The sequence below is a fragment of the Symphalangus syndactylus genome, chromosome 5 (assembly GCF_028878055.3).
Source record: "Symphalangus syndactylus isolate Jambi chromosome 5, NHGRI_mSymSyn1-v2.1_pri, whole genome shotgun sequence".
Classification (NCBI taxonomy): Eukaryota; Metazoa; Chordata; class Mammalia; order Primates; family Hylobatidae; genus Symphalangus; species Symphalangus syndactylus.
Genome location: NC_072427.2, coordinates 81,572,708 through 82,149,423, shown reverse-complemented (window position 1 = coordinate 82,149,423; position 576,716 = coordinate 81,572,708). Strand labels below are relative to the sequence as shown.

The window sequence follows — 576,716 nt, the reverse complement described above, 5'->3', positions numbered from 1 at the left end:
TTTGTTGGAAAAAATCCGCACAGCCTAGGCAACAATGCAAAACCTCTCTATAAAAGATAGAAAAATTAGCTGGGTGTGGTGGTGTGCACCTGTAGTCCCAGCTACTGGAAAGGTTGAGGCAGGAGGATCACTTCAGCCCGGAAGGTCAAGGCTGCAGTAAGCCATGATCACGCCACTGCACACCAGCCAAGGTGACAAAGGGAGATCTTGTCTCAAAAAAGAAAAGAGAAAAAATCCGTGTAAAAGTAGATCCACACAGTTCAAACTCATGTTGTTCAAGAGTCGACTGAAATAGCTACCTCAAAGATGTCCAAAAAAGCAAATGCAAAAACAAATGCAAGCAATTTGTGAACTGTTAACAGGTTATTCTTTTCATCCTAAAGTCTGGAGCAGTCTCATCACCGTCTTTCTATGATGCCCCACACCCACTTCTCATCTCAAGAAGAGTCAGTATTTTATTTTTCTACCAGGATTTAGCTTTACTGTCCACTTTACTGCTTCTCCAAAAGGTTGCAGTGATGATGTTGAGAAGAGACTAATTCATTAGGTATATCTTTATTTTTCACCATAAATTAATTTCTAAAATAGGCTCTATAATAACCAAAAATCTTCTAGTCTATAATCGGGGGCTCTATAAAACATAAAATTACAAGATTTATAGTTCTTCAAAATGGAAAACCGCTCTCAAAAAAATGTTACTAGTTCAAAGGAGATTCATAAATGAATCATGTAATTTTAAACAATTCTCACTAGATGGCGCTAGTTATAAATAAATACTTTTTTAATTTTTTTCTTTTTTTTTTTTTTAATGCAGGAGTCTTTTAATTCCTTGTAAGGAAAATTTCCTGGATAATTCCATGTATTTTGATAATCACAGAGATAGTCTTATCCTTGCTCATTCATTACCAAAAATAAAGACTTCAGTAACAATTTATACTCCGTAGAGTATATGATCTCATCTATTTTGACATCAAAAAAAAAAAAAAGGCAGAAAGGCAAAACACAAATTCTGAGGCAGAAATTAAGAAAATATAACATTCTTATTTTTTATTTAATTTATTGTTTGTTCCGCTGTTTGAATGTTTATCTTCCAAGAGCCTACAGAAGTGAGGGAAAGTATCTGCACGAGACAACATTAAATATAAAAAAACTTTTAGCTTACTTATTAAACTAGGAAGAATTTTCCTTAAACACATCACTCAAATTGGTCTGCAATGCATCAATAAATGGAGAACATAGATCTCACCTAGGAAATACTTTAAACATTGTGGACACTACAAAAAAGCTCATCAGAATATAAAGATTTTCAAGTCACAATCCCCTAAGCAGACTAAAAACAAGTTAGCCTTTAACCTGAAATCAGAAGTGCAAACTCTGTAAAGATAAAAATATTGCTATTGTTCTCAGCAATCTATGAATAAATCCTACAACTCCTTAAAGTCTTTTCAATAAAATGAACCATGATCTCTTGACAAACTCCTTGCCTAAATGGCGGTAACTTTTGAAGCTGGACTTCTCAATCTGTCATGAGAGGCAAGCTGCATGGGCAGCATTGCTCGCTTTTGAAAATCACCTTCTGAACAGAAGGTCCAGCAAAGACCTTCAATGCAACACTCCCTGTATATGTGCGAGTCTGCATGAGACGTCCTCCCGCAGGTGCAACTCCCAGCCAATGAACCAGAAACAGATGAAAGACAAGAGGGGAAAGTCGAGGTCAAATGTTTCAGTTTACCCATGCTATCCCAGATAAAATGCCAAGGGCTTTTGGAATAAAATGGGCAATATGCAAAGATGAGGTGACCAGATGTCAATAGTGTTGGGAATTTAAAATGCATGTACCACACATGAACACAGAATTCTTTAAATGCAGCTACAGGGAGTTCTGTTTGGGGGTCATCCTCTTTGGAACTCCCTTCTGGGCAGTACTGCTTGTCATTTCTACCATCTGTTACATCTATACTTCCAAATAATCCTAACTGATACTCAAAGTGATGCCTTGACACCCTCTGAGGTTCTACAGGTTCTTCCAAATCAAAGAGAGGTCACATCATGCATAGTATTATTTGGGGGTTAGCATACATTTTGTAATAATTATGTTAAAATTGGTAATCCATTTTTGGGTTCAGTGATAGCTCTATTAATTATATTGTCTTGTTAACTGAAATATTCCACTCTGTCGATGGGATTAATGATCGGAGATCATGATACAACCAAAACCAAAGCTGGGCAATGGGCTCTTGGAATGGAATCACCCATTATGAACTATCCGTCTGACCAACTCTTTAACTTTCTTCCTAAACGTCAGATCACCAGGGCATTTCAGTGCAGCCTGCACAATTCAGAGAGTAGGGTCCAGATTAAAGCCCTTACATTTTTGTAGAATTCAGAATTATTTTTCACTCAGCAAGCCCTCTATTTGCTCACTCTCTTCTACATGTAATTGTTCAACTTTGGTTGACTGTTGAGTCCTCATGGAAGAATTTCCATTCTGCCACTGGGCCTCTCCTTTAGGGACTTGAAGATGGAAGGTAGTGCGGTTCTTTCTGATCATCTGCCAGGCAAGGCGCCCCGGGCTTCTAGGGGTAAGTTAGTCCCTTTTCCCAAGTCTTACACTTTGCACTCTTCATTCAGAGTTAAATGGCATAAAACTCGAATTTTCAAAGACAGTTGATTTAATCTGGGACACATAAGACTGGGATCAAATAAGTGAAGTAAATGATTCAAATGCAATGACTGTTGTTTATCCTAAAATTCTTCTATGGCCTAATTTTCAGAAACTATTTTAGGATAAAAAAGAACCAAAAAAAAGTTCTCCTAAAAAAAATTAAGAGAGAGACTACTAATTTGCTTGGTCAGAGCTTCTTTTTAAAAAAATAAATAATATTAAGTCAAAGAGGAAAACAAATATAACATCAAACTATTTGCAAAAGAATGAAAATTGGCTGGGGGCAGTGGCTCACTTTGGGAGGCTGAGGCAGGTGAATCACCTGAGACAAGAGTTCAAGACCAGCCTAGGCAACATAGTAGGACCTCATCTCTACAAAAAATACAAAAAATTCATGGGACATGGTGGTACACACCTGTAGTCCCAGCTACTAAAGAGGCTGAGGTGGAAAGACCACTTGAGCCTGGGAAGTTGAGGCTGCAGTGAGCTATGAGCATGCCTCTGCAGTCCAGTCATGTCTCAAAAATATCATAGTAATAATGAAAATGAGAACAATGCATAGAAAACTTAGTTTAGGGGCTGTAGCCAAGCTACAGCATAACTCATAACCTTAAATGTTTTTCTTCTTAAAAAGAAATCTAACTCTTCAACTCAAAAAATTAGAATAGCTAAAACAAATCTAAGAAAAGAGAGAATGAAAATAAATTTAAAGAAAATAAAAACAGTAAAAATGATAAACCCAATAGCAGATGTTCTGGGGGGATACAAATGAAATAAGCATCTTTCTGTCAAATTCATTCTACAATAACACACACACACACACACGCACACAAAAAACCATAAGTAAAATAAGAAATCAGCAATAGTCTGGAAATTTTTAATGATAAAATAACGATTATTCGTATATGCAGATAAAACAGAAATCTCAGTAAACTAGATGATTAACAGAAAGATATAATGGCCAAAATTGACTCAAGAAGTTGAAAACCTAAAACTTATGGCGAAAGAAAAAAATATTTAAGTTATCAAAGAAATATTTGTTAGACATTTCCCAGGCTCAGATAGTTTTACTGTTTAATTATTTTAAACTTTCCATAGCTGGACAAAAATACACAAAAATATGAAGACTAATTTATGGGCCAAATATTGTTTATGCAGCAGAACTCATCTACATCATATAATTCCCTCTTTCTTCCATTTATTCTTAGAAGTCTCACGCCAACCTGCCTCCAATAGAACACTTGATTGGATTTTTCATTTCTTTGCCTCTTAGAATATTATAACGCCTTTTTCTGGCCAGCTCCACAAAACTCTGATTTTGATGAAATTTTGCCTTCTCTCATATTTTTTAGTGACAGGCCACCCAACTCTTAAACATTTGATTGCATTCTGGAAAACTCTGTGGCTATGAGAGACCATAAGATCTCCTTCCTTACTTCCTTCCTTCTTTCCTTCCTTCCTTCCTTCCTCCCTCCCTCCCTTCCTTCTTCCCTCCCTCCCTCCCTTCTTCTTCCCTCCCTCCCTCCCTTCCTTCTTCCCTCCCTCCCTCCTTTCCTTCTTCCCTCCCTCCCTCCCTTCTTCCCTCCTTCCCTCCCTTCTTTCCTTCCTTCCTTCTTTCTCTCTCTTTTTTCTTCTTTCTTTCTTTCTCTTTCTTTATTCCCTTCCTTCCTTCCTCTTTCTTTCTTTCCTTCCTTCCTTTTCTTTCTTCTTTCTTTCTTTCTTTCTTCTTTCTTTCTGACACACTCTAACCCTATTGCCCAGGCTGGAGTGCAGTGGCCCAATCACAGCTCACTGCAATCTTAACCCCCTGGGCTGAAGCAATCCTCCCACCTCAGCCTCCTGAGTAGCTGGGACTACAGGCATGCACCACACCCTGCTAATTTTTTTTGTATTTTTTGTAGAGATGGGGTTTTGCAATGTTGCCCAGGCTGAAAGATCATATTTCTTAAAGTAATTCTACTAACTAGTCCTTCCAGTTATTACAAATTATAAATCTGCAATAATTAAAATGGAGTCATATGGACACAAGAATAGCTTTCAGTGAAATAGAATAGAGAGCACAGAAAGTCACAAGATTTTAAAACAACTCAATATATAATAATTACCAATCAACAGAAAAGAAGGAAATTGTTCTATTTATTGCATAAATAGCATTGTAGAAATTGGCTTGCTAAGGCCGGGCACGGTGGCTCACGCCTGTAATCCCAGCACTTTAGGAGGCCGAGGCGGGTGGATCACGAGGTCAGGAGATTGAGACCATCCTGGCTAACATGGTGAAACCCTGTCTCTACTAAAAATACAAAAAATTAGCCGGGCGTGGTGGCGGGCGCCTGTAGTCCCAGCTATTCAGGAGGCTGAGGCAGGAGAATGGCGTGAATCCAGGAGGCGGAGCTTGCAATGAGCCAAGATTGCGCCACTGCACTCCAGCCTGGGCGACAGAGCAAGACTCCATCTCAAAAAAAAAAAAAGAAAGAAAGAAATTGGCTTGCTATTTGGTGATTAAATAAATAATAAGCCGAGTACGGTGGTGCACGCTCGTAGTCCCAGCTACTCGGTAGCTGAGGCAGGAGGATCGCTTGAGCCCAGGAATTCAAGGCTGTAGTGTGCCATGATCACACCTGCGAATAGTCGTTGCATTCCAGCCTAGACAATATAGTAAGACGCTGTCTCTAAAGATAAATAAATAAATCCCAGATTAGAGATCCAAATATAAAATAAAACCAAAAACTGTATCATGAGTATTTATCTTCTCTTCAAATGAAAGCACGTTCCAAGCTTAAACACAAAAGAAGATATCATAATCCACTGAACTGCATAAAAATTTAAAACACCTATATATAAACATGACGCCAAAAAGCTACAACCAATTGGAAAACGATATTCATAACAAACATGACAAATGATTAATGCCTTTTATATATAAACAGCTTATGCAAATCACTAAGAAAAACACTAAGACCCCAATAGAAAGTTGAGCAAATTATATATAAAGAGGTTTCCCAGAAGAGGAAATATAAAAAGAAACATGAAAAAAAATTAACCTCACTAGAAAACAAATAAAAGCAAAACTTTTAAATGGCAAAATGCCCTACTTTTTCTATGAAATTATAAAGGTTACAAATATAAATACTCAATGGTAATGAAGGTATAATACTGTAAACATTCTCACATACTACTTTTCTTTCTTTCTTTCTTTCTTTTTTTGAGACAGGGTCTTGCTGTGTCACCCAGGCACAATCATAACTGCAGCCTTGACCTCCCACCTCAGCCTCCCAAGTAGCTAGGACTGTAGGTGTGTGCCACCACGCCTGGCTAATTTTTTTATTTTTTTGTATAGATGTGGCCTCACTATGTTGCCCAGGCTGGTCTTGAACTCCTGGGCTCTAGCAATCCTCTTGCCTTGGCTTCACAAAGTGCTGAGATTACAGGCATGACTATAATAGACATACTTCTATAAGGGTTAATTAGTATAACATTTCTGGAAAAACTTTTAACACTATCAAGCGTGTTTAAATACTCTACCTTTTAACCCAGTTTATCTATGTATTACTAATATATTGCTACATAATAAAGAACCCTAATATTTAGCAACTTAAATATTTTAAAGGACCATAACATTTATTATCTCACATAGTTTCTACCAGACAGGAATCTGGGAGCATCTTGGCCTAGATGGTTCTGGCTCAGGGTTTTTCATGAGGATTCATTCCAGCTGGTGGCCAGGGCTTCGGCGGTCTGAAGGCTTAGCCAGGAAGATCTACTCCCAAGGCAGCTCATTCACATAGTAGTTGGCGGAGGCCTCAGGTCCTTACCACATGGACCTCTCCAGAGGAACGCTGAAGCCTTCTGCCAGAACAAGTGAACCAGCACAGAGAGATCAAGGGGAAAGCCACAATGGCAGGCCGCAGAAATCACACTTCATCATTTTTGCAGTATCATGCTGGTGACACGAAACAGCTCTGTTCAGTGGGAAGTGGGAACGGGGGTTAGGCTCAGGCAGTGGTGCTTACACAACAGCAGTAATAACAGGAAAGGGGACCATATTGTTGGAGGCTGGTCAACAGAATCTTTTCGTAGGAATCTAATTTAACCAAATAATCTGCAATGCAGATAAAACTTTATGCATTAAGATAGTCATTATAATAATATTTGTAATAGTAACAGTTTGTAAACAATACTCAGTAATGGAGTTGGTTAAGTAAATCATAGCACATCTCTCCAATATTCAATTGTATTCTATATTGCCCCATAGAATCACATCAAAAATACATGTCACTTTCATTTTTCCATATATACTTACAGGTGTAGAAAAAGGATGAGAAGAAAATGGACTAAATATTAATGACTAGGCCGGGCGCGGTGGCTCACGCTTGTAATCCCAGCACTTTGGGAGGCCGAGGCGGGTGGATCACGAGGTCAGGAGATCGAGACCACGGTGAAACCCCGTCTCTACTAAAAATACCAAAAAAAAATTAGCCGGGCGTGGTGGCGGGCGCCTGTAGTCCCAGCTACTCGGAGAGGCTGAGGCAGGAGAATGGCATGAACCCAGGAGGCGGAGCTTGCAGTGAGCCGAGATTGCGCCACTGCACTCCAGCCTGGGTGACAGAGCGAGACTCCGTCTCAAAAAAAAAAAAAAAAAAAAATTAATGACTACTACCTCTGGGTGATGGAATAATTACTTATTATTTACTTTACTTTTCATGTTTTTCTCCATTTTTAAACTTTTCTAAAATAGGTGTATATTACATAGATAATTAGAAATAATTCTTTCAAGGAATTATAAATACCATTGAGACATTGTGCCTATGGTCTAATGGTAAGAAGAAAGAAAAAAACAGAAAAACTCACTGATCTTGGAAGAGTGTTACCAAAATTATTTCATTTTTCAGTCTAACAAATTACAAAGTCATTTTGAAGAAGGTGTAACCTATTAATCTGTATGTACTATGTACATGAGTTAAAAAACAGAATGACAGTTGGGCACGGTGGCTCATGCCTGTAATCCCAGTGCTTTGGGAGGCCAAGGCAGGCAGGTCACTCGAAGTCAGGAGTTCGAGACCAGCCTGGCCAACATGGCAAAACCCCGTTTCTACCAAAAACCACAAAAATTAGACGGGTATGTTGGCACATGCCTATAGTCCCAGATACTCAGGAAACCTGAGAATCACTTGAACCCAAGAGGCAGAGGTTGCAGTGAGCCAAGATTGACCCATTGCACTGCAGCCTGGGCGACAGAACAAGACTATCTCAAAGAAAAAAAACCAAATGACAACAAACATTTTCAGAGTATCTTGTAGTTTACAAAGCACATTCACATAGTTATTCACTTGATAAATCAGAGTACTTCTGCAATTAACACTCTTTCCAGCTATTTATATCACTCAAGATGTTTGAAAAATGCCTTTTGTGAATTGTAACTGAATGGAGCCAGATTCTTCTGGGGCATATGACTGTATAACATTCACTGGGAAAGGCAACTAATTGTATGTGTGTACATCTCAGGGAAGAATTTGTTTAAGATAACTGAAATATGTCTGAGTTGAATCTTTTCCTACTCCAGCTAATGGTCATCACATCACAAAGCTTTATTACACACGCTATGAAAATACTGAGCTCGAGCCTGCTGATGGAAAGCAAGTAATCTCCCCCTTCTTTAAAGGTGCATTCATACTTTCAGGTCAGTAGGGTCACATTGCAAGATCCTGAAAATCAGTGCGCAGTTGAGTCAGAAAGTTTATAATTGAATTTGCCTAGCTAAGTATCTTAGCAACTCAGTTCACGTCAGCGGAACTGTGTTAAAGGGTATATTTTCATCATTTCTTGCCAGATTTTTAAAGCATGACATGCTGTGTTATTAAAACTAAGTAATTCTTCCAGGGGGAGGAAGCAGTAGTGGCTATTATATACCTTCCACTTTACTTATTTAAGAAAACATAAAAAGCCATTACCGCGAGAATAGAATGCATTGTTCTGAATCTAAATGACAAAGCAATCTTTGTTTGTTTGTTTTGAGACAGAGTTTCGCTCTTGTTGCCCGGGCTGGAGTGCAATGGCACGATCTGGGCTCACTGTAACCTCAGCTTCCTGGGTTCAAGCGATTCGCCGACCTCAGCCTCCAGAGTGGCTGGGATTACAGGCAGCCGCCACCACGCCCCGCTAATTTTTGTATTTTTAGTAGAGACGGGGTTTCACCATGCTGGCTAGGCTGGTCTTGAACTCCTGATGTCAGGTAATCCGCCCACCTCGGCCTCCCAAAGTGCTGGATTTGCAGGCATGAGCCACTGCGCCCAGCCCAAAGCAATCTTTTAGAAGGTGTATAATCAAGAAAAAGAAGAAAATCGGGGTTTTTTTTTTTAAGGGATTCAGGGTATGCTTATGAGCACAGGAATAAAGGAAAAAGGCAGTAATCTAAGTTGCATACCTAATGCCTATAAAACAAAAGGCACCGTTTGACGAGGTGTCTGGCTGATATAATGGGAAAACCAAGACTGCAGGCTTCAAAGGAGATTTTTTCATGCTTAAATGATGTGGTTTGTCTGATTTAATTATATAATCAGCAGCTTTCCCCCTTTATGTTAAAAAGTGACCAGGTACCACAGTATGGTCTAGAAGGCACCATCCATATATGTCAGAATATGCCCGGCGGGGCCCCGTTGGTGTGACCCTCTGACCAGCTGCCAACCTGCCGTCATGTGCTTCCTATTTCCTTCAAACCATTGCGGTAGATGGCAAAGAATAAATAGCCACAAATTATTTGTAGCAATTTCCACCAGGATATGAACTCTGCTTCCCTAGCCCTTGAACCTAGGCTGGCCTTGTGACTTGCTTTGGACAATGGGACATTAGCAAACAAGATGCAAGCAGGGGCCTGAAAAACATTTATGCAATGGGGCTTGTCCTCTCTTGCCCCTTTTGGAAATCAGCTGCTACGTGGGGCAGAGATTTTTCTTCCACTTCAATAGGGTTCAACTTGCACTTGAACCTCGAGTTCAACCTTCCCGGTAAAACTATTGGTTTAATTTAAACATTTTTTTTCTTTAAGAAACAGTGTCTTGCTCTGTCACCCAGTTCAGTGGTGCAATCCTAGCTCACTGCAGCCCGAACTCCTGGTCTCAAGCAATCCTCTCGCCCCCACCTGTCCCATGTTGGGATTACAGGTGTGAGCCACTGCACCTGGCCAAATGTTGTTTTTGATAGCTATTTGGCAGATATTTATATTTACTTGACAAAGAACTAAGCAAGGAGATTGATGAAAGTCATAAAAATGAATACATTTCTATGTCTTGCAGGAAAATGAAGTAAGTTAAAAAGAAGGCATAACCTTATATATAACAGGGTCCTAACTTATACATAGGTTATATTGTAACAGTTATCTGTAAGTCAGCTGTCTGGATCTTAGAACATGTATCCACACATCTATAACCGTATCTGGCACATAGCTGGTGCTCAAAAAATAGTTCTTGAATAAATGAATGAACAAATGGAAAGTGCAAATGGCTGTTATATTCCCTGACAACGAGAAGAAACTGAATATGCTTTGTGATGGTTAGTTTTATATGTCAGATTGGCGAAGTCATAGTACCCAGTTTATTCAATTAAACACAAATGTAGGTGAAGGTATTCTGTAGATATGGTTAACAGCTACACTTAATTGACTTCAAATAAAAGAGATAATCTTTTATAACCTAGGTGGGCTTCATCCAACCAGGTTTAAATTTTTTCTCAAAGTAAAAAATATTTTTAAAGGAGGGTAAATGGCTGGGCACAGTGGCTCACACCTGTAATCCTAGCCCTTTGGGAGGCCAAGGCAGGAGGCTTGCTTGTGTCCTGGTGTTCAAGACCAGCCTGGGCCACATAATGAGACCCTGTCTCTACAAAAAATTAAAATATTAGCCAGGTGTGGTGGCATGTGCCTGTGGTCCCAGCTACTTGAGAGGCTGAGGCAGGAGGATTGTTTGAGCCTTGGAGTCTAAGGGTGAAACAAGCCAGAATCGCACCATTGCATACTAGCCTGGGTGACACAGCAAGACTTTGTCTCTAAAAAGGTTTTTTAAAAAGAAGGAAGGTAAATGGAGTGAAAGTGTTTAAAGCCCTCACATTGTCCAGAAACTGGTGACAATACTTACAATTTTAATTAATCAAGGATTTGTATTATAATCTCTTGGGTAACCATTAAAAGAGTAGTAAAACAATGAATAACAAGCTACTGGCAGGGACATGGGGGATAGAATAATTTTAAAAACTACTCCAAATAAAGGCAAGAAAAGTGAGGAAAAGTAAGCACACAAAACAGATGGGATAAAATAGAAACAAATAGTAAGATGGCAGACAAATCCAAATATGTCTGTTTACACTCAATGTAAACAGATTAATCAAATGGGAATAGTTGTCAGACTGGATTTTTAAATAATTCTATTTTGGTACCGATAGTAAGACATTATTTATCTTCTTTACTCTTGACAAGTGCACTCATGGTGGGGAAGTAATGGTGGGATAAACTGCCGGCACCTTAGCCCAAGTCGAGGTGGTAGCGCCAGATGTATTAATAACCATTTTACTTGTGAACACCAGAGACTCACACACACAAAAAGTCGATTTCACTTAAGACGGTCCTTGATGGGTCGGGCGCAGTAGCTCACGCCTGTAATCCCAGCACTTTAGGAGGCCGAGGCGGGCAGATGACTTGAGGCCAAGAGTTCGAGACCAGCTTGGCCAACACGGTGAAACCCCATCTCTACTAAAGATACAAAAATTAGCCGGGTATAGTGGCACACTCCTGTGATCCCAGCTACTAGGGAAGCTAAGGCAGGAGAATTGTTTGAACCCAGGAGGCGAAGTTTGCAGTGAACTGAGATTGAATCACTGCCCTCCAGCCTGGGTGACAGAGCAAGACTCTGTCTTAAAAAAAAAAAAAAAAAAAAGTCCTTGATGAAGCATTAAACATTAATTTTATCAATCTCAAGTACAGTTATTTTTGGTACATAAAGAATTTCAGCAGTCTTCTCCTACTGCCCTGTCTTCATATACAAATTGCCTCTTCAGAATTCTAATAAATGGTCAATTCATTTTAGCCTGAATGGTACAACAACGGGGAAGGTATTCTTATAGTAGAGTAACGTGGGGTCACCTGCCCCTACTGTCCTCTTTGTACCCTGACCAGCCTCTCGGTACCCCCAGAGAACAGATGCTTACTTCCATGCAAGGAAAATGGTGTCACCTTTGACCATGTTAGCTGTTAAAGGCAATTTTTCAACAACATTCTAATATCTTAGAAAATACTTGGCTAACAAAGCGAGAGATTTCATAAAAGTTATAAATCAGATAATACTAAAGAATTAGGAGTTCCGGCTGGGCACGGTTGCTCAGGCCTGTAATCCCAGCACTGTGGGAGGCCGAGGCGGGTGGATCACCTGAGGTGGAGAGTTCAAGACGAGCCTGAACAACATGGAGAAACCCCATCTCTACTAAAAATACAAAATTAGCTGGGCATGGCGGTGAATGCCTGTAATCTCAGCTACTCAGGAGGCTGAGGCAGGAGAATCGCTTGAACCCAGGAGGCGGAGGTTGCAGTGAGTTGAGATCACACCATTGCACTACAGCCTAGGCAACAAGAGCAAAACTCCATCTCAAAAAAAAAAAAAAAAAGAGTCAGGAGCTCTCCATGTTTAAGATAATCAAATCAATATTTTATGGTTGTATACATTTTATTTAACCACACAATGAGCACACAAAAATTAATAAACTACTATGGCTCACTCCACAATTTACACACATACACATATACATATATGTTAACATACTCCCTAAATTTATTTTCAGAAAGTGTAATGTGTACCTCACCAATGCTAAGAATGGTGAAAGATGCAATTAGATTTACAACAACTGCCCTTGAGAAGCTTAGAGAGAGTGTTGTGCCTTTCCCATACACTAAGAACTTTTGCTCTGTAACTAAGAAGGAAACTGAATAAGAATATGCCTCATCCTCTTTGCTTTTCTAGCCAGGATGCCTGGTGGCAAGGAAGAACCAGCATGTTTTAGAAAAAGAGGAGCCGGAAGTGGTGGCTCACTCCTGTAACCCCAGCACTTTGGGAGGCCGAGGCAGCGGACCCCATGTCTACTAAAAATACAAAAATTATCTAGGCGGGGTAGCAGGCACCTGTATTCCCAGACACTCGGGAGGCTGAGGCAGGCGAATCGCCTGAACCCAGGAGGTGGAGGTTGCAGTGAGCTGGGATCACCCCAGTGCACTCTAGCCTGGGCGACAGAGCGAGAATCGTCTCAAGAAAAAAAAAAAATAGAGCCAAGAATAAAAGGGTTGACCCTCTGTTTAGACTGACATGATGTGAAAATGCCTGCCGTGTTTAATATTAGTCACAAAGACTCAAAGAGCCCAAATATAATCCGATGGTCTCTAAGGTCATATTTTTGAAGAGAATAATTTCTGACGAAGTTGCATTTCTTAAATTCCAACTAGTTACCATTACCAGGGATGTTCAGGGTAAAAATCTGCTGATCGGCTTCTCTGGTAGATCTTATGCAAAGAAAGTGTGTTCCACCATCAAAAAGAGACAGATTCAAATGCATACATTGATGTCAAACAAGCAGTTTGCATTGTTTATACTGTGTCGGATTTGTCAAAAAGCACAAGAGATTTCTAAAGCCTCTGATGGCGTCATCCATCCGTATCCATGAGGTGCTCCCAATTTGGAAAATGATGGGAATCATGTCACAGGAGGTATTTTTTAAATGACTTCTATAACTAGTCAATAAACTTGGCAATGACAGAAAAATCTAGTCAATCTACTTAACTTCTTAGAAAAGTAAAAAGGCTGGGAAAGCCCAAGTTTGGAACCTTCTGAGGAATAAAAAGCATGCCTACTCTAGCAGAAGGAGATGGATTTAAGCTACCAACCCAAGAATTTTAAAAACGGAACTTTTAGGCTGGGCACGGTGGCTCACGCCTGTAATCCCAGCACTTTGGGAGGCCAAAGTGGAAGGATCACTTGAGCTCAGGAGTTTGAGACCAGCCTGGGCAACATAGCAAGACCTCATCTCTAGTAAAACTAAAAAAAATTAGTCAGGCGTGGTGGTGCGGGCCTGCAGTCCCAGCTACTTGGAGGGCTGAGGCGAGAGGATGGCTTGAGCCTGGGAGATCGAGGCTGCAGTGATCCCTGATTGGAATCACTCCAGCCAGGGTGACAGAGCCAGACCTTGTCTCAAAAAAATAAATACTGACAAAGAAGAATTCTTATGGAGGGGTGTGTGTGTGTGAATGGGTGGTTAAGAGGATACAACATATAACACTGTTTAAATACTAAATAAAATTGTCCTCACAGAATGTGCTATCTTCACCTACACTTTCTCTTCTCTTCGTTTTCTTGTCTCTAACTTCTTTGTCAAAGACTAGCCGATATTTGTTTAAATTTTCCTTCATAGATATACATCAACAATAAAACTTTTGTTCAAAATTTTTAATCAGTATATACACAGTCTTACATTTATATGCCAGTAGAAAAGGGTGGTGGAAACCAAATCAGGAATGAGAAAATAGCAGTGACCAAAAACAAAACTTCATTTTATAATAAAAAGTCGATCAGTCACATAATGCCAGTGATAGTAAGTAGTCACTGAAGGCTTACTGTGTGCCAGGCACTGTCCAGCATTTTCATGTACTGTCATACTTGTGGCTTATGACACACCTAAGTGTGTCAGTTGGGTCCTCTGAAAGCAGATGGAGCTAGGAGTACAAGAGGTTAACCGTGGGACAGCACTGGTGAAAGATAAAAGTCAGAAAAAGCAAGTCTGGGCAGGGAAATTCTTCAGACCGTGCTGCAGATCTGACACCTATTAAAGGAAAGGGAGGGAAGTGGGTTTGGGCAGGGAGAGCCTCAGACTGCGCTGCAGACCCGACAAAGCCTGGGCCAATCTAATCGGCAACTCTGGACAGGAGCTGGCCAGTACAGGAGGCTCATCTTAGGCTGCCGTGCCCACGCCTGAAAGGCACTGAGCTCAGTCACTAGCTGGGGGCCACCTTAGGAGATCAAGGTCTCACCGCCAAAGGTGAGACCTCATTCCAAAGGTGCTAATGGCTGAAGGCATCTGCTCACTGCACTCCTTAACCGCTTAACAGAAGTCCTTTCTTGAAGGGAAATCTGAGTGCCACTCCTCCATGGCTACCTCAGTAAGGGAGGTTTTATTATGATTCCCATTTTTCGGAAAAAAATGGAGGGCACAAAAGTTATGTAAATTTCCCAAAGTCACACAGACAGTAAAGAGCTAATAAATGTCTTCTATTTGCCTTGCAGCCGATAGTAAAAGTAACTTTTTTTTTCTTTTTAAGATGGAGTTTCACTCTTATTTCCCAGGCTGGAGAGCAGTGGCACAATCTCAGCTCACTGCAACCTCTGCCTCCTAGGTTCAAGTGATTCTCCTGCCTCAACCTCCCGAGTAGCTGGGATTACAGGCGCCCACCACCACGCCCAGTTAATTTTTGTATGTTTAGTAGAGATGGGGTTTCACCCTGTTGGCCAGGCTGGACTCAAACTCCTGACCTCAGGTGATTCGCCCACCGCGGCCTCCCAAAGTGCTGGGATTACAAGCGTGAGCCACCGTACCCAGCCATAAAAGTAACTTTCTAATTTATTGGGAGTTTTTAGAAATGTTCAGCTTTCATCAATAAGTCATTTAAAAATGCTTTTTTAAAATATTAAGTGTTTTATATTCTTTTTAAGTGTGCTAAGTATACCATGAAAAAAAGAAAATCTACCATGTAAAAGTTCTCATCTTAAAAAGCTAAATGATACGGGAGAATATATCCCAGGTTCCAGAAATGTTCAGCCTTATTTTTCTCTTCTTTCTAATCAAAAGGTGTTATTTTTAACAGCTTAATCCCTGGACTGCGGTCAAAGGTGCTAAGTTTCAATGTTGATGCAGAGTTTATAACATAGTTTTAAACACGTGAGAACTGGAATTGTAGGAAAGTGCTCAGAGATCGCCAATTACAGTAGCATTCCCAGGTGTGGCCATAACAATTTTATTACCAACACGCTGGCCCTTTGCACCTCTTTCACCAGGGGAAGTAGAAGAACGTTCAGGAAATAGTCAAGCAGCAAGTGGTCGAGCAGTTTAGGTACTATTTGCCTGATTATATTTTCTAAACTGATTTCTTTATTACCTAGAGATCTTTCTCCTTTCCTTCAATTTTCACCTTTTCTGACACAGAAGAAAACACAGCTTTGAACAAGCAGACAGTTGAGGTGGCACAGACCTTCAGAATTTCTCATCTCCTCCCTGCTAGCCAATTATTTCACTATTATCTGTGTGGAAAAGAAGAAGAGAGGAAACCTGGGAAGGGAAATCTTAGAGCTACAGTCGGAATCACCTTTCCATTGCAAGATAAACAATCCTTCTGGATCCTTAAAAAGTTTGTTTTTAACATAATGTTTTAAAAACACAATTTAAGTTTATTGTAGAAAAATCAGAAAACACTAAGGCAGAAAGAAAAGGAGAGCCACCACCCAGGGTTCCCTAACATTACATTTATTTTTTATTTATTTTGAGATGGAGTCTCACTCTGTCGTCTGGAATGGAGTGCAGTGGCACGATCTCTGCTCACTGCAACCTCTGCCTCCTGGGTTCCAATGATTCTCCTGCCTCTGCCTCCTGAGCAGCTGGGATTACAGGCGCCCACCACCACACCCGGCTAATTTTTGTATTTTTAGTAGAGACAGGGTTGCGCTATGTTGTCCAGGCTTGTCTGGACCTCAAGTGATCTACCTGCCTCTGCCTCCCAAAGTGCTGGAATTACAGGCGTGAGCCACCGCGCCCGGCCTCCCAAACACGTTAGTGTATGGACTTCCACTCACTCCTCTCTAGTGTATTTTGTTTTTTTTTTTTCAAAAAATAGGATAATTCCTTAATAATAATAATACCTTAATTAATATTAAGGTAAATACTACCTTAGAACTGGTTTTTCTTCACTTGATATCATAAACATCTTTTCACATCAATAAGTTCATTTCTACAAATGTGTACATACAACTCTAGCACAATTTATTCAAGTAATACCCTAGTGAACGCTTTAATTTTTTCTCTTCCTTTTTTTCTATATGAGAAACAATTTAGTGAACATCCTTGTAGCTAAATCTTTGTTTGCAATATTCTGAGATAAAATGCATAAAACACAAAATTTAACATTTTAACCATGTTCAAGTGTACAGTTCAGTGTTTTGTGTATACTCATAAGGTTGTACAAACATCACCACTACCTAATTCCAGAACATTACCATCTCCCCATAAAGAAACTCCATACCTATTAGCAGTCGTTCCCAATTCCTCCCTTCCCCCAGTGGCTGGCAACCACTACTCTAGTTTCCGTCTCTATGGATTTGCCTATTCCGGACAGTTCATATAAATGGGATCGTATCACATTTGTTCTTTTGTGTCTGGCTTGTTTCACTTAGTATATCGTATTTCCAAGATGCACCCATGTTGTAGATGTATCAGTGCTTCACTCCTTTTTGGCTGAACTATTTTTTATGCCTGAATTATTATTCCACTCTGTGGATGTACTACCACATTTTATCTATTCATCAGTTGATGGACATTGGGTTGTTTCTACCTTTTGGCTGTTTTGAATAGTGATGCTGTGAACATTTTTGGACGAGTTCTGACGTGGCCATACGTTTTCAGTCCTCTTGGGTATACAGCTAGAAGTGGAATTGCAAGTTCACTCTACGTTTAACATTCTGAGGAACCACCAAACTTTTCCACAGCAGCTGTGCCATTTTCCATTCCTACCAGCAATGTATTAGGGTTCGAATTTCCGTCTGTGCCAATACTTACTTTCCTTTTTCTTATTATTATTGCCATTCAATTAGGTGTGGTTCTGATTTGCATTTCTTTAATAACTAATGAAGATGAACATCTTTTCATGTGCTTATTGGCCATTTATATATCTTCTATGAAGAAATGGCTATTTAAATCCTCTGCCCCACTTTTTTCTTCTCTTTTTTCTTTCTTTTTTTTTTTTTTGAGATGGAGTCTCGCTCTGCCGCCCAGGCTAGAGTGCAATGGTGCAATCTCAGCTTACTGCAATCTCTGCCTCCTAGGGTCAAGCATTCTCCTGCCTCAGCCTCCCAAGTAGCTGGGATTATAAGCATGTACAACCACGCTCGGCTAATTTTTGTATTTTTAGTAGAGACTAACACATGGGGTTTCACCATGTTGGTCAGGATGGTCTCAAACTCCTGACCTCAAGTGAGCTGCCTGCCTCGGCCTCCCAAAGTGCTGGAATTACAGGCATGAGCTACCGTGCCTGGCCTTTTTCTCTTTTTTTTTTTTTTTTTTTGAGATGGAGCCTCACTCTGTCACCCAGGCTGTAGTGCAGTGGTGCCATCTTGGCTCACTGCAACCTCTCCCTCCCAGATTCAAGGGATTCTCCTGACTCAGCCTCCCAAGAAGCTGGGATTACAGGCATGCACCACCACATCCAGCTAATTTTTTTTTGTATTCTTTTTAGTAGGTACGGGGTTTCGCCATGTTGACCAGACTGGTCTGAACTCCTGACTTCAAATGATCCACCCGCCTTGGCCTCCCAAAGTACTGGGATTACAGGCATGAGCCACCATGCCCAGACTTTTGCCCCATTTTTAATTGGGTTGTCTTTTCATTGTTGACATATAAAAGTTATTTATATATTCTGGATAGTATGCCCTTATCACATAAACGACTTACAAATATTTTCTCCCATTCTATAAGTTGTGTTTTCACTTTTTTTTCTTTTTTCTTTTTCTGTATTTTTTTTTTACTTTTTCTTAAATAGAGATGGGGTCTTACTACGTCACCTAGGCTAGTCTCAAACTCTCAAACTCCTGGACTCCAGCAATCCTCCTGCCTCGGCCTCCCAAAGTGTTGGGATTTCAGCTGTGAGCCATCAGACCTGGCCCTTCACTTTCTTCATAGTGTCCTTTATACACAAAAGTTTTTAATTTTGATGAAGCCCAATTTATCTTTTTTTCTTTTGTTATTTGTACTTTTGGTGTCATATTTAAGAAACTGTTACCTAATCCAAGGTCATAAATATTTATACCTGTGTTCAAGAGTTTTATGAGCTCTTACATTTAGATCTTTGATCCATTTTGAGTAAATTTTTTTATATCGTGTGATACTTTAAGTATCTACTTTGGATAGATTCCTAGAAAGTGAGCATACAATGCTGCAGGGGTTGTTTTGGTTTGGGTTTTTTTTTTTAAGAGACAAAGTCTCATGTCTTGCTCTGTCTCCAAGGCTGGAGTGCAGTGGCGCAGTCACAGCTCACTGCAACCTCAACCTCCCAGGCTCAAGCAATCCTCCCACCTCAGTCTCCCAAGTAGCTAGAACTACAGGTGCATGCCACTATGTTCAGCTACGTTTTTTTATTTTTTGTAGAGACAGGGTCTTGCTATGTTGCCCAGGCTGGTCTCAAACTCCTGGCCTCAAGAAATCCTCCCACTTTGGCCTCCCAAAGTGCTGGGATTACAGATTTGAGCCACCACACCAGGCCCAGTTTTAAACACAGAAGCTGAATTTCTAATTCCAGTCACAGTTCCATCATCAATGAGGACAAAAGAAATAAGAATGCATTTATTTAACAAAACATTATATTTTTCTTTGTAAGCAAAAGACTAAAATTAAAAAGAAATTACTGGATTACTGCCTCACTCATTTGCCATCACTTTTTCCAACTGCTGCTCCTACTGTCTTAATTACTTTTGTTTGGTGCTTTGCAGAACTGTCACTGTGAGGATTCATTTTGGACCTTAACTGTCAGATCACTTTAGCCAGCTTTCATCTCCTGCTAAAGATTCCACATGAAGAGATGGCATAAAGGAGCTCGTGGGTACAAGGCTCTTCACAGACATGCCAACCTGGAGAAACCATTTGTGGCCAGCATTCCTTGTTCATCTAAAAAAAATACATGTTCCTTTATATTCTAGTTTTCCAAACATGGATCTCCTCCTCTTCCCCTAAATTGTCTTTCCTTGTAGCTACACAAATGAAACCACTCAAGTTCCCATCTCTTCTCCCTGCCAATGTTTCATCGGGCTGATAATGCTGGACGGGAGAAAACAAACTTCTGTGACTCTTCCGCCATCTACTGACATGGAAAACTGCTTATGTGGCAGCGAAACATAAAGCACTACCGAAAAATAGCAGGACCTAGATAGACCCTGAGCCCTGCAGTGGAAGACAAAAGACCAAGGTTGTTACGGAACTGGGGGATGGGGATGGAAAGCTGGATTTACAAGTGATGTCTTTTAAAAAAAAAAAAAAAAATGTCAGGCAGGGTGCGGTGGCTCCCGCCTGTAATCCCAGTACTTTGGGAGGCTGAGGTGGGCGGATCACCTGAGGTCAGGAGTTCGAGACTAGCCTAGCCAACATGGTGAAAACTCACCTCTACTGAAAATATAAAAAATTAGCCGGGCGTGGTGGTGCACGCCTGTAGTCCCAACTACTTGGGAGGCTGAGGCAGAAGAATCCCTTGAACCCAGGAGGCGGAAGTTGCAGTGAGCTGAGATGGCACCACTGTACTCCAGCCTGAGTGACAGAGTGAGACTCACTCTGTCTCAAAAAAAAAAAAAAAAAAAAAATTTAAACCTAGACATGCTGAATTTTAGCTATGGTTATTTGGTCTGGTATAAAGAGGGCCATGTTTAATGCATGAATCCCTTGCACCCTGCATAACATGAGAATAATATTCACAGTCAAGGAAAACCGTGTGAACTAATTCATCTATATATATATGTGATACATGTATTTTTTTAATCAACAAAAGAAGAAACCTATATCTAACCAAGTAGTGACTGAGCTCTCACAGTATGAAAAAACTAAAATGTGGCCTTTAAATCATTAAGGCCTAAAAACTCTCTTTCTCAGCTATACAGGTGAGTAAAGAATCAGACTGGGTGCAGTGGCTCACGCCTGTAATCCCAGAATTTGGGGAGACTGAAAAGGGAGAATCGCTCGAAGCCAGGAGTTTGACACCAGCCTGGGCAACATAGGGAGACCCCTGTCTTTACCAAAAAATAGAAAAAATTAGCCGGGCGTGGTGGCGGGCGCCTGTAGTCCCAGCTACTCCAAGGCTGAGGTGGGAGGACCATGAGCGCCCAGGAGGTCAAGGTTGCAGTGAGCTATGATCTTGCCACTGCACTCCAGCTTGGGTGACAGAGTGAGACCCCCATCTCTAAAAAAGAAAAGGAAAGAAAAATATTCAAGCACTTGGCTCTCCAAGCTGTCTGGCACAGCTGATAGCAGGAATACACACTACAGTAAGGGTCAAAATACAATAAGTTGGCAGTATTTTCTCTGGAGGGCACACTTTGCAGTTTCACTTTATATTGTATAAATCTCAAGCAATTCTGCTTTTCTGACTCCTGATTGGAAAGAGACCATTCCACACTATACTACCTCTTCCTGTACTTCTTATCAATGGCAACCCTCCTTTTCCTTGCATATGAAGTCCATTTAACAGTATATCTTGCAGCAAAGATTTCTTAACAGGATATAAAAACATTAGCCATGAAAGGAAAAGGTGAAGGATTAGCCTATACTAAAATTAAGAATATCAGGGGCTGGACATGGTGGCTCATGCCTGTAATCCCAGCACTTTAGGAGGCCAAGGTGGGAGGATCGCTTGAGTCCAGGAGTTTGCAATCAGCCTACGTAACATAGGGAGACCTCGTCTCTACAAAAACTAGAAAAAATTAGCCAGGTGTGGTGGCACATGCCTGTAGTCTCAGCTACTCAGGAGACTGAGGTGGGAGAACTGCTTGAGACCGAGAGGTCGAGGCTGCAGTGAACGGTGATTGCACCACTGTGCCCTAGGCTGGATGAGAGCAAGACCCTATCTCAAAAAAAAAAAAAAAAAAAAAAAAATTCAAGAACATCTTTTCAAATGATACTGCTAAGAGTTCTAACAGGCAAACTATAGGTAGAAGAAGAAATCTGCAATAAATGTATCCCTCAAAGAATTCATATCCAGAATACATAAAAAACTCTGATCATGGCGACCTGAAACCCTCTTCCCCAAGAATATGACAGTGATGATGACTCCTACAAAGCGTTGTAGGTCACAGAGTATGTAAGAAGACACCAGTGGTGAAATCAAGTGTCTAGTCCCAGCTGGGGACCTGTGGTAGAAAACTATTCAGTGGCTACCCAGATTGTAACGGGTGGTGTTACTGGTTGTTGTGCCGGATCTGTGTTCCAGAAAGTTGGAAAACACAGCAACTGCAGTAGGAAGTGGCTTCCTTCTCCTTCAGATTGCTAGTCAGAGTGGCTACGTGCAAATCGACTGGAAGAGAGTTGAGAAAGATGTAAACAAAGCAAAACGACAGATTAAGAAATGAGCAAATAAAGCAGCACCGAAAATCTACAATATTAATTGAAGGAGTCACAGAATTTATCAAACAGAACATCATGATATCCAGTCGATTTGCGGGAGGTTTTTTGCGAAGACATGCATCTTAAGGAGATGAATATTCTCCCATAGTGGATTCAACTATGAGAAGCGAAGTGGCAGCAACAACAAGGTGGTCTCTCAACAGTTCATGCTGCCAGGGTCTCTAGGGCAAGGAGAAGCAACTGGCTGGACAATACTGAACTCACAACTTAGCATTTTGCCATCTGAACCTTGCCAAACTAGTATCTGCTGTCAAACAACCTATGTGGAATGTGAATAATAGTATTCTTGAGCAAAATATGGCTTTCATCATTTTTTTTTAATTCGCCTTTTAGAAATTCACCTGTAAAATATCACCACTGGATGTAGACATGGAGAGCAAAGAAATATGTTGGATTTATTGCCCAGTGAAATGTTATCTTTTTATTTGAATAACATGTTCTTCATTGTGCTTTATGGTATAGTGCTAATAATTTAAAATTTGTATTATAGCTTCAATATGAGGGCTGACTTCTTTAAAAACAGCTATGTTTGCAATACATTGAAGAACTGTAATGTCCTTTTGTGAAAAGCTTTAGAAATGATATAATTATTGGCTGGTCACGGTGGCTCACACCTGTAATCCCAGCACTTTGGGAGGCCGAGGGGGTGGATCACCTGAGATCAGGAGTTCGAAAACAGCCTGACCAACATGGAGAAACCCTGTCTCTACTAAAAATACAAAATTAGCTGGGTGTGGTGGTGCATGCCTGTAATCCCAGCTACTCGGGAGGCTGAAGCAGGAGAATCACTTTAACCCGGGAGGTGGAGGTTGTGGTGAGCTGAGATTGCGCCACTGCACTCCAGCCTGGGCAACAAGAGCAAAACTCCATCTCAAAAAAAAAAAAAAAATGGCCGGGCAAGGGGGCTCAAGCCTGTAATCCCAGCACTTTGGGAGGCCGAGGCAGGTGGATCACGAGGTCAGGAGATCGAGACCATCCTGGCTAACATGGTGAAACCCTGTCTGTACTAAAAGTACAAAAAAATTAGCCGGACGTGGTGGCGGGCGCCTGTAGTCCCAGCTACTCGGGAGGCTGAGGCAGGAGAATGGCGTGAACCCGGGAGGTGGAGCTTGTAGTGAGCTGAGATGGCGCCACTGCACTCCAGCCTGGGCGACAGAGCGAGACTCTGTCTCAAAAAAAAAAAAAAAAAAAAAAAGATATAATTCTTAAAGATATTAAACAGACCAAAAAAAAAAAAAAACTTACAAATCAATAAGAAAAAAGACAATTCAATGGAAAGACAAAAGACTAGCAGATATTTCACAAGAGGATATACTAACAGTCAATAAAAGTATGAAAAGGTGTTCAATTGATCGGTCATCAGGGATATGTGGATTAAAACTAAAATTTTTATTTTATTTTAAATAACACAGACGTGTTCTCACTATGTTGCCAAGGCTGGTCTCAAACTCCTGGACTGAAGTGATCCTCCTGTCTTGGCCTCCCAGAGTGCTGGGATTACAGGTGTGAGCCACTGGGCCCGGCCTAAAATGTTATCAGAATGGTTAAAATGAAAAGATGCAAAATATGAAGAGCTGGCAAGGATGTGGAACAACCAGAACTCTCACACACTGCTGGTGGAATATAAAAGGGTATGAACACTTCAGAAAATCATTTGCCAATGTCTCCTAAAACTGAACGTGTTTATACCCTATGATGTAACAATCCACTCCTAGAACTCTACCCGACAGAAATGCATCTAGATTTAACAGAACACCGGTACTACAGTGTTAATTGAAACTACCCAAATGCCTTTGAAAAAATTATGTTACATTCGGCTGGGCACGGTGGCTCGTGCCTGTAATCCCAGCACTTTGGGAGGCCGAGGCGGGTGGATCACAAGGTCAGGAGATGGAGACCATCCTGGCCAACATGGTGAAACCCCGTCTACTAAAAATACAAAAATTAGCTGGGCATGGTGGCGCGTGCCTGTAGTCTCAGCTACTGGGGAGGCTGAGGCAGGAAAATTGCTTGAACCCGGGAGGCAGAGGTTGCAGCAAGCTGAGATCGCGCCACTGCACTCCAGCCTGGGTGACAGAGCAAGACTCCATCTCAAAAAAAAAAAAAAAAGAAAAAATTACGTTACATTCACATGATGAAATACTATATAGTAAGAAGACTGAACGACCTAAAACTATTTGCAAAGATATGGATGAATCTTACAAAAAAAAAGGTTTAGCAAAACATAAGAGAAAAGAGTACATGCTATACAGTTCCATTTACATAAAGTACAAAAATGGGTAAATTAATCTATATTGTTATAAGTCGGGACAACAGTTGCCCTTGGGAAGAAAGTTAGTGACTGGGAAGGAATGCAGCACAGGTGAGTGGGCTTCTGAAAATTGGTAATGCTCCACTTCTTTTGGGTTTTTTTTGTTTTTTTGTTGTGCGTGTGGTGGAGTTTTGCTCTTATTGCCCAGGCTGGAGAGCAATGGTGTGATCTCGGCTCACTGCAACCTCTGCCTCCGGGGTTCAAGTGATTTTCCTGCCTCAGCCTCCTGAGTAGCTGGGATTACAGGTGCCCACCACCACACCTAGCTAATTTTGTATTTTTAGTACAGACGGGGTTTCTCCATGATGGTCAGGCTGGTCTCAAACTCCCAACCTCAGGTGATCCGCCTGCCTCAGCCTCCCAAAGTGCTGGAATTACAGGCGTGAGCCACCACACCTGGCCATGTTCCATTTCTTAAACTGGATGCAGGTTACATAGAAATGCTCAGTTGTTAAAATCCATTGAGTTCTACATTTATAATAGTCACTTCTCTGTGTGTATTATACTTTGACAAAAAGTTTGAAAATGATTGTACACAGGACAGCTTAAAATTTTGGTGGCTAAATTGTTTCTTTTATCTATAGATACTTTTCAAATTATTTTTCAGTTTCTCAGCTTTCTTCTTAAAGAATTGTCGGTATTCGCATCAAATTAGTTTCTTACTGGCCAGGCACAGTGGCTCACACCTATAATTCCAGCACTTCGGGGGACTGAGGCTGGAGGATCACTTGAGCCCAGGAGTTCAAGACCAGCCTGGACAACAAAGTGAGACACTCGTCTCTACAAAAAATTGAAAAACTAGCTGGGCGTGAGGGCGCTACACCTGTGGCCCTAGCCACACAGGAGGCTGAAGCAGGAAGATCACTTGACCCCAGGAGATCGAGGCTACAGTGAGCCAAGGTCATGCCACTGCACTCCAGCCTGGGTGGCAGAGCAAGACCCTGTCTCATTAAAAAAAAAAAAAAAAAAAAAAAAAGTTTCTTATTAGTTAGCCTTTCTAAGCCTCTTTTCTGAGCCTAGTTTTTAAAGTAGAGTGCCTAGCACAGTGTCTGGCACAAAATGCTCAATAAATGGTAAATTGATACCTTCTCCTAAACGAGTGGGACAGGTTTAGGAACCTTTTCTACATACTAACACAGCACTCTGTACTTCTCCCTGTCTTAGCATTTCTTACTACTTTCCAGGACTAGAAGGCATTTGATTGCAAGAATACTGTGTCATCCACCATAATATTCCTAGCACCAAGTTCCGCATCTGATGTGGAATAAGATCTCAATATTTGTTAAATAGATGGTTGAATAAATAAATAAATTTCTAGTACTTTGTGACATCTATTACTGTACTGCTAAGTTATGGAATCACATGTTTTCCCTGAAATAAGTTTTCTTGGCTTCTCCATCCACTGATCATCTCTCCCACAATATCGTGACTTGATTCTGTTCCAGGTGAACCTCTTCCTAGTGTTTCTTGTATTCTTTATTATCTGTCATGTTAGGGCAGCTGTGGAGCTTCATTTTTACAACTGCTGAATCTAAATTTAACTGCTGATTTTCTACCATCCATTTTCAACCTTCTTTAAAAAGCCTGGCGAGTAACTTTATCTGTCATGGCCCATTTCAATGCGCTCAATTGTAAAACCGGCCAATGTGGAGACCCATTCTTAATGAACAGACCAGTTTGGTCATTCTTACTATTTTCCATGGATTTTCAACATGATTAAGAAAAAATAATTCGAGGCTGGGAATTGTAGTTACCCAACTGAATGGCAGGCAAAGGAAAAAACTAGACGCTCCCAGGTAACTGCCCAGTTTTTGTTTTTGTTTTTCCTTTCCACCGATGACAAGGCACGCTCAATAATTTGACTCCCGAGGGAGGGTATCCCGTTCTGAAAAACACACTCCTGTATGCGATAAAGGCAGGGGGAGGGGACATTACACTGTGAGAGTAATGTGACAAACGTTTGTTAAGCACGTAACACAAAACAGTTCTGGCAACTATCATTTCTTCTTCTCCCTCAAATCCAGGAAAGGTCCACAGCCCATTTTCTGTAATATTTCACCAACCAAAATGATCTCTTGGACTTGAAAATAAACGCCCCCATTTCCAACCCTCCATCACTCTAAAATTATTAGTGATCTTCAGGTACTTGAAAAAGTAAACTTCTGGCCAGGCGCAGTGGCTCATACCTGTAATCCCAACATTTTGGAAGGCCAAGGCGGGCGGATCACTTGAGGTCAGGAGTTTGAGACCACCCTGGCCAACATGGCAGAACCCCATCTCTACTAAAAGTAGAAAAATTAGCCGGGTGTGGTGGTGCACACCTGTAGTGCCAGCTGCTTGGGAGGCTGAGGCAGGAGAATTGCTTGAACCCGGGAGGCGGAGGTTGCAGTGAGCTGAGATCGCAGCACTGCACTGTGACAGAGCAGGCTCCATCTCAAAAAAAAAAAAAGTAAACTAAACTTCTTATTGAAATGTAATGCACAGAGAAGTATACAGCTCTCTCCAAACCTTTTTTATCTCTCTCCAATTATTAAAAAAAAAAAGTATATGTGCCCCAGCATGCTTCCTTGTTATGAACTGTGCACAGGTAGGACTCTGCTAATATTATGTAAATTATAAAACATATACAAACAGGACAGGAGAGAAAATGAGGAAAAATCAACAGAAATAGGAGTTCTAATTTTTACTTTCTACACTTCAACGGGCCAGGCGGATCACAAGGTCAGGAGATCGAGACCATCCTGGCTAACATGGTGAAACCCCATCTCTACTAAAAATACAAAAAAATTAGCTGGACGTGGTGGCGGGCGCCTGTAGTCCCAGCTATTGGGGAGGCTGAGGCAGAAGAATGGCAGGAACCCGGGAGGCGGAGCTTGAAGTGAGCCAAGATCACACCACTGCACTCCAGGCTGGGTGACAGAGCGAGACTCCGTCTCAAAAAAAAAAAAAAAGCTTTAGAAATCACAGCTTTAAAGACAGTGGCAACACGCTGCATTCACAACCAGATTGACTGGAGGCTCTAGGAAAGGTTTGGTAGCTTCTGGCCTTAATTGTATGACATCAACTCAATCTCCAAAAATACACTGGACAGAAATCCAGCTGTCTTAAAGTTTAGAAATGTGGCCACCATGTCGGTGATATCCGAGGGTTGCAAATCACATTGCATGTCTTTATCCGCAACGGCAGTCTTCTAGGAAAATGGCATTTGGGAAGGAAGAAGGTGGATACAAATATACTTTCTTCCTCCTTTGTGATAATACAAAATTAATTGCAGAAAAAGTAAGGGTTGGCTCTTAGCTGTTATTAAAGATTAAAATTATCTTGGTCAGAGGGAAATAGAAATTAGGTTCTCCAAACTTTTAAAACGTGTTTCTAAGGTTTACAGTTGAGGTGAAATAATTGTTTTTTTTTTTTTTGAGACGGAGTCTTGCTCTGTCGTCCAGGCTGGAGTGCAGTGGTGCAGTCTCGGCTCACTGCAAGCTCCGCCTCCCGGGTTCACGCCATTCTCCTGCCTCAGCCTCTCCGAGTAGCTGGGACTACAGGCGCCCGCCACCGCGCCCGGCTAATTTTTTTGTATTTTTAGTAGAGACGGGGTTTCACCGTGGTCTCGATCTCCTGACCTCGTGATCCTCCCGCCTCGGCCTCCCAAAGTGCTGGGATTACAAGCGTGAGCCACCGCGCCCGGCCTGAGGTGAAATAATTGTTTAGCTGACTGTGGATGAAGCAATGAAATAACTCCAGTTTTAACTCACTGGGTAACCATAAGGTAGGTTTCTGCATCTGTAAAAACTGTTACACTAGATGTGCCTGCAACACTGAGTATGAAGTGTGACTAGCACCACCTAGTGGACATTCATACGGCAATACGTGATAAAGGAAGCTGCATGGCCAGGATGGGAAAGTTGCTGGTCACAGTAGCAGCAGCAAAGTGCTTAGCTAGTTCTTCCTGGCAGCCTCCTCAATAATTCACAGTTTACTGGGAATCATATATCAAATAGTTTTAGCTCTTCAGAAGAAAATGAAATTTATAATTCACTGCATTGCCCAGGTGCAGTGGCTCACACCTGTAATCCCAGCACTTTGGCAGGCCAAGGCAGGCGGATCACGAGGTCTGGAGTTCGAGACCACCCTGACCAACATGGTGCAACCCCGTCAAATACAAAAATTAGCCGGGCATGGTGGCACACGCCTGTAATCCCAGCTACTCAGGAGGCTGAGGCAGGAGAATGGCTTGAACCTGGGAGGTGGAGGTTGCAGTGAGCCGAGATCACGCCATTGCACTCCAGCCTGGGTGAGAGACTGTCTCAAAAAAAAATTAACTGCATTATGACAGACTATTTTCCTTTTAACAATTGAAACTGGCATCCCAAGGATGCTCTACATACAGTCATAAAGATAATGCTTACTGCATCTCTCATCACTGGCTTACTTGGAAAAGAACAACAACAAAAAAAGTTATAAAGAAAATCTGCCTGGACCAGGAGTAATAGCTCACATCTGTAATCTCTGCACTTTGGGAGGCCAAGACAGGAGGACTGCCTGAGGCCAGGAGTTTGAGGCCAGCCTGACCAATACAGCAAGACCCCAGCTCTATTAGAAAAAAGAAGAAGAAGAAGAAAATCTGCCTGATAAAGAGCTAAAGAAGCAGCCTCAAGCTGCTAGAGCCACAAGCACCCTGGAACTGTGCACTCAAATGGCATTGTCTTTAGCACTAGCATAACTGGGCAAAAGGAGCACCATCTCTGTAACCTATAACTTGAATGGTGCTTGCTCCCTTGGAGTTGTTCAAGGAGTCTAGACTGGCCAAAGCAGGCAACCGGCCTGGCTTAAACTAACTGTGCTTGGAACTTCGGGCCTTGAGGCTAAGAGGTGTGTTGTACTATTTCAGCGTGTTTTATGAATTGGTTCCACAGAGCTGTTACAGCACAGCCAAACTTTACTCTTCAAAAACCATCCTAAGTAGGCCCACCCGAAACAAATTAACACGGGAACAGAGAACCAAATACCATATATACTCACTCATAAGTGGAAGCCAAACCTTGGGTACTCACGGACATAAAAAGACGGCAACAACAGACACCGGGGACTACTGGAAGGGGGAAGGTGACAAGGGTTGAAAAACTGTTAGGTACCGTGCTTACTATCTGAGTGACAGGATCATTCACACCCCAAACCTCAGCATCATGCAATATACCCAAGTAACAAACCTGCACATGTACTCCCTGAATCTAATATAATCATTCCTTCAAAAAATCATCCTGAGAGCCCATCTTGACCACCCTCTGGATTTCAACATACTTTTTGTGCAGCTTAATTATATCTGGCATAGCTTCATGCCCTCTATACAATTTCCCAATCCTGGGATTCATGTGCTGACAAAGCATAATAATCTTGTAGTGGATACGTATTCTCCTTTAAGCACTGAAACCTAAGAAAGCTTTGAGCTTTTTTATGGGGGCAGAGGGGTGGTTGCTGATGTGAACTGTTTAAGACCTTTCCTGTGTTCATCGTAACTACAGATGAAAAAAGTTTTCATTCTTAGCATATCCAATTAGACTTCATTGCTAAAGATTAAAGAACAAATGAGGGAACAAGCTTATCATTAGGTGCTTATCACTGTGCACCTATTATAGGCCAGGCCCTCTATGATCCTCATTTTACTCTTACTACAGCTGTGTTTGGTATTATTTCCTCCACTTACAAAGGAAATGAGCTCAGAGAAAAATTATCAAAGATCATAAAGCCATTAGGTAGCAAAACCAGGATTTAAATTCAAGTCTCCTGACTCTAATTCCATTGTTTATTCACCTATGCCCTGGTGATATTAACTAATAAGCTCACGTGCCAAACATAACCCTTACCCCCTATCCACTACATACTTACTTCTGAATAGAAAATAAAAGTCACACACAATTAAATGACAAGAAAAAGACCCCACAATCTTAGTATGCTACGATTCTCAGAAAGGACTTCACGATTCTAGCCACATGGTTTCTCAAGCATCAAGGGACTACATAGAACACTTAGTAGGGCCTTGTACGTAGGTGCTCAGTGAAAGGTTGTTTTAAAAGTCTCATAGTATTACCCCCCAGATTATTTTGTTCATTTACAAAAGAAAAGATATATACTTTAAAATGGAAAAAGATCTGACGATCTTAACACAGCGATTAATCTTAGCATCACCAACAGTGGGACAGCCTGACATCGTGTGCTTCTTGACATGATGCAGTAACAGAGGCACCACACGATCTATGCTATATCTTCGCCAACAGTAAAATCCACATCTACTAAGAAAACAACCAAGCCTGGACAACAGTGAGACCCCATCCCTACCAAAAAAGAAGTTAGCCAGGCATGGTGGCACAGGCCTGTAGTCCCAGCTACTCAGGAGGCTGAGGCAGCAGAATTGCTTGAGGCCAGGCGTCCAGGGTTACAGTAAGCTATGATCATGCCATTGCACTCCAGCCTGGGAAAAGAGGGATATTCTGTCTCAAAGTAAAAAATAATAATAATAAAACATAGCCAGAAAAATCCAGGATAAGGGATATTATACAAGACAATTGGCTTGGACACTTCAAAATGTTCATTGCCATGGGCGGAAAAAGCAGAGGACTATTCTAGATTAAAAGAGGAAAGATATAACCAAAAGTATGCCTGAACCTTGGACTAGACCCTGGATGAGGAGAAAATGTTTTAAAAGACACTTTGGGCCGGCGCGGTGGCTCACACTTGTAATCCCAGCACTTTGGGAGGCCGAGGCGGGCGGATTACGAGGTCAGGAGATCGAGACCACGGTGAAACCCCGTCTCTACTAAAAATACAAAAAATTAGCCGGGCGTGGTGGCGGGCGCCTGTAGTCCCAGCTACTCGGAGAGGCTGAGGCAGGAGAATGGGGTGAACCCGGGAGGCGGAGCTTGCAGTGAGCCGAGATTGCGCCACTGCACTCCAGCCTGGGTGACAGAGCGAGACTCCGTCTCAAAAAAAAAAAAAGAAGACACTTTGGGATGATAGGGACAATTTATTCCATACAGATCTATCATATTGGATATTGAGTTATTCTTAATCAGCTCAGATATGGCAATGACATTATGGCTAGGGAAGAGAATATTCTTATTCCTAGTTGAATGTGTATTTAGTGGTGAAGTATCATGGTGTTACAATTTACTTTCAAATGATTCAGCAAAAGAAATTAGATAAAGCACATATGGTAAAATGTTGCATTTGTGGATCCAGGTGAAAGTTATACTATTATACTATTCTTTCAACTTTTCTGTGTACTTAAAATTTCTTCAAAGTATTTTTTAAGATTCTTGAATAAAATTCATCAAGACAGTTGGGATAAATTCAACTCTCCTCTGAATATGATTTCTGAAAATACCAAGTTGTAAGCAATCAATCAGTATAAATATTTATTGTGACCCTATTAATATATCCTAATCGACCCCTCTGCGAGCTGTAGTGGTGACTAAACAGACATGCTTCATGCTCTCTCGGAACCCACGTAGCATGTTATTTTGTATGTGTGTGTGTTGGAAGAAAGAGGAATTATTCTGGAATGCTTCCCCAAGTGATGCCTCAGCTTAAACCTGAAGGATAAATAAGTAGGTGTTGCCTAGTTACAGGATGGTGGGGAAATGGGTCAGAGAAAACAAACAGGTGTGAAGGCACTAATGATGGAGTTGGCCAATCTGGAGAGTGGGAATATTTACTCCTACTGCCTCCTCCAGGCCCCCACTCTGTTTAGATAGCCCATTGGTCTCCTGATTCCATTAACCAACTCCCTCTATTCAATCTTCAGACCCAGGAGTAGTAGTAACAGGACTCCAGTGTTACTAGTCCCAAGAACTACACTCACCCTGAGGTGAGTATAGTTCTTACCCTACATACAACTTTGTAAAGGTCCCTTTATTCAACTTTCCTCAAATTATCCAATTTCAGTAAGCCAGCAGGACTGATAAAAATCTCCAGAGACAGCTATGGGAGATGTCTGCATATTTCATATGGTATCTGGGACCATGGAATGGAGATGACCTGGGAAGAAGGCTGAAGATGAAGCCTGGGCCAGTGGGCATCTGAGGTCCAAGGAAAACCTGGAAAGTGTGTTTTCAACCAAGAGTATTTCAGGAAAGAAACTGTCAGTCGTATTAAGTACTGTGGAGAGGCTGGGTAAATAAGATAAAGGCTTTGGAATGTCCCATGAAGAAGCCATCAGTGACAGATCAACATCGAAGAGATTTGTAAAGTTAACGGAGGCCACGTATACACTTACTTGAGGGGAAAAGAAAAAAAAACAAAACAGTATGGCCAGGCATGGTGGGTCACACCAGTAATCCCAGCACTTTGGGAGGCTGAGGCGAGCAGATCACTTGAGGTCAGGAGTTCGAGACCAGTCTGGCAAACATGGCAAAACCCTGTCTCTACCAAAAAATACAAAAATTAGCCAGGCATGGTGGCACATGCCTGTAATCCCAGCTACTCAGGAGGCTGAGGTGGGAGAATTCCTTAAACCCAGGAGGCAGAGGTTGCAGTGAGCTGAGACTGAGCCACTGCTCTCTAGCCTGGGCTACACAGTGAGACTCTTGTCTCCAAAAAAAAAAAAAGGAAAGGAAAAAAAAAAACAGTATAGTTGTTCGGGTTTCTATTTTAACTCTACCAGGAATTTACTAAATAATTTGAGATTTTTTTAGTTTTAATTATTTTGAGATTTAAATATAAATGTAAGCAAAAACAATCTTTCTCTTTTATTTGTAAAAAGCCAGTACCGGCTGGGCGTGGTGGCTCATGTCTATAATCCCAGCACTTTGGGAGGCTGAGGCAGGTGGGTCACCTGAGGTTAGAAGTTCAAGACCAGCCTGGCCAACATGGTGAAACCCTATCTCTACTAAAAATATAAAATTGGCTGGGCGTGGTGGCGGGCGCCTGTAATCCCAGCTACTCGGGAGGCTGAGGCAGGAGGATCGCTTGAACCCAGGAGGCGGAGGTTGCAGTGAGCCGAGATCATGCCATTGCACTCCAGCCTGGGCAACAAGAGCAAGACTCTGCCTAAAAAAAAAAAAAAAAAAGCCAATACCTGGAGACAAAGTTAAGCTAATGTAAGCCATAGATGTTTAGAGAATAAATGCTGTAAAACAGAATAAATCATTTTTCCCTTTCAAAGAGCAGGCTTTCGCAAAAAAAAATCTTTTGTCTCTCTCTAAACTGAATGACTAAGTTCTTTTACGCTAAAGCTTGCAACTAAGTTTGTCTAAGACCCCCTAGTCAACATACAATAACAAGCAGTTTCTAACCAGGGTATAAGGTATTTGATACCTAAAGCATTCTCATGACTACAATGAGTAACCAAACTCCACAGCTTGAGAAATTGTTAGACAGAACCCGCAGATCCCTTTCTTTGAGAACATGAGCCTGTGAAATTATCTATCTTTGATCCAATTTGGCTTTCTCCTCCCTTCCGAGTTCACTGAACATCACACAAAAATGATTGCCTGGCCACTACAATGCTAAATCTGGGGCACTAGGAAACTGTTCTAGGGACGCTGAATAAAAGAGGCTCCCAGGGTACCTTCTATTGTTCACTGCAGAGCAGCTACCTTGATGAATTGTTTTAAGATATCGTTTCACTAAACCTCTAGCAGTTTTCTCCACAGAAAGACAGATAATAGGTACTTTGAACATTACCAAAATTAAAAAACAAAATTTGATTAAGTTAAAGATCAACGTATCTGCAAAAGTTAAACTTGCCCCTCATTTCAGCCTTCAGAAAGAAGGGAGGCAAGAAGAGACCCAGGGAATAGTTTCCAATGAGGGTTAGGACAGCATTACTATAGCAGACAGGAGACAGTTTAGAGAACAAAGGCTTTCAAGTAAGAAAAGCAGATTCTTTCATTCAAGTTACATGACCTCCTGGCACCTCCTCGTACCTGTAAATAAGACTTTTTTTTACTTTGCAGGGTTACTTTATTAAACAATGTTTGAAAGCGCCTGGCCCAACAGTAGGTCTTTTCCTTTCTTTTTTTTCTTTGGAGATGGAGTCTCGCTCTGTCACCCAGACTGGAGTGCAGTGGCCTGACTCGGCTCACTGCAACCTCTACCTCCCGGGTTCAAGCAATTCTCCTGCCTCAATCTCTCGAGTGGCTAGGACCACAGGCACATGCCACCATGCCTGGCTAATTTTATTTTTAGTAGAGACGGGTTTTCACCATGTTGGCCTGGTTGGACTTGAGCTCCTGACCTCAAGTGATCCACCCGCCTGGGCCTCCCAAAGTGCTGGGATTACAGGCATGAGCCACAGTGCCCAGCCAGGGTTTTTCATATTGTGAGAGCCATTTTTCTTTTTACTTGCTATACAAAGCATTTGCATTGTAGGGCAAGAGGACCAATTTAAAGAGATTCCGTTAAAAAAAAAAACAAAAAACGCTATGACAAACTCTAGGTGCCTTCCCATTAGCCCCACCCGCACCTCTTGGTGTCCAATCCTTCGTATGAGCCTCTCCCCTTGGATATGGGCAGGACCTGAAAAGACCCCTCTTGCTGGCAGCTTGGCTCTCGACACTTGCTGGTAGTGACAGTATCATGTCAGTGGTCCAGTCAGCAGCCAGACCATGCAGGGAGCACCCAGCTGGCAAGGAACTAAGGGGGGGCCTCCAGCTGACAACCAGTGAGAGGTCTGGGCACTCAGCCCTGCAGTGGCAAGAACTGAATTCTGCCAGCCGAGTGAGGCTGAAATGAGTTCTTCCCAAATCACCAGGTGACAATGCAGATGAGACCATGAGCTTTCTAAAGGACCTATCTAAACCATGCTCAGACAGAAACTGAGACGCATTTGTTTTAAGCCACTAAATTTGTGGTAATTTAGGACATAGCAATAGATAATACAGGTACTGTCAACTTCCTTAGTTACCTTGTTAATTTCATAGAAACTGTATTAGGTGGCAGCCAAACCATCCAGACTATCCCAAAGCAAATTTAAAAACTAACAGTAGTATAAAAAGTCTGGCCCTTTATTACCTTTCCCAGGTAATGAAACAATTGGTTTCTAAAAGTTTGATATGGATTACACCTCTTAGGATTCCTCATAATCCTGTGAAGTAAATATTCCCATATTTAACTCAAATGACTAACAAGGGGCAGAGCTAGGAACTTGAGAACCAGGGTCCAACCCCTGATGCCACCACCCTTCCAACTTTTATAGTTTCCCTAAAGTCTCAGTGATGCTCCCCACTATGCCCATAGACAGTAATAAAACCACAGACAGTAAAAAGTACAGGGAACATTTTGTTCTTCCTTTTAAATCCAACTTATCCACTAGATTAATAATTGTGCACATCAGTTAAAATGTCTTTTATTCCAAAGTCTATGTCTCAGTAAAGAGGAATTTATTTATTCCCTTCATGGCTTGTTATTAATACTAAGCACTTAAACTGAGTATATGTGAAGGCCAAAAACATTATTCTTACTGAAGACCTGTCAAACAAAGCCACAAAACAGCTCCTTTTATTTTCTAATAAGACTAGATTTATTCAATACCCTAGTAAAAGTTTTGATTATAAGTATCCAACAGTATAAAAAGTACAAAACAGATCTGTAGATTTCTAATATATTAATACAAAGTGCATGACTACATACAGTACAACCTACAGGCAAAGAGAGGTGGAAGGGGAAAAAGAAGACTGTGGTTGAGGTCTAGTAATAAATAAATAAATACAGAAGTAGAGATGATCCATATTATAGTATATTCTACCACCAATACTGCAGCCAAAATGTACACAAAAAATCATTTCAAAGTAACTCAGGAGGATGATAATGGCTGGACTTTTGTAATTCGCCTCAAAGACTGTGGGAAAGCCAACTCAACTCACTGTATAGTCTGTGCATATGGTGGCTTGTAGCATGTAGGTTTTCTCCAAAAGAAGGAAATATAAAATGTTTAGATTAAGAACTATAAAACTACAGGGTGCCTATAAAAGGTGGCTTACTCCTTATTATTATACTATCCAATTTTTAAAATGCAGTTTAAAAAATAAGCACGGAGTCTTGTTATTACAAGGCAGGCAAATGTTTCTCCCTCACTCTGGTTTGGGTTCAAGCGAGAGAGGCTTTTCAGGAAAATCTTAGGATTGAAGAGCTCTAAGTTCAGGGTATCTCCATGTTCAGAAAGCCTGACTAAAAGAAGCCAAAGCAAAACCATTTAATGTGAACACAAACCTCTTTTCTTTTAGTAAGTTTTACTTTTAATACAGAGTGAAAGAAAATAAAAACTTAATAGGCTAAAACAAGTCAAACACCCATTCTACACAGATAAAAACCTTCACAAAGGTCAACTGAAGTAATCCAGAGCTGAAACTGAATTGTGCAGATTTTCAATGAAGTCACAGAAGTCATGTAACACAAACAAAAGTCAATTATATTTACACACTCAGCAAGCCCTCTAAGTCACGTGCCCCAAGAAGCATTAACCTTTGTTTTGTGCCATCCTGAAACTTGCACATTTTATTTTTCAGATAGCTTACCATTTCTAATTGAGTGTGTTCTCTACCATGCAGTAATGCTTTGGTACTATTCATACAGGGTCTCGCCTGTCCTAAAGACTTGCCATTTCCCCAAGAGGAACTTGGATTCCGCTTTAGAAGTTTCACATAAATTAAAATCTTTATCAAATATTAATATGAAGGGAGGCACAGGATGCAACATATATAGTCAAGTTACCTCTCTGTATATTTAGAAATTACTTTCTCCATTTGCAACAGAAAGCTCAGTCTGTCCTTCTTAATAATCAGTAGTACAGGTTTGAATCATCAGAAGCTTGGCAAGACCTTAATATTTCAAAATTATTAACAACTACCTCTAGGGGCAAGTTCATGTTACTGAGTTATGACAAATCTATTATCATGAGGGAAAACAAGAGTAGCCAGCCATCTTAAAAATGCCCCAACCACTGCTTCTCAATACAGAAAGACTAAAAACTACATACAGTTTATCATACAACAAATCCCATCTCTGTCCCCTGAAATTCCCCTAGTTTCATTCATTAGAAGGGGATTAAAAAAAAAAAAAAAGACTTAAAGAGCACTTTACAGCAGCATTCAGCTTTCCTATGAAATACTCAGCATCTTAAATATTATGTACAACTCTTTTTTTAGTAAGCTAGACACTGGCTTCAGAGTTTGTGGGACTGGGGGAAATCAACCCATTCAAAACTACTCTAGAAATTGTCTTTTGGCAGAATAGCAGGTATCCAAGTTAAAAATAAGAGGGTCATTTGAGACCAGCCTGGCCAACGTGGTGAAATCCCATCTCTACTAAAACTAAAAAATTAGCCGGGTCTGGTGGCAGGCACCTATAAACCCAGCTACTTGGGAGGCTGAGGCAGGAGAAGCACTTGAACCCGGGAGATGGAAGTTGCGGTGAGCCAAGATCACACCACTGCACTCCAGCCTGGGTAACAAGAGCAAAACTCCGTATCAAAAAAAAAAAAAAAAAAGGGTCAGTTTGTTGCTTTGTGGTCTTTTCAAAATTTAGATGTTTTTTTTGTTCCCCTTCTACATAAAAACCTCAGTCACCACTCCTGAGTGGAGATGGGCAGAGGCTCTGGCCCCTGCTCCTCTGGCTTCTCGGCAGCTGCTTTCTTATTGCTGCAGCACGGCTTAAAGAGATGTGTGTCAATGAGGACTTCCCCAAAACGGCCTTTATAGATGATCCCACAACATATCTTCTGTCTAAAAGACAAAATGGAGAACAAGATACATTAATAAGGAAGCAAAACATGAATACAAAAGAAATCTACTCACTATTATAACTAGTCCAATATAACCAAAGAGTTGTGCTTCTACAATCTTGCATATTCCAAGTGAAAGGGCTCCTAGAGTAACCCCAATTAGCTAGAGAAGGGGAATTACCCAGCTGCCTTAAAGGCCACTGGAATCTTCTCAAATATTGAGGAAGATGGCATTTTGAAGGACAGCAGTCAGTTTCAAAGGCTGCCCCTGATGTTGTTAACTATTTCCTCCAAAATCACCAACTCTTGAAAAAAAAATCAGCCACCATAAACAGGCTGATGCAGCCAGCAATTTTTTATATATATTTAATTTTTTTTTCTTTATCAACTCCTAAGTGCTTGAGTGGTAATTTTTAATTAAATACTGAGTAGATAAAAATACATGTATGGGCTGGGTGTGGTGGCTTACACCTGTAATCCCAGCAGTTTGGGAGGCTGAGATGGGCAGATAACTTGAGGTTAGGAGATCGAGACCAGCCTGGCCAACATGGCAAAACCCCATCTCTACTAAAAATGCAAAAATTAGCCAGGCGTGGTGGCACGTGCCTGTAGTCCCAGCTACTTGGGAGACTGAGGCAGCAGAATCACTTGAACCCATGAGGCGGAGGTTGCAGTGAGCCAAAATCACACCACTGCACTCCAGCCTGGGAGACAGAGCAAAACTCTGTCTCAAAAAAAAAAAAAAAAAAAAAAAAAAGTGTGTGTGTTAGCAAAGGCGTCAAAAATGACAACACAGTAAGAATGCCTACAGACCACATACTCTAAGGGAAATAAGATCATTTGCTATGAAGTCCCCTGCAGGCCCCTCCACAGTCCTATCCCACCTTATCTCATCCTCTCCCCACTTAATTTTAGGTTTATCACTCCCTTTTCTTCATACTTCATGGTTTCACCGTATGTTGGCATCTCTAATCATACTGCACAGTTATCCATTACACACACACACACACACACACACACACACACAATCACAATGTATTCTGCAATGTTTTAGTCAACATTGAGATCCATATATATTGTTATAGAGCTTTATTTCATTTTAACTTATGTATAATATTCTATCCTGTGAATATATAACACAGTTTTATTTATCTACTCTTATTTTAATGTATAAATCAGTGGATACATCCTAAAGGTTTTTACTAGTTTATATTGCTGGCATATAGGAATGGGAACATCTTTCAACTTTACTCAAAAACGGCCATTTATCTACATGGTTATAACTATTCACACCTATAACTGACAGTGTTCTCATCATTCCTTACCCTCTCTCCAACATTTGGTAATAGATTTTATTTTAGTTTTTTCAGCAATCTAATGAGTATAAAATGGTATCTCATTGAAATTTTACTTTGTATTTCCTTGATTTTCAAAAAGTTTCAACACATTATCATTTAATGAGTTATTTCATGATTCCTTTCTAAGTGTGTCCATTTTTCTGTTGGTTTATCTTTTTCTTCCATTGTAGGAGTTGTTTGTATATTCCAGATACTAATCCTTTGTCAGATATATGTGCTGGATATCATTTCATTTTCTTTATGGTATTATTTGATGAATTTAAGTTCATAATTATAACGTAATCAAACCTGGAGGGTTTCTTAAATGCTTAATACTTTCTCAGAAAAAAATCCTTTCCCACTCAGAAGTCATAATCTATTTTCTACTTTAATGCATCTGTAGTTGGTGTTTGTCTATGGTGTGAGGTAGGGAACCCAAGCCCAATTTTTCCACATGAATAACCATGTTGTTTTTAATATCCTAGCAATACTTATTGAACAGACCATTTTCGCCCACCAATCACCCCCCATCATGTATCACATAACAAGTGCTATATACGTATGTGGGCTTGTTTCCAGGCTCTCTAAACTATTCCATTGGTTTATTTTTCTATTCCTAGTCCCGAACACATTAATTACCATGGCTTTATAATACGTCTTGATTTCTGTTAGGGCAAGTTTATCCACATCTTTCTCTTTCTTCTGAAGATGCCTATTTTGGGCCCTTTGCTTTTCTATGTAAATTATAAATTAGCTTGTAAAGTTCCATAAATATGTTGGGGTTTTGACGGCAATTACCCTGAATCTACAAAGTGATCATCTCCCTAACAGTCAGTTTAATAATATCTATGAATGTGCTACACCTCTCAATTTATTTAGGTGTCTTTAAATGTTACTCAACAACTGGGTGCGGTGGTTCATGCCTGTAACCCAGCGCTTTGGGAGGCCGAGACGGGCAGATCACCTGAGGTCAGGAGTTCACTATCAGCCTGGCCAGCATGGTGAAACCCCATCTCTACTAAAAACACAAAAATTAGCAGGGTGTGGTGGTGCATGGCTGTAATCCCAGCTACTCCAGAGGCTGAGACAGGAAAATTGCTTGAACCCAGGAAGTGGAGGTTGCAGTGAGCCAAGATCGCACCACTGCACTACAGCCTAGGCGACAGAGCGAGTCTCTCTCTCTCTATATATACACACACACACACACACATAAATAAATGTTATTCAACAATATTGTATGATTTTTACATAACTCCTCCAAAGGGCTTTTGATATTTTACTACTACATTATTTTATATTTCCTAACACTATGATAAAATGTATCATTCTAATGCCAAACTGCCTAGATTTAAATCCTGCTCTACTTACTGTGTAACCTTAAACAAAGTACTTCCTCTTTGTACCTGTGTTTTCACATAATGCTTCACAGAATTGTTATAAAGACTAAATAAGGCCAGGTGCAGTATCTCACACCTGTAATCCCAGCACTTTGGGAGGTCAAGGCAGGAGGATCACTTGAGGCTAGAAGTTCAAGACCAGCCTGGCCAATATGGTGAAACCCCATCTCTACTAAAATACAAAAGTTAGCCAGGCATGGTGGTGCGTGCCTGTAGACCCAGCTATTTGGGTGGCTAAGGTGGGAGAATCGCCTGAGCCCAGGAGGCGGACACTGCAGTGAGCCAAGATAACATCACTGCACTCCAGTCTGGGCTACAGAGTGAAACTCTGTCTCAAAAAAAAAAAAAAAAGATTAAATAAATGCAAACTTAAAGTGGTTTAAGGTACTTTAAAGCACTTACACTACGCGCTAGGTACTGTTCTAAAGTCTTTACTACTACTGGTACTACCACTACCACTACTGCTACCAATACTGTATTGGTTAGAACCTTCTGGATAATGCTGAATAGAAATGGTGATACTCAACACTCTTGATTTGTTCCTGATCATAGAGAAAATGCTTTCATTTTATCACAATTATGTTATTATGTACTTTTGTACTTTTTGTAAGATACCTGTTGTCTAAGTAAAAAAGTTTCCTTCTATTCCTATTTTGCTGAAACTTTTTTTTTTAAAAACATTAAAGGAATGCTCAAATTTGTCAAACTCCTTCTTTGCACCACTAAGAAGACAACACCTTCCTTTAGAAACTATCAATGTGGGCTGGGCACGGTGGCTCACGCCTGTAATCCCAACACTTTGGGAGGCTGAGGCGGGTGGATCACCTAAGGTCAGGAGTTCGAGACCAGCCTGACCAACATGGTGAAACCCCTTTTCTACTAAAAATACAAAAATTTAGCCAGGCATGGTGGCCATGCGCCTGTAATCACAGCTACTCGGGAGGAGGCTGAGGCAGGAGAATCGCTTGAACCCGGGAGGCAGAGGTTGCAGTGAGCCGAGATCGAGCCATTGCACTACAGCTTGGGCAACAGAGCAAAACTCCCTCTCAAAAAAAAAAAAGAAACTGTCAATGTGGTAAACTATATTAGTTGATCTTCTCATGTTCAAACCAATCTTACATACCTAGAATAACCCTAGTGGCTGATGATGTATTGTTTTGGTATCAAACTTATATCAGCCTTAAAAATGCTTAGGGCCTATGCTCTATTTTATCCATAGTCTGGAAAAGCCAGTGCATAGGCCCCAATCATCTGTTCCTGGATGTTTAGTACAACTTGCCTATTGTGGCTTTTTTTTTTTTTTTTTAAATAGAGTCTTGCTTTGTCACCAGGCTGGAGTGTAATGGTGCAATAATAGCTTACTGCAACCCTAACCTCCTAGGCTCAAGCAATCCCCTCACCTTGGCCTCCCAAAATGCTAGGATTACAGGTGTGAGCCATCACGCCTGGCATGAATCAATTTATTACGAGATTATCTCAGTTTTTCACTTTTTCTTGAGACAGCTTTAGCAAGATGTCTTTTTTCTAGTACTGTACCTGCTTCACCTGTATGTTAAAATTTGTTGGCATGAAGTTGTCTATAATATCCTATTATTTTTTAAATGTCTGCTTTATCTATACCTAAGTCTCTTTTCTCTTTCCTAAAATTGCTTATGTGTATTATCTCCTTTTCCTGATCCACTTTATCTCTAGTATTTTTTTGGTCACGTCTTTTTGAAGGACCAACTCTTAGTTTTACTGATTCTCTCCACTGCATATTGTCTTTCTACTCCACTTATCTAGCAATAGGAAATGTAGGTACCTTGATGTGATTTTTATTTTAAATAAATTTTAATAGGAAGAATATACAAACTCCCACTTCCCTGCTCAATTCCTGCTTAATCCACTGCAATCGTGTGTTACCAACTGTTTGCCAAATGCCATTTAATTGCTAAGGTAGAAAAACACTGCCCGTAATTAAGATGGTTTGCTGGTTAGAGAGATATTTTCTGTTTCTTTTACCTTTTCCAGTATGTGAGATCTAAAAAGGAAAAAACTGGTGTTCTGTTAGAACCAGAAGCCATCTCTGTATCTGAGCCATCATCTGACTGGTTACTGTAACAGGGAGATTGAGCTGGGGAGGCACTTGAGGTGGTACTGTGAGCATCGGAATCTGCAATAAAGATGAAAAGAAAAAATAAAATGTTCAATTTCGTTACATGTAATTGCAACTAAACCTCAGCATAAGATACTGAATGAGTTGGCAAAAAAGAAAAAGTAAAAAATAATTCATTTTCTATGCACTACTGATATTTGAAGATATTCAGACTAACGTGTTTTTTAAAGAAGTGAAGAAGATGGAATAGACATACTTTTTCCTATTCCTCCTGCTTATACAACTGAAATCCCTGGATATTATATATAAAACAAACCTAAGACTCAAAAGATCATCACCCAAAAGGTGATGATCATCTAGGGTGCTCAAGACCCAAGGCAAGCCATGGTGGTAGGTTCCTTAGTTTTTCTGGATTTTCCTTTTGCCTCATAATCCCCAGCTTTGGAAGTGAAGCAGCAGCCACCCAGAAATGCCAATGGGTACAGAACAACCAAAACAACAACAACAAAACAAAAATCCAAAACCCCAATTAAAGCCTGATCTCTCTAGCAAAGAACTAGGAAAAGGGCAGCCTAGCCAGACAGAAAATGTTTCTAAACACTAACCTTCCTGTTCCAGCCAAACCCACGGAAAAAAATGTGGACACCTTTCCTAGCCCCAGCAGAGGCTAAGGTGAAGAGCCTACATTTCCACCCTCACAAGACTTAGGAAGCACCCCAACACCTACACCAGGGTGGTGTCAGAGGAAGCCCAGTGAAGTCAGGATTTTTGTTATGGCCCACTAAGTACAAGGCCACCCTCACCAGGTGGTAGTCTGAACTCTCTCCTGACACCCAGTAGTAACAAGGAGCCTCCCCCTCCCCTCGACCTCAGATGCCAATGGACGTTGAGAGAGAAACTGGAATTCTAACACCTGGCGGTAATAGGGTGGTGATGCCCCTCCCTCTTTCCCTGGTCTGAGGGGTGTCAAAAAAGCCAGTTAAAATAGAAAGGTTAAATAAGACCCAGAGTCTCCCAACATAATCTGAAAATGTCCAGGTTTCAATAAAAAATTACATCAGTCCAAGAATCAGGAAGATCTCAAACTAAATGAAAAGGCCAACACTAAGATGACAAAGTCATTAGAATTATCTGACCAAAATTTTAAAGCAGTCACAACAAAAATGCTTCAGTGAGCAATTATGAACATTTTTGAAATAAACGAAAACATAGCCTTGGCAAAGAAATAGGAAGCCTCAGTAAAAATAAGATAGAAACTGTAAGGAAAAAATAAATGGAAAATTTGTAACTGAAAAAAATACAATAAAGAAAATAAAAACCCCAGTGGATGGGCTGAGCAACATGGAGGGGAGAGAGAAAACCAACAGGGAACTGGAAGAAAGAACAACAGAAATTACCCCACATGAACGACACAGAAAACAAATGAACAGACCAGGAGAAACCTATGGAGCTTAGTCAAACATACATCTACATTCATGTCACTGCAGTCCTGGAGGGAGAGGAAAAAGAGAACAGAGGTGAAAAAGTACTCAAATATAGTGGCTGAAAACTTGTCAAACTTGGCGAGACATAAAACCTAAGACTCAAGAAGCTAACCAAAGCCCAACAGAATAAACTCAAAGAAATCCATGCCAAAACACATCATCATTAAACCTCTATAAACTAAACCAAGAGAAAAATCTTGAAAGCAGCCAAAGAATAATGACATTATACCTATAAAGAGAAAACAGAAGATCCCAATTTAATAAGGAATAAAGGCCGTTCATTAGATGCAGAGCTAACTCTGATTTAATACTTTGCCTGTTTATGTGAAGAAGATGTCATATAAACGTACAAGCCAGAAAGTTTGTTTCTGGGTTAACAGTCATTGTGCTATAAGGCTGTTGTACTGCCACGTCACAGCAAGAGCAGTATCATAAACCTCATAAACACAGGTGAGGCCTACCATACACCTTGCCCGTCCCAGGACACATGGACAGAGCAATCCTTCAATTCAGATAACCAATCAAGTACTTATTAAATATTTATAAAGGCATCAAATCCTATGTTATATGCTGCATGGAAAGAAACAGACTAAAGAAAATTTGGGGTTTTTTTTTTATTATTTTTATCTTTTGGTTTTCCTTGAGACCGGATCTCACTCTGTCACCCAGGCTGAAGTGCAGTGGCAGGACCATAGCTTGCCGTAGCCTCAACCTCCTGAGCTCAAGCAGTCCTCCCGTCTCAAGTCTCCTGGGTAGCTGGGACTACAGGCACGCACCATCACACTCGGCTGGTTATTTTTTTAATTTTTAGTAGAGACAAGGTCTCGTTATGTGCCCAGACTGGTCTCGAACTCCTAGCCTCAAGCGATCCTCCCACCTCAGCCTCCTAAAGTGCTGGGATTACAGGCATGAAGTCACCACACCTAGCCAAGAAAATGTTTTTGTTTGTTTGTTTAAAACAGAGTCTCACTCTGTCACCCAGGCTGGAGTGCAGTGGCTGGATCTCAGCTCACTGCAGCCTCCACCTCTTGGATTTTCATGCCTCAGCCTCTCGAATAGCTACAACTACAGGTATGCACCACCACACCCAACTAATTTTTTTATATTTTTAGTAGACAGGATTTTGCCATGTTTGCCAGGCTGGTCTTGAACTCCTGGCCTCCTAAAGTGCCAGGACTACAGGTGTGAGCCACCACACCCAGTCAAGAAAACGTTTTCTGAATAGAGCTCACAAATATTTTATATTAACAAATATTTACATAAAACAGCATAAAATTAGGTATCTAAAACAAAGAAAGCACCATTAGTATTTTTAATATGTTAACTTGGCAAACAAGAGTAGCAGGTTTTAAAAGAATGGGTCTAGTAGGATGTTTAAGACTTCCTAAATAATTAACATCAACAGACACCTCTATGCTGCTGAGGAGAACTCACTCTCCTAGGAAATGCTTAATATCTTTAAACTATTTGTAATTTCAATTACCTGACCATTTTTGTTTTGTTTTGTTTTTGGAGACGGAGTTTTGCTCTTGTTGCCCAGGCTGGAGTGCAATAGCACAATCTCGGCTCACCACAACCTCTGCCTCCCGGGTTCAAGCAATTCTCCTGCCTCTGCCTCCCAAGTAGCTGGGATTACAGGCACGCGGCACCATGCCCAGCTAATATTGTATTTTTAGTAGACACGGGGTTTCTCCATGTTGGTCAGGCTGGTCTCAAACTCCCAACCTCAGGTGATCTGCCTGCCTCGGCCTCCCAAAGTGCTGGGATTACAGGCGTAAGCCTCCATGCCTGGCCCAAACTGCAATTTTAAGTCTTAAAAATTACGTAGGATTTGGAAGTCACCAAGGAGTGATTAGATGGCATCAAGTCAGTAGGGTCAACGGGCAAAGTCAATGAGCAAAGTTGTAGAAACCAAACAACTCCAGGAACTGACTCAGCTCAAACAAAAATAGGACCTTCAAACACTTTCTAGGAATTCTCAACCATATTTTTATAGCAAGCAGAAATCACTGCAGATTTTGGAAAGGATGACACAAAAAGAATAGCTAACATTTATAGAGGAATTTATTTTGTTTTACAAAGCCATTTTTTACTTGATTATCCCCAGTTCTCTGATTAGAAAATTCTGGTTAAACGTCAAGTGACTCCAGAGTCACACATTTGCTAGTGACAAGAGCCGAAATTCAAATCCAGATCTGTAACTCTAGGTCCAATGCCTTTCCAGTACACCACAAAATGTCTTGAAAAGGGAATACAGGGCTGGGCACAGTGGCTCACGCCTGAAATCCCAGGACTTTGGGAGGCCAAATCAACCTGAGGTCAGGATTCAAGACCAGCCTGGCCAACATGGCAAAACCCTGTCTCTACTAAAAATACAAAAATTAGCCGGGCGTGGTGGTGGGCGCCTGTAATCCCAGCTACTTGGGAGGCTGAGGCAGGAGAATCGCTTGAACCCAGCAGGCGGAGGTTGCAGTGAGCTGAGATTGTGCCACTGCACTCCAGCCTGGTTGACAGAGCAAGATTCTATCTCAAAAAAAAAAAAAAAAAAAAAAAGAAGGAAAGAAAGAAAGAAGAGAATATAGGCCAGGTATGTGCAGGATGCGCAGAAGCAAACACATAACCAGAAGCACAGACCATTTAGTGGGTGATATATAAAAATTCACATCTCCCAACTGCTTCAATGCGCACAGGTGCCAGCAATTTACAATGTACCTGGTGAACACCGTTTCAGTTTGAGCCTCCACAGTCTACACACCTTATTATCAAAGGAATTTATTTTCAGTCTCTAACTACTACACAGCACAGTTTCATAATAAAAATCTAAAATTACACTGAATAGATTCCCTTAAGTAAGGCAAAAGTGAGATATCACTTTCACTATAATTATAAGGGAAAGGGCTAAGAATATACATATGAATAATCAGTTCCTCCGCCTTCAAGTGATAAAAGAAAATTAACGTTTCCCAAATGTTCATTAAAACATCTAGTGAGGACTGGGTGTGATGGTTCACACTTGTAATCCCAGCACTTTTGGGAAGCCGAGGTGGGTGGATTGCTTGAGCTCAGTTTGAGACCAGCCTGGGCAACATGGCAAAACCTCAACTCTACTAAAAATACAAAAATTAGCCAGGCATGGTGGTGCATGTCTGTAGTCCCAGCTACTTGGGAGGCTGAGGCACAAGAACTGCTTGTACCCAAGAGGCAAAGGCTGCAGTGACCCAAGATCATACCATTGTACTCCAGCCTGGGTGACAGAGTGAGACCCTGTTTCAAAAAAAAAAAAAAAAAAGAAATAAAAGAAAACATCTAGTGAGAATGGAAGGTAGACTTAAATCTTTGGGGAGATGGGGGTTGAGAGCTGGTTAGGAAAGGTAAATGTATAATTAAAATACATATACAAATTTATATTACCTAAATATTTTACTACATCTCTACTACTTATTAAGTGGCCCAGATCAAGTTTAAATCACCCCTTTGTGACTCCTATTCTGAGCTCTAAGATGGAAATAACTGAGATTACATATGTAAAGTGCTTAGTATACCAAAATGCTCAAAAAATGTTGAGTTCTCCTGCACTCCTCACTTTACCATCACTAAACTTACATGTCTTTTTCCATTATTCTGAAACAAGCATGATAACCATTTGTCTTGATTGATAATGTTCTAACAGGGCCCTATAGATTTTTTACAAGTACCGAGAGCTCCAGTAGAGATCCACAACCCCTAGCCACAATTCTGAGAAGGCTCTGAAAACAGAAAGTATATTCCTAACCTATTTGGCCACAAAATCTGGCATGACTTAAACTATGATTATAAGCAGACAAACCTGACTAGCCTATATACCATCTATTTATTCCACTAAATGTGAATACTGCTACTTTTTGCTGTAAAAATACTAATGTGTTTGGTTCAATAATGCTCCTTCAAACCCCAAGGGTAACAGAGATATTTATTAGACAATAACATTATATGCAGTGTATTTCCTTTTCAAAATCTAAAATCTCAATTCCAAAATACAGATGTGCCATTACAGCAACCCCCAAAACTTCCAATAATAGCATGTGACCTGACATTAATTAGACATTCCTTTCTCGTTCTATCACACAACACACACTGCCCCTTAAACCTGAAAGCAAGCCCTGAGGTTGGCTGTATTTCAATATGTGAGTTATGATTTCTAAAGTTACTTTCCAGAAAACCTGGACTTTGGTCTCAGATTGTCCCCTACTTATTTACGTACCTTCTTGCACATCTGCAGGACTCAATTTGCTTATGGATAAAGATCAAGTAAACAAGCTAGAAATGCACCTTCTAGAAAATTAAGATGTCAATAAAGACATCAGAGTGGTCTCAGTACAATCTGAAGTGGTTAGCTAGTAGAAATACTCTCTTAAGACATCAAAATCAGAAAGAGTGCCAAGATTTCATAGAAATAAGATAACATCTCTACCAAGTCAACATTGCCTTCCAGTGCTCTTTATAAAAAGCAATAAAGGAAAAAATGATCCACACATGCCATATACCACCCCCAGCCAAAAATAACAAAACAATTATTAAGTACTAATGTTGTAATATCAAACTTACTATGACGTTTAAATTCCTTCTGCAGTTTACTGATCTGGTTGCTTTTTATCCTGTTCCCAGACAGAGTTTTCACTTTCTTTGGTTTCAATGTAGTCTTTAGACTGGGTCCAGCCCTTGCATCTACCACCTGGAAGAAAATACTGAATATTTAATAATATTTTTTAAATGACACCAGTGTATCCCTTTGGTTCAGATCCGTGCCTATTTGAGAACCATAGTTTTATACTGAAAAGAGGATGAAGCTCCATGTGCACCTTTAATCATCACATGACATAAGGGAATAAATAATATTTATCTACTGGGGTTTTTTAAGATATTCTTTCCTGTGAAGTGGGTAATAGTGGGAGTCTGTTGGAAAAAAATTTAAATAGATTTGTATATGGGATAATCGTTACCAGATGACCCAACCAGGTTAAGAATCAAACCCAAAAATAACTCCATTTCTACAGGATAATGTTCTGCAGTTTACGAAAAGCTTTCATATACTTTTTATCTTCAGTACAAAGCAATAAATGGGGCTATTTTTGTTACTCCAATTTTAGACAGAAGGAAAACAAGACAAAGATAAATCATGCATTTTGCCTTATTTCACCAAGCAAGTAAATGGGTAAGAGGGGTGGAGAGGGGAAAAGATTGGAATCAAGGTCTTCGGGCCTATTCTTTATGCTTTTTTCTCTACACACCTTAATCTCCGAGGTGAGTTACACAACAGCAATAGCATGTTCTCCCACAGTCTAGCCCAGCCATTGATCTCGCCCCACATAGTCCTGTTTCTTAGGGATTCATTCACATTTATTAGTTGCAGATTTCTACCCCATGTAAAAAGGAAAGTTGTTATCATCTTCAAAATCATGACCTATTATAATAACATAACACTGTCATCAAAGGACAATGTAAGGCTAGCGTGAACGATAACTACACGTTATACTTCTATACACCAGCTCATCCAGTTCTCACAATAGCTCGGTAAGAGAGCTATTATCTTTGCACTTCATGAATAACTATAACCTGCCCAAAGTCCACAACTAGTAAGTGGTAAAGGCAAAATTCAAATTCAAGTCTGATTCTAACATCTATGTGTTCATTAGTACCAACCTGAGTTCAAAGGATCATGTTATCCAAAGAGATTTAAGAAAAAGGATTCATGTCTAATTAACTCTGGGAATTACTGGGTTAAGCCTAAAAATAGGTGAATGCTTACTGTGAATCTCCAAAAGGGGGATATTGGATACAGCCTTAAGGAAATGCCACACCAGGCTATTCTATTCTAAAGATGCCAAACTGTTAGGCAATTATATCTGAGCAGCAGCTAGTGTTTTTCTTTATTCTTTCCAGACTTTTCTACCCTAGGGATATATTACTTCCTAAATTAGGAGGAAATTAATGTTACTTTAAATATAACAGAGGTATAATTGAGAAAAAAGATGGACTAACATGATTCCAGTTTTTTTTTGATCCTGCTGGCAACTTCTTCCATCTTTTCACAAGCAGGACACAGGCATTGCAGATGTCTCCTGAACGAGTCTCATGCAATCTGATAAGAAAATAATCAAACCTTTATCAGTCTCCCTTACCTTAAAGAATTCATGCAAGCACATTTCTTTTGGGGAAAAAACTATCTATGTATGGTTTATAGATACAATTTAATCATCCTGGATGATCCCATTCCATTGTTTCTATAGAATATTTCAGAAATAAAATTATCTTCTAGATTCAACAAACCAATTCTATGTACTGCAATTTGGTTATTTTGAAATAAGAAATGCTTTTAAAATTAAATATGCCAGGCTGGGTGCGGTGGCTCACGCCTGCAATCCCAGCACTTGAGAGTCTGAGATGGGTGGATCACTTGAGGTCAGGAGTTTGAGACCAGCCTGGCCAACATGATGAAATCCCATGTCTCTACTGAAAATACAAAAATTAGCCTGGCATGGTGGCGCACACCTGTAGTCCCAGCTACTCGAGAGGCTTAAGCAGGAGAATCGCGTGAACCCAGGAAGCAGAGGTTGCAGTGAGCCAAGATCACACTACTGCACTCCAGCCTGGGCAACAAGAGCAAGACTCCATCTCAAAAAAAAAAATTAAATAATTAAATAGGCTGGTGTGGTGGCTCACACCTGTAATCCCAGCACATCAGAAGACCAAGGTGGGAAGATCACTTGAGTGCAGGAGTTCGAGACCAGCCTGGGCAACACAAGGAGACCCCATCTCTACTTTAAAATTTTTAAAAAATTTAGTTAAAAAAAATGTTTTTAAAATTAAAGAGTAAAACTCAAGACCTAAAAGAGATTCTGATTATCATGGTTTTAAACAATGCTGTTTAATTAATCTTTCTTGAAATGTGTAGATATATTTCTTTTTTGGTGGGGGCATGGGGGTGAACAGGATCTCACTCTTGCCACCCAGGCTGGAGTACAGTGGTGGGATTATGGCTCACTGCAGCCTCAACTTCCCAGGTTCAAGTGATCCTCCCACCTCAGCCTCCCTAGTAGCTGGGACCACAGGCACATGCCACCACGCCTGGCTAATTTTTCTATTTTTTGTAGACACAGGGTTTCACCATGTTGCCCAGGCTGGTCTCCAACCCCTGGGCTCGACTGATCTGTCCGCCTTGGCCTCCCAAAGTGCTGAGATTACAGGTGCGAGCCACCACACCCGGCCTGTGTAGATATTTCATAAGTATCAAAATGCTAACCTTTGGCAAGTAAAATAATGTGACATAATATTCCAGTTTCGCAGCAAACAAAACCAGAGAGGCATTGGTAGTTTTCAAAAATGAAAATGGCCAGATGAGGTGGCTTATGCCTGTAATCCCAGCACTTTAGGAGACTGAGGCAGCCGGGAGATCGAGACCAGCCTGGGCAACATGGCAAAATCCTGTATCTACAAAAAAATAGAAAAATTAGCAGGGCATGGTAGTGCATGCCTGTAGCCCCAGCTACTCAGGAGAGAGAGGTGGGAGGATCACCTGAGGCCAGTGAGGTCAAGGCTGCAGTGAGCCATGATAGTGACACTGCAGTTCTGCCTGGGTGACAGAGTGAGACTGTGTCTCAAACAAACCAACAAACAAACAAACGATTATATTGCTGGGTAAGGTGGTGCACACCTGTAGTCCCAGCTACTCGAGAGGCTCAGACAGGAGGATCACTTGAGCCCAAAATTTCAAGGCTGTGGTGCACAATGATCACACCTGTGAATAGCTACTGCACTCCAGCCTAGGCAACATAGGAAGACATTGTCTCTTTAAAAAAGAAAAGAAAAAAAGAATGATTTCTCATGTTAGAAATTACTTTCACCACTTTTTCTTATCGAAACATTTATTGATCATTTATTGTTAATCCTGGACTTTGTAACTATTCTGAAGGTGTCAAAAAGGTCTGTGCCAACCATGCCTTTTTAAATTTTATTTTTATTTTAGTATCTTCATTTCCTCAACCTCCCAGGCTCAAGTGATCCTCTCACTTCAGCCTCCAACGTCGCTAGGACTACAGGCATGTACCACCATGTCTGGTGAGTTTTTTGTTTGTATTTTTGTAGAGATGGGTTTCCCCATGTTGCCCAGGCTGGTCTCAAGCTCCTGGGCTCAAGTGACCCACCTGCCTCAGCCTCCCAAAGTGCTGGGATTACTTGCATGAGCCACTGCACCCAGTCAAGGGTAATTTTTTTTTTTTTTTTTTTTTTTGAGACGGAGTCTTACTCTGTCGCCAGGCTGGAGTGCAGTGGCGTGATCTCGGCTCACTACAACCTCCGCCTCCTGGGTTCAAGTGATTCTCCTGCCTCAGCCTCTGGAGTAACTGGGACTACAAGTGTGCGCCACCACGCCCAGCTTATTTTTGTATTTTTAGTAGAGATGGGGTTTCACCATGTTGGCCAGGATGGTCTCGATCTCTTGACCTCGTGATCCGCCCGCCTCCGCCTCCCAAAGTGCTCTCAGATTACTGGTGTAAGCCGCTGTACCCAGTCAAGGGTAATTTTTTTAAAAGCCTTTTTAAAAATTAACCACAAAAGAAGTCAACAACAAAAGGGTTTGTCCAGCTACAACTATAAGGGGGTTCACAATTAATATGGTAGCTCCTCATAATCTAGAAAAAAGTAGACTGTCAGCATTGTTTGATTCATTTAAAAAGCAGGAGACTTAAACAGCCTAAATTAGAATAAGTGATTTTTATCATTAGCACATTGTTCCAATCACCTTGCTTACAAATATTTCTGTATGCTGGGTATTTTTTCACTCTAAGAATAGTACAAACATTAGGTGATCTTACCCAAAACAGCTCTGGAAGTCCTTTTCATAGCGTTTACTGTCAGTGAATCGAGAACTGGAGGACTTAGCTCTGCAAATACAGCAGCCCTCTATACTTCGGTACATCTTTGGCTTGTGAAAACCAAACATCTTTTCTTCTGGGCAATAGTCTGTAAAGCCAAGGGAATTGACATATCTTTGTTGAGGACTGTAACAAGGAACTATTAAAGAGCTCCCTCAGCTCCACCCCACCCCCCAAGCAACTTGGTGTTATATGACCAAGACAGGCAGGCAGCTCAGGGGAAGACCTCCTGGATCTACCTCCGTTCTTGGTACTATCAAGGCAAGTGTCTAAAACACAAAGAAAAGCCTAGTTATTTAAGGAGAACTCTACTACCTCCTAACTCGCCTAGCAAACATGCACTCTAAAAATGAGGAAGAGAAGCATTTTTTTAAGTCAGGTTTTTAAGTAAGAAATGCCACAAACAATCCTGTAAAATAATGAAGCTGTACACAATTAAGGATGTATCCTTAAACTTAAGACACACCTTTTTATTTCGCACATTTGCATTATCGTGATTCCCCTCTGGGGAAGTTTTGAGCATTTACCATGAATACTATTTGATACTAAGCACACAACTAGCTCACTATGCATCAGCCCGTACTACTTTGCCTAATGGGAATTCAGAGGGGATTTCTTCTGTGATAAATGGGAAGTTCTACGCAGTCAAGTTTGCCCCTGAATTGAAACTGCTGAAAGGAAGATGTAAAATTCACAAAAATCCAAGGTTAGAATTCAATAATAATAATTCCATATTATCATTAAGACAAAAAAAGAACGAGCTCATGTTGTCTGACCGCTGATCTGCCCCTTAGTTGTTAGAGGTTTGTGGACCTCTTCTACGAGGCTTTGTGCCTGACAGTAGTAACAGTGGGAGGCAAATGTCTCAGAGATGTAGAGTGAAATAAATTGCAGTCCTCCTGTTAAAAAAAAAAAAAAAAAAAAATCTCAACGTCAAGGAAGTAATGAAGAAAACAGCTCTGGGGCTGGATGCAAATATGTAGCTGGCAGTAAATCTGTACCTTAGGAAAAGTAATTTGGAATATCCAAATCAAGGGCCAGCTCACCAGAACATCTGGACTAAAAGAGGTGATGAAAAGGCAATGAATATAGAAACTAAACTCCAACGGACAAGTCCAAAGGATGTGTGTATGTATGAGAGTCTAACTATAAATTATCACAAAATTATCACATAAATCTTTCACCCAGGCTGGAGTGCGGTGGCGCGATCTCGGCTCACTGCAAGCTCCGCCTCCCAGGTTCAAGTGATTCTCCTGCCTCAGCCTCCCCAGTAGCTAGGACTACAGGTGCCCGCCACCACGCCCAGCTCACTTTTTGTATTTTTAGTAGAGACAGGGTTTCACCGTGTTAGCCAGGATGGACTCAATCTCCTGACCTTGTGATCCGCCCGTCTCGGCCTCCCAAAGTGCTGGGATTACAGGTGTGAGCCACCGTGACCGGCCAAGAAAATTATTAATACCACTTTCGTGTCCATAGTTTTAGGAGTTATTACCACAGAACACTATCTTTTTAAAGTTTTTAGAAATAAACTTAGATGAGTAAACCTAAAGCTTCAGTACAGTCATGTGTTGCTTAACAACGGGGACACATTCTGAGAAATCCATCATTGGGCATCCTTGTGCAGACATCAGTGTCCTCACACAAACCAAGATAGCAATAGCCTACAACACCCCTAGGCTATATGGGATAGCCTACTATTCCTAGGCAACAAACTTATACAGCATGTGACTGTACTGAATGCCGTGGGCAACTATAACACAATGGTAAGAATCTGTGCATCTAAATATAGAAAAGGTACAAAAAAATATGGTATTATAATCTTTTGGGACCACCATCATATATGCAGTCTGTGGTTGACCGAAACGTCCTTGTGTGACATATGGCTGTATTTGTCTTTAGATTATCTCGTCTGATCCCATTCCCTTCCAATTCTGGTTAGTATAATATAGCAAGTATTAATGAAAATGATTCAGAAGTAACCAAATAGCCAGGCTTTTTATGTGTATTTTTTTGGTATTGAAGGGTTTTGAAATATAGACAGAGGTTTTATAACTTTTAAAAGAAAAATTTTTTTAAACTTTTATTAGCAAATAGCTAAAAACTGAAGCTTCCCTTTCAAACAGGCTATTGTTAATAAACTGTTCCTCTGCGATGTTTTTGTTGGTGAGAGAGGCAGGCAAAAGAGTGGGATGAGGGCAAGGCAGAAGGCCTTGATGCATTTCAATAATTAAGTCTAAACAGTTACCTCTAAGAATTGTTTAAAAAAAACATTTTTAGTTGATAATAATTTTAGTTAAATGCTTGGGAATTTGATGTCTTTGAGAGGAAGAAAAATGAGGAAGTACCCTCTACACAGTCATAAGAAAAGATCTAGAGAAGCCTGCTCGGATGAGGCAGATTTTTTTTTTCCTCAATCCAACAACAAACCCATATAATAACTGAAAAGAAAATCCTGAAGAAAATGGTCGCACGTTGCTTTGGAAAAAACAATGTCAAATGACAGAAGATTGCAGAAACAAGAAAGCAGAGTAGCAGTTACTGCTTTAATCTGTATATTCCTGTTTTAAGGCAAAATGTGATGCGGGCCTCGTCCTCACACCACGCTGTGCTCTTCTCCAAACTTGCCCAACAGCTTGCATTACCATCAATAAGGTCAGAACAGTTCCTCTAATACCCTCCAACTTCATCCATAACTCTTGGAAACTTCAGCCTCCCTTCTCAGCACGGACAAAAGAAGCAGAGCAAAAACGGCCAGTTCGTTCCATTAATACACAGACCAAATCCTATTACGACAGATAGACTCCTATCTCTACCCTCACAATCTCTTTCCCTTCCCCCAAATAAACAAGTCCTCAAAGCTATCAGCATTCAGCTCATCTCTAGGATGTGAACTACCTTCACTGAGGTTGGATTTGACCAAGACGCCATGGTTTGTGCCAGTTACCACACTGGCAAGCTGTTAAGGATGTTAGGGTTATAGGTGAATACTGAGGCTTTCTTTTTAATCAGCAGCCATTGTGAATTAAGTGTTCCTCTTCAATGATTTTTTTCTGCTGGTGGGGACCTCCACAAAACTTACCCACCACCCCCTAGCAAGACATTCCAGGCATAAGCTGAGGAATATTCTTCTTAGACATAGGCGAGAATAGGCTGATGTCTTAGGATTCATAATCCATTTTTATATAGTTCCATGACCTTACTTTTATCCTGACAAAATTATTCTGCCTGAACATCTGAGAGGGATCTAAATCCTAGGGCTTACCCTCTCCTAGGCAATGCTCAATGAGAAATGCAATGAGGTGGCAGACACCTGTCCTTATGCAACACACAAGAAGCATGTGAACCTTTTAATGGATGACAACTTAATAAACCTATTAAGCCTTTTCTGAGCTTATCCTCACACTTAAGAGGCACCTGGGAATCTGCAGCAAATACACAGGGGTTTCATTTTGGGCTTTGTTTACAGCAACCAAGTTAAGCAGTTGTTGGTGTTTAACCATTTCGAGGTTTGGGGAGCCCTGAGATTAACTGAAAGTATTTTCAAAAATCTACAAACCCATGAAATGTTTAAAAAAACAACAACAAAAACACTAGTTAATCTCTAGAGCAAAACCAAGGTCACAAAACGGTCTCTGAAACCAAGTTACTTTATATATTTAACAAAGTAGTGGGTAGGCGTGGCATAACTTGATTTTAAACTGGAGATTTGTTTTTTCAAGCAACCTGGTGGTTCTTTAGAATACTGCTTTCCTAGTACCACATTTGTGCAATATTAAATGATTCCTCCACTACAATCTATCTTATTTGTTCAAATGACACCATCAGCTATGAAACTATGTGAATTTTGCCTCTATTCTCATAGGCATCATATCACCCGGCACTATGTTTTAAAGGAAGAAAGGTAATACTATCTGCTTTCTAATTGATTAATAGTTACAGCTGAGAACAGACCCCATACAATCTCACCTGTAAGCGTGTGTTTGGGGAAAGGAGGAAAATTAAGCTGTGAGATAAAGCCAAAAATCAAGAAAAACTTAAAATACTGATTATGAATTGTCATTTGTCTTCTAAAATTAAATAGTGGTATGGTTGCAAAACTCTGAGTATACTAAAAGCCACTGAATTGTACACATTACAAGAGTGAATCCTATGGTATATAAATGAGTGAATTTTATGGTACGTGAATGATCTCAGTAAGCCTGTTTTTGAGATATTTAAAAATAAAAATAACTGAGTTAGGAATTCACTTGTCTTTACCATCTTTGTAAACTCATCACCTAGGATGCCAGTCTCATAGTAGGTGTGTCACCCCAAATTGAGAGACCAAGATGGGAATCTCAATCAAACAAGGTTTATCAGGCCGAGCTTGAGGATGTGCGCCCAGGAGGCACAAGTTCCAATAGGTTATAACCTGTGTTTCAAAGCAGATTGCGTGAGGCACGGTATTCATACATTTTTTTACACAGGGGGATGCCTGCAGTACAGTGAAGCAGCAATTACATTCTTGTCGATGTGACTGGTATTCAGTGATGTTACACATAAGGTAAAGTAAGTATGTGGCTGAGCGGGTAGGAGAGAAGGCTTAATAATTGTGTAGGCATCTCAGGGTCTGGCGGATGATTGATTCCATCCTGCCTTTGTTCTGTATCTGATACACAAGTTTACAACCAGTACCCGTGAGTAAAATATTTAACAAACTCCAGTTACAAATGCACAAAGGGTCAGCCTCAGTTAACAGGCCATGGTTTTATTACCCATATGTCCAACTGCAGCCATCTTGGCTCACCTCTCTCTTTTCTTCTGACACCATCATCATCATCTATCTGTCTATCTACAGTATGTTTTCTTAAGGTCCTTGAAATAGAAAAAAAAATCATTTCAAGATGTTTTTCAAGATTTGAGGGGTTACAGTTAAAACATGCCTATTTATGGGAGGTTCTAACACTGATCTAACTGACATAGCTGCCTTTGCACGTACACATTCTTCAGCCAGAATAAATATTTAGAAGAGGCTGTGTCAACCCATTTTTCCTTGTATTTCCACATTTTCCCCCTTTTGATCAAAATTTCTCTTTAGAGAACACAAATGATCATACTTTATGTCCTTTTGTCCCTCTGCATTGGGAAGGCTCATTCCCAGGAAATCATGTCCCACGTTGGAGGGAAAGAGGTGAGATGAGGTTGATGTAGGCCTGAGGCGGACACTCCAGAGCTATGTAGTAGAATCTGCTGCTACGCTTACAGGATAATTCTATCTATACTGTGCTACCATAATGGGGGGGGGGAGGGTGTTAATTTTTTTTTTTATCAAGATAGGGTTTCACTGCATTGCCCAGGCTGGTGTCAAACTCCTAGCCTCAAGCAGTCTTCCCACCTTGGCCTCCCAAGTGCTAGGATCGAGTGTGAGCCACTGCACCTGGCCTATAATTCTGGTTTTTAGCAATAGACTTAGGTAAGTTGGTTATAAATACCGTGAGTAATTTAAGTGATAGTAAGAGAAGTAGGATAGAGACTACTATATCAAGGTTTAAGATACTTTTGTCATTTATAAGTGTGATGATTGGGCATTCACATGTGTGAAATGTGCCTCCCTCAAACCTTGTTATGACATCGGCACTTTACCCATGAAAAAGAGGTTGAATTGCAGACTGGAAGAAATAGAAAGCCAATTAAATAGATCATTGAGAAGATCGGTAGTTTGTGCCTCTTGTAACCATTTAGCTTGCTTGGAAATTCTTTCTATGCAAGTCTCTACTTCACCTGAGGTGTTGATGTAAGTGCAGCAGGCAGTGTGAGCTACTGCACAGACTCCTTGTCCCAGCTACTCGGGAGGCTGAGGTAGGAGAATCACCTGAGCCCAGGGAGGTCAAGGCTGTAGTGAGCTGTGATCACACCACCACACTCCAGCCTAGGTGACAGAGCAAGACCCTCCCTCAAAAAAAAAAAAAAAAGCACCTTTCAATTTGCCAGCTATTTACACTATGTGCCCATCCTTGAATTGGTGGGTGTGGCCCACTGCCACATACCAAAATGTATCTCTTAACCATTCACGGGTAAGTTGTTTCAAACCTGAGTGAGCCATGGATTGGTTTTACTGCAGGCCTTACAAAAGCCTGCATAAGCACGATATGTAACAAATGAGACGTGCTGGTACAATTTGCTTTGCTTTTTCTCCTTTGGACATTCAGTTACTAGTTATGACAATAACGGTGGGAGGCCAGGAATGTGCAGGGACAGCGGCCTGGAAAAGATGAGGAATTAAGTTTGTGCTCTAGATAAGTTACAGAATTTGTCCCTGATTGGCTTATGATAGATAGGCCTGGGGGTGGTGGGGAGGGGTGAGACTTAGGGGATATTACTAAGCACAGAATGAAAATATGGCTTGGCTTTAGAAGCTGAATTTGAATTTGGAAAGTGACATTTGGAGGGAACTGATATAAGTATATGGTAACATTTGGATGTCAGAAAAATCAATCTCTGGCGCAACAAGTAGCATGTAATGATCCTGAATGGCCCTTGGAAGCTGGTGACAAATCCAGCAATCTGAGAGACTGCCTCCATCTGCCACACTTTAGGAGAGTTTAGCTAATGAACTATTTTTCCATCCCCAGCAGAGACCCTGAAAAGTCGAGTGTATATATATATATATATACGTATATATATATATATATATATATATATACGTATATATATATATATGTGGCCATCATGTGTATAGAAACATTAACCAGGTTATATATCCTATAATCTGAGTCAAAGCAGACAAGGCCAGTCCCCAAAGCAAATATAATACTCTAAGAATGTTTAGACAGGAGATCATACAGGCCTGGTCTGAAGTCTTGGGTCAATTAGCTGTCCACTCTGATGCTGTCAACTTCTCGTCCTGGTTTCAGGGTTGAAGCTGTTTGGTGAATCAGAGACAGGGATCTCTGGTGGGAGTCATGGTCCACTCAGGAAGTTGTGCCTTTTTAAGGTGAGAGATATGGATCCGTGAGTCTACAACCTTTAACTCGGCTGTGCATGGATTAGTCAACGGTACCTGGTAGGGGCCCCTCCAGCAAGGCTGGAGGGAGTCCTTTACGAGATGTCTTTTCCAACAGACAAAATTTCCAGGTTGGAGGTCATGACCAGAATCTTCATCTCCCAGGAGCGCACTGTGGGATGTGTCTTGCACTAAGGTCTGGCTTTTCATGAGCTGGTGAACGAGTCCCTTACAACAGTGCAAGATGTCCCCATTCAGTAAATTTGGATCAGTCATCTTGATTCCCATGTGCCTGGGTCTTCCAGTTACAATTTCATGAGAAGAGAGCTGATAAAGGGATGGATCAAAGGTTGAGCAATACCAAGGGGAGTGCCTTCGGCCAGCAAAGCCTCCATAAATTTAGCCAGTTGTGTTTTTATTATTCCATTGGTCCATTCTACCAATCTGGGGACTTAGCCAATTGTGTTATTATTCCATTGCTCCATTCTACCAATCCAGAGGAACTAAGGGTGGTAGGCACAATCAAAATACTGAAATATAGGCCAATTTTTTTTTTTTTTTTTTTTTTTTTTTGAGACCAAGTCTCGCTCTGTCACCTAGACTGGAGTGCGGTGGCATGATTTTGGCTTACTGCAACCTCCGCCTGCCAGGTTTAAGCAATTCTCCTGCCTCAGCCTCCCGAGTGGCTGAGACTACAGGCATGCGCCATGATGCCCGGCTAATTTTTGTATTGTTAGTGGAGACGGGATTTTACCATTTTGGCCAGGCTGGTCTTAAACTCCTGACCTCAGGTGATCTGCCCGCCTCGGCCTCCCAAAGTGCTGGGATTACAGGCATAAGCCACTGTGCCCGGCCCCAAATTTTACAATGACCTGGGCACTAAAATAAGTTCCCCTATTGCTGTGAAGTTCAAAAGGGGACTCCCCATAATGGGGTAATCCCTTCTAATAAGATTTTACCCACTACCATTGCCCATCAGCAGGATGGGCAATTGCATTACCCAATGCAAAAACATGCATATCATTACCAATACATGTTTATATGCTTAAGATGGTGGCAGCTGGATAAAATCAAGCTGCCACATCTCAAAAGGTCTAGGTAGAAAAAGAAAATGACGCTGAGCCCCATAAAGGGGTTTTCCAGGATTGTGTTTTGGGTAGATGGTACACTGTGAATCAATCTTCTGTGCCATGATGACAGTCTCCAATAATATTGTTTATAATAAGATATCATTTTATCTGAATTCCAATGGGTCAAGCTGTAAATGTGTTCCATGAGGGGCATCTGATACCCCACTAGGATAATGGGTTTATCATTAGGTCCATACCATAGTTCAGTTTGGGGGAAAAGTACCCCCTCCTTTCGTTTCCAGGTAGATCTTTCTTCGGTGAAAGCTAAGTCTTGGGTTCCCTTTAGTGTAGACTTAACTGTTTAAGTCTCACAGTCATTCCAAGGATCGGACTGGTGTCTCAAATGCAGCTCTCTTAGCTACTGCATCAGCAAATTGATTACCTTGACTCTGTGTTGTTTAATTCAGAGCAGCCTGGAACCTTTATAATTGCCAAAAGCGATCTCCAAGACTAGTCCATTTTTTATGGGTTGCCCAGAGAAGGTTAAACACCCTCTCTCTTTCCATAGCATTCCAAAGTCATGAGCACCACCAGATGCATAGGCGCATAATTTTTGCTACTTTTATTCTTTGCTAGTTGACAAGTTTGAGTCAGGGCAATCAGTTCAGCCAGTTGGGCTGACCTAGCCTGAAGAAGACCAGCTTCAATGACCATGGCACATCCTGCTTTAACCTTACCACCTTCTCCCCTCAAGTAAGATACATCTGTAAACCATTCTGTCTCAGCATTATCTAGTAGTGATTCTTGTAGGTCTGTCCTTGGGGTAAAAAGTTGGGTGTGTCATCAGGATGAAGTCATGAGAGGTCTTATCAGAAGACTGGCCAGGCCTGGTACAGTGGCTCATGCCTATAATCCTAGCACTTTGTGGTCTGCTAAATTCATATTTCAGTATTTGGGAAAAGTAAGTGGGGCACTGTATATCCCTGTGACATCACAGTCCAAGTATACCGTCATTCTCTCCAGGTAAAGGCAAACAAATACTAACTACGTGAATGTATAGGGATGCTTAAAAATGCACTACAGAGATCCACAAGTGCCACTCAAGGTGGGCAGACCGCTTGAGCCCAGGAGTTTGAGACCAGCCTGGGCAACATGGTAAACCCTGTCTCTACAAAAAATACAAAAATTAGCCAGGTGCAGTGGTACAAGCCTGTAGTCCCAGCTACTCTGGAGGCTGAGGCAGGCAGATTAACTGCGCCCAGGAGGTCAAGGCAGCAGTGAACTGTGATCACGCCACTGCAGTCCAGCCTGGGTAACAGAGCAAGACCCTGTCTAAAAAAAGAGAGAGAGAGAGAGAGAGTGGCCAGGTTAGGATTATTGCAATAAGAGATGGTAACATTAGAGGATATTAAAATTAAGACCGAATAGGAAGTTAATCTACTGAAAGATAAGTGTTGAGTTATGATGGGAATTCAGAAGTAGCTCAATTGAATGTGGAATGAAGGCGGTAAGGGAGAAGACCCCATGACTATCTCTCCAACAGTTTTATATAGAAGGGCTGTAGCTCATATTGCCCTCATACAAGGGGGCCATCCTCGAGTCATTGGATCTAACTGCTGACTATAATAGCCTATAGGTCTTTGCTGGTCACCAAGTTTGAGTCAACATACCAAATGTGTTCCCTCCATCTTCATGAACAGAAAGAAAGTTCATAGTTTGGGTGTCTTATTGCTGGGGCATTTATTAACCTTTTCTTTGAAAAAAAAAAAAAAAACGGACTCTTGCTCTGTCACTTAGGTTGGAATGCAGTCGGCTCACTGCAACCTCTGCCTCCCAAGTTCAAGCGATTCTCCTGCCTCAGCCTCCCACTTAACTGGGACTACAGGCGTTTTGCCACCACATCTGGCTCATTTTTGTATTTTCAGTAAAGACACAGTTTCACCATGTTGCCTGAGCTGGTCTTGAACGTCTGGCCACAAGCAACTGCCCGCCTCAGCCTCTCAAAGTGCTGGGATTACAGGCATGAACCACCGTGCCTGGCCTACTAATCTTTCTTTAATTTGTTGCACAGCTGGTTGTCCCTCACGAGTCCACATGATGGGATCAGGCTGGTAATTCTTTAAACAGGTACAAAAGGGTTGAGTCACACGATAAAAATTTAGTATCCAGCTTCTACAATAGCAAGCCAACTCCAAGAACCCTCTAAGCTATTTTTTAGTAGGAAGCATCAAAAAAGCTAAGATTCCTTTGATTCTATCAGGATTGATGCTCAATCTTTTGGCTGACATGACATGTCCCACGTTTGACTTGAGAAAGACAAAATTAAAGTTTACCCTTAGACACCTTGTACCCTGTAATGGCCAATTGTTGAAGTAAGTACAAGTTTTCTTCTTTAGAAGAAGAAAGTGTGTCAGAGCAGAGGAGGTATGCACACACTGGATGAGGATCCCCTGAGAGAAGTCCAAGTCTGCTAAATTCATATTTCAGTATTTGGGAAAAGTAAGTGGGGCACTGTGACATCACAGTCCAAGTATATCGTCATTCTCTCCAGGAAAAGGCAAACAAATACTGACTACCTAGATGTATAGGGATGCTTTAAAAAGGCACTACAGAGATCCGCAACTGAAAAATATTGTCAGGGACAGGCACAGTGGCTCACACCTATAACCCCAGCACTTTGGGAGGCTGAGGCGGGTGGATCACTTGAGGTCAGGAGTTCGAGACCAGCCTGGCCAATATCATGAAACCCCGTCTCTACTAAAAATACAAAAATAAGCCAGGTGTGGTGGTACACATCTGTAATCCTAGCTACTTGGCAGGCTGAGGCAGGAGAATCACTTGATCCCGGGAGGTGGAGGCTGCAGTGAGCTGAGACTGTGCCACTGTACTCCAGCCTAGGTGACTGAGTGAGATTCCGTCTCAAAAAAAAAAAAAAAAAAAAAAAGAACACTATCGTCCTTGATATTTGGTATGGCAGACAGGAGTATGAAGGTTAAGAAGCACTGGATATCTAGGTATTATAATACTGTCTACAGTCCTTAAGTTTTGTACAAATCTCCATCCCCTTCCCATTTGGTTCCTTGATAAGGAAAATGGGGGTGTTGCAGGGACTGATGCAGGGAACAATAAAACCTCTCTCAAGATAATCTCATGATTGGGGCAACTCCATCTACAGCTTCTTGCCATAGTGGCTATTATTTTACGTTAAGCAAGGGATTCTTAGTGTTAATCTCAACCTTTATTGGAGTAGCTGAGAGTATCTTTTCTATGTCTATGTTAGACTGGGACCGCAGCTGGTAAGAAATAGTTTCAAGTAAAAACTCAGCTTCTGGCATTAGTAGAAAAGTTGAAGTTTAAAAAAAGCCTTATGGTTTCCTTCCCTTTATTACATTTCATTTTGTTTTCTCATTTTCCCAATCACATGAAGGTATCTTTACACCACTAACATCAACTTGTGATTTTTTTTTTTTTTTTTTTTTTTTTTGAGATGGAGTCTCACTCTGTCGCCCAGGCTGGAGTGCAATAGTATGATCTCGGCTCACCGCAACCTCCGCCACCAAGGTTCAAGCAATTCTCCTGCCTAAACCTCCAGAGTAGCTGGGATTACAGGCATGCACCACCACACTCGGCTAACTTTATATTTTTTTAATAGAGATAGAGTTTTTCCATGTTGGTCAGGCTGGTCTCAAACTCCCGACCTCAGGTGATCCACCTGCCTCAACCTCCCAAAGTACTGGGATTACAAGCGTGAGCCACGGTGCCCGGCCAACTTGTGATATATTATGAGGGCATTTTTTGGTTTGCTTTCCCCAATCCCATGGTTTCAGTTCCAGAAACATTTCCCACTTTGAGGAAAAAGAGATGAGCATTATGGATGTCGTGGAAATTTCAATCCAGAAGGTTAAACAGGCACTTCTGGGCATATCAGGAAAACACGGGATTGGCTGAGGGTATCACATTCATAGCCCTTGGGAGGAAGCCAAACCCAATGAACCACTAAAGCAAAGATGTGAACTTAAAGCAAGAGATAGGTTTATTAGGTATACCCACCATGTTAACTTTTTCATTCCTCTGAGAAATAGGGTTTTCAAGTAAGGTGGAATTTATAACTCATACAGCAGCTCCTGTGCCTATTATTGTGTTAATTTCTCCCAAAGAGTGAGTTAAAGCAGCATATTGGGAGAAATGAAAACCCCCTATTTCCTCAGAGGAGTCCTGGTTTTCCAGTTTATCATCCTGTTGTTTCCATTTCAATGTCCTGCAATTCCTTTTAGAATGCCCTAGTTTCTTGTAGTAGAGACAGACGAGGGGAGAAGAGTTCTTAGGACCAGGAGTTCCTGGCCTGGGAGTTTTAAGAGGTTAACTGTTACCACTGTTAAGTGTACAGCCTTTTGATTTTCCTTTTTTATCACTGTGCAGGACAACTGGTCAGCTAGTTGACCAGTCATTAGTTCTGGCCATCACGTAGTCAGTCACGTGACATTTGACAAGAGTGGGTAGTGCATCATCCAAATTGTTTGGGAAACTTTAATAATGTGTCATTTTTATTGTTTTCAAAGTTGTCCACTGACATCTGCAATATGTTTTCATGTTTTATCAAAGTGGGTAAAAAAAATCTACAACAGGCCCATCTGGATTCTGGCAGCATTGCTGGATTTTAATCCAATCTACGATCTATTTTTTTTTTTTTTTTTTTTTCTGAGAGAGTCTCACTCTGTCACCCAGGCTGGAGTGCAGTGGTACAATCTCAGCTCATTGCAACCTCCGCCTCCGAGGTTCAAGCAATTCTCCTGCCTCAGCCTCCTGAGTAACTAGGATTACAGGTGTGTGCCACCACGACTGGCTCATTTTTGTATTTTTAGTAGAGATAGGGTTTCACCAGTTGGCCAGGCTGGCCTCAAACTCCTGAACTCGTGATCCACCCGCCTTGGCCTCCCAAAGTGTCCAGCTGTAATCTATGATCTTTTGAAAAAAACCAAGGGAATGGCATTTAACAGAGAAGCTGCTCATACCCACACGTCTTTGAGCCATCTTCTGAAAGTTGGGGAGTTGGCTGTGGCAGAGGTCATGATCCAACCACACTGTGCTTTTTCTAGCTATTCCTTCGCTTAAGCAGCTGAAACCAGCATGTAGACAAACCGAAAAATGTCGGAATGACCTGGGTCATCGATTTTAATTGAGTTCAAATTCTTTGGTAAAGCAAATCCGATCCTCATAAGGGTCCGGAAATTCCTTAACTATGGCCCATAATTTGGCCGACTAGGGTTGATAGAGAATCAGGACTCCAGGCAGGCTGGGTACACACGCTGCTGGTACTGGAAGTGAACCACTGGGACTGAGCATGAGCAAGCCAGTGAGTGGGTCCCACAGCCCCCTGGACCCTGGACGCCAGGGCATGGCGGCTGCCAAGGTGGCTTTAACTGAGAGAGCAGATCCAACGGAGCTTATAACAATATTTTTGAAGTATGCCAGCATTGAGAAAAATGGTGAATTTTTCACATCTCCCAATGACTTCATCACTCCATACTTGAACATTTTTGGAGAAAGCCAGCCTAACCCAAAGACTGTGGAACTTTTAAGTGGGGTGGTGGGTCAGACCAAAGATGGGAGGAATGTTGTCCCAGCATTGATGATGCTAAGTTTGATCACTTGATGAAGTTGGCATCCACCAGATATTTCCATTGTAATGACTAGTATCTTTTCAAGAATGTGTGGCCTTTTGATTGGTCCTGGGTGCCCCTGATACTTTGCTTATGGTAGCCTTTCAGCTACCATAAACAAAGTTTGACAAAGCTGGCAAAGGAGAAGTAACTTTTGATCAGAAAGAGGATGGTACCAGCAGTCTACAGGTCTCATCCCAGTCACTGTTCCCTGGTCCCAATGGTAACAACTAACATTTATCACCATCAGTTGGTTTTGCCTGTTTTTAAACTTAATTGGAACTATACAGAATGTACTCTTTCAGTCTGGCTTCTTTTGTTCAACATTTGTGAGATTAATCCATGCTGTATTTTTTATTTTTCTTCACTGTATAGAATTCCATTGTGTGACAGCATATCCATTCTAGGGTTGATAGACATTTTGGGACATTTTCAGTTATGGCTACTACAAGTAATGTGTCTTCAACATTGTTTTATGTATTTTTTGGGGGGGTGTGTGTGTGTGTGTGTGTGTGTGTGTGTGTGTGTGAGTATTTCTAGGAATAGAACTGCTGGGTCATAGAAAATGTGTAAATTTACCTTCAGCAGATCTTGCTAAACTGTTTCCTAAAATGATGGTACCAGTTAACACTCATACCATCATTGTATGATGGCTCCATTTATTTCAGATATTTGCCAACACTTGGTATCAGTCATTTGTTATTTCAGTGATATCTCAGTGTGGTTTTGATAAGCATTTCCCTGATTCCAAATGGGTCCTAGAACTTACTGGCCATTTAGGTATCCTCTTCAGTCATGTGCTTATTTTCTGGATACAAGACCTTTGGTGGTTATATGTTTCATAGGTGTCTTTACTCTGTTCACTGTTAACTCATTTAACTGAGTCTTGAGGAACTTAAGTTCCTAATTTTAATGTAGTACAAATTATCAGCATTTTCTTTTGTACCTAGCTCTTTTCGCATCCTGATTAAGAAATCTTTGCTTTCCTCCAGGTCAGGAAAATAATCTCCTTTACTATCTTCCAGAAGTTTGTTTTCCTTTCAAATTTAGATTTTAATTGTTCTAGAATTTGTGATATTTTTACATGGCATTAAAGGTAAGGGTCGAAGATTCTTCCCTGGCCCTCTTCCCCATGGATATGTAGATCACCCAGCACCATTTAATGAAAAGATCACTCTTTTCTTTTTTCTTTGAGATGCAGTTTTGCTCTTGTTGCCCAGGCTGGAGTGCAATGGCACGATCTCGGCTCACTGCACCCTCCACCTCCAGGGTTCAGGTCATTCTCCTGCCTCAGCCTCCCAAGTAGCTGGGATTACAGGCACCCGCCACCACGCCCAGCTATTTTTTTTGTATTTTTAGTAGAGACAGGGTTTCATCACATTGACCAGGCTAGTCTTGAACTCCTGACCTCAGGTGATCCACCTGCCTCGGCCTCCCAAAGGGCTGGGATTACAGGTGTGAGCCACCCCACGCAGCCAAGATCACTCTTTTCTTTATTGTACTGCAGTGGTACTGCTGTCATAAATCCAATATGGGGCTGTATCTGAATGCTCTATTCTTTTTATATAATTATATATTATCCACTAATACTATACTATCTTACTACAGCTTTATAAGTCATACCTCATAAGTCTTTCAATTTTATTCTTTAAGATTATCTTGGCTATTCTTGGCCCTATTCATTATCAAAACAATTTTAGAATAAGTTGTTGGCCGGGCGCGGTGGCTCACGCCTATAATCCCAGCACTTTGGGAGGCCGAGGCAGGCAGATCACGAGGTCAGGAGATCGAGACCATCCTGGCTAACACGGTGAAACCCCGTCTCTACTAAAAATACAAAAAATTGGCCAGGCGAGGTGGTGGGTGCCTGTAGTCCCAGCTACTCGGGAGGCTGAGGCAGGAGAATGGCGTGAACCCTGCGGGGTGGAGCCTGCAGTGAGCCGAAATCACACCACTGCACTCTAGCCTGGCCGACAGCAAGACTCCGTCTCAAAAAAAAAAAAGAATAAGTTGTTAATTTCCACAAACATCCTGCTGGGATTCTGAATGCTACTGCATTGAATATATGTAATATCTGTGTGTATAATTAAATGTTTTTTTGTTTGTTTTGTTTTTTTTGAGATGGAGTCTCGCTCTTGTTGCCCAGGCTGGAGTGCAATGGCACGATCTCAGCTCACTGCAACCTCCACCTCCTGGGTTCAAGCGATTCTCCTGCCTCAGCCTCCCAAGTAGCTGGGATTACAGGTGCCCACCACCTCACCCGGCTAATTTTTTGTATTTTTAGTAGAGGTGGGGTTTCACCATAATGACCAGGCTAGGCTGGTCTCGAACTCCTGACCTCAGGTGATCCACCCTCCTCAGCCTCCCAAAGTGCTGGGATTACAGGCGTGAGCCACCACGCCCGGCCAATTAAATGTTTTAATCCCTTAAAAAAAGAGAAAGAGAATTAGGAATCCCCCACCTATCGTAGGCTGTTCCCAGAATGAGGAAACCACAGGAAGCATTCCTGTAGAGTTCCTGTCCCTCACTTCTGAACAAGAGGTTGCTGCCAGGGTAGGTAGAAGGACAACAAGAACAGGGGCCTTTGGAGCCGTGTTTCCTGTCACAGTCTGTTTAACAAGTGTCAGACAAGGAGAAAGAGATGGCAGAAGAAGAAAAATCAGATCCACCCTGGGGAGTGAGAAAGATGAAGATAGAGTGGCAGGGCACGGTGGCTCACGCCTGTAATCCCAGCACTTTAGGAGGCGAGGCGGGCGGATCACGAGGTCACGAGATTGAGACCATCCTGGCTAACGCGGTGAAACCCCGTCTCTAATAAAAATACAAAAAAAATTAGCCGGGCGTGGTGGCGGGCGCCTGTAGTCCCAGCCACTCTAAAGGCTGAGGCAGAAGAATGGCGTGAACCCGGGAGGCGGAGCTTGCAGTGAGCCGAGATCGCACCACTGCAATCCGGCCTGGACAACAAAGCGAGACTCCGTCTCAAAAAAAAGAAAAAAAAAAAAAAAAAGAAAGATGAAGATAGAGTGAAGGTGTAGGTGGTGAAGGAGACACCAAAGAGAGGTACTTCTGAAGATTTTTTTTTTAATAGGAGAGTATATTTGAGAGCTATCTGCTAACACCTCTAAGTTGTTTATCAGCATTCTGTAAGGAAGAAAGATCATCCTATCCACTTTTGCTACTTTCAAGATACCACTGGAAGTAGCTTCCCCATTCTGGTTGCTTAATTTTTGCACTAGCACCTTCCATCCTGGTCTGCATTTAGGCCATTGTGATGTGGAGTCATTCTTAAGTCATCCTGGTCCATTTGTTTAAGCAATTACACAATGAGGCACCCCAAGTACTGTATATTAACCCAGCTGGGGTTTCTAAAGGTGGAATCAGATGTTCTGCAGTTGCAGGGGATGTAGTCGATTTAGAGGCTTTGTTCTCCATAATTTTTAATACCTTCTCATTAGATTGACTAAGTCAGGAGGCGTGTTCTGAATCCGAACGTGCTGCTTGCAAACACAAAGCTTGAGGATGCACACCCAGGAAGCACGAGTTCCAGTAGCTTATTACCTGTGCTCTGAAGTAGACTGCATGAGGCACGGTCTTTACACATTTTTTAAACAGGAAAATATGTGCAGTATGGTGAAGCAATAGTTGAGAACTTGGTTCCTATTCAGTGATGTTATGCCTAAAGTAAAGTAAATATGTGGTTGAGTGGGTAGGAGAGAAAAGTTAATAATTGTGTAGGCACCTTAGGGTCTGGTGGAAGGATGATTGATTCCATCCTGCCTTTGTTCTGTATCTGATAAACAAGTTTACAACCAGTATCTGTCAGTAAAATATTTAACAAACTCCAGTTACAAACCCAAGGGGTCAGCTTTAGTTTGTAGGCAGTGGTTTAATTATGCATATGTCCAAACTGCAGCCATCTTGGGCCAGTTTTCTCTTTTCTTCTGACACCATCTATCATCATCTATCTGTCTGTCTACAGTATGCTGTCGGAAGTTTCTTCAAACAGGACAAACATTTTGAGAAGTTTCTCAGGATTTGAAAGGTTACAGTTAAAGCATGCCTATGTGTGGGAGTTTGTAACGCTTATCTCTGACATAGCTGCCTTTGCAATATACACACATTCCTGGGCCGGAAAGAAATTTAGAGGAGGACTGTGTTGATCGGTTTTTTCTTTTATTTGTTTTCACAGGTGCAATAAATGTGTTGCTTAAATTTTAAGTTGTCATTTGTATAGCACTTTACATTTTATAAAGCACTTTCACTAGCATTCTTTCTTTGACTACTATTAGCCAAAAACCCAAAAATTGTTCTAATACTGTAACAGTTAAAAACAATCAACCATGGTCGGGCTTGGTGGCTCAAGCCTGTAATCCCAGCACTTTGGGATGCCAAGGTGGGTGGATCACCTGAGGTCAGCAGTTTGAGACCAGCCTGACCAACATGACAAAACCCCATCTCTACTAAAAATAAAAAAATCTGCTGGGCGTAGTAGTGGCAGGCACCTGTAATCTCAGCTACTCAGGAGGCTGAGGCAGCAGAATTGCTTGAACCCGGGAGGCGGAGTTTGCAGTGAGCCGAGATTGTGCCACTGCACTCCAGCCTCGGGGACAAGAGCAAAAATTCATCTCAAAAAAAAAAAAAAAAAAAAATCAACCATGCTATAATTATAGCTCTGATCAAATAAATTGAATATCCCAAAGTTTAAAAAGATTAAAGGTAATCGCTAAGTCAGCAAAAGCAATTAAAACAATAACTGTAATTATATGGACAATATATATATATACAAAAAAAAAGTTTTAAAACACAACAATCAATTCTAAACATCTGTTTTGGTTGATTTGTAGAGTTTTCTTCTACTTTAAAGCTGTGGGTTTCATATAAATTTAATGATCTTAATGAATCTAACCTTGGTGCTGATGAGTCAAGAAAGGGATGAGATAACCACAGTATATCAAAGATACAAAAGGGACAATTCTAATCTCATCTAATGAAATTGGGAAGCCAAAGATCAAGAATAATGTCTAATTTTACATCTAATTAAACACATAAGTTTACTGAATATAATAATATACATAGGAAAGAAAAGTTTCACAGCGATAGTTTATATTAAAGATGCTATTTAGGAAAAGTTTTCTGATAAATAAGATTAAAGATTATCTCTTATAAATCTCAGCAATACCAAATACTTGTTCATTTTAAGCTCCAACCAGGAAACAGAATGAAAAATACTGAAATGCAGGCCGGGCGCGGTGGCTCACGCTTGTAATCCCAGCACTTTGGGAGGCCGAGGCGGGAGGATCACGAGGTCAGGAGATCGAGACCATGGTGAAACCCCGTCTCTACTAAAAATACAAAAAAATTAGCCGGGCGTGGTGGCGGGTGCCTGTAGTCCCAGCTACTCGGGAGGCTGAGGCAGGAGAATGGCGTGAACCCAGGAGGCGGAGCTTGCAGTGAGCTGAGATTGCGCCACTGCACTCCAGCCTGGGTGACAGAGCAAGACTCTGTCTCAAAAAAAAAAAAAAAAAAAAAAAAGAAAAATACTGAAATGCAAATTTTAGAGCTTTAGTACCCTTTTTAATATGGAATCAGGAGATAGTGAAAAGGTGATGAATTTAATTCAACTATTTTCTTGTCTTTTTAAATCTTATAAGGGTGTTAACTCACATTTAACGATATGGAGAGGGTTCTTATGATGATGAATTTAACATATGTTAAGCTCACCTTAGTTGGCATGTATGCTTTGAAGGACATCATTAGTTACTCCAATATAACTTCCCCAATTCCACTTTCTAGATTCCTTCTTCTGGCTTTTTTATATATTCAGAAGTAAAGCGTTTTTTAATATTCAAAAGTACCTTTCAAAACTCAATAATACCACTGGGTGGACTAGATGGAAGAAAACTGAGAGCAGTAGTCAAACGTGGTAAATAACAGTTAACTTCACAACTGTCCAAGACATCTCGGGAACTGAAATTCTGATATGCACAAATTAGGGGAAAAACCTCCCAAATGAAACTATCCTTAAGTTTCCAATAAACCAAAATCCTAGCTTCTAATTATCATTTTTTTTCTTTCTAAAAAATCAACTGGCCTAAGTCTTTAAAAACAAAAAAAAAAAAAAACAAGATTGTTGAAGTGACTTAAATGTCAATGAATTTTCAGACTGGTTAAACTATGGTTGAAACACCACAGAATGCTGTTTCAACCTTTAAAGCAAGTTGAACAGTAGTAATACAGTATGATCTCACAGGATGTTTTTAAAATGAGACTGTAAGTACACAAACTTCTTTTTAAATTGGTTCTTAAAAATAGTAAATAGTGGTTGCCTCTGAGGAGTACAAGCATAAAAGAAGCTTACTTTCACTTTACTACCTCCTGCTTTTTTTTCTTAACCAAGAGCATCACTCTCCAATAACCTTGGTTATCAAGACACACCTTAAGAGTAATCTAAAAAAGCACAGAGAGCTTAAATAAACTTCCTCAAAGACATACAGATGGAGAGATACAAATTAGAAAGTACACTCCATGGGAGAGACTATGAAATAGACTGGTAAGATCAAAATACACACAGAGCAGAATGGGAAGGAAACTGCACACAGGAGACAAGCAAAAGATTTGTAAAGTGGGAAGGAAGCAGCAGTGAACAAAGACAAAAAGAACTAAGCAACCAAAGACAACTTTGAAGTGAAGGAGATGCATTTCTTTAGAGCCAAACTAGAAATGGCAGGATGATGGGAAAGGAAAAGAAATAACACGAAAAAATACCCGTGATCACAAACTGTGGGGATACTTGAGTTCCTGTAATTGGTAATGCCACCACTGACACCATTTTAGTCAATCATATGCTATCATTAATCACATTTAAGTACAGCATCCAGTAAACACTAACAGTGTAACTGCAGCAACACTTTTCACAAAGGGTCAACGGGACTAAATGCTTTGTATTCTCCCGCTGCAAGGCCATTTGGCTGCAGTATTCCCCAACAATGAGACATGTTTCATCAGCAGTTAAGGAAAGCCGTGGAGCAGTAAGACATTATTTCCTCTTACCTGCTTCTAGATACCAGCCTACATCTCAGCACAATTCCTGAATTTAGCTAACTTTAAGGGACAAATGTAAATCTGCCTGGAAGAAAACTGAGAAAGGGGTAGCAGACCCCACTTGTTTGCCAACAGCCTCTCCAAACATGTGCCCTGTCTCTGAGAAATTATATGGCAAAGCATTTATAACTGTGGCTGTCTATGGAATCCACACTTGGCAGAAGAGCCTAAAACTCATCCTACATAGGAAAGAGGTCAAACTCAGAAATAAACAAGTCTTCAACTGAAATGGCATAGGTTAAAAATAAAATTACAAATTCAAGTCTCTTTAGATAGTGTAAAACACCAGGCCCCTCCAATTTTGGTAGAGTTAAAAAAAAAAAAAAAACTAGGTCTCCCGATTCTAGATTAAGAGGAATTCCAGTGGATGAAAAAAAAGTTGAAAGTGTCAGAAAGAATATTTATTTGCTTTTAATGGATGATTGAGTGAGAAAATATAACCATACTTGAGTCTGCAATGAGTCAATTTGGAGTCTATTTCTGCTTCTGTCTTTACAACTAAATAGGAAGTCACTCCTAATTTTATTTGCCCTTCTGTAACATCAGGAAATTCTGTTTATTTCCTTGAATTTATAAGAGTTGCACATTACAGAAAAATAAATGCTATCTATCCCAAGATATATAAAACAAATTTAATTGAAGGTAAAATTCTGATTACTAAAGATTTTCTTTTAAGCCCAGGTCTGTGGGAAAAGAGGAACTGAGCCTTTTCAGGGAGACTTTAAGGTCATGAAAAGCCCCATATACTCCTCTATGAAGCTGTTCTCCCATTTTCAAACTTGATAAAAATGTTAAGAAAATGGATACATGATAGTATACACACCTGATTTGACCCAAACCTCAGGAAAGTTCCTTAACCTCACTAATCCTGTTTCCTCATCTATAAAATAATGACAGGCCGGGCACGGTGGCTCACGCCTGTAATCCCAGCACTATGGGAGGCTGAGGCAGGTGGATCGCCTGGTCAGGAGTTCGAGACCAGCCTGGCTAACGTGGTGAAACACCGTTTCTACTAAAAATACAAAAAATTAGCCCGGCCTGGTGGCACGTGCCTGTAATCCCAGCTACTCAGGAGGCTGAGGCAGGAGAATTGCCTGAACCCAGAGGCAGAGGTTGCAGTGAGCCAAGATCACGCCATTGAACTCCAGCTTAGGCAACAAGAGCAAAGCTCAGTCTCAAAATAATAGTAATGATGACAAATCCAAATCTCCTGAATAGTATCTGTAAAGCATCAACACAACATCAACACAAAGACTGGCACAAGATATGCACTCAGCTCTGACAATTCTTTCACAGATCTTTCTTCTTTCTCTCTTTTTTTCCTCTTACATTTCAGGTATCATTTTGCTTTCTGTCTTTGGGCAATCCACTCGCAGGAAGTTACTAACCAACCTTATTGGTAATACCTATTATTCATTCCCTGGTCCAATCTCTCCCCTTAGCTCTAGGATGAATGTGGCCAACTGACCACCAATCCATTCCAATCTTTAAATACCCTGAGAATTGATTATATAATCTTCCCTCCAAGTCTGCTCTTCCTCTGTTTACCTATCTTGGTTGTCATCCACAGTCACACAAAAACAACTTGGAAGCCAGCTGAGCTCTTCCTTCACCCTCTGCATGGCCCTCCATCAAATTTATTGTGAGGTCCTTAGAAATTCTGTTTCTTCCTTCACTTCCATCCCCATTGCCTGTTTGTTCCTCATCGTGGTGCATGAACTCCTGTCAGAACCTTGTAACTGACTTCCCTACATCCTTTAAACATGTGATATCTTCCTAAAGTTCAACTACTAATCTTCCCTTCCAAGGTACCAACACTGGCTTCACGATAGTATCTAAACTCCTTGGCAAGGAATTCAAAGGTTTTCAGGATCTGCTCCTGCCTACCAGCTGCTCCCAACCTGGAATTCTGATATTCTAACAGTGTCAGACCAATTTTAATAACTAGCCGCCCTCTACTCAGGCTGTTATTTCTGTCTGAGACGGCTTACCCTCCATCCCCTTGACCTGGGAAATTCTCTTACGAATTACTTATTTTACAAAACCCTTCCATACCTTTATTAGAACACCTACCACATAAGATTTCACTTCTTGTTTACTGTATTATCTCCTCTACTCAATAGTAAACCGCTGTAGAGCAGAAACTAAGTCTTGTATTACAACCAGGTGCTGGCTGTACATAGTACACAGAAACGGGTAGAATTTGCTAACTACTCAAAGAGTGGGGCAGCCAAGATTAATATAAACAGTATATTTAAGGGCATGGAATGGGAAATGGTGTCTACAATAAAGACGTGAAAACTAATGTTTTGAAAGGAGTCATTGTTTGCACTATTGATCATAGAAATATTTTTCATGTTTTTAAAAAGGAGTCATTTTTCTTTAACATTTGGTCTATAGAGTTTTGTAGGAAAAAAAACCTGAGGTTTTAAAAGCTATAGGAAAAAATGTTTCTTGCTTATTTCAAGCAGGAGCAGGGGGAAGGAAATTAGACTAGTGTGGGGAGAAATGAGAAATGAGAGCTACTTCAACTCAGCACAGTTAACATTTACCAAATTAAAATAACATTAAGCCAAACCAAACTTATAATAGGTGGAAAACAACTAAATACAAAGCTAGAAATAAATTCTTTTAGTTCAACTGTAACTTTCATACTTGAATATGTAACAGCAACGTGCCTGTGACATTAGTATTTCTGAGGCAAAGAGAAAACCTTCCTACCTTAAACTCCCTTTTTGGACTAGATGCATTTCCAGATTATTTTCATAATACAGAAAAATCCTAGTTGCAGATTCAATAAAAAAACTGGAGAAACAAAAGACAACAAAATAGTCTCAATTTATAACACCCCAAAATCAAAACTTAACTGTGGGAAATACAGGACAATCTTGTGGACAAGAGAAATCAGGAAGAAAGAAAAATGACATTTTCCAGGTTTCCACAGGACTTTCTGATGTAAAATGGTTGAATCAGAATTGAAAAGACAACCAAGAGTCAAGGGCAGTGTCTTCCCAGAACTGCTTTCATAAGGTAAGGGAGGGGACCAAAGACACTCATTCTTTCCACTAAAAATTTACTTAATGTTTCCCCAGAAACGATAACTGACCCAGGCCTCAGTTTTATCTTCTGTAAAATGTCTGTTTCCCAGTGTTGTGAGGACAACAGCAGCTAATATTTATCAATCGTGTCACTTGCTTAATTACAACTTATTTACAATAGGTATTACTACCATTTTACAGATGAAAAAAACTGGATCACAAAGTGACTATAAGATGATGACAGCTTTGAAACCCAAGCATTAATTACCCAGAAACCTCTGAACAGCAAAACTTCGTGCCTCAATACATGTGTTCCTTTTCTGCTCAACCAATTATATTCCTACCATCTCTTAAGAAAAAACGAAAATGACATACTTTTAAAGCAACCTACTATGTGCCTGGCATGGTAAATTGATTAATTGATCCTCATAAGAGCCCTGTGTAGTTGGTTTAGATTTAAAAGTTTATGCTTTCCCCAGTGAAAAACTTTTATTTTACATGTAAAATGGTTCTTAAATCGCTTCTCTGACATAAATATGTCTGAGTTTGAGCCCTATGAGTCAGGATTTCCCAGGACTTGATAACCACTCTGGGGAAAAAAAAAAAAAATTGACCATTCATGTTCCAGATATACAGAATTAAGAATACTGTGCAAGGACAGACAGACTTGGGGCCTGCTGTCCACCAGTGATCTAGAATATTCTACCAATTGAACTTCGTATCTCCAACCTCCCACAAAAGCAATACAAAGAGAAGGCAGTGGAGACCTTGTCTGTGGGTCTTTCCCACCCTGAATTCACTCACACTGATAATCCAAATCTCTGTTTTACATCATCTAATTAGTAAAAAACCATTAAGCTCTGTATGTAGTATATGAAATCTGCTAGGAAATAGAAATTCTAGCCATAACTTAGCTATGAAATACTAATTAAGAAAAACAACTGAAACAATCTCAGCGTATTTGCAAAGCACCTCATATGCATTTTAAATACAGGACCCAGAGAAATAGCTGCCAAAGGAAAGCCAAAGTTATTAAATCCAAAGTTTTTCATTTTCTTGACATGCTCTATTTACTACAGAAATGTACTAATATTGGTTGCCTTTTGGTATTGTAATTTGGTCAACCAAAACTTGGGAAAAATAGGTTTATTAATAACAAAATAATGAAAAGAAAAAAATGGATTTCAACTAGTATCGATTTTTTGGTGTGTGGGGGCAGGGCATTCAAGGGTATTATTTCCTAGTAATGATCACTTAGATTCTAGGCCTTAAACATGATTCGAATGCAGGAGAAATCAGGAAAGAAGCAACAGATATGGTGGTGGGTACAGGATGTCTAGACTACAGGCAAACCCCAAATACCAAAGAAGCATCCATGTGTCAAACCAGCATAATTTTTGAGCTATGCCTGGGGCCACATACAAAAAAAAAAAAAGGTTAGCCTGAAAAGAAAAATCTAGGAGACGTAACCAGAAGGTCAACCCCAGTTCACGGGATCTGGGAAGAAGCTAGCCGTTACCCTGTGTCATCTTCCTGAGCAGCTTCCTCCCCAGCCAGCTCCCCAGCCTCCTTACAATGTTTCCAAAAGGCCCAACTCCCTAAACGTTTGCTTCTTCAAGGTCATCCTAAGATAAGGCAGTGAATAACCACCAAACACTGAGTCACGCATACCTTTCGGCTAAAAGAGATCCCCCTTCCCAAAATCATTATATAAATACCTTAAATGCCATGAGGGTTTTCTCCGGAACTTCGCCAGAAACAAACTCCCAGACTTTAATTTAGATTGGGCAACTAAATGTGTTCAATTTTGCGACATAAAATATTAAAAGGCTTTTCAAGTCTGGCAAATTCCAGTTCAAAAACAGGTGCTTTCAGCGTACTCTGAATAACAAGGTCAAATTCATTTTTAAATTATCAAAAGAAAAAGAAAAGCTTTTCTTAACCCTCCTTAGGACAACTTAAGGAGGGGGAGAAAGGATTGCTGGGGTAAAACTGTCTCGGATAGGGTCGCTGTTTAACTCAACAGTCATTCCTCACCTTCCGAGTGCCTGAAGTAATGGAAGGTTACAGGAAGAAAACAAAAACAAAGAAACTGACCAGGGTCATAGTTAGCAGAACCAACTGCACCGCCCCCACCACCCCAAGAAACCAACTCCCCCCACAGCAAAACACACCCTGCCCCTCCCCGCTGCCCGCACCCCTAGAAACACACAAAGAAACGCCGCCCGCACAGTTCGCCCACGGTCCTCACCTCCCTTCGGAGGGCAACTGGGAGCCCCGGAACTTCCCCGCGGTGGTTTATCGGGCGTCGTCGGGGCTGGGTCTCCCGGACTTGCGGGGCCACAGCCCGGCTGGGGAGGAGGCGCTCGCCGCCCTCGCCCGTTTCCCCGAAAGCAGTAAAAGGCCTCCCCGCTCCTCCCAGGGCCCTCGGGTCCCCACCTTCCGTAAATCGCGCTTCCCCCTCGGGCACTCCGGTGACCGCCGAGAGAGACGCCGAGCCGGCAAAGAAGAATGCTCCCTGGTGGATCTGTTGGTAAATAAGACATCTCGCGTCGGGAGGAAAGTTCCCGCGGGGGCCGCTCGCCGGGGCGAGGGCGAGGGCGGCGGGAGGTGAACCGCGTCGCTCGCCGCCGCCTCCCTCACCTGCGCCGGAACAACGGGCTCCGCGCCCGCCCGGCCCGGCGCCTCCCGCAGGCCGCGCCTCCCGCACGCCGCGCTGCCGGGGCTTGTTCCTCCTCATGGCTTTGCCCTGACGTAATTCAAACATGGCAACAGTTCGACTTCAAAGGCGAACCCACAGACCTCCCAGACACAGGCTCCCGGGCCACGAGAAACCGGCCGAGGAGTCCAGGCCAAGCTCTCTCCGGACCCCTCGGCCGTCGTAACCCCCGACGCCAGGGCTGAAGCGCCGGGCACTGCCGCCTCCCTCGCCCGCCCGCACGCCCGGAGCGGGGAAGCACGCCGCCTCCCTACGCACCAGCATGGCACCTCGCACAAGTAGCGCCGCCAAAGTTTCCCCACGAGGGGGCTGAGGGACAAAAGCCCCTCCCGAAACTCGCCCGAACTTCGAGGGCCTCCGACCCGCACGGCCCTACGCCCAGGCGGCGGCCCCGAGCGCCGGGAGCCCGCACGGGCACATGCAGCCCTTTGTTTTCTGTCCAGCCGGGCGCTGCCTACGTGCAGCATCAGGGATGTCGGAGCGTTTTGCAGGGGCCGGACACTGGACGGTCACCCTGGGTAGGGGTCCGGACCCCGCGCCCCGAAGAGTCCGGAGCCCGGCCCCCCGGCTCTCCCCTCGGGAGCAGGCCCGTTTAATCAAAGTTTTGCAGTGTCCTTGATGAGAAACGCCCGGAGTACCCGCCCCGCACGGGCGGAGAGTTGGCGACTTTCACTCTGCTTTTTAAACTGGCAAGACGCCATCATCAGCAAACCACATTGTCCTGCCGGCCAGACCTGCCCGACGGCGGCCGCATCCCACGGCTCACGCGGGGCTGGACATTCGGACAAGGACCAGGGTCGCAGCCCGAAGCACGTGGTCTGTCACGTAGAGCACAAAAAGCAGTGCCCTGCGGAGTTGACTGACTCCCGCGGCGTACACAACGCCGCCGCCTCCGTCTCCAGCCAAGTTGGCTTCCCTGGCCATCTTACGGCGCGGACGGCCGCCCACAAACGGGAAGCCCTGGCCGTGTCGCCCGTACCTACGCTACAGGTGAACGCACCCGGAGCAAAACTTCGGGCTCCGAAGGCACCCCGGACACCAGACGCCCTTGGGCGCGGTCCGAAGAGGGCAGGCGAGTGGAAGACGGGCTGTTTTTAAGCGACCGCGTGTTGCTCTCATTGTCGCATCCGCATCCCTCCGGAGTTGAGCAAACAACGCCACGCCGCGTGCGCTCCGGCAGAGCCCAGCACTGACCCCCAAAGGCCGATTTAAAGACCCTCGGCCGCCAGCTCGGAAGCGGATAGCAACTTAGTTTCCGAGCGAATGGCGTTTATTGTCCACCCTAGTCCGGGGGCTGCAGTCCACTAAACCACGAGGTTTCACAACGGCGCCCGAACCCTGCCCGCGCCTCGCGCCCACGCGGACGCACCGACCCCGGCCGCTGCGCGGTGGCCAGCGAGTCGCTTTCCTCTCGGGCCTTTCGGCCGCCGGGCTCCTTTCCGCGAGAGAACACTGCGGCGGAGAAAAGTCATTGTCACCTTCAACGTGGATCCCTCAACTCCGGCGACTCCTCAATTATGCCCAGGCTCCACTCACTTTCCCCGCCCCGGAGACTTTCGGTTTGCCTCAAATACCCTCCCCAATTAATAAATACACACTAAACACGCGCGTACCAAAGAACCTGGGGTCTGAAGATCACGAAAACAGCGCTCCCAACAATACCACCTCCAAGACAAAACTTCCTGTGTGTATGTGGAAGGACGGGGGGAGGTGGGTGGAGGTGAAATGAGAGAGAGAAAAAAAAAAAACACTCTGAAATCAAAGCCTCGTGAGACAGTTTTGCACTAGAGGCACGGTGAGAGTCACTCACCTTCCAAAAGCAGCCGTTCCACGCGCAATAACGCCCCCGAGGTGCGGAGTGCACGCCAGGCCAGTCCCCCTCAAGCGCTCCCTCCTCCTCAACTGCCTTGTCTAGAAAGATTGTCTCCTGCAGTTCTGCAGTTGCTACCGCTGGCCGGGAAGGTGTAGATTCCGCTTTCCCTCTGCGCACGCGCGGCTCCCGGCACAAAATTCTCTTGAATCGAACTTATTTGCATACGGGTGCGCGCACGTCGCGGGCCGGGAGGGGGAGAAGTCCCGGCGACCGCGCGCGCTCCCGAGGCCTCTATTGTCCTTTTAAGGGGAGAAGCTCCGCGGCGCGGGAAACGCGGCGGCCAGAGGGAAACGGGGGCGGGGACTGCTTACTACGGCGGACGTCACATAAACAAACGCCCCCCATGGCTGCAGGCCGCGGCGGAGAGGGAGTGGCGAGGTGGGAAAGGGAAAGGTTAGCAACCGAGGGGAAGGCTGCGCTGCTTGGCGTGTTTTCCGCCCCCGAAGTTGTTAGGGGCACCATTGAGCGCTGAAAAATTGTTCTGAAAGCTGCTTTTGCAAAATTCTCACACCTGTCCCCACTTTCGGTGACAGAGGAGTTGGTCTTATGAGCACCCAGACTGAATTTATACTAATCCTACGTTTCCTAAATTTTGTTTGAAGTTAGGTTTTTGAAGCTTGTAAAAAAAAAAAAATCCTCTGGGGCCAGCAAAGGTTTAGTTTTTGTGCAGTTGTAATGAGTCGTTTAATAAAGTCCCATTTTAACACCCTATCCTTTCGCTAACTCCCGCTTGCCCTTCTCAAATAGTAACCCAACCCATAACAATCCAGTTTTTTTCTCCACTTCGTCCTTAAGATTTCAAGTCTCTCCGAATTGAATAATTGTTAATTTCCGTGGGAACAGTGCCGCTTTCTTTAAAAGACTAGGCAATGGAAAGCCAATAACCTAGGGACAGGCATACCTCCTCTAGCAGCTTGTAAAGGGTGTTCCACTCACCCAGAAATAATTCCACTAACTGGTGGTCTTGGGAATGGAAAAAATAACGAGTGACGTACAGACTTTTCAATGCAGAATATGTAATAATTCAACAATCTAAGCGCTTTCTGGACTCCGGAAGAAAAAAACTGAAGTAACTATTCTCAGATTGACAAGAAGAAAATGAAAACCGAATGACTGATTCGCCTTTGTCCCAAGGACACACTTAACACCAACAGGCAGAAACCTGGGGTTAATGATAGAGGGTGGGGAAGAAAGGAAGGATGTTTTTCCCAGAAACTTGATATTGATCCCAAGCTACAAAAGTGTGAAAATCAACCATAAAACTTAATCATCTGCTGACAAGTTTCGCTGCTTTCACTGCAGTGTCAACAATACAGATTTAAATAGTTACTTCTGAAATGTTAATTTAATTGAACAGGCAATTCCTAGTACATACAGTATAAACCCACTTCTGAACTCCTCAACTAATACTTGTTTTTTCTTTAGGTTCTGTAACATACTATTCCTGTAACTGTATATGAAAACTATATTATAAATACCTGAAAAGATAGCCTGGCGTAGTGGCACGCACCTGTAATCCCAACTATTCGGGAGGCTGAGGCAGGAGAATCGCTTGAACCTGGGAGGTGGAGGTTGCAGTGAGCAGAGATTGCGCCACTGCACCCTAGCCTGAGCGACAGAGCGAGACTCTGTCTCAAAAATAAATAAATAAATAAATAAATAAATAAATAAATAAATAAATAAACAAACAAAGAAAAAGGACACCTCTCATTAAAATATGAGCTCCTTAAAGACAGGGATTTTATGTCTTTCTTACCCATTTTTGTATTCCAGTGCCTGAAACAGTGCACAGCTGATAATATATACTGACATCTTGCATGCATTAGTTGGCTAGAAAAAATTTTTTTTAATATAATAAACGGCCGGGTGCAGCGCCTCACACCTATAATCCTAGCACTTTGGGAGGCCAAGGCAGGCAGATCACATGAGGTCAGGAGTTCGAGACCAGCCTGGCCAACATGGTGAAACCCTGCCTCTGCTAAAAATATAAAAATTAGCCGGGCATGGTGGCTCACACCTGTAATCTCAGCACTTTGGGAAGCCAAGGCAAGTGGATCACCTGAGGTCAGGAGTTCAAGACCAGCCTGGCCAACATAGTGAAACCCTGTCTCTACTAAAAATACAAAAATTAGCAGTGCATGGTGGCACTCACCTGTAATCTCTGCTACTCGAAAGGCTGAGCTGTGGTGGCACATGCCTGTAATCCTAGCTACTCAGGAGGCTGAGGCAGGAGAATCGCCTGAACCCGAGAGGTGGAGGTTGCAGTGAGCCGAGATCATGCCACTGCACTCCAGCCTGGACAATAGAGCAAGACTCCGTCTCTCTCTCTCTCTCTCTCTCTATATATATATATATATACATATATATAAAATAAATATGTAAATTAGCCGGACATTTTCACGCAGACCTGTAATTCCAGCTACTTGGGAGGCTAAGGCCCAAGAATCACTTCAATCTGGGAGGCTGAGGTTGCAGTGAGCCGAAATCCACACTACTGCACTCCAGCCTGGGTGACGGAGTGAAACTCTTGTCTCAAAAAATAATAATGGCCAGGCCAAGTGCCTCACGCCTGTAATCCCAGCACTTTGGGAGGCCGATGTGGGTGAATTACCTGAGGTAGGGAGTTCGAGACCAGTCTGACCAACATGGAGAAACCCCATCTCTACCAAAAATGCAAAATTAGCCGGGCGTGGTGGCACATGCCTGTAATCCTAGCTACTCGGGAGGCTGAGGCAGGAGAATCCCTTGAACCCAGGAGACGGAGGTTGTGGTGAGCTGAGATCAAGCCATTGGACTCCAGCCTGGGCAACAAGAGCTAAACTCCGTCTCAAAATAATAATAATAATAATAATAAATATATAAATATAATTTTAAAAAATTAATGGACATTTTCAAGGTTCTTATAGGTTTATCGCTAATCAAAACTTTAGTTTACAATTTTTGCGTTTGACCTAAAATGAGCTTGGAAGTTATAGTGGTCACATTGGTTGATATGATGTCATCCCTGTCCTTATGACAGTAAAAATGAATAAGCTTAATAGCTGTTTCTGTGTTCCACTGGTGGCAAATTGGACCCTAATCATAAATTTCTGCCCTCTTTCTAAAGAGAATTTTAACAGTTGTCCTGGGTTGTCTCAAATATTTATTTGGCTTATGACAGATCTTCCAAAAATAATTTCAAATTATTGTATGCCTCTGAAGGTATGAAAACTGCAAATACCGGCCGGGCGCGGTGGCTTATGCCTATAATCCCAGCACTTTGGGAGGACGAGGTGGGTGGATCACAAGGTCAGGAGTTCAAGACCAGTCTAGCCAGCATGGTGAAACCCCGTCTCTACTAAAAATACAAAAAGTTAGCCAGGCATGGTGGTGCACGCCTGTAGTCCTAGCTACTTGGGAGGCTGAGGCAGGAGAATCGCTTGAACCTGGGAGGCAGAGGTTGCAGTGAGCTGAAATCACACCACTGCACTCCAACCTGGGTGACAGAGCGAGACTCCATCTCAAAAAAAAAGAAAAGGAAAGAAAGAAAATTGCAAATACCATAACAATATTTTTTAAACTCCAATTATGGTTTACAGGAGTATATATATACATATATATAAGTATGTACACACACACACTCACATATACCTTGAATGCTTTTTCTCTTGAAAGTTTATGTAAAGAATATTTATTGTAATACAGGGATGGAATAATAAACTCAAATGTGCAAGCAATGCAGGAATTACAGTACTTAGGATATACTGTTCAGGTTAAAAAGTACCTAGAAGTTGCAAAGCTACTGAGTTAATGTAGCTAGACTTCCTCTGCTCTCAAAGTATAGGTCAAGAAGTAATCTGGATAAGTTTTTTAGGAAGGGTAGCTACAAAATTCTTTTTTTTAATTTTTTTATTACTTTTTAATTTTTCTTTGATAATCCTATTGCAATAAACAAAATTCTTAAAGAAAAATCTGAATTCCGTAGTCTTTTTTTTTTAAAGCAACCACCTGCTATTTTTGAACAACCAAGTGCATTCCAAAGGTTCTTTTGTCCATTTTGTTGCTTGAACATGTCATTATGGATGGCCCTACCCAGGCCCAATAGCTCATGTATGGGCTACTTTTAAATACTACTACCTAAATTGCCCAAGTGAATTTTTCAACTTGAAAAAGGAAAGAAAGAAATGCAAGAAGTAATTTATAATATATCAATTTGTATTACAAGAGATTGAATTACATCATGCTAGGAAAATATCTGCGGGTTTTTTTTGTTTTGTTTTGTTTTTGTTTGTTTGTTTTTTTGAGGTGGAGTTTTGCTCTTGTTGCCCAGGCTAGAGTGCAATGGCGCGATCTCGGCTCAGGACAACCTCCACCTCCCGGGTTCAAGCGATTCTCCTGCCTCAGCCTTCCGAGTAGCTGGGATTATAGGCACGAGCCTCCATGCCTGGCTAATTTTGTATTTTTAGTAGAGATGGGGTTTCTCCATGTTGGTCAGGCTGGTCTCGAACTCCCGACCTCGGGTAATTCACCCACCTCGGCCTCCCAAAGTGCTAGGATTACAGGCCTGAGCCACCACACCCTGCCCTGAGTATTTTTTAATGACTACAATGCTATGTTGAACTCATAAGTAGTTTTCAAACATTTTGAAGTTGAAAGCTAACTACTTTGCTTATAATGTATGTCTCACTGTAGAATTATCCCTAATGCTTGAATTTGCATTCCTTTAGCAAACATTTAATGATCATCACTATGTGCCAGATAGTGAAATCATTTCAGAGCTCGAGGGGCTCAAGCCTCTCTAATTCATTTCTATATAATTCTATTTTATTTGCTCCTTTTTCTTCTGTAGAATGTGTTGCCTTCTTTTGAGATTTATTGTCAGCAACTTTAGAATTTAATATACTTGGAATGGAGGATAAATTAAATATAAAGGATTGTAGAAGAGGACAAATCTTGCCTGATTATGAAGGACATTGCTATCAATTTAGTCATGTTTGTAATAACAAACTAATGATTGTTTTTAAAATAAAGGCAGATACCCTCATCAGAGGCTGGTACCAGCCACATGAAAACATGTTTGCCAAGCCCAGGAAAGAGCTGATTATTATTATTAAGCATAGGGTTTGGTTCCTCTTTTTCTCACAACAAAACAAGTACAGTGTTTTATTAATTTGTTTAAATCTCTTTGAAGTTCAAATAGCAAGCGGTCAGAGCAAGGCAGATAAGTTTACACTCAAAGGTATAGCCTGGATTATGCCATCTAAGTTACCCCAATCCTCCAACAAGTGTCGACAGCTGCCAGAAAAAGTTATTTATTACTTAATCAAAATTAACTTTTCAAATTTCTGGACATAAAAGCTTAAAGAATTATCAAAAACTTATTCTTAGAGTATCCTGAACTTATAGAGATCTTAAGTTTTATAATAGTATCTTATGACATTTGAACAGCATGATTTTATCTTGTTTATTTATTTATTTATTTTTGAGACAGAGTTTTGCTCTTGCTGCCCAGGCTAGAGTGCAATGGCATGATCTTGGCTCACTGCAACCTCTGCCTTCCGGGTTCAAGCGATTCTCCTGCCTCAGCCTCCCGAGTAGCTGGGACTACAGGCGCGCGCCACTAAATTTGCGCCCGGCTGGTTTTTGTATTTTTAATAGAGACAGCGTTTCACCATGTTGGCCAGGCTGGTCTCCTGACCTCTGGTGATTCGCCCGCCTCGGCCTCCCAAAGTGCTGGGATTACAGACATGAGGCACTGCACCCGGCCAGCATGCTTTTAAAAAATAAAATTACCAGTAACAAAAATAGTTTTTCATTAAGAAGAACATTGAAAAACTAGAATGAGTTCACAGGAGGGTAAATCAGGACAGCGAAGAAGGATGGAAACCATAGCATAAAAGCAATAATAGAAGGAAGGCTGTGTTTCGATTGAGTAAGAGGGCAATCAATCTTTGACTATCTGAAGGATTGTCCTTAGTAGAGGGATGGACTTGTTGTTTTGTCCTTTGGAACAAAATTAGTCTTGAAAATCAAAAGAATGATGCTAAACATGATAAAATTTCCCAAACATACAAATAGTCCCAGGATGGTTCAGGATACTTACAAAGGCAACACCTCATCACTAAACAAACAGATAAAATCAAGATAATCCTTTTAAAAATTCCTCAATGAATTGCATTACTTACAATATGAAGCTAGCTAACCTCTCTAAACTCCTGTTTAATTTTATGAATCTTTGATTGCACGGAATAAACTAGTGGTACCATCAATAATGTCTCAAGGTCATGAGGTGTTTACATCACTGTGGCCATAGAATAAAGTGTGAGAAATAAAAGAAAAAAAATGTAAGTACCAGGGACTTAACCATGTATGGCAAGGGGATCAAATCTAATCTGGAGGTAAGAGAAGGCTTCTTTGAGGAAGTGACATTGAGATATTAGTAGGATTCAATGGAGAAGTGGGAAAGAAGGAAAGAGTGTTGAACCAGTGGCAACTTCAGGAACAACGGGTGTTAGAAAAAGACATGACTAAGAGAAAAAAATGTGTCTTTGACTAAATAAAAGTCAGAATAAAAGATTGCAAATGAGTCCTGTTTGAGGGAAAAGATGATGTTAGGTGTTGGAGACAGAGATTTAAGCCCTGTGAATTTGGAAGTTACGTCGGAGTTGGACGTAATTGCATGCTGAAAGCATACCTCAGAGATGAACCCCTATAATTAGGTTACAAATGGTTTAATCAATGTATGTTTCTTCTACCAAAATTTAGTTTTCTAAATGTCAATAAGAAGTTGATCCCCACCACTATCCCCAGGCCAAGTGCAATGTCTCAGGCCTGTAATCTCAATACTTTGGCAGGCCAAGGAAGGAGGATCGCTTGAGCCCAGGGGTTTGAGGTTGAAGTGAGCTATGATAGCACCACCACACTTCAGCCTGGGTGACAGAGCAAGACTGTTTCAAAAAAAAAAGAAGAAGAAGGAGAAGGAGAAGAAGGAGGAAGAGGAAGAAGAAGAGGAGGAAGAGGAAGAGGAAGAAAGAAGGAGAGGGAGAGGGAGAGGAAGAAAGAAGAAAGAAGAAGAAGAAAAAAGAAAAAAAGAAGTTGATTCCCCAGACATAGAGTTCACTTCCTGGAAAATCCACTGTTCTAACTATTCAAGGTATTACTAAAGGCAAGGATGCTACATCATCAACAGATGATGAACAAGTGAACGAGTGGACACACAATAATCAAAGAAACATGCTGCATTGCCATTTCTAAAAGCTTTGATGATAAAATATTGAGGAATCTGGAAGAATTTATTTATTGATTTAAGTTTTTTTAGTGACAACATCTCACCCTGTCGCCCAGGCTGGACTGCAGTGGCACAATCATAGCTCACTGCAGCCTCCAATTCCTGGGCTCAAGTGGTCCTTCTGACTTAGCCTCCAGAGTAGCTGGGACTAAAGGCATGCACCACCACACCCAGCTAATTATTATTATATTTTTTTGTAGAGATGGGATCTTGCTAGGTTGCCCAGGCTGGTTTCCAACCCCTGGCCTCAAGCAACCCTCCCACCTCAGCCTCCCAAAGTCTTAGGATTACAAGTGTGAGCCACCATGCCAGGCCAGGAGAACTTAATATATTGCTGACAGTTAATTTAAAAACTTTCAGCCAGGCATGGTGGCTCACACCTGTAATCCCAGCACTTTGGGAGGCCAAGGCGGGCAGATCACTAGAGTTCAGGTGTTCGAGACCAGCCTGGGCAACATGACAAAATGCCATTTCTACAAAAAATCCAAAAATTATCTGGGTGTGGTGGCACATGCCTGTAGTCCCAGCTGCTCGGGAGGCTGAGGTGAGAGGATGGTTTGAGCCCACGACTGCAAGGCCAGCTTGGGCAACATGGTGGGACCCTGTCTCAAAAATTAAATATTTATATCAAATAATGTTTTTAGCATGGAGTGAGGGAACTCAAAGGACTTAAAAGATTAATAAATTTAACTACATAAAAATATAAAATTTGTAAAATAGGAGAAAATGCCGTATAAAGACCAAAAAGTCAAACAATAAAAAAAAAAACACACACACACACTGCAAGGTAAAGGGATAATTTGTTTGTTTTTGTTGTTGTTTGAGACAGAGTCTTGCTCTGCGCCCAGGCTGGAGTACAGTGGTGTGATGTCGGCTCACTGCAGCCTCTGCCTCCCAGCCTCAAGTAACCCTCCCACCTTAGCCTCTGGAGTAGCTGGGACTACAGGTGTGTACCACCATGCCAGGCTAATTTTTGTATATTTTGTAGAAACAGGTTTTCCCATGCTGACTAGGCTGGTCCTGAAATCCTGGGCTCAAGCAATCCTCCTGCCTCGGCCTCCCAAATGCTGGGATTACAGTCATGAGCCACCACACCAGACCCAATAATTTCTTAATATCAGTAAAGTATAAGTGATAAAGTATCAGTGAAATTAGTGTACCCAAAAGAATATAAATGGAAATAAACATGTAAGAAGATGCTGGACTTTATTCATAATAGTTTTGGCCAGGCACAGTGGCTCACGCCTGTAATCCCAGCACTTTGGGAGGCAGGCTGAAGCAGGTGGATCACGAGGTTAAGAGATCGAGACCATCCTGGCCAACATGGTGAAACCTCGTCTCTACTAAAAATACAAAAATTAGCTGGGCGTGGTGGCACGTGCCTGTAGTCCCAGCTACTCAGGAGGCTGAGGCAGGAGAATTGCTTGAACCCAGAATGCAGAGGTTGCAGTGAGCCGAGACTGCACCACTGCACTCCAGCCTGGAGAATAAGTCTGCTTTATATATGCTGACATAGAAAGATCGTCACAATATAGTAAGTGGATAAAAAGCAATTTGCAGGCTGGGCGAGGTGGCTCACGCCTGTAATCCTAGCACTTTGGGAGGCCGAGGTGGGCAGATCACCTGAGGTCAGGAGTTCAAGACCAGGCTGACCAACATGGAGAAACCCCGTCTCTACTAAAAATACAAAATTAGCCAGCCTTGTGGTGCATGCCTGTAATCCCAGCTACTCGGGAGGCTGAGGCAGGAGAATCGCTTGAACCTGGGAGGCTGAGGTTGCAGTGAGCCAAGATCGCGCCATTGCACTCCAGCCTGGGCAACAAAAGCAAAACTCTGTCTCAAAAAAAAAAAAAAAAAAAGCAATTTGCAGGCTGGGCATGGTAGCTTGTGCCTGTAATCCCAGCACTTTGGAAGGCCAAGGTGAGTGGATTGTTCGAGCCCAGGAGTTCGAGACCAGCCTGGGCAACATGGTGAAACCCCATTTCTACAAAAAAATTTTTAAAAAAATTAGCTGGGAGTGGTGGCGCAGGCCCATAGTCCCAGCTACTTGGGAGTCTGTAGTGGGAGGATCTCTTGAGTGTGGGAAGCAGAGGTTGCAGTGAGCCATGACTGCACCACTGCCCTCCAGCCTCGGGGACAGAATGAGACCCTGTCTCAAAAAAAGCAAAACAAAACAAAAAAGCAATTTGCAGAACAGTAGGTAAAGTGTGATTTCATTTGAGGGGCAAAAAAGGAATATATGTAATATAATATATACATACAGGTAATATATGTACACATGCATATATTTCATGTGTTTGCACATAAACAGTGATTGCAGAGAGGAGACATATCAGTGTTAATCACAGTTGCTTCTGAGGATAAAAGAAAGAAAGAAAGTGGGAAGGAGTTACTTTTATTTCATATAATTTTACCCACTTCGGGTTTTGTTTGTTTGTTTTGAGACGGAGTTTCCCTCTTGTCTAGCAGGCTGGAGTGCAATGGCACAATCTCGGCTCACTGCAACCTCCGCCTCCCGGGTTCAAGCGGTTCTCCTGCCTCAGCCTCCCAAGTAACTAGGATTACAGGAGCCCGCCATCACACCCGGCTAGCTTTTGTATTTTTAGTAGAGACAGGGTTTCCATGTTGGCCAGGCTGGTTTCAAACTCCTGACTTCAGGTGATCCGCCCACCTCGGCCTCCCAGATTGCTGAGATTGCAGGCATGAACCACCACCCCCGGCCCCCTCTTCGGGATTTTATGAGCTTTGGTCATTTTGGTAATATAATTTTTTTTTTCTTTTCTGAGACAGAGTTTCACTCCTGTTGCCTAGGCTAGAGTGCAGTGGCGCGAGCTCGGCTCACTGTAACCTCCACCTCCCGGGTTCAAGTGATTCACCTGCCTCAGCCTCCTGAGTAGCTAGAATTACAGGCACCTGCCACCACACCCAGATGATTTTTGTATTTTTAGTAGAGATGGGGTTTTGCCATGTTGGCCAGGCTGGTCTCAAACTCCTGACCTCAGGTGATCCATCCGCCTCGGCCTCCCAAGTGCTGGGATTACAGGTGTGAGCCACCACACCCGGCCAGTAATATAAAAATACTTAAAGGTAGAAAGAAACCCTATTAAAATATGTAGGCTGGGCATGATGGCTCATGCCTGTAATCCCTGCCCTTGAGGAGGCTGAGGCAGGAGGATTGCTTGAGGCCATAAGTTCAAAGACCACCCTGACCAACACAGTGAGACTTTGTCTCTATTAATTCAAAAACACACACACAGAGCACATTAGGAATACAAACAACAGTATTTTTTTAAACGGCGTTTGTATTAGTTTAACAAATGAATTACTGAGGCAATGTTAGCTTCTTGAACCCAAGATTCGTATCTGGCTTTAAAGCTTCCACAGTGTCTTGTACACTCTACCTGCTCATGTAACTAGTACCTACTTATATAAACAAATACACAGCCAAGAAGTCCATAAAAGCTCTTCTTTCCTCTACCCAGAACTCTCTTCCCCCTCATCTTTGAATGTTTAAATCCCACCCATCCTTCGAGGCCTGACTCGAAGCCAGCTCACATCAGTAATGGTCATTGATTGATTGCCAGCTCTGGATCCGGCATTACTCTGCACGCCCACATATTTTATCTTCCTTCGCAATAATCTTCACAAGAATCCTGACATAGATGCTAGTCTCTCCTATTTACATAGGAAGAAATGGGCCTTACAGTTATGAAGCTTATTCAGTGTCATATGTGTCATAAATTAGTGATGGGGATGATAAGAAACCTCACCTCCTGACCTGGTTCATTCTGAATTCATTCCACTTCACTCCATGGACTTCGCCCTAATCTCTCAAACAGGAAGCAATACTTTCTTCCTCTCAGCTCTTCTAACACTTGGTGAGTGCCTCTGAAAGCACATATTAGTTTCTACTTTATGTTTCATTTATCCGTGTATAGCCTCACATCTCTACATGAGAATGAGAGCTGACTCTAAACATTTCAATCCATAGATGGCATAAAAATCACCTGTGAACTTTTAAAACACTTTTGTGCCACAGACTGAAGGAATCAGAATTTCTACACTTGGTACCTGGCTATCTGCTTTTTTTTTTTTTTTTTTGAGACGGAGTCTTGCTCTGTTACCCAGGCTGGAGTGCAGTGGTGCGATCTCGGCTCACTGCATTCTCCGCCTCCCGGGTTCCAGCAATTCTCCTGCCTCAGCCTCCCGAGTAGCTGGGACTACAGGAGCCCACCACCACGCCCGGCTAATTTTTTGTATTTTTAGTAGAGACGGGGTTTCACCATGTTAGCCAGGATGGTCTCGATCTCCTGACCTCGTGACCCGCCCGTCTCGGCCTCCCAAAGTGCTGGGATTACAGGCATGAGCCACCGCGCCTGGTCTATCTGCATATTTTTAAACCTTCATAGTTAATGCTGATGCACACCAAGGGCTTAGGACAGCTAGCTTCATCCCAGCTTGATTCGTCTTTGAATTTCCATAGTGCCTTCAAATAGCAAATGTCAGGTGGGGCACGGTGGCTCATGTCTGTAATCCCAACACTTAGGGAGGCCAAGGCAGGTGGATCCCTTGAGCTCAGGAGTTCCAGACCAGCCTGGGCAACATGGTGAAACCTTGTCTCTACAAAAAATACAAAAATTAGCTGGGCATGGTGGTGCACACCTGTAGTCCCAGCTACTTGGGGGGCTGAGGCGGAAGGATTGCTTGAGCCCAGGGGATCGAGACTGCAATGAGCTGTGATGGCATTTCTGCACTCCAACGTGGGTGACAGAGCAATACCCTGTCTCAAAAAAATAAAAAAGAGCCAGGCGTGGTGGCTCCCACCTGTAATTCCAGCAGTTTGGGAGGCCGAGGCAGGCTGATCACCAGGTCAGGAGATCGAGACCATCCTGGCTAACACAGTGAAACCCCCATCTCTACAACAAAATACAAAAAAAAATTAGCTGAGCGTGGTGGTGTGCACCTGTAGTCCCAGTTACTTGGGAGGCTGAGGCAGGAGAATCACTTGAACCCGGGAGGCAGAGGTTACAGTGAGCTGAGATCGTGCCACTGCACTCCAGCCTGGGCCAGAGTAAGACTCCATCTCAAAAAAAAAATAAAAATAAAAAATGAAAAAGAAAGAAAAGAAAAGAGAAAAAGCAGATACCTTATAAGTATTTGTTGAATTACCCATAATCATTTTTGTAAATCCAAATATGGAATCAGAGCTGCCTTTACTGGAAGAAAAGTCTAAGTGTTTGGGTAATGGAGACACCATGAGGATCAGGTAGTTTAAGCAATGGGGGGTGGCAAGTGGGTGAATTATAAGGATTGAAGGTGCCAGCCAGGCACGGTGGCTCACGCCTGTAATCCCAGCACTTTGGGAGGGTGAGGCGGGTGGATCACCTGAGGTCAGGAGTTCGAGACCAGCCTGGCCAATATGGTGAAACCCCACCTCTACGAAAAATACAAAAATTAGCCAGGCGTGGTGGCAAGCGCCTGTAGTCCCAGCTACTCGGGAGGCTGAAGCAGGACAATCGCTTGAACCCAGGAGGCAGAGGTTGCAGTGAGGTGAGATCCACCACTGCATTCCAGCCTGGGTGACAGCAAGACACCATCACAAAAAAAAAAAAAAAAAAATGGTGCCATAATGGTGTGCTCAGAAACAGCCATAAGAAATGAGGAGACTGGCCGGGTGTGGTGGCTCATGCCTGTAATCCCAGCACTTTGGGAGGCCGAGGCGGCGGATCACGAGATCAGGAGATCGAGACCATCCTGGCCAATATGGCGGAACCCTGTCTCTATTTTTTTTTTTTTTTTTTTTTTGAGACCGAGTCTCGCTCTGTCGCCCAGGCTGGAGTGCAGTGGCGCGATCTCGGCTCACTGCAAGCTCCGCCTCCCGGGTTCACGCCATTCTCCTGCCTCAGCCTCTCCGAGTAGCTGGGACTACAGGCGCCCGCCACCACGCCCGGCTAATTTTTTGTATTTTTAGTAGAGACGGGGTTTCACCGTGTTAGCCAGGATGGTCTCGATCTCCTGACCTCGTGATCCGCCCGCCTCGGCCTCCCAAAGTGCTGGGATTACAAGCGTGAGCCACCGCGCCCGGCTCCTGTCTCTGTTAAAAATACAAAAATAAGCCGGGCGTGGTGCTGGGCACCTGTAGTCCCAGCTACTCAGGAGGCTGAGGCAGGAGAATCGCTTGAACCTGGGAGGTGGAGGTTGCAATGAGCTGAGATCGCACCACTGCACTCTAGCCTGGGCGATAGAGTAAGACTCCGTCTCAAAAAAAAAAAAAAAGAAAGAAAGAAAGAAATGAGGAGACCGGGCTTATCAGGTCATCCCTTAGGCTAGCAGCTGCCCTTTCAAGATGGCTCTATGCTTCCTTTTTTTTTCTTTTTTTTTTTTGAGACAGGGTCCTGCCTTGTCACCCAGGCTGGAGTGCAGTGGCACAATCATGGCTCACTGCAACCTCCACCTCCCAGGCTCATGAGATCCTCCAACCTTAGCCTCCCAAGTAGCTGGGACTATAAGCATCATGCACCACCATGTTCAGCTAATTTTTAATTTTTTTTGTACAGACAGGGTCTTGCTATATTGCCCAGACTGGTCTCGAACTCCTGGGCTCAAGCGACCGGCCCACTTCAGTCTCCCAAAGTGACTGGAGCAGGGTTACAGGCATGAGCCACCACACCAAGCCTGGCCTTTCTTTTTCTTTAAAGGGTACCCTAATTTTCTTACTTTTTTTCTTCTTTATTATTTTTTTGTTTGTTTGTAATAAACATCGAGACAGCCTTCAAAGTTACCCTAATTTTATCCAGATTACATCTGCTTAAAAATTGTACGATACATTGGAAGGATAAAGAGTTTGCCTTGGCTCCCTGAAATTCTCTCTAACTTGTAGGATAGTGAAACAGGACTAGAGCCTGCTGGCAGTGCTTTGAGAAAGAATGAATTGATATGTGAAGGGGAAGCAGACTTAAGGGGACCACGGCTGGAATGTGGTCAAACAGGACGGACCACATATGCACCATAAAGGCTGATCTTCCTAGTCTGAGGAATTGCCTACTCAAGGAATCATTTTTGGTGATATATCTGCCTAGTAGCCAAATACCCTTGTAAGAACAAAAACCCGTGTGTGTGTAAGATTAGCTGATGCTTCACTTTTCTCAATGTTTTATATTGCATATTATCATAAGAAATCTCGGTGGATCAGGCCGGGCGCCATGGCTCACGCCGGTAATCCCAGCAGTTTGGGAGGCCGAGGTGGGGGATCACCTGAGGTTAGGAGTTTGAGACCAGCCTGGCCAACATGTCGAAACCCTGTCTCTACTAAAAATACGAAAATTAGCCAGGCGTGCTAGCCGGCACCTGTAATCCCAGCTACTCAGGAGGCTGAGGCAGGAGAATTGCTTGAACCCAGGAGGCGGAGGTTGCAGTGAGCCAAGACTGTGCCACTGTACTCCAGCCTGGGCGACCAAGTGAGACTCCATCTCAAAAAATAATAATAGTAAATAGATCAGTTAATAGGGTTGAAACAAACAAAAATGGAAATAAATAAAAAGAAACAAAAACGAAAGAAAGCTCATTGAGATTTTTGCATAAATTTGATCCAAAATGGACTGCTCTTATTAAATAAGGATTATAGAGCTGGCCCACGATTAGTGAAGTATATGCTTGAGTTGTTTTTCGTAATAATATTATTTCATAATATCATTAATTAATATATTCGTGCACATAGTCTGCTATATGATAAGGATATACAATATTATAAAATATACTTCCTAGACTGGGTGTGCTGGCTCACATCCATAATCCCAGCACTTTGGGAGGCCACGGCAGGAGGCCGTGTTTGAGAGCAGCCTGGGCAACATAGAGAGATTGTGTCTCCACAAAAACTTTAAAAAATTATCGGGGCATGATGGCACGGGCTTTTAGTCCCAGCTACTCAGGAGGCTGAGGGGGGAGGACCCCCCCGCTTGAGCCCATAATGCAGAGGTTGTAGTGAGCTGTGATCTTGCCACTGCATTCCAGCCTGGGTGACAGAGCAAGACCTTCTCTAAAAAATAATAGAGTAAAATATACTTCCTATCCTTAATGGGCTTCCAGCCCCAAGAGGGAGACATAACAGTTATGTAAAAAGTAAATACCAGCTGGGCACAGTGGCTCACGCCTGTAATCCCAGCACTTTGGGAGGCTGAGGCAGGCAGATCATGAGGTCAGGAGTTCAAGACCAGCCTGACCAACATGGTGAAACCCATCTCTACTAAAAATACAAAAATTAGCCACACATGGTGGCGACCGCCTATAATCCCAGCTACTCAAGAGGCTGAGGCAGGAGAATCGCTTGAACCCGGGAGGCAGAGTTGCAGTGAACCCAGATCGCGCCATTGCACTCTAGCCTGGGCAGCAGAGCGAGAGTCCATCTCAATTAAAAAAAAAAACAGTATGCATAAGGTACTAAGGGAGGCCGGCACGGTGGCTCACGCCTCTAATCCCAGCACTTTGGGAGGCCGAGGCGGGCGGATCACCAGAGGTCAGGAGTTTGAGACCAGCGTGGCCAACATGGCAAAACCCTGTCTCTACTAAAAATACAAAATTAGCCGGGTGTGGTGGCGCACGCCTCTAATCCCAGCTACTCAGGAGGATGAGGCAGGAGAATCGCTTGAACCCGGGAGGCAGAGGTTGCGGTGAGCCAAGATCACGCCATTACACTCTAGCCTGGGCAACAAGAGTGAAACTCCGTCTCAAAAAAAAAAAAAAAAAAGAAAGAAAGAAAGAAAGGTACTAAGGGAGCACAGAGCTGGAATACTTGGGCCAGCTAGTATTCAGAGAAGGTTTGGAGAAAGTGCTGCTTGAGTGGATCTGGAAGGATGAAAATGAAGTTGTCAGGTGAACAAACATGGGCAGGGTTTTCTAGGCTGCAGGAACAGCAAAAGCAAAAGCCCGTGAATGGAAAAATGTGAAAAAGCATGCCATGTTCAAGAAACATGCAGATTTATTACAGTGTCAAGTGCATGATTGGATTTGTGGAGGATGAGTCTGGTCAGGTCATGCAGGGCCTGTAAGCCATGTTAAAGAACTTGGACTTAAGCTGTAGGCAGAGGGAGCTGTTAAAAGCATTTAAGCAGAGGAGTGATGTGATTTGTTTCATGTGTGTAAGTAATTCTAGATGCAGTATGGAGGACAGACAAAAAAATAAGACAGCAGGCAAGGAGATTCCTTAAAATTGTATTCCTATAGTTTTGTCAAAATACTATTGAGGGCCATAGCTAGATAAGGATAAAGAGGACAGATCTAGGAAACCGAGGCAGATTTTTAAGGAGGGGAAAGAAGGAGGACTTGGTTATTGACTAAACATATATGAAGGAGGGCAAGAGATCTAATTTCCATGCTTCTAATTTGGGTTTTGTTTGTTTGTTGGCTGAGTTTTTTGTTTGTTGGTCTTTAGACAGCATCTTGCTCTGTCACTCTGAGCTAATGTTTTTGTTTTGTTTTGTTTTTTGACACAAAGTCTTGCTCTTATGCCCCAGGCTGGAGTGCAGTGGCGTGATCTCGGCTCACTGCAACCTCCACCTCCCAGGTTCAAGCGATTCTCCTGCCTCAGCCTCCTGAGTAGCTGGGATTACTGGCGCCCACCACCACACCTGGCTAATTTTTGTATTTTTAGTAGAGATGGGGTTCCACCATGTTGGCCAGGCTGGTCTCGAACTCCTGACCTCAGGTGATTCTCCCGCCTCGGCCTCCCAAAGTGCTGGGATTATGGCATGAGCCACCATGCCAGGCCCTCAGCCTGTTTTTTATGTAGAGACGAGGTCTCACTACGTTGCCCAGGCCAGACCCTAACTCCTGGCTTCAAGTGATCCTCCCACTTCCCATGTTTCTAATCTTTTTTTTTTTTTTTTTTGAGAAGGAGTCTCACTCTTTCACCCAGGCTGGAGTGCAGTGGCGTGATCTCAGCTCACTGCAGGTTCCGCCCCTTGCGGTTCAAGCCATTCTCCTGCCTCAGCCTCCCGCGTAGCTGGGACTACAGGCGCCCGCCACCTCGCCCAGCTAATTTTTTGTATTTTTAGTAGAGACGGGGTTTCACCGTGGTCTCGATCTCCTGACCTCGTGATCCGCCCGCCTCGGCCTCCCAAAGTGCTGGGATTACAGGCCTGAGCCACCGCGCCCGGCCCATGTTTCTAATCTTGATGGTGGTCACATGAGCTAAGTTTGAGAAGCTAGGAAATGAACAGGGCTTCAGAAGGAGGATGATCAGATCTGATCTGGGGAAGGGAATGAGAGAGAAGAGAAGCTAGAGAGGAATGAAAGATCAAGGAAAGTTTTTGTTAGTGTGTTTGTTATGTTTTATTGTGTGAATAACTTGAACATGTTCATAGGCTTGGACATAGGGTTGTATTCTATTCTGCATGGTAGGAACTCAGTAAATATTTCTTGAAAAAATGAAAATATTGGGAAGCCGATGCAGGTAGATCATTTGAGGTCAGGTGTTCAAGACCAGCCTGGCCAACATAATGAAACCCCGTCTCTACTAAAAATACAAAAATTAGGCGGTAGTGGCACACACCTGTAATCCCAGCTACTCAGGAGGCTGAGGCAGGAGAATCACTTGAACTCGGGGAGCAGAGGTTGTGGTGAGCTGAGATCACGCCACTGCACTCCAGCCTGGATGACAAAGTGAGACCCTGTCTCAAAAAAATAAAATAAAATATAATAAAATAAAATAATAAAATAAATAAGAAAAAGAAAAAATGGAAAGGGTTGAGAGGAAGAAATTAGAGATAAAGAGAATATGACTGAAAAAGCAAGGTCCTCAGGAAAACCACATGCAGTCATGTCTTAGTCTGTTCGGACTGCTATAACATAATACCATAAAATAGTGGGCCAGGCGCGGTGGCTCACGCTTGTAATCCCAGCACTTTGGGAGGCCAAGGCGGGCGGATCACGAGGTCAGGAGATCGAGACCACGGTGAAACCCCGTCTCTACTAAAAATACAAAAAATTAGCCGGGCATGGTGGCGGGCGCCTGTAGTCCCAGCTACTAGGAGAGGCTGAGGCAGGAGAATGGCGTGAACCTGGGAGGCGGAGCTTGCAGTGAGCCGAGATTGCGCCACTGCACTCCAGCCCGGGTGACAGAGGGAGACTCCGTCTCAAAAAAAAGAAAAAAAAAAAAAAAAGAAAAAATACCATAAAATACTTGGGTGGCTTATAAACAACCGAAATGTATGGCTCACAGTTTTGGAGGCTGGGAAGTCGAAGATCTGAGAGCCAGCTTTGTTGGGTTCTGGTGAATGCTCTCTTCTGGATTGTAGACTTCAGACTTCTTGCTGTGCCCTCACATAGTAGAATGGACTAGCTAGCTCTCTTGAGCCTCTTTTACAAGGGTCAGGATTTCAACATATAAATTTGGAGAGGACATAAACATTCAAACCAAAGCCAGTAGAATTAGGAGCAAAGGAGGATGACTTGGTCTTGGTCTTCAGCAATAGAAGGGCATTTCAGGCCGGGCGCAGTGGCTCATGCCTGTAATCCCAGCACTTTGGGAGGCCGAAGCAGGCAGATCACTTGAGGTCAGGAGTTCGAGACCAGCCTGGCCAACATAGTGAAACCCCCGTCTCTACTAAAAATATAAAAATTAGCCAGGTGTGGTGGTGTGCACCTATAGTCCCAGCAACTTGGGAGGCTGAGGCAGGAGAATCGCTTGAATCCGGGAGGCAGAGGTTGCATTGAGCCCAGATCGCGCCACTGCACTCCAGCCTGGGAAACAGAGAGTAAGACTCAAAAAAGCAAACAACAACAATAAAAAAAGAGTAGTGCGGGCTGGGCGTGGTGGCTCACGCCTGTAATCCCAGCACTTTGGGAGGCCAAGGCGGGTGGATCATGAGGTCAGGAGTTCCAGACCAGCCTGACCAACACGGTGAAACCCTGTCTCTACTAAAAAAATACAAAAATTAGCTGGGCATGGTGGTGCATACCTGTAATTCCAGCTACTTGGGAGGCTGAGACAGGAGAATTGCTTGAACCCAGGAGGCGGAGGTTGCAGTGAGCTGAGATCACACCACTGCACTCTAGCCTGGGCAGCGGAGTGAGACTCCGTCTCAAAAAAATAATAATAAAATAAAAGCCTAGTGCGATGTGTGTCTTTCAGGGTTTTCCAAAGAAACAGAACCAATAGGAGTATATATACACTCTTATTATATATCTATATGATATATAGAGTAAGCAATTGTAGGAGTGGACAAGTCTAGGCCGGGCGCGGTGGCTTAAGCCTGTAATCCCAGCACTTTGGGAGGCCGAGGCGGGCGGATCACGAGGTCAGGAGATCGAGACCATCCTGGCTAACACTGTGAAACCCCGTCTCTACTAAAAATACAAAAAAAATTAGCCGGGCGTGGTGGCGGCGCCTGTAGTCCCAGCTACTCGGGAGGCTGAGGCAGGAGAATGGCGTGAACCCCGGGGGGCGGAGCTTGCAGTGAGCTGAGATCGCGCCACTGCACTCCAGCCTGGGTGAAAAAGCGAGACTCCGTCTCAAAAAAAAAAAAAAAAAAAAAACAAAACAAGTCTAAAATTTGTAGGGCAGGCCTACAGGCTGCAAGCTCAGAACTTGGGCAGGAGGTGACACTCCAGTCTTGAGGTCTCAAGGCAGAATGGAAACCTCAGTTTTTACTCTTAAAGTTTTTTTTTTTTTTTTTGAGACAAAGTCTCACTTTATTGCCCAAGGCTGAAGTGCAATGGCACGATCTCAGCTCACTGCAACCTCTGCCTCCCTGGTTCAAGAGATTCTCCTGCCTCAGCCTCTTGAGTACCTGGGATTACAGGCATGTGCCATCATGCCCAGCTAATTTTTGTGGGTTTTGTCTGTTTGTATTTTAGTTTGAGACGGAGTCTCGCTCTGTGGCCCAGGCTGAAGTGCAATGGTAGGATCTCGGCTCACTGCAACCTCCGCCTCTCGAGTTCAAGCAATTCTCCTGCCCTCAGCCTCCCGAGTAGCTGGGATTATAGGCGCCCGCCACCATGCCTGGCTAATTTTTATATTTTTAGTACAGACAGTGTTTCACCATGTTGGCCAGGCTGGTCTCAAACTCCTGATCTCAAGTGATCTGCCCACATCGGCCTCCCAAAGCGCTGGGATTATAAGTGTGACAGCCACCACACCCAGCCCATTATCACAAACTTTCTTATCTCCTGTTTGTTCTCCTGAGAATCCATTTATTTTTCCAAAACGGTCATTTGTTTTCGCACAGGTGCCTTTCTCTCCTTCCCCTTCACCAATTAAGATGGCGTATAAGCCCCAAATTCTATCCACCCCTTTGAATTACTCATCACAGAATTCTCCCATCTGTATACACCTTGCACATGTGAGTGTTAACTCTTTTTTATTTTTCTCCTGTTAAGGTATCTTTTGTGAATTTAATATGCAGGCCCTAGCTACTGAATCTAAGAAACTGAGAAGTGACTGGGTGGGGGGGCTCATGCCTATAATCCCGGCACTTTGGGAGGCTGCGGCAGGTGGATCGCCTGAGGTCAGGAGTTCGAGACCAGCCTGGCCAACGTGGCGAAACCCCATCTCTACTAAAAATACAAAAATTAGCCAGGCGTGGTGGCGAGTGCCTGTAATCCCAGCTACTCAGAAGGCTGTGGCAGGAGAATCGCTGGAACCCAGGAGATGGAGGTTGCAGTGAGCCAAGATCGTGCTACTGCACTCCAGCCTGGGTGATAGAGGGAGACTCTGTCGCAAACACCACCAACAACAACAAAAACAACAATAAATGAGCTCGGTATGGTGGTGCGCACCTGTAGTCCCAGCTACTTGGGAGGCTGAGGCAAGAGGATCCTGAGCCCAGAAGGCTGAGGCTGCAGTGAGCTATGCCTGCACCACTGTACTCCAGCCTGGGTGACAGGGAGACCATGTCTCAAAAAAAAAAAAGAAAAGAAAGGAAAGAAAGAAAAAGAATGTCCAGGGTTTTTAGGCTTGGAAGCAGTGTTTTGCAACTATCCATCCACATTCTTCCCTTTTCCTACCCTTAACAATTGCACACATATTTCTAACAACTGGTCGGGATTAGGGATGCAATGTGCGGCTGTGTAAGGAAGGTCTGCATGGGGATCACCAAAGACCTTGGCCCTATACATGCAATGCTTTAGATAAAAGTAATCCCAGTGAAGTATTACCCTGCCTGTTAGACAGAGCAGTCTGTTGACCAAGAAATGAATAATCAGTCACTGACAAGAGTAGAAAAAAAGAGCAAGAGGCCAGGCGTGGTGGCTCACGCCTGTAATCCCAGCACTTTCGGAGGCCAAGGCGGGTGGATCACCTGAGGTCAGGAGTTTGAGACCAGCCTGGCCAACATGGCGAAACCCTGTCTCTACTAAAAATACAAAAATTAGCCAGGTGTGGTGGTGCGTGCCTGTAATCCCAGCTACGCAGGAGGCTGAGGAAGGAGAATCGCTTGAACCCAGGAGGTGGAGGTTGCAGTGAGCCGAGATCGCGCCACTGCACTCCAGCCTGAGCAACAAGAGTGACACTCCATCTCAAAAAAAAAAGAAGAAGAAGAAAAGAAAAGAGAAGAAAAAGAAAAAAGAGCAAGAAATGATGTGAGAAATTTTTCTGAAACATGAGAGAATTGCTGTCTTCCTTTGGGCAGGGACGGGCTGACTGGTTAATGCACTTGCTTCAGTCAATCGAAATTGAAGCAATTAATATAACCGTAAGCACAGATTTACAAGCTTTCTCCATTTGACATAAGATTTATTTATCTGGGTTGGTGTTTTCCTGAGTTTCATTTCTATTTTTAGGTTTGAGTTTCTTTCTAAGGGACGTGTGGATATGACTTGTAAATTATAAGCTTGGCGTTTTGGCAACTGCAATAACAAAAACCTAAAGCATGAAGATTAAAAACCCCGCCTGGCCTGGACGCACTTCACTTACTCTGTTACACTGGTAACTTCTTGCCAACAGAAACTTAAAGAAGCACTTTCTGCAATTAATATGGTAACTATCATTAATGGCTTTGTTTTCTCCAGACAAGCCAACAGCACTGGCATTAGTCTTTAGTCTCGATGAACTGGTTCTGAGAAATGAAAAGCATGGGAAACAGAATAGCACCCAGCAGCGAATCTAGCTGCAAAATGCTTTTTGGTCCTCCAAGGTGAATTAAAACCTTGAACTTAGAGGCCGATATGACAGACTTTATTTAATGTGTCAGAAATGACTGGTGACAAAAGCTTCGTAACCACCAGTCCAAATCTTACTAAACATGCAGACCACTCTCCATAGCCCCTGGGGCACCAAGCCTCAAGGACGCCCACAGCTCCCTGGCTCTCCAGATCCAGATCGGTGGCGCTTAATCCTCTCCTAAAATACTTCCCTTGGATTCTTCATACCTCAAGGGGTCTCTAACCCACTTTCCTACATGCAGCTGCAGACCTACAGCTAAGGTGGGACTGAGGGAGGGAGAGAATGAATGTTCGCTATTGGGCTCTAGTACCAAGTACGTTATCTACTTTATCTCCTTACCTCACACTATCCCTGTAAACTAAGCATTATTCTTATCATCCTCATTTTATCACTGAGCAAAATGAGCTTGAGAGAAATGAAGTAACACACTGCCAGTCTCATAGCTAGTAAGTGGTGGAAATGGGCTCCTATTCAGGTCCTTTTGAATTCAAACATGGCAGGCTTCATTCATCTGCATTGTAAACCAGGATTTTACCTACTTAGTTTATACCAGATAATTTCCTGAGAAAGGGTTGCCTCTTCCCAGTTTGTCCTAAGTGTGTGTGGAGGAGTCCAACAGCTTAACCACGCAGTGAACATCCCCCAAGACATTTTGTACTTAGTGCCAACAAGGGAGGATCAACCTGGGCTTTAATCTCCTTGGTGTGATAAGAGAGACATGGACCATTTAATAAGTGTAGTGCTGAAGTTAGGGGGTGCAGGTAGGCACAGCAGCCCCAGAGGAGATGAGGTCCTGGCTCACAGGTCCTGAGTTCCCAGATAGCACCATGAGCTGACAGTTCCCTTCCAGCACCAGCAGTAACACACCACAGGGCAACGTGGCTTTACCCTTCTCCAGGGGAATTCATACCCATGGTCTCACTTAAACTTCAAACACCATACTCAGAAAATAAAGTTGCGAGGAAACTTTTTTTTCTTTCTTTCTTTCTTTTTTCTTTTCTTTTTTTTCTTTTTTTTGAGATGGAGTTTTGTTCTTGTTGCCCAGGCTAGAGTGAAATGGCACGATCTTGGCTCACTGCAACCTCCGCCTCCTGGGTTCAAGTGATTCTCTTGCCTCAGCCTCCCAAGTAGCTAGGATTACAGGTGCACACCACCACACCCAGCTAATTTTTTGTATTTTTTTTTTTTTAGTAGAGACAGGGTTTCACCATGTTGGCCAGGCTGGCCTTGAACTCCTAACCTTGGATGATCCACCTGCCTCGGCCTCCCAAAGTGCTGGGATTACAGGCATGAGTCACCGCACCCAGCCTGAGCCACCAGGCCCGGCCTTTTTTTTTTCTTTATTTTTGAGACAGTCTCACTCTGTTGCCCAGGCTGGAGTGCAATTGCACGATCTCAACTCACTGCAACCTCCACCTCCCGGGTTCAAGCAATTCTCCTGCCTCAGCCTCCCGAGTAGCTGGGATTACAGGTGTGCACCACCACGCCTGGCTAATTTTTGTATTTTTAGTAGAGACAGGGTTTCACCATGTTGTCCAGGCTGGCCTCGAACTCCTGACCTCAGGTAAAGCCTCCGAAAGTGTTGGGATTACAGGTGTGAGCCCGGCCTGAAACTTTTATTCTACCCTTCACTCTGTGTGCTAGAACCAGAAGAGTCATCTTATCAGCCTGTTCCTGGCTAATTGCAGTTAATAAATGCATAATACTAGTCTGAGTGTCCACAGGAACCAGACTGTTTCTTAGCCTCCCTTGAACTTGTGAGGACATGAGCTGAATAATTTGGAGTGTCAATTGATTTATGAAAGATTCCCAAATGACAAATTCAGGACACTCACTCACAAGCACCATTTGGAGATGGTAGTACCCCCACCACTTCACTGAGGAAGCTCTTGAATGGCCATCAGAAGCACTTCTATTGGCCAAATCCAGTAAAAATTTTTCTGTTTATTTATTTATATTTTTTTTTGTTTTTTGTTTTTTTTTGAGACGGAGTCTTGCTCTGTCACCGAGGCTGGAGTGCAGTGGCACGATCATGGCTGATGGCAGCCTCAACCTCCCAGCTTCAAGCCAACTTCCTACCTCAGCCTCCTGAGTAGCTGGGACTGCAGGTGCAAGTCACCACACTTGGCTAATTTTTTGTAGACATGGGGTCTCACTATGTTGACCAAGCTGGCCTCAAGCATTCCTCCCATCTTGGCCTCCCAAAGTACTGGGATTACAGGCACAAGATACCATGCCCAGCCCAATAAACATTTTTCTTTTTTTTTTTCCAGTCAGCGAAAGAGACACTTTATTGAGGCTTCAGGGCCACGGGGCCTGGGCAGGAGGCTACCCTTCAAGGAAAGAACAACCTTATTTGACCTTCTTGGGACGCAGGTTGTTGGTGTGGCCACACTTCTTCTTGCGGCAGTTGACAGCACGAGGGTGAAGGCGAGCATAGCACTTGCGGCAGATCATCTTGTCGCAGTTGTATTTCTGAGCAAGCTGGCGGAGGGAAGGCTCAATAATGCCACCTCGCAGGTGCAACACCAGGTGCAGGGTGGACTCTTTCTGGATGTTGTAGTCTGAGAGAGTGAGGCCGTCCTCCAGCTGTTTGCCGGCAAATACCAGACGCTGCTGGTCAGGTGGGACACCCTCCTTGTCTTGAATTTTGGCTGTGACATTCTCAGGGATGTCCCTGGGCTCGACCTCAGTGGTGATGGTTTTGCCCATGAGGGTCTTCACAAAGATCTGCATGTCTGTCTGCATCTGCAGCTCAGCCGCCTCGCTCTTTTTTTTTTTTTTTTTTAAGACGGATTTTTGCTCTTGTTGCCCAGGCTGGAGTGCAATGGCGCGATCTCGGCTCACTGCAACTTCTGCCTCCCAGGTTCAAGCGATTCCCCTGCCTCAGCCTCTCGAGTAGCTGGGATTACAGGCATGCGCCATCATGCCTGGCTAATTTTGTATTTTTAGTAGAGACGGGGTTTCTCCATGTTGGTCAGGCTGGTCTTGAACTCCCGACCTCAGGTGATCCGCCCACCTCGGCCTCCCAAAGTGCTGGGATTACAGATGTGAGCCACTGCGCCCGGCAACGTTTTTCAGTCTTCATCATACTGGAGGTTAGCAATTCACACATGCGGCCAGTGGCTCCTTATAACACTCTTTTTGGTACCTGTGACACTGTACTCTTGGATTTTCTGCCATCTGTCTGGCTGTACCTTTTCCGTTTTCTTTGTTGACTTGTTGGCTTGTACAACAGTTAAATGCAGTGAGTTCCTCTGATGTCAGTCCCTGGGTCCTCTTCTTTTCTCATTGTATACGTTCTGCTGGGGCAGTCTCACCCCTTCCTATTGGTTTTCTCAGTGATTCACGGATCTGTACCACCAACCTCGTTTGTTCATATATCATGAGATACATATATCCAGCTAGTGTTTAATATCTCCAGTTGGAAATCCGACAGGCATCTGACACCTAACATGTTAACACTGAAGCCGGTCTTTTTTTTTTTTTTTTTTTAATTTTTTTTGCATACAAAAACAATAAACATTTTCTAAAAATACATACAAACAAAAAGATGCGTATCAAACATATTAGGAAGGTTGCACATGGGAAGTCGGGGAATAGAAATGGGGGTGGGAGTTAAAATAAATGAGAGAGGGACTTTATATGGATCAGTGATAATAACTCAATCCTCTATTTGACAAAGAAGAGGGAGAAGGAAGAGGAAGAAAAAGAAAGTGGGATAGCCGGGCGCGGTGGCTCACGCTTGTAATCCCAGCACTTTGGGAGGCCGAGGCGGGCGGATCACGAGGTCAGGAGATCGAGACCACGGTGAAACCCCGTCTCTACTAAAAAATACAAAAAATTAGCCGGGCGTGGTGACTGGCGCCTGTAGTCCCAGCTACTCGGAGGCTGAGGCAGGAGAATGGTGTGAACCCGGGAGGCGGAGCTTGCAGTGAGCCGAGATTGCGCCACTGCACTCCAGCCCGGGTGACAGAGCGAGACTCTGTCTCAAAAAAAAAAAAAAAAAAAAAAAAGAAAAAAGAAAGTGGGATAAAGGATCAGAAAGGGAGGAAAATAGAAAAAATTAGAGTATGACTCCAGGGTAGACCTGTTTTGTTGTCATTGAGTTGGTTGGTTGGTTTGTCTGTTGTATTCTTCATGTTTCACCAAGTTGGCCAGACTGGTCTCGAACTCCTAGCCCGAAGTGATCAACCCACCTCGCCCCCCAGAGTGCCGGGACCACAGGCGTGAGCCACCACGTCCAGCCCCCACATTGCTTCTGGCCTCCGTGGTAGACCTCCCAGATGGAGCGGCCAGGCGGAGGAGCTCCTCACTTCTACCCAGACACGGGGCGGCCGGGCAGAGGGGCTCCTCACTTCCCAGACGGGGCGGCCAGGCAGAGACGCTCCTCACTTCTTCCCAGACGATGGGTGGCCGGGCAGAGGCGCTCCTCACTTCCCAGACGATGGGTGGCCGGGCAGAGGCGCTCCTCACTTCTTCCCAGACGATGGGTGGCCGGGCAGAGGCGCTCCTCACTTCCCAGACGATGGGTGGCTGTGCAGAGGCGCTCCTCACTTCTTCCCGGATGGGGCGCCCGGGCAGAGGCGCTCCTCACTTCCCAGACAGTGGGTGGCCGGGCAGAGGCGCTCCTCACTTCCCAGACGATGGGTGGCTGTGCAGAGGCACTCCTCACTTCTTCCCGGATGGGGCGCCCGGGCAGAGGCGCTCCTCACTTCCCAGACAGTGGGTGGCCGGGCAGAGGCGCTCCTCACTTCCCAGACGATGGGTGGCTGTGCAGAGGCGCTCCTCACTTCTTCCCGGATGGGGCGCCCGGGCAGAGGCGCTCCTCACTTCCCAGACAGTGGGTGGCTGTGCAGAGGCGCTCCTCACTTCTTCCCGGACGGGGCGGCCGGGCAGAGGCGTAAAGCCGGTCTTTGATCTTCATTACCCTTCTCCCTGCGACATCCTTCATTACTTCTCAACTCAGCTCATGGCACCACCAACTCCCAGAAGCACAAGCCGGTAACCTGGAAGCCATCCTTGATAGCTCTCTCTCCGTCACCTACCGCATCCACACCATGTCTGGTGTCATCGGTTCTGTCTCCAACATGTCTCAAATCCGTACTTCTCTGCCATCACCTGGTCCAAACTAGCATCTTCTCTCCCCTAACCTATCGCCTATAACCTCCTAACTGGTCTCTCTTCTCTTTTGTCCTTCTTCCATTAATTCTCTTTTGTAAAGGTAATTTAGAGCAAGAATTAAAATTCTTCAGTAGCTTTCCATTGCACTAGGGTAGAATCTAGAATCCTTACTCAGGCCGTTGCCTGTCTCTCGAGGCTCTTTTCAAGCTGTTCTTTTCCTTCCCTAACTATGCTTCAGCCACACTTCTTCATTTATAGTCAAGCTCTTTCTGACCACAGGGCCTTTGCATACACTGTTTCCTTTGCCTGGAATTCTCTTCCCTCCTCTTGCCTTGCCTTGCCATTCTCCGTCCCCATACATTAGTTGCCTGGCTAACTTCTACTCCCCTTCAGGCCTCCATATTCTCCCCTCAGAGAAGCCTTTCTTAACCTTCCAATCTAAAATAGGTCCAGCTGGGTCTGGTGGCTCATGCCTGTAAACCCAGCACTTTGGAAGGCTGAGGTGGGAGGATCACTTGAGGCCAGGAGTTCCAGATCAGCCTGGGTTACATAGGAAGACCCCATCTCTATAAAAAATAAAATACATCCCTCCTTGTCTTTCTTTCTCATAACTTTTCATTCATGATGTTTACTACAGTTTGCAATTATAATTGTAGATTCATTGATATATTTAATTTGTTCAGTATCTTTTTTCCCCATAGACTGAAAGTTCCCTGGGAGCACAAATCACATGTCTTTTGTGTACTGCAGTATGCCCACCCACACTTACCAAAGTTCCTGAGACATAGTAGGCCTTTGATAATTGTTGAATGAATAAATTAATGTCCTTCTGATAGGCATACTTGATGGTGAAACTAGACATTAAAGCCTGATGCCAGTAAATATTTAAGTCAGTTATATAGTTTGGCTGTGTCCCCACCCAAATCTCATCTTGAACCCTGGTTCCCATAATCCCTACATGTCATGGGAAGGACCCAGAGGGAGGTGATTGAATCATGGGGGCAGTGACCCCCATGCTGTTCTCGTGATAGTGAGTGGATTATTTTCCCCGGCTTTGCTCAGCACTTCTCCTTGCTGCCGCCATGTGAAGAAGGACACCTTTGTTTCCCCTTCTGTCATGATTGTAAGTTTCCTGAGGCCTCCGAAGCCACACTGGAACTGAGTTAATTATACTTCTTTCCTTTATAAATTACACAGTCTTGGGTACGTGTTTATTACCAACATGAGAATGGACTGATACAGTCAGCTGGTTTAGATCCCTCTGGCTGGGATTCTAGGCTCACCAATCAGCTTTTTGATAATTTGCCTTTTCTTTCTTTTCTTTCTTTTTTTTTTTTTTTTTGAGACAGAGTCTCACTCTGTATCAGGCTGGAGTGCAGTGGCGTGATCTCAGCTCACTGCAACCTCTGCCTCCCGGGTTCTAGAGATTCTCCTGCCTCAGCCTCCAGAGTAGCTGGGACTACAGGCGCCCGCCACCATGCCCAGTGAATTTTTGTATTTTTAGTAGAGACGGGGTTTCACCATGTTGGCCAGGACGGTCTTGATCTCTTGACCTCATAATCTGTCCACCTTGGCCTCCCAAAGTGCTGGGATTACAGGCATGAGCCACCACACCAGCTGATAATTTGCCTTTTCATTTTGTTTTTTTTTGTTTTTTTTTTTTTCTTTTTTTTTTTTTTGAGACGGAGTCTCGCTCTGTCGCCCAGGCTGGAGTGCAGTGGCGCGATCTCGGCTCACTGCAAGCTCCGCCTCCCGGGTTCACGCCATTCTCCTGCCTCAGCCTCTCCGAGTAGCTGGGACTACAGGCGCCCGCCACCACGCCCGGCTAATTTTTTGTATTTTTAGTAGAGACAGGGTTTCACCGTGGTCTCGATCTCCTGACCTCATGATCCGCCCGCCTCGGCCTCCCAAAGTGCTGGGATTACAAGCGTGAGCCACCGCGCCCGGCCAGCCTTTTCATTTTGAATTTAAATAGCCTCAGGTCCCACAGAGGCTGTAATTGAGCTTTAACACGGAAATTCCTGATATGTTGGCTGTCCTAGAGAGCCACACGCCTCAGCTCCTGAGGATCCCCAACTACTTCTCAGGGTCCACTTCTCCACCCAGCCCTCTGCTCCTCTGGAAAGATGTTGTATGTCCCCAGGGGCTCTCCTCGGGCTTTCCCAAGTGATAAAGCCCTCAAGGATCCACTTAATGCTGTGTCCCTTTCATCCTCACTATGCTACAGGTTTCTCCTGGGACGCTTTTTGTTCCAAAAACTCAGTTCAAACTAGTTGACCACAAAGGAGACCTGGTTAATTCTCATAACCCTGGATGCGCCAGGGCCAAACCTTAAGGAACGCTGGAATTGAGAACCTCTAAGCTATCCGGCTCTTGCCCTCTGCCTCTCGTCTCAACTCCTCTCCTCCTGTTGGCTTCATCTTCTCTTTTTTCAGACAACTTCTCTCCATGTTGTATTTGGGGACGTAGCTGCTGCAGTTCCAAGGTTTTGTGCCCAAGTCCCACATCCCAGACGGGAAAGAGCCTTCCTCCACCAGGTCTATTTAGAAAAATCTGAGGGGCCAGGCGCGGTGGCTCACGCTTGTAATCCCAGCACTTTGGGAGGCCGAGGCGGGCGGATCACAAGGTCAGGAGATCGAGACCACGGTGAAACCCCGTCTCTACTAAAAATACAAAAAAATTAGCCAGGCATGGTGGCGGGCGCCTGTAGTCCCAGCTACTCGGAGAGGCTGAGGCAGGAGAATGGGGTGAACACGGGAGGCGGAGCTTGCAGTGAGCCGAGATTGCGCCACTGCACTCCAGCCTGGGCGACAAAGCGTGACTCTGTCTCAAAAAAAAAAAAAAAAAAGAAAAATCTGAGGGAAGGTCATTAATTGACCAGTCACATGCCCAGCTTGAGGTACCTCTCAGTCCTGTGTGGCCAAAGGGGTGGACTCACAGGTTTGGAATGGTGAGGAAGAGTTTCCCATAGGAAGGGAGGAGGGAGGTGCAGTACCAGATGTGAGGCAGTGTTAGCAGATGCCCACTACACTATCGTTCATGCAGAAATAATGAGATTGCCTTTATAGGTTGAATTGTGTCCCCCAAAAAGATATGTTTAGGCCATGTGTGGTGGCTCACACCTGTAATCCCAGCACTTTGGGAGGCCGAGGCAGGAACATCACTTGAGCCTAGGAGTTCAAGACCAGCCTAGGCAACATGGTAAGACCCCCGTCTCTACAAAAAATTTAAAAATTAGCTGGGTGTGGTGGCAGGAACCCATGGTCCCAGCTACTCAGGAGGCTAAGGAGGGAGGATCACGCGCTCAGAAGGTCGAGACGGCAGTGAGCCATGATTGTACCACTGCACTGTAGCCTGGGTAATAGAGTGAGACCCTGACTCAAAAAAAAAAAAAAGATACGTTAACTTTGCTGCTAATTAGTTTAAGATTCTGAATTTGCAAAGGCAAAGACCAGCCTTCCTGGGTCTGTCTGGAGGTGTCTAACAGAAAGCTGGATGACTAGATGACATCTGTCTCCATGATATCAGCTTGTTCCTTTCCATGGATAAAATGGATTCAGGGGCCGGGCGAGGTGGCTTATGCCTGTAATCCCAGCTACTCAGGAGGCTAAGGCACAAGAATTGCTTGAACCCGGGAGGCAGAGGTTTCAGTGAGCTGAGATGGTACCATTGTACTCCAGCCTGGGAGACGGAGCGAGACATTGTCTCAAAAATAAAAAAAATAAAAAATAAAACAGGCTGGGCACGGTGGCTCACACCTGTAATCCCAGCACTTTGGGAGGCCGAGGCAGATCGTGAGGTCAGGAGTTCAAGACTAGCCTGGCCAACATGGCGAAACCCTGCCTCTACTAAAAATACAAAAATTAGCTGGGCGTGGTGGCGGTCGCCCGTAATCCCAGCTACTCGGGAGGCTGAGGCAGGAGAATTGCCTGAACCTGGGAGGCGGAGGTTGCGGTGAGCCGAGATAGTGCCACTGCACTCCAGCCTGGTGACAGAGCGAGACTGTCTCAAAAAAAAAAATAAAATAAAATAAAATGGATTCAGGTGATAACACTCTTTCCTGCCTGTGGACCCTGTCCCTCTATCCTAAGAGGGGTCCTCTGATTGAGGATTAGGACTAAACATGGCTGTTTCCCACTTTATCCCTCATGGCTGCTGTAATTTTTATTTTATCTTTATTTTTCTCCTACAGAAAGTAAAATATTCCCAATAGATTAACTCTACGATTACGTAGTTGTTGCTTCAAATGCCCAAGAATACTTGTCCTTGGGTATAATTTTTTTGTACCCCTAAGTAGTTATGAGTGTCTGTTTGTGTGCATGGATGCTTTGCTTCAAATGAGTTGCTTTTACAATGTGATAACCTTGTGCCATATGTTGGGCAAATATCTTGGCCATAATTCACAGGCAACTGACACATTAATAGATTCTCTGCCCGTTTTCATTGTGGAGATTCTGTGTTAGTGGCCTTTGTCTTCTATGGAAGTGACAGAGGGGCAGGATTAGCTCACTGACGCTCGGAACACAAGTGACGAGGGATTTCATGAAAACAAAGCCAAACAAACGAGGCAGCTTCCATGGGCACCTGGCTGAATAAATTAAACTTGATTGAATCCTCTATTATAATGATGACAGAAAAGGAGGTAAAATATGCCTTCCCTAATGAGTTTCTTTACAGTCATTTACTATTTAAAACTTGCTATTCCAGGAAAGCCGCAATCGCATAAGACTGCTTTGACTGGGTCTTCAAGGCTCTGTAAAATCTGTGGGCTCACAGAAGGATTTTGCATACTTCCCGCAAGCATAGTTGCTGGACAATGTTGCTTCAAAGCCAAGCTAGCAAGGGAACCCTACAACTCTCTTCCTCTTGGCCTGCTCTAAGTTCTGAGTGGTCACATGAAGATGGCCTCAAAGCAGAAGAAACTAAATGTGCCAAGCAGGGAAAAGTCTGAATCGAAGTAACAGTCTAAAAAGGGCTATAAAAATAGGAACAATGTAGATGCAGCTTTTACATGAAAGAAGAAGAAACAGCACCGAGATTTACTACTAAGGTTGGCACAGAGAAACACTGCCGGCCAGGTGCGGTGGTTCACACCTGTAATCACAACACTTTGGGAGGTCGAAGCAGGAGGATCATTTGAGGCCAGGAATTCGAGACCAGCCTGGGAAATATAATGAGACTGGCCTATCACTACTTAAAATATAAACATTTAGCTGGGGATGGTGGTGTGCTCCTGTAGTCCCAGCTATGGGGGAGGCTGAGGCAGGAGGATCACTTGAACCCCAGAAGTCAAGGCTTCAGTGAGCTAAGATCAGGCTACTGCACTCCATCCTGGGCGACAGAGCGAGACCTCCGTCTCTAAGGAAAAATTAGAAACTGCTGTCATTGAATTTAACATTATCTATGGGTCTTTAGTTTGCCATGAATTGTCATCAACAGTCAACGTGAGGTACCCAAATACATAAGTACAAAGGAAAAAATACTTTTCACTTTGTATAACTGAACGCACACAGCATTACAAAAGTGCCCTTTGAGGGCCGGGCGCAGTGGCTCATGCCTGTAATCCCAGCACTTTGGGAGGCTGGGGTGGGCAAACCACGAAGTCAGGAGTTCAAGACCAGCCTGGCCAGCGTGGTGAAACCCCGTCTCTATTAAAAATACAAAAATTAGCCGGGCATGGTGGTGCGCACCTGTAGTCCCAGCTACTCGGGAGGCTGAGGCAGGATAATCTCTTGAACCCGAGAGGCGGAGGTTGCAGTGAGCCGAAATCGCACCACTGCACTCCAGCATGGGCGACAGAGTGAGACCCCATCTCAACAACAAAAAAAAGAGTGCCCTTTGGAAAGGTGAATGTCTACATAGTGTGAGTTTAGTGGAGTCACATGTGTCTAAATAGAAAGTCCCCTCAACCTGTCATTGCACTATCTTGCCACTGTGAACATCCACCAATAGTCTCCCATTTGAAATATACAAAGGCCGCAATGTACGCCGCAGAAAAATAGGGTTAAAATATACTGGGATTAAAATGTTGCCGAGGAGTCAAATGGGTAATTGAGGTTAGCGTTGACCCATTAGTACATGTTAAGCAGAGAATTAGCTATTCATCTTGGTGTAGAATTGATGTTTGATTTCTTTGTGGGATCGGAGGGCCCACCCCTAACAGGAAGTGACCAAGGGTCATCTAGAGTAGAATAAACAAAGCATGTGAAACAGCATGAGAGGCACACACAGAGGCAGCGTGTGTGGTGAGAACACGTACTGAACACATTACAGAAAATTATTATTATTGCCGCTTCCTAAGCTGTAAACTTTTCCAATAAATTAACTAAGTTTTATAAGCCTCAGTGTACTCATCTGTAAAACTAGGGTCACCATAGCACTGTCTTGAGATTGTTGTGGAAGCTAAATACAAAATATATTACTGAGCTATTTTGCCATTGAAACTAACGGCAAAATCCACACTTACTTTTGGACCAACCTAAATATATAAACACGAACATACGAGACCTGGAATGCACTTTAAAATGTGTACTGCCAAAGCTGGGCACGGTGGCGCGTGCCTGTAGTCCCAGCTGCTTGAAAGGCTGAGGTGGGAGGATCGCAGGAACCCAGGAGTTCTGGGCTGCAGTGAACCGTGACTGCGATTGTGAGTAGCCTTCACTACGGCCGGGCAACATAGCAGGATTCTGCCGCTAAAGAATAATAAACATAAAATTAACTTCCTATCCGCTCTCTTTCAGGACAAGCCATAACCGTGAAGGTAAACAAGTTAAGGAGGACAACTGAGTGCCTAAGGAAGGTTCTGGAGTGTGGACAAAGGTGGAGATGGCAACTTTAACTGATTAATAAAAGCCTTCTAGGCCGGGCGCGGTGGCTCACGCCTGTAATCCCAGCACTTTGGGAGGCTGAGGCAGGCGGATCACCTGAGGTCAGGAGTTCAAGACCAGCCTGACCAAGATGGAGAAACCCCGTCTCTACTAAAAAAACAAAATTAGCTGGGTATGGTGGCGCATGCCTGAAATCCCAGCTACTAGAGAGGCTGAGGCAGGAGAATCACTTTAACCTGGGAGGTGGAGGTTGTGGTGAGCTGAGATCACGCCATTGCACTCCAGCCTGGGCAACAAGAGCGAAACTCTGTCTCAAAAAGTAAATAAATAAAATAAAATAAAATAAAATAAAAGCCTTCTTCATGTCACTATTATAAACAGTACGAAACCTCAGCTGGGACTTTTGGCAAACTTTTTTTTTTTTTTTTTCCGAGACGGAGTCTCCCTCCGTCACCCAGGACTGAGACTGGCCCAATCTTGGCTCACTGCAACCTCCATCTTCCAGGTTCGAGTGATTCTCCTACCTCAGCCTCCCGAGTAGCTGGGATTACAGGCGCAAGTCACCATACCCAGCTAATTTTTGTATTTTTAGTAGAGATGGGGTTTTGCCATGTTGGCCAGGCTGGTCTTGAACTCCTGATCTCAGGTGATCTGCCCACCTCGGCCTCCCAAAGTGCTGGGATTACAGGCATGAACCACCATGCCCAGCCTTGGCAAACTTTTGCAAAGGGTCAGATAGTAAATATTTTAAGCTTTGCAGTAAATATTTTTACTCACTATTGCAAATACTCGTGCCAGCCATTGTAGCAAAATAAAAAGCATTTCATAGGCAATATATAATATATAATATATAATGCATGAGCATGGCAGTGCTCCAATAAAACTTTTTTTTTTTTGAGACAGGGTCTTGCTCTGTCTCCCAGGCTGGAGTGCAGTTGTGTGATCATGGCTCACTGCAGCCTTGACCTCCTGGGCCCAAGCAATTCTCCTGCCTCAGGTCCCAGAATAGCTGGGACTACAGGCTGCGCCAGCACACCCCACTAAATTTTGTATTTTTAGTAGAGGCGGGGTTTAGCCATTTGCCCAGGCTGGTCCGGAGCTCCTGGGTTCAAGCAATCCACCCATCTCAGCCTCTCGAAGTGCTGGGATTGTAGTCGTGAACCACCACACACAGCCAGTTTTTTTTTTCTTTTGAGATGGGATCTTGTTCTGTTTCTCCTGCTGGAATGCAGTGGCACAGTCATGGCTCACTGTAGCCTCGACATCCCAGGCTCAAGTAATTCACTTCAGCCTCCAGAGTAGCTGGGACAACAGGTGTGCCCACTAAGCCTGGCTAATTTTATTTTTGTAGAGATGGGGTCTCACTATGTTGCCAAGGCTGGACTTGAACTCTTGGGCTCAGGTAATTCTCCTGCCTGGGCCTCCTGAAGTGCTGGGATTACAGGTGTGAGCCACTGCAGCCCGCCTCCAATAAAACTTAATAAATACTAACAGTTACTTCCCCAAGCATTGAAAACTCTTCTACAACATGAGTTCTAATGATGGCATAACAGTCCATATAGATTTTCATGATTTATTTAACAAAGTCTTTAATGCTGGACATTTAGTTTCTCTTTATTTGCTTACCTTAACTGGTGCTCATAATTATTTTGTAACAATTTTTTAATTTTTTTTGGACAGAATCTCGCTCTGTCACCCAGGCTGGAGTGCAGTGGCGAGATCTCAGCTCACTGGAACCTCTGCCTCCCAGGTACAAGCGATTCTCCTGCCTCAGTCTCCTGAACAGCTGGGACTACAGGTGCCTGCCACCACGCCCAGCTAATTTTTGTATTTTTAGGAGAGATGGGGTTTCACCATATTGGCCAGGCTGGTCTTGAACTCCTGACCTCGTGATCTGCCCGCCTCGGCCACCCAAAGTGCTGAGATTACAGGCGTGAGCCACCACGCCCAGCCTATAGAAATTATTTTTAAAGTGGGGATGAGAAAAAAAAAGAAAAAATAAAGTGGGGATAAGAAAAAGAAAAACTGCTCATAGGCCATTTATTCAGAGATTATAACTGCCCTCCTCATTATTATATATGCTTTTCAGGCTTATGATTACCTTATTTATTTATTTATTTATTTATTTATATTTTTTAGACAGAGTCTTGCTCTGTCATTACCAATGCTGGAGTGCAGCTCACTGCAACCTCCACCTCCTGGGTTCAAGTGATTCTCCTGCCTCCACCTCCCGAATAGCTGACATTATAGGCATGTGCCACAACACCTAGCTAATTTTTGGTTTTGTGGGTTTTTTTGTTTTTTTTTTGACGGAGTCTCGCTCTGTCGCCCAGGCTGTAGTGCAGTGGCACGATCTTGGCTCACTACAACCTCCACCTCTGGGGTTCAAGCAATTCTCCTGCCTCGGCTTCCTGAATAGCTGGGATTACAGGCGTGTGTCACCATGCACGGCTAGTTTTTGTATTTTTAGTAGAGACGGGGTTTGACCATGTTGGTCAGGCTGGTCTCGAACTCCTGACCTCGTGATCTGCCCGCCTCGGCCTCCCAAAGTGCTGGGATTACAGGCATAAGCCACCATGCCCGGCCTAATTTTTGTATTTTTAGTAGAGACAGGCTTTGCCATGTTGGCCAGGCTGTATTATCACCTTTAAATAAAGCTGGGGTTACATTGTACATCCTATATTGTAACCTGAATTTTCACTTACCACAGTAATGAAGGCCTTCTCGCCTTCTGAGGTCCTAAACTTAGAATTGCTGGTCTCTGACTTCCATTACTCTAGTTTAACTTCTGTCTTCCCACTGTCTCACATCTATTCCCATAAGGGAGACCGCACTGACCATCTGCTCCTCTTGGCATTATATTTCTTACTATAAAACTACCAATTGGCACCTGGCTTGCACATCTGTCTCTTAGGAGTTTGGTTACTGTTAGCTCTGTGAGCCTGAGTGATCACCTCAACTATCCTAGCGAAATAGGAGAGTTGGGGCCCTCCAAAGCTGAGAATTTGGGCATTATGACCTAAATAAAGCAACACAATACTGTCTGAGCAACTAGTCAAACCCAACCAGCCTCCTTCTCTGACAACTTTATTTTGCTTTCTTTAAGTGCCATACCAATTATTATAAGTGATGACTAGTATTTATCATTTTAACTGGCAAACAACTCTAAATGGCTTGGTGGAGGGCAAGTTCAGACATGGTCCTGGAGACTAGCTGAGAGTAGAAGCCCCTCTGCAGTGTTCTTTGAAGTGCTGATTTTAGCTTTATAAAATGCTAAATTGCCTCTCCCACTGTCAGAATAGCCTTTTATTTATTTATTTTTTTTTTGAGACGGAGTCTTGCTCTGTCACCCAGGCTGGAGTGCAGTGGCGCAATCTCGGCTCACTGCAAGCTCCGCCTCCTGGGTTCACGCCATTCTCCTGCCTCAGCCTCCCAAGTAGCTGGGACTACAGGTGCCTGTCACCACGCCTGGCTAATTTTTGTGTGTGTGTGTGTGTGTGTTTTTAGTAGAGACAGGGTTTCACTATGTTAGCCAGGATGGTCTTGATCTCCTGACCTCGTGATCCACCCACCTCGGCCTCCCAAAGTGCTGGGATTACAAGCGTGAGCCACTGCGCCCAGCCCAAAATAGCCTTTTATACCTCTTCCTGTTTATGTTATCAAGAAGTTAGTATGTAGACTTCAGAACTGAATTTTGATCTGCTCTTGATTAAACCTTGGTTTACAGAACTATGGTAGTTTTTCACATTGTTGAGAAAAAGTTGAACTATTGTAATAATGGATTTTCTGTGTGTGTAGAAACTATTACAATTAATTTTTTTTTTTTTTTTTTTTTTTTTGAGACAGATTCTTGCTTTGTCGCCCAGGCTGGAGTGATCTCGGCTCACTGCAACCTCCACCTCCCGGATTCAAGCAATTCTCCTGTTTCAGCCTCCCAAGTAGCTGGAATTACAGGCGCCCGCCACCACGCTAATTTTTGTAGTTTTTAGTAGAGATGGGGTTTCACCATGTTGCCCAAGGCTGGTCTCCAACTCCTGACGGCAAGTGATCTACCCTCCTCGGCCTCCCAAAGTGTTGGGATTACAGGCATGAGCCACCGCACTCAACCTTGATTTAAATTTCTAAAAATCTCAACATAATGTGTTTGGCTCCTATTCTTATTATGCTTAGAGTTAGGCACTAGCACATACTAGACCTAAACTTGACTGATTTGAAAAGACCACTGAAATCCATGATTTGCTACTGATCCTCCGTGTCTGCTGTGGACAATATAAAGAAACGTGGATGCACTTAATTTATGAAGACAAGCGTTTGTTGATCTGGAAGTTGAATGATAAATGTGAATCCAATGACGCCGTACCCCTGCGGATGATGGCAGGCTGGATGTAGCACGTTAGCCGTCATATTCTGTGTGCTCCCTATGATGTGGGCACTTCCCTTCCATCGTGGCGAGGCCAAAGCAAAGGCACAGAGACCTGAACACAAACATGAAAAACACTTTACCACCTGGGAGTCAGGGGCAGGTTCAGGCACATCCATTCCTCTGGCATTTGAGCAGCTGTTTTCCACAGCATTAACTCAGCACAGCAGGGTAAGTCAGATTAAAAACCAATAAAAGACTGAATGTGGCCCTTTATCAGCTAGACCTCAAAATCTTCTTTGCTTTATATGCGTATTTCCAATAAAAAAGTACAAGGATTGTTAAAAGTCCTTTTATTTTTATTTATTTATTTATTTTTAGAATCAGGGTCTCACTCTGTTGCCCAGGCTGGAGTTCAGTGGTGCAATCATAGCTCAGTGCAGCCTCCAACTCCTGGGCTCAAGTGATCCTCCCACTTCAGCCTCCAGAGAAGCTGGGACTACAGGTGCATGCTACCATGGCAGGCTAATGCTTTTGGTTTTTTAAGAGTTTTGTTGAGTCAGGGTCTTGCTATGTTGCCCAGGCTGGTCTCAAACTCCTAGCTTCAAGCAGTCCTCATGCCTCAGCCTCCCAAAGGGTTGGTATTACAGGCATGAACCACTGTGCCTGGCCTTAAAGTCCTTTTGAAACACAAGACAAGAAGCATGTGGCCGCTCATGGTGGCTCACGCCTGTAATCCCAGCACTTTGGGAGGCCAAGGCAGGCGGATCACCTGAGGTCAGGAGTTTGAGACCAGCCTGGTCAACATGGTGAGACCCCATCTCTACTAAAAATACAAAAATTGCCGGGCGTGGTGGCTCATGCCTGTAATCCCAGCACTTTGGGAGGCCAAGGCAGGTGGATCACGAGGTCAGGAGTTCAAGACCAGCCTGGCCAAGATGGTGAAACCCCATCTCTACTAAAAATACAAAAAATTAGCTGGGCATGGTGGCAAGTGACTGTAATCCCAACTACTCAGGAGGCTGAGGCAGAGAATTTCTTAAAACCCAGGAGGTAGAGTTTGCAGTGAGCCGAGATCTCGACACTGCAGTCCAGCCTGGGCAACAGAGCAAGACTCTGTCTCAAAAAATAATAATAATAAAAATACAAAAATTAGCTGGGCATAGTGGCACGTGCCTGCAATCCCAGCTACTCAGGAGGCTGGGGCAGGTGAATCGCTTGAATCCGGGAGGCGGAGGTTGCAGTGAGCCAAGATCGTGCCATTTCACTCCAGCCTGGGCAACAGAGCGAAACTCAGTCTCAAAAAAAAAAAAGAAAAGGAAACATTTATTGAACACCTAGTACATTCCATGCACTGTAGTGTGTGTGGTTTTATTTAATTTCATCTCTGCACAACCCTGGGAAACGGTCTATTAGCAGACGCAGAGGATAAGGCACAGGACGATCAGGTAACACACCCAGGGCCAAATATCCTAAGTGGCAGAATTAAATTAAAGCCACCTTCCAAGCCATGTCCCTCCCATCATCACAATACTGCATGTCTACAGCACAGTTGATGGGCATAACCCTTCTTAGCAACAGCAAGCAGCTGAGCAGAAAGTAATTGCAGGAGGCAGAGCCAAGAGGAAAACTGCTGAGAGTGCTGACAGTAGGTGGAGAGAACAGAAGCACACACCACAGGGTGCAATCTTAGTGAGCTTTGTTTTCCTTCAATAGAGGTGAGTTCAGACCCAGGCACGTCTCTCAAACACTCACTCCCCCTGCTTCAGCACCATACACTTGAAGGGTTGGACTCAGGAGTGGGGGAGACACGGCGGACGTTGCTTTCCTGGTGGTGAGGACCCCGGCCACCGTGGTAGCGTACAGCAGGTACAGGGTAACAGAAGGGCCAGCAGGAGGACACAGTGCAATGGTGAACCGAGGGACAGGAGAGTGAATGAGAGCCACCGTTTCCAGGCAAGTGCCTGGGGGGCTCCCGGAAGCCAAAGGCGGTGCCCAGAGGTGGCGTGAAGAAGGCCTTCCTCAGACCTCAGGGTTTCGGCAGGGAGAGTGAGTGACCTGTGTGCTGGCTGTCCAGACACTGAAAGCAGCAAGAGACGCTTGCGCTCCATTTTTAGTTTTTCTGGTTTGTTTTGTTTTGTTTTTTGCAGGCACTCGGTGGTTAGCTGGAAATAAAGATGGAGGAACTGGGCAGTTCAAAGGCAGAGACAGCTTCCCCCACCCCCACGTCCCCTCCCCTTTCATTCAGAAAAGCCACAGAAGCGTGGCCCCAGGGTGTGTGTGAGAGGAGGGAGGAGTGACTCCGCCTAGCTCCTCTGGATAGAGGGAGGCTGTAGGCTGGTGTCCTGCGTGCACACCTGCATGTGCCTGTGTGTGTGTGTGCTTGCCAGGTGCTCAAGGGTCAGGGGAAGCTGAAAAGACTGAGGAGCTGGAGGGAGGTGGAGGGAAGTGTAATAGAAGGAGGTGGAGGAAGGTGGCTGCCATAGAGCTTTGGCTCTGGCTGGCCTGAGTCTCTTCCTGAAGTTGCAGCTGCACTTTGGGGCCAGGCGCTGTTGACACTGTGGGTATAGACGTGTGGCCAGCAGCCGAATAGAGACTCAGAGTCTTGAGAAAGAAAGTGGTGACTTCCCCCTCTTCCTTCCTTCTTTCCTGTACAGAGTCTGCCATCTGGGGGCAGAGATGTGGGCAAGCCCTCATTATAATACTAGCAGTGAAGGGCTGGGCATGACAGGTGGAAACACCATTGACTAGAACTCAGAGCATGGAATTTGGTATGGTGGCAGGCAGGGGTCCAGAGGTAGTATTTGTTATCTATTGCTGTGTAACAAATTAGCTTAAGGTATAGCAGCTTAAGAGAAGAAATGTCTATTATCTCACAATTTCTTTGGGTCAGAAATTGTGGTGTGGTTTAGCTGAATGCTTTCTGGCCGAAGGTGTTTCAGGAGGTTACAGTCATACCACCAGCTGGGGCTGCCAACTCATCTGAAGCCTCAACATTGGGGGACTGGAGTCCAAGCTCCCTCACGTGGTCACCAGCAGGATTCAGTTCCTCGAAGGCTGTCATTTAGAGGCCTCCCTCTGTCCCTCCTTACAGGTCCTTCTCACAGGGCACTTCATGACATGGCAGCTGACTTTCTGGAGACCATCCAAGTGAGAAAGAGCCCTTAGAAAGAAGTGACAGTCGGCCGGGCGCGGTAGCTCACGCCTGTAATCCCAGCACTTTGGGAGGCCGAGGCGGGTGGATCACAAGGTCAGGAGATTGAGACCATCCTGGCTAACATGGTGAAACCCTGTCTCTACTAAAAATACAAAAAATTAGCCGGGCGTGATGGCGGGCGCCTGTAGTCCCAGCTACGCGGGAGGCTGAGGCAGGAGAATGGTGTGAACCCGGGAGGCGGAGCTTGCAGTGAGCCAAGATCGTGCCACTGCACTCCAGCCTGGGTGACAGAGGAAGACTCCATCTCAAAAAAAAAAAAAAGAAAGAAGTGACAGTTGGCTGGGCGCGGTGGCTCAAGCTTGTAATCCCAGCACTTTGGGAGGCCGAGGCGGGCGGATCACGAGGTCAGGAGATCGAGACCATCTTGGCTAACATGGTGAAACCCCGTCTCTACTAAAAATACAAAAAATTTGCCGGGCGTGTTGGCGGGCGCCTGTAGTCCCAGCTACTGGGGAGGCTGAGGCAGGAGAATGGCGTGAACCCGGGAGGCGGAGCTTGCAGTGAGCCGAGAGCGCGCCACTGCACTCCAGCCTGGGCGACAGAGCGAGACTCCGTCTCAAAAAAAAAAAAAGAAAAAAAGTGACAGTCTTTATATAACCTAATCTCAGAAGTGACATCTCATCCCTTCAGCAAGGTTCTATTATTCAAAATTGCATCTGTAAATCCAGCTCACTCAAAGGAAAGGGATTACTAGGAGGTAGGGGTCACTGGGGGCCATTCTAGAGGCTCCCTGTCACAGCATCCAAGCTGAGACCTACAGAATGACAGGAGTTCACCAGGCAGGGAGGCAGGAGGGAGTTGGGGGACGGCAAGTGCAGTATACCACAGCTGTAACTCAGTACGGCTGCACAGAGAGCACTGCCTGAGGGCGAGCAGTGCCGTGGAGGGGCCAGCAGGGCCCAGAACTTGTACCATCTTTTAACCCGGGTTTGCAAGGCTGGACTTTATCGTGCAAAAGCATGAAGATCCTAAAGCTGGAGGCTAACAGTGAAGATTTGGCTTTAGAAAGATTACACTGCTGGCCCAGCTCGGTGGCTCACGCCTGTAATCCCAGCACTTCGGGAGGCTGAGGTGGGCGGATCACGAGGTCACGAGATCAAGACCATCCTGGCTAATACGGTGAAACCCCGTCTCTACTAAAAATACAAAAAATTAGCTGGGCATGGTGGTGGGTGCTTGTAATCCCAGCTATGCAGGAGGCTGAGGCAAGAGAATCGCTTGAACCCGGGAGGTGGAGGAGGTTGCAGTGAGCCGAGATGGCACCGCTGCACTCCAGCCTGGGTGACAGAGTGAGACTATATCTGAAAGAAAGGAAAGGAAAGAAAAAGAAAAAAAAGAAAAGAAGGAAGGTTATCACTGCTGTGGGGAGAATGGATTGAAGAGAGTAAAAGAGCAGAGGAAGGCCAGCTGGCAGGTGCGGCAGGTGGGGGGATTGAACTGAGGTGCTGGAGAAGCCGAATGGCTGGCGGCAGCGCTGCTGCAGAGCTGGCGTCCCTGGGTGTAGGAACTGAATGCTTGTCTGTCTTCCTCCTCTGGAACATAAGCTCAATGAGGACAGGGGTTCTTGTTTGTAGTCTCTGGTATTCCCAGTGTTTAGGACAGTGGTGCTAGATGAATGACTAGGACACCGGCAGGTTTCTGGCTTGAGTAACTGGGAGGAGCTATTCTCTAAGCTGTGAGGCACAGAGGGCAAACATGGACAGGAACTTAATATTTGAGAAATACTGAGTTTGAGGTGCTTTGTAGGCCATCTGAGAATAAATGCTTAGTAGGCAGTTGACATGCGGGGATCTGGAAAGCCTCTCAAAGAAATGGTGAGAGATGGAGACTTGAGAATCCAAGCACCCAGACGCCAGTGATGGGAGTAGTTAACATGGCCCTGGGACCCTTTCCCAGAGTTTCTAGGACACCTTACGCAGCAACAGTGCTTGCTTTGAAAGATAGTAAAGGAAGAAAGTCTTGCCAATTGTCATTCACAAAAAAAAGTCAAAAATATGTTGCCAGAGCGGAGAGGAGAAAGCCAGGAATCACAGGAAGCCAGAAGAGAGCTTCAGGTACTGAGAACGGCACAGTCGGTTAGGTAAGAACTGGAAAGGAGGTTAGTGAGTTGCAGCCCACTGTGGGTGGGGAGGAAGGAGAAAAGGAAAGTTTTCCAGAATGCAAAGCATTACTTAATATTTATTTTATTTATTTTTTTGAGATGGAGTCTCGCTTTGTTGCCCAGGCTGGAGTGCAGTGGCACGATCTCCGCTCACTGCAACCTCTGCCTCCCAGGTTCAAGTGATTCTCCTGCCTCAGCCTCCAGAGTAGCTGGGATTACAGGTGCCCACCAACATGCCTGGCTAATTTTTGTATTTTTAGTAGAGATTGGGTTTCACCGTATTAGCCAGGCTGGTCTTGAACTCCTGACCTTGTGATCCACCTGCCTCAGCCTCCCAAAGTGCTGGGATTACAGGCTTGAGCCACCATACCCAGCCTATTTTATATTATATTTATTTTATTTTTCGTTCTGTTGCTCAGGCCGAAGTGCAGTGGTACAATCATGGCTCACTACAGCCTCCACCTCCTGATTCTCAAGCAATCCTCCCACCCCAGCGTCCCAGAGTGCTGAGATTACAGGTGTGAGCCACCACACCTGGCCTCCATTACTTAAAAATGTTTTAAATTAAAGGCTGGATGCACTGGCTCACGCCTCTAATCCCAGCACTTTGGGAGGCCGAGGCAGGAGGATCACCTGCAGTCAGGAGTTTGAGAGCAGCCTGGCCAGCATGGTGAAACCCTGTCTCTACTAAAAATACAAAAATTAGCTGGATGTGGTGATGGGTGTCTGTAAACCCAGCTACTTGGGAGGCTGAGGCTGGAGAATCGTTTGAACCTGGGAGACAGAGGTTGCAATGAGCGGAGATCATGCCATTGCACTCCAGCCTGGGCAGCAGAGTGAAACTCCGCCTCAAAAAAAAAAAAAAAAAATTAAAACTGTCACTTCCAAACACCATTAAAAAACAAAGTGCCTGCTTCGGCCATACATATACTAAAATTGGAACATTGGAACGGTAACAGAGAAGATTAGCATGGCTCCTGCACAAAGATGACACACAAATTCATCAAGCATTCCTTTTTTTTTTTTTTTTTTTTTTCTGGAGACAGTGTTTTACTCCTATCACCAAGGCTGGAGTACAGTGGCGTGATCTCAGCTCACTGCGACCTCCACCTCCCGGGCTCAATGGATTCTTCTGCCTCAGCCTCTGGAGTAGCTGGGACTAGAGGCATGCACCACTGTGCCCAGCTAATTTTTGTATTTTTGGTAGAGACGGGGTTTCACTCTGTTACCCAGACTGGTTTCGAACTCCTGAGCTCAAGCGATCCACGATCCACCTGCCTCAGTCTCCTAAAGTGCTGGGATTACAGGCGCCAGCCACTGTGCCCAGTCTCACGTTTTTTTATATTCATTTTGAAAAAAACAAACATACAAAATATAGATAAGCATTTAGATCACAAGTTCCCCAAATTGGTCTTTGTAGCAGCAATTTAGGAATCACCTGGGTGGTTTTTAAAAATACATATTCTGCCGGCACGGTGGCTCACTGTGGGAGGCCGAGGCGGGCGGATCATGAGGTCAGGAGATTGAGACCATCCTGGCCAACACGGTGAAACCCTGTCTCTACTAAAAATACAAAAAAGTTAGCCGGCCGTGGTGGCAGGAGCCTGTAATCCCAGCTACTCGGGAGACTGAGGCAGGAGAATGACGTGAACCCAGGAGGCAGAGCTTGCAGTGAGCCGAGATCGCGCCACTACACTCCAGCCTGGGCGACAGAGTGAGACTCCGTCTCCAAAAAACAAAACAAAACAAAACAAAAAAAACAGATTCTGGGTTTGCCCCAGTTCCATAAAATTAACCTCTCAAGGGTGAAGCAGGAAAAACGATTTTTTAATGTGCCAAGTGACTTTGAAGTGTGACAATCCTTTTAAACATTTTATTTGGAGTTTTCTGCTTTTATTATTTTTAATTGACACATCATAATTGCATATATTTATGTGGTACCATGTGAGATTTTGATATAGGCATACAATGTGTAATGATATAATCAGGGTAATTAACATATCCATCACCTCAAAGGGTTTAGACATCACTCATTTAAACCTCTAAGAAATACTTTTTGGTTGGGCGCAGTGGCTCACGCCTGCAATCCCAGCACTTTGGGAGGCCGAGGCCGGTGGATCAGCTGAGGTCAGGAGTTCGAAACCAGCCTGACCAGCATGGAGAAACCCTATCTCTACTAAAAATACAAAATTAGCCGGGCATGGTGGCACATGCCTGTAATCCCAGCTACTCGGAAGGCTGAGGCAGGAGAATCACTTGAACCCGGGAGGCAGACGTTGCGGTGAGCCAAGATCGCGCCATTGCACTCCAGCCTGGGCAACAAGAGCAAAACTCTGTCTCAAAAAAAAAAAGAAATACTCATTTTTCTTTGACTTTAAGCCCTTTTAGAATAAATAAAGCAGTACAAAATATTCATAGATTACTAAACTGTTAGAAGCCAATTGTTAAATTTAAGACTTTAATAGGGAACTTAAAGCAATCAAGAAAATAAACTCTCTACAAAGTTTTAAAAAACAACTATAAAATACATCCTGTAGGGCGGGTACAGTGGCTCAATCCCAGCACTTTGGGAGACCGAGGCGGGCGGATCACCTGAGGTCAGGAGTTCGAGACCAGCTTGATCAATATGGAGAAACCCCTTCTCTACTAAAAATACAAAATTAGCCAGGTGTAGTGGCACATGCCTGTAATCCCAGCTACTCGGGAGGCTGAGGCAGGAGAATCACTTGAACCCAGGAGGTGGAGGTTGCGGTGAGCTGAGATTGCACCACTGCACTCCAGCCTGGGCAACAAGAGCGAAACTGTCTCAAAAAAAAAAAAAAAAAAAAAAAAAAAATCCTGTAGGTTTGTTATCAAGAAAATGCTGATGACTATAATTAGGACTATAAATTTAGTTGAGAGTGAGAGCTAGATTAGTAAATAAAATTGTCTATGAACGTGTAAATCAGTCATCCTCCTGGGTTCGATTTGTAAAAGAACCCAGTGCTTAAGTGAAGAGCAGGGACAGCTTCTGGCTCTGGATGGGGGAGGAGTCTTCCTTGTTTCATAGTCAAGGAAAGCTCCCAGCTGACCACCACCCTCTTCTCTTGGAAAACACCACAGCTACCTTCTTGCCATTCCTAGAGCAATTTTCCAGCCTGAGCTGTATGACTGCTTCCATTTCCTCACCACTCTTGTTTGTCCCTGGCAGTTCACTTTGATTCTCAAAAGTCCATTAAAAACCCCTTCCGGGTCCTTGGGGATCCCTGGCCATGTAAGCTCTGCCACCAACAGCAGCCTTTCTAGTACGAAGCCTCTAGAGCTTTCCACAGCCTCTAGCTCGGTCTCTCCCTCTCCAGGCTGGCCACAGGCCCCCAGAGACCTATCTGCCATCTCTTGGAAACATCTTTCTAAATTCCCCACTCCCCATCCTGCCTTTCCACGACTTTGAGTTGCAATAGCTTGCCCAGTTCCCCTTTTCCTTGTAGTCTTTAAAGGTAAGTCCACAGGTTTTTCATTTGTTTATAAGATTTACTCTCCATCAGGAAATGAAAATAAACATAGGGAAGCTGATAAGTCACAGCTCCCCGCCCCCAGCCGTTGTTCCGGGGAAGCCTCTCTAGCAAGGCTCAGATGTTTCCGTCTTAAGGTTAAATCACACCAAACAATAGACGCCCTTTGGTTTCACCTCAGTGGGCGGGATGTGCCTCGTTTCGTGGATCTCCTGCCCCACACAGGATTTCTCTGGACTCCTTAGAGTGTTTCTTCAAAACTAGTTCAATCTCGATCTAATTAGTCCCCAAAGAGATGCAAACCAAACGAGACACGATTTTTGTTTTATCAAGAGGGCACAAAAATAAAAAATAAAAATTAAGCCTGATAATAGCCTGTTTGGGCTAGCTTTCTGGGAAGCGGACTCATTTTTATAGTGCTGGAGGGGTTCGGAATCAAGAGTCTTAAATATGTGCATCCCCTTCAATCCAGTAATCCCACTTCTAGGAAAATATCCTGAGGAAATAATCAAGATGTGCAGTCAGTAATTTATGAACAAAAGATACTCACTGCAGAGCCATAATTGAGAAGAACTGGAAGGGACTTACATGCCTCCCAGGTGGGTCTTGGCTCTGCAAATCCTCATCTGACTCTATGATGGAATGGGGTGCATCCGGTCATGCAGTCATCCGTGCGACAAGTAGTTATTCAGTACCTATTCTGCGTTAGGTAAACAATGCAGAGTATTGTTAACTTGGCTGGGTAAACAGGTAAGTTCTCAGCCCCTCTGGAAAATCCATGATCTCCTAAAGTAAAGCAATTTAACACTGTTCACATTATTTGTGTGTGTGTGTGTGAGGGGGCGCTTTATCACCCTCCACCTCTCATCCCCCCGACCACAAGCAGTTGCCAAATTCAAGTAATTTTTTCCTTCAATGCCTCTCCCGTGTGACCTCTCCTTTTCTTTCAAAAGCAAATCCTCGGTCTGGGAGGTAACCCGATCACCGCGGAAAGAACGCCGACATGGAAATCTTCGGATTGGTTTCTCATTCCAGGAAGTTGCGCTACTTTGGGCAAATCACGTCACCTCTGGGGCTGTTTCTAATCAGAATAAAGAAAGGGCTGGACCAGTCTTTCAGATCCTTTGAATCCAATCATTTTTGGCTTTATGACGGAACCGTCTGTGGATGAGGGCATCTGAATCCTAGTTAAAGGGGACAGTGAAGCCCTTGAAGATCTGGGGCATTTTTCCTGGACACCAAAACGGCAAAGGGCTGTCTAGAGTGAAAGTGTAAGACAGACAGGCCCTGTTCCAGGAAGCTCCCTGCACTCTGCTCTTCTCCCCAAGCCGACCCCAAACTCACAACCAGCTTTAGCAAGCAGGCCCATCATCCTTCCAGGTGCTATGTAATATTAAGAAGCAGCAGCTAACAATTATTGGTGCTACTAGGGGCAGGAGATTTGCGGTTCCCTCGCTTTCACACAAAAGTATGAGGTCTGTTTTATTATTCCCATTCTAAAGGCAAAATGGAAGCTCACGGAGATTACAGAACTTATGGGAAGTGACAAGGCTATTTGCCACCTTTATACTGGCCGGTCTTGCTCTTACAGAAGCACAGGTCATTTTGGTAGTATGGGTTTGTTGATTACCAACTGGGAGACAGAGGTGAGGTAAATCACCAGCACGTAGGTTAGCAGAGCTGCAGAAGTTTATAAATAAATGATCTTAGAATCTCCTGCAGCCCCATTCTTTCATTTGGTAACCGGCCTCCTCCCTGCCCTCATCCCCGTAGCGCCCTTCCCCCATTAGGGTGAAGGGTCAGCTCTAAAAATGCAGTCAGGAAGGAACAATGAGAGTCCTCTCCCCGCCTGGGAGAAATGCAATTTACATCTCAGATGAGCTCAGATTGGTGAAGCCTCGTTTGGACTCTGATCCTTGCAGTAAGGATCTGCTCTGGGAATCTCCTGTGACCTGTTGAGGTTTGCTGCTCCAAAGGAGTAAGGAGTCTTTGACGTTAATGTCCATTTAACTCAGAGATCTAAAAAGGCAGGTTAGTGTTAGAGTTCTATGGGCACCCCAAAATTGTACCTAAGAGTGTGTGTGTGCGTGCATACGTGTGTTTTCCTGGGGATGGTGTAGCTTTCCTTAGATTGTCAAAGGAATTTATAGCTGCCCAAACGTTAAAAACTTGTGTAACAAGTGAGTGTGATAAACGAGGAACAGTGGTGCAGATCCTGTGGGAGGGGAGAATGACTTAACAAACCCAGAGGTGGGGGTGGGAGGGAAATAATTCAGGTGAGACTGCACTCAGAGGTAGGATTCTTTTTTCTTTTTTGTAGGTAACATTTTTTGTTTTCTTACTGTGTGCCCAGCACTGTTAACTAAATATACAAGGCCAGGCTCAGTGGCTCACGCCTGTAATCCCAGCACTTTGGGAAGCCGAGGTGGGTGGGTCACTTGAGGTCAGGAGTTCGAGACCAGCCTGGTCAATATAGTGAAACCCTTATTTCTACTAAAAATAGAAAAATTAACCGGGTGGCTCGTGCCTGTACTCCCAGCTGCTCGGGAGGCTGAGACAGGAGGATCTCTTGAACCCCGGAGGAGGATGTTGCAGTGAGCTGAGATTGCACCACTGCACTCCAGCCTGGGCAACTGAGAAGACTCTGCCTCAAAAAAAAAATAAATAAATAAAGATAAATACATAAACTAAAATCTAAGAGAATTAGGTAATTCTCTCTCTCTCTCTTTTTTTTTTTTTTGACAGAGTCTTGCTCTTGTTGCCCAGGCTGGAGTGCAGTGGCGTGATCTTGGCTCACCACAACCTCTGCCTTCCGGGTTCAAGTGATTCTCCTGCCTCAGCCTCCCACGTAGCTGGGACTACTGGCTCGCGCCACCACGCCCAGCTAATTTGTATTTTTAGTAAAGATGGGGTTTCACCATGTTGGCCAGGATGGTCTCCATCTCTTGACCTCGTGATCTGCCCGCCTCGGCCTCCCAAAGTGCTTGGATTACAGACGTGAGCCACCGCGCCCGGCCTAAATTTTAAACTATTTGTAGAGACAGGGTCTCGCTATGTTAACCAGGCTGGTCTCAAACTCCTGAGCTCAAGCCATCCTCCTGCCTTGGCCTCCTGAACTGCTGGGACTAAAGGCATGACCCACCGTGTCCAGCCTTTCATGGGCTTTTTGACATCCTTTTATGTTTTTCTTTGGTGAAGTGCCTATTCAAATCATTTGCGCCGCCCCCCCCCCCCCGCCCTTTTTTTTTTTTAAGACGGAGTCTTGCTCTGTCCCCCAGGCTGGAGTGCAGTGATGTGATCTCAGCTCACTGCAGGCTCCGCCTCCCAGGTTCACGCCATTCTCCTGCCTCAGCCTCCCGAGTAGCTGGGACTACAGGCGCCCATCACCACGCCTGGTTAATTTTTTTTTTTTTGTATTTTTAGTAGAGATGGAGTTTCACCCTGTTAGCCAGGATGGTCTTGATCTGCTGACCTCGTGATCCGCCCGTCTCGGCCTCCCAAAGTGCTGGGATTACAGGCGTGAGTGAGCCACTGCACCCAGTCATTTGCCCTTTTTTTGTTGTTGGGCTGTTTATCTTATTTTGAGGGTTCATTATATACTCTGGATACAAGCCCTGTGCCAGATATGTTTGTTGCTAATATTCTCTACCAGTCTGTGGCTTATCTTTGCATTCTCCTAAATTTCTTTCAGAGAGCATACATTCTGGCAGAAGAGTACTTAGTCCTGGGCCTGGCAGATTTATTTCTTTCAGGACCCGAGGCCTCTGCTGCAAACATGTTCCACCAGATCCTTGGTCAGAATAAGAAGCATATGAGCTTGATCATTGTTATGGTCACAACTTTTGTATCCCCTCAAAATTCGTACGTTGAAACCTAATCTCCAATACGACAGTATTAAGAGTTGGGGTCGGCCGGGCGCGGTGGCTCACGCTTGTAATCCCAGCACTTTGGGAGGCCGAGGCGGGCGGATCACGAGGTCAGGAGATCGAGACCACGGTGAAACCCCGTCTCTACTAAAAAATACAAAAAATTAGCCGGGCGTGGTGGCGGGCGCCTGTAGTCCCAGCTACTCAGAGAGGCTGAGGCAGGAGAATGGCGTGAACCCGGGAGGTGGAGCTTGCAGTGAGCCGAGATTGCGCCACTGCACTCCAGCCTGGGCGACAGAGCGAGACTCTGTCTCAAAAAAAAAAAAAAAAAAGACTTGGGGTCATTTGAGAGGTGATGAATGGGCTTCTCGCCCTTATAAAAGAGGGTCAAAAGAGATTGTTTACCCCTTCCACCATGTGAGTGCACAGCTGTAAGGCACCGTCTGTGAGGAATAGGCTCTCACCAGATACTAGCACCTTGCTCTTGGACTTCCCAGCCTCCACAATTATAGGACATAAATGTCTGTTTTTTTGTTTTTTTTTGGTTTTTTTTGAGACAGAGTTTCACTCTTGTTGCCCAGGCTGAGTGCAATGGCACAATCTCGGCTCACGGCAACCTCCGCCTCCTGGGTTCAAGCAATTCTCCAGTCTCAGCCTCCCGAGTAGCTGGGATTACAGCCACCCGTCACCAAGCCCAACTAATTTTTGTATTTTTAGTAGAGATGGGGTTTCATCATATTGGTCAGGCTGGTCTCAAACTCCTGACTTCATGTGATCCGCCCACCTCAGCCTCCCAAAGTGCTGGGATTACAGGCGTGAGCCACCACACCCGACCTGTTGTTTATTCTTTATAAGTCATCCCGCATATGGTATTTTTTTCTTTTCTTTTTTTGAGACAGGGTCTTGCTCTGTCACCCAGGCTGGAGTACAGTGGCATGATCATGGCTCATTGCAGCTTCAACCTCCTGAGTTCAAACAATGCTCCCACCTCAGCTTTCCAAGTATCTGGGACAACAGGTGCGTGACACCATGCCTGGCCAATTTTTTGATTATTTGTAGAAATGGGGTCTCCCTATGTTGCCCAGGCTGGTATTTTCTTATAGAAGCCTGAATGAACAAAGACACTGTCCATCTTTTTCTTTTTTTTTTGTTTTTTGTGAGACAGAGTCTTTTTTTTTTTTGAGACGGAGTCTCGCTCTGTCGCCCAGGCTGGAGTGCAGTGGCGCAATCTCGGCTCACTGCAAGCTCCGCCTCCCGGGTTCACGCCATTCTCCTGCCGCAGCCTCTCCGAGTAGCTGGGACTACAGGCGCCCGCCACCATGGCCGGCTAATTTTTTTTGTATTTTTAGTAGGGACGGGGTTTCACCGTGGTCTCGATCTCCTGACCTCGTGATCTGCCCGCCTCGGCCTCCCAAAGTGCTGGGATTATAAGCGTGAGCCACCGCGCCCGGCCCGTGAGACAGTCTTGCTCTGTCACCCAGGCTGGAGTGCAGTGGTGTAGTCTCCGCTCACTGCAACCTCCGCCTCCTGGGTTCAAGCGATTCTCCTGCCTCAGCAACCCGAGTGGCTGGGATTACAGGCACGTGCCACCACACACAGCTAATTTCTGTATTTTTAGTAGAGACGAGATTTCGCCATGTTGGCCAGGCTGGTCTTGAACTCCTGACCTCAGGTGATCCACCTGCCTTGGCCTCCCAAAGTGCTGAGATTACAGGTGTGAGCCACTGTGCCTGGCCCATCTTTTTTTTTTTTTCTTTTTGTAGAGAGAGAGAGAGACAGAGTTTTGCTGTGTTGCTCAGGCTGATCTCAAACTCCTGGCCTCAAGTGATCCTCCCACCTTGGCCTCCCAAAAGATATAATCCCATGCCTGGAATTACATGCATGAAACACCATGCCTGGCCATTCTTAATTTTATGACGTCCTCACACTTGTAATCTCAGCACTTTGGGAGGCCAAGGCAGGTGGATCAACTGAGGTCAGAAGTTCGAGACCAGCCTTGCCAACATGGTGAAACTCCGTCTCTACTAAAAATAACAAAAATTAGCTGGGTGTAGTGGCTACTGCCTGTAATCCGAGCTACTCGGGTGGCTGAGGCACAAGAATCACTTAAACTGGGAGGCGGAGGTTGCAGTGAGCTGAGATCACGCCACTGCACTCTAGCCTGGGAGACAGAGCCAGGCTTTGTCTCAAAAAAAAAAGTATTGTGAAGTCCACTTTATCAAGTTTTTATTTTACGTACTGCATTTTCTTGTTGTATCAAAGAAATCTTTGGTGAAAAAGATTTTCCCTGTGTTTTATTTTATTTGTTTCAGTGTCTCGCTGTGTCACCCAGGCTGGAGTGCAGTAGTATGATCTCAGCTCAATGCAACCTCTGACTCCTGGGTTCAAGTGATTCTCCTGTCTCAGCCTCCTGAGTAGTTTGGGATTACAGGCCCTTGCCACCACGCCCAGCTAATTTTTTCACCTAATTTTTGTATTTTTTGGTAGAGATGGGGTTTTATTACGTTCACTAGGCTGCTCTCAAAAGTACTGACCTCAAGTGATCTGCCTGCCTCGGGCTCCCAAAGTGCTGGGATTACAGGCATGAGCCACTGAGCCCCGCCTGACCAATCTTGATAAATGATTTTTGTGTACTTGGAAAGAATGCATATTCTGCTGTTGTTTTGTTGGTTTTTTTTTTTTTTTTTTTTTTTTTAAGACGGAGTCTTGTTCTGTCACCCAGGCTGGAGTGTAGTGGCACGATCTCAGCTCACTGCAATCTCTGCCTCCCGGGTTCAAGCAATTCTCCTGCCTCAGTCTCCTGAGTAGCTGGGACTACAAGTGCATGCCACCATGCCTGGCTAATTTTTGTATTTTTAGTGAAGATGGAGTTTCACCATGCTGGCCAGGCTGGTCTTGAGCTCCTGACCTCGTGATCCACCTGTCTTGGCCTCCCAAAGTGCTGGGATTACAGGCATGAGCCACTGTGCCCGGCCCGGATTTTCTATTCTATCAATTATTGACAACAGGATCTGACTATAATTGAAGATTTGTCTATTTCTCATTGATTCCATCAGGTTTTTTCCTTCTTCTTCATGTTTTGAAGATTTTTTCTTTTTTTTTTTTTGAGACGGAGTCTTGCTCTGTCACCAGGCTGGAGTGCAATGGCGCGATCTCGGCTCACTGCAAACTCCACCTCCCGCGTTCACGCCATTCTTCTGCCTCAGCCTCCCCAGCAGCTGGGACTACAGGCGCACACCGCCACGCCCAGCTAATGTTTTTGTATTTTTAGTAGAGACGGAGTTTCACCGTGTTACCCAGGATGGTCTCGATCTCCTGACCTCGTGATCCACCCGGCTCGGCCTCCTAAAGTGCGGGGATTACAGGCGTGAGCCACTGCGCCCAGGCTTTTTTGTTATTTTTGAATAGGATGTAAGTGAGAAATTCAAGAAAGTTCTGAGGCATTTAAGAACACAGGTTGGCCAGGCACGGTGGCTCACGCCTGTAATCCTAGCACTTTGGGAGGCCGAGACAGGTGGATCACTTGAGGTCAGGAGTTTGAAACCAGCCTGGCTAACATGGTGAAACCCTGTCTCTACTAAAAATACAAAGAAAATTAGCCGGGCGTGGTGGTGTATGCCTGTAATCCCAGCTACTTGGGATGCTGAGGCAGGAGAATTGCTTGAACCTGGGAGGCAGAGGTTGCAGTGAGCTGAGATCATGCTGCTGCACTTCAGCCTGGGCGACAGGGCGAGACTCCGTCTCAAAAAAAAAAAAAAAAAAAAGAACACAGGTTATGGGTTAAGCAAATGATAGACCTCAGGATTATATTATTCTAGGGAACAGGGAGCATCTGGCCCACGCGCCAGCCCTCATTAGAGTGACTTATTTTTAGGATTTGCAACCCACATTAATTGTTCTTTTTTTTTCCTTTTTTCAACATGTTCTAAAATCATATGTATTTGAATTGAAGTACATGTCAGGATAAAGAATCAAAAGAATTATCAAAAATATTAGGTTGAATCCTATGGAGTTGTTAACATTTGCCTTTGACCTTTAAAAGAGGTAATTTCTAGGCTGGGTGTGGTAGCTTATGCCTGTAATCCCAGCACTTTGGGAGGCCGAGGTGGGCGGATCACCTGAGGTCGGGAGTTTGAGACCAGCCTGACCAACATGGAGAAACCCCGTCTCTTTTAAAAATACAAAATTAGCCGGGCGTGGTGGCACATGCCATAATCCCAGCTACTCGGGAGGATGAGGCAGGAGAATCGCTTGAACCTGGGAGGCGGAGGTTGCGATGAGCTGAGATCACGCCATTGCACTCCAGCCTGGGCAACAAGAGCGAAACTCCGTCTTAAAATAAATAAATAAATAAGTAAATAAATAAATAAATAAAAGAGTTAATTTCTTACAAAATAAGGATGTTTGTTCATTATAGTTTTTTTGGAATAGAGAAACATTGGGAGCTATTTAGATGTCTTCCTTTTCTATTACTTATTTATTTAATTTATTTATTTAGTAGAGAAACAGGGTCTTAGTATGTTCCCCAGGCTGGTCTTGAACTCCTGGGCTCCAGTGATCCTCTTGCCTCGTCTTCCCAAAGTGCTGGGATTACAGGTTGAGTCACCGTGCCTGTAACGTTTTTCATCGTAACATTGTTCAGAATAGTGAAAAAAAAATGACAGTAATCTAAATGTCAAACAAATCATGCTACATCCTTATCACAAAGTTAAAATTAATGTTTTAGATTTAATAACTCACTCCCTTTGTGTTCTCATGAACACATGATTTAATATTGGTTTCATGACATTAAGTTCCATTCATACATGCTGGAAATTTACATCTAAAGTCCAGCTATAGCTCCCCAAATCCAGACCAAGACATTGAATTTCCTCTGTGGTGTCCCGGCAAGTTCTGGAGTATGTCACCTCCTCATGGATGTGTCCTTGGCACCCGGGGGCAGATTCCAAACAAGTCCACTTCTTTTAAATGTCTCGGTAAACTTATTTTTATTTTTTTGAGACTGGGTCTCACTCTGTTGCTCAGACTGGAGTGCAGTGGCATCATCTCGGCTCACTGCAACCTTCATCTCTGGGGCTCAAGCGATCCTCCCACCTCAGCCCTGCAGGTAGCTGGGAACACAGGCACGTGCCACCATGCCAGGCTAATTTTTTGTATTTTTAGTAGAGACGGGGTTTTGCTATGTTGCCCAGGCTGGTCTCGAAATCCTAGGCTCAAGCAATCCAACTGCCTCAGCCTCCCACAGTGTTGAGATTACAGGTGTGAGCCGCTGTGCCCAGCCTCAGTAAACTTCTCTGCCACCCAGAGAGAGGGTTGTACCCTCTTCTCAGGGTCTGGTTCAACCTCAGGCAGATTTGCCTTCACTCAGGCCTATGTTTTTTTTTTTTTTTTTTTTTGCGGGGGGACGGAGTCTCACTCTGTTGCCCAGGCTGGAGTGCAGTGGTGCGATCTCTGCTCACTGCAACCTCCGCCTCCCGGGTTCAGGCGATTCCCCTGCCTCAGCCTCCAGAGTAGCTGGGACTACAGGCACGCGCCACTATGCCCGGCTAATTTTTTAAATTTTTAGTAGAGATGGGGTTTCACCGTGTTAGCCAGGATGGTCTCGATCTCCTGACCTCGTGATCTGCCCGCCTCGGCCTCCCAAAGTGTTGGGATTACAGGCGTGAGCCACCGCGCCCGGCCAATTTAGCCCTATAGCTAATGGCTGCTCCCTATAAATGCTTTTCTTATATTCTTTAAGAGTTTTGTTTTCATCACCTGGCATCAGATCCTCCATTATTCCAACTTCTTGTTATTGTTTGTGATAGGTAATCTTAGGTCAACTTAGCTGGGCCAGGGTGCCCAGAAACTTGGTCAAACATTATTCTGGATACTACTATGAAGGTGTTTTTGGATGAGATTAGTGTTTTTTTGTTGTTGTTGTGTTTTTTTTTTTTTGTGATGGAGCCTTGCTCTGTCACCCAGGCTGGAGTGCTGTGGCATGATCTTGGCTCACTGCAACCTTTGCCTCCTGGGTTCAAACGATTCTGCCTCAGCCTCCTGAGTAGCTGGGATTACAGGCATGTGCCACCATGCCCATCTAATTTTTGTATTTTTAGTAGAGGTGAGGTTTCACCATGTTGGCCAGGCTGGTCTCGAACTCCTGACCCTGTGATCTGCCCACCTCGGCCTCCCAAAGTGCTGGGATTACAGCGCCCGGCGAGATTAACATTTTAATTGGTGGACTTCGAGTAAAGCAAATTACTATCCGTAATATGGGTGGGCCTCATCCAGTTTAAGGCGTTAATATAAAAAAGACTGACTTCCTTCTGAGCAAGAAGAAATTCTGCCAGCAGACTGCCTTTTGGCTTGAACTGTCTCTTCCCTGAGTCTTCAACCTGATGGCCCACAATAAAGATTTAGACTCCCCAGGCCTCCACAATTGTGTGAGCCAATTCCTTAAAATGTTTCTCTATCTATACATGTCCTATTAGTTCTATTTCTCTGGAGAACCCTAATACATTATTCTTTTTTTTTTTTTTTTTTTTTTTTTTGAGACAGAGTCTCTCTCTGTTGCCCAGGCTGGAGTGCAGTGGTGCGATCTTGGCTCACTGCAACCTCCGCCTCCTGGCTTCAAGCGATTCTCCTCCCTCAGCCTCCGGAGTAGCTGGGGTTACAGGCGCCCACCACCACGCCTGGCTACTTTTTGTATTTTTAGTAGAGACGGGGTTTCACCACGTTGTTCAGGCTGGTCTCGAACTCCTGACCTCGTGATCCACCCACCTTGGCCTCCCAAAGTGCTGGGATTACAGGCATGACCCACCACACCCAGCCTACATTATTCTTTACATTCAACTACCCCAGTTCAAATTGCTGTGTGGTTTCTGTCTCCTGATTGGACCGTGATGAATACACTATCATTCTCTCCTGAACTCCCAATCCATACGTGCAGATGCTTACCCAGCATCTCTATCTGGATGTCTAACAGGCATCTCAAAAGCATTGCAAACTTGTGATCCCCAAAAGTAGCTCTTGATGCTCCTCCCACAAATTTGTTTTCTTTTTTTTCTTTTTTTCCTTTTTTTTTTTTGAGACGAAGTCTTGCTCTTGTCCTGCAGTCTGGAGTGCATTGGCATGATCTTGGCTTACTGCAACCTCCGCCTCCCGGGTTCAAGTCATTCTCCAGCCTCAGCCTCTCGAGTAGCTGGGATTACAGGTGCGCACCACCACGCCCAGCTAGTTTTTTGTATTTTTAGTAGAGATGGGGTTTCACCATGTTGGCCAGGCTGGTCCTGAACTCCTGACCTCAGGTGATCCGCCTGCCTTGGCCTCCCAAAGTGCTGGGATTACAGGCATGAGCCAGTGTGCCCCGCCAAACTTGTTTTCTCTTACAGCTTTTCCAATCTCAGTTAAAGGCAACTCCATTTTTCAGTAAGGCCTTCCCTGGCAACCTATTAATTGTAGTCAGCAGCCCCAACTATACTTTCAATCCCTCTTCTCTGCTGTTACTTTATTTTTTATTTTTATTTTTTTGAGCAGATTCTCACTCCATTGTCCAGGCTGGAGTGCAGTTGCGTGATCTCGGCTCACTGTAGCCTCCGCCTCCCATGTTCAAGCGATTCTTCTGCCTCAGTCTCCCAAGTAGCTGGGATTACAGGCGCCCACCACTAAACCCGGCTAATATTTGTATTTTTAGTAGAGATGGGGTTTCACCATGTTGGTCAGGCTGGTCTTGAACTCCTGGCCTCAAGAGATCTGCCTGCCTCAGCCTTCCAAAGTGTTGGGATTACAGGCATGAGCCACCACGCCCGGCCCTTTGCTGTTATTATTTATTTTTTTTGAGACAGAGTCTTACTCTGTCACCCAGACTGGAGTGCAGTGGCACAATCTTGCCTCACTGCAACCTCTGCCTCCCAGGTTCAAGCAATTCTTCTGCCTCAACCTCCCGAGTAGCTGGGATTACAGGTGCATGCCACCACGCCGGGCTAACTTTTGTATTTTTAGTAAAGACGTTTTCACCATGTTGGCCAGGCTGGTCTCGAACTCCTGACCTTGTGATCCACCCTCCATGGCCTCACACAGTGCTGGGATTACAGGCGTGAGCCACTGCATCCCACTGCTATTATTATTATCTAACTACTATATTTATTACATATGTTTATTATGTAACTCCTCCACTGGAATATAAACTATGAGAGCAATAATTTAACATGTATTTTAGGGCCAGGTGCGGTGGCTCACGCCTGTAATCCCAGCACTTTGGGAGGCCGAGTTGGGCAGATCATGAGGTCAGGAGATCAAGACCATTCTGGCTAATATGGTGAAACCTCATCTCTACTAAAAATACAAAAGAGCTGGGCGTGGTGGCTCACGCTTGTAATCCCAGCACTTTGGGAGGCCGAGGCGGGCGGATCACGAGGTCAGGAGATCGAGACCACAGTGAAACCCCGTCTCTACTAAAAATACAAAAAATTAGCCAGGCGTGGTGGCGGGCACCTGTAGTCCCAGCTACTCGGAGAGGCTGAGGCAGGAGAATGGTGTGAGCCCGGGAGGCGGAGCTTGCAGTGAGCCGAGATCACGCCACTGCACTCCAGCCTGGGTGACAGAGCGAGACTCTGTCTCAAAAAAAAAAAAAAAAAAAAAAAATACAAAAGATTAGTCAGGCGTGGTGGCACGTGCCTGTAGTCCCAGCTACTCGGGAGGCTGAGACAGGAGAATCGCTTGAACCTGGGAGGTGGAAGTTGCAGTGAGCCAAGATTGTGCCACTGCACTCCAGCCTGGTGACAGAGCGAGACTCCGTCTCAAAAAAAAAAAAGAATTGCATGGTTTTTTGTTTTGTTTTTTTGAGATGAAGTCTCACTCCTGTCCCCCAGGCTGGAGTGCAGTGGCATGATCTCAGCTCACTGCAACCTCCGCCTCCCAGGTTCAGGCGACTCTCCTGCCTCAGCCTCCCAAGTAGCTGGGATTACAGGCACCTGTCACCATGCCTAGCTAATTTTTGTATTTTTAGTAGAGACGGGGTTTCGCTATGTTGGCCAGGCTGGTCTTGAACTCCTGACCTCAGGTGATCCACTCGCCCTGGCCTCCCAAAATGCTGGGATTACAGGCCTTCTCCTTTTTAATGATACATTTTGATGACCAGAAATTCTTAATTTTTATATAGTCAATTTTTTTTTACAGCAAAGCACCTGTGAACATAGTCAAATTTATCACACTTATCCTTTATAATTTAAATGTCTTACTTAAGAAAACTTCCCTTTCCCAAGTTAATAAGTACATTTTGTATTTTCTCCTAAAAATTATGTTTCATCTTTCACATTTAGGTTGTTAAGCCATCAAGAATTGATTTTTCTGTATGGTGTGAGGTAGGGTTCAAATTTTCACCCCTTACTCAGAAGGCTCTATTTTTCTACCTAATGGTTTTGGTTTGATCTCTCTGCTTTCTGAAGTCTCTTATCCTATGAAACACTATCAAGATTCTACAACAATGAAGCAAAACAAAGTATCAATCCCACAGTTTTATTTGTAAAGAACAAAGCATGAAAAGTCATATTTAAATGTACTCCCAAACCTGAAAAACCCACGTCAGTTTGTCTGATATGTATGTTAAAGTGCTTAATATCACAATACTCTTTTAAATTTTATATTATGTTCAGATGAGAAAAAAAATCCAGTTCTGATGCATTTTGTTAACAATACAAAGAAAAACAATATAAAGCTAATTTTAAAAAAAGATACACAGGGTACATTTATACACGGTTTAAGTGTAACACAGCATTCTAAATGTTTCACACCTTCATTTGATTGACAGCAGGAACTCCTCACTATACTGCTCTATTGTTGACAAGATTTGGTGTTTAGAATCAAGATTGGAGTCACACACGAGTATATTCAGGTAAATTAGAACAAACATGATTCCCTCCTACATAACCCAAGGGTACCCTGGATCCCTTCAAATGAGGAAAAATTTTATTTGAGGTTTTTTTTTCCCTCTAGCTTGATGTGATATATCTCTGAAGCCAATCTTTATCTTGTCTTTGAGAGGGTGAACAGCTCTAATCAGATTTTGGAGATGAGGTTCTCCTTAGATTCTTTTGATCACACTACATCAGCAACCTCTTCAAAAAGCTTAGAATTCAGTTGATTCAAGGGATTTATAAATTTATTTTAATAGGAATAAAGGACCTAGTAGTTTATTATCCTTTTCTGTCTCCTATTTATGCTAAACAGTAAAGTAATAAATACTTATATAAGGAACAGACTTCAAAAGACATGGATGACTTGGAAATAGGAGTCACTTTATAAAAGTAGAGAAGGGCTCAAGACTCTCAATCAGTGAAGGTGTGTTAATACTGAAATATAAATAGCTAAAGTTCAGATTGTCTTTTCAACATAGTGAAAAGGATAGACTAGTTTCTGTAAACCTCACAGAAAATATTCACAGTTCCCTAAATGAAAAATCGTAATTTTTAGCAGAAAGAAGATATTTCATTATGAAGAGCTACACTCCTAATGTTGTGAAATAAATATTTCCCTGGAAATTTGAGGTCCTTGTCTGTCACCTCATGTTTCAAAATACCTTAGGGATGTCAACATGTACTACACATAAGCTGTTGTATAGTCTTGAACCTCTTTTTCACTTACATTTACATATAACAGTGCTTTATTGCCAAAAAAGGAAATATGAGCAATTATTTCCCCCATATCATTCATATAGTGTGATAGAAGTTCATTAAAATAATTTTTTAAAAAGCCATGTGAAAGTAAATACAAGGTTACAAAAGGTACAAAAATGTGTGAAACATTTAAATTTCAGAGGGAAATCCACACTTCTGCAAGGTTTAAGTTTCTCATATCAAATTCTCATTCCCAGTGGAAAACAGGGTGGGGAGGGTTGGGAGGTTTTTGTCCTCAGTAGCCTGCTTTTTCCCACGCAGGACTCCGCTTTATACTACTTCACACTGACTAGCAGTCATTTTTAAGGCATATGACTCCCGACCGGGGCACAGATCTCACACATGCTTCCAACATCAGTGTAATGCCACTGTGTCATAAAGGTCAAGATTAGGGATTTCAGGACATGAAAAACATTGGGAAAATAAATTTTTCAAGAGGTAATACTTTTGGCAATTTAATTTTAAAACAACTTCACCAGCTATTACTATGCAAAAATAATCATTATGGTCCCAGACATTTAATTTATTTGCAGGAAAAAAAACAAATTAAATATTGATTTTTTATTTACTTTGAGACGTGATCCTAAAGCAATGTATTAATTTAAAAAATTACCACAGCAGAAAAGATGCCTCTATGTGGGTATGGTCCTTCCAAAAGTCAGCTTAAAAGTCAAGCATTTATTCTAAGCATTCAGACTACTGTTGTGCTCAAATTTTTGGTATAACTTAGAGACACTTATGAGCCACATAAAAACTAAGTCCTTTGTTTTGTTTTTTTGAGATGGGGTTTCCCTATGTTACCCAGGCTGGACTCAAACTCCTGGGTTGAAGTGATCCTCCTGCCTTGGCTTCCCAAGCAGCTGGGACTACAGGTGTGTACTGCCATGCCCAACATGTCTTATTTCTTTATAACTGCACTTCTTATGTGACCCCAAACTCAGCTTAAGCATCCTTTTCATTGATCAAACTTGGATCCTAAGGACTATTTCCAAATATTTAAATTTATTCTTAAAGGCCAAGATTGACCACCATTGGGAATATTCAAAAGAATGGGGGTACTGGCCATTCAAGCAGCTCACACAAGGAGGGCCCCACGTGTTTATAGCACAGGCTGTATCAACGGAATAAGTACATGGGCTCACAAGGTGACTAAAGGACCCATCACCCAAGAGGATGTGTCAGTTCTGATGTGTTTTTTTTTTAAATCATCATTTCACCATTATCGTAATATTACACAAAGGCATGAAGATGAAACTTTAGGTGTAACTTTTTTGGGGGGTATTACTTTTTAAAGTGATGGTTTTATTCATAGGCCCCAAATCCAACTTTGCTTTGCAGTTTTTGTTTGTTTGTTTGTTTTTGGTTTTGTTTTGAGACGGAGTCTCGCTCTTGTCGTCCAGGCTGGAGTGCTGTGGCGCGATCTCGGCTCACTACAACCCCCACCTCCTGTGTTTAAGCGATTCTCCTGCTTCAGCCTCCTGAGTAGCTGGAATTACAGGCCCTGCCACCACCCCCTGGCTAAGTTTTGTCTATTTTTTTTTTTTTTTAGCAGAGACGGGGTTTCAACATGTTGGCCAGTCTGGTCTTGAACTCCTGACTGACCTCAGATGAACCACCCGCCTCAGACTCCCAAAGTGTCAGGATTACAGGCGTTAGCCACGGCACCTGGCCTGCTCCCAGTTTTTACAAGATGTTAATTCCCAATAATCTGAGAGCAATGTGTTAATATGAATATTCTTCTAAATGAATATTCATCCTTATTTCCTACTTGTATAGGTGGATGAATAAAAATCCAATAGTATAATAGAAAGACTATTAGTAAGAATGCCAGAAGGTCAGTCTCATGCAGCCTGGTGAAATAACACAAACAAACAAACAAACATGAATTCTAGAGCTTGTGTTGTCAGTAACCAGCTGTGGGGTAAGTGTAAGATTTAATCTCTCTATTCCTTAAGTGTTCCCATCCACAAAGTAAGAAGGCTGGACGAGGTGTGTCAATCCCAGCACACTAACCTAAGTCATCCCCCTGGTTGCCTAGACCTGTCAGGAGCATGGTCTTATGAAGATACAAGCATGAAATCCTGAGCTGGACCCCTCTATAGTTTCTGATCACTAAACACAGTAGGAACCCAGTGTAAACAGGTTCTGGATATCTCCCACGATAGACTTCCCATGTCCCTGGAAGAGCTGTACCATTGTAGACACACTTTAGCTTCAGGCAAACAAATTTCTGGTCTACCCAGAACCATCTTCTTAAACCATTTCCATGGGTTTTTATTTTTATTTATTTTTTGAGACAGGGTCTTGCTCTGTCACCCAGGCTGGAGGGCAGTAGCACGATCTTAGCTCACTGCAAGCTCTGCCCCCCGGGTTCACGCCATTCTCCTGCCTCAGCCTCCTGTACAGGCACCCGCCACCATGCACAGCTAATGTTTTGTATTTTTAGCAGAGACGGGGTATCACCGTGTTAACCAGGATGGTCTCGATCTCCTGACCTCGTGATCCGCCCGCCTCGGCCTCCCAAAGTGCTGGGATCATAGGTGTGAGCCACCGCACCTGGCTCCATGGGTTTTTAAATACAGCTGTCAACTCTCCTTTTCCTCAAGTATGAAGTCACATGTTAAAAGAGGCTGTCCTTGGCTGAATACAGTGTTTGATAAAGGGAGTTAGGCACTTGTTTCATTAGCTTCTTCCTCCAGGAAATAAGCTTAACAACGCAGTTGGTGAAAGCCCAGCACCTTCCGATTGCACAAGGATACTGATGCCATGGCTTTGCTTTTCAGCCACAACTGGGAATAAAACTAGCTCTGCTGAGGCAATTTTGCTGCTAAAAATGTACAAATGCCTAATTAGAGTTACAGGACCTACCAGAAGATGAGGACTTACAGTAACTAGCCAATACTACATTTACTTAACTTCTTTATAAACTATCAAAATGGAAAGTTACTCACAACTTTTGGTCTTTCAAAATTGTTGCCACCTCTTGTTTTGCTTCCATTTTGTCAGCCTGTGCCGCCAGTGGCTTTTAGCTTCTCTGGGTCAGTTGTTTTACATTATTACTCCCCTTCCTACAAAGGAATGTAAAGCTTGCCCTGAAACACCCAGAAAGGGTTCATTCTCTCTTTCCTTCTGTTATTTGCATTATCATGGTCAACAAATGCTTTCACAAAAACATTCCAAGCCACACAGAGCCCTCCTCCTCCTTAGACATTCCTTCCATTTCCCGAGGGGGGATGGGCCCTGGAGAGGTGGGTGATTAGACCCTAACAAAGACAGGGCTCACGGTTATCCTTAAGAGGTAGACCACTGCAGAGTTTAGATGGCCAAATTAAAAGTACAGAATCAAATTGCTGTTTGCAGTTCTTATCACTATGAATCTAACACTGAAATTCACATCTCCCCAAAGTACCTCAAATAACAAGAATAAAAATGCCAAGAATGAAGTTAGTCTAGGCTAATCTTTCCAAAGTGTAAAGAGGTTATAATCCCACAATTGAACACACTTCTCAGAGCTTTGTATGTTCTCTTTCCAGTTCAGCCAAGCTCCTGGGGTCTACTGTTTAAAATACTCCAATTATATCATCTTGTGCGGACTGAAATTTTTTTCCAAAAGACTGGAAAAGTGACTAACGATTCAAATATATAAAACAGTTTGTAACTTAAAAGATACAAGTGAAGACTACCAGTACAGTAGGTAAAGCTGTGTGCATCCACAATACAAAGGATCAGACTCCAAGATGGATGGCTACTACATAACAATGCATTCTGGGTTTCTCTGTGATATCTGGAGAAAAAAAAAAGCCCGACTGGGTTGCACTATATTTACATGTTTACTGGCTTCTTCCTGGCTAGCACCACTCTTCCCCGCAACCCCCAACATTTTTAAGCTACTTATTTTAAGTCACAGGAATATTCAATCTAAGAAAAGCATCTTATTAGAGTAATATAATTTCTTAAAGAAGATAGCATATTTACACACATCTAACACATGAAAATACTCTATTTTATACTAAATTCCAGGTTCAAATGAACTACAATACAACATTTTGCCTTGCCTGTAGAGTGAGGATTGTTCCAAATGGGGCATATGTTGGGCTGCCCCTGCAGTGACTCACTACTGTCAGGCAAGTCCAAATCGGTCCCCTAGTTGGGAAAGGAGCAAGGTTTGGACTGAGAGTTTCTAGCCAGTTGGGTTACACATCCACTCCTTTGATGAGTGATCCTTCTAGAACTATGGTGAAGTCCTGAATGGTCTGCAGAATTCGGATAAGGGAGTTGACAGTCATGCGGTCCCGCAGGAGAGCGCTCTCTTCATACATTCGAGTGATGGCAGGACACTCAGCTAACAATGGAATCCACTGTGGGAGCAGGCGGTCCCTACAGACCCAAACAGAAACAATTCCTGAGCACTGCTGGCCTCGCTGCAGAACAAGGCACACAGTGGAGCCTGTATGAATGGGAAGGTGTGGGACTTGATGGTACAAAATCTACCCAAGCTAAGAGATCAGGAGAGAGGAAATCAAAGCCAAGAAGTTGAATATTTTCTGGTAAAAAGACAGTGATGAGACGGTGTGAAGCTAAAGGGAAAACCCATTATTTTAAACCCAATTTAATGTACTTTAAGAGTTTAAAGTACATTAGAAAGTCTATGCACATTAAAGACATTCTCTATTCTGATTTTACCACCTTTAGAAAGAGGCAGAATGTCATTTTCTATGTCTTTTTTTTTTTTTTTTTAATAGGAGTGTTACTCTGTGGCAAGGCATGCCACAGTATACTGACCCTTTGGAAGAAAGACTACACTAAACTGTAGGGACTTGCTTTTTTTTTTTTTTTTTTTTAACATATAACAGGGTGAGCAACAAAATCAAAGCAGAAAAACATTAAGCAGATTTTACAAACCAGATGAGAGTTTGCAATGGTCTAATAAATCAGAAGCGTATAGAGATAAAAGGAGATAAAGATCATGCTCAAAAGAAACTTTAAAAGCACAGCTAAAACTGGGCTCCTTTTATGAAGAAGAAATGCAGAACTTAGTTCTGTAAACCAGCTGTTTCAGGAAGATAAAACCTCACATCTTCAATGTTTCCTGATCAAACCTGACATTAGTAACCCATTGCTAAGTTCCTAAGACATCCTTATTAAGCATCCCCAACCAGGCCATCTTCAGTCTCAAGTTGAGGCTCTTCAGGTTCAGGAGAAAACAAATACTACATGGGTAACTTAAAAAACGAAATCTAAAGGTCTGTATGTTTCATTTCTTAAAATTCTGAGATCTGTTTTAAAAGTAATGGATTGCATCGCTCCTGTGTGTCACTTTCAAAAAATAAAGGGGTGGGAAATAGTCTTAAAAAGAAGATGATATTTATATAGCTAGAATCCCATAATGTTATTAAATGTAAATATAGTGGTATATATACACTATATAAGGTTTACTTAGTAAATATGTACGGTGTATGTGTCTAATTATCTGTCAACCTCCCTATTACCTATCTATCTGTCGAGCCGGTATACAGTCATGGTGGAGAGCCTGGGCTCTGAAGTGGGACAGGGTGTGAACTTGGCTCTGTCTCATTTTTCTGTGTGATCTTGGGAGTCTGCTAACTTATGTGTGCCTCATCTATTTTCTACTTTCTCATCTTTAAAATGAGAAAATCGGTTGCTACCTCATTGTAGTGGTGGTGGTGAATTAAAGAAACCCAAGGGAGCTGGGCGCGGTGGCTCACGCCTGTAATCCCAGCATTTTGGGAGGCCGAGGCGGGCAGATCACCAGGTCAGGAGATCCAGACCACGGTGAAACCCCATCTCTACTAAAAATACAAAAAATTAGCCGGGCGGGGTGGCGGACGCCTATAGTCCCAGCTACTCGGGAGGCTGAGGCAGGAGAATGGCATGAACCCAGGAGGCAGAGCTTGCAGTGAGCTGAGACCGCGCCACTGCACTCCAGCCTGGGCGACAGAGCGAGACTCCATCTCAAAAAAAAAAAAGAAACCCAAGGGAGGAGGCAGAGGTTGCAGTGAGCCAAGATTATGCCACGGTACTCCAGCCTGGGCGATGGAGTGAGACTGTCTCAAAAGAAAAAGGAAAAGGAAAGAAACCCAAAGGAGAGCTCTGGAAGGGGTATGATCTGGTATAACCTTTTCTGGACTGTAGTTCAACATGTGACAAATACAGGAAAATAAAAAACTGGTTTTGTACCTTGTTCCAAGGCAAACTAAAATCTGGAATTTGCCGTCCTTCCCAATGTTCCTGGGTGCAGTATTAATAGCATTTACATAGTGGCAGAAGGTTTTGCAGGATGATTTCTGAATAAGGACATCATCTTCATTATCTAGAATCTGGTCAGTTGTTTCAAAATAAGCAACCACTTTCTCTGAGGAAAAAAGTCAGAATTATGTCACAATATATGTCAACACTTCATATATAGAAAGATTCATCACTTAATTTATTATGGAAACACTAATGATGCTTTGCATACAGTCAGTCCTGAAGCCAATATCATTACCGTATCATTGATTTTAGGGGTCGATGTTTCATGGTAGAACAATAAATATGCTCCCAGGAATTTATTTTCTAATCTAAACTGCATTTCAGAAAACTGGAAAGTTTACTCCCTTTAAAATACTTTCATGAAACAGAAACTGGCAAAAAAGAAAAATAGCATCTTCTGTTAAGACTGGAACCTTCCAGGAATAACCAGCAATGACACGGTAGCCATTGAAATAATACCCCATGTTCTGGTTATAGAATGACTTGCTAACACTTTGCAACAAGATCCTTGAAATGTACCTGAGTAAGTGTCTGACAAAGAGAGATATACGTATATACACATGAGAAGCAGAAGCAATAAGATTCTAGGCATTCCAGAAGAAAAAAAAAATCACTCCTGGAGGCCTATCTCTGTCAACTTTCCTTTTTTTTTTTTTGTCTACTCTAAGATGAAATAAACTACTTCGTCTAGGCCTTATTTAGAAAACACAAAATGATTAATTGCCCATTTAAAGAAACTAGGAATTCTAGAAGAGCTGCATACCAAAAGAAAGATTACAGAGCTTAGCAAGCTAGAACAGAAACACTCCAAAGAAGATTTCTGTGATGATGAAAATGTTCTCTCTCAGGCCGGGCGCGGTGGCTCACGCTTGTAATCCCAGCACTTTGGGAGGCCGAGGCAGGCGGATCACAAGGTCAGGAGATCGAGACCACGGTGAAACCCCGTCTCTACTAAAAATACAAAAACAAATTAGCCGGGCGTGGTGGCGGGCGCCTGTAGTCCCAGCTACTTGGGAGGCTGAGGCAGGAGAATGGCGAACCCAGGAGGCGGAGCTTGCAGTGAGCCGAGATTGCGCCACTGCACTCCAGCCTGGGTAACAGAGCGAGACTCCGTCTCAAAAAAAAAAAAGAAAATGTTCTCTCTCTACAAGGTCCACTTTGGTAGCCACATGTGGCTACTGAGCACTTGAAATGTGGCCAGTGTTATTAAGAAAATGAAATTTACATTTGATTTAAATTAAATAGATTTGGCCAGGCATGGTGGCTCACGCCTGTAATCCCATCACTTTGGGAGGCTGATGCGGGCAGATCACCTGAGGCTGGGAGTTCAAGACCAGCCTAGCCAGCATGGTGAAACCCCATCTCTACTAAAAATACAAAAATTAGCTGGGCGTGGTGGCAGGCACCTGTAATCCCAGCTACTCGGGCTGAGGCAGGAGAATTGCTTGAACCCAGGAGGCAGAGGCTGCGGTGACCCAAGATCACACCATTGCACTCCAGCCTGGGCAACAGAGCGAGACTCCATCTAAAACAACAACAAAAAATTAAATAGATTTAAAATTTAAATGGCTATATGTGGCTAATGGTTACTATACTGGACAACACAGAGCTAGAGGAATCCTTTTACAAAAATTGGCCAGGCACAGTGGCTCACACCTGTAATCCCAGCACCTTGGGAGGCCAAGGCGAGTGGATCACTTGAGGACAGAATTTGGGACCAGCGTGGCCAACATGGCAAAACCCCATCTCTACTAAAAATACAAAAATTAGGGGTGTGGTGGCAGGTACCTGTAATCCCAGCTACTCAGTGGCTGAGGCAGGAGAATTGCTTGAACCCAGGAGGCAGAGGTTGCAGTGAGCTGAGATGGGGCCACTGCACTCCAGCCTGGGCAGCAGAGTGAGACTCTGTCTCAAACAAACAAACAGTTCTATCATGTCACTCCTTAGCTCAAAGCCTTCCAACAGCTTCCAATTTCATTCAGGATAAAGGCTGAAGTCATTCCAATGACCTAGAAGGCCCTACACAACCTGGCACTGGCACTAAACACCCCCTCCCCCAATCTCCTACTCTCCCTCTCTTGCTGTGCTCCAGTCACACTGATCTTGGAGTTCCATGGAAACACTTCCACCTTGGGGCTTAGCACTGGCAGTGCTGTCAACCTGAAGTCCCTCCTCCCAGATATCTACATGGCTCACTTCCTCACCTACATGAAGTCTGTGCTCCAATGTACCTTGACATTCAGCAGAATCTAAAACCACCCCATTTAAAAGACCACTCCCCCACTTTATTTCCTTTTATACTGCTCTATTTCTTTCCAGATCAATGGTCACATTTCTGACATACCATATGAATTACGTATTTGTTATGTTTTTGTGTATTGTTTCCCATAACAACCTGAGTATAAGTGTGTCAACCATAGGGATTTCTGTTTTGTTTACTAATGTGTATCTTGAGCAACTCGAGTAATATTTAGAATATTGTGCATATTACAATTTGTTGAGTGAAGGAAAAACAAAGACAATACTTGATATTTATTTATTATTATTATACACACTTTTTGAGACAGGGTCTCACTCTGTTGCCCAGGCTGGAGTGCAGTGGCTTGATCATGGCTGACTGCAGCCTTCACCTCCTAGGCTCCTGGGCTCAAGCTATGCTCCTGCCTCAGCCTCCCAGGTAGCTGGGACCACAGGTATGTGCTACCACACCCAGCTAATTTAATATTTCTTTAAAAAAATATATATCCACTGGGCATGGAGGCTCACGCTTGTAATCCCAGCACTTTGGGAGGCCGAGGCGGGCGGATCACGAGGTCAGGAGATCGAGACCACAGTGAAACCCCGTCTCTACTAAAAATACAAAAAAATTAGCCGGGCGTGGTGGCGGGCGCCTGTAGTCCCAGCTACTCGGAGAGGCTGAGGCAGGAGAATGGCCTGAACCCAGGAGGCGGAGCTTGCAGTGAGCCGAGATTGCGCCACTGCACTCCAGCCTGGGCGACAGAGCAAGACTCCGTCTCAAAAAAAAAAAAAGATATAGATATAGATACAGATATATCGATATATCTATATCTATAGATATATATCTATCCTTGCCGGGCAGGCTGGCTCACTCCTGTAATCCCAGTACTTTGGGAGACTGAGGTGGATGGATCACAAGGTCAGGAGTTCAAGACCAGCCTGGCCAATATGGTGAAACCCCTTCTCTATTAAAAATACAAAAATTAGTTGGGCATGGTGGTGCACACCTGCAGTCCCAGCTGCTTGGGAGCCTGAGGCAGGAGAATCATTTGAGCCCGGGAGGCAGAGGTTGCAGTGAGCCAAGACCGCGCCACTGCACTCCAGCTTGGGCAACAGAGTAAGACTCCGTCTGAAAAAAAAAAAAAAAGAAAAAAAAAAAATATATATATATACCCTTATCACTAACCTTATTCACTCAGATTCCTGGGTCTTTGAGTTCCTAAGAAAGGCCTTAATGTGATAAACCTCTGCTTTATTTACCTATGAAGTCCCAGATGAAGACATTCTTGTGAAAGATGCGGGCAGATTTGAACCCGTGATGGAAAACTTGCTCAAGGGCTGCAACCAGGCCATTTTCTCCACACAGCAACACGGTGAGGCTTCCTCTCTGTGGGGCGTAACACACAGTGCCAAAGAAAAATCTCCTGCATCTATGTCTAAGAAAAACACTAGAGAAGCAAGTGCTGAAGGTAGCTCTATGAAGCATGTTTTTACAGCTACCAGAAAGCTTACAAATGAAAATTCAAGCACCCCATATTGCCTCATGTATCACATATAAAAGCATTTTTAAAAGTCCCACTATACTAAGTTTTATAGCCCATAAATACCTCTTTTTCAGGTTTATGAAAATGTTTCACAATATTGTTCACAGCTTCTCCAATTCCTTCTTGTATCTGCCCAGCATTGGGTTCTGTAAAATAATAAACAGTGGCTGCATTCTCATGGGAGAGAAATAAACCAAAGTACTATGGGACATCAACTGTGTCCACCTAGGTAGGAAATACGTCACCACAGCAGGCTGGCTTTGCCAGGGGCTCCATAGAACTTGCCTCTGGCCAGTTTGGCCAAGTGGGAGGCATCCTAGCAAAATGGAAAATAATCCAAGAGATCCCTAGATTCATATCCCAGCATTACCATCTGCAATCTATAACCCTAGCCTAGTGTCTAACTTCCTCTGAGCTTTCAGTTTCCTCAACTGAAAATAGGGAAAATACACGCCTCACTGGGAAAACTGGTAAGTTATAGGAGTAAATAACTAGCATGGCGCCTGTCACAAAATGCTAGCAAGCCCCTAAATATGAGAAGCAATGCTGAGAAGTCCCAACATCACTCCTCAAATGTTCCCTTATGCTACCTACCTACAAGCCTGTTAGTGAAATGTTCCCTTATGCTACCTACCTACAAGCCTGTTAGTGAAATGTTCCCTTATGCTACCCACCTACGAGCCTGTTAGTGGGCATAGACTAAGGCTTGAGGTGCTCTGGATAGCTAACCTGGAGTCTGAAGATTTGCTGTTGTGTTTAAAATAAGGGGAAGATGCCAAGTATCCTGTGCATCCGGGCCTGAAGCCCAGAACTCCCTCCCTCCCTGGCTAGTCAATCCGTCTCAGCACTGCTTCCTTCTGCCAGCCAGTACTTGCTCTTCTAGGCCACTTTCCTGATAGGTTAGTGGGCTGCTTGAATGGGACCTAAATCACTTTTGTCCACCAAACCCAAGGAATGGTTTGTTTTTTAAAAAAGGTGGTAAACATTTCAGAAGTAGGTAACAAGAGAAAAGGTATATAGTTCAGATTTTCTTGTAGTTCTAATTTACTTAACGCACTATAAAGGAAAAGCCATGCATCCTCATGTTTAGGAATCTCTGAATTCATACTGCTCAAGGATTTCTTGCATGAACATTTCTTTTTTTTTTTTTTTTGAGACAGAGTCTCGCTCTGTCTCCCAGGCTGGAGTGCAGTGGTGCAATCTCAGCTCACTGCAACCTCCGCCTCCCAGGTTCAAGCAATTCTCCTGCCTCAGCCTCCTGTGTAGCTGGGACTACAGGTGCCGGCCACCATGCACGGCTAATTTTTTTGTATTTTTAGTAGAGACAGGGTTTTACCATATTGGTCATGCTGGTCTCGAACTCCTGACCTCAGGTAATCCGCCCACCTCAGCCTCCCAAAGTGCTGGAATTACAGGCATGAGCCACCACGCCCAGCTAACATTTCTTTCAGTAAAATTCAAGTAGGTTTTTTCTACACTAATGCATAAAAACTGTTAAAATGAAAACCTCTTATAATTGAAGTACTGATACCATGGCCTCTTGTTCCTAGTAGTTTCTTCACCCAGTAGTTTTTTGTTTGTTTTTTTACCTTTACCTTTCTCTATTTTTTCTTTTAGACATCAAGTCTATTTTGAAACCTGTCACCCATTCCAAAAAAGCCTTGATCAGTATTATTTTAAAACTGATTTTAAAAATTTTCAGTTCTCTGAATACCATTTTACATATCACATACTGTGAGAAAATACCCTGTTATCCATTTCTGAGTCTTGGGTCATTTAGACTTTTCTGCTTATAGAGTGAGAAAAGAAAGTATGATAAAAAAAAAATGGGGGATAAAAGCCTCTCAGATAATACCCCCATAAAATTGGACTGACTCAGATGTTATATTAGGATGGATTGAGCTGAAATCTACTTTTAAATTTTAAATCAGCATAATTAAAATTCACCGTGTAATAAAAGTCACCAATTTTGATGAGCTTTGACAAATGGATAGTCATGTAACCACCACCACAATCATGATACAGAACATTTCCATCATCCCCAAAAGTTACCCTGTGCTCTTTTTTTTTTTTTTTGAGACGGAGTCTCGCTCTGTAGCCCAGGCTGGAGTGCAGTGGCGTGACCTTGGCTCACTGCAAGTTCCACCTCCCAGGTTCACGCCATTCTCCTGCCTCAGCCTCCCGAGTAGCTGGGACTATAGGCACCCGCCATCACGCTCGGCTAATTTTTTGTGTTTTTAGTAGAGACGGGGTTTCACCATGTTAGCCAGGATGGTCTCGATCTGCTGACCTCGTGATCTGCCCGTCTCGGCCTCCCAAACTGCTGGGATTACAGGCGTGAGCCACCGTGCCCGGCCTATCCTGTGCTCTTTCAGTTACCTTCCTTAGCTCCTAACTCCTGGCAACCACTGATCTACTTTATATTATTATACTGCTTTTATAGAGATCTGATATATAAACAGATATATATCACTATCTGTTTATCCTTTTACCAGTTGATGTATATTGGGGTTGTTTCCATTTTTGGCTATTACGAATAAAGCTCTAAGAACATCTGGGTACAAGTCTGTGTAGATATATGTATTCATTTCTCTTGTGTACATATCTAGGAGTGAGATTTCTGGGCCAAGTGTACGGTAAGTGTACATGTATCTTTATAAATGCCAAGATGTTTTTTATTTTGTATTCCTACTAGCAATGCATGAGCTTTCTGTTACTCCACATCCTCACCAATATTTGTTGCTATAAGTGCTTTAAATTGCTTGGGCACAGTGGCTCACGCCTGCAATCCCAGCACTCTGGGAGGCCGAGGTGGGAGGATCACCTGAGGTCAGGAGTTCAAGACTAGCCTGGCTAACATGGTGAAACCCCGTCTCTACCCAAAATACAAAATTAGCCTCGCACAGCAGTGCATGCCCATAATCCCAGCTACTTGGGAGGCTGAGGCAGGAGAATTGCCTGAACCTGGGAAGTGGAGGTTGCAGTGAGATGAGATGGCACTACTGCACTCCAGCGTGGCCAACAAGAGCGAAACTCAGTCAAACAAGACAAAACAAAACAAAAAGCAAAAAAACTGCACTCATAGTTAATACACAATCATGTGCTAGCAAATGGATAGAGACTAATAGAATCTAGGGAAACTGCTTTGTTAATAAACTAAGGACCTATTAGGTACCTTTGTTATTCTACTTGTGGTTATAATCTATAGCTAAAAAGCCCCTTCACTGATAAACTTCCGTAACTTTTCCCTAAATACTGCCTCTATATTCATGTTCTGTGGCTGCCTTCTGCGGCTGCTGTAATAGACTCACAAAACTTGGTGGCTTAAGTGACAGAAATACATTTTATTGCAGTTCTGGGGGCCAGAAGTCAAAATTTAGTTATCACTGGGCAAAAAAAAAAAAAAAAAAGCAAGGTGTCAGCAGGGCTTTATTCCCTTGAAATTCTAGGGGAAAATCCCTTCCTTGCCTCTTTTAGCTTCTGGTGGCTGTTGGCATTCCTTGTTTTTTTTTTTTTGTGAGACAGAGTCTCACTCTGTTGTCCAGGCTGTAGTGCATGTAGTGCAGTGGCACAATATCGGCTCACTGCAACCTCCACCTCTCAGGTTCAAGTAATTCTCCTGTCTCCGCCTCCCAAGTAGCTAGGATTACAGGAGCACACTACCATGCCCGGCTAATTTTTGTATTTTTAGTAGAGACGGGGTTTCGCCATGTTGGTCAGGCTGGTCTCGAACTCCTGACCTCAGGTGATCCACCCACCTCGGCATAACGCCTGGCCAGCATTCCTTGTTGTTTTTTTTTTTTTTTTTAAGACACAGTCATGCTTGCTTCGGCAGCACATATACTAAAAAACTGGAACAATACAGAGAAGATTATTAGCATGGCCCCTGCCCAAGGATGACAAGCAAATTGGTGAAGCATTCCATATTTTTCTCAATACTTGAATATGGAACATATGCACAGGGGAAGGAAATAACATTGCACTTTATAAACACCGTATTATAAGTGGAAAATGCAATGTCTTAAATAAAACTATTTAAAATTGGCACCAAAAAACCCCCAAAAAAGACAGAGTGTCACTCTATCACTCAAGCTGGAATACTGTGGCATGAGCTCGGCTCATTGAAACCTCTACCTCCTGGGTTCAAGCAATCCTCATGCCTCAGCCTCCTAAGGAGCTGAGATTACAGGCATGCACCACATGCCTGGTTAATTTTTGTTTTTTTTTAGTAGAGATGGGGTTTTGCTATATTGGCCAGGTTGGCCTCAAACTCCTGATCTCAAGTGATCTGCCCACTTCGGCCTCCCAAAGTGTTGGGAAAGAATACGTATGATTGCATTTAGGGTCCACATAGGTGATCCAGGACAATCTCCTTATTTCAAGATCCCTATCACATCTGCAAAAACCCTTTTTCCAAATAAGGCAACATTTACAGATTCTAGAGACTAGAATTTTATATTTTTGGGAGACATTATTTAGTCTATTAAAGCCTACATTAGTAATTTAGTCTATTAAAGCCTAAATTAGTATAAATTAGAAGTTTACTATATTACTAAAAATGGCATGTGAACATAGTATAATATTCATAAAATTCACTCCTTTATAGTATTTTGTTTCATCCTTACTATAGGAAGAAAGTTGGGACAGAAGGGGTAGAAGGAAATTTTAATCTCTTAGAATAAGAGACACTGGGGCGGGCACGGTGGCTCACGCCTCTAATCCCAGCACTTTCAGAAGGTAAGGCGGGTGGATCTCAAGGTCAAGAGATTGAGACCAGCCTGGCCAACATGGGGAAACCTTGTCTCTACCAAAAATACGAAAAATTAGCCAGGTGTGGTGGCGGGCACCTTTAATCCCAGCTACTTGGAAGGCTGAGGCAGGAGAATCGTTTGAACCCGGGAGGCGGGGGTTGCAGTGAGCTGAGATGGCACCACTGCACTCCAGCCTGGGTGACAGAGCAAGACTCTGTCTCAAAAAAAAAAAAAGGCTAGATATGGCTATCTGGGAGTTATTATTAAGTTTCAGGCAAGGCCAGGTGTGGTGGCACACACCTGTAATGCCAGCACTTTGGGAGGCTGAGGCAGGCAGATCGCTTGAGCTCAGAAGTTCAAGACCAGCCTGGGCAACATGGTGAAAGGCAGTCTATAAAAAATACAAAAATTAGCCGGGTGTGATGTTGTGTGCCTGTAGTCCCAGCTACTTGGAAAGCTGAGGCGGGAGGATCATTTGAACCCGGGAAGCAGAGGCTGCAGTGAGCTGAGACTGTGCCACTGCATTCTAGCCTGGGTGACAGAGTGAAACCTTGTCTCAAAAGATAAAAGTTTCAGGTAAAATATTTACTCATATTTCCATAGCTTAATAAAAACAGAGCATGCAGGTTTTTTAAAAAATTAGATTTTAACATCTAAACTCTTCCGGCTTTTGAATATTTATGAATTTTCCTCAACTTTCTTCTTTTTAAAATCTCCTCACTACATTCGTTAACACAACTGTTTTCTATCAAATGGTCACATGAAGCTTACATCATAGGAGTACATAAGAAAAATTTAAATAAACTTACTGTTGTTTTTTCCTGTCAGTGAAGTGATGCTCAATCTCCTAGCCGTGGTGGGTGACTTCTGCTGGGGTGGAGTCCGACACTGCTTTACTAGATCTTCATCTGATGCTGATGTCATCAATTCTCCAATAAGAATTCTCTCCAGGCTCCCATCATCAATGCCTTTCCCCAGCCACCGCCCACATGGGAATCTGGGAGGACAGAAAACAAGTTTTTTATTATTTTTTTTTGAGACAGGGTTCTCGCTCAGCCCCCTGAGTAGTTGGGACTACAGGTGTGTACCACCACACCTGGCTAATTTTTGTGTTTTTTGTAGAGAGAAGGTCTCATTACACTGCCCAGGCTGGTCTTGAACTCCTGGCCTCAAGTGATCCTCCCATCTCAGTCTCTCAAAGTGTGTGGATTACAGGTGTGAGCCACTGCACCCGGTCAGAATATTTTCAAACTAGAAATTAATTTAGGAGTTCAGGCACAGAAGAGGACGATGTTTCCATAGAGTAGTGTTGGCTGTGACTAGTGGAATCCAAGAGATCTTTTCCTCCCACTGAAATTATTTTAGGCTTTTTTTATTTTCTTTTTTTCTGAGCGTTATATTAATCTTTCCAACACTTGTGCACCAAGCAATAGCAGCAAACATCTGTTGTTTTAAAAAGTTTTTTGAGGCTGTGCATGGTGGCTCATGCCTGTAATCCCAGCACTTTGGGAGGCCAAGGTGGGTGGATCATTTGAGGTTAGGAGTTTGAGACCAGCCTGGCCAACATGGCGAAACCCCATCTCTACTAAAAATACAGAAATTAGCGGGGCGTGTTGGCAGGTACCTGTAATCCCAGCTACTTGGGAGGCTGAAGCACGAGAATTGCTTGAACCTGGGGGGCAGAGGTTGCAGTGAGCCGAGACTGCACTATTGCACTTCAGCCTGGGCCATATGAGTGAAACTCTGTCTCAGACCGAAAAAAAAAAAAAAAAAAAAAAAAAAAGGAGAAAGAAAAAAAGTTTTTTGGGGGCCAATTTTGTATGACATAAACAAAAAAAAGTTGCTCCCCTCCCCCGGAAAAAAAAAAACCTAAAATTCAGAAGGCAGTGGAAGAGCTCAAACAATTCTTTTTTTTTTTTTTTTTTTTTTCTTGAGATGGAGTTTCACCTTGTTGCCCAGGCTGGAGTGCAATGGCACAATCTCGGTTCACTGCAATCTCCTCCTCCTCGGTTCAAGTGATTCTCCTACCTCAGCCTCCCAAGTAGCTGAGATTACAGGTGTACGCCACCATGCCCTGCTAATTTTTTTTATTTAGTAGAGATGGGGTTTCACCATGTTGGTCAGGCTGGTCTCAAACTCCTGACCTCAGGTGATCCACCCGCCTCGGCCTCTCAAAGTGCTGGGATTACAGGCGTGAGCCACTGTGCCTGGCCTACAATTCTTAAACCTTTTCTTATCTGAAGAGTCTTAAAACAAAGAATTCTGAGTTCCCAAGGCCATTTACTTACCTGTATGTATGTCCTGTGATTTCATTTCTGACCATGACACAATCCACTAGCCATTTGGCTAACAGTCCTGAGTTATCGTGACCAATCTGAACAGTGGTCAGCTTCCCCAAGTTCTGGCACTGTAGGGACACGACCTTAGGTTATTTAGTGCCCAATCCCATCCTGTTACATCTCAGCTTTACAGGTACTTTGGTTCCGTCTAGTTTAACAACTGCAGAGACAAACCCTGCATAATGTATTCAGCTGTGCACTAGAGAAACATATTCACATGTATTCCTTGCTCTCAGGGAGCTCCCACATAAGGAGCTAGGAGACATATGGACATTAACTACCAAATGAGGGGCACTGCACACAGTGCTAGATTAGAGATGTAGAAAGTGCTAGAAGAGCACTGGGGAAGGAACAGTTACTTCTACTTGGGGATCCCACAAACACTGAGACAGTGACTTGTGCCTTGAAGGATGAGAATAATTTCTAAAAACAGGAAAAAGATGCTATTTAGATTTCGTTACAAAGAGGTCAAGAAAACAATTGTAGATTTTAAAAATCACTAACACTGATATTCTTTTCTTTCTTAAAATATTTTTGTGGGTACATACCAGGTATATATATTTATAGGGTACATGAGATGTTGATATTTTTCTGTTCCAATGAGATACTAAGGCAGAACTGACCTCAGATCTCATATACTAGAAGTCTTTGAAGCTATTTTTTAAAAGGCATAGTTATCAGTAAGTTATCTTCACTGGCCCTTTGTGGACAAGTACAAAATAAAGCAATGATAATAGGAATAGTAAAAATGAATACTAATTAAATTCTGACTTCTAAAATCTGATAATGAAAAGATCACTGACCCCAACTATGTGCTGGATGAGAACATCAGAATTGTAAGTTCTTTTTTTTTGTTAATTTTAATTTTTAATTTTTATGGGTACCTAGTAGATGTGTATATTTATGGATTAATTGAGATATTTTGATATAGGCACGCAAGGCCTAATAACTGTATCAGGGTAAATGGGGTGTCCGTCACCTCAAACATTTATCATTTGTGTGACAATCCAATTATACTGTTATTTTTAAATGTACAGTTAAATTATTTTTGACTATAGTCACCCTGCTGTGCTAGCAAATACTAGGTCTTATTCACTCTATTTTTTTGTACCCATTAGAGCTACGAGTTTTTTTTTTTTCAGACGGAGTTTCGCTCTTGTTGCCCAGGCTGGAGTGCAATGGCGCCATCTCGGCTCACTGCAACCTCCGCCTCCCGGATTCAAGCGATTCTCCCGCCTCAGCCTCCCGAGAAGCTGGGATTACAGGCATGTGCCACCATGCCCGGCTAATTTTTGTGTTTTTAGTTGAGACGAGGTTTCTTCATTTTGGTCAGGCTGGCCTCAAACTCCCGACCTTACGTGATCCACCCGCCTCGGCTTCTCAAAGTGCTGGGATTATTGGAGTGAGCTACTGGCCCGGCCAGAGCTACAAGTTCTTAAAGCACTTTATTCTTTGTATCTCAGTGAGAAGGCATCACCATGCTGTAACTTAGGGATGATGGCATCTTGAATTAGTTGTGCAGCAGAGATGGAAAGAAGGAGGTAGACATGAGAGAGACAGCTTAGAAATGGCAATGATGGGGGTTTTGATGTACTTTCATTATTGGTAGATGAAGAAAAGCCAAGGGTTTTAATATTTTATATACAGGTGGCTTTGAGTCTACTGCACAGATAAGGCCAAACTGGGCTCCTGGGGGCGGGGGGGGGGGCATCATGACTCTAAGTGGAAACTGCTATTTTGAGACCCCAAGGAACATGAGAATGGGACATTCAGTTAGTACCATTTCCTTCCTCAAACACAACAATTATTTGTTCTCTTCCTCCACCAAGATCAACCTGTGTACAGGCTTAACCATATGCAACTATTTCACCAAGTAAGACTGAAAATTGACTACAATATTAAAAGGTTGTTGTTTGTTTTGTTTTTTGAGACAGAGTCTCACTCTGTCACCCAGGCTGGAGTGCAGTGGCACAGTCCTGGCTCACTGCAACCTCTGTCTCCTGGGCTCACGTGACCTCAGCCGTGCAAGTACCCAGACTACAGGTGCATGCCACCATGCCCAGCTAATTTTTGTATTTTTTGTAGAGATGGAGTCTCACCACGTTGCCCAGGCTGGTCGTCTCAAACTCCCGGGCTCAAGCAATCTGCTCACCTTGGTCTCCCAAAGTGTTCAGATTATAGGCATGAGTCACTGCGCCTGGCCAAAAGGCATTTTTATAGAATTACTCTATAAATGTCACCATGTGGTCTAAAACCCGTAAGCAGATGCTTGAACCCAGGAGGTAGAGGTTGCAATGAGTGAAGATCACACCACTGCACTCCAGCCTGGGCGAAAGAGCAAGACTCTGTCTCAAAAAAAATCCATAAGCATGAATATCAGCTCTCCTGTCCTTTTGCCAAAGGATGACCAGGTTTGGGCAGAAAGCATTTTACAGTAGGGAGGAGAACCACTGTGGGGAAAACATTTATTTAAATATTTCCTGCTTGCTAGGATCTGTGCTAGACCCTGAAAATAATGGGAGGGGACCTGGAAAGCCCCAAAGCACATCATTACAAGTGAAAAATAGAGCTTAACAATGAAAATGCAAAACAAATCAGTATAAGCTGCTTAAGACAACTTCAGACATATAATCACAAAAAGGATCCTGCACGCTTTGAGTGTTCCTCTATTTTATTTGATTCAAGGAAAAATGAAAAAGCCAGACAGAATCATCTGTAAAAGTACATGTGATACATTCTTCTAGGAAAGGTATTAGCTGAACCTACCTCAAAGGTCATTTCGAGGAGGTTTTTGGGAATCTGCATTACTCCTGTGTCTCCTAGCTCTCCTGATACACAGATCCAAGGGTTTGATGTGATTATTGCATTGCTCAGCTTTTTGATTGGGATGATCACTGACCTATATGGAATCACTGAAAGAAAAATGCAGAAATTAATAAAAAAGCAGGAATAAAATTCTCCTTATAACAAAATATATATTAAGAACTCCTGTTGGTTTTCACTGATAATTTGCTTTTTATGATCTATCAAGATGTACTTACACGAAAAGTTGAGACCATAACCTTTCAGTCTAGAAAGACGAGATCTAGTTTGCAAACCAGAAGTCTCAATACTCATAGCAGTGGTTTTCACAGCATGTATATCATCATGTATGTATGATGCGTATATCAACATTAAATGTATGAACAATCTCAAGCATTAGTACGAGAATACCTAAAGATGTGAACATTGACTGTGTATATTGTGTTTTCATTGCTTAAATTATCTTAAAAATTAATTTTGTACCAAAATTGAGTAGAAATGAACATGATTACTGATATGGTTTTATATAAAAAGAGGGGTGGATGACTTCTTGGACAATATTGAATTTCTTGGGCAATGCTTTAAAGCACTGCCTTTCAGAACTTTCCCGTCCCAAGTTTACAGCACAATATGCAAAAACCACAAATAATAAACAATGGCACCTCCACTCTGGACATATCGTGAAGTCTATAAACCACAACTTGGAAAGCTATTAAGGTGACTCACGTCCAAGAGGAGCCTGGGGAGGCTCTTCCACAGACACACCACTAGATGTCACTGCCCTATCACTGTCCTTTGCTCAAATGTGGAAGCACGAGAGGTTAGACGTTATGTATGTCCTCCCTTCTTTTTCTTTTTTTTTTTTTTTTTTTGAGATAGAGTCTCACTCTGCTGCCCAGGCTGGAGTGCAGTGGCGCAATCTCAGCTCACTGCAACCTCTGCCTCCCAGGTTCAAGCGATTCTCCTGCCTCAGCCTCCTGAGTTAGCTGGGATTACAGGTGCCTGCCACCACACCCAGCTAATTTTTGTACTGTTAGTAGAGATGGGGTTTTGCCATGTTGGCTAGGCTGGTCTCACACTCCTGACCACAGGTGATCCACCCACCTCGGCTTCCCAAAGTGCTGGGATTAGAGGGGCGAGCCACCGCGCCCATCCCTCCCTTCTCTTTTTAAAAAATGGGGACAGGGCCAGGCATGGTGGCTCAGGACTGTAATCACAGCACTTTGGAAGGTAAAGGCAGGTGAATCACTTGATGTCAGGAGTTCAAGACCAGCCTGGCCAACATGCTGAAACCCCATCTCTACTAAAAATACAAAAAAAAATTAGCTGGGTGTGGTGGTGTGCACCTGTAATCCCGGCTACTTGGGAAGCTGAGGCAGGAGAATCGCTTGAACCTGGGAGGCAGAGGTTGCAGTAAGCCGAGATTACACCACTGCACTCCAGCCTGGGCAACAGAGTGAGACTCTGTCTCAAAAAAAAAAAAAAAAGAAAGAAAACGGCTAGGTGTGGTAGCCTTTAATCCCAGCACTTTGGGAGGCCGAGGTGGGTGGATCACAAGGTCAGGAGTTCGAGACCAGCCTGACCAACATGGTGAAACCCCGTCTCTACTAAAAATACAAAAATTAGGCTGGGCGCGGTGGCTCACGCCTGTAATCCCAGCACTTTGGGAGGCCGAGGCGGGTGGATCACGAGGTCAGGAGATTGAGACCATCCTGGCTAACACGGTGAAACCCCGTCTCTACTAAAAAAAAATACAAAAAATTAGCCAGGCGTGGTGGCAGGTGCCTGTAGTCCCAGCTACTCAGGAGGCTGAGGCAGGAGGATGGCGTGAACCCGGGAGGCAGAGCTTGCAGTGAGCCAAGATAGTGCCACTGCACTCCGGCCTGGGTGAAAGAGCAAGACTCTCTCTAAAAAAAAAAAAAAAAAAATTAGCCAGGTGTGGTGGCACACACCTGTAATCCCAGCTACTCAGGAGGCTGAGGCAGGAGAATCGCTTGACCCCGGGAAGCAGAGGTTGCAGTGAGCCGAGATCGCGCCATTGCACTCCAGCCTGGGCAACAGGAGTGAAACTCCGTCTCAAAAAAAAAAAAAAAAAAAAATGTGGACAGGGCCAGGCATGGGGGTTCATGTCTGTAATCCTACCTAGCACCTTGGAAGGCTGAGGGGGGCAGATCACTTTCGCTCAGGAGTTCAAGACCAGCCTGGGCAACAAAGTGAGACCTTGTCTCTATACAAAATAAAAAAAAAAATAATTAGCCAGGTCTGGTGGTACCCACTTGTAGTCCCACCTACTCAGGAGGATGAGGAGGGGGGATCCCTTGAGCCAGGGAGGTCAAGAATGCACTGAACTCTGATCCCACCACTGTACTCCAGCCTGGGCAACAGAGTGAGACCCTGTCTCAAAACAAAAAGGGGGGAGATGGTTTAAGCACATAAGCATTTTTGTCCATCACAGCCATACATTTGTTTTTTTTTTTTTTTTTTTTTTGAGACGGAGTCTCACTCTGTCACCCAGGCTGGAGTGCAGTGGCGCAATCTCGGCTCACTGCAAGCTCCGCCTCCCGGGTTCACGCCATTCTCCTGCCTCAGCCTCTCCGCGTAGCTGGGACTACAGGCACCCGCCACCACGCCCGGCCAATTTTTTTGTATTTTTAGTACAGACGGGGTTTCACCGTGGTCTCGATCTCCTGACCTCGTGATCCGCCCGCCTCGGCCTCCCAAAGTGCTGGGATTACAAGCGTGAGCCACCGCGCCCGGCACATTTCTGTTTTTTTGTTTGCTGGGTTTTCTAGAGACAGGATCTAGCTCTGCCGCCCAGTCTGAAGTGCGGCAGCCCAATCAGCGTTCACTGCAGCCCTGATCTCTGGGGCTCAAGCAATCCTCCCATCTCAGCCTCTCCCGTAGCTGGGACTACAGGTGCACGCTACCACACCTGGCTAACTTATGTATTTAGAGTTTCACTCTTGTCGCTCAGGCTGGAGTGTAGTGGCATGTTCTTGGCTCACTGCAACCTCTGCCTCCTGGATTCAAGTGATTCTCCACCCTCGGCCTCCCAAGTAGCTGGGATTACAGGCGTCTGCCATTTCGCCCGGCTAATTTTTGTATTTTTAGTAGAGAAGGGGTTTTCACATATTGGCCAGGCTGGTCTCGAACTCCAGAACTCAGGTGATCCACTGGCCTCAACCTCCCAAAGTGCTGAGATTACAGGCATGAGCCACCGCGCCCGACCCCTAGCTAATTTTTTTTTTTTTTTTTTTTTGAGACAGAGTTTTGCTCTCGTTGCCCAGGCTGGAGTGCAATGGCATGATCTCGGCTCACTGCAACCTCTGCCTCCCGGGCTCAAGCGATTCTCCTGCCTCAGCCTCCTGAGTAGCTGGGATTACAGGCGCCCACCACCACGCCCAGCTATTTTTTGTATATTTAGTAGAGATGGGGTTTCACCATGGTGACCAGGCTGGTCTCGAACTCCTGACCTCAGGTGATCCGCTCACCTTGGCCTCCCAAAGTGCTGAGATTACAGGCATAAGCCACCATGCCCGGCCCCTAGCTAACTTTTTAATTGTTCTTTTGTTGAGACAGGGTCTCACTATTTTGCCCAGGCTGGTCTTGAACTGGACTCAAGTGATCTTTTTGCCTCGGCCTCTCAAAGTGCTGGGACTCCAGGCATGAGCCACTGCACCTGGCCTGATTTTAAAATTTTAAAGTTTTTTTTTTTGAGACAGGGTCTCGCTGTCACCCAGGGTAGAGTGCAGTGGCACGATCTCAGTTTACTGCAATCTCCACCTCCTGGGCTCAAGTGATCCTCCCACCTCAGCTTCCCCAGTAGCTGGGACCAGAAGTGTGCACCACTACGCCCAGCTATTTTTTTTTTTTTGAGACGGGGTCTCGCTCTGTCGCCCAGCCCGGAGTGCAGTGGCGCAATCTCGGCTCACTACAGGCTCTGCCTTCCGGGTTCACACCATTCTCCTGCCTCAGCCCCCTGAGTAGCTGGGACTACAGGTGCCCGCCACTGCGCCCGGCTAATTTTTTTTGTATTTTTAGTAGAGACAGGGTTTCACCGTGTTAACCAGGATGGTCTCGATCTCCTGACCTCGTGATCCGCCCGCCTCAGCCTCCCAAAGTGCTCAAGAGATCTGCCTGCCTTGGCCTCCCAAAGTGTTAAGACTACAGGCATAAGCCACCTGCCATGTATGTATGTATGTATGTATGTATGTATGTATGTATTTTTGAGGCAGAGTTTCACTCGGTCTCCCAGGCTGGAGTGCAGTGGTGAAATCTCGGCTCACTGCAACCTCTGCCGCCCGGGTTCAAGTGATTCTCCTGCCTTAGCCTCCCAAGCAGTTGAGATTACAGGGGCTTGCCACCGTGCCTGGCTAATTTTTGTACTTTTAGTAGAGACGGGGTTTTATCATCTTGGCCAGGCTGGTCTTGAACTCCTGACCACATGATCCACCCACCTAGGCCTCCCAAAGTGCTGGGATTACAGGTGTGAGCCGCCACACCGGGCCACTATTTATTTATTTTTTGAGAAGAGCCGCCACACCGGGCCACTATTTATTTATTTTTTGAGAAGGAGTCTTGTTCTGATGCCCAGGCTTGAGTACAGTGGGGTGATTTCAACTCACTGCAACCTCTGCCTCCCGGGTTCAAGCGATTCTCCTACCTCAGTCTCTGGAGTAGCTGGGATTACAGGTGTGCGCCCACCATGCCCAGCTAATTTTTGTACTTTTAGTAGAGACAGGGTTTCCCCATGTTGGCCAGGCTGGTCTCGACCTCCTGACCTCAGGTGATCCGCCACCTCGGCCTCCCAAAGTGCTAGGATTACAGGTGTGAGCCGCCATGCCCAGCCATTTTTTTTTTAAAGTAGGGTAGAATCAATATTTGTTGCTATCCTTGGGATTTCTGCCCATTTGATCATAAGAGGGGGTATTAGAAGCCCTCCTTGAAAGATCTACAAGTAGGATGAAAAACATTTACTTAAGAAGGTGCCTAGATACAGCCTCACAGTACGAGCTCATGGTTCAGTGCACTCTTAGATGAGGAAAACAAATGAGATAAATGGTTCATTTCCCTAATTTTACATAAAAGACTTTCTTTATGTTAGGTGAATAGTCTCCCTTTGTGTCCTTTTATTTTGGCTTTAGGATAGGAAAGTGTCAGAGAAAAGGCCATCCTTTCATGGTTTAGTAATCATCAGAATCAAATGGGTTTTGAAACTGAAAGCAGAAGAGGTTAGTGTAAGACTTTATTTTAGCTGCCAGAGGCTTTTCTCATTTCTTGCATTGATAAGAAAATCTGCAGAAAAAGGCATGTTTAGGGTCAGCAGTTCTGTGGCTGCAAAAGGCTCACAGATGCACAACAGTGATTTCATAGTTTAAGTATGAAAAAGCAATATGATTAAATTTAAAAATTTCTTTCATGAAGAATTTCTCAAATTGAAAATTACTCAGATGAAGAGAAATCTGCAGATATAAGGAGGATTTTAGGAATCCTCTACTGCTACTTCTTATTTATTTAGAGACAGAGTCTCATCCTGTCACTCAGGCTGGAGGGCAGTGGCGTGATCTTGGCTCACTGCAACCTCTGCCTCCCGGGTTCAAGTGATTCTCCCACATCAGCCTCCTGAGTAGCTGGGACTACAAGCATGCACCACCACGTCCGGCTAATTTTGGTATTTTTTGGTAGAGATGAGGTTTCACCATGCTGGCCAGGTCAGTCTCGAACTCCTGACCTTACGTGATCCACCCGCCTTGGCCTCCCAAAGTGCTGGGATTACAGGTGTGAGCCACTGTGCCTGGCCTCTTCGATTTTATTTTATTTATTTATTTATTTTTTTTGAGATGGAGTCTTGCTCTGTTGCCCAGGCTGGAGTGCAGTGGCACAATCCGGCTCACTGCAACCTCCGCCTCCCGGGTTCAAGCAATTCTCCTGCCTCAGCCTCCTGAGTAGCTGGGATTACAGGTGCCCGCCACCACACCCAGCTAATTTTTGTATTTTTAGTAGAGACGGGGTTTCACCATGTTGGTCAGGCTGGTCTCGAACCCCTGACCTTGTGATCCACCCGCCTTGGCCTCCCGAAGTGCTGGGATTACAGGCGTGAGCCACTGCACCCGGACCGATTTTAAAACTGTATATAACTTTTTAGTTTCTTATGCCTGCAGTAACCTAATCAATGAATAGTAACTTGACAGGCGTTACAGGATGGCCTAATCCCCATTCCAATTCCCTTTTCCTTTGTCTGCTGTTACCAGAGACTGGAAAGCCAAAACCTACACTATTCTGACCAGTGAAATGTTAGTGATATTTATTGAGATTTTTTGGAAAACTATGTCTTTCTAGCACAGATCCTGCCCCTCCTTGGCACTCTCTCCTTCCTGCTGGAAGGTATGCTGAGAAGAGGCATGTTGAAACCATGAGGTAACTAGCACACACAGAGCACGTCTAAGGGGAAAAGGACAGTGAGCCTGGGTCCGTGACAGCACTGCCCACTGCCTACTTTGAGACCTTTATTATGTAAGTGAAATTACTATGCTGTAAACCACTGGTTTTCAAGTTTCTGATACTTGCAGCTAAATGCAATTCCTAATTGATACAAGTAAAAATTCTGCAAAGGAAGAGGACCCACTGCAAATAAGAATTAGCAATGAAGGAAAGAATGAATGCTATCATTCGGCTTTCTATAAAAAATGCATCTCTTGGACAGGCTCAGTGGCTCACACCTGTAATCCTAGCACGTTGGGAGGCTGAGGTGGGTGGATCACCTAAGGTCAGAAGTTTGAGACCAGCCTGGCCAACATGGTGAAACCCTGTCTCCACTAAAAACACAAAAATTAGCCGGGCATGGTGACACACGCCTATATGCAGGTGTGTGATTTGGGAGGCTAAGGCAGGAGAATCACTTGATCCCAGGGGGCAGAGGTTGCAGTGAGCCGAGATTCCACCACTGCACTCCAGCCTGGATGACAGGGCCAGACACCATCTCAAAAAAAACAAAAACAACAACAACAACAAAATCTCCAGGTGCAGCGTGGTGGCTCATGCCTGTAATCCCAGCACTTGGGAGGCTAAGGCAGGTGGGTAACTTGAGGCCAGGAGTTCGAGACCAGCCTGGCCAACATGGTGAAACCCCATCTCTACTAAAAATACAAAAATTAGCCGGGTGTGATGGGGTGTGCCTGTAATTCCAGCTACTCAGGAGGCTGAGGCACAAAAATTCCTTGAACCCAGGTGGTGGAGGCTGCAGTGAGCCGAGATCATGCCACTGCACTCCAGCCTGGGTGACAGAGTGAGACTCTGTATCAAAAAAAAAAAAAAAAAAATCTCCAATCAGCATTTCCTTCGAAAGTTGAATGATGTCCAATTGCATAAGTTTATTATTATCACACAGATACTTTGAATTTATGTGTTTTCGTTAAGATATTGAAATATTTACTTAATAAAACATTCCTTTTCACATCTATTGTAGGTAACATTTCCTATCAAAGACTGGGTTTCTTGGGAAGAAATCTCTGAGTCAGAAATTAGCATGGACAATGCTGCTCCTGGGACCAACATGTGAGAAGGAAAGCAGGATTGGTTAAGCAAGATGTTAAGCTTCAATGCAGTCTCAATGAAGTCCTCATCTATCTGACCCCCTGGTGAGCTCCGGGACAGCCCTTTGTTCAGTTATGGGATGCTGGCTGGAACTGGCAGAAGGTATCATCTCCAGTGAGGTACTTTTTTTCAGTAAGGCGTTCTTCACAGCCTGACAGCCAAGGGTTTCCTGTAGCACTCCTAGCATTTGGGGAATATCCTTTATTCCTAAACAGAGATCTGGGGGTATGTTACAATGTCACATGTACTACGGCATATCTTGCATTAAAAAATATAAATGCTTTTATTCCATTAGTCACCTCAGTAACCCTTAACAGTCAATTCTCTAGACTTACTGATAGTGGTGAACACACTGGTGAAGCAGAAATAGTCCACGGCATTGAGAGAAAGAAGGTGGTAAAGAAACTGCTCTCTTTCTTCTTCGCAACGTAGAAAAGCATATCGCTTATAAAGCTTCCTAGGAAAGGGTAAGACAAGCACAAGACGGTAGTATCAAAGAAAAAAAAAAAAACAGTAGTATCATGTATTTTTCGTGCTTTTCATTATGTCTTTTTTTTTTTTTTAAACAGAGTTTCTCTCTTGTTGCCCAGGCTGGAGTGCAATGGTACAATCTCAGCTCACTGCAAACTCCGCCTCCTGGGTTCAAGTGATTCTCCTGCCTCAGCCTCATGAGTAGCTAGGATTACAGGCATGTGCCACCACGCCAGGCTAATTTTTGTATTTTTAGTAGGGATGGGGTTTCACCATGTTGGCCAGGCTGGTCTCAAACTCCTGACCTCAGGTGATCCATCTGCCTCGGCCTCCCAAAGTGCTGGGATTACTGGCGTGAGCCACCATGCCCGGCCATTTTTTTCTTTTGTTTCTTTCCCATTATGTCTTCTTTTTTCCAAGATGGGGTCTCGCTATATTGCCCAGGCTGGTCTTGAACTCTTGGACTCAAGAGATCCTCCTGCCACAGTCTCCCAATGTGTTGGGATTATAGGCACGAGCCACTGGGGCTGGCTCTCATTAAGCCTTGACTAAAAATAAATAGCTCCTCTTAGACAAACACCTTTAATCTTGAAAAAATAGATTCATTCTATTGCAATTCATAAAAATGGATAAACAGTTAATAAAACACTTTTAACCTAACTAATAATTAAGGAAAAAAAATGCATCTATTTTATCTGTCAAACTAATAAAGACTTAAAAGTGATGACCAGTGTTGACAAGGAAGAAATGAACGCCATTCTCACAGTTGGTGAGACTGAAAATTTCAGGAAAGCAATTCAGGTAACAATTATTTTAAACCAATCATACCCCTTGACTCATCAATTTTACTTTTAGGATTCAGTCCTAAAGATACAGATGAAATGGGGCAAAGATTTCATTAAACACTTACATTTAAGCACCTTCCCAAGTGTTTTATAGGTATTAATACATTTAATTCTCACTCTATGAGGTAAGTCTATTAGTGCCTTTTTATTTTTTATTTATTTATTTATTTTTTTTGAGATGAGGTCTCGTTCTGTAACCCAGGTTGCTGGAGTGCAGCGATGCAGTAACAGCTCACTGCAGCCTTGACCTCCTGGGCTTGAGTGTGCCTCCCACCTCAGCCTCCCAAGCTGCTGAGACCACAGGTGCATGCTACCACGCCCAGCTAATTTTTTATTTTTAGTAAAGACGGGGTCTCACTATATTGCCCAGGCTGGTCTTGAACTCCCAGGCTCAAGCAATCCTCCCACTTTGGCCTCTCAAAGTGCTGGGATTACAGGAGTGAGCCACCACACCCAGCCTAGTGTCATTTTACAGATGGGGAAAAGAGAGATACAGGAAAGTTAAATATCTTGTCCAAGCTCATTCAAATACTAAATAGAGAAGGCAATATTTGAACACAAGCATTCAGATTTCAGATTTTAAACTCTTGTGATACGGTGAAACGTTTATGGTACACTGTTAAGCTAATAAAAAGGATGATATTGAATTGCAAATATAGTATATCCTAATAAGAGAACATGCATAGATGAAAAGTACAGAAGAAAACGTGAAATACTTAGTGTTCTTTATATAGCGGGATTGTAAGTGATTATCATTTTCCTCTTTGTACTTTGGCCACTATGAGCATAAATCACTTTTTTTTTTTTTTTTTTTGAGACAGTTTCGCTCTTATTGCCCAGGCTGGAGTGCAATGGCACGATCTCGGCTCACCACAACCTCTCGTCTCCCAGGTTCAAGCAGTTCTCCTGCCTCAGCCTCCAAGTAGCTGGGATTACAGGCATGTGCCACCACACCTGGCTAATTTTGTATTTTTAGTAGAGATGGGGTTTCTCTATGTTGGTCAGGCTAGTCTCGAACTCCTGATCTCTGGTGATCCGCCCGCCTCAGCCTCCCAGACTGCTAGGATTACAGCCACGAGCCATCGCCCCCGGCCTTTTTTATTTTATTTTATTTTTTGAGACAGAGTTTCACTTTGTTACCAGGCTGGATAGAGTGCAGTGGCGTGATCTCTGCTCACTGCAACCTCTGCCTCCCAGGTTCAAGTGATTCTCCTGCCTCTGCCTCCCAAGTAGCTGGGATTACAGGCATGCACCACGACACCCAGCTGATTTTTGTATTTTTAGTAGAGACGGGGTTTCACCATGTTGGCCAGGATGGTCTCGATCTCCTGACCTCGTGATCCGCCCGCCTCAGCCTCCCAAAGTGCTGGGATTACAGGTGTGAGCCACTGCGCCTGGCCAACAACTTTTTGTAATTGGAAAAAAAAAAAAAAAACCACGCCAGTTTTAAGAAAACAAGATCAGATTCACAGGCTATATGTGACACTTCATTCTTTATCAAACCTACTCTTTGAACATTAAGACTCATCTGAAAATGCTCCGGGGGTATGTAATCCAAGTGTGATATGTACAAATACAAAACTACAAAAAGCACTGGAACTCTAATAGGCTATCACGTTTGAGGTCTTTATTGAATTCTCTGCCTAACTTTGCTCCTGAGAAGTCAAAGTCCTTAGCCTTCAAATTAGCACTAATGTAAATATAAGGGCAATATATTTCATCCAAGACAGCTTCTTTTTTTTGTTTTTTTGTTTTGTTTTTTGTGTTTTTTTTGTTTTTTGCTTTTTTTTTTTTTGAGACAGGGTCTTGCTCTGTTGCCCAGGCTAGAGTGCAGTGGCATAATCTTGGCTCAAGTGACTCTCCCGATTCAGCCTCCAAGTAGCTGGGATTACAGGTGCATGCCACCATGCCCGGGTAATTTTTGTATTTTTTGTAGAGACACGGTTGTGCCATGTTGGCCAGGCTGGTCTCGAACTCCTGACCTCAAGTGATCTGCCCACCTTGGCCTCCCAAAGTGTTGGGATTACAGGTGTGAGCCACTGCACCTGACCTCGAAGAGGGTTTCTTGATAGAGTAAACAGAAGAAATTAAAAGTTAACAATTAATTGACATGTACTTGACTGGTTTCCGGGCTCTAAACCAGTGGTTCCCAACCTTTTTGGCGCCAGGGACCTGTTTCATGGAAGATAATTTTCCTATGGCTGTCGCAGGGGCTGGGGATGGGGAGGTGGATTCAGAATAAAATTGTTGCACCTCAGATCATCAGTCATTAGAGTCTCATAAGGAGCATGTAACCTACATCCCTCACATGCGCAGTTCGCAATAGGGTTTGTGCTCCTTTGAGAATCTAGTGCTGCTGATCTGACAGAAGGTGGAGCTTAGGCGGTAATGCTTGCTTGCCCTCTGCTCATCTCCTGCTGTGCAGCCCTGGTTCCTAACAGGCCACAGAGCAGTACTAGTCCATGGCCCAAGGGCTGGGAACCCTTGCCCTAAACTACTGAATGCAAGGCTCTCAGAAGAAGCCCTTCACTGGGACCTCCTCTCAGAACTTTATTATTTCTTTCTTTTTTTTACTCCAGGTTTTATCTTTGTTTTTTACAATATAATATAAGGTTTATATAAATTCAACCTATCTTTTGGATGTTACTGTCAGCTTGTGTGAACTAGCCAGCTTTTTGCCTGATTCTGGCAGAGCAATCCGGCCTTTTTTTTTTTAAGACAGTCTTGCCTGTCGCCCAGACTGGAGTGCAGTGACGTGATCTTGGCTCACTGCAACCTCCACCTCCCAAGTTCAAGTGATTCTCCTGCCTCAGCCTCCTGAATAGCCATGACTACAGGTGTGCGGCACCATGCCCTGCTAACTTTTGTATTTTTTGTAGAGACAGGGTTTCACCATGTTACCCAGGCTGGTCTTGAACTCCTGGACTCAAGTGATCCACCCACCTTGGCCTCCCAAAATGTTAGGATTACAGGCAACGGCTACCACACCCAACTGCAATCTGGCCTTTGTCTGTTAAATTTGGTGTGTCCTCCCCGAAACAATCAAGTATTACATCAAGACAGAGTTTTAAAAGCACATGCCTGTTAGATAAAGAACAATGCATGTGCACAGGAAACAGCACTTCATACTGAAGAAGCCACTTTGTCAGTTTATGCAACTTGCTTTGTATGCACACAGGTTATAGAAACAGAAATGTATCAAAGATGGTATCTTACTTGGTGAGTGGTTGGTTAGAAAGCAACTGCTTAAGATGCTGGGACAAGAGCTTCTTTTCTAGAGACAGTCTTATCCATGCCCGAGCTCGTCCAACATCAGTCTTGATCTCACTCATGTTTTGAATATGCCTAAAGAATAGTGGCAACAGCAAAGATGTAGATTTTAAGGAGAACCCTGACTAGAAAAGAAGTAAAGAGTGAACAGTACTGGGCACAGAAAGGTTCTTCTATACTTAAAGGGAGCAATGGATAATATACAATTGATGTTGATTAAATCTTTGAAGGTTCCATCTGAATCATGAAGTTAGTCTCACATCATAATTGCCATTACAACACAAGCACACGGACAATGTCGTAAGATAAAGCATTTAACACTTATTCACTCTTTCAGGCTTTATTATGTCCTTTTTGCAGACTCATAGATACCTATAAATAAGAATCTGGTTATTCTTGATGCTCCAAAAAAAGTAATGAAACAGGGTGAATACTCAAGTTTCTTTTCAAAATAACTGTTCTATAGCATAATTAAATATCAGTCACAACTTTAAACCACTGAATTACTTTTCAAGTTGCACTGGACAACATATGGAAAATATGAAATCTTACTTTCTATGGCATTAGAGAAAATAAGCCAGACTACATTGATAATCTTTAACTGGTTATTTTAAATTATTTTAAAATACAGGGTCTTGCTATGTTGCCCAGGCTGGTCTCAATCTCTTGGTCTCAAATGATCCTCTTCAAGCCTCAGCCTCCCAAAGTACATGACCCACTGCACTTGGATCTTATGACACTGCTTTAAACCCATACATTGTAAGAGTTAACTAAGTATTGTACCTAAAATATTTAAAAGATAAAAGCCTCTGCCTTCCTCATTCAATAAATCTGTGTTAGATATCTTGAAGTCTTCTAAAGATTTCTTAACAATAATTGCAAGTGATGATTCTCAGATCTGTATTTGCTTCAAACTAAATCTACCTGACTGCAATTGTTCTGCCACATATCCTGCCATTATTTGCAGATTTTTTCTTCTGTACCTTCTTCGGTGGGCAGTAGGTATTTAAGGGAGTTTTAAAAACTGAACAAAAGAAGCTATAAAATAGTTTAGGATGGGCACAATGGCTCACGTCTATAATCCCAGCCCTTTGGGAGGCCGAGGCGGGAGAATCACTTGAGCCCAGGAGTTCGAGGCCAGCCTGGGCAACATAAGACCCCACCTCAGCCGGGCAGAGTGGTTCACACCTGTAATCCCAGCACTCTGGGTGGCGGAGGCGGGTGGATCATGAGGTCAGATCGAGACCATCCTGGCTAACATGGTAAAACCCTGTCTCTACTAAAAATACAAAAAATTCGCCAGGAATGGTGGCGCATGCCTGTAGTCCCAGCTACTCAGGAGGTTGAGGCAGGAGAATTGCTTGAACCAGGGAGGCAGAAGTTGCAGTGAGCTGAGATCACGACACTGCACTCCAGCCTGGGCAACAGAGACGCCATCAGAAAAAACAAAAAAAAACCCTCTGTCTCTACTAAAAATCAAAAAAATTAGCTGGGGGTGGTGGCAGGTGCCTGTAATTCTAGCCACTTGGGAGGCTGAGGCAGAAGGATTGCTTGAGTCTGGGAAGTTGAGGCTGCAGGGAGTGGTGATTGCACCACTGAACTCCAGCCTGGGTGACAAAGCAAGACCCTGTTGCAAAAGTAAAATAAAATAAAAAAGTTTAGAGATGCTTTAAAACTCTTCTCAGCTGCATCTTCTATTTGGATTTAATGTCAGGAAACACTACAATGGTATAAAAATAAAATAAATGAAATCATAAAAAATGCTTTCTTCAGAATACATAAGCCAAAAATAAACATAGCCATAATTATTTGAGCAATTTAGTTAAAAGCCACAAAATACTTCAAAGTTATCACCACGTGTATGAATAACAAATACCTCATGTCCTGAATAAGAGAGACCCTGAGCGTTGGCAACATAACTCCTGAGTCAGATTTTCTTCTTTCTGGTCCAAGGGCAACTATGTAGAAAAATATCAACAAAATATTAGAAAAGTAATAAAAAATATACATGGTTCATACTAAATACTTTGAAACTGCTCCTGCCATTTTCTCAGGTTTTAGATTCATTCTACTTTGGGGGGCTGGGATACAATATCAAAACACATAAATAGATATGAAGTTGGCACTAAAGGAAGATAGGGAACATTTTGGTGTATTAGGAACCCTATGCTTTTGACACTGGCAGGTATAAATGAGTACTGATGGGGTTGCCAGAAGGAAGAGGTTGTGGCCAGTCCAATCTAAAAGCACTACTTTCGAGGGCCTTCCATACCACGTGGATGATAAATAGGATATTTGTTGTGGCGATTTTGGGAGGGAGTTTCAATGGGGCACTAGACCCATTCATCTTGACACCCAGGTAATAAATGCTGAGGAAATTGTTCCAGACTTGCAGGGAATGTGTTACATGTTACTGAAGAAAGTGCATCTTTTTCTTTTTTTTTTTGAGATAGGGTCTCACTCTTGTCGCCCAGGCTGGAGTGCAGTGGCATGATCTCGGCTCACTGCAGCCTCCACCTCCAGGCTCAGCGATCCTCCAACCTCAGCTTCTTGATAGCTGGGATTACAGGTGCATGCCACCACACCTGGCTAATTTTCTTATTTTTTTGTAGAGATGGGGTTTTGTCTCTATGTTTATGTTGCCCAGGCTGGACTCAAACTCTTGGACTCAAGCGATCTGCCTGCCTCGGCCTCCCAAAGTGCTGGGATTACAGGCATGAGCCATCACACCCAGCCACATCTTTCTTTTTGAGGACAAAGTGAGATGGCTCAGAGAATGCCTCTACACTCCAGATGATTAGACAGAATGAAAGATGGCCACACAGGCAGTAAGAAATAGGTTGACAGAGGAAAAAAGCGGAGTTGAAACCGTAATTAGTAAGTTGGCTAGAGGGAGACAAGACAACCAGAAATAATCATGCCTCTTAAACTAGAGAACAAGTGAGAAACTTCGTTTTCAATAATAGAGATAGGGGTCTCACTATGTTGCCCAGGCCAGTCTCAAACGCCTGGCTCAAGGAATCCTCCCATCTTGGCCTCCTAAAGTGCTGGAATTACATGTGTGAGCCAGCGTGCCTAGCAATTTCTGTTGTTTAAACCACAGTTTGTGGTACTCTATCATGGCGGCCCTAGGAAATGAATATGGTAATTTATTAGTGACTCTGGAGAGAAGAGTTTAAAAGCCTGTGAGCAGAGGGCAGATTAGGGGTTAGGAAATGGAACCACTTCTTTTACCTAGAGACCTAAAATCTAAGAAGGTTTCCATGAAGCCTACTCCAGCTAGAAGAGAATTTTATAAACTATGCAAATGTGTACTTCCATTACTATTTCTTAATTGAAAATACTCAAACTATAGGCCACTTTCTCCTTCAAAATAAAGATTCATGGATTTAATTCTTGGCTACAAGAATTTGCTCATCTGCCTGAATCAAACTACAAAATTAGCCAGATGTGGTGGCGCATGCCTGTAATTCCAGCTACTTGGGAGGCTGAGGCAGGAGAATCTCTTGAACTTGGGAGGCGGAGGTTGCAGTGGGCCGAGATCATGCCATTGCATCCAGTCTTGGCAACAAGAGCGAGCGAAACTCCGTCTCCAAAAAAAAAAAAAAAGAATGAACACAAGTTCAACATTTTATTTATTTTCTATTTGGAGTGGTGAATTTTATAAATGTAGCACAGACAGCGCGTTTGTAGAGGGCAGAGACTGTATGTTTCTACAGAACCATGTACAGTCTACAGGTAGGTAAGTAATTAGTAGAAAATTTCTGATGAAGATGAAGAGTGACTCAAAATTCCTGGGTTAGATCCAGAATAACCACTTAAAAGCAGCATTTCTGGCCAGGCACAGTGGCTTACACCTGTAATCCCAGCACTTTGGGAGGCTGAAGCGGGTGGATCACCTGAGGTCAGGAGTTCGACACCAGCCTGGCCAACGTAGTGAACCCCGTTTCTACCAAAAATAGAAAAATTCACCAGGTGTGGTGGCACACACCTGTAACCCCAGGTATTCAGGAGGCTGAGGCAGGAGAATCGCTTGAACCCAGGAAGTGGAGGTTGCAGTGAGCCAAGACTGTGCCACTGCACTCCAGCCTGGGCAACAAGAGCGAAACTCCATCTCAAAAAAAAAAAAAAAAAAGAAAAAAGGCAGCATTTCCACTCCCTTCAGTGGAAGGGCTCTACACCTACCCCCTGCCAAAATCCATTTCCAGTTTAGTAGAACTTTGTCTGAAGGTGCAAAGTTTAAGACCTGGCTCAACGTTTTTATTTATTATTATTATTTTTTGGAGACAAGGTCTTGCTCTGTCACCCAAGCTAGAGTGCAGTGGTGGGATCACAGCACTCACTGTAGCCTCCACCCCCTGGGCTGAAGTGATCCTCCCACCTCAGCCTCCCAAGCATCTGGGACCACAAGCATGTGTCACTATACCTGGCTAATTAAGAAAAAAAATTTTTTTTTGTAGAGACTGGGTCTCACTATGTTACCTCAGCTGGTCTCAAACTCCTGGGCTCAAGTGATCCTTCCACCTTGGCCTCCCAAAGTGTTGGGATTACAGAACTGGGTCACCATACCCAGCCTCCCAACAGTTTTTTTTTTTTTTTTTTTTTTTTTTTTTTTTGCGACAGCATCTTGCTCTGTTGCCCAAGCTGGAGGGCAATGGCATGATCTTGGCTCACTGCAACCTCTGCCTCCTGGGTTCAAGAGATACTCATGCCTCAGCCTCCTGAATAGTTGGGATTACAGGTGTGCACCACCATACCCGGCTGACTTTTATATTTTTAGTAGAGACGGGGTTTCACCATGTTGGCCAGGCTGGTGTTGAACTTCTGGCCTCAAGTAATTTGCCCTCCTTGAGCTCCCACAGTGCTGGAATTACAGGCGTGAGCCACCATACCCAGTCCTCCCAACAAATTTAAAGGTTAAAACTTTTGAGTGATATGTTAAGAACAGTCTTTGTTCTAGGACTAATTGTATTCTGAAATTCTTTCTCAGAAATAGGATTTCAAACTACTAGGTGCGGTGATCACTAGGTCAAAATTAATACTGCCTACCCACTATGGTCCCTATCTTTCCATTCCTCTGCAACTCTTAAAATGTCTCTGACTCCTGTTTAGTGCTGCTTCTGAAGACTCATGATAATAATCCAGCAACTAGTCTCATCATGATTCAATGCTAGTAAGAATAATGTTCAAACCCATCATAAATTTTTTTTTTTTTTGACATGGAGTCTCACTTCATTGCCCAGGCTGGAGTACGGCGGAGCAGTCTTGGCTCAATGCAACCTCCATCTTCCAGGTTCAAGCGATTCACCTACCTCACCCTCCTGAGTAGCTGGGATTACAGACACCTGCCACCATGCCTGGCTAATTTTTGTATTTTTAGTAGAGAGTGGGTTTCACCAGGTTGGCCAGGCTGGTCTCGAACTCTTGATCTCAAGTGACCCATCCACCTAGGCCTCCCAAAGTGCTAGGATTACAGGCATGAGTCACCGTGCCCAGCCCATCATAAATCTTTAAGGATCTTTCCTAAATATGACAATGCAGACTGTTTATTGCCATTAATTAGGAAGCTTACTAATTGGCAAAAGAAGTATTTGGTGGAAAATCAGATTTTAAAAACTGTTAATTTTTGCATAATTACAACTTATTCCTTAAGAATGAGAGATTTCAATTTAAACTGATGTTTTAATGCATATTTCATATTCTAATAAATATATGTATTTTTTGAGACGGAGTCTCGCTCTGTTGCCCAGGCTGGCATGCAGTGGCGCAATCTTGGCTCACTGCAACCTCTGCCTCCCAGGTTCAAGCGATTCTCCTGACTCAGTCTCCTGAGTAGCTGGGATTACAGATGCGCACCACCATGCCCGGCTAATTTTTTTTAATTTTTAGTAGAGACAGGGTTTCACCATATTGACCAGGCTGGTCTTGAACTCCTGATCTCAGGTAATCCGCCTGCCTCGCCCTCCCAAAGTGCTGGGATTACAGAAGTTGAGTCACCACGCCTGGCCTCATTTCTATTTTTTTAACAGAAAAACTGGCAGAGGAGATGGACACTAGAGAATGCTTTTAAACTTGATCTGAATCTTTATAAATATAGTTACAGCCAAGGACAACAGAACCTTGGCATTCTGATTACAGGAGCTCCAGGGCAATGTAGTCAGCTTACATTCCTAGCTGTCTGATTAAATACATTTAAACACTAGGTTTCTAACAATAAATACTACATTTAGGGTAGTGTTGCCCTCTAGGGGCAGTAAGGGAAAAGAAATTAGGATGAATAAAAGGGTCTTTAAGGTCAGGCACGGTGGCTCACGCCTGTTATTCCAGCGCTTTGGGAGGCCAAGGCGGATGGATCACTTGAGGTCGGAAGTTCGAGACTTGCCTGACCAACACGGAGAAACCCTGTCTCTACTAAAAATACAAAATTACGGCCGGGCGCGGTGGCTCACTCCTGTAATCCCAGCACTTTGGGAGGCTGAGGCGGGTGGATCATGAGGTCAGGAGATTGAGACCATCCTGGCTAACAAGGTGAAACCCCGTCTCTACTACAAATACAGAAACAAAAAAAAAAACAGCTGGGTGTGGTCACGGGCACCTGTAGTCCCAGCTACTCGGGAGGCTGAGGCAGGAGAACGGCATGAACCCGGGAGGTGGAGCTTGCAGTGAGCCGAGATCGCACCACTGCACTCCAGCCTGGGCGACACAGAGAGACTCTGTCTCAAAAAAAAAAATTAGCTGGGCATGGATATGCACCTGTAATCCCAGCTACTCAGGAGGCTGAGGCAGGAGAATCACTTGAACCTGGGAGGCAGAGGTTGCAGTGAGCCGAGATCGCACCACTGTACTCCAACCTGGGTGACAAGATTGAGACTCCATCTAAAACATTTCTGAATGTTCAAAGTAATCCATACTTTTTGAAAAGGTTCCGAAATGGCTGATTCAGTATAAAGCATTTTATCTCAATTAGCTTCCCACAGTTACTTCTACTTTTTTGTGAAATAGATGGTTATTTTACATAAAGAAAAGCATGTGTTGTTGTGAAAAATACATAGTAGGTAGAACACTTAGCTTAAAAAACCCTACATAATTAGGTAAAAAATTATGACCCTTCTAACATGTTATATTTTCTATAAATTGAATAGATTCAAATCCTGAAATTTTTGAGACATATGTACATATTTTCTCCCTGAAAGATTAATGATGGTTACAAAAACTTTTTTTTTTTTTTTGAGATGGAGTCTTGCTCTGTCACCCAGGCTGCAGTGCAGTGGCGCCTTTTGAGCTCACTGCAACCTTTGCCTCCTGAGTTCAAGTGATTCTCCTGCCTCAGCCTCCCAAGTAGCTGGGACTACAGGCACCTGCCACCACGCCCAGCTAATTTTTGTATTTTTTGTAGAGTTGGGGTTTCACCATGTTGGCCAGGCTGGTCTCAAACTCCTAACCTCAGGTGATCTGCCCACCTTGGCCTCCCAAAGTGGTGGGATTACAGGTGTGAGCCACCGCGCCCAGCATAAAACTTTTAAGAAAAAAAAATTCTAATGCTAGTGAGAGTAATGTATCCTTGTGTGGCCATTTACAATTCATTGGGGGTTTTCACATGATACCTTAGTTGATCAGCATGACCATTCCAGCCTAGGTAATCTCATTTTCCTATTTTATAGATGACGAAGCAGGACTTCAGAAAGGGCAAGTAACTTTTCCCAGGTCTCACAGTTAGTAAGTAATATTGCTCCTTCTACTTTATCCCATTATTGGCAAAATGAGTAAATTTTAGCTTGAGAGAGAAAGAGATCAAGACAAGGCCATATAGTATTGAGTCTTCTCAGAGTCCAGTGCTGCTAGTTCTTTACCAATGATGTCATACCTGGTGATTCTGCAAGGTGCTCTTGTTTCTCTTCTCTGTCCTGAAATTGAATTAAATGTGACCACAAAGCCGACTTCCCCTGAAAGTACAAGGTGTGTAAAAATTTCATTTTATAAGAAATAATTCATCAAAAAATAATTTCTCATCCAAATCATTCATATTCCAATAGCCATTTAGAAGTTTGGTGATCCAAGCTCACTTATGCCTAGTTGTATGACATTCTGAGCATCTTCTGCATGTATCATAAAGGTCATCCTTTGCCTCGCTGAGAAGACTGGCAGGAGCCTGGGAAAAGGAAGCAGCTAAGCAAAGGGCCAGCATGGCAGGCAGCAGATTTCTGATGTCTGCTAGGTTGTTACTTAGTTGTATGTAATTAGGGCTGTCTACATTGGCTACATTAGTAACCATGGAATTAAAACGCTCTAGCAGCACAGAATGTACTTGTGTACATCTACATGTAAAATATGTTTGGATATATGGAGTGGCGATAAGAGAAAAAAATCGAGGTGAGAGAAAGAGAAAAAGGGAAGAAGAAAGAAACATGCACACGTCAGAAAAAAATCAGAAAGGGAGACTAGAGACAAAAGCAAAGAGACCATTTGAATGATTTCGCCCTGACTTATTAGATAACTGAAAATGGTAAGGAACTGTTTATTCTGGACAGCGACAAAGGCAAACGTTTAATGGAACTTACTAGGGATACAGCCTCTGCAATGGTGTGCTAGTTCATCCTTTCCTGCTTAGCAGGAAAGATCCCCAAACCACCTCCTGCTCATGGCTTATATTTTCTTTTCCTGAAATTAAAATGCCTGTGGCATTTTTCTAGTCGCCTTGTGACAAAAGAGCCTATTTTTTTTTTTAAATGACATATTTGTCTCCTTGTTACATTTCTTCACAGGGCTCTTAACTGGCCAGGGCACCAGGACCTCCTAAAACTGTTACCTGCTTGACCTGCAAGCCATGGCTCCATATCCTCTCCAGCAGGTCACAGAGGCTGGCGATCAAGGTGTTCTCCTCCAGGCCGGTGATGTTTGCTTCTCCATGGCCAAGTTCCACCGCTTCATGTCCCATCTTCTCCACCAACATGCGCTTTGTCTAAGAATATCATGTGTAGTCATATGGCAGCCCAGCAGTGAAACCAAAAATCAACAAGTCAATTACTGAAGTAGGAGACTTGGTTTCCCTTCATTGTACTTCTATTTGCAGATTTGTAATCACCTTGGGAAAAAAAATCTCTTAATCTTGGTGGTCAACTAACTGGACTAATATAATTTATATGTTACTATTTTGTCAGAAAAATGGAGTGTGACTAAAGAGAAAATAAGATAATATTTGTAAGGCATCCCCATGTTGAAAAGATGCTTATGTACAACAGTTGTCAAATTATTAACTTCTGTGATACTGGGGAATTACAGCAGACCTAGAAAATGTACTGTCACGGCTGGGCATGGTGGCTCACACCTGTAATCCCAGCACTTTGGGAGGCCCAGGCGAGTGGATCACCTGAGGTCAGGAGTTCGAGACCAGCCTGGCCAACGTGGTGAAACCCTGTCTCTACTAAAAATACAAAAGTTAGCCGGGCAGTAGTGGCACACGCCTGTAATCCCAGTTATTTGGGAGGCCGAGGCAGAAGAATCGCTTGAACCCGGGAGGTAGAGGTTGCAGTGAGCTGAGATCACATGCCACTGCATTCCAGCCTGCTGGGTGATAGAGCAAGACTCTGTCTCAAAAAACAAAAAACAATAAAAAAAGAAAATGTACTGTCAGAATATGGAACCCCATCCTGCCACTACAACTTGCCCTATCACTGCCCCAGCATCTTAGCATACTAAAGATTCTTGGACTTAGTTTTTGACTGCACTTAGGTAAAAACCAGAATACAAATGGGCAGCTCTACATTTTTTGAGAACTCTAATTTGTGAATGAACCAGGACTTTCCTTCTCCTTTTTTATTTTTTCTTTGTTCATCAAGCATGCACCAAAAAATGGAAAGAAAATGGAAATCAGTTTCATGTAAGTTAATTTGCATCAGTCTTAGTAGCTTTTACAAAATGTAAAATGAGAGAGAATGTAGCTCTTTTAGGCAAGAACTTTAATTCACCACTATATACTGATGCTGAAAATAGTACATTTATTGAATATGCAGAGAAGGTACTCAAGAAATGACTGTCAAATAAATAAATAAAATTATTAGCTAAAATGGTGTTTTAAGTTTTGTTAGTTTGTACTGCTACCTCCAATAAACAGAGGTTTCTGAGAAGAGAATGTTGTGCAATATACACAAACCTACAACACAGCTAAGGTATTTTTCCTTATAGGGACAAAAACCATGTACAGGCACAAATAAGGTTGTACACAGGTGCATACACAGACACAAAAGTGTTGCCTTTCACACAAGATAACAACATTCCTGACAAATCATGAGTGGCTTAAGACATCTGTTTATGTTGGTGAGGAGGACAGCAATGTCTGAAAAGGTGAGAAAAATGGTACAAGGCTCTCATGTCGTTGATTCTGTGGGCAATGAAGAACCCATGGAGGTTCAATACCCCAGTAAAGAGCACATGAGGTCAATGCCACAGTAAAAGTTTTCTTCTAGTAAAATTACATGCTTAAATGGGGGTTAACTCAGTTCATCTTCGCCTCACACATGGTGTAAACATGAATGCACACTGTCTGGCGTCAGTGAATAATACATACCTTCATTCTACATTCTTTTAATAAGCCTTCTACGAATTTACAGTTGGTCTGTGCAATAACTGCAGGAGAGAGGTCTGACAGTTTGGGTTGCCTCAGGTTTTTTCCTAAACTTCGTGCCTCTTGCATATATTTCTAAAAATTAAGGAGTATTTTTAATGCATACACATTAGCTATTCTTCTAATCTTCTTAACCTTATACAAACAAGTGCAGAGACAAATGAAATGCAAAAAAGTCCGTAAGTGTATGTGCATATAACAACAATTAATGTTTTAGTGTACTAAAAGACAGAGGACACTCATATGCCACCCCATAACAACTGTTAACTCCTGTGAGAAGTAAAGTGACAGAAACCCCACCACATTAAAACTCATTCAAAGTAAGATGACATTTCATTTTGTTTAGTCTTTTTATTGGGAATACAAAAGGTTGTGTCAGGATTGTGGTTGGGACAAAAAAATTTAGGTGTTTAGATCACAAATCCAAGGTTCTGCAGGAGCCCAGTGGTTCTCAGATCACTGATTTCCTCCACTCCTTTCCCCATACAGCAAGACTTCACATACCTCTAGTCTCCCGGGCAGTGCTCTCCAATCTAACCCTTTGCTCTATAATCAAGTCACAACAGTAAAATCAGGAGCTTTCGAATCTGGTTGTAACTAATTTTATGACTCAGGCGTATCAACTAATGTTTGTGCATCTCAGCTTGTTAAATGGGCACAAAACATGCCCCCTACCTCCCCAAAAGGCTATAGGATCACTCTGAAAAGCACGATGTGCTCCAAGTGAAGGTGGCCTCTTTCTGTGATGTTTTTGCTAAAGCCCTACCTTGCCTTGTTCTATAATCAAGAGAAAGTGAATTACAGTGCTACTTTTGGGGTTTGTGGTAACTCTAAGGTATCACAGAAACTTAACCAAATGCTCTTGAGCTTTGGATAGTGAATTTCTATTAAAAAAATCACTACATGTGATTAGTGCAAGACATGTGCTCTCTCTCTTCTTTCTATGCTGTCTATAAAAGTTCATCCAGAGGCCAGGCGGTGGCTCACGTCTGTAATCCCAGCACTTTGGGAGGCCGAGGTGGGTGGATCACCAGAAGTCAGGAGTGCGAGACCAGCCTGGCCAACATGGTCAAAACCCTGTCTCTACTAAAAATACAAAAATTAGTCAGGCGTGGTGGTGGATGCCTGTAATCCCGGCTACTTGGGAGGCTGAGGCAGAAGAATCGCTTGAATCTGGGAGGTGGAGATTGCAGTGAGTGGAGATGGCGTCACTGCACTCCAGCCTGGGCAACTGAGTGAGACTCCATCTCAAAAAAAAAAAAAAAAAAAAAACCATGTGGATGCCTTATGTTTACATCAGGATCACAGGGCAGAATTTTCCAAAAAAGTCCAAGTGACTCAGGACCATATTTAGAGAATAACTGCTCTACATTATATAGTAAAAGTAGCAGTTTATTGGCTGGTAGTGAGGGGCAGCAGGGAGACTGAGGCGGCAAGCCAGCACATCCTCCCACGGGCACATATGTGAAATCTACCCTTACTATCTTCAGAGGAGAGCTTGATATTATAAAAGAAGATGTGTAAAATCCTTTGCATTCTTTAAAAAAGAGAGTTTGTACATTTAATATATTTCTCCTTTGGAAGAAAAGTAATCTGCTAAGTCTGGTACAAATAAAAAAAATCCCACTGATTAGGGATTCAACTAATCAGTTTACCTGCTACCTCCCAACCTTTGTGACGAAAGGCAAAATTAACAAAATAATTTTTTTTCCAGTCCAATCATTTTAACAGTTGTCTCTAATTCTCAATTTTCCCTTATTTCTTCGACCCTCTTAAAAATGTTTGAAGCAGAGTCCAGGCGTTTGAGACCAGCCTGGCCAACATGGTGAAACTCCTTCTCTACTAAAAATACAAAAATGTGGCGGGCGCCTGTAATCCCAGCTACTCGGGAGGCTGAGGCAGGAGAATTGCTTGAATCTGGGAGGTGGATGTTGCAGTGAGCCAAGATCGTGCCATCGCGCTCCAGCCTAGGTGACAAAAGCAAGACTCCATCTCAAAAAAAAAAAAAAAAAAAATGTTTGCAGCAGAAAGAAGTATACATAAATGTTATGAGAACTGCAGAGTTTACTTTTATTTTTTGAGATGGAATCTCGATCTGTCACCCAGGCTGAAGTGCAGTGGCGCAATCTCAGCTAACTGCTACCTCTGCCTCCCAGGTGCAAGCAATTCTCCTGCCTCAGCCTCCTGAGTAGCTGGGAATACAGGTACACATCCCACGCCTGGCTAATTATTTATTTATTTTTGAGACGGAGTCTTGCTGTGTCGCCCAGGCTGGAGTGCAGTGGCGTGATCTTGGCTCACCGCAAGCTCCGCCTCCTGGGTTCACGCCATTCTCCTGCCTCAGCCTCCCAAGTAGCTGGGACTACAAGGCGCCCGCCACCACGCCCGGCTAATTTTTTGTATTTTTAGTAGAGATGGGCTTTCACTGTGTTAGCCAGGATGGTCTCAATCTCCTGACCTCGTGATCCACCCGCCTCGGCCTCCCAAAGTGCTGGGATTACAGGCGTGAGCCACCGCACCCAGCCATGCCCGGCTAATTTTTATATTTTTAATAGAGACAGGGTTTCACCATGTTGGTCAGGCTGGTCTCAAACTCCTGACCTTGTGATCCACCCACCTCGGCCTCCCAAAGTGCTGGGATTACAGGCGTGAGCCACCACACCCGGCCGTAATTTTTGTATTTTTAGTAGAGACAGGGTTTCACTATGTTGGTCGGGCTGGTCTCAAACTCCTGACCTCGTGATCTGCCCGCCTCGGCCTCCCAAAGTGCTGGGATTACCTGCATGAGCCACCCTGCCCAGGGAGTTTATTTGATTTTTAAAATCTATCAACCATTACCAGCAGAGAAGTCAAATGTAACAAGGTCTATAGAAATGGTCTGAAGGTTAGTTTTTATTTATTTATTTATTATTTTTTTTTTCTTGAGACGAAGTCTTGTTCTGTCACCCAGGCTGGAGTGCAGTGGCTCGGTCGTGGCTCACCGCAAACTCTGCCTCCTGGATTCAAGCAATTCTCCTGCCTCAGCCTGTCGAGTAGCTGGGATTACAGGTGCTGGCCACCACACCCGGCTAATTTTTATATTTTTAGTAGAGACGGGGTCTCGCCATGTTGGCCAGGCTGGTCTCAAATTCCTGACCTCAAGTGATCCACTCACCTTGGCCTCCCAAAGTGCTGGGATTACAGGCATGAGCCACCACGCCCTGCCTGTTTTTTCTGTTGTTGTTTTTTGTTTTGTTTTAAGACAGAGTCTCGCTCTGTTGCCCAGGCTGTAGTGCAGTAGGTGCAATCTTGGCTCACTGTAACCTCCGCCTCCTGGGTTCAAGCGATTCTCCTGCCTCAGCCTCCCAAGTAGCTGGCATTATAGGCACGAGCTACAACATCTGGCTAATTTTTGTATTTTTCGTAGAGATGGGGTTTCACCATGTTGGCCAGGCTGGTCTCGAACTCCCGATCTCAAATGATCTCCCCACCTCAGCCTCCCAAACTGTTGGGATTATAGGCGTGAGCCACTGCCCAGCCTGAATACTTTTTTGTTTGTTTGGTTTTTGTTTTGTTTTGAGACAGAGTCTTGGTCTGCTGCCTAGGCTGGAGTGCAGTGGCAGGATCTCAGCTCACTGCAGCCTCCGCCTCCCAGATTCAAGCAATTCTCCTGCCTCAGCCTCCTGAGTAGCTGGGACTACAGGCACATGCCACCACACCCGGCTAATTTTTGTATTTTTAGTAGAGGTGGGGTTTCACCATGTTGGCCAGGCTGGTCTCGAACTCCTGTTCTCAAGTGATCTGCCCGCCTTGTCCTCCCAAAGTGCTGGGATTAAAGGTGTAAGCCACTACACCTGGCCCCTGAATACCTCTTAAAGTCAATTATTGGATTAAAAATTAACCACTGTCGGCTGGTCAAGGTTGCTCACGCCTGTAATCCCAGCACTTTGGGGGGCCGAGGTGGGAGGATCACAAGGTCAAGAGATCGAGACCATCCTGGCCAACATGGTGAAACCCCATCTCTACTAAAAATACAAAAAATACAAAAAAAAAAAAAAAATTAGCTGGGCGTGGTTCGTGCCTGTAGTTCCAGCTACTTGGGAGGCCTAGGCAGGAAGACCAGGAGGTGGAGGTTGCAGTGAGCCAAGATCACGCCACTGCATTCCAGCTTGGTGACAGAGCGAGACTCCGTCTCAAAAACAAAAAATTAAGCACTGTTTAAAGTTTATGTCCTGTTTTATATAAAGGAAAACAAGCTAGATGGCGACTGTCCTATGAGTGACCAATTTACTGAGCCCTCAGTACATATGGGGCAGGTACAGTTATCAGCCAACAGTGGATTCCATAGGGCCATGTGCAAAGTCTCCTTCTGGGCATCTCTGCTGGAGCCATAGAACTAGCAACATTCCATGGACATGCACAGAAAGGATACAGGGGGCAGCAAAAGGCCTCTCTTCACAGCAAGAAGGGAGGCTGCCTCTGCAAGTTGCAAAAACAGAGCAACTGCCTTTAAAATAAACAAGTCATGATAAAAATAACATCTGGAGGAAAAAACATATTTCAAGATGAAAAATACAGAAGAGAGAGAGACTTTTCACAAGAAATGCTTTTATAATACAGTCTAGAAGTAACCCCAGATTTCTTCTGAGATTACTACTGTGCTCTTCTTTATTTCTGCTTAAGACAAATGAAACCACTACGAACTACCTGTGAAAATATATCCTGTTATTCAATAAACACTGAACTAACTGCTCTTTAAAACACAGGCTCTCCCAGAATTTTCTAATAAACACCCTAGCCCTTTACCTTTACCTGGTGTTCAACTTGTGAAGAGAAGACCATTGTAAAATAGATTTAAGCTAGTATGACATAATGGGGGAAAAATATAAGCAAGATTTCTAAGTTACTTGTTGCCTTGAGCGAACAGCGGTTAGTGCAAGCTGTCATGCAGGGTAAATGTGAAGAATATTGGCCTAGAACTCAGGAGTCTTGGGCTATAGGCCCAGCTCTGTCTTTGTGTGCTTTTAACTCTGGGCAAATCTCTTGGACTTCGATTTAATCATGTCAAATTGGACAAGATGATCTTAAAGATTCCTCTTGGCACTGAGATTCTATGTTGATGACTGAATTTTCTGACCACATAAAATACAGACCAGGAAGGGGAAATCAAAATTCTGTGGAGATAAAACCCAGCAAAAGAAAGGCTATCTGAAATTCAATCACATCTGTACTTCTGGAAAATGCTTAAATAAAGGGGAGTTTGTATATTTAATACATTTCCCCCTTTGAAGTAAGGCAATTTGCTATCTAGCACACAAAAAAAATCCCACTGATTAGAGACCCGAATGATTAGTTTTACATGACAGCAGCATAGAATTACTCATATTAGCACACACAAACACAGAAAGGGACTAAACTTAAGAAGCAGAGAGCAAAATGGGGAGTGTGAGTTCACATCTCAAGGTCATGTGAGGCATTCTAGAGCTATGTGCACTCACAACATGTGTAACATTCAAGTAACACCAAAGACAAGATTGGCGGAACATCTGGTAAAGTACTTTCAAGCAAAGAACATACCAGGCAGCACTCAGAGAAGGATTTTTTAGGAAGTCGTGCAGGAGGAGGTGGACCCTGATCCCACTCCCAGAATGCCATGGAGTTCTGACAGACCAAAAGCTCCCCGGAAGGCTAAGAGGATGGAGAAGTGCCAATGACGGGAAAGCAAAAAAGAAAAGGATAGGGAGAAAGAGACAAGCAGAACAAGCATGCACATGATAAAATCACAGCAAAAGAGAGGGAAGGAAGAAAATACAGTAGCCAAAAAAAAAAAAACACTACACAGGTGATGCTTCAGTTCTTAATAAAATGTTTAAAATCATATATGTATGAACACGACAAAAACAAGAGATGTTTGGGATGATGTTTTCTGCTGTATTTTTACAAATCTGATTCTAGAAAACAGTTAACAAGTCTTCTGATTGCATTTCTCTTTTGATCATAAGAAACAAAACAATCAGGCTGGGCATGGCAGCTCACACCTGTAATCCCAATACTTTGGGAGGCCTGAGGCAGGAGCACTGCTTGAGCCCAGGAGATCAAGACCAGCCTGGGCAACATAGCAACATATAAATCTATATATATATGCAGATTTCACACAGAAAAAAATCAAAACTTACTTGTTGTATAATTATGGTCTTATTTTCAAAGAGTACAAATAAAGTGTAAGGATCTTAATTTAAAAATAGTTTTAAAACACTTTCAAAAATTAGAGATTCAAGAAAAAAAAATGGTGCCAGCAAGCCAAGAACAAAGCAGAGGCAAGTACTTATTATAATTATGCTTGAAACTTAGCAATGTCTAGGCTTCTCATGTAGACAATTTTTCTCCTATAGGAGACATAGTAACTAAAAATTTATCCTAAACTTGATCTTTACTTGATGTAATACACAGAAAGACTTGTTTTAGAGCCTTATTATAGACGTCTTGAAATTACAAAAATGGAAAAAAGGGTGTTTTCCGCTATATGTCTGTACAAAAGGATTAATATTTTAAACTATAACAGTTTTTTTTTTTAAAGAACATTAAGAATCTACACAATGATATCTGCTGGAAGGAATAATTCTAGTTCATGGCGCTTGCTGCGAGGCACCCCAGGAAGGTAGACCACATACCTCCCTCAAGTCATTGTCCAGCCCAACGTGCTCAGAATGCTGGCGAAGGCGCTCTTTCCTGCGCTGTGCAGTGGCACTCCGACTTACCCAGCGACTGAAACAATTAAATGATTTAAAAATGCGTTCCTTATCTTTAAAATAGAAAGCATTAACCATTCAACACAAAGCACTGACACATTTTAAAATCAATTATTTAAAAAATATATAGCAGCTTTGTTAAAATATAATTAAAATACCATACTATGCACCCATTTAAAACATACAGCCAAACGGTTTTTAGTATCTTTCCAGATATGTGCTGTCATCACCATAATCAGAATTTTTAAAAACTGAGGTCAAAAAGGCACAGTATCAATACACTTTAGATACTTACATACATAACAATAAGTCAAATCTTAACTGAGTTAGTCCTTGATTATATTAAGACATATAATAGCAATGCTTTGACTTGCTCAAATATTATGAATATTTTTTAATACAAAGGAGAATATTCTCAAAACCCATAATTTAGAATTACTTAATTCTAGCGTCCTAAAAGAATAGAAATGTATGAAGCTTCCAACTTTTTAAGGAAAGGTTTCTATCAAACTTGACTAGGCGCAATGGCTTACCCCTGTAATCCTAGCATTTTGGCCTGATGACTTGAGGCCAGGAGTTCGAGACCAGCCTAGGCAACATAGTGAGACTCTGTCTCTACAAAAAATTTAAAAAATTAGCCTCCTTAGCTACTTGGGAGGCTGAAGTGGGAAGATAATTTGAGCCCAGGAGTTTGGGGCTGCAGTGTGCCATGACTGCACTCCTGCATTCCAGCCTGGATGACAGCGATATCTGGTCTCAAGATAAATAGAAAGATTCAAACTCATAAGAGTGAGTCCTCATCTGTAAAGTCTAAGAGTTGTGCTCAAAGACCACTGTGATTCCTTTTTGCTCTAAAATTTCATGATTGTGTTTCTGAAGTGATAGCTTGTGTTTATCAGTTGTTTTTAGAAAATATTTATAATATAAACTCAGTATCAAAATATGCAGGACAAATGAGTTTAAAATAAAACCTGAGCTCTTTTCCAAGGCCTATAAAACTCTAAATATAAAGACCTCTGCTTCATTCCCTCTGATCTTATATCACTTCTCCCCTAATTACTATGTTCTAGTATAGTAACCTCCATTCTGTTTCTAAATGATTAATAAAATCAGTGCTAGTTCTGTAATAATCTTCTCCGCTACTAAACTGCTGGTATCAAAACTGCCTTTCAGATGAGAACAGGTGCGTTCAAGGTGGTATGGCCGAAGATGTAAGTTGCCTTCCAGCTCAAATAACTTTGTTTTTAGTTAATAATGATTCAACTCATGTGCCCTAGACCCAGACCTGCCCTAGATGATATGAGGGGCTTAAAAATTTATAATGTTTCCCTTATTCAAAGGTCCTCTTGTGGCCAGCCTAGCTATCTGCAGGCTCCAGCTTAGTGTGTAAGACTCAACCACCCAGCGATTATCCTTAATCACTCCTTTCTATCATCTTCATTCAGTGAAGAATTTGGAACCTGGCTCAGTTTTCTTTTCTTCCCTGCTACGGGAAGTACAAAGACTATATAGATAACTTTGTCTTAAAATTCTGGGGTCGCCTAACATGCAACTTCACCTCCACTCAGCTTTAGATGCAACCAGGACATCACACTAAATCCAATGGTCATCCAGAACTCCTCTACCTCAGAAATCCTGAACTCCACCATCTTAGCCACTGACCCCCATCTCCCATTACATTAGCTCTTCCATGCCTTGACTCTCACTTAAGACCCCTTGTGCTTTCTCGTCTTTCTGTTATGAACATAAAGTCTGTGGAAAGCCACCTAAACTACTCCCATTCTAGCACTCTCTCCTCTGTAACAATCCTCTACTTCCCTCCTTACCTGCCCACCAGAGCCCCAAACCCCGGATGAAGACTATCCCCTCATTTCCCTATTCCCGTACCCACACAGACTAGTTCCCAATTTCCCTCACGACTACCCATGAATCACTTCACCTGCCTTTTATCAACTCTTCCCCATTCTCCTCAAAGACTACTGCAAACTCTTCACACTCAGGTACCCTTGCCTCCTTCTTCCTGCCTTCTACTTAGACAATGCACGCACATAAACATCCTCATCTTCTAATCTCAAAGTATAAAATATATTAGCCAAGGCTCAAAACTGTGTCTTCCACCTGCATCCTTGACCAATTCTCCCGTCTTTTCAACCCGCTCCATTAGTGACCTCCTTTGCTGTATCACCAATCTTTCTCTCAGTGGAATCTCTTCAGGTGACAAGCATGCTGGTCTCCCTCATGGCCCTCTGTAGTCACATTAACATCTGTTTCTTCACACCTCTGATGTAAAAATTCTTAAAATATTTACATGTAAGACTTCTACTTATTTACGTTTGGATCTTCAGTTCATTTCAAATCAGCTACTTCCCTTGAAAACACTTTTTAAAGTTTTTTTTAGTTTGTTTGTTTGAGATGGAGTCTTGTTCTGTCGCCCAGGCTGGAGTACAGTGGCACGACCTCGGCTCACCGCAACCTCCACCTCCTGGGTTCAAGTGATTCTCCTGCCTCAGCCTCTTGAATAGCTGGGATCACAGGTGCACACCACCCGGTTAATTTTTGTATTTTTAGTAGAGATGGGGTTTCACCATGTTGGCCAGGCTGGTCTCGAACTCCTGACCTTCATGTGATCCGCCCACCTTGGCCTCCCAAGTAGCTGGGATTACAGGTGCAAGCCACCAATGCTCAGCTAATTTTTGTATTTTTTGTAGAGACAGGGTTTTACCATGTTGCCTAGATCAGTCTTGAACTCCTGAGCTCAATGCGATCTGCCTGTCTCAGCCTCCCAAAGTGCTGGGATTACAGGTGTGTCTGTTCCCAGCTGCCTAACCTCCCCCCCCCTTTTGTTTTTGAGACGGAGTCTCAGGCTGTCACCCAGGCTGGGGTGCAGTGGCATGATTTCACTGCAAACTCCACCTCCTGGGTTCAAGTGATTCTCCTGCCTCAGCCTCCCAAGTAGCTGGGACTACAGGTGTGTGCCACTACACCCGGCTAATTTTAGTATTTTTTAGTAGAGAAAGGGTTTCATTATGTTGGCCAGGCTGGTCTTGAACTCCTGACCTCAAGTGATCTGCCCGCCTCAGCCTCCCAAAGTGCTGGGATTACAGATGTGAGCCACCGCGCCCAGCCCAGCTCCTGCAATTTTCAACCTCAGCGTTTCCAATGAAATAAGTTCTCTCACCTCTGAGCCTTTGTCCATGAAGTTTTCTCCCAACTTTCATTCACCTTTCAGATAGATTAGAGGCCACTGCTTCCAGAAAGTGTTCTATGACTCTTCCAAATCTAAGTTAGCTACCCATCCTGTACGCCTCAATTATAGTATCTATCACAGAGTATTATAGTTACTTATCTCCATTTTCTATAAAATCTCCTCTAGAAGGGCCAGTATCTTGTCTGTCAGCCATCTTATTGGCAAAGTCTACTATATCACCTGCCCCCCACCCCCCACCCCTTTTTTTTTTTGAGACGGAGTCTCGTTCTGTCGTCCAGGCTGGAATGCAGTGGCACAATCTTGGCTCATTGCATGCTCTGCCTCCCGGGTTCACACCATTCTCCTGCCTCAGCCTCCCGAGTAGCTGGGACTACAGGTGCCCGCCACCACGCCCGGCTAATTTTTTGTATTTTTAGTAGAGACGGGGTTTCACTGTGTTAGCCAGGATGGTCTCGATCTCCTGACCTCGTGATCCTCTGGCCTTGGCCTCCCAAAGTGCTGGGATTACAGGCGTGAATCACCATGCCTGGCCATCACCTGCCCCTTCTATAAATACAATTAAGTAAACAGAGATGCAGTCTAACATGTAGGTTTACAGATGTTCATCACAGCATATATATATGTAATAACAAACTGTATTTCCTTTATTCCAAGACTCACATTTTGGCTTTTAAATGTTCCTGAAATTAGGATGCATCTTTCAGTCCATATGCATGTTTAATATATGCTTTTTCCTAAAAGCCTTTGAGTTACTTGCAGATCTTACAACCAACAGTAGAATCAAGTAAATATACTCAAAACAACCGAAATGTTCAACAGTGGAGGGTAGTATACAATGAAATCTCATGCAGTCATTAAAAAATTCAAATTTCTAATAATAAATATGAGAATGTTCACGATACTGTAATAAAAAAGTGTAACATTCTATAAACATTTTAATTTTGTTTCAAAAGCAAGATGTGTGAATTCCCGTTCTCCTGCTCACCCATCCTTGCTATGTAAGAGCATAATATCACATTTTAACATTCCATGGTGATGGGATTCTGAGTGGTTAAAAATTAACCCCATCACTTTCTAATATTCCAGATTTTTTTTTTTTTTTTGAGACGGAGTCTCACTCTGTCACCCAAGCTGGAGTGCAGTGGCTTGATATCAGCTCACTGCAACCTCTGCCACTCAAGTGATTCTCCTGCCTCAGCCTCCCGAGTAGCTGGAATTACAGGCTCCAGCCACCGTGCCCAGCTAATTTTTGTATTTTTAGTACAGATGGGGTTCCACCATCTTGGCCAGGCTGGCCTTGAACTCCTGACCTTGTTATCCACCTGCCTTGGCCTCCCAAACTGCTGGGATTACAGGCATGAGGCACCGTGCCTGGCCAATATTCCAGATTTTTAAAGAGCAAATGTTGTATCAATCTATTTTTTAAAATTTTCTCAGCTCTTACCTATCATCCTCGTGAACTGTATTCATTACACTATCCTAAGAATACTTACTTTTTTTACAATGGTATCAAGGAAGGTAGCCCCTCTCAAAATGGTTTCTTAAGAAGAGGAGTAGGTTTATGGTTTATATCAGGGAAAAATGTGCAAAGATCTAGTTACAGATCTTTGAAGTGGAATCCCTGGAAATGTCTCCAAAGCAAAAGAGCAATGTAAGACTGTAAAAAGGATACAAAAAGAATTGGGGGTGACTGAAAATTATGATCCACAAAAAACACATTAAGATTCTGAAACAGAATATAAACACAACCTGAAGATCTTTAAAGGGGAAGAATAGAATATAAATAACAAACAAAATGTACAAAGACCTGGGTGTAGATCTTTGATACGGAGGCCTTGAAAATAGCCCTGTAGCAAAAAAGGTCAGTATAACACAAAGTTTGCTCAGGGATTTTAAAAATTAGGGTTAATGGGCAAGGTAGTCCAAATAAATAGTAAAAACATAAAACAGAATATAAATATTAGCTAATGGACTTACATAATAAACGAAAGGAAGGTGCAAAAATATAAATGGCATAAAACTGTGTCCTTGGCAGGCAGAAAAGGATAAAGATTAACTTAAATATAACTAGCTCTTACTATACACTCTGTGGGACAAAATGGCCTACTTAAATTTTATTTTCAAAAGAGGGAAATGAGCACCGCTTAAGAAAATTGCTATGAAGTCCACACATTCCTGGTCTTGTTAAGTAATTAATTTATTCTTTGCATTATTAAACTTTATTTACTAAGCATAATTTTACCAATGATAATCACAATTGCTGAAATACTAAAGACTGCTTATTTGGTTCTGTCTTGTAAACAGCATATGAAGTTCTCTCTAACAGTTGATACACAGGCATGGTTATAAATCCATTTACCCTGCAATTGTTCTGAGATCTTTTCATTTGACTATATCTACCTGAAAACATAATGACTGAGGCTTAGTGTGGAAATGGGAAACCGTTAAGATTATATATAAGGCAAAAGCAAGAAAATAAGGCTGTAAGATTTCAAAATTAAACTCCTCCCTCCTAAGCACTTTTCTTTCCCACTTTGTTTTTCTTCGTAACTCTTACCATCTGACATGTTATTTGACATATCAGGTTCCTTGTTTTTGTTTATTTGCACTTGAAAGCAGAGATTTTTGTTGTTTTGCTCATTAATAAACTCGTGGTGACTAGGACAGTCCTCACATATAGTAGAAGTTCCATAAATATTTGCCAAATGAATGAATGAACAATCTAATGCCATCAAAAGGAAACAAAAGCGACGGGTGCGGTGGCTCACGCCTGTAAACCCGGCACTTTGGGAGGCCGAGGTGGGCGGATCACCTGAGGTCAGATTTCCAGACCAGCCTAACCAACATGGTAAAACCCTGTCTCTACTAAAAAAAAAAAAAATTAGCCTGGCGTAGTGGCGCATGCCTGTAATCCCAGCTACTCGGGGAGGCTGAGGCAGGAGAATTGCTTGAACCTGGGAGGTGGAGGTTGCAGTGAGCCGAGATTGTACCGCTGCACTCTGGCCTGGGCAGCAGAGTGAGACTCCATCTCAAAAAACAAAACAAAACAAAACAAAAACTGTTAAACTAATAGTCTATCCAGATCAAAGTGATTCGAACAATTAGGATACTTCACAAATAAAAGAAAAAATAAATAAACTGATGGCTAATCTGTCCTTATGGAAAATTCTCTTAATTATCATCCACTTCTGAAAAATAGAATATTGTATCTAGTACCATTATCTGGAAGGTTTGAACCCTCACAACCATCAATATCTATTAGCACATTTTTCTCTTTTTTTAAAATAAAGATGAGGTCTCACTATGTTGCCTATGCTGGAGGTTATTCACAGACACAATCATTGCACATTGTGGCTTCCAACTCCTGGCCTCAAGGAGTACTTCCTCCTCAGCCTCCCAGCAGGTAGTACCGAGGAGTGCCACCCGGCCTCGCTCCTTAGCACATTTTTTAAGTTCAGTGTGTATAAAAGCAGGGCCACCCCTTCACTGGAGGGTGAAACCCTGCAAACTAAGGCAAGTACAATAAAAATTTCAGTCATTAGTTATTTGCTTCTGTCTTGTAAGCAGCATATTAAATGCTCTTGAACAATTTTCCTCCCCAAGACTTTAGTATAAACATGTGCATTTTTTACAAGAGGAGAAAATTTCATTCTGAATATATAACTTTTCCATATTTCTAGAGAACCATCCTCTAGTACTGTCTTCACTAAAGTTGAGACAGCCTTTTAAATGAAAGGTCAATCAAACGAAGGGTTTTTTGTTTTCTTTGAAAGAGAGTCTTTGCAAGGTCGACCAGGCTGGAACGCAGTGATGCAATCACATCATGGCTCACTGCAGCCTGAGCCTCACCAGTAGCTGGGACTATAGTCGCATGCCAGCATGCCTGACTGCCTCCCAGGCTCAGCTGATTCTCATGCCTCAGCCTCCCAAGTAGCTGGCATTACAGGCATGCACCACCACACCCAGCTAATTTTTGTATTTTTAGTAGAGACGGGGTTTCACCACGTTGGCCAGGCTGGTCTTTAACTCCTGGCCTCAAGTGATACACTTGCTTAGGCCTCCCAAAGTGTTGGGATTACAGGCATGAGCCACCACGCCTGGCCTAATTAAAAAAAAAATTTTGTAGGGGCTTGGCCTGGTGGCTCACACCTATAATCCCAGCACTTTGGGAGGCCAAGGAGCTCAGGTTGCTTGAGCCCAGAAGTTCAGGACCAGCTTGGGGAATAAGGCAAAATCCTGTCTCTATAAAAAAATACAAAAATTAGCTAGGTGTGGTGGCATGTGCCTTTAGTTCCAGCTACTTGGGAGGCTGAGGTGGGAGGATCACGTGAGCCTGGGGAGGTCAAGACTATAACGAATCATGATCAGGCCACAGCACTCCAGCCTGGGCAACAGAGTGAGACCTTGTCTCAAAAAAAAAATATGTATTTTTTTTTGTAGAGACAGGGTCTTCCTATGTTTCCCAGGCTGGTCTCAAACTCCTAGGCTCAAGTGATCCTTCTGCCTCACACTCCTAAAGTGCTGGGATTACAGGTGTGAGCCACCGTGCCTGGCCCAAGTTTTTTTTTTTTTTTTTGAGACAGGGCCTCGCTGTGCTGCCCAGGCTGGATAATAGTGGTGATCATAGGTCACTGCAACCTCCAGCTCCTGGGCTCAAGTGATCCTCCCATCTCAGCCTCCCAAGTAGCTAGGGATACAGGCATGTGCCACCACACCCAGCTCCAAATGAAGTTGTTGTTGTTGTTGCTGTTTTTAATCCACAATTCTTTTTAATACTGTTTTTATTTTTTGAGACAGGGCCTCTCTCTGTTCCCCAGGCTGAAGTGCAGTAGTGCAATCACAGCTCACCGTAGCCTCAACCTCCCGGGGCTCAAGTGATTCTCCCACTTGAGTAAATGGGACTATAGGTGCACACCACCATGCCCAGATAATTTTTGTATCTTTTTTGTAGAGACAGGGTTTCACCACATTGGCTAGGCTGGTCCTGAACTCCTGGGTTCAAGCTATCTGCCTGCCTCGGCCTCCCAAAGTGCTAAGGTTATAGGCATGAGCCACCATGCCTGGCCACAATTCTTTTACTTTACTGTTTGGTGTTCCTTTTCTAAATATTTAAAAGGATACTAATACTAAAAATTTTCTTTTCAAAAAATTTTCTCTTTAGCTCTTCAAGAGGGAAGATGGAGCCTAAGAATATATCTTGCTACCCAAAGCACTACCCTGTCTTCTCTGGAACCACTCCTCTTAACAGAACCCAGTTTAAGGCAGAGGTGAGACATCTAAAGGCTCTTTCATCTGGAAGGATCTCATTAGACTGGTGTGACAGGCTGTTGCTAAACTCTCTTATGTTCTCCTAAAAGCTGGACAAGGCAAGGAAGGATCATTCCCTAGAAGCCTCGAAGGGAGCATGGCCCTGCCAATTCCTTGATTTCAAATTTCTACCTCCCAAAACTGTGGAAGAATAATTTCTGTTGTTTTAAGCCACTGAGTTTGTGGTTCTTTGTTATAGCAGCCCTAGGAAACTAATACAGATGATAAAGGTCTAACCTTTCTAAATTCCATTAGATAGTATTATCATTATATTTAAATCGCCATTTAAAGTGTGGCTTTTCCAAATGTACTTTGCTTGAAAAAGAAAAAAAAAACTCTAGCCTTTGTTTTTTTCTTTTTTTTTAAATGATGGATTTAAAGATCAAGCACTCACGGAAGTGTCAATCCATATTTCAAACGCATTAATGTGGTCTTGAAAAGAGTAATCAGATAGATTTTTAATAGTTAAGCATTGTCCATTTGAGTTGCAGAGCACCCCACCCTTCATTCATTCCTTCAACCAACTACTCAAGTGAAGAACATGCTTACTTGTTATTGGTTGGTCCTGTTGCCAAGACATCGGACTGTAACTTTGGAAAGAACCCCTGCTCATATTTGCCTTGACCAATTTTCATATCAAGTAGATGTGGGTGGATTGCAGTGTGATCCATTTTCATCAGTCTCTGTTCAATTGATTGGGCTATAAATTAAATTTATAATAAATTAGAGACATTTCATTGCTAGCCCTTCAAAAATAATGCTTCCTCCACTCATGCACCTACAGAGAACCCAATCACTCTGACACTCTGAAACAGACCGTGTGTGTGTGTGTGTGTGTGTGTGTGTGTGCGCGCACATGCGTGTTTTGAGACAGAGTTTCGCTCTTATTGGCCAGGCTGGAGTGCAATGGCACGATCTTGGCTCACTGCAATCTCTGCCTCCTGGGTTCAAATGATCCTCCTGCCTCAGCCTCCCAAGTAGCTGAGACTGCAGGCATGCGCCACCAGTTCCAGCTAGTTTCGTATTTTTAGTAGAGATGGCATTTCATCATGTGGCTCAGGCTGGTCTTGAACTCCTGACCTCAGGTGATCCACCCTCCTCGGCCTCCCAAAGTGCTGGGATTATAAGCGTGAGCCACCACGCCTGGTCTTGAAATAGATTTTTACAAGGGCTCTTCAGAAATTAGTATAATGTAAGTATAAAAAGGTTAACTTTAAGTAAATATCGGATGATTAATTTTCATGGTATTTTCTGCCTTTGTCAAAATCAGGGCAGCAGGGCTGAAAAGCCTACAATTTTGTATTGAAACAGTTTCCCTTAAGTGAGAAATTCAACATTCTTACACAAAAATACAGTTCTAAGTACAACATTAAAGAAAATGATAGCAAATAAAATATTTTTCTTGAGCTGAAATACAAGTTAAAGAGAAGACGCAAGCACAATGGCCTTATTAACTTTACTTCTTTGTACAAAGACCTATTAAATATTCGTGGTTCTCCATCTGTTAAAACAAGGAACGGTGTGAAGTTTATTACCTCACTTTTAGCAGCAGTCACATTCTCATTAGTAGGAGGCATTTAGCAGTGTTTATTAGATCAAGAAGGTAATACAGCAAAAAGTCATATAAGCAGGCATTTAGAAAATATCCAGAGGATAAGAAACTGGCCTTTTGAAGAATAAAATAGGTCAATGTTAAGACAGGATTACTAAACATTTCTATTTTAAAGAGTCAGGGACGTTGGAAGATGTCTCAAAGTCCCCAGAAACAGTGATCTATTTCTCAGGTAAACAAATAAATAAAACCTGATCTGAAAACATTTTAATCAACTCAATTGTCAAGAGAAAATATATTTTAGAAGCAAGACTAGGTCTCTGATCCTCTGCCTAGAGATTACTTAAAAGGGGAGAATAAGCAGTAATGGTAGTTGTGTGATAAACAGAACACACTGTGGGAGCTGCTAATTTTGTGACTTAAGAGAAGAACAAGGTGCCTTTATAAATATTTCATAGAATCAGCTTATGTTGCCCCTTTTCCTTTTTTTTTTTTTAGACAGAGTCTAGGCTGGAGTGCAATGGTGCAATCTCAGCTCACTGCAACCTCTACCTCCCAGGTTCAAGCGATTCTCCTGCCTCAGCCTCCCGAGTAGCTGGGATTACAGGCACCCGCCACCATGCCCAGCTAATTTTTGTATTTTTAGTAGAGATGGGGTTTCATCACATTGGCCAGGCTGGTCTCGAACCCCTGACCCCAGATGATCTGCCCTCCTTGGCCTCCCAAAGTGCTGGGATTACAGGCGTTAGCCATCATGCCTGGCCACAGTGGTATATTTTCAAGAGTATTATATAATTTCTGTGATGACAGTGGGAGTACCAAACTCTCTGAGAGGCTGAAAGAAAATCTATTTTAATTGGAAAGACTTTCTGGAAGCACACAATTAAGGTATTGGTGCTTAGTTCCATCTAAAAAATTCCATCAGGAAGGGAGAAATGAAATTTGCGCAGCAAGGCCTTATGCTATTCACATGGCTATTAAGGCACTGGAAGTCATTCTATTCTCTGAACAAGGATAGACAATTTCATTAATTCTACTTTCTCAATTTCCAAAACCACATAGGTAATTGCCACTTCCTGAAGGGGCTCCAAGGATCTACCCTGATTCGTGGGAATACAACAGGGTGATGTTTCTATGGTTGCATAAAAGACATCATTTACATACTTCTCCCTTACACACGCTAAAGCTTCAGCGTCATCATTCCTGACTTTGATCTATTTAAGTGGGAAAGGCAAGCAAGCAAGCGAGGCAGATCAAGGAAGCTCCACGTTTGCTGCCTCCTTTTTCTCCAGAGGAAAAGTTGCTGTCAAATAACTCCAACATTTGAAGGGAAAGAAATAAAAGGGAGGGCCGTCAGGTGATAGTTATCTGCTTATCTGGCAAAGAACAGGTTAGGGACCAGGCATAATTGTATAAAATAAGTGTGGACTAGTACATTTTACATAGTTCTTTCGTGAATGAACAGCTAACGTGATGTTAAGGCTGCCTGTGCCAGAAATCAGACCTGGATTCAAACCATGGCTCGACCAATCACTAGCTATGCAACCACCAACCACAGGCAAGTTACTTAACCCCTCAGTTTTCTCAAATGTAAAATGAGGGCAGTAATAAAACAAAATAAAAATAAGTATTCCAGGCCAGACATGATGGCTCCTGCCTGTAATCCTAGCATTTTGGGAGGCCAAAGCAGGTGTTTTGTTTGAGCTCAGGAGTTCGAGACCAGCCTGAGCAACATGGTGAAACCCTGTCTCTACCAAAAACACAAAAAATTAGCCGGGCATGGTGGCATGCATCTGTAGTCCCAGCTACTTGGGAGGCTGTGGTGGGAGGATCACTTGAACCCAGGAGGCAGAGGTTGCAGTGAGCCGAGATGGCACCACTGCACTCCAGCCTGAGTGACAGCGAGATTCTGTTTCAAAAAAAAAAAAAAAGGGTGCTGGGTTCACACCTGTAATCCCAGCACTTTGGGAAACTAAAGCAGGTGGATCACTTGAGCCCAGGAGTTCAAGACCAACCAAGATAAGATAATAACCTGAGCAACATGGTGAAACCCTGTCTCTACAAAAAATACAAAAATTACCCGAGGGTGGTGGCACATGCCTGTGGTACCAGTTCCCCAGGAGGCTGTGGTAGGAACACCACCTAAGCCCAGGAAGTTGAGGCTGCAGTGAGCCATGATGGCACCACTGCACTCCAGCCTAGGCAACAAGTGAGACCCTGTCTCAAAAGAAAAAAAAAAACATTCATGAACACCTGGCATGATGACTGACATAGTAAATACTCATGTTGGCTATTAATAGGATTATTTATTTAATGGACTATATTACACTCCTAGACGAGACTGGCTAAGACTCAGATTTAACTGCTTTCTTTTTATTTTTTTGAGATGGAGTCTCGCTCTGTTGCCCAGGCGGGAGTGCAGTGGTGCCATATTGGCTCACTGCAACCTCCACCTCCTGGGTTCAAGTGATTCTTCTATCTCAGCCTTCCTAGTAGCTGGGATTACAGGCGCACAACACCACACCTGGCTAATTTTTGTATTTTTAGTAGAGATGGGGTTTCGCCATGTTGGCCTGGCTGGTCTGGAACTCCTGACCTCAAGTGATCCACTGGCCTCGGCCTTCCAAAGTGCTGGGATTGAAGGTGTGAACCATCACGCCCGACCTGACTCAAATTTAATTTCAATAAATGAAGCTATTATAATTAATGGCACTACTAAAGCAAAGAAACTGTTTTAGTATGTAAATTAAGCAGAATCTAAGATTTATTGTTTTAAATAAAACTTATCCTTTCTTGGATATAGAGAAGAGGTGAGAAGTAAAACTGAAACGTAAGTAGCAAGACAGAAATTAACATTTTTTCCATTTAGGCAATAAAGAGAATAAAATAAAAGTCAGGCTGGACACGGTGGCTCACACCTGCAATCCCAGCATGTTGGGCGGCTGAGGAGGGCAGATCACCTGAGGTCAGGAGTTCGAGACCAGCCCGGCCAACATGGTGAAATCCCATCTCTGTAAGAAATACAAAAATTAGTCAGGCATGGTGGTGCATGCCTGTAATCCCAGCTACTTGGGAGGCAGCGGCAGGAGAAACATTTGAACCCGGGAGGCGGAGGTTGCAGTGAGTCAAGATCGCACCACTGCACTCTAGCCTGGGTGACAGAGTGAGATCCATCTCAAAAACAAAAATCGTAGCAACCTTCCAGTCATACTTGATTCAATTTATTATCGTTTTTCCTCTTCTAAGAGAATAGGAACGTCAAGTAGGAGTGGGACTCAGAAAGAAAAATTTACAAAGCATTTCATGATGTAGCACCAGGATTAGCCATGAAGTCTAAAACTGAAAATTAATTTTGTTGTACATAAGGCCAACAATTTGTGGGGAAAAAAGCGATAATGGATTTTAATTTAAAAGGCATGGCAAATGTACCTGCTTCTTTTAAAGTGCTGCATTTCTGATATATAGATGTCCGCAAGGTGGGTGCCCTTACGTTATACAGCCTTATCTTATCAATCCGAGTGTCAAAGACCCGAAGCAAAGGATCTTTCTCTTCCCACTGAGACATAATTTTATTATCAATAAAGGTGGCAAACATCTGTGTTTCAATGAAGCGTGAAAGAAATGGCAGGTAAGGCTCAGGCTGGTCAGACAGAAAGGAAGCCTGTAATGAGATAATTAGGAAATTATTAGTGCAAAGAGACCATCTCAACACTACATGATAAGCCTGAAAATTATGTTAACTCAGGACATTCCTTTTAAATCTTATAAAACTGCCACTTGAAATTCAAAAATCCTTAAAAATCCACTTTTCTTTCCATTTTCCTAAATTCACAGACTGTAGGTCACTTAGGTCTTTAGCACTGATCTTACCTTACAAAATTGATTTACATTCTGATCCTTATGACCATTATGTAGCAGAGAGGGCATCAGTAATGAAAGATGGCAGATAAGTTGCTATACGATTGTCAATCATCCACTTCACTTGCAGTTAAAAATTTTTATCCCTTTCCCCAACGAGTTGTAATTTCATGTTTTTTGTTTTTTGTTTTTTTTTCTGTGAGACAGAGTCTGACTCTGTAGCCCAGGCTGGAGTGCAGTGGCACGATCTCGGCTCACTGCAAGTTCCTCCTCCTGGGTTCATGCCATTTTCCTGCCTCAGCCTCCTGAGTAGCTGGGATTACAGGTGCCCGCCACCACGCCCAGCTAATTTTTTTGTATTTGTAGTAGAGACGGGGTTTCACCGTGTTAGCCAGGATGGTCTCGATCTCCTGACCTCCTGATCTGCCCACCTCAGCCTCCCAAAGTGCTGGGATTACAGGCGTGAGCCACCGCGCCCGGCTACGAGTTGTAATTTCTTCTGTTCTCTATTCCTAGCCTATGAAAAATACTTTCAAGCCATAAGGTAGTGAGATGATTAACTGATACAATAAACACATCAGCATTAATCTTAAAAAAGACATGGAATTTATGCTTATGGGTGAAGTTCTTTTGTTCTTCTTCAAGTGAATGCTTTTCTAGACTCTTTAACTCTGCGAGAAATCAATAGATGAGTGTTAAGCCAAGGAAAAATTCCTTCCACACCTGTGCTGACGCAACAGTCTCAGCCTTAACAACTAAAAAAGGCACTGCCTGGAAGCTGGGCATGGTGGTGGCCACCTACAGTCCCAGCCACTAGGGAGGCTGAAGCCTGAGGATCCTGTGAGCCCAGGAGTTTGAGGCCAGCCTAAAGAAACATAGTGAAACCCCATTTCCAAAAAACAAACAAAAAAACCAAAGCATTGCCTGAAAAACCATCAGAAACAAGCCTTTGGAGAACATGTACAATAAGCTGTACACCTTTCCTGTTACTAGCCTGACTGATGCATGGGATGGTTCAGTACATCATAATCAGTTCCTAATTAAAAGTGTCATGTTTTTTTCTGTTGTTCTTCCATGCTCGTGTGTACAGGAATTCTAGATTCAATGCAGTACTAAAATCTGGAAGTAAATTTGGAAGTAAATTCCTATTTTGGTTGCTGGGTTGGTTTTTTTATTTTTGTATGGCAGAAGCCAGAAGGGGAAAGGGGAAAGGGGAAAGAGGAAAGAGAAAGTAAGTTCTGACATAAGGTGACTTTTAAAAATACTCATCAGCTTCTTGCTAGCATATTTATTTTCATTCTGAAATTTAGGAGGTCTTTTTAAAATTTCCTTATAGAAATTCACTTATTCACTTTAAGTAGTTCCATAGTTCAGGTATATATACATAAATCCAAATAACCACAGAAAGATTCACGGTAGTCTCTAGAAATCAGTTCACCTTCACCAATAAACACCTTACTTTTCATACATCAAATAGCCTTTTTTTAAAAAAGTGGGCCAAAGATCTGGCTTTTGATATTCAGACCCTCATAGACTATAAAATTTTAGGTCAACAAAGATTTGGCTTGTAGGACTAGTATGTCCTGCAAATTATCCTAGTGAAAGGTAATTACACGCCTTCTGGAATCCAACAGAAAATTTTCACTTCTTTAGGGGTTATGTAAAAAGAATTCCATTTATATAGTTTGAGGCTACATAAAGATTAAGAAGGAAGGAAGTATCAGGGCTTGATTTAGGTAAGAATTTGAATTGTCCCAAGGATAAACCATGGATATACACAGATTAGTTCTAAGCTAGATAGGAAAAAGTACGGAAAATGGTTAAGACTAACGAAAAAGGAACCTAAGGGCATACACTTAAAGAAGTGAAGTCTTGTTAATATTAAAGAAGTTTTCTCAAACATAAGTGCATCAGGATGCTTTTGTAGTTCTAAATGTAATAATTGGCTTTTCATGCTCATGTGTGAGATGTACCTTCCTCAAACTTTGTTACCATGTTGGAACATTACCTGTCTGATGTGGGGAAAAACAAAGCACACCAGAACATAACTGTTCAACATACAATATCATCCTCCAACAGAAAAATATCTGATGAAGTCAAAAAATTACCTTTTATTTGTTTTTTTGAGACAGGGTCTCGCACTCTAGCCCAAGCTGGAGTGCAGTGGCATCATCTTGGCTCACTGCCGCCTCAACTTCTGAAGCTCAAGTGATCTCACCTCAGCCTCCAGAGTCATTGGGACCAGAGGTGCACACCACCATGCCTGGCTAATTTTAAAATTTTTTGTAGAGATGAGTTCTCACTATGTTGTCTAGGCTGGTCTCACACTCCTGACCTCAAATGATCCTCCAGCCTCAACCTCCTAGTGTTGGGATTACAAGTGTGAGCCACCATGCCCAGCCACTATGTACCTTTACGAAAACTTTTAATTATTTCCAAAAATTCTCCAATATTGTAGATTAGCCTCTTGGAATGTATCAGCCCCTTTAGAAGACCTTTCATGACACAAAGAGGCCACTTCGTGAAACCCATGATAAATTCTAATAGCAGTATTATACCTCAGCAATCACAGAGGTAAAGAACTAAACTGTACCCTGGTGACCTAAAAGAGTTAATATACAACCCTAAGTGCATCTATCTGAAAAATAAAATCTGGGAGATAGGTGAAAAAAAACTGGCAGAAGAATCCAGTACCCCTTAGAAATCACAGGACAAGGAAACCTCATTTTCTGATTTCCCTTTCCAAAATCTTTGGAATTGTTTTACACTTACAGCCATAAAACTTAATTTAGTCACTCTTTTTCTCCTTTGATCTTAAAATGAGATAGAGAAATTTGGCTTCTGAAACCAAACTGTTAACTTTACATGGACAAGTTGTGATTTCCTGATAGGATAAAGACTAAATAAATGATTTCTAGACTAAATAAATATATTTCTTCAAAAGGGAGTAGGCTTATTTAACCATACTTGATCATAAAGTAAGAGTAAATAAAACTATTATAAGGTCAAACAGTATGAACAGATTTGGAAAACCTGCAAAATGTAAGAGTTTCTGTAATTTCTTTCTTTTTTTTTTTTTTTTTGAGATGGAGTCTCTCTCTGTTGCCCAGGCCAGAGTACAGCGGCGTGATCTTGGCTCACTGCAACCTCCACCTCCTGGGTTCAAGTGATTCTCCTGCCTCAGCCTCCTGAGTAGCTGGGACTACAGGTGTGCGCCACCATGCCCGGCTAATTTTTTGTATTTTTCGTAGAGACGGGGTTTCACCATATTGGCCAGGCTGGTCTCAAACTCCTGACCTCGTGATCCGTCCGCCTCGGCCTCCCAAAGTTCTGGGATTACAGGCATGAGCCACCGTGCCCGGCCTGAGTTTCTATAATTGAAGCATCTTTAAGGTAAAGAAAAATTGAAAACGAGATTACAGGCAATTTAACACACAATTTAATGACCAGTTCAATGAGCTGGTTTATTTGCTTTCTTGTAAAATTATTTTATCTAATATAAAAACACTTGGTAAAGAAAAGTTCTTAATGGGCTGGAAGACAAAAAGTCTGCATTTAAAAAAGGTTAACAAAATCAGTAATATATGGGTACGCACAGGCACAGAAGAACAAAAAATGTAAAAACGTTAAAATCAATAATAAAGCCAGTAATAACCACAAAAGGAAAACTATGGTTCTTTTTACTTTGTCAAAGTTCTGCATCTGTTCCCGGTTGGTCAGCCAGGATTCCATGTCCTGGGCAGTCTGAATGACAAATGCTTCGTAATCCGCAAACATCTGTGTAAAACGGTTAGCAAAGACCTCTCGGAGCTGTACATTGAGCTGGTAGTCCCTTAGTTCTGCCTCTTCACAATGCAGTTTTAAATCCTTGTCTTTTTCACCCAGAGAAGCAGAGAGGTCCATTTTCTCCACAGCCACACCAGTACGCTTGGCCAGGGCCTGTAAGCGGGCTATGGTTTCATTGCCCTTCAGTAACTCATACATGCTGATGTTATTAGTACAGACATTGCCGTTCTTTTTGTCATTGACCAAGTCTTTCAGAACCATATTCTTCAGTTTGCTGGTACTCTCACTGCAATGTAGGCTGCCCTCAGGAGGGATCCCAAATTGAACAAGAACCTCAGAGAGTTCTTGGATAAAATCCACTTTATTGGGGAACTGTGGAAATTCTTCAGGCAATTCAATAAAATGGTTGTCAATGTCCACAAAACACAAATTAGCCTGAAAGAGAAACATGAAAGACAAAGGTTTAACATAAAGGAATTGTATGTTCTAACATATTCTTGCCAGCCACAGTGGCTCACACGTAACCCCAGCACTTTGGGAGGCCAAAGCAAGAGGATCGCTTGAGCCCAGGGGTTCGAGACAAGACTGGGAAACATAGCAAGACCCTGTTTCTACAAAAAGAAAAAAAAATTATTGCCAACTATTACAAACAAAAGCATAGATTATGGTGCCTTTTATGTTAATCTTTGCAAGGTTCAGAATTTCTTATTCTTTAAAAATAACCTCTTTTTCCATCATTTTCCCCATATGAGTTTTTTATACCATACTTAATATATATGAATAATTTTCTCTGGGTCTCAGCATTATAATCTGAATATGATTTTCTACCAGTTGGCATCCATTAGGCATTGCTATGTGGATAAGGGTGCCCACACTCCTAAGACCTTACAAATACATGATATTAGGTAAAACGCTCACTGAATGCACTTGAACTTTCTTTGCCACTCCACTGCTCTAACATCTGTAATTTAGAATTGACAATAATCACCAAAAACCAGCTGTAGTATCTCCTAATAGGATGAAAACTGGCAAAATCAATCCAATTAATAGGTAATCCACAAATTTTAACTTTACTCCAAATTCACTAAACCTCCTAGAGCAAAACCATTTCAGAAGTCATTATACCTAATGCAGGAGGCAGAGAGAGGTGGTAGAGGGAAGTGCATATATAACTATGCACTTGATTAACCTTTGAATAATTAAGCATTCACGCAAGATATTTTTGAGTTGAGAAAAAGAGGTGACAGAAATCAGAAGAAATGTTTTTTTGAGTTTGTTTACACCCTACATTTGGAATTTATTTTGAATAAATATTTTAAATATTTTTCAAGTAAATATAGAAAATTCAAGAGGCCAAGCATATGCATAAAGTTCTGATTATCCCTCAGGTATCTGTAGTAGACCCCAAACAGTATTTAACCTCTACTGTCCATACTTTCTTAATCAGGACAAGGTTGTTAGTTAAAAAGAAGGTTGTGCTTCTAGATTGGGGGGTGGGGTACCAAAAGTGTAGCCCATCACATAAAAATAATATTGATTACATCAATGGTTGAACAGACATGGGGTGAAAGTCAATAAACAAAATAGGAAGCTTCACTATGTGTTTCTCCCTGGCTCCCCCACCCCAGGTCACCAAGGGGAAAATTCATACTGCTCTCTAATCCTAGATGGCAAAGTAAGGGGAAAGGGGAAAGCAACCAGTCGGGTCTCTGTTTTTCTCTTTTGATCCCTGCTCTTCTTGTTAGATACCAATTAGCAAGCAGCATAGTGAAATTCTAAATTAAGCTCAATAAAAACTCAAAATGAGGCTTAGCGTGGTGCCTCACGCCTGTAATTCCAGCACTTTGGGAGGCTGAGGCGGGAGGACGACTTGAGGTCAGAAGTTCAAGACCAGCCTGGCCAACATGGTGAAACTGTCTCTACTAAAAATATAAAAATTAGCTGGGCATGGTGGCATGCACCTGCAATCGCAGCTACTCGGGAGGATGAGGCAGGAGAATCACTTGACCTCAGGAGGCAGAGGTTGCAGTGAGCTAAGATCATGCCACTGCACTCCAGCCTGGGTAAAACACAGCGAGACTCTGGCAAAAAAAACAAAAAAAAAAAATTGATTTCCCTCCATTCAAAGCCAGATGATCAACAATGATTCCTAAAGCCTGATGTAATCTTTGAATCCAGCCTTTTAATTTTGCAGATGAAGAGGCCAAGGCCCAAGAAATTAGGTGACTTCCTGGCACCTGTTCCAAATGTGCACCCTCAAACAGACTGGTGGCTTATGGCCTTTCCCTGCTATTTTTCCTCACCTCCAATGTCAGTAGTTTTCTCTAAATAAATTAAGAGCTGAAATGTCGCATCTTGCTGAAGACAGTAGCACTGCCTATACCATTCTTTTTTTTTTTTTTTTTTTTTTTGAGATGTAGTCTTGCTCTGTCGCCCAGGCTGGAGCGTAGTGGTGCAATCTCCGCTCTCTGCAACCTCTGCCTTCTGGGTTCAAGCAATTGTCTGCCTCAGCCTCCCAAGTAGCTGGGATTACAGGTGTCCACCACCACGCCTGGCTAATTTTTTATATTTTTAGTAGAGATGGGGTTTCACCATCTTGGCCAGGCTAGTCTTGAACTCCTGACCTCGTAATCCACCTGCCTCAGCCTCCCACAGTGCTGGGATTATAGGCGTGAGCCACTGCGCCTGGCCAGCCTACACCACTCTTTACACTGAAAGGCTTAAATGGAAGGTCACATAATTCAAATGGATGATTCAATATCTTTTTTTTTTTTTTTTGAGACAGAGTCTTGCTCTGTTGCCCAGGCTGGAGTGCAGTGGCGTGATCTTGGCTCACTGCAACCTCCACCTCCTGGGTTCATGCCATTCTCCTGCCTCAGCCTCCTGAGTAGCTGGGACTACAGGCACCTGCTACCATGCCCGGCTAATTCTTTTTTGTATTTTTAGCAGAGACAGGGTTTCACCGTGTTACCCAGGATGGTCTCGAACTCCTGACCTTGTGATCCGCCCACCTTGGCGTCCCAAAGTGCTGGGATTACAGGTGTGAGCCACCGCACCCAGCCGATTCAGAATCTTTAAAATAGAAGAAAAAATTTACCAATTTGCTAATCTAAATGTTAACCAGCAACCTCCCACCACTTAGATTTTGTACTATCCCCTTCACTAATGCCTTCCTACTACCTTTTTCTATCCCTCTCCTCCTCCTATGAAAAGGGAAAATGATACATTTTCTGAAATTTTAAAGCTTATTATGGTCATGAAATCACTGCTGAGCTGAGTGTACTACAAGGTAGGAGTTCCAACACCACAGCTACTGGTCTGTCTTCAGGATCCCACAAAAGTCTCCTATGTCTGCTTAAGAAGGGCCCAAGCTGGGGCTTTGATTATCTCAAAGTAGAACAGGAAATACAAACTGTGTTATGAAAATGTATTGAAGAAAACCAAAAAGCCCTTTCTCCAAAACAAACAAGAACTCTGTAATAGGGCATTCTGATAAGTTGCTTCTCACTTTTAACACCATTAAATTAAAAAAAAAATTCAGAAGAGCTCAATAAGTATTACATGATAGAAATTTACTCAACACCTCAATCTGACATTGCTTTAGGACTAAATATTTCTACTGATCAACACTGCTCACAAGCCTTCATGATACGTAACTACTTCCTATTAAAAACAACAAAGGTGGGCTGGGCATGGTGGCTCATGCCTGTAATCCCAGCACTTTGGGAGGCCAAGGTGAGCAAATCATAAGGTCAGGAGTTTGAGATCAGCCTGACCAACAAGGTGAAAGCCCGTCTCTACTAAACACAAAAAATAAGCTGGGCGTAGTGGCAGGCGCCTGTAATCTCAGCTACTTGAGAGGCTGAGGCAGAAGAATCCCTTGAACCCAGGAGGCAGAGGTTGCAGTGAGCCAAGATCATGCCACTGCACTCCCAGCCCAGGTGACAGAGTGAGACTCTGTCTCAAAAACAAAACAACAACAACAACAAAAGTGGCCGGGCACAGCGGCTCATGCCTGTAATCCCAGCACTTTGGGAGCCTGAGATGGGTGGATCATTTGAGGTCAGAAGTTCAAGACCAGCCTGGCCAACACGGTGAAACCCCATCTCTACTGCAAATACAAAAATTAGCCAAGTGTGGTGGCGTGCACCTGTAATCCCAGCTATTCGGGAAGTTGAGGCAAAAGAATCACTTGAACCTGGCAGGTGGAGGTTGCAGTGAGCTGAGATGGTGCCACTGCACTCCAGCCTGGGCAACAGAGTGAGACTCCGTCTCAAAAAAAAAAAAAAAAAAAATTCCCTCAAAAGAAAGAAAACGAAGGCTTAAAGCTTAATCATCTCTTCTGTCGTGAAACCTTCCTATACCCTTACCCTAAAGGCATTCTGATCTCTTCTGTATCTTCTCTGTTCATTCATTCCTCTTACTGACTTACTTTCTAACTTGTGTTATTGGTATTTGTAAATGACTTTTTTGAAAAGCAGAAATCACCTCTTATTTGACTTGATGTCTCCCACTGTATTCTACACAAATAGTGTATGAGACAACTGTTTGGCAAATGAAAGAATAAGCTCTGAGGAGATGGTCATTTGGGGGAACCCTAAAACTGTAGGCCGGAGCAGGAAGTATCCACAAATGAGAGACTAATGCAGCACTCTTCATGTTTAGTAAGTGATCTCACTTCTCAGTGTCTGAAGTTAAGCCAGCTTGAGGGTAAGCCAGAGAGAGGAGAGCATTTAAAATATTCCCTCTGGGCCAGATGCTGTGGATGATGCTGGTAATGTTTGGGAAGCCAAAGCCAGAGGATCGCTTGAGCCCAAGAGTTCAAGACCAGCCTGGGCAATGTAGAGAGACTCCATCTCTACAAATAATAATTTTAAAAAATCAGCTGGGTGTGGTGGCGTGTGCCTCTCGTCCCAGCTACTCATGAGGCTGAGGTGGGAGGATCTCCTGAGCTCAGGAGGTCAAGGCTGCAGTGAGCTGTGCCACCACATTCCTGCCTGGGTGACAGAGTGAGACCCTGTCTAAAAAATAAAATAAATTATTCCCTCAGAATCTCAGGGCAAGATATGACAAGAACAAAGTTGCAAAAGCAGCTCTGTTTCAGTTTTTCTCTTAACTTTTTCTCTACCAGTTACTGTGAAGATGAGTAAGAACAGTAGAAAGTGAGGTACATTCCATGCAATTAATCTTCAGTGCCTTCCTTCCACTCTCATTCTCTCTACCCTACTCCCTAAAAAACAGTACTACAAATGGCTACTTGTGGCTATCACTCTTAAATCATGAGGATAGCTAATTGGTGATTAATTTATAAAGCTATGTAGTTATATTAGTTAGCTAGCAACTAAAATCATACCTTCTTAAAATAATCATTTTGCAAATTTGTCATTTTTGTAACTATGTTTAGAAGCCTTGTCACTATTTTTAGCCATTATTTTATTTTAGAGTTTTCAGGGAAAGGTGGAAGGAATTATTACTAGTGAGTGCATTTAAGTCATTTTTTTAAATGACTATGTTTATATTTACTTCCTCTCCAAAATTATGTGAAGCAGATTTCATCTCATTGTAAAATGATACCAGAACAAAGAGACAGGCTGTTAGCCTTTTCTTATAAAACAATGATGTCCTAATTTATAGCTTCTACACAGAAGCACTGCTATTTTCACAGCTAATTCAGGTTATTTCATATTATTCTACTCTATGAACAGATGAATATATGTATTTATTAAACAGTGTTGATCTCATGAATGAAAAATTAGAAAATCACAGACATTACTGTAGGAGCTTTCAGAATCCTTAAATTTGTTTATCTTTAGTGGATACAAACAGGCATAGAGATGGAAAGGTTTCCCAACTACAGATATATCAAGGTGCCATTTAAAAATCTCTCAACAATTGTTATGAAAAATGGAAAGACAATATACATATAAATTATCTTATAAAATATTATATGGATTAACATACAAAATCAGTCACTCAACAAGAAACTAAAATATCAAGTCTTCAAAACAAAATGCATTTGGCTAGTCTATTTCTTTTTCCTTGAAAACTTAAAGGATTAATGTTTTGGAGCAAATAACATACTTGACTAATTTAATGAAAGCGAAAACAAGAACATTCAAGGAATAGAGAAAAGAGGTAAAACAGGGAAGAAAAACACGCACAAGCCCAAAAAGAACAATAGTCTGTATATGTATCTTATGTGATCTGAATCATGCTATTTTCCTTTGAGCAAAAACGTTAATTTTTGTGGGGAAATATTCATTAGAATAAAAGTAAGCAGTGGATGATTATGAGAATCATTACAGGATATAATGGCTGTGGCTTAGTGTGTTAAATTCACTTATTAAAATGAGAATCTCTATGGAAAATAAGAACAAATAAAGGTGAATCTCAGCATGAGATTCTATTAACAAAGATGTGAATTAAATAGCTAGTGATATAATGTAATTAATCATCTTATGTTTTGTGGAAGGCTGTGGCACACTCTCATCCGTATTTCATTTCAAAGACTTTACATGGTAATCCTCAGTACCATTAACAATAAGTAACAATTAGGCCTGGCACGGTGACTCATGCCTGTAATCCCAGCATTTTGGGAGGCCGGGGTGGGTGGATCACCTGAAGATGCGAGTTCGAGACCAGCCTGACCAACATGAAGAAAACCCGTCTCTACTAAAAATACAAAATTAGCTGGGCATGGTGGTGCATGCCTGTAATCCCAGCTACTCGGGAGGATGAGGCAGGAGAATCACTTAAACCCGAGAGGCAGTAAGCCAAGATCCCACCATCGCACTCTAGCCTGGGCAACAAGAGCGAAACTCCATCTCCAAAGAAAAGAAAAAAAAAAAAAAAAGTAAAAACAACACCTAGGAGGTGTTATTTTATAGATCAGAAATACACTTTCGATAATTCTTGTTTACTTATTTATTTTTGAGACGGAGTCTTGCTCTGTCGCCCTGGAGTGCAGTGGCACGATCTTGGCTTACTGAAACCTATACCTCTAGGGTTCAAGCGATTCTCCTGCCTCAGCCTCCCAAGTAGCTGGGACTACAGGTGCGTGCCACCATGCCTGGCTAGTTTTTGGTATTTTTGGTAGGGACGGGTTTCATCATGCTAGCCAGGATGGTCTGGATCTCTTGACCTTGTGATCCGCCCACCTTGGCCTCCCAAAGTGCTGGGATTACAAGCACTTGTAATCCTACCGCGCCTGGCCTATTTTTTTAAACATTTGAAAGTACAACACACAGAAAGTATAACTTTAAGGTGGCATAAAAGCTAGGTGTTAGAATTCTTATCTCAACCACCAGGCCAAGGTGACATTTAGAACAAATAACTGGCCTTGTATCTGAAAACAGAGAATACTGAAGTATTTGATATTTCCATTATCCCTAGTTTGCTGCAACATGTTACTTTTCATTTGATAGAGGTCAAAAATCAAATTCACCTCAATTGATACAATGATTTAAGGATGTTAAAACCTGGGCTGTATTGTTTAAAAACAAAATTTATAACATCAGTAAAGAAAAAAAATATGTTACTAGAATAAAGCAATGAGATCATGCTACCACTGCTCCATCTTCACAAATGTATAGTTGTGAAAATCAGCCACTGTCTTGTTTTAAACCAGGTTTAATGACTATGTGGTAGTCATCATCAAGAGTCTGCATTCTATATAGCTCAGGCTCTCCCCTAGCCATACTTGGAGATTTAGGAGAGTCAAAGAGACAGATAAAATTTTGACAAAGACAATGCAATCTAACGAAAGTCGCCTTGACCTAAATCGGCAAACAGTAAATGCTTCATCATTCATTGTAGTTTTACCTCTTGAGGAAGTTCTAGTTTAGAACGGTCAGTTCCTTCTTTTGACTGAAGGCCCATCAGATAAGGGACAGGAGCATCAAGAAAATGTAGCAGAGAAGCAGGTAGAATGGGCACATAAACATGTTGCCACTGAAATGGGAACAAAAGTGTGGTGATGCCTTCTGCCACCGTCATCAGGCGTTGATAATCTGCACAGAACAAGGAGAAAGGAAAAGGGAAGAGTCCAAGTAAAAACACAATCACTTCATTAAGCTGGAAAATGTGGATCTTAGGAAAAAAATTTCTGCATTAAAAGTAAATATTTCTTTATGATCATACAGAAAATAGTCAGTTCTATTCCACTATAATTAAAGAATTAAATGGTTTCATTTGAATAGTTTTAAGGGGGTGTGGGTAGGTGGGAAACATCACACTCTTTGCTTCTTAAAATCATGGGTGGACGAACTTATATTCTCTTAAAGTGTGGAGGAATCAAGAACTAATAAAACTGCTCTTGGCATTTATCCCACTAAAAATGTACAAGATACAGTGTAACATTATTATTTCTGAGATGGAGTCTCGCTTTGTTGCCCAAGCTGGAGTGCAATGGTGCGATCTTGGCTCACTGCAACCTCCGCATCTCGGATTCAAGTGATTCTCCTGCCTCAGCCTCCCAAGTAGCTGGGATTATAGGCGCCCACCACCACACCAGGCTAATTTTTGTATTTTTAGTAGAGATGGGGATTCTCCATGTTGGCCAGGGTGATCTTGAACTCTTGACCTCAAGCAACCCGCCTACCTCGGTCTCCCAAAGTGCTGGGATTACAGGCGTGAACCACCACGCCAGGCCAGTGTAACATTTTTGATCATTTTTTTTATACATGAATGCTCACACAATTCCCAATTCAGAGGCATTTTTCTTTTTTCTTTTTCTTTTGTTTTGAGACAGTCTGGCCCCGTCGCCCAGGCTGGATGGAGTGCAGTGGCACGATCTCGGCTCACTGCAAGCTCCATCAGAGGCTTTTATCTTACCCAGTATATATGATTGTGGCTATAGCTTTTGGTTAGCTGATTATATTTATTTTAGCCTTTATTTTGGGAGTACAAGAAGTCAAACAGATACATGCATTCATAGTCACACTTCCTATGTCTAACCCCTAACCACAAAACTATCATATCTGGGTATTCTCGAGTTAACAGAAAATTAAGGATTAGTGTTTTTGTTATGTTTTATTTACATGAACTCACTAGTTTATCAAAATTAAAATCTCCCCACAATAGTAAAGTAGCCTTTTAAACCACTCTGCAAAGGCTGCTTTATACTTACATATGTTCACAATTCCTATTTAAATGTTTGGAAGTAGATATGTTTTAGAATTCAGATTTTTTAATTTAGAAAAGCAGTATGGTGCATATACCACATATATGAACTATCTAGGGCAGTATCCTATAATCAAATACATTAATATTTCTGCAGCAAACCATGTATGTCCTAGTAGGACAGATAATCAAAGAATATGAATAGGGTCACTTTGGTTCAGGTCTGGTTTTGCTGATGAATGAGTTACAAAAAGAATGTTTGCTTTTTACAATTTTTTGGATTTGTAGAATTGAAGATAATGGATTGTGGGCTTGTAATAATCCTTTCACAGAACCCATTGTGAACAAATACAGTAAAATCTTTGCGAGGAAGAATTTAGGGGAGTCTTTTTTAAAAGGTTAAGGAAGTGATCAGATGTTGCTTGAGTCACATCAACTCAAAGACCTGACCAAGCATAAACAGGATGTTTTCCATTTAAATTTTTTGTGTCATTTTATAATTTTAAATGACTACCTTTTTGGTAATGAATCATCAGTTATCCACAGCCCAAGTTTATTTAAAATTTTCCTTATTTGATTCATAAAGATTCAAATTTTAGGTGAAAACCTGTTTATAGAAATAACTTCTAAAACAAACACCAGGTGGCCTAAAAGGTAGGTGTCAGTCATACGAGCACAAAGAGCTAACCTAATTACCTGGGGTGGACACACACATTTTATCAGCCAAGGCCCACTGAAGAAGCTAGGCTGAGACAGCTGGTACTCTCTGTGCGGGTGAGGCGGGTAGTAGAGGAGATCAGAAAATCAGTTCCTACCACTCTGCTAGGATAATCAGGCAGATGTTTGAACTGTAGGCAATATGGGTCTTTTATCCCAGGGGCGGGGATGGGGTGAGGATGAAAAGCTGACCTGAAACCCCTGAGGTCGGCTGGATGGCCCCTAGATGTAGAAACTGTGCCCTAATCAGAACTAATTGAAGTTCTGCACTATCACAGGACTCCATTATGGCACTTGGCCCCCGTACTGTCTCTCCTCTCTGTGGGTTTCCTAAGGACATAATGGCATCGATTTTCTCTGATTTTACCCATAAAGCATAGGGCCTACTTCACACCCAGTGCTGACTAAAATTTACTGATACTACTGTTATGTTTTTCTCCTCTTAAGTTCAACAGAATCCTAACAAAATACAAAAAAAGGCTGGCCAGGCACAGTGGCTTATGCCTGTGATCCCAGTACTTTGGGAGACAGAGGTGGGTGGACTGAGGTCAGGAGTTAGAGGCCAGTCTGGGCCACATGGTGAAACCCTGCTTCTACTAAAAATACAAAAATTAGCAGGGCGTGGTGGCAGGCACCTGTAATCCCAGTTACTTGGGAGGCTAAGGCAGGAGAATTGCTTGAACCCAGGAGGTGGAGGTTGCAGTGAGCCAGGATTGCGCCACTGCACTCCAGCCTGGGCAACAGTGAGACTCCGTCTCAGAAAAAAAAGAAAAAAAAAGCCAAGCACAGTGGCTCAACACCTGTAATCCCAGCACTTTGGGAGGCCAAGGTGGGAGAATCACCTGAGGCCAGGAGTTCAAGACTAGCCTGCCCATCATGGCAAAACCCTGTCTCTAGTAAAAATATAAAAATTAGGCATAGCGGCACATGCCTGTAATCTCAGCTACTTGGGAGGCTGAGGCACAAGAATTACTTGAACCCAGGAGGCAGAGGTTGCAGTGAGCTGAGATCGTACCACTGCACTCCAGGCCTGGGTGACAGAGTGAGATTCTGTCTCAAAAAAACAAAAAACAAACAAACAAACAAAAAACCCAACAACAACAAAAACCCACTAGGAGTAGGAAGAGACAGTTATTTACAGTTATAGACCATGAAGACCAAATCCAGAGAAATCTCCTTAGATTCTACTCTGTGGCCATCATTTCAACCAAGGATTGGGGCCTTTTATATTCTCGTAACCTCAGTATTTACCACAGTATCTGACATATAATAGAGGCTAAAACAATATTTTTGAATGAATAGATGATGATGGGATAAGAATATATATAATTTTGCTAGATATCTATAACTTAAAAAGACATGCTTAGATTTTACTCCATCCATGTGTTGTGGGTGTTCTATGTCTATTCTTCTTTCCAGTTCTGCATTCTCTTCAAGACTGGTTGAAGTACCACACACATTATTATTATTTATTTTTTTTTGAGATCGAGTTTTCACTCTTGCTGCCCAGGCTGGAGTGCAATGGCTCAATCTCGGATCACTGCAACCTCCACTTCCCGGGTTCAGGCGATTCTCCTGCCTCACTCAGCCTCCCAAGTAGCTGGGATTACAGGCACACGCCACCACACCTGGCTAATTTTTTTTGTATTTTTAGTAGAGATGGGGTTTCACCATGTTGGCCAGGCTGGTCTCGAACTCCTGACCTCAGGTGATCCACGTGCCTTGGCCTCCCAAAGTGCTGAGACTACAGGCGTGAGCCACTGTGCCCGGCCCACACACTTTTTAATAATGCAATTACTCAGCAGAAACAAGACAATTCTTTTTAACTGAATCAAGAAATAAAAGGCAGAGTTTTCTTCTTTAAGCATTTTTTAAAAACTTAAGTATTTTAGGAAAGTCTTTTTATAATTGACACTCAAAGTGATGAATGAATAAAAGAAGTTATTTTAATATTTAAGACAGGCCTCGGCAAGGCACATGAGGCTCTTCATGATTTGACCCTTGTCTGCCTCATTCCTTATCACCACTCCGTATGCAGTAAGACCACTTGCTTGCTGTCCGTGTTTTCACAGGCCTTGTGCCCCATGTATATTGTTTTCCTCTGCCCAGAATGTCCCTTCCCCTTGCACTGCCTGACTAGGTTCCACTTTTTCCTCAGGCAATTGCTTCTTTGGAAAGCCTTCCCTAACACTTCTTATTATCACCAGAGTACTATCTACATGCTTCAACAGTACCCTATCTTTATTTCCATCACAGGAATTATTCATCTCACTAAAACATTACAATTCTATCATAATTCTCTCTTCATGGTCTCTCTTCCCCAATACACCATCATCTCCTAGAGAGCAATATCTGTATTCTTCTTTTTATTTATTTTTGGAGACAGGGTCTCACTCTTTCGTCCAGGCTGGAGTGCAGTGGTGCAATCTTGGTTCACTGCAGCCTCTGCCTCCCAGGTTCAAGTGATTCTCATGCCTCAGCCTCCTGAGAAGCTTGGATTACAGATGTGCACCACCACGCCCGGCTAATTTTTTGTAGAATGGGGTTTCGCCATGTTGGTCTTGAACTCCTGATCTCAAGTGATCTGCCTGCCTCTGCCTCCCAAAGTGCTGAGATTACAGGCATGAGCCACTGTGTCTGGACATGTCTGTATTTTTAATCTCAGAATTGTTAACATTCAACAAATGACCTACTACATGATGAGTAGCCAGTAAACATGCTTTGAGAAATTAATGTGTTAACATCTAAGGCATGTAAAATGAAATAAAAGTAGACATAAAAAATTATGCTTGACTATGTTATACAATAAAAACATACTGTCAAAAATTTGCCTAGTGGTGGCTCTGGCACAGATCCCAAGGTGGCAATGGCCTCTGCTGCCTCAACCCCTGCCATGCTGTCCACTAGCATCACTGTGGAGAATAAGGTCAGCCCTTCAAGGGCAACAGAGGGGTCTAGGTCTGGACCTGTGGCTGGCGGCACAGGAACCATGGTGGTGCAGACCAGGAGCTGTGTCTAGCAAGGCTTATGCCCTGCCAAGCACTGCCAATGGAGATGTGAAGCTGCTGGTGATATCCAGTATGCCTTTGGTGGACTTCCTGATGTAGCCGGAGGATTACACACCTATGATCCTGGACGCTGTGACTGATTATTTTTTATTTTTATTTTTGAGATGGAATCTCGCTCTGTTGCCCAGGCTGGAGTGCAGTGGCATGAACTTGGCTCACTGCAACCTCCGCCTCCCGAGTTCAAGTGGTTCTCCTGCCTCAGCCTCCCCAGCAGCTGGGATTACAGGTGCACACCACCATGCCTGGCTAATTTTTGTATTTTTGTAGAGATGGGGTTTCACTATGTTGGCCAGGCTAGTCTCTCCTGACCTCAAGTAATCTGCCTGTCTCAGCCTTCCAAATGCAGGGATTACAGGCGTGAGCCATGCGCCTGGCCCAATGTGACTGAGCATTATCTGAATTATGTTGGCTTTGAGGTCTCAGACACATGCATAATTTGGCTTATCTCCCTAGTTTCACAGAAACTCATCTCAGGTATTGCCAACAATGACCTACGGCACTAGAAAATGAAAGGCACAGCCTCTGGCAGCTCCTGAGGTAAGAGCAAAGACTAATCATGGAGTAGCTGACCCCTGTCCTCAGTATGACATCAATGTGGAGCCACCACACCACCTAAACCACCCAACCTAAACAAGTTTGTCTGTAACAAGCTTCACTGTGACCAAAAAATGTCAAAGAAAGGGATAATTATAGATTAAACACAGGTAAAGTGGGAATTCATAAAGCAGGAGACAGATGTGGAGAAATTACCCAGAATGCAGCACAGAGACACATAGAAAATGGGAATGAGGCTGGGTGTGGTGGCTCACGCCTGTAAACACTTTGGGAGGCCAACGTGGGCGGATCACGAGGTCAAGAGATCGAGACCATCCTGGCCAACATGGTGAAACCCTGTCTCTACTAAAAACACAAAAATTGGTTGGGCATGGGGGCGCACACCTGTGGTCCCAGCTACTCGGGAGGCTGAGGCAGGAGAACCACTTGAAACCGGGAGGCAGAGTTTGCAGTGAGACAAGATTGCAACACTGCACTCCAGCCTGGCAACAGAGTGAGACTCCATCTAAAGAAAAAAAACAAAAAATGGGGTTGAGAGATATGGAAGATTGAGCAAGATAGATTAACATGTTTAAGGCTGGACACAGTGGCTCATGCCTGTAATCCCAGCACTTTGGGAGGCCATGGCAGGTGGATCACTTGATGTCAGGAGTTCGAGACCAGCATGACCAATACGGTGAAACCCCATCTCTACTAAAAATACAAAAATTAGCTGGTCATGGTGGCATGCGCCTATAGTCCCAGCTACTCAGGAGGCTGAGACAGGAGAATTGCTTGAACCCAGGAAGCAGAGGTTACAGTGAGCAGAATTCACACCACTGTACTCCATCCTGGGTGACAGAGCGAGACTCTGTCTCAAAAAAAAAAAAAAAAAAAAAAAAAAAAAAACCCCAAAAAAAGTTTAATTAGAATTTCAGGAGGATTAAAAAAAGATACATGAATGCAATATTTACAAAGATAGTGGAGAATTTTCCAAAATGGGTAAAGGACATTAATTCTTAAATTTCAGGAAACATAATGAATCACAAGCAAAACAAATAAAGAAAGCCTCATTCAGATAAATCAGTCAAAATATTAGACACCAAAAACAGAAAATCTTAAATATAACCAGAGTTGAAAAGACAGATTTCTGGCTAATGAATAACAACGAGAGTCATTCATTAGAATGACATTAGAGGTGATAGCTGACTTCTCACCAGCAACACAGGAAACCAGAAGATGACAGAATATTATCCTCAGAGTACTAAGAGAAAAAAACTTTTAACATAGAATTTAACATCCAATTAACTATTTAAGATGACAGAATATTATCCTCAGAGTACTAAGAGAAAAAAAAAACTTTTAACATAGAATTTAACATCCAATGAACTATTTTTCAAAAACAAGGACAAAACAAAACCTAATAGAGAAAGCTATCTCAGGAAAGGAACTTCTAAGAACACATGTTAGGAAGAAGACTGATCTCAAAAGAAATCTCTAAGATATGAAATAAAATGTGAATTTTCAAAAAATAATAACAGGCTGGGTGCAGTGGCTCACACCTATAATCCCAGCACTTTGGGAGGCTGAGGCAGAGGACTGCTTGAGCCCAGGACTTCACGACCAGCCTGGACAAGATAGTCAGACCCCCATCTCTACAAAAAGAAAAAAAAAAAGAAAGAAAAAAATTAGCCCAGCATGGTGGCGCGTGCCTGTAGTCCCAGCTATCAGGAGGCTGAGGCAGTCGGATCACCTGAGCCCAGGAGTTCAGTTGCATCACTGCACTCCAGCCTAGGCAACAGAGTGAGACCTTGTTTCAAAGAAAAACAAAATAAGGTCACTATGAGTAAATTCAAACAAAACCAAGTGTATAGAATAAAAATGTCTAATTTGAGGGATTATTAAAACTGAACAATCATAACAAGCCACGATGGGCATGGAGTTAAAGCATTTTATAGCATCTGTGAAGATTCTATAAGAAGTAACTGTTCATGTTGAAATCTCAAAATTTACCATTAAGAAAGAGAAAGAGCACATAACATCTAAACAGAAAAAACTGCAATGAGAAAAAAATTTAAATCAATTCAAAACATCAAAAACAGAGAGAGAGAGAAAAGCAAGACAAATGGCCAAAATAAATGAAATTTTAAAAATTCTTAGAACTAGCCAGGTATGGTGGCTCACACCTCTAATCCCAGCACTTTGAGAGGCCGAGGTGAAAGAATTGCTCGAGCCCAGGAGTTCAAGACCAGCCTGGGCAACATACGGAGACCCTACCTTTAAAAAAAATTTAAAAATTGGCCAGGTGTGGTGGCATGCACCTGTAGTCCCAGCTACAAGGGAGGTTGAGGTGGGAAGATGGCTTGAGCCTGAGAAGTTGAGGCTGCCATGAGCTGTGATCACACCACTGCATTCCAGTCTGGGTGACACAGCAAGACCCTGTCTCAAAAATTTTTTTTTTTTTTTTAAGAATTCAATGATAATGAAAATATCAGATACTAAGACTTGTGGGATGTAGCTAACACAGGACTCAAGTGCTTAAGATACTGGTTTTGGTGGGCAGGTGGGGAGAAAGAAAGGTTTAATAAGCCCAAAGAAAGTAGTAGAAAGAAGTGAATAATAACAACAAAACCATAAATTAATAAAACAGAAAACAAAGGTACAATAGAAGACACCAGCGAAAGAAAAAGCTGGTTCTTTAAAAAAAGAGTAATAGGGCTGGGCACAATGGCTCATGCCTGTGATCCCAGCACTTTGGGAGGCCAACGCAGGAGGATCGCTTGAGCCCAGGAGCTTGGGACTAGTCTAGGCAACACAGTGCGACCCTGTCATTTCAAAAAATAATAAAAAAAAAATTAGCCAGGCATGGTGGCACACACCTGTAGCTCCAGCTACGTGGGAGGCTAAGGCAGGAGGATTGCCTGAGCCCAGGGAGGTCAAGACTGCAGTGAGCCTTGATCGTGCTACTGCACTCCAGGATGGGCAACAGGGTGAGGCCCTGTCTCAAAAAACCAAACAAACAAAAAGGAGTAACATAATTGACAAACTTCAGGTAAAAATAATTTGGGGAAAAAGAGAATGCACAAACAGTATTAGGAAAGAAAAGGAGGACAAAACTACAGATATAACAGGGGTCAAGAAAATAAGGAAATATTAAGACTTTTTGCTAATAAATTGAAAGCTTAATAAAAATTTTCTTAGAGAAAATAGCGAGGAACAAAAATTTATTCAAGAAAAAAATAGAGGCAGCCAGGTGCATTGCCTCAGGTCTGTAATCCCAGCACTTTGGGAGGCCGAGGCAGGTGGATCACTGGAGGTCAGGAGTTCAAGACCAGCCTGGCCAACATGGTGAAACTTGTCTCTACTAAAAATACAAAAATTAGCTAGCTGTGGTGGCATGCACCTGTAATCCCAGCTACTCGGGAGGCTGAGGCAGGAGAATCACCTGAACCTGGAGGCAGAGGTTGCAGTGAGCCGAGATCACGCCACTGCACTCCAGCCTGGGTGACAGAGACAGACTCCATCTCAAAAAAAAAAAAAAGAAGAAATACAGAGGAGCTTCTGGACTGGTGAATACATTAAGGTGCTGGGTAAGTCCAAGGAAAGCATAGCAGCTCTGCACCCACCCCTACACCTTTTACACCTCTCTTCTATTTGCCTGTTCCTGAGTTGTATCCTTTATAATAAACCAGTTAGCAGTAAGTAAAGTGCTTTCTTGAGTTCTGTGAATCATTCTGGGAATTTATAGAACTTGAGGGGTTGGAGGATGGTGTTGGGGAACCCCTGATTTTGCAGTCATCCAAGAAAAAATGTATGTGGCCTGGTGCTATGGTTTGGACATGGTTTGTTTGGCCCCAGTGTTGGAGGTGAGGTGTTTGGGTCCTGGGGGTGGATCCCTCATGAATGGCTTTGTGCCATTCTCATGGTTGTGAGAGAGTTGTTTTCACTCTTACTTTCCATGAAAATCGGTTATTGAAAAGAGTCTGGCATCTCCCTCCTCTCTCTTGCTTCCCTCCTCTTGCCATGTGATTCTGGCTCCCCTTCACCTCCTGCCACGAGTAGATGCTTCCCAAGGCCCTCATCAGAAGCAGGTGCTAGCACATGCACAGAACTGTGAGCCAAATAAACCTCTTTTATTTTTCTTTGAGACAAGGTCTCACTCTGTCACGAGGCTGTAGTGCAGTGACATAATCATGGCTCACTGCAGCCTCTAACTCCTGGGCTCAGGTGGTCCTCCGCCTCAGCCTCCCAAGTAGCTGGGACTACAGGCATACACTACCATGCCTGGCTAATTTTTTTTTTTTTTTTTTTTTGAGATGCAGTTTCGCTCGTTATCCAGGCTGGAGTGCAATGGTGCGATCTCGGCTCACTGCAGTCTCTGCCTCCAGAGTTCAAGCAATTCTCCTGCCTCAGCCTCCTGAGTAGCTGGGATTATAGGCATGCACCACCACGCCCAGATAACTCTGTATTTTTAGTACAGATGGGGTTTCTCCATGTTGGTCAGGCTGGTGTCGAACTCACAACCTCAGGTGATCACCCACCTCGGCCTCCCAAAGTGCTGGGATTACAGGCGTGATACACTGTGCCCAGCCTTAGTTTTAATTTTTTTTGTAGAGACGGGGTTTCACCATGTTACCCAGGCTGGTCTTGAACTCTTGGGCTCAAGAGATCTGCCTGTCTCGGCCTCCCAGAGTGCTGGGATTACAGGTGTAAGCCACCGCGCCAGGCCAAACTTCTTTTCTTTATAAATTAACCAGCCTCAGGTATTTTATAGTAACACAAATAAACCAAGACACATGATACCTCATTTGTGGCTGGCATCAGAAGTGAAGACAGTCTTGTGAGAATGAACTCTTAAACCTGCAGAGTCTGACATTCAGTTAGAAATGAATTGAACCGTTGGGCATCCAGTTGGTATCACAAATTGATAGGTGTTGGGGAGGAAAGACTCTCTCACTTGGTGTCAGAAAAACTGAGATTTGTTATAACAGCCCAGGTTCATGGAAACCTGTGGTTTGGGAAGAGGGACAATGAGAGGGTGGGGAATTAGGAACCTTTAATTCCTGGGTGGCCACTCATGGGATGGAGCAGTAGCTGTGCTGAGACCATTTACTAAAGGTAAAAGTAACTAATGGAATTTAGAGATGAATCCACCTCCCAGGGAGTGGGGTTCACTGGATATACAAGGAAATGCAAACCAATAGAAAAAAGTTAAATATAAAACCCCTTGGTTATTCTATGTAAAAGCTAAAATGAAATTTAAAAGAGTGCCAGGTCAACCTCGATGCTGGACCAAGCTCAGATTTCTGCTGGTCGGAGCTTGACAACTAGCCTCAAAGCCACTCCCAACGGGAAAAATTATGTGGAAACCGCCTGGGCATTTCCTCACCAACACCCTCAGGTATTCTGTAGTTTCTTGGTTTTGTGGTTCCCCCATGTGGACTACTACCTTTCTGGTGACCAGAGATCTTAGAGACACCCTTTGTTGTTTCCACATAATTTTGTTTTGTTTGAGAAGGAGTCTCGCTCTGTCACCTAGGCTGGAATGCAGTGGCATGATCTCAGCTCACTGCAACCTGCAATTCTCGGGCCTCAGCCTCCCAAGTAGCTGAGATTACAAGGGCACACCACCATGCCTGTATTTTTTTTTTTTTTTGGAGAGACAGAGTTTCGCGATGTTGGCCAGGCTGGTCTCACACTCCTCACCTCGAGCAATCTGCCCGTCTCGGTCTCCCAAAGTATTGGGATTACAGGCGTGAGCCACCACACCGGGCCACAAGGGAGGTAGAGATGGAGTTTCACCATGTTGGCCAGGCTGGTCTTGAACTCCTGCCCTCAACAGAAACCAGGGGATAGTGTGAAGTCTCATTTTATAGATAAGTATCATCCACTTCCTGATGAATCTCTGCTACAGGAACTAATTTCGAGGCAGCATCTTTATTTTTAAATGCTGCAGAGTGGAACATCATGCTTGGGTTGACACAGGGCCCACAGCTCACTATGGAACAACCACAGATGGCTATATGTGATCCAGACACAAAGGTGATGATTCAGTCAGAAATGAATTGAACTGTTTTATCCAATCCTTGAGGGAACAGCCAGTCTCAAGGACTGGATAAAAGCTACTCGAAGTCTGTTTACCCTGAGAAGGGAGACTGCCCAATTCCTCCTATAAATTCCAAGTGGAACACCCCAGATGAAGAAGCTGATATGCTTTGCATAAAAGCCATGTAGGACTGGCTTTATGATAATCGGGATATTCACCCGCTGAATACGTCCGTTACCCAGGGCAAATGCTGTGGTTAGGGAGGCTCCTTTTATGTGGGCACTCCATGTAACTTTACTGCTTCAAAATCTAACATTATGAGAAGCCTTACTGAATTTGCTATCTCAGCTTACTCTCATCTTATAGATGCTAATAAAAACATTAATAATGAGTCAAAGACTCAACCCAGCAGGGTGGAAATTTTTAATTGTCTATTAAGAAATGGGGTGAATAAAACAGACCTTGATGGGAATGAAACAAAAGTCTTTTTTTTTTTTGAGATGGAGTCTTGCCTTGTCTCCCAGGCTGTAGTACAGTGGCATGACCTCAGCTCACTGCAACCTCCACCTCTTGGGTTCAAGCGATTCTCCTGCCTCAGCCTCCCAAGCAGCTGGTGCACACCACCATGCCTGCCTAATTTTTGTATTTTCAGTAGAGACAGGGTTTCTCTATGTTGGCCAGGCTGGTCTCAAACTCCTGAACTCAGGTGATCTGCCCACCTCGGCCTTCCAAAGCGTTGGGATTACAGACATGAGCGACGGCACCCAGCCTGAAATGAAAGTCTTAATATAGCACTACCAAAGGTTGCATGGACTATAAGGACCCTCAGATGGTTTCCCAACATTAAAGGGCTCAAACAAATCTGCTCTATTTGCCCCAGCACAGAGAAATTTAAAATGTAAGAAGGCAAAGATTACAATTAGAAACATGATCTGGAATTGCTTGGGGATATATAGTAAGGCAAATTAATCGAAATAAAGACTGACAAAAGGGCCAAGATACCTTGCTGAACACCCAAAACCTAATGCACAGGAGTGGGTCAAATAATCAAGGGATGGAGAAGTTTCTGGGACTCATTTGAGAGCCTTATACGCTGTTGCACCAACACCTTCTAGTGAAGTCTTTAAAAAAAAAAAAAAAAGAAAGATAGGGTCTCACTGTGTCACCCAGGCTGGAGTGCAGTGGCACAATCTCAGGTTACTGCAACCTCCACCTCCCAGGCTCAAGCGATCCTCCCACCTCAGCCCCTGTAGTAGATGAGACTACAGGTGCCCACGACCATGCCTAGCTAATTTTTGTATTTTAGTAGAGATGGGGTTTTGCCATGTTGCCCAGGCTGGTCTCAAACTCCTGGGCTCAAGTGATTCTCCCGCCTCAATCTCCCAAAGTGTTGGGATTATAGGCACGAGCCACTGCCTCAACACAGTGGCTTACAGCCTTAACGCAGGCTACAATTAGAATGATAATATATTAAAGTGTTAAGGTTGATAGGATTAAGGAGGAAGTTTGAATGAAATTGGAATGTTTAAACACACTTTACCTAAATGTTTTATGGGAGTGGATCTTATGTTTGACTGTTTCACCCCATTTCTCCTACCTAGTACAGTAAAACAGAGGGCACAGTGCCAATCTACCCTTCAAGCATTATTAATTGGACATGCTAAATGGGAATGAATTAGATTGCCTGAGCTCACGCAGTGTAGAACCGAGAAGGTGGAGCACTGGTACAGACAAATTCTCTGTATGTGGAGTGTGGGCTAGGGCTTATGTCGAAAGCCTGCGAATGCCTCCCAGTGACAACTATCAGGGTGCTGGACTACAGACTTTCCATTTCAGAGGCAACTACTGAGTTTGCTATTGGATATTGATTTAAAGTGCCTCTATGACTGAAGGACATAAAACAATGCTGAAACTTGAAATATCCATGGTATCTAAGGTGATTTTGGAAAAACACTCTAATGGGAGAGGACAGTGCCCAAAAGAGTTCCCTAATGAAAAAGAAATGGTTTATACTGGATCTTGTTACCAGAGGAATGCAAGGAAGAGATTCTCACATATAGGGAGCCTCTTTTTCCCTAGGACTGACTTTGGAACTGTAGGAGAACCTTCTGCATTTAATTGTCACTTGGACAATGCCCTATAAACACCTCTCAGTTGACCAACAAAGTACTGCTTGGTTTATGGATGGCAGTTCCAAGGAGAACTATGATGTCCACTTGAGCATGCCTAGCAATTTGTGATGAGAAAGCTCCCAACTTTTTCAAGAAAACTTTAAGTAGCTTCCACCTTCTGACAAGGTTAATTCACATACAACTCATACAGGAATGAAAAGAACAGAGGGATTGCAGACGAGCACTGCAAAGGCACACAGGCATGCAGTGTGGTGTGGGTAGTGGTTTATTTCCACTATGAAGAACCAAAGGAGGTAAGCAAGGCCCAAAAATGTTCCTTAGACTTCAATTATATGGTATCAAAAGTTAGACGTTGGTGTTTAGATTCCACTAGTTCTTTGAAAAAAGAATCATACTCTGATTTTCATATTGTGCTGCTCCAGGTATTTCCCAATTGCAGAACAAAGTGCCCATTTCTGATCTGGGGTCCTAGAAAAGAGCCTTCACATCCTGGGTACATTTTCTCTACTTGGAATTTCTAGCTAGTTACCACTGCAAAGTGATAGTGATATATACACTTCCTAAATAACAGACTGAATTGGTTTAAATGGGCTGTGGATCAGAATTTCAAATCAGTCTAGAAGGACATTTTCATCACTGAAATCCATCTACTTTGATTCACTTTGGGTTTTCATGGTAACTCTTCAGCACATGCAATGTTTTTAAATTTATGGCATAGCTTTATCAGTGAGTAAGAAATGAAGTGTCACATGTTATTAAAACCCCCTTAACACAGTTAAGAAGAGTAAAGGAGTGCACCCAAATACAAATCAACATAAGGACACCTATTTCATTCATTTAAATGAAATACTTTTCTCTAATAGAAGAGACATTGTCAATATTAAAATCTAGATTTACACAGAGCTTTCATTTTATACTTTACAATTACTTCACATGACACCTTTACAACAGACCCACAGAATGAGTTAATCATTTAAAAATAAATATTGAGACAGATAAGGAGAGGTTAAGTGCAGTGCCCAGTACAGTTAACACAGTGGTTAAGCATCTGAAAAAAGACTGATGAAACCCAATTCTTAGTAGTACTACACTACTTACTAGCTGTATCATCTTGGGCAGATTACTTAAGTTTCCCCAAGCCTCAATCTCCTCCTCAACAAAAAATGCACAACAGTACTAACTCACTGCTGTTGGGAGGATTAAATGTAGGGAAAAGATCCAAAATACACAATGCCTTTTTGTAGCACAATTCCTAACATAGAGTGATTTTAGTGAATGGTTATAAATTTACTGTATGGCAATTTTTTTGGGTATGACACTTTAAATTTTTAAAAAATCTAGCTCTATAATCTCAGGATTCACTCTGTCGTTCTCAGCATACAGATTACGAAAAAATACTCAAGAGTATAAAACCATACCCATAAATGCTTATTCTTCTTCATTTGAAACTAAAATAAATTGGTAGATATTAATGAACTAAAACTCCTGAACAGACTCCATAAGCCAAACGGGACAAGCTAAGCAGTGGCTCACACCTGTAAACCCTGCACTTTCGGAAGCTGAGGCAGGAGGATCGCTTGAGCCCAGGAGTTTCAAACCAGCCTGGGCAGTGTAGTGAGACTTCATCTCTACTAAAAATAAAAATCATTAGTCAGGTATGGTAATGCATGCCTGTAGTCCCAGCTACTCAGGAGGCTGAGGGGTGAAGGTTGCTTGAGCCCTGGAGTTGAGGTTGCAGTGAGCTACCATCATGTCACTGCATTCCAGCCTGGGCACCAGAGTGACACCCTGTCTCAAAACAAACAAAAAAAGAGCAGAAATAGGAGAGCTCAGGACAGACCACAAATGGTAATAAAGTGCTATTTAAAAGAGGAAGTGTGGGCCGGGCGCTGTGGCTTACGCCTGTAATCCCAGCACTTTGGGAGGCCAAGGTAGGCAGATCACCTAGGGTCAGGAGTTCGAGACCAGCTTAGCCAACATGGCAAAACCTCATCTCTACTAAAAATACAAAAAAATTAGCCAGGCATGGTGGTGCGCGCCTGTAGTCCCAGGTACTTGGGAGGCTGAGGCACGAGAATCGCTTGAACCCAGGAGGTGGAGGTTGCAATAAGCCAAGATCGCGCCACTGCACTCCAGCCTGGGCGACAGAGTGAGACTCCGTCTCAATAAAAAAAAATAAAAATAAAAAATAAAAGAGGAAGTGTGATAATGGAAAGTTTTGGGTTTTTTTTGCCTTCTAAAAAAAGCATGGTATACAATATAAAACAACATTTATTAGGTTCTCAACTCTAGAATAAACTCTTTACTGTATCATTTAAAAAGGTTTTATGTTAAATGTAGTAATATGTTGAACCTTCACAACTTAGAGATAAGTATAATTTATAGAAGATTATATGGAACTAATAAAACTAGTAATTATTATAATAGCATCAGCTATCAGTCAGTGTCAATTATACCCTAAGTATTTTATACACGTTTTCTTATTTAATTGTCATAATAAATCAGTGAGAAAGGAGAAAAAAAAAAAAACCAAACTATTATCCCTATAGAGACGCGGCAACTGTCACACAGGAGGATCACCTAACTCGCCCACAGGAGGATTACCTAACCCGCCCACAGGAGGATTACCTAGCTCACCCATGGGTATAGTTAATAAATGACAGAGCAGATATTTCAACCCAGGATTGTTATGACTTCAAAAACCAATACTCTAAACCAGGCATGCTGGTATGTGCCTGCAGTCTCAACTACTCGGGAGGCTGAGGTGGGAGGATGGTGTGAGCTGAGGAGTTTTGAGGCTGCAGTGTGCTACGACTGTGCCTGTGAATACGCGGTACTCCATTCTGGGCAACACAGTGAGATCCCATCTCTAAAAATTAAAGGCAAAGCAAAAGAACCCACCCACCCCCAATATTCTTTCTAACCCAAATTTCTTCTCTAGGCAGAACATAAATAAATTGAACTTCAAGATTCAAGAAAATGGCCTTTAAGATTTCTTCTAAGTCTAGAATATAAAGTTCTTTTTTTTGGCCAGGCACAGTGGCTCACGCCTGTAATCCCAGCACTTTGGGAGGCTGAGGCGAGTGGATCATGAGGTCAGGAGTTCAAGACCAGCCTGACCAACATGGTGAAAACCCTGTCTCTACTAAAAATACAAAAATTAGCTGGGTGTGGTGGTACGCACCTGTAGTCCCAGCTACTCGGGAGGCTGAGGCAAGAGAATCGTTTGAACCCGGGAGGCGGAGGTTGCAGTGAGCCAAGATCATACCACTGCACTCCAGCCTGGGTGACAGGGCGAGAGTCTTAAAAAAAAAAAAAAAAAAGTTCTTTTTTTCTAATTGGGCTAAAACACCATAAGGTATTAAGCTCTAAGCCTCTGCCCCTTCTAGCCATTCTCTAATCCCTACTCCATTCAGGGAAATAAAAGGAAGAAAGGAAGAGAGAATTACTTAAGGTAAAATTTTTCAGATACAAAAAGGTGATCTATAAGTAATGATGGAGGGAGTGAGTCTTCAGCTTCTGCTGGTGGGAAGGTTCATGCTGAGTATTTAGCAGGCGCTCTCTCTAAAGAGAACAGTCACTACACTTATGGCAGGGATTTTGCCGTCAGTAGCTCAAGAGGTAAAATGAACTACAGACTGGGACGAAAGGTGTGAAATCTCTCATTTACATAGATTGGATTCATCACAAATTTACCAGGTCAAGAATTCCATATAAAGGTTTCAGCCTTCACTTGTAGATCATGAAAAATATGATGGAGATCCACAGAATCCTCAGAAATTGCATATTGTTACCAGAATAAAAAAGTACAAAAAGGTGTCCATATCGGGAAAAAGATAAAATAAAGATGCTCAGATTAGAAAACACACATACCCCTCAAGTTCACAAGCGTATCGCTTCAGTGAATGCAAAACTGAAAGTGGTGAAATAGTAAGAATCAAGCCCCTGAAGTCACCACAAGGACTTCCAGCTGAGGAGGACATGTCTCAGCTCTGCCTCAAGAGCACTGGGGAATTAGTGCAGTGGCATCTGGAATCTGTGGAGCAGAAAGCAATTAACTCCTAATGCCCAAGGAGCTCCAGATTAAAAAATGGAAATTGTTTTTTATTTAAAGATGATGAGAAAGTGTTTCATTAAAATATATTTTAAATATATATATATATAAAAAGAAAGTGGGCGAAAGAAGAAAGGAAAGAATTTAGATTGGTCATTAGAGAATAACTTCCTGACAACAAAAATTGAGACATGAAACACATTATCAAAGAACATTATGTTGGATAAACTGAAGAAAATACAACCTTGTGAACGGCTGTCAACACACAAATAGTGTCAACATACACACAAGATGGGGAAGTACAAATATAGTCTACTTGGCTCAGCCCCACTTATAATTTAAAATAGAAAAATAAAAAAAGGAAAGTGGTAAAATAAGCTTGACGGCACCAGTCGGGATTACACTACAATTCTGCCAGCTTAAATACAAGTTAGCAAAATGCTAGTCCCAGCCGGGTGCAATGCTTCATGCCTGTAATTCCAGCACTTTGGGAGGCCAAGGCGGGAGGATCATTTGAGCCCAGGATTTTGAGACAAGCCGGGGCAACACAGTGAGAGTCCGTCTCTACAAAAAGTAAAAAATTAGCTGATGTGGTGGCACGTTCCTATAGTACCAGCTACTCAGGAGGGTGAGGTAGGAAGACAGCTTGAGCACGGGATGTCAAGGTTGCAGTGACCCATGATTGCACTACTGCACTCCAGCCTGGGTGACAGAGTGAGAACTTGTCTAAAAAAAAAAAAAAGTGGATCCAAATATTTGTGCAACCTTTTTTGAAGAATCTATCAGTGTACAGGTACTATTTTATAATTTCCTTCAATTCACTATCCATTAAGACATAGCATCTCCATTTTCTCTACACATTCATATTCAGATGACAACTAGTATCCTAGTCTAGGCTCAACATTAGTCTTCACCAATGTACTGGTAAAATAAAATCCATAGTTTGTTATTTTCTTAATATGTGTTGGAAGAACTTTGAATGAAAGATAACACAAAGATAACTTCCTTCTGAGATTAAAAAACATAAACAAAAAACCACGCACACACACATACACAACTCTGGCAGAACTGTTAGACCTGGGAAAGTCATCTATCTCATGCCTGCTCACCTTTTCTCTCACTCAGATGAAATGTTCCCACAGACAAAGATCCAAAGTTGATTGCCTCAGGAAGCTGCAGAGTCAACAATTTCATTTATCCCTTTTCAATGTTTGCTGAGTTTTGATGTGAACCTTTACTAATCCATAAAGAATGGGAAGTCTACACATTTCTGGTAGTAACAGAATTCTCTCACTCTCATTATGATGAAGAAAAAATGTTTTTTTAACGACGATTATATATTATCAGGAAAAAAGGGCTATTTCCATTAAGAAATAAATACACCCAAATCAGCCAAGTTAACACTTGTGTTCCTTCCTATTTCTCTCTGCAGTCACTGACTGCCACCTCAAAGAGAAACAGCACAGTCTCATCTCAGCCTTTGGTCCCACCATACCTGCTCCCTTTACACAAAACAGAAAAGATTGTGATCATTATTTATTCGGTTCTAATAATATACCCCATGGAAACACAGTAGTTGGGAGCAAAAGTACTTGTTTTTGGAAAATGTAAAATCCAAGGAAAACCTACCTTGTGAGTAGAGAAGGATTTGCATCTCTAAAAGAACACAGGTAAACACCTGCACCAGGTTCTCTAACCCCAGGAGCTCAAATGCCTCCCGAAGGGGGTAATCAGAGAGGGGGAGTTCACTGGGCCCAGGCCTCTGGCAGATGACAGGTTCATAAACACCATAAAATTTCAGTGACCTCCCTGGAGGTGGAAGGGGTACTTCATAAAGAATATTGTGGATATAGCTTTCAAGTGGCAAGGGTGGTGGCTGTTGTGAGGTAACGGCCTTGTAGAGCTGGATAAGGAATTTCTTGCAGGCCTGCATGAATGGTAACGGTGTGATCAAGCATATACTTTTTGAAACATACAGGGTGTCTCTGCTAATATCATAGGAGTTGTATCGCTGGAGTTTCAAAAGGGAAGTTGTATCTCCTTCATCAAGACTACTTGCCAATGAGTCCATACTGCAGGAAGATGAAGCATACACACTGCTGTAATGCTCAGCGTTGTGCATCTGGTAAAGTGTCTGCATTGCTGTGCAGATTTGCTTACTTGTAACTTCTTCATAAAAAGTGAGAACAAAACCATAGGTGCGAGAACCATCTTCCCTGGTAATTATAAATGAGTGAAACTGGGGGTCTTTATTGTCTGTTTGTGTCCTGAAAGATAGCCCTTTGGGCATGCACAACTGTGAAAGAAAGAAAAAAAAAGCATCAGAATGTAGTACACAAATAACTTTAAGCCAGAAACAAATGTTGTTTTTTAACATAACAGGATTCAAAAAGACAGGTTTTATCCAGATTTAACATTGGCAATAGCCTTAAATTAGAAATATATTATAAATTCCTCAAATACATGCATATAAAATTATTCTTAAAAGGAATATATACAAGCGAAAAACTTTTACTGTGTGATGTTACACGCAAGGGGCTTTACTAAGAACAAGACAATCACTGATTTAGTCCCAGAGTAAACCTCTAACCAAGCCTGTGGCCTTCAGCAAGCTATATAACTTCTGTGAGCCTCAGTTCCTTTATCTACAATAGCTGCTGTATCAACGACTTGAAGACAGAGTATGCAAAAGCATTTCACAAATATTAAAAAGCACTTCACCGAAATAGTACTTAAGTATTTAATACAGGGAAATAGGAAAAGGCTCATTTAGGAAGTGGAAAAAAGTTAAAGAATAATAAAAACAACAGTATCATCTTTGCTATTTTGAATAGTATGGTATTTTACCCAAGAAAAAGAAACTTTGGAAATTGAAAGCTTTTTGATCTACTAAAGCAGAAGCACAGAAACAAGGCATTTTAGATTACTTCTAGTAGAGATTATGCTCTAGTTCTTGGGAACCACCCAGGATTGAGTAAACTTGAGAACAAAATTACCCAGAGGAGCTAAAGATGCTATATTTAAGACACGTAAAATGCACAGAAAATTAGAATTGATTCTTTAAAACATTTTAAATAAAAGAAGTGAAATTACAGAAAAGCTGAAATATACTAAGGAAAACAGAACTTGTAATTCAGCCATCCTAACTAATAATCATTATTCATATTTAGATATTTCTATTTTTGTACAGCAATATGCTTTTTACATAGAAATAATTTAGCCATATATTATTACTTTCTAGTTTTTTCTATATTTAATAACTATATGGTACAAAATTTAGACTGTCTCCCACATCCCTACATTACCAAGAAAATATAATTCCTTTATTCCTTCATTCAAACCATCAAAAAACATTTATTAAGTGCCTTTTATGAGAGGGGCCCTATGATACAATGGTGGGAAGGACAGACATGGCCCATGCTATGGTATTTCCAGTCCAGTAAGGATAACAGATGAGCTTTAAAAAGCATAAGCTATAAAGTAAGGGAAGCACTATGATAGGGTAAATAAGGGTTGCTATGGGAAAAATATATAATAGTAGGAAGGCACACATTAGAAAAGAAGGAGCTACCAGGAAAAAATGAAGCCCAACTGAAACCTCAGGACGAGTATAGGTCTTAGTGGATAAAGAAGATTCTAGTCAGAGAGGACAACATGTGCAAAAGCCCAGAAGAGTTTGAGGAACTGAAACAGGTCAGTGTGGGTGGGGCACAGAATGCAAGGTGGGAGGATGTGAAAGAAAGCAAGAGAAATAATCAGGGGCTAGCCCATGAAGGGCCTTCGTAGGCCATGTTAGAACTGTGGGGAGGACAATGGGAAACCTCTGAAGGGATTTTAGGAGACAGACAGAATTAGATGTGCCTCTTAGCACATCCATCTTGGAACACTAAGGGGAGGGGTTTTCAAAGGGGTTCCAAGGAGGCAGCAGGAATGTCTCAGGGCCTTGGAAGGGAGTGAGAGGCTAGAGGAAGAAGTTGAGAGGGCCAGTGTCCCTCCTTCCCCTATGCACATTCCACTTTCATTTATTTTGTAGAGTGGAATTCTTTCAGTGTTAAGATTTCTGGGTTCCCACTGCTTAAAAACAAAATCTTGATGGTGGGATAATTGTCATTAAGCATGAAGGCGGGTGGGTGTCCAAACTGCTCCTCACAGCCATTTCAGATCGTGGTCCTTCCCTTTACCTTAAAAACTCTTGGCTTTGAAGCTCATGTCATGATTGTGCCACCACATTTTGGGTTTCTTTTCTATCCAAGTTCATTTCCGGAGCAACTTCTTCCATGATTTTAAATATACTCTTTCAACTCCCAAATCTACAATCTCATGAACCTGCCTCTTAACTGAGTAACTACTTGACAATCCCATCAAGATGTCTAATAGGCAAATCAAACTTACCATGTCCCAAACTGAAGTTCTGATTTCTTCCTCCAAATCGGTTTCTCCTTATATCAGTCTTTTCTGTAATTCCATCCATCTAATTTGCCCAGGACAAAAACCTTGGAGTCATCTTTAACTTCTTCCTCTCTTTCTCACTTACCCCATTATCCAATCCATCAGCAAATATTATCAATTCTATCTTCAAAAATATATGCAGAAACTAATTGCTGTTGCTTTTTTTTTTTTTTCTTTTTTAGAGGTGAGGTCTTGCTCTATCACTCAGGATGAAGTGCAGTGGTACAATCACAGTTTACTGCAGCCTCAAACTCCTGGGTAAAAGCAACCCTCCCGCCTCAGCCTCCTGAGTCAGAAAGTAATTGTTTCGATCTTTACTCTTACCACTCTAATCTAAGTCACCCTCTTCTCTTGTCTGGATGTAACAGCCTGTTTCTGCCCTTGTCCCCCATAATCTATTTCCCTTATAAGAGCCAAAGCAATCCTTAAAAAATATGTTAGATCTTGTCACTCTTCCCAAAATTCTCCAATGGACTCTTATCTCACTAAAAGCTGATGTCCTTATAAATGCCTACAAGGAAGCCCTGCAACCTCTCTGCCCTCATCTTGTACTAACTCACCCACTCTGCTCCAGCAACAATGGCATGTGACTGTTCTACGAACACACCCCACGTGCTCCCACCAAAATCTGCTCTTCCCTTTCCCAGCAACTTTCTTCCCCTCGGTATCCACATGACTCATTCCTTGTGGCAGATACAGCTCCAATAATATTTCTACTTTCACACACTCTTCCAAACCTTGACACTTCCCCATTAAGAAGTGGAGCTCACTCTCCTTGAACCTGGGTGGGCTGCTGAGAGTGCCTATACCAGGATCTGGGAAACTTTTTCTATAAAGAGACAGATAAGTATTTTAGGCTCTGGAGACCATACAGTCTTTGTCACAACTGTTCCACTCCACATTGTATTAGGTGAGTGCAAAAGTAATTGTGGTTTTTGCATTGTTGGAATTTGCCATTTGATACTGGAATACATTTTTAAATAAATGTGGTTATATTATACATCTTTTTTTTTTTTTTCCAAGACAGAGTCTTGCTCTGTCACCCAGGCTGGAGTGCAGTGGCACGATCTTGGCTCCCTGCAACCTCCGCCTCGCAGGTTCAAGCAATTCTCCTGCCTCAGCCTCCCAAGTAGCTGGGATTACAGGCGCTTGCCACTGCACCTGGCTAATTTTTGTATTTTTAGTAGAGATGGGTTTCACTACGTTGGCCAGGCTGGTCTCAAACTCCTGACCTCGTGATCCACCTGCCTCGTCCTCTCAAAGTGCTGGGATTACAGGCTTGAGCCACTGAGCCTGGCCCATCATTTTAATGGGCATTTCTTGCTTTATGTTTTTTTGCTAATGACTTATTACTTGCTGTTTATTTTAGATTTTAGACGGAAAATGTTAGACAAAAAGCAAATTAGAGCAGTTTTCTTTTTTTTTTTTTTGAGATAGAGTCTCACTCTGTCACTCAGGCTGGAGTGCAGTGGTGCAATCTCGGCTCACTGCAACCTCCGCCTCCCAGGTTCAAGCGATTCTCGGGCCTCAGCCTCCTGAGTAGCTGGGACTACAGGCCTGCATCACCATGCCCAGCTAATTTTGTATTTTTAGTAGAGACGGGGTTTCACCATGTTGGCCAGGCTGGTCTCAAACTCCTGACCTCAAGTGATCTACCCGCCTTGGCTTCCCAAAGTGCTGGGATTACAGGTGTGAGCCACCACACCCGGCCTCAAGCAATTTTCTTATTCAAGTTCAAAATGGGTCGTAAAGCAGTGGAGACAACCACAACATCAACAATGCATTTGGCCCAGGGACTGATAACTAACGCACAGTGCAGTGGTGGTTCAAGAAGTTTTGCAAAGGAGATGACAGCCTTGGAGATGAGGAGCATAGTGGCCGGCCATCAGAAGTTGACAATGATCAATTGAGAGCAATCATCAAAGCTGATCCTCTTAGAACTACAAGAAAAGTGGCTGAAAAACTCAACATCGACCATTCTATGGCCGTTTGGCATGTGAAGCAAATTGGAAAGGTGGAAAAACTCGGTAAGTGGGTGCCTCATGAGCTGAGTGGAAATTTTAAAAAATTGTCATCTTCAGCGAGGTGCGGTGGCTCATGCCTGTTATCCTAGCACTTTGGAAGGCTGAAGCAGGCGGATTGCCTGAGCTCAGTTTGAAACCAGCCTGGGCAACATGGTGAAATCCTGTCTCTACTAAAATACAAAAAATTAGCAGGGCGTGGTGGCAGGCACCTGTAGACCCAGCTACTCAGGAGGCTGAGGAAGGAGAATTGCTTGAACCTGGGAGGCGGAAGTTGCAGTGAGCCGAGACTGTGCCACTGAACTCCAGCCTGGGCAACAGAGCGAGACTCCATTTCAAACAAAACAAAACAAAATAAAATAAAAGCATCATTTTCAAGTGTTGTCTTCTCTTATTCTACACAGCAACAACGAACCATTTCTCAATCAAATTGTCATGTGCAACAAAAAGTGGATTTCATGGCCGGGCGCGGTGGCTCACGCTTGTAATCCCAGCACTTTGGGAGGCCGAGGCGGGTGGATCACGAGGTCAGGAGATCGAGACCATAGTGAAACCCCGTCTCTACTAAAAATACAAAAAATTAGCCGGGCGTGGTGGCGGGCGCCTGTAGTCCCAGCTACTCCGAGAGGCTGAGGCAGGAGAATGGCGTGAACCCGGGAGGCGGAGTTTGCAGTGAGCCGAGACTGCGCCACTGCACTCCAGCCTGGGTGACAGAGCAAGACTCCGACTCAAAAAAAAAAAAAAAAAAAAAAAAAAAAAAAAAAGTGGATTTCATTAGACAACCGGTGACGACCAGCTTAGTGGCTGAACCAAGAAGACGCTCTAAAGTACTTCCCAAAGCCAAACTTGCACCAAAAAAAGGTCACAGTCACTGTTTGGTGGCCTGCTGCTGGTTTGATCCACTACAGCTTTCTGAACCCTGGCGAAATCATTACATCCAAGAAGTAGCTCAGCAAATCGATGAGATGCACCAAAAACTGCAAAGCCTACAGCAGGCACTGGTCAACAGAAAGGGCCCAATTCTTTTCCACAATGATGCCTGACCGCACATCACACAGCAAATACTTCAAAAGTTCAACAAATTGGGCTACGCAGTTATGCCTCATCCACCGTGTTCACCTGACCTCTTGCCAACTGACTACCACTTCTTCAAGCATCTCGACAACTTTTTGCAGGGAAAATGCTTCCACAACCAGCAGGATGCAGAAAATGCTTTCCAAGAGTTCATCAAATCCCAAAGCACGGGTTTTTTATGTTACAGGAATAAACAAACTTATTTCTCATTGGCAAAAATGTGTTGATTGTAATCGTTCCTATTTTGATTAATAAGGATGTGCTTGAGCCTAGTTATGATTTAAAATTCTGTCCAAAACCACGATTACTTTTGTACCAACCTTTAAACACATAGGTATGGCTTTGTTCCAACACAATTTTATTTATAAAAACAGTCAGCTGGACAGACTTGGCCTGGGGGCCATGTATGCCCACCCTTGGCCTAATCAAGTAAAATGCAACCGCAGTGACAAGTGACAGAGTGACTTTTGAGCAGAGGCTAAAAAGGGCAAAATACAGCTTCCATCTCCTCTCTCTCTCTCTCGTAACCTGGTAACACACTCTGGGAGCCCTGAGGCAACATATAAAAAGTTTAGCTAGCCTGAAGCTGCCTGACTGGTGAGACCAAATGAAAGACCACACAGAGACAGAAGGAGCCCCAGCTATATGCCTGGTCCAGGAGATAGGCCTGTGAGTGGGTGAGCTTTCAGATGATTTCAGTCCTCAGACTTCAAACCTTCCAAACTAACACCGAGTAGAACACAGGCGCAGCCAACCAAAAGCTACCTACATTGCAGATACGTAGGCTAAGTAATGATTTTGTTGCTTTAAATCAAGGGTCAGCAAACAACAGCCCTGCTATGGGTTTAAATGTATGTGTGCCTCCAAAATTCATACGCTGAACATCACTTCAGGGTGATGGTATTAAAAGGTGGGGACTTTTGGGAAGTGATTAAGTCATGCAGGCTCTGCCCTCTTGAAAGGATTCATCTTTCTTATAAAAGGTTGAAGGGAGCAGCACCCTAGTGCTTTCTGCCATGTGAGGATACAACATTTGTCCTCTCTGGAGTACACGATAACGAAGTACCATCTTAGAAGCAGAGACTAGGCCATCATTAGACCCTAAACCTACAGACACCTTGATCTTGTACTTTCAACCTCTAGAGCTGTGAGAAATAAATTCCTATTCCTTGTAAGTTACTCAGTCTGAAGTATTTTATTTTAACAGGAGGAATGGACTAAGAAAAACCCTTAGGTCAAATATAATCTGCCACCTGATTTGTAAATAAAGTTTCACTGGGACTCAGTCACAACCATCCATTTATGCACTGTCTATGGATGCCTTCACACAACAACAGCAGAGCTGGGTGACTGTGGCAGAAACTGTATGCCCACAATACCTCAACTACTTACTATTTGGTTCTTCATGAAAAAAACTGCCAAGCCTTATTTTAAGCCACTAATTGGTAGGTGGATGGACTGTCATGCAGCGATAGATAATCAAAATACTTCCTTACTTCCCTTAAGTCTCTGCATAAATACTACCTTAGAGAGGTCTTTCTTTACCTTTCCATAAAAAATAGTGTTCTCTTCATCTTTTGCATGCCATAAAATGTTACTCCTCTAAAAAGTATTTATTGTGGAGAAGCAATTAAAGTCTTGCATCACTGTAAACATATGTACATTATGTAAACATACACATTACTAGTATTTGTATAATTCTGTTTGATCTCTGGATTGCCAGCTACTCAAGGGCTAGTACTTCATTTCAATAACTTTAAACATTCAAGGGAACTGCATGGAATAATATACCATTTGGGGCCATTAACAGGTGGTGACTGATAACACCGGTAAAAAGAAAAAATTGTGAAGCTCAGCATTAGTGCACCAGTGAAAATGTCTTCATATTTCATATCACTGAATATGAGATGTGGAAAGGACTAAGGCAGATTTACTCAACTCTTTTACTTATTAAATTACTATGTATATTTGGACAGAATGAGATATAGACTTAGGTAAAACCTATGAATACCTGGATTTGGTAGGGGGTAAAAGCCACTTATTCCTAGTCTTAGGAATAACTGTATAAGGAAAGGCTATGGCAGAATCTTTTAATAATTCTACCTTCAAATTAAGGCTGATTTCATCATAACAAGTTAATGAGTTGCTCTGCTGATAGCATGAATAAAAACTCATTTGGCTGGGTGCAGTGGCTCACGCCCACAATCCCAGTACTTCGGGAGGCTGAGGTGAGTGGATTGCCTGAGCTTAGGAGTTCAAGACCACTAGCCTGGGCAACATGATGAAATCCCGCCTCTACTAAAAATACAAAAAAATTAGCCGGGCGTGGGCGTGGTGGGGCACACCTGTAGCCCCAGCTACCTGGAAGGCTGAGGCACGAGAATTGCATGAATCCGGGAGGCAGAGGTTGCAGTGAGCCAAGACTGCACCACTGCACTCCAGCCTAGATGATAGAGTGAGACTCAGTCTCAAAAAAACGAAAACAACAAAAAACCCTAAAAACCCCAAAACCTCATTTGACACATTTATTGTAGTCAATAAAGATTGTAGAAGGGATGATTTGAATTATTCTTGCTCCAGGTTAAACTCAAACTTGTTTAGCACAGTGCATGGCATATAACAATTGGTTGAATGAATAAATGAATGAATAAGAAAACAAACAAAAACAACAGCTGGGGGTAAAGTACCTCTTGATCTGGTCTGTAATTCTCTTTTTTTTTTTTTTTTTTTTTTTTTGGAGACAGAGTCTCACTCTGTCGCCCAGTCTGGTATGTAGTGGTGTGATGTCAGCTTACTGCAATCTCCACCTCCTGAGTTCAAGCAATTGTCCTGCCTCAGCCTCCCAAGTAGCTGGGATTACAAGTGTGCACAATTATAGGCGTGCATACCCAGCTTTTTTTTTTTTTTTTTTTTTTTTTTTTGTATTTTTAGTAGAGATGAGGTTTCACCATGTTGGCCAGGCTGGTCTTGAACTTCTGGTCTCAAGTGATCCACTCGCCTCAGCCTCCCAAAGTGTTGAGATTACGGCATGAGCCACAGTGCCTGGACTTCAGCTTGTAATTCTTTTTCCATCAAGTAGGCAATACAGAAACATAGTGACCACCAAAGTCAACATAAAGATTTAATTTAATTGACAGGCATTCCTGTCATCCTAAATCACAAAATCATACCTCAACTGCTGTTGAACAGCTGCCAAATATTCCCTCAAGGTTTTGTAGCTTTCTTGAGCACACATTCAAACATTTACAGAAAAAGCTTGCCAAAAGTTGTACTCAAAGTGAAGAATGGCTTTCTATGCTACAGACAACAGATGTAAGAATTTTTCCTAAATGCTCTTCCAACAAATCAAAGAAAGTAAGAACTATATTTCTAATCGGGAAACATGAACTGCAAAATGCTATTATTTTTCCATTTTTAAAAGATATACAGTATTGTTTTATATCAGGAACTACAAGATACTTTCATCAGAATTGTTAAACTGTCAGGAACTGCAAGAAATCTCAGAAAACCTGAAATATAAATCAAGATTTGTTTATCACGGTATTAAACATCTCTAATTAACCCATAACTTTGCTATCTACTAACAATACCCCCTCACCATCCCACAATAAAACAACTAAAAATTAGAGGTGTCACTGATGATCAGATTCCTACCAGTAACCAGATTACTTTAGCCAAAGCAGGCTTATAATGACAAGTGTGTAACTTTCCCAGTTTGAGTCAGCAAATGTTCTTATATTTCTCTAGACCATTTCAGGCAGTTTGACTAGAATTTTAAAATTCCTTTTTCCACACTTTGTAGTTCTATGACTTCCATGGCCTCTCCCTCATTATGCAAATACAATCATATACTGTATAACCATACTCTGGTCAACAATGGACTGCCTATAGGACGATGGCTGGAGCAATACGTTATACCATATAGCTTAGAGGTATAGTAGGCTATATCACCTAGGTCTGTGTATGTATATACACTCTATGATGTTTGCACAATAAAATCACCTAACAACACATTTCTCAGAATGTCTCCCTCTGTCCCTCCCCTCTTCTCTCCCTCCTTCTATAAACACTTATTTTGTCCCATGTTTTGCATTAGATCTTAGTAACTCAAAAGACAAAGATAAAAATAATCCTTTCCTTTAGGGAGTTCACAGTCTAGTAGGAAAGACAGACACAGAAACCAGCAGTTACCAAAAAAATGTGATCAGTGTTGCTATGGACTCTGTTCGAGATATCATAAGAAAAGACAGTAACTACTCCTGCTTAAGAGATGGTTTTGCAGTGGAGGTCACACGTAGTCAAGGACAGGGAAGAGAATTATTGTAAGCAAGTAAGTATTACTTCATTTATTCAACAATTTGAACATCTACTATGTGCAAAGCTAGGGATATGGCAAATAAGAGACACTGCTCCTGTTCTCATGGTGCTTACATTAAGCATGAGATACACAGTTGACTACTAGCTATGTAATTGGTTAATTACAACTGAGATAGGTGCTACAAAAAGGTACAAGGTACTAAGAGAACCTAAGGTGACCTGAGTGCTGGGAAGACGGTGGAAGGTGATGGTCAGGAGCGGCTTCTCTATATAAATGTTTACAGTGAAGTCTGAAGAAATAGTAAGAAATCACTAGGTGAAGGAGAGGTGGAAGAGCCTTCCAGAGAGAAGGAACAGCAGAAGCAGAAGCTATAGTATGAGGAATGAAATGGACAGGTTACTGCAGGAGTCCAGGTAAGAGATCTTGATGGTTTGGCCCAAGGTGAGTATACGGAAACAGAGAGAAGTAGACAGATAACTGACTATATATGGGAGAGGGTAAGTGAGAACTTTCAGGGTGATGTGTACATTGTTGGACTTGGAAAATAGGTGGATAGTTGTACCATTCACTGACAAAGATTGGTGGGAAGAATAAAGAATTCAGTTTTGGATATGTTGCATTTGAGATGCCAGCGAAATATTCTAGCTGCAATGTTAAGGAAATGGGGGAGAGGATGGGGGTGGCGGGGGCAGAAGGTCTTCCAGCAACGGTCCTCCAGCAATGAAAGCCCCATTCCTATAATTTTACTGTGAGATATGGCTAGGCATGGTAGATCACACCTGTAATCCTAGCACTCTGAGAGGCCGAGGTGGGCGGATCGCTTGAGTCCAGGAGTTCGAGAGTAGCCTAGGCAACATAGCCAAACCCCATCTCCTCAAAAAGTACAAAAATTAGCCAGGCGTGGTGGTGCACACCTGTAGTCTCAGCTACTTGGGGGGCTGAGGTGGAGGACTGCTAGAACATGGGAGGTCAAGGCTGCAGTGAGCCAAGATTGCACCAGTGCACTCCAGTCTGGATGACAGAGTCAGAGCCTGTCTCCAGAAAAAAAAAAAAAGATTTTATTGTGAGCTTGAACCTAAACTTGGCTCAAAATGAGGGCTTATCTTCATTCTAATGTCAAACCTATGAATGTAATTTGGGGTTATCCATTTCAAATTCAAGTAATTGCTAAGTCTACAAAAAGTATATACAGCCCTTTTTCCTTTCACTCTTACAAGACAAGCATCTGAGTAAGTTTCTTTAGCCAACCTTTCACCGTTTACTCTTTGCTCTTCATTCCACTATACCCTTCTTTGTGATCAAAGTTAACAGCAAATTGTAAAGTAAGAGCTGTATAATAGTTATTACTCTTTAGTTACCTACAATATATTTATGATGTTTCATTAGGACAGACATATAAAATAGAATCCTTATATTTTCATACAGTTTGCTTAAAAGTTATTAACCGGGCCGGGCGCGGTGGCTCACGCCTGTAATCCCAGCACTTTGGGAGGCCGAGGCGGGCGGATCACGAGGTCAGGAGATCGAGACCATCCTGGGTAACACGGTGAAACCCCGTCTCTACTAAAAATACAAAAAATTGGCCGGGCGAGGTGGCGGGCGCCTGTAGTCCCAGCTACAAGGGAGGCTGAGGCAGGAGAATGGCGTGAACCCCAGGGGGCGGAGCCTGCAGTGAGCCGAGATCGCGCCACTGCACTCCAGCCTGGGTGAAAGAGTGAGACTCCATCTCAAAAAAAAAAAAAAAAAAAACAGTTATTAACCATGTTTTCTTCCTATGAATTCTTAGGTATAACACAGGCTTAAAGATAAGATCTATCAACTAGAATATTACATAGTCATGGATGCCAATAAGCAGATTACCTCAAAGAGATGTGAAAGTGGGGTGGGGGACCTTCAGCTCTGTTTGCAATGCTTTATTTCATTTAAAATGAAATGCAGACCAGGCACAGTGGCTCACAGAGGTCGAGGCAGGCAGATCACTTGAAGCCAGGAGTTTGAGACCAGCCTGGCCAACACAGGGAGACCCCGTCTCTACTAAAAATACAAAAATTAGCCAGGCATGATGGTGTGCGACTATAATCCCAGCTACTCAAGAGGCTGAAGCATGAGAATCACTTGAACACCGGAGGCAGAGGTTGTAAGTAAGCCAAGATTGCACCACTGAACTGCCTGGGTGACAGAGTGAGACTGTCTCAAGTAAATAATTTAATTAAATGTACCGCACTCCAGTCTGGGAGACAGAGCGAGACTGTGGAAACAAGGGAAAGAAAGAAAAGAAAGCAAAGAAAGGGAGGAAGGGAAAGGGAAAGGAAAGGAAATGTAGAGATCTGAAGAAAACATGTCAATATTGACATATGTTAGTTCTAGGTGATTAATACATACATGACTGTTTATTGTATTGTTCTTTCTGTTCTGTGATATTTACTTTTTTTCATAAAAATCTCTGAATCAGCAACTGAGGAAAAAAAACTAACTCAGGAATTATTTCACTTGTCACTTGTATTTATTTTCTATTTTATCTGCACTGCACTCATACACATTAAACATTTTATTTAACAAAGTTCACTGCTTTGGGTACTTAATTTATGTATGAAATTAATGACCTTTTATTCAAAGCACTGCTGTTGTTAGAGAAATGACTAATATTGCAGAAGGTGATGACTCATGGCAGTGGAATTTTGCTAAAGGCAAGACAAAGCTTTATACCTTTAGGTGGGAATAAATTACAGCTTCATACAAACGCACTTACTAGTAAATCAAAGAGGAAATTAAAGGCAGTAAATCTATGACCCGAATGCAAACTACTTTAATTGGGATGCTTTTCAGAGATTTTCCAGGAGTACAAGCAAATCCTTTTAGATTTGCAGCAATAAAAAAAATGCTATGTGGTGCTTAACCATCAAAACACAGCCTTTGCAATTATTCTTCAGGGGGAAACTTTTGCTGCTTACATAAAATAACCTCAGGGGCAAGGAGTAAAGAAAATATCAAAGATCAAGGAAGCTGATAATTACTTTAAAGATTAATGTTTTGCAGATAGAGGCAAAAGCTATCATGGATATCTCACTATTAATTCATTGAAATGATTAAAAGAAAGAAAACACATCAAGGGTGGCATTTTGTTCCAAATGCCTGTGGATTCATATAGTAAGAACGTACTTGTACCCAGGCCCCAGTGATCCTCCCACCTCAGCCTCCAGAATAGCTGGGACCACAGGCCTGTTACCACCACACCCAGCTATTTCTTTTTTTCTTTGTAGAGACAGGGCCTCCCTATGTTGCTTAGGCTAGAACCTCACTTTGAATACCATTCTGATTTCTCACAGAATAAGTTATATTTTGAAATATCTTACTAATTTAAGAAGATTAGGTATTGTGATCTATTCACATTCTTACCCAGTTTTCCAATGCCTGATTTAAACACTCTTTTCCTAAATGCCTTTCTATTAATTTGCTGCATAAGCAGCTCGTAAGTTATTTTTTTGTCACTGCTGTTCAACTATTTTAGTCAGATGCTTGTCTGGACTCTTCCAAGTCTTATAAAGATAACTAACAGTTGTGTTCTACTTAATATCTACGGTGGAGTCTTCACCAAAGATGATGCTAAGCATCTACAATATTAACTTCCAGCAAAATGGCATCTCTGATTATTTTAGTATTGCGTAACAGTTTAGGAAAATAACCATATTGTACTCTGTAAGGAATCAAAGTCAAAGTGCCAAGTGCTTTAGGCATTTGTCCTTACATAAAGCACCATGCTATCCCCTCCCTAGAGCAAGCCCAGGCTGGAAAGAGTTTACTGTGATACAAAAATATCACAAAGGGTCCAGTGTGACCCATAACATTTCCAGTGTAGATCAAAACTGTTATATAGTTTTTCTTTTAGGAAGGCAGCAAGGCAGATGAGAAAAAAAGTGAGCTAGAGAGTAAAAATGATCTGGATTTAACTTCTGAGTCTTACGGCCTAACTTTGGGCAAATTACTTAACCTTTGAAAATATAAGAATTCTCATTGGGTACATGTAAACATGTATGTGAAAATAACATGCATAAAGTATGCTAGCAGGCATCTAGTGAATATTAATTTCCTTCTGTTAGATTGTCAGGTTATAATGGAGTCTTTTAACACTATCTTTAAAATACTAAAAAAGAGGCTGGGTGCAGTGGCTCACGCCTGTAATTCCAGCGCTTTGGGAGGCTGAGGCGGGTGGATCACTAGAGTTCAGTAGTACAAGACCAGCCTGGCCAACATAGCAAAACCCCATCTCCACTAAAAATGCAAAAATAAGCCAGGTGTGGTGGTATGTGCTCACAATACCAGCATTCTGGGAGGCTCAAGGAGGGCAGATCACTTGAGGTCAGGAGTTCGACACCAGCCTGGCCAATATGGTGAAACCCTGTCTCTACTAAAAATACAAAAGATTCGCTGGGCATAGCGGTGTGTGCCTGTAATCCCAGCTACTCGGGAGGCTGAGGCAGGAGAATCGCCTGAATCCAGGAGGTGGAGGTTGCAGTGAGCCAAGATTGTGCCACTGCACTCCAGCCTGGGTGACAGGGCGAGACTATCTCAAAAACAAAAACAAAAACCAAATAAGACAACTCAAAAAGAGCAATGGCTATCACTGTGTCTCAGTTCACCTTTAATCATTTCTGTATCTTTTTATTTTTTTCCATTCTTATGTATATACCCAATTCATTTCTATATCTATCATGCCTGCTATCTCCTTACTTTGGGGCCCCCTGAATTATATAATCATAGAGTTTATGAACATCTCAAATATTATTCAGGCTTCTAAGAAGAGCCCTTCCTAAATAATCTGAAAACTGTGACCTACTTTATTTCTAAGAACCTCTCAAGGAGATTGACTATCTCTCTAGCTTCTGTCTGTCTGTCTGTCTGTCTGTGTCTGTCTACCTACCTACCTACCTACCTACCTACCTATTTTGAGACAGGGTCTTGCTATGGTGCCCATTCTGGTCTCAAACTCCTGGGCTCAAGCAATCACACTGCCTCAACCTCCTGAGTAGCTGGGCTTATAGATGCACAACATCATGCAGGGATAAAAGAGACATTTAATCAGCACTGGTAACTCATTATGAGGCAGGAGAACAGGGTCTGGAGGCAGGGAACCTAAGGCCGATTCATGCTGACTTTCTAGAACTAAGTCAAAAGGAAAACCCCAACTTTCCATGCCCAAGTAGCAAAAGGACCAGTGGCTACTCCCTTTGTACCTTCTCCCCACCCTTTTTCTGCATGGCAGACTAAAAATTGAAAGTACCTCTGATTGTTTCCCTCCCACAACCAATCAGGATGGTCGTGGGCCAAGTCTTCATTTGCATAGGAGTATAGCTTTGTAACTTCACTTCAGCCTCTGACTGGTTGCATGTTTGTGTAGGGTGTAACTTTGCTTCAGCTTCTGATTGGTATCCTCCCACAACCAAACAGACTGATCGTGGGCCATTACTTCATTTACATAGAGTGTACACCAAGTAACCAGTGGAAAACCTCCAGAGGGTATTTAAACCTCAGAAAATTCTATAATGGGCTCTTGCACTGCTTGCTCAGGGCTGCTCCCACCCTGTGGACGGTACCTTCATTTTTAATAAATCTCTGCTTTTGTTGCTTCATTCTTTCCTTGCTTTGTTTGTATGTTTTGTCCAATTTTTTGTTCAAGACACCAAGAAGCTGGACTCCATCCACCGGTAACAATTATACAAATTCAGATTTCTACTATATCTAAATAATGCAATTAAGTTGCTTTTCATCTTTACGTTGTCTGTAAAAATGACAAATTATACGCTTACCATACAATATTACTTGAAACATGAGAACTGTAATCAGGCTCTTTCCATCAGGCTCCTCTCAGGCCAATAAAATAATATTACTGTTTATCAAAGCTTCTACGTATTAATACAAATGCACAACACAGTTTAATAGTAGGAAACTAAAATGGGCTTTTAGGATCTACTGTATAAACTTATTAACTATGGAAACCCTGGGCTAGTGACTTGCTTCTCTGAGCTTCTGCTTCCAGATCTTTAAAACAAGGACAGTATCACATTTTTTTTTTTTTTTTTTTTTTTTTTTTTTTTTTTTTTTTTTTTTTTTTTTTTTTTTTTTTTGAGACATTGTCTTGCTCTGTTGCCCAGGCTGGAGTGCAGTGGCGTGATCACGGCTCACCACAACCTCCACCTCCTGGGTTCAAGTGATTCTCCTGCCTCAGCCTCCCAAGTAGCCGGGATTACAGGCATGTGCCACCACACCTGGCTAATTTTTGTATTTTTAGTAGAGACGGGGTTTCACTATGTTGCTTACGCTGGTCTTAAACTGACCTCAGGTGATCCGCCCACCTCGGCCTCCCAAAGTGCTGGGATTACAGGTGCACCCGGCCTCACATTTCTTATAAAATCACTTAAAGAATAAATGAAATGAAATAAGGTAGACATTCAAAATACGGTCACTACCTTCATATTAATAAAGTAAAAACAAGGATAAAGAGAAAATGGGGGAAAAAAACACATACCATGTTCACCGCATCTTGATCAAAAGGGTTCCATTCTATATTCTGAGGATAGTGGGCAAGAACTTTCGATTTGAATGTTCTTCTCAAAGGACTCTGGTCAAAATTTTCACCTACAACAAATAATACATAGTTAATATCTAGAACTTTTCCAAAAGCATGTCATAGTTTTGTATTTATTTTATAGACCTACTACTGACTGATAATGTTGAGATCTGATTCAATTTCTGCCTCTAACCATCTGAGTTGTAGAATCCCAATGGACAACTAAAAAACTGTTAACAACAGGGCAGCATTTAAAACTTCAGAATCTGAATTTTAAAATCCTGCTACTCAACTGATACTAAAAATCAAAATATGGTAATATAATCATTGCTATAACCTAATTATGGTCCACATTTCAGTGTGTGGTAATAATAAACGATATGAAAACATTTACTTCAGAAAAGTCTTACGTCAAGCTAATCATATGTCTTATGATCCTAAAATTTTATACACACTTAGACCCCCATGCTACAGTTCTCAAAGGAGGCAATTTTGCTTGAGTTTCCACAAAAATCTCTGACAAATGTGATTGCATATCCAGGTTCTTAAGTAACAAAATTAAAGAATTAGAAACATCACTGCTGAGTCACCCTGTTTAGTAGACAGAACACATTAAACATACTAACCTTTTAAAATAAATGAGCTATCCTAAGTTCAATTCATTATCTGGCAAAATTCTGGAAACATAAAAGTAGGCTACATTTTAATTACTAAGAAAATTCAGGCCAGGCACAGTAGCTCACGCCTGTAATCCTAGAACTTTGGGAGGCTAAAGTAGGAGGATTGTTTGAGCCCAGGAATTTGAAACCAGCCTCGGCAACATGGTGAGACCCTGTTTCTTTTCTTTTTTTTTTTTTTTTAATAAATTTTTTAAAAAGTAAAAACTTGAAAATTCAATAATAGCTATCAGATTAGTTTTTTTAACGTCCTCAACCAGAGTAATTCCCTTAAGACCTATTATCCCTAAATGTATTAGTTTCATGAAATATTTTAAGGTAGAAGGATCTTAAATTCCCAATGGCAAAAATTTGGGATCAAGGAACTAGAAGACCTTGCAGCAATTTTATTGTGTTCTGTGTTTTCCTACTTTTAGAGTTCTAATTAAGTGCAAAATACTAGCTGTTACAGCAAAAGATGTCACTTACCAGTATTTATACTATTAAAAATATCACAAAGCAATTTGACTTATGAGTTGTATTTGACTTCTAGTTAAACTCAGTTTCTATTTTGGGTAAAAATATGAAAAAAAAGAAACACCTTGGAATGCAAAACAGATCGCAGAAGGAAGAATAAGTCACACTCAAAAATCTTGCTGGAGACAACAATATAAAATACATAGGAATTTTTTTGAACAAGGACACATAATTTAAATATATTTGCTGAGGCAACTAAACTACTATTTCTAATTGAAGTCCTTGGCTAATCATCATTATTTTCTTTAGATTCCTCTGACTTATTTAGGCAAACATTTCATCTCTGTATTTTTCTACTCCATACTTGCATCTTCTAAGAGTTGAGAGCATTCATTTCTAGAAGAGAAATTGTCAAAGACATCCTTAAGGAGAGTTTATCAATTTTTGCACCAAGCTTCTAGAGTATGTAAGCATCAAAAAGTCAGCAGAGGAATGTGAAACTGTCCATGAGAGTCAATGTGGTTGAAGAACAGATTCAGGGCTCAGAATTGATTTCAGGAAGAGTCCATGATGTTTTTAAGCTGATGCCAGATTTTCCTATGAACACTAAGAAATTTTAAATCATTCACTTCTTCATTTAAAAAAAAGTTACTTGGCCAGAACGTGGCAGCTCATGCCTGTAATCCCAGCACTTTGGGAGGCTGAGGTGGGCAGATCACTTGAGGCCAGCAACATAGTGAAACCTCATCTCGAAAGAAAGGAAAGTAAGGGGGAGGGGGGAGGGGGGAGGGGAGGGGAGGGGGGAGAGGGGAGGGGGAGAGGGAAGGAGAGGGGAGGGAAGAGGGGATGGAAGGGGTGAGGGGTGAAGGGAGGGGAGGGAAGGGGTGAGGGGAGGGGAGGGGAGGGGGAGGGGAGGGGGAGGGGTGAGGGGAAGGGAGGGAAGGGAGAGGGGAGGGGAGGAGGGGGGGAAGGGAAGAGGGGATGGGAGGAGGGAGGAGGGGAGGGGAGGAGAGGGGGAGGGGAAGAGGGTGGAGGGAGGGGGGAGGGGAGAAGAGGGAAGGAAGAGGGGAGGGGGGAGGGGGGAGGGGAGGAGGGGGAGGGGAGGGGGAGAGGGGAGGAAGGGAGAGGGCAGGGGGGAAGGGGGAGGGGAGGGGAGGAGGGGAGGGGAGGGAAGGGAAAGAGAGAGAGAGAGAGAGAGGAAAGAAAGGAAAAGAAAGATTGATTGATTTTTAAAAGTTACTTTCATTTCACTTTAGAGAAAAAACAAAATTCCTCCCAGTTATAAAGTCTAAGCCGCTGATTGTGTACCGACACAGCAACAGCGTATCTTCATGATAGACAGCCATCAAGAAACCCTCTCCTTCACCTACCCTCTAACACCAGAAATACTTGTTTTATTATCCATAAATGTAAATAAAATATGAAACACTGCAGAAGCAGAAGAAACAAGACATAACCTACCATAAAACTCCTTGCAACACTTACCTTTTAATTCAGTCCTGCCTGTGTATAGTTAAAATAACATTATCTTCATTCATGTATCAAGTTATTAATGGGACAGGAGATAGAAAGGTCATGAAAGTGCCATTCTCAATATAATTGTTCTGTTAACTAAGGAACACTGCACCTTCTTGACACACAAAGAATCAACAAGAAGGAAACCACCTCCAGAAAGAAATAGTTTTACAAAAACAAAAAAAGCCACAAAACAGTAACAAATCTAACAAAAGAAAAGCAAAACCACCACCACCACCGCTTATCAGACTGCTTAAAAAAGGGATAACAGGAAAGATCATTGCTATATATACACAGCTGTCTTGGCAAATATGATTTGGAAGGATATTAGGGGAAGAACCAACTATTTAGAAATTCTGATATCACTGTTAAGAATTCAGAAATGGGCCGGGCACTGTGGCTCATGCCTGTAATCCTAGCACTTTGGGAGGCTGAGGCTGGTGGATCACTTGAGGTCAGGAGTTCGAGACCAGCCTGGCTAACGTGCTGAAATCCTGTTTCTACTAAAAATACAAAACTTAGCCAAGCATGGTAGCATGCATGTGTAATCCCAGCTACTCAGGAGGCTGAGGCAGGAGAATCAGTTGAACCCGGGAGATGGGGGTTGCATGAGCCAAGATCACACCACCGCACTCTAGCCTGGGTGACGGAGTGAGGTACCGTCTCAAAAAAAAGAATTTAGAAATGACTGGATGCAGCTATTCCTACTAGCACCGGCCAAAAGATGAGAATCTTGGTGATGACTTTTGGGGATGAGAGATGGGGGAACAACCTATATTTCTCATTTTAAACACGTTTTACCTCTAAGAATTTACTGCTGGGGAAAAAAAACGGGAGAATAACCAAGTCTAAGAATTTGGATTCCCAGGAAATGAAAAATTACATAAGCATCCTGTACTTAAAATTTACCTTTTAAATATTATCTTGAAACAAACAAGGACTATAAATTTGTACGACTGCTACAACTACGTATCAACTTAACTCCAAGAAATACTGCCAAATAACCTCCTACTAAATTGAAGCTGCAATTAATCCTTTCCTCCTAAGAAAGTAGGAAATATCTGCCAAGAGAGCTTAAAGACTACTGAACACGTGTTTTCAAGGCTTGAAGCAAATGAAGTCTTTATGAAAATTAAGATGCAGATGAGAGAAGAGAAATATAAAATAACATCTGTAAGTCTGACCAAGCAAAACTGAATAAAGAAACATTTATAATGGGCTTACGGTCAATTAAAGTGATGATTTATAACAGCCCATCCTTATTCTTAATTTTATTTTTACCTGAAGTCGTATTTGCAGCACCTTGGCTCTTGCCATGACGATCTGCTTCTAGCCATTGGTACAAAACTACATAATGCAACAGAAACAAAAAAGCTTTATGAACAAATAAACAAAAACAAACAAAAAGCAAAAATGACTTTGAAGAATGGAAAATGAGAATAAATGATTAACCAAAAGCAATTAAACAGGAGACATTAACATCAGAATGTAGCTTAACACCAAAGGAATGTAGCTGATAAGGGATTAGTAATGAAAGCAAAGAGAATAGGTAATTTTAACAAAATAAGTGAAATGCTATTAAATATCTGTAACAGGTTTTGTATGGGAAATAGCACACATATTCTCTTCTTAATGCTTATTTATAGAGGAATATTAGGAGAAAGCTAATGCTTCTATAGTCAGATATTATACAAATTGAGTATCCCTTATCCAAAACGCTTAGGACCAAGAAGGGTTTTGGATTTCTGACTGTTTCAGATTTTGAAATATTTGCATTATATTTACAGGCTGAGCATCCTTAGAAAATCGGAATACTGGCACTCAAAAAGTTCAAATTTTGGAGCATTTTAGATCTCAGATTTTTGGATTAGGAATGCTCAACCTAAGAAGTATGACAGTAAGACTAAATGACCAACTTTAAAAATTAAAGAGCATCCCTAATTAGAAAATTAGAATACTGGCCTCAAAAAGTTTCAAATTTTGGAGTATTCTGGATCTCAGATTTTTGGATTAGGAATGCTCAACCTAAAAAGTATGACAGTAAGATTAAAAGACCAACTTTAAAAATCACATCCTGGCTGGACATGTTGGCTCACAACTGTAATCTCAGCACTTTGGGAGGCCGAGGCAGGTGGACTGCTTGAGGTCAGGAGCTCGAGACCATCCTGATCAACATGGTGAAACCTCACCTCTACTAAAAATACAAAAATTAGCTGGGCATGGTGGTGAGTGCCCATAATCCCAGCTACTCAGGAAGGCCAGGCAGGAAAATTACTTGAACCCAAGAGGCGGAAGTTGTAGTGATCTGAGATCGTGCCACTGTACTTCAGCCTGGGTGACAAAGTGAGACTGTCTCAAAAAAAAAAAAAAAAAAATTACATCCCAACCACTGCATATTGATTAGAATGGCTTAAGTCCCAAAAGCTGACTATACCAAATATTGACAAGGATATGAAGTGACAGTAATTCTCATTCACTGCTGATGAGAATGCAAAATTGTACGGCCACTTTGGAAGAGAGTTTGGCAATTCCTTACAAGGTTAAACAGTCTTATCACATAACCCATAACTCCAGTCTTAATCATAAGACAAACATCAAATTCCAAGAGGAGCGACCTATAGTATATCTGATAAGTACTCATCAAAACTGTCAAGGACACAACAAAAACAACGAAGGTCTGAGATTCTGTCATAGCCAAAAGGAGCCTAAGTAGACACGACAACTTGTGGGGATGGGACACCTCAACAGAAAAAAGACTGATATGGTTTGGCTGTGTCCTCACCCACATCTCATCTTGAATTGTGGTTCCCATAATCCCCACACGTCGTGGGAGGGACCCAGTGAGAAGTAATTGAATCATGGGGGTGGTTCCCTCCATGCTGTTCTTGGGATAGTGAGTTCTCACAAAATCTGATGGTTTTATAAGGGGCTTTCCCCCACTTCACTCTGCACTTCTCCTTGCTGCTGCCATATGAAGAAGGATGTGTTTGCTTCCCCTTCCACCACAACTGTAAGTTTCCTGAGGCCTCCCCAGCCCTATGGAACTGTGAGTCAATTCAACCTCTTTCCTTTATAAATTGCCAAGTCTCAAGTATATCTTTATTAGCAGCATGAGAACAGACTAATACAAGAACCTTAAGTAAAAATTAAAGAAATCTAAATAGAGGCTGGGCGCAGTGGCTCATGCCTGTAATCCCAACACTTTGGGAGGCCGAGGCGGGCGGATCACCTGAGGTTAGGAGTTTGAGACCAGCCTGGCCAACATGGCAAAACCATGTCTCCACCAAAAATACAAAATTAACCAGGCATGGTGGTGCATGCCTGTAGTCCCAGCTACTTGGGAGGCTGAGGCAGGAGAATCGCCTGAACCCGGGAGGCGGAGGTTGCAGTGCACTGAGATCATGCCATTGCACTCCAGCCTGGGCAACAAGAGCAAAACTCCATCTCAAAAAAAAAAAAAAGAAAGAAAAAAGAAATCTAAATAGAGTGTAGACTTCAGTTAGCAATAATGTATCAATATTTATTCATTAATTATAACTAATGTACCATACTACTATAAGAGGGTAATGATAGGGGAAATTGTGTGTGTGGGGTGAGGCAAGTATATGGGAACTCCATTCTCAATTTTTCTGTAAATATAAAAACAACTTTATTTTAGAAATTACATTCTAATGTTTAAGGTAAAAACACCAGCAACATTATATCCAATCTTATAAGTACTCTACCTTTTATAAATCATGTTTATCAATGCAAACATAAGCTGAAATTTGCTATATACTGATATCCCATTTAATCAATAATATTCCTAAGCATAATTATAAAGTGTCAACTCTTGGAGGAAAGTTTACTACTGTAACGACACAGGCTATAACTTAGCAGCTTTGAAGAGTGTAAAAACTTCTGAATGTCTTTTATTGGTTACTCAGATGTCTACAACTTTCAGATATCTTTAAAGAGATGCCACAGTCTTTCTTTTAAATAGTCAATAATGATAATGTAGGGTACCAATGGCCAAGAGAGCTTGCTATCCACACCCCCAACATTTGATGATCCAAGGACAGCAACAAATATTAAGCTTCTATAGTGGGGGGCTACTTACCTACAGATACTGTGAGAACTGAATATCCCAAACAAGGTTTACAGAAACTTTTCATACTCTCTCCTCTACAAAAACAACAAAGGGCTGAGAAAGCTGCCTACAGAACTCCTGAACTGGAGTAATAAAGGAATCGATTTATTACAAATATCTAAGAGAACCCTGAAATCATCAAAGTGGTTACTTAGATCTCTGAGGAACGGCCAGGGCTGTGAACTGACATCCATGGTCATGGATAGATAGCTGAAAGACCTCTGAGCAAACATCCAAGTCCTTGGTTAAGAGTGCCCCAGAGGGCACAGAAGTCAGCACCCTCCTCCAGAGACACACTTCTGGGAGGCAAACAATTGTTACAAATGGGACTAGCATGAAAGAATTGAAGAAGTAGACCTCAATAATTAAATATATATTACAGGTATTTCTCTTCTCTTTAGTTTACAGGGATAATATATACTACAGGTATTTCTCTTCTCTTTAGTTTACAGGGATAACAGCTACTCATTAGAGGAAGAGAAAGGGGAATTATACCATGACACAAAAATCTCCCCATTAGGAAAAGCAAGCGTGAGCTTTACAACTGACAATGAAGGCTGGATGCAGTGGCTCATGCCTGTAATCCTAGCACTTTGGGAGGTGGAGGTGGGCAGATGGCTTGAGTTCAGGAGTTTGAGACCAGCCTAGGCAACATGGTAAAACCCTGTCTCTACAAAAAATATAAAAATTAGCTGGGCGTGGTGGCAAGCGCTTGTCGTCCCAGCTACTCAGGAGGCTGAGGTGGGAGGATGGCTTGAACCCAGGAGGTGGAGGTTGCAGTGAGCTGTGATCCACTCCAGCCTGGGCAACAGGGCCAAACTCTGTGTCAAACAATTGGCACTGATAATCACTTCCACAAAATGAGATGCAAAGTAGGGAAACAAATCCATTAACTGGTCTAGCAATTTTGCCCAGCTCCTATCTTAAGCCTATATTTTCCCCTGATTAAGGCAGAAACTCTTGGCTATGTTCAGGTTATCACTAGGAATATTTACCAACAGTTCCAATTACTTCATATAGCCCTCATTTCCGGTTTTATCAAAGAGGTTTATCATGTTTGCTTTCATGTCTCATTGATAAAATCATAGTCTGTTTCTGACCAGAGACTTTCTCCAGAAAACAAAGCTAAGTCTCACACTATTTCCCTCTCTTCCTGTCCTGACAGGGAACCCCAGAAGCCTAGTTTTAAAGAAAATCATTAATAAAATGAGACATGAAAGCTATTCCAGGTCAATTTAACCAGTTACATAGAGAACTACACATAAGCAAAAATCATTTTAATAGACTTACATATTCAAATATTTCATCTTGCCTCTAGATTCCCAAAGTCCAATTAACTTCAGTTTAAATAATTCAGAGAATTTCCAGAGAAATAAGTGCATCTGATTCAAGACGCTATAATGTAAATCACCATTTATATAAAGTTTAGACTTTAAAGTCTACTTTATAGGACATATATTTAAAAAGATAACGTATAATTAAAAAAGAAGTACGACTAATTTTTTAACTTAACATACTAGAATGTACACGGGCAGCTCTGGAAATACTGAACTCCCAAAATTTCTCAATCTCCATAAAATACATGAAATATAGCACAAAAGTTCTGCTACTATGAATGTAGATGATGTTAGAATGCCAAGAACACATCTCTCTTCACCATAGGAACATGAGATCTGGCCTTCTGGTTGCTTCACGCTTCCTCTCAGTTGGCAGTGGAAATAGGGACCCCATCCCCAGCTGAAAGCTACTGGTAGAGATTTCTATAGCATGTTTGTGGGGTTGCAAATGAAGAGGAAATTTTGAGATTTATGAATCTTGGGGGCTATTTTTCAGCCTGGTCATCACGGTTAAATATTTCTTCACTCACTCTCCTCCCTAAACCTTCCCACTAGGAGGGCCCCAGTAAGTTACCTCCTGCACTATCCACTTCCATCATAGCCTGTTTGTGACCAGAGACTTTCCGCAAAACAAAGCTAAGTCTCACACTATTTCCCTCTCTTCCTGCCCTGACAGATAACCCCAGGAGCCTAGAAGTTTTAAAGAAAATCTGCTTCTGGGTGGTGGTCAAACGACTAGTTCTTGCCAATGAAATGTGGGCAGCAATGTTGTCATTTCCGGGTCAAGGCACACAATTTATCTTTCCTCTGCCATCTATCAGCTAAATGCAAAGGAGGCCTTAAAAGATGGAAAGTTCCCAAAGTGGAAGAAAGTTGAGTCACTAAATGTCTCTGTGAAGTAGAGTGCCTCCCACCTTGGCCTACATTACACTAAACGTGAATGAGAAAAACTTTTATAGTCTCATACCACTGAAGTATTATGGGGTTGTTATTACAGCAGTTAGCTACTCATGTGTTTACTAGCCTGAGTTTTTATTTGTGTTAGTTTTGACCTTCTGACTATAATACTAACCCCTGACTATATTGTACCTTCTTTTGGTAACTCTCTACGTTGCTTGTTACATGTTTAAATACACGAGTACAGTTCTCCAAGTATAGGACAGAATTTGACTCCTTTTTTTTTTTTTTTTTTTTTTTGAGATAGAGTCTTACTCTGTCACCCAGGCTATAGTGCAATGTTGAGATCTTGGCTCACTGCAACCTCTGCCTCCTGGGTTCAAGTGATTCTCCTGCCTCTGCCTCCCAAGTAGCTGGGACGACAGATGTGCTACCATGCCCAGCTAATTTTTGTAGTTTTAGTAGAAACAGGGTTTCACTATTTTGGCCAGGCTGGTCTCAAACTCCTGACCTCAGGTGATCTGCCCACCTCAGCCTCCCAAGCGCTGGGATTACAGGCATGAGCCACCATGCCCAGGCCAGAATTTGCCCATTTTTAATGCATGTTCTCCACCTTTCATAGAAAAACCCATATATCCTACTAAGCTATTTATGAAGACCACAGGTTCTAGCCCATGACAAGCTTGTTATCCTTTCTAAACACACAACCCCCAAATCTAATCAGCAAACTTGAAGGTCTAGGGTGATGGTCATGAAAGGAATCAAACAAAAGAATCTCGGAGGGGTCTCTGCAAATTCATTGACTCCATTGAGGAATATTCAACAATACAGAAACTTAAATCCTGGTAATATTAAAGTTTATTTTAATTAATTAACTAATTAATTTTTTTTTTGGAGACAGGGTCTCACTCTGTTGTTGCCCAGGCTGGAGTTCAGTGGCACGATCATGGCTTACTGCGGCCTGGACCTCCCAAGCTCAAGTGATCCTCCCACCTCAGCCTCCCATATGGCTGAGACTACAGGCATATACTCTCATGCCTGGCTAATTTTAAAACATTTTTGTAGAGGCGGGGTTTCGCCACACTGCCCATGGTCTTGAACCCCTGGGTTCAAGCGATCTGCCTGCCTCAGCCTTCCAAAGTGCTGGGATTACAGGCATGAGCCACCTTGCCTGGCCTTAGTTAAGATTTTAGTAAGAGTACATCAACATCAATCCAGCAAGCTTTGAGTTTTTAAGAGATTCACAATATCTTTCCTCTTGATTACATCAAAATTAAAGAGTCATATTGTATTTAGCTAACACTAAATATACTTTCTCTTTTTAATTTATTATTTATTTATTTTTTTAAAGGCCAGTCAAGTGAAGCAGTGGGAGTGGAGAAGGAACAAAGAAATCTGTAACTGATTGTAATGAATTAGTTATTAACACCACTGCACTCGGACCTGCTTAAATACGCTTGCAATTACTAAAATTTATTCACTGAAAACCAAAAGTTCACAACACAGTTATTCCGTTTCAATCTCAACTGAGTGTACTGCAATCCGATTCTCTCATTAGCCACCCAAAGTTAGCACAGACCCCACAAGTAAAAGGGTATGCTCCCAAATAAGAGTGCCCTTATTTCAGACACCAGCCACACTTTGGAAGTCCCAGGCTACCTGCACTTCTAACAGGCTGGCTATAAATTTGAGTTTCCACAAGCCCCTCAGGTATGCTAAATTCACTAGAGCTTGCAGAACTCAGGAAAGTGATGTATTTACAATTACGGTTTTCTTACAAAGGACACAAATCAGAAGGAACAATCAAATGAAGAGATATATAGGGTAAGATCAAGGAGAGAATGCAGAGTTTCCATGCCTTCTTCTTGTGGAAAAAGGGCATGTCACCTACTTTCCCCTGCGCATACATCAATGTGTTCACCAACCAGGAAGTTCCACTAAATCTCAGTGTCCAGAGTTTTTACTGGCTTTACTACATATGCACGACTGATTAAATCATTGGCTACAAGACTAAGCTGAATCTCCAACTCCTTTCCCTCTCCAGGGGCCAGGTTGGTTCAGAGTCCCAACCACATAGCTGGTCCTTCCAGAGACAGCTCCTATCCTGAAGCTATCCAGAGGCCCATCATTAGTTACCTGATTAGCATAACATTCCCGTCGTCACTCAGGAAATTCCAAGGGTTTGAGAAGTTCGGGAAACACAGACAAAGAGCAGACAAATTCCTTTTTTTTTTTTTTTTTAGAGAGACAGGCTGCAGAGCAGTAGTGCAATCATAGCTCAGCAGCCTCAAACTCCTGCCTCAGCCTTCCTTGTAGCTAGGACTACAGGTGCACGCCACCATGCCCAGATGAGTTTTTATTTCTATTTTTCATGGAGACAGAAAAATAAAAATGTTTCTTGGCCTCAAACGATCCTGCCTGGGCCTCCCAAAGCACTGGCATTAAAATCATTTGCCACTGAACCTGGCCAAATTATTATACAACAGTTTTAGGCACCGTGCAGCTTACCACCAATCAAAGAACACAACAGCAGATTATTTACTTGCAAAAATAACCTTGGCAATGAATTCAAGATCTAGAGTTCTCTGATAATAAAGAATAAACAAAGTTTTTGATCCTAACCCATGTTTGTCATACTAATAATAAAATTTGAAGCAAGAAAAAAAATTTTAAAAAGTAATTTAAGTATTATAACTGCTATTATGAAACTCTAAGAGGAAAGAGTCCATAATTTTTAGATTAATAAATGTCATGTGCTTGCCAGTGCTTAGTAAATAATTTTTATTATTCTGAAGAACATCTAAGTGATTTTCAAATAATAAATACATCCAAGAAAACAAGGTTCTGGTTCTGGCTGAATATGCTGGTCTAGTAGCCTAGTGCAAATCACAATGTCTTTAGCAAGGGTTTTCTCTTATATAAAACACATTATTTCATTACTAAATTAGAAACACATTATTAATTATTCTTAAGTATTTACCTCCTATGGAAATTATTTATCCAATGTATTTCTGGGAAAGCATACTATTATCCATGTCACATTTTATAAAACAAATCTTTCCCCGTTACTAAAGAACATATTTTTTGCCAAACAGACACCAAGAGAGCCACGCTTTGCCTTCCGGAACAAAAGAAAGTAACTCAACATTAAAAAACTTATGGCTGACAAGTAACACTATGGAGCAACACTGCTAAGCTGATTCAAACAAACTTTCCTGCTGCATGACTTAAAGAAGCAGTCATTTGGTCAGAGGTAAAGTAGACCTTTCCCTCCATTTCCATTAACTACTTTTGCTGCCAATATATACTATCACCAAAAAAATTTTTAGAAGAAGTCAAAAACATAAGGAACTCAGTTAAGCTTACACAGGGATATCAGTAATTTACACAAAAATACCACTTTCTTCCTCCTACATTAGAAATCAACAAAGTTCTCTAAAAGAAATATATACATTACAAGGTAGAGAAGAGGGTACATTTGTTCTACTAATGTAAAATATCACATTAGTCAATGCAATCTATTAGCAAATAGACTATCCCGTTTCACGGTCTATGAAATTATCCTAACATGAGCAAACTGGGCTAAATATGTTAGAAACAAGACTCACTGGGAAAGAGAATTTTCCTGTAAGAATCAAACAGAAGTCTCATTATTCTAACAATTAACTGAAGTTGCTGGAAGCTTAAAATGGTTCAGTTGATGTGATTTGTGCTAAACAAAAAGTTATCTGAGTCTCTCTGCATTAGTGTGTGGCCTTTTATCTAAAGGCCTTCAAGGCCCTCCCCTACTATGTTTGGTGTTAGAAGATCCAGATTTTAAAATAGTACTGAGGTTCTGCACAGACTGAAAATCACACGTCATATATATGAGGAGGAGAACAATGACCTATAAGATGACTAAGACCCTCCCAGTTCTATAAGAGACTGTTATTCTCAAAGCTACTACCTAACGTACTTTTTTGAAATAGAAAGAAAAAAGTCAAGTCACCTTTGGGGGAGGGGTGAGGTGGAGCCATTTTAACCACTTTTTGAAGTCTGCAAAATTAACATAAAACAAAGCAACCAAAAAGAAAAAAAGTGAGGTGAAGGGAGCCGAATCTTCCTCTTCTCCATGGGAAAAACAAAGTCTTCCTTCCTCCCTCCATCAGAAAAACATAAAAAGAAAATCCTCAAGCTGATCCCCAGCCCTGAGTTTCAATTCATGACTTTTACTATCCACCAAGAATCTCCACTTGCTGTCTCAGACTCAGCAGCCTCAACATCAATGTTTACACAACTGAGCTCATTTTTCCCCTCAAAGCTTTTCCTCCGTTGACAGCACCACAATTCATGTAGCCATCTAAGTATTATTATCCACTTATTCATCCCTAAAGAGGAGTTAATTTGGCCAAGTGTGGTGGCTCACACCTATAATCCCAACACTCTGGGAGGCTGAGGCATTCTAAGGGGAGAGACCCATAGTTTTGTATGCCTATAGGCCTAGCTACTTGGGAGGCTAAGGCAGGAGGACTGCTTGAGCCCAGGAGTTAGAGGTTACAGTGAGGTATGATTGTGCCACTGAATTGCAGAGCCAAGACTCTTTCTCAAAATAAATAAATAAATAAAAATTATTAAAAAAAAGTTTAGTTGTTTTAAGTGGCTTAATTTTGAGATGGTTTATTATGCAACAATAAATAACTGGAAAAAATAGTGAACAAAATATCCAAAAAAATCCTTGGTCTCACAGTTTACATTCTAAGAGGAGGGAGACAATAAGTATAATATATACTATGTTGGAAGATGAAAGGTGCAATGGAAAGTTAAAAAAGAATAAAGTAGGCCGGGCGCGGTGGCTCACGCTTGTAATCCCAGCACTTTGGGAGGCCGAGGCGGGCGGATCATGAGGTCAGGAGATCGAGACCACGGTGAAACCCCGTCTCTACTAAAAATACAAAAAAAAATTAGCCGGGCGTGGTGGCGGGCGCCTGTAGTCCCAGCTACTCGGAGAGGCTGAGGCAGGAGAATGGCGTGAACCCGGGAGGTGGAGCTTGCAGTGAGCCGAGATTGCGCCACTGCACTCCAGCCTGGGCGACAGAGCAAGACTCAGTCTCAAAAAAAAAAAAAAAAAAAAAAAAAAAGAATAAAGTGAGGAAAGCCGGCAGTACACAGCACAAGTTGCAGTATTAAGTAGGATGATCAAGCTGGCCCTCATTGAGGTGATGTTTGAGCAAACTTGAAGGAGACAGAATTAATCCTACTCCTTGGGAAAATCAACGTGAACTAAGACACCAGTGTCACAAATTCAGTCCCTGCCAACTAAGTCCAGATTCCTTAGATGGCATTTGAGGACCACCCATGATCTAGCCGGACCTACCTTTCCAGCTTTAGTTTCTGAGGCTCCTGCACTTGAGCCATGCCAAACGACGTGCAGTTCCCTTTTAAGTACGATATCCTATGGGTCCTTGCTAGACTTCGTGTGTCTGAAACATCTTTTCCTCTGTAATAATTTTCTATTGCCTCAAGTTATTATGACAAATTTAGCAGCTTAACACACCCACATTTATTATTATTTCACATTTTCCATGAGCCAGAAGTCTGGCACAGCATGGCTCAGCTGATTCCTTTACTCCAAGTCTGACAATACTGAAACCATCCTGTTGACAGGGATGCATTCCTCTCTGGAGGCTCTGAAGAAGAATCCACTTTCTTTTTTATTTATTTATTTTTTTTGAGACGGAGTCTCCCTCTGTCACCCAGGCTGGAGTGCAATGGCACAATCTTACCTCACTGCAACCTCTTGAACCTCCGGGGTTCAAGCAATTCTCCTGCCTCAGCCTCCCGGGTAGCTGGGACTACAGGCGCCTGCCACCACACCCGGCTAAAGAATCCATTTTCAAGCACACTGGGGTTATTGGTGGAATTCAGTTCCTTGTGGTTGTAGAGCTAAGGTCCCCATTTCCTTGCAAGCTGTCAGCCAGCTGCCCTTAGTACCTAAGATCTCTTTTTGGTCCTTGTATGTGGCACCCAACATCTCAAATCAAACCATCTTGTACTTGAAATCTCTCTAATTTCTTCTCTCTTCTGCAGCAGCTGAGATTTTCTGCTTTTAAGGACTCGTGATTATACTGGACACACCTGGATAATTCAAGCAACTCTCCCTATTTTAGGGTCAGCGAATTAGTCACCTTAATTAAATCTGTAAAATTCCTTAACAGCAGAACCTAGACGGCTCTTTAACTGAATACCCAGAAGACAATGTTTGGGAGTATTTAAAAAATTCTGCATACCACACCCCTCCTTCCATGTCTGCCTATTAGGCTCCTACACATCTTTAAGAATTCTACTCAGGGCTGGCTGTGGTGGCTCATGCCTGTAATCCTAACACTTTAGGAGGTCAAGGCGGGGGAAATCACTTGAGCCCAGGAGTTTGAGACCAGCCTGGCCAACACAGTGAGACCCCATCTTTGCAAAAAATTTTTTTAAAAAATTAGCCGGGCATGGTGGCACGTGCCTGTAGTCCCAGCTACTCAGGAGACTGAGGCAGGAGGATCTCTTGAGCCCTGAAGTTCGAGGCTGCAGTGAGCTGTGACTGCACCACTTGTACTCCAGCCTGGGTGTCAGAGGGAGACCCTGTCTCAAAAAAAAACAAAGATTCTATTCAGAAGGGACCTCCTGGGGAAACCTTTCTTGACCTGTCCAGAAGACAGGAGTTTCTTCTGTAACACTACAAAATCTACAAATTAGAACAGGTTTTTATGGTCCAATATTTCAAAAATTCCATAGCTTAATTTTTAAATGAACCACTATCGTACAAACACTGTACTAAACAAATATTAGTTGATATGTTAAAATAAAAATTTTTCTCAACAGTAAGGTTCAAGATAAAGCATTTATCTTCCTTTCTTGGTTATCTTATAATACGTGAATATGATGTCTCTTTTTTTTTTTATGGAGATAGCACTGTGAAGTTCTTGGAACTTTGTTCTCATAATTGCTATGGCATATTGTTGTCTGCTTACCATATTACATTAACACTGTTAAATTCTATCTTCCCCTTTAGAAATTAAGCTCTTCAACATATTATTCACCCTTACATCCTCAACACCTACTTAATATTGTGCCTGGCAATAAAAATGTTTGTTGAGTAAGTGGATAGATGAATAAAAATTGTACTCTTAGGTCTGAATTATATACTCCAAAATTTTTAAGACACTTATTTAAAATACTGGTATCTCTGAAAATGATTCATTTCAAAGCCTTTACTGTATATAAACTAAAATATAATTTAAGAAATAAAAACATCCCCTCCACTGCCTTTTTTTTTTTTTTTTGTGACGGAGTCTCGCTCTATTGCCTAGGTTGGAGTGCAGTGCTCAGCTCACTGCAATCTCTGCCTCCTGGGTTCCAGCGATTCTCCTGCCTCAGCCTCCTGAGTAGCTGGGATTACAGGCACGTGCCACCATGCCCAGCTAATTTTTGTATTTTTAGTAGAGACAGGGGTTCACCATGTTAATCAGGCTGGTCTCGAACTCCTGATCTTGTGATCTGCCCGCCTTGGCCTCCCAAAGTGTTGGGATTACAGGCATGAGTCACCGCGCCAGCCTCCACTGCCCTTTTCTTTGACATAGGGTCTTGCTCTGTGACCCGGGTTGGTGTGTGGTGGTACAACTATGGTTCACTGTAGCTTGGACCTCATGGGCTTGTCAAGCGACCCTCCCACCTCAGCCTCCAGAGTAGCTGGGACTACACGCATACACCACCACACTCCTGGCTAATTTTTTTTTTTTTTTTTAATTTTTAGTAGAGATAAGGTCTTAACTCCTGGGCTCAAGGGATCCTCCCGCCCTGGCCTCTCAAAGTGCTGGGTTTAGAGGCATGAGCCACTGTACTCAGCCCATTTTCTTTAGAACATTTTATTCCTTTAATAATTTGTGTTGATTTGTAAATTAAAATTTGATACCTACCTTATTTCAAACACAGGGATATTATTAGTGTACTGTATATCCATCATGGTGTCACATAATCAAAATTGTATTAACCTTTGCTTTGAATCCTAGATTTCATGGTTATCTTTTTTTCTTCAGCTTTGCACTGGTCAAACTCATTTCATTGTTTTAAGAAACTTTTTAAAAAGTAAATTTAATTTTTAGAACGGTTTTAGATTTACAGAGAAATAGGGAAAATAGTAAAGTTCCCATATACCCTAAAACCAGTTTCTCCTAATAGTAACATCTTACATTAGTAGTACATTTATTAAAATTAACGACTAGTATTTGGTACATTATTGGCGGAAGTCTAAACTTTATCTAGATTTTCTGAGTTTTTACCTAAGATCCTCTTTGTGTTCAAGAATCTCATCCAAAACACCACACTACATTTAGCAGTCAAGCCTCCCTAAGTTCCTCTTGGCTGTGACAGTTTCTCAGATTTTCCTTGTTCTAGGTGACCTTAATAGTTTTGAGTAGTATTGGTCAGGTATTTTGTAGAAGGTCCCTCAACTGGGATTTGTCTGATGTTTTCCTCATGATTACACTGAGTTTATAGGTTTGGGGAAGACCACACAGGTAAAGTGCCATTTTCATCACTTAATATCAATGGTTCACACTGTCAATATGACATCACGGTTGATGTTAACCTTGATCACTTGGCTAAGATAGTGTTTTTCAGGCTTCTCCAGAGTAAAGTTCTTTTTTCTCTCCTTTTCTATATTGCAATCTTCAGATGGAAGTCACTCTACCCAACCCACATTTTAGGAATACAGATTTATACTTCACCTCTTGAGGGTAAAGTACGTATCTACCTCAATCATTTGGAATTCTTCTGTAAGGGAGATTTGTATCTTCTCCCCCATTTACTAATTTATCTGATCATTTATATACATCAGTATGGACTCATGCATATTTATTTCATATTTTGAGTCATGACAGACTTTTATTTTTCTGCTCAGTATGTTCCAGTTTTGGCCATTTACAACTCTTTTATTTGGCTCCTATGCCCATTTGATGCACCCCCATCTATGTGTTGTGTGGCTTCTTTGTTCTATTTTGGGTTTTTGAGCACTTCCTTAATTGCCAGCAGTATAAGGCTCATATTTCTTGCCCCATTTCTAGAAATCGGCCATTTCTCCAAGGACCCCCTGCTCCTTTAATTGGAAAATGGTATTAGAAATGAAGATCTCTGGGGTGTCATTGCTTGTAAGCCCCTCAGATAACATTTTTTTTTTTCAGAGACAGGGTCTCACTCTGTCACCCAAGCTGGAATGCAGTAGCACAATCATTTTTCATGGTAACCTTGAACTCCTGGGCTCAATCAATCCTCCTGTCTCAGCCTCCCAAGTAGCTAGGATTATAGGAATGTGCCACCACACCTGGCTAATCTTTTTTAAAATTTTTTGTAGAGAGAGGGTGTCACTATGTTGCCCAAGCTGGTCTCAAACTCCTGAGCTCAAGCAATCCTCCCACTTCAGCCTCCCAAAGTGCTGTGATTACAGGTATGAGCCACTACACAAAGCCAGGATAACTTATTTTTACTTCTTACCTAAATATTTAGAAATAGGGGAAGGTTGGTAATACCAGTTTATAAATAAAATGTTTAAATCTTTTATAACAATAAGAGCAATAGGCTGTATCATATAGCTGAGGTTTGTAGTAGGCTATGCTACCTAGTTTTATATAAGTACACTCTATGATGTTTGCACAATAACAAAATCTCTTAATAGTGATTTTCTCAGAATGTATCCTCATCATTAGGCATATGAGAATAAATGAATAATTATGAACATGGGCTAGTTGAAAGAACACAGGAATACTACTGACTTTGTGTAAAGATTTTTACCTTGTTTGTACAAATTCTAGAATGGTTTTGTAGGACTATGAAGGTTATTTAACACAAATTTAAGGCTGGGCGCAGTGGCTCACGCCTGTAATCACAACACTGTGGGAGGCCAAGGTGGGTGGATCACTTGACATTAGGAGTTCGAGACCAGCGTGGCCAACATGGTAAAAACCCATCTCTACTAAAAATACAAAAAATTTGCCAGGCATGGTGGCACATGCCTGCAATCCCAGCTACTCGGGAGGCTGGGGCAGGAGAATCGCTTGAATCTGATTCAGGGAGGCAGAGGTTGCAGTGAGCTGAGACTGCACCACTGCACTCTGGGTGACAGAGTGAGACTCCATCTCAAAAAAAAAAAAAAATTTTAAGATTTGTGACACTGGGTGCAGTAGCTCACACCTGTAATCCCAACACTTTGGGAGGTTGAAGCAGGAGAATCACTTTGGACCAGCCTGGGCAACATATCAAGACCTTTTTCTCTACAAAAAAAAATTGTTTTTAATTAGTCAGGCATGGTGGTGCACACCTGCAGTCCTAGCTACTCAAGAGACTGAGGTGATAGGATTACTTGAGCCCACGAGTTCAAGGCTGCAGTCAGCTATGATAGTGCCACTGTACTGCAGCCTGGGCAACAGAGTGAGATCCTGTCTCTAAAAAGAAAACAGAATATAAGACTTGCGATTATAAGCCGAGTGTGGTGGTGCATGTCTGCAGTCTGAGCTATTTGGGATGCTGAGGTGGGAGGATCACATGAGCCCATAAGTTCAAGGCTGCAAGGAGCTATGATTGTGCCACTGCACTTCAGCTTGGGTGACAGAGTGAGACCCCATCTCTAACTACATACACATACATTTTTTTAAATTGCGATTATAATTATACTGAAATTATAAGTTTAAATTATCATTATTATTATTGTAACAGTATTGGATTCTTTCACAGTATGACACAGAAATAGATGAGAAATAACCAGGGAAACTACATTATTAATTTTGTGCTTCTGTAAGACCATTCCACATACTTATAGTTTTGCAGATATACTTACATGGTGGGTAAATTTTATTGCCATAAATGTTTATTAAGTTGTACTTCTGTGAGAGACTACACTATGCAATTCCTTTCAGGATGAGTTCTAAACAACTTCCCATTTTGTATGAATGAATGAACAAAAAAAGGAATGAACTTGAACTTTGTTCAATTCTATACAATTAATCAGTAGAAAAATTGTTACATAGATATGCCTTTTGCACTAAGATTAAACTCATCTATTCACTAGCAACACAATATTACTGGTATAAACAGACTACTCAAAATTCTGTACTGCCAACCAACAAATATATTGAGTCTTGCTACAAGCTTAGCCAAGCATATTAGGAATACAGAAAATTTATCAGTAATGGTTCTTCACTCAGCATTTATAGAAGAAATTCTTGAAAAGGCAAAAATTCAACTGTTAGAAACAATTATAGCATAATAAAGAGGCTTTAGAGCATATTTTAAAATAATTTAAATATATGCATTAAAAGCTACTCTTTCAGAAAAATGTGATTATACTTATCTTTCACATAGATGTATAGGTATGAAAACTAGGTTGCCCCTTGTTTATTGGGCTAAACTTGCTCCTTTAGATAATTACTAAAGTATGTTATTTATTTATATTCATTTTCTCTAATGATGTACAGCATATTCTCTGTGTTAGTATATCTCGCATCTAAACAAATTAAGCATGGGTGGGCACAGTGGCTCGCATCTGTTATCTCAGCTCTTTAGAAGGCTAAGGTGGGCAGATCACTTGAGCCCACGAGTTTGAGACCAGCCTGGGCAACAGGGCAAAACCTTGTCTCCACAAAAAATATAAAAATTAGACAGGTGTGGTGGTGCGTGCCTGTAGTCCCAGACAGCTACTTGGGAGGTTGAGGTGCATCACCTGAGTCTGGGGATGGTGAGGCTGCAGTGAGCTGTGATCACGCCACTGCTCTCCAGCCTGGACAATAAGAGTGAGACCCTGTCTCAAAAAAAAAAAAAGTTAACTCCAAGCCATGAAGAAACCTTGGCCCATTATTTATTTTTTCCATTTCTTCATCACATTTGAGCTTTCATCACTGATGATCGCAGTCATTTTTCCGTTCTTTGGTTGCAGAACAATATACGATTTATGTGCTCCTTCAAGACTGATATAATAACCGACTGCCATTAACATGTACTTTTTCAACGGCTGACCATCTGATCTATATATTATTTAAGTTCTTTCCTTTGTCTCTTGGGCTGCTCAACTTTAATGCAATTTATTTTCCTGTCTGTAATTTTAAGACATTTCAGGCTGGGCCCTGTGGCTCACACCTTCTAATCTCAGCACTTTGGGAGGCTGAGGTGGGAGGGCTGCTTGAGCCCAGGAGGTTGAAGCTGCAGTGAGTCCTGATCGTGCCACTGCACTCCAGCCTGGGCAACAGAGTAAGACTCTATCTCAAAAAAATTAAAAAGAAGAAATTCGAGCATACAGAGAAGTAAAACAGAAATAATGAACACTGTGTGTAGATATCTTTCTCCTGAATTCAACAAATGTTAACACTTTGCTATATTCATTTCACAACTTTTTAAAACAGAAATATCAATCTTAAATTCAGCTGGGAAAAAAAAAACAAAAAAACTTCAGATAAATGAAAATTCCCTCAGCTGGAGCTCAGAACATCAGCCTCCATTCTGCACATCCATATCTTTCAGGACTGTTTCCTACATGTATAAACTACCCCACTACAACCCACGGTGATTCCTTTTTTCTCTAAGCCCTACCTACTTGATTATCTAATATAGGCAAATGTTTTGTTTTGTTTTTTTCCTGTGATAATTTCTTCTATCCTGAGCTTAAAGTGGACTATGAGTAGTTAGCACCCTGATCACGCCCAGCTCTATGCCCTAATTCTGTATTGGCTGTTTGCTGCCTTTGTCTTGAGACTTAAGGTGAAAACCATCTTAGCTGAGGTGAAGGGCAGTGAAAAGTATAGCACAGTACTGAATGAGAAGTGCATAGAAATATGAATTGATAAAAGAAACGATCTCTCCATAACTATACAAGCTTCAGTTAAATTAACAGCTGTAGCCTTAGTTTTACTAATGATTGTATTTGGATGTTAGTCTGTAAAAGAATTCACCTCCCATAGGAACAATGTTATAAGATGATTCAGTCTCCTCATTTCCCAGCCCTAAACTAGTAGGGGTGCTTTTAATGATCCAAGACTGGGATCTGGGAAGGTCATCAAGGAGAAAGTGACAGAGATCAAGTTCAGAAGTCCTTGAATCCAGAGTTGATGAAGGGCTGGGAAGCGAAGCACAGGGGTTCTGGGAGTCTAAGATGTCAAATGACACTTTGGGGATCAGCAATCACTACGAAGTTTATCCTTTACTGTGCCTTTCTGCCTCACACTAACCCTTCCTATAACTTGTTACCTGCAGCTATGTACTCTGCCTTTGCAGGTGGATGAGAAAGTGGGGGCTCCTTCCCTCAACTCAGCCTTGCACTGCTGGAATAAAAACCCTGAGTTCCCAAAGGTAAATATGTGGGCAGTCTCTGCAATGGGAGCAGTGCAAAGTGGAGAGAGGTAGGGAAAGAGCTTTGTAAACTGAAGCTCTGGAAGTCAGAAACCTCTCACGTTCAGCTTCTCTGATTACACAGCTCATCTTTCCTCCTCATCTAGACTTGATGTCCCACTATCAGAGACTATGAACACATAAAACTTGATTCAAATATTTTAGGAAATAACACTACGCAAACAAATAATTCAAAAAATGTTAGACTTGAATTATCTTTAAGAGCGTGAGCAGTCCCTCTCCATCTCTCACTGTTTACATTAGGAGAACACAGATGCTCAGCTAACATGGTTTGCCTAAGGTGAGAATTAAAGACAGAGCTGAGGCTTGAATTAAGAGTCTCCAGAAACCCAGTCTCAAAGACAGTTTCCTCCTCTATTAAATGTCCACCTCTGTACCCTTGTGCCAGGACCAGGGCTAAGCATGAGGCACATACTCAATATAAATGGGCCAACAGACTTTTCTAAATGTAATCTGTGAGCTTTGAAGCACTATTCAAATATACCTCTTTTTTACTAAGATAGTTAGCAAGCAAATATCTTCAAGCAGCTTTTAATCAAGCTTTTAGTACTGTTTATTACCCTCCCTTCTCAAACTAACTTAAAATCACCTTAATTCCACACTCACTGCATCATACTCAAAAGCATAGCTAATTTTCTGGGTTTTTTTAACTTTTTTTTTTGCCTCATGCTGTGCTAATTTAACCTCATCTTGGTAAACAAGAAAATGGTCCTAGTTTGACAGACTCTAGCTGCAGCAACTGCAGCTGGCCTATATGCAAACCAATTTTGTTCATTCTTTATCCTGGCAGGGAGCCCTGCCCTAGAATTGTCTTAGGGCTAATCAGCATTAAACCTGCGTCAGAAATGTTGCTGAAAGCAAGCCCTAGAGCAAGACCACAGCAACAAGGCTCTTCAGGAAAGGGATGAAGACAAACGCAGCAGCTGTGTAAAAATCTATGGGAAGACTTTTGTTCATGAGAGTAAAAGTGGGGCCTAGCTTCTTTTCTGTGCTTTAGCACTTCTTATCCTGTGGAAATGCCTGCGAAAGGAGATACAGAAGGAAAATGATGCACCAAATTTGCTCTATTTCTTTCTTTCTGGGTGCTTGGTGATTAGCCAGAAAATGTTACTAACTTCAGACGGTAGCAAATGGTAAAGAAATTAAATTTGCATCCTTTGCTACTCTCTGAAGTTGAAAACACTGCATGACTCGTCTTTGGATATCCTTGTGAGTTAGCATGATTTTCTATAGGATGAACCTGAGGTACAAGAAACAGATGTGCATAACAACACCTTGAGTAGATTTAAACAACTCTGTCTAAAAACTTTGTTAATGGATAAATTCCTCAACAAATGATTAAATATTGGAGTGGTTTTCTTTCTACTCATCTGCTGGATTCAGTCTACACCTTTCAGTGTATCACATTCATTTTACATTAGAATTTGAATCTATTAGCAATCTAATACATTGTTAGTTAATTTTCACAAGTACAAAAGAAGGCCACTAGGCTTCCCTAAATGCCACCAGATCTGTGGGGCTCACACAGAAGTCAAAAAAGGACAGTCCATTTTTGTCTGATCACTGTAGTTCTTGAACATATGGTTGCTTTCTGTGTCTGCTCACTTAACTCTCATTAAATGACTAGTAAGTCAGTAACTGCAACAGATAAGCATGCTTCAGATTGAGTTTTTCTATAACAGCTTTATTGAACTATACTGCACATACCCTAACACTCACCCTTTTAAAGTATACAATTCAGTGGTTTTAGTATATTTATAGAGTTGTGCGAGTATCACTACTATCTAATTTTAGAACATTTTCATCACCCCAAAAAGAAACCCTGCACCTCACACCTTAGCAGAGAGACTTTTTGATATGGCAGCCATCCCTGTTTGCTAGGTGTGTTTGTTACCTGTACAGGCATTTCTTGGCCTGTGTCAACTGGAACACGGCAAAAAAATTTTATAGTGTTTAGACAATAAATGAAAACCCTCATAAAATGTTTTTCAAATAAGCTTTTTCTCTAGTCCAATCCTATCCATGTACCAGCTTGAAGACTTTCATTCTAAGAAATAATTTATTTGCAGAAGAGTTAATAAACACTATCCAACTTATAGATTTCAAAATGAATTGTGATAACATCTACAAAAATCAGTTTCCTGTAGATACTCTGCGTTGAAGTTCTTACTAATCAACTATAGGGTGCTATAGAATTTTTTAACCTTGTTTCCAAAATATGGGAAGACAATTTTGCATTATTGCAGTTTCCAGGCACTTATAATGAATTAAAATGAAACAGTTGTTAATCACATGCAGCAAATCTCTAGCTAGTATAGAAGTTAGGCAGCTAGCATAGAAACTAGGCAGATAATGGAACTGAAATAAACTTGGTAAGCAAAGAAAGTAAAAGATAATGTGAGCCATATATATAATTTAAATTTTTCTAGTAGCTATTTTTTTTTTTTTTTTTTTTTTTTCTGAGAGTCTCGCTCTGTCATCCAGGCTGGAGTACAGTGGTGCAATCTCAGCTCACTGCAACCTCCGCCTCCTGGGTTCAAGCGATTCTCCTGCCTCAGCCTCCCGACTAGCTGGGACTACAGGTGTGTGCCACCACGCCCGGCTAATTTTTGGTATTTTTAATAGAGACAGGGTTTCACTGTGTTAGCCACGATGGTCTCGATCTCCTGACCTCATGATCCACCCACCTCGGCCTCCCAAAGTGCTAGGATTACAGGGGTAGCTACATTTTAAAAATAGTTTATTTATTTATTTTTTTGAGACGGGAGTCTCGCTCTGTTGCCCAGGCTAGAATGCAGTGGTACGATCTCGGCTCACTGCAACCTCCGCCTCCCGGGTTCAAGCAATTCTCCTGCCTCAGCCTCCTGAGTAGCTGGGATTACAGGCACCCATCACCACGCCCAGCTAATTTTTGTATTTTTAGTAGAGACGGGGTTTCACCATGTTGGTCAGGCTGGTCTCGAACCCCTGACCTCGTGATCCACCCGCCTCGGTCTCCCAAAGTGCTGGGATTACAGGCATGAGCCACCAAGCCCGGCTTAAAAATAGTTAAAAACAACAACAACAACAACAACAAAAACAGGAAAAATTCATTATAACAATAAATTTTACTTCTTGTATCCAAAATATTGCTCCAACATGTAATAAATATACAAAAACGTTAGTGAGATATTAAATCTTTGAAATCCAGTGAGTATTTTACATCTATAGCTCATCTCATTTTGAACTAGTCAAATTTAAAATACTCAAGTCACATGTGGCTAAGTGGCTCCCATATCAAGCAGCACAGCCTTAGATCATTAAAGTTAGTTTTTTGTTTTGTTTTGTTTTGCTTTTTCAATTCATCATAAGGGATTGCCTGGCTATAAGGATGCCAAGGGAAATAATGCTAATTGAATAAAACAGGCGTCAAAAACAATAGAAAAGGTTATATCAATGTTATGTACAGTAAGTTCAGAGATAAGGCATTAGGATTCCACTGTACATCCTGTGGGGTGTGCAGATATCAGACATTCACTTTAGTACAAAAACAACTTTTTGTTTTTTAATATTTAGAGACAGGGTCTCACTATGCTGCTCTGGCTGCACTCGAACTCCCAGGTTCAAGTGATCCACCTGCCTCAGCCTCCAGAGTAGCTTGGGAATACAGGCACACACCACTGCACCTGGCTATTCTACCAATACTTATTTTTGTAGACTGAACTGTACAGGGTTAAGTAAAATTAAAATAAGAAAATCAGTGATTGTATTTCAATTAAATTTAAGAAACAGTTTCATTTTTGTTAGTCTGTCCTATACAAGATGCCTACATAAAACAGAAATGTGTGTGGGTTTTTTTAGTGGCTTTTCTACTCCTGCCTATCTACCATCAGTAAACACCACCACCATCCGTCCAAACCATTAAACCAAGGAATGATTCTTGCTTCCTTCTGCTTCCCCTAGCCATTTAAGTAATTGCCTGTAATCCTAAGTTCCTCTCCATCCCCATGCCTTAGTTTAGGTACACTTCATCTCTTGTCCAGAGTACTTCAGTAGCCTCCTACCTGGTCTCCCTATCGACCAGACTCCACACTATTGCCAAAATCATCTTCTTAATATGCTAATCTGATCATTATAATCCCCTGCATAAAATCTTTCAGCGGCTCTTTATGGCTGGATAAAAATTCCTTAGCTTGTAATATAAATTTATATTTGGCCCTTGGCTACCTCCTCAATTCTGTTTACCACCCTTCCTCTTCTCTCATGTTAGCTATAGTAATTTATTTGCTGTCATATCCTCACCCCTTTCTGCTTTTACAAATGTTTTCCCTCAGTTTAAGACATCCCCCCTCAATCCTTGCCCACTTAGCAAACATCTGCTCCTGGTGCAGAGTGACATTCTCAGTGAAACTTTCCCCATCTCCCACTAGGAAAAGTTAGATAAACACCTCTAAACGCTGATTTACAGCATCTATCACATTGTGCAGTAGAAAAGGCTGAGTCAATTACCTTTGGAGATTTCTTAGGAAAGCATGGCCATTATCAGGAACTAAAATTTGCTGTACTCTGCAGTCCTAAATTCATGTACCTCCCTTTGAAAGCTGGGCTGATCCCAATCTCATAGGTGAGGGAAATATCAAAGAGGTTCTAACTAGTTCAAAATTTTAAAACTATTAAAATTGCTATTATTATTATTATTTTGAGACAAGGTCTCCCTCTATCACCCTGGCTGAAGAGCAGTGGCACGATCTAGCTCACTGCAACCTCTGCCTCCTGGGCTCAAGCCATCCTCCCCAGTTCAGGCTCCCAGGTAGTTGGGACTACAGGCACACACCAACATGCCCGGCTAATTTTGTATTTTTTGTCGAGATGAGGTTTCACCATGTTACCCTGGCTGGTCTCGTTACTCGTGAGCTCAAGCGACACACCTGCCCTGGCCTCACCCTGGGATTACAGGTGAGCCACTGCACACGGCCTTTTTTAATCTCTAACTCTCCAATAACTTACTGCATTTGTCCAGTTCTTACCTGATCCCAGTAAAGTATCCAAGACAAAAACATCTAAATACCTTTCCTTTTTTAGGCAGGAGGGAGTGGGGCTTATATGCAGGCTTTGACTTCCAGTTTTATTGAGGGTGGCTTCATCCCTTAGAACAACTTTTTTGTTGTTCTCAGACCTAGAGTGGTGCTCTGAAACTCCCAAGTCTTGGGTTATAGGGGATCAATATGGGAGATTCCCTGAGGATGTTAGCATCCCCAGAATAGGAGTGAAGGTGAGATAAACGTGCCTTTTTTTTTTTTTTTTTTTTTTTTTTTTTTTAAGAAAAAGCCTCACTCTGTCACCCAGGCTGGAGTGCAGTGGGTTGATCTCGGCTCACTGTAGCCTCCGCCTCCCAGGTTCAAGCGATCATCCCACTTGAACCTCCCAAGAAACTGAGATTACCGGCATGCACCACCCACACCTGGCTAATTTTTGGATTTTTAGTAGAGATGGGGGTTTGCCATGTTGGCCAGGCTGGTCTCAAACTCCTGGCCTCAAGCGATCCACCTGTCTTGGCCTTCCAAAGTGTTGGGATTACAGGTGTGAGCCACCACACCTGGCCTATTCTTGCAATTTTGGAAGATTTAGGGGGCTGGCAGGAGACAAGACTGAGATTGTTTAGGCCATCCTGTTGCTGACACAATCCTGGCACTTAAGCGGGAATGCAGTGGCCTAAGTGTAAGGCAACATATCTCTCATACCATTTCACCAAAACAAAACAAAAAACAACATTTCTGAGTGAATGTCTGGCCATCTTATTAGTATCTTATTAATCTGTTTTGACATTATCCCAAAAATATGCTTTTCCTCAAAAAAAAAATGAGTTGTACAACACTGTGAATGTATTGAATGCCATTAAATTGTACACTTCAGAATGGTTAACTTTGTTATATAAATTTTGCCTCAATTTTTAAAAATGAAAAAAAGAGTATATGACAAGAAAGATTACTACAGGATTACCAAAGCCATTATATTTTCCCCCATTTGTATGTACATGACACACTGGTTCTATAATGTTTCCCAAGAATAGATCTTGAATCCTAAGACTGCTGTGATGGGGCTCTGAGAGAAGAGATTATAATGTCAGAATACTTAGTTCCTAAGATGTGATTAAGCTTATTTTGTTCATCACTAAAGTGGCATCATAGCATTCTTTCTACCATATTAAAGTAAATGAATCCTAATTAACATCTGTAATAGCTCAGTGGGCCTCTTTGTCTTTTAAGTGAAAACTACTGAGCCCTTTTTTTTTGGATCATGTCATAGAAACATTGGTGGCACAATCCAAGTGGTTAGGAATCAATTAATGCATGGAATAAAAAAAGAGTTGAAAAGACAGTAGTAAACATAGGACTAATTTATGAATTATATTTTTAATGAAATTACCTTTTATTAGGAAACTCTAAGAGGTCTATTTCTCTCCTTTTGAATTTGGGCTTGCCTTGTGACCAGCAGAATATGGCAGAAATGTCACTGTGACAGTCCTAGGTCCAGCCCTTAAGAGAGTCCTGGCAGCTCCTGTTGTTGCTATCTTAGAATTCATTTAAGAAGCCTGGTTGGGACGGGCATGGTGGCTCACACCTGTAATCCCAACACTTTGGGAGGCTGAGGTGGGCAAATCACCTGAGGTCAGGAGTTCGAGACCAGCCTGGCCAACATGGTGAAACCCCATCTCCACCAAAAATACAAAAATTAGCCAGGCGTGATGGCATGTGCCTGTAATCCCAGCTACTTGGGAGGCTGAGGGAGGAGAATCGCTTGAACCTGGAAGGCAGGGGGTTGCAGGGATCCGAGACTGCGCCATTGCACTCCAGCCTCGGCGACAGAGCAAGACTCCATTTAAAAAAAAAAACAGAAGCCTGGGCTGGGCACAGTGGTTCACACCTGTAATCCCAGCACCTTGGGAGGTGGAGGCGGGCAGATCACGAGGTCAGGAGTTCGAGACCAGCCTGGCCAACATGGTGAAACCCCATCTCTACTAAATACACAAAAAATTAGCTGGGCGTGGTGGCACGTGCCTGTAATCCCAGCTACTCGGGAGGCTGAGGCAGGAGAATCACTTGAACCCAGGAGGCAGAGGTTGCAGTAAGCCGAGATTGTGTCATTGCACTCCAGCCTGGGTGACAGGGCGAGACTCCATCTCAAAAAAAAAAAAAAAGAAAAAAAAATATATATATACACACACAGAAGCCTGGGCTAACCTAGAAGAAGAAGAATGACATGCAGAAGTGGGGAGAGGCCTGCCTGGGCCCCAGACTTTAGTCACCCAAGTCAAATGACAGAAGATATTGTGAAAATCCAGCCGCATTAGTTACCCCAGCCGACACCATGTGAAGCAGAACGTCACGTGAATTAGCATTTGATAAATCAGAATTTTAAGAAATAGTATCTCACTGGTGATTTAAGCCACTGTTTGGAGTAGTCTGTCAAACCTTAATAGATAACTCATTTAAACCTCAATAGATAACAAATTTCTTAACAATTTTCGTGTAGACCCATAGATTTAGAATTAGAATTGTATCTCTGCTAGTAATAAACTGACCATCACTTTGATCCCCAAAGAATCTTTTTTTTTTTTTTTCTGAGACAGAGTCTCGTTCTGTGCCCCAGGCTGGAGTGCAGTGGCACAATCTCAGCTCACTGCAACCTCCGCCTCTTGGGTTCAAGCGATTCTCCTGTCTCAGCCTGCTGAGTAGCTGGGATTACAGGTGCATGCTGCCACGTCCGGCTAATTTATTTTTTATTTTAGTAGAGATGGGGTTTCACCGTGTTGCCCAGGCTGGTCTCAAACTCCTGAGCTCAGTCATTCCACATGCCTCGGCCTCCCAAAGTGCTAGGATTACAGGCGTGAGCCACCACACCCGGCCAAACTTTTTCATTTTTGTCAGCCTAGTCATATTATTGAATTATACTGAGCTTGTAGTCAATTAATTCATTTTAAAGCCAATATATAACTACATGCCAAGTATATACTAGGAACTAGAAATACAATGACAGTATACTGCTGCCCTCAAAGACTATGAAATTCCATGATGAAGACAAGTAAACAATTAGAATAGTGAAATAAGTTTTCTAAAAGAGGCATCTACGGTGTGATGACAGAACATAGCAGAAAAGTACTTAACCTGGAATATATAGAAGCTTTCCTAACCAATCCCCCACCAACAACATGGACTGAACAACTGCTTTGTTTCCCTTATAATACATAATAGCTGCTGTCCACAGTGGACCAAATGCTCATGGCCAGTGCACTTCTTCCTCTACTTGAATTTGCTTACCAAGAGCCACTCCTAACCTGTTTAAGCAGCTGTGTATGATACTGAACTCATAACTCAATTAATTCTAAGTAAACCTATGAGGCTGGATGTGGTGGCTCCTGCCTATAATCCCAGCACTTTGGGAGGCCAAGGTGGGGTTTTTGTAAGAAAGACCACAAAATATCCGTCAGTAAATCCTTATTCAAAGTGATGCAGGGTTCACAAGTCCCACCTCCTACCCCAAAAAGAAAAAGCCTTGGTCCTAAAACAAAAGGTTGATGAAAACACACATACATGGTAAGACGGTATGTTTAAAATATGCATGAGAGCTTTTCTTTATGGTTCATCAGGCTTTTCATCAGTTGGTATGGACTACAGCGGAAAAATGGACTTCAACTGCAACAGTCTCAGAAGAGACCAGGCCTATGTGGTGGTTCATGCCTATAATCTCAGCACTTTGGGAGGACGAGGAGAGAGGATTACTTGAGGCCAGGAGCTGGAGACCAGCCTGGGCAACATGGTTAAACCCAGTCTCTACTAAAAATACAAAAATTAGCTGGATGTGGTGCACACGCCTGTAGTCCCAGCTACTTGGGGGGCTGAGGAAGGAGAATCGCTTGAACCTGGGAGGCGGAGGTTGCAGTGACCCGAGACTGTGCCACTGCACTCCAGCCTGGGCAACAGAGTGAGACTCTGTCTCAAAAAAAAATAAATAAATAAAACTGAAAATAAATAAAACATATCTAAAAAGACAGAAGCTAAAATGGGCTATGACCCAATCCAATAAAATCATCAATAGCATAAACAAATTAGAACCGGATTTGTTTACCAAATGATAAAAGGCTGGGATAAAGGCAGCCTTTAACGAGGCAGGCTTTTTTTTTTTTTTTTTTTGAAACAGAGTCTTGCTCTATTGCCCAGGTTGGAGTGCAGAGGTGCAATCTTGGCTCACTGCAACCTCCCGGTTCAAGCGATTCTCCTGCCTCAGCCTACCCCCCACCAATCTCCCCAACCCCTCCACATCCATAGCTGGGACTACAGGTGCACACCACCACACCTGGCTAGTTTTTGTATTTTTAGTAGAGATGGGGTTTCACCATGTTGGCAAGGCTGGTCTCAAACTCCTGACCTCAAGTAATACACCTGCCTCAGCCTCCCAAAGTACTGGCATTACAAGAATGAGCCACCATGCTGGGCCATAAGACAGGTTTTTACTGGTACAAAATCATCCTCCCTATAAAATAAGCTCTATGAAAAGCAAGAACTTTGTCTCTTTTTGCTCACTGATCTGCCCCTCTCACTAACAGGGCCTAGAAGGCCTGGAATAAATAAAGGCCCTCAATAATTATTTAAAAGTTGAAAGAATCAATTGAATGAGCTAGCCACGATACTCTGTGACATTTACAAAAGAAGGAATATCCTTGAAATTTAAGAAAAAACAAAAACAAAGAAAAAGAAAAAAAAAGAAATTTGAGCAAGGTAAGCTTAGGATAAGCGGAGGACAGTGTGACTTGACACATCAACTTAGAGCCCCAGTTTTCTATAGTCCTCTTAACTCCCACCATCTGAGAGCCCTACTCTCTTACTGATTCTCTCACCATTTCTCAGGCCTTTGTCCCGGTTCTCTTGCTCCCTTCCATGCTCCTTTCTTCACCTACTAAAATTATACGCCTCAAGAGAACATACACAAATGACCAATAGGCACATGAAAAGATGCAACATCATCAGTCATTAGGGAAATACAAATCGAAACCACAATGAAATACCACTTCACACCCACTTGCATGACCAAAATAGAAAAGACAGACATTAACACATGTTGGCTTAGATGTAAAGAAATTGGAACCCTCATCCATTGCTGGTGGAAATGTAAAATAATAACTGCTTTGAAAAAGTCTGCTAATTCTTCAAGTGGTTAAACATAGTATATACCCAACATCAATGAAAACATGTTTGTCCATGCAAAAATCTGAATGTTCATAGCAGCATTATTCATAATAGCCCGAAAGTAGACACAACCTAAATCTATGAATGAAAAACGAAAATATACTTCTATAAAATAGAATATCTGGCCATAAATAGGAATGTAGTACTGATAGGTGCTACAATGTGGATGAATCTTGAAAATATTATGCAAAGTGAAAGATGTCAGACACATACTGTACAATTCTATTTATATGAAATACCAGAATAGGCAAATTTACAGAGATATAAAGAATATGTGTTGCCAGGAGCTGAGTGAAGGGGAGAATGGGGAGTGAACACAGGTATGGTGTTTCTTTTGTGGCTGATGAAGATGTTCTAAAATTTATTGTGGGATGGTTGCACAACTCTGTGAATATATGCACAGCAACTGAATTGTTTGCTTTAAATGGTGCATTTGATATGTATACGTTAATAATATCTCAATAAAGCCATTTCAAAAAATTCTATGAGGTCAGGCACAGTGGCTCACACTATCATCCCAGCACTTTGAGAGGCCGAGATGGGTGGATGGGCTTGAGATGAGGAGCTCATGACCAGCCTGGGCAGCATGGAGAAACCCCTTCTCTACAGAAAAATATAAAAATTAGCCAGGTGTGGTAGCAAGTGCCTGTGGTCCCAGCTACTCCAGAGGCTAAGGTGGGATAATCGCTTAAGCCCAGGAGGCAGAGGTCGCAGTGAGCTGAGATTGCACCATTGCACTCCAGTCTGGGCAGTGGAAGTGAAACCCTGTCTCGAATAAATTTTTTTAAAAATTCTATTAATACTTTAAGGGCAAGTTTAAATGTGATCTTCTCCCTATTTCTCACCTCACCCAGTTAACATTAATAATTTCCTCTGTGCTATCAAACCAGTTGTTATTACAGTCTGTTAGTTATATATTACCTATATTAGAACCCAGGCTAGTAAAAAACTTATTCAAATTTCTTTACATCCCCCCGCACAAGGCAGAATTCGATACAGTTCATTACACGGGGTAAGTACCTAACATGTCTTTCTTTACTACAGAAATAATTACATTTACCCATTAAAATGTCACAAACAGTTAATGGTTATGCTAAGATTCACCTCAAATGACAACATGAAAGGATTGGGAAGCTCTCATGGCAGAAGAGAAGAAACTAGATAAACTCTGCATTTGACCCAGAAAATATGTCAAATCCTATGATCTTGTCTAAAGTTCAACAGTGCCCTGTGGCTATATATTCTAGTGCTAAGTTTTACAACCTTTCTTTCCTTTAGAAATATTCACATGATGTGAATGCTGAGGCATAAATAAATAAAAGAAATATTCACTTGAGCAAATAATCCACAAGAATCTTTTAAGAAGTAGTCTCTGCACAGATTAGGGGAGACTAAAGAGACATAATTAAATGCAATGTGGTATCCTGGATTGGACAGTGGAACAGAAAAAGGGTATTAGTGGAAAAATTCGTGAAATCCAAATGAAGCCTGGAGTTTAGTTAATAGTATTATTCCAATGTTAATTTCTTAGTTTTGATCAATGTACCATGGTTATGTGAAATGTTAACATTTGGAGAAACTGGGTGAAGGGTAAACAGGAATTCTACACCGTCTTTGGAACTCTTCCGCAAATCCAAAGTTATTTCAAAATACAGTTGTGACTCTACTGTGAATTAAGGCAAAGAAGGCTACATTCATCTAAAGTATTTTCATATTCATCCATTTAACAAATTATTTTGTGCCTGCTATGAACATAACATCATGGGATGACTCTGGGAACAAAACAAAGATTCCTGCCACCATGGTGCTTATAGTTCAGTAGGGAAAGCAGGCAATAAACAATAAACATAATAAATAAGTTACATGGTATGAGAGAGGGTGATATGGAAAAACACGACAGTAAAGCAGCATTGAGCGATCAGCAGCGGGAAGCAGGTGGAGAATCACAATTTTAAAAATAGTCATCTGGAAAGGACTCACTAACACAGGGCACTGAGGCAGACATGAAGGAGGTGAGACAGTGAGCCGAAAGATCCATGGGGGGAAGAGCTTTCCAAGCAACCAGAACAGCTAAAGCAAAGATCATAAGACAAGAGCATGCTCAGATTGTCTGGAAAATAGCAAGACAACAGCAATATAATGAGTGAAGAGGAGAGAAAGCTCCAGAGGTTACAGGTGGCCAGATCATATGAGGGATCTGGCTTTTCCTCTGAACAAATGGGAGGCCACTGGAGACTTTCAAACAGAGGAATGCTGTGCTTTGACTTAATGCTTTAAAAGAATCACTCCAGGCTGGGCGCGGTGGCTCACGCCTATAATCCCAGCACTTTGGGAGGCCGAGGTGGGTGGATCATGAGGTCAGGAGTTCAAGACCAGCCTGGCCAACATGGTGAAACGCTGTCTCTACTAAAAATACAAAAATTAGCTGGGCATGGTGGCCCGCACCTGTAATCCCAGCTACTTGGGAGGCTGAAGCAGGAGAACTGCTTGAACCCGGGAGGCGGAGGTTGCAGTGAGCTGAGATCATGCCACTACACTCTAGTCTGGGTGACAGAGCAAGACTCCATTTGGGAAAAAAAAAATCACTCTGGCAGCTGTATTAATAATAGGCTTTATGCAACATCACCTATATCGTATTCTTGGAAAAAACGTTTAATGTGAATCTAATTCTGAGGAAACAATCAGGCAATTCCACAACGTGGGATAGTCTGCAAGACAATATTCCTAGACTCTTTAAATTAAAAACAGTCAGTGTCAAGAAAAACAAAACACGTGAGGGGGATTATTTTAGATTAACAAGGCCATAACAACCGAACACAATGAACAACCTTGATTGAAATCCTAAACAGGGGAATGTATTAATTTCCAATGGCTGCTGTAACAAATGACCTCAAACGATATGGCTTGAAACTTATTCTTTCACGGTTCTGGAGGCCAGAAGTCAGAAATCAGTATTACTGGTCTGAAATCAAGGTGTCAGCAAGGCCGAATTCCCTCCAGAGGGTCTAGGGGAAAATTCATTTCTTGTTTCTTCCAAGTTCTGGTTGCTATGGGCATTCTTTGGCTTACAGCTGCATCACTCCAAACTCTGCCTGTCTTCACATCACTTCCTCCTGTGTGTCAAACCTCCCTTTGCCTCTCTCTAGAAGGGTGCATGTGATAGCATTTAGAGCCAACCAGGATAATCTCCATATCTCAAGATCCTGAATCACATCTGTAAAGATATTTTTTTTTCCAAATAATGTTAACATTCAAGTTCCAGGTATTAGGACCTGACATTTAATCTACCTAAGAGGTAAAAGTATCTCTGACCAAGGTACAGCAGTGGAGATAGTGAGATGCATTTGAATTCTGGATATATTTTGAAGGGTGAGGCAATAATACTAACAGACCAAACATGGAGTATGATAGAAAGAGAGGAATAAAGAAAGGGTGCAAGGCTTTTGAGAGACTGCACTGTCAACTGACAAAGGGAAGATTACATTTCTGAGGAAACAATAGGAATCCAGTTTTGAACATACTGATTTTGAGATGCCAATTCTAACTGGAGATGTTAAGACAGCAGTCAGATAAATTTAAGTCTGGATTTCAGGAGAGAGGTCTGGGCTAGAGAGGTAGATTTAGGACTCATTTGTAAAGAGCTGATGTTGGATCATATTAAAGTCATGAGGGTCAGGCACGGTGGCTCACCCCTGTAATCCCAGCACTTCGGGAGGCCGAGGCAGGCGACCACCTGAGGTCAGGAGTCCAAGAGCAGCCTGGCCAACATGGCGAAACCCTGTCTCTACTAAAAAAGCACAAAAATTGGCTGGGTCTGGTGGCAGGTGCCTGTAATCCCAGCTACTCAGGAAGCTAAGGTAGGGTGAATTGCTTGAACCCGGGAGGCAGAGGTTGCAGTGAGCCAAGATAGCGCCACTAAACTCCAGCTTGGGCAACAGAGTGAGACTCTGTCTCAAAAAAAAAAAAAAAAAAAAGGCATGAGGTATTGGATGAGATAACCAAGGGAGAAAATGATGACAGCAATCTATGAAATCACAAGATGCCTGACAGGGCAGAAAAAAACCAGAGAAAATCTTATAACCTCAGCCATCCTAAGATTGGATGGACCCAGCAGTTCTCTAAGAAAACTGCATCCAAAGGAGTCTACAGCACTCAAAGATCTTGGAAGATTTTCTGGTTCCCCTCAATTTAAAAATGTATGCAGCTAATCAAATGGCAGGTCCAGGATCCCTGAGATAGGAAACTTAGAACCAATATTCCACTTAAACACTCCACAAAAGCATTCCAAGTCCTACCAAAATAATTCAACAGCCATCACTCAAGAAAATATCCTTTAGGCTGGGCACGGTGGCTCACGCCTCACTTTGGGAGACCAAGGTGGGTGGATCGCTTGAGCCCTGGAGTTCAAAACCAGCCTGGGCAACATGGTGAAACCCCATCTCTACTAAAAATACAAAAATTGGCCAGTCTCATAACCCAGTCTCAAAATAAATAAATAAAAATTTAAAAATAATTTTTTCAAAAAAGAAAACATCCTTTAAAAAATGCCCAAGATAAAATCACATCAGTTTTTATTAAGAATCTCTTACATTTTTTGTGGCACATATACACCATGGAATACTATGCAGCCATAAAAAATGATGAGTTCGTGTCCTTTGTAGGGACATGGATGAAACTGGAAAACATCATTCTCAGTAAACTATCGCAAGGACAAAAAACCAAACACCGCATGTTCTCACTCATAGGTGGGAATTGAACAATGAGAACTCATGGACACAGGGAGGAGAACATCACGCTCCGGGGACTGTTGTGGGGTGGGGGGAGGGGGGAGGGACAGCATTAGGAGATATACCTAATGCTAAATGACGAGTTAATGCGTGCAGGAAATCAACATGGCACATGGATACATATGTAACAAACCTGCACATTGTGCACATGTACCCTAAAACCTAAAGTATAATAAAAAAAATAAAAAAAAGAATAAATAAGTATAAATAAATAATATGGATCAAAAAAAAAGAATCTCTTACATTTTTAAAACATAGTGATAAAAACTGCTATAATTGCCATATGAATAGCCATTGCTTAAAATTCTGCATTCTCCCAAAAATGCACTTAGCACTTTTTTATTTTATTATTGCTTCCAGAAGAAAGATCTAGAAACTTTGTGTTATACAAATTAAATCAATTTTAATGAAACTGAATACAATTGGACATGTTAACTAAATGAAAACATACTAGTCACATATCTAAAGAGGAGCAACATTTTAAAAAAACAGTATATGCGGCCGGGCGCAGTGGCTCATGCCTGTAATCCCAGTACTTTGGGAGGCTGAGGCAGGCAGATCACTTGAGGTCAGGAGTTCAAGACCAGCCTGGCCAACATGCTGAAACCCTGTCTCTACTAAAAATACAAAAATTAGCTGGGCGTGGTGGCGCATGACTGTAGTCCCAGCTACTTGGGAGGCTGAGGCAGGAGAATGGCTTGAACCCAGGAGGTGGACGTTGCAGTGAGCCAAGATCATGCCATTGCACTTCAGCCTGGGTGACAGAGCAAGACTCCATCTCAAAAATAAAAATAAAAATAAAAACAATATATGAATCAGTTTCAGGATTATTTGTGAAAAGTGAAACACTGTATACAATATTTTGAATATGCAAACATTTTTCTAGAAAGAAGGTTCAAAACATTTTACTATATTCTCAATGGGATCCATTATTCCAACATAGTTTAAAACTCTCAGGTTTGAATTAACATTACTAAAGACCTGAAAATGAAAATAAACCATAGTTGAATATGTCAGCACTGAAAAAATATTAAATTTTAAAAATAGAATACACATTTTCACACTCTTTAAAAGTAATTATACTAAACAAAGAAGGGAAATTTGGCAAGTTAGAGCCATGTTCAGACATAATGAAAATTATTTAATGAAAAAAGTCTCCAAAGAATTTCCTTAACAAAATAAGTACATTTACTTCTGAAAGCTTTAAGCCTTAGAGGAACCCAAGCCTGGGATCTCAAGTTTAAGGTGCTGCTATCAAAGTTGCCAGTGAGGTAATCAGCTAAAATCTTCCTATTTCTAGTAATCAGCCAAGATTCATCTCCTATTTTACTCTAGGGATCTAAAAAGGGCTTTTAAATTATAATAAGAATGGGTAAAATTGAGAAAGGTCTGAAACACCAAAAGTAAGCAGAAACAGGCTAAGTAATTATTTTCAACACAGTTCATTATGCAGTGTTCAAAGAAATGCATGCTTTCCTGAATTAAAAAGTTCTTAATACATTTAACATTAGGCATAATGTTGACTCAAAGTCTCTTTGGCTCTACACACATTACCTAACACTTTTATATCTTACTATGAGTTAATTACTGTTCTTAGAACTAACTTTTTTTTTTCCTTTTTACTTTGAGACGGAGTCTCGCTCTGTCACCCAGGCTGGAGTGCAATGGTGCAGGCTTGGCTCACTGCAATCTCCATCTCCTGGGTTCAAGCGATTCTCCTGCCTCAGCCTCCTGAGTAGCTGGGATTACAGGTGCATGCCACTACGCCCTGCTAAGTTTCGTACTTTTAGTAGAGGCAGTTTCGTACTTTTAGTAGAGACAGTGTTTCGCCATGTTGGCCAGGCTGGTCTTGAACTCCTGACCTCAAGGGATCTGCCTCAGCCTCCCAAAGTGCTGGGATTACAGGCGTGAGCCACCGTGCCCAGCCAGCACTAACTTGTATTAACTGACTTAATTTACATATACTATGGTAAAATGATTTTTTTTTTTCCTGAGATGAACTCCTTGGACTGACAATAAGTACTATAGGTTTACTTCAGGGTTTGAGTCAGAAGTTACTTCCACAAGAAAAGCCTTTTAAGTTCTGATTCCTGGCATCATGCTATTGTGGCTATAGTCAACCTAGAATTACATTCCTTCCAGAATGAATTGAAGAATCTCATTAAGTTCAAAATTCACTTAAATACTGATGGACCCTGCAACTGCCTTGATCTCTCCAGTAGAAATTGAGCTTATATCTCCATTCTACTCACTACAACAGAAAAGCTGGAACTGGCCTAAAAGTAAAATCAGAATAGAGAGATATTTGTAGGCTACTTATCTGGAGACATGAAGGTCTTCAGCCAGACCTTATAGAGAATTACTTCACTTATTCAGGTAATGTTTATGGAGCCATTTCACTGTGCTGTGTACTGGAAATATAATAGAGAATAAAAAAATACACCGGGGACAAAAAATAACAAATGCCTGCTCTCATGGAATTTCCAGTTTGGGGAGAAGACTGACATTAATCAAAGGATTGCAATTATGATTATATGGCTATAAGGTGAGATAATTCTCTGAAAGAAAGAAGCACAGTTTACTTAATGTTGATTAAAATAAAGGGGTGGCATGGAGTACTCTGGGATGTCAGAGACTTCCCTGAGTGACAGATGCCTGACCTAGGACTTAAAGAATAGTTAGTCATTAATTAGGCAAAGACTGGGGGATAGGGGGAGTAGGTAAGAAGCATTCCAAAATCAAAATAAGCCCAATGTGTCTGGAGGGCAAAGATATAGGAAGAGAGGGGAGGTTTAAGCAAGAAGGTGGGCAGGGCTTGCTAACATATTTAGGCTCACAGACCTCAATATAATAGCAATGGAAAAACCACTGAGGTGGTTTTAAGTGGTGTAGAAGAGACCAGGCAGGGAGGGGGAAAAATTCTCATTTTAAAAAGATCATTCTGGCTTCACTATAGAGAACACAGATGGGAGAATGGTCAGAATAGACCTGTGAGAAAATTAGTGAGTTATATAGTAGTGAAATAGGGAGGTGAGGGAATGATAGAGAGAAGCGGGGAGATTTGAGACCTATATAGGAGATAAAATTGATGGTACCTGATAAGTTAATGAGGATAAAATTAGATATGGGGGATTGGGAAAAATGAAGTATTCAGAACTTCTAAGTTTCTGGCTTTGGCAACTAGTTAGATTGAGGTACTAACTTGTTCAAAAAGGGAAGACTGGCTGGGCGCAGTGGCTCACGCCTGTAATCTTTGGGAGGCCGAGGTGGGCGGATCACGAGGTCAGGAGATCGAGACCACGGTGAAACCCCGTCTCTACTAAAAATACAAAAAATTAGCCGGGCATGGTGGCGGGCACCTGTAGTCTCAGCTACTCGGGAGGCTGAGGCAGGAGAATGGCGTGAACCCGGGAGGCGGAGCTTGCAGTGAGCCGAGATCGCGCCACTGCACTCCAGCCTGGGTGAGAGAGCAAGACTCTGTCTCAAAAAAAAAAAAAAAAAAGGGAAGACTGGAAGAGGATCTGGTTTGAAATCAAAGACAGCATGTTCCATCTCAGATATGTTGATGGTTATTTCACTGGCTGAATATTTTGTACAATGAGAGAAAAGGTTACCGTGGGACCAGAAGGCCCAGGATCAAGTTCTGGGTTCGGACATTACAAACAGGACTCTGATTTGAACAAGTCACAGTTTGTAGGCATCGGTTTTCTGAGGCTTATTGACTTGGACTACATCGCCTGCAGTTCCTTCCTACGCTGTGGAGACGAAGAGCTTGCACAAGTCATTGGATAATCATCCTTTTGATCTGATTAAAGAAATTACATGTAAATAACCTCACATTAAATATTGTGAGCTATTAAATATTGTTAAAATACGAATGCTTAAATTTGCCCTCCTATTACAGTAGGCTTTCCAAATCCACAGTTCTGCATCTGAAGATATGACCAACTGTGGATTGAAAATATTTGAAGAAAAAAAAAAACAATTTAAAAAGCCAATACAACTACAAAAAATACAGTACAACAAATAAAAAAATACAGTACATGCTATTTACATGGCATTTACATTGTATTAGCTATTATAAGTAATCTAGAAATGATTTTTGTTGTTAAAACTTATACTTTGGCACATGTATACATATGTAACAAACCTGCACATTGTGCACATGTACCCTAAAACTTAAAGTATAATAATAAAATTAAAAATAATAAATAAAATAAATAAACTTACTTTATTTTCTTGAATGTTCATATTACGCTTTTTGTCACTATCCATACTGCTTTTAAACCTGAGCCACTTTGTGGTTTTAGCCTCAGTATAATAATCATCCCCTCACTTTTAGAATTCCTTTTCCCTTATCACTTTGCTTTGTATGGTTTCTATAAAACAAAGACCTTGGAAAATCAACATTTGCTGTGAACTCAAGAGATTACACAAGCAGTGCCCAAATCAGCAGGATTAGGCAGGTGAAACCAGTGGGATGGCAGATACACTATGATGTTTTTGACCACAATGCAGTTGTGTGCATGTCTAAAAGGTCATACTGATTCACTATTAGAAAAAAGATCACATGTAGGTTGACCAGGGAGGTCTATCCACAGCACTGTGTGAACTGTGGTAGGGTAGGCAGTATACAACATTCATGGATGAAACACCTCGCTAACTGCTTTCCTAAAAATTATCTATTGTCTAAAAGACAAACATCTAGGCTTTTTGGTGTTTTTTTTTTTCTTTAACTTATGAAGATTCGAGTCACAATATGTTAGTTCTTCTGGTTTAAAATGAAAGTAACTGGCTATGGTAATGTAGAGAAGACAGATGACTGCATCAGAATATTTAAGACTTAAATTTTGAGTTACCTCACCTTATAAAAATATATATCAATATACTAAAGACTCAACAAAGATCCAGGATGTACAATATTTAAAAATACATTTCTCTTGGATCAGCACCAAAAATAATCAGTTTCTGTTCAACCTGTGTCAAGTTTTTTTCTTGTTGGTTTTCTGAGGCGGAGTCTCACTTTGTGGCTCAGGCTGGAGTGCAGTGGTGCGATCTCGGGTTACTGCAACCTCTGCCTTCCAGGTTCGAGCGATTCTCATTGCCTCAGCCTCCCAAGTAGCTGGGATTACAGACATGTGCCATGATACTCAGCTTTTTATTTTTATTTTTACTTTTATTTTGTATTTTTAGTAGAGACAGGGTTTCACCATGTTGGCCAAGCTGGTCTCGAACTCCTGACCTCAAGTGATCTGCCTGCCTCAGCCTCCCAAAGTCATGTCAAGTTTTTAGGTCTAGGCAAGTTAAAATTATTTCTGATAAAAATCATGAGCTCCACAAAAATAATTAAAGATATATCCAAACACCTTTCAAATACATTCTGATATCAGGTCAGGCATTTCACTTGAAAGAACGTAACAGTAACTACCTTACCACTGAATTTTTGTAGTAAGACGTTTTAAGTCAATTTTGTCTTATGGGAATATTTTACATCTTGCACGAAGGAGCCATTGGTACTTAGACACTTAAAATTACTAGAACCATTAAGACTGAGGTGAAGAATTTGTATAGCCTTCCACCATTACAAAGAGGTAGTGATAGATACTTGTCCTCCTGGCAATATCAAATGCCGTTTCTTCGAAGTTGTTTTTCAGCCCTGGTTTGATATAATGGTTCATCAGGAGGAGTTCTAGGTTATCTTTGCTGTCTCCTTTCCCAGCAGCAAGATGCAAAGGGGTCAAGAGGCTTTGGTTTGATTAACTGGGTGTGGCAGCGTGTGCCTGTAGTCCCAGCTACTTGGGAGGCTGAGGCAGGAAGATCGCTTGAACCCGGGAGGTGGAGGTTGCAGTGAGCGCCGATGGCACCACTGCACCCCAGCCTGGGTGACAGAGCAAGACTCTGTCTCAAAAAAAAAAAGGCTTTTGTTTGGGCATTGATATCTGCATCACGTTGAGGTAAGAAAGAAGCCACTCTGGTACCACTTGCAAGTACTGTGCAGAGGTGTCCAGCCATCCACCATCACTGCATGAACATCTGCCTCTTGTGCTATCAGCTCAGGGACCTAAGTGTCCACTGTAGGCTACTCAGTGAACACTAGGGATAAAGATATACTCATGGCTTCCTGTCTGACCCAGCACAGTCCCAGTGGTGATAGCCACAGGGGTGACTCTGTCACCCCACTCCACCTCCAGGTGAATTAACACAGAGAAAGAGACACACACACACACACACACACACTCTGACTCAGTTTGTTTGGGAGAAAGTAAGGGAAGAGAACCAGCGTCTCTGCCTGGTAATCCAGAGAATTCATCCAGGTCTTATCCGAAACTACCAAGGCGGTAACTCTACAAATCCGCAAGAACCACAGGTTACTGGGCTTGGGGTGTCCCCTAATGCAGATACGGCTTAGATCACAATACCCAAGTTCAAATACCTGGAAAGTCTTCCTAAGAAGAACAGGTAAAAAAAAGTCTAGACTGCAAAGACTACAATAAATACCTGACTCTTCAATGCCCAGACACCAACAAACATCCGCAAGTATCAAGACCATCCAGGAAAACATGACCTCACCAAATGAACTAAATAAGGCAGCAAGGACCAATCTTGGAGAAACAGAGATATGTGACTGATATGGTTTGAATCTGTATCCCCACCAAATATCATGTCAAATTATCTCCAATGTTGGAGGTGGGGCCTGGTGGGAGGCGACTGGATGAGTGTGGTCCTTGATGAATGGTTTAGCACCATCCCCTCGGTTTAGCACCATCCCCTCGGTACTGTTCTCCTGATAGTGAGTTATCGCAAGATCTGGTTGTTTAGAAGTGTGTAGCACCTCTCCACCCCTCTTCCTCCTGCTTCTAATCATATGAGACGTCTTGCTACCCACTGTGACTTCCACCATGACTCTAAGTTACCTGAGGCACCCCCAGAAGTCGAGCACATGTCAGAATCATGTTTCCTGTACAGCCTGTGGAAACATAGGCCAATTAAACCGCTTTTATTTATAAATTTCCCAGTCTCAGATATAGCAATGCGAGAATGGACTAATACAGTGACCTTTCAGACAGAGAATTCAAATAGCTGTTTTGAGAAAACTCAACAAAAAATTCAAGATAACACAGAGAAGGAGTTCAGAATTCTATCAGATAAATTTAACAAAGAGATTTAAATAATTAAAAAGAACCACGCAGAAATTCTGGAGTTGAAATATGCAACTGCCATATTGAAGAATGCATCAGTTTTTTAATAGCAGAAGGATCAAGCAGAAGATTTAGTGAGCCTGAAGACAGACTATTTGAAAATACAGTCAGAGGAGACACAAGAAAAAAGAATAAGAATGAAGTCCACCTACAGGATCTAGAAAATAGCCTCAAAAGGGCAAACGTAAGAGTTATTGGTCTTAAGGAAGAGGCAGAAAAAGAGATAGGAATAGAAGGTTTATTTAAAAAAAAAAGTTTATTCAAAGAAATAATAGCAGAGAACTTCCCAAACCTAGAAAAGGTTATCAATATCCAAATATAAGATTATAGAACACCAAGCAGATTTAACCCAAAGAAAGCTATCTCAAGGCATTTAATAATCAAACTCCCAAAGGCCAAGGATAAAGAAAGAATCCTAAGAGCAGCAACAGAAAAGAAGCAATACACAAATGAACTCCAATACATTTGGCAGCAGATTTTCAGTGGAATCCTTACAGGCCAGGAGAGAGTTGCATAACATATTTAAAGTGCAAAAGGAAAAAAACTTTAACCCCAAAATAATTTATCTGGCTAAAATATACTTCAAACATAGAGAAATAAAGACTTTCCCAGACAAACACAACTGAGGGATTTCATCAACACCAGACCTAGCCTAGAAGAAATGCTAACAGGTATACTTCAATCAGAAAGAAAAGGACATTAATGAGCATTAAGAAATTATCTCAAGGTACAAAACTCACTGGTAACAGTAATTATATAGAGAAACACAGAATAACACTGTAACTGTGGTGTGTAAATTACTCTTAAGTAGACTAAAAGATAAATTAAAAATAACTACAACAACTTTTCAAGACACAGACAGCACAATAAGATATAAATAAAAACAACAAAAAGTTAGCAGGGAGATGAAGTTAAGGCGTAGAGTTTTTATTAGTTTTCTTTTTGCTTGTGTGTTTATGCAAACAGTGTTAGGCTATTAGTGTAAAATAATAGGTTATAAGATAGTATTTGCAAGCCTCATGGTAACCTCTAATCAAAAAACATAAAACAGATACGCTGAAAATAAAAAATAAGAAATTAAAATCATACCACCAGAGAAGATTACCTTCACTAAAAGGAAGACAGGAAGGAAGGATGGAAGACAAGACCCACAAAACAACCAGAAAATAAGTAACAAAATGTAAGGAGTAAGCTCTTGCTCATCAATAATAACACTGAATGTAAATGGACTAAATTCTCCAATAAAAAGACAGAGTGGCTGAAGGGATTAAAAAAACAAAAAACAAACCAAAAAACAAGACTCAGTGATCTGTTGCCTATAAGAAGCACACTTCACCTACAAAGACACACATAGACTGAAAATAAAGGGATGGAAAAACACATTCCATGAAAATGGAAATCAAAAAAGACTAGGAGTAGCTATACGTATATCAGATGAAACAGATTTCAAGAAAAAAACTGTAAGAAGAGAAAAAGAAGGTCACTATATAATGATAAAAGGGGCAAGTCAGCAAGAAGATGCAACAACTGTAATTGTATATGGACCCAACACTGGAGCACCCAGACACATAAAGCAAATATTGTTACAGCTAAAAAGAGAGAGACCCCAATATAGTAATAGCTGGTAACTTCAACATCTCATTTTCAGCATTGGACAGATCTTCCAGAGAGAAAATCAATGAACATCAGACTTAATCTGTACTACAGACCAAATGGACCTAATAGATACATACGTAACATTTCATCCCAAAGCTGCAGAGTACACATTCTTTTCCTCAGCACATGCATCATTCTCAAGGATGGACCATATGTTATGTCACAAAACAAGTATTAAAACATTAAAAAAAACTGAAATAATATAAAGCATCTTCTCTGCCCACAATAGAATAAAACTAGAGATCAGTAACAAGTGGGATTATTGAAAATTTTCTTGAAATAAATGATAAAGGAAACAACATACGAAAAACTAAGAGATACAACAAAAGCAGTACTGAGAGGCAAGTTTATAGCTGTAAGTGCCTATATCAAAAAAGAAGAAAAAACCTCAAATAAACAACCATTTAATGATGTATATTAAAGAACTAGAAAAGCAAGAGCAAGCCAAACCCCAAATTAGTAGAAGAAATAATAAAAATCAAGCCAGGCACGGTGGCTCACGCCTGTAATCCCAGCACTTTGGGAGGCTGACACAGGTGGATCACTTGACGTCAGGAGTTCAAGACAAGCCTGGACAACTTGGTGAAACCCCATCTCTACTAAAAATACAAAAAACTAGCTGGGCATGGTGGTATGCACCTGTAATCTCAGTTACTCGGGAGGCTGAGGCAGGAGGATAGCTTGAACCTGGGAGGCGGAGGTTGTAGTGAGCCAAGATTGTGCCACTGCACTCCAGGGTGGGCAACAGAGTGAGATTTCATCTCAAAATACAAAACAAAAAAAAATAAATAAAGATTAGAGCAGAAATAAGTGAAACTGAAACAAAAAAAATACAAAACTTCAATGAAACAAAAGGTTTTTGGTTTTTTTTTTGAAAAAAAAATTGAAAAACTGCTAGACGGACTAAGAAAAAGAGAAGACACAACTAAGTAAAATCAGAGATTAAGAAGGAAACATTCAACTGACACCACAGAAATTCAAAGGATCATTAGTGGCTGCTATGACCAACTACATGCCAATAAATAAGAATATCTTGAGAAAATGGATAAATTCCTAGATACTACAACCTACCATGATTGAACCATGAAGAAATCCAAAACCTGAACAAACCAATAACAAGCAACAACATCAAAGCCATAATAAAAAACCTCCCAGTAAAGAAAAGCCTGGGACTTGATGGCTTCACTACAGAAGTCTACCAAACATTTAAAGAACGAATACCAATCCTACTCAAACTATTCTGAAAACTAGAGGAGGAGGGAATAATTCCAAACTCACTCTATGAGGCCTGTATAACAAAATCAAAGACATATTACATATTAAAAGAAAAAAAAAATTGATGCAAAAATCCTCAACAAAATACTAGCAAACCAAATTCAACAACACATTAAAAAGATCATTCATCATGACTAAATAAGATTTATCCCAGGGATGCAAGGATGGTTCAACATATGCAAATCAATCAATCTGATATATCATCATATCAACAAAATGAAGGACAAAAACCATATGATCATTTCAATGGATGCTGAAAAAGCACTTGATAACATTCAACATCCCTTCATAATAAAAACCTTTAAAAAACTTGATATAGAAGAAACATATCTTAACATAATTAAACCATATATGACAGACTCTCAGCTAGTATCATACTGATGAGGAAAAAAAAAAACCTTTCCTCTAAGATCTGGAATACAACAAGGATATCCACTTTCACCACTGTTATTCAACACGGTACTAGAAGTCCTAGCTAGAGCAATCAGACAAGAGAAAGATATAAAGGGCATCCAAATTGGAAAGGAAGGAGTCAAGTTATCCTTGTTTGCAGATGATACGATCTCATATTTGGAAAAACCTAAAGACTCCACCAAAAAACTATTAGAACTGATACAAAATCAGTAAAGTTGCAGGATACAAAATCAACCTACAAAAACCTAGCATTTCTATATGCCAACAGCAAGCAATCTAAAAAAGAAATCAAGAAAGTAATCCCATTTACAGTAACTACAAATAAAATTAAATACCTAGGAATTAACCAAATAAGTGAAAAGTCTCTAAAATGAAAACTAAAACACTGGAGCACGAAATTGAAAAGGACACAAAAAACTGGAAAGATATTCCATATTCATGGGTTGGAAGACTCAATATTGTTAAAATGCCCATTCTCCCCAAAGCAATCTACAGATTTCATGCAATCCCTATAAAAATACCAATAATGTTCTTCACAAAAGTAGAAAAAAAACAATTCTAGGCCAGGCGTGATGCCTCATGCCTACAATCCCAGTGCTTTGGGAGGCCGAGGTGGGCAGATCACTTGAGGCCAAGAGTTCGAGACCAGCCTGGCCAACGTGGTAAGACACCGTCTCTACTAAAAATACAAAAACTAGCCAGGCGAGGTGGCGAGTACCTGTAATCCCAGCTACTCAGGAGGCTGAGGCACGAGAATGGCTTGAACCTGGGAGGCAGAGGTTGTAGTGAGCCGAGACTGCCACTGCATTCCAGCCTGGGCGACACGGTAAGACTCTGTCCTGCCCCTCAACGCCCCCCACCAAAAAAAAAAAAAAAGAAAAGAAGAGAAAAAAATAATCCTAAAATTTACATGGAACCACAAAAGACCCAGAATAGCCAAAGCTATCCTAAGGAAAAAGAACAAAACGAGGAATTTTATTACCAGACTTCAAATTATACTACAGTTAAAGTAACCAAAACAGCATGATGCTAGCATAAAAATAGACACATTAGACCAGTGGAACAGTCTAATAAAAAATGCAGAAATAAATCCACACATCTACAGTGAACTCACTTTAGACAAAGGTGCTGAGAACATACAATGAAGAAAGGACAGTCTCTTCAATCAATGTTGCTGGGAAAACTGGATATCTTTATGCAGAAGAATGAAGCTTGACCCCCTATCTCTTACCATATAAAAAAAATCAAATGAAAATGGGTTAAAAATTTAAATTTAAGACCTCAAACTGTGAAATTACTAAAAGAAAACATTGGGGAACCTCTCCAGAACATTGGAGTGGGCAAGGATTTCTTGAGTAATACCCCACAAGCACAGGCAACCAAAGCAAAAATGGACAAATGGGATCATATCAAGTTAAAAACCTTCTGCACAGCAAAGGAAACTATCAAGAGACAACCCAAAGAATGGGAGAAAATATTTTGAAACTACCCATCTGGCAAGGGATTAATACCCCAAATACATAAGGAGCTCATGCAACTCTACAGGAAAAAAAATCTAATAATCCAATCAGAAATGGGCAAAAGATCTGAATAGACATTTCTCAAAAGACATACAAATGGCAAACAGGCATAGGGAAAGCTGCTCACCATCACTGACTATCAGAGGAATGCAAATCAAAACCACAATGAGATACAATCTCATCCCAGTGAAAATGGCTTTTATACAAAGACAGGCAATAATAAATGCTGGCGAGGATGTGGAGAAAGGGGAACCCTTGGAGACAGCTGGTGGGAATGTAAATTAGTACAACCACTATGGAGAACAGTTTGGAGGTTCCTCAAAAAACTAAAAATAGAGCTACCATATGATCCAGTGATCCCACTCCTAGGTATATACCCAAAATAAAGGAAATCAGTATATCAAAGACATATCTGCACTTCCACATTTATTACAGCACTATTCACAATAGCTAAGATTTGGAAGCAACCTAAGTGTCCATCAACAGATGAATGGATAAAGAAAATGTGGTACTTATACATAATGGAGCACTATTCAGCCATACAAAGAATGAGATCCTGTTGTTTGCAACACCGTGGATTGAACTGGAAGTCATTATGTTAAGTGAAATAAGCCACACACAGAAAGACAAACTTCACATGTTTTCACTTATTTGTGGGAGCTAAAAATTAAAACAATTGGTCAGGCACAGTGGCTCATGCCTGTAATCCTAGCACTTTGGGAGGCCAAAACGGGCGGATCACAAGGTCAGGAGTTCAAGACCAGCCTGGCCAATATGCTGAAACCCCATCTCTACTAAAAATACAAAAAAATTAGCCGGGTGTGGTGGTGGGCACCTGTAGTCCCAGCTACTCAGGAGGCTGAGGGAGGAGAATCACTTGAACCTGCGAGGCAGAGGTTGCAGTGAGCAGAGATCGTGCCACTGCACTCCAGCCTAGGTGACAGAGAGAGACTCCATCTCAAAAAAAAAAAAAAAATATTAAAACAATTGAACTCATGAACATAGAAAGTAGAAGGATAGTTACCAGAGGCTGAGAAGGGTAGGAGGTAGGATAGGAGGAAGTGGGGATGGTTAATGGGTACAAAAAAACAGAATGAATAAGACCTAGCATTTGCTAGCACAACAGGGTGACTATAGTAAAAAATAATGTAATTGTACATTTTAAAATAATTAAGAGTATAACTGGATTGTTTGTAACACAAATGATAAATGCTTGAGGGGATGGATACCTCATTTTCCATGATGGGATTATTATGCATTGAATGCCTGTATAAAAATATCTCATGTAACCCATAAATATATACATCTGCTATGTATCCACAAAAATTAAAGTTTTTTAAAAAATGGGTAGGGCACAGTGGCTCATGCCTGTAATCCCAACACTTTGGGAGGCCAAGACGGGTGGATTCTCTGAGCCCAGGAATTCGAGACCAGCATGAGCAACACAGCAAAACCCCACCTCTATGAAAAAATATGAAAATTACCTGGGTGTGGTGGCATGCAACTGTAGTCCCAGCAACTCAGGAAGCTGAGGTGGGAGGGTGGCTTGAGCCTGGGAGGCGGAAGTTGCAGGGAGCCAAGACTGTGCCACCATACTCCAGCCTGGGCTACAGAGCCAGACCCTGTCTCAAGTAAATAGTATTGAAAAAAATTTTGTAGTGAGACAAAAAAGGTGTTTTGGTAGACAACACTTAAATCTCTACAAAAAATACAAAAACTAGCCAGGCATGGTAGCCCACGCCTGTAGTCCCAACCACCTGGGAGGCTCAGTAGGCTAAGACAGGAGGATCCCTTGACTCCAGCAGGCTGAGGCTACAGTGAGCGCTGACCGGTCCACTGCACTCCAGCTTTGGCGACAGTGAGACTTTGTCTCAAAAAACAAGAGAGATTTAATACCAAATGGTTCATAAAGATGCAAAACTGCTATGTAAAGTTTCCATATGTTTTGTAACAGAAAATGTTAGGAGCAAGACGATGTGTGTGGAATCACTCCTTACACTCCAAGTCATTAGCTTGCTTCTTTGACAGTAACTGCTACTAAGATCTGACTTTTTATAAAAGTAATTTATGCTCCTTGCTTGTTAGCATAGATACCTTTTCAAAGTTTTTATAAGGTAAGTGACTTATAAAATTTTATCTGGAAAAAAAAAAAAAAAACCCACTAGGCTATTATGGAAGTTTAAGATCAAACATACTGTGCTACCATTTTGAAAAAGGTGAGAAATTAGAAAAAGGTTAGTCTTATTAGAAATCTTCTTATAATGTTATGACAATCATCAAAAGTATAATAGCAGCACAGGAATAAGCAAGTTGCTAGGAAAAAAAGAGAAAGCCCACAGACACTAGTATATGTAATTATTTAGTATTTAATAAAAGGAAAATTAGAAAACAGAAAGGGAATGTTTATTCAATAAACAGGGACTGGAACATGTGGCTGGTTTTTGAAAAATAATCTACTCAGATCCTTACCCTACAGCAAAATAAATTCCAAGTATATCACATCTCTATCTACTCTCTATCCATAAGATACAAACAATATATAAAAAGTGATTTAAATTTACTAAATATGGCCGGCACAATGGCTCACGCCTGTAATCCCAGCACTTCGGGAGGCCGGCCAGATCACTTGAGGTCAGGAGTTTGAGACCAGCCTGCCCAACATGGTGAAAACCCGTCTCTACTAAAAATACAAAAACTAGTCAGGCATAGTGGCGCAAGCCTGTATTCCCAGCTATTCAGGAGGCTGAGGCACAAGAATCGCTTGAACCTACGAGGCAGAAGTTGCAGTGAGCTGAGATTGTACCACTGCACTCCAGCCTGGGCAACAGATTAATTAAATATGTAATAAGTAACTTGAATACACATTAAAATACATTTTAAAAGTTGATTCATAAAAAATATTTTAGAAGATATTATCAATGTCACATTTTTAATTTTTATTTTTGAGACAGGGTTTCACTCTGTCACCCACGCTGCAGTGCAGTGGCACAAGCACAGCTCACTGTAGCCTCAACCTCCAGGGCTCAAGCAATCCTCTTGCCTCAGCCTTCCAAGCAGATGGAATTGCTGGCATGTGCCTCCACATCCAGCTAATTTTTATTATTTTATTTGTAGAGACAGGGTCTCCCTGTATTGCCCAGGCTGGTCTCGAGGTCCTGGGCTCAAGCGATCCTCCCACCTCAGTCTCCCAAAGTGTTGGGATTAGAAGTGTGAACCACCATGCCCAGCCAGTAACTATCAGATCTATGAATATGAATAGAGTGAAAGTGAAATTACAGTGAATAAAAAGGAAAATATTAATTCAACTACAAAAAAAATTTAAATCTCCTGTGCATCAAAAGGAAAACCAACAAAAGTGGAAAGGCTAAGAACAAACTAATGAAAATATCTACAGCTTGAGACAATCAGACATTATGCCCTCCTGATAGGATGCACTATGAATTATATAAAACCACTAATAAAATATTTATTCTTTCCCCCTAAAAATGTTGAACCTGAATCTAATTAAGACTTTAGAGGAAAGTTGTTAAGAAATCCAAGAGATAGAGAAACAAGTTAACCACCAAGAAATAGACAATAAACAAAGAATCCAAAATATAGGACACTCTACAGGGAAAATAACCCAGTTTCTTGAAAAAATCAAAAGCATAAAAGCAAAGGGAAGGGGAATCAGTTTTTAGACAATCGCCCCCACCACAGACACACAAAAGCTTCTCAGTCCATCCATAATAAACTAAAAAGTCCTTATCAGAGCCAGAGCCTACATCCTTGGGATTTTATCCTGTGAAAAAGAATCCAAAAAACTAAAAAATTCACGTACAAGAAGATGATGTTAGCGGCATGTTTTTTCATTTCCTTTCCTATTTATCTATTTTTATTTCTTTTTCCAACTTGTATTTTAGATACAGGGGGTACAGGCGCAGGTTTGCTACTTGGGTATATTGTATAATGCTGAGGTTTGGGGTACAAATGATCCCATATCACCCAAGTATTGAATACCCAATAGTTTTTCAACCATTCCCCTCCTTCCTTTCTCCTCCATCTAATAGTCCCCAGTTTCTGTTGTTGCCATCTTTATGTCTATGAGTACCCAATGTTCAGCTTCCACTTACAAATGTGAACATGTGGTATTTGACAGCATGGTTTTAACAGTGAAAAATTATAAATGACAAAAGAATGTTAAGCAAATTAAGGCATACCCAGAATGTAATATTATACAGCCTCTAAAACGTTTGTAGTAATGAAAAGGATATATAATAATGAAAAGTATGTATTTTAAATGTTTAGTGAAAAATCAGGATAAAAGGATATAGGGCCAGGCGCAGTGGCTCACACCTGTAATCCTAGCACTTTGGGAGGCTGAGCCAGGCAGATGGCTTGAGCCCAAAAGTTTGACACCAGCCTGGGCAACACGGTGAAACCCATGTCTACAAAACAAAATAAAACAAACATTAGCCAGGTATGGTAGTGCATGCCTATAGTTCCAGCTACTCAAGAGGCTGAGGTGGGAGGATCACTTGAGGTAGAGGTTGCAGTGAGTCAGGATCACAACACTGCACTCCAGTATGGGTGACAGAGTAAGTCACTGTCTCAAAAAAAAAAAAAAAGTGGTGGGGGGATATAGAAGGTAATAAGAAAACCTACACAAAAACATATTAAAAATGGAAAGGAAATACAGTGAAATATTAACACCGTATGGCTAGTGTAAATCACTTTTTATATATTGTTTGTATCTTATGGATAGAGAGTAGAGATGTGATATACCTGGAATTTATAACACGTTCAAGTTATTTTTTCTTTGCTTTCTAGTTTTAATAACCAGGCATTTTCTGTGATTTTAAAAATTCTTTCTCAAATTAGAAACTATATATATGCTATATATATGACCCGTATAATAACAAATCTAGATAAGTTGGCTTTATGTTACAGCATATTTGTTTTTCCCATTTCAAAATGTTATTTATTAAGCAGGGTGTCATTCTATAACCATTTTCTGAACATTTCCCCAAATCTTTACCAAAACAAAGCTCTCTTAAATTCTTTCTCCATTACATTTCTTTTCAACTCCTCCCTGAGTAATACATATTTAGTGGGAATAAAGTTTTTATCTTGGCCAGGTGCAGCGGCTCACGCCTGCAATCCCAGCACTCTGGAAGGCTAAGGCAAGTGGATCACTTGAGGTCAGGAGTTCAAGACCAGCCTGACCAACATGGTGAAACCACATCTCTACTGAAAATACAAAAATTAGCCAGGCGTGGTGGTATGCGCCTGGAATCCCAGCTCCTCAGGAGGCTGAGGCAGGAGAATCGCTTGAACCAGGAGGCAGACGTTTTAGTGAGCCGAGATCGCACCACTGCACTCCAGCCTCGGGGACAGAGACAGACTCCATCTCAAAAAGAAAAAAGTTTTTATTTCAAAGAGTATAAAATTATTCTGCATTTAAAAGCAACATTATAACCGCACATCTAAAAGACCCATGGAGGAGTGAAAAGCATTTGTTGAAAGTGCACTTTCTGTATATACTATTTTAAGTTTCTTTGTTCTATAAAAATATGGTAATATTTGTTTGATACATTCGACAACCGCAACCAAAATTTATTTTGAGTTTACAGTCTGCAACGTGAATTTCTAAAAATATCATACTAACATTCAAGTTTAATTGGCACAGACATATCTGCTATGTTTAACAGAAACAAAGAGTCACACATGGGGAATGACAGTTCTGAGTTTTTCTCTTTTTCCAGCAAATATGCTTCATTAGCCATTATGCTGTTTTCCTCTAGAGTTTCTCTGAGGTCACCGCCGTGTTGCTTCCTATCAGACAAGTTAACACTGAGGAACCTGTGCCTGTGTGCAATCTCAGCAGATTTGCACTTATTGTTGTGTTACTTTTCTTGTTTTTACATACACATTTTCAAACATATACCTAAGGCCAGAGAATAAGGGAAAAGTATAATGAACTCCCATGTACTCACTACCCAGCTTCAGTAATTATCAATAGTTTACTATTCTTGTTTTATCTACTCCCCTCCCAACTTTTTAAGACAGGGAGCAGGCGTTGAAGTATTTTAAAACAAATCTTAGACATGATTAGATGAAAATTTCTGGCTAGAAAACTAAAAAGTTTTTTGTTTTGTTTTTGAGACATAGTCACAGTCACCCAGGCTGGAGTGCAGTGGCACAATCTTGGCTCACTGCAACCTCTGCCTCCTGGGTTCAAGCGATTCTCCTGCCTCAGCCTCCCAAGTAGCTGGGACTACAGGCTCATGCCACCAAGCTGGCAAATTTTTGTATTTTTAGTAGAGACGGGGTTTCACCATATTGGTCAGGCTGGTCTTGAACTTCTGACCTCGTGATCCACTTGCCCCGCCTCCCAAAATGCTGGGATTACAGGCATAAGCCACCGCACCTGGCCTCAGACTAAAAAGTTTGTTTTGTTTTGTTTTTTGAGACGGAGTTTTGCTCTGGTTGCCCAGGCTGGAGTGCAATGGCGCAATCTTGGCTCACTGCAACCTCTACCACCGGGTTCAAGCAATTCTCCTGCCTCAGCCTCCCAAGTAGCTGGGATTACAGGCACTTGCCACCAAGCCTGGCTACTTTTTTGTATTTTTAGTAGAGGCAGGGTTTCACCATGTTGGCCAGGCTGGTCTCAAACTCCTGACCTCAGGTGATTTACCAACCTCGCCTTCCCAAAATGCTGGGATTAAAGGCGTGAGCCACCGCACCCAGCCTCTAAAAAGTTTTAAAGGCATTTGTCTTCTTTCACTTAAAAGGTAAGATATTAAAAATATTAAGATATTAAACTTAACATCTAACATAGTTCAAATTAGAATCCAGCCAGGCACAGTGGGACACACTTGTAATCCCAGTGCTTTGGGAGGCCAAGGCAGGAGGATCACTTGAGCCCAGAAGTTCAAGACCAGCCTGGGCAACAAAGTGAAACCCCACCTCTACAAAAAACAGTGTTAAAAATTAGCCAGACATGGTGGCATATACCTGTAGCCCCAGCTATTCGGAAAGCTGTGGTATAAGATCACCTGAGCCCAGGAGGTCAAGGCTGCAGTGAGCTGTGATTGCTCTACTGCACAGCAGCTTGGGCAACATCTGTCTCAAAAAAAAAAGAGAATTTAAGCGACTCTCTCACTGGAAGCAGAACCCAGAGTATCTGATTCTAAGACCAGGTTCTTTTCCTCACAAGACATACTGCCACTTTAAAAACTTGACTACATCACAAGACCTCTTGGACTTCTGAACCTAGTTCAATAAACAAATAAATGTTTAGATTATACTCGTTTTGTCAAACAACAAGAAATAAATAAATTCCCTGTATAACTTTTAACTCATGAGAACCTGACATTTTCTCAAATGTTGCGTTATACACCAGAGCAGAATCTGTAAACTAATCAAACCTCTTCCTCCTTTGGGTAAAAAGACAGACCTTTCAGTGTGTTTTCAAGGAGACCAATTTAATTAATTAATGACTATGTATTTTTCTAAGGTCAACTACAGTCCCCATATGCAGAGAATATATTATTGGGTACAGCTGAAAACTGGGTCCTTTTAGCATAGTATCAATAAACAGAGTATTGAAAGCCAAGCGTTTTTTTTTCCTTTAGAGACTGGGTCTTGCTTTGTCACCCCAGGCTGGAGTGCAGTGGCACGATCATAGCTCACAGCAGCCTTGAACTCCTGAGCTCAAGTGATCCTCCTGCCTTAGCCTCCTTGGTAGCTCGGGGTACAGGCACCTGCCACTATACCTGGCTAATTCTTTAAAAACTTTTTTTAGAGACACGAAGTCTCGCTTTGTTGTACACGCTGTTCTTGAACTCCTGGCTTCAGGTGATCCTTCCGAGTGGACCTCCGGAAGTGCTGGGATTACAGGCATGAGCCACCATGCCTGGCCAAGTTCATTTTTAAATTCTGACTTTAGTAAGAAATTTTAGAAATGAGAGATAAAATGTAGCATCTGCCCCTATCAGCAATGATAACCAAGTCTTCTTGTTATCGTAAAAAGGCACTGACTTTTTCCTTAATTCTAAGAAAAGGAATCCTGATTTTTAAAAAAATGTGCATAAAATTTAAGGTTACAATTTTTAAAATTATTCTGAAACAAATATTATTATTTTAATTACGATATCTACATGGCTCTCATTTTCTATTCTTTAGAAAATTATTACTTTCTTGGGTCCTATGGGTTTCCATAAAAGGCCATTCTTTTTTTTTTTATGTGACTCTTTTTTTTTTTAATTTTTATTATTATTTTAAGTTCCAGGGTACAGGTGCAGGATGTGCAGGTTTGTTACATAGGTAAATGTGTGCCAGGTGGTTTGCTGCACCTATCAACCCATCACCTAGGTATTAAGCCCAGTACACACTAACTATATTTTTCCTAATGCTCTCTCCCCCCATCCCAACCCCCAACAGATCCCAGTGTGTATTGTTCCCCTCCCTGTGTCCATGTGTTCTCACTGTTCAGCTCCCATTTGTAAGTGAGAATATGCAGTGTTTGGTTTTCTGTTCCTGCGTTAGTTGGCTCCCAGCTCCATCCATGTCCCTGCAAAGGACATGCTCTCATTCCTTTTTTATGGCTGCATAGTATTCCATAGCATATATGTACCACACTTTCTTTAACCAGTCTATCTATCATTGATGGACATTTGGGTTGATTCCATGTCTTTGCTACTGCAGATGTTGCTTCAATGAACATACGCATGCATGCATCTTTGTAATACGATGATATATATTCCTTTGGGTATATACCCAGTAATGGGATTGCTGGGTCAAATGGTATTTCTGGTTCTAGATCTCTGAGGAATCATAAAAGGCCATTCTTTTTTTTTCCTTTCTTTTTTTAAGATGGAGTCTCACTCTGTCACCCAGGCTGGAGTGCAGTGGCATGACCTCGGCTCACTGCAACCTCCGCCTCCTGGGTTCAAACAATTCTCCTGCCTCAGCCTCCTGAGTAGCTGGGACTACAGGCACCTGCCACCATGCCCAGCTAATTTTTGTATTTTTAGTAGAGATAGGGTTTCACATTGTTGGTCGGGCTGGTCTTGAACTCCCGACCTCAGCTGATCCACTTGCCTCGGCCTACCAAAGTGCTGGGATTACAGGCGTGAGCCACTATGCCCAGCTAAAAGGCCATTCTTAATTTTCAAAAGAGAACTTTATGACATCTGGGAATTTCAGAGGCTTTGCAGAACAATATTAAGAAACCTACTGTTTGCTAGGCTTGAGGTCAGGAGTTCAAGCCCAGCCTGGGCAACATAGCAAGACCCTATCTCTATTCTATTTTAAATAAAAATAGAAAACAAGAAACCTATTGTTTACAGAATAAAGTGATTCTAGGTCTTTCAGTGAGGTCTGTTTTCTTAACAAAATACACATTGAAGTGTAAAAATACTGCCAAACTGATGATATTCCTTCAAGAATGAGTAAATTGGCAATATGATTAAAAAAAGAAATATGCATGCCTCTTGACCCAGCAGTTTCCTTAGAAATGTGACTTGAAGGAATCATTAAAATGTGTGTAAAGATTTTCCCACTGGGACGTTCTCCTCAATGCTGCTTAAAATAACAAAAAAATCAAAACAACCTCAGAATTTATAGTAAGAGAATCTGTAAATAAGGATATATCTGTAAATAAGGATATATCTGTAAATAAGGATATATCTGTAAATAAGGGTGTAAAGTACATGGTATTCTAGATAATGTAGATCTAAAATGGAATTATCTCCACAATATATCATTGGGTTTAAACAGGTTAAGAGAGCATCCATAATGATTTTACTACATACGATTAGTAATACATTAAATATAAATATTAAAATCAAACAATATATATTAAAGTTAATTATACAGGCATAGACAGTAGAGAGACATAATGGTTACTAAATGTATCAGTAGTTATCTCTAAACAGTTGAGTTGCTGTTCATTTTTACTTTCTTTATATTTTCCTGTATTGCTTAAATTTTCTATAAAATGTATATCAGAATTTTAAAATATAGTTATATTCATATTCATTTTTTCTTTTTTCTTTTAAGACAGAGTCTCGCTCTGTCACCTAGGCCAGAGTGCAGTGGCATGCTCATGGCTCCCTGCAGCCTCAACCTCCTGGGCTCAACTGATCCTCCCACCTCAGCCTCCCATGTAGCTGTGACTACAGGCATGCACCAGCACACTAGGCTAATTTTTGTATTTGTTGTAGAAACAGGGTTTCACCATGTCACCCACCCAGGCTGATCACGAACTTTTTTTTTAAAGGCAAAAAGTAGGAACGGTGAAACCCCGTCTCTACTAAAAATACAAAAAAAATTAGCCGGGCGTGGTGGCGGGCGCCTGTAGTCCCAGCTACTCAGAGAGGCTGAGGCAGGAGAATGGCGTGAACCTGGGAGGCGGAGCTTGCAGTGAGCCGAGATCGCGCCACTGCACTCCAGCCTGGGCGACAGGGCGAGACTCCGTCTCAAAAAAAAAAAAAAAAAAAAAAAAAGGCAAAGTACAAATTCAAGGCATAAGGTGAATAGGAAGTTTAGCAATTGAAAAAAAAAAAAACTATCTGACTACTACCCTTTAGGTGCTTTAGAGAGCAGGGAAAAGGAGAAGAGAGAGAAAGAAAGGGCTGAAAGGTGGGAACAATATGCAACCTATTAAAACCAGAGAAACTGGGGAGTTGTGGTGGCAAAAAACAACAACAACGACAGAGAAATGCTCACCACTTTAGCCACATCAAAACCAACGCAGGCAAGAAGCTGCTCTGAGGTCTCCCAACCCTTCAGCCAGGCATGAGGCGAGAGGACTGGTTAAGCCCAGGAGTTCGAAGCTACGGTGAGCTATGATCTCACCACTGCACTAAAGCCTGGGCAACAGAGATCCCGTCTCTTAGAAAAAAAAGTCTACCAACCCCAAACAAAAGCAATCGCATCGACTAGTCTTAGGAGTTCACTACCTTGATAACAGCGCTAGAGATACTCAGACACTGAGCCCTTTCTAAAATAATGTAGAGGTGTATCAAAGACCAGAGAGTTTTATTGTTCTTTTCAGCAATTCCTCATAGATGGTGTTCTTAATTTCCTTATACATATATGAATCAGAACCCACCCCCCAACCCCCTTGTTTTCTTTTTCCTGGGCTTGGAGCAAGAGGCAATTGCACTGGTGACTCTCCACAATGACATGAGTTCTCAGTTGTTCCATCAAAGATTATTACAGTGCAACTACAAGAACAGCACAATAAGAGAAATGGTTCTCACCTCTTTGATCTACAGAAACATGTAGACCTCCAGGGCTCAACAGAAAAATTTTCCTGGAACTCCTAAACTTTAGGCATAAGACCCAAATAACTTCATTCCTAGTCTTTTAGTTTGTACCCAGGTATCACAAACTTATTTACAAAGTTTATTCTGACCTATGCAAATAAAATTGGGCACTTTATTAAAACTTCTTTGAATCTATTACTCCATGAATAAAACATGAAAAATACTCATACTGATGGATAACACTTTACATAACACGGAATCAACTCCTCCTTGCTTGCCTCCTCCTAAACGACTGGCTTAATTACAGTAGTAGAACCCAAACATGAATCAATCTCATGACTAAGAATTAACTATGCATCCATTCAGCAAATGAAAGTTTATTTTAGCATTTGAAATTCTGTGGTTCTTCAGGAATGTAGCCAGATAAATGATTTTTACTAACAAATGCAACTAACACCACTTCATCTCCTCTCTAGGAATGACTGAAGACTCTTGACTATCATCTATTCAGCACCTGGAAGCATTATCTTTTTGTAATAAGAAAAGAAAAATAGCTGAAAGAAAAGAAAATATACTTGTCCCTTCAAATATAGATCATACAATCAAATACACCTTAATTTATTGGTAAATATGTCACTTGGAACATAAGTTCTAACCCCAGATGAAATATGAAAAGTAAGCTTTCTACCATCCTAGTATTGATAGAAAATTCTCACTGGAGAGTAAGGAAAAACAGTCAGTCTTCAGTCTATTTTAGTTAAACCTTTACATTAGTGGAGGAAACGATGAACTCATGGCAAATTAGGCTACCCTCCCTAAGTTATTTTTCCTCAACAAATCAAACTCAAAGACAAGCTTACAAAACTGGAAACACAGAATAAAAGAATAGAGGAGGACACTGTCTCTTATGCCATATTATAGTCCAGAATTAGTTAATCTAATTCAAAGTATTGGCAAGGATTTTCCATCAATAAGAGCAGGTATTTATCATTCATTACCACGTACTGCTTAAGCATATAGTCGCTGAAACACAAATATTTTGGAGTTATCTCCAGACAAAGAGTAAAAACACAAGAAAAATGTTAAAACCCTATTATGTTCAACAGCTGATGATTTTCAGAATTTACATCATTAATTTTTATTAACATTAGGAATGTTTTGCCTATACTGTTTAGCTTAATGAAAGTGTAATGGAAATTTAAGAATCTGACAGCACTTATTAATATCTGTTTAGCAATTATACACTTGAAGTTTAATCATGGATTTAAGAACTTCAATAAAATAGTGAAAGAAGAAATAAAAGAAAAAAGAAAAACAACAGTGAAAGAAATAGAATTAAGGCATTAATCCACCAAGAAAAGGGTTAGCTGTGTGTTAACTCTTACCTTGAGTCTCTTACCACATGGAAATTTTTAGGAATTTTACAAGGGAAGGAAAAAAGGGAAGAAAAAAGAGATACTCTTAGTGCTGCTGCTGCCTTCCTTCTTTACTGTTCTATTCTCCATATATTCAAAAAATACTTAGTAATTTTTCCCCTAAAATGTTGTAAATGTGCTTACTGATCCAATCTTACTGTTAGAGCATCCATGAACTATCCTTGGCCCTCTTCCTCTTCTCTACCCACATTCTCTCCCTTGGTGATCTTATCTAAACTCAAGGATTTAAATATTTTGCCTCCATAATGTATAATTCCAGCTCAGTCTTCTCTCTTAACTCCAGATTCATACGTCTGCCTGCCTACTTGACCAGAATATCTTATAGGCATCTCAAACTCAGAATGTCCAAAAATGAATTCCTGAGCTGTGCCAACTCTCCTCCAACCTACGCAACCCATACTATGGTATTCTCCAGTTAAGTTGATGGTAATTCCATTTTTCTTCAACTTACTGAAGTTTAAAGCCTTTAGAGTCATCTTCGATTCATCCCCTTTCTCTCACACCCCATCTTTTGGTAACAAAATCCTACTGTTTCAATCTTCCAAATATGTCCAGAAATTGACTACATCTCACTGTCTCCACTGCTACTATGTGGCCTGAGCCACCACCATTACCCCTTACTTAAATTACTGCAGGCTTCCCAACAGATCTTCCTGCTTCTACCCTTGAACCTCCCGGCACACACACACACACAATTTAGTCTTAATACAGCTAGCTACCAGGATGATCCTTTTAAAACTAAGTCAGAGGTCTCTCCACCCTGTTCAAATCGGGCAATGGCTCCCCCAGTTCTCTTAGAGTAAAAACCAAAGTCCTTCCAACAACATAAGGCCCTTCATGATGGGGCTTCCTGTGGCTTCCCCTTTTATTATTGGTTCCTCTTGTTCAGTCCTCCAGACTCTTTAGGGTTACTTGAACTCACCAAGTGACCGCTTGATGTTTACTTTGGGATACTTTTCCCAAATATCTACTTGGCTAACTCCCTTACTTTCTTAAGTCTTTGTTCAAAGATCACCTCTCAGTGAGGGCTACCCTGAACACCTTGTTTAATATTGCAACCAGCTCCTTTACCACCAAAAAGAGAGAGTAAACTATGCTTAGTGAACTCATCTCACCTAGCAGAGATTGTGGAAGAAAGTACTAAGATCAGAGGGAGTATTCTCACGAGGAAATAGAATAGGAGATTTGCTGGAACCTTTGTCAAGATCCCAGTTACGTTCAGGGATTTAAAAAGATAACTCCATATGTAAGGGATGAAGAAAAGAGGAGATCAGTTACCAAAAAGGATCTATACTCAGGATCTGTCCGAGTCACAGATACACAGCTGCACCATACTCATGTACGTGTCTCAAGGGAGCAAAGCCCACAATTTAAAGCACAGCAAAGCATTTCCTTATCCACACATCGCAAAAGAGAAACAGCAAGAAAATATATCCCAGCTCAAGCACAGCATACACAAATACATTTCACAATAATTTCCTAAGCCAAGCATGGTGGCACACACCTATAATTCCAGCTACTTGAGAGGTTGAGGAGGAAGGATCACCTGAGCCCAGAAGTTCAAGAACAGCCTGGGCAACATAGTGATACCCTGTCTCAAATAATAATAATAACAACAACAATTTATGCTCCACATGCCTGCAACAGTTCATCTCTAGGAAAAGGGGCTTACTTGAGACTTGATGCTTACGTTAAAAATATATATATACATATTTTGAAACCTGATTAGCCAACATCTAACCACCTCGATTTATAGTAAAGAGGACTCCTAAAACTCAAACCTGTTTAGCATAACATAAAGTGACAAATAGAAAACCTTGCTATTTCCAGAAAGAACAAAAAATCAATAATTTATTCAAACATGCACTGAGTGCCTACTATTTGTCAGGCCTGTGACAGGAGCCAGTATGGCATTAAGAGTGTAGTAACTACGGTCAAAATGAGGTATAAATATCAAACACATGAGCATTTTTTCCCTTTGTAATAGATTCCTCAATCATGCTGACAATGGCTATATATTCTGGAACTTTCTCCTTAAGTTTAAGCCATATCATTCATTCGAAAAAGTTGCAGTGAGCATCTATTAAGTGCAAGCACTGTAGTAGATGCTGAAGGACTATAAATATAAATAAATAACAGGTTACATTAATTGGGTACTTCCCATATACCCCAGACTCTGTACATTATCTCACTCATCAACTCAGCAACATTATAAATTAAATACTTCCCTGTTTTAGAGATGGTAAAGTATTATGCTAAACTGTTTCCCTCAAGTAGCTTCAAGTCTAGAAGGCAGAAAGACTTTCTTAGAAATCATATTAATATTATCTGGCCAGCCCTACCTCATTACCACCCAAAAGTCCAATAAATAAAAATGGCAATTTATGTACCCACTGGTAAAGAGTACGCACATTTCATACTACAGAATGGCTTTCTAAATTTATTTTAAATTAAAATAAATGGGCTGGCACAGCGGCTCACACCTATAATCCCAGCACTTTGGGAGGCCAAGGCAGGCGGATCACCTGAGGTCAGGAGTTCCGAGACCACCCTGACCAACATGGAGAAAACTCATCTTTAATAAAAATACAAAATTAGCTGGGCGTGGTGGTGGGCGCCTATAATTCCAGCTACTAGAGAGGCTAAGGCAGGAGAATCAGTTGAACTCGGGAGGTGGAGGTTGCGGCGAGCCAAGATCGCACCACTGCGTGCCAGCCTGAACAACAAGAGCGAAACTGTCTTAAAAAAAAAAAAGAAATAAAATAAAAGGCTTGTAGTTGTATATGATCTGTGTAATGATAGCAGTTTTATAAGAAAAATAAAATGAAAGCAAATAGACAACGAAAGCAACTAATGACTAATTTCTAGCTTCTTCCTTTCAAATCTAAAAAAGCTGCTCTGTAATAACTTTAACTACTTCAGTGACAAGACTTCTAATTCTGTCCAACTCATTTCTTCCTAACACATGGGAACAAAACCAGGTGCCTTGTACAGAATGAAATTATTTTAAGTATTTATCTATAAACTGCTTTCCTTTTTTTCTTTTTTTCTTTTTTAAACAAATTCTAAATGCTTACGTAGATAAGGCTTCCTCTGCCCCTAAGCAGACTTTCTGCACAATAACTGCACCTAGCTTGGTGAGACAGATGGAGAGCCTGCAAAGTCTACAAACTTTTTGTTTAAAAGGTGGCAAATGGTTCTACTGACCATGAAAGTCAGCCAGGTTTCTGGCAAGCACTGACCCTGGGGCCACGTTTTTTCACCTTCTTGAACACGAAAATCCGTATCATGCAAATTTATAACACAAACAGCCCATCTTTTTCAACACTGCCATCACAGTGTTAACCTACAAAAATGGAAAGACTGATCCTACTCTTTCTAAAATCTAAATCTATCACTCAACTACGTAAAATCTCAGCATTTTTTTATGAACTCCAACTGCTAACCTCCTTTGGGGGTAAAAACAAAAAAACTGAGGATTCCATTCCTGTGTAAAGCAGAGTTAATGTAAGAAGATCATACTTTAATTGTAAAGACAAAGCAGCAAAGTTTCTTCCTAAAACAGAAGCAGGAACACCTAAGTGAACTCAAGTTACTATTCAGTGCAAAAAGCAGTCTTATGAACTTTGAGAGGAGTTTGTAAGACCAATTTTCAGAAACATTTCTGAATCCTAGATAAACCTAACATCAATGATCTGAAGATAATTTTTAAAAATAAGCGGATTACTTACTGTCTCTCTTGATCTACATCCTAAATCATTTCAAGAGATCTCTTGGAAACTAATAGGAAACATGCAAATGCCTTTTGCAAATAAAAAATTTAAGTTAACTTTTAATTATATGCTCTCTAAATAAAAAAATATTCTTTAATGAAAGTGGGCCGGTTGTGGTGGCTCATCCCTGTAATCCCAGCACTTTGGGAGGCTGAGGTGAGTGGATCACTTGAAGTCAGGAGTTCAAGACCAGCCTGGCCAATGTGGTGAAACGCCATCTCTACTAAAAACATAAAAATTAGCTGAGCATGGTAGTGCATGCCTGTAATCCCAGCTACTAGGGAGGCTGAGGCAGGAGAACTGCTTAAGCCCGGAGGGGCAGAGGTTGCAATGAGCCAGAATTACACCACTGCACTCCAGCCTGGGCAACAGAGCAAGTCTCCAGCTCAAAAAAGAAAAGAAAATGAATGTTACTGTTTAATGACTAGAATAGATTCATAATTCAGAGATAAAATATTATATATAGATACACATTAAAGCATAATAAAATGTAGTGATTATCTATCATTTGTAAGTGAATTTGAGTATCCATAAACTTATACCTTGAGTATCTACTCTTTATTGATTACGTCCTCAGCAACAAGAAACAAAACAAGGGCAACCCCCTGCAACTAAAGACTGGCTGCCAGAAGGTAAGAGTATGTGAAGATCTAGTGCAAACAAGGTAGGAACTGTTAGAGTCCATGAATATTTCAGAAGAATAATGAAAAAGCGTGCCAGATGGGTTCACTTGCAGCTGGCTAACAACAAAATTTCTGACCAAAGCCTAATGCTTCCTTACATAATTTATCATGCACTTTTCAGTTCCCTTCCACTACCACCCCTCTCTTTTCATTCTATTTATTATTATTATCATTATTATTATATTAATTATTATTATTTTGAGACAGGGTCTGGCTCTGTCACCCAGTCTGGAGTGCAGTGGTGAGATCTCTGCTCACTGCAACCTCCAACTCCCAGGCTCCAGTGATCCTCCCGCCTCAGCCTCCAGAGTAGCTGGGACTACAGGTAGACACCACCTCCCTTGGCTAATTTTTGTATTTTTTTAGAGACAGGGTTTTGCCATGTTGCCCAGGCTGGTCTCACACTCCTAGCCTCAAGTGATCCTCCCACCTCTGCCTCCCTAAGTGCTAGATTACAGGTGTGAGCCACCACAACCAGCCCATGACATACTGCAATTCTAAAGATATGTATTATTTCCTTCAGCGGAGATGGCATCAAAATCCTGCACACTACTATTGCTTTAGTATGCTCTACTTAAAACCACTGCTGAAGATTACAGATCCTAACAGATTTAATCAATGTGGCAGTCGGCCTCAAGATGACTCTCAATGATTCTTGGTTCCTGGTATTCACAACCTTGCCAATTCAACTACTGCATCTATTAAGGGGTTAGCCGGGCACAGTGGCTCACGCCTGTAATCCCAGCACTTTCAGAGGCCAAGGCAGGTGGCTCACTTGAGACCAGCCTGAGCAACATGGCAAAACTCTGTCTCCACAAAAAAATTAAAAAACCAGCTAGGTGTGCGGGCACACGCCTGTAGTCCCAACTACTTGGGAGACTAGGATAGAAAGATCGCTTGAGCCCAGGAGGCAGAGGTTGCAGTGAGCTGAGATCATCTCACAAAAAAAAGGAAGAAAGAAAAGAAAAGAAAAGAAAAGAAAAGAAAAGAAAAGAAAAGAAAAGAAAAGGAGTAAATCTATTGAGTCCTTTTACACTCACGTTGTTGAGTCCTGTTAAGCAATTTATACATCTTGCTTATGTGGATGCCTCCAGTCACTTACACGTAGATAGTCTACTCCTAAAACAGGTGCACAACCAACAAAATCTGTAATTTTCATGCATAAAAGGCCCAAAGTTAGTCTTGTTTCCATTTAGAATGTGATTTGGGTTAACACATAATAGGTTTATTAATGTTCCTTTTAAGTATATAAATGCCCTGCTCTCTATCAGATTTAAAAGGTGGCTCTTTTATACATGAGAATGATTAAGTTTCTCTGAGACTGTTCTCTATAGTTAAAGGGGCCTGGATTTGGACCCCGAAGAATCTTGTGTTGTGGTTCTAATTCTGCCACTAGCAATGCAAACTTAGGTAATTCATTTAACATCTCTAAACATGATTGCCAACTGCAAACTAGGGACCGTATCTGACTGGCTATAAAAACCAAAAAATAGTGGCCTGGCACAGAGGTTCACGCCTGTAATCCCAGCACTTTGAGAGGCTAGGGCAGGTGGATTGCTTGAACCCAGGTGTTTCAGACCAGCCTGGGCAACATGGTAAAGCCCCATCTCTAGAAACAAAAATATAAAAATTAGCTGGGCATGGTGGCGTGCACCTGTAGTCCCAACTACTTGGGAGACTAGGGTGGAAGGATCGCTTGAACCCTGAAGGTGGAGATGGCAGTGAGCTGAGATCACACCACTACACTGCAGCCTGGGTGACAGAAGTGAAACTCTTGTCTCAAAAAAATTAAAAAATATAATTTGAAGCCAGTCATGGTGGTGCACACCTGTAGTTCCAGCTACTCAAGAGACTGAGGCAGGAGGATTGCCTGAGCCCAGGAGTTCGAGGCTATAGTGTGCTGTAATCACGTCTGTGAATAGCTACTGCATTCCAGACAGGGAAACATAATGAGAACCTCTCTCTTAAAAACAAAACTGTGTGTGTGTGTGTGTGTGTGTGTGTGTGTGTGTGTGTGTAATTCAAGCCATACTTTTATTATTGTTATTAAATTAACAGATTAAAAGGCAACAACATGGTAAAACAGAAATATATATTAAAGTTAGGTGCATATTCTAAGATAAAACATGTCATAGGCTGGGCCCAGTAGCTCATGCCTATAATCCCAGCACTTTGGGAGGCAGAAGTGGGAGGATCACTTGAGGCCAGGAGTTCAAGATGAGCCAGGGCCACATAGCAGGACCAGGTCTCTACAATAATTTTTTTTTAATTTTTTAAAGAAAAAATATGTAAAGAAGAGTTCCAGGAATACCTTCAATTTCATCATCAAACTGCCCAAGGTTAAATCCAATCAATGATGATGATGAAAATGTGGCTAATATTTATTGTGCAATTACATCCTGCCAGGCTACACAGTAAGTACTATACAAGCATTATTAACCAATAGCAGGCAGTTCAACATCAGATTCTTCTATATAGCTAATTGGTAAACATTTTTCTATGGTAGTATCAGATGACTGGAACATTAGCTAGGTTCGGTGCAGTGTGCCTGTTCTACCAGCTACTTGGCAAGCTAAGGCAGAACTGCTTGAGCCTGGGAGGCGGAGGTTAGAACCCAGTGCAAGCACTTGCAGACATTCAAACTGGTAAGCTATACAAATTCCACAATGTTAAAGAACACACAGTTTACTATCGCATGCATATTCCTATTACAACACCTTATTTCAAAATAAAAATAATTTTCTTTTAGAGAGCCTATCTCTATTTGTTATTCAGGTTGACAAACCCAACATACAATAAAGTTGCCAAATTCATTAGCTGGGTGTGGTGGCACATGCGTGTAGCCCCAGCTATTTGGAAAGCTGAGGTGGGAGGATCACTTGAGCCCAGGGGATGGAGACTGCAGTGAGCTGTGATAGCACCACTGCACTCCAGCCTGTGTGCCAGAGCAAGACCTTGTCTCAAAAAAAAAAAAAAAAAAAAAAAAGAAGTTGCCAAATTCAATTTACTTGTGCGTCCTATCTTTCCTATCCATCCCCCATCTTCTTTACTCCCACCACTACTCTTCTAATTCAGACTGTTGCCTTCTAATTTGTCTTATAGAACAGCCTCCTCAGAGGTTGCAGTGAACCGAGATCGTGCCACTGCACTCCAGCCTGGGCAACAGAGCAAGACTCTGTCTAAAAAAAAAAGCCTCCTAATTAGTTTCCCCACTTCAAATCTCGTCCCAGTTTAATTCCATTCTATATCCTCCATCCAGAGTGATATTCCTAAGGCTACAGTTTTGAGCAAGCCATTCCTTTGTTCAAAACCTTTTAGGGTGGTGCATACCTGCAGTCCCAGCTACTTGGGAGGCTGAGGTGGGAGAACTGCTTGAGCCCAGCAGATTAAGGCTGCAGTGAGCTATGATCTCACCACTGCACTCCAGCCTACGCAAACAGAGCAAGATTCCACCTCTTTAAAAAACAACACGAACAAAACACCTTTCAGTGGCTTTCTGTTTTTAGGGGGTTGTTTTGTTTTGTAGAGACAGGGTCTTGCTTTGTTGACCAGGCTAGTCATGAACTCCTGGGCTCAAGCCAAGCCATCCTCCCACCTCGGCCTTCCAAAGTACTGGGATTACAGGTGTGAGCCACCACACTGGCCTCTTTTCTGTCTTTCAGAGGGCCCTCTTTATAGTCTAGCATTCAACGAGGCCCTCTTTACAGTCTAGCATTCAATGAGTAGAGAATACAGGTTGAGCATCCCTAACCCAGAAATATGAAATGCTCCAAAATCTGAAATTTTTTGACTGCCAATGACACCACAAGTGGAAAATTCCATACCTGAACTAACGTGATGGGTATACAAAATCATTTAAAATACTGTATAAAATTACCTTCACTACATGAACAAGGCACATATGAAACACGAGTGAATTTCATGTTTAGACTTACGCCCCATCCTTAAGAAATCTCATTATGTCTATGCAAATATTCCAAACTCTGAAAAAATACAAAATCCTAAATACTTCTGGTCTCAAATATTTTGGATAAGGGATACTCAACCTGTATAGGGAATGCTTCCCAGCAGCCACTTCTCTCCCTCTTCTACTGTGAACTAGCTATGTAGTTTCCATCCCAAATTAGTCTCAGTAATCAGTTTAATCCCATTTGACTTGCCACACTGATTTGTTAAAGGACAGGCCACAGCAAACACCCATATTTCTGTTTCCTGACAGAAGTGAAGGCTAGAGGAGGAAAGTTAAATCTCTTCTAAGGAAGGTGTGATGTGCGAATACAAACTCTTCACTTCTGCTGCCACTTAGTAACTCTGAGGGAAGCCACCTGAAGAAAAGTCAACAGTGCATGAAGGTTGCGCCTCAACAGCTGCAGTGAAATGGAGCTGGAGCCACGTTCAAATTACACCCTGAACACATGCCCCCAAAAACTCCTTTTAAATTTTGTGAACCAGCCAAATTCCTTTATCTCCTCTTTGACCCACAAACCACAGCATTCTAACTGATAGAGAACTCCAAAGGCTGATTCAACCTCTTTTCCCAAGTCATCTCCCACCACTTCATAAAATGTTGAAGTGGGCTAATCTATATACTTCTTTTTTTTTGAGACAAGGGTCTGGTATGCTGCTCAGACTGGTCTTAAACTCCTGGGCTCAAGCAATCCTCCCACCTTGGCCTCCCAGGTAGCTGGGGTTACAGGTACATACATGCCACCACACCCAGCAACATAACTTTTTTTTTTTTTTTTTGAGACGAGGGTCTTACTGTGTCACCCAGGCTGGAGTACAGTGGTGAAATCTAGGCTCAATGAAATCTTCGCCTTCCGGGCTCAGGTCGTCCTCCCACCTCAGCCTACCGAGTAGCTGGGACCACAGGCGCATACTGCCACACCCAGCTAATTTTCTGTATTTTGGTAGAGATGGAGTTTCACCATGCTGCACAGGCTGGTCTCGAACTCCTGAGCTCAAGCAATTCACCTGCCTCCCAAAGTTCTGGGATTACAGGTATGAGCCACCATGCCTGGCCTACATACCTCTTTTATGTGTTTAACACATATATCTGGCTCTGGAAACAAAAAGTAGGAGCATTGAGCTGGGCATAAATAGACCCTCTTCTCCACAATTTGCCCCCTTACATTATTTTGTGACTGTGTTATATTCTCCTCCCAAAAATTTTAAAGAGCCAATGCCAGCTGTGAGCGATGGCTCATGCCTATGTTCCCAGCACTTTGGGAGCCGGAGACAGGCAGATCACTTGAGGCCAGAAGTTCAAGACCAGCCTGGCCAACGTGGTGAACCCTGTCTCTATTAAAAACACACAAAAAAGTTAGCCGAGTATGGTGGTACATGCCGTGATTCCAGCTACTCAGGAAGCTGAGGCAGTAGGATCACTTGAGCCCAGGAGGCTGAGGTTGCAGTGAGCCATGACTGTGTCACTGCATTTCGGCCTGGGCAACAGAATGAGACCCTGTCTCAAAAAATAACAGTAAGAGCCACTGCCAGTCACAGTACACAGTACTTAGGAACAACTAAAATTCATCTCAATTCAACTCATTCTAAAAAATAACCAAAAAATGGCCGGGTGTGGTGGCTCACGCCTGTAATCCCAACACTTTGGGAGGCCGAGGTGGGCAGATCACAAGGTCAGGAGATAGAGACCATCCTGGCTAACACGATGAAACCCCATCTCTACTAAAAATACAAAAAATTAGCTGGGCATGGTGGTGGGCGCCTGTAATCCCAGCTACTCAGGAAGCTGAGGCAGGAGAATCACTGGAACCCGGGAAGTGGAGGTTGCAGGGAGCCGAGATCGCAACACTGCACTCCAGCCTGGGCGACAGAGCAATACTCCGTCTCAAAAAAAAAAAAAAAAAAAAACCAAGAGAAAAAAATTATAAGCAATATATCTCCAGATAAGAACTAATCAAAATGCTCTCTCTTTTTTTTTTTGAGACGAAGTCTCATTCTGTTGCCCAGGCTGGAGTGCAGTGGCACGATCTTGGCTCACTGCAAGCTCCACCTCCTGGGTTCACCTGCCATTCTCCTGCCTCAGCCTCCCGAGTAGCTGAGACTACAGGTGCCCGCCACCATGCCCGGCTAATTTTTGTATTTTTAGTAGAGACAGGGTTTTACCATGTTAGCCAGGATGGTCTCGATCTCCTGACCTCGTGATCCGCCCGCCTCAGCCTCCCAAAGTGCTGGGATTACAGGCGAGAGCCACTGCACCCGGCCAAAATTCTCTTTAAAAAAAAAAAAAAAAAAAAATTTTCTTTTTTAGGAGTTTGGTTTCATTTACTCAAAAAGATTTCAGTAATTTTTTTGGCACTGTCATTACTAACAAAAATCATATTCATTTTCAGTAAATTCATAGGTTTAAAGAAAATGAGAAATGCACATCTGTTCTTGCAGAAGTTTTCCCAATTACTGTAACTAACCCTTCTTAGGTTATACCTTCTTAGGTTACCTTAAGGTCTTTGGTTGGTTGATTGGTTTAAACATCTGAAACTCGCAGGTAGGTTTTGGCAGGAAAGTCATTTATAGAAAGGGTGAGAAATGTTACTTCCCTTACAGCAACACAAACTGGGAATTTTAAAAGCACCAAAAGCCAAAACATAATAAGACAATCAAAAGATTGTCCCTGTTATCATTCTGCTGCATGAAAAGGGAAACTGCACGCATTCTCTGCATTCTCGGCTGCAAGTGCCAGCACTGATCATGAAATGTTTACATAGCCCTTACTATGGGAGACAGGAAGGGAGCTGTGAAGGACAAGTGTCAGATCTGCTGCTGCTGCTTCAAGACTCAGCCTCCCTGAAATATCACTCTTTCTTAGCAACCTGCAGGCAGACAACCAGATTTTTCCATCAGAGGTTTCTTATACCGTATAAACATATTTCCATTCTATATGACAACACACAAATCAGATCAGTAAGATAGAGATCAAGAGTTTATCTTGTCACTGAGTTGCCTCCTGCTAACTAGCTTCTTCCTGTCTTCCCATCTTATTTGACACTAGTGTTTTCCCCTTTCCATAACAGAAAAAAAAATTTTAAGAGATTATTTTAGCATTAAGCAACTGAGATTCAAAGCTACTCTTTTTCTCATTTCACTTTACTGATTGTAGCAAGGATTTGGGTTTAAAAAAAAAAAAACATTGCAAGAACTACGGATTTAATTTCTATCTCTCAAAAGTAAACACCTGAATTAGAAAACTCCATTTTATCCATTCACCCTTTCTTTTTTAGAAAAATAATTTAAAAGCCACAATTTTTTTTTTTTTTTTTTGAGACAGAGTTTCACTCTTGTTGCCCAGGCGGGAGTGCCATGACACGTTCTTGGCTCACCACAACCTCCACCTCTCGGGTTCAAGCGATTGTCCTGCCTCAACCTCCTGAGTAGCTGGGGAGCCACCATGCCTGGCTAATTTTTTTGTATTTTTAGTAGAGACAGGGTTTCACCGTGTTGGCCAGGCTGGTCTCAAACTCCTGACCTCAGGTGATCTGCCCGCCTTGGCCTCCTAAAGTGCTGGGATTACAGGTGTGAGGCACCGTACCCAGCCAAAAGCCACAATTTTTTAAAAGCACATATTGCCAGGCCAGGCACAGTGGCTCATGCCTGTAATCCCAGCACTTTGGGAGGCCAATACGGGTGGATCATGTGAGGTCGGGAGCTCAAGACCAGCCTGACCAACATGGGAAAAACCCCGTCCCGACTAAAAATACAAAATTAGCCAGGTGTGGTGGTACATGCCTGTAATCCCAGCTACTTGGGAGGCTGAAGCAGGAGAATCCCTTGAACCCGGGAGGTGGAGGTTGTGGTGAGCTGAGATCACGCCATTGCACTCCAGCCTGGGCAACAAGAGCCAAACTGTCTCAAAAAAAAAAAAAAAAAAAAAAAAAAAGCACATAAAGCACATATTGCCTTTTGTTATTTCAAACCAATCATTTTATTTACTCTCACTCATTGTTGGGTAGCAAGAATGCGCCACATAAACCAAAGTCCTACAGCTTCATTGTTACAAATCTTTCTGATGGTGCGTAAAACAGACATTCCTCAGAAAGTCCTATTAAAAATGTCTGAAACAGCAAATGCTTAATTTTCTGGATAATCTTGAAGATAGGATGTAAAACAATAACAAAATAAATATCAAATCCCCAAGCCCTTATTTTTGTCACTAATTTTACTCTTTCTCAAAAAAAAAAAAAACTCACGAGTTATTAACACATAGCCAATGAAATCGGCCTCCTTTTCTCTGTCCTTGTTTCTCTTCCTACTCTATTTTAGGCATCTGAAAAAGTATCTAAAAGGTGTTATCTAAAAAGTGTTTATTATAAGAAGGTTAAAGCACTGATTCTCTCTGAAAATAATCTCCTGCTCTTGTATGACACCCTCTGAATCCGGATTTTAACTTCTCATACCTAGAGACAACAAATAGGGAATAAACAGTTCAATCTCTCTTGGATTTCCTTATCCTAGGAAGCTCTAATTGTTAGCCTCTCCCGAAACATACCATTTTAGAAAACATAATTAAATAGATTTGGGGGACAGGAAAGCATTAAGGAAGAAAAAGACTTTTTAAAGAAAAAATATTTACGAAACTCATGCCAATTAAATCTGAATGTTCTCTTTAATTCTAAGAGCATCTTTTAAAGAAGCTTAAAGCTTTATATGTTGCTGTGTAAGGAAACCTGAGCAGACTGGAGAAAAGCTCAAAGGCCTATCTATAATCTCATCACAAAGCGACAGGGTCAAAAGGCAGAGGTCAGGGAACAGGGTACAAAATAGTTCCCACACTTGAAAGAAAACTGTATCTCATTAGTTCAGAGACATTAAAAAATATCCAATTGTGTTACTAAAATAATATGACAATTTATACTTTAAGTCCCAAGGCAAATTTGAATATTATGAAATAATGTACTTTTAAGAGCAAAAAATGTAAGAAGTTACCTCTTCTACATTTGAAAAAAAAACACCATTCTCTCGCTCACACATATACCAGTGCTTCATCTGTCCCTCAAAGACTGATGTTCAGATAAAAGCTGTCACCTGATCTATTCAACAGAGTTCAGTAAGGCACTGGAATAAATACTGAATGTGCATACATGTCAACAGACATTTCATATCCGGGCCTCTGCCCCATAATGATTCAACAAGGTATGTCTACTTCATGGCCTTATGTTCACATTCAGAAAAAGCTAAATTTTACTCTTGCTTAGAGATTTCATTCCAGGGAAAAGTGAATGTAATTTCGTTCAATGTTCATTAAGTAGGCCCAACACTTGTGCCGGAGACTCTTATAATGACTCCACGACTCTTCAATGGACAATTAAATCTACAGAAGCTCTGGGGTCTAGGGCATTTACTGGCTATCCCTCTACCACTTCTCCTACTCTAACCACAAACTTTGTGTTTTAAGTGGCAGAGAGGGTGATAGAGATATCAATGAGATAAAGAGAATTCTGGCCAGGCACCGTGGTGCACACCATTAGTCCCAGCTATCCCAGGAGGCTGAGGCAGGAAGATCCCTTGAGCCCAGGAGGTTGAGGCTGTAGTGAGCTATGATGGCCTGTTAAAAGCCACTGTGCTCCAGTCTGGGCAACATAGGGAGACTCTTTATCTCTTAAAAAAAAAAAAAAGGCACAGTGGCTCATGCCTGAATTCCCAACAGTGGGAGGCCAAGATGGAAGAACCATTTGAGGGAAGGACCATTTGAGACCAGCCTGGACAACACAGTGAGATCTTGTCTTTACAAAAAATAAAAAAAAAAATTAGCCAAGTGTGGTGGCATGTGCCTGTGGTCCCAGCTACTCGGAAGGCTGAGGCAAGAGAACCACTTGAGCCCGGGAGATCGAGGCTGCAGTGAGCTGTGATCGTGCCACTGCACTCCAGCATGGGTGAGAGAGTGAGACCCTGTCTCTAAAAAATAATAATAATAAAAATTTAAAAGGGAGGTGGCCAGGCGTGGTGGCTCATACCTGCAATCCCAGCACTTTGGGAGGCCAAGGCAGGTGGATCTCTTGAAGTCAGGAGTTCGAGACAAACCTGGGCAACACAGCAAAACCCCGTCTCTACTAAAAATACAAAAGTTAGCTGGGCATGCTGGTGTGTGCCTGTAGTCCCAGATACTCGAGAGGCTGAGGCAGAAAAATCGCCTGAACCTGGAAAGCGGAGGTTGCAGTGAGCCAAGATTGCGCCACCGCACTCCAGCCTGGGCGACAGAGCGAGACTCTGTCTCAAAATAAAAAATAAAGTAATAAAAGGGAGGTGGAGGGGGAATTTTCAAATCACCAGTATGGTTCTTAAGTTTTTATTTTCTCCCAACTTCTATCCTCTCCATACACTCAATACTTTAATTATTTCCCCATTGGCCCCATCCACCAGAAACAAGATGATTAACAAGTGGTTCACTGTAAACGAGTCCTGTCAGTCCTTCACTATGAAGAATATACAAGATTTTACATTCTAATACACACAGCTTTCATGTATTTAATTAAAATAAGATTGTAGCTAGAGCTGCCAATGAAAAAATGAAGCACTGCCAGACAGGAGTGAGAATAACCAAACAAAATAACCTATTTTCACATAGTCACCTCAAGGGTACCAATGCCTGTGTTTTAATTAACTGTGAAATCACAGTCATTGTTCTAGTGAACAATGGCACAAAACAAGTTAAGTCCAGTGTGAAAGTTCATTTTCCTGGAGCTGAGCCAGAATATTTTGAAATCCTGACAAAAGTTTATTTATTAAGAAAAAGTATACACTTGAGACAGGAGATAGGAAATAGTTTTAAACAATCTGTTGTTACCCCAGCCATTTACATTTCCTTAAAAGTTAGAGTGGAAGTTGAGGATAACTTAACCTAAAAATAGAAAACACTAGCCAGGCGTGGTGACGGGTGCCTGTAGTCCCAGCTACTCGGAGAGGCTGAGGCAGGAGAATGGCGTGAACCCGGGAGGCGGAGCTTGCAGTGAGCCGAGATTGCGCCACTGCACTCCAGCCTGGGTGACAGAGCAAGACTCCGTCTCAAAAAAAAAAAAAAAAAAAATAGAAAACACTGCGGTTGTAAAAGTAAATCACCTACAAGCTTTAAACCTATAACCAGCCGTAAATTCCTACTGTTCAATGTATTCTTATTAAGGTTAGTATCTCATTCGCATAGAATTCCAATTGATAATATTGGTGCTGATTCTTGTAACAAAGGAGGACTTCTACATCAGGGAATTATGTGAGAGTAGATTGTGACTACCCACTACCCCTGCAAAAACAAGTCACATCTCTGCCCAAAGGAAACAATTCCTTTTTGCTATTTTAGTCCTGATCTACAGCAATAAAAATTTGATATAAATTTAACATCTAGAAAGAATATCGTTAGACTAGCAGATTGTCCTTGTTTTCCCAAAGGACCACAAGAGAAGGAAGAGGAAGAAAACTGAACAGATACTGGAAATAAAAGGTACTAAACCTGAAAAGGTGTGAGATATAAGAAATTGCCCAGTTTCAGGCTTGATGTGGTGGCTCACACCTGTAATTCCAGCACTTTGGGAGGTGCAGGCAGGATCGCTTGAGTCCAGGAGTTTGAGACAGCCTGGGCAACACAGTGTGACCCCATGTCTACAAAAAACTTAAAAATTAACCAGGCACATAGCAGGGCACGGTGGTACATGCCTGTAATATCAGCTACTTGGGAGGCTGAGGCATGAGAATTACTTGAACACAGGAGGCGGAGGTTGCAGTGAGCCAAGATTATGCCACTGCACTCCAGCCTGGGCGACAGAGCAAGCCTGTCTCAAAAAATGAAAGAGAGAAAGAGGGAAAGAGGGAAAGAATGAAAGGAAAGGGAAAGGGAAAGGAAAGGGAAAGGAAGATGTTAACCAGGCATGGTGGCATGTGCCTGTAGTCCCAGCTACTCAAGAGGCTGAAGTGGGAGGACTGCTTGAGCCTGGGAAGTTGAGGTTACAGTGAGCTATGACTGTGCCACTGCACTCCAGCCCGTGTGACAGAGCAAGACTCTGTCTCCAAAAAAAAAAAAAAAAAAAAAAAAGAAGAAGAAAATGAGGCTGGGCACAGGGACACACACCTGTAATCCCAGCATTTTAAGAGGCCAAGGTGAGTGGATCATTTGGTCAGGAGTTCCAGACCAGCCTGGCCAACATGGTGAAACTCTGTCTCTACTAAAAAATACAAAAATTAGCCAAGCGTGGTGGCAGACGCCTGTAATCCCAGCTAATCAGGAGGCTGAGGCATCAGAATCACTTGAAGCCGGGAGACAGAGTGCATTGCAGTGAGCCGTGATCATGCCACTGCACTCCAGCCTGGGAGACAGAGCGACACTCCATCTCAAAAAAGTAGTAATAATGGAAGATAAGAAAGAGAAAAAGAGAGAAAGAAAAAAGAAAAAAGAAATTTCCCAGTTTCCGCTAGAAATGAAGGTAACTGGAGGATTCAGACAGACATTTCAAAGAGTTTTTTCAAGCCAGGCATGGTGGCTCACACCTGTAATTCCAGCACTTTTGTAGGATGAGGGGGGAGGATTACTTGAAGTCAGGAGTTCAAGACCAGCTTGAGCAATAAAGCAAGAACCCATCTCTACAAAAAAAAAAATTTTTTTTTTTTTTGATTAGCTGGTCATGGTGGCGCACAGCTGTGCTCTCAGCTTCTCAGGAGGTTGAGGCAGGAGGATCACTTGAGCCCAGGAGTTTGGGAGATCAAGCCTGCAGTGAGCTATGATCACACCACTGCACTCCAGCCTGGGCAGCAGAGTGAGACCTTATTTCTGAAAAAAAAAAAAAAAAAAAAGTTTTGTCCCTATAAGGTTTTACATAATGATATAAGAACTTTTTTGTCAAAAGAATATTTCTTCTTCTACAGGTTTTTCTCAAAAAGGGACAACCAAAAGAGCAATAAGAGGTGGCATCATGAGGACCAAGGTGAAGATAAGGGTGATCTTTGAAGAAGGGATTAGAGAAAAAAGTACAAAAGCCTGGTCTATGAGTAATCTTGTGTCAAGCTGTACTGAGGAATTAAGATGATCAGAAATTTACTTAATTTAAATTATCACTTCTACATTGATGTTTTCTCAAACTATAGGATAATTTCTTGTTTAAATAAATGACAGAGTATGTTGTACTAGAAAAGAAGAAGAGAAGGGAGGGGCAAGAAAATATAGTCTACAAAGCAGAAACCTGGATTCTCTAGGCATGGACAGGAAAAAATTACGCAAAATTAAGTGGATTTTCATCAGAAGGTCTCTGGGAATCTATAAAAATAGATTTAAACTTAAAAATATTTAAACTTAAAAATATCTTTAGGCCAGGCGTGGTGGCTCACGCCTGTAATCCCAGCACTTTGGGAGGCCAAGGCGGGCGGATCACGAGGTCAGGAGATCGAGACCATCCTGGCTAACATGGTGAAACCCTGTCTCTACTAAAAATACAAAAAATTAGCCGGGCACGGTGGCAGGCGCCTGTAGTCCCAGCTACTCGGGAGGCTGAGACAGGAGAACTGTATGAACCCGGGAGGCGGAGCTTCCAGTGAGCTGAGATCGCACCACTGCACTCCAGCCTGGGCGACAGAACGAGACTTTGTCTCAAAAAAAAAAAAAAAAATCTTTAAACTGGGTTTCACAGTTTAAAATCTAGAGGTCCACAAACTATATTTAAGGATTCAGCACTTCAGTCTTCACAGCAAGATTGAATGAAAAAATTCTGTAGGGTCCAGTGCGGTGGCTCACGCCTGTAATCCTAAGCACTTTAGGAGGCCGAGGCGGACTGATAGCTTGAGCTCTGGAGTTTGAGACCAGCTTTGGCAACATAGTGAAACCCAATCTCTACAAAAAATACAAAAATTAGCCAGGCGTGGTAGCACACACCTATAGTGCCAGCTACTTGGGGGGCTGAGGCAGTAGTATTGCATAAGCCCGGGAAGTGGAGACTGAAGTGAGCCAAGATCATGCCACTGCACTCCAGCCTGGGGGACAAAGTGGGACCCTGCCTCAAAAAAAAAAAAAATTCTACAACCCTAACATTATTAATTCCATCACATTTTTGTTTGTTCGTCTTTAGCACACATAACCTTTTGGATCATTTTTTATTGTAATTTATAAATGCTCTTTCTAAAATACTGTCACGTTGTATAATTGAGAAAAGTATCTAGAAACAATCCAGATCAGCAAAAGTGTTGAGACACACACTCCCATGGGTGTCCTCGGATAATGCATAAAATAGTTTTCTAGAGGAAAGTAAAGCAAACAGACTGACTACTTCTGCAGTGATATTCCTAAAAGGCTTTATTAATATGTGGAAACTATTCATAGCTCATCAGTAACAGTAGGTTACCAGTAGCATAAAATAGATTTCCCTGTGGGGCTATGCACAATTACTGGTTTGATGCATATAATGCCACCTTTCTCTCCCACCCAATAAAAGCACATAGGAATGGAACTGAATAAAAATAATATCATTAGAGGGAAGACCTTGAATCCATTCCACTTATTTTAAAATATATATCATAACCTCAGTATGTCTACTACTGTTAATAATTACTTGTGACCTAGCTCATGAATGGTAGGCCCATTAAGGTGTCACGACCCAGCAGTTGAGGACAGCGAGTCTGAAGGACTCAGAGGGGCAGCAGGGCATAGGAAAAAAGGCTAGTTTGCAGCCAGACAGCCGGGGATGGAATCCGAGCTATAGCCTTTCCTGTCTTTGGGCAACTCGCTGAATGTCATCCCTCTCATCTATCAAATGAGAAAAGTAATATTTTCAAGTTATTGTGAGAATTAGCATTTATAAATCACCAACCACAGTTCATGCCTCATAAACGTTAGCTATTTTCACAGTGTCATAGAATAACGGTGACTTCCTGGGATTACTTCTGACTTAATAATGTGCTAGCACATATCTTTGAAAGTCATTTAAATAAAGCATTATTTCAAAATTAGCTTTCTGCACGAGTGATAAACACAAGTTTCTAACAGAAAAATAAAAGGTAACCCAAGAAACCCATGTTAGTAAAAATAGTTACAAGAGTTAATTTCGAATACAGTTAGTAAAGTCATAGATTCTTGGAAAAGGTGCAGAACATCTGAGAAAGCCAATCTTCTGGCCTCTTCTATCCTCAGGATGTGCTGTCTCAGCAGCAGATAAAATACTAATACTTTCATTCCTAGAATTCTCAGTTCTTACCTCCTCACACTCAACCAGCCATCCCTGCATTTTGTCTGTAAAGTAATGGAGGCCAGGCGCAGTGGCTCATGCCTGTAATCCCAGCACTTCGAGTAGCCGATGGGGGGTGGATCACCTGAAGTCAGGAGTTTGAGGCCAGCCTGGCCAACAAGCTGAAACCCCTTCTCTACTAAAAACACAAAAATGAGCCAGGCGTGGTGGTGAGCGCCTGTAGTCCCAGCTACTTGGGAGGTTGAGGCAGGAGAATCGCTTGAACCCAGGAGGCAGATACTGCAGTGAGGCAAGATCGCGCCACTGCAGTGAGGCAAGATCGCGCCACTGCACTCTAGCCTGGGTTTTGTTTTGTTTTTTTGAGACAGAGCGAGATTCTGAGAAAGAAAAGGAGAAAGAGAGAAAGAGCGAGAGAAGGAGGGGAGGGAAGGAGAGGGAAGGGAGAAACGGAGGGAGGGAGGGAGGGAGGGGGGAGGGAAGGGAGAAACAGAGGGAGGGAGGGAGGGAGGGAGGGAGGGAGGAAGGAAGGAAGGAAGGAAGGAAGGAAGGAAGGAGGGAAGGAGGGAGGGAGGGAGGAGAGGAGAGAAGAGAGAAGAGAGAAGAGTAATGGGGAAAGACAGTTCCATACCAAAAATTTTTGGAATCTCTGGCCAAGAGGACCTTACATGGTGCCATCTTAAAAAGTCAGGCCTTAGGTAGAACAGTGCATTGTAAAGCACAATACGAGAGTAAAAACAGAAAATATATATATATATATAAAATATATATATATATAGGAGTAAACTTTATCGAAACAAAGAGAACAGTACTGGCTGACTGTGCCCAAAGCTGATGTAGGTACCATGAAGAATGAATCTGTAAATGCAGTTTCCTAAGATACTCCTTTAAAACCACAACTGAAGCTACAAGTGCTCTTTAGTACAACCACTTGCTGAAATTTCATAAACACTACCCATCATTTACGTGCTCATCACTTGGCACTAGTTTATAAATAAATAAGACATGTTTGCTTAAAAAAAAAATCAAAGCCTTGTTGGTACCTGCATGCTTGCTTGCATATACCTGGTAAAAAAGGTTAATTTTATTTACCATATCTTATTTGAAGAGGGAAGGAATAGGCTAATATATTTTATAGTTGAAAGAAATTTTATTAGCTCTTCACAAAGCTGTTAGATACCTTTTTTAAAAAATCATTTATCCATTATCTTGCTTTTTCATCAATCTCAAGCTTCTCATTTTTAAGGAAACTCTAGCTTCCATTTTAGGGTTTTTATTTATTTTATTTTTAATTTTTGAGACAGGGTCTCACTCTGTTAACCAGGCTGGAGTGCAGTAGCGCACTCTCAGCTCACTGCAACCTTGACATCTTGGCTTCAAGCGATTCTTGTGCCTCAGCCTCCCGAGTAGCTGGGATTACAGGCAAACACCACCACTAATTTTTGTATTTCTAGTAGAGACGGAGTTCCGCCATGTTGATGAGCATGCTCACAAACTCCTGACCTCAAGTGATCCACCCGTCTTGGCCACCCAAAGTGCTGGGATTACAGGGGTAAGCCACTGCACCCGATCCATTTTAGGGTTTTTAAAATCTACACATAGGCCAGGCATAGTGGCTCACCCCTGTAATCCCAGTACTTTGAGAGGCCAAGATGGGTGGATCCCTTGAGCCCAGGAGTTCAAGACCACCCTGGGCAACACAGACCCCATCTTTACAAAAAAAATTTTTTTAAATCAGTCAGGCATAGTGGTGCACACCTACAGTCCCAGCTACTTGGGAGGCTGAGGTAGGCGGATCACTTGAGCCTAGGAGGTTGAGGCTGCAGTGAGCTGTGATCGCAGTACTGCACTCCAGCCTGGACAACAGAGCAAGACCCTGTCTCACTCTTGTTATAAATAAACAAATATCTAAAAGTTTCAATCTTATTCTAAATACAAAGGATGTTATTAGAGAATTTTAAGTAGAAAAAAATTATTCTAAGATCTCACTGACTATTATTTGGGAACTGGCAGTATCATCCATACTACAGTAATAATCTAGAGATTAGTATGGTAATTTCAAACAGGAACCCCTGGGTCCTTAAAAGTCCATGTAGATAATAATTGGGAGTCCATTAATTGACATTAAGATTTCAAAATGCTTCTTAAAAATTGCAGCTTTCGGCCAGGCACAGTGGCTCACGCCTGTAATCCCAGCACTTTGGAAGGCCGAGGCGGGCGGATCACCTGAGGTCGGGAGCTCGAGACCAGCCTGACCAACATGGTGAAACTCCGTCTCTACTAAAAATACAAAAAAAAATTAGAGGGACGTGGTGGTATATGCCTGTAATCCCAGCTATTCGGGAAGCTGAGGCAGGAGAATCGCTTGAACCTGGGAGGTGGTGGCTGCGGTGAGCCGAGATCGCACCATTGCCCTCCAGCCTGGGCAACAAGAGGGAAACTCTGTCTCAAAAAAAAAAAAAAAAAAAAAAGTAGCTTTCCTGGAAAGGGAACTGTATAAACTAATTGATTTTCTCCCTTTCCTGGTGGCTGATTTTCTAATTACTTAATCGCTCCTCATGTGGTACAGTTATCCCTCAGTATCTGTGTGGGATTGGTTCCAAGACTCCCAGGATGCTCAAGCCCCTTACATAAAATGGTGTAGTATATACAGATAACATACGCACATTCTCCCGTACACTTTATTTTTCTTTTTTAATTTTTTTTATTATTATACTTTAGGTTTTAGGGTACATGTGCACAATGTGCAGGTTTGTTACATATGTATCCATGTGCCATGTTGATTTCCTGCACCCATTAACTCGTCATTTAGCATTAGGTATATCTCCTAATGCTGTCCCTCCCCCCTCCCCCAACCCCACAACAGTCCCTGGAGTGTGATGCTCCCCTTCCTGTGTCCATGAGTTCTCATTGTTCAATTCCCACCTACGAGTGAGAACATGCAGTGTTTGGTTTTTTGTCCTTGTGATAGTTTACTGAGAATGATGTTTTCTAATTTCATCCATGTCCCTATAAAGGACATGAACTCATCATTTTTTATGGCTGCATAGTATTCCATGGTGTATATGTGCCACATTTTCTTAATCCAGTCTATCGTTGTTGGACATTTGGGTTGGTTCCAACTCTTTGCTATTGTGAATAGTGCCACAATAAACATACGTGTGCATGTGTCTTTATAGCAGCATGATTTATAGTCCTTTGGGTATATACTCAGTAATGGGATGGCTGGGTCAAATGGTATTTCTAGTTCTAGATCCCTCAGGAATCGCCACGCTGACTTCCACAATGGTTGAACTAGTTTACAGTCCCACCAACAGTGTAAAAGTGTTCCTATTTCTCCACATCCTCTCCAGCACCTGTTGTTTCCTGATTTTTTAATGATGGCCATTCTAACTGCTGTGAGATGGTATCTCACTGTGGTTTTGATTTGCATTTCTCTGATGGCCAGTGATGATGAGCATTTCTTCATGTGTTTTTTGGCTGCATAAATGTGTCTTCTTTTGAGAAGTGTCTGTTCATGTCCTTTGCCCACTTTTTGATGGGGTTGTTTGTTTTTTTCTTGCAAATTTGTTTGAGTTCATTGTAGATTCTGGATATTAGCCCTTTGTCAGATGAGTAGGTTGCAAAAATTTTCTCCTATTCTGTAGGTTGCCTGTTCACTCTGATGGTAGTTTCTTTTGCTGTGCAGAAGCTCTTTAATTAGATCCCATTTGTCAATTTTGGCTTTTGTTGCCATTGCTTTTGGTGTTTTAGACATGAAGTCCTTGCCCACGCCTATGTCCTGAATGGTATTGCCTAGGTTTTCTTGTAGGATTTTAATGGTTTTAGGTCTAACATTTAAGTCTTTAATCCATCTTGAATTAATTTTTGTATAAGGTGTAAGGAAGGGATCCAGTTTCAGCTTTCTACATATGGCTAGCCAGTTTTCCCAGCACCATTTATTAAATAGGGAATCCTTTCCCCATTTCTTGTTTTTGTCAGGTTTGTCAAAGATCAAATAGTTGTAGATATGCGGCATCATTTCTGAGGGCTCTGTTCTGTTCCATTGATCTATGTCTCTGTTGTGGTACCAGTACCATGCTGTTTTGGTTACTGTAGCCTTGTAGTATAGTTTGAAGTCAGGTAGCGTGATGCCTCCAGCTTTGTTCTTTTGGCGTAGGACTGACTTGGCGATGCGGGCTCTTTTTTGGTTCCATATGAACTTTAAAGTAGTTTTTTCCAATTCTGTGAAGAAAGTCATTGGTAGCTTGATGGGGATGGCATTGAATCTATAAATTACCTTGGGCAGTATGGCCATTTTCACGATATTGATTCTTCCAACCCATGAGCATGGAATGTTCTTCCATTTGTTTGTATCCTCTTTTATTTCATTGAGCAGTGGTTTGTAGTTCTCCTTGAAGAGGTCCTTCACATCCCTTGTAAGTTGGATTCCTAGGTATTTTATTCTCTTTGAAGCAATTGTGAACGGGAGTTCACTCATGATTTGGCTCTCTGTTTGTCTGTGATTGGTGTACAAGAATGCTTGTGATTTTTGTACATTGATTTTGTATCCTGAGACTTTGCTGAAGTTGCTAATCAGCTTAAGGAGATTTGGGGCTGAGACGATGGGGTTTTCTAGATATACAATCATGTCATCTGCAACCAGGGACAATTTGACTTCCTCTTTTCCTAATTGAATGCCCTTTATTTCCTTCTCCTGCCTGATTGCCCTGGCCAGAACTTCCAGCACTATGTTGAATAGGAGTGGTGAGAGAGGGCATCCCTGTCTTGTGCCAGTTTTCAAAGGGAATGCTTCCAGTTTTTGCCCATTCAGTATGATATTGGCTGTGGGTTTGTCATAGATAGCTCTTATTATTTTGAGATATGTCCCATCAATACCTAATTTATTGAGAGTTTTTAGCATGAAGCGTTGTTGAATTCTGTCAAAGGCCTTTTCTGCATCTATTGAGATAATCATATGGTTTTTGTCTTTGGTTCTGTTTATATGCTGGATTACATTTATTGATTTGCGTATGTTGAACCAGCCTTGTATCCCAGAGATGAAGCCCACTTGATCAGGGTGGATAAGCTTTTTGATGTGCTGCTGGATTCGGTTTGCCAGTATTTTATTGAGGATTTTTGCATCAATGTTCATCAAGGATATTGGTCTGAAATTCTCTTTTTTGGTTATGTCTCTGCCAGGCTTTGGTATCAGGATGATGCTGGCCTCATAAGATGTGTTAGGGAGGATTCCCTCTTTTTCTATCGATTGGAATAGTTTCAGAAGGAATAGTACTGGTTCCTCCTTGTACCTCTGGTAGAATTCGGCTGTGAATCCATCAGGTCCTGGACTCCTTTTGGTTGGTAAGCTATTGATTATTGCCACAATTTCAGAGCCTGTTATTGGTCTATTCAGAGATTCAACTTCTTCCTGGTTTAGTCTTGGGAGCGTGTATTTGTCAAGGAATTTATCCATTTCTTCTAGATTTTCTAGTTTATTTGCATAGAGGTGTTTGTAGTATTCTCTGATGGTAGATTGTATTTCTGTGGGATCGGTGGTGATATCCCCTTTTTCATTTTTTATTGCATCTATTTGATTCTTCTCTCTTTTCTTCTTTATTAGTCTTGCTAGCGGTCTATCAATTTTGTTAATCTTTTCAAAAAACCAGCTCCTGGATTCATTAATTTTTTGAAGGGTTTTTTGTGTCTCTATTTCCTTCAGTTCTGCTCTGATTTTAGTTATTTCTAGCCTTCTGCTAGCTTTTGAATGTGTTTGCTCTGGCTTTTCTAGTTTTTTTAATTGTGATGTTAGGGTGTCAATTTTGGATGTTCTCCGGTACACTTTAAATCACCTCCAGGTTAGTTATAATACTCAGTACGATGCAAATTCCATGTAAATGGTTGTTATGCTGTATTGTTCAGGGAACAATACCAAGAACAAAAAACTTGTACATGTCCAGTACAAATGCAACCACCATTTTTGGTTTTTATTTTTTTGGAACACTGTATTTTCAATTTGATGATGTTTAATCCACAGATGTGGAACCCACACACGTGGAGGGCTGACTATACACATGGTATGTACTGGTCCTCTTGTTCTATGACATTTAGGATTAATTTTTTTTTTAACAGATAAACTTAGTTTTTTTACTCAAAAACAATTTCAGGCCCCAAGGGTGGTAGTTAGGAGTCATTCATCTCATTTAACCCTTTTCAAGACAGATGAGAACACTGATGCCTGCAGCTGTCAAAAGTGACGGGCCAGGACTGGAATCTCAGCTTCTGGTTGTGCATCCAGCTCTAACTGCTGTAGTTTCACAAGCATTCATACATTCCTTTAAAAAACTATAAACTCACCTAATGACAAATTATTTATGCCAAGAAATGATAAAACCCAGTAAGAAGAGCAAAGAGATTTTTTAAAAAGTTAAAAGTGGTATATTTCATAGTGAAAGCCTTTATACAGTAACACCTTATCTTTAAAAATATTCATTGACAAAAGCAAAAATATCGTTAAATATATAATCTTCTAAATCTCTGATGAATGAATGAGGAAATGCATGCAAGAGAAATTACTAGTGCTGACCAAAGAAGAAACAAGTTAGGTCAGGTCATAAAGGCCTGCCCGGTAGTGTTGCCTTTAGTATCTTTCCCAAATAGAGGAATAAAAAGATAATTTCATTTGACGATAAGGTTACCCATTTGGGATCTATATACTGGTAGATTTTACAATCTGTATGATATAGCATATGTTACTAGGGAGACAGCAAATATAGTGGTTATGGGGATGGATGAATTATGTCAGACCTTCAATCTAGGCTTCTTACTTATTATAGGAACTGGAGTAAAGTACTTATTCTCTAGACTCAGTTTCCTCCTGTGTACAAAAGAGAAAACAGGCCAGGCGTGGTGGCTCACGCCTGTAATCCCAGCACTCTGGGAGGCCAAGGTGGGTGGATCACAAGGTCGGGAGTTTTAGACAAGCCTGACCAACACGGTGAGACCCCAGCTCTACTAAAAATACAAAAAGTAGCCAGGTGTGGTGGCGTGTGCCTGCAATCCCAGCTACTCAGGAGGCTGAGGCAGGAGAATCGCTTGAACCCGGGAGGCGGGGATTGCAGTGAGGAGAGATGGCACCACTGCACTCCAGCCTGGGTGACAGAGTGAGACTCAGTCTTTAAAAAAAAAAAAAAAAAAAAAGAGAGAAAACAATGCCTATTTCCTAAGGTTGCTGTCTGGACTGAAAGAGGTACTGACTATAAAGAATTTAGCACAGTGGCTGGGTGCGGTGGCTCACGCCTGTAATCCCAGCACTTTGGGAGGCCGAGGCAGGTAGATCACCTGAGGTCAGGAGTTCAAGACCAGCCTGGCCAACATGATGAAACCTCGTCTCTACCAAAAAATACAAAAATTAGCCAGGCATGGTGGCATGCACCTGCAGTCCCAGCTACTTGGGAGGCTGAGGCACGAGAATCGCTTAAACCTGGGAGGCAGAGGTTGCAGTGGGCCAAGATCATGCTACTGCACTCCAGCCCGGGCAACAGAGCAAGACTGTGTCTCAAAACAAACAAACAAACAAACAACAACAACAAGAATTTAGCACAGTGTCTTGCATGTGGAAAGCACTATATAAATGTTAGCTATTTTACTATTTCATCACAGATTCTTATAGCACAGCGGCCATCATTTATGTATGTACTCCAGAATCTGACACACTGTAAGCATTTAACATTAAATAATCCAAAATATAATAGCTAGTTATGGTTTTACCAAAAACAAAATTTAGGTCATTATTAAACAAAAATGCTAAGGATCAGGCATATGACACGTTTCCTAAAGCATCCTGTATAGAACCATCTCTACCATTCAGTAAATTATAGAAGAGGAAAATGTTTTCTTCCGTATGAAGCTTTATGGAAATCATGACTAACAATGCATTGTATTCTAGATATTTACTTTTATTACTCTGAGAGTATCTGTGACCAACAGTGGAAATACAAGCAACAGGATGTGCACAGGAATTTTAGGACAGTCTGTCTTAACACCTTAGCAGCAAACAGAACTTGTACTCCTCTAGCCTCCTTTCTCTCTCCCTGTCCCCTTTTCTTTCTCTTTCTCTCCTCCCTCAAAGACACTATGTCTCACCCTCTTTCCCTCCCGTCTTCCCAGTTGTCTATGCTGGTGTGTCCTGCATTAACAAAATGGGCCATAAGCCTAAGCCTTGGGGTTATCACAGAGAACTTAGCTTCACTCACTCTTGGGCCAATTTCACTATAAAGAGTTTTATTTCCAGTAGAGTTCCAAAATTAAATGATCATTATACCACAGTGTCTTAGTCTGTTTTCGTGTTGCTATAAAGAAACACCTGAGGCTGGGTAGTCTATAAAGAAATGGCGGCCGGGCGCGGTGGCTCACGCCTGTAATCCCAGCACTTTGGGAGGCCGAGGTGGGCGGATCACCTGAGGTCAGGAGTTCGAGACCAGCCTGACCAATATGGAGAAACCCCGTCTCTACTAAAAATACAAAATTAGCCAGGCATGGTGGTGCATGCCTGTAATCCCAGCTACTTGGGAGGCTGAGGCAGGAGAAGCGCTTGAACCCGGGAGGCAGAGGTTGCGGTGAGCCGAGATAGTGCCATTGCACTCCAGCCTGGGCAACAAGAATGAACTCCGTCTCAAAAAAAAAAAAAAAAAAAAAAGAAATGGCTCAGCCGGGCATGGTGGCTCACGGCCTGTAATCCCAGCACTTTGGGAGGCCAAGGAGGGGTGGACTCCTTGAGCTCAGGAGTTTGAGATCAGCTTGGGCAACATCTTTGTAGAGATGGCAAAACCCCATCTCTACAAAAAATACAAAAATTAGCCAGGCATGGTGGCACACACCTGTGGTCCCAGCTACTAGGGAGACTGACGTGAAGGACTGCTTGAGCCCAAGGAGACTGAGGCTGCAATGAGCCAAGATCGCACCACTGCACTCCAGCCTGGGTAACAGAGACTCTGTCCCACCCCCACCCCCCACGCCCAAAAAAAGAAAAAGAAAAGAAATAGTTTGCGGCTATACTACGCAAGAGGCATGGCGCCAGCATCTGCTTCTGGCGAGGGCTTCAGGCTGCTTCCTCTCATGGCAGAAGGCTAACCAATTAGAGATCACATAGCAAGAGACAGGAACGAAGAGGGTAGGGGAGTGGTGCCAGACTCTTTTTAACAACTAGCTCTTGTGGGAACTCATAGAGGGAGAACTCACTCATTACCTCTAGGAGGGCACCAAGCCATTAATGAGGGATCTGCCCCCATAACCCAAATATCTCCCAATAAGCCCCACCTCCAACATTAGGAATCAAATTTCAACACGAGGTCTGGGGACAAAGAGCCAAACTAGCACACAGCAACCAGATCTTGAATCTTCTTTGGCCTCATTAAAATAAAGGCTGATCCCTGTACTACTCCTTCCCCAGCCCCCAAGCTACCCGGGGCAGACCTTCCAAACTCCCAAGAATCTATTGTGAGCCAAGGATGTCAACAAAGCTAACAACTGACGCTACCAATGGTACTTGGATCAGGGCAGCTTCTATCCCAATTAAGCCTATACACCCGGCCACTGTTTTTAAAAAACACACTTCAGGGCCGGGCGCGGTGGCTCACGCCTGTAATCCCAGCACTTTGGGAGGCAGAGGCGGGCAGATCACGAGGTCAGGAGATCGAGACCATCCTGGCTAACACAGTGAAACTCCGTCTCTACTAAAAATACAAAAAATTAGCCGAGCGAGGTGGCGGGCGCCTGCAGTCCCAGCTACTCGGGAGGCTGAGGCAGGAGAATGGCGTGAACCCCGGGGGACGGAGCCTGCAGTGAGCCGAGATCGTGCCACTGCACTCCAGCCTGGGCGACAGCGAGACTCTGTCTCAAAAAAAAAAAAAAAAAAAACACACTTCAGCACAGTCTTGACTATGACATTCAGTCTGGAATAAGGGCAATCCTGAAATGCTTGTTGAATGAGTCAAGCTCATCTTTTTTCTGAGTTTAAATAGAATAACTATGGAGCATAGTGGACTGGAACCACCAGGCACTAGTCAGGTGCCTACTGCTGATCAAATGTAATCTGAGAGGGCCCTTAATCTCTGAGCCTCAGTTTCGTTACCATAAATATGTCTAAGGTCCCTTCAAGAACTAATGTGACATGATATTCTGTCAGTCTTGACTAAATTTTATGCTTATTTGAATTCAGATCATGGTCTCCACTGTCTCTACGCTCTTTTGAAAACCACACCCGACACAACCAAAGCTAAAAATAGCTAGAGAGAGACACTAAGGAAAAGATCTAAACAAAGTTCTATGGCAGAGATCTCATTCATCAGACTTCGACAACTATTAGGAGGGCTGAATCCAGGCTACCAAGGGAACACTTTAAGAATGTTCTGGTCATCACATAATTTGTAGACTCATATGTAAACTTATATTCATTCCCTTATTAAACACTGTGTACTGTATATAAGACACTATGAAAAAGGCACAGTCCCTTCTCTCTTAGAGGGCTTGTATATTTATGTTACTTAATAAAGGCCTTATCATGTCCTTCATTTTCCCATTGCTCAAAAGATTGACTGCTGTAAATTAAGCCATGTGTATTCCTACAGCCAGGTCTTAAAGGAAATAAGAGCTATAAAATATGATTTCAAAATGATGTCTGCCTTCCCTGACATCAACTAATTGCATGATTTACCTCCATTTATACCTCCTTTCTTCTACATGCAATTAAAGAATCCCGCTTCGAAACCTTTTCCTTATCTTTAATATTTAAAGGAAACTTAAACATTTCTCCCAAAGGATGTTTTGTTTATGGACAAAGTGCCTCTTGAAAATATACAGTGAGCAGGAGAAGCACAACAACTAAGATGTGGCACAGAAAGGACAACAGGTAGTATGAGTATATCAGTATATACATGTGGACATCACCATAAAGTTCCTAAGTCCTCCATTTTAAAATATATGATTATGTATATAGTGAAATTATTTTCAGCTATTAAGAGATGTACGTATTTGAGATGAAAGAAGTCTCTTCCATTGCTGTTTAAGCTTGGTTTTACTAGGAGTGTCTAAAAACCATCTGAAGCCTTGATAAGTTTTATTATAAGGTCTTAGTCTATTTAACTGTTACTGTCTTTGATTTCAATGTCCCACCACCTGCAGAGTGTGAATTCCAGGAATACGTGTATGTTAAGAAAGTCTATGAAGCAATTGGTAGAATTTATGTTTAATAGAAGTCAATTAAGACCTTCTAGAGGCACGGTGACAACTTGCTAAGAAAGTGTGATAAAGACAGATCAGCTCCAGCAAGGCAAAATAGAAACTTAACTATCATTAACTTTGAAATTAATGCAGCAAAACAGAAACTACCTTCTGGCTAATTTGCCTAACACAGTTTCATGATCCCCAAATGTTGCTCTACGGAAATAGTCAAGAAAATTCTTAGTTGAGAACATGATATGACATTCTCCTGTTTTCCTGCCATGTCACTATCCACACTCCTCAATCTCCTCGGCTGTCTCCTCCTCATCCTCCCCACCTGTGCATGCTAGACTGGCCCAGGGTTCAATCATTTGAGTGTCCTCCTCTCTTTTCTATCTATAATTAACCCTTGAGTAATTTCACGGCTTTAAATTTATACCTACAGTCCAGATCTTCCCCCAAGAGATGTCTTGTCTATGTGACTTAAAGTTTAAAAGAAATAAAAGCTATAAAATAAGATTTCAAAATGATGTCTGCCTTCCCTGACAGACAGACACATAATGGACACATCAAACTTAATACATCCAAAACTGAACTGATTTCCAGTCTGATTCTCCATCAGTCTTCCTATTTCAGGAGAGAAGTTTATAATTGTTCAGTCCAAAAATCTTAAGAGTCACCTTTGATCACTTTCTTTGAATATGACTACCATATTCATAGAATTCATATATATTCATACGAATCATCAGCAAATCTCGTTAGGTCTACCTTCAACATCTATCTAGAATCTGAGTCCTTCCTGCTACTTCACCAAGCCAACAACTTCTCTCACCACAAATACCTTTTTTTTTTTTTTTTTGAGACAGAGTCTCCCTCTGTTGCCCAGGCTAGAGTGCAGTGGCACGATCTCAGCTCACTGCAACCTCCACCTCCTGGGTTCAAGCGATTCTCCTGCCTCAGCCTCCGGAGTAACTGGGATATTACAGGCATAGGTCACCACACCCAGCTTTTTGTATTTTCAGGTGAGATGGGGTTTCACCATATTGGCCAGGCTGGTCTTGAACTCCTGACCTCAAGTGATCCACCTGCCTCCGCCTTCCAAAGTGTTAGGATTACAGGCGTGAGCCACGGCATCCAGCCTCTCACCTCAAATACTGAAAGAGCTCCCTAACTGGCCTCTTGCCTCTACCCCTGCCCTGATATAGACTACCCAACATGGCAGCCACAACAGTCATGTTAGAAGGCACATCAGATCTTGTCATTACTCTGCTCAAAACCTTCCAATACTTTCCCATCTCAGTCAAAAGCCTAACAACTGCATGAGGCCCTATACAATCTCCCCTGCCCTTTCTCTTTGATCTTACCTACTACTCTCCCTCTCCCTCAGCTCCAGCCATACTGGACTCCTTGCTGTTACCAGCACAAACTAGGGACTGTCCCACTCAGGGTCTTTGCACTTGCTGTTTCTTCTGCGTGTAATGCTGTGCCCCCAGGTGATCCATCTGGCCTGCTTCCTCACGTCCTTCAAGGCTCTGTTCAAATGTCATCCTCCCTGTGAGGCCTTCCCTAACCATCTTATTTAAAATCACAACCCCACCATCCCACCACTCTGCTGGCATGTCCCTAAATCCACTCCCCTGCTTTACTTTTCCTCATAGCACTTACTAACATCTGAAGAACTATATACAGTCGGCACTTCTCATGGACTCCGCATCCACAGATTCAACCAAGCACAGATTGAAAATGTAGTCAGGCCTACAATGGTTGCATCTGTACTGAACATGTACAGACTTTTCTTCTTGTCATTATTCCCTAAACAATACAGTATAACAACTATTTACATAACATTACAATGTAATAGGTATTATAAGTAATCTAGAGATGACAACGTGTACAGGAAAATGTTCATAGGTTATATACAAATGCTACAACATTTTATTATAAGAGACTTGAGCATCCGAGGATTTTGGTGTGGGGGACACTCTAGAATCCATTCCCCATGGTTATGGAGAGATGATTGTATTTTCATTATCTCTTTACACTAGAACGTATGCTCCATGATGGCAGGGATTTCTGACTGCTTTCTTCACAGCTGTCCCCAGTGCCTACAAAACCGACTACAGATAGCTTTCAAAACTGTTTGTTGGATGAATGATACTGAAATATTACAGGGCAAAACACATTATTACCTGAATACATTAAGTATTATGAGAAGCAGAAATCCCAATCACCCACACTCACAGTTTTGCAAAAAGAGTCATCAGAGTTTGTTTCTTAAAAATGCATTAAAGTCTAATTGATGGTTTTGTTAACATCATTCCCACTGTGCCTAAAGAGTACTAGGTCACACCTAAAAGGTACAGTTTTCGCTTCAGTAGGCAAATGGAGAAGAAAAATACAGGCTTTTTCCCTTTCATCAGTCATCACTGACAGAAGGCCTCCAAGTGACCCTGGTGCACAATGTTTGGGATCTTTAGGGAAGAAAGAGTCTAGAAAAATAAGAATATTCCTTCACCAATCTCGAGAAGAATCTCTCCAAATCTCTCTGCAGACATTTTTTCTTCATATCCTTTAACAAAGCCATTCTTAACATGTACATGAAATCTTAGTTGAAGAAACAATGTGATTACATAATTACACATACAGAAAAACCTGGTATTCTATTATCTCTCCAAATTTTTTTTAACTAAAACTAGACTTACAGTTTTTGTTGAAAATGTTTTGTGTTTCTACCTCCAAAGATATGAAAACATGTTTTGCTCTGAAGCTGAGTTAAGAAAAAGATAGCCAAGACGTGGGTTGATGGGGACTGCATTTTAAGGCTGAACAGTTTTGTTTACTATTGTTTATTATTTAATATATTCTTCCCAGTTTCCCCACCCCCACCAAAGGAAAAGCGAAAAATTTACGTTAGTGCAATCAATAAGGAATTATTTGTCCAAGGGAAGTTGTTCTGAAAGACTATGAGCTAAGTCTTTAACACTGACACAAAGTTCAGGCGGTAGATGTCACTTCTCTCACCCATTTAACAACAACAAATCAAGATTCGGATCCCGCGGAGGCAAGCAGAAAGGAACAGGCGTGAAAAATGAAATCAGTTGTTTCTCCCCGGCCTCCTCTCGACACTGCGCACTCCGCTGCGCCCCCATCGCCCTTTAACGGCCCCTTTTCCCGGCGTCGTTTCCCCAGCGCAGCCCCGCACTGCGCCATCAAATGAGTCAAGTGGAGGGACCGGTACCCCTCCGGGAAAACCAGGCCCTAACACACGCTGCCCCCAACTGAGTTTAAACTCGGGAACAGCGCAGGCAGTGTCAACAAAGCGCGGTGCTGTGTCCCGAGCGTCCAAAGGTCCCTGCCAGCTCCCAGACGCGGCCAAATCCACAGGATTCCAAAAGGTGACCTGGCCGGCACCGCAGAGCGCAGGCGGCGCAGAGGGCAGAGTCCGGGATGAAGTCCGACCGGCCCCCGCCCCGCGCCAGCCCCGCACGGCCACCCGCTCCTCCGCGGACGCCACCCCGGCGGGAGCCGAGCTGAGTCCGACTCCCCCTCCCCCGAAGAGGCCCGAGAGCCGCGTCACGTGCGGGGCCGAAACTTCGCGGCCAGGGCCGGGTGGCTGGCGGGGAGGAGGCAGGCTCGGCGGCCGGGGGGCAGCCCGCGCGCCCGGTGAGTCACTGGCCGCCTCCGCGTGCGGCTGCGGGCGAAGGGGCTGGCGCGCCAGGCGGGGACCGTGCCCTTGGGGCCACCCCCGCGCCTGTTATTAATAACCCAGCGCCCGGAGGCGAGAGCCCCGGTGGGCGCAGCCGCACAGCCCGCACGCAGAATAAATAACAATGTCGTTAAATCGCGCCCGAGAGCCCGTTCGGCCAGAGAGCGGCGGGAGGGCGCCGCAGGGAGCTGACTTTGTCTGGAGCCCGCACCCCGCCTCCCGCGCGTCCCCGCAGCGTCCCCCGCGCCCCTGAGGGGACCCAGCGCCGCCACAGCCCCGGCCTTACCCGCCAGCTCGTCAGGCTCCAGCCCGCTGTCCGCGTCGATCCCGCACAGCACGAAGTAGTGCGCGAAGCGGCAGGCGGCCGGGGAGGAGCCCGAGCCCGGGCCGGGCGCCGCGCCGCTCCCGCTCATCCCGGCCGCGCTGCTCCAGGGGCCGCCGCTGCCGCCTGGGAAGGCTTTCCGTGGAGGCCGCCGCCACCGCTCCGGCTGTGGTCTGTGCGCCCGCCCTAGGGCGACCCTGGCGCGCCCATGGCCGCGCAGCCGCCTCTCGCCGCCGCCGCAGCAGCCTCCTCGCTCGGCGCGGGGGAAGCGGCCGCGGGCTCGCGCGCGGCGGGTCCAGAGCCCGGCCGGGTGGGGGAGGGGCGAGGGGGAGTGTCGGCCCGGGGGGCCCTTTGCCGCCGCAGCTGCGCTCGCGAGCTGAGAGCCGCCGCGTCTGGCGCCCGCGGGTCAGCTGAGCGGCGCTCGGGCTGTGGGAGCGCGGGGCGGGCGGGGGCGCCGGGGCTCGGCGCGTGCGACGCTGGCGGGGGGTGGGGGGCGCGTTCGCGAGGGACGGAGGCGCGCGCTTCTGCCGTGTGCGCGCCCAGCCAGCTCGGAGGCCAAGCGTGCTGCGGGGCCGCGTTCGCGCCCACCGGCCCCGACTGCGGCATCGAGGGCGACCCCACACACACCCCTCCTCGCCCTGGCCAGCCGATAAGACGGCTAGCCTCAGTGTGGGGGTCTGTCTTCTAAAGGGGTTGTCACCCATCCGGATTTCTTTCAATGCAGCTTTGGGGAAGGTGCACAGCCGCTCTGAGATCATTTCGCATAACGGTCTGAGCCATCGTCTTCTAAACTGTGACCTGTGTGGGGGTGCCTGTCTCACTTTAAGGTCCTCCCTTCCGCCAGCCCTCACCCCATTTACAGACCATCCTCAGTGACTTAATGACAAGTCAACGGTGAGGGGGGAAAAACACAACTCAATACCCACAAAGCGTTGAGACTTCTAGAAGGAGTGCAGTCACCAACCCCCACCTTCTGTCATTTATCCTGACATTTTCCAGGTCAGTGTAAATAGCCAAGGCGCTCCAGCTCCGCAGCCATCCGATGTTATCGGCTCTCCCGCGAGTAACAATCGGAGGCTAAAGCAACAGGAATTAGACCCTGAACTCTGCTCCTCCCAAGGGCACGGCTTTCTTGCCCTGCTCAGCTCTGTCTTTTGCCTCCACGGAAGGAACTCGACAACCAGTTCTTTTTCCTTTGAAAGGAAACTGGCTGGGCTCAGTGGCTCACGCCTGTAATTTACTCAACACTTTGGGAAGCCCAGGTAGGAAGATCACATGAGACCAGGAGTTCAAGACCAGCCTGGGCAATATAGGGAGACTGTCTCCATCTAAGTAAAAAAATGAAATTTACTTATTTAAAAAACGATTTTTTTAAGAGACGGGGTCTCACTGTATTGCCCAGGCTGCTCTCAAACTCCTTGGCTCAAGCGATCTTCCCGCCTTGGCCCCCCAAGTGCTAGGATTACAGGCATGAGCCACTGTGCCCGGCCATGTAAGTAAAAATAAAACTTAAAAGCTAGAAAACTGAATCCAGTTCATCTCCATATGGCAACCCCTTCCACACCACTTCCTGCTTTCTTCTTTGGGGATTTGGGGTCTCTACCACTAGATATACAAGCAAACCTTCCAGAGAGGTTGCCTGAGAAAACCTCAATTATTTGACTGAATAATGTTCTTCCTAGAAGATACATGTGCATGCATACCATCATTTAATGTAGCTTGTTATCTTCACTTTCTTCAATTTTGAAATGGAAGAGGCTGGCCACGGTGGCTCAGGCCTGTAATCCCAGCACTTTGAGAGGCCAAGGCAGGAGGAGCATTTGAGTCCAGGAATTCAAGACCAGCCTGGGCAAAATAGTGAGAGACCCTGTCTCTATAAAAATAAAATGAGGCCAGGTGCAGTGGCTCAAGCCTGTAATCCCAGCACTTTCGGAGGCCAAGGGGAGAGGCTCACTTGAGGTCAGGAGTTTGAGACGAGCCTGGCCAACATGGTGAAACTCCGTCTCTACTAAAAATATATATATATATATAATATCAATAAAATAATAATTAGTAAAATATAAGAAGAATTGGCTGGGTGCAGTGGCTCATGTCTGTAATCCTAGCACTTTGGGAGGCCAAGGCGGGTGGAGATTGAGACCATCCTGGCCAACATGGTGAAGCCCTGTCTCTACTAAAAATACAAAAAATTAGCCAGTGTAGTGGCACGCACCTGTGGTCCCAGCTACTCGGGAGGCTGAGGCAGGAGAATTACTTGAACCTGGGAGGCGGAGGTTGCAGTGAGCCGAGATCGCACCACTGCACTCCAGCCTGGGCAACAGAGTAAGACTCTGTCTCAAAAAAAAAAAAAAAGAAAAGAAAAGAAAATACAAGAAGAATCAAGAAATCAGGGTGAGCCACAGTCTGGGTAATTGACCTTTAGGTCCCGTTGTACCCTGTACTTCTTCAAAAACACTTGTAATGGCTTTTCTGTGTCTTCTTAGCTGTGCTGTGCACTCCACAGAGCAAGAGTTGGACTCTGTGGTTCTTCACTTTTCTGGTATCTAGCAGAACTCTGGTCCTATTTAGCCCCTCAATTTATATTTGAGTGATGAAAGAAGGGTGGTTATCTAGGTAATAACAGGTTGTTGATGCTACTAGAAAAATATACAAACTTTAATATCTGTAACATTTTTTAAAAAATAAGTCCTGGGCCAGGCATGGTGGCTCACACCTGTAATCCCAGCACTTTGGGAGGCCGAGGCGGGTGGATCACATGAGGTCGGGAGTTCGAGACCAGCCTGGCCAACATGGTGAAGCCCCGTCTGTACTAAAAATACAAAAATTAGCCAGGTGTGGTGGTGCACGCCTGTAATCCCAGCTACTTGGGAGGCTGAGGCATGAGAATCACTTGAACCCGGGAGGCAGAGGTTGCAGTGAGCCAAGATCATGCCACTGCACTCCAGGTGACAGAGTGAGACTCTGTCTCAAAAAATAGTAATAAAATAAAGATTAAAAAATAGATAAAAATAACCTTCACATATGCAAGGCCTCAAAACTTGGTCAGGCCAGGCACGGTGGCTCACGCCTGTAATCCCAACACTTTGGGAGGCCAAAGGGGGCGGATCAGCTGAGGTCAGGAGTTCAAGACCAGACTGGCCAACATGGTGAAACCCTGTCTCTACTAAAAATACAAAAATTAGCCTGGCATGGTGGTGAGTGCCTGTAGTCCCAACTACTTGGGGGGCTGAGGCAGAAGAATGGCTTGTACCCAAGAGGCGGAGGTTGCAGTGAGCCAAGATCGCACCACTGCACTCCAGCCTGGGCAACAGAGCAAAACTCCGTCTCAAACAAAACAAAACAAAACTTAGTCAAAAACTCAGCATTGTTCCTTTCCACGGAAATCTTTAGTAAAAGACAAAAGACGTATACGATCTGAAGAGAAACCAGAGTATGAACCTAATTGTGAACACTTTAATTACTCTTATACCATATTGCTTTTCCCCATGTAGAAAGTACTGAAATGTATAACATTTCATTAGTAAGGAAGGAAGTGCCAGGTATCTGTTTCTCCTATCTTTGGTGGTAACTTCTTACAGAATGTTTGTTAGATTCCAAGCGAATCAAACAAACACAGTAAAAAAACGGATTTACTGTTTGCACTAGCCAAGGCACGTCATTTCTTAAAAAAATTTGAACAGTAACTGATTTATGAGTTTGTAAGCCCCACATTAATATTTTTAAGGTGAAAAAAATTGAGTCACCAACAAACAATGCATGCAATTAAAATATACTAATCTCATAAAAATAGAATTCCCAAAATCTTTTCTAAAGCTTTTAGAATAGTCACACATTACAAAATTAAACACTAATTTGAAAATATCTGTATACTTTTTTAATTATCACTTCAAGATGACACTTGTAAGTATATTCTGCATTAAGCTACAATGAAACGAAGTTGAAATGATACAGAGTTAGCTATGTATCATTATATGCAGATTGTCCTCTGAAATAATGACAGAGAAGTAAATTAGCTCAGTGAACAAAAATCTGAGCAATGATCTGCTGTCTCCAAAGGACTTACTGGTAAAGCCTCAAATGGACGGCATGGCATGCTTGGGATAGCTGAGTCCTGCCACGGTCTGCAAAAGTGGAGGAATGAGAGATTGATAGCACTGCTAAGCTGGTGGCACATGGTGACTCTGACTACTAGTAAAATGTGGTCCAATGAATGTTTTGGGCTTTAAATAGTTACATTAGCAATCAATCCCTTCTTTCTTGGTTGTTTATATGTGGCTGGAGTGTGGTAGTGAAGAACGGTGTTGACAAGGATTGTCGTAGCATCAAAAGAGAAAAATAACCTCTCCTCTCCTTAACATGACTTAAATATTTTGGAGAGTCCACTCTCCTCATCGTATTTGCTACTTCTCGATCCCTTACAACCCTCTTTTTTGAGGCAGGTCACTCACCCAGGCTGGAGGGCAGTGGCACAATCTCGACTCACTGCAGCCTCCACCTCCCTGGCTCAAGCGATCCTCCCACCTCAGCCTCCGGAAGAGCTGGGACCACCCACAGGAATGTGCCACCACACCCAGCTAGTTTTTTGTATTTTTGGTAGAGACAGTGTTTCATCCTGTTGCCCAGGCTGGTCTCAAACCCCTGGGCTCAAACGATCCACCTGCCTCAGTCTCCCAAAGTGCTGGGATTACAGGTTTGAGCCACCTTAGAACCCTCTTTTACCCCTTGCTGTTGTTAACCACTTTTTACTAGCTAACAATTATATTAAATTTTCCTGTTCAAATTACTGGTTTCTATCTCCTGACTGATCCATAAGCCAAATGTCCATCACCAGATGAATGGAGAATTAAATTGGTATCCTCATACAAGGGAACACTACTTAGTAGTAAAGAGGAATGGCAGTGCGCGGTGGCTCACGCTTGTAATCCCAGCACTTTGGGAGGCCGAGGCGGGCGGATCACGAGGTCAGGAGATCGAGACCACGGTGAAACCCTGTCTCTACTAAAAATACAAAAAAGTAGCCGGGCGTGGTGGCGGGCGCCTGTAGTCCCAGCTACTCAGAGAGGCTGAGCTTGCAGTGAGCCAAGATTGCGCCACTGCACTCCAGCCTGGGCGACAGAGCGAGACTCCGTCTCAAAATAAATGAATAAATAAAAATAAAATAAAAATAAAAAGAGGAATGAACCACTGATACATGCGACAAGGTGCATGGCTGTCAAAAATATGCTAAGCAAAAGATGCCAGGCACAGAGGAGTCCACAGTGTATCACTCTACTCATATGAAATTCTAGACTGGGCAGGAAGCAGATCAGTGGTTGCCTGGGGTCAGAGGTGATGTGGTGGGAAATTGACTGCAAAAGGGCAGGAGGGAGCTTTCTGGAGCAATGGGAAAATGTTATATATTGATTGTGGTAGTGCTTTCACAGATGGATATATTTGTCAAAACCCAATGTACTCTTACAGCAAATACATTTTTTTTTTTGAGACGAAGTCTTACTCTGTCACCCAGGTAGGAGTGTAGTGGCTCAATCTCGGCTCACTGCAACCTTCGCCTCCTGGGTTCAAGTGATTCCCCTGCCTCAGCCTTCTGAGTAGCTGGGATTACAGGTGCACGCCACCACACCTGGCTAATTTTTGTATTTTTAGTAGAGACGTGGTTTCACCATGTTGGTCAGGCTGGTCTCGAACTCCTGACCTTAGTTAGGTGATCCATCTGCCTCAGCCTCCCAAAGTGCTGGGATTATAGGCGTGAGCCACCACGCCTGGCTAGCAAATACATTTTAATATATATAAATTGTATCTCTTAGCTGGGCATGGTGATGCACGCCTTTGGTCCCAGCTACTTAGGAGGCTGAGATGGGAAGATCACCTGAACCCAGGAGATGGAGGTTTTGGTGAGCTGAGATTGTGCTACTGCACTCCAGCCTGGGCAACAGAGCAAGACCCTGTCAAACAAACAAACAAACAAACAAATAAATAAATAAAATTGTACTCACAAATCTATTTACAAACAAAAAAGAGCCAAAAGATTTATGTCCGGCCGGGCGCGGTGGCTCACGCTTGTAATCCCAGCACTTTGGGAGGCCGAGGCGGGTGGATCACGAGGTCAGGAGATCGAGACCACGGTGAAACCCCGTCTCTACTAAAAATACAAAAAATTAGCCGGGCGTGGTGGCGGGCGCCTGTAGTCCCAGCTACTCGGAGAGGCTGAGGCAGGAGAATGGCGTGAACCCGGGAGGCGGAGCTTGCAGTGAGCCGAGATCGCGCCACTGCACTCCAGCCTGGGCGACAGAGCGAGACTCCGTCTCAAAAAAAAAAAAAAAAAAAAAAAGATTTATGTCCAGTTTTTATTGCATCCTACTCATTTTCAAAAACTTTTGTAAAGTTTCAAAACTGTACATTTCCTAAAATTCTACTCATTTTAGTTGATTGACAAGGACTGATCCAAATTCTTACAAAAATTTTATTCGATTTTGGTTTTTTTTCAACCAGTATGTTTTGCGGTGGTTTGGTGTGCTGATAAAGGGGACAACCTCCAGACTCTCATTACCTGGGTTCAAATCTCACTTCTTTTAGTGTCTATAAGACAATCTGCTTAATGTTACTCTAGCTTTAATTTCCTTATTTGTCCAGTGCAGATCAAAATTAAGTTATTGTGAAGTTTGAAGGAGATAATACATGTAGAGTGCTTAGCACAGTCCCTAGCACATGGAAAGTATTCAATATATGTAAGTCATTGTTTCTGTGTGCCAGACACTGAGCTAGACATTTTAACATACTCTATCTCATTATTTTGATTTTTTTTTTGAGACAGTTTCTCTCTCTCTGTTGCTCAGGCTGGAGTGCAGTGGTGTGATTTTTTTTTTTTTTGGAAGGCAGTTTTATAATTTTATTTGATATATTCGACGATCAGCGGTTAGTTCTCATCCACATTGACTGTCTGTAGATTTTTGAAAGCATAGGGATGCCATATGGGACATTCCTTAACCCTTTGGTCAAGACAGCTTTGTTAAGCCTGGTATCAATGTGCACATCCGTAGTTCCCATGTCCTTGATGGCAAATTTCCAGATCTCGTTGAGTGCCGGAGGGGCACTCTTCTTGAAGCCAACTCCATGAATGCGCTTGTGAATGTTGATGATATATTCTTAGTCACCAGCTCATTGATGGCAGAACTGTAATTCTTCTCGCCACCCTTCTTTGTGGGAGGCATTCTGAGGGGCCCAAGTTGGAAAGGAAGAGTGCGAGGGATTGTGGGTGAAGTGCAGTGGTGTGATTATAGCTCACTGCAGCCTCCATCTTCCAGGCTCAAGTGATCCTCTCATCTCAGCCTCCCTAGGAGCCGCAGCTACAGGCACATGCCACCATGCCCAGCTAATTCTTTATTTATTTTATTTTATTTTATTTTTTGAGTCAAGGTCTCACTCTGCCACCCAGGCTGGAGTGCAGTGGCACGATCAAGGCTCACTGCAGCCTCCACCTCCTGGGTGCAAATGATCCTCCCACCTCTCAGCTCCCTGAGTACTGGGACCACAGGCACAAGCTATCATGCCCGGCTAATGTTTGTATTTTTTGTAGAGCTGGGGTTTCACCATGTTAGCCAGGCTGGTCTCCTAGGCTGAAGTGCAATGCCCGCCTCAGCCTCCCAAAGTGCTGGGATTACAGGTGTGAGCCACCCCGCCTGGTCAATTTTTTATTTTTATTTTTAATAGAGATGGGGTCTCCTTACATTGCCCAGGCTAGTCTCAAACTCCTAAACTCAAACGATCCTCCTGCCTTGGCCTCCCAAAGTGCTGGGATTCTAGGCATGAGCCATCATGCCCAGTCATGGAAATCAGTCCAAGAGGTCTAGCACTTCTTGCATAGCACTTCAGAATACAATAGGTCATGATCACTTTAATCAGATAGGGCCAATGGAGATATGCAGACCCTAGTTCCAAGCCCACTCAATGAGACGTGATAAATACTGAGAGGGGTATAGGGGGGTTGGGGGCACTGAGCCTCTGCTGTGTTGACAAGAGAAGTTCAATGTGGCAGTCAAACTTGGCATCCAAAGTGGGCCACCATCTCTAGATGGTGTCTACATGGTCAGCAAAAGGGGCCCTAAGATTTAGTTGTTGAAAATGGTGACAGAAAGGAGCATCCAAGGCATCTGGCATTTGGAAATCCAGGCAAGCAAGGTGTGTGTGTGTGTGGGGGGGGGTGGCGGCTCACACCCGTAATCTCAGCACTTTGGGAGGCCGAGGCAGGTGGAACAGCTGAGGTCAGGAGTTCAAGACCAGCCTGGCCAACATGGCAAGACCCTGTCTCTACTAAAAATACAAAATTAGCCAGGCGTGGTGGCGCACACCTATAATTCCAGCTACTTGGAAGGCTGAGGTAGGAGAATCGCCTGAACCCAGGGAGGTGGAGGTTGCAGTGAGCCAAGATTGCGCCACTGTGCTCCAGCCTGGGAGACAGAGTGAGACTTTGTCGCCAAAAAATAAAATAAAATAATATAAAATTCCAGGCAAGCAGCTTCAGGAAGTCTATCATGAAATCACAGGTTCTCTCCAGTTGGAATAAGAAGTCAAGAGGATATAGTGGGTTGAATTGTGTCCCCAAAAAGGTGTGTCCAAGTCCTAATCCCTATACTTGTGAATGTGATCTTATTCAGAAATAAAATATTTGCAGATGTAATTGAGGATCTCATCTTGAGATCCTTAATGCAGTGCAATTACAGCTGAGTGGGCCCTAAACCCAGTGACTGGTATCCTTATAAGAAAAGGGAGATTTGAGATATTGAGACACACAGAGGCAAAGATCATGTGAAGACAGAGACAGAGCTTGGAATGTTGTTGCCACAAGCTAAGGAGTGCCAAGTGTTGCCAGCAGACACCAGAAGCTAGGAGAAAGGGATGGAATGGATTCTCCCTGGGGGTCCCCCAGAAGGAATCAATCCTCCTGACACCTTGGTTTCAGCCTTGTGGCATCTAAAACTGTGAGAAAATTAATTTCTGTTATTTAAACCACCAAGTTTGTGGTAATTGGTTGCAGCAGCCCTAGGAAATTAATATAGAGGGGAACCTGCAAGGACCCAGCCTGAGAAAGGAACTAGAGACCTAAGTAGGTTACCAGAGCGGAACCCAAGATACTAGGACCGAGGGCTCCTGGAGAGAGACACTTGCATATAAGGTAGAAGCTCAATTCTAATGACCTATGTACAATGACAAAGTCTAAATACAAAAGACAGTGACAGGACTTGGTAGAAGGTCCAAGCAGAACCCATTTGTAGCAGAAAATGGGGCAGGGACAGGCCTGAAAATTCACATCAAGTGTCTTCATCTATGGGAAGGAAGAGTTCTAAAGAGACCAGAAGCTGAAACAGGGTAGTATTTTTGTTGTTGTTGTTGTTGTTGTTTTAAAAGCAGAGACAAAATCTCGCTATATTGCCCAGGCTGGTCTCAAACTCATGGGCTCAAGCAATCCTACCACCTCAGCCTCCCAAAGTGCTGGGATTACAGGCATGAGCCACCATACCCAGCAGGATTTGGGTTTTAAAAGGTCAATCAACAACTTCATCGTTCTTCCCCAAGATTGGAACCAATCGAGAAATGAGATATAGGATGCCAACAGATGGAGAACAGATTCTATTATTAAATGTAGCCTCTGTTAATGCTAAAACCGGCTGGGCGCAGTGGCTCACACTTGTGATCCCAGCACTTTGGGAGGCTGAGATGGGCAGAACACCTGAAGTCAGGAGTTCAAGACCAGCCTGGCCAACATGGCAAAACCCCATCTCTACTGAAAATACAAAAATATGCCAGGCGCAATGGCGCACACCTGTAGTCCCAGCTACTCGGGAGGCTGAGGCAGGAGAATCACTTGAACCTGGGAGGCGGAGGTTGTGGTGAGTGGAGATAGCACCACTGCACTCCAGCCTGGGTGACAGAGTGGACTCTGTCTTAAAAAAAAAAAAAAAAGCTAAAGCTGATCTGAAGAAAGAGCAGGTCTGTGGCAGAGAAGATTTGCCACATTACTTTCCATCCCTTCAATCTTTTCTTCCCACTGACCAAACCTGGCTCAGGCCACCGAAGGGGATATTTGAATCTGTAGAGCATCTACATTTAGTTCAGTATTGCTGTCCCATGTAAGCCCCAGGTGGGAAGAAAGTAGAAGACTCTGCAATGCTTGTTACCTTTAGATTAGCGCCATCCAGTGGAGAAATGAAGACCATGAACTACTTTGCTAATCTAGCAGGCAGGGGAGGGGTGACGTGGGGGCCAACGGTGTTACTGTAGTAGAAGTCCCTCTATGTGGAAACGTGAGGCAAGAGGAAAGGAAGTTCCTCCCTAATATGTGGCTGTTTAATCAGAATCCATCCCCTCCTCCTTCATTGTGTAGTGTTCACGTCCTTCAGATGGTATTGGGCTTACACCTAGCTCCAGGGTGTCTTTGTGAACCTATATTTCTTGTAAGAGTTACTGACTCAGGGATGAACAATTATCCTAAGCTGGTCTGATTAGGATGAGGTTCAGAACTTTTGTTTGATAGTTGGAGAAAGGAACATCCTCTTCTTTCCTTGGGTGTTAAATATGATATATACAGTCCCAAAATTACCAGTAGCCTTACAACGAAAGCCAGGCCAAGGATGAAGCCAATATACAGAATGGAGCAGAGCCAAGAATATCACTGAAAAGTAGATTATATTATAAACTCTGGCTCAAATCATACAGGAAGCCTACTCAATATCTGGAATTTGTCAGTCAATGTGAGCCAATGCATTCCTTTTATTGTTTCAGCCAGTTTGAGTTATTTTCTTTAACTTTCAACTGAAAATTTACTCTCAAAATAAGGGGAATAGTCACTGAGATCCCGTCCAGTCAAAAAAAAAAAAAAAACTTATAAATCTAAAAGGAGGCCAGGCGCAGTGGCTCACACCTGCAATCCCAGCACTTTGGGAGGCCGAGGCGGGCAGATCACGAGGTCAGGAGATCGAGACCATCCTGGCTAACACGGTGAAACCCCGTCTCTACTAAAAAACAAAAAATTAGCCGGGCGTGGTGGCGGGCGCCTGTAGTCCCAGCTACTCGAGAGGCTGAGGCAGGAGAATGGCGTGAACCCGGGAGGCGGAGCTTGCAGTGAGCTGGGATTGCGCCAATTCACTCCAGCCTGGGTGACAGAGCGAGACTCCGTCTCCAAAAAAAAAAAAACTGAAAGGAAAGAAATATAATTCCATATTCTAGAAAAAGCCCCAGAACTAGCTCTTCTTTTCTTTCTTTCTTTTTTTTTGTGGGGGGCAGGGACGGAGGCTCGGTCTGTTGCCCAGGCTGGAGTGCAGTGGCGCAATCTCGGCTCACTGCAACCTCTGCCTTTCGGGTTCAAGCGATTCTCCTGCCTCAGCCTCCTGAGTAGCTGGGATTACAGGCGTGTGCCACCATGCCCAGCTAATTTTCGTATTTTTAGTAGAGATGGGGTTTCACCATCTTGGCCAGGCTGGTCTTGAACTCCAGACTTTGTGATCTGACAACCTCGGCCTCCCAAAGTGCTGGGATTACAGGCATGAGCCACTGTGTCTGGCTCAAGATGAGGAAGAAATTTTAGCAGCCTTCTGCAGAAGGTATTTTCCTGGGTTGGCTGGGTTCCTTCTCATCAAACCGAAATCAAGAGTATATGAATAGCAATTAAAATGCAAATTTTCTATCAAAAGTTAGAATACTCATACTATCTGACTCGACAATTCTGCATCTCAAAATTTCTCCTACAGAAATATGCAAGTAAAGAATATGTGTACAACAACGTACCCTGAAACATTGCTCATTATATTTAAAAGTGGAAACAATCTTATTTCTACCAATAGGAAATAGGAAGTAGTTAGCTGGGTGTGGTGGCTCACATCTGTAATCCCAGCACTTTGGGAGGCAGGAGGTTCCTTTGAGCCCAGGAGTTCAAGACCAGTCTGGGCAACATGATGAAACCCTGCCTCTATTAAAAATAAAAAGTAAAAAACATAAAAAAAGTTTTTAAATAAAAATAAAAAAGACAAAAAAGGAAGTGGTTAAATAGATTCTGGTATATCTGATACAATGCATGCTAAGAATGAGGTTACACTGATGGAAAAAATATCTAATATATGGCTGAATATAAAAGGCAAGAAAAGATGGCTGGGTGTGGTGGCTCACGCCCGTAATCCCAACACTTTGGGAGGCCGAGGTGGGCGGATCACTTGAGGTCAGGAGTTCAAGACCAGCCTGGCCAATACAGTGAAACCTCGTCTCTATTAAAAATACAAAAAATTAGCCAGGCTTGGTGGTGCGCGCTTATAGTCCCAGCTACTTGGGAGGCTGAGTCAGGAGAATCGCTTGAATCTTGGAGATGGAGGGTTGCAGTGAGCTGAGATCGTGACACTGCACTCCAGCCTGGGCAACAGAACGAGACTCCATCTCAAAAAAAAAAAAGCAAGAAAAGAAAAATACATAGTTCCTATTTTTGTGTTAAAAATAAACTGTATGCATGTTTGTGCATGAAAACATCTGAACAGCTTCCATTTATTATTTTTCATATTTCTATATTGTTAAAAAATTGACAACAGGCATCTATTGCTTTTTGTAATTCAAAGCCTTTCTTTCTTAAGTCCCTGTGTGTTTCTGTGAGAAAAGATATCAGCACTGTGAATCATGGCTATTCTTTTTTTTTTTTTTTTTTTTTTTTGAGAGGGAGTCTCAGTCTGTCGCCCAGGCTGGAGTACAGTGGCCCGATCCTGGCTCACTGCAAGCTCCTCCTCCCAGGTTCGTGCCATTCTCCTGCCTCAGCCTCCCGAGTAGCTGGGACTACAGGCGCCCGCCACTGCACCTGGCTAATTTTTTGTATTTTTAGTAGAGACGGGGTTTAACCTTGTTAGCCAAGATGGTCTCGATCTCCTAACCTCGTGATCTGCCCGCCTCGGCCTCCCAAAGTGCTGGGATTACAGGCGTGAGCCATTGCACCCAGCCGAATCATGGCTATTCTTATATAAATCACTCAAATTTGTAACTATTATAATGACTTATTAGTGAGACTAATTTGAATAACTATACATATATGCATATATATACATGGATGCATGAACATTCATTAATTACTCAACAATTCTTATAATGCCTACTATATGCCAGGTAATGTCCCAGGGATATATCAGTGAATAAAATCCTAGAGATATATAATGCTGCACATATATACATTCAAAATAGTCTGAAGAGTATAAATAACTATGAAATTGAAAGGATTAGCCAGATGTGATGGCATGTGCCTATAACCCCAGCTACTTGGGAGGCTGAGGTGGGAGGATTGCTTGAGCCCAGAGTTGCAGGTGGAAGTGAGCTATGATCGCACCACTGCACTCCAGCCTGAGTGACAGAACAGAGACTTTGTTTCTAAAAATATAAAAATAAAAAAAGAGAAATGAAACAAAGTTTGCATAATTTTCAATCATCAAAAAAAACCAATTTGCATACTCAGTGATTAACTTGATTTTATGTTACAAATTTGTAATCTTTCTCAATTCCATCTAAAAACTTTAAGGTTGAAAACACTCCAGTAGCCAACTGAATAACACTATCAGTCTTGATCTGAGTATATTTTCGATCCAGCATCTTTAAACTCTGGCTACATGCCAGACTTTGAACCTGAGTTCTCTGTTACAGACTTCACATGTGATTTCTCTCTCTCGCTCTCTTTTTTTCTTTTTCTTTTTTTTTTTTTTTTTTTTTGAGTTGGAGTCTCACTCTGTCACCCAGGCTGGAGTGTAGTGGTGCGATCTCAGCTCACTGCAACCTCCACCTCCCGAGCTCAAGTGATTCTCCTGCCTCAACCTCCCATGTAGCTAGGATTATGGGTGCCTGCCACCATGCCCCCTGCTACATACAATTTCTCTTGTTCTTTTTTTTTTTTGAGATTAGGTCTCACTCCGTCACCTAGGCTAGAGTACAGTGGCACAATCGTGGCTCACTGAAGCCTCCACCTCCTAGGTTCAAGTCATCCTCCCACTCAGCCTCCCGAGTAGCTGGATCACAGGCATATACCAGCACACTTGGCTAATTTTTGTTTGTTTGTTTGTTTGTAGAGACCGAGTTTTGCTGTGTCCTCACGCTGGCCTTGAACTCCCAGACTTAAATGATCTGCCCACCTCAGCCTTGTGAAGTGTTGGGATTACAGGCATGAGCCATGGAGCCTGGACTTCACATACAATTTCTAACACCTCTTTTAAATCATAGAAATCTCACTCATCTATTCTTTCCCACTTTGAATTCAGAGGCACTTGTAACTGGTCCCACACCTTTTAGTATTGCAATATTATTCTAGGTATATTAATTGTTTTAGTCTGTTTGGTCTGCTGTGACAAAATGCCAAAAACTGAGTGGCTTATAAACAACAGAAATTTATTTACTGCAGTCTGGAGGCTGGGTAGTCCAAGGTGCCAGCAAATTCATTGTCTGGTGAAGGCTAGTTTCCTGGATGACAGATGGCACCTTCTCACTGTGTCCTCAGGTGGTAAAAAGAAAAGAACTAGCTCTCCTGGGGTCTCTTTTATAAAGGCACTAATCCCACTGATAAGGTACCCGCCTTCACGACCTAATCATCTCCCAAAGGCTCTACCTCCCAACGCCTCACATTGGGGGTTAGGATTTCAACATGTGAATCTGGGGAAGACACAAACATTCAGACAATAGCATTAATGTTTCCTTCCCTACTTGTGCAGCTAAGAGCTTCCAGAGGTAGGGAGCTGTTTTCTCTCACCTCACATCGACACATCACGCAGTTTATACGTTCAGAAAATTGATTGATTAAATGCATCCCTCAGCCTCCCCAACAAAGATTGAATATCTACTCTAAAAATAGAACACAAATCCTCTGTCCTTTTTAGTCATAATCAGTGTGACTGTTCATAAGGCAATTATTTTAAGTTCAGCAATTTAGCCATAATCCCATTATTGAATTAGGCTTGAAACCTTAGAAACTTCAGGATGTTTATTTGCCATAGCTCCCTTCTAAGCAAACATCATCCTCCAAGTCTATATCCCCTCCACAGGCATCATTTCTAAGGAGCAATGTTAGCTTACATAATAGTTTTTGGAAAATGTTTTGGAAAGTATCTATTCTGTTTGAGGAAAACTATGGACTCATTCTCCTCTCTCTCTCTCTTAAGAATTCTTCTCCTGTGACTACTGCCTTTAACTTCAGACTCAAACAGTAATTAAAGATGGTAAGAAAAATGCCAGGAGAAAAGCCCATTTAATTGTACTGTTGGAATAAGTGTTCCTGACTTCTAGCTTGCCCATTGTAATTTTGTGGGGGTGGGGGGAAAGGAAAAAAATTAGTATCAGACTGCAGCAATCTCCAAACGAGCCAAAATTATAATCTGGTGAGTGCCTATTTAAAGTAACAGAATCCAAGGCAACACAAGAGGCTTAATTTTGGCTATGCACGTTATTACCTAAGAGTAGGAGAGAGCATTATCTAGTAGCGAAAAGCCAGGAGCATGAATCAACCAATTTAGATTTATACTCCCCTTTAGAGTTTACGATGGATAAAATAACTTTATATCCCTGTGTTTAGCTTCTCTGTCCTTAATATATAAGCAAACTCTCTATCACTCAGCAAAATTGTTGTCTATATAAGCTGAAAAAAACATCAAGCTCCTCAAACAGGTTGACTAGTAAATAAATGGCCCAACACAAAAAGAGTAATCTCAGTTTAAAATTTTTTTTTAAATTGACAGATAAAATTGTATGCATTTACTGTGTATAACAATATTTTGAAGTATATATACATGATATAATGACTAAATCTAGCTAACATGCATTACCTCTAATCTCAATTTAAATTGGGGCAATCATATTTTTCTTTTACTTTTTTTTTTTTTTTTTTTTTTTTTTGAGGTGGAGTCTCCGTCTGTTGCCCAGGCAGGAGTGCAGTGGGACTACAGGCGTGAACCACCATGTCCAGCTAATTTTTTTTTGTATTTTTAGTAGAGACGAGGTTTCATCGTGTTGGCCAGACTGGTCTCAAACTCTAGACCTCAGGTGATCTGCCAGCTTTGGCCTCCCAAGTGTTGGGATTATAGGCATAAGCCTCTATTTTCAATTTTAAAAAATGTATTATTAAGTAGAGACAGGGCCTCACCATATTGTCCAGGCTGGTCTCCAGCTCCTGGGTTCAGACAATCCTCCTGCCTCTGCCTACCAAAGTCCTGGAATAACAGACGGCAGACATGAGCCACTGAACTTGCCCCATATTTTTCAAAAGTGAAATTTTGCAGGCACCTGTAATCCCAGCTACTCAGAAGGCTGAGGTGGGAGGATCCCTTGAGCTCAGGAGTTCAAATCCAGCCTGACAACACAGCAAAACCCCATCTCAAAAAGAAAAAAAAAAAAGGCTGGGCACGGCGGCTCATGCCTGTAATCCCAGCACTTTGGGAGGCCGAGGCAGGCAGATCACCTGAGGTCAGGAGTTCAAGACCAACCTGGCCAATGTGGTGAAACCCTGTCTCTACCAAAAATACAAAAATTAGCCGGGCGTGGTGGTCAGCACCTGTAATCCCAGCTACTTGGGAGGCTGAGGCAGAAGAATTGCTTGAACCCAGGAGGCAGAGGTTGCAGTGAGCTGAGATCACGCCATTGCACTCCAGCCTGGGCAACAGGAGGGAAACTTCGTCTCAAAAAAAAAAAAAAAGAAAGAAAGAAAAAAAAGTGAAACCTTTTTTCTAAGGTAGATTATACAGGTGATCCTGAACAACACTGGTTTGAACTGTGTGGGTCCGCTTATATACCAATTTTCTTCTGCCTTTGCTGCCCCTGAGACAGCCTGTTCTTATTCCTCCTCCTCAGCCTACTCAATGTGAAGATGATGAGGATGGAGGCTTTTATGAGGAGCCACTTCCACTTAATAAACAGTAAACATACTTTCTCTTCCTTATGATTTTCTTCACATTTTCTTTTACTTAGCTTACTTTAAGAATACAACACATAACACATATAACATACAGAATATGTGTTAATCAACTGTTTACATTATCCATAAGGCTTGTGCTCTACAGTAGGTTATTAGTAGTTAAATTCTGGGGGAGTCAAAAGTTAAATGCAAATTTTCTACGTGAGGAAGGGTCGGTGCCCTTAACCCCTATGTTCAAGAGTCAACTGTAATTCAAGTTATACATTTTAATTTTTTTCTTACACTAGTAAATACCAGACTGAGAGGATTGAAGGTTTGGCACATTTCACACATCTTTGCTTGATCTCCTTAGCTTTTATAAACATTATTAAATGTACGGTCCTTTGTGATTAAATTATTATCATACATGTGATATGAAATAGACTTCTGAGCTGGGCATGGTGGCTCATGCGTGTAATCCCAGCAACTCAGGAGGCTGAGGCCTGAGGATCAGCTGGGGCCAGGAGTTTCAGAGCAGCCTGGCAACATAGCAAACTCCATGTCTAAAAATTATTTAATTAATTAAATAAGAAAATGTTTTAAATGACTACTAAAAAAATCACAAAAAATAATAGCATATTTTAGCCTTTAAAAATTAGTAGAGATTGCATGCAGTGGCTCACGCCTGTAATCCCAGCACTTTGGGAAGCTGATGTGGGAGGATCACTTGAAGCTAGAAGTTTGAGACCAGCCTGGGCAACACAGTGAGATCCCATCTCAACAAAAAATACAAAATCCAGCCAGGTTTCGTGGCACGTGCCTGTAGTCCCAGCTACTTGGGAGGCTGAGATGGGATGTGTAGAAAGTAAAAAGTTTTCTCTTCAAAGTTTCCCTTCTTGTTAAAGAATAAATCATAAGTGTTAGAAATAATAGTTTCTTTTAAAGACTAACTTCCTTCAAGCCTCCTTGCTTTATGCTAATAACTCTTGGTTAAGCCCTATCCTATGTAGCTGCTAGATATAAGGGAATGAGTACATTCTATGTCTTTGTACTTTAACCAAGATATTTGTTTCCTTTCATAAGCAACTTCCTCTTTTTCTTTGTTCTCCCTTGCTTTTACCTATTTAGGAAAGTTTTAAGTTATTAGCCAGTCAGGTTTAATTTAGATTGTGAGGTCCAGCTCCAGCCAATGGAGACAGGACACATTAGCAGGGACAAGCTGTGTAAGGAATAAAAATTGCTTCCCTCCTTTGTTTGGGTGTGGTCTCACCATTGTTCCATCTTCGAGGAGCCCCCTTTCTGCAGAAAGTAAAATTGCCGGCTGGGTGCGGTGGCTCACGCTTGTAATCCCAGCACTTTGGGAGGCCGAGGCGGGCGGATCACCAGGTCAGGAGATCGAGACCACGGTGACACCCCGTCTCTACTAAAAAATACAAAAAATTAGCCGGGCGCGGTGGCGGGCGCCTGTAGTCCCAGCTACTCGGAGGCTGAGGCAGGAGAATGGCGTGAACCCGGGAGGCGGAGCTTGCAGTGAGCCGAGATTGCGCCACTGCACTCCAGCCCGGGCGACAGAGCAAGACTCTGTCTCAAAAAAAAAAAAAAAAAAAAAAAAAAGAAAGTAAAATTGCCTTGCTGAGAAAACTTTTTGTTTAAATGCTGATTTTTCCTTGCAGTACCAAAGAACAAGCATTCTATTTCTAAATAAACATTTTACTACTAACAGGAGGGTTGCTTGAGCCTGGAAGATCAGAGCTGCAGTGAGCCATGATTGTTCCAGTGCACTCTAGCCTGGGCGTCAGAATGAGACTTTGTCTCAAAAAAATTTAAAAAAATGAAAATACATAAAAATGAAAAATAGAAATGAATAGAGAAAATAATAGGCAACCCTCAGACATCAGTTTTGAAACTTTAAGTTATTAAGAACATAAAATTCAAAAAAAAGAACATAAAATTCAAGCTTACAATACCCACTTAAGCCTTTTTATAAATTCCCTTTCAACAAATCTATTATAGTTATCTATAAACTGAATCCATTATAATTACCAGTGAAAAGAGTGAGTGAAGAATATCTTACTTAGGGATATACACTATATAAGGTATAGCTAGAAATTTTAAAATATGGTGGAGCCACCTTTTCAACATTGTTGGGTAAAAAGTGAGTTCTGGAGATGCCTCTAAGACAACATATGGCCAGATTATAATAAAGAAATAAGACAATAATAGAATTTAAAATGTTTAACTTTTAAAAAGTTACCAAAAAATAGAAAGCTTATAAGGTTAATATCTGAATTTAGGCACTAAAATATTGTCCATCTTGTAATGTATTTTAAAATGTTATCACTGGCTACAGGCAGGCATTAGCTACACAAACGTAGCAATTAATGTGACAGCAGTTGAGTGTTGAGGCCAAATTAGAGGGAATTATTTATTCTTGTTGCTAAGATTGGAAATGTATAGGAGGCACCCAGAAGCTACTATAAAAGAGGTTATGGTTAAATACACACTACTTTTTATATTCATATTGAAACGTACAATTTCACAAAATCCTTTCAAGAAAAGCAACCCTAAAGCAAGTGAAAGGTAGAAAACAATTGCAATCTCATGTCTGTTTTGAACAAATCTCAAATAACTATTGAGCTTTTTTCTTAAAATTTTTGTTATAGAAATTTCCAAACACACACAAAATAGAAAGAATAGAATAATGAGCTCCCATGTATCTATTACCCAGATTCAACATTTATCAACATATGGCAACATTTATCAACATATGGCCAATCTATTTCATTTACAACCCTACTGCTCTCACTCCCTGCACACTAGATTATTTAAAATCAACTGTTGGTCAGGGCATGGTGGCTCATGCCTGTAATCCCAGCACTTTGGGAGGTCGAGGCAGGCGGATCACTTGAGATCAAGAGTTGGAGACCAGCCTGGCCAACATGGTGAAACCCCGTCTCTACTGAAATACAAAAATTCACCAGGCATGGTGGTGTGTACCTGTAATCCCAGCTTCTCAAGAGGCTGAGGCAGGAGAATTGCTTGAACCCAGGAGGCGAGGTTGCAGTGGGCCAAGATTGTGCCACTACATTCCAACCTGGACTATAGAACGAGACTGCGTTTCAAAAAAATTAAAAATAGGCCGGGCACAGTGGCTCACGCCTGTAATCCCAGCACTTTGGGAGGCCAAGGCGGGCAGATCACGAGGTCAGGAGATCGAGACCACCCTGGCTAACACGGTGAAACCCCATCTCTAGTAAAAATGCAAAAAATTAGCCGGGCTTGGTGGCTGGCACCTGTGGTACCAGCTACTCGGGAGGCTGAGGCAGGAGAATGGTGTGAACCCGGGAGGCGGAGCTTACAGTGAGCCGAGATCGTGCCACTGCACTCCAGCCTGGGTGACAGAGTGAGACTCCGTCTCAAAAATAAATAAATAAATAATAAATTAAAATTTTAAAAATTAAATTAGAAAAGTAAATTAAAAATCAACTGTCAGGCCAGGCATGATGGCTCATGCCTGTAATCCCAGCGCTTTGCCCAAAGTGGGCAGATCACTTGAGGTCAGGAGTTCAAGACCAGCCTGTCCAATATGGTGAAACCCTGTTTCTACTAAAAATACAAAAATTAGCCGGGCGTGGTGGCAGGCAACTGTAATCCCAGCTACTCGGAAGGCTGAGGCAGGAGAATCACTTGAACCTGGGAGGTAGAGGTTGCAGCAAGCCAAGATGGTGCCACTGCACTCCAGCCTGGGGGACAGAGCAAGACTCTGTCTCAAAAAAAAAAAAGAAAAATCAACTGTCATCACATCAGGTCATTCCATCAGAAAATACTGTAATATGTATATCTAGGAGATAAAACTCTTTTTGTCTTTTCAAGGCACAATCAGAATTCCAGTGTCACATCTACAAAAAATGAACCCCTTAATATCACATAACATATAGTTGGTAATATTAAAAGTCTTACTGGTCAGGCACGGTGGGTCATGCATGTAATCCCAGCACTTTAGGAGGCCTAGGTGGGAGGTTCACTTGAGCCCAGGAGTTCAAGACCAGCTTGGGTGACCTTATCTCTACAAAAAAACTTTTTTAATAAAAATAAAAAAATATAAGTCTTACTTATAGTCACATAGCTTAGATAATATTTAGTAGTAATATAAAATGTTTTCAAATTGAACTATATAGGAATCTACATTTTTGAGATTATTTCCATGTAATACTTGAATTGTTTGTTGTATTAAAATTACACTAAAATGAACATATCTTATAAACCACATTCCCATGTTTAACAGATAGGTTGGTTAATTTTATCCAAGGACTAGGAATGTAGCAAGTTGATCACAGGACAAGAAACAGCAAAACTGAAATCCAACTTCTCTGCTTTTGAAAATAACCTCTCTGAATTCAGAAAAGGAGTAATATCTCGATAGCCTACTTGCTAAAGCCATGGCTACTTTTCAACTGGTTTGTACTGCTATTGTTGCACTCAATGTTAAAATATTAAAATTCTTCTGAAAAGGTTGGTAACCAGCTACTACCCTGTACTCCCAACCCGAACCTACCAGATTCTCTTTCCCCACTCCCCAAACCCTGACTTCTCTGGCCCTGGGAAGACCAAGCCTGGGCTCCCTGCTCCACATCCCTCTTCACATGGCATCTGCATGTGGTCTGTACAGCAAGGTAGTTGGACTTCTTAAGTCCAGGTCAGGATTCCCAAGAGCAAAATGTGGAAGATACCAGTCTTTCCACTTTCCAGTACTTAAGCCTGGACTTAGCACAGCATCACTTCTGCCATATTTTATTGGTTAATAGAGTCACAAGGCCAGCCTAGATTCAAGGAACTTACTGGGGCCTGCATACCAGGAGTGTTTCATGGGGTCAAGGGAGGTGGAGGTAATCAATGAAACTGGCAAGCACACCATGCCAAGGTTCAGTATATTTTACCTGTTGTATGACTATCTGGCAGCTGAGAAGAAAAGAAATACTCTAAATGGCTCAGCTGTATTGCAAATTATAGCATCTTTCCTAATGCAGAGTTGTACAAACTAGAGTAGAGAGGGCTTATGACCTATTTTGAATATAGGAGTCTTTGCAGCAACTTGATCAAAAAGCATACACCTAGATATGGAAATATTTTGTTATACAAACTCCTTGTAGATATACTTGTTATAATGAAATTTCCAAGCTGTGTAAGGTGGCTCACGCCTGTAATCCCAGCACTTTGGGAGGCCAAGGCGGCCAGATTGCTTGAGTCCAGAAGTTTAAGACTAGCCTGGGCAACATGGCAAGACTCCATCTCTGGCCGGGCATGGTGGTTCACGCCTGTAATCCCAGCACTTTGGGAGGCCGAGGCAGGCGGTTCACGAGATGAGGAGATCGAGACCATCCTGGCTAACACAGTGAAACCCTGTCTGTACTAAAAATACAAAAAATTAGCCAGGCGTAGTGGCGCATGCCTGTAGTCCCAGCTACTCGGGAGGCTGAGGCAGGAGAATGGTGTGAACCCGGGAGGTGGAGCTTGCAGTGAGCCGAGATTGCACCACTGCACTCCAGCCTGGGCGACAGAGCAAGACTCCATCTCAAAAAAATAAAGAAAAGAAAAGAAAAAAAAAAAGACCCCAGCGCTACAAAAAAAGAAAAAAAGAGACCACTTCTCTATAAAAAATTTTTTTCAAATTAGTCGGGTGTGGTGACATATGCCTGTACTCCCAGCTACTTTGGAGGCTGAGGCAGTAAGATTGCTGGAGCCCAGGAATTCAAGGCTACAGTGAACTATGAACACCATGCACTCCAGCTAGGGTGACAGCGTAAGACACTGTCAAAAGAAAGAAAGAAAAGAGAGAGAAAGAAAAGAAAAGAAAGAGGGAGAGAAAAAAGAAAGGAAGCAAGGAAGGAAGGAAGGAGAGAAAGAGGGAAAGAAAGAAAGAAAGAGAGAGAGAGAGGGAGGGAGGGAGAGAGGGGCCGGGCGCGGTGGCTCATGCTTGTAATCCCAGCACTCTGAGAGGCTGAGGCGGGCGGATCACGAGGTCAGGAGATCGAGACCATGGTGAAACCCCATCTCTACTAAAAATACAAAAAATTAGCCGGGCGTGGTGGCGGGCGCCTGTAGTCCCAGCTACTCGGAGAGGCTGAGGCAGGAGAATGGAGTGAACCTGGGAGGTGGAGCTTGCAGTGAGCCGAGATCGCGCCACTGCATTCCAGCCTGGGCGACAGAGCAAGACTCCATCTCAAAAAAAAAAAAAAAAAAAAAAAATCTAACCTTATTAACCTTTATTCTCTTAACCAGACAGCATAGTGTAGCAGTTAAGTACAGGACTCTGGAGGCTGCCTATCTGGGTTTGAGTCCTACCTGGGCTGCTTACTTGCTAGTGGTCTTGATTTCTTAATCTCCTCATGCTTCAGTCTCCTCACCTGCAAAATGAGAATGGTGATAATAGGACCTACATTAGGGATGTGATATTGTGAAATATTTATTTGGTCTTCCTCCCATCTCCTGGCACAAAATCTTTGGAATCTCCCAAGTGATAAGTGTCTTTTTGTAACCTAATGAGTAGACTGATGGCTGGCAGCCCCTAGGTGGCTTCAGGATGGAGGTTGGGCACGTGAAAGACCAAGACAAAATTAGAGTTATGATTGTCAGCCCTATCCAACTTCTGGGAAGGGGAAGGGGCTGAAGGTTAAGTTAATCACTGATGGCCAATGATTTAATCAATCATGCCTACATAATGAAGCCTCTGTCCCCAAAGGACATAAAAACCCCAAAGGTCTGGCTGGGGGAGCTTCTGGATAGCTGAACACATAGAGGTTCCTGGAGGGTGCCCCTCACCCCACACAGGGCATGGAAGCTCTATGCCTCTTCCCATACCTTGCCCTATGCATCCTTTCAACTATCCTTTACAATTTTTTTTTTTTTTTTGAGACGGAGTCTTGCTCTATCACCAGCTGGAGTGCAGTGGCGCGATCTTGGCTCACTGCAACCTCCAGCTCCCTGGTTCAAATGATTCTCCTGCCTCACCCTCCCGAGTAACTGGGGCTACAGGCACGTGCCACCATGCCCAGCTAATTTTTGTATTTTTTGTGGAGATGGGGTTTCACCATGTTGGCCAGGATGGTCTCGATCTCTTGACCTCATGATCCGCCCACCTTGGCCTCTCAAAGTTTGAAAGGTGCCGGGCGGAGACCAAACTACACCAGTCGCAGTCAAGAGATCTTTATCGGAGGTATCGAGTGGCACCATGCAAGGAGGAAGAGGAGAGAGGGCTGCTGGTGTGCTGGGTTTTATATCCCTTGGGCCTACATTGGGCTAGGGGCGGGCCCAAGGGAAGGCGGGAGATGCTTCTTTCTGATTGGCCCTCCTTTGGCGGGTTCAGACAGTGCCGGGTCAGGGAGGGGAGAAGAACCCGGAACCGGCCCCATCTTAAGGTACGGTGCCATTTTAAGGTAGCCCATGTTACCTAACAGGGATTACAGGCGTGAGCCACCGTGCCCAGCCATTTTATTTTATTTTATTTATTTTATTTTATTTTGACAGAGCCTTGCTCTGTCACCCAGGCTGGAGTGCAATGGCGCGATCTTGGCTCACTGCAACCTCTGCCTCCCTGTTCAAGTGTTTCTCCTGTCTCAGCCTCCTGAGTAACTGGGATCACAGGCACCTGCCGATAATATTCTTTATAATAAACTGATAAATGTAGATATGTGCTTCCCTGAGCTCTGTGGGCAGCTCTCGCAAATAAACCCCCCAAGAAGGGGGTCATGGAACCCCGATTTATAGTTGGCAGGTCAGAAGCACAGACAAAACAACCTGGGGCTTGCAATAGCATTGGAAGTGGGACTGAGTCCTCAACCTATGGCATCTGACACTACCTCCAAGTAGATCGTGTAAGAATCTGATTGAATGAGAGGACCCGCCCCCACCACCCAGCCAGTGTCCATTGCAGATGTTTTTTTAGACAGAGTCTTGCTCTGTCACCCAAGCTGGAGTGCAGTGGCATGATCAAGGCTTACTGCAGCCTATCAACCTCTCAGGCTCAAGAGGTAATCCCACCTCAGCATCCCTAGCTGGGACCACAGGTGCACCCCCTTGCCCTTCCCCCTAATTTTTTTATTTCTTGCTGGTGGAGAGAAACTCCCACACATTTGGTCACAGAAGTCTTCTGTGAGACTGGTGAGAGAGCAGAGGAAAAACTGTTTTTTCTACTCAGTGGGTTATTGACAACTAAATTAGTTAATGACTGTAAAGTCCAGGATAATGCCACAGAGTAACTACTAGGGAAGCATTTATTAAATGAAACACCAATTTCAGGTTAAAAAAAGACCTGAAATGTTGATTCTGTTGAATAAAAAGTATAGGAGGTTTTTCTTTGGATTAAGTTTCTATACTAGGCTCCAACAGACAAAACCAAAAATCAAAATGGAGTCACCCATGCTAAAGTTCTGTCACCAAACTTCAATAAGTTGTTATCTGATCTTCCGAGTGAGACCAGTGGGCTGGGGGAAGTTCTCAAACACTTATGAAACCCTGACCCAGGCCAGTGTGCAGGCTCTTGATACCATGATGGGAAGAAATTCAAGGATGAGTCAGAAAATGGTGAAAGTACGGAGACTTATTGCAAAGTAAAAATACACACTCAAGAAAGGGGAGCATGGGCATACTCATGAGAGAGCTGCGCAAAGGGGCTTGGGGTTTCTTATATGGGTTTCTTTACCCAAGGGGTGGACTATTCATGAAGATTCCTGTAAAAAGGTGAAGATTTCTCAGAACTGTGGTGCTGCCCATTTAACACCAAATACAGTGTTCTTGTCACAGTGTAGGTGGGTGTGTGATTTGTTTATCAATGAGTGAATAATGAGGTCCTAGGAGAAACCCAGGTCAAATCCTGCTCTGTGTTGGGTCCAGTTGGTTTTAGCCAGCTTGGCTCACACCCTGTTTTTCATGGTCTTATCAGTTCCCAGTTTATGGAGCTATTTCAACAGTTTCATTTTGCTAGGCATGTGAAACTGCTGCCTGGAATTTTCTATTCTCTTGCAACCACCCTATATTATTCCTGTCTCAAGAGAAAGCAGGAGAGAGAGATAGCCAAATTCCCAAACAGGTCAGTTAATCTTCAAGAGTCACGATAATGAAGTTCCCTCTGCTTTAATCCGTTCACACAGAAAAAGTAGCCCCAAGAAGCCTGATGTTAACTAATCAGTTATTTTTCTATTGTTCTATCTCCTTGTCTCATCTTACAAGAAAAGTCACTTTGAAACAATGGACATACTCTTTGCTTCTTTTTTTTTTTTTTCTGAGACAGAGTCTTGCTCTGTCATCCAGGCTGGAGTGCAGTGGAGCCATCTCAGTTCACTGCAACCTCCACCTCATGGGCTGATCCACCATGATCCTCCCACCTCAGCTTCCCAAGGAGCTGGGATTACAGGCATGGGCCACCACACCCGGCTAATTTTTGTATTTTTTAGTAGAGATGGTGTTTCAGCATGTTGCCCAGGCTGGTCTTGAACTCGTGACCTCAAGTGATCCACCCTTCTGGGCCTCCTAAAGTGCTGGGATTACAGGTGTGAGCCACTGCACCCAGCCTGCTTCTTTCTTCATTCCTTCTTGCTCTGTGAAGCCAATGCCTTCTGCTCAGCTCGTGATTCTGTTTTGTGGAAAAAAGTGTTACCTGTTTCTAGAATTGCAAATAAAGCCAACTGAGATTTTTTTTTTTTTTCCGGCAAAGTCACACTCTGTCGCCCAGGCTATAGTGCAGTGGTGAGATCTTGGCTCACTGCAACCTCCAACTCCTAGGTTCAAGGGATTCTTCCACCTCAGCCTGCCAAGTAGCTAGAACTACAGGTGCACACCACCATGCCCGGCTAATTTTTGTATTTTTAGTAGAGACGGGATTTCACCATGTTGGCCAGGCTGGTATTGAACTCCTAACCTCAAGTGATTTACCCGCCTCAGCCTCCCAAAGTGCTGGGATTATAGGCGTGAGCCACCGCACCCAGCCCAACTGAGATATTTAAACTAAATTTGTTGTAACTTTGTCTTTTGACAAGTCTATCAGTATTTTTTTTGGCAACCAGTAGATAGCCCCTTCCCTTTTTTTAACTTCCCAAAAGGCAATTGAACCAAATCAAAATAATTTACCAAGATGTAATCTAAACACTTCCCTCATTCAGGTTTTCCCCAGTTATTAACTATGTTAACATAATTAGTGGCTATGCCAACTTATGATATGTTCTTTTTTTAAAAAAATGTTTTTATAGCCAGGCATGGTGGCGGGTGCCTGTAATCCCAGCTACTTGGGAGTCTGAGGCAGGAGAATCGCTTGAACCTGGGAGGCGGAGGTTGTAGTGAGCCGACCTCGTGCCACTTCACTCCAGCCTGGGCAACAAAGCAAGACTTTGCCTCAAAAAAAAAAAAAAATTGTTTTTGCAATTATTTAATCAGACTTTCTTAAGACTTTGACCTTTATGTACTTTTACCTTCCTTAATAACTCTTCAAAAGAGGCCTTGAAAAAAATGCAATGACTAGCAAGTTATGGGAATACTGGAATGCAATGACTGTTCAAAGGTTGGTTTCACCCATAGCTATGAGTGTCACAGTCCCAGGAAGATGGGCTGAATTCAGGGCCACTCTAGGAATTTTGCTTGCAGTTTCATAAGCATAGACTATTCCAGACTCCACATCCTTTTTACCTACAATGAGTCCCAAGGCAAACAGAACACTGTGAAGAGGGAGACCAAAATTAATCTAGTTCTCGTCAGAGTATTCTAGGATAAATTTCCAGGCCAAATTACCACTGACAATTTTAGAAACCCTGGATTGGATAAATTCATTATGATAAAGATTAAAATATCACCTTATGTTTATGTGTCATGGGGGCTTTTTAAAGGGTTTTCAGTCTCATGAATAGTCTCAGCAATATTGAAAGACTAATATATTAATAGTAATTATTGCTTCCATGTTAATCAGCATTCCAAAGATAAGGGGTCAAAACAAGTTATTAATTATAAATAAGAATATCTGTGGCTCCTCTGGCCTGGAAGTTTCTCTGAATCTGAGTGAATTAGAGAGTAATGAGTGTCCTCTTTGCCTTCCCTGCACGTAGTACATGAACCTACCAAGTATTGAGCACTGACCATTAAAATTGCAATTCTCTTCTTTTCTTCTTCTTTTATTTTGTGTGATGCTATAACAATAAAGGAGAAAATCTAAGGCATACATAATCTTACCACCTCGATGCAGTTATCTCCATTTCCTTCCAGACTTTGTCCAGATGCATACAGGCTTTTACGTAATTATCATCACAGTGTATGTGCTTCTTAATTTTACTTTTTCTCCATTTATAGCAACTTTCATTCAAATTGTTTCATAATCATCTTAATTACCACAGCTTCATATTCCTGTTAGTTGGTACGTGATAATTTACTTAGCTATTTATCTATCAGGAGACATGTAGGTATTTTCCAAATTTTTTCCCTACAAAAGTTGAGATGAACTTTTCTGTTCTTGTATATTCCTTGGATTATTTCTACGTGATACATTTATAAGGATAAGATTATAGGTTGTGGCCAGGCGCAGTGGCTCACACCTGTAATTCCAGCACTTTGGGAGGCTGTGGCAGGTGGATCTCCTGAGGTTAGGAGTTCAAGACCAGCCTGGCCAACGTGGCAAAACCTTGTCTCTACTAAAAATATAAAAATTAGCAGGGGGTGGTGGCGCATGCCTGTAGTCCCAAATACTTGGGAGGCTGAGGCAGGAGAATTGCTTGAACGTGGGAGGCGGAGGTTGCAGTGAGCTGAGATCGTACCACTGCACTCCAGCCTGGGCAACAGAGCGAGACCCTGTCTCAAAAAAATAAATAAATTATAGCTTGTGGCAGAGTGTATGTTCCAAAAGCAGCCACAATATCCTCCTGATCCCAGTGCTCTTCTGCAATGTGATCTTGTCACTCTCCTTTGAACCTGGGCCCTGTGACTGCTTTGACCAATAGAATATGGTAATAGTGACATTGCGCTTTTTCAGGTGCAACCCTTGTTTGGCCTGGTAACATCTACTTCCCACTTCGGCGAAGTGCAACTATTCTGAGACCCCCCATGCTATGAGAAGTCCAAGCCACATGAAGGGGCCCTAGGGGCTCCAGTGCTAGGTATAGAACAAGAAAAGCCCCAGAGCACTTGAGAGACTGTGAGGAAAGACACCACCTGGGAAGTGCGTGTTCCAGATCTCATTACCCGACAGAGAGCCAGGCAGACAAACTGTCTAGCAGAGCCCTTCCCAAATTTCATACTCAGAAAACTGCATGAAAAATAAATGGTTATATAGGTTGAACATCCTTAATCTGAAAATTCAAAATCCTAAATGTTCCAGAATCCAAAACTTTTTGAGTATTAACATGATGCCACAAGAGAAAAGTTCCACATATGACCTCATGTGATGAGTTGAAGTCAAAACCAAGGCTGACAGCACACAGTTTACTTAGCATTCCCAGAGGAAAAAAGACCCTCCCAGTCCCCTTCAGCTGTGATATATCTTTTCTGCATCTGTTCAGATTCCTTCGTGCAAGCACATCCACAAAGCATAATAAAATAAAAACTTTGTTTCATGTACAAAATTATTTAAGATATTGCATGGGCTGGGTGCAGTGGCTCACACCTGTAATCTCAGCACTTTAGGGGGCTGAAGCGGGCAGATAGCTTGAGCCCAGGAGTTCGAGACCAGCCTGGGCAATACAGCAAAACCCTGTCTCTACCAAAAAAAAAATAATAATATACAAAAATTGGGCTAGGCACAGTGGTTCACACCTGTAATTCCAGCACTTTGGGAGGCTGAGGCAGGTGAATCATCTGAGGCCAGGAGTTCGAGACCAGCCTGGCCAACATGGTGAAACCCCGTCTCTACTGAAAAAACAAAAATGAGCTGGGCATAGTGCTGTGCACCTTAATCCCAGCTACTCGAGAAGCTGAGGCACGAGAATGGCTTGAATCTGAAGAGGTGGAGGTTCCAGTGAGCCGAGATGTCACCACTGCACTCCAGCCTGGGCAACAGAGTGGCACCCTGTCTCAATTAAAAAAAAAAATACAAAAATTAGTTGGGCGGGGTGGCACCCATCTTTAGTCCCGGCTACTTGGGAGGCTGAGGTGGGAGGATCACTCAAACCTGGGAAGTCGAGGTTGCAGTGAGCTGAGATCACGCCCCTACACTCCAACTGGAGTGACAGAGCAAGAACCTGTCTCAAAATAAATAAATAAATGATAAAAATAAAAATAAAATATTATATAAAACCACCTTCGGTCTATGTGCATAAGGTATATATGAAACATAAATGAATTTCATGTTTAGACCTGGGCTCCATTCCCAACAGATCTCCTTATGTATACGCAAATATTCCAAAATCTGAAACAGGTCTGGTCCCAAAGATTTTGCATTAGGGATACTCAACTTGTATTAAGCCGTCAAGTCTCTCAATAGTTACCTAATATAAAGGTATTTGAAACACAGGTCAAAAGATAAATTTTCTTTTCCCACACACTGGCAAGAGTTTCTAATAGGATTGATCCTGTTTATACAATTTGCAGTGCCCTTAAAGAGTCTGTGCTTTTCAGGGTGCAAGCCTTAGAAGACCGTTCTCTGCCCTGAGTCTGAGTTTCTTCATTTAAGGTGCCATAGTGTCCAGCTTTTTAGAGGACATTTAAATTTTGCCTCTTTTCTGAGTCGGTAACCCCTTACTCTGGAAGTCCTCCACTAATTTTCTTATCTCCACCAGCTCTAGTTTTCTTCCTTCTTGTTCTCCCTACTTCTCTTTCATCTTCTGCTTTGCTCATCTTCAAACAAAAGTAAATGCTACTCAGCTGGGTACGGTGGCTCATGCCTGTAATCCCAGCACTTTGGGAGGCCAAGGCAGGCAGATCATTTGAGGTCAAGAGTTCGAGACCAGCCTGTCCGACATGATGAAACCCCGCCTCTACTACAAATACAAAAAAATGAGCAGGTGTGGTGACAGACCCCTGTAATCCCAGCTTTTCAGGAGGCTGTGGCAGGAGAATCGCTTGAACCTGGGAGGTGGAGGTTGCAGTGAGCCAAGGTCACACCACTGCACTCCAGCCTGGGTGACAGAGCGAGACTCTGTCTCAAAATAAATAAATAAATAAAATAATAGGTCTGGTGGGAATGGTTATTCATGCCTGTAATCCAGCTTTTTGGGAGGCAGAAGCAGGGGGATTGCTTGGGCCCAAGAGTTCGAGTGAGCTATGATTGCACCACTGCACTCCAGCCTGAGCAACAGAATAAGACCCCATGTCAAATAAATAAATAAAAACTGCCACAAAGATTATAAAATAATAATCATAATCACAGTAATACCTACCATTTATCTACCTTAATTTTTTTTTTCTTTGAGACAGAATTTCGCTCCTGTTGCCCAGGCTGGAGTGCAATGGCAAGATCTCGGCTCACTGTAACCTCCACCTCCCGGGTTCAAGTGATTTTCCTGCCTCAGCCTCCCAAACAGCTGGGATTACAGGCGCCCACCACCACACCCTGCTTATTTTTGTAGTTTCAGTAGAGATGGGGTTTCACCATGTTGGCCAGGCTGGTTTTGAACTCCTGACCTCAGGTGATCCACCCGCCTCAGCCTCCCAAAGTGCTGGGATTACAGGCGTGAGCCACCAAGCCCAGCCTATCTACCTTAAATGTAAACACATGAAGTTTTTTTTTAACTCACTTGGAGAAAAGAACCAGGAAGGGCTGAAATATGTGTGTATAACTTACTGGTACATTAAAGATAAAAGCTTGATTCACTAATTCATTCGAAAAAACTTTTTGAGGCCGGGCATGGAGGCTCAAGCCCATAATCCCAGCACTTTGGGAGGCAGGAGGATCGCTTGAGGCCAGAAGTTGGAAACAAGCCTGGGCAACAGAGTCAGACCCCATCTCTACAAAAAAGCAGACAACAAGAACAAAAACAAAAACCTTTTGAACACCTATTATGGGTTAAGCATACTGATTCTCTCAGGTAGGACTCTGAGTATGCAGTATAGAAAACTAACTCAAATTGGATTAAGGCAAATGGGAATTTACTGGCTCGTGGAATGGAGGACCAGTTTCAGGAGAGGCCTAACTCAGGGTTCAACAATGTGAAGGGGAAATGGATTTTTCTGTTTCTTGGCTGACTGCTCTTCTCTGTGTGCCGGTTCCTTTCTCAGGCTCCGAGTAGTTGGTCGAAGTAGCAGCTCGCGACTCATAGCCTCTGAGGCTCAAGTTCAATGGGAGGGAGCGAGAGAGAAATTGTTCTAGGGAGCTGCAGCAAGACCTAGGACCCAACGAGTGGACCATCTTAGATGGTCCCATTTCTGAGGTGCCCATTTCTGAACCAGTCCCAGTGGCCAGGGGTATAAGCATGTTCTGACTGCTTAGGCTTGGATACATGTCCCACCTCTAGAGCTGAGTTGGCTTTATCTGGAGTACAGGGACTGAAAGTGGGGAACGGAAGTCTCCCCAGAGAAAAATAGGAGTACTCTAAGATGTGGTTGCAAATCAACACACCCCAGCTATCTCTGTTTGACTACTATTTATGAGTTCTCAGCAGACATAAATGTGTTAAGAGTAGTAGCTCGGCCGGGTGCAGTGGCTCACACCTGTAATCCCAGCACTTTGGGAGGCCGAGGCAGGTGGATCACCTGAGGTCAGGAGTTCAAGACCAGCCTGACCAACGTGGTGAAACCCTGTCTCTACTAAAAATACAAAAATTAGCCGGGTATTGTGGCATGCGCTTGTAATCCCAGCTACTCGGGAGGCTGAGGCAAGAGAATTGCTTGAAACCAGGAGGCAGAGGTTGCAGTAAGCCCAGATCATGCCATTGCACTCCAGCCCAGACGACAGAGCAACCCAGTGTCTCAAAAAAAGGGTAGATCACAACCTTCTTTGACTAATACTCTATCCACACCCACTCCCCTATTTAACCAGTGTGCCCCCTCTAAGAATCTTTATCCTCATGGTTCCCATGGTGTATTAGTCTGTTCTCACGCTGCTAATAAAGACATACCCGAGACTGGGTAATTTACAAAAGAAAGAAATGTAATTGATTCACAGTTCTACATGTGTAGGGAGGCCTCACAATCATGGCGGAAGGTGAATGAGGAGCAAAGTCAAGTCTTACATGGCAGCAGGCAAGAGAGTTTGCCCAGGGGAACTCCCCTTTATAAAACCATCAGATCTTGTGAGACTTACTCACTACCACAAGAACAGTACGGGGGAAACCACCCCCGTGGTTCAATTATCTTCACCTGGCTCCACCCTTGACACGTGGGGATTATTACAACTCAAGGTGAAATCTGGGTGGGACACACCATATCACGTGGCCAAACCATATCACATGGCTTTGGAACCCTTCAGGGTACTGGGTGCATGGATATTTGTAATGTTTTATTGCTTCTCTTTTGAGGTGCCACAAAATATCCTTCTCTGCTTGGAGACGCAGGCTCCAGGAAAAGGAAGGAGACCAACAGATGAGAAGTGACTTCTTTTCTTCCACTTCTAGGAAAATACATAATTAGAACCTTCCAAGATGTAAGGAAAAAGGGCCAGATTTAGATTTCCAAATGTGGACTGACAAGTATTTTACAAAATGAGGGACTTGGATTAGATAACTCACTAAAGGCCCTCCTAGTTATCGAAGGATTCTATTATTCACATCCTTTCTTTTAGAACAGCAGTGTTTGTTTTGGTTTCAATGAGGGGAGAGGGCATGGGCTCCTGAAGTGGCAGGGAGGAGGGGAAGAGATGGAGCAGTGCAGGGAGGGGCAAGTGGGGACTGTGAGACAAATAACACCCATTTCCCAGTTTTAGTTGTCAGGCGGCTGCTCTTCACTCCCCACTTGGATTTTGAGCATTTTCACAAATCTTCAGAATTAGTTCAAATCATCAACTTGTACTTGGTAGCTTTATTCCCTTGGCTCTTGAAAGGGAAAGTGAATCAAAGCTTGTCTGCCCAGAACCTGGCAGGAGCATTTAATAAAGATGTTTGTCTGGGCACAGTGGCTCATGCCTGTAATCTCAGCACTTTGGGAGGCTGAGGTGGGTGGATCACTTGAGGTCAGGAGTTTCAGACCAGCCTGGCCAACATGGTGAAACCCCACCTCTACTAAAACTACAAAAATTAGCCAGGCATGGTGGTGGGCATGTGTAATCCCAGCTACTCAGGAGGCTGAGGCAGGAGAACTGCTTGAACCTGGGAGGCGGAGGTTGCAGTGAGCCCAGATCATGCCACTGCACTCCAGCCTGGGTGACAAGAGGGAGATTCTGTCTCAAAAAAACTAATAATAAAATAAAATAAAATAAAAAAATAAAAAGATGTTCATCCCAGGGTGGGGGCAGGCTTGAGGACTCTGGGGTGGTCTCCCAGGATCTACTCCAGATCCAGGCTGGCTTCCAGAAATACTGCAAGTGGTAGGAATGCCAAGATTTGCCAGCTCTGTTGCAGAATGAATTAGTGGCCCTCAAGTGAAGCCACTGCAGAACAAAAGGCTATAAAAGGAGAGAAAAGGATGAGGGGGAGATGTTATAGGCACAAGCTGGCATGGAAAGCCCTGCAACGCAAGCAAGCAAGATGTTTGAATTCTCCCAAGAGAGGCAGACAAAGCAACACAGGAAAACATTTAGACGTCCATGGAGGCAGAGAGAATCCTGAAGCGGAAGTCTGTCAGTGAGCAGCATTTCAATGCTGAGCCAAAGACAGGGAATTGGCCAAAGCACCAGGAAAGAGAGCTGCAGGCCCTCAGTAGCTGCTCAACCAATATGGGCTGAAACGAAGTCTGGTTTCAGCATTTGTGCTGATGTTGCCTCATTTTACGTTTTTTTGTGTTGTTTTTTTTTTTTTTGAGACAGAGTCTCGCTGTCGCCCAGGCTGGAGTGCAATGGCGCGATCTCGGCTCACTGCAGGCTCCACCCCCCGGGGTTCATGCCATTCTCCTGCCTCAGCCTCTCGAGTAGCTGGGACTACAGGCGCCCGCCACCACGCCCGGCTAATTTTTTGTATTTTTAGTAGAGACAGGGTTTCACTGTTAGCCAGGATGGTCTCGATCTCCTGACCTCGTGATCTGCCCGCCTCGGCCTCCCAAAGTGCTGGGATTACAGGCGTGAGCCACCACGTCCGGCCTGTTTTTGTTTTGAGATGGAGTTTTGCTCTTGTCGCCCAGGCTGGAGTGCAATGGTGCAATCTCAGCTCACTGCAACCTCCACACTGCCCCGCCACCAGGTTCAAGCAATTCTCCTGCCTCAGCCTCCCTGGTAGCTGGGATTATAGACACGCACCACCATGCCTGGCTAATTTTGTATTTTTAGTAGAGACAGGGTTTCACCACATTGGCCAGGCTGGTCTCGAACTCCTGACCTCAGGTGATCCACCTGCCTCGGCCTCCCAAAGTGCTACGATTACATGTATGAGCCACCGCACCTGGCCCATTTTACATTTTATTTCTCATTGATCACTTGCAGGTCAGAGAGCCACACAAGCTACAGTCCCAAGCACCTATGTTCTAAACAGTGCAGCTTGGCAAGGGAGTCACAAATAAACATGCCCCTTTCCCCAGTTTCCTCCTCCACATAGTCCTGCCCCTCTATGTAAGGACCCAGAAGTGCCTCAGGTCGTGTTAATGCCTACATTTCACTCTTTTATCTGAAATACAACAATTTGAGAAACAGGAAATGCATGATTTGTAGCCTGACAAAGTTGAATTTTACCTGAGCCTTGTGGGCCTGGTGAACAGTGAAGGTTAAGAAATCCCCCACCCAGATCACAAGGTCATGAGTTCGAGACCATCCTGGCTAACACAGTGAAAACCCATCTCTACTAACAATACAAAAAAAAATTAGCCAGGCATGGTGGCAGGCGCCTGTAGTCCCAGCTACTTGGGAGGCTGAGGCAGGAGAATGGCGTGAACCCAGGAGGCGGAGCTTGCAGTGAGCCGAGATCGCGCCACTGCACTCCAGCCTGGGCCAGAGAATGAGGCTCCATCTCAAAAAAAAGAAAAGAAAAATCCCCCACCCAGGCTGGGCATAGTGGCTCACGCCTGTAATCACAGCACTTTGGGAGGCCAAGGTGAGAGGATCACCTGAAGTCAGGAGTTTGAGACCAGCCATGACCAACATGGTGAAACCCCGTCTCTACTAAAAATACAAACAAAATTAGCCGGGCGTGGTGGCGGGCACCTGTAGTTCCAGCTACTTGGGATACTGAGACAGAAGAATCGCTGGAACCCAGAAGGCGGAGGCTGCAGTGAGCCGAGATCAGGCCACTGCACTCCAGCCTGGCAACAGAGCAAGACTCAGTCTCAAAAAAAAAAAAAAAAGAAAGAAAGAAAACCCCCCACCCTTCATGTTCTGCAAAAGGGCTTACTGCAAAGACCACCCCCCAACCCTTCCAGATGTCACTTCAGTAAGACTCACAGATGCTCTTCTTTACCTATGTTAAGACCAGACACAGACCCTCAAAATTTCCTTTCTTTGCCTCACAGATGATTAGCTGAACTGCTTGTCCTCACTGAAGAACTAGAGCAAAATACATGTTACCTAAACTTTGGTTAGGCTTCTCTCCTTCCTCAGGGCCTCAGAACTTTGTTTACCCTTGCTTGGCCTGAGCCCCTTCAAAGAATAGGGTGGCTTCAGGGCCAAACATTCCAATTTGCTCGATTTGTTACTCTTTCATCTGCTTCCCACATCTGGTTCATCCTAGCCTTGTTTCCTCCTACCATAGAGAAACCCTCTGCAACCTTTGAGATGTTTACAGACCTCCCAGTCCCAGCATCCCCCTCCCTCTACTGCAAGAGTACCCCGCAACGCCCTGGCAATTCCTTTGAATGAAGGTCTCTCTTTTACCACATCCAGAATTCGTTCTACTTGACAAACCAGAAATGGAAGACAACTCATCAGCTCGTCTTCTGAACTCCTTCTAGCGCCAGGAATTTCACAGAAACTGCATATTGTTTGATTCCTCAGCTCCCTGGATGGGTTGCCAGAGTGCAGTGGGACTTGCCAAGAGAATGTGACCTCTGACAAACAATGATATGGGTAGAGAGCCTAAGTTAAATGCTTATCGTGTGCCAGGTACTATTTTATGTGTTTTATGTTTGTTATCACATTTAATTTTCCCAATTTCCATAAGAGGAAAATATTATTTTTAGCCCTGTCTTACAAGACAGGAAACAGAGGCTCTCAGTTAAATTACTCAAGGTCACACAGCCAGTGAGTGACAGAGCTGGGACGCAAACGCAGGTCAGTCTGAGGCCATGGTTGGGCTTGCAATCACCATGCCATGGGCTTTCCTAAGAGGCGGCTTCTTGGAAATGCTCCTTTCGGCGTCTGGTATCTCTGGATAGAAGCGTGTGAAAAAGAAACTGTCAGCTGGGAATTAGCCAAGAACCAACAGCCAGAGCATGGTGTCCACCTGCCGAACACTGAGGGAAACCAAAATATTTCTCCCCAAAATATTGAGGATTGTTAGTTGAAGACACTAAACCGCAGGGGACCGCTCTGCCTCAGCCTCTGTGTGCCTGATGGCAGGGCGTAAATCCTTCCTTATTGGAGACAGCACTTGCTTTTTGGCCCAGAGAAGGCACCAGCAGGCACCAGCGGAAACTGGGAACAGATTTTACTCTCTTCCCACATGTATTAGTCAGGATTCTCTTAGAGGGACAGAACTAATAGGAAAGATATAGATAGATAGATAGATAGATAGATAGATAGATAGATAGATAGATAGATAGATACATACATACATACATACATACATGGATAGGGATAAAGGGAAGTTTATTAAGCATTAAGTTACACAATCACAAAGTCCCACAATAGGCTGTCTGCAAGCTGAGGAGCAAGGAGAGCCAGTCCAAGTCCCAAAAATGAAGAACTTGGAGTCCAATGTTCAAAGGCAGGAAGCATCCAGCACGGAAGAAAGATGTAGGCTGGGAGGCCAGGCCTGTCTCACCTCTTCACGTTTTCTGCCTGCTTTATATTCACTGGCAGCTGATTAGATTGCGCCCACTAGATTAAGCGTGGATCTGCCTTCCCCAGCCCAGACTCAAATGTTAATCTCTTTTGGCAACACCTACATGGACACACCCAGGATCAGTACTTTGTATCCTTCAACCCAAGCAAGTTGACACTCAGTATTAATCATCACACCACATTTTCCCACCTTTGAAAAGACTGGAACTGCTCTCTCTTTCCTCTTGTCACTACGTAGGATTTATGGCTCTTTGTTAAACTATGATTTAAGCAAAGCCCCTAAGCCACTGCCTTGAGAGAGAAAGACTTTTGAACTGAGGCCTCTCCTGTGTGATGGGTACTGCATGCATTAATAAATTTCTGCTTGGTTTTTTTTGTTGTTGTTGTTAATCTAACTTTTGTTTTCAGGAGAGTATCTCAACTAAAAACCTAAAAAAGAAAAGGAAAAAATATGTTTTCTCCCCCACAATGTCCACCTGCCAAACAGACCATTTCACAGCAAAGCAACGTCTAACGCAATGGAGTGAAACAAAGAAGAGACCAGTGTGTAATCATGCCCATGCCCTTAGCACAGACAGAAACAAGTGCACGTACCGTGTAAGCTACAGAAATGACCAAACACCTCCCTTTCCTGGCTACTATAAGCAGCTGAGGCTTCTTTATCAATGAGGTTTTGAGTGGAGCTCGGTTCCTGCCACTTTCTAAATAAAAATCATTAAGATACTCAATCACCAAATTGCCCACACTATCTGACTGCACCTAGTCCACAGCAGGCCTCACTCTGTTGAACCCTTCCCCAAGTCATCTAACACAAACTCAAATCCTACTATAAGCCCCTCCTAATGGCCTCTTACCTAGATCACAGTTCCCCAGGGTGTATAAACCCAAATCGTAAAGCTGACCCTGGCTGCAGATGAACCAAGGGACTGGTGAGCTTCAACACAAGCTTGGCCCCATCTGTGCGCCTGAACGCAATGCTTTCCCATGCGTCTCCCCGTGGATACATCCTGTAATGGAGGGTGCTCTGACTTCAGCTGGTTCAGGAAAGGCCACTCCTGGGATTGCTTCCTCTTTTCTGCCCAGCATTTCTTCTTCTCCTTCTTTTTTTTTTTTTTTTTTTTTTTTGAGACGGAGTCTCGCTCTGTCGCCCAGGCTGGAGTGCAGTGGCACAATCTTGGCTCACTTCAAGCTCTGCCTCCCGAGTTGACGCCATTCTCCTGCCTCAGCCTCTCAAGTAGCTGGGACTACAGGCGCCCACCACCACGCCCGGCTAATTTTTTGTATTTTTTAGTAGAGACGGGGTTTCACCGTGTTAGCCAGGATGGTCTCGATCTCCTGACCTTGTGATCCACCCGCCTCGGCCTCCCAAAGTGCTGGGATTACAGGCGTGAGCCACCGTGCCCGGCCCTAGCCTGGTTTTAAGCAAAACTCCATCTCAAAAAACAAAACAAAACAAACAACAACAACAAAAACTGGGGTGGGTTTTTCAATAAAATTGCAAGTTTCATTGAACTGCCTTAGTTTATCAGTAAAATTAGATTTTGAGACTGAGGCTGACTCTGTTGCCCAGGCTCATGCCTATAATTCCAGCACTTTAGGAGGCTGAGGGGGAAGGATTGCTTGACTCCAGGAGTTTGAGACCAGTCTAAGCAACATAGTGAGACCTCATCTCTATAAATCTTTTTTTAATTTAAGAACTCAAATATCTGTTTAAAGAATAAAAAGGGCCAGGCGCAGTGGCTCACGCTTGTAATCCCAGCACTGTGGGAGGCCGAGGCAGGCGGATCACGAGGTCAGGAGATCAAGACCACGGTGAAACCCCGTCTCTACTAAAAATACAAAAAATTAGCCGGGCGTGGTGGCGGGCGCCTGTAGTCCCAGCTACTCAGAGAGGCTGAGGCAGGAGAATGGCGTGAACCCAGGAGGCGGAGCTTGCACTGAGCCGAGATTGCGCCACTGCACTCCAGCCTGGGTGACAGAGTGAGACTCCGTCTCAAAAAAAAAAAAAAAAAAAAAGAGAATAAAAGGAAACATCCAGCACAGCTTTATTAAGTGTTGAGACTTAAATTTATTGAACTTTCTATATGCATCAATTTTTCCAATTTTAAGATAGAGAAAATAAGGCTGGGCACAGTGGCTCACATCTGTAATCCCAAGGCAGGCAGGTCACCTAAGTTGGGAGTTCGAGACCAGCCTGATCAACATGAAGAAACTCCCTCTCTGCTAAAAATGCAAAATTGGCTGGGCGTGGTGGCACGTGCCTGTAATCCCAGCTACTTGGGAGGCTGAGGCAGGAGAATCACTTGAACCTGGGAGGCAGAGGTTGCAGTGAGCCAAGATCACGCCATTGCACTCCAGCCTGGGCAACAAGAGTGAAACTTTGTCTCAAAAAAATAACGTCCGCCATCTTCTTAGCTTCTTAGAGAAGTCATGAGATTGAGATAAGATCCAAAGTATCTTATCTCAATGTATATATTTATGATTTTATATATATGTGTGTGTATATATATACACACACATATATATATAGTTTGTTTGTTTTGAGACAGAGTCTTGCTCCGTTGCCCAGGCTGGAGTGCAATGGTACGATCTCCACTCACTGCAGCCTCTGCCTCCTGGGTTCAAGTGATTCTTCCACTGCGCAGCCTCCTGAGTAGTTGGGACCACAGGCACATGCCACCACACCCAGCTAATTTTTTTGTATTTTTAGTAGAGATGGGGTTTCACTGTTGTCTCAAACTCCTGGCCTCAAGTGATCTACCGACATCAGCCTCCCAGAGTGCTGGGATTACAGGTGTGATCTCTCATTTCTGAATCACAAAGATTAATATCTGCTGAAAGTTTGGAGACACTGCCCTAGTTTAATGCCCTGTGTTGCATATGGGAGGATTAAGGTTTTGCAACCATGGAGAAGCACAACTCTACAAGCAGCTGCAGGTTGTAATTGTAACATGGGCTCAAATCTAAAGGTGGGAGTGGTCCGGTAGGGGGTGGTAGGGTCAGTAGTCTTTCATCTATGGAGGGTGGTCTATAATTAGAATATTCTTCCAGGTTAAGAAATATTCCAGGAAATAAGCCAAGTGCAGTAGCTTATGCCTATAACCCTAACACTTTGGGAGGCTGAAGCTAGAGGATCACTGGAGCACGGGAAGTTTGAGACCAGCTTTGGTAACATAGTGAGACTCCTGTCTATAAAAAAAAAAAGATGAAAGAAAAAAGTATTCCAAGAAATCTTATATAGATTAAAATTCTTATGTAGGTTAAAATGTTTTTAATGTCATCAGAATATGAAAGTTATAGGCTGGGTGCTGTGGATCACGCCTGTAATCCTAGCACTTTGGGAGGCCGAAGCAGGTGGATCAGGAGGTCAGGAGTTAGAGATCAGCCTGGCCAAGATGATGAAACCCCGTCTCTGCTACAAATACAAAAATATTAGCCAGACGTTGGGGCGGGTGCCTGTAATCCCAGCTACTTGGGAGGCTGAGGCAGGAGAATCACTTGAACCCGGGAGGCAGAGGTTGCAGTGAGCTGAGATTGCGCCGTTGCACTCCAGCCTGGGTGACAGAGCAAGATTCTGTCTCGAAAAAAGAAAAAAAAAAGAATATGAAAGTTTTATTTCATTTCTTCTTGTTATTAGGAATTTTATAGAATCCAACAAGTTGGAGTTGAAATGGAAAAATGAAATGGATATTTACAGAAGTTATTTATTTATTTATTCATTTATTTATTTTTAAGTAGTGAAGGGGTCTCACTATGTTGCCCAGGCTGGCTTCCAACTCCTGGGCTCAAGCAATCCTCTCACCTTGGCCTCCCAAAGTGCTGGGATTACAGGCATGAGCCATGGTACCCAGCCAAGACAGTTATTTTGACTTTCTTGGTTGACTAAATGATGACTAATCATTGTGGCAGATTCTACGTGATAATTCTACGTAATGGCCAAACTATTTCATTTTTTCATGCTGAAGAAAACTACATTCCCCTATACTCCCTTGCATAAAGCACCTCTCATAATCTCTCAGACTGGCCCTCTCTTCATCTGCATGCTGGAAATAAAAGTTCCAAGATGGCAGACGCATAGGATGGGAGAAGCCCTGATCCCTGAATTTGCTACTTAGAGAATAGTTGCTCTGGTGAACCCTCTGACAAGGAACACCAGCACAAATGAGAACCAAACCTTCATAGCATTAAGCCACTGAGCATTCAGGGTTGGGTTGCTACCCCAGCCTAGTTTATCCTATCCCTATACCATGCTGTGTCTTGTTTACTCTTCACTGGCATGGAGAACCACGTCCACCTGGGGAGGAACGCCATGTGAGATATACAGAGAGGCATGTGAGTGACTGCCAAATGAGGCAGCCATTCATACTGTGGTGCGCATGAGGCACTACCAGAAGGGCGTCTCCACACTTGGAAACGGACTCGCTGAGACATCAGCGAAGAAAGCCCATGTTTAGTAGGTTCCACTGCCATCTGTTAAAATAACCTCAATGACCCAAGAGCTCTTTTCATTAAACCATATGCCTCCGTCACACCCCTGTGCCATATCTGCTCATTAGGACTGAATAAATGGCAATGTATTGTCCATTGTACAACAATCGGTGGGAGTGTGGCAGTGTAAGATTCCATCACTGTGCACAGTACCAAGGAAGAGAGAAAAAAGAAAACAAAAGCAAAAAACAAAACCCAGGTTGTCAGCAAGAGGAAATATGCTGAAAGGGAAAAGCAAACTGCTTGACAGCATTCGTGTAAGAGAAGAGGACCCTGCAGCCACGACGTAGACACACTGTGTCCTCACAGGAGCAGAGTCACAGGAATAAAGTGGGACTGAATGGCAACCATCTTATTTTTTAATTTAATTTTATTTATTTATTTGAGACAGAGTCTCCCTCTTGCTGCCCAGGCTGGAACACAGTGGCGGCACCTCGGCTCACTGCAATCTCTGCCTCCTGGGTTCAAGGGATTCTCCTGCCTCAACCTCCTGAGTAGCTGAGATTACAGGCGCCCACCACCACACCCGGCTAATTTTTGTATTTTTAGTAGAGATGGGGTTTTGCCATGTTGACTAGGCTGTTCTCAAACTCCTAACCTCAGGTGATCCACCCGCCTCGGCCTCCCAAAGTGCTGAGATTACAGGCATGAGCCACCATGCCCAGCCTTTTAAATCTATTTTTAAAATAAACGTAGTTCTTACAGTTCTGGAGGTTTGAAAGTCCACAGTTGTTGGGCTGCACCTGGTGAGGGCCTTCTTAACGCAGCATAACATGACAGAGAGCATCACAGGGCAAGAGGCCATTTTCTTGTCTGAGAGTTTGATTTAGTCTAGAATCTGACCCCATCTTGACATAAATACCACTGGCTCAGATAAATATTAAGTGCAACAGTTTACCTAATTTAGTTATTTATTTGTATTTATTTTATTTTATTTTATTTATTGAGAGGGGTTTTGTCATGTTGCCCATGCTGGTCTTGAACTCCTGGACTCAAGCGATCCTCTCACTTTGGTCTCCCAAAGTGCTGCGATCATAGGCTTGAACTACCGCGTCCAGCTAGTTTATCTAATTTAAAGACATCATAATCTAAAGTCAGAGTGTTTCAGACTTCAAAGAGATGAGATGTCACCAGATAAAAACTACTAGGTGGTGGCCGGGCACGGTGGCTCAAGCCTGTAATCCCAGCACTTTGGGAGGCCGAGGCGGGTGGATCATGAGGTCAGGAGATTGAGACCATCCTGGCTAACACGGTGAAACCCCGTCTCTACTAAAAAAATACAAAAAAATTAGCCAGGCGTGTTGGCGGGCGCCTGTGGTCCCAGCTACTCGGGAGGCTGAGGCAGGAGAATGGCGTGAACCCAGGAGGTGGAGGTTGCGGTGAGCCGAGATCGCGCCACCGCACTCCAGCCTGGGGGACAGAGAAAGACTCCGTCTCAAAAAAAAAAAAAAAAAAAACTACTAGGTGGTAGCCAGGCGTGGTGGCTCACGCCGTAATCCCAGCACTTTGGGAGGCTGAGGCGGGTGGATCACGAAGTCAGGAGTTCAAGACCAGCCTGGCCAATATGGTGAAACCCCATCTGTACTAAAAATACAAAAAAAATAGCTGGGCATGGTGGCAGGCACCTGTAATCCCCGCTACTCGGGAGGCTGAGGCAGGACAATCATTTGAACCCAGGAGGTGGAGATTGTAGTCAGACGAGATTGCACCATTGCACCCCAGCGTGGGTGACAGGGTGAGACTCCATCTCAAAAAAAAACAAAAAACAAAAAAAAAAAAAACGACTAGGTGGCTCATGCCTATAATCCCAGCACTTTGGGAGGCCAAGGTAGACCCGATTGCTTGAGCTCGGAAGTTCAAGATCAGCCTGGGCTACATAGCGAAACCCTGTCTCTAAAACAAACAAACAAAAAACAAACAAAAAAAAGCTTAGCTGGGCGTGATGGCGCATGCCTTTAGTCCCAGCTACTCAAGAGGCTGAGGTGGGAGGATCACTTGAGCCTGGGAGGCAGAGGTTGCAGTGAGCTATGATTGTGCCATTGTACCCCAGCCTGGGTGAGAGAGTCCCTACCTCAAAAAAATAAAACCAAAAAACTACTGGGGCCACGTCAGAACTGAAAGAGTTCTGCAGGCCCTTCAGAGAAAGGAGAAGTGAGAGTCAATTAACCTCAAGATTACATTTAAAAGCATTTTCCTCTTTAGTATAGCGGTGTGTTAAAAAAAAAAAAAAAAGCATTTATACGCGGTATGTTAGTGAAACAGCAAAAACCTAATTATATCCTAAATCACTGGCACGCTCTAGGTTACAAATAGTAATTTGTAAAAGACCCATTGAATGAACACATTAAACAGCAGGTTGCTTTTTCCTTCTCAAACCACACTGAAAAAATTCCTCTCGCATGTGTAGGTCCCAGAGCCAGACAGTTATGAGATGATGGTGCCCCCTGGTGGCCAATGTGGGGAGCCACCCAGCCAGGCGTGCTTCCTGGCTTTGTGACAGCCATGCCTTTACTCTGGTTGGTTGGTTAGTTGGTTGGTTGGTTGCTTGCTTGCTTGCTTGCTTGCTTGAGACAGAGTCTTGCTCTGTCGCCCAGGCTGGAGTGCAGTGGCGATTTCGGCTCACTGCAACCTCCGTCTCCCAGGTTCAAGCAATTCTCCTGCCTCAGCCACCACCACGCCCGGCTGATTTTTGTATTTTTGGTAGAGACGAGGTTTCACCATATTGGCCAGGCTGGTCTTGAACTCCAGACTTCAAGTGATCCACCCGCCTCAGCCTCCCAAAGTGCTGGGATTACAGGCATGGACCACTGCACCTGGCCAGACCATGCCTTTACTTTTGCACATATGCACAGTATTTCTGAAAATCAAGTGAAAAAGTTGGATTTATATACTCTATGTGAGTTTACATGTTATGGAGATTTCCATTTCCAGAGAATTAAAATGGATAATCAAATTCTTAATTTTATTTCACAATTTTCAAATATTTCTTTCTTTCCTTCTTTCCTTCCCTCTCTCCTCTTTCTTTCTTTTCTTTCTTTCTCTCCTTCCTTCCTTCCTCTTCCTTTCTTTCTTTCTTCTCTTTTTTTTTTTTCTTAGAGTCTCACTCTGTCGCCCCGGCTGGAGTGCAGTGGTGCAATCTCAGCTCACTGCAACCTCTGCCTCCCAGGTTCAAGTGATTCTCCTGCCTCAGCCTCCTAAATAGCTGGACTACAGGCCTGTGCCACCATGCCCAGCTAATTTTTGTATTTTTAGTAGAGACGGGGTTTCACTATGTTGGCCAGGCTGGTCTTGAACTTCTGACCTCAGGTGATCCACCCATCTCAGCCTCCCAGAGTGCTAGGATTACAGGCGTGAACCACTGTGCTGGGCAGTAGGCCTTTCTTGACTGCAGATTTTCTAATAGACGAAAACAGCCACCAATTGCAAAAATAATTTTAGACAGGTACAAAAGGCAGTTTGTGAATATGAATATGCAGTTGGGTGCACTTATCCGGAATTAAACCTGTCTCTCCTGGAGCTACATGCCACAGGCATCTCACACAGGGACCGCTGTTCTGGAATACTCCTGTGAGCCAATAAAGGATCAACAGCTTCTCTTCAGGCCAGGTGCAGTGGCTCACACCTGTAATCCCAGCACTTTGGGAGGCCGAAGGGGGCGGATCACCTGAGGTTAGGAGTTAGATACCAGCCTGGCCAACATGGTGAAACCCCGTCTCTACTAAAAATACAAAAATTAGCCAGGTGTGGTGGCAGGCGCCTGTAATCCCAGCTACTCGGGAGGCTGAGGCAGGAGAATCGCTTGAATCTGGGAGGCGGAGGTTGCAGTGAGCTGAGATTGCACCACGGCACTCCAGCCTGGGAAACAGGAGTGAGACTCCATCTTAAAAAAAAAAAAAAAAAAGGCTTCTTTTCAAGAAAAAGCCATTCAGTGAATGGGTACCACTCACAAAATGAAGTTACTGTTTTGTTTTGTTTTTTGAGACGGAGTCTCGCCCTGTCACCGAGGCTGGAGTGCAGCGGAGCAATCTCAGCTCACTGCAAGCTCTGCCTCCCGAGTTCATGCCATTCTCCTGCCTCAGTCTCCTGAGTAGCTGGGACTACAAGCGCCCACCACCACACCTGGCTAATTTTTTTTTTTTTTTTTTTTTTTTTTTGAGACGGAGTCTTGCTCTGTCACCCAGGCTGGAGTGCAGTGGCGCGATCTCGGCTCACTGCAAGCTCCGCCTCCTGGGTTCACGCCATTCTCCTGCCTCAGCCTCTCCGAGTAGCTGGGACTACAGGCGCCCGCCACCACGCCCGGCTAATTTTTTGTATTTTTAGTAGAGACGGGGTTTCACCGTGGTCTCGATCGCCTGACCTCATGATCCGCCCGCCTCGGCCCCCCATTTTTTTTTGTATTTTTAGTAGAAATGGGGTTTCACCATGTTAGCCAGGATGGTCTCGATCTCCTGACCTCGTGATCTGCCCGTCTCGGCCTCCCAAAGTGCTGGGATTACAGGTGTGAGCCACTGCGCCCGGCCTTAATATTAAGCTTGTTTTGCTGTAGAGTTGAAACTAATTTGTTTGCAGATTGGGCACAAACTCTCTCCCCCTGCAAAACCAGAGAAATTGTTCAGTAAGCGATAAGTTACCTCTTTCATCGACCTCAGGCTTACTTTGGCATATTTAATAGGCTGATTTAAGCCTTTGGAGCCACTTCTATAAGTAAGTAGTCTGTAAGAAATAAGCACCTTAGGCCGGGCGCGGTGGCTCATGCCTGTAATCCCAGCACTTTGGGAGGCTGAGGCAGGCGGATCACGAGGTCAGGCGTTTGAGACCAGCCTTACCAACATGGTGAAACCCCGTCTCTACTAAAAATACAAAAATCAGCCGGGCATGATGGCATGTGCCTGTAATCCCAGCTACTCGGGATGCTGAGGCAGGAGAATCCCTTGAACCCGGGAGGTAGAATTTGCAGTGAGCCGAGATCACGTGCCACTGCACGCCAGTCTGGGGGACAGAGAGAGACTCCGTCTCAAAAAAAAAAAAAAAAAGAAATGAGTACCTTCCTTCTCCAATGCACCAAAGGGACATCGGTCACTATTCCTTTTCTTTCTACACTGAAGCTAAGAAATGCCTTTTTCAGTTAATCCACAAACAAATGATTAACATCCCTACTTTTTTTTTTTTTTTTGAGTTGGAGTTTCGCTCTTGTTGCCCAGGCTGGAATACAGTGGCGTGATCTCAGCTCACTGCAACCTCTGCCTCCCCAGTTCAAGCGATTCTCCTACCTCAGCCTCCTGAGTAGCTGGGATTACAGGCATGCACTACCACGCCTGGCTAATTTTGTATTTTCAGTAGAGACAGGGTTTCTCCATGTTGGTCCGGCTGGTCTCAAACTCCCGACCTCAGGTGATCCACCTGCCTCGGCCTCCCAATAACATCCCTACTTTAGGCTACACCATATATAATGAGTTTAGTTGGTTAATGGCTACCCAAATTCAAGTAGCAAGCAAAGTACCTTTATGCCTTGAGAGGCATGAAAACAGCAGCCTCCAGGCTGAAATATGTAACATGGATGGCTGCCACCCAAACAACGCAATCAAACCCTCCCCTTAACTGATCAGATGTGGATAGGATAGCAAAATACATCTCTAAGATTGGATGCCCATTCCTCTCCTTGGGGATGGTTATGGGCATGTGAGTCTCACGGTTGACCGTATCCACCTTACAGGTGGACTGGACGATACCCTTGGGACTGTCCTTATCTCCCAGGTGTCCTTACACATCTAGATTCCCTCCCCACCAACTGGGAAACAGTGACGGCCTGTCATAGACAGAAAAAGTGGGCTTCTTGGTGATTTTATTCTATGGCTGTCTTCTCTCCTCAAGCAGTGGCTATAGATGTTGAATTACAAGTAGAAACCCTGGCAAAACACACAGCTGCAGCTTTTATTTATTTACTTTTGAGAAGGAGTCTCACTCTGTCACCCAGGTTGAAAAGCAGTGGTGCCATCTCAGCTCACTGCAAACTCCACCTCCCAGGTTAGCCTTAGCCTCCCGAGTCGCTGGGACAACAAGCATGCGCCACCACGCCTAGACAATTTTTTTTTTTTTTTTTTTGAGACGGAGTCTTGCTGTGTCACTCAGGCTGGAGTGCAGTGGCGCGATCTCGGCTCACTGCAAGCTCCGCCTCCCGGGTTCAGGCCATTCTCCTGCCTCAGCCTCCCGAGGAGCTGGGACTACAGGCGCCCGCCAACACGCCCGGGTGATTTTTTGTATTTTTAGTAGAGACAGGGTTTCACCGTGTTAGCCAGGATGGTCTTGATCTCCTGACCTCGTGATCCGCCCGCCTCGGCCTCCCAAAGTGCTGGGATTACAGGCTTGAGCCACCGCGCCCGGCCAGAGATAGGTTTTCACCATGTTGGCCAGGCTGGTCTCTAACTCCTGAACTCAAGTGATCCACCTGCCTCAACCTCCCAAAGTGCTGGGATTACAGGTGTGAACCACCAGGCCCAGCCTACTGTAGATTTTAATAATACTCATCAGGGCCGGGTGTGGTGGCTCACGCTTGTAATCCCAGCACTTTGGGAGGCTGAGGTGGGCAGATCATGAGGTCAGGAGATCGAGACCATCCTGGCTAACATGGTGACACCCCGTCTCTACTAAAAATACAAAAAATTAGCCGGGCGTGGTGGCGGGCACCTGTAGTCCCAGCTACTCGGGAGGCTGAGGCAGGAGAATGATGTGAACCTGGGAGGCGGAGCTTGCAGTGAGCTGAGACCGCACCACTGCACTCCAGCCTGGGCGACAGAGCGAGACTCTGTCTCAACAACAACAACAAAAAAAAAAAAAAAAAAAAAACTCATCAGGCTATCACCCTTCTGACAGAAGAGACTTAACAAATAAGACAAATGGCTCTACAAAACTGTATGGCTTTAGACATTTTAACTGCAGTCCAAGGGGGAACTTTTGCCCTGATCAAAACTGAATGTTGTATTTATATTCCTGAGTATTCCCATAATGTATCCCAGGCTATGAGTTCCTTGGAAACTCACATTACAGCATTGATTCTCTGTCTCAAGGCCCCATAATGGCCTGGTTTGTTAGCTATCCAGTACTTGGAAAGCATTTCTTTTCAGCATGCTCGGTATTGTAATACTCGTTATTATAAGTTGCTGTGTTTTTTACTTCTGTTGCACTTGTGTGGGGTTGCAAGATAAAATAGCTCAGCAACTTCTTTGCCCATCTATTTACTCATTTCATATTTTACCTTTATAGGAACTATTGGGACATTGCTCAAGCAAGGAACCACCTGGTTTCCTGAGGCTCACTGCATGCTTTCGTGAAAGGACCCTGTCCCAGCAATCGATGTCCACTCTCAGCAGGAAGAAGTTGCAGAAGAATGACCTTTGCCCTCCTTTCCTCTTAAAACTAAGGGTTCTCTTAGCTGGGCATAGTGGTGCACGCCTGTAATCCCAGATACTTGTAAGGCTGAGGCACGAGAACCGCTTGAGCCCGGGAGGCAGAGGCTGCAGTGAGCCAAGATCGCGCCACCACACTCTAGCCTGGGTGGCAGAGCGAGACCCTGTCTCAAAAAAACAAAACAAAACAAAAAGATTAAGGGTCCCTCTTAATGTTAGGGAACCAGGAGCCTAGCAGGGCCAGAGTAGCACCATTTTAAGTTCAGCTCCATCTTCAGAAATAGCAAAGCCCATCCTCTGCCGGTCACGACCCACAGTCATGGGCTGTTTACAGTGGAAGAAACAGCCTAAAGATACCTACAAGGACACACTCCTATGACAGCCAAGAGTCCAGATGTCCAATACCCATAACAATCTCTGTTTTCAAGATAATAACAGTTTTGCTTTGATGTATCCACACACTAGAATGTCAAGGCCAGTTTTCTTTAAATCAGTAGTCATACATTCTGTCATGCTGTCTGCTCACCCGCACATGGACACAGCTTAGCTTAGCCTTTATATAGACAAGATCTCTAGAGAAGAAAAACAAAAACAAAGTCCAGGCGTTCCTCCTCTTGCTTTCTGAAGATGCCCTACTCTAATAGCGTAGTTTCTAATAACGTTGCTGCTTTCACTGCACTCTTGATTCATTTTGAAGTCCCTCCTGCTCGAGATCCAAGAACCCTCTCTTGGGGTCTGGATAGAGACCCCTTTTCCGGTAACACGATCATTGAAAGTATAGAGGTCCCGGACTGCTGGGAATATTTTATATTTCCTTTTGAAGACTCTCCATCCTGCCCTTATTTCTTAAAGTCGAGTTAATTCCATTGCACATAATTTATTTCTCCCTCCTGTATACATAGCTTCCTTTTGTCCTCTTCTGTCGCTTTAATACCGTGTGGAGGTGCAAAACTCCGTCTAGTAATGGCTGGGGAAAAAAAGCCACGTAAGTCCCAGGGTGAAATAAGACTTTCTAAAAAAAATACTTGAGTCTCAACCTCTAAAACCTTTCAAGTACCCAGATATTTCTTTTCATCTTATCACAAATTTTTATATTCCTCTTCATCCTGTTAAAATCTACCCTGTTTTTCTTAAATTACCAACTTGCAAGGTAAATAAAATGCTGCTGGTTCTCTTTTTATCAGTGTGCCATTTTATTTTTGGTTATTACAATAGAATGGTCTTAAATTTGCCTTTAAACTGAAAACATGCAACTCTCAAGTGATAACACGGCTTAGAGAAGCTTCTGTTTGAGAGCCTGGAAACTAAGTGTCTCCATTACAATGTTTCCAACTCCCGAAATAACCAAGAGATGAGGTCTCCTTGTGCCAAGTTTATAAACTCTTGGTTGTTACATCTCATGCAGAGACACAATATTTGTTGATAGTTTAAATAATAATTATTATTAATATTAATAGAACGTTTTCTATGTTCCAGGCCTTGCTTTAAGAAGTTTATAGGCATTGACTCATTTAATTCTCACCACGACCTATGAAGTAGGTACTTCTTGTTCTCTCATTTTTCAATTTTATTTTGTTTTGTATTTTTAGTAGAGATGGAGTTTCGCCATGTTGCCCAGGCTGGTCTCGAACTCTTGAGCTCAAGCAATACACCCACCTCGGCCTCCCAAAGTGCTGGGATTACAGGTGTGAGTCACCATGCCTGGCCTTGTTCTCTCATCTTATAGACAAATTCACTGAAGCAGAGAGAGGTTATGGCACTTAATCAAGCTCACAGAGCTAGTAAGTGGTGGAACAGATTGACTTTGGAGCCACTCTGTTCTGCCCTTTAACAGAATTCATTCTGTAACATACGGCTTATTTTGAGTCTCATTAGGCATATTTTGAAACTACTCAGATTCATATTAAAACTCCATGAAGGTAGGACCGAAGTCTTATTCATTTTTGTTTCTCCCACAAATTCTATTTTTTTTTTTTTTTTTGAGATGGAGTCTCACTCTGTTGCCCAGGCTGGAGTGCAGTGGCGTAATCTCAGCTCACTGCAACCTCCACCTCCTGGGTTCAAGCACTTCTCCTGCCTCAGCCTCCTAAGTAGCTGGGACTACAGGCACATGCCACCACACAGGGCTAATTTTTGTTTTTCGTTTTTGTTTGTTTGTTTGAGACAGACTCTTGCTCTGTCACCCAGGCTGGAGTGCAGTGGTGCAATCCCAGCTCACTGTAAACTCTGCCTCCTGGGTTCAAGCGATTCTCCTGCCTCAGCCTCCCGTGTAGCTGGGATTACAGGGGCATGCCACCACGCCCAGCTAATTTTTGTATTTTTAGTAGAGACAGGGTTTCACCATTTTGGCCAGCCTGGTCTTGAACTGCTGACCTCAGGTGATCCATCCACCTCGGCCTTCCAAAGTGCTAGGATTATAAGCGTGAGCCACCACACCTGGCCAATTTTTGTATTTTTTTTTTAGTAGAGACGGGGTTTCATCATGTTGGCCAGGCTGGTCTTGAACTCCTGACCTCAAGTGATCCACCTGCCTCGGCCTCCCAAAGTGCTGAGATTACAGGCATGAGACACTGCACCTGGCCCCCTAGCAGGTTCTTGATAGTTGCTGACAATGGAGCTAGCTGGGGATTCTTTCCTCCGATGGTCATTATGCATCATAGACAAGGTTTCTGTGTTCTCAATATGCCGCCAAGGAACATGCTTCAGCAAACGTGAAAAATGCCAGAGCCATAATTTTTTTTTTTTTTTTTTTTGAGACAGGGTCTCCCTCTGTCACCCAGCCTGGAGTGCAGTGGCGTGATCACGGTTCACTGCACACTCATCTGCCTAAGCCCAAGTGAGCCTCACACCTCAGCCCCTCGAGTAGCTGGGATCACAGGTGCGCTCTGCCACACCCGGCTAATTTTTGTATTTTTTTGTAGAGTTGGGGTTTCGCTATGTTGCCCAGGCTGGCCTCAAACTCCTGGGCTCAAGCACTCCTTCCGCCTCGGCCTCCCAAACTGCTGAGATTACAGGCGCGCACCACCATGCCCAGCCCGGAGCCATACATGTTGGTTAAACCAGAAGAGCTGAAGGGTGGCTTGGAGCGCTGGCATTAATGATGTCCCTTCAGCTGTCAGGGCTGACTGGGAGGGAAACAACCCTGCAACCCGTAGTGGTCCTTGGCCTGATCAAAGAGCACCTTGTACTTGAGGTACCCTCTTTGTCCTGGTCCCATCCATTCACCAGCAGCCTTCACACATCTGTCCTAAAACCTTAGATTTTACCTATCTATTGCTGCACATACAGTGGTGCCAGGGGACACTGTCCACCACGCCCGGTTAATTTTTTGTATTTTTAGTAGAGATGGGGTTTCATCATGTTGGCCAGGCTGGTCTCAAACTCCTGACCTCAGGTGATCCACCTCCCTCAGCCTCCCAAAGTGTTGGGATTACAGGCGTGAGACACCATGCCCGGCCTCAAATGTTCATCTCTTCCAGAAATACCCTCAGAGGAACACCCAGAGGAATGTTTGACTAACCATCTGAGCACACTGCAACCCAGTCAAGCTGACATACAGAATTAACCCTCACAGAGCCAAGGAAGAAGTGGAAGAAAGTGCTTCTTTTGCTACAGGATGAGGTGGGAGCAGGGGTTGTGAGAGGCCCCCCTGGCCACCATCTCCAGTGTATTGGGTTCAGCTCATTTCCTCCCCAGCACTGCTACTAATGTTCAAGGCATTATTTGTTGAAGCCAGGTGCCGTCTAAGCAAGCTGATGAGGGAGAGCAATTTTTTTTTGAGACAGGGTCTCTATCTGTTGCCCAGGCTGGAACGCAGTGACATGATCTTGGCTCACTGCAGCCTCGACCTCCCAAGTAGCTGGAACCACAAGTGATCCTCAGGTGATCAGGTGATTCTTTCACCTCAGCCTCTTGAGTAGCTGGGACCACGAGTGTGTGCCACCACACCTGGCTAATTTTCTTTCTTTTTAACAGAGATAGGGTCACCCTATGTGGCCCAGGCTGGTCTCAAACTCCTGGGCTCAAGTGATCCTCTTGCCTTAGGATCCCAAAGTGCTGGGACTACAGGCGTGAGCCACTGTGGCTGGCCTTTTTTTTTTTTTTTTTTTTTTTTTTTTAGGAGAGCAATTTTGGTAACTAGAGACTGCTGGGAAAGAGAATGTGGGCGATCAGAGAGTGCAAGGGACATAGAAGGAAGTCTTTGGAACTTGGATGGGAGTCCAAGTTCTGCCACTTCCAGGCCTTTGTGCATTCAGGCCAGTTACTTAAGCTGTTTGGCCTCAGTGTCCATATATTGCATTAACATTGGGAATAACAATTTTTACCTCACAAGATTACTAAGGGAATTAAATGAGATCATGTGAATAAAGAGCCTGCCATAGTGTTGCACTCAATAAATACTATTTTACTTTCCCCTGAATTCCCTACCTGTACTTTTGGCACATGAAAAAATAATTAGGTAGAAATAGGCTGGAGTCCAGCAGGGGAAAACAAACTAAACTTTCCTGGACTACACTTTTACATGGATAAAAATTTTTGCCACTGCAACTCTAAGCAGCACTCAGTATCTTTGAGATATTAATGACATTTTTCTCTGATGTTCTTTTAGCTCCTGGGGTCACTGCGGGCTAAGAGAGGTGGAGACAGGCTTTGTGCAATGCTGCCTTGTCCCCCTGCTCAGAGGCAGATGTGACTTAATAGGAAGAATCCTAAAGGCCTTCAGATGCTGTAGAGAAGATTCATGTTTGATGAGATAGCCTGGATGACATGAAAGTTGTTGTTTTTTTCCAGAGAAAAGGAAAGAGACATAACATTCCCCCTACCCGCCCAAGCATCAGCTTCCTCTTCTGAACTGGTTGCTGTGGAGATTAAAAACTGTACACAGCACATTGCACACAGGCGATACGAGGTTGTTAGAATCTCATTACCATTGACAATGGCTAATTATAGATGTGAACATCTAAATGTGTCTGAAGGGGACAGAGAAGTTTGGTGAGGATAACTTACAATCTTTCCATCTTTTGTTTTGTTTTGTTTTGTTTTAGAGAGGGTCTCGCAATGTTGCCCAGGCTGGAGTGCAGTGGCACAATCTTGGCTTACTGCAGCCTCCACCTCTCAGGTTCAAATAATTCTCAAATCTCAGCCTCCCAAGTAGCTGGCATTATAGGAATGTGACACCACGCCCAGCTTATTTTTGTATTTTTAGTAGAGACAGGGTTTCACCATGTTGGCCAGGCTGGTCTCGAACTCCTGACCTCACATGGTCCACCCCCCCCGCCCCCCGGTCCTCCCAAAGTGCTGGGATTACAGGCATGAGCCACCTCGCCCAGCCTTGTTTTGTTTTGTTTTTTAGAGACAGCATCTTGCTCTGTCCTTCAAGCTAAAGTGCAGTGGCTTGAACATGGCTAACTGCAGCCTCAACCTCCTGGGCTCAGGTGATCCTCCTGCCTCAGCCTCCTGAGTAGCTGGGATGACAGGTGTGCACCTCTATGCTCAGCTAGTTCTTACAATTTCTGTAGAGACCAGGTTTCATTATGTTGCCCAGGCTGGAATTTTCGTATTTTTTGTCACAAAGCCTCACTATGTTGCCCAGGCTGGTTTCAAACTCCTGGCTTCAAGCAGTCCTCCCACCTTGGCCTCCCAAAGGATCTTGTGCTGAGATTACAGGCGTGATCCTCCATGCCCAGCCCCTCCATCTTTTTATATTGTGTAATTATAATACAGAGTAGTTTGAGCTTGGTGATGAGAAAGCTTTCCTTTCGCCTTCCTGCCACTCCTTGTTTGTATACTTTATTTTCAAAGGCCATTAACATGTTGATAGCCACTGAGCTGCTGTTTTTGCTTTATTGTTCCCTTGACCACACACCAACCATGACTCCCAATTAACATTCCTAGTGGAATCCAAGCCTCTAGGCCTGACAGTCCAGGCCCTCCACCAGCCTGCCTCACCCTATCCTCATTTCATCTCCTGCAACCTGGCTCCGGTAAGTGCTCTTCCGTAGTCAGACTGGGCTGTTTATTTTTTTCTGCAATGAACTTGTAAATCCCTGCCTTTGGCTCTGTGCTTGAAATAGCTTCCGCTTTCTCATTACCGAGTCTACGTCCTGCGTTTAAGTGCAGCTCTGGAACCAGACGACATAAGTGTGTCATCCCGACTCTACCGCCAGCTATTTATGAGCCCTCAGGCAAGTTACTGAACCTTCCTGTGACTTTACTTCTTTACCTCTAAAACAGAGGTCATAATAGTATACCTACATTCTAGACTTATTTTGAAGCTTAAAGAGGTAATTTAGGGGCCGGGCGCGGTGGCTCATGCCTATAATCCCAGCACTTTGTGAGACCAAGGGGCAGATCACCTGAGGTCAGGAGTTCGAGATCAGCCTGGCCAATATGGCAAAACCCCGTCTCTACTAAAAATACAAAAATTAGCTGGGCGTGGTGGCAGGTGCCTGTAATCCCAGCTACTGGGGAGGCTGGGACAGGAGAATCACTTGAACCCCGGAGGTGAAGGTTGCAGTGAGCCGAGATTGCGCCACTGCACTCCAGCCTTGGTGACAGAGCGAGATTCCATCTCAAAACAAAACCAAAGAAAACAAACAAACAAAAAAAAACAAGTGTTGACAAGAATGTGGAGAAATTGGAACCTTCATAAATTGCTGGTGAGAATGTAAAATTGTGCAGTCACTTTGGAAAACAGTCTGGCAATTCCTAAATAATTTGAGCATAGAGTTACTATATGACCCAGCACTTCCGTTCCTAGGTATATACCCAAGGGAATTGAAAGCATATGTCTCCACATAAATGTGCACATTAATGTTCATAGTGGCATTATTCATAATAGCCAGAAAGTGGAAACCAGCTTAATGTTTATCACTGATGAATGGAGAAACACAATATAGTACTAAATATTCACATAATGGAATATTATTTAGACACAAAAGGAATGTAGTACAATTGTCCCTCAGTATCCACAGGGGATTCGTTTCAGGACCCCTGAGGATATCAAAATTCGGGGATGCTTAAGTTCCTTATATAAAATGATGTAGTATTTGCATATTACTTTAAATCATCTAGATTATCGGCCGGGCGCGATTATCGGCCGGGCGCGGTGGCTCACGCTTGTAATCCCAGCACTCTGGGAGGCCGAGGCGGGCGGATCACGAGGTCAGGAGATAGAGACCACGGTGAAACCCTGTCTCTACTAAAAATACAAAAAAAATTAGCCGGGCGTGGTGGCGGGCGCCTGTAGTCCCAGCTACTTGGAGAGGCTGAGGCAGGAGAATGGCGTGAACCCGGGAGGTGGAGCTTGCAGTGAGCCGAGATCGCGCCACTGCACTCCAGCCTGGGTGACAGAGCGAGACTGCGTCTCAAAAAAAAAAAAAATAAAATAAAATAAAAAAAAAAATAAATCATCTAGATTATCTATAATGTTGAATATGATGTAAATAGTTGTTTTTTTTTTGTTTTTTTTTTTTTTTGAGATGGAGTCTCGCTCTTTTGCCCAGGCTGGAGTGCAATGGCACGATCTCAGCTGACTGCAACCTTTGCCTCCCAGGTTCAAGGGATTCTCCTGCCTCAGCCTCCTGAGTAGCTGGGATTACAGGCATGGACCACCATGCCCGGCTAATTTTTGTATTTTTAGTAGAGACGGGGTTTCTTTTTTTTTGAGACGGAGTCTCGCTGTCTCCCAGGCTGGAGTTCAGTGGCGCAATCTCGGCTCACTGCAAGCCCCGCCTCCTGGGTTCTAGCCATTCTCCCGCCTCAGCCTCCCGGATAGCTGGGACTACAGGCGCCCACCACCACGCCCGGCTAAGTTTTTGTATTTTTAGCAGAGACAGGGTTTCACCATGTTAGCCAGGATGGTCTCGATCTCCTGACCTTGTGATCTGCCCGCCTCAGCCTCCCAAAGTGCTGGGATTACAGGCGTGAGCCACCACGCCTGGCCCTGTGACGGGGTTTCACCATGTTGGTCAGGCTGGTCCTGAACTCCTGACCTTGTGATCTGCCTGCCTCAGCCTCCCAAAGTGCTGGGATTACAGGCGTGAGCCACCACGCCCGACCAATAGTTGTATTTTTTTGGAGACGGAGTCTCGCTTTGTCACCTAGGCTGGAGTGCAGTGGCGTGCAACTGGCTCACGGCAACCTCTGCCTCTCGGGTTCAAGCAATTCTTCTGCCTCAGCCTCCCAAGTAGCTGGGATTACAGGCGCCCACCACCACGCCGGGCTAATTTTTTGTATTTTAGTAGAGACGGGGTTTCACCGTGTTGCCCAGGCTGGAGATAGTTGTTATATTGTTTAGGAAATAATGACAAGAAAAAAAGTCTATACATGCTATTCAGTACAGACACAAATTTTTTCCCCAATTTTTTCAATCTGCGGTTGGTTGAATCTACGGATGTGAAACCTACAGATACAGAGGTCTGACTGCACTTACTCATTCTACAACATGAATGAAGAAAACATTATGCTCAATGAAAGAGTCAGTCACAAAGGACTGCATATGGTATGATTCCACTCACAGGCATCCCTCCTTTTACTGTGCTTGGCTTTATTGTGCCTCACAGATATTGTGATTTTTACAAATTGAACGTTTGTGGTACCCCTGTGTCGGGCTAGTCTGTTGGTGCCATTTTTTTTTTCAAACAGATTGTGCTTACTTCACGTTTCTGTGTCACATTTTGGTAATCTTCACAGTGTCTAAATTTTTTTCATTATTATTAAAAGTAATGGCCAAAACAACAATTACTTTTGCACCAACCTAATATGATTATCTGTTCTGGTGATCTGTGATCAGAGATCTTTGATGTTTCTATTTTAATTGTTTTGGGGCACCCATGAAAGATGGCGAACTTAATGGATAAATGTGTGTTCTTTTTCTTTTCTTTTTTTTTTTTTTGGAGACAGAATCTCTCTCTGTAGCGAAGTACAATGGCATGATCTCGGCTTACTGCAACCTCCACCTCCCAAGTTCAAGCGATTCTCCTGCCTCAGCCCCCTGAGTAGCTGAGATTACAGGCACGTACCACCACACCCAGCTAATTTATGTATTTTTAGTAGAGGTGGGGTTTTGCCATGTTGGTCTCGAACTCCTGCCCTCAAGTGATCCACCCACCTCCCAAAGTGCTGGGATTACAGGCATGAACAACCATGCCCGGCCCCCACCCCTCCAGCTTTTCTTTTTTTTTTGAGACAGAGTCTCACTTTGTCACCAGGCTGGAATGTAGTGGTGAAATCTCAGCTCACTGCAGCTTCAAACTCCTGGGCTCAAACAATCCTCCCACCTCAGTGCCCCATGTAGCTAGGATTGCAGGTGTGTGCCACCACACCCAGCTAATTTTTGTATTTTTAGTAGAGATGGCGACTCGCCATGTTGGCCAGGCTGGTCTCGAACTCCTGAGCTGAAGCGATCCACCCACCTTGGCCTCCCAGAGTTCTGGGATTCCACGCAGGCATGAACCACTGCACTCAGCCCTGCTGTCAGAGGGCTTCGTACCAGGGCAACTCCATCTCGAATAGGTGCTGGTTAACCTGAGGCTGAAACCTGCGAGGCTACATCTCCAGTAAGTTAAGGTATTCTTAGTCACAGAATGAGATAGGAGGTCGCTGTAAAGACCCTGCTGATCAAACGGGTTGCAGTAACGAAGCCAACCAAAACCCACCAAAACCAAGATGGCAAAGAGAGTGATCTCCAGCCGTCCTCACTGCTACACTCCCACCAGTGCCATGACAGTTTACAAATGCTGTGGCAACATCAGGAAGTTACCCTATATAGTCTCAAAGGGGAGGCATAAATAATCCACCCTTTGTTTAGCATATATCATCAAGAAATAACCATAAAAAATGGGCAACCAGCAACCCTTGGGGCTGCTCTGTCTTTGGAGTAGCCATTCTTTTATTTCTTTACTTTCTTAAACTTGCTTTCACTTTATGGACTTGCCCTGATTTCTTTCTTGCATGAGATCCAAGAACCCTCTCTCGGGATCTGAATTGTGATCCCTTTCCAGTATCACTACTAGAGGGTTTTGAGTGGAAGATTGAAATGACCTGACTTTTTTTTTTTTTTTTTTTTTTGAGACGGAGTCTCGCTCTGTCGCCCAGGTTGGAGTGCAGTGGCGCAATCTCGGCTCACTGCAAGCTCCGCCTCCCGGGTTCACGCCATTCTCCTGCCTCAGCCTCTCCGAGTAGCTGGGACTACAGGCGCCCGCCACCACGCCCGGCTAATTTTTTTTTTGTATTTTTAGTAGAGACGGGGTTTCACTGTGGTCTCGATCTCCTGACCTCGTGATCCGCCCGCCTCGGCCTCCCAAAGTGCTGGGATTACAAGCGTGAGCCACCGCGCCCGGCCTTTTTTCTTTTTTTTTTTTAAAGAATCACTCTGGCTTTTCTGTTGAGAATAGACCAAAGGAAGCAAGGAGGGATAAGGAGGTTAGTTCAAAGACCTTTGCAACGAAAGAGTTAAGGACATGCCACCCCCAAATATGCCAGTTTGGCATACTGATTATTTCAACCTGAAGGTACTTGAGAGACTGTCATTGCAGGAAGAGCTAGCTCACTGTTTCACAGTGGGCAGGGTCTATGCAAACCTGCGGCCGAGGAAGCTGAGAGGCAGAAGAAAGAGGCTGACACATCCAGTTTCTTAGGAGGAAACGTTTACTAGGGACTTAGAACAGAAGCCATGTCTGCATCTCAGGAAGCAGTGAGACAAGATGGTGGATCCCTGCACTGTTACCCCTCAAACCCACGGCTTATATACCCCAGGAGAGGAGTGATTCAAAGGGACGTGGAGAACTTAAGTATGATAACATCAAGGCCGGGCAGGATTTACAGTCAGTACGTGCTCTTACACAAGGAACAATAGATAAACTGGAAGTCTTAGAAGACTTCCTGGAACTGGGGTTAATCAGAAACCAACATGGATTAGCATTCAGAATGGAGTTGCTTTGCCCTCCCCACTGGCGTGTCCATTCCTACCTTTAGGAAGCCATAAAAATTCCTTTGAGAAAGATGCCTTCCCTTTTTTTTTTCTTTTTTGAGACATAGTCTTGCTCTGTCGTCCAGGCTGGAGTGCAGTGGCGCAATCTCGGCTCACTGCAACCTCCACCTCCCGGGTTGCAGTGAGGCAACCCGGGTTCAAGCAATTCTCTAGCCTCAGCCTCCCGAATAGCAGGGATTACAGGCGCGTGCCACCACGCATGACTAATTTTTGTATTTTTAGTAGAGACGGGGTTTTACCATGTTGGCCAGGCTGGTCTCGAACTCCTGACCTCAGGTGTGATCTAGCCGCCTCCGCCTCCCAAAGTGCTGAGATTACAGGCATGGGCCACCGCGCCCGGCCGATGCCTTCCTTTAGTAGAAAGAGAAAATAACCCTTATCTCCAGAGACTGGGAATTGATGCTACAATGGACCTATACAGATAAACTTACTAAACGAACACTTACCTTTTACTAGCTTTGCACTTCACTGATACAGGAGTTTAGAAGAAATCACTTAGACAGATATTAGGAGTATGGGAGTCCTCAGTAAGGCTTTTCTTTTTCATGAAAAGCAGCCCCAAATCATTTTCTAACAAAGAGCATCCTGTAAAGTCGAGCTGCAGACATAGAGAAGCAAGCTGGGAGCCTGCACGAGTGAACGCCGGGAGGAACTTCGGAGTACACGTTCCAGTTGGAGGCTCCATCTTCCCTTCCCTCTGTCAGCCACGTGTACTGTAAGGAGCAGACAAAATGGCGCCGATCCACTAGAACGTCTATTTCCGTAATAAGATTAGGGTGGGGTCACCAGGCTTCCCCCGCGCACTATGTACACGTCATACCGGATCGAACCAATCTGTGAGCCGTCTGTAGATCAGACACCGCCTCCTCAGACCTGACTATAAAACTCGGCGCCTCCACTCCCTGCTGGTCCTTTCCGCTCGCAGATCCATTTCTCTGTAGAGTAAGCTGTTTCTCTTTCCCTTCTCTTCTGCCTATTAAACCTCTGCTCCTACACTCCTTGTGTGTGTCCGTGTCCTAAATTTTCCCGGCCCCTGACGACAAACCCCAGGTTTATACCCTAGACAGTGTAGCCGCTTCATCACCATATATCTCCTAGTGATTCCTCCACAATTTACTGCCCCGGTCCAAATCTCTTTGTCTTATCATTTCTTCATAAATTTATCATTTCTTTGTCTAAAAGGTATAAAAGCTTTCTGTTCTGGCCATTTTCTTCAGGTCGTCGCCCCTTTCATCTTGTGAGAGGCTTCATGTGCAAGTAAAAATAACACTTGTACGCTTTTCTGTTAATCTGGTTTATGTTCATTTAGTTCTCAGACTTAGCCTTAGACGATCCCAAGGGAGTAGAGGAGAATTTATCCTCCCATCAGCAACAATCCAGGCTACAGATGATGGTGATTTATATTAGAGGAAAGCAATGCAGGTGGTGAAAAGTGGTCAGATTCTGCGTAGACTGTTGTGGATTTGCTAGTGGGTTAGTTGTGGAGTGTGCACGTGTGTTTGAGAATGTGTTATAGATTATACCAAACCTTTCTTAAGCTTTAAGCCTGAACTATTTATTACCAGTGATAAGTATTTCCATCATATCTTACAACTAAAGATATGTGCCAGGCCGGGCGCGGTGGCTCACGCCTGTAATCCCAGCACTTTGGGAGGCCGAGGCCGGCGGATTGCCTGAGCTCAGGAGTTCGAAACCAGCCTGGGCAACACGGTGAACTCTCGTCTCTGCTAAAATACAAAAAATGAGCCGGCCTTGGTGGCATGTGCCCGTAGTCCCAGCTACTCAGGAGCCTGAGGCAGGAGAATCACTTGAACCCAGGAGGCAGAGGTTGCAGTGAGCCGAGATCGTGCCACTGCACTCCAGCCTGGGCTACAGAGCGAGACTCTGTCTCAAAAAATAAAAGTTCCAGTGTGTAGTAACACTGTGGGTGAGAATCTTTGCTCTTGATATATAACTGTTTAAGTTTCAGTTTTGTTTTTGCCTTTACCATTTTAGCTGAAACACACTTGGCCGATGTTAAGCTAAATTATCAGTAGATGGCACCACAGTCTTAGTTAGCTGAAGATTTCTGGGTTTTGCAGGGAGTGGGGATTCCCTTTTGTAGCCAACTGGTCTTATATAGTAGTGTCAGTTGTCGGATGTTTAGGTGTGACTCAGCGACCTGTGCTTACAAGTTTGCCTGGTTACTAACAGGGAGCAACAAGTGCAAACTGCAGATAAGGAACTGAAAAAAGGAAACACACAAATTTACACAGACACGGTACCATAGATTTGTTGCAAGGGCAGTTTGGTAGAGAGAAGCTAGAAGGAAGCTGAAGCTCCAGAAAACCCAAAACTACAAACTTCCTTCAAAAGTCTAGGGAGAGGCCGGGTGCGGTGGCTCAGGCCTGTAATCCCAGCACTTTGGGAGGCCGAAGTGGGTGGATCACTTGAGGCCAGAAGTTTGAGACCAGCCTGGCCAACATGGTGAAACCTGTCTCTACTAAAAATACAAAAAATTAGCTGGGTGTGGTGGTGGGTGCCTGTAATCCCAGCTATTTGGGAGGCTGAGGTGGGAGAATCACTTGAACCTGGGAGGCAGAGGTTGCAGTGAGCTGAGATAGCACTACTGCACTCCATCCTGGGTGACAGAGTGAAACTCTGTCTCAAAAAAAATAAAAAAAAGAAGACAGATAATAGCAAGTGTTGGCTAGGATGTGGAGCAATTGGAAATCTCATACAATGGTGGTGGAAATGTAAAATGACACAACTATTTTGTTTTATTTTATTTTATTTCTGAGACAGAGTCTCACCCTGTCGTCCAGGCTGGAGTGCAGTTTCGTGATCTCGGCTCACTGCAACCTCTGCCTCCCGGATTCAAGTGATTCTCCTGTCTCCGCCTCCTGAGTAATTGGGATTACAGGCACACGCCACCATGTCTGACTAATTTTTGTATTTTTAGTAGAGACGGGGTTTCACCATGTTGGCCAGGCTGTTCTCGAACTCCTGACCCTCAGGTGATCCTCCCACCTTGGCCTCCCAAAGTGCTGGGATTACAGGCATGAGCCACGATGCCCAGCAGGCACAACCATTTTAGAAAAAGTTTGCAGTTAATCATATACCTACCATATGATCTAGCCATTGCACTCCTAGGTATTTATGCAAAGGAAAGAAAGCGTAAGTCTGTACAAAGACTTGTATACAAATGTTCAAAACAGCTTTATTTGTAATAGTAAAAGAAGGAAAGAACTCAAATGTCCATCAACAGGTAAATGGATAAACATGGGAGCTTATCTACACATACAATGAAACGCTACTTAGCAATATAAAGGAGTGAATTATTGATGCAGGAAACATGGATGAATAAAAATAATTACGAGTGAAAGAAATAAGGCAAAAACGGTATAAACTCTATACAATTGCATGCATATGAAAATCTAGAAAAAACAAAGTAATCTGTAGCAACAGAAAGCCAAGAATCGTTGTGGTAGAAGGGAGAAGGACTGGACGGGTGCCGTGGCTCACGCCTGTAAACCCAGCACTTCAGGAGGCTGAGGCGGACAGATCACTTGAGGTCAAGAGTTAGAGACCAGCCTGGCTAACATGGTGAAACGCTGTCTCTACTAAAAATACAAAAATTAGTCAGGTGTGGTGGTGTGCGCCTGTAGTCTCAGCTACTCGGGAGGCTGAGGCATGAGAATTGCTTGAACCCGGGAGAAGGTTGCAGTGAGCCAAGACCGCGCCACTGCACTCCAGCCTGGGCAACAGAGTGAGACTCTGTCTCATGAAACAAACAAACAAACAAACAAAAGAAAAAAAGATAAAAAAAAAAAAAAAGTGGGGGAAGAACTGGAGGGAGGAATTACACAGGAGCACTGAATATATTCACTATCTTGATTTTGGTGATGGTTTCATGAGTATATACTGTAAAGGAACATAAAAACTCTCAAAACCCCCAAACTCATTATGCCAAAGGGAAAGTTAAGCCTGCTTACTTTACAACCTTGTGTCAAAGCACTATACATTAGCCAGATCCCTACAAAAGGAAAAGGTGTCAGGCATTTCCAGATGACTGCCCTCACAAATCGCTCATAAGAAAATTCTTTCCTGGCTCCTAAACCTTTCAAGGTGTATAATAAACCCTCCCATAAACAAGGACATGTCAACTGTCACTTTAAGTCTGCGATTTAAGTCTCACTTCTTGTCCAGGAACCTGAAGTCTGGTAAATTTCACACTGACTGTGTCAATTATAAGCCTTATCTTCCCAAGTGCAAAAACAAAGATGAGATCCATTATTCTTCTGCCTATCCTGAGAAGTCTGAATAATGAATTCTTCCTTTACTCCCTATTTTCGAATGTTTGCCTTATCTCATGTATAGCATAGATTTACTGGGCACTAATTAAAATCTCACCAGAATGTCATCATTTGCCTCACTGCCTAACTCCCTTTTCCTGCATGTCTTTTCTCGTAAAGAAATGTGTAAATACCGAGTCTCCCGAAGTCTTTCCCAAGGAGCACAGGCCACAGACTCATGTTTCTGTGACTCAGGGTTTTCCTGGGCACACCTTTAAGCTCTGGCTCAATAAACCTGGATTGATTGAGATTCTTGCCTCAGTCTCTCATTTGGGTTGACAATACGTATGTCAGGACATTAGATTGTACTCTGTAAACATGCAAAGTTGCCCATGTGAAACTATGTCAAATATACCTCAATAAAGCTGTTAAAAGTAAATTTTTAAAATGAGATACTGATATGTAATGTTTGTTATTTTACTCATGTATTTGCCTTTTCTTTCATTTAACAGAATTTATTGAGTGTCTGTGCCAGAGGCTAAAAGAGGAATGAGATGGTCTGCTTTCAGGTCTAGGCAGTGACAGTTCTGCTTGATATGCTTGTTGTACATGCCCATAGGAAGCTAAGAAAATAGGAAGATTAGTGTGTAGGCTGGCGTGTTGGGGAAGGCTTTTCAGACGACCTTAACGTTGAGCTGAGTTCTGAAGGACGAGTAGGCGGTTTGGACAGTGAGGAGCGGTTAGGGGTGGGAGGTAGTGGCAGCTTTCTGTCTTCAACAAGGCCTAGGGATGAGAGAACAAGGTGCTGTGGGAGGAAAACAAATTGCAGCAGAGAGGGGAGAAGAGGAGTGTTTTGAAAAGAGGCAGGATAGGTTAAGTCGGGACTGATCAGCATGGCCCCAGAAAGCTGTGGTCGGGAATCTGGCTGTACCATTGAAGGTCTGGGGAGCTAGAGCAGGTTTTAAGCAAGCGAGAACACAGATAGCCTGCTGATGACCAGCACAGGCCAATCGAGTGGAGCAAGAGAAACGATCTTGCCCTTAGATTAGCTAGCATTACGGTTAAACGAGTGTATTTAGTCTCCAAGTCCTGCTAATAGCTCATCCTTAATCATTTTCAAATGTTCCAATTCTTTCCATCCCTATTGCAGTTACCTTAGTTCTGCCTCCATTACTGTTTGCTTGGATTACCATAATATCCTCCAATGGCGGTTTCCTTGTCTTCAGTCTTGTCCCTCCTTTAACTCTTTGCTACCTGCAGCATAAAACATTTTTCTAAAATTCAAGTCTGATCCTCTCACCTTTAACTGAAAACCTGATCTGCTGCCCATCAACACTATCTCTGTATTTCTAATAATGATCATCACCGTAATAGCACACTTAGCAAGCATTTACTACATGCCAGGAACTGCGCTAAACAAGATGTGCTTTTATCTTATTAAATCTTCCTAAAACATTATTATTATCATCATCATTATTTTACAGATGAAGAAACTGATTATTAAGAAGGTTTAGTAATGTGTCCAAGATCATACAGCTAATAAGTGTAATTGAATAACTTGTTGAAAACCCAAAAAACCCTTAAAGACAAAGTTGGGTAGGGAATAGAATTTTTTACTTGCACCTGCAAGAGGGACCAATTATTAGAGAACTGGCTTTGTAAACAAAAATGTAGGCCAGGTATTTAAAGTAAAAAAATCACAAGGATAGACAACAGCTCAAATTGTTATGAGTCACAAGTCTGCTTGGATGTATGTGGGTCAATTTTGTTAAAATCTAGAAGGTCCTTTCTATTGAGAAACTACAACGCATCAACACCAAACAACAGAAAAGAAAATCCATATATCCCTGTTTTTCATGCTTTATCTGGGACTACAGGAAGGGTAGGCCTTTTCTAGACTATGGAATCTAAGTTTCAGAAAAAAACCATTTAAGCTGCAATATAAAGAATAGTCTTGGCCGGTCGCAGTGGCTCACACCTGTAATCCCAGCACTTTGGGAGGCCGAGGTGGGCGGATCACGAGGTCAAAAGTTCGACACCAGCATGACCAACATGGTGAAACCCCCGTCTGTACTAAAAATACAAAAATTAGCTGGGTGTGGTGGCGGGCGCCTATAATCCCAGCCACTGGGGAAGCTGAGGCAGGAGAATGGCGTGAACCCGGGAGGCGGAGCTTGCAGTGAGCCAAGATTGCGCCACTGCACTCCAGCCTGGGCGACAGAGCGAGACTCCGTCTCAAAAAAAAAAGAAAAAAGCAGCTCATAAGTGGATGAATGCAGTTCATAAACACATTATATCAGTTATTACACAGGAAATCTAGGGCAGAATACCGTGAAATGCAAGGTGTATAGCTTATCAACAAGAATATACCAAATACACCATTCAACTAAGAAGGAAATCATAAGGCTGCATCTGGGGCTGTTGACTGGAAGCACAAAGTTTCCTTTCCTTGTAGCAGTTCCTAAAGATTCCAGTTTACATGGAAAGACAGAAAGCTGTCACACCCATGGCAGGAGCGCAGAACCCAAGCGACAAATTCTAATTTTGAACAGGCAGGTGCCAGTGCATTTCTCAAACTGCAAACTAAAATGCAGAAACACGATTTTCCTGTTTCTTAGTTTTGGACTATTTTTCCCCCTCTAGCACGCCAGAGCAGGTTTTAATTGTTTTCAGGTGAGATGGTGAGTTAACTTTGAGTGTTGAGTTGGGCCAGTGGGATGTGGGTCCAGTTGAAAGGTGGATATATGTAGATCCAGACTCGAGTGATATAGGCTGCAAATAAATTGATAGTGAATTTATGAATTATTAGACAAGAAAGGACATTCATTATAATTTAATCGCAGTTGAATGTAGGCAGCACAAAGGGCTTATATTGTGTCTTTTTTTTTTTAATATACTGTGTCTATGTTGCTCACCACTCTATGCCCGGTGCCTGGCAGTGCGACTGGCACATAGTAGGTGTTGCATAGTTTCAGAATGAACTTTTTAGAAATCAAAATTCTACAAACATTGCACACAGATTTAACGTTCTCTTATTTTCCAGGCGAGGTCAGGGTGCCCTTTGGTTTCGCGCTTCTGTCCCTTTAAGAAAGTGGAGGAGAAAGAAAGCGCTGCTGGGAAAAAGGGCGGGGCCGCGAAGGGCCGCCGTCCGTCCCGCCCCCTCTCGGCCGCAGCACGCTGCTGGGGCGTGGCTCAGCGTTGGTGGCGGGACCCCGGAAGTGTAAAGCACGAGCGGGAAGACTCGCCAGGGCGAGCGACAGGCGAGCCCTGTGCTTTACTTCCGAGGGCGGTGTCAGCAAAGCTAGGTAAGGAGAGAGGGAGGACGGTGCCTGCCCGTGTAAGATCGAGTCCACCCCGCCGCTGGAGGAAAATGACGCCGCCGTCTACCCGTTCTGGAACGTAGCTTTTCATCCCGTCAGCTCCTTCCCATTAAGAGAAATACCAAGTGGTCACCACAGTCACATGCTTCATAACCCCGGCCTCATCGGTGCTGGGACGGGAGAGGGAAGCGCCGATCTAAATGACATGGGGTCCAAATCCCAAATTATCTCCATTTGCTCTGCGTTCCCTTTAAACTTTAGGCTGCGTCGTGTGATTCAGGGGACAGCCTGGTACCGCTTCACAGAATGATTCTAGTGGGATACCAGGCCCTGAGAGACCCCTGCGATCCCAGGACACTGATGTGGGGTAACTAACACCCACTGGAGTCTACGCTGAGGTCGCAGGCTATGTGTGACCTGACGTGCATTTTGGCCTGCCCTGTGTTTTGATATTTAAATGAGTTGCTGATGTTTACAAGCGGAAGCTGGCCGGGCGTGGTGGCTCGCGCCTGTAATCCCAGCACTTTGGGAGGCCGAGGCAGGAGGATCGCTTCAGGTCAGGAGTTCCAGACCAGTCTGGTCAACATGGCGAAACCTCGTCTCTACTAAAAAAAAAAAAAAAAAAAAAAAATACAAAAATTATCCGGGCATGGTGGCACGCCCCTGTAATCCCAGGACTCGGGAGGCTGAGATAGGAGAATCGCTTGAACCTGGGAGTCGGAGGTTGCAGTGAGCCGAAATCACACCACTGCACTCCAGCCTCGGCGACAGAGACTCTGTCTCAAAAAAAAAAAAAAAAGGTGGAGGCTAATGTGTCAGTATCTAGATTTTTTTGATGATTTTGAGAAATCGGAGGATCTGGCAGCATGTCCTGCCTAGCCCTTTTGAACTGTTTGAAAACAGTCTCCAGCTTGCCACAGCCCCTCTGTTATTTTACAGCCAGCCTGCATCACTCATTTATGATGTCCAGCCCCTTGTAGGGATTTGGATTTTTGACCCCTAAATACTTTAGTGGATTTAAGACCATTTAAAACATTTATGCAGAAGAGATCCGAGGTCCCCAAACAACTGGGTGTATAAGTTGTGTTTAAGTTGTTGTTCCTCATTCTCATTCTTATCCGGGTGTTTATATATATATATATATATATATATATATATATATATATATTTTAAACAAATCTTAGTGATCAGTTGCACAGGTGTTTTTCTGTTGGAGCAAATCTTTTCAGTTTAGGCTTGGTAAAATCGAACCATCAGATACTTTTACAGAAAGAGATTTAGGAGTTGATGTTCTTTTATTACAATTAAATCCATACAGTATTTTTAAAGGAAAAAACCTGAGTCTTGATTGCATTGTTTTATGATACAACAATCTTTAATGAAATAGAGTAGTCAATATAATTTGTATTAATAGATCTCTGCCCACGGACAATTATAAATTCATTAACCCCCAGAACTCTTGGCTAGACTTCATAAAGGCAAAAACTGTGTTTGCCCTGTTAACTACTTTATCCCACCACTAGAATATAAGCTTCCTGAAGACAGAAGACTTCTGTTATTTTGTTCACAGTTACCAAGCAGGCCTACTTTGTTAAATTTATGAAAGAACTCTAAAGGTACACTTGGCCCACAATATAACAATATACCAATATAAAATTACAACAATAAAAATAACACAAAAATACAGTGTAACAACCATTTATATAGCATTTACGTTGTATTAAGTATTATGAGTCATCCAGAGATGATTTAAAGTATACCACAGCATATGCCTAGTTTATATGCAAATATGATGCCATTTTATATAATGGACTTGAGTATCCTCTGATTGTGGTATCCTGGAAGCAGGGGATACCGGAACCAATCACTTGAGGATACTGAAGGATGATGATTTCCTGTAAGAGGCATTTTCTTGAGGATTCTTTCAAAATCAAATGCTTGTATATTTGTTGTGTTAAATTACTAAAAGGATTCTCTTGTGAAAAGTATCATTTAAAAAGATTGGATTTTCCCAATTGATGCACCAAAGCTTTCATCTGAAAAGAACTTGCACATGTGAATCATCAGATACAGAGCTTACACTGTAATATTTTATTTCTATTTTTTTTTTTTTTTTTTTTTTTATGAGACGGAGTTTCGCTCTTGTTGCCCAGGCTGGAGTGCAATGGTGTGATCTTGGCACACTGCAACCTCCGCCTCCCAGGTTCAAGCGATTCTCAAGTAGTGGGATTACAGGTACCCACCACCACGCCTGGCTAATTTTTTGTATTTTTAGTAGACACAGGGTTTCACCACGATGGCCGTGCTGGTCTTGAATACCTGACCTCGTGATCCACCCGCCTTGGCCTCCCAAAGTGCTGGGATTACAGGCGTGAGCCACCGCACCCAGCCAATATTTTCTTATTATGTAACAGGATCTAGAAATGTTGCTCTTCCTCAGAATTCTCAGTATTACTTTTTTTTTTTTTCAGAGTCAGAGGTTCTGCTTGAGATCAAGTTGGGAGACACACCCTTGTTCATTCTCCTTGAGAAGCAGCCATTATCCACAGAACATTGACAGAACCTGTGTTTGGGGAAAGGACTGATGGCTTTGAGTCTAGGTTGGAAAGCACCCAGGAACCACTGTGGTCTCCTCTTGCAGGCTCTGCGAAGCAGTGGTCTTCTCTTGTTTCCCTGTGGCCGGTGTCCCTGGAGAGGAGCTGGAAGCTTTTTGGACCCTGAGATAAAGGCTTTTCTGGAGGAGAACACTGAAGTCACCAGCAGTGGTAGCCTCACCCCTGAAATCCAATTGCGGCTTTTGACCCCCAGATGCAAATTCTGGTGGGAGAGAGCTGACCTGTGGCCCCACAGTGATCCTTACTGGGCAATCTACTGGCCGGGAGGCCAAGCCCTGTCTAGGTACTACCCTAATGAAACCTTTAAGGCGCTACAGATCTTTGCTGTTTTCAGTTCCCTCCAACTCCAGCCTCTACAAAAAACCAGAGCAATGCTGGGCGTGGTGGCTCATGCCTGTAGTCTCAGTACTTTGGGAGGCTGAGGCTGTAAGCTGTGATCCTGCCAATGCACTCTCGCCTGGCCTGTCTCAAAAACAAAACAAAACAAAACAGAAACCAGCAAAACTCAAAGGCTTCTTGTTTTCTTTTTTCTTTCTTTTTTTTTTTTTGGGGTAGAGACAGGATCTTGCTATGTTGTCCAGGCTGGTCTTAAACTCCTGGCCTCCTCAACCTCTCCAAGTGCCGATATTACAGACATGAGCCTCTGAGCCTAGCCTCAGGTTAACCATATTTTTTGGTTGCCTTGTTGCATAATTTCCCGTTGTAACCCAAGCTTATCAAGCTATTTTCCCAAGTAGCTGTCTCCCCAAGAGAAATCCTAGAGTCAGCTGTCAAGACCCTGGATAGCTATAAGTGATCCAGAAATCTCACCTGTTAGGAGGTTCATGGTTCATAGCGCATGACCATTGCAGAGTTCCTAGATGGAAGCTAAACACTCAGTCCTTCCACTCTCCTTTAATTCAGTGAATGTCGCTCCATAAACCTCACATTCCTTCCAGAGTTGCTTCTTTTCCCATAAAACAGGAGCTGTGAGTGAGTGGGCTGCTCAAAGTTTCCCTCTTCTGTTGGGTGCAGTGCCTGTAATACCAGTGCTTTAGGAAGCCAGTGCAGTAGGACAGCTTAAAGTCAAGAGTTTGAGACCAGCCTAGGCAACATAGTGATACCCCTATCTCTACAAAAAAAAAAAATTTTTTTTTTTTTTTTTTAGACGGAGTCTCGCTCTGTCACCCAGGCTGGAGTGCGGTGGTGTGATCTCGGCTGACTGCAAGCTCCGCCTCCCGGGTTCACGCCATTCTCCTGCCTCATCCTCCTGAGTAGCTGGGACTACAGGCTCGTGCCACCACACCTGGCTAATTTTTGTATTTTTAGTAGAGATGGGGTTTCACCATGTTGATCAGGCTGGTCTCGAACTCCTGACCTCGTGATCCACCCTCCTTGGCCTCCCAAAGTGCTGGGATTACAGGCGTGAGCCACCGTGCCCGGCTTAATTTTGTATTTTTAGTAGAGACAGGGTTTCACCATGTTGGCCAGGCTGGTCTCGAACCCCTGACCTCAAGTGATCCACCGGCCTCGGCCTCCCAAAGTGCTGGGATTACAGGCATGAGCCACTGTGCCTGGCAGTCGCAACTATTTAGACAGGGCATGTATACCTCTACTTTGCCATAGTGTTAACTGGTTGATGTCAAGTCCCAGGTTCTTGGTGCCATGAACAAAGAATTGGACATGACACATACAAGTAGCAAAGCAGCAAACAGTTTTTTTTTTTTTTTTTTTTTTTTGAGACGGAGTCTCGCTCTGTCGCCCAGGCTGGAGTACAGTGGCGCGATCTCGGCTCACTGCAAGCTCCGCCTCCCAGGTTCACGCCATTCTCCTGCCTCAGCCTCCGAGTAGCTGGGACTACAGGCGCCCGCCACCTCGCCCGGCTAATTTTTTGTATTTTTAGTAGAGACGGGGTTTCACCGTGTTAGCCGGGATGGTCTCGATCTCCTGACCTCGTGATCTGCCCGCCCCGGCCTCCCACAGTGCTGGGATTACAGGCGTGAGCCACCGCGCCCGGCAACAAACAGTTTGTTAAGCACAATGCGATCAGCAAAGGATCAGGCTGACCTGCGAGTGGTATCAGCCCTGGTTTGTTACAGTTCATGGCCTTTTGTATGTTTTTTCCTCACTTGCTTAACCTTACTTTATCTTTCATAAGTGAATTGCTCATCCTTGCCTTTCCCTCATTGTGCCTAAACCGCACTTTATTTCTCATAAGCTAATTGTGCATCCTTGCTTAACCTTATTTTATCTTTTCTGACAAAATTGCTCATCTTTACTTTCATTTCTTGTAACCAAATTGCTACTGCAAGCCCCTTCCACTGATTTTCCTTATCTTGCATGTTCCAACTCACTGCTTACTCCCTTATCTCTTATTGCTTACTGTCTTATTTCATATGTCCTGTTTCTGCTATCTTGTATGTTTTGCTTTTGGTATTGCTTCAGCTAGCCTATGTCCAACCCCTGACTTCCTCTGCCATTCTCCTGCCTCAATAGTACCCACTGTTCCTTATTACTCCAATCCTAAGATCAAGAGTCAGCTGAAATTTGTTATTTCAGCGTTTCTCCATCCATCTTCACTTGTTTGGTAACTATTTAGCTCCAGTCCAAATTCCTTGGTTGAATTGGACTTTGAGTTTTACCAGAGAGGTCATTATACTACATTTCAAGCAGCAGGAAGATCACTCTGTGATGGAGTCAAGAGGCGACAGTGACTCTTGGATTGAGTTTACTTAATTTTAGTCTTTGTTTTAGCAGTATTTGGTCAGTCTTAATTCCTGGTGCTTGGTAGTTTCTGGAACATACTAAGTATTCAATACTTTGTCAGCCTAAATGAGAGACTGAGGCATGAGTCTCAACCAGTCGAGGTTTGTTAAGCCCAAGAAAAATACAAGTCCCAGAAAAGTTTGTGGCCTGTGCCCTTCTAAGAGGTTTATAGGAGGCACAGTATTTATACATTTCTTTTTCTTTTTTTTTTTTTTGAGATGGAGATTTGCTCTTGTTGCCCAGGCTGGAGTGCAATGGCACAATCTCAGCAGATTGCAGCCTTCCCCTCCCGGGTTGAAACGATTCTCTGCCTCAGCCTCCCAAGTAGCTGGGATTACAGGCATGTACCACCATGCCTGGCTAATTTTGTATTTTTAGTAGAGACGGGGTTTCACCCTGTTGGCCAGGCTGGTCTCGAACTCCTGACCTCAGGTGATCCACCCACCTTGCCTCCTAAAGTGCTGGGATTACAGGCATGAGCCACCATGCCTGGCCATTTATACATTTCTTTTCTTTTTCTTTTTCTTTTTTTTTTTTTTTTTTGAGACAGAGTCTCACTCTGTCACCCAGGCTGGAGTGCAATGGCTTGATCTCTACTCACTGCAACCTCTGCCTCCTGGGTTCAAGCAATTCTCCTGCCTCAGCCTCCTGAGTAGCTGAGATTACAGGCGCCCACCACCACACCTGGCTAATTTTTGTATTTTTAGTAGAGATGGGATTTCACCATGTTGGCCAGGCTGGTCTCGAACTCCTGACCTCAGGTGATCCACCTGCTCAGCCTCTCAAAGTGCTGGGATTACAGGCGTGAGCCACTGCGCCTGGCTACAAATTTCTTTAAAGAGGAAAAGGCATGTAGGAAACGGTGGGATAGGCAGTGAGGCAAATGATTACATCCTTGTGAGATTTTAGTCAGTGCCCAGTAAATCTATGCTCTACATAAGGTGGACATTCGAAAATAGGGAGTAAAGAAGAGTTAATTAGGTAGATGTCTCAGGGTGGGTGAAGGAATGATTGCTCTCATCCTGTTTTTTTTTCTTGAGACAGGGTCTAACTTTGTCACCCAGGCTGGAGTGCAGTGGCGCAATCATTGCTCACTGCAGCCTTGACCTCCTGGGTGCAAGTGATCCTCCCACCTCAGCCTCCCAAGTAGCTGTGACTACAGGCATGTACCACCATAAGCAACTAATTTTTGTACTTTTTGTAGAGACAGGGTCTCACTATGTTGCCGAGGCTGGTCTCAAACTCCTGGGCTCAAGTGATCCTCCCCACTTCAGCCTCCCAAAGTGTTGAGATAACAGATGTGAGCCACTGCTCCTAGCCTCATCCTGTTTTTATTCTGTACCCAGGAAGATAAGCTTCTAATGGACATTGTTAGTATGAAATTTAACACTTTAGTTTTGTGGACAAGGAGTTAGACTTAGGTAGCAGACCGAAAGTTACAGTTGATATGTTCTTGTTTATGGGAGGAGATACATCTCGAAAGGATTAGGGGTCTGCAAAGAATTTATGAGCAATCTGCGATCTCTAGTCATCTGGAGATCCCTGAGACCTTTTCCTTTTGTAGGGGTCTGGCTAATGAATAACGCTTTGACACAAGGTTGTGAAGTAACAGCTATCTATTCACGAGAAAAGGACAGTGTTCCCTAACTCGGCCTCCAGGCTTAACTTTCCTTTTGACATAATGGGTTTTGTGGGTCTTGAGACTTTTTTTTTTTTTTTTTTTTGAGACGGAGTCTTGCTCTGTCGCCCAGGCTGGAGTGCAGTGGCGCAATCCCGCTCACTGCAAGCTCTGTCTCCCGGGTTCACACCATTCTCCTGCCTCAGCCCCCGGAGTAGCTGGGACTACAGGCACCCACCACCACGCCCAGCTAATTTTTTCGTATTTTTAGTAGAGACGGGGTTTCACCGTGTTAGCCAGGATGGTCTCGATCTCCTGACCACGTGATCCACCTGTCTTGGCCTCCCAAAGTGCTGGGATTACAGGCGTGAGCCACCGCGCCTGGCCTGAGACTTTTTCTTTTCTTTTTTTTTTTTTTTTTTGAAACTTTTTTTTTTTTTTGAAACAGTCTTGCTGTGTCACCCAGGCTGGAGTGCAGTGGTGCAATCTTGGCTCACTGCAACCTCTGCTTCCCGGGTTCAAGCAATTCTCCTGCCTCAGCCTCCCGAGTAGCTGAGATTATAGGCACCAACCACCATCCCTGGCTAATTTTTTATTTTTTTTTATTTTTTGAGATGGAGTCTTGCTCTGTCGCCCAGGCTGGAGCACAGTGGCATAATCTCAGCTCACTGCAACCTCTGCCTCCTGGGTTCAAGTGATTCTCCTGCCTCAGCCTCCTGAGTAGCTGGGACTATAGGCACACGCCACCATGCCTGGCTAATTTTTGGATTTTTAGTAGAGATGGGGTTTTGCCAGATTGGCCAGGCTGGTCTTGAATTCCTGGCCTCAACTGATCCGCCTACCTTGGTCTCCCAAAGTGCTGGGATTACAGGCGTGAGTCACCGCACCCAGCCTACAACTTTTTTTTTGAAAAAAATTGACTTGAATAGCATAATCAGTCGTCTGTGTGGTACTGTGCTTCACACCTGCTGAAGAGAAAGACCAAATGACCAGGTCCTTTCCTCTTCCACCTCTGCCCAGCTCTGGAGATGGACTTTTTGTGTCACTCTAGTCAGACCAAACTTGCCAAGGTTGGACCAAGTTCTTCTGCTACGTTTCACTGTTCTTTTGTCCAGTCAACCTAAAGACATCTCTTTTCTTTCTTTTCCTTTTCTTTTTTCTTTTTTTGGATACCTCTTATTTGCTGAGATCAGCTCGGTTGGGGAGCCCCTAACCCAGCGGCTCTAGAGGAATTGAAGACACACACACAGAAATACAGAGGTGTGAATTGGGAAATCAGGGGTCTCACAGCCTTTGGACCTGAGAGCCCCGAACAGAGATTTACCCACGTATTTATTAACAGCAAGCCAGTCAGCATTGTTTCTATAAATACTAGATTAACTAAAAGTGTCCCTTATGGGAAATGAAGGGATGGGCTGAAATAAAGGGATGGGTTGGGTTATCTGCAGCAGGAGCATGTCCTTAAGGCACAGCTCGCTCATGCTGTTGTTTGTGGTTTAAGAATGCCTTTAAGCAGTTCTCTGCCCTGGGTGAGCCAGGTGTTCCTTGCCCTCATTCCGGTAAACCCACAACCTTCCAGTGTGGGCATTATGGCCATCATGAACATGTCACAGTGCTGCAGAGATTTTGTTTATGGCCAGTTTTGGGGCCAGTTTATGGCCAGATTTTGGGGGGCCTGTTCCCAACATTTATTTTTCCTCATCTCTCTGAGACATGTTTCTCCTTTCTTTTTAATTTAGGTATCTTTTGGATAATCCTGATGTTGTCAGAGGAAAATCTGTATTAGATCTTGGGAGTGGATGCGGAGCTACAGCTATTGCTGCTAAGATGAGTGGGGCATCAAGGATCTTGGCCAATGACATAGACCCTAGTAAGGATTCACATTTTAAAATATTTAAGGCTCATCTTTCTTTTTCTCCAGGATAAATATGTACACGTGCTCAGTGTGGTAGCTTATCGTTATATGTATTTTGTGATCGGACATTGTGAATCTGTGTGCACTGGGACATTATCTGTAGGAATCCCCTGAGGTCTGAGTAGATGGTGCATTTTTCCCAAGAGGATTTGCGTCTGCCAGACATCCCGGAGGGAGCACTTATGTTAATTTATGGGCTAGGAATTTCCTGAGATGTGTAAATAGTGTTTATTTGACCCCAAACCCAAGTGAGTATTGGCCTGCCTTTGAGGGTTATTTTTATTCCATTAGAACCCAGGCTGAGACAGGTGAGTTTTTATTTGATCTGATTTTCTTCTGGTCTACCCTTTCAGTGAGAATATAGTCCTTGAAAACCTTTATTTTATTTTAATTTTTTTATTGTTTTATTTATATATTTATTTATTTTGAGACACAGTCTCCCTCTGTCACCCAGGCTGGAGTGCAGTGGCACAATCTCAGCAAGCTCCGTCTCCTGGGTTCATACCATTTTCCTGCCTCAGCCTCCTGAGTAGCTGGGACTATAGGCGCCTGCCACCATGCCTGGCTCATTTTTTTTTTTTTTTTGTATTTTTAGTAGAGATGGGGTTTCACCGTGTTAGTCAGGATGGTCTCAATCTCCTGACTTCGTGATCTGCCTGTCTTGGCCTCCCAAAGTGCTAGGATTACAGGCATGAGCCACCGTGCCTGGCTGAAAACCTTTATTTTATAAAGGAGTCTCAGTTCTTTTTTTTTTTTTTTTGGATATGGAGTCTCACTCTGTTGCCCAGGCTGGAGTGCAGTGGCACAGTCTTGGCTCACTGCAACATCCACCTCCTGGGTTCAAGTGATTCTCCTGCCTCAGCCTCCCGAGTAGCTGGGATTACAGGCATGCACCACCACGCCCAGCTAATTTTTGCATTTTTATTAGAGACAGGGTTTTACCATGTTGGCCAGGCTGGTCTCGAACTCCTGACCTCAGGTGATCCACCCGCCTCAGCCTCCCAAAGTGCTGGGATTACAGGCGTGAGCCACTGCGCCCAGCCAAGGGGTCTCAGTTCTAATTTATTGCCATGCTGTATCAAGCCCAAGTCTTGTTTCCCTGTCCACAGTAAAAAACCAAAATCTTTTGGTTAATGAAATCAGCAAATATTCCTAAAAGTCCCAGCATTTCTAGGTGTTTTGAATTGTTTGTTTTCAGGATATCCAGTCATGTATTTGGAAATTGTGGTATAGCTTATATTGGGATAACCTTTATACTTCTTTACTTTAAAAAACAACTTTCATCAAAAAGGAAGAAAAATATATTGTTAGCAGATCTTCTAAATTATTTAATCAACGTGGAATTATAACAGCCTAGCATATACCAATTCATTTTGTGCTTTTTTTTTTTTTTAAGTTGCAGGAATGGCTATTACACTAAATTGTGAATTGAACAGACTGAATCCTTTTCCTATTTTAATCCAAAACATTTTGAATTTGGAACAAGATAAGTGGGACCTTGTTGTTCTTGGCGATATGTTTTATGATGAAGACCTTGCAGATAGTCTTCATCCGTGGCTGAAGAAGTGCTTCCGGACCTATAGAACTCGAGTACTGATTGGTGACCCCGGGCGGCCCCAGTTCAGTGGACACAGCATTCGGCATCACCTGCACAAAGTGGTAGAATATTCACTTTTGGAGCCTACTCGGCAGGAAAACAGTGGACTGACAACAAGCACAGTGTGGGATTTTCAGCCTTGAGTTGTCAAAGTGCTTCCAAGTATGAATATAGTCATGTTCGGATCTGACTCTAAAAGTTTTCTCTATAGGAGATACTCTCCAGTTTAATGAATGTAATTCTTGTTAAATGGAAAATCTTGTTTTTAAAATATGAAGGTTTAGAGTTTTGTTTACTTTTGTCACGTAACTGGTTCTGTATTTCCGTGCATGCCAATTATACCCATCTCTATCTGCATTTTTTTTCTATTTTAACCGCTGCAGGAATATGATTATACAATGCCATACTCAATGGTGGCAGCTTTTAATTTAAGTAATGGAGAAGAATTAAACATTGTAGCCGGATCTGTTTCTGTAGTTGAGGACAACTGTGATGTAACTTTGAATGAAACAAACAAAACAAAACGTAGAAGAAGACTATATATATATTTTTTCTTTTTTTAGAGACAGTCTCACTTTGCTCCCAGGCTGGAATGCAGTGGCTATTCAGAGGCTTAATCACTGGGCACTGCAGCCTCGAACTCTGGGCTTTTGTTTTTTTTGAGATGGAGTCTCAGCTCTGTCGTCCAGGCTGGAGTGCAGTGGCTCATATCTCGGCTCACTGTAGCCTCCACCTCCCCCGTTCAAGCGATTGTCCTTAGTCTCTGGAGTAGCTGGGATTTTAGGCGTGCACCACCATGTTGGGTAATTTTTGTATTTTTAGTAGAGATGGGGTTTTGCCATGTTGGCCAGGCCGGTCTCAAACTCCTGACCTCAGGTGATCCACCCACCTTGGCCTCCCAAAGTGCTAGGATTACAGGTGTGAGCCACCATGCCAGCCTGACAATGTTTTTTACTTCTATCACTTCCTTTTGATTTTTTCTTATAGCTTCTATCTATCTCTGCTTACGTCACCATCATTCTTGCGTGTTGTATGCTTTTCACATTAGAGCCCTTTGCATGCGTTATTTTAAATTTATGATCTGATATTCTAAAATGTCTGCCATATCTGAGTCTGGTTCTGATGCTTGTTTTGTCTTTTCAGACTGTTTTTTTGTCTTTTAGCATGCCTTGTAATTTTTTGTTGATAGCTAGACATGATGTATTGGATAAATAAACAAGTAAACTAAGGTAGCATGAGGTTTTAAAATCTGGGTAGGGCTATTGTTTGCTGTAGTGTAGATATTACAGGCTAAGTTTTCCTCTAGTGTCCTTGCTACAGTCTCCTCTGTTATCTTTGAGTTTCCCTAGAGATTCCTTCTTAGAGTCTGAGGCTTGCAGTTTTTTTAACCTGTAATTCCCTGTTATTATACAGTAGCCTAATTGATGTGATAAGGTATGGGAGAAGGTATGTTCTATAGTCCTGTGATTAAGTCTCAGTCAGTTAAGTCAGCCTGAGGCTGGGCGCGGTGGCTCACGCCTGTAATCCCAGCACTTTGGGAGGCCGAGGCGGGTGGATCATGAGGTCAGGGGATCGAGACCATCCTGGCTAACTCAGTGAAACCCCGTCTCTACTAAAAATACAAAAAATTAGCCGGGCGAGGTGGCAGGCGCCTGTAATCTCAGCTGTCGGGAGGCTGAGGTAGGAGAATGGCCTGAACCCGGGAGGCGGAGCTTGCAGTGAGCCGAGATCGCTCCACTGCACTCCAGCCTGGGCAACAGAGCCAGACTGCATCTCAAAAAAAAAAAAGTCAGCCTGTGCCCCTGCTGTGACCTTCGCAAGTGCTTTCAGCTTTTCTTTTGTCCCTTTGGTAGGACAGGAGGGCTAGGGGTGGCTGGAGTTGGGTGCTTCCTTTCCCCCAGGTCAGCGAGGCTCTGGTAAAATAGTTTCCCTTGAGAACTGGCTTTTGTTAAGGAGAACTGAATGCTTGGGCATATTTCAAAATGGTTACTTTCCCCATCCTCATACCAGAAGAGGGGATTTTTCTCTGATCCTCACCCTGAGAACCTGCTAGGTATCCTGGAGGTAAAACTATGAAAGTGTGGTGTCTCCCCTAGGAGTGGGCCCCCTGGAGTTTGTTTGTTTTAACAAAGTTTAATTGAGCAAAGAACAATCTGTGACTTGGGCAGCTCCCAAAAGCAGAATAGGTTCAGAGTGACTGCAGGGTTGCCACACCTGGTTAGATAACGTTTATGGACAGATTCCTGGAGCTTTTGATTCTTTTTTTTTGAGACAGTTTCACTCTTATCGCCCAGGCTGGAGTGCAATGGTGCGATCTTGGCTCACTGCAACCTCCGCCTCCTGGGTTCAAGTGATTGTCCTGCCTCAGCCTCCCGAGTAGCTGGGATTACAGGCATGCACTACCACGCCCAGCTGGGATTACAGGCATGCACCACCATGCCCAGATAATTTTTGTATTTTTAATAAAGACAGGGCTTCGCCATGTTGGCCAGGCTGGTCTCGAACTCCTGATTGCAGGTGATCCACCCGCCTCAGCCTCCCAAAGTGCTGGGATTACTGGTGAGAGCCACTGTGCCAGGCTGGAGCTTTTGATTCTTAAGTCCATCCACATGGAGCCTCCAGCAACTCAGGAATATGGTTCTTTGTGTTTTCGTTTCTAATTTGTGAGGCATTTTCTCTTTAACCTTAATTCTCTAATGGATCTAAGTGTTGTTGATTTTTCAGTTTATTGAGCTTTTTTCTTATTGTGAGGATGGGAATGATGACTTCTAGTCTCTTTATATTAGAAAATATAAATCAGACTAGAGACTGGAAATTTTTGTTGTTGTTGTTGGGTTGTTTTGTTTTGTTTTTAGACAGGTCTTGCTCTCTCATCCAGGCTGGAGTTCAGCGATGTGACCATGCTCACTGCAGCCTCAACTTTCTAGGCTCAGGTAATCCTCCTACTTCAGCCTCCTTAGTAGCTGGGACTGTAGGCATGCACCACCATGATGCCTGGCTAGTGTTTTTATTTTGTGTTTTTTGTAGACATGGAGTCTTGCTACATTGGCCAAGCTGGGTATTACTGGATATTTCTTTCTTTCCTCCTTTATTTCTTTCCATATTTACTTATTCAGTGAATATTTGAGTGCTTATTATATAACAGGCGCTGTTCTAGGCACTGGGGATATGGGGATCCAGCAATGGAAAAAAAAAGATAAGTATTTTGTCCTTATGAAATTTGTGTTCTAGAGTAGGGAGACATAATGAACAAATGAAAAAACAGGCGTCAGATGGTGATAGGTAGTAAGGAGAAAAAGAAGTAAGGGTAGTAGGGAATACTGGGTACTGGATGGGGTACAGATTACAGAGTGGTGAGAAATAGTTAATACAACTAGCAACATAAAAAAGGAGAAAGATCAAACTGCAAACTGTTTTAGGAAGATAAATCCTTCATAGACCCAAAGAAGCTCACAATTTATTTATTTTTTTTTTTGAGACAGAGTCTTGCTCTGTCACCCAGGCTGGAGTGCAGTGGCGCGATCTCAGCTCACTGCAAGCTCCGCCTCCCAGGTTCATGCCATTCTACTGCCTCAGCCTCTCCGAGTAGCTGGGACTACAGGCGCCCGCCACCACGCCCGGCTAATTTTTTTGTATTTTTTTTTTTTTTTAGTAGAGACGGGGTTTCACTGTGGTCTCGATCTCCTGACCTTGTGATCCGCCCGCCTCGGCCTCCCAAAGTGCTGGGATTACAAGCGTGAGCCACCGCGCCCGGCGAAGCTCACAATTTAGATGTTGAAACTAGTTTCTGCAAAAAGAGGAAAATGCGATTGACTTGGTTAAATATTCAGTATTAAATTTTATTGAATTTGTCTTTAGAAAAATTTCATAGATAGAACAGGCCTTACCCATTTTGCACATATATACATATGCACCACCTTTGCAGTGGCAACATATATATCCACACTATAAACATACCACATTTATAAATCTTGTAAGGACAAGAAATGGAGTTGAATAAGTACCCCCCCAACATATACAAGAAAGTTAGCATACTTACCCCGTTTTTCACTACATCAGAGGCAAAATAAGAAATCTTTTAAGAAAATCTGAAGACAGGCTCATGGCAAAATGAATATGCTAAATTTGGGGGTTGGTTTAAGCATGGTGTCAGGTAATTTTGTGATTACCAAAAGTTTTCACTTGAAAACTAAGACCTTTGCTGTTTATTTCACAATGTGAAATCAATAAACCTGAGGATACAAGTCTCTGTAGTGATATTCTGTATTTACTCATTTTTACACATTTTCAAATGCAGTTTTGCTAAGGAAGGAAAGCTTACAGGTGAATAAAATGTAATTGGGAAGAGTAGCCATAAAAATCAATGAAATAAGTGGCTGGGCAAGAGCCTCTGTAATACTAATACGCTGAATGGCTAATAAGTCACTTCATTTCGGGGAAACAAATACCTAAATTCTTTGAAGAATTAACAGGCTTGATGTTCAGCTCTGCTTTTGGCAAATGGGCATTTAAATACTCCAGGAAGGTAAGAGCCAGAAAATAGGAAGGTAACTATGCTTTTAGAAATATGTTTACTTAGATTCTCCCAAGGTTTATACTTACAGGTAAACTTACTTACAACAATAGCTCAAATACCTACATAGGAGAAGGAACTCTCAAGGGAAAACAGTTAATTTTAAAGTTATTTAAGAAACAGAATCCAACACCATAGATCAGAGTTCATGCTAGGATTATCATTTCAAAAATCATGACTCATCCAACAGATACAGAATAATAGCACTATTAAGATATTTAAGAGTAAAGCACAAACCATGTACATACCAAGACTTAGCTAACTCTCTGAGAGTTATAACTTAATAAAATAATTAAAAATCGTGTTCACATTAAGTAGAACGCAAATCTCTATAGATGGTTTCCTGGGGAAGCAGTTTTGATAAGCTTTCCTAGCATTGATCATCTTCAAAAAAGCATCAATAAACAGTCCATGTCACTTGCTTTAGTTTGTTTGGGCCTACTAATTGCCCCAACACTTCTCTGGAATGGTCTACAAAAGAAAACAATGACAATATATTAATTGACAATAAAAAATGTTTAATGTTTCCTCATGTCTAACTGGAGGTGATGTTAATTATTATACAGTTATTTAAAGGATTAAAGGAGGTGATCTATAAAGCACAATATACAACTAACTCACTAATAATTAATTAATGGTAGCCCTCACTATTATTAGGTGTAGTGCACCTATCATGGTATTACTTGTTTGTTTAAAAAAAAAAAACAGGCATTTGTTGTTTTCTCTGTAATTTCACCGACCAGAGTAATGGTCTAATTTCACCATTAACCTGTGTTAATGGTTAATAACTTTTTTCAGGATCTGAGCCGGAAATAGATGATTCACTAAAGTGGGGTGACTGAACAGCATTTAATGAAGGGAATATTTACCAAAAAAGTAGGATTAAAGAAAGCCAGTAGGTACGTTAAACCACCTTGGGAAGCTGCAACACACCCAAAGGGTTACAGGAGGTAGTAGTCACCAGAATGTGACAAGTTGACCTGTAGCTGAACATTTTTCCATGTCTGTATAATACTATTATAAAGCATGATTTTAAATAGATAACCATTATATAAATACACTGTAATTTAACCAATCTATATTATTGGACATTTAGATGTTTTCAGTTTTTCACAATGTACAGTCATGATTTTGATATGGTTTCCATCCTAGTTTTAGGATGTCTTTTAAAAATCTGAATTAAAGCAAAAATACTGATAAAATTTTGTTAGTTTAAATATTACTTATAAGTTTAATAAACTTGTTTCCATAGATACAACCTATGTTTTATGTACAACATATCTCTAACCCAGTCTTGGAAATCCTGTAATTTGGTGGTTCCTAGACAGATTTCACAGATCAGTAGAAAAAAAAAAAAAAAAAAAGATGGGCCCAACATATACGGTGACAAAATTTTATTTGAAGTTAAACAAAATTAAGCAAAAATACCAAGGTTTATTGCCAGCAAGAGAACCAGAGAGTGTATAGAAATGAAAAGTTATTATCATTGGGAAAACAAAGGTTTACAATTTTTAAAAAAAGCAGCTAGTAAGATAAATGCAGTTTTATTCATGGTCATAAAAATATTATTGGTTATTGTAGAGGAAATCTCAATCAAAGATAGGTTCAAATTATGTTGAAAGTAAAAGAATGGACAAAGACATACCATTTAAATGGCAACCATGACAAAACTAGGGGGCTATAGAAGAAGGGGGAAACACTTTCCAACTCTTTCTGTGAGGCCAGTGTTACCCTAATACCAAAGCCAGACAAAGACATCACATCAAAAGAAAACTGCAGACAAGGATCTTTTATTAATGTAGACTAAAAAATGCTCAACAAAACACCAGCATACCAAATCCAGCCACTAGAAGAAAGGATTACATACCATGACCAACTGAGATTTATCATAGGAATGCAAGGTTAGTTTAACATCTGAAAATCAATTAGTATAATATACTGTGTTAATGTCCTATTGCTGCTGTAACAAATTACCACAAATTTAGTGGCTTAAAGCAACAAATTTGTTATTGTACAGTTTTGAAGGTCAGAATTCCAAAATGAGTCTCACTGGGCTAAAATCAGGTGTGGGCAGGTCTGCGTTACTTTTTAGAGGAAAGTCATCTTTTTTTTTTTTTTTGGAGGCTCTACAGGAGAATCTACTTCCTTTACTTTTCTAGCTTCTAGAAACTACCACATTCCTTGCATTCCTTCCTGCTTATTTAAAGTGAACAACATTGGGCTGGGTACGGTGGCTCATGCCTGCAATCCCAGCACTTTGGGAGGCTGAGATGGGCAGATCATGAGGTCAGGAGTTTGAAACATAGTGAAACCCCATCTCTACTAAAAATACAAAAATTAGCCGAGCCTTGTGGCACATGCCTGTAGTCCCAGCTACTTGGGAGGCTGAGGTGGGAGAATTGCTTGAACCAGGGAGGTGGAGGTTGCAGTGAGCCGAGACCAAGCCATTGTACTCTTGCCTGGGTAACAGAGTGAGACTCCGTCTCAAAAAAAAAAAAAAGTGGGCATCACTGGGCACAGTCCTTCTCAAGCTGCCATCTCTATGGTCCTCTCTCCTTCTACTTTTAAGGACCCTTTGATTATTTTGGGCCTACATAGATAATCCAGGATGATCTCCCTACTTAAAAATCAACTGATTAGCAACTTTAATTCCATTGGCAACCTTACGTAACATCACATACTCACATTTTGGGCATTAGAACATGGATATCATTGGGTGGGTAAGAGCATTATTCAGCTTACCACCTACACCATTCTAATAGAACAAAGAACTAAAACCACATGATCATCTCAATAGACAAAGAAACACCGTTTGGCTGGGTGTGGTGGCTCACGCCTGTAATCCCAGCACTTTGGGAGGCCGAGGAGAGCGGATCATCTAAGTCAAGAGTTCAAGACCAGCCTGGCTAACATGGGAAAACCCCGTCTCTACTAAAAATACAAAAGAAAACTAGCCACGCATTGTGATGGGTGCTTTTAATCCCAGCTACTCAGGAGACTGAGGCAGGGGAATCGCTTGAATCCAGGAGGCAGAGATTGCAGTGAGCTGGGATGGCGTCACTGCACTCCAGCCTGGGCAACAGAGCAAGACTCAGTCTCAAAAAAAAAAAAAAAAAAATGAAACACCAGTTGACAAAAACCACTGCTCATTCAACCAACTAGGAATAGAAGATAAATTCCTGAACCTGATAAAGGGCATCTATGAAAAACCATAGCTGGCAGGATGCAGTGGCTCATGCCTATAATCCCAGTATTTTGGGAGGCCAAGGCGGGAGGATCACTTGAGCCCAGGAGTTCAAGACCAGCCTGGGAAATACAGTGAGACCCTGTCTCTGCAAAAGAAATTTAAAAATTAGCTGAGTGTGGTGGCACATGCCTGTAGTCCCAATTACTTGGGAGCCTGAGGTAGGAGGATCCACTTGAGCCTGGGAGGCAGAGGTTGCAGTGAGTGTGTTCACGCCACTGCACTCCAGCCTGAGCAACAGAGCAAGACCCTGTCTCAAAAACAAACAAGAAAAACCTATAGCTAATAGTGAAAAATTAAATGTTTTCTCCCTAGGATCAAGACAAGGATATCCACACTTTTTTTTTTTGAGACAGAGTCTCACTCTTTGTCCAGGTTGGAGTTCAATGATGTGATCTTGGCTCACTGCAACCCTGGCTTCCAGGTTCAAGTGATTCTCCTGCCTCAGCCTCCCAAGTAGCTGGGATTACAGGCGCCCACAACCACGCCCAGCTAATTTTTTGTATTTTTAGTGGAGATGGGGTTTAACCATGCTGGCCAAGCTGGTCTCAAACTCCTGACCTCAGCAGTTTGAGACCTGATCCACCCACCTTGGCCTCCCAAAGTGCTGGGATTACAGGAGTGAGCCACCGTTACCTGCCAGGATGTCCACTCTTGCCATTTCTATCCAACATTGTACCAGAGGTTCTAGCCATAGAAATTAGGCAAGAAAAAGAAAAGGCATTCAGGTTAGAAGGAAGAAGTAAAACTATCTATTTGTAGATGTTATACTGTGTATACAATATCCCAAGGAATTAACTAAAAAAATAGAATAAATGAGTTCAGCAAGGTACAAGAACAATATATAAAAATCAAATGTATTTCTATACATCAACAATGAATAATCCAAAAATGAACTAGAAAATAACTCCATTTATGTTACCATCAAAAAGAATAGAATACTTAGGAATAAATCAAATGAAAGTGAAAAACTTATACTCTGAAAACTATAAGACATTATTGAAAGAAATTAAAGACCTAAATAAACAAAAAAATCTAAACCAGAAGACTTAATATTATTAAGATAGCAGTATTTCCCAAATTACCTACAGATTCAATGAAATTCATATCAAAATACAAGCTGGCTTTTTATTTTTTGCAGAAATCGTAAGATGGGGCCGGGCGCGGTGGCTCACACCTGTAATCTCAGCACTTTGGGAGGCCAAAGCAGGCGGATCGCTTGAGTTCAGGAGATCGAGACCAGCCTGGGCAACATGATAAAACCCTGTCTCTACAAAAAATACAAAAATTAGCCAGAATTTGGCCCCCCCAGCTAATTTTTTTGTATTTTTAGTAGAGACGGGGTTTCGCCGTGTTAGCCAGGATGGTCTCGATCTCCTGACCTCGTGATTTGCCCGCCTCGGCCTCCCAAAGTGCTGGGATTACAGGTGTGAGCCACCGTGCCCGGCCAACACTTCCCAATTTCATTTTAGCTGGTGTGTCTACAATCATTTTGGCATCTTTCCAAGTTGTGAATATGTTATCAAACATATATAAATATTTGTCTTCTTTCTACATTTGTCACTTTTCTGTTTTGAATTCACTATTGCACATTATAGGAAGATGCTTTTCCCTCCAATAGTAAGCATGTAACATTTTTATGTAATTAAAAATTTTTGATGCCAGATGGTAGTATCATATTACAGTCTTCTTAGGCAGCTTCTTCCCATGAAGATAGAGTATTCAGGACTGTGGGTTTAAATAAGAATATTGAATGCCTTTATTATGCTTCAGGGAAAAACTACGGGGTCACTAAGTATTTCATAATCTCTTGGCAGAACATTTTATAGAAACACACACTCTCTTGGCAGAACATTTTATAGAAACACACACTCTCTTGGCCAAGCGTGGTGGCTCACACCTGTAATCCCAGCACTTTGGGAGGACAAGACGGGCGGATCACGAAGTCAGGAGATTGAGACCATCCTGGCTAACATGGTGAAACCCCGTCTCTACTAAAAATACAAAAAAATTAGCTGGGCGTAGTGGCGTGCACCTGTAGTCCCAGCTACTCTGGAGGCTGAGGCAGGAGAATGGCGTCAACCTGGGAGGCGGAGCTTGCGGTGAGCCGAGACCGCGCCACTGCACTCCAGCCTGGGCGACAGAGCGAGACTCCGTCTCAAAAAAAAAAAAAAAAAAAAAAAGAAACACATACTCTCCAGACTGAAAAAGGGCTAACGGGTCATTTATGCTAATCACCCGACTGATGCTTGATGTCACCTTCCTATTGGTTTCCCTATCCTAGAAACAGTTAAACCACTTTACACTAAAGGCTCAGGAAGGAATTATAGATTGTGCTTCAGATGACTTAGGTTTCACTTCCAGTTCTATCAACTATTTCTACGATGCGGGGCAGGCCACTTAAATCAATTGTATCTCTGTTCCCTTATCTTTAAAATGAGGGAGTTGTATAGATGACCTTGTTGGGGCTCAGAAAAGGATTCCCCAAAGTATGGCACTTTGGCATGCTGAGTACTTTGAACTAAAGGACACTGGAAGGCCTCAGAATCTGCCTCAGAACCAAGGTCTCTGACCTCCTGCCCTCCTATCTCTTACCTTTCATTCTCTGCAAGTGAGTCACAGAAACCAGGATTCCTCTTCCCCAAGGTGGGTCACAGAAACTAGAACCCTTTTCCTCAAAGGAAGACATAAAATCTACAAATATTACTCTAAATTTCCCCAGCCTTTCTGCCTAGGAACTGGCCATGAAGAAATTCTCTGATGTACCCTTGTCAGATCGGAGATCATAAGGCCCTCATTCCAGAGTGGCCCTGCCCTATACCCTGGAAAAAGAAATGTCACACAGAAAGGCCGAGAAGAATCTGAACAAACAGGCCTTGCTGGGTTTCTCCACTGTTACTATTAGTTCATTCTCTTTTCCAGTCACATCTCTACATGGCTGTCCATGCTTCATAAGCATAAAAACAAGCAGTTTTCCCTGGGTGTTTGGTTCTTCATTTCTGAAGTCTCCTGTAAGTCTTTGACCAAATAAACCTGTTACGCCTTTCTCTTATTAACCTCCCTTTTCGTATAGGACCATCAGCCTGGATCCTTATGATGGGTGAGGAAAGGTATACCTTTCTGCCTCCCAACCTCTAAGGAACTGTTGACCACCTCTGTAAAAATCTATGACAATATAGATGGAGAGCATTTTTTGAAAGATTCATGGCAGGAGCACTTGGAACACCAAGAATAAGAAGAAACTATGGGAAATAAAACTTTTTTTTTTTTTGATGTTGAGACGGAGTCTCACTCTGTCGCCTAGACTGGAGTGCAATGGTGTCATCTCAGCTCACTGCAACCTCCGTCTCCTGGATTCAAGTGATTCTCCTGCCTCAGTCTCCTGAGTAGCTGGGACTACAGGTGCCCGCCACCACGCCCGGCTAATTTTTGTATTTTTAGTAGAGACGGGGTTTCACCATATTGGCCAGGCTGGTCTCGAGCTCCTGACCTTGTGATCCACCCACCTCGGCCTCCCAAAGCGCTGAGATTACAGGCGTGAGCGACCGCACCCGTCCGAAAAATACAAACTTTTAACAAAGTATTTTTTTCAAATGTTCAAGGAAAATGTAATTTAGACATTTTTATAGAACACACAGTGAAAAAAGTATGGCTGAACACATTTTTACAAATAATGATCAAAGTCCTAATGTTTCATTACAGTGATCTGGCAAAAATAAACATGTCATGCAGGATTAGTAATGAATGAATAACAAGGAAAAAATTATATAGAATTAAGAAAAATAGGCCAGGCGCAGTGGCTCACGCTTGTAATCCCAGCACTTTGGGAGGCCGAGGCGGGCGGATCATGAGGTCAGGAGATCGAGACCACGGTGAAACCCCGTCTCTACTAAAAATACAAAAAATTAGCCAGGCGTAGTGGCGCATGCCTGTAGTCCCAGCTACTCGGAGAGGCTGAGGCAGGAGAATGGCGTGAACCCGGGAGGCGGAGCTTGCAGTGAGCCAAGATCGCGCCACTGCACTCCAGCCTGGGCGACAGAGCAAGACTCCGTCTCAAAAAAAAAAAAAAAAAAAAAAAAAAGAAAAATATGAAATAAAAAAATGAGTTATCCTTTTTTTTTTTTTTTTTTTTGAGATGGAGTCTTGCTCTGTCACCCAGGCTGGAGTGCAGTGGTACGATCTCGGCTCACTGCAAGCTCCGCATCCCGGATTCACACCATTCTCCTGCCTCAGCCTCCCAAGTAGCTGGGACTACAGGCGCCACCACTGCACCTGGCTAATTTTTTGTATTTTTAGTAGAGACGGGGTTTCACCGTGTTAGCCAGGATGGTCTCGATCTCCTGACCTCGTGATCCGCCCGCCTCGGCCTCCCAAAGTGCTGGGATTACAGGTGTGAGCCACCGTGCCCAGCCATGAGTTATCCTTTAAGCAAGGAATCAGCTTTAATTAAAGGGAAACCCTGAAGCAAACCACTTGGGTCTTAAAATACTGTTTTGGCTGGGCATGGCAGCTCACACCTGTAATCCCAGCACTTTGGGAAGCCAAGGTGGGTGGATCACTCGAGCCCAACAGTTCAAGACCAGTCTGACCAACATGGCGAAACCCCGTCTCTAATTATAAATAAATAAATAAATAAATAAAAATTTTAAATACTCTTTTGGCTCTTTGTGGTAAATCTTGACATCTATATTATCCAGAATCTAAGTAAAGAACTTGCTGGCTTGGTGCAGTGGCTCACACCTGTAATCCCAGCACTTTGGGAGGCCGAGGCAGGTGGATCACCTGAGGTCAGGAGTTCAAGACCAGCCTGGCCAACATGGCAAAACCCTATCTCTACTAAAAAAATACAAAAAAATTAGCCAGGCATGGTGGTGCCCACCTTTAATCTCAGCTATTCAGGAGGCGGAGGCAGGAGAATCGCTTGAACCTGGGAGGCGGAGGTTGCAGTAAACTGAGATGGTGCCACCGCACTCCAGCCTGGGCGACCGAGTGAGACTCCATCTCAAAAAAAAGAACTTGCCTTTAAATCAGGTTGAAACTAATCCTCAGATAAGATTAAAATTCAAGTCGACTAAATTGAACGTGGCAGATTTCCTGTTGGATTCTCCTGCCTCTCAGGGTAAAACATAAGGACTCTCTAACTGCTTTATTGCCCTTCTAAAATCCTCCATGTCTTTGAATACTGTCAAACGTGCTTAGATAACTATGAGAAATGGCAATGCATGTCTGTTGTAGGAGATTAGCAAAGGCATGTAAGTTGAACTTACTGATAATCATTGAAGACCTAATTGAATTAAAATGCTTTAGTAAGTTTTAGGACAGTCTCAGTGGCTCACACCTGTAATCTCAGTACTTTGGGAGGCCAAGGTGGGCAGATCACCTGAGGTCAGGAGTTGGAGACTAGGCTGGCCAAAATGGTGAAACCCTGTCTCTACTAAAAATACAAAATATTAGCCGGGCATGGTGGCACCCGTTTGTGATCCGAATTCAGGAGGCTGAGACAGGAGAATTGCTTGAACCCAGCAGGTGGAGGTTGCAGTGAGCCAAGATCGCGCCACTACACTCCAGCCTGGGCAACAAAGAGTGAAACTCCGTCTCAAAAAAAAAAGATTTAGTAAGTTTAAAAATTATTTTCATGCTGTTATCTATAAAACTATAATTTTCTTTTCTTTTTTTTTTTTTTTTTTGAGATAGAGTTTTGCTCTTTGTTGCCCAGGCTGGAGTGTAGTGGTGCGATCTTGGCTCACTGCAACCTCCGCCTCCCGGGTTCAAGCGATTCTCCTGACTCAGCCTCCCAAGTACCTGGGATTACAGGCGCCCGTCACCACGCTGGACTAATTTCTGTATTTTTAGTAGAGACGGGGTTTCACCATGTTGGCCAGGCTGGTCTCAAACTCCTGACCTCAGGTGATCCACCTGCCTCGGCCCCCCACAGTGCTGGGATTACAGGCATGAGCCACTGTACCCAGCCAAAACCATAATTTTCATATTTCTAATAGCAGCTTAGTTTTTATCTCTTCTGCAGAAACCAACTCGGAGTACTTCTAACAGTTTCAAGTCCTAATTCGTAATGTGAAGTTATGTTTTAGTCTGACTAAGGTTAAGAAATTTTATAAATACAAAACAAGTCGGAGGGTGGAGCCAAGATGGCCGAATAGGAACAGCTCCGGTCTCCAGCTCCCAGCCCCAGCAACACAGAAGACGGGTGATTCCTGCATTTCTGCTTGAGGTACCGGTTTCATCTCACTAGGGAGTGCCTAACAGTGGGTTCAGGACAGTCGGTGAAGTGCACTGTGCGCGAGCCGAAGCAGGGCGAGGCATTGCCTCACTCGGGAAGCGCAAGGGGTCAGGGAGTTCCCTTTCCTAGTCAAAGAAAGGGAAAACAGACGGCACCTGGAATATCGGGTCAGTCCCGTCCTAATACTGCGCTTTTCCAACGGGCCTGGAAAACGGCACACTAGGAGATTGTGTCCCACACCTGGCTCGGAGGGTCCTATGCCCACAGAGTCTTGCTGATTGCTAGCACAGCAGTCTGAGATCACGCTGCAAGGCGGCAACGAGGCTGGGGGAGGGGCGCCCGCCATTGCCCAGGCTTGCTTAGGTAAACAAAGCAGCCAGGAAGCTCGAACTGGGTGGAGCCCACCACAGCTCAAGGAGGCCCGCCTGCCTCTGTAGGCTCCACCTCTGGGGGCAGGGCACAGACAACCAAAAACTCAGCGAGAACCTCCACAGCCTTAAATGTCCCTGTCTGACTGACAGCTTTGAAGAGAGTAGTGGTTCTCCCAGCACGCAGCTGGAGATCTGAGAACGGACAGACTGCCTCCTAAAGTGGGCCCCTCACCCCTGAGCAGCCTAACTGGGAGGCACCCCCCCAGTGGGACAGACTGACACCTCATTCAACCGGGTACTCCTCTGAGACAAAACTTTCAGAGGAACTATCAGACAGCTGAATTTGTGGTCTCACGAAAATCCGCTGTTCTGCAGCCACCGGTGCTGACACCCAGCCAAACAGGGTCTGGAGTGGACCTCTAGTAAACTCCAACAGACCTGCAGCTGAGGGTCTTGTCTGGTAGAAGGAAAATTAACAAACAGAAAGGACATCCACACCAAAAACCCATCTGTACATCACCATCATCGAAGACAAAAAGTAGACAAAACCACAAAGATGGGGAAAAAACAGACCAAAAAAACTGGAAACTCTAAAAAACAAAGCACCTCTCCTCCTCCAAAGGAACGCAGTTCCTCACCAGCAATGGAACAAAGCTGGATGGAGGATGACTTTGATGAGTTGAGAGAAGAAGGCTTCAGACGATCAAACTACTCTGAGCTACGAGAGGAAATTCAAAACAATAGCAAAGAAGTTAAAAACTTTGAAAAAAAATTAGAAGAATGGATAACTAGAATAACCAATGGAGAGAAGGGCTTAAAGGAGATGATGGAGCTGAAAGCCAAGTTTCGAGAACTACGCGAAGAATGCAGAAGCCTCAGTAGCAGATGCGATCAACTGGAAGAAAGGGTATCGCTGATAGAAGATGAAATGAATGAAATGAAGAGAGAAGGGAAGTTTAGAGAAAAAAGAATAAAAAGAAATGAACAAAGCCTCCAAGAAATTTGGGACTATGTGAAAAGACCAAACCTACGTCTGATTGGTGTACCTGAAAATGATGGGGAGAATGGAACCAAGTTGGAAAACACTCTGCAAGATATTATCCAGGAGAACTTCCCCAATCTAGCAAGGCAGGCCAGCATTCAGATTCAGGAAATACAGAGAACGCCACAAAGATACTCCTCGAGAAGGGCAACTCCAAGACACATAATTGTCAGATTCACCAAAGTGGAAATGAAGGAAAAAATGTTAAGGGCAGCCAGAGACAAAGGTCGGGTTACCCACAAAGGGAAGCCCATCAGACTAACAGCTGATCTCTCAGCAGAAACTCTACAAGCCAGAAGAGAGTGGGGGCCGATATTCAACATTCTTAAAGAAAAGAATTTTCAACCCAGAATTTCCTATCCCGCCAAACTAAGCTTCATAAGTGAAGGAGAAATAAAATACTTTACAGACAAGCAAATGCTGAGTGATTTTGTCACCACCAGGCCTGCCCTAAAAGAGCTCCTGAGGGAAGCACTAAACATGGAAAGGAACAACCGGTACCAGCCCCTGCAAAAACATGCCAAATTGTAAAGACCATCGAGGCTAGGAAGAAACTATAGCAACTAACGAGCAAAATAACCAACTAACATCATAATGACAGGATCAGATTCACACATAACAATATTCACGTTAAATGTAAATGGGCTAAATGCTCCAATCAAAAGACACAGACTGGCAAACTGGATAAGGAGTCAGGACCCATCAGTGTGCTGTCTTCAGGAAACCCATCTCACGTGCAGAGACACACATAGACTCAAAATAAAGGGATGGAGGAAGATCTATCAAGCAACTGGAAAACAAAAAAAGGCAGGGGTTGCAATCCTAGTCTCTGATAAAATAGACTTTAAACCAACAAAGGTCAAAAGAGACAAAGAAGGCCATTACATAATGGTAAAGGGATCAATTCAACAAGAAGAGCTAACTATCCTAAATATATATGCACCCAACACAGGAGCACCCAGATTCATAAAGCAAGTCCTGAGTGACCTACAAAGGGACTTAAACTCCCACACAATAATAATGGGAGATTTTAACACCCCACTGTCAGCATTAGACAGATCAACGAGACAGAAAGTTAACAAGGATATCCAGGAATTGAACTCAGCTCTACATAAAGTGGACCTAATAGACATCTACAGAACTCTCCACCCCAAATCAACAGAATATACATTTTTTTCAGCACCACACCACACCTATTCCAAAATTGACCACATAGTTGGAAGTAAAGCTCTTCTCAGCAAATGTAAAAGAACAGAGATTATAACAAACTGTCTCTCAGACCACAGTGCAATCAAACTAGAACTCAGGATTAAGAAACTCAGTCAAAACCGCTCAACTACATGGAAACTGAACAACCTGCTCCTGAATGACTATTGGGTACATAATGAAATGAAGGCAGAAATAAAGATGTTCTTTGAAACCAACAAGAACAAAGACACAACATACCAGAATCTCTGGGACATGTTCAAAGCAGTGTGTAGAGGGAAATTTATAGCACTAAATGCCCACAAGAGAAAGCAGGAAAGATCCAAAATTGACACCCTAACATCACAATTAAAAGAACTAGAAAAGCAAGAGCAAACACATTCAAAAGCTAGCAGAAGGCTAGAAATAACTAAAATCAGAGCAGAACTGAAGGAAATAGAGACACAAAAAACCCTTCAAAAAATTAATGAATCTAGGAGCTGGTTTTTTGAAAAGATCAACAAAATTGATGGACCGCTAGCAAGACTAATAAAGAAGAAAAGAGAGAAGAATCAAATAGATGCAATAAAAAACGAAAAAGGGGATATCACCACCGATCCCACAGAAATACAATCTACCATCAGAGAATACTACAAACACCTCTATGCAAATAAACTAGAAAATCTGGAAGAAATGGATAAATTCCTCGACAAATACACCCTCCCAAGACTAAACCAGGAAGAAGTTGAATCTCTGAATAGACCAATAACAGGTTCTGAAATTGTGACAATAATCAATAGCTTACCAACCAAAAAGAGTCCAGGACCTGATGGATTCACAGCTGAATTCTACCAGAGGTACAAGGAGGAACTGGTACCATTCCTTCTGAAACTATTCCAATCGATAGAAAAAGAGGGAATCCTCCCTAACACATTTTACGAAGCCAGCATCGTCCTGATACCAAAACCTGGCAGGGACATAACCAAAAAAGAGAATTTCAGACCAATATCCTTGATGAACATTGATGCAAAAATCCTCAATAAAATACTGGCAAACCGAATCCAGCAGCACATCAAAAAGCTTATCCACCATGATCAAGTGGGCTTCATCCCTGGGATGCAAGGCTGGTTCAACATACGCAAATCAATAAATGTAATCCAGCATATAAACAGAACCAAAGACAAAAACCACATGATTATCTCAATAGATGCAGAAAAGGCCTTTGACAAAATTCAACAACCCTTCATGCTAAAAACTCTCAATAAATTAGGTATTGATGGGACGTATCTCAAAATAATAAGAGCTATCTACAACAAACCCACAGCCAATATCATACTGAATGGGCAAAAACTGGAAGCATTCCCTCTGAAAACTGGCACAAGACAGGGATGCCCTCTCTCACCGCTACTATTCAACATAGTGCTGGAAGTTCTGGCCAGAGCAATCAGGCAGGAGAAGGAAATAAAGGGTATTCAATTAGGAAAAGAGGAAGTCAAATTGTCCCTGTTTGCAGATGACATGATTGTATATCTAGAAAACCCCATTGTCTCAGCCCAAAATCTCCTTAAGCTGATTAGCAACTTCAGCAATGTCTCAGGATACAAAATTAATGTACAAAAATCACAAGCATTCTTGTACACCAATAACAGACAAACAGAGAGCCAAATCATGAGTGAACTCCCGTTCACAATTGCTTCAAAGAGAATAAAATACCTAGGAATCCAACTTACCAGGGATGTGAAGGACCTCTTCAAGGAGAACTACAAACCACTGCTCAATGAAATAAAAGAGGATACAAACAAATGGAAGAACATTCCATGCTCATGGGTTGGAAGAATCAATATCGTGAAAATGGCCATACTGCCCAAGGTAATTTATAGATTCAATGCCATCCCCATCAAGCTACCAATGACTTTCTTCACAGAATTGGAAAAAACTACTTTAAAGTTCATATGGAACCAAAAAAGAGCCCGCATCGCCAAGTCAATCCTAAGCCAAAAGAACAAAGCTGGAGGCATCACGCTACCTGACTTTAAACTATACTACAAGGCTACAGTAACCAAAACAGCATGGTACTGGTACCACAACAGAGACATAGATCAATGGAACAGAACAGAGCCCTCAGAAATGATGCCGCATAGCTACAACTATCTGATCTTTGACAAACCTGACAAAAACAAGAAATGGGGAAAGGATTCCCTATTTAATAAATGGTGCTGGGAAAACTGGCTAGCCATATGTAGAAAGCTGCAACTGGATCCCTTCCTTACACCTTATACAAAAATTAATTCAAGATGGATTAAAGACTTATATGTTAGACCTAAAACCATTAAAATCCTACAAGAAAACCTAGGCAATACCATTCAGGACATAGGCGTGGGCAAGGACTTCATGTCTAAAACACCAAAAGCAATGGCAACAAAAGCCAAAATCGACAAATGGGATCTCATTAAACTAAAGAGCTTCTGCACAGCAAAAGAAACTATCATCAGAGTGAACAGGCAACCTACACAATGGGAGAAAATTTTTGCAACCTACTCATCTGACAAAGGGCTAATATCCAGAATCTACAATGAACTCAAACAAATTTACAAGAAAAAAACAAACAACCCCATCAAAAAGTGGGCAGAGGACATGAACAGACACTTCTCAAAAGAAGACATTTATGCAGCCAAAAAACACATGAAGAAATGCTCCTCATCACTGGCCATCAGAGAAATGCAAATCAAAACCACAGTGAGATACCATCTCACACCAGTTAGAATGGCCATCATTAAAAAATCAGGAAACAACAGGTGCTGGAGAGGATGTGGAGAAATAGGAACACTTTTACACTGTTGGTGGGACTGTAAACTAGTTCAACCATTGTGGAAGTCAGTGGGGCGATTCCTCAGGGATCTCGAACTAGAAATACCATTTGACCCAGCCATCCCATTACTGGGTATATACCCAAAGGACTATAAATCATGCTGCTATAAAGACACATGCACACGTATGTTTATTGCGGCACTATTCACAATAGCAAAGAGTTGGAACCAACCCAAATGTCCAACAACGATAGACTGGATTAAGAAAATGTGGCACATATACACCATGGAATACTATGCAGCCATAAAAAATGATGAGTTCGTGTCCTTTGTAGGGACATGGATGAAACTGGAAAACATCATTCTCAGTAAACTATCGCAAGGACAAAAAACCAAACACCGCATGTTCTCACTCATAGGTGGGAATTGAACAATGAGAACTCATGGACACAGGAAGGGGAACATCACGCTCCGGGGACTGTTGTGGGGTGGGGGGAGGGGGGAGGGACAGCATTAGGAGATACACCTAATGCTAAATGACGAGTTAATGGGTGCAGGAAATCAACATGGCACATGGATACATATGTAACAAACCTGCACATTGTGCACATGTACCCTAAAACCCTAAAGTATAATAAGAAAAAAAAAAAAAAAAAGAAATTTTATAAATACTTAGAAACATAGTTGAGAAAATAGGTTAATTCAGGAGATCTGATGGGAAATGACGGTGAGCAGTGCTAATCTGGGAGTCAGGTTGCTTTGAGGGTAACAATATCATAATTGCACATGCATATGCAAGTATAGTAAATACTTTCTATAGAATATAAATTTCATTGTCTTAAATACTCATATGTGAGCAGCCACATGAATATGTAAGAGGAATCATATAAGGTGTCATGAAAGAAGAAAGGGCTTCCATGTATCAAACAAAAAACCCCCTCAAACACAACCAGCATTTATCTTCCTTGGAAAAAGAAGAAATTAAAAATCAAATATAAGATGAACATGTTAGCCCACTTTACTTCCATTCAATGATGTTAGCAAAAATATATCATTATAGAAGATTTAGGGGTACTGATGGTTAAGTGGGAAGAGTAGAAATGATCTGGGTAGTTAAAATTTCTTCAGCTTTTTTCTCTTTAAAGAAAGTTTATTAATAAAAGCCATTTTATATGAACTATTAAAAAAATTTTTTTTGATGTGATGACTCAAGGTAGAATATGTTATATGAACTCTTGCATTATTATTTTATTTATTTATCTTTTTTGAGATGGAGTTTCACTCTTGTTGGTCAGGCTGGAGTATAGTGGCGTGATCTTGGCCCACTGCAACCTCTGCCTCCTGCATTCAAGCGATTCTCCTGCCTCAGCCTCCTGAGCAGCTGGAATTACAGGCATACATCATCACGCCTGGCTAATTTTTGTATTTTTAGTAGAGATGGGGTTTCACCATGTTGGTCAGGCTGGTCTCATAGTCCTGACCTCAGGTGATCCACCTGCCTTGTCCTCCCAAAGTGCTGGGATTACAGGCGGGAGCCACCGCGCCCGGCCTCTTGCATTATTATTAATATTAGATCTCTCAATGTTATGATAATTGGCCATTATGCACAAGGCAAAGTCGAGATCCATAAGAGTTAAGTGATTTAGGCCAGGTGCGGTGGCTCATGCTTGTAATCCCAGCACTTTGGGAGGCCGAGGCGGGCAGATCACGAGGTCAGGAGATCGAGACCACGGTGAAACCCCGTCTCTACTAAAAATACAAAAAATTAGCTGGGCGTGGTGGCGGGCGCCTGTAGTCCCAGCTACTTGGAGAGGTTGAGGCAGGAGAATGGCGTGAACCCGGGAGGCGGAGCTTGCAGTGAGCCGAGATTGCGCCACTGCACTCCAGCCTGGGCGACAGAGCGAGACTCCGTCTCAAAAAAAAAAAAAAAAAAAAAGAGTTAAGTAATTTATTTGATGTTCTGGAGAGATGGCAGGGATGGGATCAGTACTCGTTTTACTATATCTTAAGATTTTAGTTTTAGTCTTAGCACTATTATTATTTTATTAGATAGTGAGTCTCAGTTAATGTTGCACAGGCTGGTTTCAACTCCTGGGGCCTCATGCGATCCTCCCACCTCAGCCTCCCAAGTAGCTGGTTCTATAGGTGTGCACCACCATGACCAGCTAATTAAAAAAATTTTTTATAGAAGCAGAGTTTCGCTATGTTGCCCAGGCTGGTATCAAACTCCTGCATTCAAGCGATCCGTCCACCTTGGCCTCCCAAAGTGCTGGGATTACAGGCATGAGCCACCACACCTGACACAAATAACATTTCAATATCTCACTTTCCTATTCCGTGAAATCAGGGATCAGAAAAATAACATAACAAAATGTGATGGAGTTGGCTAGGTTAATCAAAAAAGTGTTCTGTGCTAGAAATTTGGAAATGCTTGGACAAATGAAGTTAAACAGTTTCTTAGCTATAGTATTTCTCAGAGCCTTTGACAAATTAACATTCATAATAGTGGCGTGTTGCACTTCACAAACTTTTTGGACATATAAACACTTTTTATATTATGGCGTATCATGTAACTGTAGTGAATCTGAAGGATTTCAGGGCAGAACAAAGAAAAAGATGTGACCACAAGGTGGCAGTGGGACACAACAAGCTCTTTTTGGACAGCGCTTTGACAGGTTTGTATGCCTGGAAGTCCCTCACAGCATGAGACCTTCCAAAGGCAACGACAGTGTAGGGCGGCCACTACTCAGAAGGGGGAGGGTAAGAGAATTCCTGGAGGACTAGAGAGAGGGTGTATGTGTCATGATGCTGTTTAGCAGCAAGATCTGGGGGGTCTCTCTGGGTTAGAGAGCTCCAAAGGGCAGCAGTGGGTTGGGGTCTTTTATTTATGGATAGTAGACGTTGAGTGTAGTTTGCAGGGTATGTAAAGCAGGTGGGCTCTAGATAGATGGCTAACAATTTGGTTATTTAGGCTATACTTAAACAATTGGATGAAACAATACAGGGCCCCAAAGGTCATTTTTAGACCATTTATGTAACAGTAACACCTAGTCCAGCATTTACCAACTGTGGTCTTCCAGATCAAAAATATTTTTATTCTATTCCAAATATTTTGAACTGCTGCCATTTCAATGTCTACTTCCACCACTTCTGGCAGCTACACAAAAATATAAGAAGTGATTTGAAAGGGGTATGCTATTCTTTTTTTTTTTTTCTTTTTTCTTTTTTTTTTTTTTGAGACAGTGTCTCACCCTGTCACTCAGGTTGGAGTGCAGTGGCACAATCTTGGCTAATTGCAACCTCTGCCCCCAGGCTCAAGTGATCCTCGTGCCTTAGCCACCAGAGTAGCTGGGATTACAGGCGTGTGCCACCATGCCCAGCTAACTTTTGTATTTTTAGTAGAGAGGAGGTTTCACCATATTGGCCAGGCTGGTCTCAAACTCCTAATCTCAAGTGATCTGCCTGCCTTGGCCTCCCAAAGTGTGGGACTACAGGCGTGAGCTCCCGCACCTGGCCTGAAAATGATATGCTATTCTTGCTGCAAATGTTGAAGTTGACTGATAATTTTTCTTTACCATAAAGTAGTGGTTCCCAAAGTGTAGTCTGCATATTCTATAGTCTGAGACCCTTTCAGGGTTGTGAACTGAACTAGTTACTTTTTTCATGGAACACCATTTTGACTTTTTTTTTTTTTTTTTTTTTCGAGACAGAGTCTTGCTCTGTCGCCCAGGCTGGAGTGCAGTGGCTCAATCTCGGCTCACTGCAAGCTCCGCCTCCCGGGTTCACGCCATTCTCCTGCCTCAGCCTCTCCGAGTAGCTGGGACTACAGGCGCCCGCCACCACGCCTGGCTAATTTTTTGTATTTTTTAGTAGAGACGGGGTTTCACCGTGGTCTCGATCTCCTGACCTCGTGATCCGCCCGCCTCGGCCTCCCAAAGTGCTGGGATTACAGGCGCCCAGCACCACGCCCGACTAATTTTTGTATTTCTAGTAGACACAGGGTTTCACTATGTTGGCCAGGTTGGTCTTGAACTCCTGACCTCAAGTGATCTGCCCACCTCAGCCTCCCATAGTGCTGGGATTACAGGCGTGAGCCACTGCGCCCGGCCTACAATGTATTTTAATTTGTGTGTTGAACAAGGATGGCTCTTAAGGTTCAACATTAACAGCAACTCTCCTTTTATCTCCCTTGGTCCCTCCAAAGCTGTCCATTGAAGGATCATTCTTCCCACGCTCTTAGATGAAAATTTAGTTAATACCATGACTTTCACATTTTTTCCATTATAGAACACTCCAACAGCTGGGCGCGGTGGTCCACACTTGTAATCCCAGAACTTTGGGAGGCCAAGGCGGGTGGATCACCTGAGGTCAGGAGTTCGAGAACAGCCTGGCCAGCATGGTGAAACACCATTTCTACTAAAAATACAAAAATTAGCCGGGCGTGGTGGCGGGCATCTGTAATCCCAGCTACTTGGGAGGCTGAGGCAGGAGAATCACTTGAACCTGGGAGGCAGAGGTTGCAGTGAGCCGAGATTGCACCACTGCACTCCAGCCTGGGTGACAGAGCGAGACTCAGTCTCAAAGAAAAAAAAAAAAAAAAAAAGAAAGAAAGAAAAAAAAAAGAATGCTCAACCAGATTTGTTATTTATTTATTTATTTTTGGAAACGGAGTTTCACTCTTGTTGCCCAAGCTGGAGTGCAATGATGTGATCTCAGCTCATTGCAATAATTTAGTGTGATTAAGCTCATTGCACTCATTAATCATTTAGTGTGATTAAGCCTTCCTGGTGTCTGGAATCAAACCAACTAGGCATTTATCTTAAATCCATGATCTGTTAACATATCTTTGGTTACTAGTGATCTCCATAATGACACAATTTATCTCAAAAGACTCCTTGGTTTGAAAATCTGATTAACCACTCCAGTATATTTTCCAGACTTGAAAACTGGTATTTAGGCCAGGCATGGTGATTCATGCCTGTAATCCCAGCACTTTGGGAGACTGAGGCAGGTGGATCACCTGAGGTCAGGGGTTCAAGACCAGCTTGGCCAACATGGTGAAACCCTGTCTCTACTAAAATACAAAAATCAGCTGGGTAGGGTGGTGCAAGCCTGTAATCCCAGCTACTTGGGAGGCTGAGGCAGGAGAAGCACTTGAACCCGGGAGGTGGAGGTTGCAGTGAGCCAAGATCATGCCGCTGCACTCCAGCCTGGGTGACAGGGCGAGATTCTGCCTCAAAAAAGGAAAAAAGAAAATTGGTAGTTGTTGCTTCTCTCTACAGATGCTTCTCACTTTATGATGGGGTTACACCCTGATAAACTCATTATAAGTTGAAAATACACAAAGTCGAAAATGTGTTCAATATACCTAACTTACTGAACAACATAGCTTAGCCTAGCCTACATGCTCAGAACACTTAAATTAGCCTACAGGTGGGCAAAATTTTCCGACACAAAGCCTATTTTTTAATAAAATGTTGCCTATCTCATGTAATCTATTGAATATTATACTGAAAGTGAAAAAAATGGTTGCATAGGTTCTTGAAGTATGACTTCTACTGAATGCATATGGCTTTTGCACCATTGTAAAGTCGAAAAACTGTAAATTGATCATTTTAAGTCAGGGATCATCTGTGTGCTGACAGCCACCACGTCCAACCAATTAATTTTTAATAGTTTAAAAATAATCCACATGATATAAAATTCAAAAGATATAAAGGGGTATATAATGACATTTTTTTTCCTACTCTTGTTCCTTTACAACTTTCTGTGGAGCTAAGCCCAGTTAACAGTTTCTTTTTTTGTCACAGGGTCTCACTCTGTTACCCAGACTGGGGTGCAGTGGGGTGACCATGGCTCACTGCAGCTTCGACCTCCCAGGCTTAAGTGATCCACCCACCTTAGCCTCCCACAGTGCTGGGATTACAGGCATAAACCACCGCACCCGGCGACCAGTGTCCTTGCTGCCTCTAGTTTCTTAGGAAATGTCTTTGCATAAAGATCTAATGTTCACTACAGATGTCACTGATACCCAGATACAATCTATGGTTACAGCCTTGGTTAAGGCTGGCAACCTAAAAATAAAAGAGAGAAGTTGTCAAAGGGACTTCCTAAAAATAAAAGAGAAGTTGTCAAAGGAACTTCCAGGATAATAACTTAACCTACAGAATAATTGTTTAGACTGGCTGGGCATGGTGGCTCACGCCTGTGATCCCAGCACTTTGGGAGGCTGGGGCGGGTGGATCATGAGGTCAGGAGCCTGGCCTGGCCAATATGGTGAAACCCCGTCTCTACTAAAAATACAAAAATTAGTTGGATGTGGTGGCGTGCGCCTGTAGTCCCAGCTACTTGGGAGGCTGAGGCAGGAGAATCACTTGAACCTGGAAGGCAGAGGTTGCAGTGAGCCAAGATTGCACCACTGCACTCCAGCCTGGGTGGGTGACAGAGCGAGACTCTGTCTTAAAAAAAAAAAAAAAAAGAATAATTGTTTAGACTGTAATAAGAAAAATGAGCTGGAAGGACTGGGCATGACTACTGATTTACAAGTTAGATCCAGTTTATATTACGGTGTGGACCTATTATGGGGTAATATGAAAGGGTGCCATGGTTTCTAGAGTAGGAGGATATATACCATGGCTCTTATACAGGCAAAATGGGCTATTGCTATTTTGTTCTCCTCCAGTGAAGAGCCACATTAGCCAAAGAGTCCAAATTACTCTGCCTTTTTGTTTGTCTGAGATGGAGTTTCGCTCTTGTTGCCCAGGCTGGAGTGCAATGGAGCGATCTCAGCTCACTGCAACCTCCACCTCCCGAGTTCAAGCGATTCTCCTTCCTCAATCTCCCGAGTAGCTGGGATTACAGGTGCGCACCACCACGCCTGGCTAATTTTGTAATTTTAGTAGAGATGGCGTATCTTCCTGTTGGTCAGGCTGGTCTCAAACTCCCAACCTCAGGTGATCCACCCACCTTGGCCTCCCAAAGTAATGGGATTATAGGCATGAGCCACCATGCCCAGCTATTCTGATCCTAATGTCTGCAGTTTGATAATAGTTAACAAGTCATTTAGTGTATTCGATAGATGTAATATTATAAACTTGAAATTTTCTTATTGTTTACATAAAGCATCATGTTCAATATCATGAACACAACCACTGCTGTCATCATAATCCTCTTCATAGCTAACATTTATTGAGCACTGGCCACCACCACCACCTTCATTTATCGTTATCATGACCAACATTTATTGAACTCTTACTGTGTGCAAGGCCACCATATAAAGAATTGTCAGAGGCCGGGTGCGGCGGCTCAAGTCTATAATCCTAGCACTTTGGGAGGCTGAGGCAGGCGGATTGCCTGAGCTCAGTAGTTCGAGACCAGCCTGGGCAACACGGGGAAATCCCGTCTCTGCTAAAAATACAAAAAAAATTAGCCTGGCATGGTGACGTGTGCCTGTAGTCCCAGCTACTCAGGAGGCCGAAGCAGGAGAATTGCTTGAACCCAGGAGGTGGAGGTTGCAGTGAGCTGAGATTGCACCACTGCACTCCAGCTTGGGTGACAGAGCGAGACTCCGTCTCCCAAAAAATAAAAATAAAATACAGTAAAATAAAGAATTGTCAGATAATCATGACTAAGTCTATGAGGTAGGCACTCTCATTATGCCTGTTTTACAGATGAGGAAACTGAACAATAAAATGGGTTAAGTAATGTACTCAAGGTCACACAGTAAAAGATGAAGCCAGAATTTGAACCCAAGCAATCTATCGCACTAACCTGTTATCAAGGGGCATCCATGGAAGAGTAATATACGTATTTGAGGACAGTAAGTAAGGACAGCTTCGACAGCCCCATCAGTCAGATTTACACAATGTCCCATATGAATCTCCTATGCAAAAATAAAGAAAATAAAGTCAAATGAAAACAAAGATCTATAATAACGGTATGAACAATTTTGAGAAACATTCTGATACAAAAAGAACAAGATATCTACTTGCAAAAAAAAAGTATATAGAAAAGACCAATATAAGTCTGAAGTAATTTGGAAGGAGCAGCTTAAAAAGTTAAATGCCCAACCATTTTACACAGTAATGTGCAATAGCTATTAAAGCTGCAGATGAGTATGCCCCAGAACCCAGCAATTCCAATTGTTGATCTACAGAGGATTTCTTTTACATGTGCACAAGGAAACAATTTATAAATATGCCCTTTGCAGTATTACTTGTAATAGTAAAAAAAGTGGAGAATGGGAAAATCAATCCTTTATAAATAGAATAGAATAAGAGAAAACAGCTAAAACGAAAAATATCTACTTGTATTAATAGACATAAATCTCAAACATGTCAGTTCAGACCCTTTGACAAACAGTATGGTAGTATCTTATAAAGCTAAACATGTATTTGCTATATGACCCAGCAATTTCACTCGTAGGCATTTACCCAAGAAAAATGAAAGCATATGTCTACACAGAGGTTTGTATGCAAATGTCTGTAGCAGTCCAAAATTGGAACCCAAATGTCCATCAAATGATAAAATTATTTTTAAATTTTTAAAAAATTTTCATAGGTTTTTGGGGAACAGGTGGTATTTGGTTACATAAGTAAGTTCTTTAGTGGTCATTTGTGAGATTTTGGTGCACCCATCAACCAAGCAGTATACACTGAGTCCGATTTTTAGTCTTTTACCCCTTACCTCCTTCCCACCCTTTCCTCCTGAGTCCTCAGAGTCCACTGTGTCATTCTTATGCCTTTGCATCCTCATAGTGTAGCTCCTACTTATGAGTGAGAACATGTGATATTTGCTTTTCCATTCCTGAGTTACTTCACTTAGAAGAATAGTCTCCAGTCCCATCCACGTTGCTGTCAATGCCATTAATTCATTCCTTTTTATGGCTGAGTAGTATTCCACTGTGTACATATACCAGTTTCTGTATCCACTTCTTGATTGATGGGCATTTGGGTTGGTTCCACATTTTTGCAATTGCAAATTGTGCTGCCATAAACGTGTGTACAAGTATCTTTTTCGTATAATGACTTTTTTCTCTGGGTAGGCACCCAGTAGTGGGACTGCTGGATCAAATGGTACTTCTACTTTTAGTTATTTAAGGAATTTCCACACTGTTTTCAACAGTGGTTGTACTAGTTTACATTCCCACCAGCAGTGTAGAAGTGTTCCCTGTTCACCACATCCACACTAACATCTATTATTTTTTGATTTTTTGATTATGGCCATTCTTGCAGGAGTAAGGTGGTATCGCATTGTGGTTTTGATTTGCATTTCCCTAATCATTAGTGATGTTGAGCATTTGTTCATGTTTGTTGGCCATTTGTATATCTTCTTTTGAGAATTGTCTATTCATGTCCTTAGGCCACTGTTTGATGGGACTGTTTGCTTTTTTCTTGCTAATTTGTTTGAGTTTGTTCTAGATTCTGGATATTAGTCCTTTGTCAGATGTATAGATTGTGAAGATTTTCTCCCATTCTGTGGGTTATCTGTTTACTCCACTGACTATTCCTTTTGCTGTGAAAAAGCTCTTTACATTTAATTAAGTCCCAGCTATTTATCTTTGCATCAAATGGTACAATTATAAATAAATTATGGCATATCCATACTATGGAACACTACTTAGCAATAAAAAGGGGCTGAGTGCGGTGGCTCACGCCTGTAATCCCAGCACTTTGGGAGGCCAAGGTGGGTGGATCATGAGGTCAGGAGACCGAGACCATCCTGGATAACATGGTGAAACCCCCCGTCTCTACTAAAAATACAAAAAAATTAGCTGGGCATGGTGGCACATGCCTGTAGTCCCAGCTACTTGGGAGGCTGAGGCAGGAGAATCACTTGAACCTGGGAGATGGAGGTTGCAGTGAGCCGAGATCATGCCACTGCACTCCAGCCTGGGCGACAGAGCGAGACTCCATCTCAAAAAAAAAAAAAAAAAGAATGAAATATTAACATATGCAACAACAACATGGATCAATCTCACAAACACTATGCTAAGTGAAGGAAGTAAAAGAAAGAAATAAAAACCAAAATAGTATATTATATTCTGCAGAATTCCATTATATAAAATTATATTTATATAAAATTGAATTTATATACAATTATAGAAAAGCCAAAACAATGACAAAGTAAATCAGTGGTTGCCTAAGAGAGGGTCACAGAAGGGGATCAACTACAAAGGACCAGAGACAAAAAAAACAAAATAAAACCACAGAGAAAACAGACAACTTTTTAGGGTGATGAAAATGTTCTATACATCAGTTGTGGTGGTGGTTATATATGGCTGTATAACAATTACCAAAATTTATCCAACTATGCACATAAAATGAGTGAATTTTCTTGTATGTAAATTATACCTCAATTACACCTGAAAAATTTCAGAAAACATAATTTTGAATAACACAAATTGTAAAGGGACATATATTATGAAGCTATTATGTAAAATCTGAAAACATATAAAACAAGGCTATATCTTATTTATGGATTTATACATAATAGAAAAAGTATCCATTTCTGTCTGAGCAGAGTCCACAGGAAGAAAAAAAAGAAAAGGTATCCAAACATACAAGGAGAGATACATAATCATATTTAGGATAGTGGTTACCTCTGAAGGCAGAAAGGGAGAATAATTGAGCAGGGCTTTAGATGTAACATCATTTTATTTTATTTTACTTTATTTTTTTTTTGAGACAGAGTTTCATTCTTGTTGCCCAGGCTAGAGTGCAATGGAGCAGTCTCGGCTCATTGCAACCTCCGCCTCCAGGGCTCAAGTGATTCTTCTGCCTCAGCCTCCCGATAGCTGGGATTACAGACGTGTGAGACCATGCCTGGCTAATTTTTGTATTTTTAGTAGACACAGGGTTTCACCACGTTGGTCAGGCTGGCCTCAAACTCTGACCTCAAGTGATCCACCCGCCTCAGCCTCTCAAAGTGTTGGGATTACAGGTGTGAGCCACTGCACCCAGCTGTAACATTATTTTAGAAAAAGAACAAATTCAGCACTTTGGGAGGCCAAGGCGGGCAGATCACCTGAGGTCAGGAGTTTGAGACCAGCCTGGCCAACACAGTGAAACCCCATCTCTACTAAAAATACAAAAATTAGCTGGGCGTGGTGGTGTGTGTCTGCAGTCCCAGCTACTTGGGAAGCTGAGGTAGAAGAATCGCTTGAACCCAGGAGGTGGAGGTTGCAGTGAGCCGAGATCACTGCATATCAGCCTGAGTGACAAAGTGAGACTCTGTCTCAAAACAAAACAAAACAAAAAAAACACATTAAATTAAGGCACTAAAAAAAGAAAATATTTCTGGCAGATTAGGGTCTTACTGAAATTGCATACTGATAGCATAACTTTTATGGAAAACAATTTAGGACTGTTAAAAAAGTATGCATACCTATTAATCCATTTGTTCCATTTTTGGGAATTCATTATAGCAATGGAAGGAAAAGTGACTGTCCCAATATATAATTATTTCTAATAGCTAAAAACCAGAAACAATCTGAATTACCAACAATAAAAAACAAGTGAAGTATGTTACATTATATGGACAGTCTGTTCTCTGATATGCCAGGATCTAGAACATAAATGCTTAATAAATATTTATTAATAAATGAAATTTTGTACAGCAAATGAAATTTTAATTATAAGGACTAAAGAAACTTATGAAATGACTGTAATATAAGGCTAAGAATGTGATAACATTTATTGAGGTACTACCACATATCTGGAATTGTATTAAAAGCTAAGGATAAAATGAACAAAATGATGAGCACAATGATCAACAGAGATTTCAGAAACGATCATGATATTTGCTAAATGCTGTAACATAAGTTTGTACTAAGTGCTTGTTGATCTTTTTTTCTTTAATTTTATAATTTTTTTGAGACACGGTCTCACTCGGTTCCCCAAGCTGGAGTGCAGTGGTGCCAGCACAGTTCACCGTAGCCTCAACCTCCCAAGTTCAATTGCTCTCCCCACCCCAGACTCTGGAGCAGCTGGGAGTACAGGCATGCACCACCACCTCTGGCTAATTTTTTTTTTTTTTTTTTGAGATGGAGTTTCGCTCTTGTTGCCCAGGCTGGAGTGCAATTGCGCAATCTTAGCTCACTGCATCCTCCACCTCCCAGGTTCAAGCCTCAGCCTCCTGAGTAGCTGGGATTACAGGCGTGCACCACCATGCCCAGCTAATTTTGTATTTTTGGTAGAGACGAAGTTTCTCCATGTTGGTCAGGCTCGTCTCTGAACTCCCAACCTCACGTGATCCACCTGCCTCGGCCTCCCAAAATGCTGGGATTACAGGCATAAGCCACCATGTCCAGCCAATTTTTGTATTTTTCTTTTCTCTTTTTTTTTTTTTAGATGTAGTTTTGCTTTTGTTGCCCAGGGTGGAGTGCAATGGTGTGATCTCAGCTCACCATATCACCATAACCTCTGCCTCCTGGGTTCAAGCGATTCTCCTGCCTCAGCCTCCTGAGTAGTTGGGATTACAGGCATGCGCCACCACACCCGGCTAATTTTGTATTTTTAGTAGAGATGGGGTTTCTCCATGTTGGTCAAGCTGGTCTCAAACTCCCAACCTCAGGTGATCCGCCCGCCTCGGCCTCCCAAAGTGCTGGGATTACAGGCGTGAGCCACCGCGCCCAGCCTGTATTTTTCATAGAGACAAGGTTTCACTATGTTGCCCAGGATGTTCTTGAAATCCTGAGCTCAAGGGATCCACTTGCCTTGGCCTCCCAAAGTGCTGAAATTACAGAAGTGAGCCACCGCATTCAGCTTCTTGTCAATCTTTAGGAAAGGTCCTTAGACCTTTAATCAAATTGATTTCCAAATTATAAATAATTTAGCAACATTAATAACTTAATTTCCCAGAATAGAACAAATTAAAAGCAACGGATTAAAATGTGATGACAGGTAGGCCTCCGCATTACCTATGAGAGTAGTTAGTAAAAAAAAAAAAAAAAAGCTGGCTGGGCGCGGTGGCTCACGCCTGTAATCCCAGCACTTTGTGAGGCCGAGGCGGGCGGATCACGAGGTCAGGAGATCGAGACCATCCTGGCTAACACGGTGAAACCCTGTCTCTACTAAAAATACAAAAAAAATTAGCTGGGCATGGTGGTGGGCGCCTGTATTCCCAGCTACTCGGGAGGCTGAGGCAGGAGAATGGCGTGAACCTGGGAGGCGGAGCTTGCAGTGAGCCGAGATTGCGCCACTGCACTCCAGCCTGGGCGACAGAGCAAGACTCCGTCTCAAAAAAAAAAAAAAAGAAAAAGAAAAAGTTAGGGCTGGGTGCGGTGTCTCACACCTGTAATCCCAGCACTCTGGGGGGCCAAGGAGGGTGGATCACCTGAAATCAGGTGTTTGAGACCAGCCTGGCCAACATGGTGAAACTCTGGCTCTACTAAAAATACAAAAATTAGCTGGGCATGTTGGCAGCTGCCTATAATCCCAGCTACTTGGGAGGCTGAGGCAAAAGAATTGCTTGAACCCAGGAGATGGAGGTTGCAGTGAGCTAAGATCACACCATTGCATTCCAGCCCGGGCCACAAGAGCGAAACTCCGTCTCAAAAAAAAAAAAAAAAAGGCCAGGCGCGGTGGCTCACGCCTGTAATCTCAGCACTTTGGGAGGCCGAGGCGGGCGGATCACGAGGTCAGGAGATCGAGACCATCCTGGCTAACACGGTGAAACCCCGTCTCTACTAAAAATACAAAAAATTAGCCGGGCGAGGTGGCAGACGCCTGTAGTCCCAGCTACTCGGGAGGCTGAGGCAGGAGAATGGCGTGAACCCCGGGGGGCGGAGCCTGCAGTGAGCCGAGAATGCGCCACTGCACTCCAGCCTGGGTGAAAGAGCGAGACTCCGTCTCAAAAAAAAAAAAAAAAAAAAAAAAAAAAAAAAATTTTAGGCCAGACATGGTGGCTTATACCTGTAATTCCAGCACTTTGGGAAGCCAAGGCAGGAGAACTGCTTGAGTCCAGGAGTTCGAGATCATCCTGGGCAACATGGCAAGACCCGTCTCTACAAAAAATAAAAAAGTAGCCAGGAGTGGGGGCACATATCTGTAGCCCCAGCTATTCAGGAAGCTGAGGTGGGAGGATTGCTTGAGCCAGGGCAGTCAAGGCTGCTGTAAGCCATGATAGCGCCACTGTACTCCACCCTGGCTGACAGAACAAGAACCTGTCTCAAAAACCAAAATTTAAGTTTGTCCTTCAATTTGAGTCAGAGGATGCTATAAACCAAAGGTTAAAGTATATTCGCTCAGGCCAAGCATGTGACTCACACCTATAGTTCCAGCACTTTAGGAGGTCAAGACAGGAGGATCACTGAGGCCAGGAGTTTAAGACCAGCCTGGGCAACATAAAAAGACCCTGCCTCTACAAAACGAAACAAAATAAAACAAAACAATTTTTTTAAAGTATATTCACTCTACTTTGTTTAAGGAAGGCATTAAGTTCTAATAAATTTTAGAGACATCTCCATTAAAATGTTTTGGCACTTTGGAATAATCTTTGGAAAACTGAAAAAATAAAAAATGTAATGATATGGCACTATAATCACCAACACACTAGTTATTCCATTTTTTTCTCATTCTACTTTGGTTGGTGCTCTCAATTTTATAACGTTGAGGTAAATAGGTCGGTATATTTACTATCATGCATAACAACTAATTTCTTGGTGGTTTTATTTAAAGGTGATAAACTAATTTAACTGATAACTTTATTTAAGATTATAGTAATTACAGGATAATGTTGTAAGCATTACATAACCTAGTGAATGTAAGGCAGTTAGTATACAGCCTGGCATAACAGTAAGTGCTCGACATATGTTTGCACTTAAAATACCAAAAATTACTGCTCCTGCATTTAGGATGCAATTTGGAATTCAAAACTTGGTATAATAATAAATATGGTAATTTCTTTCTTTCTTTTTTTTTTTTTTTTTGAGATGGAGTTTCGCTCTTGTTGCCCAGGCTGGAGTGCAGTGGCACAATCTCGGCTCACTGCAACCTCCCGCCTCCCAGGTTCAAGTGATTCTCCTGCCTTAGCCTCCCAAGTAGCTGGGATTACAGGTACCTGCCACCATGCCCAGCTAATTTTTGTATTTTTAGTAGAGATGGGGTTTCTCCATGTTGGCCAGGCTGGTCTTGAACTCCTGGCCTCAGGTGATCCACCCGTCTCAGACTCCCAAAGTGCCGGGATTATAGGCGTGAGCCACCATCCCTAGCCTAATATGGTAATTTCTTAATAAAATATTTAAAATATATATATGCTACCAAGACCAGATATATAAAATCACAAAAAAGAATCTATTTGGGCAATAACTCAAGGATAAATATTTTGGAAAAAACACGGCATTGTCATTCCAATAGTTGGCTTTTTAAAAAATGTATTTATGGCAGGGCGTGGTGGCTCACACCTGTAATCCCAGCACCTTGGGAGGCCGAGGGGGGCAGATCACCTGAGGTCAGAAGTCTGAGACCAGCCTGGCCAACATGGCAAAACCCTGTCTCTAATAAAAAAATATAAAAATTAGCTGGATGTGGTAGCATATGCCTATAGTCCCAGCTACTCAGGAGACTGAGGCTGGAGAATTGCTTGAACTCGGGACATGGAGGTCACAGTGAGCTGAGATCACACCACTGCACTCCAGCCTGTGCAACAGAGCAAGACTCCATCTCAAAATAAATAAATACATAAATAAAAATTAAAATAAAAAAGTATTTATTTATTTATTTATTTATTTAAGATATAAGGTCTCACTATGTTGCCAGGCTGGACTCCAACTCTTGGGTTCAAGGGATCCTCCTGCCTCAGCCTCCCTGAGTAGCTGGGACTACAGGCATGTACCACTGTGCCCTATTAAAATGGTTATTTTTACTAACATTTTTTAAATTCATTTATAGCCTGCTTACTTCCAAAAAGGATTTGATGTGGCTTACTGTTAAATAGCACAGTTATATTAAACCACTTGTCAACTGGGGAAGACAGAAACCAAAATCCTGGGATAAAAGGCTTCTTAGTATATTTAGAAATAGGTTACAAGTGCATTCGTGATTCAATTCAAAGGATGAACACAAATTTAAGATCTTTTTTAGGCCAGGTGCAGTGGCTCACTCCTGTAATCCCAGTACTATGGGAGGCCGAGGCGGTCGGATCACCTGAGGTCGGGAGTTCGAGACCAGCTTGGCCAACATGGTGAAACCCCGTCTCTACTAAAAATACAAAAATTAGCCGGTGGCACACGTCTGTAATCCCAGCTGCTTGGGAGGCTGAGGCACGAGAAGTGCTTGAACCTGGGAGGTGGAGGTTGCAGTGACCCGAGATTATGCCACTGCACTCCAGCCTGGGCAACAGTGTGAGACTCCGTCTCAAAAAAAAAAAAAAAATTTTTTTTAATGATTGTACAATGTGGCTATCAAGAAAAATAGGATGACAGGATGTCAACAGAATTAGTACTCCTGGTAGAAATATCATTAAGACCTGAAATCCTATTATAAATAATATCACTTTACACTGATAAACATTCATAATCTTCATCCATAATAAGATGATTCTTAAATCCGTTAGAAGCTAAAACTTCTGGGAAATAGGCCTTTTATTGGAAGTAAAACGAGTTTTTCTTTTAAAGCACCTTTACTTTATATCCTAACTTAACAGTTTTTATTTACTCTGGCAATAAAGAGATAGAAGACCCAACAACAAAGTCCCTAAAATACATAATTGATAAAGCATTGGTTGTCTGCTAGGTTTTCAACATTATTTCTGAGAATATAAAAATCACTACCATCTTTATAATTATTTTTAAATTACCTCTAATATCTTCGCACAAGGTCCACTAACAAGTGCAATCACACCACTGTCAGATACCTAAGCAAAGGGAAAAAGAAACACAGTCTATGAATCCAGACAACGGAAGTAGAATTTTCCAAAATGTATTCGTTATTTAGATATAGTCTTAATGCCTCCCATTCATCAAACATGTGTTTTAGCCATATGTACCTTTCACTCTTGTTACTTAATTGAGAGGAATATGCCAAAATATATCGCAATTACTTAACCACTAAAAGCATGAAGTGGTCAATAGTTTCAACCAAAACAAAATGAGCTCATTACGATATGTTCTCATTAGTCATGAAAATACATTTGGTAAACACATAGTCTGTATGTTTGAAGCCTATATGTCATTTACCTGAGTAGCTGAAAAGTCAACACACTGCAAAAATGGGCAGTTTTTTCCTAATGCATGTAAGGACACATCAGTAATACTTAAGCAGCCACCTAAATCGATGATCTTTAGCAGCTGGCAATTGAGTGCAAGAGCAACGACTCCTTCGTCAGTGAGATTGCAGCATCTTTTCAAAGAAGCTTCATGTAGGTATGAACAAGATGAAGCCACAGCTTTTATTCCTGGGGGAAATATAATTATATATCAATGAGCTATATGTGTGTATATGTATACATGAGAAATGCGACTGATTTTCATTTTAGCAATCACCCATTCAGTGTTAGCCCTTTTCAAAGTAGTCCACCTGTGAGGAAATACTGATTTTTCCAGTGATGCTGTCATTATTCAGAACTCTTTTGGAATGTTTCAGGAATTCTCTACACAGTCTGTAGTATCTGCAATTAATGGCAAGGCTTTATTGTCCACAGGTTGAATTGCTTTTAGGAAATAGGCAAAAGTCATTCAGAACCCAATTAGATAGTGAAATACAAGGCAATTCTCCTTTTGGTTAAAACAAAAGTTTTCAAGTAATCAAATTACTTTTCTAGTGGACTTTGGAGGGAAACCAAAAGTTAAACTGCCCAAATGGTTTCAGTCATGATCTTCATGCTTACGGTTAGAAATTGATAGCTATGCCCATGTGTTCTTTCTCGCTCCACTTTGACTCTGTTCTCAAAAGTGAATCTTTTTTCTACCACCATATGCTCCTTCTGTTAGCCTGGACCAATCTCACATTTTCCTGAGGGTCAAAAAAGAGAAGTCTTTAAATCCAGTTAAGCTGATATAAGTGCACATTGGAGATGGGTGCACATAAATAAAAGAGTACTTAGGGGATCCTGGGCCCTTTGGTCATAAACAAACATGGTAGCACTGTTAAAAGATACCTTTATGGGCAAAATACACAGAAGGGAAGATGGTAAATTCATGGGTAGGTCATTTTTACTGTTTTCCATATCTTAAGAAATAACTTTTTTTTTTCTTAAGACCAGTTATTTTATTTATCAGTGTCCAGCATGGAAGTTGTGATACAATAAGAACTATATTTGATCTTTGTTCCCAGTCCCTGACACAGAGCTCCGAAAAGCCTTGGAATTTCCTGAGTGACAGGAGTGCCTTTTGTTAGTCATAATAAGCCCCTTTTGATCATACCTGAGTTTAAGCTAATGAGGTGACAGCATGGGACCCCTAGATAGCCTAAGGGTGGGGCCTGTCTGCAGAAAACTCAAGTGAGTAGAGGGTTAGAACATTCAGCTCCGTCCACAGACCTTTGGCGAGGTGGGGGTCAGGGACGGCAGGGAATAGGGGATGGGGATTAAGCTCTATAAAAACACTTGGGCCGGGCGTGGTGGTTCACACCTGTAATCTCAGCACTTTGGGAGGCCGAGGCGGGCAGATTACTTGAGCTCAGGAGTTCGAGAGCAGCCTGGCCAACATGGTGAAACCCCGTCTCTACTAAAAATACAAAAATTAGCTGGGCGTGGTGTTACACGCCTGTAATCCCAGCTACTCCGGAGGCTGAGGCAGGAGAATCACTTGAACCCAGAGGTGGAGGATGCAGTGAGCCAAGACGGCACCACCACACTGAAGCCTGGGCAATATGGTGAGACTCTGTCTCAAAAAAATAAAAAGAAAAGAAAAAGCAAGAAGAAAAAACAAACAAAAAACCTCTTGAACAAGGAGACTTGATGAGCTTCTGAGCTGGTGAATGCATCCACATGCTGGGAGGGCGGTGTATCCCAACTCCACAGGGACAGAGGCTCCTGCGCTTCCAGACCTCACCCTATGTACTCTTCATCTTGCTGTTCATTTGTATCCTTTATAATCTTTTAGAATAAATTGGTAAATGTAATAAAAGTGATTCCCTGAGTTTTGTGAGCCGTTCTGACGAATTACTGAATGGGGGAGGAGGTGATGGAAACCCTCCATTTATAGTTGGTCAATCATATGTACCAGAGGCCTGGCCTTGCAACTGGCATCTGAAGTGGGGATAGTCTTGTGGGACTGAGCCCTTAACTTGTGGGATCTGATGCTAACTCCAGGTAGATAGTGTCAGAATTGAATTAAATTGTAGCGCACCCAGCTGGTGTCCAGAGAGTTGGAGAATTGTTTGGTGTGAAAAAACCCCACACATTTGCTGTCAGAAGTGTGGTGTGAGTGTAGAGAAATGTGGTTTTATTGGAGAAGTTCTTTTTTGTGAGTTATTATTTATGTAAACATTTTAAATCTTATGTGTGTTTGCAATGTTATGAATATCCTAACTCACTAACCAAGATGACTGCAAAATATACTCAACTACCCACACAATTTTCCCGAATCCTAAGTAGGCCAAAAAAGTCCCTCTTTCTTACATTGAAAAAAAAAAGCCTGGGCAACATAGTGAGACCTCGTCTCTATTAAAAATAAAAAATTAGCAGGGGGTGGTGGTGCACACCTGCAGTCCCAGCTACTTGGGAGGCTGAGGTGGAAGGATCGCTTGAGCCTGGGAGGTTGAGGCTACAGTGAGCCAAGATTGTGCCACTGCATTCCAGCTTGGGTGACAAATCAAGACACTGTCTTAAATAAATAAAAATAAGTATTAATGCAAACCAAATATTGAAAAAAAGAGGTCCATAGAGGGGAAAAAAGGTAAAGATTCACTAACTGATGTAATAGTGACACTGAACAATGTAGTTTGTCTAGCTATAAAAAACTATGCATTACACAAACTGATAGGAGAGTCCCTAGTAAATTTAATCTGATGATTAATTCTTTTGTAATATGGTATCAAAAAAGCCTTAACAAAATATGAACTGGTCATTTCTTGTTCCACTATACCAGGCAAAATATTTAAAATATAGACATATGTATCCATGTTTTTTTTTTTTTTAGTTTTAATTTTAATTTTATTTATTTATTTATTTTTATTATTATTATTATTATTTTTTTTTTTTTTTTGAGACGGAGTCTCACTCTGTCACCCAGGCTGGAGTGCAGTGGCGCGATCTCCGCTCACTGCAAGCTCCGCCTCCCAGGTTCACGCCATTCTCCTGCCTCAGCCTCCGGAGTAGCTGGGACTACAGGCGCCCGCCACCTCGCCCGGCTAATTTTTTGTGTTTTTAGTAGAGACGGGGCTTCACCGTGGTCTCGATCTCCTGACCTCGTGATCCGCCCGCCTCGACCTCCCAAAGTGCTGGGATTACAAGCGTGAGCCACCGCACCCGGCCAATTTTATTTATTTTGTTGAGACGGAGTCTTGCTCTGTTGCCCAGGCTGGAGTGTAGTGGCGCAATCTTGGCTCACTGCAACCTCCACTTCCCCGGTTCAAGCGATTCTCCTACCTCAGCCTCCTGAGTAGCTGGGACTACAGGCACATGTCACCATGTCTGGCTAATTTTTTGTAGTTTTAGTAGAGACGGAGTTTCACCATGTTAGCCGGGATGGTCTCGATCTCCTGACGTCATGATCCACCAGCCTCGGCCTCCCAAAGTGCTGGGATTACAGGCGTGAGCCGATATGCCTGGCCTATTTTTTTTTTTTTTTTGGAGAGCGAGTTTTGCTCTTGTTGCCCAGGCTGGAGTGCAATGGCACAATCTCGGCTCAATGCAACCTCCACCTCCTAGGTTCAAGCGATTCTCCTGCCTCAGCCTCCCGAGTAGCTGGGATTACAGGCATGCACCACCACGCCTGGCTAATTTTGTATTTTTAGTAGAGACAGGGTTTCTCCATGTTGGTCAGGCTGGTCTCGAACTCCTAACCTCAGGTGATCCACCTGCCTTGGCCTCTCAAAGTGCTGGGATTACAGGTGTGAACCACTGCACCTGGCCCTATTGTTTATTTCTTTGTGACAGAGTCTCCCTACGTCACCCAGGCTGGAGTAGTGGTGTAACCTCAGCTCATTGCAACCGCTACCTCCCAGGCTCAAAGGACTCTCCTGCCTCAGCCTCCTAAGTAGCTGGGACTACAGGGTGCACCACCATGCCTGGCTAACTTTTGTATTTTTTGTACAGATGAGGTAGGGGTCGGGGGCGGTTCACCATGCTGGCCAGGCTGGTATCGAACTCCTCGGCTTAAGCAGTCTGCCAGCCTCCCAGCTAAAAAAGTGCTGGAATGACTGGCATAAGCCACCTAGCCTTGCCCATGTTTATTTTACATATGTTTAAAATACAAGGTAGTGACTTACCCAGTGTCTTTCTTAACTTTGAGCACTGATCATAAGTAAGAATTCTAACTTGGATTATTTTCTTAGTCTGAATGTTTTTACTGATAAATATAATTTATATTTCTTTGACTTCTTCATACTCTCTTTTGACGTATTTTCTCCCTTACTCCACAGTTTTACCAGATAGTGAATAGTAATCTACCAACATACTCAGTGTTCATGAACATACCTTCTGAAGTTACAGAAACTCGGTTCCCTTTTGAAGAATTTAAATTTAATTTCCTCAGTTTTCTGCAGTTAGACAGGTGCAGGAGAGCAGCATCTGATACATCGCAGCTCCGTAGATCTAGGGTTTGGACTTCAGGATGTAAAATCTGTAACAAATAAGTGATTTTGAAAAAATTATTTCTTTCTATAAATACAAATATTTATTCCATATTCAGTGTTTTGGTAGTCATAACAGACAAGTGGCTGATGTAAAATACAGCAAAGAATACAGAAGCATATCCATGTGGAGACAGACACATAAAGCAGGAGAAAACCACGTCTACTTCCAGCGGGAGGTGCAGCTTTCAGTGCTGGCAAAGTCCTTCTTGGGACACAAAGCACTGTTGAGATGGCTGATTCAGGGGAAGGATCCGTAGACCTGAGAAGCTTAACCAATGTGGCAGTGAGTAAGAATCTTCTGGTAGCTGCTAGCATTAGAGACTCTCCCTATGGGCCTCTGTGCTTAGGAAGTATGAGTCTTTAATCACTTGTGTACCAAGTGCTTACAGAGCGCTAGTACTGCTTATCTAGAACATTTACCTTCTATATCATTATTTTTGGGAGCTAATACAATACCCCAGTATTATTGGGTGTTTTCTTGAGGTTGACAAATAACAGATTAATTCCTAAGCATTCTGAGCTCTTTCCTGTGAGTATTTTTCTGTCTTTTATTTTTTTTCCAAAATAGAAATGGCTTTACCTTTCTGAAAATAAAATAAGGTATTATTATTATAAAACACTCAATTTAGAAAAATTATAATAAGTTATAAGAATAATGATTTCTATTTATTAGATGCTTACCAGGAAGGGTACTAAGTGTCATATACATTATTTTTTATTTTATTTTATTTCATTTTTGAGATGGAATTTCACTCTTGTTGCCCAGGCTGGAGTGCAATGGCGCGATCTTGGCTCACTGCAACCTCCGCCTCCCAGGTTCAAGCGATTCTCCTGCCTCAGCCTCCCAGTAGCTGGGATTACAGGCATGCACCACCACGCCTGGCTAATTTTGTATTTTTTAGTAGAGATGTGGTTTCGCCATGTTGGTCAGGCTGGTCTCGAACTCCTGGCTTCAGGTGATCTGCCCGCCTCGGCCTCCCAAAGTGCTGGGATTACAGGCGTGAGCCACCGTGCCTGGCCTACATTATGTTATTTAATATTCTCTCTCTCTCTCTTTCCACTGCCCACCACCACCACCATCCCCGCCCCCAAGGGATTGGTCATTGCCATTTTACAAATCAGGAATTAAGACCCTGAGAGCTTAAGGTGGCAACATAAAAACATAGCCAAAAGCAGCCGAGCTGGGATTGGAACCCAGGTCCTTTTAATTCCAAAGCCTCAACTTTTAACCTCTATGACTAAAATTACCCATAATACCAATACCCAGAGATAAAATTATATTAGCTTTTTAAAAATGTTAGATTCAGGGGGTACATGTGCAGGTTAGTTACAGGGATATACTGCATGATGCTGAAGGTTAGGCTTCAATTGAACCCATCACCCAAACAGTGAACACAGTACTTGACAGGTAGTTTTTCAACCCTTGCTTCCCTTCCTCCTTTCTCCCTTTTGAAGTCCCCAGTGTGTATTTTTCCCATCTTTATGTCTGTGTGCGCCAATGATTAGCTCCCACTTATAAGTGAGAACATGCGATATTTGGTTTTCTGTGTCTGCATTTATTCATTAGGATAATGGCCTCCAGCTGCATCCATGTTGCTGTAAGGGACATGATTTTATGGCTGTATATATTCATTTTGATGTTTTTGAGTTTAAAAAACCCTTTGAAGAACAACAGGATCAGATCACATATAAGATGAGCACTTTTTATAAAATCAATAGATTGTGGTTGTATATTATTCCATTTTCTGCAAGTACCATAACTTATTAAATGCACCCTACACTGGCAAACACTTGAGCTGAACATTTAGGTTGCTTTAGGTAGGCAATGTTGTGCCATGATTAAGAACATGTGCTTTGCAGGCAGACTGCCCAAGCTGGAACCCTATGATTGCCATCAAGTTCAGTTTTCTCTCTGTGCTTTACTAGCTGTATTACTAAAACGGGATATGTGGCGAGAAATAAAGGTGTCTTGCTTATAACATATGCTATACATAACTATGCTTATTATCGTAAATGATATTATAATGAATATATGTGTGTGCTTTTCTATTATCTTCCTGAGATTTCTACAGGAAGTAAGTTGTTGAATTAATAATAAGCAGATCTTTAGAATTTTTAATAATGCCAAACTGTCCTTCTAAAAGGTTTTTTTAAATCAATTTACACTCTCACTAGCAGGAGATAAAAGTGACAGTTTCTCCACACTATTGGCTAACATTGGGTTTTGGGATTTTTTTAAAGTCTCTGCCAAACTGAAAGGCGAACTGTCACTTTGATGACTAGTAAGGTTAAATATCCTTTGATATGTTATTGGAGATTTGTATTTTTTCCTCTGAGCATTTCCTGATTCTTCTGGTTTTTTATTTGGTTTTGTTTTTTCTTATTGGTTTGGAGGGATTCTTTATATTGTCAAGATAAAAAAGCCCCTAGATCTTCATACATATTGTAAATATTTTTCCAAGTTTTTGACTTTGTTTCTTTTTTTTTCTTCTTGCCATAAGGAAGTCTGTATTTTTATGTAATCAGCTCCATCCATCTTTTTTTTCTTGGTTTCCAACTTTAGTATCATGTTTAAAAAGGCCTTCTCCATCCACAGAGTATAAAAAGACTCATGAAATACTTCAAAAACAGCCATCCAAAGATGTGTCACTTTGTAACAGATGTTGTATCTGGCTTTTTGAATAATGTCATAAGCAGGACTCTTGTTAAGGATGGACACTAGAGGGAGAGTACCCAGAAAAATCATGTCTTGTTTTTCTATCTCATTCACCCTCTTCACCCCTCCTTTTTAATTCAGCTAAAATTAGGTTTAAAAAATGGTAAGGATTGCCATCAAACAAAAACCTAAGTCACTGAAGGATAAGCTAAAGGGATAGAAAGAAATGTAGATGGTGGAAAAGTGAAGAAAACCACCATTTTTCTACAGTGTCATTATGGTTCATCTATGAGTCACATATAACATTACATACTTCAACAGAACCATCAGCAATAAGAATCCAGAGATATTATTCTACTTCCATAGAGCCAAGCAAACTACACCACTAAGATATCTATGTTCAAATGCAAGCTAACATGAAGAAAATAAAGCGTTATAATAAAGATATATCAGGTTAATGCAGAAGAAATGTTAAAGACAGGTTGAAGTGCAATTCCAATGTAAAGTCACAGGGTTAGTCACATGCTCTAGCATGTAGGCTGGGCACTGTGGCTCACGCTTATAATCCTAGATCTTTGGGAGGCCAAGGTGGACGGATTGCTTGAGCCCAGAGGTTCAAGACCAGCCTGGGCAACATGGTGAAACCCTGTCTCTAAAAAAAATACAAAAATTAGCTGGGTGTGGCAGTGGGTGCCTGTAGTCCCAGCTACTCAGGAGGCTGAGGTGGGAGGATCACCTGAGCCCAGGAGGTTGAGGCTGCAGTGAGCCATGATTATGCCACTGCACTCTACCCCGGGTGACAGAGTGAGACCCTGTCTCAAAAAAAAAAAAAAAAAAAAAAACAAAAACCACAGAAAAACATATGCTGGAGTGCTATCATCAGAGCTTGCTTCCTCTTGATTACAGGCTTTAGGCAGAAGGTGAAGTGAAGTCAGAGCAATTGTGGAGTCCTAATTAGGGAAAAGGAGTCAGGCTGGCAGGACAAGGGGAAAGCAAATAAGCTATTGGTCTGCCTTTCTTCATGGTCCAGAACATATAAACAAAAGAAGAAGCAGATAAGCTATAGGTCTGCCTTTCTTTATGGCCCAGAACATATAGCCCTCCTGCGCAGACAACATACAAAACTCATAAACCTCCTGCTTATCACCAAACACTTTGATCTATCATCAACCGCCTCGGCTGACAGAAGGATGCAAGTTAGTTCCCTGCTACCTTGGTGTTGTCAGTCAGCCCAAGTTCCATTCTATAAAATCCCCAGCAAGCCTTTGTCTCCTGGAAGTTTGGTCCTCTCTTGCTGGTTCTGCCCGTTGCTCCCTTGCAATGTATTTTCATATTTTCTCTAATAAATCTGCCTCTCTTGGCTGGGCACGGTGGCTCACGCCTGTAATCCCAGCACTTTGGGAGGCCAAGGCGGGCGGATCACGAGGTCAGGAGATCGAGACCATCCTGGCTAACATGGTGAAACCCCGTCTCTACTAAAAATACAAAAAATTAGCCGAGTGTGGTGGCAGGCGCCTGTAGTCCCAGCTACTCAGGAGGCTGAGGCAGGAGAATGGCATGAACCTGGGAGGCAGAGGTTGCAGTGAGCCGAGATTGTGCCACTGCGCTCCAGCCTGGGTGAAAGACCGAGACTCTGTCTCAAAAACAAAAGAAAAAAAAAATCTGCCTTTCTTTACCTACAACTGTCTTGGTAAATTCTTTTACCACCATCCCACCAGCCTGGATAGTTGCCGCTCACCCCCAACAGCAATTGGCAGTTCTAGTCTCTGCAGACTAGATGGTTGCAGAGTGGTGGTGGCTGCAAACCCAAAGACAGTATTTAAATGTAAGTCGTGTAGAAACTACTAACTAGCATTTTCACTTTTTGAAACACAAATAGCAAAAATACAAAAGATAACACAGGAGTAGTATCGAAAGAAATTATCTACTCCGCTATTTAATAACCTTTAAAAATTAGGGGCTGCAGGTTAAGCCCTAATCTGAGGGGCTGTTTAGCAGAAGGAAGAGTGATTAACTATCTTTTTCTAGTGCTTGGGGCTCTCTGCCTTGGAGCTCATCACTCCAGCCCCTCTCCAGGCCTCCACCCCCTATGTCAGCTCAATAGGGCTGAAACAGACTTGGGTCTGGCCTCCTTTACTCTTACCACTACCAGAGAGTATACAGAGATATGCTCACAGGCCAAAACAAGACACCTAGAGAGCACCACTATTTCGAAAGAAAAACAAAGATTACTGATTCCATCAGGAGCAGAGGAATTAGAACAGAGAGGCCAAATATATTAATAAGCATAATGATATGCTAAAAGAAATAAGAAAAGATTCATAATATAAAACAAGAAACCATAAAAAGGTGAATTGGAAATATTAAATATGAAAAATATAGCAGTTGAAAAAAGAACAGTATAGATGAGAAGAGTGATTTTTTAACTACTGGTCATTATCTGTGAATGGATTACAAAATCAGTTTAGCAGACTGTGATCAATATTCTTTCAGTAAAATAAGACTAAATAGAATAAAATTAAATAGAAAAGACCAAAATGTACTACACATTATACTGTTACACCTAAGTGTGGTTTGGGTACTACAGTCACAATGTAACACATATTTCTTATTGCGAGTCTTGACCAAAAAGTTTTAAACTCTTTGAAAACATGGAGATCAAGGGTACAGGTACCATGAAGACAAGTGTGTACGGAAGGCTAATGGGAGCTGACCAGAACAACACCATTTTGTTCCTGAATATCGTTCTGCAACTGCTTGACTGTAGAATATACTTGCTGATGCTGCAGATAAAATTGCTGCCACTTGTGAAAAGACTATGCTATGCTGATGACTGAACTTTTTCCAAACCCCTGAATCAAGGACTTCTGCCTAGAAACATTTATTCTAACTAATGAATTGTTTGATAACCCTCTCCCATCTTTCTCTTTAAAAGACCTCATATATCTCTTAGGACATATGAATTAAATAGTTAGGACGTGATTTCAGATGCCTCTGGAATCTGTGTTCCTTGAATTCAATTCTAAAACCACCAATAAACCTTTTTGCTTGGATTTTCAGTCTTCACGACTCTGGCTGACACAAGAAAAGTAACTGAGACAATGGTAGAAGATTTTTTAGGAACCATTACATGTTGCGGGAAGTCAGGGACCCCGAATGGAGGGACCAGCTGGAGCCACAGCAGAGGAACATAAATTGTGAAGATTTCATGGACATTTATCACTTCCCAAATAATGCTTTCATAATTTCTTATGTCTGTCTTTATTTTAATCTCTTAATCCTCTTATCTTTGTAAGCTGAGGATGTACGTCACCTCAGGACCACTGTGATGATTGCATTAACTGTACAAATTGATTGTAAAACCTGTGTTTGAACAATATGAAATCAGTGCACCTTGAAAAAGAACAGAATAACAGCAATTTTAGGGAACAAGGGAAGACAGATATAAGGTCTGACTGCCTGCGGCGTCGGGCAAAAAGAGCCATATTTTTCTTCTTGCAGAGAGCCTATAAACGGACGTGCAAGTAGGAGAGATATTGCTAAATTCTTTTCCTAGCAAGGAATATTAATATTAAGACACTAGGAAAAGAATCGCATTCCTGGGAGGAGGTCTATAAACGGCCGCTCTGGGAGTGTCTGTCCTGTGCGGTTGAGATAAGGACTGAGATACACCCTGGTCTCCTGCAGTACCCTCAGGCTTACTAGGATTGGGAAACCCCAGCCCTGGTAAATTTGAGGTCAGACGGGTTATCTGCTCTCAAACCCTGTTTTCTGTTAAGATGTTTATCAAGACAATACGTGCACCGCTGAACATAGACCCTTATCAGGAGTTCTGATTTTGTCCTTGCCCTGTTTCCTCAGAAGCATGTGATCTTTGCTCTGCTTTTTGCCCCTTAAAGCATGTGACCTACTCCCTGTTCGTACACCCCTCCCCTTTTGAAATCCTTAATAAAAACTTGCTGTTTTTGCAGCTCAGGTGGGCATCACAGTCCTACCGATACGTGACGTCACCCCCAGCGGCCCAGCTGTAAAATTCCTCTCTTTGTACTCTTTCTTTCTCAGACCAACCAACACTTAGGGAAAATAGAAAGAACCTACATTGAAATATTGGGGGCAGGTTCACCTGATAATTACATATGGACATTTTGGTTATCTGAAGGGAAAAAAACAAACCCTTACACTTTATAATATTCTAAAATGCGGGCCAGGCATGGTGGCTCACACCTGTAATCCCAGCACTTTGAGAGGCTGAGGCAGATGGATCACTTGAGCTCAGGAGTTCGAGACCAGCCTGGGCAACATGGTGAGATCCTGTCTCTACAAAAAGTGCGAAAATTAGCCAGGCATGGTGGTGTACACCTATAGTCCCAACTACTCAGGAGGCTGAAGAGGGATCACCTAAGTCCAGGCAGCGGAGGTTGCAGTGAGCTGAGACTGCACCACTGTACTCCAGCCTGGGCAACGGAGCGTGACCCTGTATAAAAATAAAAAAAAATTGAAAATGATTACCAGTCTTACCATATACCATTGTTCCAAAAATCTAAAACCATATCTAAACAGAAAATATAATATACTTGCTTTACAGTTATTCATACTCTTACCTCACTTATATTTGAATCTGTTATCCGTCCCTGCATGCTCATTATTTTAATCAGTCTATCTTTTATGTTGGGAGGCAAAGGCTTAATGTCTGTGAGATATCTGGAAATATTCTTCATGAAGCACCAAAGGCATCTGAAATACAAATACAATATAGTAAATCACACTCGGCCTGTACTGATTCCTAACACTTGTCTTAATGCTATTTGTTAGCACTTAGCCCTTTCATAAAAGTGTGTACATTTTGGCTGGGTGTGGTGGCTCACGCCTGTAATCCCAACAGTTTGGGAAGCCCAGGCAGGAGGATGGCTTGAGCTCAGGAGTTCGAGACCAGCCTGAGCAACATAGTGAAACCCTGTCTCTATAAAAAAAAAAAAAAAATACAAAAATTAGCTGAGTATGGTGATGTGGGCCTGTAGTCCCAGCTACTTGGGAGGCTGAGGTGGGAGGATCGCTTGGGCCCAGAAGGTCGAGACTGCAGTGAGTTGTGATTGTGCCACTGCACTCCAGCCTGGGCAACACAGCAAGATCCTGTCTCAAAAAAAAGTATATACATTTTATATTAATAATATATTTACAACTTTAGCTCTGTAAGCTTCAAAAACCTAGTCTGTGTTAAATTACGGACAAGATGCTCTTCCTCTACAATTCTTTTCTATGCATACTTCATTTATCAAAATGCATTTTAAATGACGAACAAGAGTGTTTTTCCTAAGTGTCTAATTTCTAAGACACATACTCCTAAATAAGCATTACATTGGGACTCACTAATTGAAAAGTTTTGTCTGTTAATCCAGCAAACTTGTCTTCACTATTTTTCTTGAAAACTATGTGGATAATGAAATCACTAGAGAAAGAACCATAACCACAAAGATTCAGCAAATATTACAAATCACAGAGATATCACACTCAGTGCCAGGGCTGTACAGGCAGAAAGTAGAGTTATCAGGCAACAACCAAGAATCTTACGACCAACATATCTTATCTGTGGCCTGAAATTCCAACCATCTGAAAAACTCATACTTTAAAGAAACAAATACAAATCTTATTAATTTCTGTCTACAAATATCCCCACATATACAAAATTTTACATTCATGAGTGAATGTGATCATATACCTGTGATTAATTTTTTAGTGCAATTTTAATTTTTTCTTTTTCCTCTTTTGGTGGCCTACACAGTTTCCTCTCTTGTCCCTCCCCCTCCATTAGTTTAGCTCACCACACCAATGTAGCATATATTCTTATTTTTCTCTATTCTTGTACACACACACACACACACACACACACACACGTTTAAAGGCTTGTGTGGGGGAGGGGTCATTGTTTCCTAAAATGGCACCACAGTACACTTACTTTTATACACCGTCTTTCATTCAGTATCTTATGAAATCCCTTCAAGGCATCCGACACAGTACTGATTCTCCTTTAATGGCCACATCATATTTCACAGTACGGATGATCTATTTAGTGACTTGTATGCTGACAAGCATTACCACTATTTCTAGGATATGTTGTCAAATTATTTTTCAGGAAGTCTGGAAAACACTTCATATTTCTATTAGTAGTGTCAGAAAGCTCCTTTCCCCCTACATCCTTCCAGCAATAGATATTATGGCTAGTTTATTTATTTTTTGAGACAGAGTCTCGCTCTGTTGCCCAGGCTGGAGTGCAGTGGCATGATCTCGGCTCACTGCAACCTCTGCCTCCCAGGTTCAAGCAATTCTTCTGCCTCAGCCTCCCAAGTAGCTGGGACTATAGGCACCCGCCACCACACCTGGCTAATTTTTGTATTTTTAATAGAGACGGGGTTTCAGGCCAGGATGGTCCAAACTCCTGACTTGGGATTACAGGCGTGAGTCACTGCACCTGGCCCTATTTATTTATTTTATATTTAATTTTAATTTTATTTATTCTTTCCATTTCTTTGCTATCTCCATTTCCCACTCCCATTCCCCACCCCTCTAGGAAACCATTCTCATGTTTAATGTGTATCCTTTCATTGTATATTTCCTTTTAACATGTTTGTTGTATGCATGCATTTCTAATTTATAAACATGGGACTTGTCATAGATTTGTTTAGTTTTTCACTCAGCACTATGTTTTCAAGATCACCTACTCTTAAATGTTGGAAGGCCTAACAGGTGAAAATGATGTCTCACTATTACTTTAACGTGTATTTCTCCAATTACCAGTAAACTTAACATCCTTGCATGAGCTTGCTGGCTATCTGGATATGCTTTTCTATAAACAATCTATACATATCTTTGCCTGTTTTGTTATTTTTAAAAATTGATACATAATAGATGTACATATTTTCAGGGTACATGTGATAATTTGATACATTCATATAATGTGTAAAGATCAAATCAGGGTAACTGAGTTATCCATCACCTTAAATATTTATCTTTTGTTTATGCTAGAACATTCAAGTTATTCTCTTCTAACAATTTTGAAGTGTGATTATTGTTAACTATAGTCACCCTACCCATCTATTGAACACTATTTTTTATTTGTGTATTTATACCCATTAATCAACCTCTCTCTATGCCACCATCCCCTACCCTTCCTAGCCTCTGTTAGCCACCCATCTACTCTCTATCTTCATGATATCCACTTTTTTTTAGCTCCCACATATGAATGAGAACATGTGACATTTGTCTGTGTCTGGCTTACTTAACAAAATGACCTCCAGTTCCATTCATGTTGCTGCATATGACAGAATTCATTCATTCCCTCCCTTCCCCCCTCCCTCCCTCCTTCCCTACCTCCCTCTCTCCTGAGATGGGGTCTTGCTCTGTTGCCTATGTTGGGGTGCAGTGGTGCAATCATAGTTCACTGCAGCCTTAACCTCCTAGGCTCAAGAGATCCTCCTGCCTCAGCTTCTAGAGGCATGCTTACCACACTTAAGATTTGACTATTATTTTATTATTATTTTTTTCAAGATGGAGTCTTGCTCTGTCACCCAGGCTAGAGTGCAGTGGTGCGATCTCAGCTCACTGCAACCTCTGCCACCCGGGTTCAAGCAATTCTCCTTCCTTTGCCTCCCAAATAGCTGGGATTAGAGGCACACGCCACCACGCCCGGCTAATTTTTGTATTCTTAGTAGAGACAGGGTTTCACCATGTTGGCCAGACTGGTCTTGAACTCTTGACCCCGTGATCTGCCTGCCTTGGCCTCCGAAAGTGTTGGGAATACAGGCGTGAGGCACCGTACCCAGCAGATTTCATTATTTTTTAATGGCTGAATAATATTCCATCGTGTATATGTATTATACCACATTTTCTTTATTCATTCATCCATTGATGGGCACTTAGGTTGATTCTGTATTTTTGGTTATTTTTATTTTTTTGAGACGGAGTCTTGCTCTGTTGCCAGGCTGGAGTGCAGTGGCACAATCTCAGCTCACTGCAACCTCTGCCTCCTGGGTTCAAGCAATTCCCCTGCCTCAGCCTCCTGAGTAGCTGGGACTACAGGTGCATGCCACCATGCCCAGCTAATTTTTTCTATTTTAGTAGAGACAGGGTTTCACCATGTTGGCCAGGATGGTCTCAAACTCCTGACGTCGTGATCCACCCACCTCGGCCTCCCAAAGTGTTGGGATTACAGGTGTGAGCCACCATGCCCGGCCCATATTTTGGTTATTACAAATAGTGCCGCAATAAACATGAGAGTGCAGATATCTCCTTTATATATTTATTTATTTTCTTTTGGGTATTTACCCAGTGGTGAAACTGCTGAATCATAGGGTAGTTCTATTTTCAGTTTTTTGAGGACCATTTTGTTATTTGTTGACAAATTTGTAAGAGCTCTTTGTTGTGGCCAAATACATGCTCTGTATATTCAGAGAATGTATATTACCTACATGAGAGATGTAATGTTCTCTCTGTGTGTTTTATATATATGTGTATAAGTATCTCTCTCCATGTATGTATATGTGTTTGCACATAAATATGTTTAATGTATATATGCTTATTTACAGTATTATCTAATTCTACTATATTCTTATTTTCCTACTAAATATGTGGAATTTCTAGTTTATGATATTTGTAATTTAAAATCAAGTTTTCATTTCTGCACGTTTTTGCTTGTTTTATAATAAAAAATTTCAAAAATACAGAAATATAAAACAGGATGATATACATCTATGTACCTCAAACCCAGAATTTTGTTACTCTTTTATCATATTTGTGTCAGACATCTCAAGACATAAAACATTTCTGATTAAGGCTGAGCATGGTGGCTTGTGTCTATAATCCCAGCAATTTGGGAGACTGAGACAGGAGGTTCACTTGAGCCCAGGAGTTCAAGACCAGCCTGGGCAACATGGCAAAACCCTGTCTCTACAAATAATACAAAAATTAGCTGGGTGTAGTGGCATTCATTTATAGTCCCAGCTACCTGGGGTATGGGGGTGCCGAGGTGGGAGGATTGTTTGAGTCCAGGAGGTGAGGCTGCAGTAAGCTGTGATTGTGCCACTGCACTCCAGCCTGGGTGAGAGAGCTAGACCTTGTCTCAAAAAAAGAAAAAAAGGCCAGGCGCGGTGGCTCACGCCTGTAATCCCAGCACTTTGGGAGGCTAAGGCGGGCGGATCACGAGGTCAGGAGATCGAGACCATCCTGGCTAACATGGTGAAACCCCGTCTCTACTAAAAATACAAAAAATCAGCCAGGCGTGGTGGCGGGCGCCTGTAGTCCCAGCTACTCGGAGAGGCTGAGGCAGGAGAATGGCGTGAACCCTGGGGGGCGGAGCTTGCAGTGAGCCGAGATCGCGCCACTGCACTCCAGCCTGGGCGACACAGTGAGACTCCATCTCAAAAAAAAAAAAAAAAAAAAAAAAAATTTTCTGATAAAATTAAAGCCCCTTTTATATACTTGCCTGGTTTACTCTAGGTATCTCTCTTTGTAGTGACAATTACTACCATAAAGTTTTAAAAATAGGTCCTGTCCATTATTTAATTATATACTTTTAATACTAATATATATATCTATAAATAAATTATTGATTTTTAAAATACAAATAAAGTTACCTTAAATCATTTCACAGGAGCTGCTACAGCAGCACGGAAAGCTTTTTTAATATTATGATATTCTCAAAGCTGTACTATGAGTCAGGGGTAAAGAAAAAAGGCCAAAAAAATTTCCAATTCTCAAATTATAGCTTCTATGGCAGGAAAGTATTAGAATACACCTCCACCTGTAACATAAAGCAAGCAAACCACCAGGTATCTCCAACTAGGATCTTAAGATTCCCTCTAAATTGTTCTCTAGAAACACCATTTGTGCCTTTAATCTGCCTTTAAAATTTTTATTTATTTATCTTGAGACAAGGTCTCACTCTGTTGCCCAGGCTGGAGTGCAGTGGCACAATCACAGCTCACTGCAGCCTCAACCTCCAAGGCTCAAGTGATCCTCTTACCTCAGCCTCCCAAGTAGTTGAGACTACAGACACGCACCACCACAATCAGCTAATTTTCTGTATTTCTTGTAGAGATGGGGTCTCTATATGTTGCCCAGGCTGGTCTTGAACTCCTGGGCTGAAGTGAGCCTCCTCCCTTGGCCTCCCAAACTGCTGGGATTACAGGCATGAGCCCTGCGCTTGGCCTTAATCTGCTTTTTAAACAGGAACACAGAACAAAAAAGATTGTTTGCAAATAAACATTTGAAAGAATACAGCAACAGCTGATCAGGGTCCAGGCATTGAAACAAAGCAATGATTGTAGAAGAAGACAATACAAACAACTCTGGAGCAAGAAACTCAAAAGCAGGGACTTTGCAGTAATGTGTGTGCTGGTTATTTCCATTGACCTAAAAGCTCCACCTGAAACAAATATAAACTAGGAGGATCTTTTTAATTTATTACCTGAATAGAAAGAAGTCACTGCCACCAACAACACTGCAATTTTATTAACCATTCAAGTCCAGTAGCATCTGGTAAAATTAGGACACAATTGGGATTAAAAATGAACAAATATTCAGTATCAAACAGTTCAAAAGAAGGCACTACATACTCTTTTCACAAATATGTTTCACCAAGCCAGTACAGTACTAGCCATTAACCCAAGTGCACTGAAGTAGTAAAGATGCAACGAGAAAAACAGCTATGTTAGAAAGACCAACATTTTAGAAAAAGAGTAAAACTCTTCCAGTTTCTTCCCTTTAGCTCCTAAAACAACATCGTACGGTCTGGATTTACCCATCTAGTCCTACATCAGCTTCTAGAATATTTGTCAGGAGCAAAAAATAAAATGACACTGGCCAGTATAGTCTGGATATTTAGGAAGAAGAGTGGGGAGAAAGTCAGTTCTTAGAACAAATTAGTCAGCTTCAGCCTCATCACCAGGATCTCTGGATTCTTTGCTCTTCCGCATTTCTTCAATGTGCTTATCTTTCTCTGCAAACACTTCAGTGTGGTAGTCATTTGCGCCTTCTTGTTCTCCTTGTTAGCTTCCATTTTGTGGGCCAGTTTCTCTTCTGCTGTTTCACTGAAGCTGTCCTTTTATTGATTTCTGAAGCACTTCTTTCTCCTGCTCTCATTTTTCAGCAAGCTGCTTCAAGATCTCAGCTTCGCAGGGCTTGTGTCTTTCTTCTGAAGCTTCTGATTTATTTTGAATTTCCTCCAGGGAAAGGGCTTTCTTCTTTGGAGGGGAAATAAGGAACTCTGGGATGGATTCTTTTCATGGTGTCTGAGAATCAGCTCAGAAGCCTAGCCTGAGGCACACTTCTCCAGTGCTTTCACCCCGATATCAGAAGAAGCCATGACGAATGACAGACAAGAGATTGGCAGTGTACTCTACAAAATCCACTGGGATAAGGAAACCTCTGTTAGGTCTGAGCCACCTGACCACACTCTGAGCTGTTTTCTGTATTTATAAAATGTAAGAGTAGTTTATTAACTAATGTGACTAAATTTGACTAAACTACATGACAGGTTTCCTTTTTGTAAGACGGGTGTTAGTTGCAAATTCATGGTATTTTCTTGTGGAATATTCCTTTTATCATTAAGTAATGTCTCTCTTTATCCATATTCATGTTTTTCACTTTAGAGACTATTCTGTTTGATTTCAGTATTGCTCCATCATTTTCCCTTCGTTTCTTTTGCTCAACATTATGTTCGTGAAATTTATCTGCATTGTTGCATGTAGCTATAGATTATTCATTTCCATTTTCACTAATGTATAATATTCTGTTGTTTGACCAATTTATTCTACAGTGAATATACAGTTGGGTTGTTTATAACTCTTTATTATTATGAATATCAATATGAATATTCTTAGACGTGTCTTTTGGTATACACGTATCAACTGAGTATATGTATCTAGCAGTGGAACTGCTGGCTCACAGGGTAGGCATATGTTTAGCTTAATGCCAGTTTTTCAAAGTGGTTGTACCCAATCACAATCCTACCATTGGTGAATGAGCATTCTTGCGGTCCATATCCATGCCAACATGTGGCATTGTTAATCTTTTAAATTTTAGTCATTTTAGTAGGTATATAATAGCAATGCAATGTGGCATTAAATTGCAATCTCTGATTAATAAGGGTACACATTCATCTTTTTATTGTCTGGTTGGATATCCTCTTTTGTGGAGTATCTACTCAAGTATTTTGCCCTCTTTCATTTTGGGTTAATTATGTTTCTTACTGATATATAGGAATTCCTGTTATAGGCTGGATATGAACCTTCTGTTTGTTATATATGTTGCACATGTATTCCCCTATTCTGTGGATTGCCTTTCCACTTTCTTTTTTTTTTTTTTTTTTTGAGACGGAGTCTCGCTCTGTCGCCCAGGCTGGAGTGCAGTGGCGTGATCTCGGCTCACTGCAAGCTCCGCCTCCCGGGTTCATGCCATTCTCCTGCCTCAGCCTCTCCGAGTAGCTGGGACTACAGGCGCCCGCCACCACGCCCGGCTAATTTTTTGTATTTTTAGTAGAGACGGGGTTTCACCGTGGTCTCGATCTCCTGACCTCGTGATCCGCCCGCCTCGGCCTCCCAAAGTGCTGGGATTACAAGCGTGAGCCACCGCGCCCGGCCGTCCACTTTCTTAATCATGTCTTTTGCTGAAGAGAAGTACATTCTAATATAGTCCAATTTATCAGTGTTTTCCATTAAAGGAGGTGATTTTTTTGTCCTGTTTATAAACCTTCCCTGTCCTAAGTTCATGAAGATATTCTCCTATGTTTTCTTCTAGAAGAATTCACTAAGTTTATTGTTTCACTTTTACTTTTTGACCTACAAACCACCAGGAACTGATTTTTTTTTTACATTTTTATTTTAAGTTCCGGGATATTCACCTAGGTATTAAGCCCCACATGCATTGTCTGTTTGTCCTGATGCTATCCCTCCCCTTGCTCCCCTCCACCACAGGCCCCGGAGTGTGTGTTCCCCATGCTGTGTCCATGTGTTCCCATCATTCAGCTCCCACTTATGACATGCGTTGTTTGGTTTTCTGTTCCTGTGTTAGTTTGCTGAGGATGATGTCTTCTAGCTTCATCCATGTCCCTGCAAAGGACATGATTTCATTTCTTTTTATGGCTGCATAGTATTCCACGGTGTATATGTACCACATTTTCTTTATCCAGTCTATCATTGATGAGCATTTGAGTTGGTTCCATGTCTTTGCTATTGTGAATAGTGCTGCAATAAACATATGTGTGCAATAAACAAACATTCATTGTAATAGAATAATTTATATTCCCTTGGGTATATACCCAGTAATGGGATTGCTGGGTCAAATGGTATTCCTGAATAAACACATTCTTTATGAAGAAAGATTAGATAAATTCTTCTCTAGTGTCAAGCTACTTTAAACTTGTTTTAATTCAAGACTCTTCCGTGGTACCTTCTAATCTGTCTACAGTCTAATTTAATTCAGTGTAACAGTGTAATTTAATTCACAAGAGGCAGTATCAGAAACTGGGATTTCTTGGTAACTAAGGTTTATAGTTAACTTTTTTTTTTATTTTACTTTAAGTTCTGAGATACATGTACAGAACATGTACAGATACATGTTCAGGTTTGTTACATAGGTACACATGTGCCATGGTGGTTTGCTGCCCCTATCAACCTGTCATCTAGGTTTTAAGCCCTGCGTGCATTAGGTATTTGTCCTAATGCTCTCCCTCCCCTTGCCCCCAGCCCCCCGACAGGCCTCGGTGTGTGATGTTTCCCTCCCTGTGTCCATGTGTTCTCATTGTTCAACCTGAATTTGAATGTTGGCCTGTCTTGCTAGGTTGGGGAAGTTCTCCCGCATAATATCCTGAAGTGTGTTTTCCAACGTGGTTCCATTCTCTCTATCACTTTCAGGTACACCAATCAATCGTAGGTTTGGTCTTTTCACATAGTCCCATATTTCTTGGAGGCTTTGTTCGTTTTCCTTCTTTTTTTCTCTAATCTTGTCTTTGCACTTATTTCAGTAAGTTGATCTTCAATCTCTGCTATTCTTTCTTCCGCTTGATCAATTCGGCTACTGATATTGTATATGCTTCATGAAGTTCTCATGCTGTGTTTTTCAGCTCCATCAGGTCATTTATGTTCTTCTCTAAACTGGTTATTCTAGTTAGCAGTTCCTGTAACCTTTTATCAAGGTTCTTAGCTTCCTTGTGTTGGGTTAGAACACGCTTCTTTAGCTCAGAGAAGTTTGTTATTACCAACCTTCTGAAGCCTACTTCTGTCAACTCGTCAAACTCATTCTCTGTCCAGTTTTGTTCCCTTGCTGGCGAGGAGCTGTGTTCCTTTGGAGAAGAGGCGTTCTGGTTTTTGGAATTTTCAGGCTTTCTGGCTCTGGTTTCTCCCCATCTTTGTGGTTTTATCTACCTTTGGTCTTCGATGTTGGTGACCTATGGATGGGGTTTTGGTGTGGATGTCCTTTTTGTTGATGTTGATGCTATTCCTTTCTGTTTGTTAGTTTTCCTTCTAACAGACAGGCTCCTCAGCTGCAGGTCTGTTGGAGTTTACTGGAGGTCCACTCCAGACCCTGTTTGCCTGGGTATCACCAGTGGAGGCTGCAGAACAGCAAATATTGCTGCTGGGTCCTTCCTCTGGAAGCTTTGTTCCAGAGGGGCACCCACCTGTATGAGCTGTCTGTCGGCCCCTACTGGGAGGTGTCTCCCAGTCAGGCTACACAGGGGTCAGGGACCCACTTGAGGAGGCAGTCTGTCCGTTATCGGAGCTCAAACGCTGTGCTGGGAGAACCACTGCTCTCTTTAGAGCTGTCAGGCAGGGACATTTCATTCCATAGAAGCTGTCTGCTGCCTGGAGAAAGGCGTGAACCCGGGAGGTGGAGCTTGCAGTGAGCGGAGATCGTGCCACTGCATTCCAGCCTGGGTGACAGAGCAAGATTCTGTCTCACAAAAAAAAAAAAAAAAAAGAAGCTGTCTGCTGCCTTTTGTTCAGATATGCCCTGCCCTCAGAGGTGGAATCCAGAGGCCTTGCTGAGCTGTGGTGGGCTCCGCCCAGTTTGAGCTTCCTTGCCACTTTGTTTCCACTGTGAGCATAGAACCCCCTCCTCAAGCCTCAGCAATGGCAGACGCCCCTCCCCACGCCAAGCTCCCACATCCCAGGTCGATCTCAGACTGCTGCACTAGCAGCAAGCAAGGCTCCATGGGCATGGGACCTGCTGAGCCAGGCACAGGAGGCAGCCTCCTGGTCTGCCGATTGGGAAGCCCGTGGGAAAAGTGCAGTATTTGGGCAGAAGTGTACCGTTCCTCCAGGTACAGTCACTCAGAGCTTCCCTTGGCTAGGAAAGGGAAATCCCCCAACCCCTTGCACCCAGGTGAGGCGACGCCCTGCCCTGGGCTGCAGTCACTGTTCAACCAGCTGCAGTTACTTCAGCTTGCCCTCCATGGGCTGCAGTCACTGTTCAACCAGTCCCAATGAGATGAACCAGGTACCTCAGTTGGAAATGCAGAAATCGCCCATCTTCTGCGTCGATCTCGCTGGGAGCTGTAGACTGGAGCTGTTCCTATTTAGCCATCTTGGAAGTGACCTCCCAATTTCTTTTTAATGATATAAAATCTTTCCTAAGCATCACTAGGATCAGAAATGCAAATTTTTCAGAAATTTCAAAAATGTAGAGAAAAGGTTAGACATTTTGTTAGGGAAGTAAAAATATATACAATTATATACACATAAAATTATTATATTTGTTCTGGAATACAAAATATGTTATTTGTACTGCTCACGGTAGATCTAGTGATTGTAAGAACTTATGTAGCATTTTATCAAGCCTCCATATCTCTTTAGAGACTTCAAAGACTTCAGAAAGGTGTGGAGAACATCAAATGTTGGTCAAGATGGTAGTCAACAGGAACTCTCAAACATTGAGAGTAGGCATGTAATTTGGTACAACCATCTTGAAAAACTGTTTGGCCTTATCTAGTAAAGCTAAAGATGTATAGATCCTAAGATCTAGCAGTTCCAGTTGTAGGTATCAACCCTGGAAAACCTTGCACTTTTGAGTCAGAAGATGTAGACAACAAAACTCACAGCAGCACTGTTTGTAACAGAGAAAACTAAAAACAACTCAAATTACCATCCACAGTAAATAGAATGAATTACAGTATAGTTATACAATGGAACCTTATGTTTGTGCAATTTATTCAAGTGGTTGCATGCAGCCACAGTTCATTTCGTTCTCAATACATGTTATAATAGATAGATGATACATTTATGTGTGTATACATATATTTCATTGTGTGAATATACTACATTTAATTTTTCCATTCTGTTGTCATTTGACATTGTCAATATACATTGCTTTACTTCTTTTTTCTTTTAAAAAGTTGAGATAAAAGATAATATGAAATTAATCATTTTACAGTGTACACTTCAGTGTCATTTTGTACATTTACAATGTTGTACAGCTACCACCTGTATGTAGTTCTAAAACATTTTCACCAGCCCAAAAGAAAACTTATCTCTATTAAGAAATCAGCGCCGGGCGCGGTGGCTCACGCCTGTAATCCCAGCATTTTGGGAGGCCGAGGCGGGCAGATCACGAGGTCAGGAGACCATCCTGGCTAACACGGTGAAACCCCATCTCTATTAAAAATACAAAAAATTAGCCGGGCGTGGTGGCGGGCGCCTGTAGTCCCAGGTACTCGGGAGGCTGAGGCAGGAGAATGGCGTGAACCCAGGAGGCAGAGCTTGCAGTGAGCCGAGATTGCGCCACTGCACTCCAGCCTGGGGGACAGAGCAAGACTCCATCTCAAAAAAAAAAAAAAAGAAATCAGTCCCTGCTGGGTGTGGTGGCTCCTCCCGCCTGTAATCCCAGTACTTTGGGAGGCTGAGGCAGGTGGATCATCTGAGGTCAGGAGTTCGAGACCAGCCTGACCAACATGGTGTAACCCCATCTCTACTAAAAATACAAAATTAGCCGGGTGTGGTGGCGGGCACCTGTAATCCCAGCTACTTGGGAGGCTGAGGTAGGAAAATGGCTTGAACCATGGAGGAGGAGGTTTCAGTGAGCTGAGATTGTGCCACTGCACTCCAGCCTGGACAACAAGAGTGAAACTCTGTCTCCAAAAAAAAAAAAAAAAAAAAGTCAATCCCCATTCCTCCTTTTTCTCACAAATACCAATTATGGGTTGTAATACCTCAGAACCACCAATTTGCTTCCTGTCACTATTGATTTATCTGGATTTATACAACATGTGGCCTCCGTGTCTGGCTTCCTCCAATTAACATCATGTTTTCAAGGTTCATCCACACTGTAGTATGTATGAGTATTTCATTCCTTTTTACAGCTGAATAACATTCAACTATACAAATATACCACATTTTGTTTATTGATTCATCAATTGATGGACATCTGTCTGGGTTTTCCCACCTTTGGCTAATGTGAATAATGCTGCTATAAACATTCATATACAAGTATTTGAGTACCCAGTTTCAATTCAATTGAGTATATGCTTAGAAGTCAAATTGTAGCAGAATTGTAGGCCAAGTGTAGTGGCTCACATCTATAATCCCAGCACTTTGGAAGCCAACGTGGGAATATCTCTTGAGTCCAGGAGTTTGAGACCAGCCTCGTTTATTTGGTTGAGCCACAGGTGAGCAGTCTCTCAAAACAAAAGTGAATGCAGAGCTTTGCCTAACAGTGCAAAGCCAGCTGCTTATATATCTGGCTCCTGCCACAGTCTCATTTGATTGGTGAGGATGATGGGGTGCTGGGCATACGGGTGGCCAAAATTATCAAGGACTGTGGAGTAAAATGTAGTGGTTTTTTTTTTTTTTTTTTTTTTGAGAAGGAGTCTCGCCCTTTCACCCAGGCTGGAGTGCAGTGGCGCGATCTCGGCTCACTGCAGGCTCCGTCCCCCGGGGTTCACGGCATTCTCCTGCCTCAGCCTCCCGCGTAGCTGGAACTACAGGCGCCCACCACCTCGCCCGGCTAATTTTTTTGTATTTTTTAGTAGAGATGGGGTTTCACCGTGTTAGCCAGGATGGTCTCGATCTCCTGACCTCATGATCCGCCCGCCTCGGCCTCCCAAAGTGCTGGGATTACAGGCGTGAGCCACCGCGCCCGGCCAAAATGTAGTGGTTTCCACTGGGGCAGAAAAAGAAGGACTTCTGGGCTTGGATGCTCAGTGGGAGGTGCCCAGGGGAGGAAGCTGGGTATCTGATGCACAGGCATCAATACTGGGGTGGCATCAATACTGGGGTGGCATCAATACTGGGGTGGCATCAATACAGGAGTGGACAGCAAGAGGGAGGTATCATCCTCACCACCCTCGGCATTCCCTGTGAGCCAGCCTCCCTGCCACTCTGCATTCCCCACACTTCCAGCTGGTGAACAGCAGTCTCCTGTTGGCTGTTGCTATAATTCATAACTTGGGCACACATTAAGCTCCTTGGTCTCTGATCCCGTAGGGGAAAAAGGCAACTAAATGCAACTGATGGGGTCTGGGTAAAGTCCTCAGTGGGGAAGACAGGCTAAAGTGACACTGTAGGTGGAGCCTACAAAGTTTGCCAATATCCGTCTTAGTCAACAAACAACACCTCCTTGGTCAAGGCATATTATATCTTTACTGACTCTTGGGCTGTTGACAATGTTACCTGGTCTGCCACTTGGAAGAAAACAAACTAGCGGATTACAGACACTCCTCTTTAGGACTGTGAACTGTGAAAACAAATCACAGCTGAGAATCAGACAGATGTCCATGGTAATGGCTCATTCTCTAATGGAATAGACTGCAATGACGCTGCTAATCAAGTATACACCATCCAGACTGCTGCCACTGCTGCCAGGATCAGCAGTGTGCACACTGCAACAACACACAGCACATAGCAACAACATCTGCCATCATGGCCTAGGAACAAAGTAAAGATTACATGTATCTGACGCTACCATTGCATGCTGGTCTTGTGCTTCCTTTCAAAAGTCAACCTGTTTTGTCTCAGTGAAATAGACCGTATTGCATGGGGTGTGGTCCCTCTTACTTCTGACAAGTTGCCTTACACACACACACACACACACACACACACACCTGGGGCTATTGTTAATGTGTTACAGTTGTTGACATTTTTTTGGGTTATGGTTTCATTGTTCCAGTCTGTTCAACCAACTCCAGTCACACTGATCAAAATGTGTTATGTTTTTGGTTTTCCAGACCACTTTCACTCTGACAATGACATGTCTTTTACAGCCAGAGGTTGCTCACCAATGAGCCAATAGTCAAGGTATTCAATGGATATTTCACACCCCTTATCATCCTTAGGCTGTTGGCTCCAACAAGAAGTAAAACAGACTTTAAAAAAATCCACTAAAAGAAATTTCTGACTCTACCTCCTTCACACTCTCCTGGTCTATGCATCTTAGTAAGGTAGTTTGGTCACAAAAAAGGCACCCTGAAAGGGTTCATAGTCTCCTGGCCACCTCCTATATAATGATCAGGATGAAAAGGGGAGGGTTCGCTAGACTTAGTCTGAAATTCTGGGATTCCACTCTGACAATTCCTGGGCATGACGTGCTGCTTGCTTTCTCGAAACAATGACTCCAAGCCAGCCTGGTTGGTACCTTCTCTGGGTGGCAGTCTGGCAAAAGGGAACTTAGGAAATTCAAGCTTAATTCTGGTTCAGCCACCTGGATTCTCTTGTTGTACCGAAACCTGGATCAGGGGTCAGCAAACTATGACCTGTGGGACAAACCTGGCCAGCTGCTGGTTTTTAGAAATCAAGTTTTACACCTGGCAAGGTGGCCTCACACCTGTAATCCCAGCACTTTGGGAGGCTGAGGCGGGCAGGTCACTTGAAGTCAAGAGCTCAAGACCAGGCTGGCCAAGCTGGTGAGACCCTGTCTCTACTAAAAATACAAAAAATTAGCCAGGCATGGTAGTGCATGCCTGTAATCCCAGCTACTTGGGAGGCTGAGGCAGGAGAATCACTTGAACCTGGGAAGCGGAGGTTGCAGTTAGCTGAGATCGGGCCACTGCACTCCAGCCCGGGCAACAGAGTGAGATCTCATCTCAAAAAACAAAAAAGAAATCAAATTTTATTGGAACACGGCCTTTGACTGACACACACACACACACACACGCACACACACGCACACACACACACCACCCCTGGGGCTAGTGTTAATGTGTTACAGTTGTTGACATTTTTTCAGGTTATGGTTTCATGGTTTCAGTCTGATCAACCAACTCCAGCCACACTGATCAAAGTGTGTTATGTTTTTGGTTTTCCAGACCACTGAGATCTCGGCTCACTGCAAGCTCCACCTCCTGGGTTCAGGCCATTCTCCTGCCTCAGCCTCCCGAGTAGCTGGGACTACAGGCGCCTGCCACTATGCCTGGCTAATTTTTTGTATTTTTAGAAGAGACCGGGTTTCACCATGTTAGCCAGGATGGTCTCGATCTCCTGACCTCGTGATCCACCCGCCTCGGCCTCCCAAAGCAGACCACTTTCACTCTGACAATGATAGGTCTTTTACTGCAAAGGTTGCTCAATAATGAGCCAACAGTCAAGGTATTCAACAGATATTTCATACCCCTTATCATCCTCAGGCTGCTGCCATTTCTTTATGTGTCGTCTGTGGCCGCTTGTGTTCTACAATGGCAGAACTGAGTAACTGTGTCAGACGATGTGTAGCCCACAACGCTGAAAATATTACTATCTGGCCCTTCACAGAAAGTTTACCAACTCCTGCCCTAGATAACGAAGATAACTACCACTTGTTTGAGGATACTGCTCACCAAGTACCCCTAGAGTGACCCACACCAGTCAAGCAAGGAAACAAGGTAAGTCTGTGTAACTTTGTAAAAGTGCTCTTGTTCCTCTTGCACGTGACCTCTGTGAGTAGGGGATCAGAGAAAAGTAAAGCATTTGAAGTGACTGACAATCACTCCTGTTATATAGCAGATCCCCCTTATCCATGGGAAATACATTCTAAGACTCCCAGTGGACACCTGAAATCATGGATAGTACTGAATCCTAAATCCTATATATACCCTGCATTTACTATGCATACATACCTGTGGTAAAGTTTAATACATAAATTAGGCACAGTAAGAGATGAACAACAACAATAAAATAGAACAGTTATAACAATATCTGCGGGGATTGGGTGGAAAAATAAAAAATACATGTAACAATATGCTAGCATCAGTACTCTTGTGCTCTGGTGCAATTATTAAGTAATATCAGGGTTATGTGAATGCAGTAGCCCTGCGACAATAGCTCTGGTAGCCGAGAAGGCTAATAAATGGACAGCATGGACAGCATGGATATGCTGAACGAAGGCAGAATTCACATCCTGGGCAGACAGGGCAGGGTGGCATGAGATTTCATCATGCTACTCAAAATGGTACACAATTTAAAATTTATGAATTGTTTCTTTCTAGAATTTTCCATTTTATATATATATATATATATATATATATATTTTTTTTTTTTTTTACCATGGTTGACTGCAGGTACCTGAAACTGCCAAAACAAAACAGCAGATAAGGAGAGACTACTGTATTTTGCTTTATGCAGATTTCAGGTATATTTCAATACGTAACCTTTTTCCTACAACATGGCTCTCTGCCCCCCACCGCCACCTTTTTCTCTCAGTCTTTTTCATCTTAGCCCTTTAGTATGCTCTTCTCTGAGCTCAGCAGTGCAGACGCTGTACCATGTGTTTCCCAAAGTAAAGGGTTTCCTCTTTCTGCTCCAGTTCCCTCCAGCTGCAATAGCAGGGAGTTGGGACAGAAACAAATCAAATAGTTCTTAAAATTCTGGGAGGACTATTAAATGGCCACAAAGCCCATCCAGAAATCCTGCTGGTCAAACAAATTGATTAAATTTGTCAAATCATATATTACATTTACTACAGCAAGGGAGATCATCTTGATGGGGTTTTGGTAGCATTTCAACAGAGGAAAGTTAGGCAAGAGTATATATACATATATATATATATATATATATACACATAAGGTTCTGGGATATAAACGCCACCAGTTTAAGTGGGTGGTTCTCCCCCTACAGTGGTGAATAGGTAAGGATTAGGCAAAGTTTGTGACTTAGTAGTTTAAAACGGATGGACACGAGAAGCCAGCCTTGATGAGCAATCTGTCCAAATAAACATAATGTTTGTCCTCAAAATCAAAATGTTTGTCCTGATAGCTGTTTATTTAGATAAACTGATTTGCAAAGATTTCCTAGAGCAAAAAGTTAGGTTGACATAAGTGATGTTGATTCTCAGGCCCCACAGTTGGCACAGGCAGTCTCATTTTTGAAGACAAAATGAAAACAAGTCAGCTAAAACTTAAAATCTTTAAAAGCTGTAAAACAATTGGGGAGACGGGTGGATATCCCAACCAGTATTAGTTACTCTACATTTTATACTTAAAAGAAACAACCTATTACTATTTGGCCAATTCATCATATGGTGAATTGATCTAACAAATAAAAGAGTTTTGGCAACATGGACTGCTTCTAATGTAAGTGTTACATAAAATTTTGTCCTTGATTTTCTTTTTTTTCTCTCTATCGCCCTCTTTTAAACTTAACCACGGCTTCCTATCATCTAAAAAGTTATACCCCCAATCTTAGTTTCAGTCCTTGATCTCTCTTCATTTTATTTATGTATTTATGTATTTATTTATTTAGAGATGGATTCTCACTCTGTTGCCCAGGCTGGAGTGCAGTAGTACCATCTTGGCTCACTGCAAGCTCCGCCTCCTGGGTTCAAGCAATTCTTCTGCCTCAGCCTCCCAAGTAGCTGGGAATACAGGTGTGCACCACCACGCCCGGTTAACTTTTTTTTGTATTTTTGGTAGAGATAGGGTTTCACCATGTTGGCTAGGCTTGTCTCGAACTCCTGACCTCAAGTGATTCGCCTCTCTCGGCCTCCCAAAGTGTTGGGATTACAGGCGTGAGCCACTGCGCCCAGCCTAATCCTTGATCTTTCTTTCAGATTCAAAATTATATTCTAACTGCCTGCTTGATATTTCTACTGGATACTCTGATTCATTTTCCCCGTAAGACACTTCTTCCTCCATAATAGTCTAATCACCATTCTACCTGTCAATGAAGCTAAAAACTAAGAGTAATTTCTTTTTTTTTTTTTGAGACAGAGTTTCGCTCTTGTTGCCCAAACTGGAGTGCAATGGCGCAATCTCGGCTCACCGCAACCTCTGCCTCCCAGGTTCAAGCGATTCTCCCACCTCAGCCTCCCAAGGAGCTGGGATTACAGGCATGCACCACCACGGCCGGCTAATTTTGTATTTTTAGTAGAGACAGGGTTTCTCCATGTTGGTCAGGCTAGTCTCGACTCCCGACCTCAGGTGATCCACCTGCCTCGGCCTTCCAAAGTGCTGGGATTACAGGCGTGAGCCACGGCACCCAGCTAAAAGAGTAATTTCTAATTCTTCTCTTTCCATGGTCCCTCTGTTCAAAACTATTCATGTCCCAGATCCAAAGGATTCTCTAAGGCAGTGTTAAAGTGCTGATCAGTGAGGAGATAGGGAATTTATGCAAGAGCATAAACCAAGCCCTGTTTCCTTCATGGAGAAAGCCTCATCAGCTGGACTAAATAGTGTGCTTAGTGACACAGTTAATTACTAGTCTGGCTCGAGCTTCTTACTTTGTTACAAACCAGTAACTTTGTTACTGACCAGCTGACAGTCTCAGACTGTACCTTGTCCCAGAAGGGTACAAAGGGCAAATATGGACCTTTACATAGGGACCACACTCTAGCATGACAATGAAGATCATGTAGTCATCCCTTTGTCTTAGCCCCAAGTTCTGAAGAATTTTTCTTAACATTGCTAGTCCGTTTCCTCTTTTTTTCACTAAGCACTGTGTTTTAAAGTTCTGTCCATGTGAATATCCATCCTTTGCTTTTCTTTCATTTATTTATTTATTTATTTTGAGGCCAGTTTATGAGATTGGCTAACTTTTTATTTTTGGTAGAGACATGGTTTTGCCATGTTGCCTAGGCTGGTCTCCAACTCCTGGCCTCACGCAATCCACCCTCCTCAGGGTCCCAAAGTGTTGGGGTTACAGGTGTGAGCCACCATGGTAACTCTCCCATTCCAGCTTCATGCCACCAGAAATAATTCTGCAAAGAACATCTTCACGTGTCTCCTGGTTTGGGCTCTTCACCTCTTAAGATTTTGTAACAGTCTTCTAAGTGTCTCCCTATTTCCAATTTCTGCCTAATTCAAATCTCTCTCTGCTCACCGTACAGTTCTAAAACCTTTGATAGCTCCGCATGACTAAAAGGGGAAATGCTCTTACTTCATCCTGGTCCCTAAGATTCTACTCCCAGTGACTTGGCTTTATGTCTCACTACTATGCTATTCATATTGTATCTTCCATTCACACTGGAGTGCTACTTTCTGGTCTTCTCTCATATTTCTACCTTTCCTGCCTGTCGAACCTTTACTCTTTTTTTTTTTTTTTTTTGAGACGGAGTCTTGCTCTGTCGCCCAGGCTGGAGTGCAGTGGCGCAATCTCGGCTCATTGCAAGCTCCGCCTCCCGGGTTCACGCCATTCTCCTGCCTCAGCCTCTCCGAGTAGCTGGGACTACAGGCGCCCGCCACCACGCCCGGCTAATTTTTTTTTTTTTTGTATTTTTAGTAGAGACAGGGTTTCACCGTGGTCTCGATCTCCTGACCTCGTGATCCGCCCGCCTCGGCCTCCCAAAGTGCTGGGATTACAAGCGTGAGCCACCGCGCGGCACTCTCTCCGATGCATTTCCTCCCATTTGCAACTGTCAGATACTACCAATGTTCAAAAATAACCCCCTTGACAAAGCTTTCTTCTATTCTTTTCCTTATTAGAAATTTCAAAAGTTTGTTAATCTCCCGCTTGTGATATTATTCTACATATATTACAGTTATTTATTTATTTTATTTTTTTGAGACAGTCTCGCTCTGTCGTCCAGGCTGGAGTGTAGTGGCGCGATCTGAGCTCACTGCAACCTCTGCCTCCTGGGTTGAGGCGATTCTCCTGCCTCAGCCTCCGGAGTAGCTGGGACTACCGGCGCCACCACTACTCCTGGCTAATTTTTGTATTTTTAGTACATGCCGCGGTTTTGCCATGTTAGCTAGGCTGGTCTCCAACTCTCCTGATCTCAAGCGCCTCGGCCTCCCCAAGTGCTGGGATTACAAGCGTGAACCACCGTGCCCAGCTAATTTTTGTATCTTTAGTAGAGGCGGGGTTTCGCCACGTTGCCCAGGCTAGTCTCGAACTCCTAAGCTCAAGCAATTCTCCCACCTTGGCCTCCCAAGTTTAATGTAAAATATCAGATGCCATTGTTTTAGAAAGCCTTCCGTAGATTAAGGAGATTGTTCTCCTTATCCTTAAGATGTCTATTTTTTACATGGCAATATTAACGGACTGAAAGCTCCTGGAGAGACGCAATTGCCCTTGTAACTTCCATTTCCGTACCATTTCTGGTAGGAAATAATAGTAACACTTAGTGGTGTTTATTATTTGCTGGGCATCCTTATAAGGGTTTTGCATGTGTTAAATGTATCCCTCAGGACAACTCCATGTGATGGGTGCTATTATCACAGAAATTTTATAGATAAAGAACCTGGGCACAGGGAGAGGTTACGTTACCCGTCCATGGTCACGTGGCTGGTGAATGGCAGAGCCGGGGGCTGAACCCAGCAATCTCAGCCAGGGATCCGTGGTCTTAACCACTTTGCTACGTTTATCCCAGGGTCTGTCGATGTTTATTCCAGTTGCAGGGGTGGGATTCTGCTAGAAGCTTTTGAGAACCTCATCTAGTGTCGTGTTTTTTTCTACCAAGGCTTTTAGCTGCTAAGAGAGAGGCCACTGCCGGCAACAGCCGGGGCGCCGGGCTGTCAGGGCTGACTGAGGAAGGGGCGCTCATCGCGCAGCGGAGTGTCGGAGGCGCAAGCCCGCCAAGAGACCCCCTTGGCACAACTGTCCTCAGCCAGGAAACGACAGATCAGGAACCCAGGGACAGAAACACACGCGGGGCCTCTTCAGAGGTCGGGGGGGGTGGGAAAGGGGCGGGGAGGAAGAGCAGCGCAGGGCCCGGCTGTTTGGAGGAGGTGCTGGGGCGGCGCGAAGGGAGGCGGGACAGGGCAGACTCACAGATCCAGGAGCTGACTGACCCGCCGTGGGCGAGGCATCGCTGCAGCGTCTGAAACCTCTTCCGCGGTCCCGGGGCCTCCTGAACCCAGCCAGGGACCGTCCGCCAACTCCCGCCCACCGCGCGACGCGTAGGTTTTTTGTGACGTCACACGGATTTTCCGGTGACCGGGGCGTGGCCACGCTTCGGACTCCACAAGGAAAGAAGAGAGCCCCCCCTTGGGGCGGAGCCACTGAGGGTTTGCGCGGAAGAGGCCGGGTGTGATAAAACATAAAGAGGCCCTAAACTCGAACGCGACGTGACGGGAGTTGTAGTTCTTTCACCCGGCGGGCGTCTGCTCGGGTTCAGCTGCAGGAGGTTTCTCGGGAGTTCAGCCCAGCGCGCAGCCCCGCCGCGATGCCGCGAGCCGAGAACTCTCCTGGGGCGAAGGGAGCGCTGAGAATTCGCTGCTTTTACTAAAAGGATGCGTTGGATGCTGGGCCATACCCTTGGCGATGCGCACTGGAGACCCGCTCGGATACGGACTCCATTAACATCAAACGGAGCGTGTTAGAGGATCCGAGTTTGCTGAGCGCTTCTAGGAAGCGTGCACTGAGCTACGTGCTTTCTATGCCTTAGTTCAATACTTAACCATATTGATTATAATCCGGTGAAGTCGTAATTATTTAGCCTTATTTTACAGATGAGGACACTGCGTACCAACAAGTAACCTCACTAAGAATTTCGTCATGGAGGAGAAGGGAACCTGTATTCAAATTAGGAAGGATCCCGAAGAAAGGGCACCTTTAGGTAGAATTTTCTCTTTGGTTCTGCTGCAGAGTACTTGCTGCTTTTTAGTGCTCCCCCCAACCCCCTCATTCTTCCTTGTAGATTAATCTGTTGTTTATATGCTGGGTTCCTTTTTTAAGCTGCTTGAAAGTTGGAACCCACTGCTGTTCGCCTGTTCAGGATGCTGCACGTTCAATCAACATGTATTTATTAAGCTTTGAACGAGGGCTAGGGATCGTGCTGGGTGCTGAGGATTGAGTGGCGAACACTTGGGTCAGACAAGTAAAAAGGCAATTAGAATAACTGTTAAATGCTTAGATGGGGTTAGTTCTATGGAAGCACCCATGGTTGGGGGGGTGGGATACAGATCAGAGATAAAAGGATGGTCTGCAGGTAGTTTGGGATGGCTACACTGGAGAGTGATCAAGAGTGAATGTAGGGCAGGGATTGGCCGACTTTTTCCATAAAGTGCTCTGAAAGTTGCAGATTCCAGGATAGGTAACTATTGTCAGACCCAGACAAATTGGAGCTCAGAGACCAGAAAGGAAGGGAACTCATGCTCATATGTCTGAGATAAGAACTGTCTAAAGGCCGGACGCGGTGGCTCACAACTGTAATCCTAGTACTTTGGGAGGCTGAGGCGGGCAGATCACGAGGTCAGGAGTTTGAGATCAGCCTGGCCAACGTGGTGAAACCCCCGTCTCTACTAAAAATACATAAAAAAAAAAAAAAAAAAAAAAAAAAGCCGAGTGTGGTGGCGGGCGCCTGTAATCCCAGCTACTAAGGAGGCTGAGGCAGGAGAATCGCTTGAACCCAGAGGAGGTTGTAGTGAGCCGAGATCGTGCCACTGCACTCCAGCCTGGGGCGACAGAGCAAGACCCCGTCTCAAAAAAAAAAAAAGAAAGAACTGCCTCAAAGACTTTAAAAAATAAACCAAAAAACCCACAATTTCTGCACATCTTTCATGCATTTAAATGTTTTGCACAAGTTGCTCGTTTTGCAAATATGCGCACATTTCTATGACAAGATTTATTGCTAAATATTCTTTAAAACTGCAGCAGTTCAGATAAGATACTGTCGAAAGGGCGTTTGGCCCAGCAGCAGCACCTCCACCAATGAACGGACTCCAATTCTTGATTTGAGCCTCAGGAACCAATCAACTTTGTTTCCAAGACGTTTATGTGAACTTCTCTCCTTTACCAGTAAAATCTTCCCCCTATTCTTCCCTTCTCCAGACCTGTGGCTTGCCATAGCTGTACATCTTGGATTATAATTCTTTTTGTTCACTCCCAAAGAAACTCAGTATCTTTGGAGAAATCTTTCTTTGTTGTCTTTTAGCTTCGCAGAGCCAAACAAGAAATATTTTAGGTTTTGTGGGCCATGCTGGCTTGGTCACAGCTATTCAACTTGTAGCTTAAAATTAGCCATATACAGTATGAATGGGTGGGTCTGTGTTCCAATAAAACCTTATCCTAAACACTGAAGTTTGAATTTTATGTAATTTTCAACTGTCATGAAATACTCATCTTTTGATCTTTTTCAGCCACTGAAGAATGTAAAAGCCATCCTTAATTTGCAAGCTATGCAAAAACAGACAGTGGACTGGATTTCACCCTTGAGCCATTTGCCCATGTGCCCTCACCTGATCTAGAAAGCTAAAATGCACAAGCCTCACACCTATAATCCCAGCACTTTGGGAGACCGAGGTGGGCGGATCACCTGAGGTTAGGAGTTCGAGACCAGCCTGGACAATATGGCAAAACTCCGTCTCTACTAAAAGTACAAAAAAATTCGCTGGGTGTGGTGGCAGATGCCTGTAATCCCAGCTACTCAGGAGGCTGAGGCAGGAGAATCACTTGAACCCAGGAGGCAGAGGTTGCAGTGAGCCGAGATCGCACCACTGTACTCCAGCCTGGGCAACAAGAGTGAGACTCTGCCTCAAAAACAAAAAAATTACGAATTTTAAGATGGTGAAAGCAGAGCACTAAACCCAGCGTGGAGCCTGTGTGACTGCACATTTTGCCCACCCATGAAGCCAGCCCTGGGTGCGTCCAACTTCAGGATTCTCCCCCCCAAAATCAGTTCAGGAACCCTTTGTCAAAATAAAATTCAAAGACAAATATGAGCACAGAGAGACATTTTCACTTGCAGTTCAAGAAAATCAGACTTTCAGAGAGTGGCTCGCTAAATAGAATAGAGGAATTTATAGCTCAGATGAAATGGCAGATATTTATAGCTCAGATATGGCAGTTCATTCCAATTGGATAAGAACAAGATGTTCCTGTTTTTTGGTAAGGAAAACAGGATGTTCTTGTTTTTGTGGCTTATCTCTGGAGGCAAAGCTTTTAGGATTTCCTGTTAGTCAAGGCTTTTAGGAGGTTCCCGCTATTCATGGTTTATCTTTGAATGCAAAGTTATTGGGAATGAAAGTCTTTTCTCATGTATCGTGAGTGATTTGTAGGCAGGGCTAGGCTAAGGGCAAGATATTTTCCTTTTCTCCTCTCTGTTTGCTGTGCCCACTTTAATATAGTTTCTAGCTCAGAATCTCCTCCACTTCCTACCATAGCTACCATACAAAGTAAACGTTATCATAGATTGTTGCTCTGGGTTTGTTTTATTTATTTATTTATCTTTTTTGAGACGGAATCTCGCTCTGTCACCCAGGCTGGAGTGCAGTGGCGCGATCTCTGCTCACTGCAACCTCTGCCTCCCGGATTCAAGCAATTCTCCTGCCTCAGCCTCCCAAGTAACTGGGATTACAGGCATGTACCACCATGCCTGGCTAATTTTTTTTGTATTTTTAGTAGAGACGAGGTTTCACCATATTGGCCAGGCTGGTCTCGAACTCCTGACCTTGTGATCCACCCACCTCGACCTCCCAAAGTGCTGGGATTACAGGCGTGAGCCACCACGCCCAGCCTCTGGGTTTGTTTTATAAAAATAATTAACAAAATTACTTTTCTTAAATCATGCTGTTAATTCATAATGTAATATATGAGCTGTATGTGGACCCATGTTTTAAAATATAATAAATATATATAAAACAAGTATATCTTATTTATATGAATGTGTGCTTTCACAGGAACAGAATGGAGCTAAGCTAGGTGAGCCCCTACTTTATTATCCTACCATGTGTAGGTTATTTTCAAATAGGATTGCTCTTAACTCTCAAGGTGTCCTTTGAGAAAATAACACATGCTCTTTTTATTTAGTTTCTTTTCATAGCTTGTTTTATAATATCACACTTCAAATTGGAAATAACAGTGCCCATGCTCATGGATTGTTATACATTGTTAAGATTTCCCATTGGCTAGAAACACTTGCTTTAATTTCTTTCTAGGTTAGAGATCTGTGACTTTCAAATTCTCGGGAGTCTGAGTCATACAATGGATGACTCAGGATCCAAGCAGGTTAAGAGTTGGGCAAGTTCAAACAGGAGAAGCAAGGAGATGTTAATAAATGAGCTGTTCCCAAAGGTGTGGACAGAGTTAGGGCAGAGAAAGGGTAAGGGTAGTTCAGTACTGTAGCGCTACAATAGCAGGAAGCCCTTACCTCTTCTAGTCCTGGAGGGCAAAACCAAAACCTTGCCAGAGTGACCACAGGTGAAGCCACCTGAAAGGAACTGTGGCCTTTGAATTTGTAACCACCCAAGGGGTTCACCTTGCCCCCTGCCTAGAAAGAGCTGATTCATCAAGACGGGGGAATTGCAATAGAGAAAGAGTAATTCACACAAAGCCAGCTGTGCGGGAGACAGTTTTATTATTATCAAATCAGTCTCCCGAAGCATTTGGGGAGCAGAGTTTTTTTTTGTTTGTGTTTTTTTTCAGAGTCTTGCTCTGTCACCTAGGCTGGAGTGCAGTCGTGCTGTCTTGGCTCACTGCAACCTCTGCCTCCTGGGTTCAAGTGATTCTCCTGCCTCAGCCTCCCAAGTAACTGAGATTACAGGCATGTGCCACCACACCCGGCTAATTTTGTATTTTTAATAGAGACGGGGTTTCACTATGTTGGTCAGGCTGGTCTTGAACTCCTGACCCACCTCAGCCTCCAAAAGTGCTGGGATTACAGATGTGAGCCACCGCGCCCAGCCAGGAGCAGAATCTTTAAGGACAAATTAGTGGGTTGGGGGAAGCCAGTGACACAGGAGTGCTGATTGGTTAGGTCGGAAATGAAATCATAGGGAGTTGAAGCTGTCTTCTTGTGCTGAGTCACTTCCTGGGTGAGAGCCACAAGATCAGATTAGCCAGTTTATCCATCTGGGCGGTGCCAGCTGATCCAGCAATTGCAGGGTCTGCAAAATATCTCAAGCACTGAGATATTTGAAGAAAATCTTGAAGCCTCCAGTTGCATGACTCTTAAACCATAATTTCTAATCTTGTAGCTAATGTTAGTCCTACAAAGGGAATCTAGTCCCCAGCCAAGAAGGAGGTCTGCTTTGGGAAAGGGCTGTTATCATCTTTGTTTTAAACTATAAGTTTCTCTCAAAGTTAGTTCAGCCTATGCCCAGGAATGAACAAGGAGGTTAGAAGCAAGATGGAGTCGGTTAAGTTAGATCTCTTTCACTGTCTCAGTGATAATTTTGCAAAGGCGGTTTCAGTCTGATAAGGCAACCTAGCCAGCCTGTTGTGATCCAGCCAGGAAGGGGCTACAGGAATACCCTTCAAGCTCCATTCTTCATCCCCTTTTTGATGTCCTGCTGTTGGCTGTCATTGCTTCAGCCAACCAGAAGTTAGAGCTCAAAGCATCCCCGTTTATGTGGTCGATAAAAGTCAGCTTCTCAGAACCCAAAGTAGAGAAGGAGAGAAATTGGAAAATATGTAACTCATCAACAGATGACTGATTTTTTTGGTAAAGCTATTAAATATCAAAAACATTTTGAAAATTAATAAGAATAGCTTCATCTGAGCCAAAATAATAATTATTATAGTTTCCTTTCTTTTTTTTTTTGAGACAGTCTCACGCTCTCACCCAGGCTGGAGTGCAGTGGCGTGATCTTGGCTCACTGCAATCTATCTCCACCTCCTGGGTTCAAGCGATTCTCCTGCCTCAGCCTCCCAAGTAGCTGGGATTATAGGAGCCGGCCACAAAGCCCAGCTATTTTTTGTGTGTTTTTAGTGGAGATGGGGTTTCACCATGTTGGCCAGGCTGGTCTCCAACTCCTGACCTCAGGTGATCCTCCCGCCTCAGCCTCCCAAAGTGCTGGGATTACAGGCGTGAGCCACCATGCCCAGCCTATTATAATTTCATAACAGTGAGAGGGATGACAGTTGTGGTCTTTCACTAAGATGCTGGGAGCCAGTGCAATGACAGCTTAAACCACTGTCTTTTTTTGATTAGCTTCACTTGTTATTTTTATTTTTAGAAAGTTATATAATTCCTAACTCACAATTACTGGTCATTGCAATGGAATCAAATGCCTGGTATTTCTGTCAGATATTCAGACTTTCAAACCCCATTACTTACATTCATTCAAACAAATATTTAATACCTGTTACGTACCAGGTGGGATGTATCAGTACATGAATATGTCCTCTAGGAGCTTACATTCTAGTGTGAGAGATAGAAAAGCACACAAACAAAACAGCATGTGGAGATACGAACTATAAAGAACAAGATGGGAAGGATGGATTGAGAGAAAGAGAGAGATTTACTTTTGCTCAGGTGGTCAGGGAAGGCTTCTCTAACGCTGTGACACTTTTGCTGAGATCTGAGGATTAAAAAGGAGGCAGCTATGCAGAGATTTAGAGACGGGGGAAAAGAAAGACACTGAAGTAAAAATGTGCTTGGTATCATTTGAAGGACAGAAGGAGGTCAGTGTGGCTGAATGGAGGAGGGAGTAGGAGGAAATGGGATTGGCTGAGCCTGGGCCCAAATCAGGTAAAACCTTAACGATCAAAAAACTGTCTTTGAAGGCCGGGCGCGGTGGCTCACGCTTGTAATCCCAGCACTTTGGGAGGCCGAGGCGGGCGGATCACGAGGTCACGAGATCGAGACCACGGTGAAACCCTGTCTCTACTAAAAATACAAAAAAAAAATTAGCCGGGCGTGGTGGCGGGCGCCTGTAGTCCCAGCTACTCGGAGAGGCTGAGGCAGGAGAATGGCGTGAACCCGGGAGGCGGAGCTTGCAGTGAGCCGAGATTGCGCCACTGCACCCCAGCCTGGGCGACAGAGCGAGACTCCGTCTAAAAAAAAAAAAAAAAAAAAAAAAACTGTCTTTGGGCCAGGCCTGGTGGCTCACGCCTGTAATCCTAGCACTTTGGGAGGCTGAGGTGGGTGGATCACTTGAGGTCAGGAGTTTGAGACCAGCCTGGCCAACATGGCAAAACCCCATCTCTACTAAAAATACAAAATTTAGCTTGGTGTGTGGTGGCAGGTGCCTGTAATCCCAGCCACTCAGAAGGCTGAGACACAAGAATCTCTTCAACCTCAGAGGCAGAAGTTGTAGTAAGCTGAGATGGTGCCACTGCACTCTAGCCTGGGCGACAGAGCCAGACTCCATCTCAAAAAAAAAAACCAAAAAACCAGCTGGGCGCAGTGACTCATGCCTGTAATCCCAGCACTGTGGGGAGCCAAATTCACATTCCCACGCATTGGCAAAGCCTGCAGACAGGGAAGTAGGTGGCATGGCAAAGACCTGACCGCTGAAGATCCTGTCATGGGTAGCTTCCTGTTCTTACCAGATCAGTGAAGCGCTGTGAATGGCTTTTCATAGTTAATGGTTAGCACAGGACAGACTGCGGAGGCCGCATCAATTGAAGACAAAAACAATTATTGTGTGGACTTTTGACCCCTGGCATGTATAAAAGCACTGAATAAACCAGAGCTTGAGTTGCTTCCCTATCAGGGGACCGTCCCTCCTAATCCCGCTTCTCTGTGTCTTTTTTTCATCATTCTCCTCACTACTTCTCGGTGCATCCCTGAATAACCCCTGCGGCCGGACCGCTAGAGGTGGCGCCCAAACAGGGACCCGAGAAATACTGTGAGAGGAACGCCCAGTTCTGGTAAGTTCTGCAGAAGTTGTGAGTATAAACAGTTGTGGGCACATAGTCATACATTAGGAGTAAAAATGGGACATTCTGGTTCCAAGGAACGAGCTCTTTACATTCAAGTGTTGCAATCTATGATGCATGCCCGTGGGGCTTCTATAAAAACTAAGCAGTTAGAAAAATTCTTGGAGACAGTACAAGAGGCATGTCCTTGGTTCCCTGAGGAAGGCACTATTAACATGGATACCTGGTCAAAGGTGGGGGAAGGCCTGCGGAAGCATTATACTCTGCATGGCCCTAATGGAATTCCTGTAGATACCTTTGGGCTTTTTAACCTGGTCCAGGAGTCCCTTGTGCCTTGCCCTGAGGCTTACAAGCCCCTTGGGACTACATCCTGTGGGGAACCTTCTGCCCCTATCATGCCTGAGGAAAAGTTGGTTGTTTGTCATCAACTGTCTCCAAGAGATGAGAAATTGCCTTGTGAGGAGACTGAAAAATTACCATTGCCTACTTCTCCTGCTTCACCTCTGCTTTCACCAGGGGAAGATGAAGAGGCCCTGGTATGTGCTTTTGCAGCTACCTTTATTAAAAAGCCCCCTGGGGCTCCTAATGCTTGCTTGCCTCCCTTAAAATTGAGCACCTTGCCTGCAACTGTTATGTCTCCCCTTGAAGGGGCTCTTCATCAAGCTCGTATGTCGGGGGAGACTCTTGAGGGTTTTCATGCTTTCCCTGTCAGGCTTGACCCACAGACAAATCAGCAATATCATGAGCCTCTGCCTTTTAAGACTTTAAAGGACCTTAAGGCTGCTGTGGTTCAATATGGAACTACAGCACCCTTTACTTTAGCCATGGTGGAAACTTTGTCAGAGGATGCTTTACCTCCTAATGATTGGAAGGGCATAGCAAAAGCCTGCCTAGACGGGGGTAACTACTTGTTGTGGAAAACTGAATTTTTGGAAAAAGCTGAGGAAATTTCTCGCCGTAATCGCTTGGCGGGTAATCAGGTTACTTATGAAATGCTCACTGGCTTAGCTAACTTTTCAGATACTGCTAATCAAATTGGTTGGGAAAGATGGATTTATGATCAAGTATCTAATATTGCTCTCTCTGCCTGGAAGAAATTGCCATCTTCCAAACGCACAGAGGAACTTACAAAAATTCGCCAGGGACCTGACGAGCCTTATCAGAACTTTGTCTCTTGGTTATTACGAGCAGTAGGCCGAGTGATTAGTGACTCTGAGACAGGTACTGTTACTGTAAAGCAACTTGCTTTTGAAAATGCGAATGGTGCTTGTCAAGCCGCTATTCGCCCATACAAGAAAAATGGGACTCTGGAAGATTATATTCGCTTATGTTCTGAAATTGGTCCTGCTTTTAGTCAAGGTGTGGCTTATGCTGCAGCTATGAAAGGAGTTCCTGTTTTTCAGATTTATTTGCAGGTGCAGGGTAGGGGCCAAAATAAGCGGCTTCAAAACAAGGGAGGTAATCAAACTTGTTTTAATGGTGGTAAACCAGGACATTTTAAGAACCAATGCCGCCACATGCCCACAAGTTCAGGGAAGTCACCTAAGGCTCGACCTACTTCCTTGTGCCCTCGATGCCAACGTGGGTTTCATTGGATGAATGAATGTAGGTCTCGTACTGATTCTCAAGGCAACCCTCTTTCCCCTCAGGGAAACCAGAAGTGGGTCTCTCCCCGGGCCCGACAAACAATAGGGGCCCTTCAGACAGTCCCTCCAGTGACCTCCATGAGTCCCTCCAATCCCTTTCGCGAGCCACCCCAGGGTCAGCAGGATTGGACTTGTGTGCCACCTCCAGCTACATACTAACACCTGAAATGGGTCCGCAGCGCATTCCTACAGGAGTGTTTGGGCCTCTCCCTAAGGAGACTGTTGGGTTGATTATTGGAAGAAGCAGTGTCCTCTTTAAGGGGTTAATTGCCTATCCTGGAATAATTGACTCTGACTATACTGGGGAGCTTCAAGTTATGGCTTCCACCTCTCAAGCTGTGGTCACTGTATCTAAAGGTCAGCGTGTGGCCCAACTTCTACTTCTACCCTATGTTTCTCAAATAGGGCAAACAGCTTCCTCTACTGCGCGTGGCAGTCGCGGTTTTGGTTCCTCTGATGTCTACTGGCTGCAGGCTGTTGATGCCGAGAGACCTACCCTGCAACTTCAAATAGAAGGAAAGACTTTTTCAGGCTTAATTGATACTGGAGCAGATGTTTCTGTATTCAGTTTACAATTTTGGCCCGCTTCATGGCCTCTTACTGCCTCTATAACTCATCTACAAGGTATTGGAATGTCTCAAAACCCCCAGCAAAGTGCACAAATATTAACTTGGACTGACCAAGAAGGTCACCAGGGAAAATTTCAACCCTATGTGTTACCCCACTTACCTTGTAATTTATGGGGACGTGATGTGTTACAACAAATGGGCGTTTATTTGTTTAGTCCAAACCCCATTGTGTCCCAACAGTTGCTCCAGCAGGGACTGCTCCCCAACCAAGGATTAGGAAAACATAACACTGGCATTCTTGCTCCAGTACAAGTTACACCAAAAAATGATCGACATGGTTTGGGTTTTCCCCAAGGCCACTGATCCTAGCTGCCCCCTTAACTGCAGATGCTATTCAGTGGAAATCTAATGAACCTGTTTGGGTGGATCAGTGGCCTTTAACTCAGGAGAAGTTATTGGCAGCCACTCAATTAATTCAGGAGCAGCTCCTTGCTGGTCATATTGAACCATCTACTAGCCCTTGGAATACACCAATATTTGTTATTAAAAAGAAATCCGGAAAATGGAGGTTACTACAGGATTTGCGGGCCGTAAATGCCACTATGTTACCCATGGGGGCATTGCAACCTGGCCTTCCCTCTGCTACAGCTATACCAAAAAATTGGCCAGCTTTTGTCATAGATCTTAAGGACTGCTTTTTTACAATTCCTCTCCATTCAGTGATAAAGTTCGATTTGCTTTTAGCCTACCCTCTATTAATTTTCAACAGCCAATGGCTAGGTATCAGTGGAAGGTCTTGCCTCAAGGCATGGCTAATAGCCCTACTTTATGTCAAAAATATGTGACCATGGCTTTACAATCTTTTAGGGCTCAGTTTCCTCACATTTATTGCTTACATTACATGGATGACATTTTAATTGCAGGAGAGGTTTTCGCAGAATTGCGACAAGCCTTATTATTTTTACAGCAGCATTTGCCTACCTTTGGTCTGCAAATAGCAGAGGAAAAAATCCGGCAAACCTTTCCTCTTATTTATCTTGGTCAAAAAATTGCAGAAACCACTGTTTCTCCTCAAAAGATACAATTTAACCTCTCCAAATTGCAAACACTCAATGATTTTCAAAAATTGCTTGGCGACATAAACTGGGTTCGACCTTTTCTGTCCCTTACTACTGCTGACTTATTACCCTTGTTCAATATTCTAAGAGGAAGCAGTGATCCCACTTCTCCCCGAACTCTTACTCCAGAAGCAAAACTAGCCTTACAACTCGTAGAGTCCGCAATTCAGCAAGCTCATGTTTCTCGCATAGATTACACTCAACCTCTGCTTCTGTTAATTCTTACCCCTCACCTATATCCCACAGCGGTGTTTTGGCAACACTCCCCTTTAGAGTGGTTACATCTGCCCTCCACCCGTCACAAGACTATCCAGCCTTATGCAGAATTAGTGAGTCAACTTATCATGGCCGGCCGCAAGAGATCTCATCAGATATATGGAAAAGACCCTGATATCCTCACTGTTCCCTTTACTCAACAGCAAATCGTTTCTCTTTATCAATTCAACCTTCCTTGGCAAATAGCACTTAGCAATTTTACTGGACAATTGTCCACTCGTTACCCTAAACATAAATTGTTAACCTTTTTTCAGCGTACTTCATTTGTTCTTCCTCTTCATCGTTGTCATCAACCATTAGCCCATGCTCACCGATGGTTCAAAAACAGGTGTTGCAGCCGTCATCGCTGACAACCGTCCTTTTCGGTTTCCCACTACTTATTCTTCTCCGCAGCGAGTTGAACTTTTTGCCGTGTGCCAAGCCTTACAAATGTTCCCCTCTGAGCCCACTAACATCTATACTGACAGTGAGTGGGTTTTTCGCAGTAGCACTCATATCGAATCTGCTACTATTTCTTCCTTGCTTGATGATGAACTTTACCAGTTACTTTCACTTCTACAATCATGTCGACCGCGTACCGCTGCCTATTTTGTAGCACATATTCGGAGTCATTCTCTGTTGCCTGGACCGTTGTCTGCCGGAAATGCAGCTGCTGATAAACTTTGTTTTCTCATGGAAAATGCTGTCCAGCGAGCAGCTAATTCCCATGCCATACATCATCAAAATGCTCACAGTTTACGATTGCAGTTCAAAATCACTCGTGAAGCTGCTCGTGCTATTGTGAAGCATTGCTCCACCTGCCCTCAACTGCAACCTGTTCCCCATTATGGAGTTAATCCTCGAGGCTTGCAGCCCCTACATTTGTGGCAGATGGACGTTACTCACTACCCTCCTTTTGGTAAATCTAGTTACATCCATGTTTGTGTAGATACCTTTTCAGGTTTTCTTTTAGCCTCTGCACGCTCTGGGGAGGCTGTTAAAGATGTTAAAGCTCACTTACTCTATTGTTTTCAAACTTTGGGAATTCCCCGGCAACTCAAGACAGATAACGCACCAGCTTATGTTGCTAAAGCCTTTCACTCTTTCCTTGCAGAATTTAATATTTCACATTGCACTGGCATCCCTTATAACCCACAGGGTCAGGGTATTGTTGAACGTGCACACTCCACCATTAAACATCAGCTTGAAAAAATTAAAAAGGGGGAACTTTACCCCCGCACACCTGCGAATTATTTGCATCATGCTTTGTATGTGTTGAATTTTTTGCGCCTGGATGCCGCAGGACGCTCTGCTGCTGAGCGGTTTTGGCATCCGGAGGCATCTACAAAAGCTCTTGCGAGGTGGAGAGACCCACTGACTGGACAATGGCATGGACCTGACCCTGTGCTAATATGGGGACGAGGGAGTGTTTGTGTTTTTCCTGAAGGGTCTGATGGCGGACCTCGGTGGATTCCGGAGAGGCCCGTCCGGCGTGCGGAACGGATTCCTGGTGAGAAACCTCAGTCTGCACACTCCTCCGAGCAGCCCTCCGGGAGTTCGTCACGGAGCTCCTCGCCGTCGTCAGCGCCCCCCTCGCCGTCTTGCCTTGGAAACACGTAACTCTCCCTTTCCAACTTGGGGTCAAATAAAGCGTCTTGCCGTTACCGCACAAGATATGCTTACTACTGAAGGCAAGCCCTTCACTCCTGGAAATTTGTTCCTGGCCATGCTGGCTCTCCTGAGCTTCCAGGTATTGCCCACTGAAGGGAAAACTTACTGGGCTTATGTGCCTGAACCCCCTCTTTTGCGTCCTGTTACGTGGAATGACGCTAATGTGCCTGTATATACCAATAACACAGACTTATTTGGGGGCTTAGATGGAGACTTCATTATCCCTGTTTCCACCATATATAATTATACAGGATCCACTGCTACACTGCCTATTTGCCTTTCCTTTACTCCAATGGCTGGCTGCCTTACTCTTGGGCATGAAATTCGACGTGTGGCAGGATATCTGCCTACAGCGTTACATACTATTGTGCAGTGGCAGCTTTCATTCTGGGGATTTTCCACTGAGGCGGTCTCTCCAAACAGCCAACCTCCGCCTCATGTCCTTCCCCCATGCCCTGTTGTCAGGCCTGGACAACATGTTGTCTCCAAATATCCTGTATGGCAAAGTTGTGCCTATCTACCTGGAACTCAACATCAAATTCCTCATTATGACATTAATCTTACTGACTGGTCTCGCCCATATGCTTACCTTCCTCCCATTTCTGGGACGCGTAATGTCGCTACTGGAGATTGGACGATGCCTATTATTACCACTCAGAAGGGACGAGTACAAGAACACATTTGGCGAGCCGCCGCTGCTTTAGGAGTGGTAGAATTCCTCTATCCAGAACAGACCACTCACAAGCGAGTTCGAACTGGGTTGCGTGCCTGTGTGCGTGCCCCCTATGTGTTCCTTTCTGGACCTTTTAATATTACTGTACAAGTCCACATGGGCAAGTTGGTGTCCCCACATTTAGCTCATAGCATTCCCCATCAAGGTGAAAAGGAATACATTATTCATTGCCTGCATTGTAACCTTACCAACTGCGTTACTAGAGACAATTTCAACTTAACTTTGGCTATTTTACAGCAGCCTCCTTTTGTGATGCTGCCTGTTCATCTTAATGAGACCTGGTATACTGATCCTGGTTTTGCTGCGTTACAAATAGTTGTTGAGTCTCTCACCTGAACAAAACGATTTTTAGGACTTTTCATTGTAGGAATAGTAGCACTTGTTACTGCTGTAGCTACTGCAGCAACTGCAGCTGTGGCTATTACAAAATCTATTCAAACTGCTCACTTTGTAAACGATCTTGCAAAAAATACTAGTACTGCTTTAGGAACTCAAGAACGAATTGATTTAAAAATCAATGCAAAATTGAATGCATTAGAAAAGGCTGTTGAATTTCTAGGCATGAGGATAGAGGCCTTATCTACTAGACTCCCCCTAAAATGTCATGCTGACTATGAATAGATCTGTATAACAGCTCATGAGTATAATCAATCTCAATGGAGCTGGGAAGAAGTGCAGGCACACCTTCATGGAGTGTGGTCAGCTAACAACTTCTCTTTAGATGTTGCCTCGCTACATAATGAAATACAAAAGATGCAACAAGCACATTTAGATATCGTGAATCCAAAGGATGTTGCTGATAGCATTTTGTCTATTCTCCATAAGTTATCCCCTACATCTCATTTGTCTGCTATAATTATCAGTCTAGCCACCCTTGCAGGTATTGTTTTATTAATTCTTTGTGTTTTCCCAGTCTGTCTCCGAGGAGCCTTCTCTGCCATCACCCAGCTCCGGATAAATCATCAACGGCTTCTTTGAGAAAGAAAAGGGGGAACTGTGGGGAGCCAAATTCACATTCCCACGCATTGACAAAGCCTGCAGACAGGGAAGTAGGTGGCATGGCAAAGACCTGACCGCTGAAGATCCTGTTATGGGTAGCTTCCTGTTCTTACCAGATCAGTGAAGCGCTGTGGATGGCTTTTCATAGTTAATGGTTAGCACAGGACAGACTGCGGAGGCCGCATCAATTGAAGACAAAAACAATTATTGTGTGGACTTTTGACCCCTGGCATGTATAAAAGCACTGAATAAACCAGAGCTTGGGTCGCTTCCCTATCAGGGGACCGTCCCTCCTAATCCCGCTTCTCTGTGTCTTTCTTTCATCATTCTCCTCACTACTTCTCAGTGCATCCCTGAATAACCCCTGTGGCCGGACCGCTAGACAGCACTTTGGGAGGCTGAGGCAGGCAGATCACTTGAGGTCAGGAGTTCGAAACCAGCCTGACCAACATGGTGAAACCCCGTCTCTACTAAAAATACAAAAATTAGCCTGGTGTGGTGGTGTGCACCTGTAGTCCCAGCTACTTGGGAGGCTGAGGCAGGGGAATTGCTTGAACCCGGGAGGTGGAGGTTACAGTGAGCCAAGATCGTGCCACTGCACTCCAGCCTGGGTGACAGAGTGAGACTCCGTCTCAAAAATAAAAAAGAAGCCAGGTGCGGTGGCTCACACCTGTAATCCCAGCACTTTGGGAGGCCGAGGCAGGCAGATCACGAGGTCATGAGATGGAGACCATCCTGGCTAACACGGTGAAACCCCATCTCTACTAAAAATACAAAAAATTAGCCAGGTGTGGTGGCGGGTGCCTGTAGTCCCAGCTACTTGGGAGGCTGAGGCAGGAGAATGGCAGGAACCTGGGAGGTGGAGGTTGCAGTGAGCCGAGATCGTGGCATTGCACTCCAGCCCAGGCAACAGAGCCAGATTCCGTCTTAAAAAAAAAAAAAAAAAAAAAGACAAAAAAACCCCCCAAACAAACTGTCTTTGATTCAGGCATGGTGGCTCATGCTTGTAGTCAGAGCTGAGGTGGGAGGATTCCTGGAGCCCAGGAGTTTGAGGTTGCTGTGAGTTATGATCATGCCACTGCACTGTAGCCTAGACAACAGAGTGAGTGAGGCCCTCTTTTTCTTTTTTTCTTCCTGAAGTCTTTGACAGAGCAGAGAAAGACCTTATCTCTGAAAAAAAAAAAAAAAAAAAACAACGAAAAAAAACAACAAAAAAAACCAAACTGACTTTGATGCATCAGGGCTGTGAAGAAGCAACACACACACACAGACAGACACACTCACTCGCACACCTGACTTTGAATCTTATTCAAAACGAAATGACAGTATTGAAGTTTTAAAGAAGGGGAATGATGCCCATGCAAGACAAGTGAGCCCCAAAATTGGGGCTTAGCCTGGGGAAGTCCTTGGCTTTGCCCAGGAAATAATTCAAGGGTGAGCTGATAGTAGAAAACAGGTTTGTTTGTTTGTTTGTTTTTGAGACATGGTCTCGCTCTGTCACACAGGCTGGAGTACAGCGGCGTGATCTCAGCTCACTGCAGCCTCCACCTCCTGGGTTCAAGAAATTCTCGGCCGGGCGCCGTGGCTCACGCTTGTAATCCCAGCACTTTGGGAGGCCGAGGCGGGCGGATCACGAGGTCAGGAGATCAAGACCACGGTGAAACCCCGTCTCTACTAAAAATACAAAAAATTAGCCGGGCGCGGTGCGGGCGCCTGTAGTCCCAGCTACTCGGGAGGCTGAGGCAGGAGAATGGCGTGAACCCGGGAGGCAGAGCTTGCAGTGAGCCGAGATCGCACCACTGCACTCCAGCCTGGGTGACAGAGAGAGACTCCGTCTCAAAAAAAAAAAGGGGGGGAAACTGAAGCCCAGAGAAAGGAAGTGACTTGCAAGGAATAACAGAGCAGTCAGAGGGACCCGCCCCAGGAGTTCTAATTCTAATCACCATAACAGCTATTATTTATTGAGCCCTTCCTGTGTGCTGAATCTTGTTCCAAGCCTTTACAGATAGTGTCTTATTCCATCCCCCAGTGATTCTATGGCTATATACGAAAAGCCCACAGTCCCTTATCTGCAATTTGGAAGCCCAAAAAACTCTGAAGCCAAAAGACTTTTCCTGTGTTTGCTGCCCAGGACTCTTCTGTGTGAAGAGTGGATAAATGTGGAATCAATTAATGAATGGGAAGAGGAATGAGGAGTTGAACAGGTGAACAGGACAGTGAAGCTACTTAAATTACATATTTTTTTGGTTGGTTTGATTGTTTGTTTGTTTGTTTGTTGAGATGGAGTGTCGCTCTGTCACTCAGACTGGAGTGCAGTGGCACGACCTCGGCTCACTGCAACCTCCGCCTCCCAGGTTCAAGTGATTCTCCTGCCTCAGCCTCCCGAGTAGCTGGGATTACAGGCACCCACCACCATGCCCAGCTAATCTTTGTATTTTTAGTAGAGACGGGGTTTCACCATGTTGGCCAGGCTGGTCTTGAATTCCTGATCTCAGGTGATCTGCCCACCCCAGCCTCCCAAAGTGCTGGGATTACAGGTGTGAGCCACCACGCCCAGCCTATTTATATTTTTTAATAATAATTTTTATTGATAAATTTTAAAAATTAGGGGGAAAAGGTGTGAATAGCCATACCTTTATTAGCGTTTCATTGTTTTGTAACAATGCACATTTACCAAGTAGCAGGAGTCTGAGCATGGCTTGACTGGGTCCTCTGCTTACGGTCTCATAAGGCCACGATCAAGCTGTCATCAAGGACTGCAGTCTCATCTGGGTTCAGATGGGGACGGACTCACTTCCAAGTTCACTCATGTTCATGGCAGAATTCAGTTCCTTGGCCGGGCGCGGTGGCTCACGCTTGTAATCCCAGCACTTTGGGAGGCCGAGGCGGGCGGATCACGAGGTCAGGAGATCGAGACCACGGTGAAACCCCGTCTCTACCAAAAATACAAAAAAATTAGCCGGGCGTGGTGGCGGGCGCCTGTAGTCCCAGCTACTCGGGAGGCTGAGGCAGGAGAATGGCGTGAACCCGGGAGGCGGAGCTTGCAGTGAGCCGAGATTGTGCCACTGCACTCCAGCCTGGGTGACAGAGCGAGACTCCGTCTCAAAAAAAAAAAAAAAAAAAAAGAAGAGGAAGGGAGAAGGAATGACTATAAACAACAAGCACCACCCTCCACAGAGTCAGGGAAGAACTAAAAGGGGTAGTAAGGTGGTCTCTCTAGAGAGGCAATGTTTTACTTGAGATTTGCCGAGAAATTGTCAGACTTGTGAAATCTGCGGACTAGCAATCTGTGGGGTGGGTAAAGAAGAGCAAAGGTACTGCTTAGGGGTACAAAGTTTCTTTTTGGGGTGATGAAAATGTTCTAAAATTGATTGTAGTGATAATTGCACAATTCTGTGAATATACTAAAAATATATTATATACTTTAAATGGGTGAATTGTATGGTATATGAATCATACCTTAATAAAGCTGCTATTTAAAAAAAGAATAATAGTAATGCAATACTTTGAGACAAGACAAGCTTGATATGAATCATAAGAATGGTTTGACTGGGTCAGATTCAGTGAAAAATTTTCATAATAGACCTTTAATTATTGTTAATCTGTTAAAAAACGGTATGGAACTTAAGTACCGAACTTCTAATGGAAGATAGAAAAATACCCTATATTTTCAGGTGGGATATTTCCTATTGGTGTTTCTTTCCCAGGAATGCAGTTTTCCTAGGCTTCAAGCTGCTCAGAATATGTGGCCTTCAATAGACCTGCAGCCAGGATTAGGTGGGATTTTGCCTCATCTGAAGGGCTTCTTCTTATTTTATTTATTGTAATTTTTTTCTTTTTTTTTTTTTTTGAGACGGAGTCTCGCTGTTGCCCAGGCTGGAGTGTAGTGGCGCAATCTCGGCTCACTGCAAGCTCCGCTTCCCAGGTTCACGCCATTCTCCTGCCTCAGCCTCTCCGAGTAGCTGGGACTACAGGCGCCTGCCACCACGCCCGGCTAATTTTTTGTATTTTTTTTTAGTAGAGACGGGGTTTCACCGTGGTCTCGATCTCCTGACCTTGTGATCTGCCCGCCTCGGCCTCCCAAAGTGCTGGGATTACAGGTGTGAGCCACCGCACCCGGCTTATAGGGCTTCTTCTATACTTAGTAATTCTCCTAATGTGTGCCATCTTGTCTACTACTTAAACTGGTGATTTTCCATTGGATATAAGCCTTTGCAATAGATATTACCTAATTTTCTCTTACCTTTTTATGGGTGGGGTTATTTTCGTTGTGTTTTTTTTTTTTTCCCTGGTTTTGCACAACTGCAAGAAAACATTTTATCAGAGCTAGGTTATGCACATTGCAGGTGGGCCTTTCAACTTCCTGCAGAAGTGCAGAGGTGCAACAGCATTCGCTAAGAACTGGCACTTGTCCAGACTGTGCAAAAGAGGGAGTGCAAGTCTGTCTCACACACATAATTGAGGAAGGAAAAGAAGGCCAGTGTTGCTGAAGCTTAGGGAAGGAGATAAACACAGAGAGGTAGGCAGGGACTAGATCATATAGGGCCTTGAGAATCATAGAGATTTGGTTACAGCTAAGTGCAATTGGGAGAATGTTGGAGGGCTGCTCTGAACAAGGACATGACAGGATCTGATATGCATTTTTAATAGATTAATTTTGGGGAAAATATATGTAACAGAAATAACTGAAGAGGATGTGTATCTAGATTTTAAAAGGTACTGCAAATCAATATGATAAAAACACACACACACACAATTGGAAAATCAGCAAAATACTTAAGCAGGCACTTCCCCACAGAGGAAATCTAAATGGTCAAAAGCATATGAAAAACGTTCTGTCTTGTTAATCAACCAGGGAAATACATGCTCGAACTTCCACATGTTGGCCGGGCGCAGTGGCTCACACCTGTAATCCCAGCACTTTGGGAGGCGGAGGTGGGCAGATCACGAGGTCAAGAGATTGAGACCATCTTGGCCAACATGGTGAAGCCCCGTCTCCACTAAAAACACAAAAATTAGCCAGGCGTGGTGGCACGCACCTGTAGTCCCAGCTACTTGGGAGGCTGAGGCAAGAGAATCGCTTTAACTTGGGAGGTGGAGGTTGCAGTGAGCTGAGATCGCGCCACTGCACTCCAGCCTGGCGACAGAGCGAGACTCTGCCTCAAAAAAACAAAACAAAAAACGAACTTTCACATGTTAAAACTTGTACAAATCTGGGCACGGTGGCTCATGCCAGTAATCCCAGCACTTTGGAAGGCCGCGGCTGGCAGATTACGAGGTCAGGAGATTGAGACCATCCTGGCCAACATGGTGAAACTCCATCTCTACTAAAATACAAAATATTAGCTGGGCGTGGTGGCACACGCCTGTAGTCCCAGCTACTCAGGAGGCTGAGGCAGGAGAATCGCTTGAATCCAGGAGGCGGAGGTTGCAGTGAACCAAGATGGCGCCACTGTACTCCAGCCTGGCGACAGAGCAAGGCTCTGTCTAAAAAACAACAACAACAACAACAACAAAACAAACAACAACAACAAAAAAACTTGTACAGAAGCCAGTGGCAGTAACAGGCGCCTGTAGTCCCAACTACTCTAGAGGCTGAGGCAGGAGGATCACTTAAGCCCAGGAGTTTGAGGCTGTTATATATAAAGGTTCGGTGCCACAGAAGAAATAGCAGTCGAATACAAAATTTTCTTTTTAATTCTCAGCAAGACAAGGTACTTCAATAGAAGGGTTGTGCCCTTACAAATGGAGCAATGGTGAGCGCACACTTGGATGAGGGAGGGGAAGGGGTTCTTATCCCTGACACACGTGGCCCCTGTTGCTGTATGGTTCCCCTGTTGGCTAGGGTTAGACCTCACAGGCTAAACTAATTCCGATTGGCTAATTTAAAGAGAATGACAGGGTGAGTGCTTTGGCAGGAGTCAGGGCAGGGCAGGTAGCAAGTAATCAGAATGAGTTAGGATGGAGTAGGTGATCGAAAAAGGTAGCTTTACGAGGAAGTTAAGTTTAAAAGCAGAAGGCAAATAATTGAACATACTGACATTAATTCTTTGAAAAGAAATTTAGAACTCATATCTAACAAGGCTATGGTGCAATATGATTATGCCTGCGAATAGCCACTGCACTGCAGCTTGGGGAACACGGCAAGACTCCATCTCCAAAATCTCCCCCCAAAAAACTGTACAAGCCACTAGGATGGTAAAAGTGGGAAAAACAATCTGACACTCTCAAGAAACTTTGACAATACCAATGGAAACTCACCCTTTGGTAGAGTGTTAAACTGGTTATAACCGTTTTGGAAAAGAAAGGCTGTGCATCTTCAAGTTTATTAGACAGTCTGATATCTACATTCTCCTAGATATATATCTTAGAGAAACTCTTGCATGTAAGTGCCAGGAAGCATGTATCAAAGTGTTTATTGTAGCACTAATAATAACTGAAAACACCCCAAAGTCCATTGAAGAGTATAATAAATTATGATATTAATTACAATATATGAAATTCTATACAGAGCTGCAGCTATATGCAGAAGGACAGATGAAGCTCACAAACATTATATTGAGCCAAAAAGAAGCAAGTCGCAGAAAAAAAAAATACAATGAGATTCCATTTATATAACTTGAAGACGGGTAAAACCTAAACTATATTGTTTACGTTGTAATATTGGTGATATTGCTTATGGATATAAGTATGAGATAAAATTAAAGCAAGAGAATGATCATCACACACACACACACACACACACACAAATACATGCACACAAAGAACTGCATTTATCTTTGCAGAAAGGGAGGAAATGTGAGCAGGAAGAGGTCTTATGATGTCCTGAAAGTGTTCCGTTTCTATGAAGCATGAAAATTTTTAATTTTGTTGAAGTCCAACCTATCTATTTTTTTTCCTTTGATTGCTTGTGCTTTGGAGGCCATATTTAAGAAATCCTTGCTAAATTCATGGACACAAAGATTTACACCTATGATTTCTATGAAGAGTTTTATAGTTTCAGCTCTTACATTTAGATCTTTGGTATATTTTGAGTTAGTTTTTGTATACGGCATGAGGTAGGGGATCCAACGTTATTCTTTTGCATACTGTGTTCCAGTTCTAAACCTGTGTGTTTGGATACATGGATATTTACTTTATAATATATTTTATATACTCTTATGTATGTGTATTTTATAGATTGAAAAGTATAAGAGATAATGGCTTTGGGTACTGTTTGGAGTATCCTGTCTGTGAAGAATAAGTTGTGAAACAAAGAGAAAATCAGAAAGACCGATTGGGATGTTTCAAAGGTTTCTGGCTAAAGAAACAGTATGGATGGTGGTACCATTAACTAAGACAGCAATGAATGCAAAAAGAGCAAGTTTTGTGGGGAGACACAAAATTATCTTTAGGATATGTTAAATTTGAGAAGCATTTTAAACATCCACGTGGAGAAGTCAAAATGTAATTGGAGCCTGGTGCGGTGGAACATGGATGTAGTCCCAGTTACTGAGGCTGAGGTAGGAGGATTGCTTGAGCTCAGGAGTTCGAGACCAGCCTGGGCAAAACAGTGAGACCCCCATCTCCACAAAAATTTAAAAATTAGCCTGCTCTGGGTGGCATGCACCTGTAGTCACAGCTACTCTTAGGAGGCTGAGGCAGGAGGATCACTTGAGTCAAGGAGTTCAAGACTGCAGTGTGCTACAATCACACCTGTGAATAGCCACTGCACTCCAACCTGGACAATGTAGTGAGACCTCATCTATAATAATAATAATAATAAAACAGCAAATCATATATGAATTCAGAGTTCAGGGAAGAAAACAGGGCTCTAGGTATTCATTTGGGAATCCATAACACGCTTGTCATAAAGCTATAGGACTGATTGAGATTAAAGAGGGAAAGAACATACACAAAAAACAGAAGAGCATCAAGGACCCAGCTCTAGAGAGTCCTAATATTTAGAAGATGAGGAGAAAAAAGAGGCGGGTACTAGCAAGGAGATTGACAAGGAGCAGCCAGTGATAAAGAGGGGAAACAGTGTGGCTTCAGGAAAACTTCAAGAAGAAAGTGTTTCAAAAAGAAGGTAATGGTCAGCTGCTACTGAGAAATGAACTGTGATATGGATAGAGAACAAATCATTAAATTTGGCAAGATAAAGATGGTTGGCAAGCTTGATAGGGGATGTTTTGTGGCAGATGGCAAGTGTCGGTGGCTTCATCCAATTCTGAACAGGATATTTGCTAGCATGCACACAAGACCGTAATTCCTCTTTCATAATGAATGCTGCTAATGTTACGCAATGTCAGATGAGTCACTTGACAATGTAATTTGCCAGTAGCAATGTGTTTTGCTTTCTCTCTGAGCGTATTTTCAATAATTTCACATCAGGTTTTTACAAACCTTTTGACAGCAGTGAGAACTGTCTGTTTTAGGATATAAGAAGTGCAAATCTGAATGGATATCTCTAGTTTTGGCCCCTTTCTGACTTTAGCAAAAGAATTATTTAATTTTTTACTATGCTGTTTTGTTTTAGAAATGAAAAATTTAATTGGTTTACCAGAGCTCAGTGTTTTGTTAGAAATCGAAATGAAGGCCGGGCACAGTGGCTCACACCTGTAATCCCAGCACTTTGGGAGAACGAGGTGGGCGGATCACAAGGTCAGGAGTTCAAGACTAGGCCGGGTGTGGTGGCTCACGCCTGTAATCCCAGCACTTTGGGAGAACGAGGTGGGTGGATCACAAGGTCAGGAGATCGAGACCATCCTGGCTAACACAGTGAAACCCCATCTCTACTAAAAATACGAAAAATTAGCCGGGTGTGGCAGTGGGCACCTGTAGTCCCAGCTACTCTGAGGCAGGAGAATGGCGTGAACCCAGGAGGCGGAGCTTGCAGTGAGCCGAGATCACACCACTGCACTCCAGCCTGGACAACAGAGCAAGACTGTATCTCAAAAAAAAAAGAAAAGAAAAAAAAAGAAATCAAAATGAAAGCATCATTAACTTCATATCAAAACTTGACAGACTTACTTAAAAGGTAAACGTGGTGTGAAAAAAAAGAGTAGCTGGATTGCTCATTTTCAGATATCCACTTTCATACTTCTATTCACATTTTTCTTTACTTGTTTCTATAAAATTATATTCACCTATTTCCTCAATGAAAATGGGGTTCTTGTTAATTTTTTATATTTATGACATTTTCTACTTTAATATTCGCATTACTATTTTCATCACTATGTTTTGGTTTAGTGAAACACTTTCAAAGTCCTCGATAACATTTTTTTCTATAAATTTTTTATTTTTTAATTATCCGGGCGTGGTGGCTTCACCTGTGGTCCTAACTACTTGGTAGGCAGAGGCAGGAGGATCACTTGAGTCCAGGAGGTCGAGGCTACAGTGAGCCATGATCACGCCACTGCATTCCAAGCTGGGCAACGTATGTAGCAAGACCCAGCACTGTTGTCTTGAGCATGTCACTTAACCTCTCCAAGTCTGTTTCCTCATCTTTCCTTTGCAAGCACAGCAAGTCCCTGTAATAAGATAGGCACAACTGTCTGATCCAGGTAGGCACGAGTTGGCAAAGACTGGAGATCTACCTTCTGCTTTGATGACTTTTCTGCATTAATCTTCTCATTTTCTACTATCCTCTGGCCGGGCGCGGTGGCTCATGCCTGTAATCCCAGCACTTTGGGAGGCCGAGGTGGGTGGATCACGAGGTCAGGAGATCGAGACCATCCTGGCTAACACAGTGAAACCCCATCTCTACTTAAAATACAAAAAGTAGCCGGGCGTGGTGGCGGGCACCTGTAGTCCCAGCCACTTGGGAGGCGGAGGCAGGAGTCGATAACATTTTTTTTTTTTTTTTTGAGGTGGAGTCTCGCTCTGTCGCCCAGGCTGGAGTGCAGTGGCGCGATCTCGGTTCACTGCAAGCTCCGCCTCCCGGGTTCACGCCATTCTCCTGCCTCAGCCTCTCCGAGTAGCTGGGACTACAGGCGCCCACCACCACGCCCGGCTAATTTTTTGTATTTTTAGTAGAGACGGGGTTTCACCGTGGTCTCGATCTCCTGACCTCGTGATCCGCCCGCCTCGGCCTCCCAAAGTGCTGGGATTACAAGCGTGAGCCACCGCGCCTGGCCGATAACATTTTTTTTAAAACATTGGAGATATAAGGCCACACTGGTAACCACGTGAAAAATTAAAGTGTTGTGAAAATATTTTAAGCCAAGATGACTTTTACCTGGTAAATTTTTTTCTTTTTGAGACAGAGTTTCGCTCTGTCACCCGGGCTGGAGTGCAGTGGCACCATCTTGGCTCACTGCAACCTCCGCCTCCCAGGCTCAAGCGATTCTTCTGCCTCAGCCTCCCGAGTAGCTGGGACTACAGGCGCGAGCCACCACGCCCAGCTAATTTTTGTATTTTCAGTAGAGACAGGGTGTCACCATATTGGCCAGGCTGGTCTCGAACTCCTAGACCTCGTGATCCGCCCGCCTCGGCCTCCCAAAGTGCTGGGATTACAGGCATGAACCACCACGCCCAGCCTTACCTGGTAAATTAATGTTAGTGGAAACACATTGCCAAACTCAATTTTTCAAGTACATGTATCTTCAAAATACAAATATACTTCAAAGCTACTGTACTTTGAAATATGTTATCTTCAAAAATGACATTATCACTAAGAATATAGAAGGCCTTAAGAATTGAATATGGTAGTTCAAAGTTAGTATTTTTCCTTTTTGTAGGGGAAATCACCCAAAAGTAACAAGCAGAATTGTTACCACCTGACTGGTTCTTGCCCACTGCACAGATAAAACCAAAACACTGGGCCAGCAGGAGTTGCAGCAGAGAAAGAGTTTGATTATTGCAAAAGGCAATAGAGTGAGGAGGATGGGATACATTTCTCAGATCCACCTCACCAAGAATTCAGAGGCTAAGGGTTTTAAGGATGATTTGGCAGGTAGGGCATTAGGAAACAGATGTTGTGGATTGGTTGGGGGATGAAATCATAGCAGTGTTGAAACTGTCTTCATGTGCTGAGTCATTTCCTGCAGGGGAGTGATCAGAGGACCAGTTGAGTCAGTTCCTATGTTGCAGTCACAGGTCACTGTTCAAGCTGGTGTCAGTTGATTCACCTGACGGCAAAGTCTGAAAAATATCTCAGAGATCAGTCTCAGGTTTCACAACAGTGCTTGCGACTGCCTGTTACATAACTCCTGAACAATAAGCAATTATAGAAAAGCAAACAAGAGAACAATGATGGGCTATCATTCAACAAGGCCTACAGCTTAAGAGGTGAGCTCCCAGGTGATTGAAACTGCTTGCACTCCTCAGTTGATCCAACTTCTGGAAAATACAAAGGCAGTCTGCATGACTTAAGGATCATTGTTTCTTTTTCTTTCTTTTTTTTTTTTTTTTTTGAGATGGAGTCTCAGTCTGTCGCTGAGGCTGGAGTGCAATGGCACAACCTCGGCTCACTGCAACTTCCGCCTCCTGGGTTCAAGCAATTCTCCTGCTTCAGCCTCCTGAGTAGCTGGGATCACAGGCATGTGCCACCATGCCTGGCTAATTTTTGTACTTTTAGTAGAGGTGGGGTTCCACCGTGTTGGCCAGGTGGTGGCTCACACCTGTAACCCCAGCACTTTGGGAGGCAGAGGCTGGCAGATCACCTGAGGTCAGGAGTTCGAGACCAGCCTGGCCAACATGGTGAAACCCCGCCTCTACTAAAAATACAAAAAATTAGCTGGGCGTGGTGGCACACGCCTGCAATCCCAGCTACTCAGGAGGCTGAGGCAGGAGAATTGCTTGAACCTGGGAGGCAGAGGTTGCAGTGAGCCGAGATCGCACCATTGCACTCCAGCCTGGGCGACAGAGCAAGACTTCATCACACACACACACAAAAAAGGACTGTGTGTAAGTAATCATGCCTGGTAGACGAAAATGTCAAAGGGAAAGAAAGTAAGTGTAACAAACATCTATTAGCTGTGCCTCTATTTTAACAAAATTTAGGCCTCTCTAAATTACAAAGTAAGTGGAATGGTTGAGTGTGGGAGGGCATTAGGGGTACAGATTTTAGAAATATTTTATTAGATTTAGGATTTGGGATTAGATTAGATGAGGGGTAATAAATGATTACTAGGGAGAATGACTGGATCAAGGAACAGAAATTAAATTGTAGGTAGTTCTCTTTGGAATTTAAATGATCGTTGGAGAGAATCAGTCATTATCTTGAAATAGGGTCTGTTCAGGTTACATTTTCGGTCTTACAGATGTTACCAAAACACCTGAGATTCAGTCTAGGTCCTGTTGCTCCCCTCACAGAAAGCCAATCGTTAAGACAATGAGCATTGCCAGGGAAGAAGGCTTTAATCCAGTGCTGCAGCAGAGGAGATGGGAGATCAGTCCCAAATCCAACTCCCTGACTGTCTAAAATTTGGGATTTGTATAGCAGGGAAGAAATGTAACTATGTGTGGAGAAAAGGGAATTTTAGGGAGGGGTAAGGAAGAGAAAGTGGTCAACAGGAAGCAGGCAATCACGATTGGTGAGGGGTCTGGCTCTCCTTGTCCAGATGTGATGATCTGGTAAGTTTCAGCTCCTTGACACTGTCTGGGAGGACTGATGGTTTCTTTTCTGAGAAAGCAACTCAGATAAGACAGATGTAATTTTCTCAAGTTTTAAGACCAGGAGGATAAATTTCTATGTTTATTAAAAGGAACCATAAACATCACTTCTACAGGACAATCGGGCAGGTTTCCCAGGGAAGGGAAGAAAATTATTGTCCTCCTTGGTGGGTCTGGATCTCAGGCAGGTAAAGGAACTTGAGCTTCTTTGGAAGAGCTGTTGAGGGGTGGGTAGATCAGAGAGACCTTGAGTCTTCTTAGTTCAGGATGTAAAACTGCCATATTTTGGGGAATTGGTTTCTGAGCCTCAACATGACAGACAGGAATGAAAACCAACCTTGTCTGGAGGAGAACTTTCCAAGTTTGGTACAGAGGAGTCCCACAGATGATGATGAAGCCATCAACTCACAAACAGCATTACCAAACACACAAGAAGGCAATCACTGGGAGAGTCCGCAGAAACAACTGATGTAGATTTCTCCAATATTTCTAGTATTAGAATTATAATTACATATATACGACATAAAACAGCTGTGTATGAAGTGTTTAAAGAAATAAAGTATATAATTTAAAAAGTGAGCGTTCAACTAGAAACAGGAATGAACAGAAACATTTTGGAAACAATCCAAAAAGAACTAGGAATTAAAAATATAATGGGGTGACTCAGACCTGTAATCCCAGCACTTTGGGAGGCTAAGGCATGTGGATCCTTTGAGGTCAGGAGTTTGGGACCAGCCCAGTCAACATGGCAAAACCCCGTCTCTACTAAAAATACAAAAATTAGCCAGGCATGATGGCACATGCCTGTAATCCCACCACTTTGGGAGGCCAAAGGGTGGATCATTTGAAGTCTGGGGTTCAAGACCAGCCTGGCCAACATGGTGAAACCCCATCTCTACTAAAAAGACAAAAATTAGTCAGGTGTGGCAGTGTGCGCCTTATAATCCCAGCTTCTCGGGAGGCTGAGGCAGGAGGTTGCAGTGAGCCAAGATCGCACCACTGCACTCCAGCCTGGGCCACAGAGCGAGACTTTGTCTCAAAAAAATAAATAAATAAAAATAAAAAATAAAAAAATTTAAAAAAATGAGGTCAGGGGATGGAGAGGTAGTGGTAAAAACTCAGTGGAGGGATGAACTAGCAGATCAGATAACTCAAGTGAGAATTTGTGAACCAGAAAATATATCTAAATACTCATCCAGAATGCGCAGGGAGAAACAAGGAAATGGAAAATATGAAAAAAGGGTTAAAAGATATGTAAGATAGGACGAGAATGAGACAGGATAATTCCCTTGACCTTGACCCCCTTTGTGGGCAGGAACTGGGGTGGCTCGTTTCACTCAGCCTGCAGTCCGTGGATGGCTAACGGCCCAGGCTGACAGCCTTCTGCACCTGCCCTTCTTGACACCTGAATTCTTATTCAGTGTCTAGGAAGAATTAGGTCACATAAACTTTTTGAAGGGTAGTGTATACGGAAGATTGTATTGGGTGATAAAAGTGGCTCTCAGCAGGATGGGGAATTGGAAAGGGGACGGTATGGGAAGAAAGTGATCTTTCTCTGAAGCTGTGTCTATCTGTAGTTTCCGATGCTCAGCTGCATATGTTCCTGATGTTCAGCAGCTTGTATCCCTGACCAATTGCATCAGCTGCTGGGGTTGCTCTTTTTCTTCCTTTTGTTCTGCTAGCTGGTCTGGTATTTATAGGCATAGGACAGGGGGTGGGGCGGGCAAAAAAAGCAATCATTTGGGTGGAAAAACGGGGTCAGCTGCTTTCACTTAGGACTGAGGTTCCAGGCTTGAGGGTGAAGTTTAGCCTGGAGCCCAGCAGTTCTGCATCAAGAATATTTAACATACACTTAGTTTCAATTAGAAAGATAGTGAGGAAAGAGTAGAGGCGATGTGTAAAGAGATAATGGCTGTGAATTTCCCAGAACTGGTGAGAAGCACATACCCACAGATCTTGAAAGCAAAGAAGAAAAAAAAATAAGGAAACAGGGAAACAAATTTAAAATATAATTTTTAAAAAATTTCAGAGAAAAAGGAAACATGAGTCTAAAAATGTAAAATGGCATATTACTAAAAAAGATTCCAAGTAGTCAAGAGCAATCTGTGTCCTGATAAAATTATTAGATTTCAAAAATAATTATTTAAAAGCCAGAGAATAAATCACTTATAATGAGAAAAACAGGCTGATTTCAGATTTCTCCACAGCATTTGTTCTTAGAAGACATTATATATACATACCAATAAAATCCTCCAGCAAAGAGATGTGACCCAGGAATTTTGTATGCAGTCAAACTGTTGCTTAAATATAATGGTAGGTGGTGTGGTGACTCACGTCTCTAATTCTAGCACTTTGGGAGGCTGAGGCAGGAGGATTCCTTGATTCCAGGAGTTCAAGACCAGCCTGGGCAACATGGTGATGCCTTGTCCCTACTAAAAATAAAATTAAAAAAAATTTAGCCAGGCATGATGATGCGTGCCTATAGTTCCAGCTACCTGGGAGGCTGAGGTGGGAGGATCACTTGAGTGCAGGAGATTGAGGCTGTGGTGAGCTATGGTTGCACCATTGCACTCCAGCCGGGGTGACACAGTGAGACCCTGTCTCAAAACAAGACAAAACAAACACACACACATATACATATTTGTTTATATACATACATATGTATGTATGTATATAAAGTCAGGAGATTGAGACCACGGTGAAACCCCGTCTCTACTAAAAATACAAAAAATTAGCTGGGCGTGGTGGCGGGCGTCTGTAGTCCCAGCTACTCTGGAGGCTGAGGCAGGAGAATGGCGTGAACCCGGGAGGCGGAGCTTGCAGTGAGCCGAGATCGCACCACTGCACTCCAGCCTGGGTGACAGAGCGAGACTCCGTCTCAAAAAAAAAACAAAAAAGAAGTTAAAAGTTATTGGAAACAAGACAACAATGCCTGCTGTCACCACCTGCATTCAAAATTGAACTGGAAGTTCTAGCCAAGGCAAGTAGGCAAGAAAATAAAATAAAAGGCATCTAGATTGGAAAAGAGGAAGGACAATCCACAAAAAATCCATTAGGGCTAATAAACAAGCTCAGAATGGTGCAAGGATGCAAGATCAATATATAAAAATCAGTTGTATTTCTATAAAGTAACAATGAACAATCCAAAAATAAAATTAAGAAAATAATTCCATTTATAATACCATCAAATATAATAAAATACTTTGCAATAAATTTAACAAAAGAAGTGGATGACTCAGCCAGGCAAGGTGGCTCACGCCTGTAATCCCAGCACTTTGGGAGGCCGAGGCAGGCAGATCATGAGGTCAGGAGTTCAAGACCAGCCTGGGCAATATAGTGAAACCCCATCTCTCCTAAAAATACAAAAAAATTAGCTGGGTGTGGTGGCGGGCACCTGTAATCCCAGCTGCTCGGGAGGCTGAGGCAGGAGAATTGCTTGAACCTGGGAGGTGGAGGTTGCAGTGAGCTGAGATCGTGCCATTGCCCTCCAGCCCGGGCAACAGTGTGAGACTCTGTCTCAAAAAAAAAAAAAGAAAAAGAAACAAACAAACAAAAAGAAATGGATGACTCATACTGAAAAAGAGATTATTGAAAGAAATGACTCAGGAGGCTGAGGCAGGAGGATCCGGAGTTTGAGTTTGTAGTTAGCTATGATCGCGCGACTGTACTCCAGCCTGGGTGACAGAGCAAGAGCCTACTTAAAACAAAAAAGAGAAGCTAGAAAAAGAGAAAAAGAAAGAAGACTAATTGAAACAACATCTGTTTTCATGGATTGGAATATCTAACATTGTTAACATATCAGTACTTCTTAAATTAATCTGCAGACTCAACACAATCCCTGTCAAAATTCCAACAGCCTTTTTAATTTTTTCAGAAATGTAAAAGCTGATCCTCAAATACATACAGAATTGCAGGGGGCCCTGAATAACCAAAACAATCTTGAAAAAGTTAAAAATTGAAAGACTCACACCTCCCCATTTCAAAACTTTGCTTAAAGCTGTAATATTCAAGACTGTAGTATGGGCATAAGAATAGACATGTAGTTGAGGACTATGAATTGAGAGTCCAGAAATAAACCCAGACTCTTGCATCGATTGATTTTCAACAAGGTTGCCAAGACAGTTCAATGGAGGAAAGAATAATCTTTCAACAAATGGTTCTGAACAACTAGATATCTACATACAAAAGAATGAATTTGGCACCTGACTACCATACACTATATACAAAAATTAACTCAAAATGGATCAGGACGTAAACATAAGAACTAAAATTATAAACTCTTAGAAGAAAACATAGATGTAAATCCCTGTGACCTTGGATTAGGTAACGGTTTTTTAGTTATGGCACCAAAAACACAAACTATAAGAGAAAAAAATAGAAAAATTGATCTACTCCAAAATTAAACACTTTAGTGCTACAAAGGACATTATCCAGAAACTCAAAAGACAACCTATAGAAAGGGATAAAATATTTGCAAGTCATATATCTGGTAAAGAACTTGCACTGGCCGGGCATGGTGGCTCATGCCTGTAATCCCAGCACTTTGGGAGGCCGAGGCAGGTGGATCACGAGGTCAGGAGATCGAGACCAGCCTAGCTAACACCGTGAAACCCCGTCTCTACTAAAAATACAAAAAATTAGCCAGGCATGATGGTGCATGCCTGTAGTCCCAGCTACTCGGGAGGCTGAGGCAGGAGAATGGCGTGAACCCAGGAGGCAGAGCTTGCAGTGAGCCAAGATCATGCCACTGCACTCCAGCCTGGGGGACAGAGCGAGACTCCGTCTCAAAAAAAAAGAACTTGTATCTAGAATATATAAAGAACTCAACAATAAAAGACAACCCAACTAAAAAATTGACCCAACTAAAAAATTGACAAAGGATTTTTTTTTTTTTTGAGATGAAGTCTTGCTCTGTTCCCCAAGCTGGAGTGCAGTGGCGCAATCTCCACTCACTGCAACCTCCGTCTCCTAGGTTCAAGCGATTCTCCTGCCTCAGCCTCTGGAGTAGCTGGGATTACAGGCGCCTGCCAGCACGCCCAGCTAATTTATTTTTTATTTTTAGTAGAGACAGGGTTTCCCCACATTGGCCAGGCGGGTCTTGAACTCCTGACCTCAAGTGATCTGCCTGTCTCGGCCTCCTAGAGTGCAAGGATTACAGGCATGAGCCACCCACAGGCCAAGACAAAGGATCTGAATAGGCATTTCTTCAAAGAAGACAAACAAATGACCAATAACCATATGAAAGGATGCTCAACGCCAATAATCATTAGGGAATTACAAATCAAAACGGAGATACTAAGTCATACCCACTATGATGGCTACTATAATTTTTTTTAACTTTTAATTTTTTTTTTTTTTTTGAGGTGGAGTCTCACTCTGTCGCCCAGGCTTTAGTGCAGTGGTGTGATCCCATCTCAGCTCACTGCAACCTCCGCCTCCCCGGTTCAAGCAATTCTCATGCCTCAGCCTCCTGAATAGCTGCAACTACAGGCATGTGCCACGACGCCCAGCTATTTTTTAAATTTTTAGTAGAGACAGGATTTCACTATGTTGGCCGATCTGGTCTCAAACTCCCAACCTCAAGTGATCTATCCACCTTAGCCTCCCAAAGTGCTGGGATTACAAGTGTGAGCCACTGGGCCCAGCCGTATAATAATTTTTTAAAACAATTACAGGTGTTGATGAGGTTGTGGAGAAATAGGAACCCACGGAAATTGCTGGTAGAAATATGAAATGGTAGTAAAAAACAGTTCGGGAGTTCCTTTAAAAGTTAAACCTAGAGGCCGGGCACGGTGGCTCACGCCTGTAATCCCAGCACTTCGGGAGGCTGAGGCGGGCGGATCACGAGGCCACACGGTGAAACCCCGTCTCTACTAAAAATACAGAAACAAAATTAGCCGGGAGTGGTGGCGGGCGCCTGTAGTCCCAGCTATGTGGGAGGCTGAGGCAGGAGAATGGCGAGAACCCAGGAGGCGGAGCTTGCAGTGAGCCAAGATCGAGACACTGCACTCCAGCCTGGGCGACAGAGGGAGACCCCGTCTCAAAAAAAAAAAAAAAAGTTAAACCTAGAGTTGCTAATATGATGAGCAATTTCACTCCTTGGCACGTACCTTAGGGAATTGAAAACATATGTTCATATAAGATAGCAAAAGAAGGAAACAACTGAAATGTTCATCAACTGAAGAATGGATAAACAAAATGTGGTATATCCATAAAATCGAGTATTTACTCATAGTATTTTAGTCATAAAAAGGAATGAAGTATGTTTAGCATACTTCATAAATAAGACATAGATGAACCTCAAAAACATTGTGCTCACTGAAAGAAGCTATATACAAAAAGCTTCCCTTATTACAGGAAATGTCCAAAATAGGTAAATCCACAGAGACAAGTAATAGACTAGTGGCTGCCAGAGCTTAGGGAGAAGGAAGGATGGGGAGTGACTAATAATGGCTATGGAATTTCACTTTGGGATGATAAAAATGTTTTGAAACTAGTGGTGATGGTTGTATAACCTTGTGAATATACTAAAAATCACTGAACTACACACTTTAAAATGGTGAAATTTATTGTGCTTCAATTATATCTCAAAAATATGGTTAAGTTTTAAGTTTATTATAACAGAATTAAACTTTTCAAAAAAGGAAAAAAATGGTTTTACAGGGAAAGGATGTGGTAATTTTATAAATTATTTCTAGATGATATGATTATATACATGGAAAAACCTGAGAGAAAAACACAAAATTTTATAGATCATAAGAGAATTCAGGTGGACAAGCATGACATTAACAGTCAAAATCAATCATTTTCATATATACAAACAATAAGCAGTTCAAAAACATCTATTTACAATAGCAACAGAAAAATAATTTCTGGGAATAATCTAACAATAAACGTGCAAAATCTAAACGAAGAAAACTTTAAACTCGCTACTAAAGGAAATAAAAGATGGTTTGCAGCCAGCCGTGGTGGCTCACACCTGTAATCTCAACACTTTGGGAGGCCAACGTGGGTGGATCACTTGAGCTCAGGAGTTTGGGACCAGTCTGGCCAACATGGTGAAACCCTGTCTCTACAAAAAATACAAAAATTAGCCGGGCGTTACTGGCTTGAGCCTTTAGTCCCAGCTACTCAGGAAGCTAAGGTGGAAGACGGCTTAAGACCAGAAAGCAGACATTGCAGTAAGCCAAGACTGCGCCACTGCACTCCAGTCTGGGCAACAGAGCCAGACTGTCTCAAAAAAAGAGAAGGTTTGAACAAATGAAAAGGCATAACTTGATAATATAGGATGCCTCAACATATAAAACTTCAATTCTTTCTAAATTAATTTATAATAACTCCTCTCCCAAATCCTAAGGATTTTTTTAAAAAAGAGACAGCCTGATTTTAAAGTTCAAACAGAAAGAAATAAAAAGTTAACATACATTTGATGAAGAAGGGAAATGATAGAAAACTAGTCAAAACAAAGAGGAAAGCCTAAATTGACATCTGTACAAAGTTATTTATTAAAACCTTCTTTGTAATTAAGAAAACAATCTTTGTATCCATTAAAGAATTCTCTGCAGCTGGCCGGGGGCGCAGTGGCCCACGGCTGTAATCCCAGCACTTTGGGAGGCCAAGGCGGGCGGATCACAAGGTCAGGAGATTGAGACCATCCTGGCTAACACGGTGAAACCCCGTCTCTACTACAAATACAAAAAATTAGCCAGGCGAGGTGGCGGGCGCCTGTAGTCCCAGCTACTCAGGAGGCTGAGGCAGGAGAATGGCGTGAACCCGGGAGGTGGAGCTTGCAGTGAGCTGAGATCGCGCCACTGCACTCCAGCCTGGGTGACAGCAAGACTCTGTCTCAAAAAAAAAGAATTCTCTGCAGCTATGAAAAAGAATGAAGCTGTTCTTTGTCTACTGATATGGAAAGTGTCCTAGGAGGTGTGGTGGTTCATGCCTGTAATTGCAACACTTTGGGAGGCCGAGTCAGGCAGAATACCTGACGCCAGAAATTCAAGACCAGCCTGGTCAACATGGTAAAACCCCACCTCTGCTAAAAATTGAAAGAAAGGGGAGCGGAGGGAGAGAAAGAGGCCAGGTGTGGTGGCTCACACCTGTAATCCCAGCACTTTGGGAGGCCAAGGTGGGCAGATCACTTGAGGTCAGGAATTTGAGACCAGCCTGGCCAACATGGTGAAACCCCGTCACTACTAAAAATACAAAAAAATTAGCCAGGCATGGTGGTGCGTGCCTGTAATCCCAGCTACTTGGGAGGCTGAGGCTGGAGAATCACTTGAACCCAGGAGGCAGAGATTGCAGTGAGCTGAGATCACACCATTGCACTCCAGGCTGAGCAACAGCAATACTCCGTCTCAACAAAAAAAAAAAGGAGAGAAAGAGAGAGAGTCCTAGATAAGAGAGAGAGAGAGAAAGAAAGAAAGAAGAAAGAAAGAAAGAAGAAAGGGAGGGAGGGAGGAAGGGAGGGAGGGAGGGGGAAGGAAGGAACGAAGGAAGGGAGAGAGAAGGAAGGAAGGAAAAAAAAGAAAGAAAAGAAAGAGTCCTAGATGAGAGAAAGAGAGTCCTAGATGAGAGTGAAAGCGAGAAAGAAAGAAAGAAAGAAAGAGAGAGAAAGAAAGAGAAAGAAAGAAAGAAAGAAAGAAAGAAAGAAAGAAAGAAAGAAAGAAAGAAAGAAAGAAAGAAAGTCCTAGATGAGAGAGAGAGAGAGAAGGGAAGGAAGGGAGGAAGGGAGGAGAGTCCTAGACCAGGGGTCCCCAATACTACTGGTCTGTGGCTTGTCAGGAAGTGGGCCCCACAGCAGGTGGTGAGCAGTGAGCAAGCAAGCAGAGCTACATCTGTATTTACAGCTCCTCCCCATCACTCACATTACCACCTGAACTCCACCTTCTGTCAGATCAGCGGTGGCACTAGATTCTCATAGGAGCACGGACCCTATCGTGACCAGAGCATTCAGGAATCTAGGTTGAGTGTCCTTATGAGAATCTAATGCCTGATGATCTGTCACTGTCTCCCATCACCCCCATATGGGACCATCTTATTGCAGGAAAACAAGCTCAGGGCTCCCACTGATTCCACATTATGGTGAGTTGTATAATTGTTTCATTATATATTACAATATAATAATGATAGAAATAAAGTGCACAATAAATGTAATGCGCTTGAATCATCCTGAAACCATCCCTCCCCACCCTGATCCACGGAAAAGTTGTCTTCCACAAAACCAGTCCCTACTGTCAAAAAGGTAGGAGACCATTGTCCTAGATATACTGTTTCATGGAACAAGTAAGGTGCAGAAAAGTGTATCGCTTACGTTGCTTGTGTAAAAAGGGGCAAAGTGAGCCGGGTGTGGTGGCTCATGCCTGTAATCCCAGCACTTTGGGAGGCCAAGATGGGTGGATCGAGAGGTCAGGAGATCGAGACCATCCTGGCTGACACGGTGAAACCCCATCTCTACTAAAAATACAAAAAATTAGCCGGGCATGGTGGTGGGCACCTGTGGTCCCAGCTACTCAGGAGGCTGAGGCAGGAGAATGGTGTGAACTCGGGAGGTGGAGGTTGCAGTGAGCTGAGATCGTGCCACTGCACTGCAGCCTGGGTGACAGAGCGAGACTCCGTCTCAAAAAAAGGGGGGAGGGGAGCAAAATGTATGTGTATTTGTGTGTGTGTGTGTTTTCTTGTATATTGTAAAATATCTCTGTAAGGGGATACACACGCTGATCAATACTGGCTTAGGGGATGTGGTTAGAGGGAGACCTTATACTGTTTATCTTTAACCTTTTTCAATTTTGAGTCTTATGAAAGTCACATCTAATTTAAAAATAAATAATGGACTGGGTACAGTGGCTCATGCTTGTAATCCCACACTTTGGGAGGCCAACAGGGGAGGATTGCTCTAGTCCAGGAGTTCAAGACAACCCTGGACAACGTGGCAAGATCCTATCTCTATAAAAAATTTTAAAATTAGCAGGGCATGGTGGCACACTCCTGAGGTTCCAGGTACTCAGGAGGCTGAGGTGAGAGGTTTGAGTGAACCTGGGAGGTCAAGGCTGCAGTGAACCATGATCTCACCACTGTACTCCAGCCTGGGCAAGAGTGAGACCCTGTCTCAAAAAAATAAAAATAAATAATACACTGACAATATAGCAGACTTTCTGTAAAAAAAAATTTTTTTTTTTTTGAGACAGAGTCTCACTCTGTTGCCCAGGCTGGAGTGCAGTGGTGTGATCTTAGCTCACTGCAAGCTCCGCCTCCCAGGTTCACACCATTCTCCTGCCTCAGCCTCCTGAGTAGCTGGGACTACAGGTACCCACCACCACGCCCAGCTAATTTTTTGTATTTTTAGTAGAGATGGGGTTTCACCGTGTTAGCCAGGATGGTCTCTATCTCCTGACCTCGTGATCCATCTGCCTCGGCCTCCCAAAGTGCTGGGATTACAGGTGTGAGCCACCACACCCAGCCAAAAATAATTCTTAATTTCACATTGATAAAATGTATTTGAACAAAATTATTATACTTCTTTATTTTTTTCCTCTGAAATGGCCAAACTCTCTTGACTACTTGATAGAGCACCAGCTGACTATTCTTTGAGCAAGGCTGTCCCAGAACTTTAAACATTCAGATGCCAGAGAGGCTACTACAGTTGGATCCAGTATCTGGACCCACATCTCTTTAAGACCACAAATTATATTCTTATACCAGAGATTAAGTGGGATCTTATTAGAGAAACTCCTAATTCTTAATTCAATTAGTCAATATTTGCCGGAAACCTATTATTTAATATTATCTGTTATACAGAGATTAGTGTATCCTGGCTGTTGTTCTCAAGAAGCTCACAAGCATGCCGAAGTTACTAAACTATATCCAATTACATAAAACAGGTTCTAAAGGCCCCAGCAACTATGGCAGTTGGTTAAAATAGGTTTATTATAACACCCCGTGCCTAAGTATACATCTGAAAGGATACACACGACTTTTTTTTTTTTTTGAGACAGGGTCTCACTCTGTCGACCAGGCTGGGGTGCAGTGGTGCAATATCAGCCCCCTGCAGCCTCTGCCTTCTGGGTTTAAGCAATTCTCCTGCCTCAGCCTCTTGAGTAGCTGGGAGTACAGGTGTGCGCCACCACGCCTGGCTAGAACTATTAATAGCAATTACATCTGTTGGATGGGATTGCTAGAAAGGAGATAAGGGGAAGACTTTTGCTTTTTTAAATATTTCAAATATGAAGATGGTGGTGAGAGGTGACAGCGTGCTGGCCGTCCTCACAGCCCTCGCTCACTCTCGGCGCCTCCTCTGCCCGGGCTCCCACTTTGGCGGCACTTGAGGAGCCCTTCAGCCACCGCTGCACTGTGGGAGCCCCTTTCTGGGCTGGCCAAGACGGGAGCTGGCTCCCTCAGCTTGCAGGGAGCTGTGGAGGGAGAGGCGCGAGCGGGAACCGGGGCTGCGCGCGGCGCTTGCGGGCCGGCTGGAGTTCCGGGTGCGCGTGGGCTTGGCGGGCCCTGAACTCGGAGCAGCCGGCCGGCGGCCCCGGGCAATGAGGGACTTAGCACCCGCACCAGCGGCTGCGGAGGGTGTACTGGGTCCCCAAGCAGTGCCAGCCCACGGATGCTGTGCTCGATTTCTCGCCAGGCCTTAGCTGCCTTCCCGCGGGGCAGGGCTCGGGACCTGCAGCTCACTGTGCCTGAGCCTCCCACCCCCTCCATGGGCTCCTGTGCGGCTGGAGCCTCCCCAACGAGCGCCGCCCCCGGCTCCACGGCGCCCAGTCCCACTGACCACTCAAGGGCTAAGGAGTATGAGCGCACGGCGCGGGACTGACAGGCAGCTCCACCTGCAGCCCCGGTGCGGGATCCACTGGGTGAAGCCAGCTGGGCTCCTGAGTCTGGTGGATATGTGGAGAACCTTTATGTCTAGCTCCGGGATTGTAAATACACCAATCAGCACCCTGTGTCTAGCTCAGGGTTTGTGAATGCACCAATCGACACTGTATCTAGCTGCTCTGGTGGGGCCTTGGAGAACCTTTAGTCTAGCTCAAGGATTGTAAATACACCAATCGGCACTCTGTATCTAGCTCAAGGTTTGTAAATACACCAATCAGCACCCTGTGTCTAGCTCAGGGTTTGTGAATGCACCAATCGACACTCTGTATCTAGCTACTCTGGTGGGGCCTTGGAGAACCTTCGTGTCCATACTCTGTATCTAACTGATGTGATGGGGACGTGGAGAACCTTTATGTCTAGCTCAGGGATTGTAAACGCACCAGTCGGTGCCCTGTCAAAACGGACCACTCAGCTCTACCAATCAGCAGCACGTGGGTGGGGCCAGATAAGAGAATAAAAGCAGCTGCCCAAGCCAGCAGTGGCAACCTGCTCGGGTCCCCTTGTGGAAGCTTTGTTCTTTCGCACTTTGGGATAAATCTTGCTACTGCTCACTCTTTGGGTCCACACTGCTTTTATGAGCTGTAACACTCACAGCAAAGGTCTGCAGCTTCACTTCTGAAGCCAGCGAGACCACAAGCCCACCAGGAGGAACGAACAACTCCAGACACGCTGCCTTAAAAGCTGTAACACTCACCACGAAGGCCTGCAGCTTCACTCCTGAGCCAGTGAGACCACGAACCCCCCAGAAGGAAGAAACTCCGAACACATCCGAACATCAGAAGGAACAAATTCCAGACACGCCGCCTTTAAGAACGGTAACACTCACCGCGAGTGTCCGCGGCTTCATTCTTGAAGTCAGTGAGACCAAGAACCCACCAATTCCGGACACAGTGGGATCATGAAGGATTTTATTCATTTTTAGCATTTTTGTTTTTCAAATAAAAACATAGGAAAAAATCAAGAGTTTCAAACCAATATATAAAGTTATTTCTTCACGTAATTAAAACAAATTATCATATACCACTTTCCTACCTCCCTTCATGGAATAGTACAAAACTTGGTACTCTGCTTTTATCTACTAGATATTCTGTATTGGCCTTGGCCCTTGTTAAATGAAGTCTCCCTTTGTTTAGGAAAAATGTACAGTATATCAAAGGATGAGATCACCACCCCAAAGCTATGCTGATCAGTCTCGTTAAAGAAAATACAGGCTTTGGCCAGGTGTGGTGGCTCATGCCTGTAATCCCAGGACTTTGGGAGTCTGAGGCAGGCATATCACGAGGTCAGGAGATCGAGACCATCCTGGCTAACATGGTGAAACCCTGTCTCTACTAAAAATACAAAAAAATTAACTGGGCGTGGTGGCGGGCACCTGTAGTCCCAGCTACTCGGGAGGCTGAGGCAAGAGAATGGTGTCAACCCGGGAGGCGGAGCTTGCAGTGAGCCGAGATCACGCCACTGCACTCCAGCTTGGGCAACAGAGCAAGACTCTGTCTCAAAAAAAAAAAGAAAAAATACAGGCTTTATGAGAAGAGTTTGTTATGGGGAGTATTGGTTACTGAGGCAGGAGTAGTTTGGAAAATCAGTCATAAAAGCATGGGTTACAGAAGTTCATTTGCTGTTACCTAGGTGTGTTTACTGAAGGAGCTATCACTGATCAATTGTAACAGGTTTAAAACCAGCATTGGTGTTTAGTTGTTACCATGCTATAAAAATTTCAGTCTTGGCGGGGCACAGTGGCTCACGCCTGTAATCCCAGTACTTTGGGAGGCCGTGGCCGGTGGATCACCTGAGGTCAGGAGTTCAAAACCAGCATGGCCAACGTAGTGAAACCCTGTCTCTACCAAAAATACAAAAATTACCCGGGCGTGGTGGTACATACCTGTAGTCCCAGCAACTAGGGAAGTTGAAGCAGGAGTATCGCTTGAACCCAGGAGGCGGAGGTTGCAGTGAGCCCAGATCACGCCACTGTACTCCAGCCTAGGTGACAGTGAGACTCTGTCTTAAAAAAAAAAAAAAAAAATCAGTCTTTTTCTAGGTTTGTGGGGATTCTTTTTAATTCTAAAAAAGAGTTATGTCCTTTTTTGCTTGGTCTTGATTTTAAAAACTAGAGGAGTCTTGCACTGAAAAATTTAATTTATTTTGACCTCATAATTTTATATTAAAAGGTGATAATACAGAGTATTAATTTCCTCTTCCTGCTGTCACTTAACACGATACAAATTTATCATCTTATGGTTCAGTAGATTAGAAATCTGACACAGGTCTCACTAGGCGAAAAGCCAAGATACTAGAAGAGCTGAATTCCTTCCTGAGGCTCTAGGGAAGAATCTGTTTCCTTTCTTTTTCCAGCTTCTAGAGGTTACCCACATTCCTTGGCTCACAGCCCCTTTTCTCCTTCTTCAAAGCGAGCAACATACGTTTCTCTGACCCTACTTCTGTTGTCATATTTCTTTCTCTGACAACCCCTTCGTCTTCCCTCTTTCAGTTGTAAGGACCTTTACAATTACGTTGAGCCTGCCTGGAGGATCAAGGATACTCCCTCTACCTTGAAGGCCTTAATTTAGTCACACCTGCAAAGTCCCTCTTGCCATGTAAGGTAACATATTTGCAGGTCACAAGGATTAGGACACAAACATCTTTAGGGGATCTTTATTCTGCCTGCCACACGTGGAAATTGAATTTATAAATATATCCGTTAGAATTGCACTTGACTGCTTAAACAAGTAAGGGATCTCTCTGTCTCCTATAGCAGGAAATCTGGGAACGGGAGGCCCAAGGCTGATTGTGATGGCCTCAACGATGCCAGCAAGGAAACTGACCCCTAGTGTCCTGCCCACTACCATGCTTAGCAGGGACTGCTGAGCCTCAGGCATCCTCACGGGTTCCAGGCAGGAAAAAAGAAACGGAAGAGGCAGTACCAGCAAAATTCAGCTTACATTTTGTTAGCCAGAATTGAGTCATGGGACCACCTCTAGCTACAAGGAAATCTGAGAAGGGAAGTTTTTAGCTTTCCTCCTTCTCTAAAGAAGGAAGGAAAATTGAAATAAGAGTTGGAATGAGTGACAGGTGAGCTAACCTACAGCATTGACTACAAGTAAGTGATAGAGCAAACAACTTTAATAATCCAATTATTGAAGGGCAGGACTCAGGTGTAGGAATTTAGTGGACTATTTGCTACATGTGTTAATCAATATCTGTTGGTCCTAAGATCAAAATTGATTTAAAAAAAAAAAGACTCACAAGTCACAGTTTACTTAGCCTTAAAAGGTACACGGTAAACAATGCACACGGCTAAACAGCAGAGACCTTCTGATGTCTGGCAATGCTGGGTGCAGCTTCCATGCCCCTCCACCACACAGCATGCTCAGTTGCAAGAGGCGAGGCTGAAGCACGTGCGGAAGACTTGACCTCTGGGCAGCCACCCTTTCCATTCTCTACCTATGTGTAGTCCATGCTTGTTGCATAGCCTCTGGGAGAAAGTGCTAAATCACATGCCTAACAGGGCAGCTGCAACTCATCAATCAGGGGTTTCACAATGAATGCTTCTGTAAGCCAGGGGCAATCTGACCCGCTAGCATTCCAAGTTTATCTTGTATCAATACATTCTGGGGAGCAGAGTGGCAAGAAGGTAAATCTAAGGTCATATCCCCAGGGTCCCTGGGTCTGGGGCAAGAGTTTAGACCAGCCAGAAATTCCTTCCTTGGTGGGCTAATAAATAGTATCTTCCTTCCTCTTGATTTCAGAAGCAATTGAGAGAAATACAGGACTCAGATAGGTGAGCATCAAAATATCACCTTAATAAAGTCAGCTGGAAGATGTGGCCAAGTGGGCAGGCTCACACTTTCCCCAGACATCCCCACCTGGTTGCTGGCACAGCAGAAAAGCACAGGCTTCTCAGCAAAAGCAGGGTCATAGGAAGCAGATGCATTCCCTGTAACACACAGGTCTAGAAAGGTGGAGGAAGGGCTGAGCTCAGTCTGTTCTTCCCAACTCACATGTCTGACTGCTCACTCCTGTTTCCCTGGGGAGGGGTGAATGAGAAACAGGGAGATACTCAGTGATTCTCAGCCAATCTCACAGTTCAAAGCCACCCAGGGAACCAGTGTGCAGTGAGGTAGAAAGCCACTCACCTATCTGAAGTTGCTGCATCTGGAAACATAAGGGATGGAGATACTGTTCTTCCCCATAACTCGGAAGATTCATTTTAACTATGCTCTACTTTTCTCATAAATGGCAAATTTCCTCTGAGATAGTTTCCTTTTTTTATTTTTTATTTTTTTGAGATGGAGTCTCGCTCTGTCACCCAGGCTGGAGTGCAATGGCACGATCTCAGCTCATTGCAACCTCCACCTCCCAGGTTCAAGCAGTTCTCCTGCCTCAGCCTCCCAAGTAGCTGGGATTACAGGTGCCTGCCACCACGCCTGGCTAATTTTTTGTATTTTTAGTAGAGAGAGGGTATCATCGTGTTAGCCAGGATGGTCTCCATCTCCTGACCTTGTGATCTGCCCGCCTCAGCCTCCCAAAGTGCTAGAATTACAGGCATGAGCCATCGCGCCTGGCCTTTCAATTCTTTTAATACAAAGCAAATAAAAACACCTATTTTCAATTTCTTTTACCAGTCAGGCTATCTTTCGGAACCTAAGACAGTTTGCCGCTAGGTTTCTGCTAGCACTCTTGTTTGAGGGCATTCCCTGGAGTCATAAAGGGCAGTTCTTTGGGAAGAAGGGATGGGAAGAAAAAATAATGTCAGTTCATAAAATAATCTTCAGACATTCTTATTTATAAATGCCATTATCAATAGAGTTTTCATTTTTCCTTTGCTCAACAAAAAGCTATCAAGTATCTTGAGTAGCTGTTTTTTGTTTTTTGTTTTTTTTAAAATAGTTATGGCATGGGCCAGCACAGTGGCTCAAGCCTGTAATCCCAGCACTTTGGGAGGCTGAGGTGGGCAGATCGCCTGAGGTCAGGAGTTCGAGACCAGCCTGGCCAACATGAAGAAACCCTGTCTCTACTAAAAATACAAAAATTAGCCAGGTTTGGTGTTGCATGCCTGTCATCCCAGCTGCTTGGGAGGCTAAGGCAGGAGAACTGCTTGAACCCGGGAGGCAGAGGTTGCAGTGAGCTGAGATCGTGCTATTGCACTCCAGCCTGGGCGACAGAGCGAGACATCCCAGTTACTTGGGAGTCTGTGGCAGGAGAATTGCTTGAACCTGGGAGGCAAAGGTTTCAGTGAGCTGAGATCACACCACTGCACTCCAGCCTGGGAGTGGGAGGGAGACTCTGTCCCAGATTAAAAAAAAAAAAAAAAAGGCTATGGTAATGACCTGTCTCCCTCTTGCTTAAGTTTTCTTTCTTTTTTTTTTTTGAGACGGAGTCTCGCTCTGTCACCCAGGCTGGAGTGCAGTGGCGCGATCTCGGCTCACTGCAAGCTCCGCCACCTGGGTTCACGCCATTCTCCTGCCTCAGCCTCTCCAAGTAGCTGGGACTACAGGCTCCCGCCACCACGCCAGGCTAATTTTTTTATATTTTTAGTAGAGACGGGGTTTCACCGTGGTCTTGATCTCCTGACCTCGTGATCTGCCCGCCTCGGCCTCCCAAAGTGCTGGGATTACAAGCATGAGCCACCGTGCCCGGCCTCTTTCTTTCTTTTTTAATTTATCTTTCTTTCTTTCTTTCCTCTTTCTTTCTCTCTCTATGTTTTTATTTTTCAGTCTCCAACTCAGGTTGGAGTGGTGTGATTATAGCTCACTGCAGCCTCAACATCCTGGGTTCAAGGGATGCTCCCACCTCAGCTTCCTGAGGAGCTGAAACGACAGGTGCACACCACCATACCCAGCTAATTTTTTATTTTTTATAGAGATGGGGGGTCTCCCTATGTTGCCCAGGCTAGTCTTCAACTCCTGGGCTCAAGCAATCCTCCAGCCTCAGCTTCCCAAAGCGTTGGGATTACAGATGTAAACCACTGCACCTGGCCTGAGTTTTCAGTAAACCAAATAATGAATGTACTTCTGACTGTATTAGAACCCAAAACACATTTTCTGGCTATGGGTCCCCAAGCGGAGCAGGAGGCCTGACCATTTCATGGATTCCCTGCACCAGGTCTGGCAGAAAGCCACAGAACTCGTTGTATTAGGTCTGCCCTCAGGTACTTGAAGATACGGTCTTCATATCTCTTCAATATTTCAGGGGAGGGGACCCTACTTGTTTCCAAGATACTGACTTCTCATGTTAATAGCAATGCTCCCATAGATACTATATTGCATCCCGGAACTTTTGAAATCTGTAGTTCCACCTAAAATTGTATCTAGTGAATTGTTACTTACTGCCTAGGTGCCAACCAGTACAGCAGTGCGTGTTCATGTTACTTAGACTTCAGAGCCGCCCACTGGCTGTAATGGATATCATGCACCCGAGCTCCCCTCCCACCACTCTGCTTGCTGGCATATGAGAGTGCTCTCCTCTACAGGGTCCTGAATCTTGTTTCTCATTGGCTACTAATATGTAATGGCTTTTGCTCAGTGCTGTTGTGACAATCACCTTGCTGGCCTTCTGTGTCTAGGAAGAATTACAGTCACTACCCTAAAGAGCTCAGAGTCTCAATTTGCAGAAGGCCTGTCGTTGAACATAAAATGAATTTTGAACCATTGAGAAGACTTTCTGCTTCTCTTAAGCCAGTGGTTGAACAGTGTAATCCCAGGTGTGCCTGTAATCCTTGGCCTTTGGGAGGCCAAGGAGAGAGGATCACTTAAGGCCAGGAGTTTGAGACCAGCCTGGGCAACATGGAAAAAACCCATCTCTACCAAAAATACAAAAAAAATTAGCTGGGCGTGGTGGTGCACAGCTGTAGTCCCAGCTATTCAGGAGGCTGAGATGGAAGGATGGTTTGAGCCCAAGAGGCAGACATTGCAGTGAGCTTAGATTGTGTCACTGCACTCCAGCCAGGGCAACAAAGCCAGACCCTGTCTCATAAAAATGGCTGGGCATAGTGGCTCATGCCTGTAATCCTAGCACTTAGAGAGACTAAGGCAGGAGGATTGCTTAAGGCCAGTAGTTAGAGACTTGCACGGCTAACTTAGTGAGACCCTGTCTGTTTTTTTTTTTTTTTTTTTTTTGGAGACAGAGTCTTGCCCTGTCACCCAGGCTGGAGTGCAGTGGTGGGATCTTGGCTCACTGCAACCTTTGTCTCATGAGTTCAAGTGATTCTCCTGCCTCAGCCTCCTGAGGGGCTGGGACTACAGGTGTATATCACCACTCCCAGCTAATTTTTGTATTTTTAGTAAAGATGGTGTGTCACCATGTTGGCCAGGCTGGTCTTGAACTGCTGACCTCAGGGGACCTTCCTGCCTTGGCCTCCCAAAGTGTTGGGATTATGGGCATGAGCCACCATGCCCGGCTCCCATCTGTATTTTCAAAAAAATAAAAATAAATGACAGTATGGTTATTCTACTCTACTCTACTCTACTCTGTTCTGTTCTATTCATTTGAGACAGGGTCTTGCTCTGTTGCCCAGACTGGAGTGCAGTGGCGTGAACATAGCTCACGGCAGCCTCAATATCCTGGGTACAAGTGATCCTCCTATCTCAGCCTCTAGAGTAGCTGGAACTATAGGCATGTCCCACCATGCCTGGCTAATTTAATTTAAAATTTTTTTTATAGAGACAGGGTCTCGCTATATTTCCCAGGCTGGTCTCAAACTCCTGGGCTCAAGCCTCAGCCTCCCAAAGTGCTGGGATTATAGGGGTGAGCCACTGTACCTGGCTCTATTTTATTGTATTTTATTCTATTTTATTTTATTTTGAGACAGAGTCTGGCTGTGTTGTCCAGGCTGGAGTGCAGTGGTGCGATCTCAGCTCACTACAAGCTCCGCCTCCCAGGTTCACGCCATTCTCCTGCCTCAGCCTCCTGAGTAGCTGGGACTACAGGTGCCGACCACCATGCCCAGGTAATTTTTTGTATTTTTAGTAGAGATGGGGTTTCACCATGTTGGTCTGGCTGGTCTTGATCTCCTGACCTTGTGATCCTCCTGCCTTGGCCTCCCAAAGTGCTGGGATTACAGGCATGAGCCACCGTGCCCGGCCCTGGCTCTATTTTAAATAAATAAATAAATGCAACTAAAATACAATTGGAACTTTATTTGCTCTTTGATGACCCTTCATAGCACCTCAATTTCTCATGGCATGCCTCTTGCTTGGTTTACATCATAGAATTTCTGGCATAATAGGCCGGGCATGGTGGCTCACGCCTGTAATCCTAGCACTTTGGGAGGCCGAGGCGGGTGGGTCACCTGAGGTCAGGAGTTCAAGACCAGCCTGGCCAACATGGTGAAACCCCAACTCTACTAAAAATACAAAAATTAGCCAGGCGTGGTGGTGGGCACCTGTAGTCCCAGCTACTTGGGAAGCTGAGGCAGGGGAATTGCTTGAACCGGGGCACAGAGGTTGCAGTGAGCCGAGATCACGCCACTTCACTCCAGCCTGGGCAAAAGGGCGAAACTCCGTCTCAAAAAATATAATAATAATTTCTGGCATAATCTCAGAGGATTCGGCCAGGCATAATGGCTTATTCCTGTAATCCCAGCACTTTGGAAGACCGAGGCAGGCAAATCACTTGAGGTCAGGAGTTCAAGTCCAGCCTGGGCAACATGGTGAAACAATGTCTCAAAAAGAGGGAGGCTCTGTCTCAAAAAAAAAAAAAAAATCTCAGAAGATTCTTAGAAATTTCTTACCACTGTTAAAAGAAAAAAACTTCAGCTGAGTTAAATGTAAAGGAGTTTAGCTGAACAATGAACAATTTTCGAATAGGGCAACCCCCAGAATCACAGCAGATTCATAGCGAATCCAGCGTAGCTACATGGTAGAAGAAGATTTATGGACGGCAAAATGAAAGTGACGAACAGAAAACAGAAGTGAAGCACAGAAACAAATGGATTGGTTACAGCTTGGCATTTGCCTTATTTGAACACAGTTTGAACATTTGGCTAAATTTGATTGGCCAAAACTCAGTGACTGGCACGGGTGTGGGCTTTACACCTCCACTTTTTACAGTTCATGACGTACAGAAAAACCTTTAGGCCAAACTTAAATATGTGAGAAGGCAGCTTTAGGCTAAACTTGATTTAAACCCACGTTGTCTCAGTTCTCCTGGTTTCCAAATTATCTTCTGGCCTCATTTTCTTCCCTAGCTCAGAAGTATAGTGATTATCCATCACTATTTCCGGCGTTAACGCCTTCAAATCTCTTACTCCTCTGTTTCACTTGTGCTATAATCATCCAGACGACAACAGACCTAGCTAAAGAACATATAACATTAGGTTTCACATGTGACAAATATAGATTCTGCTATTTGATCTGCAGTGGACATATGCTCGTTTATGCTCACCGTTATCCAGCCTCCTTTCTTTGGCAAAACCATCTTAATCTGCACCGTGCTGTATTCCAGTCTTGGAGGCAGCTCCCCAGCTAAGAATGCGACTCTAGCTAAGGTAGACAGTGTCTCCCCACCATCTCCTCTCTCTGGAATTGGACTCTGGGGTGCACTGATCCAAAGATATTAAGCAATATACAAGCAGCTATATCCTAAATAATCAATCTATTCATTTCTACTACTGAGGCCTGTGAAATGCTTTGGTTTTGTTTTTTACATGTTGGTTCATTAACCTCCCCCTTTGTTTTGCCCGTCTTGTTTCCACATATTTTTCCAATGAAATCCGTTTTATCTTGTGATAAAAGTGATTTTCTGTTGTTTGCAACCACAAAACCCTAACTAGCGGTGGCAACTTGTATCAGTGACTTAAATCCTGCATAATCAGGAAAATTGTATTTATATATTTAGATGTCATGAGGAGCAAATGTGAAAACAAACTCAAGGGGTCTAGTATGCAATAGCCACAGTAAATCCATGCCCTCTAAACTCAGGTGAACCTCCAACACAGCTTGGCAGTCTTTTTATTTGGTCTGGGCCATCTGCTTCACCAAATCCCCTCAGAGGGTTTTACGAACATTTACAATTTTCTTCAGGCTGCCCACTCTATCTCTACCTCAATCTCAACAGCCTGTCTGGAATGTTACAGGAGAACATCAAGGAGATAGAGATACCATGTTTGCAGAATCTCAGAAGGCCTTTTTGATCTTGTGATTCGTGCCAGGGTCATGATGTCTTAAAACTAGGTTTGCAAGAATACACTTTTGAAAAAACACATTAGGACATTGATTAGAATCGCCTTACCAATACCTGCATCCTATAAGTGTTTTGCAATACTCAGAGTGGCTCAGTGGAATGAGTGAGGTTGTAATCCAAGCTGCTACTGAAATTCTTCTTTATACTTTGATAGTGTTGGACTTGAAGGTCACATCTGGTTACACAGTAATTTACCATCTTACTGTGGGTTCTGGTATGCCAAAGAAAGCAGTACTCTCCAGTCTTTGTTTAAACAACTCTAGGATCAGAATGTTCCTGGTTTGTCCTGGTACCAGAGACACTGTTTGAAATTGTTTGTGTCTTCTTTTCAGTTGGTCATCCAAAAATTCAAACATCGAGATTACATGCAGCTACAAAAAATGTATGTATGTCTTAATTATGAAAGCATTCTCAACATACCAAACTACAAACATATCAGCCATAAATTTCTGCAATCTCAATATATATAAAGTAGCACTATGAGATGAAGGAATGTTGATCAACTTGAAAAGATAGTTTTGGGGTATCCAGAACCAAAGCCTCCAACCTTTCTCATTGATTTCTGGATAAGGAGGCCTCCTTTATGTATTTTTTCTTTTTACCCTCTTTCTTTCCCTTCCTTCCTCCCTGCCTTTATAAAGCTACCTAAACAATCTAGGACTAGCATTAAGTTTGTTGGACATGGCATTTTTCTCAGTACAAATATTTCAATTTTCTGTTTAAAAATTAATTTTATTATATTTATTTTTAAATTATTTATTTATTTGAGATGGAGTCTCTCTCTGTTGCCCAGGCTGGAGTGCAGTGGTGCAATCTCAGCTCACTGCAACCTCCACCTCCTGGGTTCAAGCTATTCTCCTGCCTCAGCCTCCCGAGTAATTCGGATTACAGGTGTCGGCCACCATGTCTGGCTAATATTTTGTACTTTTAGTAGAAATGGGGGGGGGGTCTCACCATGTTGGCCAAGCTGGTCTTGAACTCCTGACCTCAAGTGATCCACCTGCCTCAGCTTCCCAAAGTGCTAGGATTACAGGTGTGAGCCACCATGGCTGTCCCCTGAATTTTTTTTTTTTTTTTTTTTGAGACGAAGTCTCACTCTTGTCCCCTAGGCTGGAGTGCAGTGGTGCAATCTCGGCTCACTGCAATCTCTGCCTCCTGGGTTCAAGCGATTCTCCTGTCTCAGCCTCCGCAAGTAGCTGGGATTACAGGCACCTGCCACCACGCCCGGCCAATTTTTGTATTTTTAGTAGAGACGGGGTTTCACCATGTTGGCCAGGCTGGTGGTCTCAAACTCCTGACCTCAGGTGATCCGCCTGCCTCGGCCTCCCGAAGTGCTGGGATTACAGGCGTAAGCCACCGTGCCAGGCCGAAAATTTTTAACGTTTAGAAACCCACGTTTCTAGCAGAGCGTGGTGGCACACATCTGTAGTCCCAGCACTTTGGCTGGGTGAGGCTGGTGGATCGCTTGAGCCCAGGAGCTTGATACCAACCTGGACAATACAGTGAGACCTCACCTCTATAGTTGAAAGAAAGAAAAAAAGAAGGGTAGGGTAGGGCAGGGGAGGGGAGGGGAGGGGAAGGCAGGGGAGGGGAGGGATGTTTCCTTGGATGAAATGTGTTTCTTCTTGTGGTCCCTGACCAGTTTTAAACTTTAGAACTGTGGCACTACTAACTGGCTTCTAGGCAGCCTCTGCCACTAGATGGGTTTGAAGTACAGAAATGATTTCATCAGCCTGAGAATGGAGGCTCTAGAGATTCAAGCATGTGGAGAAGTTCTGAGTGCTCAGTCTCAACGCCAATCATTTCACTGGAGAAAATAAGGTTCATAGCTTGAATAAGAGGAAACATCTATCCACCTGACATCAGGTTTTGTTCCTGATTAAGGGCACATATTGATACGGGAGTGCTGGAAAGGGAAGATTGTGGTCCCTTTAAACAATACAAAAGGGAGGAAGGGAAGTGCTGGGTAGAGAAAGCTGTGGTCCCAGCCTAGGGCTCCACCCCCACGGACCTAGGTGAGGACAGGCATTTCCGGCCCAAATGTTGCATTTCCCAAGACCATCCTGGCCTGCCACGCCCCCATCCTGGGCCTATAAAAACCGGAGACCGTAGCAGGTCGACACAGTGGCTGGACGTTGTGAGGAACACGTTGGTGGAAGAAGATGCAAGTGGCTGGTCGTTGAGAGGAGCACACCAGGAGAACAGCAGGCACCAGCACGTTGGCAGGCCGTCGACTGGGGGGACGCCACCGGCAGGCGGGAGGACGTGGGGTTTGGCCAGGACAGTCGGAGGAGAGCCAGGGCGGCCCAGTGGCCCAACTCCAGGGGAAGGCGATCTCCCTTCTGGCTCCCCCACCGGCTGAGAGCTGCTTCCGCTCAGTAAAACTTGGCACTCATTTTCCAAGTCCACGCGTGATCCGAGTCTTCCAGTACACCAAGGCAAGAACCCGGGATGCAGAAAGCTCTCTGTCCTTGCAACAAGCTAGAGGGTCTAATTGAGCTGGTTAACACAAGACGGTAAACTAAGAGCATCCTGTAATACACACCCACTGGGGCTTCAGGAGCCGTAAACATTCACCCCAGACACTGCCGTGGGGTCGGAGCCCCACAGCCTGCCCGTCCCTATGCTCCCCTAGAGGTTTGAGCAGCGAGGCACTGAAGAAGTGAGCTACACCCCCACTGCATGCTCTGCGAGGGGGCAGGGAAACTTTACCGTTTCAATATCGACTTGCAACTGAAAACAGTTTCTGATATTGTATGTGTATGAGCAGGCTGCTGCTGCATGTAGCTTGTGATTGGGCCTTATGATGTTATTCCATAATTATAATATTTAGTGCATAATTATTGCATTATATGCAAATGTTGCACTGCATTATGAACTCTTGCTCACAGCACAGTTACATCATAGAAATGCGGGGACAATAGCTGCAGGATGTAGAGTGTCTATGCTAGAGACAGCCTGGGAGACACAGCTCTTAGAACTTGGTTTCATAACATTGGTTTAGGAGAGATTGAGGTCTGAAATCTAGAGCATTCCAGGGAGGAGTTGGTCTTGAACAATTTGCATAGGAGTGGATGTGGTAAGGTTCTGAGTCTTGGAATAGGCACCATGAAGTACCTGAAGAAGGTGCTGGCAGACAGAAGTGGATTATGAGGCTGGTTGCAGCGCCTTTATGTTTTGTGCATAAACTGGTAATTAGGATGAGCCTTCTGCTTTTATGATGAGCTAAACCTATAAATAATGGTTTGGTGCACATGTCAGTGGCGTCCCCTGAAAAAAAAAGGGAACCTTTTGCTGTTTCCATATTCCATCTTGCCTTTGCCCTAGGGATTGTACCAAACAGACGCAACTCATTTTGGAGTTAAATACTTTTTAAAATATTTGTTCGTTTATTTATTTGTAGAGATGGAGTCACCCTGTGTTGCCCAGACTGGTCTGGAACTCCTGGCCTGAAGTGATCCTCCCACCTCAGCCTCCAAAAGTGTTAGGATTATAGGGATGAGCCTCCACATCCGGCCTGGAATACTGTTATTAAAAAATGTTTCTATTCCTAATCAAAAGCTCTCAGAAGTAATCAATCCCCTCAAACAGAGCCAACACAGCTATCAGTTGGGAAACCTGTAGGACTCTCAGACTCTTGAGCAAGGAGTTGGATATGATAATGGAACTAAAAAAAGAGAACAAATCTAGGAATTTGCATTTTGAAGTCATCAGCATACAGATGGCAGCTGAGGGCAATGACATAGAAAAAGAAAGGGAGAGTGTTTAGAATAAGAAAAAAGAGATGAGGACTAAATTGTGAAAAATACCAACATTTATAGAGAGCTAAAGAAAGAAGGTCAGCAGCGGATAAAAGCCAGGGAAGAATGGTGTCACACTAGTCAAGGCAAAAGGAAAACAAGAAGGTGTAGAGTGAAACCTCAGAATAGAGTTTCAGAGTATCCAGAACCAACATAGGGGAACTGGTAAAGAGGAATTAGTCAAACTGTAAGAGCAAGAGGGTAATGGATGCAGCAAAGTTCCTGAAGAGATGGGAGAAGATCATAAAGAATACAAGGGAAGTTTGGTAGTCAGCCTTCAAGATGGCCCCCGTTGATCCTTCCTCCTGGTAGTCATGCCCTTTTGTCAGCCCCTCCCACAGTGGTCTGAGTGACTAATTGAATATGGCAGAAATGGCATTATGTCATTTCTGAGATTAGGTTATGAAATATACTGTGGCTTCTGTCTTGGTGACTTCGCTTTTGCTTTCTCTCTCTTCCCTGGTCATTTGCTGTGGGGGAAGCCAGGGGCCATCTGTGGAGAAGCACATATGGTGAGGAACTAAGGCTTCTTGCCAACAACCGCATGAGGGAGCTTGGAAGGGAATCTTTCAGTTCAGTTAAGCCTTCAGACAATGGCAGCCCTGGTTGACATCTGGCTGTAACTCTCATGAGACATTCTGAGCCAGAACCACTCCGCCATGTTGCTCCCAGATTCCTCAAATCCGAAATGGTGTGAGATAATAGACGTTTGTTGTTTTAAGCTGTGAAGTCTGGGTAATTCGTTATACAGAAATAGATAATACAGGAGGGATTGGCTTTGAACAGGAGGGTAGACTGCTTCCTCTGAGAAGTTACCATGTAGGGTCATTTTTGTAAAATCTTGTTCTTCAAGTTTATAGTTTATTGCTTAGGCTTGGTATCCTAAAATAGTTCAAATGGTAAGTTACGACTAGACTTAAGCCATTTTTATTGCTCATCAAAAAATATTTTAGGCTGGATGTAGTGGCTCACACCTAAAATCCCAGCACTTAGGGAGGCTGAGGTGGAAGGATTGCTTGAGGCCAGGAGTTCAAGATTAGCCTGGGCAACATAGTGAAACTCCCTGTCTCCAAGATATATATATTTGTTTAAATATATATCTTTAAATAAATATGTGTTTACATGAATGTATATATGTATCTATAAATACGTATATAAAATTAGAATTTCCTACTTTTTGTAACATCCTACTCCAAAGTTAGCTATAATACCTATTTTCTTAGCTGATATCCCTTTAATCATTCATTTGATAAATATTTATTGTATGTGACATTAGTATTAACTTTATAGAAAGCAATATTGCTTTTAAAGTGATTAGTAGGGTGATAAATGAGCTATTTGCTAGTATATCCAAGTTATCTAGTAAGAAGGGTTTACTGAACAAAGAAGTATGGGTAATAGCATAAAACTATAAACAAATACCCAAACAGTATACATGAGAAGTTAATCATCTTGGCAGAAGAAAATGATACATACAAAAAACCCAAGCGTGAGTGAAGAACAGTGTGAGACTGTATCCAGCCGAAATTATATTCAAAGTAAAAATCATGTGTGCATGACGAACTGTATAGCATGAGTTAAAACAAATGAATACCCCTGATCACAGAACAATGAGAAATTCCTGCAGCAAGTGGGCATAACTGCCAAATGGGATAATATAAAAAAAGTATGAAGGGAAAACTAATTTTGAGGCTGTAACCATGTGGAACTGAAGCTAATTCTTCAAGTTCTGCTTCAGGTTATCAGGAATTGTGCTCCCATAATTTAACCATTTATGATAAGTATAAGATTTTCACACAGAAAAAATTATTCTGCTGGTGGAATGTGAACTATTACATCAAACTTGTAAAATTTTCTATAATTTTCATTATTTATCTCAGACTTTGATTCTTGTATTCTTTTGAAGAAGGACTTGTGTGGAAACCATGGTGCAAAGTTTAAAATACCAAATGCGCATCAAAGAAATTAGAGTTGTTAGCTACCTTCTGTTCTCCTTTGTTGTATTTTGGGTTTTACTGGGTGCTGGAGCCGCTGTACCACAGTGATAGCCTGAGGTTTGACCAGGTCATGGAGCTGGGCAAAGGTGGTGAGTTGATGAACAGATCCAGCTGTCAGCACAGCAAGGAGGTCCAATGCTGTGGGCCAAGGACAGTCCTCATGGTTTTCAATTCATAGTCTGTAAGAAAAATTGTACTACTTGAAAGACCTTGACTTAAATTCTTGCTTTACCATTTGATAACTCTGTGATACTGAGCAAGAGACTTTACCTCTGTGAGCCTTAATGTCTTCTCCACAAAATAGAGCTTAAAAAAATCTGCTGTAATTACATCCTGTTTTTCTTCTTTTTTTTTTTTTTTTTGAGACGGAGTCTCACTCTGTCACCCAGGCTGGAGTGCAGTGGCGCGATCTCGGCTCACTGCAAGCTCCGCCTCCCGGGTTCACGCCATTCTCCGGCCTCAGCCTCTCGGAGTAGCTGGGACTACAGGCGCCCGCCACCACGCCCGGCTAATTTTTTGTATTTTTAGTAGAGACGGGGTTTCACCGTGGTCTCGATCTCCTGACCTCGTGATCCACCCGCCTCGGCCTCCCAAAGTGCTGGGATTACAAGCGTGAGCCACCGCGCCCGGCCTCTGTTTTTCTTCTTAAAGGTCAAATGAGCCTGGCATCAAATATATGTGAAGCCTTTTTTTTTTTTTTTTTTAGATGGAGTTTCACTCTTGTTGTCCAGGCTGGAGTACCATGGCATGATCTTGGCTTACTGCAACCTCCACCTCCCCGGTTCAAGCAATTCTTCTGCCTCAGCCTCCCAAATATCTGGGATTACAGGCATGCACCACCATGCCCACCTAATTTTGTATTTTTAGTAGAGGCGGGGTTTCACCATGTTGGTCAGCCTGGTCTCGAACTCCTGACCTCAGGTGATCCACTTGCCTCGTCCTCCCAAAGTGCTGGGATTAGAGGCGTGAGCCACCATGCCAGGACTATGTGAAGCCATCTTTTAAAACTTTATACTACTATAAGCAGAATTTTTTTTTTTTTTTTTTGAGATAGAGTCTCACTCTCACCCAAGCTGGAGTGCACTGGCGCCATCTTAGCTCACTGCAACCTCTGCCTCCTGGGTTCAAATGATTCTCATGTCTCAGCCTCCCAAGTAGCTGGGATTACAGGCATGCACCACCACACCCAGCTAATTTTTATATTTTAGTAGAGACGGGGTTTCACCGTGTTGGCCAGGCTGATCTCGAACTCCTGACCTCAGATGATCCACCCACCTCAGCCTCCCAAAGTGCTGGGATTACAGGTGTGAGCCACCATGCCTGGCCTTAAACAGAATAATACTGTTATTCCTTTTTGCTTAAATTTTTATGTTCTTGGCAAAAGCTCAGATAGGCTTTAAGCTATGAATGCAACTTGGGAAGGGCTAATAGCTAATTCCAAAAAAAGAGGCTGGGCACAGTGGCTCACACCTGTAATCCCAGCACTTTGGGAGGCCGAGGAGAGTAGATCACGAGGTCAGAAGTTCAAGACCAGCCTGACAGAGATGGTGAAACCCCATCTCTACTAAAAATACAAAAATTAGCTGGGCATGGTGGCAGGTGCCTGTAATCCCAGCTACTTGGGAGGCTGAGGCAGAGAATTGCTTGAACCCAGGAGGTGGAGGTTGCAGTGAGCCAAGATCACGCCACTGCACTCCAGCCTGGGTGACAGAGCGAGACTCCATCTCAAAAAAAAGAAAAAAAAAAGAAAACCATCCTTTCTAAAAATCATTAAAACAATTGAAGTTAGTTTTTGAATAAGAATGCGTAAAACAAATCTATATCACTAGGCAACATTAAATCTTTATCTCCTCGAGATTACAAGGACTTTCTATTTAGTACACAAGAAAAGGACCAATTTTTCCAAAACCAAAAAGCCAAGCCTGTTAGCACTTACTGTCACAAATAGTTACCACAAAAACAAAATAATGAAGGTTGAATTTATGGCTTATCTAAAAGGGAAGCCTCTAGGATCTTTAAAAGTATTTTTTTCTATTTTTTAATATAACACATTCATTGTAGAAATTTTGGAAACATAGTACAAGGAAGAAAATTTTTATAACTTATAATCACATTGCTGAGAAATAACATTTTGTTAATGTTTTTGCATTATTTTTCCAATTTTTGTCTTCCTCTTGTCTGCTTTTTTCTCACATATTTTTTATTATGAGCAGTGCCATAGCATTACATAAGCTTTTTCCTTTTTTTTTTTTTTTTTGAGATGGAGTCTCGCTCTGTCGCCCAGGCTGGAGTGCAGTGGTGTGATCTCGGCTCACTGCAAGCTCCGCCTCCCGGGTTCACGCCATTCTCCTGCCTCAGCCTCCCGAGTAGCTGGGACTACAGGCGCCCACCACCACGCCCGGCTAATTTTTTGTATTTTTAGTAGAGATGGGGTTTCACTGTGTTAGCCAGGATGGTCTCGATCTCCTGACCTCATGGTCCGCCCACCTCGGCCTCCCAAAGTGCTGGGATTAGAGGCGTGAGCCACCATGCCCAGTGCTTTTTTCTTTTTTCTTAAGATGGCGTCTCACCTTATTGCCCAGGCTGGAGTGTAGTGGCTCAATCTCTGCTCACTGCAGCCTCTGCCTCTGGGTTCAAGTGATTCTCCTGCCTCGGCCTCCCCAGTAGCTAGGATTACAGGCACCCACTACCAAGCCTGGCTAATTTTTGTATTTTTAGTAGAGATGAGGTTTCACCATGTTGGCCAGGCTGGTCTTGAACTCCTGACCTCAAGTGATCCGCCTGCCTCAGCCTCCCAACATGCATGAGCCACCGTGCCTGGCCAGCATTACATAAGCTTTCAAAACATGATTTTTTACTATCATATTCTAAAAGATTTTTTTTTTTTTTTGAGACTGAGTCTCACTCTGTTGACCAGGCTGGAGTGCAGTGGTGCAATCTCCACTCACTGCAAGCTCCGCCTCGCGAGTTCACGCCATTCTACTGCCTTGGCCTCCCACATAGATGGGACTACAGGCACCCGCCACCACACCTGGCTAATTTTTTGTATTTTTGGTAGAGACGGGGTTTCACCATGTTAGCCAGGATGGTCTCCATCTCCTAACCTCGTGATCTGCCTGCCTCGGCCTCCCAAAGTGCCGGGATTACAGGCATGAGCCACCACGCCTGGTCAAAAGATTATTTTTTAATCTGAAATTATTTCCAAGGTAAATATTTTTCTTCCGGGTATTTTCCTAAGGACCCAAGTTCAAAACCTTGCATTACTCTGGTCTCCCTTTCTTTTTTTTTGTCTTATGAGAAATCAAGTCTGAATTGATTTGGTTCAGAATCAAACCTGAATCTGATCACTAAATTCTATTAATTCTTTTCTTTCTATGTCTATCCACATAGCTCTGGCCCGGCCAGGACCCTGTTTCCTCAGCCCAGATTATTGAAATATTTTTCTGACTTTTTTATTTCTTTGTAGCCTCTTTTCTCTATGGTAATCTATTTTACATAACTCTTTGCATCATTACCCTGACAAAAATATTGACTGCCTCTACCTTACATGGCAGAGGTCCCAAACTTGAGCTCCAAGGCTGAACATAGTCTACAAATTTGTTTTACTACAACTCCACAGTGCTCTGACCATTATTTTTAAATTTGTTGGAATCCTTTCAAGGGACCCTAGGTTTCACTGATTTGTGTCACCTGCCTGGCCTCTAGGCTTCCAGGTATGGCTGAGTAGACTTTGTTTTTTTTTTGTTTGTTTTTTTTTGTTTTTTTTTTTCCTGAGACAGAGTCTCACTCTGTCTCCCAGGCTGGAGTGCAATGGCACGATCGCGGCTCACTGCAACCTCCACTTCCTGGGTTCAAATGATTCTTCTGCCTCAGCCTCCTGAGTAGCTGGGATGACAGGCGCCCGCCACACGCCCAGCTAATTTTTGTATTTTTAGTAGAGAGGGGGTTTCACCATGTTGTCCAGGCTGGTCTCGAACTCCTGACCTTGTGATCCGCCCGCCTCGGCATCCCAAAGTGCTAGGATTGCAGGCGTGAGCCACTGCGTCCAGCCGACTTTGCATTTTATAACTCCAGAGGGCACTGTGCACATAACATAAAAAGTAGTGCAGTGCACAGCCTCTACAATCTGCACAACTCTACCTGGTGGCCCTATGGGAGCCTATGGACGTTTAGTGTGAACTCTAGTCTGTAAAACTAATATCATGTCTAGCCCTGCCCACTATATTGACTAATCAAGCCCATCCTGTACCATAGTCTGGAAAAGGCTGACATTCCTGAAAGCTTTGCACTCTAAGATAAGCCACGAAAACCAGAAATATTTGGAAAGCCTTGAATTCCAAGATAAGCCATAAAGTTATTTTTTATGCAAAAGACAGAAACATATTGTTTTTCTTTTTATCAAGACTGACCCCAAAGTTATCCAATCAGAATTGTTGACTAATGTATAACAATCTGAGCTATCTCCTGACTTTGTGATTTTTTTTTTTTAGACAGAGTCTTGCTCTTGACACCCAGGCTGGAGTGCAATGGTGTGATTTTGGCTCACTGCAACCTCCACTTCCTGGGTTCAAGCAAGTCTCCTGCCTCAGCCTTGAGAGTAGCTGGGATTACAGGTGCCCACCACCACATCCAGCTAATTTTTGTATTTTTAGTAGAGACGGGATTTCACCATGTTACAGTTCAAATACTTTTGAAAAAATTAGATGTGCTAGTTCTGTACTAACATGTCTTTTTTTGCAAGTTAAAATGCTAGTCAGTTCTCAAATTTGTCTCTGAATTTTGCAGGATAGAGTATAAAATTCCTTAAATCCTAATTCCAAGCTCTTTACAATGTGGACCCCACATCCCTAAAGTCTTCTCCTTTGCATAAATACTACACTTGAGACAAACTAATTGTTTTCCCCCAACATAAAGTTTACAATTCTCTTCTGTTGCATTTCTACTCTCCAGTATTTCTGATTCTTTTCCTCTCTCTTTTTTTTTTTTTTTTGGATAAACAAGTTTATTTGTAAACTTAGTCAACATACATAATTGACCTAAAAACTTCAATAGGATAAATTTTAAAACCACTTGGAAGGCCATCTCTATAAAAATGATTTTCCCAGGACAGTAACCAGATGTAACCTAACCCAACACCATCTTCGCTGGCAGAGGTTCAGTGGGCTGGAGCTTTGGGCTCCTCCCCCACACCAATTTTTATAATACAAATGCCACAAGAAAAAGAACTTTGGTACTGTTTCCTCTTAGCAGAGGAAAAAAACTCAACCTAGTTATGAGACCAACCACACAACACAATGAAAAGCTGCACTAGGCCGGGCGCGGTGGCTCACGCTTGTAATCCCAGCACTTTGGGAGGCCGAGGCGGGTGGATCACGAGGTCAGGAGATCGAGACCACGGTGAAACCCCGTCTCTACTAAAAATACAAAAAATTAGCCGGGCGTGGTGGCGGGCGCCTGTAGTCCCAGCTACTCCGAGAGGCTGAGGCCGGAGAATGGCGTGAACCCGGGAGGCGGAGCTTGCAGTGTGCTGAGATTGCGCCACTGCACTCCAGCCTGGGCGACAGCGAGACTCCGTCTCAAAAAAAAGCTGCACTAACTAGTTCAGAATATTAGTTAACAGATGATGCTGGTGTGAATAACTCGTATTTTTTTCTAGAGCCCTTATAAATAAAATCCCCCAGTTAGTGTTTGCATTATCAGCTAGAGGGTTAATTAACATGTAGAATGAGGACTTATGCAAGGTATAAATGCGCATAGCATTTTACTACTGTGAGAACAAGTGCAGTCAGAAGAAAACCAACTGGACTCTAAATTACACACACCTTAATGACAAGACTCACCACCACTTGTGAATGTAAAAAATTTAATTTGAAAATGTTGACACTACAATATACAAAATAGCTATTATAAATGCACATAGTGTATTCTATACCTGCCAGGTTTACTTTTTTTTTTTTTTTAAAGGAAACTAAGTTACACTGTGGTTAAGGTTTGTATCTTCACTCTTGAAAAAGCCTACATTCTATCACAGAGATGTATGGTCAGACTCAACAGCCCGAATTGTTAAACACTTGGATCAAGTCATAACCAGTTTTATTGCAAAAGGACCCTGTTGTACACATTTATCAATTCTAGTACCTTAATAGCTACCCGAGAAGTCATGAACATACAGAAACATGCATCATGAGAAGCAAGAAATATCACCCATCCCTTCTGCCTATTAGCAACTTGTCAGTCCGGAGCAACAGCGCTCACATCACTGAGGTCTGTGAACAGTCACTTCTGGCATTCATCCTGAGCGAAACACGGAATGAAAGATGGAATGACTTAAGTACAAATGCAACATATCATAAACAATTTCTTACCAAAAAGTCACAAATTAAACCAAAGTATTTTACAGAATCTACTACAAAACGCCATAAAAACTGCCTTCACTTAAGCTCTCTCTCCCCGTATCCGGCGAGCCAGCTGGATGTCTCTGGGCATGATGGTGACCCTCCTAGCGTGGATGGCGCACAGGTTGGTGTCTTCGAACAGACCCACCAGGTACGCCTCGCCGGCCTCCTGCAGCGCCCCGACGGCTGCGCTCTGAAACCTCAGGCCGGCGTTGAGCTCCTGCGCGATCTCCCTCACCAGCCTCTGGAAGGGCAGCCTGCGGATGAGCAGCTCCGTCGACTTCTGGTAACGACGAACCTCTCGCAGCGCCACGGTCCCGGGCCGGTAGCGATGCGGCTTCTTCACCCCGGCGGTGGAGGGGGTGCTTTTCCTGGCGGCTTTCGTGGCTATCTGTTTGCGGGGGGCTTTCCCACCCGTGGATTTACGAGCCGTCTGCTTGGTTCGGGCCATTTTCTTTCACCCAGCGCCGGAGTTTCAGGCCACTTCCCCGACCTCCGCGCCGCTTCTGCTGCCCGAGGAAGAGCCGCGGTCGCGAGCGAAGAACCGACCCTGGTCCAACGAACGGCCAAACCGCCCTGCGCTCTCCCCTCTCTCTCATCTGCATCCCTTCCGTTCTTCAAAGCCCGTTTCGGTGTTTGGTTTTTTTGTTTGTTTTTGTTTTGTTTTGTTGTTTTTTGAGACGGAGTCTCGCTCTGTCGCCCAGGCTGGAGTGCAGTGGCGAGATCTTGGTTCACTGCAACCTCCACCTCCCAGGTTCACGCCATTCTCCTGCCTCAGCCTCCAGAGTAGCTGGGATTACAGGCACCTGCCACCACACCTGGTTAATTTTTGTGTTTTTAGTAAAGACGGGGTTTCACCATGTTGGCCAGGCTGGTCTTGAACTCCTGACCTCAGGTGATCCACCTGCCGCAGCCTCCCAAGTTGCTGGGATTACACGTGTGAGCCACCGCGCCCGGGCTTTCAAGTCTCATTTCAATCCCACCTCCTTCACAAAGCGTTCTTCAGCCACCTTCGTTTTCATCCTTGTTTTCTCTGCACTCTTTCTACCCTTATCATTTACTTGACACTATGCAAATTCTACAGGTATATGTATTTCTCATTTATTTTTAGTAAGTATCTTTTTTCTTATAAAAGTAATACTTGTCCAATTTAAAATACAAAAAATATAGAGAAACAAACTGAAATGTGGAATCACATGTGATAAACGCACACACACAAGTTGGCTGAATCTTACTCTTGGGATGGGGAAAGAATCATCTAGTCATCTGCCAAGAGGTATAAACCTAAAGTTTAGAAACAGAAATCTGACTTTTAAATGTTACAGTTCTATATGATATTTGTTCCATGGAGTAAATCACAAAGTTTCTCTTTTTTTTTTTTTTTTGAGATGGAGTTTCACTGTCCTCACCCAGGCTGGAGTGCAATGGCACGAGCTCGTCTCGCTGCAACCTCCACCTCCCAGATTCAAGCAATTCTCCTGTCTCAGCCTCCCAAGTAGCTGGGATTACAGGTGCCTGCGACCACACCTGGCTAATTTTTGTATTTTTAGTAGAGACGGGGGTTTCACCATCTTGGCCAGGCTGGTCTCGAACTCCTGACGTCAAGTGATCCACCCACTTCGGCCTCCCAAAGTGCTGGGATTACAGGAGTGAGCCACCGTGCCTGGCCACAAAGTATCTCTTTTGTCAAGTGAGTTTTTTAATTTTTAGAAATATGCCACAAAGTGAGCCAGGTGTGGTGGCTCAGCCTGTAATCCTAGCACTTTGGGAGGCTGAGGCAGGTGGATCACAAGGTCAGGAGTTTGAGACCAGCCTGGCCAACGTGGCGAAACCTGTCTCTACTAAAAAATACAAAAATTCGCCAAGCATGGTGGCACACGCCTGTAGTCCCAGCTACTCGGGAGGCTGAGGCAGGAGACTTGCTTGAACCCAGGAGGCAAATGTTGCAATGAGCCCAGATTGCACCACTGCACTCCAGCCAGGGTAACAGACAGAGTGAGACTTTGCCTCCAAAAATAAAAAAATAAAATAACGAAAAGCTATCGGATTGGCCACTGATACTTTCCACATCTGAAGAAATCTACCTTATTTTCAAAAGAGCAAAAAAAGGAAGGGTTCCCCACCCCAGGTTAAAATATAGTAAAATCTCTGAGTAATTCGTAAGAAATAAAGCACCTTCACACTACCATAAATCTCTACACCGTGTTCCAATCTGTTGAGTGCCTGAATCCAGCGACAGCTTTGGAGGTCCCCTTCCTCCATAATCTCTGTGCAGACCCTCAGCCTCACCCCAGATGCCTTTTGGAGTTTTCATTCTTGATTATAAACAATTGATAGTTTCTCAAACTTTTATATACAGCGTAAAGAAAAAACGTACCCTGCCGGGCCCGGTGGCTCACACCTGTAATCCCAGGACTTTGGGAGGCCGAGGCGGGCGGATCACGAGGTCAGGAGATCGAGACCATCCTGGCTAACACGGTGAAACCCCGCCTCTACTAAAAATACCAAAAAATTAGCCGGGCGTGGTGGCGGGCGCCTGTAGTCTGAGCTACTGGGGAGGCTGAGGCAGGAGAATGGCGTGAACCCGGGAGGCGGAGCTTGCAGCAATCCAAGATCACGCCACTGCACTCCAGCCTGGGCGACTGAGCAAGACTCCTTCTCCAAAAACAAAAACAAAAAAAGAAAATCCGTACCCTTACTACTACACTAGGGGCACAGGGGGGAGAAGAGACTCAAAGAATAAGAGCTACTGCTGTTTGCTGAACACTTATGTACTGAGTTCATTCCATCCTCAGAACCAACCTTAAACTGTTATCATCCTCGTTTTACAGATGAGGAAAATGAGGCTCGGAAGAGTTAACTAACCTAAGAGACCCTGAAGTCCTAGCATTTTCCACATGGAACATTCTCCCCTGCTGGTCCCTTTTGCCTGCAGTTGTTCCTTCCACCTCTTCCTGCGCAGAATCTTAGCCCCTAACTGTTCCTCCTGTCCAGGCTGATAAATCCAAAGTGCCCAAACAGTGGCTGCTCATCTGCAACAACGATTCCTCCGTCTTTCAAGAATCTCTTTGACCAACTCTTCCCCAAACTAGCCGCATTCTGGCTGACAATCCCCTCTCCCACTCCAGCTAAAATGTGATAAAATTCTTGCCCGTTTCTTCCCCCAAGACAGGCCGTTTTTTAGCTCCTTTTCAGGCCTGACATTTTGAATAACGTCTATGCTAATGGGGAGTCAGACCCTGATCTCTTCACTGCCGTACTATACTGCTAGTTTTCAACTTTAAAAGTCACTGGTTGAATTGTTTGCAACTTGAAATGTCCTTTCTCACAGAAGTGATACCATGGTCCGAAGCCAGCCTTTTCAGCTGTTACAATCAACCTGAAGCTGCCATAAGTGGAGGAAACAAGGCAGTAATGAAATCGAAGATTGGATTTAAGTGAATGAAAGGAACAGGTTTTGGTAGAGTGACCATATAGTTTACTATCCAACCAGGACACTCCGGAGAGTGAAAAGGTGCTATTAGTAGTTACACCAGGACAATAGGCAGGCATAAACTGAGGCTGTCCTGGACATATATTCACTCTAGGTGTAGGTCACATCAGAATGGCTTTGAGCAATTCACCCTAACTCCCTTGAGCCTCAATTTCTTCTTTTTTTTTTTTTTTTTTTGAGACAGGGTCTCATTCTGTCACTCAGGCTAAAGTGCAGTGGTGTGATCTCGGCTCACTGCAGCAGCCCGAAACTCTTGGGCTCAAGCAATGCTCCTGCCTCAGCCTCCCTCGTATCTGGGACTAGCATCGCCCCACCAAGCCTGACTAATTAAAAACAATTTTTTTTTTTTTTTTTTGAGATGAAGTCTCGCTCTGTTGCCCAGGCTGGAGTGTGGTGGTGCAATCTCGGCTCACTGCAAGCTCCGCCTCCCAGGTTCATGCCATTCTCCTACCTCAGCCTCCCGAGTAGCTGGGACTACAGGTGCCTGCCACCATGCCCAGCTAATTTTTTGTATTTTTAGTAGAGACGGGGTTTCACCTTGTTAGCCAGGATGGTCTCGATCTCCTGACCTCGTGATCCGCCCGCCTTGGCCTCCCAAAGTGCTGGGATTACAGGCGTGAGCCACCGCGCCTGGCTAAAAACATTTTTTTTTTGTAGAACTGGAATGTCATCATGTTGCCCATGCTGGTTTCAAACTCCGATCCTCAAATGATCCCACTGCCTCAGCCTCCCAAAGTGCTGGGATTATAGGTGTGGCCACCATCTCCAGCCTGAGCCTCAATTTCTTTATTGTGAAATGGGTGAGTGTGAGAATAACATATGTCAGAGTCTATCGTGCACAAGTGAATTTGTAAAGTACCATATAAATATACTTTTTCAGATAATAGTTATGACTAATACTGTTACAAGAAAGGGGTCCCAATCTAGACCCCAAGAGAAGGTTCTGGATCCTGCACAAGAAAGAATTTGGGACGAGTTCATAAAGTGAAAGCAAGTTTATTAGAGAAATAAAAGAATAAAAGAATGGCTACTCCATAGGCAGAGCAGTGGCATGGGATGTTCGACTGAGTACACGTATAGCTATTTCTTGACTATATGTTAAACAAGGGGTGGATTATTCATGAGTTTTCCAGGAAAGGGGCAGGGATTTACCCTAACTGAGGGTTCCTCCCCTTTTAGACCATATAGGATAACTTCCTAATGTTGCCATGGCGTTCATAAACTGTCGTGGTGCTGCTGGGAGTGTCTTCGAGCATGCTAATGCATTATAATTAGTGTATAATGAGCAGTGAGGACAACTAGAGGTCACTTTCATCACCACCTTGGTTTTGGCAGGTTTTGGCTGCCGTCTTTATGGCATTGTTTTATCAGCAGGGTCTTTATGACCTCTGTCTTGTCCTGCTGACCTACTTGTCCTGTGACTAAGAATGCCTAAACCTCCTGGGAATGCAGCCCAGTAGGTGTCAGCCTCATTTTACCCAGACCTTATTCAAGATGGAGTCCCTCTGGTTCCAGTGCCTCTGACAATACTGCTGCCCTGAGGTGCCTGGTGCTGATTAGACTGCGATCAAGTGCATATTCGCTGTTGATTGATGTTGCTCTCCTCTGTGCCACTCTCCCTATGTGGGCCGTCTCTTCTAACTGAGGGAACAGCAAACCAACCAGTGAAAAAGGTCATCGTCATTTCATTCTTTTGTGTGCCAAAGCACACAAACCTCTTAGAGAATATTAGAGAATATGTTCTATTTCCTTCCAGAAAAAAAAAACCCACTTTTGTTTTTTGAGAGAGAGTCTGGGTGGAGTGCAGTGGCATCATCTTGGCTCACTGCACCCTCTGCTTCCTGGGCTCAAGCAATCCTCCTACCTTAGCCTCTAGAGTAGCTGGTATTACAGGCACATGCCACCATACCTGGCTAATATTTTTGTATTTTTGGTGAAGACGGTGTTTCGCTGCGTTGCCCAGGCTGGTCTCCACCGCCTGAGCTCAAGCCATCTGCCTGCCTCCGCCTCCCAAAGTGCTGGGATTATAGGCATGAGCCACCGCGCCTCAACTCACACATTCTGTTTTGATTGAAGTATAAAATGAGTTAGTGTTGGTGAATAAAACATGAAATTTATAAACCCAAACCCCAATCAGCAAGCTAGTGAGAGAGGGCGCTCAGCATGGGTGCTCAACACGCAGGGAGTCCTTGAGCACAGGCTCAGCTCACTTTTCACTTACAATTGAAAATCTGCACTCAGGTTATGTCATCTTTGGATACTCCCTCCTCAGACTTCTCCCCAGATCTCTATGCAAGGGGGCACCAATTAGACCAACGTGCTTTGCAGCCCTTGTTGACTATTTCCCTCTCTTCTCATTATAACATTGCCTTGAGCAGGAGACACTTCTACAGTAACCAGGACATGCCCGAGAAGTCCCATTATGTGGGGCCCTTTACCCACCTTTTTGGCCAGCTTCCAGTGTTCTTGACTTACTGGAGATCTGGTAGTCTTACGGCCGAAACATAATTTGGTTTTCATTCTTTTATCTCATGTCTGAGAACCAACTATTCAACTTCCTCCCTCATTGCTGACTGGGGCGATTTTTCCATGGAACTAAAAATCCTCCACATACCCACTCTATATGACTTTGTTCTGTATTTTCCAAGGTTCTTAACCTAATACAGTTATTATTTACAATTCTGTGTAAATCCTATGTGGGATTTTTTACATACTATAACCATTCATGCATTCAACACATATTTTTTGAGTGTCTAGTATATACAACAGGTATTGGTCTAGGTCTAGGGCTGTATCAGTGAATGAAACTAAGTCTTTACTGTCAGGGAGTTTACATATAATTGGGTGACACAAAAACTACAATAGATAGGTAATGTGTCTATTATACAAATGATAATAGGTGTTATGGGAGAAAATTATTATAGTGTAAGGAGGACAGGTAGTCCAGGGGAGGGGTGTGGAAATACTGCTTTACACAAGGGTAGTCTGGGACAGCTCCACAGTCAAGGTGGTATCTGAATAGAAGTGAGAGAGCAAGCCATATGGATATGTGATGAAAGTGTCCCTGGCCGGGCGCTGTGGCTCACGCCTGTAATCCCAGCACTTTAGGAGGCCGAGGCGGGCGGATCACGAGACCACCCTGGCTAACACGGTGAAACCCCATCTCTACTAAAAATACAAAAAATTAGCCGGGCGCAGTGGCAGATGCCTGTAGTCCCAGCTAATCAGGAGGCTGAGGCAGGAGAATGGCGTGAACCCGGGAGGCGGAGCTTGCAGTGAGCTGAGATCGTGCCACTGCAGTCCCGCCTGGGCGAAAGAGTGAGACTCCATCTCAAAAAAAAAAAAAAAAGAAAGAAAGTGTCCCAAGTAGAGGGACGAGTAAGTTCAAAGGTCCTGAGGTGGAAGCACGCTATGTTCAGGGAATGGAAAGGAAGCCAGTGTGTCTGGAGCTGAGGGACCAAGGGGGAGAATATAAGGAGAGGAGGTCAGGGAGGCCAGGGATGGGGATGGGTAGTAAAATCATGAGTGAGATGGCAAGTCACTGGAGGTGTTGAGCCAAAATGTGACCTAATCTTAGTTGCATTTTTCATAAGATCCCTCAGAATACCGCAGGAAGAACAGACACAGAGAAGTCTAGCATTAGGAAGTTATTGCAATCATTGAGGTGAGAAATGATGATGGTTTAGACCACAATAGTAGAAGTGAAGTGGTAAGAAGTGGTCAGTTATATACCATCATGAAGAATAAATGGAAAGAGAAAAGAAGTAAATTACTAATTAAAAAAAGAAGTGGTCATATTATGAGTATTTTGAGCCAGGCGCGGTGGCTCACGCCTGTAATCCCAGCACTTTGGGAGGCTGAGGCGGGTGGATCACGAGGTCAGGAGATCGAGACCACGGTGAAACCCCGTCTCTACTAAAAATACAAAAAAATTAGCCGGGCGTGGTGGCGGGCGCCTGTAGTCCCAGCTACTCAGAGAGGCTGAGGCAGGAGAATGGCGTGAACCCGGGAGGCGGAGCTTGCAGTGAGCCGAGATTGCGCCACTGCACTCCAGCCTGGGTGACAGAGCAAGACTCCGTCTCAAAAAAAAAAAAAAAAAAAAATGAGTATTTTGTTTTGAATTTAAAGTTAATCAAGTTTGTTAAATGATTCACGTAGAGTATGAGAGAAAGAGAGAAGCTGAAGATGACTCCAGGATTTTTACCCTAAGCATGTAAAAGAAAAGTTTTTCTCCACTGAGATCGGGAATGCTTTAGGAAGAAAATTAGGAGGTGTTTTTTTTTTTTTTTTTAGATAAATTGAGTTTGGTCGGACACAGTGGCTCATGCCTATAATCCCAGCACTTTGGGAGGCTGGGGCAGGTGGATCACTTGAGCCCAGGAGTTTGTGACCAGCCTGGGCAACATAGGGAGACTACATCTCTACACGTTTTTTTTAATTAGCTGGGCAGGCATGGTGGCGCACATCTGTGGTCCCAGCTACTCTGGAGACCGAGAGGAGAGGATCACTTGAGCCTGCGAGGTCAAGGCTGCAGTGAGCTATGATGGAGCCACTGCACTCCAGCCTGGGCAACACAGTGAGACTCTGTCTCAAAAAAAAACATTGAGTTAGAGATGCTTATCTAACATCCAAGTGGAGATGCTGAATCCACAGGAGTTCAGAGGAGAGGCCCAGGCTAGAGGTCTAAATTGGGTTGTCAGCTTGTAGATGATCTTTAAAGACATATGACTAGTTAAATCCACCTAAGGAGCAAGAGTAGATAGAGAAGGGAAGAGGTCCGTCGAGTGAGTTCTGGGGCTCCCCAGAAAAGAGTTGGGAGTGATGTAGAGGAATTAGCAAAGGATATTGAGAAGTAGCAGCCGGGGAAGTAGGAGGAGAATCGAGAGACAACGATGGGCTGGGCATGGTAGCTCAGGCCTGTAATCCCAGCACTTTGGGAGGCTGAGGCGGGAAGATCACCTGAGGTCAGGAGTTTGACATCAACCTGACCAACACTGAGAAACCCCGTCTCTACTAAAAACGCAAAATTAGGCCGGGTGCGGTAGCTCACGCCTGTAATCCCAGCACTATGGGAGGCCGAGGCGGGCAGATCATGAGGTCAGGAGATCGAGACCATCCTGGCTAACACAGTGAAACCCCGTCTCTACTAAAAATACAAAAAAAATTAGCCAGGCGTGGTGGTGGGCGCCTGTAGTCCCAGCTACTTGAGAGGCTGAGGCAGGAGAATGGTGTGAACCTGGGAGGCGGAACTTGCAGTGAGCCGAGATCGCGCCGCTGCACTCCAGCCTGGGCGACAGAGCGAGACTCTGTCTCAAAAAAAAAAAAAAAAAAAAAAACGCAAAATTAGCCGGGTGTGGTGTTGTGTGCATGTAGTCCCAGCTACTCAGGAGGCTGAGGCAGGAGAATTGCTTAAACCCGGGAGGTGGAGGTTGCGGTGAGCCAAGATCACGACATTGCACTCCAGCCTGGGCAACAAGAGCGAGACTCCGTTCCAAAAATTAAAAAATGAAAATAAATAAAAAGAGACGGCCAGGAGCGGTGGCTTACACCTCTAATCCCAGCACTTTGGGAGGCTGAGGTGGGTGGATCGATCACCTGAGGTCAAGAGTTTGAGACCAGCCTGACCAAAATGGAGAAACCCTGTCTCTACTAAAAATACAAAATTAGCCGGGTGTAGTGGCGCACGCCTGTAATCCCGGCTACTCTGGAGGCTGAGGCAGGAGAATGGCTTGAATTCGGGAGGCGGAAATTGAGCGAAACTCCATCTCAATCAATCAATCAATCAAGACAATGATGTTGCAGAGGCCAAGGAAAGAAAACATCCATAATCATACTCCAAAATAATAGGCTTCCTTGGCTGGGTGCAGTGGCTCACACCTGTAATCCCAGCACTTAGGGAGGCCAAGGGGGCAGATCATGAGGTCAAGAGATGGAGACCATCCTGGCGAACATAGAGAAACCCTGTCTCTACTAAAAATACAAAAATAGCTGTGTGTGGTGGCTTGCGTCTGTAGTCCCAGCTACTCAAGAGGCTGAGGCAGGAGGATCGCTTAAACTCCGGAGGCAGAGGTTGCAGTGAGCTGAGATCGTGCTACTGCACTCCAGCCTGACGACAGAGCAAGACTTTGTCTCTGAAAAAAAAAAAAAAAAAAAAGCCTTCCTTTTTTCTTTTGTCACATGATATTAATTTACTTGTATATCTCCTTCACTAGACTGTTGGATTTTGTGGCCTGGGAATATATCACATCCATTACTCATCTCTAGGGCTTATGCTTAGCTCAGTGCCTGACACGTTAGACTTTTCTCTCTTTTTTTTTTTTTTTTTCAGACGGAGTCTTGGTCTGTCATGCAGGCTGGAGTGCAGTGGCACTATCTTGGCTCACTGCAACCTCTGCCTCCGGGGCTCAAGCAATTCTCCTGCCTCAGCCTCCAGATTCGCTGGGATTATAGGCACCCACCACCACGCCTAACTAATTTTTGTATTTTATTTTATTATTTTATTTATTTATTTTTGAGACAGGGTCTCACTTTGTCACCCAGGCTGGAGTGCAGTGGCATGATCTTGGCTCACTGCAACCTCTGCCTCCCAGGTTCAATCGATTCTCCTGCCTCAGCCTCCCAAGTAGCTGGGATTACAGGTGCCCGACACCATGCCCAGCTAATTTTTGTATTTTTAGTAGAGATGGGGTTTCTCCGTGTTGTCCAGGCTGGTCTCAAACTCCTGACCTCAGGTGAGCCACCCGCCTCGGCCTCCCAAAGTGCTGGGATTACAGGGGTGAGCCACTGCGCCCAGCCTAATTTTTGTATTTTAGTTAAGACCGGGTTTCACCACGTTGGCCAGGCTTGTCTCGAACTCCTGGCCTCAAGTGTTCTGCCTGCCTCGGCCTCTCAAATTGCTGGAATTAACAGATGTGAGCCACAGCATCAGATCTAGGCTTTTCTTGATGGGAATGTTTTTCCTTCTTTCACAAAACCTTTTATTTTGAAAACAGTATAAACTAGAGAAAAGTTGCAAGAATAGTAGTGCAATGAACTGAAACACCCTTCATTTAGATCACTGATTGTTAGTAAACATTTTGCCACATTTGCTTTTTTTCTCTCTCTGCATTTGAAATTAAGTTATAGATATCACAACCCAACATGCCTAAATAATTTAGTGTCTATCCTTGCAGAAAGATATTCTCTTATTGTACAATCACCAAATTAAGGACATTTCACATTGATACACTGTGATTATCAATATATAGTCCATATTCAAATTATGCCAATTGTCCCAATAATGCCTTCTGTAACAATCCTTCTCCCTTCAAGTATTTAATTTAGTTCTCATGTCTATTTCGGCTCCTTTAGTCTAGAATAGTTCCTCAAACTTTGTTTTCTATGACACGAACATTTTTGAAGTGCACAGTGTTGACAAAAAGAGTCAAACTCTATAAAATATTTGAGGAAATTTATTCTGAGCCAAATATGAGTGACCATGGTCTGTGACACAGCCCTCAGGAGATCCTGAGAACGTGTGCCCCAGGTGGTTAGGTGCAGCTTGGTTTTATACATTTTAGGGAGAGCATGAGACATCAATCAAATACATTTAAGAAGTACATTGGTTTGGTCCAAAAAGGCGGGACAACTCAAAGCAGATAAGGTGGGGGGGGTATGGAGGGGGTTGGTCGGGGGGCCTTCCAGGCTATAGGTAAATTTAAACATTTTCTGGTTGACAATTGGATGAGTTTGTCTAAAGACCTGGGATCCATAGAAAGGAAGTGTTCGAGTTAAGATAAAAGATTGTGGGGGCTGGGCGCAGTGGCTCATGCCTGTAGTCCCAGCACTTTGGGAGGCCGAGGTAGGCGGATCACGAGGTCAAGAGATGGAGACCATCCTGGCCAATATGGAGAAACCCTGTCTCTACTAAAAATGCAAAAATTAGCTGGGGTTGGTGGCACGCGCCTGTAGTCCCAGCTACTCAGGAGGCTGAGGCAGGAGAATTGCTTGAACCTGGGAGGCAGAGGTTGCAGTGAGCTGAGATCGCCACTGCACTCCAGCCTGGTGACAGAGGGAGACTCTGCCTCAAAAAAAAAAAAAAGAAAAAAAGATTATGGAGATTTGGCCAGCCTGGTGGCTCACGCCTGTAACCCCAGCACTTAGGCCGGGCGCAGCGGCTCACACCCGTAATCCCAGCACTTAGGCCAGTCTCATTGGCTCACACCTGTAATCCCAGCACCTTGGGAGGCCGAGGCAGGCGGATAGCCTGAGGTCGGGAGTTCGAGACCAGCCTGGCCAGCATGGTGAAACCCCTTCTCTACTAAAAATACAAAAATTAGCTGGGCGTGGTGGCAGGCGCCTGTAATCCCAGCTACTCGGGAAGTTGAGGCAGGAGAATGGCTTGAACCCAGGAGGTGGAGGTTGCAGTGAGCTGAGATGGCGCCATTGCATTCCAGCCTGGGCAACAGCATGAAACTCCATCTCAAAAACAAAAAAAAATTAGCCGGGCATAGTGATGGGTGCCTGTAATCCCAGCTACTAGGGGGCCTGAGGCAGGAGGATCACTTGAACCTGGGAGGTGGAGGTTGCAGTGAGATGAGATGGTGCCACTCTACTCCAGCCTGGGCAACAGAGTGAGACTCCATGTCAAAAAAAAAAAAAAAAAAGATTGTGGCGACCAAGTTTCTTCTGAACTCTTATAGTGGCTGCCCTTAGAGAGAATAGATGACAGATGTTTCCTATTCAGACCTTAAAAAGTGCTAGACTCTTAGTTAATCTCTTCAGGAGTGCTCCCTTCGGCGGCACATGTATATAATAATCTCTTCAGGATTAGGAGGGCCTGGAAGAAAAAGATCTAGCTATGTTAATAGAGATTCTTTACAGATGCAAATCTTCCCCTACAAAGGACAGCTTTGCAGGGCCATTTCAAAATATGGCAAAGAAACATGTTTTGGGGTAAAATATTTTGACTTTTTCTTTGTCACATAATGTTATGCCAGAGTCAGATTGGAAAGTAAGTCACGATATAGAGGGTTAAATCAAACCCATCTGATGAGAATTTATAGTTTGTAGGCCATGATTCTCTAGACCCTTAAGATAGGAATTTAGGCAAGATGAAAAAAAAAAATCAGAGCTTAGTCTTCACAGGCAAATAGATTTTTAGAATGTTCATCAATTTAAGTTTTCTAAATGTCTCTCCGTGATGAGGTTTCTTCCATTTGGGGCAGTAAACTACATAAACGATCTTGTATATATATATTAGAAATACAGGCCCAGAGCGGTGGCTTATGCCTGTAGTCCCAGCACTTTGGGAGACTGAGGTGGGCCTCACTTGAGGCCAGGAGTTCGAGACTAGCCTGGGCAACATGACAAAGCCACATATCTACTAAAAAATACAAAAATTAGTTGCATGTGGTGGCATGGGCCTGTAATCCCAGCTACTCAGGTGGCTGAGGCAGAAGAATCGCTTGAACCCAGGAGGTGGAGGTTGCAGTGAGCCAAGATCATGCCACTGCACTCCAGCCTGAGAGACAGTGAGGCTCTGTCTCAAAAAAACACAAAAAAAACAAACAAAAAAAAAAACAAAAAACCCCACAATGTTGGGTGATTCACTATTAAAGAGTAATTTACCAATTAAGAAAAAATATGGAGCACAAATTTCCATGTCAGCATGTCATCCTTTCACAGGAGGCGTGCTAATCTTCTTTGTATCATCCAATTTTAATATATATGCTAGGCTGGGCGAGGTGGCTCACGCCTGAAATCCCAGCACTTTGGGAGGCCAAGGCAGGCAGATCATGAGGTCAGGAGATTGAGACCATCCTGGCTAACACGGTGAAACCCCGTCTCTACTAAAAATACAAAAAATTAGCCGGGTGTGGGGGTGGGCACCTGTAGTCCCAGCTACTCAGGAGGCTGAGGCAGGAGAATGGCGTGAACCCAGGAGGCAGAGCTTGCAGTGAGCCGAGATTGCACCACTGCACTCCAGCCTGGGCAACAGATTGAGACTCCATCTCAAAAAAAAAAAAAAAAATATATATATATATATATAAACACACATATGTACACATATATACACACATATAAACATATACACACATGTACACACATATATACATATATGCACAAATGTATATATACATATATGTGTATATATACACATATATACACATATATGTGTATATATGCTGAAGCAAGCATAATTTACCAGTTTTTTAAAGGAGGATTATGTCAAATCAAAAACGGTGATGGGACCAGGCAAGGTAGCTCATGTCTGTAATACCAACACTTTGGGAGGCCAATGTGGGAGGATTGCTAGAGGCAGGAGTTTCAGGCCAGCCTGGGCAGTATAGCAAGACCCTGTCTCTTAAAAAAAAAAAAAAAAAAGGAAACTGTGATGGGTGTGAGATCTTACCCTACTTGCATAGTCATAAATAAACACATGGATAGAGATGATAAATAAATAGATACTAGATGGAACATCAGGTCTCGGACTCAAAGATCAGAGCTTTATTTACTCACCGCAGTAAGAGTAGCTACAGTGACATTGCTGAGTTGTCCTCAAGCCTGAGAATTCATATAGGAAAGAGACTCTCCTCAAAGGAGAGGGA

The 576,716-nt window shown here is 43.0% G+C and overlaps 7 protein-coding genes, 1 long non-coding RNA gene, 4 other non-coding genes and 4 pseudogenes across 36 annotated transcripts; 7 read left to right on the top strand and 9 right to left on the bottom strand.

Moving 5' to 3' along the window:
- The first annotated feature begins 21,707 nt into the window (after positions 1 to 21,707).
- Positions 21,708 to 22,174, top strand: LOC129483133 (FUN14 domain-containing protein 1-like; annotated as a pseudogene).
- Positions 22,175 to 35,910: 13,736 nt separating this feature from the next.
- SINHCAF (SIN3-HDAC complex associated factor) lies at positions 35,911 to 81,984 on the bottom strand. Of its 8 annotated transcripts, none has more exons than XM_055280092.2 (7): positions 81,736 to 81,984; positions 79,646 to 79,733; positions 53,296 to 53,443; positions 50,465 to 50,564; positions 49,031 to 49,157; positions 42,869 to 43,019; positions 35,911 to 38,134 (listed from the first exon to the last, which is right to left on the bottom strand). In XM_055280092.2, exons 3-7 carry the CDS (start codon positions 53,421 to 53,423, stop codon positions 37,975 to 37,977), a joined length of 666 nt encoding a protein of 221 aa, XP_055136067.1. In that variant the 5' UTR covers positions 53,424 to 53,443; positions 79,646 to 79,733; positions 81,736 to 81,984; the 3' UTR covers positions 35,911 to 37,974. The 8 variants fall into 8 exon arrangements, with proteins under 8 accessions (XP_055136067.1, XP_063495289.1, XP_063495286.1 ...); XM_063639219.1 differs by lacking the exon at positions 81,736 to 81,984 and adding an exon at positions 81,539 to 81,614; XM_063639216.1 differs by lacking the exon at positions 81,736 to 81,984 and adding an exon at positions 80,184 to 80,736.
- LOC129483804 (uncharacterized) lies at positions 58,888 to 58,985 on the top strand (annotated as a pseudogene).
- Positions 80,544 to 82,509, top strand: LOC129483132 (uncharacterized). The gene has a single exon (XM_055280093.2). It carries the CDS (start codon positions 80,544 to 80,546, stop codon positions 81,021 to 81,023), a length of 480 nt encoding a protein of 159 aa, XP_055136068.1. The 3' UTR covers positions 81,024 to 82,509.
- A 23,971-nt stretch (positions 82,510 to 106,480) lies between these two features.
- LOC129483139 (ubiquitin-ribosomal protein eL40 fusion protein-like) lies at positions 106,481 to 106,958 on the bottom strand. 2 transcript variants are annotated; one of them, XM_055280103.2, is made up of 2 exons: positions 106,856 to 106,958; positions 106,481 to 106,768 (listed from the first exon to the last, which is right to left on the bottom strand). In XM_055280103.2, exons 1-2 carry the CDS (start codon positions 106,956 to 106,958, stop codon positions 106,575 to 106,577), a joined length of 297 nt encoding a protein of 98 aa, XP_055136078.1. In that variant the 3' UTR covers positions 106,481 to 106,574. The 2 variants fall into 2 exon arrangements, with proteins under 2 accessions (XP_055136078.1, XP_055136077.1); XM_055280102.2 differs by having other exon boundaries at positions 106,492 to 106,958.
- A 16,426-nt stretch (positions 106,959 to 123,384) lies between these two features.
- LOC129483140 (uncharacterized) lies at positions 123,385 to 130,339 on the bottom strand. Of its 2 annotated transcripts, XR_010120766.1 has the most exons (3): positions 129,931 to 130,339; positions 128,958 to 129,838; positions 123,385 to 123,696 (listed from the first exon to the last, which is right to left on the bottom strand). It is a non-coding gene; the product is annotated as an uncharacterized lncRNA (long non-coding RNA). The 2 variants fall into 2 exon arrangements; XR_008657911.2 differs by having other exon boundaries at positions 128,958 to 130,339.
- On the top strand, positions 126,760 to 126,873 carry LOC129483607 (uncharacterized; annotated as a pseudogene).
- Positions 130,340 to 142,690: 12,351 nt separating the features above from the next.
- Positions 142,691 to 352,631, bottom strand: DENND5B (DENN domain containing 5B). 8 transcript variants are annotated; one of them, XM_055280097.2, is made up of 23 exons: positions 352,151 to 352,631; positions 259,074 to 259,139; positions 255,103 to 255,212; positions 238,347 to 239,013; positions 218,868 to 219,055; positions 210,945 to 211,481; positions 206,832 to 207,063; positions 202,400 to 202,550; positions 193,258 to 193,351; positions 186,551 to 186,682; positions 184,793 to 184,945; positions 183,837 to 183,929; positions 180,143 to 180,161; positions 177,863 to 177,944; positions 175,933 to 176,061; positions 171,736 to 171,857; positions 163,772 to 163,917; positions 160,955 to 161,073; positions 159,476 to 159,663; positions 153,979 to 154,061; positions 153,632 to 153,758; positions 150,062 to 150,236; positions 142,691 to 148,240 (listed from the first exon to the last, which is right to left on the bottom strand). In XM_055280097.2, exons 1-23 carry the CDS (start codon positions 352,275 to 352,277, stop codon positions 148,057 to 148,059), a joined length of 3,924 nt encoding a protein of 1,307 aa, XP_055136072.1. In that variant the 5' UTR covers positions 352,278 to 352,631; the 3' UTR covers positions 142,691 to 148,056. The 8 variants fall into 8 exon arrangements, with proteins under 8 accessions (XP_055136072.1, XP_055136070.1, XP_055136074.1 ...); XM_055280095.2 differs by lacking the exon at positions 180,143 to 180,161 and having other exon boundaries at positions 183,851 to 183,929; positions 352,151 to 352,630; XM_055280099.2 differs by lacking the exon at positions 259,074 to 259,139 and having other exon boundaries at positions 352,151 to 352,630.
- On the top strand, positions 157,735 to 157,846 carry LOC129483590 (U6 spliceosomal RNA). Its single transcript, XR_008658113.1, has one exon. It is a non-coding gene; the product is annotated as a U6 spliceosomal RNA (small nuclear RNA).
- LOC129483807 (small nucleolar RNA U13) lies at positions 209,176 to 209,278 on the top strand. The gene has a single exon (XR_008658299.1). It is a non-coding gene; the product is annotated as a small nucleolar RNA U13 (small nucleolar RNA).
- On the bottom strand, positions 275,597 to 487,221 carry LOC129483144 (stathmin-like; annotated as a pseudogene).
- Positions 355,507 to 355,620, bottom strand: LOC129483574 (U5 spliceosomal RNA). The gene has a single exon (XR_008658097.1). It is a non-coding gene; the product is annotated as a U5 spliceosomal RNA (small nuclear RNA).
- On the top strand, positions 420,386 to 432,248 carry ETFBKMT (electron transfer flavoprotein subunit beta lysine methyltransferase). Its single transcript, XM_055280104.2, has 4 exons — positions 420,386 to 420,511; positions 422,998 to 423,424; positions 429,244 to 429,374; positions 430,816 to 432,248. The coding sequence occupies exons 2-4, from the start codon at positions 423,111 to 423,113 to the stop codon at positions 431,157 to 431,159; spliced, it is 789 nt and encodes a 262-aa protein (XP_055136079.1). The 5' UTR covers positions 420,386 to 420,511; positions 422,998 to 423,110; the 3' UTR covers positions 431,160 to 432,248.
- Positions 434,831 to 513,054, bottom strand: AMN1 (antagonist of mitotic exit network 1 homolog). 9 transcript variants are annotated; one of them, XM_063639226.1, is made up of 9 exons: positions 501,046 to 501,083; positions 490,360 to 490,498; positions 485,329 to 485,396; positions 479,471 to 479,603; positions 472,056 to 472,200; positions 467,653 to 467,870; positions 467,274 to 467,330; positions 458,247 to 458,358; positions 434,831 to 436,060 (listed from the first exon to the last, which is right to left on the bottom strand). In XM_063639226.1, exons 4-9 carry the CDS (start codon positions 479,585 to 479,587, stop codon positions 435,987 to 435,989), a joined length of 723 nt encoding a protein of 240 aa, XP_063495296.1. In that variant the 5' UTR covers positions 479,588 to 479,603; positions 485,329 to 485,396; positions 490,360 to 490,498; positions 501,046 to 501,083; the 3' UTR covers positions 434,831 to 435,986. The 9 variants fall into 9 exon arrangements, with proteins under 9 accessions (XP_063495296.1, XP_055136089.1, XP_063495294.1 ...); XM_055280114.2 differs by lacking the exons at positions 485,329 to 485,396; positions 490,360 to 490,498 and adding an exon at positions 484,885 to 485,075 and having other exon boundaries at positions 501,026 to 501,049; XM_063639225.1 differs by lacking the exons at positions 485,329 to 485,396; positions 490,360 to 490,498 and adding an exon at positions 439,424 to 439,520 and having other exon boundaries at positions 436,003 to 436,060; positions 501,026 to 501,157.
- A 49,028-nt stretch (positions 513,055 to 562,082) lies between these two features.
- H3-5 (H3.5 histone) lies at positions 562,083 to 563,248 on the bottom strand. Its single transcript, XM_055280115.2, has one exon. The coding sequence runs from the start codon at positions 563,083 to 563,085 to the stop codon at positions 562,675 to 562,677; it is 411 nt and encodes a 136-aa protein (XP_055136090.1). The 5' UTR covers positions 563,086 to 563,248; the 3' UTR covers positions 562,083 to 562,674.
- A 12,497-nt stretch (positions 563,249 to 575,745) lies between these two features.
- LOC129483632 (U6 spliceosomal RNA) lies at positions 575,746 to 575,851 on the bottom strand. The gene has a single exon (XR_008658147.2). It is a non-coding gene; the product is annotated as a U6 spliceosomal RNA (small nuclear RNA).
- Between the last annotated feature and the right edge of the window lie 865 nt (positions 575,852 to 576,716).

Excerpts from the sequence above, each read along its gene's own strand:
- SINHCAF (XM_063639214.1), bottom strand. The coding sequence starts at position 80,189 with ATGCTGGTGCGTAGGGAGGCGGCGTGCTTCCCCGCTCCGGGCGTGCGG. Across the intron at positions 53,444-79,457 it reads CAGTTGCCCTCCGAAGGGAG|ACTATTGCCCAGAAGAAAAG; the intron begins GTGAGGACCGTG and ends TTGGCTTTACAG. Across the intron at positions 50,565-53,295 it reads GACTTCCAGAGCTGTTTTGG|ATTGCATGAGACTCGTTCAG; the intron begins GTAAGATCACCT and ends TTTTCTTATCAG.
- DENND5B (XM_055280094.2), bottom strand. The coding sequence starts at position 260,029 with ATGGGCACTCACCACCATGCCCAGCTAATTTTTGTATTTTTAGTAGAG. Across the intron at positions 255,213-259,073 it reads TGCTGCAAATACGACTTCAG|GTGAAAATTTTGACCAGAGT; the intron begins GTAAAAATAAAA and ends TATTTGTTGTAG. Across the intron at positions 219,056-238,346 it reads AATCCTTCTCTACTCACAAG|ATTATCAACGCCTGATGACG; the intron begins GTAGGTTTTCCT and ends TGTTCTGTGCAG.
- ETFBKMT (XM_055280104.2), top strand. The coding sequence starts at position 423,111 with ATGGCTTTGAGTCTAGGTTGGAAAGCACCCAGGAACCACTGTGGTCTC. Across the intron at positions 423,425-429,243 it reads GGAGGCCAAGCCCTGTCTAG|GTATCTTTTGGATAATCCTG; the intron begins GTACTACCCTAA and ends TTTTTAATTTAG. Across the intron at positions 429,375-430,815 it reads GGCCAATGACATAGACCCTA|TTGCAGGAATGGCTATTACA; the intron begins GTAAGGATTCAC and ends TTTTTTTTTAAG.
- H3-5 (XM_055280115.2), bottom strand. The coding sequence starts at position 563,085 with ATGGCCCGAACCAAGCAGACGGCTCGTAAATCCACGGGTGGGAAAGCC.
- AMN1 (XM_063639224.1), bottom strand. The coding sequence starts at position 512,704 with ATGGTTGATGACAACGATGAAGAGGAAGAACAAATGAA. Across the intron at positions 467,331-467,652 it reads TTGACTTTTCAGCTACTCAG|GTATCTGACAGTGGTGTGAT; the intron begins GTAAATGACATA and ends CCCTTTGCTTAG. Across the intron at positions 436,061-458,246 it reads TGGATGCCCCTTGATAACAG|ACCATTCCAGAGAAGTGTTG; the intron begins GTTAGTGCGATA and ends TTTCTTTTGTAG.
- LOC129483132 (XM_055280093.2), top strand. The coding sequence starts at position 80,544 with ATGAGAAACGCCCGGAGTACCCGCCCCGCACGGGCGGAGAGTTGGCGA.
- LOC129483139 (XM_055280102.2), bottom strand. The coding sequence starts at position 106,958 with ATGCAGATCTTTGTGAAGACCCTCATGGGCAAAACCATCACCACTGAG.